Source organism: Ambystoma mexicanum, chromosome 10 (genome assembly GCF_040938575.1).
Source record: "Ambystoma mexicanum isolate Mex_15411 chromosome 10, UKY_AmexF1_1, whole genome shotgun sequence".
In the NCBI taxonomy this organism is placed as follows: Eukaryota; Metazoa; Chordata; class Amphibia; order Caudata; family Ambystomatidae; genus Ambystoma; species Ambystoma mexicanum.
The window spans coordinates 55,912,177-56,363,701 of record NC_090932.1 but is presented as its reverse complement, the minus strand read 5'-3'; the positions used below and the strand labels follow the sequence as shown (position 1 = coordinate 56,363,701).

At 47.8% G+C, this 451,525-nt stretch overlaps 1 protein-coding gene and 1 long non-coding RNA gene across 3 annotated transcripts; one reads left to right on the top strand and one right to left on the bottom strand.

Annotated features, from left to right (window-relative positions):
- Positions 1-35,820: 35,820 nt before the first annotated feature.
- Positions 35,821-197,681, top strand: PDCD1 (programmed cell death 1). Of its 2 annotated transcripts, XM_069617485.1 has the most exons (7): positions 35,821-36,216; positions 107,369-107,713; positions 133,899-134,054; positions 142,666-142,700; positions 174,589-174,660; positions 177,345-177,416; positions 185,967-197,681. In XM_069617485.1, the coding sequence occupies exons 1-7, from the start codon at positions 36,102-36,104 to the stop codon at positions 186,159-186,161; spliced, it is 990 nt and encodes a 329-aa protein (XP_069473586.1). In that variant the 5' UTR covers positions 35,821-36,101; the 3' UTR covers positions 186,162-197,681. The 2 variants fall into 2 exon arrangements, with proteins under 2 accessions (XP_069473586.1, XP_069473587.1); XM_069617486.1 differs by lacking the exons at positions 174,589-174,660; positions 177,345-177,416 and having other exon boundaries at positions 35,822-36,216.
- Positions 197,682-209,619: 11,938 nt separating this feature from the next.
- Positions 209,620-345,479, bottom strand: LOC138491143 (uncharacterized). Its single transcript, XR_011275969.1, has 3 exons — positions 345,387-345,479; positions 344,914-345,163; positions 209,620-212,954 (listed from the first exon to the last, which is right to left on the bottom strand). It is a non-coding gene; the product is annotated as an uncharacterized lncRNA (long non-coding RNA).
- Positions 345,480-451,525: the final 106,046 nt, after the last annotated feature.

The following is a 451,525-nucleotide window of genomic DNA, read 5'->3' as shown; positions in this document are numbered from 1 at the left end:
TTTTGTAGTCCTAATTTTAAACTCAAAAGGATAAAAGGTCAAGTCCCAGAATTCCAAGAAAAAACAGAACTGGGTGGCTTTCTCACAAATTTAATGTAATGTAACAACATTTATAGAGCGCTATTAAGGCCACAGGCATCTAGGCGCTGAAAGGAACAGAGGTGGCGGGTGAAGAATCCAGCAACCTCACCTCCCCCAGACTTTACCTGTTACTTAACTAAAAAAGATACATCTTCAAGGCTTTCTGAAATAGTAGATGATCATCAATATTTCGTAGGCCCATATGGAGTTTATTCCACATGACAGGTGTGAGACAAGCAAAGGCACGTCCTCCCAGCTGACTTCTTTGAAAACAGGGTTTTCTCCGAAGCCTCTGCGATTCCAACCGGAGGCACCTGCCAGGGACGTACGGGGTAAGCTTACATACATGCCAACCCTCCCGATTTAGGCGGGAGAGTCCTGATCTTTCAGTGAAAACTATTTCTATTTGTCACGCTCTCCCGCCTAAAATAACCGCAGCCCCCAATGCATTCCTATGGGAAAATGCATGTCTCCCGATTTCCTTGGGGAAATCTCCCTCTCAGGTACGTCACAATGTTGGCATGTATGAGTTTAGCCTGCAGATATTCGGCTCCTAACCTGATGCATAGCCCGGTGAGTAATACACATAGCCTTAAACTCATACTTGCCAACTCTACCGATGTAGGCGGTAGGATACCGCTTTTTAAGCAGTCCTACTGTCTACCGATTTAGTGGCAACAAATACCGCTTTATTTTATTTTTTTAAAACATATATATATATATATATATTGGCCTGGATTTAGCAGCCTGTTCAGCCATGGTTGCAGGGTGCGCAAGTACACAGAATCCAAGGAACGTTCTTCAGTGGGGATGTGTCCAAGCTGCTGCTTTTATAATGGTGTGTTCTTACTGGCAGCAGTTAGCAGACCAGTGCACCAGTGCAACCTCCCCAGACTGTCAGAAGTGCCCGTGAGATCCACTCCAGCACTTCTGGATATCAACAGCCACATGGTTCACCGTACCTCAGCTCGTCACTCCTCCTAATGAGTTCTGGCAGGTGTGAGCTTGCGGCAGGAGCCAGAGGGGAACCGCACATTTCAGTCCCACCCTGCGCGAGTTTCGCCACTTCCATCCACCTGCAAGTGCAATATGCTATTTCTTCAGCATAGCTGCACAACGCAGCACGCCTCTCTCCGGCACCTGCTACATACTTGCCATCCCTACCGATTTAGGCAGTAGGATACCGCTTTTTAAGAAGTCCTACTGCCTACCGATTTAGTGGCAACAAATACCAATTTTTTTCAATATTTTTGAAACTTTAAGATTCCTACAGATTTTTGGTCACAAAATGTTGGCATGTATGTAAACTTAATGCGGCTATGCACCGGAAGCCAATGCAGTTGACGCAGAAGATCGACGGAATGGGCCATCCGATCCGCCCCTAGATCCAGGCGGGCTGCAGCATTCTGTAGTAGCTGCAGTCTTGAAATTAAACATGCCGGTTGTCCTAAATAAATGCTGTTACAGTAAACAATAGCTCCCAACACAGTGGCAGCAACAACGTTAGGGCGGGATTTCAGAGGAAGATGAGGCAGGGTCTTCCTCAGAATTTTTAGCTTAACAAACCCTAACTTGCAGATGGATGCAATTTGCAGTTCCCAAGAGCCAGAGGCTTGAACTTTTATTCCCAGGCTTTTTACCGAGTTCACAGGAAGAGGACGTGGACCCAGTGAACTGGCCAGAAGTCATCAGTCCAGAATACCTGAGATTCCGAGTCTCCGGCCACCATGACCTCCCTTTTTTCCCTGTTCACTTTCAGACCGTTTTTTTTCATCCATTCCCCCACTGCTATCAGGCATTTTCTCAGTTGGGACGGTGGATCACTGCTGCCTGAATCTAGTCTTCAGCATAGGTATAGAATTTGACCCCAAATTCCTGTATCAAGTCGGCCAAGGGGCGCACATACAAGTCAAAAAGTAACAGGGACACTGATGAGCCCTGAGAGACCCTACAAGACAAAGACCTGGTTGAAGATAAAAAGGGAAACATTGATACCGTTTGTATATGTTCTGCAAAGAAGGATGTAAACCAGGCAAGAGGAGCCCCCGAAATTACTGCCTTCCTGAAAACCCAGAGCAGAATACCGTGATCAATGGTATCAAAGAGGTTGAGCATAATTAACACTCTGACCTCTCCCTGGTCCTGTAGACACGCCAGATCATCCAACACCGAGATCTTTACTGACTCAGTGCATCTCATAGGGCGAAAGCCGGACTGACAGGGGTACAACAAACCTCCAGATTCCAAGAAGACTGAAAGCTGTGGAGTAACAATTGCCTCCATAATTCTCATAACAGACAGTAGTAATGAGATTGGCCGGTAGTTAGAGGCCAGAGCTGGGTCCAGCTGTGGCTTCTTCAGAAGTGGTGAGACACGTGCATTCTTCAAAGCCCCCGGGAACACCCCTGAAGTAAAAGAAGATTGCGCTGCTGACGTAAGGAGTGAGATAAACTCTGTGGGTAGGGACTGCAATGCCCATAAAGGGATTAGATCCATAGGGGAAGATGAATTTAATTTCTGCAGGGTCTCCTTAATCGTGTCAACAGTGACTGGTTCAAAGTGGTCCATCAAAGGAGCAGGCTCACTGCCAGCTGACCGTTCCTGAGAGTCACTGTCCTCTCTGATGGCACCATTGACAGCAATAGAGTCCAGAATTGATTGGATGTTGTCAGCAAAAAAGGTGCTAATAAGGTCACATCTTTCTTGTGAGCACAGAGCATCATTTGGGGGGCTGAAGGGGAGGTAACAGAATATAATTTGCATGGAATTGCAAAACTTGAGAGTTCTGGCATAGCCCTAGACTGGAAAATGTTGGATAGGATGGCAAATTATACTGTAGTTTGAGGGAGTATCCTGATTTCATGGCCTGTGTACCAGGTTTCGACGTAACATGAGACAAGACAAGTTCATGACTTACATATGCATTACAGGAGCCACTGTTCCAGGGCTCTCATGTGGCAATGCGTGAGGAAGCCACCCAGTCCTGTTTTTGCTTCCCATTTTGGGACTTGTAGTTTTTCTAAAATTGTGAAAGAAAAAAACAACAAACCCCAGAATCCAAAGGGAAAAAACAAGACAGGAAGGCCTTTTCAAGCATGTCCACTGGAACTTGAGAGCTCTGCTGTTCATTGCATTCCTAGCAGGAGCTAAGAAAAAACACTCTTTTTTCAGTTGTTTTAGAGGCATAATGCAGCACAGTGGTTTCCCATGAGTTCAGACAATAGGTTCTTACACATCATTTGTTTCAGCAGAGATTTTAAATGGGATAGATTACAGGTAGATGGCAGCAGTCACTTCAGTGACGGGGTCCTCACTGGGAGGGTGACTATTGTTCCTTAAGAAGTGCAAATGGTCGGTAATTAGAAATAGAAGGGGATCATATTGCTGTAACTGTGCCAAGTAATGACTACAACCATGTGAACTTATCATGCATTTTCTTCCATTCTGTCTTTACTTCTTGATGATATAGTTTTAAAACCCAAATGGCATTTGCTCAGGCTCACATTACTTTTCATGGTGCTACTGCGATTTTCAATTCAGGATTGGGAAACCAAAGCTAAGCCATTCTCTTTTTGCTCTACATGTTTCTATGACAATACATATTGTCAGGTTAGTTTAACATTTAATTTGTGTAATTTTCAAGGCATTCCTTTGAAACAAAGTATTATTTTAGCTCTTGAAACCCAAACCTTTACGAATATTTGTAAGAACTAATATTGAGGAGATATATAACGTTTTGCAAAGTAAGGGGGTCTTGTATAGCAGTTTCTGCCATTAAGGTGGCTTTGCTGCATGTATGTATTGATGTGCCTAAATTGCAGATTGGGTTGAAACCCTGGTTCAAGCACTTAAACCAGGTATGTGATTGGTATCCACCCTCAAGGGACATAATTTAGCCAGAAAGCGAGGGAGACACAGTTTATCCACTTCTGACCATTCTTGACGAACTGTGTCTGGAATAGTCTCATGTAAAAGTAAAGATGGAGACACACTTGGACACATGGGTGCACGCTTTCACAGGAAAGCGGAAGGCAAGGGTTTCTCATGGAATTCCAGGACTTCCTGCATGTCCTCAACCAATTCCTTCCTTCCATCATTTGGAGGAACCTTTCAGCCACTTTAACTCCTCTCCAGTGTCATCATCACCCCAGGGCTGCTGTGCAAGAAAGAACAGGGCCCTATAAGGAAGGCATGATATCAACAATAAGACAGGCACAAGTGACCACAGTTCAAGGGTGTTTATTGAACTTCAATTGGGTTTGAAAAGCACCTATCCAAACCTTAATCTAAAAATGGGAGCAAGCTACGACCATCAAATAATAATAACGTAGTCTTTTTGGTGTCTTGTCAAAATAAAAGGGCCTATACTAATAAACCTATTGCCAATCCTTACCTCTAAATACAAATAGCGTGAGAAACAATGGTATGCAAAAGAAGAGTGTTCAAGAAATCATATGTCAGGATATTTAAGCCGTAGGCTTCTCTTCCCCACGTTTTCAGAATGGGACAAGGCAGAACACTGAAGCTTAGCACAGTCTCTGCCTTCTCTAGCATGAGGGTGCAGTTCAAAACTTCAACATCATGGCCTCCTGCGCCAAAGTCTCTTTGCCATTCAAAGTCTCTTCTTTCAGAGGCCTGTTGCAACAAATAAACAACAAAGTTCCTTTCCTTTTTGTATGAAACAGTTGTGTATAGGCGCATTACAAATGCCATATCATATCATATCATATGTCACATGTACACAATTTTCTTAGGTGATTTACTATTCACCTTGGATCCCTCTCTGCAGGGCTCAGTTCCACTTTAACACAATGTTCAAAGGATTTTCATGTATCCAATTTCACGGGTGATTCACTGTTCACCCCAGATCCCATCCACCGGGCTCAGATCCACTTTAACAAAAAATCTTCAATTAGTCTCCCCCCGCTGGGCTCGGACCAATTTATCTACTTTAACACAAACTTTCTTTAACACAAAGCTTTCAATTGATCTCTCTCTGCTGAGCTCGGACCAACTTTATCTACTTCGTCATAAACTTTCTTTACTGTATCAACATCGAAAACGTTCGATTGTGTGCAGGACTTTGCTTGACCCATCACAGGACCACTTCGATTCACAATCCTTTGCCACTCTTTCACTTTCATCAACTCTCAGCTGGATACATTACAGAGACCTTCAATTGAGCACACAGGTGGTGCCAGGCCACTCTGTAAAAGGTATTGTATCTTGGTTTCAAAGTTCAATCACTCATATGCAGTTCAACTTTACTTGCGTGGCTTATCACACGCGTTTCAAACAATTTCCGTTCCAGCACCCGCCATACAATGTTGCTGCCTACAACCTTGGCGTCAAAACAGAACGGTCTTGTATCGGTCTCCCCAACTCACTGGCTGTGTTGATTTTGCTGTGGCGTTGCCTTGTTCTTGGAGCCAAGGACAGTACCACGGCAGCTGGTGATTTTCCCTGCCTTAAGTATCGATGCGGGAGGGCCCTGTTACCTCCAACACACAATGCAGTATTCTTCAGCCTGGTTACGTGGTCTTACGCTTTCCAATGTTGAGGGCTCATGAAGGCAACGGTTCTTTGTCAAAAAGGTCAAGGGAACTTCAATCGTTGCAATCCCCTTCTGTTTCGCCGCCTTTTTTCTTCTGTTAAACTGCCATCTTGGAACTGCTGTTTCCTTGTGTTCTTTGCCTCGCTCAGAGTATGCATCGTTTACAGACTGGTTTTCGGCAAGGTATCAGTATCATTTTTTATTTTAGAACATTAGATATTCCTATAACCTGAGCTAAATGTGCCCAGGGCGCTGGTTTATATATTGCATACGTGGACTTCAGCTCAATATTTGACTTGGTAAATTGGGACCTCTTGTGGGACAAAATGAGAAGCTTGGGCTGCCCAACCTGGTTTCTACATATAATCAGTGCCCTACAAATGAATACCACTACAAAGATTTGCTTGGGGAAATGGAGGACTTTTGTCTGGTCCTATTAATATAAACAGAGGAGTCAAACAGGGCTACATTTTGGTGCCTCTGCTTTTTAACTTATACCTGGCAGATCTGATAGGCCACCTAGAATCACATGCTAAATGCCCTCCAAGGATTGAACCTCTCTTGTTTTCTGAAATTGTATACGGGGAAGACCTTGTTTTATTTGCCCATACTTTTACTGTTATTAAAGCATTATTAAATGCATTGGGTCAATATGCAACAGAAAATGTTTTGATTGTAAATGTGGGCAAACCAAAGTTATGTTGGTATCTCTGAGGAAAATGCACAAATTAACACTGAATACTACATTAGGTTTAATCCAATATACAGATATATACAAGTATTTAGGACTTTAAATGTCGAATTCTACCAACTATGAAAACATTATAAAGTCTAAGGTTGGAAAAGCGAGACAGCTTACTTTCTTGGTATGTAGATTTGCCAGAGAAAATGGGTGGGACCTTGTTGCTATACAAAGAGTAGTTTTGCGAAACCGTATTATATGGATTGGAGGCTTTAGCAATGAGGGATTTAGACTGGCTGAATAGAATTGAGGATTATTTTTGCCGAAACATTTTGAGACTCCCTCAGTGAACACCAATGGAGTACCTACGTTTGGAGCTAGGAATTTTGCCTTTGAAAGCCAAAGTCATAAAACAGAGAGGCAGGTGGTTCTTGTGGACTAAGTCTGTTGGTAATGATAATTTGCTTGCATTCACTGTTCCTCAAAATCTTACTTCTCTTAGAAGAAGGACAATATTATCAGAAGCTGATAAATTACTTGTTTGTATCTCTGAAATGGTCTGTGGACTTCAGTCGCGGGACTAATTTTGAAGGCTTGAGAGGGGCTTTTGTAAGAAGGGTTGCCCGTTGGGACTGGGTCCAGAATTATGACCATTTGAGTAAGCTTCAGAATTATGCACTGGTATCTTCAGTTGTTCATTGGTATATGAGACCTCAGTCCTATATGATGGAGTGCCTGGTTCCTGAAGTTCGCAAGGCTAAGACTCATGATGCGAAATCAACCAATTGCCAGTACAAGCAATTTATGGGCCTCGCTGAAAACTACCAGTGGAGGCCGAGTTTTGCAGAATTATCAGGGTCCCTGAAAGTAAGGAATGCATCAAACACATTTTAACTGAGTGCCCTAAGTTAGGTCCACTGTATATGGTTGACCTTGGCCATTTGGTTCATAACTATGAAGCAATTTTAAATCAGGAATTTTGGGCTTACTGTCTTAATACTAATTAATTTTGTGTCCATACACATTGCATTGTATCAAATATGGGGACATACTAAGAAGCATTTGTCTTTAAATTGACTATACATATGATAATGGGTTTCCTGGGGGTCTTCTTATAGTGCTTTTTTTTTATAGTGCTTGATATTTGTACTGCTTGAAATGAATTCTTTTTTAATGGCTGTCTAAATTGATTAAATGTTTTTAAAGTTTTATGTGGTGTTTGTTAATTTATCTATGTGTAAAGGTCTGATGAACTAAAAAACTAATATATTTTATATTAATTGTATACACATTTGATACCTCTCCTACATTATGAATGGGTCTGTGTACTAAATAGGCATATGTCTAGGGGTGGCTCTAGGGCTGGGGTCTTACAATACCGATATATCGTTGTTACTGTAGGCCTCAAAAACACGTGCGCTCTTCAGACTTCTCGAGGCTATCTAGCGTGGTGTCAAGGAAACTGTAATTATGAACAGGTACAGTAAAACAGCCCCCGGCAGCCTCAGCGATTCCGATGATAGGTATTTACCTTATTGCCATAGGCAAAGATACAACAGTCTTGATGCAATAGACGACTCACTGACTTTGATGGCGAACCGTGAAGAGCAGAGCTCAGTGAGAAAATGTCTACACTTTCTGTGGGCAGTCAGCCACCTCTCACTGCCACTGTCATTGGGCTGTCTGTTGGAGATGCCTTTCAAAACACTCAGGCGAGTGCAGCCGAAGATGTGGCTAATTTGCAAATGGCTAACAATGCTGTCTGAAGACAACAGATACAAGTCTATAATCATGCATAATGATGGTGTTGAGGTGGGGGAGAGTGGCCTTACCACCTCAACATTTGGGGAATACAGTCAGTGGCTATATTTTGAAAGCAAATGTTTGTACGTTTTTAGGGGTGTATCACCTAACCTAGAGTTAAAACCATGCATTTCTGTTTTTGTCTGCAGCCTCTAGCTGACAAAATGGACGGCAATGAGGAGAGCCAAACTGCAGCAGACCCTGTCAATATTTCCTGTGTTCACTGCTCATGTCAAATTGAAATCCTGGGGAATCTCAATATTAGACTGTGTAAGTAATGTATCTCGATAATGGAGACTGATAGTGTTACATACGATGCAGCTACAACAGTTGTGACCTGGGTTAATATCCTAACCATTCAGTGCTTCACATCCATGGTGGTGAAAACATGTTTAAAATAACACTTTCACAAATGGTGCGCCAGCTATAAAATTGATGAACTGCAGCAGGATGTTCATGAATGTTTGCAAATATCCTATACAGATAAATCATTATGTAAGCTACATGTTGATCCCTAAAGATGATGCGTCTGATACAGCCGTCAACCCAGGTAAGGGTTGTGAAAGGGTCGGAACAATGCTTGTCTAAAACATTGTGGGTTATACAAGTAGAGAATAAGCCCTCTTTAAAAATGAAGCAGTTAAGGTGGGTATGTCCACTGTGATTTAGAAGTATAATTGAGAAAACTGTTTGCAAATGTGGGGATCAATTATATTTAAGCCATTACAACAGAGAAATGTGCATGGTGCCTCATAAACTGACCTATGAAGATTGAGAATCTAGATAATGTACATGTCTTTACACTTATTTGCAGGAAAAAAATAATACCTGTTGGGAAGCTGCCAATTTAATGTGAAACCCGCCAGTTGATGTGTACAGCAATTAATGTTTATTTTACTGGAAGAGCATCTAGGCAGTATATCCCCAAGGATGTTGTGTTATCTGCAAATAACACCGCGGGGATACAAACGTGAATCTAACAATGTTCTATCTATTGCAAACGTATGCTGGGGACCACAGCAGTGATGACGGTGCGTGGTATAAATTCCTTTAACATGCTTCAACAGATGCCACCCTACAATGGACATCTACTGGAAAAATTGCTACATAGTGGGTTTTGATGATTTAATGCTACCTGTGGAATGTTCATTGAAGCTGGCGGATTATGACATGCAACACCATTTACTAGCCATTACAGCATATTGGCGGTTTGATAAGGAGCTACAGATACTTCTAAAACAACCGGGGTGTGCTATTTCATTACACACTCTGAAGTTAATGCCTTTATTGAGGAACGTTTTATGCAAACTTTAAAACACGGATCTGGCATTTCATCACAGCTCAAAACACCCATGGCTATCTGGACATTGATAAATGTGTATAACAACACTGTTATATCCTGTGAATTCTTTCTTAATTGGTGTTCAATTTATTTTATCACTCAGCATTATATTTGCCTTATATGGAAGATAACATCAGTTGAATACATTTTAATCGCTTGTATCCATTTACAACAATAACTGTAATAAACATGTTCGGGTTACCAATGCCTTACATGGAGGTAAACACGTTCTGTAACTGCAGTACACAAACATTTTATGATTCCCCTGTAGAAGTGACACAGTGTAGATCTCAGGGCGTTAAATACATGTTTTGTGGTTGATTGCTTTCTTCTCCCCAACATAGGGGAATTTGTGAGCCTCACTGCAGGTGCCAATGTTTTCAGCACACTTGATCTAGCCTCAGCATACCATCAAATCAGACTACATCCGAAATCACGCAACCTCACCATTTTTATCACACAGGATGGTACCTTTTGCTTTAAAAGGATGCCATTTGGCCGTATATCTGTAGCATCCTTCTTCCAAAGAATGATGAAAGATGTTGTTGGAGATATCCCAGGTGTATTTATTACCAAGATGATATTCTTCTCATGGGAACATCCACACAAGATTGTTAAAAGAAATTACAGATTGTACTGCATAAACTTGTTGATGTGGGGGTCACCCTTCAGAAATCTAAATGCTGTTTTAGAACCTCACATATTGATTATTTGGGACATCGCCTATCAGACAAAGTTATCCCTGCCATGGAGGGTTTGCTATCTTCAATAATTCAATCCACTGCACCCAAGAATAAACAAGAAGAAATGTCATTCTTGGGGTTGGTTGAGTACTGTTGTAAATTTAGAATGAATTTCTCAGATAAATGCAGAAGAATAAGGAACCTTTTTCAAAAAAGGTAAAATGTTTGAGTAGAACTCAGGATGTGAATGTGAATTCAATGAATAAAGAAGGTCATCATTAATGCCCCAATTCTTACACCATTTCACACAGTTAAGGATACCTATGTCATGACCGATGCCAGTGGCACCGGATTAGGGACAGTACACATGGAGTCTGACAAACATGGTGAAAATATCATAGCGTTTGCCTCTGGAGCATTAAGGGAAGTAGAGCAAAGATACTCAGTAATGGAGAAGGAAGCTCTATCTGTAACATGCGCTGTCAAAGAATCCAGAACCTTTCTTTGAAGTAGAAAATGTTCAATCATCACGGATCACAAACCTTTACTGGCAGTATTCACGTCCAAGGGTCTAGAAGGTGTATCATGAATTGGGTAAATTCCATTCAAGGTCATGACTTTACCATGAAGCATGTGGCAGGCAATGATAATGTCATAGGTGATTATTTATCTAGGTGCTCAATAAACGTGTTTGAGGAAGAATCTGATTAACCCATTCAAGAGGTGTTTTGGGTTTGCGAAGAGTCAATTCCTCAACATATATGGGAAAAGAGTATTGTGAAAAATCTAAGGCTCTTTCCCAACCTACTCCCTGGGGATCTCCTACACAGGTGGCCAGGGGCGGGCCATCGCTTTCGGATCCTGACCCTGGGGGTGGACAAGCGAGGAAGGATCACCTGGGTAGAGGGTCCTCAGGGATTGGGGAGGGAATACCTGAGAGTGAGAGATGGTATCCCCCCTTTCTCGGTAGTGACCTATCTAACCCCCCTCAGCCTTCATGGGCTGCATTCAGGCACACTCTTCTTTTTCCCCACCGTGTGAAACATGAAGCAGCTGGTTGCAGCTTTGAGAGGCTGCAGGGCCACTTCATGATATGAAGACAGTACTATTTCCCCAACCTGGCAATCCTCTGTATGCCCCCCCCCTGCTGCATCAATCGCAGTAAAGGACCTGGGATGCACCATGGACGCTGACCTTTCCCTCTCGCAACACATTGGATGGAGTGATGGAATGGATGGGTGGATTGAATGGACAGAATCGATGACATTTCCCTACCCTCTAGCCTCCCTGTTCCCCCACACACGTGTCTGTGTACCCTGCTTTCCTATTCCCCATGCGGTTGCTGCACATCCCCATGTCCTACCCTATCTCTGCAATCACACCCCACTCTCACTGTGTGTCCATGTGTCGCTGCGCTCCCGGCCCCTATTCCCATGATGTCGCTATGTATCCCAATGTATCACCCAACCCTCTCGTCACCATATGTGCCCACCGTGCCCATGTGTTGCTGTTGTACTCTGCTTTCTTATCCCCCACGCTGTCACATATCCATATGCCCCACCCTGTCACCCTAAAACCATCCCACTGTCACGATGTGTCCGTGTCTCGATGTGTTCTCTGCCACCTTGTTCTCGTGCCTGGTCTTGGGCACCTCACAGATGAACCATCACTCTTATAACATCACTACGCCTACTCTCTTGTACACACCATCACTCAACTAGAACACAGCTATACCCCTGATTAATTCGGCCTAGCTGTTCACAAATGAACACTACCCCATGGACACCTTACCACCCTAATAAAGCGCAGCTATTCCATGACACTCCGTCCTAGCTGCTCAGATAAGCGTCCTTCAGGCCTAAAGCAGCCAATCACAGTCTGGATGTTTAACCACCAGACTGCAAACACATCCAACTATTATCTTCAACACCACACCTAACGCTAGGATGCAGCTACCATCCAACAACTACACCGGCTGTACACATAACAGATGCACCCACGCACCCTATGACCACCATCTATCTCTACTGCCCTGAACTGCGGTTCCCGTGGGCGCTCAACCAACCAGCGCTTTGAGGTCATACCAATGATATATAGAGCGCTATATAAATGGCAACATAACATAACATAACATTAACACATTAACACTGTGTATGCATTTTGCTACCTTCACCTCTGCATTCTCAGATGCATTTTCCCCACCTCTCCTATGCTCACAGAGTCACTGCAATCTTGGCCACCATACTCTCCTGCCTAGACTATGCCAATTCCCTCTACCTGGGCGCCCTTATATACCAACTCAGAAAGCTCCAACAGGTCCAGAACTCTGCAGCTAGGCTCCTCCCTGCTCTTGGCCCACAGAGAGCACATCACACGTGCCCACTGTGTCCTCCACTGGCTCCCTGTAGGGCGGCGTGCCTCCTTCTAAGCCATGTGCATCACCCACCGTGCCCTCCACAAGACAGGACCAGAATACCTTCAACAGAAACTCACCCGTTACCAACCCAATAGAAACCTCAGTTCAGTCACAGCACTCCTCCTTGTGATCCCTCCCTTCTAATTGTCTAGAATAGGGGATTCTCCGTCCAAGCCCCCTCAATCTGGAACTCAATTCCCCTTAGCATCCAATGCATTGAGGAGCCTAGCTGCAGAGTTCTGGACCTGTTGGAGCTTTCTGAGTTGGAATATATGGGCGCCCAGGTACCTTGCTTTCTGGAGGGCCCTCAAGACTTGGCTATTCCCCCTCCATCATGATGAAACCATGCCCTGTTTGGGCTGTTAACCACCTTTTAGGTAGGGTGGGGCAACAACGAACTACTATGAAATTACCTAGTGATGGCGATAATCAACTTCAGCAGAACACATGACAGAATCCACTCCTACGAAACCAAGAAACCAGCCAGGTTACACGGGTACGTATCACACTCCATACTTATGGAAGATAGCCAAAGGCAAGGCCTTCGACCCACAAGCATCTGTAATCATACACCATTTTTCATGACACTACACACAACACCTCTGCCATTAGAATGCAGCTATCCCCCACAATACAAATTCTGGATGGACACATACTGAGTCTCCTGCACTCACATGCTCTCCAGACAAGCACCCATCCACATGCCAGCTCGATATGGGTAGCTAGTAGGGACTTTGCCACCTCTGCCCACCTTTAAATTGGCTGAAATGCACACACGCATTCTAGACTCTTCTGGTCAATTGTCTCACACCTTGGACTTTGGTCCCCCGAGGGTGTTCACCTACAGCGCTTTGAGACCATATCGATGGGAAAAGGTGCTATACAATTGAGCAATTACACTACATAAATAATGTCATTGGTAGGTGAAGAACATTCTCACTGTACAGGAGCCTCTCATCCTTGTATCACCTTGATCACATCATCAGGGAAGAAGCCTTCAATTCCACTTCTGTTCTCAATTCGGGGAAATTATGACTGCCCCTTCCAGCACATCACCCTTCAGTGAGGGGAGCAGGTCCCTGTCTGTGCTTTTGTCATATTTCTGATTTTGACTCGGCCACTGTTAGATTGATGTCCCAAATGTATCCAAATAACCTTGATCCTTCTAATGTAATCAACCCCATACAAACCATTGTATCAATAATATTCAGCTGATAAAGAAAATTGTTCGCCTCATAATCAGGGTTAAATATATTATTTATACAGCCTATAGGCTTTTCCATTCAGTCACCAAAATAGTGGCATAGTGTGATTATTTCCTTTTTTTCCTATTACATTTTATGCTCGGTTTCAGTCTGTTATTCTTCACATTTCTGACTGACATGAGAACTAAAATGACTGGGCAATACAAATATTTGCTCAGGATCACAGCCTGGATTCCAATGAAGGTCTCCTGAGCTGAGATTATCAAAACGTTGCCCGTATTCAAAGAAAGGGAGCAAGCAAATTTAGCGTCAATGCTTTGATAATACAAACTGGATCAAACAGGTTTAGCCCAAGCCCATATCATCTAAAAATGATTTCACTAGGGCAAAAATGAAGCAGAGTGTTGTTTCATTTGCCAAGTTTTCTGCAGGACATGAAAAGAAATGTTGTAAACACATTTCTTTTTTTAAATGTCACAAGTAACCTGTTCCATGGAATTTCTTCAACTCGGGAGGGTCTACAACCACGTTTTAGCTCACGGTACCCTTCACAGAGAAGAAATATCCATTTGCACATCAGTCTGCCCCCCACCCCCAACAAGAGCAGTCCAGCCCCGAAATGCTAGACAATTCTCCTCTGAATACGACTACCATAAGCAATCCCAGACACATGTTTCGGCCTGGTTGGGCCTCATCAGTGATGTGAAGCTGAGCCTTTCTAAGACACAGTGAGCAATACGGGCACATGGGCAGTCCAGCACCAAAACGCTACACAAGTCTGCTCTGAACAAGAGTATCAAGGGCAACCCCTAACAGGTGTTATGACCTTGTCGGGCCGCCTCAGTGAGGTGAAGCTGAGCCCCTCTAAGGCACAGTGAGCAAGGGGTCCACGTCTGGCTTCCCCTGGGTTACTTAGGGTGAAACCCCAAGTTTTACAAAATTACAAAGCAGTTTGGGAGCCCTTCTACTGAGAACGAACAGTTCCATGTAATAATGTCCCTGCAAAAATGTCTCCTGACAAAAAAGGGGCTGTTTGTTGCGGAGACATTATTATATTGAACATGCGGGGGACACCCCTGCAACCCCTGTTTCTTTTAAAAATGGGAGCACTGGACATCCCTGCAACCTGCCCCCATACATAATGTCACCATATATAATGTTGCCAATGGATTTTCCCTGCGACATTATGTATGGGGACATTATGTATGGGGAGTTTATGTATGGGGACATTATGTATGGGGACATTATGTATGGGGAGTTTATGTATGGGGACATTATGTATGGTGACATTATGTATGGGGAGTTTATGTATGGGGACATTATGTATGGGGACATTATGTATGGGGAGTTTATGTATGGGGACATTATGTATGGGGACATTATGTATGGGGAGTTTATGTATGGGGACATTATGTATGGGGACATTATTACCAGATACCCAACGAAAATGGCTAAAAAAACTTCTTTTTTTATATTATGCTTCAAACATAGCACAGAAAATATTCTGATCCATTTTTGCCCTAGTACAAAGCTTGTTAGTTTATAGGGATTAAGACAAAATCTGTTTGCTCCATTTTGTATTATCTAAGCATTTGCTCAATTCTTAGCACCGTTGCAAATGTGAGATAATCTGTCCCCATGTGTCGCAGCCTCCATGGCTAAAAGCACATATTTCCGATCATGGAACATGTGCTCATATTGATTTGATTAATTGTTTGTTTTTAAAGCGCGCTCACAGGCTCACTTGCAGGAAAGCAGCAGTTTGTGGTTGCCCTTTGAAGAATGGTGGAAATCAGACTGTTTGGCAGACGTGCTTCGGTGGAACATTTGCTTTCAGCTGCCTTTGATTTCCTCTCTGGGAGCCCATAGGCTGCGACTTGCTGATTTTGTGAGATACGGCGTGCCTTACCGTAAGAAAGGCGCGGCGGTTTCTGCTGTAGTGTGAAGAATCTAGGTCTTAGGTAGTGTCACTTTGATGCAGTTTGATGGAGGAGACTCTTTCTGTTTTTCAGAATGCAAAGTCCAGCGTCTCTCACTTGTGAGAGTACGTTCACAGAATTCCCTTAAAATGTGTCTTCATGTTTCACACTACCCTACCCTCATCACGGCCCTTCGTGTTTTTGCACAGGTTGTGTTTACATATGATTGGTGTGCTTTAGTCTCAAGCCATTTTATTTTTCTGCCAGATTGCTTTTAACATTTTAGTACCTGGCCAGGGACAATCAAATTGTTACGAACGATCGGATTGGCCCTCGCCTGGTCGTTACCCGGCTGACAAAGACTCACCTGCTGCGCTCCGATCAGAGCGCAGAGTTCCTTTCCTTTTTTCACCAGCCACCATGGAAAGGGAGGCGGGACACCGTGTAGTCCCTTCGCCCCCATTCCATGGCAGCCATTTTCTTTGTTTTCTTTTCCTTTCTATCTTTTTAATGGCCCCCATGGAAAGGGAGAAGGGCCTACATGTCCCTTCTCCCCAATCCATGGAAGGCATTTCTTTTTTAGCTCTAGTGAAGAAACGGTTGTTATAAATTCTCAACTCGAGTAAAAATACTATAAGTACCCAGGTACAACGTGCCGGGGTACTAATAGCAATACAACCCTCAGAGGGGGGTTATTACCAGTCGGGTAATGCCCCCCTCCTTGGGTTCTGTTGCTTTATTCAGCATCATCCAAAAAATTGTAGACCTCTGTTCTATGAGAATATTGATTTCCTTCTTTTTGCACCACCCTGAGGCAACAGATGTCACAGCTCTTTTCTGAACTGCAAAGCACTATGCTGACCTTTACCAACACAGAATCATATCCTTACCTTCATCAACAGGGCCCCAATAAAATGAACTCCCGAAACTCATTCCCCCTTATGTCATCTCCCCTCCTGACCAAGGAGGTCCATTTAACACTCCGACGTGCCTGTGCACTTTCTTCACAATCAACGCCTCAGCTGCTCGACTCCAACCTGTGAACATCTGCTCATGAGGGACAATGTGTTGGGAACATATGGTTCAATGATTTGAGCTTATTTCTGCAGTATCATTTCATAAAACTCTGCAAATGGTGATATTTAAAATAAACAATTGGTCTTATATTGCGTTTCATGCCGAATTCCAGCCTCTAAGCAAGACAACAGATTCAAAGTTAAGAAATAAAACACTTTATTAACTTAAATGTCAGGATGGAAAAAGGCCTAACTTGCCCTATGTTAAGTGGGATTTCCCAACGTAAATGAAACTAAGGAAAGTCTGAGTCAAAGCGTTCGACTTAAAAATATATCTGTGTTCAAAACCTATACTTGCCCTCACAACTAATCCATACAACGTGTAGGGATGTCTGCGACCAAAAGAAAGTGTTCAACATACATTATTTCTGAGCTTCTTTCTGCTCACAGCTTCCTTTCAGCACCCTTCCCCAAGTATAAAACTGTTCCAACAAAAGTCTCAAAATGACCTTTTTTAGGTCCAAGATGACAGAGTTTTAACCAATACTCGGGGTTACTTTCCCCAAGTTCCAAGTAACACTGTTCCAACACAGAAGAACCATCAGGCTTTGGGGGTCATTACGAGGTTGGAGGTAGCCATAGCGCTATTAGCTATTAGCGCTATGACTACCCCCTTACCGCATACCGGGTCCGGGTTCCCTGAATGGGGAATTACTAGGCCATTCCAACCTTGGAGGACCCGGTATTTCCCCATTTAGGGAACCCATCCCCATTCCCATTTGAGCCCCCATAGGGCTCAATGAGAATGGGGACCATGCTAACAATGTCCCGTTAATAACGGGCCCGTTGTTAGCATGCTGGTCCTTTAGCGGGTCCCACTAAGGGCGCCTGGTAAAACCAGCTGCCCTTAGTGGGACCCGCTAAAGGACCTATTAATGCAGCGGTAAGGGGTTAATAGCACCAGCATGTTTACCGGCGCCGTTAACCCCTTACCTCCAACCTCGTAATGATCCCCTTTGTCCTCAAGTCAATAAAGGTCTCAAGTCTCAGGGTTCCCTTCCCCAAGACTTAGTTTCATCATCACAAAAATATCCGTGTCTTCTTAGGATTTTCTGCCACACTCATGTCCTCTCTTTCTAATTTGTTTTCATATGAGTATCTTGACTGCATTGGATTTAAATTCAGGATTTCATTTAATTCTACTTTCAGTATATATTTCTGCTGTTTGTAGTTTTCACACAATTTGGTATTTGATACACCTCTCTTTGGTTCAATTTTAAAGTTCCATTTAAATCAAGCTTCAATATACCTTTGTTTTAGCTTATTCTCTAACATTCCTTTCACTACAAATTGGTTTTACTTGAATTCTGTTCATATCTGAACTCAACATGTAAAAATTCTGTTTATTTGTAAAGTTTTTATTCAATTCGGTATTCAATAGACATGGGCTTTGCTTGTGACTCACTTTCACTTCAACCTGCTGTTTAATATTCATTTGGTTTGCTTTAAATGAAATGCCCAGCACTCTGAGACCTTCAAAAAAGTGTTTCCTTAAATGTGCGACTACTCCGATACAAAGTATTCCTGGCAGTTTAACAATCGACAATGGTTTAAACTGGAGAATTTTGAACAACAACAATAGATTTGTTCAAACGTTGGTGCACCGGGTTTCTCATTTGTCAGAAACTCACTGGGGTATAGAGTCAATATAACAAAAAATAAATAACAAATGACAATTTTAAGGAATTAAACATAACGCCAAAATACAGAATTTTTTAAAGCAAAAATATTTGGGGGTGGGGTAAAGGGTTAAATCATGTGGGGAGGGGTTTGTGGTGAGCTTTTAGCAAGGGGAAACAGGGGTTTGAGGTGACCCCCCCAAAAAAAAGAAAATCATTATATTTTCATTATTTTGAATTCTTTCAAATTTAATTAGTTATTTATGTATTCGTTTTTATGAAATGAAATCCTCACCGGTTGCTTTGACAGCTTTACCAGCAGCTCGGATCACATGGCTGTCTGCTGTTAATGTCAGGGGTCCAACAGCTGCCTCTCAAACACTCTTATGTCCAGTGGAGTAACTTTGCTGAAAATGTTGGGGGGACATGACATCTGAAGAAAAGGTGCCCCAGTCAAATGAATGGGGACAAAATGGTGTGCCATGAAATTTGGGGGGGACAAACAACCCCCCCCCTAAAATTACACCCATGCTTATGTCGACCTCTTAACACAGGGAAAGGAGCCCCTCGAACACAAGGGAAAGGGACAGCCCCTTCTCAACATTCAGTCTGCTCCCCGTTGCCCCAGCTCCCACACCACGCTTCCATAGACCACCTCTCTCTGCAGTCCCCAGTGTTGTGGCATGCTGCACAGGATGGACCGACCCGTAGCAATTCTCCCCAGCTGCTCACCTCTCCTCAGATAAGGTTCCCTGCCGGTTTCACTGGCCTGCCTGCTGCTGCTCTCTGTGTTGCTTTCTCCTCCCCATTTTATACACCTGCAATCCTTACAGGTTGCAGGTGTGCTTTCCCAGTTTGGCTTGCCTGAACCATGATTAAGGGGACATGCCAGACCTTTAAAAAACGTAGCAGGCATCTTCTTCGTCTCAGGACCAAAATGGTAAAATGGTATAGGGTTCACTGCTCTCAGCAGCCTCATCCTTCTCTGAGTACTGTCAAAGTGACACATTGAATAAGAGGAGCTGACTTACAATAACTCATAAAGGTCGGGGAAAGGTTAGGTTGATTGTTAATACGGAAAGGGGGATACCATGTCTCACCTGCGAGCCCCTTACTCTTCCTCATTCTCCTTCTGTGTCTTCAAGGTTTATAATTCTCCCTGACGTTACTCTGACCAAAGGGAATGGAGTAACAATATCCCACAAAGGCTTCTGGGACTATGGGCTCATTATGAAATGGAAAGGGGACATACTGCATCTTGCCTGAGGACATCTCATTCCCACTCCCCAAGGACCCTCTATCCAGGTGACCCTACCGCGCTTCTCCACCCTCAGGGTTTGGATTCAAGAGCAATGGCCTTTCCTTGACCACCTGAGAAGGGGAGCCAAGGGGAATAAATGTCAGGACGCCCTCAGGTTTAGCACAACTGACTGGTGTTTGAAACCATGCTGCTCAGTGTTGTCTTGTTTCCAAGACATGTGCCTTGCCCCTGATCTATCCGCCCCAAATGTGAGTTCCTCCGCCACTTGGTCTATGGTTTTACAGAGCACTGTCATTTGCTAAAATTGACATGGAAGTCTAACAGGAAACCACCTGTAGATGACTGGATTGTGGTCTTTGTTTCACAGCTTCTTGAGAATGTTGTGTTGTAAGATTTGTAAGCAGCCTTCGGCTACCAGTGGCGTCCTGGGGCTAAGCTAGATGATTATGTTTACAAGTTATCTGATCTAGGGATTCCTAGGTTAATGATCAAAAAGACTGGCCATTCTTTTTAAACCTTATGAATTGTGAAATTGCTCTGAGATTGAACAGAATGACATTCAGGTTTTACCACCATTTCGAGCCCTGCTGCATTTTGGGTTGATGATTAGAAGACTGAAGTCAGAACACAGCACTCCGGCAGGACACTCGAGCAGAAACGTATCTTGTAAGCCTTTACAGACAAGCCCATCAAAAGATTTATAAGCAACTTGCAAAAAAGAACCGGTTCTCCAAAGGGATTCTGCAGACAGACATGACAACACTCTCATCAGTTGTTGAACATCAATGATCGTGTAGGTCGCTGTTCCATTTCACGTATTGCTTAATGTGCTTTGCACTCTGAAGTAAACTGCACTGAGAATGGGCGTGCATGGCTGGCTGACAGAGCAGGGTTCTCCACCGAGGAGGCGGCTGCCATTCTCGAACTGATCAGTGAGACATCTATTGGCAGACATGCAACCACGACTAAAGCTCCGGCTAAACGAATCAAACAACTCGAATATTTGATACGCAAATAGATAAACCACAAACTCTACGCGATCACATTGGGTCGCTATTTTAAGAACCAACGTATCCCGAGAGGTTTGCGCATTCAACTGCGGCCGACCCTTTGCGAGGAAAGCAAAGAGTTTGTACGCAAGTGGGAAGCCATTTTAAACAAATGCTCTTTAGACCTCATTTTGTTAACCATCCAAGAGCTGTCTAAAAATTTGATCTCCCTCAACACTGAAATCCAAGACATTGAGAAAGAACTCGTAGGTTCATTGGGGAAAGAAGAGTATGATATCATTCTAGCGGATATCAATAACAAACTTGAAGACTATAAGACTGAGTTAGAGCAGAAAAAAGTGAAGAAATTTAAACGTGATACCTATGACTATATCAACAAAGAGGTAAACACATGGATGGAAAAATATGGACCAGTAGTATCCAAAAAACTGTACAAATATCCATCGGATAATACATCCAGTTCTGACTCAGAAGCACACAGAGACCCTGATGTCCCGGCAGAACAGACATCAAGTGATCCTAACCGCATGACCAGCCCATCTACACAAACACCAACGACCTCAGCTTTTTTAGGCGCTTGCCCAAAAGAACCCGCAGGGGGAGGAGGAAATCTCAGAAACAAGCCACAAACGAGACTGTAACTAAGGAAAACCTAGTCATTAACATATCCCATAAAACACTGAGTAAGACCGAAGAGGACATACTTCAGAAGGGTTTAAGTTTTGTGCCTACACACAGCACAACACTGTTTGACACCAAGATTGAACTGTACAAGTTTGTAAGAAAACTGAAACTTAAAGTTTTTTTTGAGGAACTAGAAACCCATGAGAGCACAACTAATGCTCCTGATTTCCACGAGTTCAGAGCCAAGAGTGGATTCATACCGCCCATCTCAGTACCATCGATCAACATCTTTCAAAAACTAGTTACCCGAGATCTTGAGCGGATCAGCTATAAAACTCGACCTCATAAGAATCTCAAACCCCATGAGATGAAAACCATTAGGGAGCTTTATTGTGACAAGAACATAACAATACGACCAGCTGACAAAGGAGGTGCCTTGGTAATTATGAACACTACTGACTATGATGCAGAATGTACAAGGCAACTACAAGATCGAACCATCTATGCACCCTTGGATCATGATCCTACCATGTCTATTAAACAAAACCTTGAAATACTACTTGACAAAGCCATGGAACTCGACTGGATTAATGAACATACCCGCAAATTCTTGAACAATTACCATCCCAGATTTCCTAATCTTTACACATTACCCAAAATCCATAAAGATTTGGCTAAACCACCATGAAGACCAATAGTTGCAGGCACGGACAGCATTAACCAACCGCTGGGAGTTTATATTGATTTCTTCCTTCAACCATTAATACAGAACACTCCTACTTATATCAGAGACACCACTCATTTTCTACAGAAGCTCAATACCACAACCTTCCAACATGATCACCTGATGTTTACTATCGATGTCAAAAGTTTGTGTACATCCATACCTCACGATCTTGGCATAGAATCTGAAGAATGGATATTACTGGAAACACCAGCAGTTCGTGCACAAAAGGAATTCATATTGACTCCCCTTCAATTCATTGCGGAGAATTCATATTTCCAATATCGCAATAAGTTCTTTCTACAAATCTCGGGAACATCGATGGGTGCCACAATGGCACCATCTTATGCAAACTGCTTCATGCATAAATTTGAAATGGATCACATTGTCAACAAACAAGAATGGAGCCAAAATATACACCTGTGGTCACGTTATATCGATGACATTTTTGAAATTTGGACAGGTACTGAAGCCACATTCAATGACTTTTTTGAATATCTTAACAACATTGACCAGCGCATTCAGTTTACTAGCGAAACATCCAAAGACAAGATCACATTCCTTGATGTACAAATAGAAAAGAAGGACACTTGCTACAGTACCACTCTGTTCCGTAAAACCACTGATCGCAATAATTTACTACATCGATTAAGTTTTCATCAACCCAGCCTACTGAGGAACTTGCCATATAGTCAATTACTGCGTGTCAAAAAAAATTGTCAGTGATCCTGAGGACTGTTTAGTTCAACAATCGATAATGAAAGACACATTTTTGGCACAAGGCTACAAAAAGACAGAACTTGACTCAGCATCCCAGAGAGTGAATTCTCTTGACCGCGACACCCTGTTTTCTAACACCATCAAATCTCCAAGAGAGCTCAAATCGCCAGTGTACGTTTCGAGATTTTCTGTTCAGAGCAACAAGATTCCATCAAAAAACATTGGAACATCTTTAAGAACGATGTAAGAGTACAGAATTTATTTGATGAACTTCCGGTATTTGCTTACCAGAGGAGTAGGAATCTACGAGATGAATTGGTTCGTACAAGACCCCCTATGAAAGAACCTATTACCCAACGCACTGGGACATTTCCCTGTCTGCACTGCGCCAACTGTAATCTGGTAATAAAGGGCAACATCGTATACCATCCTCACACAGGCAAAAACATTTTTCTTAAAACATTTGGTACTCATGACAGTGTAAATATCATTTATGGCATCAAGTGCCCTTGTGGGAAATATTACGTAGGTCAATCCATGAGAGCAGCAAAAGTACGTTGGAACGAGCATCGCTCCTGTACTCGTAACTCAAATCCTAATTCAGCAGTGGCTCGTCACTGGAGTGAGAAACGCCACAACCTGACGCAAATCATGGTCTTGATACTGGAAGTGTTGAGCAAAGTCAATCCACATGAGGATATGGGCCTGCGGCTCAACAGAAGAGAAAGATTTTGGATCGACAGACTTGAGAGCCTTTATCCCAATGGGCTCAATGAAGAGATTAACTATCATTGTTATATTTAATACCTGATGTACTTACTCATGTATTCCATGTGTTGATTTCTCACATTGTGTATAATACCTCAGTTGCTTTGCTTCACTGTATCACATGTATACACTACCGAGTTTTCCTGTTCATAAGTGCTTCTGATCTCGTACAAAATGATGATTTTATCTATCATTGTCTTAACCTGATGTACCATTTGTCATGTGTAGTATGCCAACGCTGTTCAATGCCACCTACAGTTGTTTTTGTTATCTTGCATTTCATCTGTTGATTAGTACTCTGTGCTTTTCTGCACTCTAGCGCCTTTGCACTCATGTCGCAATTCCCAGACTTTTTGTTTGGGACACAAGGTGGCATCCACGGGTACCACCACCCGCAACATAAATGCATGCTCCAAAGTATCTACCTACTTTCAGTCGTTTGACTAGTCCCTTGCATACACGCACATCTTTTGCGCTTTTACTTTACTAGCATTTTATTAGCATTTCCCTTGCACACACGCACTTTTTTTAGCATTTTCACTCGATGAGCATTTCTGTCATGTCTATGCTTTTCCTTACTTTTATTTTTGCAATTGCTATAATTCCTTTATGTCTGTCTTGAGTTCACACATATACTTTTTTTGTTCATTGCTTGCCATATAACCGCACACGCTGCGACCTTTCAAGAATCATCCGCATCGCGCCATTCCTTAGACGCGATGCGGTCACGTGGTTATATTTATAACCGTTTCCATAGCAACGCCTCTAACTCGGTAATGCTAAGCGGCATCTCCATGGCTGCCGCAGCTCTCGCATTGAGATCACAGGTATGCCCGCCAGCAGTTCTGTCTACAATCAGGATTCCCTGATATTCATTCCTTTTATTTACTTTGGCCTTACACCCACAGATTGCCATTCTGTCCAGTTTTGGATCGTGTGCTCTGTTCGAAGACCACACGCCTGCTACTGTCATAGCCCCATGTAACTTTTCGGCTTCAAACAACGCGAGAGGTATACTCCCTCTTTTTTTAACATCTACATGATCACCCATGTCTATCTATAACTGTTACATTCATTGTTTTCTTCCTTTTCTTTTCCCCATACTGCTCTCCAAATTTATTTGAATTTACCTACGTTCTGGTATGTGATTTTTTTTCATTTCTTTCATTTTTTGACTGCGTGTTTTGCATTGTTACTGCATTAATCTTTACGTTCTGGTATATGACTGCTCCACATTCTATGACTTGGTTATGTTACTATTTGTTTTGCCATTATGATATTACAATATTACAGACTTGCCCTGACGAAGGAGATAAAATCTCCGAAACGCATTGGCACATTAAGTCTACTCTCACCATGATATGTGTTAGCCGTGTCCCCACTAAGATTGAATTAGTGTTTGTTTTTTTTAAACTTTTTTGGTGATAAACAACTATCCATCTAATCAAGACTCGTATTTTCTTTGGGAACTTTTGTGAAAGTTGACACAAGTTGCTCAAGAGGAGAGCATCTATATATTGGAAGAACTTTTTTCTAGAAATTGAATTACCCATGTTGGGTGTAAGGGAGACTATGTTTGCTATCTAGTCTCCTGCTTCACCAGATTTGTAAAGCAGCCTGCGGCTACCAGTGGCCTTCTGGGGCTAAGCTAGATGATTATGTTTACAAGTTATCTGATCTAGGGATTCCTAGGTTAATGATCAAAAAGACTGGCCATTCTTTTTAAATCTTATGAATTGTGAAATTGCTCTGACATTGAACAGAATGGCATTCAGGTTTTACCACCATTTCGAGCCCTGCTGCATTTTGGTTCTATGATTAGAAGACTGAAGTCAGATCACAGCGCTCCGGTAGGTCACTCGAGCAGAAACGTATCTTGTAAGCCTTTACAGACAAGCCCATCAAAACATTTATAAGCAACTTGGAAAAAAGAACCGGTTCTCCGAAGGGATTCTGCAGACAGACATGACAACACTCTCATCAGTTGTTGAACATCAATGATCGTGTAGGTCGCTCTTCCATTTCACTTATCACTTAATGTGCTTTGCACTCTGAAGTAAACTGCACTGAGAATGGGTGTGCATGGCTGGCTGACAGAGCAGACGTTGGGGGAGGCGAGAGTTGGTGTGCTGCTGCACACTGGGACCTACTGTGCTCCCTCCCTACTTGTTGCCTCACCCTAGTGTGGTGCAGTTTTCTGCGGTGCAAATGCCCTAGAAACCATGCATTATAGGGTTGAGGACTGGTCCTTCTACGACCACATTAATTTTTTTGCCAATTTCAGGTTACCGTCTCATGTGTGAAGGTGCTGAAATCTGGATAAAGGGGTGGGCTGTCCAAATGTTATGCGGTCAGTAATATCCAAGGGTCCTAACAAATAACTATGCAAAATGTGGTGCAGATTGGTGAAACGGTGTGGAATTGTATAAGGAACAATGCTTCGCCAAGCTACAAACACATTTTGACTTTTGCTGAAATTCCAAGAACGGGTTGTGGTGTCCAAATGTCTTCCAACTGCTGTTCAGCCACCTTAGTGCCAGGCTCCATGGGTTTGCTTCCATTAAATAATGCAAGGTGCAGCTGCCCAAATGTTTTGGACTGTGACTCCATGATCCCTCACCATTGACTAGACTGGCTAGGGCTGTTAGGAGTTGTAGTCCAAAACATCTGTAGAGCCAAAGGTTGCAGACTCTTGACCTTTCTGCTCTGCACAGCCCATTTTCCTCTCCATAACCATAATCAATCTCCACCAGCATCATTGGACGTATTGTAACTTTGTCTGTGAGCTTTTCTGGGCCAACGTTTCAATAATCCAGTAAATAGGTATATGTTTATAAGCTTTCTATATGATTACATGTTGACTGATTATCTGTAACAAAACAGAAAGGTGATGGCGGGAAGGTTTTGAATTAATGATAACCACAGGCACAGTTCTGGGCAACCCTCCAGACCATTGTTTTACAGCCTGCCAAGCCATTGCACAAAGGGAAAACCATGTGCAAATCAGGCTTGGTCCTATCCCAAAAGGGGCAGTCCAGCCCGAACTGCTAGGTCATTGGTGGCAGTACCTGACTGAGTTGAATATGGCTGGACTCCTTTTGCAAAGGCGCAGATGGGTTAAAAAACGGTGGTGTGGAAGGTTGCTCAGAGCAATGCCAGTGGTTAAGATTCATTCAAAACCTTCCACCCATCACTTTTGTTGTTATAGTTTGTCTCACTATGTGAGAGAGGGTATGCTCAGGCGTGGGTCCCTTGTTCGCTGCGCCATAGAGAACCAGGCTGCACCTCACTGAGGAGGCCCAAGGCTGAAACATGTCTGGGGTTGCTTGTGTTTCCGTGCAGAGGGGACCTGGCCTAGCAGTCCGGGCTTGGCTGCTACCATTGGTGGCAGTACATGACTGATTTACATATGGCTGGACCCCTTTTGCAATGACACAGACGGGCTAAAAAACGGTGGTATGGAAGGTTGCCCAGAGCAATGCCAGTGGTTAAGATTCATTCAAAACCTTCCACCCATCGCTTTTGTGGTTATAGACTGATTATCTGTACCTGAATAAATGAAAACCATGTATAGCATGGCTCAGCAAACTGATCGCTTCATGGCGCTTCCTATTAATGGATGGAGGGCAGAGTGGATTCACAAAAGTAGAAGTGTAAGTCTTTCTCAAATGGTCAGGTAGTTGGCTTAGCTGCATGGTCATAGGCAGTGCCCAGGGACCCGCACCTACGTATTGCTGGCCCGCTGTATGCAATTCCTAACACTCTCAAAGCAGGCGGGGTAAAAATAAAGAGTAAAGCAAGGTGAGATCGCCTTTACTCTTTACTTTTATCCTCGGCTCATAAATGTGTTTTTGGGGAAGCCCCAAGCTATCTTAAAGAAAAAGTGTCTAAATATAAGCTACACAGATCGCTGCAATCCTGTACTGCCCAACAGTTTACGATCCATCCATCAAATACTTGAGCCCTATCCAGAGGGTACTTATTATTAGTTTAATTTCACAGATAATACAGAATGCAGCTGGTTGGTTTCATATTGTTTTGGGGTCGGCTACAGGCTTAGTCTACCATTCTGGATTAGATGCCAATGGGTCTAACTTCGAAATGCCATTTGGGGTTCCATTGAGACTATGTAAGTGACAGGGTTCAATGGAGGCTTGGCACGGGCTCAGTCTCCTATTCAGGAGCCATTGCTGACTAGCTACAGACTCAGTCTCCCATGGAGACTAGGCACATGTTCATGACATTACATTACATTATTTGTTATGCGTATCCAAAAAAACCAAAAAGGGCCCGGAGCCATATGTAGCACATTCATTAGTAAACAAACCAACCTTTACTTAATTTAAATAAATGTGTTTTGAGTTTATTTATAAACTCCTTAATCGTCAAACTATTTCTTACCATTGCTGGTAAGGCATTCCACTTCATCGGGGCAATGGACCAGAAAGCACCGTTTCTAACTAGCTCCGAAAACGTGTTTTTGGGACTTGTAGATCCCTGTCCCCATTTGATCGGAGTGTGCGTACCAGTCTATTGGCAATATATTGTGGAACATCGTCAGAAAGTGCTTTATAAGTAATACTAAGCAGCCTAAACTCAAACCTTTCCGCTATTGGTAGCCAGTGTAGCTTCCTTCTTACTTCCGACACATGCGCAAATTTACGCAGGCACATAATGGCTCTTATTGCACTATTCTGCACAACTTGAAGTTTTGTAAGTTCGGTCTTATTCACTCCAATGAGGAGTGAGCCGCAGTAGTCAATTTTTGCGGAAATTATGGCTCTAGCAATAGTTTCACATCCCTTTTGGGACAGAAACGGTTGTATGTGTGAGAGCAGCCTAATGCAATAGGCTGATGCTGCCACCAAACTATTTATATGAGCGGACATACTCAGTGTTTCATCAAACGTTATTCCTAAAAATGTTATTGTTTTCTTTAACGGAATATCATGGTCCACAATACAAAAAGATTGATATTCTGGCGCAAGTTTGTTAATTCTATGTTTGGAGCCAACTAGCATGAGCTCTGTTTTACCATGGTTCAAAGCCATACCATTGGCATCCATCCATTCGCGTATGAAATCATATATCTCTGCGACCATAATGGCATCCTGATCATAGTCACCTGTAAGGGTGATGAGACACAGAGTCGTCTGCGTGATTAGAAAAACATATCTTCTTTTTTTCGAATGCATCCAAGATCAGAGCCGTAAAAAGATTATATAAAATTGAAGAAAGTGCTGCTCCTTGTGGAATACCGTAGGATAACCGGGATCTGCTTCAGCTTGTTTGCCGCATACCTGCATAGTCCTTGTTCCTAAGAATGACTGTATCCAGTTTCACGCAGAATCACTAAAATTAGCTATACTCTCCAACCTATCCAAGAGGAGCGGGTGGTCCACCAAATTGAATGCCGCTGAAAGGTCCAAGGACATCAATAGCACAGTAGAGCCCTTATTGATGTTAGTCATCATGTTTGACTTTAATTCCAGAAGGGCTGACTCTGTGCTATAGCCAGGTCGAAAACCCAACTGGCCATTATTTAGAATTGGATGGTTCTTAATGTGCCCAGACAATTGTTCGTACGCCATTCTGTCCATAATTTTTTTAATGAATGGTGAGTTGGTAATTGGCCGATAGTGATTTACATTTTTTGGATTTAAGTCAGACTTTTTTTAGCAGGGGGGGTAATCCAGGAACCCTTCAGCCTAGTTGGGACATAACCCTCTTTAAATGACGCATTTACAATCTTGGTTAGCGAGCCAATAAGAAGTTCCGAACACACTTTAATACCCGTGGCGGGGAACCGATTGCCTTTACGTGTGGACGGATTCAGTTTATCTAGAATAATCTGAATTTCTTCCTCGGATATGTTCTTAAAACTGAACTTAAGTATGGCCTGCGGCATGTTGATTAATTGATCCTGGTTTATAGTCATAATGTCGAAAAAAAAATGTCGACAAACAAAAATGTCGAAAAAAAAAGTAGAAAACAATAATGTTGACATCCTATACATATAATGTAAAAAGTCATTTTTTAGAAAAAAAATGTCGACAAAAAAATGTCAATTAGAACTATCAACACCTCACCCAACACCCCCCTGCCACCCCACCACCCTCTCATACTCAACACATTCTAATTATATATTTATTTATGTATTCATTCAATAAATAAATAAACAAAAAGAGTATCATTTACTATGGGGGGGTCCCCCCCAACCCCCCCTCACCCAACACCCCCCTGCCACCCCCCCACACCCCTCTCACCCCTCATACTCAACACATTTTAGTTATATGTATATATTTATTTATTTATACAATAAATAGAAAATTTCGAAAAAATATTGAAAAAATGTCGACATTATTGTTTGTCGACATTATTTTTTTCGACATTTATTTTTCGAAATTTTGACTGTGACATTTTTACTGTCGAAATTATGACTGACCACCATTGATCCTGTACAGACTCCAAAGGATCTACCGGACCTGTCTTCCTAGTTTGTTCTATACTAGTTTTTATTTTTGTGGTCTTATCAATCGTAGCCTGTTGTATTCGAGTACGCCACTCCTGATTTTTATTTATGTCTACTTGTTGGACCACATCTGGCATCTCCAATTCCCTTAGGATTGTAAAGATGTCTTTAGTGTCATATTGTGCTTCCTGAATTCGAGCTTCATATGATATATTATTTGCGTTTATAACTGCCTTTTTGTAAATATTTGCCGCTCCCATATAGATTAATCTGTCCTCTTCCTCTTTGGTATTTTTCCACTTATAAAATGCTTTGCTCTTTATTATTCTCTGTTGTTTTAGATCCTCCGTGAACCAAATGATTTTTTGTATGGCTCGAGACCTTCCTCTTTTTTATGGGAGTTATCACATCGATAGCTTTGGCTAAGGAATACCGGAGAGAGCCCGTCAGTTCTTGCACCTTCATTGTGGGGGATACATCTTCTTGTGATAGGGGAGCGATCCACTTCCTCATCGATTCCTGTGTCACCCTCTTTAGGTTTCTTGATGTAATCCACTTTTGTTTATTTTCCTTGGATTTTATCTAAGTTATAATGTCAGCCCCAAATTGTATAAAGGCATGGTCCGACCAGGGGCGTGCCGATACAATGGGGATACTGATTTTCAAATTGACTGAAAAGACCCAATCCAATATACGGCCCTTGGAATGCGTGGGTACATGAATATGTTGTGCGAAACCCATGGCCTTTGTGAATCTGTCTAATTCCCTTGCAGCTAAATCTTATAGTCCCTTCAGAGATTCAAATCTCCCATTATAATCCATTTAGCATGTCACTTAATTTGGAAGAGAATCAGGCTATTAATCTGCGCTATAAAATCTGGCGTAGAATTAGGCGGCCGATACATCAGTAAAATATTCCCTGTGGTGTTTGGATCCTTCCTAATTTTGAAACACAAAGATTCACATCCTTCAACACCTTGTATATCATGTTTCCATATCTATTCAGAATTTGTATAAATAATTGATACCCCGCCTCCACCCTTATTGACCCTATTAGTACATAGGGCAGTATAGCCTATAGGCGTGGCAAGCGCCAATGACGCCAATGAGTCCCATTCAGGATTCCGTGGGGACCAGGTACAGGTTCAGTCTCCGTTCCAGGATTTAATGGCGACTAGGTAGAGGTTCAATTTCCTATTCAGGAGTTAGTGCTGACTAGCTATAGGCTCAGTCTCCTTTTCAGGATTTATTTGGGACTAGATACAGGTTCAGTTTCCTTTTCAGGATTTATTTGGGACTAGGTACAGGTTCAGTTTCCTTTTCAGGATTTATTTGGGACTAGGTACAGGTTCAGTGTCCTATTCAGGAGTCAGTGCTGACTAGCTACAGGCTCAGCCTCCCATGAGGACTAGACATACATTCAATGTCCCATTCAGGATTGAGTAGGGACTCGATACAGGCCTGGTCTCCTGTGCAGGAGTCGGTGCTGAATAGCTACAGGTTCACCCTGCCATGGAGACTAGGCACGTGTTCAATGTCCCATTCAGGATTCCGTGGGGACAAGGTACAGGCTCAGCCTCCCATGAGGACTAGAAGTAGATTCAATTTCCCATTCAGGATTCTGGAGGGGTTGGGAGGGCTAGGTAGGTCTCCCTCCACCTACTCCCCTCTTGCACAGACCCAGGAAACAGTTCCCTTCGTGGTGTATGCCATGTAAGCTCATAAAAGAATATCATTGAAATGGAGACTAGTTACTGGTTCTCTCGAAAGGATATATCCCTGCTTAAAAGAGCTTAGATTTATTTCATTTATTCAGGCATGGTTTTTGTTGGTTCAATAAAGAAAATATAGGTCAGTTTGCAAATTCTATATATTCAGATGTTGTCCTAGTTTCATTTGTAGATTCAAAAGGATAAACCAAATTTGGATCTTATTGGTTGTCTCCAAAAACGACTTTGGAATCCTTTTGTGATTACCTTTGTTTGCATGTGTAAGCATCTACATGGTATTGATCTTCTTTAGAATTATCTTTCATTGTCTGAATGCTGGGATAGTTGCAGATATTCCTGGATTCTTCATCTTCTTGATAGCCAATGCCCTATTTTATCTGGAGGCATATATTTCCTTTTGCATAAAATACTTATTGAATCCTCTTATTTTTTCATCCTCATTTACTTCTCCTCTAGACGTGTTTCACCACTACCCATGCCTCATCAGGAGGAATAATGGTTTATTTGAAACCTTAGGTATAAATTACTGGAGGAGCAATGGGTTCTATTAAACCTAGTAGTGGTGGTGATTTTGATGGTTTTAAATGGAGAATGTGTGAAGGGTAATAGAACCTTTATCATTTAGTACTGCAAGCAATCACTGACCTTTAATTACTTTGGAAACACAAATGATGCTTGACATTAACTTCTGATTATTTCACTATTGTTTTACTGCAAATTAAAAAAGCAGCAAATGTAATTAATTCGATATCTGGTAATCACTAGCATAGAAATAAGTTTTAGGGTGCAGACGTATATTTGAACAATGACATTGTGTTTGTAAAATGTAAGGTAAATGTTGCCCAGAAACGGGATTTGTATTGTGCTGCCTTAGTTACAGGTTGTCCTTAAATAAGCAGAGTCTCTCTCTATCAGGTAGCCTGTACAGCTGCACTCTACAAATGCGTGTGTGAAAGTCAAAATGGCCGCTTCAGGGAGAAAGAAAATCCTGGGATACACCAGTGTGAACTGTATCTGGCAAATCTCAGTTTGCCTTGATATTTTCCAGTTGAAAGAAAGCTTACAAAGGCAATAACAAGTACACATCTACAACAGTTTTGATTCTATATGCACATGTAATTGCTTCAATACTGTCTTGGGAAGATAGCTCAGGGGAAACACGCTCGTCTTGGAAACAAGACGACGCAGGGCTACACAGGTTTGATCCCGGGTCCGCGCTTAGAAACCTCTTTGTATTAACCGCGTTATAAATATCCAATTACAATTACAAAATTACGAGCCATCCAGGTCCTTGTGCAGTGGGTGGGCATGACCTGTGCAGAGGGCGGGGAAGGGCGCTGAACATCATAAATAGAGAATAACTTGCGAAGAAGTGGGCGTTCCAAGGGACGGCCTGCAGGCAGTCCCTTGCAGGCCCACTATTGCGCGGCAAAAGTCGTATTCATGGAATCGATTGGAAAACGTCTCAGCTGAGAAATGCCCATGCAAGTCCTTCATAGAATCCGCCACCTGAAGGCTGGCGTAAGTACACTTGCGCCTAGGATTTTCAGCACGCATGTGGGATCGCATGTCGTATTTCGGGGTGCGTGTACTCAATCGGGGTCCCGATGCAACGTATGGGTGCCTGTACACTGTGTCGCGGGGTACAGGGACATTTATGTGTGTTTGCACGTACATTTCCCGAATTATTGCCGAGTTACGATTTTTCAAACACATCTAGGCGTGCTGGATACAGTTACGGGGGAGTCTCAAGCCTGCTTACGGGGGACCCCACGCACTGTCTGAAGGGTGCGTGTATTCGTGCCTGGCAAACCGCGCAAAGGTAGCTAATCTGGCAGTTTCCTGCTTTGCGTGTGGCCGTGTCTGGGGCGTACCAGCCGGGACTTGCGAATACAGTTACTTTGCATGAACAATTCCATAAATAAGCGTTGCACGCAGATTTACTTAATCGCGCAGGTTCGCGCAGTGGCCTTTTCAGGGCACAGCACTTGCTCCATTTCTGCATGAAATTCCATGAATCAGCCCCATAGTGCTAAATCGGATGTGACTAATCGCTCAAATAGGATGGATTTTATGTGGAAATGTGGCATGATGATACGCCTGTATCGAAACCTGTGCACAGTATGCTCTGCACAGTGCAGAAAACTATCTTGACCAGATGGAAGGCGAAAGAACCACCAAAACGCCAAATGTGGGAAAGGCGGCTGTCATGATCATGTACCCCTGAAAGACACAGATACAGGGATGAACATGCTTTCCCTAGTCAGACAGATTATGGGACCTCTTTGAAGATTATGGGCCTGATTCATGGAATTATTTGCGCAGAAAATAGGGAACTTGCGCGCTAAACTGCATGAGTCATCCTGTTCGTCGAGTCATGGAATCGAATGCGCAGGATTTTCCTTGGACTTGCTTGGATTTCAAGGCGGCCCAGTGCCTTGCGCAAGAAACCACGCAGAGCGTGGGCATGACTTGCCGAGAGGGCGGGAAAGGTGGTGGAACACAGAAAATGGGGAAGAACATGCAGAAAAGTGGGCGTTACCAGGGACGGCCTGCAGGCAGTCCGTCACACGCCCACTATTGCGCAGAACAATACGTATTCAGGGATCCGACCGCGCAACCTCCCGGCCGGGAAATGCCCATGAAAAGCCCCCATACTATCCGCCACTCGAAGGCAGGCTTACAGACACTTACGCATAGGAATCACTGGGCAAAGGTAAGGTCGGATGTCGGATTTAGGGGTGCATGCACGCAGCAGTGGTACCAATCAAACTTAGGGGTGCGTATACGCAGTGTAGTGGGCTGCAGGAACGGTTTACCGAGTTTTACCTGAATTATGAATTACGGGGTACACCATGCAGGGTCCCTGGGATGGATGCCTGCAGGGCACTCTATGCAATGTTTTGAGGGTGCATGTATTCGTGCCCGGGGAGCATGCAAAGGTGGTTGTTTCTGGCTGTTTCGGAGGCGTTCCGCCCCGAGACATGCATATACGGTTACTTTGCGTGAACAATTCCATGAATACACAGAGCGTGCAGAAATACTTCTGCGCGCAGGCTCACGCAGTGACGTTGTCGGCGCGCAGGCGTTGCAGGATTTCTGCTCTCTTTTCCATGAATCGGGCCCGATATCTAAACTCACCCTATGCTACTGCACAGGCTTGCTTTACTACCCACTTGAACACCAACGACACCCGGGATACAAAAATAAAAAATAATTAAATGAACGGTAGTAAGTGGTTCATGCACCCAATACGCCTGATCTCCTGTAAAGCCCTGCGGTGTTAGACCCGAAATGGCATTGAGCGCATCAAACCTTGATATGTACATGCATGCTGAGCTCAGCTTGATATGTTTGGACAATGCATGAGCCCACATGTATGTAGCCCTCGAACCCTTAAATTGTCTACTTTAGTTCATTGCGCTTTGTCTGGTGTTCCATTTCTTCTTGGTGGAGGTGGGAGGGAGGTTCTCTAACCTGTTTTTATTATTGCTCTGAAACCTTCACCACATTTTTGTTAATATATTAATTTTAAAAAAAATTCTCCTAGGATCTCTTTGAGCTAGCCCTATCAAGCAGTAACACGAAACCTGTTGCTGTAAAGGCCTGCCAGTGTTATTTCTAAGCAGTCTTTTGGGAGCTAATGGATGAATTGCAGTAGAAGTGCGCTTCTGGCATAACAGAAATGTCTTAATCAAGTGCGCCATTAGCCACATGATTCATAAGCACTGAAGTCCTGCTGTAAACAAGCATTGGCCAAGCCAACACTTTTGGCTTTTGTGCAGGCTTGGGATGGGACTTTGCCAGGCATTGCCATAGTGGTGCTACCTGGCCATAAGATGACAACAACTGGAAAATGGTGCGAATACCTGGGCATGTGAGACCAGTGGCTGGAAAATGCTTATCAAATACCTTTAAACAAGCCTAAATTGTTGGCTTTGCCAATGTTTTTTTTTTTGTTTTTTTTTTTGCAGGACGTCAGTTTTCTTTGTATTTTTCTTTTTCAAATATACATGGAGAGCTACTAGTACCTGACTCGGGAGAGAAAATCAGGTGTGCACGCGGTCCCCAGAATTGCTCTGTTAGGCACAGAGTTGGAGCCAAGCCTTCCAATTCCACAGCAACCATTTTAACCAGTAAACCACATTTTCCCTTTAAGGAAAAAATACACTTCGTTTTTGCAAGCTGAAGCGTCACTGTTTTGTTTCATCTTCGTGCCTGAAGCAGAAGCCGTTTCCCTCCTGCTGACGGGGCGCCGAGGGAGGAAGTGAGGGCGGTAGGCGCTTGTCTTCTGCACACCCGTGAGTCCACATAGGAGCAGCTTGCAGAGCCGCACGAGCTGTCCAAGGACTCCCCGCAAGACTTCGGGAGCCTGTCCCACCCCCTGCTGAGTGCGACCGCCAACCTCCAGCATGGCTGGGGAAGCAGCACGGCGGGCTGCGCACCTGCCGCTGCGCTGCGCCTGGGCCCTCCTCTGGGCGCTACTGCCACACAGCGCATGGCCGGCCCGGCCACAGGTGCAGTCTGGTAGGTACCACCGAGCAAGCAATTCCCAGCAGCTGGGAGCTATAGTGAGACGCTTCTGGTAGCCCAGAAGAGCCTGGTTAGCTGGAAAGCAACCGCTGCGTGCGTTAGACCAAGCAGGCCAAACTGTGCCATGCATGCCATCATAACTGTGCGACTTTCACGCTGGGTGTCTGGGAAGGTGTCTAAAGGATCATGAGTACACACATAGAAGACAATTAACGATAATCGGTCATATATAAGGGCCAAAGGGTTATAGTTTACCCCAGGTGAAAGTTAGGGTTTCACCTCGCTGCGGACTAGCTCCTTGTTCCTCAGAGGTTACCCCGGCTACCTTGGCGCTGCTTTTAGGTATGGACTAGCTCCTCGTTCCCCAGAGGTCGCCCCGGCTACCTAGGCGCTGCTTTTTAGGTATGGACTAGGTCCTCGTTCCCCAGAGGTCGCCCCGGCTACCTAGGCGCTGCTTTTTAGGTATGGACTAGGTCCTCGTTCCCCAGAGGTCGCCCCGGCTACCTAGGCGCTGCTTTTAGGTATTGACTAGCTCCTCGTTCCCCAGAGGTCGCCCCGGCTACCTAGGCGCTGCTTTTAGCTCCCGCTGAAACATTCTTATTTCGATCCCTGAGCAACTATGTCCAGCCCACCTTACCTGCGCCCACGAAATGTCCCAAGGTATGAACTTGCAATGTTTGCCACCCTGGGAAGTTCACTTTCATTAATGAACGTCAGCGTTCTCGAATAGGTTGAACAATGCAATTTGCCGAGGTCACAACACCTTGCAACACTCAAGGTGGAGAGTGTGCAGTAGAGAGAGGGGACACTTTGATTTGCAGGAGTTGGTGTGCCCTTGGGTTGGATAGCTTTTTTTATTTTTAAAGTTGTTTTTAGTTTATATACATACATTAAAACATTTACAACATATGTTTCATACATTTACATTAAAAAACATTATTTATCATGTTACATACAAAAGAGTTTTTTTTTACAATAAGATCAACTTTTATCAATGTCTTCGATGCACACTTTAGGTCCCCGCGCATTTTAAATCCAACTTAACATGGCTGCACACTCCTTTACTTTTTCTTTCTATAGTGCCAGTTTATCACCCTCTTATATCTTCAACAACATGATTATACTCATAAAATGTTCACTCATTGAAGTTGCTAACTAAACGACAACTGGCTTATCAATATCCTATTTCTATAAGGACCAATGTTTACATTTTACCGTACCAATTCATTCTCTGCTTTATAGCACTGCTGTAATCTTGAAAAGTTCATGTTCGCAATACAAGGCCTAGTTCTACTATTTACATTACATAAGTATCAGTAGTCAGATTTTTCTTAGATAATTCTTCCTCCATTTTATATACAACATGTGACAGGGCTAGAATCAAACGTGTGCTATTGCCATGCATACAAAGCTCCCAAAAGCTGATTCTTGCTATTTCCGTTTCCTGCGGAAGATATATTTGTATTTTGTTTATTTGTATAGCGCAAAACCAGGCCCGGAGGCTACCGGGCGCATATCTTCAATCAATGGTTACAACATTACAAGGGACACAGTACAAAGCATAGGAATCCATAAAACAGTACAGATTAGCCAGGCGGGCATAACAAAAACTGGGATATCAGCTATTCAGTAGGACACTCGGTCATCTGAGGTGGCTAGCCAGTGTTTAGCTTTGAGTTTGTATAGGTTAAGTGAAGATAGCTTTCTAATATTGAGAGGCACAGAGTTCCAAAGTTTGGCTGCCACGACTGGGAAGCTAACCCCTCCGGCTGTTTGGAGCTTAAATCTGGGGATGGAGAGACTCTGGTTGTGGGCAGGCCTGAGTGACCGAGGAGGGATATATAGAGTGAACCGCGAAGCTAAGTAGATAGGGGTCTGGTTGTGAATGCATTTGTAGGTGAGGGCGAGTGATTTTAGTGAGATCCTTTGGGAGACTGAGAGCCAGTGTAGGTTCTTCCTGGTTTCCGAGATATGTGCTGATCTAGGGATGTTGAGGGCTGCTCTAATAGCGTTGTTTTGAGTGATTTGGAGTTTATTGAGGTTGCCCTGGTTAGTGCCTTGGTACAGTACGTTGTAGTAGTCCAGTTTGGACATAACCAGTGTCCTAGCGAGGCTGATGCAATTCTGCATAGAAAGGAATGGTCGACAGGCTGTGATCAACTTACATGTGTAAGCTGAAGCAGCAGCAACTGCATTGGTTTGTCTATGAAGGGAGAGAGTGGAATCTAGGTAGATTCCCAAGGTTTTTGGGTCTTTGGATACTTTGATGGGGTTGCCATCGATATTGAATGAGCTGAACATAGGGTTCAATTTGTTGAGTCTTTGTTGTGTGCCTAGAATTAAGAGCTCTGTCTTGTCATATGCCCAATAAATTACGTCTATCCCCTTCAAAAAATGCACAGTAAACCACAAGATGTTTAAGGGATTCTATCTCTGTTTTACGTAGACAAAAATGACATCTTACATCACCTCTTGGTATTGTGCCCTGATGCCAACTTTGAGTGCGCTCTAAGGTATGGAACTGGTTCAACTTAAATCTCATGTATATATTTCTAACTCTGTTACATGGACATCGGATAATATAAGGTGAGCGCAATTCCATCCTCCTTGGTCTTAATGCATACTCCATGCATGTGCAGTACATTTTCTTTATATCCAAGGTCAACGACCAGTCCCAATCGTATAGATTTCATTTGTTTTTAGCTGCACCTATTTTCAGATCTTAGATAGATTTATCAATATTTTCTAGGATTTTATTCTTTTGATCTTTAAATATTTCCATCGATTTCAGGGTTCCAGCACCATAAGTAAATTGAGGTCCTCAAAAAGAGAATTTCTCGGGGGCACCAATATTTTGGCAAACCTTGGCAGTTTACGCTAAGTCCACCTGGCTGCTAATGAAGATAATCCCATTTCATGTCGTACAATGGAGTTGGGCACCGAAGTTGCCAATCCCATCTTACGTTTCCAAAGGTTTCCTTGAATCCTATTCAGTAGTTTATCCACCTGCAACAGGCACATCGCCACACCAAACTGAATTAAAGGTTCCACCTTCAATAAATAGAAGTTGATAAGCAGAAGCATTGAAAACTTACAATACTTCCTAAATATACCCTTCATCATTGAAGCTAGGGGACGTACTTTGGTTTGTAAAAATTCCTCCCAAGTTTGTTTTTACCTCAGCTAGAGGATAGCCGAGATACCGCATTACATTCATCCACTCGATTCTTACCCCTGCAATATGCCAACAGTAAAATTGAATTTTTTAATTATTTCGGAAGATGATGATTTGGGATTTTGCTGAGTTAGCCACCAAATTGTGTTTAGTGGCATATTCGTAAAAGGAATTTAGCTTATTCTGAAGACCTTACGGAGTTCTGTCAAACAAAACAATGTCATCGGAAAAACACAACCAGTATATTTTAAGGCCCTCAAGTTTTGCCGGGTACATGCCAGGGTTGTTCCATATATTATCCATGTCACAAAGATACAAGTTAAATATGGTGGCCGCCAAATTACAGCCTTGTTTAACACCTGTTGCTGTCGCAATCGAAGCAGTGAGGGTCCCCTCTTTTGTGACTCTTACTTGAAAAGTGGTGTTTGTGTGAAGCATAGCAATTAGCTGTACCAACCTAGTCGGAAACCCAAGATAAAGTAATTTGGACCAGAGCACTTGCCTGATTAAGTCAAACACGCTAGTTAAGTCTAGAGCTGCAATGCAAATGGGCCCTGTATTCATGATTTTAGATTTAGCAAAGATGTGCGATATTACGATAGCATTTAGGGATGAGCCTATGTTTTTACGGAAACCAGTCTGGAACTTTGAATAGATATTATTGACTTCAATAAACATTTGCAGTTGATTAAGTAGCATTATTGCAAAAACCTTTGCCGACACATCCATTAGGGCTATCGGCATAAAGTTTGATGAATGCTTCGGGTCACCTTTTTTAAATATAAGGACTATTATTGCGTTTAGCCAAGATATAGGTATGGAATTCGTGGCCAAAATGTTTGTAAATTTGGTATGTAATATGGCTGCCCAAAAGAAGGGATTATGCTTAAGGATGCAAGAGGGCAAGCTGTCAGGACCGGCTGCTTTAGAGGCTTTCAAGCATTTAATGGCGTCTACTATGTCCACTATTGAGAAGGTCAATTCTTCATTATGGTTTTGTTGAATTGTTCCAGATTGAACGTTTTGAAACGCAGGGGGTAATTTGAATTTTGTGCTAATAAAGCTCTCCCAAGCCTCAGCAGAAATGGAGGCACCTAAAGCACGGCATTCGACTTGCAGTTTATCATTTAGAATAGACCATAGGGTACGCGTGTCGTTCTTTATCAGAACGCTCATCACCCATTGGTTATTCTTAAGATTTGTCTTATATCTGACTTCTTTCATCAGGTTCCTATATTTTAGTAACGCCTTCTGTTTTAATGCACTCTACAAAGGCGCACATAAATTCAGCCACATTATCGCTCTCAATTTGCGGTTTTTCTCTCGTTTGAGAGTGGCAATTTCATTATTGTAGGTTTACGACCGCTTGTTATCGGTTCGCTTTAAGTGCTGCAACAAGGAGAAGATGTGATTTTTGATCACCATTGAGTTCCATTGTTCCCTTAGTGTGGCGTTATAACTCATGGAGTTTCCCTCCGTGGCTTGCCAGACATCCCTATGTACCAAGTATGTTAAATCTCTACAAGTACTAGGAAGCCATCCCACCGAGGTTTGCACCCGCTCTAGATTTACAAGTCTTAGGGTAGGATTTTCATTAAGGGGTATAAGTTGCAATCTGGTACTCAACAAAATGGGGGCATGATCACTAAGAGGAGTCTCGATTATGACTACCTTGTCCACCGCCCCTCGTAATCCCATAGATACAGAGAAGTAGTCTAGATATGATGCAAGCCCACTTCTAATCCATGTTCCCACGTGTGGACCAGGTTCGTACTCTACCACGTGAATATTCCAATCTCTAAGATATTGAGTCCATTGTTTCCCCCTACAAGACAGGGCCGCTCGCCATTTATTAGTTTAAATTCCTTAGAGTTGAGGCCTAAACTAATGCATCCAGAATTAAAGTCACCCCCAATCAATATCAAATAGTTTGGATTATTCAACATAGCATCCTGCAGAATCTCATCAAACAAATCCCAAAATACTGCCATTACACTAGAAGCAGGATTGTAGTACACACATATCAATACATATGAGCACAAAGGAAAACCAGTGGGATTAAATTCAACTACTAACAGACCATTCATGGCACATATAACATGCAATTTGTGTTTAATTGCATTGCTTATAAGTATTGCCACCCGCCCCCACCCCGCCCACCCCCCGATGAACGTCCAGGCACATTGAAGGTAGAATATCCATCCACAACAAACGTTTTCACACTCATGGTTTCCTGTAAGAGTAAAACTGTGGGTGACCCTATTTCTTTGTATCTAATGAACCATTCTACAAAGTTTTTCATACCAAAGCAATTCCATGAGATAAATGTGCAATTCAATTGGCTAGGGTTGTTTTTGTTTGGCCGCCATATCCAATATGGAGGTCATCAATGGCACCAGCCAGGTAATATTTGAGGCTGCCCTCATGAGTGCTGAGATCTGGGTTATAAAGTCAGCTGTCTGCGCTGGGGCAGTTGAGGTATTCACAGCATGTGTCTCATTTTCATCACTAGCAGGTAGTTGTTCGATGGACCGAAGCAAGCATAACTCCAAGCCTTGCATTTCAAAATCCTTCCAATGTTCCCACAACAGTCTTAGTATGATTACCGATTGAGGGGCACAAATCATACGCAGGTTGTTATGATTGGCCAGTCTTATCCATTCTATATCGTCTGAGTGTAATGTCCGCAATTGTGGACTACTCTTAAAAACGTTGAACAAAAAACGATCTGTTTATTCTCTGGTGACCATTTATCTTAGGGTCACTTCGCCATCCCAAGATAAATCTATTATTCCTCATAAAAGAGGGTTCATGTATCTCTGGCTCAGATTTTTCCGAGGGTTTCGCCTCTCAGTTCTCACTTCTATATCTTCATGTATAGAGTTTCTGGAGCGATGCACCTGGTTGACACCTCCACCCCCACCTTTAGACAAAGCCACCTTATCTGTTTTAGAAGTGCCTGATGAGGTCTATTGTGCCATTCCAAGTTCCTCATCCTTCTCTGTCGGCCCCCCAGAAAATACATTTACACCTTGAGTTGGTAGCCTGCCTGCGAAGTGCCCAGCAATTTGCCCTTTTGCCTCTTGCTCAGCGGTATTCTGTTCGAGATCATCCTTATTTGTTGTCATCTTGTTATTACCTTCAAACCCTAGTCTCCTTGTTTTGTTTATGACTAGGGGATAATAGGCTGACAAATGACCTTGCTTCTGCAAGCTAGATAATTCATCTTCGTTCACTTGCAAGCCTGTCCCTAGGTTCACCCTTGAATTCCCTTTGATATTAATTGCTACTTTTTGCTTTGGGGCAAACCAAGATTTAATAATGCTTTGGATTCCTCATTTAATTGCGTTAGATCAATCACCAATTTGTTTCCTGATACATTAGCTTGATTTCTAGTGTGCGCCTCTTACCCAATACTTTCTGTGGGTTGCTCACTTTTTTCTTTTTGTTTTTTATATTTCTGCATAACTTGTGTAGCTCTTTTTCCTTTTTTCTTTCACTTTTTTTATAGCCTTGGCCTGTGCACGTTTCATTTTACGGGAAAATAAGATTGTATTAGATTCTTCTCATTCATGTGCGGCTGGCACCGCACTGATTTCATCATTACATTGCTCTGTGACTAATTATCGTGTCGTATTATTGTCAGCGTGCTCTTCTAGTGTGGCAGCGGCATTCTCAATTAGTTTTACAAGGGGTGAGAGACTGTTGGGGAGCCTTCCATCTCACCTAAAGATGTGTTACCTGTGGTGGCCACCTGAGTAACCCTCACCCCATCACCACTTGACCTATGATGTTGCGAGATAAGATATCGGAATACATCATTCAGTTTTAATGAATTTGAGTGAATGGCCATTAATAGTGATGTGGATGATGTTTCTGGAATGATGACATCCTGTTTTGCCCCCTCGGGCATCACTTTTGCATATGAGCCCCTCAGGAAGTTTTCACTTTCGCATGATTGAAAGGTTTGAGAGCTTGTGTCAATGCCTCCAGCTTTCACGGGAGGCAACATTTTTAATATACATGAGTCCAATAGTCCCAGTTTCTCAGACTGACAATTCACATGCGCTAACATAAAGCCTTCAAGTTTGCATGTTTTCCCAGACAATTCTATAATCATGTCTTTTAGAGAGATCAAGTGAACATGAGTTAGGTTGTGTCCTTTATCTAATATGTTCAAAATAGATGTTGTAACCGGAAATGTCACATTCCCCACCCCTCACAAACACAGTGCTTACATTTGTCATCAATCCGTTCGACCTCCTTATTCCCAGTATCTTTCATAGATAGATTACTGTCTTCACACTTAGATATCGCATCATCATTACTATTGTCTGCAAACCCCACCCCTACGCCCGTCCCTGACTGATCTTGAGTTGGGGAGCTTGTGGAAGGCCACACTGACCTTACCAATTGTTTAGTGTCATACTCTGTTGTAAAATCACCAGGTTTCTCATCTTGGAGATTATGCAGACAGACACTTTCCACCTCAGAGGGCAGAAACACTGCTGGTGACCTCGGTCCCAGTAAAATACGGTAACGGTGTTCCCACTCGTTACCCAACGTAGAGGCCAGAATTGACACATCAGAAATTCCGTTAAGAAATTCTTTGGAGGTTAACTGCGTTTGTTGAGAAGCCCCGCCACCCCCCCACACAGTAATCTCTCATTATCAAATTTTAACTTCTACAATTCACTGTGAGCAAGCGTTGCCCCTCTTTTCCATTCATATACAGGAGTACACAGCTGATCACAAGTACTATCATTCAGTTCAACCGCTAATGATTGCAAACTGTAAGGGACTGTGTGTCTGTCCATCTCTCGTTCCTTAATCAGAGACTCTTGTAGTGTGGGGGCAATCATCTCCATGCTACAGTAATGCGATTGAATAGGCACTGTACCATTCAGTGCTATATTCAACTTTGCTTCTGTAATACTCTTACCACTGCGTAGACTTCCTACCATCTTCAATTACTGTTTCCCTAGCCTTATAAAGATATCCGTGCCACCAAATCCCTGCCACCACTCAACACAGCACAGTCCCACTAGTGCAGCCACTTGGTACAGCCTCTCCCGGCTGTCATGAACCGCCGTGCTCGCCCCTTTTGGACTTCAGGGTCCATGATGCGCCACAGTGTTTACTCCGCGGTCCTACCAACATGGCCAATGCTTCCGAAGCACGCTGCACCATTCCACTCTTACTACGTTCAGCTTCCTAGAAAAAGGCCACACCTACGTGGCGCCGCGCGTCTCAACGCTACTGCTTGGTGTAGCTAGACGTGCGTTCCGAAGTTTGCTTCGCTCTCAGAGTTATTCCCTTTTCCTCCTCCCTTCCTGGTATCCATTTCACCTTGCCCCATACTTGTTTTCGTGGACTATTCCTGGAATTTGCCCGTTCCTTCGGGCCCTTTCGTCTGCATCCTGGTTCCTCGTTCGGAGGCTGTACTCTTCCGTCGGAAGGCTGCAACTTCACGCTGAACTCCGAAGACCCGCGTCCTGGTTTATACAAGTCCCGGACAGTAAGGAAGAAAGAACTTAACTCCAAGAGCGTCACAAGAAAGGAAAGACAGGTGAGAAGGGGAGAAACTTGTGACACCGGCACGAGACCACCCTGCTTTCACAAATGACTCGTTCCAAGAAGCTTACTCAATAGAGGATCCTAGATTTCCAACAAACTCTTAAGTGACTTACTCTAAAGAGCCCCCACCGACCACTCGCCGTACCGTCAAACAATCCAACAGTCAGTAACACTTGCAGACACTTCCGGTGCGCGGGCAGTGCGCCTACCCGGATGTTTTGTGGTGAGTGTGACCAATGAGCAGCAGAGAGGACGGGACTGCCGGCGGTGCACGGGTATGACTATTAGAGACAAGAGAAAAAGGGAACTCTTTAGATACTGCAATGGCGATGAAATAGGACTAACAAGAGGTAACACAGCGAGTTACGCTGTGCAAGACAGTATAACACAATGTCAATATTTACTCCTTAGTTCAGCTATTCAATACGCAATGGCGTGTTTTGAAGCCCATGGTCCTTCCTCTCGCCGACTGCTCACTCCAATCCAGCAAACTTCCCACGTGATGCAAGCCGTATCAAGGTTGCCCAGTGTCAAAGACCAACACAGTCCAACAGTCAGTAACACTTGCAGACACTTCCGGTGCGCGCGCAGTGCACGTGCCCGGATGTTTTTGTGGCGAGTGTGACCAATGAGCAGCAGAGAGGGCGGGACTGCCGGCGGTGTGCGGGTGTGATCCTTATTCCAGCTATTCAAGATGAAATGGCGTGTTTTGAAGGCCACAGTGCTTCCTCTCGCCGACTGCTCACTCCAATCCAGCAAACTTCCCGCGTGATGCAAGATGTATCAAGGTTGCCCAGTGTCAAAGTCCAACACAGTCCAACAGTCAGTAACACTTGTAGACACTTTCAGTTGGATATCTCAATCAGTGCAGAATGTGTAGGGGCCCAGCATGATAAGCAGGAAGCTGCCTGTCACCCCCATCACATGCCCTCCGAGGCCTTGGGGAGGAGGACACGCCCCACGCCGCCCTGCATTTATTTCCATGTGTGACAATGTGGAAAGCGCATAGCGCATAGAAAACCCTGCCCCATAATCTCCTTAATGTCGTCCACTCGGTATCATTGTTGTGTTGGTTCTCTCTATTTATTTATTTAATATTTGTATGAGCACACTCAACCCCGGGGCGCTAATTCTCCCTCTCTGAACATCTCACCCCCAGGTGCTCTCTGATCTCTCTGGTTCCCCTTCTCCCACAGCTCATGTCTACCCCTCAAATCTGCTGATCCCCAGATTGGCAACGCTTTAATACCCCGGTGAGACATGTTGCCATTCAGATATCTGCGGAAATCTCCTAATTTTCCTAGACCTATGTTTTGGGGGGAATCCATTGGCAGAAGGGTCATTGAAAATATATACACCGGAAACGTGTGGGCACATCTTAGAGAAAGCCAGACAGAAACTGGGATTTCAATATTTAGAAAAAGCTTTTTCTTGAATGCACATCCCGTCTGAGTGTGCAGTAATATGGGTTACAGGAAGTGAGGTTTCTCAGATGCAAATGTGTGAGATCATCATGGCCAGGCAGCTGGGGGGTGGGCGGGGTGCATATTTTATGAGATGAACGCGCAACATAAACGACACAAAATGAAGAAGTCTTCCTATGATATGACATGATATGAAATGGCATTTGTAACGCGCCTATACACAAGTGTTTCAAGGCGCGACGAGGCAGGGGGGGGAACAAGGGGAGAACAGACAACGATCCTACTAGGCCAGGTGTCATTCAGATCGCGCAAGCCCAAGTGCTTCCTGAAGCCTGCCTCTTTTCTCTGGTTGAGGGCTGCCCAAGAGAGGAAACAATGTCTAAGGGCAGGCAACACATGATACATTCTGGCCTTGTCCCAGACAACACCAGCACAAGTGAGGCATTGCCACTTGATAAGCACTCCCCTCTGGCAAGCGGTGAAGATTGCCCTTCACAAGTTCGAATTCCAGCATGGCCGACTCAGCTCTTCATCCTTGCAAGGTCGATACATTTAAAGCGACTAAAATAGGCAATAAGAACATCAAATGCTACAGTGCTTAGTAGCAGGAAGAATTTGTTATTAAGTGGTCTATAAAAAAATCTTATTTTTATTGTATGGAATGTGAAAAATTTTAAAATGTCAGAGCTTTGGGCTATACGATGATCAAAAGACAGCCTCCTAAGTAGGAACACATAATATATAAAGTTGCCTGTTTCCCGTCTCTTTCCCACAGTGACACGTCCTATAGGAAAACTCAAAATAAATTCAAACCTGTTTGTAACTTGCAATTTACACACAGATATCTGCAGTAGGGTATTGACCCACTGATTTATCTCACCCACTATAAACCCACTATATGTGTTGGTTAACTACATTTCCTTGTGCAATGCAATGTATTGCAGCTAACTAGTTATTGGCATAATGCAGGAGTTTATTGAACATCCCGATATCAACTCACACATGTCAATATCCCAATCAAAAGTGAGATTGCGCCGCAACGTTCAATATTTCTCTCAGGCTTTTGCTCCTGTCAGATTGATCTGATTGCTGAGTGACTTGCTATCGCCACCATTATGTAATGCCCAGAACCTTTGAGCGCAATTTCTTTTTAAAACTATTATAATCTTTTGCCGTTTGTGTTTCAAATAGAATCTCTTACAATATCTAAGCGAATTTGTAAAGGTTTGGTAGAGTTTTCATCTGTCCATCAAAGAACAGTCAACACCGAAGGGTTGAGCTGCGATTAAATCTTTAACTTTCGCACATGATTCTTTTTTCTTTTTGGCAATCGGCCCACCCTAAAGTAAACCAATACCATCTACCGAATTAGTCATACGCGCGTTCTGGACAGTAAACACGTTTGCTTGGATCCAGGCTGAAAACATACCCAGATTTATAGTCCATTTTGGGTATAATCTTCTGGATATAAGATTCACAAGGTGCAATTATTTGCAGAATTGTTGTTTAATTTCACGTGACTTTGTGATCATTTTCAGGTGCGCGTAAATCCCCTGTATACTTCCTGTTCATTTGATTATCATGTTTCACGTATTAAGGAAAACATTGCAGGATCGCTCTGGGGATTTGTTTGAACAGTAAAATTGACCAATTTATCAAAAAGATTCCTTTTAATAGTAGATGAATTTCAACATCAAGCATGCCAGGCAACGTTTCCTGGGCTGTCTCTGTTACTTCTTCCATTAGCCATGATCATGCTGCAAGTCCCCAACAGTTCACCCACACCTTCCTTGTTCATTAAAGACATTTGATTTCATTAAACTTTGGGGTGTGTTGTCCGAAAAAGCCAATTTGTTCTCTTGGGAAAAGTCATCGTCTCGGGAGGCGGTAGGGGGTAGGGAGAAGCACAGAGCATGGAAACCGAGCCTACTGGAACAATCTCTTCAAGGTAATATGTGAACCGATCTCTTCAGGGTGATATGTGAACCCAACTCTTCAGGGTAATATGTGAACCGATAGTTATGTGATTCTTTATAACTAGTTCCAGCCCAGAGCTGCTATTTTACACTTGTGGTTGGTGGACGTGAACTGATCTAACTTTTTCTCTTTTACCATTTGACATTTCCAAGGTGGTTACGCAAGCTATTGCAAACTCTGATTCTGGGCCATCGTGCAGCATCGTGCAGCTCCTGGATTTCTAAATCTTTATTCAGACCAATAAGTAGCCCACCGTGGAATCTTCCTATAGTCCTTTTATTTGCTGGGTTTATAATAGTATTGCAGCTGAGTTGTCCAACTCCAGACCTTGAGGGCCTGAAATATGTGGGACTTCAATGATTCTAAATGTATGCAAATTGTTCTCATGAACATTGAAGAGTGATATCCTGAGAACCGTCAGGTTTGCGGTCCTCGAGGCCTGGCGTTGGACACCCCTTTAATGAAAGCCTTCAATCTTAGGGTTCGTGTCTAACCAAGTTTCTTGCAGTAAGGCAATGTCATGCTATTTCAATAAGTCGATGGAGGGTCTCTTAGCTACAAAACCTTTGAAGCCTCCAGTATTCCAAGAGAGAACCAATGCCAGTCCTCATTAGCATGAAAAAGTCAATTCTGATGGTTAGCTCTCAATACCACCTTTCTTCCAATACTCTGACGTACATCACACGTTATTTCAAAGATATTCATGTACATATCTTTACGTTTCACTGTGTTGCACTTCTTTTAGTTCCTTATAATGTGCTTATACTTATAGTGGAACTAACTATTTAATTTTATGAAGTGTTGACTAGTTGAACTGTTTAATATTTTGAATTTGTGAAAGGTTTTTATATTAAACCAGGTCACAATAAAGATTATATATATATATTTATATATACATATATATGTCTAGTAATTCTTCTCCTAAATTCAACACAAGAGGGTAGAATATCATAACTTATTTTCAAAGACTGAAACTTGTTGTCATAAACCTTTTCTGCTGTTAAGTTTGAAAGAAAATGCACCTTCGCCTTCATGTTACAACCTTAGTCATGAAATTCAATCATATTGCTATCCCACGTGCTTCATTTCCTGGGATTTGGGATTTAAAGCAGCAGATAGAAAAACATTTTCAAGCAATTTAGTGAGCCACCTTGTTTATCATCAAAAAATAAATCGACTATTCCAAGTGATTTTAAAATGTCAAATATATTTAATTTTATTTTTTGATTCCTTTTCATTGACATAGTCTACCACCAAATTATATGTATGAGTGTCCTCCAATCCCAATCTAGACTCGTCTGTCAAACTCCACATCAGGGCCTCTGTTACTAATATTATCGGTAACAGGTGGTATCTTTTCATATGGCCAGAGTGTCCACAAGTATTGGCTTTCAACTAAGAATATCCTCCACCAGCAAAACAACTGAAGAGGAATCTCCTTGTGTCTCAGATGGGTTAGGAATGTTCTCTCTCTTGTCTTCTGGTGCAAAATACTGAACATGCTACTGTTATTATAGGACCAAAGCTGTGCAGTGATCAAGTCAGTTTCCATACAGATGGCTTCATCTATTCTAAGGGGTTATTTCGTTTTTTTTTTTACTTCTGTAAAGTAGGAAGGAAGGAAGTATCTGAATTATTAAGTTCAGTCTGTTTCAATTTCATAGTACAATTTCACTAAAGATTAAAAAAAACAAATGAGTGCTTTCAAGGAAAATGGAGGTGGGGTTTGAGATCAGACAGGGTTCATCGCTTAAACTGGTTTTCTTGAAAAAGAATAAAAGACTTTTCAAAATCATTCTTCGTAATAGAATTCACATGCATCCGAGTACTATCAATAGTCTGAGGCGTAATTGGCTCGCATTCTGTCACGGCTTTAACAGTAATGCCCAGATTGTGACTTCCTTCGATAGTCAAACAATTTTTTAAAAAGGAAGTATCTGAATTATTAAGTTCAGTCTTTCCAAGATTAGAATGCATCAGATTCAAGTGATTATTTAAATTTGAACTGCCAATTAGAGTATTCAATTTCGCACCTGTGTCTGTTATGGAATCTCCACCATAATCAATAAGAGAAACAACTAGATTAACTTTTTTTTGTGTGGTTTCATCCAAAAGTCACTAAGCTCCTTTCTGCACGGGAAAAGTTGCTCATTATGAACATTGTGAATAATATATCCAAACTGGCTCAAATCACTTAAAGCTTGATTACAATTATATTTCTCATTGTTGAAACAAAACCCCCCAAAAAACAAACAAGGTCATCTTGGTCTGTTTAATGTGTGAACTCGAAAAGCGAGATGGGCACTTGGCATTCGCAGCATCCATCTCTTTAGAATTGAGGTCAATTTCATGGGCATTTGGGTCGATCATATCAACATAGCCGAGGGAATTGTTGGTGCAGATCAACTACTTTGGATCCGGATCCGCTGTTGAATAAGGCTCCACCATTCCATTGCTTCTTAGGTGGTAAGCCATCACCATTCCATTGCTTCTTAGGTGGTAAGCCATCACCATTCCATTGCTTCTTAGGTGGTAAGCCATCACCATTCCATTGCTTCTTAGGTGGTAAGCCATCACCATTCCATTGCTTCTTAGGTGGTAAGCCATCACCTGGCTTTTGTGGCAGAAGAAAGCCAAGAACTTCAGAAAAGTTAATTCCTCTACTCTAGAGGGACCATGCAGCAGATTTTATTGTAGCAGGGCACAAGACCATTCAGTTTAGAAACCAGTCAATTTAGCCCCAAAATGCAAGTTATCAATTAAGCAAAAGCTCATTAATTGCTTTTACAGATAAACAATCACCAAAACAGTACTTCGACCAGGTTACTTTCACAGATTCCTACCTACCAGAGAGCTTGTTGTTGATTTAACTGAGTTTAAACAGAGTCGGTATCCCACCAAATAGCACAACACACCTGCTCATATCAGCGTTTCGTAGGTCTGTGGTTCGTGGAACGTTAGAGCTAGGCTCAATCTGGAGGGCGTCAGGCAACTTACTAACGAGACACACCAGGACTGCGGGAACCACCGCCATCCTCAGCCATGAACAGCCCAAGCAGCCTGCACCCACAGCTGGACACTGAAGTGCCTCTATGAAGACTTGAATCATAAAGAACATCTCCGATAATGGGATTCTGTTCTGCTCCACTCCTCGCAGCACTGCAATATTCCAATATTCCTTGATATTTAAGATTTTGCAAGTGTTTTTCCTGTAGAGATGTCGTCCTTTTTAGATTCTGCACACTTGTTCTGCTGACTGAGCCTCTTGTACCACAATGCACTTATTATAGTGGAAACCTTATCCCAAGCAAGTAGAGTGAGGTTTTACAACAAAGGCAAAGAAAAACCAGCCATACATACGAACACAGCATCTAACGAGAACATTAAATGAAAACCAAGCCCAGCAACAAACCTGAACACAAAAACCCAACAAACAACTATACAACTACAGAGCCGAAACGTACAGATCAGGCAAATCAAAAAAATCCACACATCAAAGGATATGCAGATTCCGGTAACCACATGTATTTAAAAAAGTGTTAAGCCCAGCCTAAACAAAAACACAATTGGGGTATGCAACCAGAGGTTTTCCAGATGTTTTGAACTGCAACTCCCATGATCCCTTGCCATTGACTATGCTTTGCATTGCAAAACATCTGCTAAGCTAAATACTGCAGATCCCTGAATTTTAGAGTCTTGGTCCAAAGGAGGAGATTCCATGATTTTGTGTTCTCATTATCCCTGCTGCAGGGATATCTAACACATGTGATTGGTCACTCATTAAATCACAAGTGTCTCACACTCTTCCGGTTTGACTTTTAGCCTTTATAGCACCCCTCCCCTGCTAAGGCCAGGCACATTTTATATTTGCTCAGAGGCCACCAGGGCTTGTGTGGAATTGGGAGGAGAGTGATCATGGGACACCCTCGGCATCTTGAAATGAGGATGTGCGTGTGTATATAATCCACCCACTTTTTCAGGACGAAAAATAAGGCACTAAAATATAATTGTCCTACTTTCCATCGTACAAAATATTGTCAAACAATGAGAACATCCAAGGTACTGAGCTTCCACAAACCAGACCGAATGCTCTAAATTCCGTGTGTTTTTGGAAGGCAACTAGAGAAACTCTTCAATAATGTGCCAGAGATGGGGTCAAATTTCCCTGTGGCCTCAAGCAAGCAGCACAATTACAACTTGTTTTCAAAGGACAAAAGGAAGCCTGAGCAACACTTGCCATCAATGTGGGTCAGGGGCGATCTGAGTCCTTTTGGAGCTATAACCCAGAAGTTGAGGGGCAAGAAGGGTGAAGCTTGTTGCCACAGCCTGATAAAGCATAAGTATAAACTTAAACGTACAACATGTAACTCTGCTGAGAATGTATACTGACAAACAGCAGCTGACCTGTAGTTTGGAAAAATGGCAGTTACAGAGTAACATGGACATACCTAGAAATCCAAAGTTCCAACAGCAGGGTCTGCCCATAACCATGGGGACACTGATCCAAATTATTGATAATCGTGTAATTCCACGAAAAAGTGGCAGTTTGTTTAATACACAACTATAAACCGTATGTGGTTGATATGGTGGTCTATCGGCATACACAATTATAAAGCCAAAATCCTTTGGTGTCATTTTATTTTCAGCATAGTAGCCAGTGACTCATTCAACTGAGGGGGCCTATGTAGAATTACTTATCTGCACTGGGCTTTACCCAAAACAAGCCACTGGGACCAGACCAGGAAACTCTCTTTCAATCTCCCCCGGTAGGTTTGGAATCTTCCCTAGAGGACCAAAAACTCCTCCACGGGGTCAGCTGGGAACCAGTGCTTCAAAGCCATGCCTTGGCAGACAACCAACAGATTCAACCATGGTGTAAATTACTGGAGTCTCTTTGAAGCAGAGCTGACACGGAGAGGGAAGGGTTAGATTGGCTCAGGAGGGAAATGATCAGCAAAACAAGGGTTCCCCCATCTTGGTATTTCTTGGGCTGCCACATTTCCTGTGCCCCATCACTACTTCCTATAGACAAGGCACTCTGGGTATAACCCTGAGCAGGCAGAAGACTCTCCAAACACTAGCCCTAATTGAGGCCCTTACAAAAAAAATGGGAATTAACAAATCAGTTGTGCCAGATTTTCTATTTGAGGGATAGGGGGTGTGCATGCCCCATTAGCTAACTCATATTTGGACTTAAGAAGAAGGATGATTTCACCTGGAACTTTGTTGGGGGGTACAGTTTGCCTCAAAGTCATCTTTCATAGGCGTGAAGATAAATGATCCAGGAAAGGAGCAAGACCTTTCCCTCACCACCGCATAGGAATATTTGGGAGTAATCTTGTGTGGACAAGATCAACCTGCAACCAGAACACTGGCACCCAGGACCCTTGTCACCGGAGGTGGCAGCCCTGCAAGTGCTCTCTGAACGCCTCCTTTGCTGGAAAGTGCAGAATGACTCCTTCTGCCCCTGGAGACTCTGTTCTGGGTCACCTAGCAACCAGAAATCAAGGAACAGCTTGTTTCACTAATTTCCAGCTCCGTTCCATTTTCAAGCTGACTCAGTTGCTTTTTAGGTGTTTTTGGAGTCTCTGCAAACAACCAGAGCTGTCTTTGACACTCACCACTTCTCGATCCGATTTTGAGCCATTGAGTTAGTGGCTGAACCATCGCTGATTGAGCTCTGGCCTTTTCGATCCGATCACCACTGAAAGACAATTACCTCTGCAGGACCGCATCGAATACCTCGACTATGTTGAGTCAACTTGAAACTTCCTGCCGCTCATCGATCCATTGGGAACAACACACTTAAAACGTCTTGACAAAAACTCGACCCTTTGTAAAGCACATAGAAGCTTGGCTCGACGCTGTTGAGCCCCAAGAACAACTCTAACATGTATTTAAAGAGGTTGCATCCCCCTGTCCTGCATACAAACGCTCCAGCGACATTTAAGACAGCACTCCTTACTTAGGACATGTTCATTGAACCAAACAGTTGCTGCTAAGAATTCTTGCCTATCTGCCCCTGCCTTGAAAAACAGAGTGCCCCTATATTGCATGCCCTGTATTCTCTGTGTTTTTCATTCACAGCATTGAATCATTATCCTTTTAGTTTTGTCTCTTTTTAGTTTAATTGAAGACTCCTTTTTTTTATTGAACTTTAATTGGCCAATCATTTTATTTTGGTATCACAGTACTTTTGTTATTTGGACTGCTTATGTGCTGGCTCGCATCTCCCTGAAGCATATAGCCTGCCCTCGGCTTGGTATATTATTCATGTTTTTCCCCTTTTACCTTTATGACTGATATCACTGACGGTTTAGTAGCAGTGTGGGTTGAGTAGGCACTTTATACACTACTCATCCCTGTGCTCCTGCAGAGCAGAAACCATTTTGTCATGATTATGTAGTGGGGTGAACGTCTTTTTGAGTTTTTGTATAAAAGGGGCTGTGACAAGACACTATATTCGACTTAAATTACTCCTAGTGGCTGTGTATCTAAAAAGTAAAACACAAAAATATAAAAAGAGTCCTTTTCAATATTAAAAAATATAAAATTCTTGAAAAAATATATACAAAGTCTATACAGTGCACTGCATTAAAAACTATATATAGAACCTTACTTCCAAGACAACCAGGCCAGGGCTTTCTCAAGGTCTCTGGCTACTGCTCTCTCGATGTTCCTCTATCTCTCTGCACTCTCTGGCGATGCCTCTTGTGGGAGACGACAGCAGGCAGCAGCAGAAAGGGTGGAGGCCCCGAAGTCTTTACCTGGTCTTGCCTGCTTGATGAGATGCAGCCAAGCAATTAGGTACAGCATGAGGGGGGCCCTCCAGAACTTTCCCACACCTGGGCCACATTTGCCAGTTGTGGCCCAGGGTCTTGTCGGGCCACCTGCCAAGTGGAGTGCCTCCAACCCTCTTGAAGGGTTGAAACCGTTGTCAGGCACTCCACTCGTGCCGGCAACTAATTTTATTAAATTTCATTGTAAAGGGACCCTAGTGTGTCCACATGCAAGGGTCCCTTACTCTAGTTCTTTGTTTTATTTTTGTATTCCTGGCGCAGCTTGAAAATAACTCCCCTGCCCAAGAATGGGCTGGGCAACGGAGAGAGAGAAAAAGAATCCAGAAGGATTTGAAAAAGGACAGTTAGAGAGACAGTTGGACAAAAGAAGAGGGAGAGAGAGAATGACTTACCTGGGCGGTCGCTGCCTCGTGCGCCCCCCTGGGACCTAAATCCATCAGGCGGTGCCGGGCAACGCATGGGGGAGCTCTCCCAAGATTGTTTCCAAAGGGGCCAAGGTGCTATGCCAGGGGCAGCTTGGCTGCCCTGGGGCTGTGTTGCTTGTCTGCCTTTCTGGGGGCCAGACCGGGTGGGCCCAGAGACACCCATGGCCCAAGCAGCATGGCAAGGGCTACTGGGGCCCATTAAGAACAGCCCCAATCGTGTGTGGGAGGCGTCCCAGACCAGGCTGCCCGGCTGTGCCCCAAAGGCCCGCCTTATGGGCATCGAGGCGGGCCTGTTGTCATCAAAGTCCTCCTGGGCTGCGTATGTAAGGAGGAGCCCGGGAGGGGAGTGGTGCAGTGGAAGCCCGCTCCACCCCGAAAGGTGGAGCGGTGAAGATGGAGTAGGCCAACCTGGTTTAAGAGGAGGCAGTGAAGTCCCGGGCTGCTCCGATGAGAGGCCTGGGGGAATAAAATCATGTGCTGCCCAGCAGAGCAGCCCCGGACTTCACTGAAGCCCGTGTGAAGACGCGGCCCGCCCCCTGTGTTCAACAACGCATTGCTGAGTGGGCAGGCCAGGAGGAGTTTGTGCATGCAGCGGTGAGCGTGCCAATGTCCCCATAGCAACGGGGCCGCTGCTGGAATACAAGATGGAGCACGGGTTGCAGCGGTGATGTCAGGCGGGCCCCCCAGCCAACGGGCCCACCCATTCTAATTAAGATGTGCCGTGGGGCGCAGTGGTGAGGGCGGGTGGGCCTCCTAGCCAAGGGGGCCCACCCAGAATATTATCAATAATGAGGGTGTGGTGGTGAGTGTGGGAGATTCGCCCTCGCACGCAAGTGGCCACCCAGGACAGTTAGTGAAGTGTGGGCTGCGGGTTTTGTATTAACTTTAAAAAAGTTAATGAAGTATCATAATTCGATAGTTACCCCAGGCCTAGGATAGACAATCTTATTGACAGGCTGGGTGATGCGGTGTACCTTTCCACAATTGATTTGAGCAAAGGATATTGGCTGGTTCCAGTCAATCCAGCCGCTTAACCATAAATCAGCCTTTTCCACTCCTATAGGTCTATTTCAATTCAAGGTTTTACCTTCTGGTTTACATGGGGCTCCGGCTACCTTCCAAAGTCTGATGAATCAAGTTCTTTGACCCTAGGCTTCTTTTTGCAGAGCTTATATTGGTGATATTATCATCCACAGTAAATTGTTGCAAGAACATGCTAGACACATGTCCACTGTTCTCACCTCCTTCCACCAAAATGTACCTACCGGGTATATATTCAGTACTGCTGAGAGTCATCCTCCACCTTATCCACGCATCTAGTCATTTTAGCCCCCCCCCTGGGCCCGACAAGCATGGTTACCACCTCACCACTCACCATGTACCTCTCTACACCGTGCAACCTCTCTGCTAGAAACTCCAAACTACGCACCAGACTCCCCAAAATAAAAGAGCCCAGAGCTAGGGATACTACCCATACCAAACCATCAAATTGGCCGCCCCAGCCTTACATCGTGGCTATCCCCTCCAACAACTGCACAGACCTACCTAAGCCCAGTCAACCCAATACTACGACCAAACACAAGACTCGATCATCAACCTCCACACCTACTACTAGTAAACCTGCCACTACACCTATAAGAGGTGCTTTAAACAATGCGAGATCTGTAGTAGCCCACGCGACAGACATAGCAGACCTCATCCTAATTTGAAGAACTAGACTTCTTAGCCATCTCTGAGACCTGGCTTCATGCAGCAGCTGGCCCAGCCCTTGCGCTAGCCATCCATGAGAATTTCTCCATCCTCCGAGCAGACAGAACTGATTCCAGTGGCGGGGGCCTGGCTATAATCGCCAAAACCCACCTCAACCTTAAACCTGACACCACTGATCACTACTCATCATGTGAATTGCTCAAAGCCAAACTCCCCACCACTAACTCCCAAACCATCACCATCCACCTACTATACAGACCCCCAGGACCCCCAGGCTCCTTCGAGGAAGACCTTAACTCCATCCTCTCTAACAACTTAAAAAATACCTCCCAATGCCTTCTCTTAGGAGACTTTAACCTTGGCTACAATGACTCTAAAGACACTCAAGCGTCCGCCATTAATAACTCACTGTCAGAACTAGGCTTCACCCAAAGAGTGTCTACCCCCACTCATAACAAAGGGAGAACCCTTGATTGGATAGCAGACCACAACTGCGTGATCTCCATCACTGCCATCACCCTGCAATCTTGGTCAGACCACCACCTCGTCTCCTTCACACTTGAAGCGTCCAGACCAATCGCTAACAACTCCCTAGCTACAGCCATCCCGACTAGAAGCAAGAAAAATATAACTGTGGAAAAACTCATCCCTCTCCTTCTACCTACACTGAACCAACTCCCAGCCAACTCCAACCCCCACCATCTTGTTTAAAGCTACAACAATAGCATGCGCCTAGCCCTAGATGCCATCGTACCACTAAAGTTGAGAAAACCCAAGCCGATAAAACATTTGAATACCTGGTTCACGGCCCACCTAAAAGCCCTTAGGTTAGAGAAACGCAAAAAGGAACACATTTGGAGACAAGCTCCCACAGACAGCAACAAGCTGATCCTCAACAAAATAGTTTCTACCTACAAAAAAGAAATCCTCCTCGCCAAACAAGAATCTTACAACCTGAGAATACTGCATGCCAAAACCATCAATAAAGAATTGTTCACTATATTAAAAGAGCTAGAGTCACCCATCCCGGCCCCAGACACCTGCATGAAAGACAAACAATGGTGCACCAGCAACCAAAATGCCCTATCCAATAAAGTCGCAGGCCTCCAAATCAAAATTAACAACAAGAAAGAGACTTTATCCAACTCCAAACCTAACAACAACCCCCCACGTACCGGCCTTCAACACCTTCCCACCAACCCCCTCACTCGCTTCAGCTTCTCCAAAGTTTCCATGCTAGAAGTGTAAAAAATCATACTCGGCCTCAAACCATCTAACTGCCAATGGCGACGTATGCCCATCTCAAATCATCAAATACGCAGCCAGAGACCTATCACCATTCATTACCAAACTCATCAACGCTTCCTTCTCTTCAGGTACTATCCCCAACAATCTCAAAGAATCCTGGGTCCTCCCCCTACTAAAAAAACCCTCACTCGACCCAGCCGTACCCACTAACTACAGCCCCATCACCACCGTCCCCTTCCTACTAAAAATCCTCGACAAGAAAGCCTATCTACAAATTCAAAAAATCCTTGAACAAAACCACCTCCTAGGAGTCCGGCAATCAGGATTTAGACCCCAACACGGCACAGAAACCGCACTCATTGACCTCAAGGCCCAAATCGACACTCTGAGAGATAATGGGAAAACTGCCTTATTGCTCCTCTTAGACCTCTCGGCAGCTTTTGATCTTGTTGATCATAAAATCCTATGTAGCCACTTAGACTTGGCTGCCCACTTTTCCCAAGAAGCTATTGGCTGGATCAAATCATTCCTGAGCAATAGATCCATGCACGTCTTTTCCACCACGGCCTCCGCTGACCCCATCCCTATCACATGTGGGGTCCCTCAGGGGTCATGTGTCTCCCCCATAGTAAGCCCCTGTTTAATGAGCTCGACGGTCTGGGTATCACCTACACTAACTATCCTGATGATACCAGATCCTCATCCCGCTGATGGGAGATTACAACACGGATTTGGCCTTGGTGAACAAGGTGTACCTCATCATCCAGGCATGGATGGCCTCCCATAGTCTATGCCTGAATGATGACAAGACTGAATATATCATCCTGGGATCAGCCACGAACCTAAACAAATTGGACCTCAACTACTCCAGCTTCACCATAGACGGCAACTCTATAAAGGTAGCTAAGGAAGTGGAAACCCTCGGCATCTACCTCGATTACACCCTCTCCTTCCATAAAAAGGTCAGCTCCAGGGCCTCCACCACAGCCTAAACATGCAAGCTTATACGCTTGGCCAAACCCTTCCTCTCCAACCAAAGCTGCATTACTCTAGCCAGAGCCCTCATACTATCAAAACTAGACTATTGTAACTCCCTCTATGTAGGTGCTAAAAAACAGGTTACCAATAAAATCCAGATCCTACAGAACAATGCTCTCAGAGCAGCGCTTAGCTTCCCTAAAAGAGAACACATCTCGAATATTAGGAGAACTCACAACTGGCTCACCACCTCGGACAAAATCCTGCTTAAGGTAGCCTCCCTCACCCACAAATGCCTTAACAATGCAGCTCCCTGTTATCTAGCCGACAGAATAACTAGATACACGCCCCAACAGACACGCCAGAAATAGCAATGCTAACCTGCTCGCTGTTCCCAGATTCAAGCGAACGAAAATGGGCGGCAATAGCATCCAGGTGAAAGCAGCCCAACACTGGAACACACTACCACCCTCCGTTAGAGCCCCACAAATCTACCATCAATGTAGGCGTAACTATATCCAGTGGCTAAAGAACAAAGACCAATAACCGAAACCTTTATAACTACTGCACATTTTTTTCAACCTGTAATTCTTTCGCAATTGTACTCTACTGTCTCCTTGTAACTGCATTTCCTCACTGCATCCTTGTATAATAATGTAAATAATGTACAGCACTGTAACTAAGTTGAGAATATACTTGTAATGCTTGTGCCCTCATACCTTCTGGTCCGATGCGCCATATAAATGAATAAACAAACAAACAAACATATGTCCCATGCATATGTGGTGACTCGAGCTCTAAGGAAAATCGGACTCACTGCCAATACAAAGAAATGTCATCTAGCCATGTCTGCAGTGAAATATCTTGGCTTCTGTGTTGGGAAAGGTTTGGTACAGCCCCGAACTGAAAAAGTTAGAGCCGTTGAAGAAACCCAGACCCCTAAGAACTAAGGGATTTTATGGACTTAGTCGGCTATTATAGGCGATTCATTCCTAACTTTCCATCCACCACATGCATTCTAACAGACAAGCGTAGGAATGCAGCACCCACTTAAATGGCGTCCTGAGGATCAAGTGTGTTTTGATAAATTGATGCATGTCTTGTATAGTGAACCTGTCTTGAAGGTGGCAGACATCAACAGAGAATGTATTCTAGAGACTGATGCATTGCATGCTTGTCTAGGGGCCGTTCTATCACAATGCCATGATGGTATAGAACACCCTATCCTCTATATCAGTGTCATCCGCAACCGCTACCGCGGGTGGCGGCTCCTTCCACGTTGGAGGCTCTCCGGCAGGTAGAGCTATTTAGTCCTTTCTTTGTATCTAGTACCTACCACCACCAATCACAGCACTGCCGGCAGTTTATCTGTCATCCAAGCCCGACAGTCGCTGCGTTTCAACCGTTGCTGGCTCTCACTCCAGCGGCTCTGGTTTTTGCGCTCTCCAGCGTTGCCCTCTGCTAGCCTCGACTTGCAGCGGGTCTCCTTTGCTTGCTCACTCCTCATTTTTGGTATAGGAGTTCTTTTCTTCTTACCTATTTTGCTGTTTGATTACAGCGGCAGTTTTTTGCTTTTTGCAGCATTTTGTACTTGCCGATCCTTCGGCTCTTCTTCGTTTTTTCTCTTTCTAGACTCGCCGCTCCGGCGGCGGGCGTGCTATTTTTTATCCTTTCGCTTTGCCGCTCTTTTCTCTCGCGGCTCTCCAGTTTTCCTTTTTTCTCTGTCCATCAGTTTTCTCTTCTGTCTTTTCTCTTTCTCTCACCGCTCCCAACTTATCCTTGGCCTGGTTCCTTCCACCATTCTTTGGAGCATTGGATATCCCTCCTGAGTTCTAACCAGTGGATCACGCATCAGCTTCCAGTTCGATCGTCCCACACCTCTTTACCAGAACTTCCTAAGGGTTTTTTCCCACTTGTGGGTTTTTCCCTTTTTGTCCGGCCTGTTCCCGGTCAAGGGGTCCCAGGACGGCTGTCCAGTCAGCGGTCACTGTGGCTTCTCACCGAGACAGGCAAGTGCTACCTAAAAAAGAACGGGATTACCTGAGCCGGCGAAATCTACAGAACACAGGTGACTCTGAGGACTCAGGTGAGGAGAGTGTGGAGGGAAGAAAAGAGAAAGGGGAGACACAGCTTTCACAGCCACATAAATCACAGATTGAAACGCCAATAAGGACCAAGATGTCTGCCGAAGAACAAGTCCAAGAATTATGGAAGGCTTTTCAGGCCATTTCACTGGAATTACAGGGGGTAAAGTCGGAGAATGCCCTTCTAAAGCAAATGGTAGCGGTCCGGGAACCCTCACATCCTCCGGAATTGCCTCCTATGACTCTTTCGTCAGGAAGATTTGATGGCTCACCTAAAAGGGTGAAGGAATTCCTGGAAGCCTGCAATGTATATTTTACTTTCAGACCACACACCTTCTCTACAGATCAAGCCAGAGTAGGTTTCATGATCTCCAATATGACAGGGAATGCTTTAGCCTGGGCTACTCTGCTAGTTACGAGCAGCAATGCCATTCTACAGGATTGCACAGGTTTCCAGAACCTACTGAAACAGACTTTCGAGCGACCTGAACTATCTTTTACTGCAGGTGAGGACCTGCTGGATGCACGACAGGGTGCACTGGATGTGCTGTCATATATTTCCTCTTTTAAGACACTGGCGGCAGGAGCAGGATGGTCCGAACAAGCACAATACGCTGTATTCCGAAGAGGGTTGAGAGAGGAGATCAAAGATGAGTTAGCCAGATCTCCACGCTCTCCCACATTTCCAGACTTACTTGCTGCCGCGCTCCACATTGAATACCGTCTCCAAGAGAGAAGGACAGAACGCAGGAAACAAAGAGGACCAGGAAATCTCATGAACCCTCCTTCACACTCTCCTTCTGGACGATTCACCTCTACTCAAAGCGAAGAACCGATGCAGATCGGAGCTACCAGAGCACCTCTATCGTCAGCGGAGAGAAGGCGAAGAAGAGAAAATGGGTTGTGCGCCTATTGTGGTTCCGATCAACATGTACTGAAGGATTGCTCTGAAGTACCGGAGAAGAAGGTGGGAAACGATTACCCTCGGCGCCAATAGGGACGGGCAGCCGGGGGTATTCAGATCTTTTTCAGCGTCCCTATGTCACACTTTCGGTATCGGCGTCAGAATCCCAAGAGGATTCCAGACTGATGGTACTATCTGTTACCTTGAATTTGAATGGAAGACTGGTAGAAACATTAGCCTTATTGGATTGTGGAGCGGCCGGAAACTTCGTGGACACTCTGTGGGCAGACAAGATGGGGCTCACACGGATAGTACGGAAGGTGGGTCAGAAGGTAGAAGGAGTGGACGGTACACCTTTGTCGTCCGGATTAATCACTCATACCACTGAACAACTGTCCATGGTCATCAACCAACACACAGAAAACCTGCAGTTCGACATCATTAGAGCCGCACATTTCTCCATAATCTTAGGCATTCCCTGGCTGCGCAGGCATAATCCGTATATCGACTGGACGGAAAATCGACTAAGCTTTTGCTCTACGTACTGTTCGGTACACTGTTTTCCTCCCGATACCAGGGCGGATCAACAGTCTATCAGAGTTCTCTCCAAGGATCATATAGGTATTCACGCGCTTCCTAGTTTCTGTGCAAGATATTTCGGGGTATTCCAAGAGAACCTTCACGCTCAGCTACCTCCCCATAGACCAGAAGACTGTGCAATCGATCTCGAACCTAATGCACTGGTACCATTTGGGCGCATGTTCTCTCTCTCTCAGGCCGAGAAGAAGGCATTAAGAGTCTATCTAGATACCAACTTGGAGAACGGTCTTATTAGACCTTCGAAGTCGCCTGCTGGCGCCTCCCTGTTCTTCATTAAGAAAAAAGACTCGACTGATCTTCGACCCTGTATCGATTACCGGGGCCTCAATAAGGTTACAATCCGTGACCGGTATCCCATGCCACTCATAACCGACATTATTGAGGCAGTACAAGGGGCTCGAATTTTTACAAAATTGGATCTCCGAAATGCGTATCATTTGCTTCGCATCACCGAGGGGGACGAATGGAAGACGGCTTTTCGAACTCCATTCGGTTTGTTTGAGTACAGAGTAATGCCGTTCGGCCTAGTGAATGCACCGGCTATATTCCAAAGGTTCATGGACAGGCTATTCTCTGATCTGCTGTCAGTCTCAGTCATCATCTACCTCGATGACATTCTGGTTTTCTCCCCTACCCAGGAGGAACACGTTCAACATGTCACACAAGTACTGTCTCGCCTTCAGAAAAATCAGTTGCTAGTCAAGAGCGGGAAGTGTAAATTTGCAGTATCCTCAGTTCACTATCTCGGATTCATTCTTTCAGAGGAAGGGGTGGCCATGGACCAAACCAAGGTGGATGCGATTCTGGATTGGCCAGCTCCTACTTCAGTCCGAGAAGTCCAGAGATTCCTAGGATTAGCCAACTACTACCGCAGATTCATTTCAGACTTTTCAGAGGTAGTATACCCGATTACGCGCTTACTCAAGAAGGAGGCTATTCCTTTTTTTTGGTCTGAGGAAGCAGAGAAAAGCTTCAATTTTCTCAAAAGATTGTTCTGTACTGCTCCCATTCTCCAGCATCTGGATCAATCAAAACCTTTTGTTCTGGAAACGGACGCGTCTGCGGTAGCTGTAGGAGCGGTGCTTCTCCAGCTTATCCAAGGAGCGGAACACCCCGTAGCCTACATGTCAAAGACCCTTTCTCCCAGCCAGCTCAACTATTCGGTACTGGAGAAAGAACTTCTGGCCATGAAACTAGCCTGCGAAGAGTGGCGCCATCTCCTGCTAGGAGCCAGACATCCTTTTCTGATTAGGACCGATTATAAGAACCTCAAGGTATTACAAGAATTGGAATGTTCAAATTCCAGACAGGCCAGGTGGGCACATCACTTCGCACAGTTTGAATTCCAAGTCTCGTATATCCCGGGATCCCAGAACAGTCTGGCGGATGCCTTATCCCGCAAAGACTCTACCAAGGAACACCTGGAAGTAAAGAGGGAATCCATGTTCAAACGCAACCAAATTCTGGCCTTTGTTGGTTCTTTCCTCAAAGAAGTGAAGACTGCCCTCACTCAGGAAAAACTTCAACTACCCCTACGTAACACCTCTCCTTTTCAACAAAGAGGTGACTGGTTATTCTACAAACAGAAATTGTACATCCCCACGGGTCCTCTTCGTTCAAGAATTCTAAAGTGGAGTCACGACTCTCGCTCGGCCGGCCATAGAGGACCTGAGAGTACTTTGGAACTTCTCTCTAGAACATTTCTTTGGCCAAATGCTAGAAAGGAGACATACGAGTATGTCAACACTTGTCCAATTTGTGCCAGAGCCAAGTACCGCCTAGGAAAACCATTGGGTCTGCTCACTCAGGTCGAACTTCCAACGCGCCCTGGGGGTCTTATATCGACCGATTTCATAGTTGATTTGCCGGTTTCGGAATCCTGTACCTGCATCATGGTCACAGTAGACGCTTTTTCAAAGTTGGCTCATTTTTCTCCCCTTCCGGGTCTGCCCACTGCTGCTAAGATGGCGGAGGTTTTCTCTCGAGATATATTCAAGCTACATGGTCTTCCCGATAAGATAATCTCGGATCGGGGAAGTCAGTATATCTCAAAGTTTTGGACCGCCTTCTGCCACCGTTTGGGCATTGAAAGAGCTCTGTCTTCAGGTTTTCACCCAGAGACCAATGGTCAGACGGAACGCCTTAATGCAACGCTGGAACAATACTTAAGGTGTTATATTTCTCAACATCAGGACAACTGGGTATCGCTGCTTCCCACAGCGGAATTCTCATACAACAATACTAGACATTCCTCGACAGAACTCTCTCCTTTCTACTGCACTTACGGGGTTCACCCTCGTGCCGTATTTCCGGAGGTTCCCAGTTATACTAACTCCCCTACGGTGGAAGAGGTATTAGGAAATATCAAGGAGGCCCAAACCTCTGCTATGCGGAGTTTAGAGATTAGCAGAAGACGGACGAAATCCAGTGCCGATCAACATCGGAAAGAATGTCCTGTTTGGAAGCCAGGGGATCAGGTGTGGTTATCCACCAAGTTTCTACCTAGATGGACAAGGCCTTCTAAACTGTCTCCTCGTTTTCTGGGACCTTTCACTATTCTCTCTAAAGTGAATCCTGTAGCTTTCCGCCTTCGGCTTCCTTCCTCTCTTCACCGCATTCACCCGGTCTTTCATTCCTCTCTTCTCAAACCTTACCATCCCGATCTTCACCAGAGAACCATCCCCAGATCTATACTAGCACAGTCCTCGGAGCCTGAGGAATATGAGGTATCTAAGATCCGTGATTCCAGGTATTATCGTGGACGTCTTGAGTACCTTCTGTCCTGGAAGGGATACCCGGAGTCGGAGGACTCATGGGAACCGGCTTCTCAGGTTCATGCACCAAGGTTATTGGCTACTTTTCACCGCCGCTATCCGGGGAAGCCTGGGGCGGTTAGGTGGGGAGGGGGTCATACTGTCATCCGCAACCGCTACCGCGGGTGGCGGCTCCTTCCACGTTGGAGGCTCTCCGGCAGGTAGAGCTATTTAGTCCTTTCTTTGTATCTAGTACCTACCACCACCAATCACAGCACTGCCGGCAGTTTATCTGTCATCCAAGCCCGACAGTCGCTGCGTTTCAACCGTTGCTGGCTCTCACTCCAGCGGCTCTGGTTTTTGCGCTCTCCAGCGTTGCCCTCTGCTAGCCTCGACTTGCAGCGGGTCTCCTTTGCTTGCTCACTCCTCATTTTTGGTATAGGAGTTCTTTTCTTCTTACCTATTTTGCTGTTTGATTACAGCGGCAGTTTTTTGCTTTTTGCAGCATTTTGTACTTGCCGATCCTTCGGCTCTTCTTCGTTTTTTCTCTTTCTAGACTCGCCGCTCCGGCGGCGGGCGTGCTATTTTTTATCCTTTCGCTTTGCCGCTCTTTTCTCTCGCGGCTCTCCAGTTTTCCTTTTTTCTCTGTCCATCAGTTTTCTCTTCTGTCTTTTCTCTTTCTCTCACCGCTCCCAACTTATCCTTGGCCTGGTTCCTTCCACCATTCTTTGGAGCATTGGATATCCCTCCTGAGTTCTAACCAGTGGATCACGCATCAGCTTCCAGTTCGATCGTCCCACACCTCTTTACCAGAACTTCCTAAGGGTTTTTTCTCACTTGTGGGTTTTTCCCTTTTTGTCCGGCCTGTTCCCGGTCAAGGGGTCCCAGGACGGCTGTCCAGTCAGCGGTCACTGTGGCTTCTCACCGAGACAGGCAAGTGCTACCTAAAAAAGAACGGGATTACCTGAGCCGGCGAAATCTACAGAACACAGGTGACTCTGAGGACTCAGGTGAGGAGAGTGTGGAGGGAAGAAAAGAGAAAGGGGAGACACAGCTTTCACAGCCACATAAATCACAATCAGCAGGAAGCTATTTCCCCAAGAGAAAAACTATGCTACTCTTGAACTTGAAGCCTTGGCCATCAAGTGGGCCATGACCTATTTAAAATACTATATGATGGGTAGGAAGTTCCAACTTGTTACAGATCATGCCCCCCTTAAATGGCTGAGCCTCCGAAAGGACACTACCGCCAGAGTCAAGCGCTGGTGTTTGGATTAACAGCCCTAAATATCGGAAAGGGAAAGAACAGAGTAATGTAGATTTACTTTCTCGATTCCCAATAGAGGCTCTGAAAACCAGTGACATTAGAGAAAGGGTATGTGATGAACCTAGTGAGATCATCACTAGGACGCCGGTATGGGCCTCCTTTCATGTGGCCAACGGAAGACAGCCGCTACTTGATCCTGACCCTGGGGGCGGCATTATGTGGGAGGAAACATGGGAGGAGACTCATATCAGGGGTAATTGGTGACCTCTCCAACTCATGATGCCCATATTCTCCCTGAAGCATTAATGGCATATTGTAAAATAGAACTAACTAATGTAACTGCTATGCAATCCATTATAGACTTCAAGATCCATAATTCAAGTGGTACTTGGACAAGGAAGAAGGAGTCAGAGTTAGTAAGGATTAGAGGTGCTATTAAACAGAATGTGTGGTCTAGTTGTTGCAGAGCAAGGCACCTGAGCGGGACATTTAAATCCAAGAATGAGCTACAGCTGAAGAGATACACTGAAGAAGTAGCAGATGCAGAAGCAGTCCAGAGTTCTGGCACTGCTGCAGAATCAGGAGGAAGACAGCCAGCTGAAGCCAACAAGAGAAGAGAAGGCATGCAACACTGCAGAGTGCACACAGCTGGAAGCAGCGTCGTGGACGGTAACAGGAAGAGAAGCCTAGCCGTAGGGGAAACATGTTCCCAACCCGATGTGTACTGCATCAGTGAGCGGGAGGACGCAGAGGACCAACAGAGGTGGCAGAGATCCAGAGAAGAACCGTGCAGACCGCCGAAGTTACGTGGGAGCTGGCAACAGAGCGAGCAGAATGCAGAAGGCCCACTGCAGCAGCAGAAAGTGAAGCATAGGTGCCAAAGAAGACCAGTGAGTTGGCATGAAGTTAATGGTGACCTTGAGGTGCTCGGAGCAAGCCATTTGACAGAAATCAATACTTTTGAATACCGAATAAAAAAAGTAAAGAGGCGACAAGTGCTCAATTCCCCTTTTACAGGATTACCAAATTGGGGAAACCTGTAATCCGCATTGCCAACAGCCAAGCGGCTGTAAAGAATCAGTCAAGAGGCAACTTGGGTGCAATTCTCCTTTCTTGAGTTTCCAGTTTGGTATACCAGGAAAGAAGAAGATGTTTTGAAGAAGTCCCTCGGTTCACTAATTGACATGAACAAACACAGCATCTCAGCCCCCTGCTGTTCTTGTATTGTGTGTTTAAGGGTAGCACCTGGCAATGGACAGGAAGAAAGGTTTTTGGTCCTAAATTTAAAAATGTTTTAAAACATTTTTTTTTTTTCGATAGACTCTAAATTGGACAGGCACGCCAGGACCCGGAGGCTGCCTCGACTGAGAATGGGTACGTTTATGTGTGTGTGTGTTTGTGTGTGTGTTGGGTGTTCGTGTTTGTGTGCGTAATGGGGGCCCAGGAGTCTAGGAAGGGGAGGGAGGCGGCAGGGGCTGAGCGAAGGGCTTCGGGCGGTGAAACCCTACGATTTTGAGCAAATGCCACAAGAGAGGGTGTTGGGTTGGGGTCGAAAAATAAATTCGGTTTTTCAATTTTTGCAGGCCGCCTAAAATCAGCTGGAAACAATCGGCCTTTTTGTTAGGCGACTTTGTCGGTACGTCCCCTCCCCCACCCCCAGGGTGCTGGCAACCTGGGGCCGGGACTATGTAACAGTCCTTTGCCATGGTCATGTAGAGGGTTTTGGTGGGGCGGGAGATCTTCTGTATACCGTCTTTGTGCAAAGCAACACAGCGCGGGTGGAGGCACATGGCCCTCCTGACTACCCCATCCACCATCCCCAGGCACAGGCATGACTAATCCTGCAGTGTCTTTGTGTTTCGCAGATGTGGGCAGAGGGTCATTTCCGGTGCTTTGGAGCACTGGTGTCCGAGGGCCTGTGCCCTTCGCTCATGTTGTGGCAGTTTCTGACCAGTGAAGTAGGGTAGGTTTGGAGGGGATTTAGACGTATGAATGCTTGCTACCACGGCTCTTGCTTTTTCCTCTGCCACTAGAGGTTATGGCGAGATCATCCATGCTAATTCAATCTGCTCTATGTGCATAAAAGCTGCATCGATGATGCTCATCCTCCGCTGCCCCGACCAACCCGCCTTCATCTGAGCCACCAATCCCTCCCCCACAGCTTGAAGTGCTGCAACTTCCAGCCCTGGCCGTTCTTGGTAGGTTAAATGCACTCCATTGTTGGGTGAAGTGAAAGGGAGTGGAACCTGAATCCTTTCCCCCCTAGCCCTCTGGGAAACCTAAATAGGTGACAGAGTTTTTTTCAAATTTATTTTTATTAAAGGTTTTCAGTGTTATACATATCACAGGAGCCTGCCAACATGAAGACCCCTCCTACCCCACAACTACATTATTATTTCCAAGATAATTTCAAACATAAGCTTGATAATCAGGGGATCACCTGGATGTCCACTATATACATTTGGCGAGAGTAACCAAGTATACGTTCCCGTTAACACAGATATCCCCATTGAGCTCTTCAGAAAACCGAATCAGAGAAACAACTGGAAGGAAGCACCAGCCAAAAAAAGAAAAAAAAGAAAAATACACCTCTTGTCTCTGGGATTAACCTCCCTCCATTGATTAAAAACCAACCACCAGCATATCGTGTCCATCAAGGATGAAACCCCGCAAGGATCTAGCCCATGAAAGACCACCGAACCAGATCTTCATTCCAACCGTATGTCTCAGGGCAATTGTTCATCCAGTCTTGCCCCTGCATCAAAGCCAACCCTTCTCCACTGCCACCTCGGGTATTGCTTTCAAAGGTTCCTCTGCTTTCTCAATGTCCTACAATGTATGTTTCTTCCCCTTCCATGTAACCCTCAGTTTGGCTGGGCGCAGAAGGCCTGCTTTTATCCATTGGGCAATGGAACTCTTCTTTAAGGTGCTTTCCTTCTCCTCTCAATCTCAGGGGCCTGGTCCGGAAAGAAGAAAATCCGCTTTTGACGGTATTCCAACTGTTCCTTATCTTTGGCTGCTCTTAAGGTTCTTTCCTTATCCCCAGCGTTCGAGAGCTTGACGATGAGCGTTGCAGCGATTTCTAAATCATGTGTTTTATTCTTTCTCGCTGTTTAATTCTATAGCAATGTTTTATATATATTGGGTCCTCTTCGATGTCCTTATCCAACGCTTCTGGGAGCCATGATGCTGCGAATGATACTGGGTCATCCCACTCCGCTCCAATCGGAAGGCCAGGCAACCTGACCTGGTTCGAACAACCCACGTTCTCAAAATACTCCATTATTTTCTTCACTTTAGGGCTGGGATAGCAATACAAACATGGTGACGAGTGCAGCAGTCATATCATACCATACCAGACTTGCACTGCACTAGCTATCTACTAGACAACCAGCGTGATTATGCATATTCATATACAATTATGGTCTGTGCACTTTTTATTATTCTTTTTGCCCATTTCCTTTAGCTATTGTTGGTATGTCCAAAAGAACCGTGTTTCTTTTGAATTGACTTATATGACCAATGCCCGGCAGAAGATGCACTCCTGAATAGGGCCTCATCACGACTTCGGCGGTAACCCTTAAATCCGGCAGTAGCGCTATTACCGCCGGATTTAAGGGTCCGCCGAATCAGGGCTTCGGCGGATTTCACCCCAGCTCTGAGCTGGGGGGAAATCCGCTGAAAATGTGCGCTATTACCGCCGGTGGGAAATCCACCGGCGGTATTAGCGCGAAGATTCCCCATTGAGCCCAATGGGGAATGGGGCATTCCTGAATGGGCTCAGTGGGGAATGGGGACTTACATTACCGTCAAACTCGTGATCCGGCGCTATTAGCGCCGGGGAGTTCAGCGGTAGGGCTAATACCGCCCGCGCTAATAGCGTTACCGTTACCGCCCAAGTCGTGATGTATCAGAACAGTTTTATATAGGATTCCCCCTTCAATGAGAAATGGGCTGCATCCGGACCTCCTAACTTACTCCATTCAGCCTCAGTACCCAGACCTCCCATCCTCATCCAATCAGCCCCAGTACCCAGACTTCCCAACCTCCTCCAATCAGCGCCATTCCCCAGACCTCCCAAAATCCTCAAATCAGCCCCAGTACCACACTAGGAAATGTCTGTGGACTGGCTCTTTGACCGCCACGTGAACATCTCACATTGCCCTTCTTGCTATTGGGTTCCAGGGCGTCCAGTCCGTGGTCCAGGCAGAGTACAGCTGGAAAAGGGTATGCCTGAGACACTTTCCTTGCCCTCTTAACAATGATGGCTACCACCCACATAATGTAGGAATTCTTTACTCCTCCACTAAAACAATGATCCACGACCACCACTATCACCCCTACCAACTAATTTCCCTGCCCAGAGCTGACGCGCTTATTAATCATTTTGACTGCTACTGGCCTGCTCGTCTATCTTTAGTCAGTACCAGATTATTGCCTGACCTTATTGGTTGCTACTGTCTGACCAATTCGTTTTAGTAGCTAACAGTCTAATGCATTTGGTTCTTAATCAGTACTGGCTTGCTGTTCTTCCTTACTTAATGCCAGTGTTCTACTATTTCATTTGTATTCACTACTGGCCTACTGTATTGCACTGCATGCCAACCCTCCTGATTTAGGCGGGAGACTCCTGAATTTTCAATTAAAAACATTGCCATTTTTTACTTACTTACGCCTGAAGTATTTCTAACCCCAATGCAAGCCTATGGGGAAAGATCCTTTCTCCTGCTTTCTGTGATGAAATCCCCTCCTCCCAGGTGCTCCAGAGGCATGCATGGCGTTACCTCTTTAGTTGCTTCTGACTTAGTTTAGTTTCTTTATTTATACCGAGCGCCGAACGCTGAGGTAATTGGGCGCCAGAGACTTCGAGCAAATGTTACATGTTACATGCATATATCATATCAGAGTATATGAGAACAACCGTAAGTGCGAATGACCGGGGTTACATGATGGTCGCTGGTTAGATAAAGTGTGCTGCAATACAGAGTTGCTAAGTGTTACAAAATGAAATACAGTGAAAATAAGCAGGCAGGGTAGTTTGATGCGAGTAAGTCAGACGTTAGCAACTTTTATCAACGAGCCAGGTCTTAACTTTGGCTCTAAAGGTCCAGATCGAGGATTCCATTCTGAGGTTGAGGGCTAGGGCATTCCACTGTTTGGCGGCTAAGACAGGAAAGCTTGTTTCGCCCGTCTTTTGTAGAATTTAGGAATGGTGAGGCAGTGCGGATACATGGTTCCGGTTGCTCTAACTGAGTGGTGTTTGTTGAATTTAACTGCCAAGTACTTGGGTGCAGTGTTCGTTAGTCACATATGGGTGATAACAAGTGACCGAAGGGTGATTCTGCTTCGTACTGGGAGCCAGTGGGCGTCCTGTCTGAAGCTAGTGATGTGAGTGGATCGAGGGAGGCTCAATGCAGATCTTAAGGCATTGTTTTGGAGAACCTGGAGTTAAGGTTACGTTCAGAGGTGCCTAGGAAGAGGGTCTTACAGTAGTCGATTTTGGATAGCACTAGAGCTCTGGCTAGGGTAATGCAACTATTGGGTGAGAGGAATGACTTGCAAGCATTGATCAACTTATTGGTGTAGGCAGTTGAGGATGCAGTGGTATTCACTTTCTTTTTGATTGAGAGTGTGGAGTCTAAGTAGACCCCCATGGTTTTGATTTCTTTGGCCACTTTGATCAGGTTTCCATCAATGTTGATGGATGCATATCGAGGGTCTACTTTGTTTAGTCGTAGTTGTGATCCGACAAGCAGGAGCTCTGTTTTCTCATCGTTGAGACATAAGCTGTGGTCTGCCATCCACACCTGGATCTCCCAGTATAAATCATTAATCAGTTTTGAGTCCTCTTCATAGCACCCTGACAGTGTAGTGAGAACCTGGGTATCATCAGCCTAATTTGTATATGTGACGCCCAGGTTGTCAAGACGGTCAAATAGGAACTTCGTGAATATATTGTATAGCGTTGGCGATACGCACAAGCCTTGAGGGACACCGCAATAGATGGTAATAGGGTCAGGTGAAGCCGAGGATGCGAAGACCCTAGTGGTGCGATTGGATAGGAATGATTGTATCCAGGCAGATGCATCGCTAGAGAAAGCAGCTGCTGTCGCCAAGTACTCAGTGAGGATCCAGTGGTCAACAAGATCAAAAGCTTCCGATAGGTCTAGCAGCAAGAGCACGGCCAGCTTGCCATTGTCCTTCGCCTCATACATTTGGATTTTGAGGTCCCGGAGGGCTGTTTCCGTTCCATGCCTTGGCCTAAAGCCAGATTGTCTGAGGCCCAATAGGTTGTTGTCCTCCAGGTGTTTCTAGATTTGTAGATAGGCCACTCTATCTAAAATCTTTAGGATGTAAGGAACGGTGGTGATGGGCCTGTAGTTAGTGGGATTGTTAGGGTCTAGGTTGTTTTTTTTAAGAGGGGCATGACCCACACCTCCTTAAGGCTGTTCGGCACTGAGCTAGTTTCAAAGGAGGAGTTGATTATGGCCGTTATGAAGGGGGCCAAGTCCTTGGCGCCTTCCTGAATGTGTCATGCCTGTGCCACTGGCGCACACATTGGCAACCATCATGGACTATTTGGAACTCATTTATCTTCAGAATACTCTTTGAACAACCCCTATTCACACTTTGGTCCTTAATCTCCACTTGCACGACTTTGGTACTTTCTTATTTAGTTCCGCTAACTACATGTTCCATAATGCACCTTGCTACAGTTATCAATTCCTGGCTATTCCCATTCATCAGTTTTTGGAACCACAATCCCCAGAGGCCCTAGTGATCAGTACTGCTTCCACCTTCTCAGGACCAGAGAGGGAGGAGGCAGATTACCTTCAGGTGTGGTGCTCCAGGTGCTGCCAATTAGCTTGCCTCAGTACAGGGCAGGGCTGTATTTAAGCAGCTGCCTGCAGGAACTCAGTCTCTTGCATCAAGAGTTCTCCCAGCCCCTTTTTGCCTTGAGCCATGATTTGTATGCTGTTCCTTTTGCTGTATTTTCGTGCTTCTGATCCAGTGCCCTTTGCCGGCTCCCCTGGGCTCCCTGCCTTGCAGCCTGCTACTCTCCTCTGCCTTCAGCCCTGGTCCTCTGGGCTCCCTGCCTCGCTGCCTGCTCCTCTGGGCTCGCTCCTTGCTGCCCTGCTCCTCTGGGCTCCCTGCCTTGCAGCCTGCTACACTCCTCTGCCTTCAGCCCTGGTCCTCTGGGCTCCCTGCCTCGCTGCCCTGCTCCTTTGGGCTCGCTCCTTGCTGCCCTGCTCCTCTGGGCTCTATCTCTGCAGCCTACTACAGCTCTCTGTCCTGCTCCTCTGTACTCCCTGCCTTGCAGCCTACTACAGTCCTCTGCAGTCCACAATAGTTTGCCTGCACCTTGTGCCATCCGTTACTGCAGCCCTGCTTCCTTGTTTGCAGCCCCCCTGTTTCATGGCTGCTGCTCCCTTGCTCTCTTCCTTGTTTGCAACCCTCTGTTCTTGATCCTTGTCCTTCTCTTCCTTGAGTCCTCTGTCCTTCCCTTAGGTTACCCATTTCAGTTATTCTGTTTCCTTCATTTCCTTCTGCTAGCTTTCTCTTGTCTTTCCAGCCCTGAGTTACTGTTCTACTATTCCGTCTACAGTTTCCGGTCAACGTTCCCTACAGTTAGATACTAGGTTTCTACCCTTCCTTTCTTCCGGATTCTGTTCTGAACCTTGTTCTCTTTGACTTCCTTTTCCCTGGATATTTCTGTTCTTGTCTTCACTTGTGTCTTATGTAAATCCTTTGTACAGAGCTTGCCTGTTGGTTTCCGGCAGGCAACCTCTGCCCCTTCCCTTGTCGCGTTTTCAGTGTTGTACTTCGTGTCATTGTTTGGTCCCTGCTGGACCCGTACAGGCTTCAGTCTTGTGAAGTACTGTTACCTTGTTAGTGCCTTAGGGTTCAGGTACAGACACCCACTGCTGTTGTTCCCAGCCATGAGCATACAGTGTGGGCCCTGTAATAGCAATCTGTGCAGAAGGATGGAGTTTCCAAAGGTCCGTGGAACACTCTTTCCCATTTCTGCATACACCCCAAGAGGGAATCCAGTTTGTTTGTACCTTTGTATTCCCTGCCCCTTTTTGTTCACAGCTACTGTTGCCTATTCTTCTTTCTTGTTGAGCTTCCTGCTGTGTGTGCTTATCTGTCACCTTACATCAGCACAGCCACCCAAACCTTACCTGGGTGCCCTGTGCCACTCTTGACAGAGTGCCATCCTTGACAGAATGATTGTGGCTGGGCATAGATCCCCTTGACATCTAGAAGGTTTGAGGCCTTTGATGATATTTTCTACTTCTTTGGGTGAGACCGGAGAGAAGGAGAAGGGTGGGCATGCAGGGGTCCTGTGGTTAGGAGGTTGGGAGGTATTGGCATTCTTGGCCAAGCTGTTCTTTTTTTGCTCAATTTTGGATTGGAGCAAGGCAATTTTATCTGCAATAGCTTTTTGTATTTTTGTGCATCAGTGTGCGTCTTTCACACAAGCTTCTGTACGAGGGGATGGTGACTCAAGTTCCCGAAGGATATTGAAGAGCTCCTTGGTCCTAGATTTGGCATTAAGGATTCTGTTGTCATAGGTCTCTTTCTTAGCGATGAGCATAGCTGATTTGTAGGCAGAAGCTGCGGAAGTGATGAACGCTTTGTTAGTAGAGTTAGGCGTTTTTCTCCATGTGGGTCTGCTGCTCTTTTGGCGTTCCAGAGGATTTTCAGTTCAGGGGTAAACCACTTGTTAAGATGGGCTCAGGGCTGGACTGCCCCACCGGGACACTGGGACATCCCCCGGTAGGCCTCTGGCCGTAGGGCCTCATTGGAGCGGAAGGATACACATTGCGTGATCCCGCCTCCTCCTGGGTAGTTTTCTATGAATTGGCTGCCTGCAGTGCCGGCTGCCACCACCGACCAAGGCAGGCGCTGCGCATTTATTTTTTTCTTCCCAGCAGGGCACACATTTCCAGCGCAGGTTAGCAGGGCAGGCTGCAGCAGCGGCCCGGGTGGCGTGCGGCCTAGCAGACGCTGAATAACAAGATATATCCTGAGTTTCCCGTTAGAACTCTGGCCTCTTTTCTTGGGGGGAATGACAATGTATGGGCCTGCTTGAATTGCCCGTGGTGCCTGCAGGTTACAGGTAATCTTACCTTACCGATCGAATTTTAAAATTGGGATATTTGACAAGGCCGTTTCCCAGCTCCAGTTGAGCAGCCTGTTGACCAATTATTGAAATTCAAGGATGGAAATTCAGCCATCCCATTGGCCTTAGATGCGTACCATGGGTGATAGTTTCAGTTAGCGGGACCCCCAGGGATCGTATCACATGTGGAGCTGTGGGTCCTTGTAAAATGGATTTCCATCCTAGGGAGCGCCACCCCCTTCGTTTTTCCTCATTTTCGCTCATTTGAGAGTATAAATGTCCGGCACATCGTGAAACCCAGGAAGGCCAGTGAGGCCCTGGAAGACTTCTCCGTAGCTGGCAAAAGCATACTGCCATCACATACGATAAACCATCCACGCCTATGGTTTCTGCTGAGTGCTTGCAGGCTGCCACCAGACGGTCTGCTGCAGTACACAGGATTGCAGGGCAGGGAGAGTAGGAAGCAGGAAGGCAGTAAGTGGCAACGGCAGCATGTCCTGATGTACCTTCAGACCATGCATCCTGCCCCTGGACGGTCTTGTCTTGTGCAGAATAGTGGAGTGACGCACATCCCCTAACACCCTAATGCCATGAAGGGGCTATGGTCAGGTTGAAGACCATAGGAGGAGACACAATACAAGGTAAGCTGTTAAATATTTTCTGATTAAACAACGGACAGTATAATATGCCATTCTTGAAATATTAATATGCTGTTTTGCTGTAGTGCTTTATGCTGACTTCCTTCCACTACATTAAGGGCTGCACGAATAAGTGTTATGTTTACCCAGTTTAATAGTAGTGGTCCATTTGTCGACCTTAAAAGGATTAAGGTCTGGGTTTTCTGATGCAGGATTCGAACTGCACTGAATTACTGAACATTTGAGCATGTGCAATTGCACATGTTCTTGGAATGTTTTTGTGGTAGTCTTGTTTGTATAGAGCATGCACAATTAGTTTTCCCGTGTAAATATATGGTAATGCGACTCCTGGTGCTTTATTGGCTGAACACTGAAGCGAGGCCTTAACCCAGAGCTAACGTGCTGTCATAAATGGATCATTCTGACGTCAGAATCCAACTGTAATAAGAGAATGACTTTTCTAGTCCCCTGAAACAAAATAATTGAGCTTTTGACATCAGAATGCACTTGGGCCCAGGTGCTGTCCAGAGCGGGCACCCACCTTCTTTCAGACATTGGATGGGGTGATTAGGATTGGTGTGCCCAAACTCTGTCTGGGCACAGATAGGTTGGTGGGCATGGTGCTTCAGGTGCACACAGTCATCACTATCTTTCGTCCCAGGATTTCATAAAAACGTGTGCGATTGTTCTGTATATATTTTTTGTTACTCCAACCCACCAAAACTGGGGCATCACCACATTCTGCACTTTCTCTATTCTTCCTGCACATCCCCCTGAAAAAAATAATTTCATGGACTAGCTCAGTTTGTGTTTAGCAGAGGAGACTCTTGAGGTGGCATTTCACGCATAACAAGCGCTTGGCCCTGAAAAGCCATTTTTCATAAGGCATGTTCCCTGCGCCGTGCCATATGTTGTATGGTCCAGCCCACTATGTCGGTTCAAGCGCCATGACAGTGAGGCTTGGCCCATACTGTGTATGTGCTTAACATTTTTCTTTTAATTTACTCAACGCTGTTGTGGGGGATCACTGGCAGCAGATCCAGACCGGGGGAGCCGGGCCCTGCTCATACGTGCTCATACGTGCCACACAATGACTGCACACAGAGCTGACTTAGAGTTAAGGCAACTGGCAAGCGGGAAGCCGCTAGCCCTTTTTAGTGACCGATCACACGTGATCACAATAGTCTTGACTAAAGGCGTGCTGTGATCATTTGCACAGCAACACGTGATAGCACGGTAGCATGCTCAAGACACAACATCCCATGCCAAGTTTAGTAACACAAAATATAAACATAACCTTTATAAATTCTATCAGAAGTGGTATCTCACAAGGCAATAACTTCAAATATGAATTTTTAAGCACTTGGATTGGTTGTCATGGATCAGTCCAAACAATTCTACGAATATATCATATTTATTAATTCATGATAAAAAACTGACAATCTATCAACATATACATATTAAAAAAGGACAATCTGAAATATTGAATAATGTACAGCATTAAGAGAATATTGCGCAGAAATGGTGCATAGAAAGTGCAATTATGTGTAAAGTGCAAATCAGCATTCTCTACTGTGCAACATTAAACTGTTTTTCTTTTCGTTGCACTTGTCCCCATCTAAAAACACCTATTATTTAAATACCCATGACTATTCAACAGAAATTACAGTCATGGTCAACTAAAGGCAGTTCAGAGGTGCATACGCTCCTCAGTGTTTTACGTTGAACTTCCCTTATGTTAGTTTCGACCAAACAACATCTAGAGCTACAATAGCACTGACGTCCGTCATCTTCAGGACCAGACTGTATACACCATATGTTTGTAACAATCTCTTCTTCAGAACACCTTCTCGAAGAGTCTTTATCTTTGTCTAAAAAACATATACTAAAATCAATTAAAAATCCTTCTATTTCACAAAACTGTCTGTCCAGCATCCATCAACCCCTGTTGATTGCTCCTATATATATATATATATCCAGAGCAAAACAATAACCATTAGCTCCTCCTCATTTCCCCGATGGGAATTGTCTCCACCCTCAATTGCAAATGGTGCTAATTAAATCCTACAATGACATAACCAAGAATGTGGGGATAAGAAATTACCCTTGTTACCTTGGTAGTGGTGGTGCTGTAGAGGAGAAGCCAAGTACCCCACCTCAACCACCTCACCCATATTGCCTATATGTTGGGAGCCAGAGTGTGAAACCCATGCAGTACCATTTGGAATACCGATACCTAGGAGAATCCTGGAATCAAGGTTCCCATTGAGAAAACCATACCTGCATACAAGAAAATATGATGGCCATTTAAATAAGATTCCTGAAGAAGCAGAGCAAATAAATGGCAAAGATGAATGGTGACGTCACACTGAGTCGAGTTGATTTATATAGAGGATGCATATATTAGGTAATTGATAATAAAACAGTTATCCTTTTTGCGAACTACCTAGTCGTTTCTATTATTGATGTATGAATACAAATCTGCATCCCCATCCATCTATCCAGGGTAATTTCTACTCATCTTAAAGGGCTGGGTTGTCCAATTCAGTGCCATAAAATGTAACCAAGGGGGTAATTCATAGAATTTAGCACACAAGTGGCGCACGCGGCTGGCACACAGTGTGCGCGTGCGAATCACTGCGCCAGCCGCGTGCGCCAAAACCCATTTCCGCGCACAGCGTATTCATGGATTCCAGCTACCAAAACCAGCCGTGGCGCACAGTGGCGCAGCGACCCTGCAGCAGCGCCAGTTACGCCCCCAAGAACGCCTCTCGCGCAGGGAAAAGCCATCAAAATCCCCAATCCAGCGCAAAGGGCTGCGCTAACCCTGTACCAGCACGGCAAGCGGGCTACGTGTATCACTGGGGTGCGCGGGAAGTACCTCACGTCATTTCAGCTGGGTACGTGTATTTCAGGGGTGCGCTTGAAGTTCCACACGCGATTCCATCAGGGTACGTGTACATCAGGGGTGCGCGGGAATTTTCACACGTGAATTCAGCAGGGTACGTGTATATCAGGGGTGCGCGGGAAGTTCCACACGCGAATGTCCTGGCTACGTGTATTTAGGGGTGCGCGGGAAGTTCCACACGCGATATCAGCAGGGTACGTGTATTCCAGGGGTGCGCTGGAAGTTCCACACGCGAATGTCCTGGCTACGTGTATCTTGGGGTGCGCGGGAAGTTTCACACGCGATATCAGCAGGGTACATGTATATCAGGGGTGCGCGGGAAGTTCCACACGCGAATGTCCTGGCTACGTGTATTTCGGGGTGCGCGGGAAGTTTCACACGCGATATCAGCAGGGTACATGTATTCCAGGGGTGCGCGGAAAGTATCACACGCGATTCCATCAGGGTACGTGTATTACAGGGGTGCGCGGGGAGCACCACACGTGAATTGCACGTGTGGGTCCTCCCAGGTGTTCCCTCTACACCCTCCACGGCCCCTGCAGGTGGCCCATACCACAGGGGCCTACCCTGCACATGTCCTGCAGGCACCCCAGCCACCATGGCCATGCCCCCCAGCCAACCCACATGTCAACTTGCACTACTGCCCACCAACGCATGTCCCCCTGCACCCTCAGCCACCAGGGGCAGCCTCCACCAGGCCCCCACCCATGTCTGCCACCACCCCCACCCCCCAGCAGTGCAGGGGCAGCCTCCACCAGGCCCCCACTCCTGTCCCCTATCACCCCCACCCCCCAGCCACCAGGGGCAGCCTCCACCAGGCCCCCACCCATATCCAACTCATGTTCCCCTGCACCCCCGCCCCCCAGCACTGTGGGGCACCTGCCAGCAGGCCCCCACTCATGTCCAACTCATGTTCCCCTGCACCCCCACCCCCAGCACTGTGGGGCACCTGCCAGCAGGCCCCCACTCCTGTCCCCTATCACCCCACCCCCCAGCCACCAGGGGCAGCCTCCACCAGGCCCCCACTCATGTCCCCTATCACCCCCAGCCACCAGGGGCAGCCTTCACCAGGCCCCCACCCATGTCTCCCACCACCCCCACCCCCCAGCCACCAGGGGCAGCCTCCACCAGGCCCCCACCCATGTCCAACTCATGTTCCCCTGTACCCCCACCCCCCAGCAGTGCAGGGGCAGCCTCCACCAGGCCCCCACTCATGTCCCCTATCACCCCCACCCCCCAGCCACCAGGGGCAGCCTCCACCAGGCCCCCACCCATGTCCAACTCATGTTCCCCTGCACCCCCACCCCCCAGCACTGTGGGGCACCTGCCAGCAGGCCCCCACCCATGTCCAACTCATGTTCCCCTGCACCCCCACCCCCCAGCACTGTGGGGCACCTGCCAGCAGGCCCCCACTCCTGTCCCCTATCACCCCCACCCCCCAGCCACCAGGGGCAGCCTCCACCAGGCCCCCACTCATGTCCCCTATCACCCCCACAGCCCAGCCACCAGCGGCAGCCTCCACCAGGCCCCCACCCATGTCTCCCAACACCCCACCCCCCAGCCACCAGGGGCACCTGCCAGCAGGCCTCCACCCATGTCCAACTCATGTTCCCCTGCACCCCCACCCCCCCAGCACTGTGGGGCACCTGCCAGCAGGCCCCCACTCATGTCCAACTCATGTTCCCCTGCACCCCCACCCCCCAGCACTGTGGGGCACCTGCCAGCAGGCCCCCACTCATGTCCAACTCATGTTCCCCTGCACCCCCACCCCCCAGCACTGTGGGGCACCTGCCGGCAGGCCCCCACTCCTGTCCCCTATCACCCCCAGCCACCAGGGGCAGCCTCCACCAGGCCCCCACTCATGTCCCCTATCACCCCCACCCCCCAGCCACCAGGGGCAGCCTCCACCAGGCCCCCACCCATGTCTCCCACCACCCCCACCCCCCAGCCACCAGGAGCACCTGCCACCAGGCCCCCACCCATGTCCAACTCATGTTCCCCTGCACCCCCACCCCCCAGCACTGTGGGGCACCTGCCAGCAGGCCCCCACTCATGTCCAACTCAGGTTCCCCTGCACCCCCACCCCCCAGCAGTGCAGGGGCAGCCTCCACCAGGCCCCCACCCATGTCTCTCACCACCCCCACCCCACAGCCACCAGGGGCAGCCTCCACCAGGCCCCCACCCATGTCCAACTCATGTTCCCCTGCACCCCCACCCCCAGCAGTGCAGGGGCAGCCTCCACCAGGCCCCCACTCATGTTCCCCTGCACCCCCACCCCCAGCACTGTGGGGCACCTGCCAGCAGGCCCCCACCCATGTCCAACTCATGTTCCCCTGCACCCCCACCCCCCAGCACTGTGGGGCACCTGCCAGCAGGCCCCCACCCATGTCCAACTCATGTTCCCCTGCACCCCCACCCCCCAGCACTGTGGGGCACCTGCCAGCAGGCCCCCACTAATGTCCAACTCATGTTCCCCTGCACCCCCACCCCCCAGCACTGTGGGGCACCTGCCAGCAGGCCCCCACCCATGTCCAACTCATGTTCCCCTGCACCCCCCAGCACTGTGGGGCACCTGCCAGCAGGCCCCCACCCATGTCCAACTCATGTTCCCCTGCACCCACACCCCCCAGCAGTGCAGGGGCAGCCTCCACCAGGCCCCCACTCATGTCCAACTCATGTTCCCCTGCACCCCCACCCCCAGCACTGTGGGGCACCTGCCAGCAGGCCCCCACCCATGTCCAACTCATGTTCCCCTGCACCTCCACCCCCCAGCAGTGCAGGGGCAGCCTCCACCAGGCCCCCACCCATGTCTCCCACCACCCCCACCCCACAGCCACCAGGGGCAGCTTCCACCAGGCCCCCACCCATGTCCAACTCATGTTCCCCTGCACCCCCACCCCCCAGCAGTGCAGGGGCAGCCTCCACCAGGCCCCCACCCATGTCTCCCACCACCCCCACCCCACAGCCACCAGGGGCAGCCTCCACCAGGCCACCACCCATGTCCAACTCATGTTCCCCTGCACCCCCACCCTCCAGCAGTGCAGGGGCAGCCTCCACCAGGCCCCCACTCATGTCCAACTCATGTTCCCCTGCACCCCCCCCCCCGCACTGTGGGGCACCTGCCAGCAGGCCCCCACCTATGTCCAACTCATGTTCCCCTGCACCCCCACCTCCCAGCACTGTGGGGCACCTGCCAGCAGGCCCCAACTCATGTTCCCCAGCCAACATGTCATCACAATCTAGATCCCTGGTCCCTATGGTCAGCCTCCAAATGCAAAACACCCACCCGAGTATTGCATCCACCCACTCAGAAATGGCAATAACATGACAGAACACCAATTGCAAGTTTGGAAACAAACACATGTCCCTCACATACACCCAATGGGTGTCAGTGAATCTCAAAACCCGTATCATGATATGCATTAAACCAATGAGATGATACTACACATTGAAGTTCGATCAAAAAATATGTATTAAAGGAAACATAAATTGAATCAAAAATAAAGAAACAGAAATGGGAATGTACAAAAATTAAAAGAAGCATGTCCGTGAAAAAAAGCAAAACCAAAAATCATAATCCAAAGGAATGGTGTCCAAAGTCACAGTCCACAAAAGAAAATCCAATGGAAAATTATAATTGAAAGCCATTGCTCCATGGGTAAATTGTGAAAGAAAAAGAAAATCCAACAGTGAACTATGTACAGACAAACAAGCCAGGGTCCATTATCCCAACAAAAGAAATGAAACCTATCTAACAACACTGACTAATAAAAAAAACTATATACAAAAATGTGGCCCATTGTCCAAAAGGTCCAAAATAAATTCAAAAACAAAGGAAACCTAACACTAACTACATAACTATGTACAAGGGCAGCGGGCTAGTCTGACGGCTCACTTTTGGATGTCCCGGGCCAGGGCATCATCAAACTCCTGCTCAATGTCCCGGAGGTGGTCCTCCTCCATGGCCCCGAGGGTCCGCAGGGCCGTCGACGTGTCCACCTCCAACCCCCTGCGGATTGCCTCGAGGCACTCGGCTCGCCTCAGGGCCCTCTGCATGGAGTTCTCCGCCCTGACCATTGTGAGCCGTGCCTCTTCCGCCCGCTGCCGCTCCGCATCTATGGCGTGGCCCAACCGCTGCCACACGGAAGACACTCTCTGTCCTGGGTCCTCCTGCCCTTCGGCCGATGCCTGCCCCTCCGATGTTGAAGGCCCCGAGCCTTCATGGCTCCCACCACGTTGCTGCTGCTGCTCTGCCTCTGCCCGTGCACTGCCTCCTGCTGCCTGCACATCCTCCGTCGGCTGGGGTGCAGTCGTTGATGTGGCCACCCCTGCTGGACGTCCGACTCCCGACTGTGGCAGGGATGCCTCCTCCACCAGCCTGGCCGCACCGTCAGAGGCAGCTCCACAGGGCACCCAGGTGACTGATGGGTGGGAAGATGGCACGGAGGACGACTGGCGCATAGGGGGTTCAGTTGAGGAGGGGGGCGTAGCAAGCCCCATTAAACGGAGGAATCCGGCCTGGGTGACCTGTCCCAGTAGGCCGACGCGGTCAACGAGCCATTCGAGATGACGTGCAGTCTCCTCATGAAAAGACTGCAGGTCACCTCGCATGGCCCGTTGACGCAACGCCACACCAGTCAGGACAGGCTCAACCCGGACCCGGATAGCCACGTCCGCAGGCAGAGGAAGGCCAGTTGTCGTTAGCTCATCCCCTGCCTGAAAACCGGTCTGGACGTAGGCATCCCTGCTGGTGCAAGATGATGCAGGGACAGGATCAGGGACAGGATTGCACACAGGCACCTCCGCGGCGGCCTGTGCTGCCTCCTGTCCCTGGTCCTGCACTGCACCACTAGCACCAGTGGGATCCCCACCTCCAGACCCTGTCTCTGTTGCTTGCACGGCCTCCTCCTCCACCAAACCCCCCACCAACCTGGATGACTCCGTGCCAACTTCCCCCGTTGGGCCCTGTGGGGTCCCAGCTGCCCCTTCTGCTGCCGAGGAGTCTAACTCCAACCTCCGCCTCTTGGACCTCCCCCCGGCAGCTGCGGCCTGGGACACGGCACCGGACTCCTCACTCCCCGACGAGATCACAACATGGGAGGGGAGCCGGGCCTTGCGTCTCCGGCTGGCGGTGGGATCCCCGCCGCTGTGCTCCACAGCACCTTCTCCGCCCTCTTCATCAGTTGACGCTGCAGACAGGGAGAAATAAAACACAGGCATCAGGGCACTGTACAATGGACACATACACACATGACAGTTGTACATGAGTGGCATTGGCAAACCTCAGACATGCCATCACAATCCCCAACACACATGTCATTTCAACTCGCACACATGAGCCATACCACAGCCATATCGCAACTGCCAGCACCATCCATACACATACAACAGCATGAGCAGGCAAAGCTGAGCCAGACATCACATGCAACACAGGAAGTGCACTACACATGTACACACACCACCACACTTGCATGCATGTGTACACCTCTGCCAAGTGTCGCAGTGTTCAGATGGGCATCCATGTCACATCTGCCAATCAGGCTTCCACATCCCGCTGTCACATGCATCCATGTTGCATCACTGTTGCACCCTTGTCAAATACACACAAATGCACATGTACACAGTACTGATACATGCAGCTGAAAACAACATACATGCGTGACATCACGAACATGTCTACTTACATACACATTCATCCAAACATGTGTGCCCACACAACTGCATTTGGCATGCAAGCCCACACACACAAGCACCACCCATGTCTCACACATTACAGCCCTCGCATGTGTTAGCCTCACGGCCCTGTACACCCCCACCCATACTCGACCCCATACAAACAGATGTGCAACCTGCACACTACTGAAACATCACCACACGCACAGCTCACAATCAGGATGCATGTACACTTACCGCTCGACTCCAGACGGGTCTGCCTCTCAAGGACCTGGACGTGGAGAGCTGGGGATATGCGTTCCAGGACCCTCATCTGATCTTCCGACAAGTGGCCCCGGCGCCCCTTAGCATCCGCTGCCTTCAAGAGGCGCCTGGCCTTGTTCAGGGTCCTGGACCTGAAGTCCTCCCAGCGCTTCTTGACATGTTGTAAGTCGCGGACTGCCACCCCCTCCGCATTGATGGCAGTCACGATGTCAGTCCAGATCCGAGTCCGTCCTTCCTTGTCGGCGCGGGAACTTCCGAAGAGGGCATCATACTGCCCCAGGACTTGCTCCACCAGGACACCAACTTCCCTGGCACTGAAGCTGGTGCCCCTCTGCCTCTCTGGCCGGGGGTTGTCAGTGGTGCCAGATGTTGCAGTGCCCGACATGACAACCCCAGAGGCAGGAGTGGGTGGGCAACTGGGTCCTGGGGCTGGGCTGTGGAGCGATGGAATCCCAGTCGAGAGTCTTCGGTTCCAGCAGGGGTGGTCACAGCAACAGCACCCCTGGCTGATGTGCAGGCAGCAAATGGCAGGGCACGTGGGCAGCAGGCAGTCAGGCAGCAGCAGATGGCAGGTGGGAGCGTGCTCGGGGTTCTGGGGGGCAGTAATTCGGCCTTCTGGGCAGGAGCGTGGTCTTCCATGTGTTTACGCGTGGCCTGCTTGACACGGAGTGATTTGGCACGTGAAAATTCTGCACGTCAGCGTGTAATTCGAGGAAAGGCCCTTAGCGCGTAAGCGCATCTGCACGCATACGCAATTTCATTGGACAGAAGGCCCCTCAAGCGCAAGCGCCCCTGTGACGTGACGCGCACAGGCGTGCATGGGCATTTCAGCGCGCGTGAAAAACTGCACGTCCGCGTGTAATACGAGGAAAGGGCCCATGCGCGTAAGTGACGTGACACGCGCGTGCTTTTCCCTCAGCACGGGTTAAAGGTGAGCGGGCCCAGCAGTTCGCTGTACGTGCCTTTCGTGGAGACTGACGTGTGTTGCTGCTTCCTGTTGTTTTGCGCGCCATCACAACTTCACAGCTATCACGGACGTATCTCTTCTTTTGGCGGGGGTATTGGCTACGTGTGTTTTTCTGCATCGCGCTAGTCAGACGGTGAGTCGCACACGCTCTTTTTCCCACTGCGGGTGCCCCTGTGTATCGCACCCATTTTCGATGTCATAGTAGCCTGCGTGTCCCACGCGTACGTGTTATTCGTGTTACTGGGTGCCACCGCGTACTGCGGGAGGTTGAATCCACGCACGTAGGCTGCAGGGTTGCGTGCACGGTTTTACTGCAGTTTTGGGGTGCCTGAGCGTTGCGTGACCCGTCACTACATCACTGGGGTCACATACAGCCTTGCAGGTGCAGGGGGGCTGTTAACATCTTGCTTCCCACCCCCTTCACCCCAATTGCCCAGGTCAATTGTGGTGTACACCTCCCATTGGCACCACTCCATCTGTGCCGGCACTACTACATCTGTGCCATGGTTGGGAGGCCACCAAAGGTGAGGGGCGCCTCAGCTGGGTGTCCTCCTCGTGGCGGGCGTGGTCGGGGACATAGCCGTGGTGACCAGGGAGTAGGGGGACTCCAGGGTGTCCAGGGCAGCCACAGAGGGGGAAGAGGCAGGGGTCCGCCACTTGAGCACAATGTTGTGCCATGTGTCGGTGCAGTCATGCCACCACCCCCTGTGGTTCCGGGGGATGCAGCTTCTGCATCTGGCACTGGCGCCCGTGTGACCCAGCAGTCCGTTCCATTGACTGCCACAGGCCCAAGGGTAGTGGTAGCTGCAGGTGCAGCTGTGGACACCGCCACCCAGGCTCAGGGTCTGCCAGCGCAGGCTGCGTTGGCACTTGAGGAGCCCTTGGTAGATCTCCAACAGGCCAGGAGGGAAACCATAGGGGCAGGCCGGGCTGCTCAGACCAAGACACGTGTCCCTGGGGCAGTCATGTCATCTGCTGCCCCGAACAGCCGGGTGTTGGCAAGTGCAGGGGCAGATGCACCCAACAGCAACCCGGTTGTGAGTCTGCCAACCAGGACCGTTGCGGTCAATGACCCTGCCACAGCTGATGTTGCTGCGCAGGGTCCATTAGTGGGCACCCAGCTGCCACTGACACAAGTCAGGCCTTTGGTCATCCCTCCACCTGCCACTCCCTTGGCTCAGTCCACCAAACCCACCTGCCATACTGGTCAGGGCGGCATTAGCCAGCCAGGGTCTGCGCCACAGTCCAAGAGGAGGAAGGTTGCACCTGCAGCACAGGCTGGGACCCCACACACAGCCACGACCTCCTGCACGTCGAGGAAGAAGCCTTTCTGTAAGCAGGAACTGGACTTCCTCGTGGACTATGTGCGGGGCCACAGCCGTGACATGCTAGTGGGTGCCAATAGTCAGACTACAGCTGCCCAACGTGACACCCACTGGAAGCATGTTGCGGAACATGTCAGTTCATTCGGCCATGAGGTGCGCACGGCGCAAGAGTGCAAAAAGCGTTGGAATGACATCAAACGCAGCACTAAGGCTAAGCGTGCCTCTAATTACAACTTGACTCTGGTGACTGGCGGTGGGCCTGCACCAGAGGAGGAAGAGCTCACTCCGCATGAGGCACTCATTGCGGAGTTCATACCACCTGAATTGGTCGAAGGAGTGGGAGAGATGCTGGACTTTGATGCCCAGTCCAGTGAGTGTTAATGCGTGTTTGTTGAGGACGTGTGTGTTTCACTTGTGGGATGTGTTGTGCATGATTGCCGCTACATGTGACGTGGTTCTGATGTGTAAGTAATGCAATGCTTCCGTCATGCATGTCTCCTCTGCCTGCATGCGGGGACTCCATGTAGGCATGCTCCCTTGCCCCTCCTCCACCACTCTGCACCCCAGTTCCACCTTTGCACTGGTGTTCTTCAATCTTGCCAATGTGTACTTTCTTGTTCATGCGTCCTGTGTAGATGCTAACTTCCAGCGTAGAATCTGCCAAACATATGCCGTGTGGTACAGCCTTAGTACTTGATGCAGGGTATCTCACTTGTACTGTGCATAGGTCAGATGTCGCAGGGACATGAGTGCCCATTCATGCTCCATGTGCATTGCACGCATGCCCCTATGTGTCCTTGACTGGATGATCAAGTAATACAAGTCCTTGGTTACATACATTGCCTGCCATCTCATCAGCCTTCCCATGTCAACTGTGGCTCAGACCTGCGTTGCACACATGTTTAGGGTCTGACCATCTGTGTGGCTCACAGGCCTCAGCCTGTTCAATGGCCAATGACTCTGTCCAACTGTTGTTGTGTCTTTTTCACACATGGGCGGCCTCCAGAGTTTTCATCATGTGTCCTGCTTACTGTCCCATCATCATTTGCAGTGTTGTCACTTGAATCACATTAAGCTGTTGATGCCAGTCAACACTGCCTGTCAATACACAGGTGTATGGTCAGCCTTTTGATACCATGCTAGGCATCCCTGCTTTGGTACTGGGGTGGAGGGGTGCTTGGCTTCTAGATATGGTACACATTGAATGCACAATGCACGTGATGTCTGAATTTGACATTGCACTGCCTTCACATTTCCTGGCACACACCATGGAGTCCTTGTACATGTAGGTAGTGAGTGGCGTACACATTGTCTGCACTGCATAGACCCACTTCCATGGAAACTGCCACCTTTCAACAGGTCTGATCACAGAAGCAATTCAAAGTTGACCCATCATGCATGCCAGGTTATATGTTGTGTGTCACATGTCTGCCTGATGCGTTTGCTGTCGGTGTGTGTGTGTGTGTTGTGTGCTTATGACATGTGTAGTGACCTTATTTCTCTCTATTTTTCAGGTGATGACGCAATGGAGGCGGAGGATGGTGTTGTCATGCCAGACACAGGGTTGTTACCACTACATCAACCCGGCACTAGTGGGGGTCGTGGGGTGGTAGGCCACGAAAACCCCCAAGTGCTACAGTCCATCTTGTCTCTGGCTGCCTATGAGTCCAGCCTTGATGACGACTCTGACGTCCATGTTGAGTTGGATGAGCATCAAGTCCATGTGTCAGGGGTGAGTGATTCTGATGTGGACACTCCTCTGTCTGCGACACCTGCACTGAGGGATCAGACAGTCTTGGTTCCTCTGCCCGTGGTGGATCGGGACGCAGGGTCACCCTCCACACCAGTCACTGATGTGCCTGGGACATCACGTCGACGGGGGCATGTAGTCGTGCAGCCGCGGGCGGTGCCAACACAGCGAGGACCCCCGGTCCTTGGGTCCCGCAGGGGTCAAGCCTGGCAACGCGGTCGCCGCGCGCAACCGCAGTATACTGAGTGGGAGCAAGACATGACTGCCAATTCAGAACGGCAGGGGGCAGCAATGGAGAACATCGCTGAGAGCATGGAGCATGTGGCCCGATCTGTGCTCCCCCCTGCTAGGCAGGTGCTTCTCCAGCAGCAGGCGGCACGGTCCACGACCCGCTCGCTCAGGCTGGGCATGGCGGCCTCAGACAGGGCACGCCAGGCTGAAATGTCGTCTCTGCGCCAAGCAATTGCTGCTCACGCAGAGGCGCACATGGATGCCCTGAGGGAGGAGTATGCTTCCCTCAGATCCACTCTGGGTGTCCTTATGATGTCCCAGAGGCAGCAGGCAGAGGAGAGGTTTGCACAGCTTGAGCGTACCATCTCGGCTGAGCTACAGGCTTGCCGGGAGGTGCAGCGGTTGTCCAGCCAGGCCTTGCAGGAGGAACTCCGTGTTACACGTGCTACCTTGCAAGAGGAAGCACGTGTATCACGTGAGGTTCTGCATGCAGACCTACGTCACATTGCCACACAGAACCAGGCTCACCCGTCCGGCAGACTTGCTGCCGACGAGGGGCAAGCTGCTGCTAGGCGTGGCCAGGCTACTGTGCCACGTCCTCCTTTCCAGGATGAGCCAGACTCGGACGACCATCTATCTCCCACATAGGTTGGGCTGTGCAGGCGTTGAGCCCATGGAGGTTTTTTTTTGACTCAGCATCATCGCATGTGTATGTTGAGCAGCACCCTGTACCTCCCCCCTTCTGGGTGCCTCCCCTCCCCCCCGGGTCGTATGTGGCCATTTTTGATTTTTCTTTTAGTTTAGTTAAGTTTCTGTTTGATAGTTAGTTAAATTAGGTAATGTAGGTTTTCCATAGTTAGTGTAATTAGTTAATATAGTTTAAAATTGCTTGTCTATTGTGCTTTCATGTGACGGTGCGGTGCTTTGTGGCTTTTGAAGGCATCCACTGTCTGTCCAGCTGGGCCCTTCAGGATTGTCTTGTGTATGTGTTTGCTGCTTGGGGTCCTTGACTCACATATGCCACTCCTGCCTCCCTTATCCATGGGCTCGCAAGGATGGTTCGGTGTCACAAAGTTTTACACAAGGGCTTTCGACTGTCATATCTGTGGCATGTCTGGTGCTGTGTGACTTGTGTTTACACCCCTTGTGGGGATGATTTTGGTATTATTGTCCACTGTTCAGCTTTTGCTAGATGGGGTGTTTCATGATTAATGTGTACATTCATTGCTATGCATTGTGTAGTATGTTTCTTATCTTTACTGTACACGTGCTTGTTGCAACTCATGCCGTAGATAGTGTGTTCCACACTTTGGATGTGAAAGACGGACTGATGGTGTGATTTCTGATGTACGTCTCTGACATGGTCCAGTAATGAGATGCCTGAAGAGACACACACAGATGACTCTGAAGCATTAATCATGTGTTTCATGCCCTTTCTGCAGGGGGATGAGCCTCCAGAGCACCTTTGCCAGCAGACATGGCCCATTGGACGACGGAATTCTGGACACGTTTGTTGGTGCCCACATGCACATGTGTGCACAAGCAGAGGCACAGGGATTGCAGACCTACATCCTAGAACTGCTGACGTGTTCCAAGGAACTCCAGGCAAGGTGAGCAGCACAGGGGGGCCACAACACAGCAAAGCTTGCACCAGGCGAGTTGCACATGCAGGCTTAGTCACAGCACTGAGGGTGAGCTTGGACGAATCTTGGTGTTGAAGCACACAATGCAGCTCAGATGTGTTGGTGGACTGATGGCTGTTGATTGTAAGGTTGTCTGGGACACCTGCAGGGGCAGTGGCACATACCCTCCGGTACACCAAGGTCCATCGAGGCACTTGTATCAACGATGTAGCCTTCCGAGACATGGAAAGGGGCCGCTCACAGGGACATACAGCAAGGGACATACTCGGGTGCAGTGCATTTCATTTCCATGTACTTTATGATGAATGCACTGCCAACTTTGTTTCGGTCATGGTGGTACGCAACTTGCACTGAAGTCATGGCTTGCTATATGGGTCTGTCTGCTTACCCAGGGAACATTGCATGTTGTGTGAATTGTGACACATTGGTGTTCCATTTGCCACGCACCCACCGGCGGCTGACTTACTGCATTGACTGTGTATGACCCGTCACAGGGGTAATGTTATATATGGGTACGAAGCATCTACACCAGATTGTCTGTTTGTAGAGTAGTTTGTTGCTATGGGGCATGTTTGGTGGTGTGTTTTTGTGTAATTGGCACGTACAGGTTGTTGACTGTGGCTCTCTTTGCAGCATTGCAGTGCTCCTGTGACCGGACCTGAGAGTGCGCAGGCAGGAGGCCAGCACTCAAAACCAGAGCTAAGTGTCTTGTTGTTTTTCTTTCAAACTGCTCTGCATAGGCTTGCTGGGCGGTGCACTAATGCATGGATGTATGTGTGATTCAATTTGGTATGTTTTTTCCCCCTAATCACCCGGAATCCTATGCAATTTTGAACCCTGTACCCTCTACCCGGTGTTCCTGCTTCCCGTACCTATCCAAGCAACGTTCCCTAACCCTCTTTCCCCGCTGGGGTTGCGGATGCCTGTGTAAGCCCCGAACTTGCAGGCGCCAAAACCCTAGAGGGGGTGGTTGGTTCGTACCACTCCTAAGCCTGGACTACAGAAGGCCATGACAATGATGTCCAAGTTTGTTTGGATTGTGTATGTGTTCATGCAGGTAGTACATTTTCGTGCATTCCCTACTTTCATGTGTCATTCCTCCTCCCCTCTCCTGCCACTCATTCCAGTTATCCAGTGTGCCAACACCTGTCCCGACTGCATATCCCTGAACCTTCTTCCCCACCAGGGTCTCAGGGGCCTGTGTGAGTTTGACCTTGCAGGCACCCGGGAAACAGTGGGGGTGGTTGTTTCGTGACACTCCTGCGCCTGTACACGGGACCTGTGACAGTACACATCCGTTCATGGTGCATCATCCTATGTTATGTACCACACATGGTTCACATCCTGTTGTGAGATTGCTTTACTGTGCTACCTTGGTTGTTGCATCTTTGTGGTAGTACTTGGCCTTTGTGAGGTACTGCTACGTCAAGTCATCTACTGGAGGGTGTTCTGGTTCGTTTTTATGCCTTTGATTTTGTGATTTTGGAAATGAGTGTGGATTCTGCGGGTGCAGGCACCTTTTTACACACAAGGTGGGAGATGGTGACGAAGGGTAAAGGTGATCCTGTGGCCAGGTGGAATTGAGGGTTGAAGGCTACATGACCTAGGTGCAGTTGTTCAGTGGGTCATGGTCATTTGTGAGGGGGGGGTTGTTGTTGATAGTTGCCTTGCCCTGCAGTGTGATGGGAACCCTGACATTGTAATAGTGGTATCCTATGTACATGTTGTGTTCTGCTGATCAATGCCTGTTCATGTGTTGTGTTTACCTTTCAGGTGTGAGGGGATAGTTATGGTTTGACATGCTGGGGTGTACACATGGTGAATGTTCACATGTGATGTGTAGAGAACACTGATGGTCACTTGATTGCACATGCATATGTTGAGTGCATGTCCTTGCTGACCCACACACTTGCACCCTGATGCACTACATGTACTCCCACCCTTGCATATCCACGTGTACACTGTTTGCCTTCTGGTGCCCACTGTGTCCCTGCAGCACATGTTCTGTGACCAATTATGGATCCTGTACTGCCTAATTTGCTTTTTGATGTGGTCTGTCGCTTAGATGTGATGCTCAGGGTGTGCATCACACACAATGGCTGTTCACTGTGCTGTGCGCTGAGCAGTGTGTTGCAGGAGTAGGACACAGCACACAGAAGCTGCAGTGTTGATTTTGCAATGCACAACGTGCATGTAGACAGGCATTCATTGTTATGTTACGTCTACAACTCTTGTAATGCATTTGGAAATGACTTATTATGGGTGGGAGGTTGTTGGTCTGTCATTTCATCTGATTCCAGGTCAGGCATCATTGTCTCATGCCACTGTACATTTTGGACATGGCAATGTGTACCTTATTGTTACTGTGTTGGTGTATGGGTATTGCTTGCCATGTCATGTTGTGGTTTGGGAGGGTTTGAGTGACATAACAGTGATGGCCATGGCCTGTTTTGCAGGTGTGTGTGATGCACACCTTGCGTGTCAGGGTCATCCGCTTCTCAGAGCAACTAGCTGGGGGTAGATCTCTCTCCGCGGCAGGGCCCTCCCTCTGGAACAGCCTTCCTGCCTCACTGGAACTTGAGGGGAACCATCTCCGGTTCGGGAAGCACCTCAAGACCTTCCTCTTTGCTTCTGCTTTCTCTCTGCCTCTCCCTTGCAAAATTCTTCACTGGAACTGCACTGGATCTGCAACTGGGCCACTCTCACCGACCTCGGTCCCTGGCCCAGCCATTCTCCACTTGCACTGCCTCCCTGGCAACCCCTGCACTGCGGTACTGTCTCTCTATCCCTACAGCCCCCCCTTCCCAGAACTTGTCTGCACTTACCTTTGCAGTTGCCACCAGCTGGCCTATGTATTTGTTTTTTGGTCTACTTCCCCTGTACTGCACTCCCCCCTCTCCTTCCCCTTGCACTTTTCCCTTCCCCCTACCCCTGCACTTGCACAATCTAAATGACACCTGGCCTAGTAGTACCGTTGTCTGTCTTCCCTTGTTCCCCCCTCCCTGCCTCATCGCACCTTGAAATACTTGTGTATAGGCCATATCATGTCATGTCATATGTGTGCCTTTTGGTCACACAGGAGAGCTTGTGTTTAAGTAGCTAGGGACGCAGACAATGTGGCACTTCCATGGCAACTATCTCAGGGTGGTAGGGTTGTGACAGTTTTTTTTTTTTAAATATATTTTTATTTTATTTTAAGTAAACCAAACAACAATACAACAGAACATAAATAAAACACACCAAGCAACAACAAAAATACAATCCCCAACCCTCCCCCCTATGAGCCTGTGTGGTGTCCGCCATCGGTATCCGCTCCGTGCGGTGGGGCCTCATCGCCCTCAGATCCAGCCGAGGCCGACCCTGTCCCAAACAGCTCGGCTATCAATGACTTCCATGCCATGAGGGAGCCCGTTTCTTCCTCCTCCCCTGCCATACAGGCATCCCGCCACGCCGCTGTCTCAGCATCTGCCCATTTTTGGAGATCTCGCCACCAGACCTCAACTAGTGGCTTATGACATTCCTTCCACCCCATGGCAATCCTACGTTTGGCAAGCACATAAACCAGATCTTTAAGTTTCTCAACGTGTCGGAGCTTACGCGCTCTGGGATACCCCCCCAGCAGACAGGCCCAGGCTGAATCCACTTCGAGTATAATACCCCTTCCCGCCAGCCTCTGCGCCACTTCACCCCAATAACTTGCGATCACTGGGCACGCCTAGAACATGTGTATCATGTCCGCATTCTCTTCGTTACACTTGGGGCACGCCTGGCGCCCAGCATCCCGGAATCTGGATATTCTCAGGGGGGTCATATATGCCCTGTGCGTAATATAGAGCTGTATCTGCTTAAACCTGGCGTTCCTCGATACCATTTTGTGGTACCCCAAGGCGCGCTCCCACAACCCATCCGCCATCGGGGCCCCCATCTCTGCTTCCCATTCCAGTCGCAAGTGCCCCAAATCCTTCCCAACCTTTGTCATTAACATCTCATACAACCTGGAGACCTCATGCCCACCCTCCGACGTGTCGTATATTATCTCCAACGTAGCATCCAGTTCATCGGCCAAGGTAGCTTCAGGCCACATACTCCGGATCTCCCGCACCACCCTAAGATATGTTACGTATTGACCCGTGTGCAGCCCCGACACCGCCTCTAGTTCCTCGAACTCCATTAGGGCCCGTCCTGCCAGATGTCTCCCATGGTGACCAACCCCACTGGTTCCCAGTATGTCCGAAGGATTGCTCTTAGCTGCCCGTCTCCCTTTGCCAGTGCGACCACTGGTAGCTGCGGCACACACGGCGAGGGGTCGCCCATCATCCGGCAGGCTCGCCGCCACATGTCCCTACCCAAGGCCAGCATCTTAGGACGTTCCCTCATACAGGCATTGGCCACCCAGATCACCTCCCGCAAATAAAAGGGGGAACAGTCCCTCCCAAGCAGCCTGTGTTCAGGGGTCTCGTCATCCGAGAGCCACCTGGCCACATATTGCAATTGCGCAGCCACATAATAGGCCTCGAAGTTCGGCAGTTTCACGCCACCCTTCTCGTAAAAGTTCTGCAGTTTCCACAATGCAACTCTATTGCGTGTTCCGTGCCATAGGAAATCCCTACATACACTATGTAACCTCACAAAAAACTTCTTAGGTATCATATAAGGGATGTTATTAAAGTAGTGCAAAAGCCTGGGCAGCACCACCATCTTGAGCATAGCTCCCCGGCCCATCATCGCTAAAGGCAATCTTTCCCAGAACCTCATGCACTTCCCAATCTTCCCCACAGCTAATTCGGTATTATGCTTATGTTCCTCCTCGGTCGTGTGATACACGTCAATACCCAGGTACCGGAAGGAGCGCGTTGCCCACGGGATCTGCAGCACCGGCAACCTCTCCACGGGTGTCCCCACATAACCGCCCAGCGGAAATAGTATGGATTTCTGGGGGTTTACTGCTATGCCGGACAGCCAGGCGTACCTCTCCATTACCTCCAAGACATACTGCAAATTCTCTTCCGGGTATTTCAGGTATAGCAGCATATCGTTTGCATACAGGGATATAAGGTGACACTCCCCTCCCACCTCAATACCCACCGGGCCATACTGCTGCCGAAGGTAAATTGCTAAGGGTTCGAGGGCCAATATATACAACATTGGGGACCAAGGACACCCCTGCCTAGTGCCTCTGCCCAACTGCCATCTGTCTGACACCACTGCGCCCGTGCGGACCCTGGCCAGAGGTGCACTATATAACATCTCGGCCCACCTAATGTAGCCTGGTCCCAGTCCAAACCGTCCCAAAGCCGCCAGCAACCACGGCCATCGAACAGAGTCGAACGATTTAACCGCTTCCAACGCCACTATCGCCATTTCGCTCTCGTCACTACATCCCCCCTCAACCACCCTGTGAAGGCGTCTATGATTGTGAGTGATATTCCTGTTCGGGACATAGCCCGTTTGGTCAGGATGGATCAACTTGCCGATCACCCTCCGCATTCTGGCCGCCAGGACAGCTGTTAGGATCTTGCTGTCTTGGTTCAGCATCGACAAGGGCCGATAGGAGCTGCAACCGTGTCCCGGCTTATTGGGCTTGGGGAGCGGTATTATAATCGCCTCCCTGAGCGATTCAGGCAGCCGCCCCACCTCGAACGCTTCATTAAGCATCTCCAGCATGGGCGGGAGCACCTCCTCTCCATACGCTTTATAAAATTCACTGGGGAACGCATCCGCCCCTGGGGCCTTGCAAGTGGGTAACTGCCTCACAATCTCTTTCAACTCTTCCAGAGTGATCGGAGCATCCAACTCCTCTCGCTCTTCATCACTTATCCTGGGCAGACCTATGTCTTTGAGTACTTCATCTATCTCCTCCCGGCTCCCCCCCTCACGATCCTCGTATAATGCCTGATAATATTCCGCGAATGCCCCATTTACACCTTCTTGGGTATCCACCTCTTCACCCTTTTCAGTGATCACCGATCGGATCGGGGACCTCGGGGTCTCGCTCTTATAAAGCCAAGCTAGAAGCCTGCCCGTTTTGTCCCCCCCCGCATGTAGTCTCTCAATATACTTTCTGTAGTTTAGATTACAGAGCCTGTCCCAATGTTCCACACACCTCTGCTGCAGGGTAGAGACCGCCTCCGTATCGATTCCACCCTCCTCCAACTCTCTTTCCAACTCAATCTCGGCCATATGCAGATCGGCCAGGACTCCCCCCATCAACCCCTTGGACTTCGCAATGGCGACCCCCCGCATTACAACCTTAAAGGCCTCCCATAAAGTACCAGCCGACTTAACACTCCCTGTATTCACCTCAAAGTAAGCAGTTATCTCCTCCCTCATATCCTCTCGGAAGACTGGATCCTTGAGCGCTTCCGCCCTAAGGCGCCATGTTGGAATGCGCGCTCGTGGGGGGTAAAGCTGCCATCGCAAGACCAGGGGCGAGTGGTCCGAGAGGACTCTCGCCCTGTAGTCTATCTGGTCGCACTCCGCGACAACGTCCGGAGTGACGAAAAAGTAATCCAGCCTCGTGTGCAGTTGATGCGGGGCCGAATAATGCGAGTATTGCCTCACACCAGGGTGACTCGCTCTCCAAACATCTACCAGGCCAAAGTCCGCCAGCAACGTCTGCAATACTCTAGCCGCAGGGCTGGGCTTGACTATCTTGTCGTCCGACCTTTCCTCCCTGGGGTTCAGAACACAATTGAAGTCCCCGCCCCAAATCACCGTACCCCCCATCCCATCGCTAAGTCTCGTGCACAGCGTCCTAAAGTATGTCGCCGTGTCCTGGTTGGGAGCATAAGTGTTTATAATACAAACTACTTTGTTCTCCACAAGCCCCCTTACCATGACCAGCCTCCCATCAGACTCCACAACCTCACCAAGCAGCTTAAACGGGACATGTGGTGCCACCCAAACCAGCACACCTCTAGCATAGGCAGAATATGTAGATCCCACTACTGTCCCCTTCCACTTCCTTCCCACTAGTTCCAATTTTTCCCGTGTCAGATGCGTCTCCTGTAACAAGGCCACATCTATCTTTTGCCTCTTCAGGTACAACATGACCTTGTTTCGCTTTAGGTAGCTGTTAAGCCCTCTAACGTTCCACGTTAGCATCCTAAGGTCCCCCATGGTCTATCAGTAGCTCCCACCTCCCTTCCAGGGATTCCCGCCTCCCCCCCACCTCGCAGACACCCATTCCCAGTTCCACCCCCAGGCTCATATAAAAACTAACACACCCCACACCCCTAACCCAACCAACTGCCCAGCTCCATCCCTGGATCTCAGGCATCCCCGTGTTCGGTTCTCTCTGGAAACCCAAGCAGAGAACCCGACGGGGTGTCACCCCACTAGCAGTGACTAACCTAAACTCAAACTGGGGTACAAAGAACGGCCCCTGGAGGCTCCTCTCCCTCGCATTCGTATCCGTGCACGCGGACCATATTTCCAACACCTAACGCGTACACGTTCTCACACAAAGTCACAGACTATATTCCAGTCCCAATGTTCATAGCCCACCCGGGCCCGCAGCGTCACTTATCTCGTCCCGTTCCAGCAGCCGTCCGAACATCTGGCTCCTAAGGGCAGTTTTGCGCGTCCAGCCACTCCATGGCATCCTCCGGAGCGGCAAAAAACAGCATCTTGCCCTTAAAGAGAACCTTCAGTTTGGCCGGGTAGAGTAACATGTATTTATACCCAGCCTCCCGCAATCGCCTCTTAACCGCTCCAAAGTTCATGCGACTGCGCTGTACCTGCAGGGTATAATCGGGGTAAGCAGTTATGGTCGCCTCTCCTCGTCGTATAGTGCCCCCCTTGCGAAAGTATTCAAGGATCCTTTCCCGGTCCCGGTAATTGCAGATCTTGGCGATCACAGGCCTGGGCGGATTTCCCGGCGGTGGCCTCCTAGTCAAGGCCCTGTGCGCTCTCTCCACCGCAAACCCCTGCGACAGGGCGCCCCCCGTGAACTCCTGCAGCAACAAGTTTTCAATAAACTCCGTGGGACTTTGGCCCTCAGCCCCCTCCGGCAGGCCCACAATGCGGACGTTGTTTCTCCGGGCGCGTCCTTCCGCCTCCTCAGCCCTACTCTCCAAGTTACCCACACGTTGCACCAAGGCATGGAGATCACGCTTGTGCGCGGCGCAGTCCGCCGCGGTAGGGACAATCTCCTTCTCCAAGGTCTCCGTGCGCTCTGCCAGGGCTCGCACGTCGTGCCTTAGGAGGTTCACGTCCTCCTGCACCGCCCCAACCTGTAGTTCCATTGCGGTTTTCAGTTCGGCCACTGCGAGCTGGAGCTTGGTCTCCCACGTCGCTTTCAGGTCCGCGATCGCAGCGAGGACATCTTGGTTCGCACCCCCGACGGCCATTTCCTTGGCCTGAGCCTTCTCCTTGCTCCTGGCTCCGTCTGGGCCGGGCGGCGTCTTGGCGTATTCGTCGAGCGTGGGCTGTTTGTTCTTTGCTCTCAGGAGCTTGTTCGACATGTCTCCCGTCAGAAGGGCCACGCTCAGGTCCAAGGCAGGGAGGCACTGTGCCCACTCACCCCAATTCCGTCTTGGGGATCCTTTGTTCTCCGGCTCACCCGACCATCTTCGCGACTGTTGTTGTCCACCGCTGTCCCAAGGTGGGCCGGATTGCGCTGCACCCTTCGTAACGCCCCGAGGGCGCACGTGCGTTGTGGAAACCGCCACTGGGGTCCCGATCCCCCACTCCTTTGTCCCCTCGTCAAGCGGCGGCGGCCATTTTCTCGTCCTTCGAGGTCTCGCCTCCAATTCCTCACCCGGCCTCTAATCACACTTCCGCAGTGCGGACCCGGATAAAAATGTATCCACACGTGCAGCCGAACTTCATGTACGCAGTCAGCACCTTCTCAACCGAATCGCATCGGTCCTTGCACGGTTTTCAGTCGGATAATGTACGGATCTGCGGGAGCCCCCGTACAGACGCGTCTTTTCACATGGCTTCCAAGCCACGCCCCCCCAAGGGTTGTGACAGTTGACTGTCTCTTTGTCATCATCGATTGTCACCTGGTATGTGCCAGGCCTGTGTGCACTCCGCAGGGGTGGGAGTTTAGGTGAAAAATGTGGCCACAAGCTGGGTTCGGGCTTCCTCGCCACGTGCCCTGTCCCCTCCCATGGGCAGCGCCTGTGCCTGTGGTTGGGGATGTGGGGGCACCACCATGTCCACCGGGACGCCCTGCCATGTTGCAACATTGTGCAGGACACATGCTGCCACAATGATCCTGCACACTACTGGTGGTGCATAGAGTAGCTGCCCGCCAGAGCGGTCAAGGGAGCGGAAACGTGACTTGAGCACTCCGAATGTGCGCTCCACTATGGCCCTGGTTGCAATATGGGCGGCGTTGTATCTTACCTGGGGTGGTGTGGTGGGGTTCCGGATTGGCGTCATCAATCGGAGGGTAGGCACTGTCCCCTGGGGAGGTGTAAATGGTTGTGATTATTGTGGTTTGTTTATTTGTGTGTGTGTGTGTGTGACATGCATGCATGTGCAAGGGCATTTGTACTCACCTAGGAGCCATGTGTCGCCATGCTGCCCAGCTTCCAGGGCCCGGCTCAGGGCGGACATTCTGTATATGAAACTGTCATGGGTGGAGCCAGGGTAGTTTGCATAGACAGAGGTGATGATTCCTTTTGCATCGCATACCACCTGTACATTTTTGGAATGCCAGTGCTTGCGGTTTCGGTAGATGTGCTCAGTGGCCCTAGGTGGACGTAGGGCCACATGGGTGCAATCTATGGCACCGAGCACTTTGGGGAAGTGTGCCACCCTGAAAAAATCCAGGACAACGGCCTGCCTTTCTGCGGGTGTTCTGGGCATATATGTGCCTGCGGACTGAGGGGCGCGCTGTCATGATTGCCAGTACCTGGTGTAGGCAGCGTGACTGCGTGGCCTGTGAGACCCCCCCCACTATGGCAGTAGTCCGCTGAAATGACCCAGTGGCCAAAAAATGCAGGACATTGAGCACCTTCTCCAAGGGGCTCAATGCTTGGGAGCAAAGGGTGGGGGATGTAAGGTCATCTTCCCACTCCCTGACCAGGTCTAGGATGATGTGGGGTGGAAACCTATACCTGCCATAGACCTGGTCGTCAGGCATCCCAAAAAGGCTTGTCCGTGGTGCGAAAATGCGTGCCCTGGCTATTCTCCTCCTCCTGCGGTGTCCCACGATCAGTGCTGCGACAAATGGGGCATTCATCGTAGCTGTATATACGTGTTTGCGCGCACTTTTATACTGTGCGCGGGGACGCTTCCGCCTGCCTTCGTGTGGCGGATGCGTTGACGCCTGTGTGCGTCTTTTGCCGTGCGCGGTTTTCCCATATTCGGATCCATGAATACGGGTTGTTCGCGTGCGTGTGGGCGTTCCGTGTAGTTCCCTGCAGTACTTCCCCAGTTACGCCTTCTTTTTCACGCGTTATTCCGCGTGTTACGCCCACTGTTCCGCTCACTTTGGTTGTGTGTGCCGCGCTATGTGCGCTTTTGCTGTGCGCGTAGCGCACGCCGTGTATGCCTGCGTGCGCCATGGCTGGATTGGGCGCACGGACAGCGGGAAACACGCGCAGCGTCTTCCTTGAATCGCACACGTGCGCGTGCGCTGCGTTTCTCGCGCTTGCGCTACCTTGCGCCTGCTTGCGCATGGATTTTCGGCGCACGTTTGTTCCATGATTCGGCCCCCAAGTGTCAGAGAAACAAACTACCTACCTCTAGCGTCTATTCTCTTCTGACATAGGAAGATGCTAAACACCTTCATGTAGCGTTCTCTTCACAAATCAAGCCACTTTTTTAATCTCAAATAATCTGCACTTAAAAATTGTAATCAATGTACTCAATTCGGTCATGTCGCATTGGTATTATACGACATACATTTGCATCAGGTCCAAAGGAGATTCAAAACAGGGGTAAAAAAAAAAACTTTAAATTCCTGTTGGCCCAGTATATAGTTATAAGGGGTGCTGCCAATGCCACAAATACTTCTCAGCTTGAGCACTTGTATTCTAGCTGCCCTCAGATCACTCCTGCCACATGAATATTTCCATGACTTAACTCTCTGCATTTTAGCGTTAGGCCGATGCGCTGTAGATTACACAAATGTTCGTACATTTTACTATTGAATCCGTTCACCGAGGCTTAGCTGCTCCTATAGATTTCCAGGACGCCAGCCTTGCATTTTCCTTTAGTTTAGACTTTAAAGTTTTAGAAAAGTGAAGAAGGACTTCACAAAGTCTTCGTTCCTACAAGGTAGAATGAAGTTACAAAACAGAACGCTATTTGGAAGATGACTACAGTCCACTTTCAGATATGTCTAATCTTGCATATGGAGCACAATTGTACAAGGAAAAAACCCTCAATTGAATTCACTAATATTAATACCCAATTTGGGCTACAACTCACGTTTATTTTGGAGACAGAATTGTAGATCCTCAGAATTTCTGCACATCCATATCCTACCATTCTATGGTGTTATGCAACCTATTTCCAACTAGCTGTGCACATTTATATAGTATACATAGGGGCTAGAGAACATTATATGGAGGGTAGCAGTGCCATTTTAGCGTTGTGATAATAAGCACTGAACTAGGACGGCCAGGCTCCAGCAGTAGCAATAGCACCTCCTAGCATTTTGGCACCACTACACTATCCCATTCCTGTTCCCAGCTCAGGTGACAGACGTAAAGGCCTTCACACCAAACACATACAACCACCCCATTGTCTCACGCGGCAGGCGATGCAACTAGAAAGGAATGTGAATAGCCAAGCGCAAGCAGGGCTGCGTCTGTACAAGGACGGTCTCCTGGGAGCCAGGGCAGAGGTCCCGAGCTGCCAAAACAGCCCGTTCAGATTATGTGCCCCAGTGCCCCCATGATACTGGTCACTCAATTTGAACTACCAAATGCGCACCATTAGAACTCTTAAATCCCTCACTGGGTGACTGATTAGTGTGGTCCCAGAAGATCCCAGGTCAAGGTCCAGGGAGGGGGCTGCTGCCAAGGTGGGAGCACAGAGCAGCATGCCTTGTGATTTGTGCTACGAGGTGCACAGGGTGAGAATAACAAATCTGGGATCCAAAGAAGCGCTTCACAGTTCAGAGGGCCACTGTGCTCATGTACGCCCAATCCAATCACAACTCTGGGACCCACCAGTAATAAGACCAGATACTCGATACCATGTGGAAGGGGATTGGCACAAAAGTAATGATGGCCAATCACCTGGCATCCCATAGGGAGCGTATGGTATGTGCCTAGGGGAGGGCCAATGAGCTGGGGGAATTAGTACTGTATATTGATTGCATCATGTGTGACGACAACTTCACTTAAAATGTACTGTCCTGCTTTAAACTAACCAGTGCGCTCCATGGCATTAGGGTGTGAATGCTCCTGCTGACATGTTATTTTCTTTATTTGTGAAATAAAACCTTGTTATCCTTGCAAGAGGTGCACCAAGCCTTTTTCCTTGGAGAAGTGTAAATTCCTGGCCTGGTTGCCGGTGGTCCGCCCTACACTTGTTAGAAGGCACGCCTAGGGGACTACCATGTTTATTTGATCAGCTCCACCAATATGCTGAATTAAATGGTCTTATAATTAATACTGCTAAGACCAAGACCATGGTACTTAGTTTAGCCGGAAATAGCAAAACAAAAAGAAGCAAGTTAAGGCTTGGCCTACATGTGGTGGAGCAAGTTACCTGCTATAAGCATCTCGTTGGCACCTTTGATTGGCGGTTGAACTGGGATATTAAGGGACTCATGGGCACAATATCTTGATTTGCTAAAGCGGATGTTGGATACACTTTCAGCTCGATACTATTACGACATAAGACAAAAATTCCTCCCGTGTTACTTTACGGAGCACAGGCATGGGCTATTGAAAATCTAACTGCCCTGGTCAGAAAGGAGAGTTACTTTCTAAAATCTATCCTCAAGTTGCCTTCTATACTTAGTCCACTGCTTATATGCAAATGGAATTTATATTTAAAAGTGATATGTAGACCTTCTGGCACTTTATTAAACCTAAATGAGAATGTAATCTTGCTCGAGGCTGTGGGAGCCACGAAACTGACCATTATTAGGCTACATCATTTATTTATTTATTTATTCATGTTTGCATTTATACAGCGCACTAATCCCCTGGACATCGAGCAATGACTGGTAAACCTGCCAACAAGAAATGTGTCCTACGAGTATTTACAGCATTAGAATGGCCTCTATTGGATTATTATCAAATATCTGAGCATTAATTTAACACAGCTGACTTACAGGAAGTGCTTGATGGACGTGGGGGAATTCCTAGGAACCAACGTCTGTGCAGACTCCGCGGGGATGTCCTCTGTGCAGACTCCGCGGGGATGTCCTCTGTGCAGACTCCGCGGGGATGTCCTCTGTGCAGACTCCGCGGGGATGTCCTCTGTGCAGACTCCGCGGGGATGTCCTCTGTGCAGACTCCTCGGGGATGTCCTCTGTGCAGACAGGGGATGTCCTCTGTGCAGACTCCTCGGGGATGTCCTCTGTGCAGACAGGGGATGTCCTCTGTGCAGACTCCGCCGGGATGTCCTCTGTGCAGACTCCGCAGGGATGTCCTCTGTGCAGACTCCTCGGGGATGTCCTCTGTGCAGACAGGGGATGTCCTCTGTGCAGACTCCGCCGGGATGTCCTCTGTGCAGACTCCGCAGGGATGTCCTCTGTGCAGACTCCGCGGGGATGTCCTCTGTGCAGACTCCTCGGGGATGTCCTCTGTGCAGACAGGGGATGTCCTCTGTGCAGACTCCGCCGGGATGTCCTCTGTGCAGACTCCGCAGGGATGTCCTCTGTGCAGACTCCGCGGGGATGTCCTCTGTGCAGACTCCGCGGGGATGTCCTCTGTGCAGACTCCGCGGGGATGTCCTCTGTGCAGACTCCTCGGGGATGTCCTCTGTGCAGACAGGGGATGTCCTCTGTGCAGACTCCGCGGGGATGTCCTCTGTGCAGACTCCTCGGGGATGTCCTCTGTGCAGACTCCTCGGGGATGTCCTCTGTGCAGACTCCGCGGGGATGTCCTCTGTGCAGACTCCGCGGGGATGTCCTCTGTGCAGACTCCGCGGGGATGTCCTCTGTGCAGACTCCGCGGGGATGTCCTCTGTGCAGACTCCGCGGGGATGTCCTCTGTGCAGACTCCTCGGGGATGTCCTCTGTGCAGACAGGGGATGTCCTCTGTGCAGACTCCGCCGGGATGTCCTCTGTGCAGACTCCGCAGGGATGTCCTCTGTGCAGACTCCGCGGGGATGTCCTCTGTGCAGACTCCTCGGGGATGTCCTCTGTGCAGACAGGGGATGTCCTCTGTGCAGACTCCGCCGGGATGTCCTCTGTGCAGACTCCGCAGGGATGTCCTCTGTGCAGACTCCGCGGGGATGTCCTCTGTGCAGACTCCGCGGGGATGTCCTCTGTGCAGACTCCGCGGGGATGTCCTCTGTGCAGACTCCTCGGGGATGTCCTCTGTGCAGACAGGGGATGTCCTCTGTGCAGACTCCGCGGGGATGTCCTCTGTGCAGACTCCTCGGGGATGTCCTCTGTGCAGACTCCTCGGGGATGTCCTCTGTGCAGACTCCGCGGGGATGTCCTCTGTGCAGACTCCGCAGGGATGACCTCTGTGCAGACTCCTCGGGATGTCCTCTGTGCAGACTCCTCGGGGATGTCCTCTGTGCAGACTCCGCGGGGATGTCCTCTGTGCAGACTCCTCGGGGATGTCCTCTGTGCAGACTCCTCGGGGATGTCCTCTGTGCAGACTCCGCGGGGATGTCCTCTGTGCAGACTCCGCAGGGATGACCTCTGTGCAGACTCCGCAGAGATGACCTCTGTGCAGACTCTGCGGGGATGACCGCTGTGCAGCCACCGCGGTGAATACCTCTGCGCAGCCTCTGCGCGGATGACCTCTGCGCAGCCTCCGGTGGGGATGACCTCTGCGCATCCTCCGCGGGGATGACCTCTGCGCAGCCTCCGCGGGGATGACCTCTGCGCAGCCTCCGCGAGGATGACGTCTGTGCTGACTACGCGGGATGACGTCTGTGCTGACTAGGCAGGGATGACCTCTGTGCTGACTACGCGGGATGACCTCTGTGCTGACTAGGCAGGGATGACCTCTGTGCAGACTACGCGGGATGACCTCTGTGCTGACTACACAGGGATGAACACTCTAAAAGAGCACCTCCTCTCACTAGAGGGAACACCGGAACCGTCTTCTGGAATCATGCCTTCCGCGCGTGCTTCACTCCTCCCCCACCTGCACAATAGCTATGTCACCTGTCTATGTTGTATTATACCAATGTTGCCGGTCTGTGCTGTCGACATCACGTGTCCCCGTCCCAGCCCCCATCTAGTTTATGTCTCCTCTTCTCACTGTGCCTTTATTACCAGAGCAGTCAGAGTAATGCCCTGCTAACTACTGTTCTTCTCATGCAAAGTACAAATCCCTCCACCCTGACCCTCAAATACATACAAACACAACTATTTTTTAAAAAAACATTCTTAAGGTAGGACCTCCCTGCCCCACCTTTAATGCTCTGTTCTGTACCCCTCTCAACATATACCCCTGACTACCATATGTGTGTAAGGGACTTTCCTTCAAACAGTTTGCTTGTACCCGATGACATGTGGCAGAAAAGACCAGAATAATGCAATCAATAATATCAAAATATATATCTAACATTTGATACATGTATTTTTTCTGTTTTAGGGGAGGAGCCGGTTCTCACACAATCGCCTTCGGATTTCATAACGCACGTGAACGAGACGCTCAGATTGATCTGTGACCTCTCCAGGGTCAGAGAGACGCCAGACAAACAGCACATAAGTTGGCATGCTGCCTACAATGGAAATACGCCGGCCAAGATTGCAGATTTAATGACTGAAACGTCTGGCAGGTATTCAACTTCCTGGGATAACGCCTCGAGGACTGCTGAGCTGAAAATCCCAATGCTCGGCCTGAATGACAGCGGAGACTATCACTGCGCATATATTACCTTTCAATCACTGCACAAAGGGTTAAAGGAAAGCAACCGGATCCGGCTGAACGTTTCAGGTACCTCTTCTCCGATGCACTGTCCCATGTTGAGTGTGTGTTGAGAATCACAGCTGTTAGCAGCACCAGGCATTTTAGCTTTTGAATTAGGAAATACTAATCGTTTAGATAGTAGAGGCTTGGTGATTTTTTTCTGGCATTTCTTTAGTGATACATATAGGTCAGTAGCATCACCAATGCACGTTCTCCATGTTATCTACATCTTTGTCATATTAAGATAATTTAGAACAGGCAGTTCTGTCTGCAAAATAAGTTTTTTGAAATGCAAAAGGTTAACTGTGGCTATGAAGCTATTCTTTGGAACACAAAAACATCCTTACCCTGTGTGTCCTTCAACCTCTTGATTTCTAAGCAATACAGCATCCCAACAAACAGCCTCAAATTAAAGCACTTTAGCTCCCCGAGCGAGTGCTTCAGCCAATGGAAATGCTTGGATTGTGGGCTATAAAACCAGTCATCCATGCATGTATTGCAAGCATTCTCACGGCTGGCCTGCACCTGCGTGCATCTTGCACTCCTTATGCCTTCCATATTTCTCCCACTCCCACCTCCTCTCTTTTAATCAGTGACGTTGCTAGGGTGGGGCCAGGGGTGCACGTGCCCCTCCTCTTAAGGCCCCCCTGCTTGTGCTACTCTCTCTGCACTGTCTGCAGTGCTGCCTGGCGCCGCCCGCACGGCACGCACACAAGGCTGCAATGCTGCCACCGTGGCCGGCTATGTACACGGCAAATGCAGTGAAGAACGCACCATAAAGGTGCACACAGGACAGCGGCACAGGGGTGATAGTAGTATGCCTGGTGTCTGCCCGCACAGCATACACACAAGGCTGCAATGCTGCCACCGTGGCCGGCTATGTGCACGGCAAATGCAGGGAAGAACGCACCATAAAGGTGCACACAGGACAGCGGCACAGGGGTGATAGTAGTATGCCTGGTGTCTGCCCGCACAGCATACACACAAGGCTGCAATGCTGCCACCGTGGCCGGCTATGTGCACGGCAAATGCAGTGAAGAACGCACCATAAAGGTGCACACAGGACAGCAGCACAGGGGTGATAGTAGTATGCCTGGCGTCTGCCCGCACAGCATACACACAAGGCTGCAATGCTGCCACCGTGGCCGGCTATGTGCACGGCAAATGCAGTGAAGAACGCACCATAAAGGTGCACACAGGACAGCAGCACAGGGGTGATAGTAGTATGCCTGGCGTCTGCCCACACAGCATACACACAAGGCTGCAATGCTGCCACCGTGGCCGGCTATGTGCACGGCAAATGCAGTGAAGAACGCACCATAAAGGTGCACACAGGACAGCAGCACAGGGGTGATAGTAGTATGCCTGGCGTCTGCCCGCACAGCATACACACAAGGCTGCAATGCTGCCACCGTGGCCGGCTATGTGCACGGCAAATGCAGTGAAGAACGCACCATAAAGGTGCACACAGGACAGCAGCACAGGGGTGATAGTAGTATGCCTGGCGTCTGCCCGCACAGCATACACACAAGGCTGCAATGCTGCCACCGTGGCCGGCTATGTGCACGGCAAATGCAGTGAAGAACGCACCATAAAGGTGCACACAGGACAGCGGCACAGGGGTGATAGTAGTGTGCCTGGCGTCTGCCCGCACAGCATACACACAAGGCTGCAATGCTGCCACCGTGGCCGGCTATGTGCACGGCAAATGCAGTGAAGAACGCACCATAAAGGTGCACACAGGACAGCAGCACAGGGGTGATAGTAGTATGCCTGGCGTCTGCCCGCACAGCATACACACAAGGCTGCAATGCTGCCACCGTGGCCGGCTATGTGCATGGCAAATGCAGTGAAGAACGCACCATAAAGGTGCACACAGGACAGCGGCACAGGGGTGATAGTAGTGTGCCTGGTGTCTGCCCGCACAGCATACACACAAGGCTGCAATGCTGCCACCGTGGCCAGCTATGTGCACGGCAAATGCAGTGAAGAACGCACCATAAAGGTGCACACAGGACAGCAGCACAGGGGAGAGTCCCGGGTCAGCTATCAGAGGTCCAGGGCTTGCCATTGCTACTATTGTCTTCATACGACGCTTATTGTTGCGCTTGTACCTCTGCTGGGCTTCATAAGCACAACAATGAATGGCAGTTAAGTTCCCGGTGCAGCCAAGACCAGCTCCTCCAATCAGAATGCAGCATACGAAACCGCTATTGATGGGTCATTAGTGACTTCATGGTTTCGTAACTTTCGTGCCAGCATTCTGATGGGAGGTGAGGTGCAGTGGGGTGTGGCAGTTGGTGTGCACTGTAGGCAGCTAACCGTCTCTGCATTAATTCAAACACCAAAACTGTATGCTTAAAATAATCTCCACAAAGCAAGTAAGATAAATGCCAGTGTTCACGTGACTGGTAACTATGAACAGACATGGCACGCCCTCTTGTTCCCAGTCACCAGACCTCCAGTCCCCACAATGCCTGGTAAGGGGTACGGCCAGCCCGCATGTGTCCAGTAGCATATATTGCAGCCCCCTATGGCCTGTGACATTGTTTTCCCTGGCCATACGATGCCACCTTCCAGTTGTCTCTTTAAGAAGCATGGTTCGCCACTGCGGTGCAACAACAGATCTGACTAGTCACTGTGTGCCAAGGAGTAGCAGCCCGCGTGCCTCGTGCTGCCACAGCGGATACCTTGTGTTCTTTGTTGGCTTTATATAGTGCATCCTCTGCCATATTCATGCTCTCTTGGTGTGCCCAGTCCTCATTGCCCGCAGTATAAATCGGACTGCGGCAGAAAATAGTCTCGGGCACCAATTAAAAAGTGGGCCACCGTTGCAAATGGCACTTAATTTTTTATTTTTTGTTTTTTTTATTTATTGTGCAGTAGTCACATCTTTTTTCATTCCTTTTGTGACAGACCGGTTGAGTAGTACCAAAGGGGGGCGGGGGCTGATACTATGTGAAGTAAATTCTGCATTTTAAGGAATATTTATTCAGTAACACTGATCTACTATCCGCCGCGAGCTGAAGTAACTTATCTAGAGATCTGTTAAGTGATTTAGACAGCATTCATTTCACACAGGCCTGAGTAAACTAAGCAGATCATTGTGTAATGAATTGCGCAAGTGGTTAATAACCACTTATTGGACTCTGGATCCGCCACGGGAGACTCGCATTGTGTTGACACGTAGCAGCTAACACGGCGTGCCTTATGAAGGCATCCTCTCAGTCTTGCTTTGTTCACTGTTTTCCATCTTGGCCTACAGCATATTTGGTGGCCCTGAGACCCCCCTGCTGAAAGACAGTCCGGATCACAGACCGTGACATCAAAAGAAACGTAGACTCCTACCTGTATTTCATTTGCAACATGTTTTGGTAATCTCCTAGAATATTTAATCATGGTTTAATCACAGTGGCATAGTCAGCAGGTGTCAGGTTTTTGTAATTATGGCTTTCGGCGGGATTAAAACCCATGTGTGTATTTGTGAAGAAAGTGGATAGGAAAACTGCCTATCCATGAAACTAAGCAGATGGGCATTTTTCTGCTTACAGTTAATGCCCTGGTTGTCCAAAGTATTACCATTTTGAATGTGCTTGCAACAGAATTTCTTGCTGTATAAATGCATGATTTTTACCTCCCCGGGCCACTTTGGACTACTTTGCCCGCCTCAATTTGGGAAAAGCATACACATTGCCCTTTTATAGGTGGCCCCCCTACTTTTGTCTGTGGCTCCTGTGCAAGCCCTAAATTTGATTCCTGGAGAAGCCACTGCTTTTAAGTGATGGAAATGCACTGCACATGCTCCTCTTTCCTAGATGTCACCCTTGCTGCCACAAAAATATAAACATGCCTCTTTTCTGAACTACCTTTTATTTTTTCTATGGCAGACATTTTTGTGGGGCCCACATTTCCTTCAAAAACCTTTGTTAACAGTGCTATTAGCACCCAGATGTTTTGCTGTGGTGCTAATCAGGCAATAAACCCCGAGCCGGCGGGCCATTACCGCATAAGGTAATGCCCCCAGGGCCCATAGTTACCTGAGCATAGCGAGGGCCTTAACAAAGGCCTTGAGGGGTCTTACCTTATGCGGTAATGGCACGTCAGTGAAGGGCTTATTGCCATTAGTACCCCGGCCCTTTAGACCAGGGTACTAATGGTGTTTTTTTCTGGCTGCTGTGCGTTGTGCTTCACTTCAAAAAATGTCCGCTGTAAACTGGAAAACATAGTCCATTTTCTCTTTCTGTGGAGGCCATAGTAAACAAAGAAAATGGCCACCATGGAAGGGGAGAAGGGACTAAAAGTAGTCCCTTCTCCCTGTGTAGTCCCTTCTCCCCTTCCATGGCAGCCATTCAGGTAAATAGAAAAAAAAGTTTAAAAAAAGAAAATGGCCACGATGGAACAGGGAGAAGGGACTACACGTGGGGAATACGGCCAGCCCTCATGTGTTCAGTAGCATATATTGCAGCCCCTATGGCCCGTGACATTGTTTTCCCTGGCCATACAATACCCCCTTGCAGTTTTCTCTTTAGGAAGCATGGTTCGCCACTGTGGTGCAATAACAGGTCTGACTAGTCACTGTGTGCCAAGGAGTAGCAGCCCATGTACCTCGTGCTGCTACAGCAGATATCTTGTGTTCTTTGTTTTTATATAGTGCATCCTCTGCCATATTCATGGTTTCTTGGTGTGCCCAGGGAGTCCCTTCTCCCTTTCCATGGTGACCTGAAAAAAAACAACAACAAGCGAACACCGGCGTGAGGGATGCACAACAGCGTGTGTCGGCTTACCATTTGATAAGGCTTGCAAACAAAGCAATCGGTGCATTTTTTTAAACTAACAATAACCTGTGCCGGGTAATAATGGAGGTAAATGCCTTCGGGTTGGGGCGTTCTGACCGTTAACAACCCACTGCCCTCCCTAGTAGCTCTTGGTAAGGGCACACAGACATTATTTCAGTCCAGGGGGCCATTGCCAGCCGTTTGGTCCGACCTCGTGGCATTTATCACCAAACACCTCATTATACATGAATTTAAACTTTTGTTTCCACAGAACAATGTTCTGGTTCATCCATAAAATATGTTTTTCCCTCGTGTCTGTTAGGATGGGGATATACTAGAAAAGAGGGCTGGCATTTTTGTTCTTGCATTGCTGCTCTCTGTAAAAATATCTCCTGAAAAGTACCTTGTAGTAAAAACGAAGCAGTACGAATGAAGAGATACACAAATACCTTTTTACAAGCGATCTAATCAGTATTAGTGGAGAACGCAAAAATGAAGACAGCAACAATGTGGAAAGGACCCCTGTTGCTTCAAATGTAAAAAGCAATTTCTGTCCTTAGCATTGTTTAAAAAAAGTGAAATATACATTGTAAACAGACAGGTCTTCTGTATCTATGCACCTTAAATCGTGACTAAAAACGTATTGTCAAAAATAGAGTATTGCTCTAAAGCCTGCGAGAATCCCTTGCAGCTCTGAATATTCTGCCAATATTTACACATCAATAACTATCAATTCGCACAGCTGTTTCACTTTTTTTAAAGTCACACTGGCAGCACTTCTTTTAAAGGGCTCCCTCTCTCTCGCCACAGGCCAAGCAAGGGTTGTCTTTACCCTGTTGCCTACCTGTGATTTCTGATCCTTACACTTTTTCAAATGTCAATTTGTAAATATTGTGGTTCATGACCTGTGAAATGGGACTTTGCACTTCATGAAAGCCGTCTTACGCTATATTCATTTTTTAAGGTGGTTTATTGTTCATGTGTTATTGTATTTGCCCACACTTCCATAAAGACACACCATTTCATTATTATTGATTCACGCCCAGACGATGCCGTGGAATGAATTACCAAAAGTAATCTGAGTATTCCAACTGTAATCCAAAATTATTTAAAGTTCTCCAAAGTAATCTGATGCAATGTGAAGTAACTGGAAGTAATCTGGGGTGATCTAAATATAATATGAAGTACTCTGAATGTGAAGCAAGGGTGTGGGAGCCCCTCTACCGAGAAACAAACATTGGTCAAATACCCTGTTCTATAGGGTTTCTCCCAGTCAGAAGGGTCTACAGCCACGTTTTAGCTCACGGCACCCTTCACAGAGGAGACATATCCATTTGCATATATGTCTGTTCCCACCATCCAGCAGCAAAATGCTAGGCAATTCCCCTCTGAACAAGAGTACCATCAGCAACCCCAGACACGTGTTTCAGCCTTGTTGGGCCTCCTCAGTGACAGTGACCGTAATACATTTGAAGTAGCCGGAACGTAATTTGAAGTAATCAGAAGCACTCGGAAGAAACTTTCTAGTAAATTGAAAGTAATAGGTCATGGTCCCGTGCCAATATGAATGATGATATTCTGTTGTCAAATGGTAAATAGTAAATAATTGTATTGACTACAGAGTGGGGCAAATACATTGGTAATCGTCAGTCGTTGCAGCTTTAGATCCTAATTGTTACCCCACTCAATGGTAATCAGGATGGTTTAGATAAGTAGCAGAACAGATTTGTAAAACATATCTCACCACCTTTTTTCCAAGTGATTGATTGACATAAGTACACCTTGACACCACATCATTAATATTCAGTGTGTCCTGGTGGTTAGATTGTAGTTCTGGTTATCTGAAGTGCCTCTTTTGTAGCTTGGGTATATGACACCTGAGTACTGAAGTGTGTAAAAAAACATTTATTGGAATGGAGATATGCTCCTTTACGATTCCTAAAGCTGACCGAGTGGGTCTCCCTAGCAGTTTATAATTTATTTAAGAACTTTCGTGCATCGTTTAATAACACAGGGCTCGCTTCATTTGTAATCAAATATTCATAGTTATTCAAGGAGCTGAGATCCTTGTTGTACCATGAAATAAACATGCCATTAAGGTTTATTTTAAATGTCACCATGCGATAAATCTCCAAACACGCAAAACACACTGAATCATTAATGTGATTGCAAATGACTTAACATTTAAAATCAGATTAATAAACAAGACCCTTATATATAATACAAACACAGCAGTCTCCTCATTGGAGGCTTGAAAAGTAATGATCATATCTGGACAATTGTCTCAATGCTCCGTGATGGAATTTGATGTGGTTGTCAAAAGAATGAGTTAATTAGTGCTTTAGACTATCAACATTTTGCAATAACATCCTTCATCAAATATCAATCGCGTCATTCTGCCCTCAGCCTACAAGATATTTTGAAGTATATATTGAACATGAAGCTAGAGTCCATCTGGCATAAATTGATTTATTTTCAGTACATTTTACCATTCTTGCCATCTTTTGCCAAGATATATAGGTTTTTCAAATTCAAACTGCCCTACCGTTACCGGCGTCTGATATCTCAGTATTTGCGGGATATTTCAGGTGCTGTTAATGGCAGAAAATCCTCATTTCATGGAGTCCCACAGCGCTCCATGGGGGGATTTTTGGTATTACCAGCACCAGTGTTACCAGTCCCGGTTATACCGGCTGATTTTTGCGAGTGCAAGTCTGAGTTTTCCTCCAGCTCTCGGCTGGAGGAAAATCAGTGCCCCCACCAGCAAACCTGTGTTTTGCCGGTGTCGTAAAAGTGCCATTGCCAGAATTACCAGCACTTTTACCAGTATTTTTAACAGCACTGGCAAAACCACAATGAGGGCCAATACGTCCGCTTGTCTCGAAGGTTGTTTTCTTATGGTGATATTGTAAAGGTGTTCTTAAAGATTGTAACTTCCTGATGAAGTTTAAGGGCCAGACCCTTTGCTTTGTTTTGTTTGGTGAATACAAGGTGTACATGCTTTCCTTGACATCCTTTGGTCATTGTGAGCTCCTCCATGGCTCCTTTTCCCGCTCCTCTCGCTTTATTCCTTTAGAACAGCTACGTCCTTGGATTGGTAGTATATTTGAAGAAACTGCTCTTTTTGCACACGCAGTATCATAGATGGCCTTGCAGGGTCTAAGGACCCGGCGTAGGGACTTGATGGTGAGTTAATGTTGGAAGCGTGGTGAATGCTGCCGGGGATTCTACCTAGAGGAGTTTGGACGAGCTGTATTTTATGGATGCGTTTCTTAGGGAAAACTATATCCAGCTTATTATTATAACTAAATAGTCCCACTGATACTCAATCGGAAAAGAATTAGAAAGGATCCTTCCAAGTTATCTATGTTTAAAAGTCACAGATTTGGCTACTTTGCTGTTTTATTTGGCGAAGAAGAGGATTTGAAGAAAGGCGAGGCCACATTAGCATAAATTTGAGAACATGATTGGAGCATGGATAGTGGAAACTTGTTGTGAGCTGATCAGCCAAGGATTTGTAAGTGATAAGCAGAGCAATCCGAGCTGTAAAATCTCCCTTAGAGCACATTCAAAATGTCCACAAGTGAACACATGATGTATAAAGTGTGAGTGAATGAGTACATGCATTTGTAGGAGGTGTGTCTAATTGTCTACCTATTTTGATCATCTGGTCTATTGCTCGACCTCAACTGTTCCTCCATCTCAAGGTGGTCCACCTTTTAAAAACCAATTTGCATTTCTTTAACGGTCGATCCTTGGTGGATCAACATATGCAACTGGTCAACAGTTGTGGAATACCAGTACCCCGCTTGTACCCTGCCGCCGCCACCTGCAATCTCTGCTTGTGAAGAGGGGCTTCCTGAATACTCTTTTCCTTCCCCCTTGTGCCCCCCACTTATTCCCTTTTCTAAATGGTTTCCTCCTACTCCAGACTTCCCCCCCCTTACTCCAGTGCTACATCATTCTCTCACTCCCGTTTCCTGAACCCTGCCCACACCTCACCCTGGTCTGTCTTTCTCAGGAGTGTCCACCTCAACCTCCTTTTCAACACCCTTCCACAACCCCTCTCCTGATAAGTCCCTTTCTCTTCACCCCACACGTCCCCACCGAATCCAGGTTTCCAACAACCCCCTCCGACCCTCATCCTCGCACCCAACACCCTTCTGTTGGCCATCCCTCCCCTCCAATTATTGCAACATTTTCTGCATGCTGACAGCAAAGTGGAGTCAACCAGATTGAGGGGGGGAGCTGTTTCTGCCTATTAACTTTAAACATTGATCAGTTGGAGGTGGGGGTCTATAAGCAGACTGGATACCTCTTTGTATTGTGCCTGCTACAGAACGAAACAGTTGCTGATCTTATCCTGCTGCGCCAGGTGCAGAGGGAGCAAATGGGAGATTGATGAATAACATTTTTCCTTTAGCTAACACATTTTATTGACAAATTATCTTGTAAATTCGAGGCCACAAGGTTCTATATCTTGTACAATGTCGTAAAATTCCTGACAGGTTAACAATCAGCTGCATAATAATAGAAAATCAAATTCATAATGTAGCATTCATATTGGGAAAGGTTAATCACCTTGAACAATGTAACAACAACATTACACCCATGTAACACCTAGAGGCAAGAGAAAGGGATAGAGAAAAAGCAGAGCTGAGATGAGAAGAGAAAGAGAGCTAGGCCGTGAGAGCGAAGGAAAGGGAAGAAGAAGACGAGCAGAAGAGCGGAATGGGAAGAAAAGCGAAGAAATGACAAGAAGGAAGAGGAGAAGCGGAAGACGATGAGAGAAGAGAAAGTGCTGCCCTTTCGTAACATTCAACAATGCCATATTGTCATAATAATCTTCCACATGATTTCATTCAGTACCATAGCTTACTCGTATCCCAATAGAGTGCAAGAACATCCATTTCGGATAGTGCAAAGTCCAGATATACCAAACAGTTGGGTCCACCCCAACTTTGTTTATGCCGACACTCATATCAATGTGGTTGTTTGTGACATACTCCCACACCCAGTAGGAATTTATATGAGCAAGAGCAAACCAGACCTAGCCCCTTAAAGTCAGCTGATGTGATCCAGAAAGTCCTGCAACACACATCAATGGTTGGGCTTGTACGTTTGATGCGCCGTTTCACTATAGAGGTAGCATTCCATTCGGTGCACAGAGGCCACTTCATTCCACCAAGCCATCTCTGTGGCCTGGGCTAGCTTCTTCCAGTTAGAGGTTAGCACCTTCAATGCTCTAGCTAAGAGTGCATAGTACAACCTTCCTTGTGATTTGTTACCCTCAAACGAAGGGTTGCAGCTTCCCGTCAAGACTGAGAAAAGGGAGAGCGGGAATGAAGTTCTGCAGATGCGCTGAATCCATGGTCAAAGTCTACAAGTACCTACAGGAAATGAGCATATGGTTAAGAGTAACTGGGCCTCATTACGACCCTGGCGGAGAGGGTTTACGCCAGCGTTATTCGCGGCGGACCCGTCCACCCTACTACGAGTTCCCGTAGCGCCATGGAGCGTTTTCTGCCTGGTTTTTCCGGGCGGAGAAATCCATGGCGCTACGGGACCTTGTTGTTAATTACGCCACCGTATTTTACGGTGGCGTAATTAACGCCTTCCCCACTCCCATTATACCCTATGGGGCAAAAATGGGAATGGGGAAGGGTAAAATGGGGAATGGGGATTTACCGCCCCACCAAGGTCGGAATGGGGCGGAAAATCCGCCAACCCCCATGGCGCTATCGGCAGCTTTCCGCCGTGCTCCATGGTGCATTTTGCACCGCGATTTCCGCCAGGGTCGTAATGAGGGCCACTGTCTCTAGGCAACAGGACAAGCAACAAGACCTTGATGGGTCCTTTTCTACTCTCCAGTTACAGGATCGGGTGAGGAATGCCTGTTATATAACATGACTAATGTCTGCATCGTTGAGGTGTTACGAATCTTCTGCCACACTCCCGGCCAAAGCGTGTCCGGAAAGGTGAATCTGAAGTTCTCCTCCTACACCATCTCGTTCTTCCTGTTTGGTTGCCATTTAATGCAGTTGGAGAGCCCTCTATAAAAACTAGAAGCAGATGTTGCGCGTGGCAACCTAGTTCTATTATCCCTCAAAGAGCCTCCCATTAGATTCAGATCACACCTCATCAGTTGCATGTATCTTAAAAACTCTCCTCTTGCAAGCCCAGGTGTGTTTCTCAATGACTCAAAAGGAAGTAGTCTTGTCTCAGTCCAAATCTGATCCACAGAAATTATCCCCTGGTTTTTCAATCCAGGCCAGTCCAGCAATAATTACCTGGTTGTTAAACCACAACAGGAATGGTAGGGAGTCTCTAGTTGGGACCTGCCAGTTACGAAGGGCTTTATAGGTAAATGGGATTGGCCCCACTTCGTGCAACGTGGGCTTGGCCGTTGTATATGGAATATCTCTAGTAGTGTTCAGCATTTCTGGACTTTTTTCCAGCTCACCCATACTGGGAGTAAAGACGGTTCTGCTTCAGAAAACCATCTCTACCTTGTGGTTGATCCCAAAAGTGTACATACAGCTCACAAACTTCGGGAATTCTGCACCTTGCCGATCCGCAGGCAATTGTAGTCTGCTAATAGAAATTCCTGTTTGCCTTTCCATGCGAAGTCAAGCAAAAGTTTATTTATTTTAGAGAAATAAGATACGGGTCAACCCATCGATAACATTGCTTGCCCATAAACAATAACTATTTATTGTTTCTAGGCGGCCCCACCATGACAAGAGTAATAGGGACCATTTGTGCAGCAGTGCCTCAATTTTAGCACTAATCATATCAATATTCAACTTGATCATTTCATCTAACAAATTGGTGAATCTAATCCCCAGATATTTACTGTTGCCTGGCTGCCACACTAACCCATGCCCCTCGATGTGAGGTTTGAGACAATGGCTACTTAGCACTAAAACTTCAGTTTTTTCAATGTTGAGCTTATATCCCGCTATTTTGGCGTATTCCGCTATGTCACATATGAAGGGCGACAGAGAGGAATCTGGGTGCATATACATACACCGTTATATAGTGGGCGTACGCCGATACTTTGACTTTAAACTTCGGGAACCCACTCCCATAACAGTATCATTGGTATGTACCCTCTGTAGCAGGGGCTGCAGGGATAAGACTAACAGCAGTGGGGAGAGAGAGCACCATGCCTTAGTTCCTCTAGCCAGGCAGACAAAATTGGTAGAACACACCAATCAAGGTTGATGATGCATTGTTACGATCAAGACTATCATCTTCAGGCCCAAGCCGGTCATCGTAACATCTCTGCCAAGAGTGACCACCCCACCCTATCAAACGCATTCTCCGCATCCAAGGTAATTGCTGTCCAGGGGTTGTGCGTTTTCCTCCCCGATTCTATGAGATCACAGAGAAGGCGGGTATTGGAAGAGGATAATCTACCTTTTATTAATCCTGTTGGAAAATTATAACCAGATTTGGGATTAGTGACTCCAATCACAGGGCCAATACCATGGCAATTAACTTGGCTCTAGCATTAATTAGCGAATAGCCCTATAGTTTTTCACGTTTTGGGGCCTTTCCCCAATTACATGAATGAACAATGGGTTCAAAGTGCTTACTCGTTAGAGTGGTATCCGAGTTATAAAATGTGAACAGCGTTTGAAGTTTTGGGTCTACAATGTCTAAAAAGGCCCGATAAAAGTCAATAGGTAGCCCGTCCAGGCCAGGGGATTTCCTTTTTTTCACTTTGTTGATCACCAATTTAATTTCATTTACCGAAATGTCTCATTCTAATGTAGCAAGATGCGCTCCTAAGACCATATGCCTAATGTGACACATCCGGGTGGGATTGTTCGTACTCATTTTTATTAAATTTGCATTTCTCCTGCATTATATTCTTTAGCTTAACCTCTCAAGGCGTATTCCAATACTCCCTCTCCAGGTGTTTGATAGCCTTCAAACTTTGCATGGCCTTCTACTTCAGCTCCCGGTTTTTCTCAGCTACGTAACTTATAATGTGCCCTCTAAGGGTAGCCTTTTAAGAATCGCACACCAATGAGGCTGACCTACCCTCTGCCTCGTTCCACTGAAAGATTTTCCCTGTGAAGTGTGTGATTGACTTTCTAAGTTCGGTTGATTTTAAGAGGCCACTATTTAGCCTCCATTTGTTTTATCTAGTCGGGAAAAACTCCCAATCCAATGACACAAGAACCGGTGTGTGACCGGAGCCAATACAAGCTCCGATATCCGCTTTGTATACATAGCTCATTAGGCCCTTACTTAAAAATGTGTCATCAATTCTTGACGACAAGGCATGTACCGGGAGTAAAAAGTGAATTCACGCTCAGTAGAGTTGCATATTCTCCAGACATCTACTAAAACCTTATTTATTATACATTGTTTAAAGGCCTTATGCATTTTGGACGGGACAAATATACACTGTGATTTCCTGTCCATAATGGGGTCTATGGGTAGATCGCAATTGCCCCGCCCATCATAATGTACGATTGCTGGATCATTTGACACATGCTGTGCCAAAAGCTAGAATCTGCTTCATTGGGGCCATATACATTCAAAATGTATAGGCCCTTCCAACAATATTTCTCGAGAAATGGTAGGCGCCCCTTCCAAGAGTGACAGTAACACAACGCACCAAGCATTATAACTGCTCCCTTCCAATATGGCCACTGCTGTAGCTAAGGAAAAGAAAGCGCTGTGCACACACTGTATTCCTACTGGAAGGCCCGCTAGACTGCTTGTGTCATTACTCCTCCTCCCTCAGCTGCAAACTGTGTGAATGGACGGCTTCATCTGGCATCCATCTTCCGCTGCCGCACTCTGCTCCACGGCTCTCCCGCACCAGCTGTGCATGCCAGGATTTGCCAGGACCGGTGCAGGCTCCCCTTAGGGTGCTGGGCACCGGGCACCTGCCAAGGCCACAACCTCTTCCAGGTCCATTGTCCGCTCACTCCAGGCTTCTATCCACGTCACGGGCAGTACGGCAGCCATACGACAATGCTCCTGGCCGAGCCGGCGTCAGTAAGTCCAAAAGTCAGCTTAATTTAATGTAAGTGTGGTGGGGGGGGGTTCAGAGCTGTGGTCATCTTTCTGGCTTCCCCGCTACACCCCGATAAATAAAAATGAACGCACAGGACTTGGAACAGCTATGGACATCTGGTTATTGTCTTTTTGGGACATATTTGGGGATTGTAATATTTGGGTATGCTGTTGCCTACTCAGAATAAAACATCTAAAGGTTGAGAAGGGGTCCTCAACGTAACTTGGGCTTCCAGCTAAAACATTTGGTGCATTATATATTCATTCTGTATATGCGTTCCATTGTACCCAGTCATTGACTATGAAGCACTCTCAAAGTCAAACTCCATATGTCACTGCAGTGAAATCTGAAAGTCATATTTCACAGTTCTGACGTCACACACCTGCACACTTACCTTGTGCCGGTGTCCCAGGTACAAACTCTCATCAGGTCCCTCCTCACGCTGCTCCATCCGATGCCTCATAGCAGCCCATAGCCCACCGTCAAGCCCTGTGTGTGCAGGCCACGCTGACACACGTAGCCGGAGATCACTTAGAAGAAAGAACCCTACCTTTACAACGTACAGCGGTAATTAATGTGTGCATTTTCTTCCACAAAGGAATCATATAATTTTTTTAAGGATGTTTTAAACCTCTGTACAGTGGGAACACCACACCTCGAGGCAAGAGGCGTGTGGAACTACGGTTGGGGTTGTCTGTCTTCCAAGTACTTTAAGTATTTCCACAGCATTCTTTCATACAGCATAAATTATAAATAACATTTATAGAACATAATTATTTTTAAGAGGTCAGCATAAGAACATTTGAGTAAAATGAATTTACTTTATAACTATACAACAGTTAAGCATAGCTTACATTTTTTTTCTGGAATAGCTCAAAATTCATTCGGAGAGGACATTGTATGACAACCCAGTTACTAAAAGTGTCACAATAGGGAACCCAAATAGCAATTATTGGACGAGTGTGGCCCAATGTTCTCTTTCCTTTATGCGGCAGGTGTGTGGCCTTCTCTTTCCATGTGTAGCAGTCGCTCTACCTATCACTATGAGCTTGCATCCCCGCGGATACCTCGATTTTTCTGACTGGGGGAGTTGAATTTGCTAATTCTGTGTTGACCGTTCGTATTTTGCACCCCTATTCAAGGAATGGTCCAGGTTTTGGCAATGAGATTGCAGCCAGTTAAGAGTGCCTAATGCCGGAGTGACATGGCCACAGGGTTTGCGGACTAGTGTTAGGCTTTCTGCTTAATTCATGGCCCATTGAATTCGGCTGGTAGCTTTTTGGGAAGGACCAGATACATGCTATTTTCATTGTCCAAGGTCTGCATCAGGTCCATTTTAAGGCCAGTGCTTGCCAATGGGGTGATCCTTTTGAGTAAGTAGCGGCGGAAGTGATGTTGTGGGGCAAAGCATTTATTGTAGGTATGACGATGGTTTGATAGCCAAAGGTGACTCGTATGATGTTTAGATTTGTCAACAGGCTTAGCAGTGTTGTAGAGGAGCAGACGTAAATATCCGCAGGTGATCCTACCCCCAACTACCTCCCCTGTATTGGAACCATGAGACCATGCCCTGTCTAACAGCAGCTACTGTAACGAAACTGCAACGAGTATGTGGAAGACGGTATCCATTAAAAATACCATATTGAATGTACCCCCGATGTGATGACAACCTGCAGGAGGAACTCCCTCAAGGAATATGAGAAAGAGCAAAGAAAATGAACTGATGACCTCATAAGAAAGTGTGCACAACGTCCCGAGATACTGAATGAAGACGATGTATGGATCATTAGAAGAGAAATTAAGTAAAGAATGAAGTGAACCTTAAGGTGTAAAAGAAGAAGATTACACGGTAAAAGGTGCTGCAGAAATCAGAAGCATGAAGAATGTTCAGTCGCTGAAACGCAAGATGGATCAAGTGATCGTATTGGCTAGCTATGAGTAGTAAATAGAATGCAGGGAGAGCCTCCATTGTACAGAAACTGGACATTGGTATCATGAAATAGTAAGCGAAAGAATCATTAAGAGAGAATGAAAGGCTGTGTCGCAGTAGAATCGCAGGTTGTTGGCGCTGCGTTGGGAGGCTGTCTGGCCTGAAGTCAAGAACTGAGAAGTTGAGGTCAGCCATCTACGCTTCGGAGAAACATGTGTGCACAGGATGAATCTTCTCACGTTAAGGGGCCAGAATGAACACAAAGGAAGGCAAGTCTTAATTCATTTAAAACATTTAAAAGCTTGCAGAATGAGCAGAATCGTGGTCTCTTGTCACGTGAGTCAAGGATGGAAATAGGGCTTGAACTTGAGGTTCCAGATACGATAGTGAATGCCCTCACTCCCATGCATTCCCGAGACGAGAATACTCTGAAAGGCCAAGTACAAAGAAGATTTTATGTCAGAAGGCAAGGGTGATGAGAGACGCTGGGCTAATTGGATGGTAGGGCAACGTCATGTCCTGGTTACTTGCACCTGGGTCTTGGCTAACGTGCTGCTAATTGAACCAAATGTTCCAGACATGGTACAAGCTTGGAAAACAATTGTAGTAGTCCATATGACAAAGGACCTTATAGCTTAAGAAACCAATGAAACTCTGTGTAACTGATTTTTCTTAAATTACACGTATGAAGAGGCAGGCATAAGTTGTCCACCTAATATCTGACAGCCAATAACAAACGTAGCTCATACATGATTGTATATCTAGATGTGTCCCTTAACCAATCCCAACCCTTGATAGGTGTTTCACTATTGCCACGTAGCATGACGTCATTCTGAAACAAAAAGAAGTATATCATTCGATTTTATGTGGAAAAAGCTGAGAATGAGCGTCTGTCAGTTGATGTTTGTTGTAAACTCCCTGTATTAGATAATTGCTAAGTAAACAGCAACCTGCCATCTTCTTGAGTTTGTCTGGTTGTCTGGACTCAGAATTACTTTGGTGTAATCCCATTCAGCCATAAATGCACGCACCAAGGGCCATAAGCTCAGCTGTATTTAGGGAGCAATGCTGTTTAAATGGCAAAGGTTAGAACTGGGGATTACTGGAGGCAGAAACTCATCTCTTTCCGAATTGAAGCCTACAGAGCTGTCCAACAGCTAATCTCAAGAGGCAGGTAGAGACAAAGGGGCTCATTATGAATCCGGCAGTATAACTGTGGTAATTCTGCCCCAGCATTACTACCGTCACCGCTTGTAAGACCATCTTGACAAAATCAATCCATTCAAAATCACCCAGTTCCAGCAGCAAACCAAGGGTGAAACACTGTGCAACATGTCTGCAGAAAAGGGAAAGACTTGGCTCCCAGAAGTTAGGCTGCATAAGCCCAAGTTCACAGAATCCGAGCTCACTGAACTGGCTGATGCAATTGTTGAGCATGCTGAGAAGCAGGCAGAGAAATACCTCTGCTCAGATCAAGGCGGGCTTATGGGCAGACATCATGGCTAAGGTGACAGCAGTGGGCACTGTACCACGTGATGCAGAGGACTGCCACAAGGGGTTGAATGAGGTAAAGGTGAGGGTCTGCAGCCTGATCTCAAGACACAGGAAGGTGAGTGCTATAACAGGAGGTGGCACAGTGGAACCCCTCACCCTTATGCCATGGGAGGAGAAAACCAGCTCCATCCTCCACATGGAGGGCATCGAGGGCATCGGGAACGCAGAGGCCACAGCAGGAAGGTCTGCGATGGTGGTAAGTCTATCACACCTCACATACATGTGAATGCAGTGTACAATAGCTTGCGTCCCCCAGCATAGATGCACACAATGTACAAGGGAATGGGCAAACACATGGCAAACACAGCAAATGTACAGTGAGTACACGCATGTGCCAGGGGCGGCGGGTACATTTAGTAACGCACTTGCACTGTAGGTGAAATGGGCGTGCAAACACATGGAAACATGAGGAGCACCCATGTGTGCCTTGACAGTCCCTGGTGGCAAGTGAAGCCCCAGTGCACCCACAACAAGAAGCAACCAAGGCATGCCAACAGGCAATGCGCACATGCATGCACCATGTACACCCTCAGCAGGTACTACCACCACCTAGTAGTAGCAGCATTCATTGGCATGATACCACCCATGCCAATCACACAAAATGTGCGTCTGTAGAACAAACAAAATGTTGCATGAGTGTCTTGCAAGTCCACTAAAATGTCTGCAAGATGACTGGTGGCATGTCATTGTATTCCCAGCAGGCACACAGTCCACGGACAGTGATGAGGATGGACCCTCCACAGCTGTCACACCATCTACCTCCACCCCTACACAAACCAGACCCATAGCCAGCGGAAGTAAGTGGTGCAGCAAGGTGGCAAGGTCACCACCACCACTGCAGTGGAATCTCCGGCAGGTCTGGAGGACAGCACCATCCCCACGGCGGTGCACAGTCTCCCCTCCACCTGCCATGCAGGTGGCCCGGCTGGCACATCCATGTCAAAGTCAGCCTCTGTGGCAACCGACACTGCTGCAGTCCCCGCTCCAGCTGCAATATGTCAGATTACCAGCACGCCCACCTCTCCATCCCGGGTAGTGCAGCCACTAGACCATCGTGGCACGGGCGGCGTCCACACCATTGACGAGGAGGAGGAGCAGGACATGGGATTCCACTCCTCTTTCTTCAGCCCAAAACCTCCACACAGCCCACCACCTCTGTCCGTGCACAATATGGTGTCTGTATGGTCAAGGCTAAATGCCATTGAGCGGAGGCAGGCATCGCTTGAGACACTGGCAGGCCAGCATGTCCAACATATGCAGGTCAGGAGAGTCTGCCTGCAAAGGTGGAGATACTGGATGTCCCGTTCTCTCGGCCAGTTCACCGCTGCCATGACCACAGTTGGTCAGACTGCGCGGGAGCACGTAGAAGCAACATTGGCCTCAGCTGAGACACTCAATGCATGTATGCTGTTCATCCCGCAATATATCCGGGACCAAGGGGTCAGACCTCTCCACCTCTGTTACCACCACAGAGGGCAGACAACCCAGTCCTCCAAGGCGCTGCTCACAACATCACTTCACTTCCAAGGTGCTTGAACAGGCTTCTATGCCCAAGAAGTACCAGAAGTAACTGGCAACTGTTTGACACAGCAAGGGCGTTTTTTAGAATGGTGTTTTGGGAGGGTTTTTGGGGAGGGCAGGTGTTTTGGGGATGGTGTTTTGGGAGGGTTTTTGGGGTGGCAGGATGTGTTAAAGGGATGGGGTTTTGGGAGGGTTTTTGGGGAGGTGGTGTTTTGGGCAGGGTCATTTGTGGATGGTGTTTTGGAAGGGTTTTTTGGGGTGGGGGATGTTTTTTGGGGATGCTGTTTTGAAGGGTTTTGGGGAGGGGTAGGTGTTTTGGGGATGGTGTTTTCAGGGTGGGTTTTTAGGCAAGGATGTTTGACATTTGCACATTAAATAGTTGTTCACTTAAAGCAATGGTAGGACATTCCCTATTGTGTGCAAGTTCAATGTAATAATGTGACTGTGTACAGAGGTGCGATGCAAGTGCATATCAATTGCCCTCAAAAGATTTTGTCAATCAGTTCTTGTCGAACCAGATGCCATTCCTACCTTCTTCCCGCTCACTATTCTGCCTGAGACAAATGTTGCGCAGCTTGGCAGAGGCAACGATCATTTGCCTGACCTTCTCTGGCCTGCACATTAAGGCCCCTCCAGACCAGTGTAGTTAACGGAAATGCACCTTCAACATGCCAAAGGTCCGCTCGATGCAGAGCCTGGTCCGGATGTGTTCCTCGTTGTAGGCCACCTGCGCTGCGTCTGTGGATTCCCCACAGATGGGATCAGCCATGGTAGCTGGGGGTATCCAGAGTCATCTTCAAGGGCAAAGGTCAACGGTGGTAGTCACAGAGCACTGGGGATGTGTTGCACATTACAACGGCATGTTGATAGACCGTTTCGGCATGCATTTCCCAAGTATTGTCACACAACATGATTTACCATGCCAGTACTAGAATATGGAGTCATTCACTGAGTGGGTACATTTGCTCTGTCGTGGAACATCAGGCACACAACTCACAGTCAGCTCTCGTCGCTTTCAGAGTCTGTGATTGACAGGGCAGCATGCCATTGTGCCTGTGTTAGACCTGCGCGTTGCTCCCATGCATGTGCCCTGATGGGTGTTTTGTTGTACTAGTGCAGGTTGTCCGTGTCTATTCCAAGATGGCTTCACATCCATGGTCACCTGAGCACATGGCATTACTTCTGCCAGTGTTGCATTCCTTTGTTGCAGTGTAGTATCATGTAGTTCCATGTAGAGGGATATGAAATGTTGCATTGTGGTTCCTGTAGTCCTATGTGTGTGTTGCTAGACTGTTGGGCATATATGCATTGGTGATTTATTGCAGCATTGCCACTCATGTCCTAGTCCTGTGGGCTGCAGTCTCTCATGTGCAGGGTGTGAGGGCAGATCATGCATGTACAGGGCCTTGACAGGGCCTTGACAGGACATGCATTCTTCAAATCTGGTAACCCCCAGCCCCCATGGCATGTCAATTGTGCTGGGAGAATAGTCTGTGTGATGGCACTTTTACTTACCTAATATCCACGTCCGTTACCCTCTGTGCATCTTCATCTATCCCAGCAGTGTGCTGTTTCGCCGGGCGATTGGCATTGTGGGTGGAACCAGGGAAACAGGCACAGCAGTGTGTAGGAGGGCAGGATCGCAGGTGAACTGGACAGTCAGGTAGCGGTACTGCTTCTGGTTGTGGTATACCTCCTCAGATGCCTGGAGGTCAACTGGAGGTCAACCAACGCCACGTGGGTGCGGTCCAATGCAGATATGAGGCATGGGTGAGGGGTAGTTATGCTCACTCTGCGCTGACCATTGATATAATATGTTGGTGTGGACTTTTGCTGCCCCGTGCACAATAAGGTACACCCGAACCTTAGTCTGAATTGTAGTGGGTGGGGTATCCGAGTATGGCGCTGGTTCCAAATAACGTACAACACAATGTTAAACGTTGGGTGTCCGACAGTGCATTTATTCTAAGTGTGCCCCTTGGTTGCCATGTGTTTTGACGAACTCTGGTCTTTATCAAAATTGGGCGCTGGTTATGGATTGTTTGCGAAAACTCCACATAAATTGTCATAGACAAAATATGTAGTGAAAATGCATATTCAATAAATAACACAACCATTATCGGGTATAGATTATGCACAAATAATGTAGTGCTTGGTGTTATCAAATCAACATAACGTCAGAGGAGTGTAAGGGGTGGAACGGGACTAAAGACAATGTTATTCAATCAATCTCCTGATTAGTTCTCCCCTGCTTTTCCCCTGACATTCTGATCTACTCTGAGTTGATCCTTACTGTGTTGTCTTTCTTGTTTTGTTCTGTGTTTTTTGTGTGCACCCTAAGGACTGCGGGTGTGTGGCGCACTGTATAAGAATTCTTATAAATAAATAAACAGGGGAGGATCGAAGGGAGGAACAAAGAAAAGAAAAAAGGGAAATAAGGGCCATAAGTAACTGGATTTCTCGAAATTACATAATTCAAACAATTGTTCAAAATTCAATATATGGTGTGTATGCTCCTATGTGCATATACCAAGGATGTGTGTGCAAGAGAATGTGCATTGGTGATTAAGTCAAAGAAACGTGCCATGCTTTGTGCATGCAAGGCAATGTGCCAAAGATGCACGCACCTTGAATTGTCTTTCCACTCTGGAGGTGTGTGAAGTCAGTGTGTCCACAAAGTAAAAGGGTGATTCCCTGGGTCCTGTAAATAAGGTTCCATGCATTTGGCTTGTATCCAGGCTGGGGCCTGTAGCACAGTAGAAGCTGCTGAAGAACATATCTGAGCACGCGCGTGCCGGCAAGAGTCACGTGTTTTCCCCTATGCAGCCATTGGGTGCTGGATCCCATCTTACCACCTTAGCTGGTTTTCAGTCAGGGTCCAGGATGAGGACCTGACACGGTGTTGAGTGCTTGCCTTACATGCCGTCTCCTCTTCCTCCTCCTCCTCCTCCTCCTCCTCCTCTTCCTCATCCTTCTCCTCCTCGCCTCTGTTTCCTGCTATTCCACCTCTGCGGCTCAGTGCAGAGCTGCAGCAGCTGCAGGTCCTTGTTCACAGAAGCCAGTGGCAACATGCTGGTGTTGGAAAGTGTGTTTGGGGAAGGTGTGGGTCTTATGTGCCCTTCCTGAGTGGATTGGGTGCACCTGTGGCTTCATTTCTATCACCTGTTTGCGTTTACCACCACGTTCTTAGGTGGAGGTAAATGCACTGTGCTTTTAGCATCATTCCTGCCCAATTTCAATGGTATCACCATTTTACTGTTTGTAATACAGCAGTAAAACCGTTTTGTGATTTCGACGGTAATACCATCAGCGTTAATACTGTTGGTGGTATTACTGCCAATGGTAATACCGGTGGCTCCTAATCTGGCAGAACGGTAAATGTGGCGGTAATACCACTACCACACCATTTAATGTATACCACCAGACTTATAATGAGCCCCAAAGTCCTTTTGATGTTCTTGGGAATTTTAAGATTAACAAACGATGGGTGCTGTACGAGTGTAGTTGAAAGGATGACGTGAACCCAAGCTTCAGCCACAGAATGTATGTGAGCATGAAAGAGCCCTGGGGAGAGGGCTGCCACCTGTGTGAACCCACAAGTGAATAGGTGAGGGGGATGGGTGAAATCTTCTCCAATTGTGATCTCATTTACAACCCCAATCTCTACCTTTTTTCAGATTCTGTGAAATGTTGATCTCATTTATGACTTTTACAGTTATTATGCAATGTTTTAAATTCTTTTCTATAGGGTGACCAGACGTCCGGGTTTTGCGGGGACTGTCCCGGCATTTGCTGCTCTGTCCCCCTTTCTCAAGTTTATGTTCCCATTGGAAACTGCAGCGGTCCCAGTTTTTTGGTAGTAGGTCTTCATAGCTGGCAGGCAGGAATGCACAATCTCACACAGAAGAAATGCTGCATTTTACAACTTAAGATAGCGTTAGTTTGTGATAAATTTAATTATACTATGTGTTTCTTTGAACAGTGCATTTAAACACGCTTCTCCAAACGCTACTGAAGTGTAGTGCCTTGACAGCCACTTTCAAGAGTTTGTCCTACTTTTATGTTATTTGCCGTTTCCCGTTTTTTTACTTTCTAAATCTATGCATCATCAGGTCAAAGGGCGTGTGATATTACCTTCTGTAACGTCATCATGGGTTGAAAGAGCATGTGATGGGATTTCTGCTGTGCCTTTGATTTTGATGAAGTGATGACAGAAATCACAGCCTTGATGAACGCGTCTGCTACACACCATTTAAATAATGAGAAATAGCAAGGTAGGGGGGGTCACACTTTCTGCCTCATCACAAGTTTGGCGGTAACCCTTAAATGTGGTGGTAGCGCTGTTACCGCTGCATTTAAGGGTCTGCCAAATCACAGGCTTGGCGGGTTTACTCCCAGCTCTGAAGAAGGGGCGGCAAATCTGCCGCCATTTTGCTGATTTTTAGCGCTAATACCGCCGGCTGTAATACCGCTGAACATTCGCCATTGGGCCCAATGGGGAACGGGAAATTCCTGAATGGGCCCAATGGGGACTTACTGTGCTGCCAAACCCGTGATCTGGCGCTAATAGTTAGCGCCCTACTCGTGATGAGGCTCTTTGTGTGCAATCTTGTGCACAGTTGAGGGAAGCCAGGCAGTCATGTGCAAGAACTGCTACATCTAGCCAGTGGCATGAGGGACGCATATCCACATTCCTTGTATGTGGTGTTGCAAGGCACCCGCCCACCCCACCACACCTCATTTATCACCCCGTGTCTTTGCACGGGAGACACAGAAGCCCTCAATATGAGTTTGGTGGTAGCGGTAAAAAAAACAGTATTTGCAGCACGCCGAATGGTAATTACTTGCTGATTACAAGTTGAAACACCAAACAAAAGAGACTCATATTTTATAAAAAACTACAAACAAAAAAACACTATAAGATTGACAATATTTGTTCTTCAAAAGGAAATTGGAAAGGGGACACCTACATGGGGTTTAAAAAAATGGCAAATACGATGGCCATCTTCTGAAACCCATTATGATGTAATGCAGAGAAAGTTCGATAGGTGGCAGCATCCGCTACTGCACACAATCCATTGCCCGGCTCAAAAAAAGTCTCAATTAGATCCAGATGAAGCTTCAAAGTTAAGGCCAATTACTCAGCTTTCCTCAGTTGCCAAGATGTTAATAAACGACGGGAGGATAGCTCCGGGGCAAGGCGCTCGCTGTGGCAGCAAAATAACGCCGAGCAACACAGGTTCGATCCCGGGGCCGTGCTTAGAAACCTCTGGGTATTAAGCGTGTTATAAATAACCAATTACTATGACAATGGGTGGGCACCTAGAATCATATGTGGACTGACAGCATCTGGTGTCATGGTATTGTATGGCTTTAGGCCGTCCGCCGGGCAGTCACCGGTGTTTGAAGTGTGCTGGATGGGAGTGAATCCTGCCTGCTGGTGCTTCTGGCTCTGTCTGTGGCTTTTGACCCCTTTGGGCCACCATTGCCCATCCAAGTTTTCATTGGGTGGAAATGGTTTCCCTGTTCTTGACTGGAAACTCCCAATTTCCAGGTCAGCCTCCTTCCTGTTATGTGCTGGGCTTGCGACGATTTTCTGTTGTCTATTATTTCCGGTCTTTACATCACTGCGACTTGAGGTGACATTGCTAAACTAAAATGCGATGGATGGAAAGTTGTGAAACACACCCCGGATATAGCCTTGTGAGTTTCTGGTAATGTCATTTCAAGGGTTTTTCTGGATTAAACCATCACTATGGCATCACTTGAAGTAAAGTTATTTGATGGAAGTTCAAGGTCATTGGACTGGTTCAGCATAACTCTCTCAGGATTAAAGTTTTTTTTTAACAACATTTCAAGGGGCTTTGTTACATCTCCTCTTGTAATAAAGCTGTTTGTTTTCATATTATCAGATGTGTCCTATTTAACATGATCAGTATGTCTCTACGCTACACAGCATGGGGCCTTTCCCCAATACGGGTGCATGGCAGGCTGGCCAAACATGGACGAGAATCCATGCGTTATTCGGTACATTTTGAAAAGGGGTTTCGTAATCCCTCCTTATTCTTGCAAGAAAGCATCTTACCAAGACATTTACAGTTGGAATTTACTTAAACACAATCATTTTCCGTTATCGTGAAAAATCACTATTGGAGCCACGACGTGTTGCTCCTGCATGTTAGTCGCAAATATGTAATTTATACTCAATAAAAGTGGAAAGCCATGCACAAATATTATCACGAGCAGCCATCAAACTTTAAATGTGTCCAAATGGTACTCCTTTTCTCTCAGTCCTCTAGACAAACACCCCCATCAGCCCCTGTATCCTTTTAAGCATGTTGCAGTTTCCCAACCTTGCAAAACAAACATTTTCTGAAAAGCCTCAGTTGCTGCAATGCACCATGGGAGATATATACAAGGTTTGATGCCCTTGAACCTACGTCCTCTGCAAATCTTTTGTTTTTGTGAACCTGCTGTAAGGATTTGCTCCAAAACACCAAAAGGCACATCTTCCCCGCTTTGTGAGCAACTTCTTTCAAATTTGGAGCAAATCTGTTCAGTGGTTTAGGCTGTGTGCCTGTTCAATAGATGCTCTTTTTCCCCCAGTGGGAAATCCATTTTTTTCACGCCCTTCTATTTTTAAACTGTTCCACGAATTTCCACCAAACTTTCCAATTTTGGGGGCTGGTCCAGAAAACATCTTTGGAAAATGTCATACAAGTTTGTGAAATGAGTCAAACGTTATTAGATGTCGGGTAAGTACATCCAACTGCAAGCCACTAAACAGACATGGAAGTCACCATCCCCTTCATGATAGCTTTCCACAAGCACACAGCACTCCTTCTCTTACTCGCCTCAAGGCTAGTGACGAGAACGCATTGTGTTCTCTATCTAAGACCTAAGCCTGCAAAAATGCACACAATGGAGGGTAGCTCAGGGGCAAGGTGCTCGCCTTGGAAGCAAAACGACACAGAACAACACAGGTCTGATCCCCGTTCCACGCTTAGAAATCTTTGGGTATTAAACGTGTTATAATGAACTTATCATATCACACGCATCTCTTAATCTAAAGTCTTAAAACCTCCACCACATTGAATGCCGTCACCGAGGGCGTTCCAACCACAAAGCGCATTTAGGCAATGCACATGGGGAAAGAGCGCTATATAAATAGCCAAATACAATTTATATATACATTTTTTGTATTGTTATTTTCTTTTTATATTGTGCAGATTTTGATACTTTTGGAAAACCTTTTGATTTATGTCCATGTTGACATAAAGACTTGATCAATGGTCTTTGAAATTGAAGGCATTGCCTGGGGGATTGATTGCTTTTCTGTGAGTCATGGTGTTGAAGCATTCAAGAGTTAACCTGTTCTTTTATGTACTTCAGGAACAATAAAGATGCCATCCACTGAGACCCCAAAAGTGACCCACAAAAGGCTGCCTGGCCTCAGCACGGAAACTGCCATCATAGTGGGTGTCACACCAGTGGCTTTATGTCTTCTGATTGGCCTCATTGTGTTCATGTACACCTGGCAAAAGAGAGGTAGGTTAAGCTGACTGTGTAAGACATGTTGTGTTGATGCGCCTTGTATAGCGTAAAACAATGTTTACAGTAAACTATTTCAGTTAACAATGCAAACATGCTGCAGCGCCACCTAGAAGCCATTCCTGAAGGTTCTCCTCCAGTTCAGAGCCACAGAGCAAATCATCATGGGTATTTTTACCAAGTCCCATGCTGTGGGCTAGGTGATTGTACTGGAGTTACCGTGGGGGGCCACCGCCAACAACCAGCTCCATCTTGCGGGCCCAGTAGGCATGAGAAGGGGGATCCCCCAGGCTCCCCTGTCCATCACAGGTACAGTCCATCATGAGGTGCCACCCACCACGTGAGCAAAGATCAACCACTGTGAGAAGGTTATCAGTGGTGACCTTCAGGAAATAAAGCCCCACTCAGCCTCTGTTCCATCATTTCTGGGGTCCATCCCTCTGGAAAAGCTTCCTGTGAACATCAGGCTGGAGGAAAGCTGCATCCAATTCAGAAATGTCTTGATGACTTTTCTTTTCAGGCTGGTTTACCTCTCAGATTGCCCTTTCCCGTTAAAACCACCATGGTCCGTCCTCGTTCCTCCGGGAGGGTCTCTTTACACTACATGGACTGTAAACGAATGGCCGTCTTGCACTTGTACAAATTGTTTCTTTTGATCGTTTCTATATGGATTGAACCATTGTATCACAGGATTGACATTTTGACTATTTTGTACAGTATTAGAAAGTGTGCAGGGGACGGGTGGATCTTAATTTTGGTTCTTCTTTCATTTGTACTCCTCTTTTGTTTCAGCGACCATTCCACAACGCCCTCCTCATTGGGCGCCTCAAAGCAATCCTCACATTTCAGTAGGCGCCTCATAAAACAACACTAAATAACAAAAAATCAACAGCCTCAAAGTAACGACCCCAAGCAGAACCCTTAGCCAACCAAAGTTTGATAAGCCCTCAGGCCCTCATCTGAATGCTAGGGGGGTAGAAGGACTAACTTCCTAGTAGGTAGCGGGAAGCACCTGTGAAGAGATATAGGGCTTCTATTTAGGTATGGAGGTATTTCCAGCAGCTATACCTCAAAACTTGTTTACTGTTACTGCCGATTGCTTTGACCGTAAATTAATGGAATTACAAGAAGTGGGGTGGCAATGTTACGCCACATTTTGGAGTCGGATAGGGCTCCACTGGGGTTTGGAGCTTTTATCAGGGGCTGCAGTTCCACTCATGATGTATGCCAAGTTCAGAGGTATTTCATCATGCTTGCCTTCAATTTCATAATATGACAGTGTGGTAAAAATTGAAACACTTCGGGTACTGCCTTTTTTCGTGCACCTTCATACTCGTAATGAGACCCATTGTATTGGGGTCCAGGCCCTTAAGCAGCCCCTTAGCGGCAGGTATCCCCCACCCAGCCCTGTGGAGACCCCATTACCCCACCAGAATATGCCTGTCAGCCTGATTAGGAAGTGTGGCCTGTAATGCAACACACATGTCGCTTCCACAATGCCTGCCGCAGAAAGTGTGGCATCAGTGAGCCTCTACATGTGGCAGTTCAGACTGAGAAGGAGAAGCACTTTGGCCTCTGTGCCCAGCCAGAGGACCGCCGCCATGCATTCCCGATCGGATAGCCAGCTGCTGCCTACTCACAATCCCAATCAGCGTGGAAGCCCACCAGTGTGTAAAAACCCTCAGCCGAAAGTGAAAGGATCGGGAGTCAAACTTTGGGGGCATAGGGTATTGAGAGTGTTGGGCGCGTGGCAAGGAAGACTAGAAGTGCCAATGGGGAGAAGGAGGAGCAGGTGATAACGGAGGAGAAAGACTTTGTGAGGGAGCAGAGGACTATAGTGGAAGAGGAGGAGGCGAAGCAAAGTCAACAGAGGTAGAGGTGAAGGAGGTAACGACTGAGGAAGATGAGGGAGAGAGTACCTGGTGGAGCATAGAAGGGGAGGAGGAGAGAGAGAGTATTAGCAAAGGAAGTAAGATAGCAGGAGGTGGGGACAGCAGTGTGTTAAAGCTGACGAGAGATGTGGTAGCATGAGAGTTTGAAAGGAGGAGTGCCAGAGAGCCAGTGATGGCCACCAGAAGAATAGGCGTCAGGTGGAAAGAAGGAACAATAAGAGGAGAGGAGGAGAAGAACATTGTGAATTGTCGAGGATGAAAGGAAGGAAGATAGGATTGAGGAAAGCTAGATAGACCAGAAGCAGGAAGAGGAGGTGGCCAACATTAAGCGCAACAATTTGCTAGAGAGGATGAGGCTCAAGTGCATAAGGTGGTTGTGGCAGATTCAGCTACTGCTACCAAAGAGATTATGCTCGACACTGCAGTGGCCCACCACAATCGCGGCTAAGATCACAATGTGTCTAACAGCTAACCCGCGTCCATACAACCCAGAGCTCAAGAAGTGGGGGTGACATCTGCGAAGACAACGTCATCTTAACAAGTTCGATGAAACATAAGATGTCCTCTACAGAAAGCCAAGAAAGACGAAGCGGCACCTGAACCCCATAGACTGTGAGTGACTTTTCTAATTGCCAGCTAGTGTACCCCAAAGGAGAGGCAGAGAAGGACTGATGGACTTCGGTCCCCCAGAAATGCATTGATGCTGGACCTCGATCTCAAACCTCAGGACCCTCCTCTGTAGCTGATTGACCAGTGGGTGCCTCAGATGCTGGACCTGGATCTAAAACCTCAGGACCCTCTTCTGCAGCTGATTGACCAGCGGGTGCCTCAGATGCTGTACCTAGATCTCAAACCTCAGGAACCTTTGCTAGAGCTGATTGATCAGCGGGTGCCTCAGAATGCTGGACCTGGATCTCAAACCTCAGGAACATTCTCTGCAACTGATTGATCAGCGGGTGCCTCAAAATGCTGGACCTGGATCTCAAACCTCAGGAACTTTCTCTGCAGCTGATTGATCAGCAGGTGCCTCAGATGCTGGACCTGGATCTCAAACCTCAGGAACATTCTCTGCATCTGATTCATCAGCGGTGGTTCAGAATGCTGGACCTGGATCTCAAACTTTGGGAACCTCCACTGTATCTAATTGGTCAGTGGGTGCCTCAGAATGCTGAACCTGGATCTCAAACCTCAGGACCCTTCTCTGCAGTTGATTGGTCAGCAGGTGCCTCAGAATCCTGGATCTCAAACCTCAGGACCCTTCTCTGCAGCTGATTGATCAGCGGGTGCCTCAGAATGCTGGACCTGGATCTCAAACCTCAGGAACTTTCTATGCAGCTGATTGATCAGCGGGTGCCTCAGATGCTGGACCTGGATCTCAAACCTCAGGAACATTCTCTGCATCTGATTCATCAGCGGGTGGTTCAGAATGCTGGACCTGGATCTCAAACTTTGGGAACCTCCACTGTATCTAATTGGTCAGCAGGTGCCTCAGAATCATGGATCTCAAACCTCAGGACCCTTCTCTGCAGCTGATTGATCAGCGGGTGCCTCAAAATGCTGGACCTGGATCTCAAACCTCAGGAACTTTCTCTGCAGCTGATTGATCAGCGGGTGCCTCAGATGCTGGACCTGGATCTCAAACCTCAGGAACTTTCTCTGCAGCTGATTGATCAGCGGGTGCCTCAGATGCTGGACCTGGATCTCAAAACTCAGGAACCTTCTCTGCAGCTGATTGATCAGCGGGTGCCTCAGAATGCTGGACCTGGATCTCAAACCTCAGGAACCTCCTCTTGAGCTGATTGGTCAGCGCGTGCTTCAGAATGCTGGACCTGGATCGCAAACCTCAGGACCCTTCTCTGCAGCTGATTGATCAGCGGGTACCTCAGGTGCTGGTCCTGGATCTCAAACCTCAGGAACCTTCTATGCAGCTGATTGATCAGCGGGTGCCTCAGAATGCTGGACCTGGATCTCAAACCTCAGGAACCTCCTCTTGAGCTGATTGGTCAGCGCGTGCTTCAGAATGATGGACCTGGATCGCAAACCTCAGAACCCTTCTCTGCAGCTGATTGATCAGCGGGTGCCTCAGAATGGTATCTTGCAGGTGCAGTTTGGTTAGTAAGTCACGTGGCAGCAACGTGAGGGTTATCCTCAACAGGGACTGCACCCTGAAAGGCTGGGGTCTTTTGCGGCCTTCATTTTCCCATGGCCGAAACTCAGGACCCGAAGAACTGGAGCAGAGAATACAGGTGCTACCTTTGAAGTGTGCAACACTTCAAAGATGACATCAGCTAGAAACTGTGTATGCCCCTAGCTGCTGGAAGGCTGTACACTTGGTCTGACCTTGAAAAAAAGAAAGGGCCTGAAAATACCCCCGTAGGGTATGGCAGCACAGGCTGCTTACGCACCTCATTTTGTTGTATAATTTACTTTGAGCCTGGAATCCCTCTTTGGGTCAATCATTAGGCCATTGCAGAGTTTTCAGCAAAACTAGACACTATTGGAGCCACCTTTATGGTTATTGGAAAGATTGATGTGTTAGCACTTCACCGCTCTCTAGTGGGAACATTTTATACACCATGATGCAATTGTAAAGGGTTCAGCAGTGGGGTTTCCTATTGGCCAAACCTATCCTCTCACGCACAGGCTTAGCACAAGGAGGGTATTTGAAGTTATCAACGAGTACCATTTGACTACAGAAAACTCCCATTTCCAAATATAGCTAGAAAGCAACAAAGGGCTGTAGAAATACAGAGAGTAGGATATAGTGGGGGTGGAGGGTCGTCCTGTCAGTCTATGGTCCTCAATTGTGTGCACAGTGTTCCTTGAAGAGCATGGCATTCAGAGCCTTCCTAAATCACAGCAGGGAGGGAGCCAGCCTGATGTCAGCAGGAAGGGTGTTCCAGAGCATGGGAGCATAGCAGGAGAATGCTTGGTTTCTGGTCTTCTCCTTGCACTTCTTGGATCCCATTCTGGCAATATCTTGGCTCCCGGTGCTTCAAGCACATCCTGAGATGGTGATCTTCTCAGCTAAATATGATGGGGTCTTCAACATTGGAGTTCTGTAGGTGTGCAGGCTGTCCTGAAGGTGATGCGAGTTCCCGATAGGTAATCCGTGTAGTTCCTTGGGGGCAGTGGGTTGCATTTCTTCCTTTCTGCAATGAAGTGTCCCGTGGCATGCTGGACAGCTTTCAGAGGGGCCAAAGTAGTGGATAGGACACTTGCTAGGTGGGCGTTGCCACGATCCACGTGGCAGAGTACCAGGTCCTAGATGATGCACCTGAAGACTGAGGTGGGATGAAGAGTTTCTATTTTATTTACTTGGGCGTCTATAGTGGCGCCCCAGAGGAAGATGGACCCTTTGTTGGTAGGGTTGAGTTTCAAGTAGGCATTTGACATCAAGGCATGAATGGTGGAGAAGGAGTATTTAATTTGGTGAATGTCTTTGAAGCAGGTGACCTTCAGGTATAGCTGCATTTCATCAGCATAGTGATGGGTTTTGATGTTGAATTTGACTAAGAGGGGCCCCAGTGGCTCCATGTAGATATTGAAGATGACAGGGGAGAGTATGGAGCCTTGTTGGACTCCACAGGTCACTGGGCATTGCTGCAAAACGCATGTACCCATTTGGGCAAGCTGGTGTATGTTAATGGGGTTGAGTTAAAACATTGAAGGACTGTATCCCATGAGGGAAGACACAGTGTTGTGTAGTGCTTTGTGACCAACCTTGTTGATTTTGACAGAAAGACTGAGCAGGGCCAGAAGGCTTGGGTCACCCTTGTCCATGATGAGCAGTGCTTCATCGATGAGCTGGATGGTGGTGGTCTCAGTGCTGCATCTTGGTCAGAAGCCAGGCTGATAGTCTTGAAGTAGGTTGTGCTTTTGACAATATTTCTGTGTAGTTGGAATATGACAAACTTCACGATGATCTTGCAAATAAAGGGTGGACAGGTGATGAAGTGCTAGTTTGCCAGATCATCTGGGTTGAATGTGGGCTTCTAAGTAAGGGTAGGATTTAGCCAGTTTCCAAGGCCTCAGGGAAGATGCCTTGCATGCGGGATCCATTGCTAGTCTGGAAGGAGTGGAGTGAGATCATTTCCTCTGATGTTTTTCAGGGTGGAGGCTGGGATGGTGTCATCCTTGTATGAGGTGCTCTTGAGTGATTCAATGATGTTTGCGAAGTTGTCTAGTAGTAGAGTCTTGAATTCTAACTATCTTGGGACCCTGCGTGCTGGCATGGAGGGGGTGTCTGTGGCGGGTACAATGTTGTCAATGTGGCTACGGATCTTGTCAATTTTACCTGTGAAGAACATGTTGATTGCATTCTATATCCCTGGATTTTGGTATTGCAGGGGCTGGTAGAGGGCTTCTGCAATATTCAACTGCCTTGTAGATGTATCCGCTCTTGTTGAAGCTTCTGCTATGGATGCTGTGTAGTCATGTACTTTGTCCGCGGTGATGTAGGTCCTGTGGGCTGAGCAGAGACTTTTTAAGTTGGTGAGTTCATCTCTTAGTCGTGTTTTTCTCCAGGTCTTTGCTTGTTTGCATATAGCACATTTACTGCAGTGATGGAAGTGTACCAGAAAAGTAGTGGAACTGTGACTCTGGCGGGGGACAGAGTAGCTAGGAAAGGAGCTATGTGCAACACATTTTTCAAGGGTTGCAGTCATGCTGGTTGACAGCCAAATTGGGATGAAATAGATTTCAGGTTAGCTGTAACTGATATACCGTGGTAAAGTGGAGAAGTGTGCTTTAACTTCACAAAGAACAGTGCCCGAATGGTGAAAAAGGTGGCAAAAAGTAGTGGAGCTCTTAACAGTAAAAAATAAAAGCAGTGGAACACTGCTCCTGACCGTTCCTGCTCACTTCGACCACTGATTTACTGTTGGTGAGTTCTTGTGTGTACCAGGGTGTGGATGGCTTAAATTAGCTGGTTCTTAGTTTCAATGGTGCATGGGTGTTGGTAGAGCCAGTTAGAGTGAGTTGAGTTGTTTGAGAAGGATGTTTCTGTCAGATGAAGGACTGAAAGTTGAAACCAGATGGTTGAGGTTTTCTTCTAAGGCTTCCAAGGACATGCCTCTGGAGCCCTTACTGGATTTCTGACCCCAAAGAGTATTGATCCCCCCTTATTTGATTCCTGGAGGCAGCGTCCTGCTCTGTCGGAGCAACGGCTACTGCGTGCAGGATTAGTTGCTGCAATTCTCACATGGATTCACACTTTCTCCCTGAGAAATTACTTTTCCCTGTATTTGTGTCATGGACCGCTTATGCTTCTTGAAACTGGGCCCCTCCCACTGGAGAGAAAATGTGATATTTTTGAAGGTGCCTTTTGCCACCTAGGCCCTCATATTCTGGCTTCCAGGAATTATCTGTCAGCGGCAGTGCTCCAGAAAACATTTGGAAGTGGGAGTATTATACTCCCTATTTCTTAAAGGTGGGAGTAAAATGATTTTTGTAGGCAGTTAAAAAGTCCAATTTCCAAATGGGAGCATTTTATAGGCGGGTATAAACATGTTTTAAATGTAAAATAGAAAGCTTTTTGTAATATATATTTCTTTGCCCCCAGTTATTCATGCACATTAAAAGATCAATGTTTACCTCCTCAGATCAGACAGGACTGTGCGGGTGAAGGCCGGGCAGTAGGCTCCTATGTGTTGGGAGTATTTGCCTTTTTTTAGGGAGTAAAAGTGGCTGATGCGCCCCTTATCTGTAGGGCTTGTCAGAGGTGATTTTGGAGACCGAAGCTTGTGTGTCCTTGCTCCAAATTCCCTGCTTGAGTTTTGAGTTGTGGTTTAGTTTTCTTCATGATTTTCTGAAAGTGTTGAAATGTCCTACTAGGCTGAAGTCCCTGAAGGATTGGTAGGACTCAGACAGTCTGGGCCTCATTATGAGTTTGGCGGTAAATCGGGAAAGTAAATCTCATTGGTTACTGCCAAATCCGTTTACTGTTACTGCCACTTGGTACCTTAGCACTACCACAGAATTAGGAGTCGTGGCAGGGTGATGTAAATCCCCATTTTCGGAATGCAAAGGACTCAATGTAGATTTTTGGCAGATTTACCGCCCGTGATATTACCGCACAGTAAATTCACTGATTTTTGGAATTGGAGGATTTACCTCCAGCCTTTTGCCGGAGGTGAATCCTCCACTTTACCGCCAAACTCGGAATTTGGCAGTGTGGTAAAATTAGCAGTTATTCTGTCTATGCCAAAAAAAAGGTATCAGTAACGGAATTACTACCACTTTTTTACTGCACCACGAACACGTAATGAGGCCCTCTGCGTGTGGCTGGCTCTGCCCTATGGGTCTTTCAGAGGCACCGAGCTGTGTCGGGAAATCCGTCCATGTGTTGAAAGGCCAGTCCGCCTCTATATCACAGGAGGGAAGCTGGGGCCATTGTTATTTGAGAGGGCTGCCAAGTTGCTTGTCGAGCGAGTGGTGCTGACGCGCACGAGCAAGATATGTGAGGTGGTCCTGGAATTTACTTTCACTGAAAATGCCAGAAATAGGCAGTTGCCTTCTACTCTCTCGGTGACTTCTTTGCATCTGTTTGTGGTGGGGTGTCTGCGGGCAGCTGTGCTTTGCACGGATATGTCGACAGTTACTTTTTTCGCTTTTGCATTGTGGTGTAACAAAAATAATAATTACGGTAAATAAAAGCTTTGTCTCTTTGTTGGAAATCTTTTTTCCGGTTTACTCACAAATGTGTTCCCTTTCAGGCAAGAAAAAGCCACAAAGCGGAGCTGCCAACGTGGTAAGTTTCCTCCTTAAGCGTGAATTATTCATTCTTCCGTGCATACGCTGATGTGAGCCGTAAGTGAGGTGGTTTTCAATCAACCAATGAAAGATCCGTTGTGGAAACCGAGAGCACTGCGGCGGCCATCTTGACCACAGGGCTGCTCGCTCGCCATTGTTCTCAGAACCACCAGAGCCACTGCTTGGCTTTAGCCGTCATCATGCATCTGAATAAATCACAGTTTTTAATCTTGGAACATCGCTAAATTGAGTAATAATTGAATGACTCTTCAAATAACCCCCAGTCGTCAAGTGTGTTGTTTGTGCTCTATAAATGAAACTGTCAATATGTATGTTGTGTGCTCTCATCTTTGTGGTTACAGTTGCTTTTCTTTTTACAGTGACAAACCTTCACAGCTGGGTGCTTGCTTGTTGTGGTGTTTGACCGTTGTAAACCCGGATGCTGATTGTTAAGGGGGCGGCTCTTGGCATCAAGCCGGCCCCATGGGTGCTATGGACACCAGCACCCCGGAGGCCCATTGCCTCAGGAGGTTGCTGGGGGCCACCCGGTCTTAAGTGGGAGCAGGGTGGGCCATACCCTGACCATGCAGACCCTTACCACCTTGTTGGCACGAGGGCATCATGGTCTGCAGGCACGTGCTCACACGGTGTGGGCCTGCAGGCCTGAAATGAGAGACGGACTCAGTCGTTCCTCTTTGGGAGTTTGCAGCCATTCTGATGCATGTGCCTGCAGGGGCTCCTTTGATTAGCTTGGGCCATGACACAATCATAGCCCATCTGAAACGGGCAATACACATGGGAGGGCTACACACATCACTGCCCATCTTAAAAGGGCAATACACATGGGAGGGCTACACACATCACTTCCCATCTTAAAAGGGCAATACACATGGGAGGGCTCCACACATCACTGCCCATCTTAAAAGGGCAATACACATGGTAGGGCTAAACACATCACTGCCCATCTTAAAAGGGCAATACACATGGGAGGGCTAAACACATCACTGCCCATCTTAAAAGAGCAATACACATGGGAGGGCTACACACATCACTGCCCATCTTAAAAGGGCAATACACATGGGAGGGCTCCACACATCACTGCCCATCTTAAAAAGGCAATACACATGGGAGGGCTCCACACATCACTGCCCATCTTAAAACGGCAATACACATGGGAGGGCTAAACACATCACTGCCCATCTTAAAAGGGCAATACACATGGGAGGGCTAAACACATCACTGCCCATCTTAAAAGGGCAATACACATGGGAGGGCTACACACATCACTGCCCATCTTAAAAGGGCAATACACATGGGAGGGCTACACACATCACTGCCCATCTTAAATGGGCAATGCACTTGGGTGGGTCACACACCACACTGGTCTCACACCGAAACCCAAAGAAACACACATTTATGTGCCAATATGTACACCTTCTTTAATTGTGTTTTTATTTTCATTGATTTCATATAGCACCCGGTCGCTTCAGAGAGTGTGTGTAGTGCAGTGTATAGAATGGTTATATTGGTGGAGAGCGGATGGATGTGTTATTGTGGGTCACCGTCTATTTGATTTTTTTGGTTATATTATTGGGTTACGCGAAATGTGGTTTTTAAGTGCGGCGATATGGATGAAGGGCGGTGTAAACAGATGAATCAGTCTTGTAAAGTAGGATGGCATGCTAGTGCCATCAAATAACCAGGTACAGCCCTCATGTTCCAGATATTGGCACTATTTGCCATGCTACTCACACCATATGCCACATATGACCACCTTATGGCACCATACCAAGGTCCTGTTGTTATATGCCCACATCCTGGCACCGTAGGGCAGATGTTGACCTCATATGGTCACGTGCAGGCACTATATCCCTTTGTACAATTGCATGCCATAGTGCTTACTCATATGCCAGATATTGCCATCATATGCCCGCCTACACCCACCATCAAGTATGTGTTGACATCACATGGACAGATGCTGGGCATGGAGAGGTTAACCAGGCCATACCCATCCATACCCATATGGTTTACCCATCCCTGTATCATCAACATTCACCAGCAATCACGCTTATGCTAAGGGAAGAGGTTCTGGCTGCGGGGCATGCTCATTATGGCAGGCCTGGAGTGAAGCATGACGCTGCCCTATGGCAAGGCACGAGAAGTGGTGCCCATGGCGGTAGGCCGGACATAAAGACAGCAGGCCCAGTGAGTGGCTACTGTTCAGAGCAGGGCAGCCTCACTCTGTCAGACCAGCATTGCAGTCGGAGTGAGGGCGAAGGGAAGGGGAGTAAGGAAGACAGCAACTAGAAGCCAGGTCTTCTGGTGTTTAAGGGAGTGGGGTATTATTTCATCAAGGGTGGTGAGGAAGGGTGACGGGCAAACGTGCATCTTTTCTGGGCAAGGGGACACCTGAGCACAGTGAGGCTGGACAGAATATGGCAGGTTTTTTTGCATGGTGGGAGAATTTGGAGGGTGTGGCAGGACCCCAGGATTATTTGTACCACATGGCATCTAAGGTTACAGCATGACTCCTCTGTCCAACACCTGCCGCTAGTCAATGGACACAGGCTGGGGATTTGTAAAGGACATGTCGGGGCGGGGCGTGGAGGAGGGGGGGCAGATGTGATTTAAAACTGTAGTTGGGGAAGTGTCAAGAAGGGGAAGTTCACATCGGGGCAGTGGTCGAAGTGAGCGGGAATAGTCGGGAACGGCGTTCCGCTACTTTTACTTTTTACTGTTAACAGTTCCACTACTTTTTTCACAATTCTCCACTTTAACACCCAATAGCAGTTCCAGATAAATTTAGATCTGTTTCAACTCAATTGGCTGTCAACCAGCATTGCTGCAACCCTTGACAAATGTGTTGCACGTTATATAATAATAATAATGATGTCATGTCCTCATGTCCGAATATTGTTTAAAATTGCAGACAAATAATCTTGCAATCTTGCTATAAGCCCATCCGCATGCGACATAGCACCATAAGCCTGGCTAACTACTGCTCCGCTACAAAATCTATGCTGTAGAGCTCCTTCCACTTCTAGCAATACTGATCATAGCTGTAGCCTGCTCTCACAAGATTTGGACGGAATTGTGTTTGTCCCCATACTGCCCACCTGACTTTACTACCATGACCCAGTCAAGTCAGACCAACACCCAATTACCTATCATTATCAACAATAGGGTAAGTTCACAGTTGCCTCCTATCTATGACACCCAACCATGCGATACGACTGCTAGGAACAAAAGACTACGCTTTAGACAATCTAAATTATACGGACCTCCAGCTAGAACACTCCCCTCAACAAATGACAGGAGGCCTACGCTGCTCAATAACACAGACTATAATATGACCAAAAGACCATTCAGCCCTCCCAATGCTCTTGAGACAAAGGCCCACCGTACCGCCAAGATTAAGACCACTGCACCAGAAACTTCTGTCACTCCAATACCGACTAGCTTTCTCCTTAAAGGAGCCCTAATAAATGCCAGATCGATGGTAGCACACGCTACAGAGATAGCCAACCTTATCCAGAATGACAACCTTGACTTCCTGGCTATCACTGAATCTTGGCTGCACAATGCAGCAGGCCCTGCCCTCATGCTAGCTATCCCCAATGGCTACACTATCTTCGGATCCGACAGAAGTGAAGCACGTGGAGGTGACACAGCCCTTATTGCCAAATCTAACCTTTCCATTAGGTTAGCTCCCACCTCTGACATTACATCCTACGAAAGCCTCATAGCTCAGCTGCTCATCAATAGCTCGTACTATCCACTTGATATACCGTCCTCCAGGCCCCATGGGAACCTTTGCTAAGGACCTATCCAATTTCTTGTCAAATAACCTAAAACATTCTTCCCAAGTAATTCTTCTAGGGGATTTTAATCGAGGTTTTAATGACTCCAAAGACTTACACGCAACCAGCGTTGCCAATACTCTGTCTGAACTTGGCCTCACCCAAAGAGTACTCTATCCTACACATAACAAAGGTAGAATACTGGATTGGGTTGCAGACTATAACTGCAATGCCTCCATTGTGTCGATTTCCCCCCAAATTTGGACTGACCACTACCTGGTGGTTTTTTCATTAATGACCAAAAGACCGACCCCCACCCATATCCAAATGGCCCCACCTATTCCCACAAGAAACAAAAAGAACATTACTACTGATAATCTACTCCCCCGCATCATCCCTGAACTTAACTCTCTACCAGATACCCTGGCCCCAGCAGCCTTGGTGAATGAGTATAACAAAACGATGTCCACTTCCCTCGACCTAATCGCACCCCTCAAACTGAGACAAGGTAAACCCAAAGCCCACCTTAACTCGTGGTATACTCCACAATTAAAAACCCTAAGACAATGCGAAGCATCATGGAGATCACTACCTTCGGATGAAAACAAAACGAATCTAAGTAATATAACCACTCTCTACAAAAAGGAAATAATATTGGCCAAACGTGACACTTATAATAGCAGAATCTCTCAAGCTAACTCTAGTTCTAAAGAACTTTTCATCATTTTGAAGGAACTAGAAACGCCTACCCCATTACCTGACATTGTGTAAAAGATAAATCGCGGTGCTCCAACATGCAGCAAGCGTTGGCCAATAAAGTTTCGACCCTACAAGTCAAAATCGCCAAAAGAAAGCGTCACTTACTAGCAGCCCTTCCCACAACAGCTCCCTGCCATCCTCCTCCATCAATATCTCTCCATGTCATTCGCGATTTAAATTTTCCAAAGTTTCTATCAAGGAAACTGAAAAGATTATCCTTTCCTTCAAACCCTCTAATTGTAAGGGAGATCAATGCCCTCCCCAGCTAATAAAGGATGCAGCCAGAGACTTGGCTCCCTTGTCACCAAACTTATTAATGCGTCATTCTCCACGGGCACCATACCAAGCAACCTCAAAGAATCTTGGGTGCTACCTCTACTTAAAAAACAGACGTTCGACCCTGCCATAGCTACTAACTACCGCCCAACCACTACAGTGTCATTTCTTCAAAAAATTATAGCCAAAATGGCGTATTCACAAATATAGAATTATTTGGAATCTCACCACCTGCTAGGAGCTCGTCAGTCTGGCTTTCGTCCTCAGCAAGGAACTGAAACAGCCTTAATTGACTTAAAGGCCCAAATCGACAAGCTCAGGGATACGGGTAAATCAGCCCTACTCCTCCTATTGGACCTGTCAGCGGCATTCAACCTTGTGGATCACAAGGTCCTTTGCAACCACTTAGTCACCGCTGCCCGTTTGTCTGACGAAGCTGTGGTATGGATCCAATACTTTCTTAACAATAGGACTATGAGAGTCTTTTCCCCCACAGACTCTGCAGACCCTATCCCCATTACTTGTGGAGTGCCCCAAGGCTCATGTGTCTCTCCTACACTATACAACATTTTCATGAAGCCCCTTTTCGATGATCTGGACCATCTTGGTATCACCTACACTAATTATGCAGATGATACCCAGATTCTCCTACCACTTACTGGTGATTATGAAAAGGATTTGGCCTTGGTGAATAGCGTGTATCTCATAATCCAGGCATGGATGGCCACACATGGACTATGCCTGAATGATGACAAGATGGAGATTATCATCCTGGGCACCTCCTCCACTCTTAAAAACTAGGACCTAGATATTCATCCTTCAACATAGACAATAACATCATTGCTACTGCCAATGAGGTCAAAACCTTGGGTGTCTACCTGGACTCGACCCTCACTTTCAATAAACAGGTCAATACGATGGCATCCTCCACTGCATATACCTGCAAATTAATTAGAGCAGGCAAACCTTTCCTTTCCAACAACAGTTGTATTACCTTGGCAAGAGTGCTTGTTCTGTCGAAGTTGGATTACTGTAATGCCCTCTACATTGGAGTCAACAAGGCAACCATTAAAATAATCCAGCTCCTCCAGAATAACTCTTTAAGAGCAGCTCTTGGTATCTCCAGGAGAGAGCACATATCTGAAATTAGTAAACTAAATAATTGGCTCTCTACTTACAGAAAAATCCAGTTAAAAGTCGCCTCACTCAGATTCAAATGTCTGAACAATGTAGCACCCTGTTACCTCGCAGACAGATTCATTAAAACCATCCCCACTAGGCATACTAGATCATCCAGTTTGAACAGTCTCCTAGTCCCTAGATTCAAACTGTCTAGAGTAGGGGGACAATGTTTCCAGGTTAAAGCGGCGTTACTTTGGAATTCTCTACCCCCGCCTCTGCGAGTGGATCAAACATACCCGAAATTCCGTCAGAATTGTATAACATGGCTCAAAGATTCCGACAAGTAATGCCAGATGTCACCCCTTGACGGACGAACCATTCCGACTTATGAACCACTCTGTTTTATTTGTACATTATCACCTCTACTGAGTAGTTAAGCTGTATACTTTATGATTCTATGATACTGTAATCTTGATGTGAAACTAACCTGTAAATAAGTACACTATCTTGTCTACTGCGTAGATGAGTTAAATTGTATGATAATATGTCACTTTAATATTGATGTGTCGTGTAAATTGGATAGTATGATGTTGTTGTGTAACTAAGCTGTAAGTCTTCTTCTGTGATGCACCCTGATACCTATGGGTCTGGAGCACAATACAAGTAATGAATAAACAAACAAACATATAAATGATCATTGTTCTTTTATAACACACTTAGGGCCTCATTACACGTTGTGCGGCAAAAAAAGGCCTTTACCGGCATGGCGTTATTTGCGTCTCCGCCCTCGCAAGAGCCCGCAAATTGCGGACTATTACGAGTACGCGGACACGAGCATAGCGCCATGCCGGTAATCCTCCTACCGCCATGTCGTAAAAGCCCCCAAAAAGTCCATTAACGGATTCGACCAAAGTGCTAATAGCACCTCGCCTTCTTACTGCATGCAAATTGCGGTCACCGCTATTAGCGGTCACCGCTAATAGCAGTCACCGCTAATTGCGGTCACCGTAAAAATGCGGATGCGGAAATAGCGTCATCGCACAGGAACGGGAAATAGCGCGGCGGCCATCTTTAAAAACACAATCCATTGCCATCCTCTGTATCCAGGACACCTTTCCAGGAAACTCGGACAAAAATCCTTCCAGGACACCCTAAAGATGCCCAAGGCTGTAAAAAAAAATCTACAGAGCGGCAACGCAAGGAAAAATTCTGCAATGAGGAGCTCATAATGCTGACCGAGACACTAGCGGCAAATGCACATGTGGTCTTCAGCAACGACATGCGGCGGGAGACCATCCTCAAGAAAAAGGCCATCTGGGCAGAGGTTGCCAACAAGATCAGCGCGGTGGGCACCGCCACCCGCACAGTTAAAGACTGTCGAAAGAGGTGGGACGACCTCTGGCTCCGTGTCAGGAACATACTGGCAGCGAACCGCAGCCTGGCTATGGGCACAGGAGGAGGCAGCGAATCGCCTATTAAACTCCATGAGTGGGAGGAGACATGTGCATTCACAATTGGAGTGGAATCCATAGAGGGAGTCGGAGAAATGGAGCATGGCGTGGCCACTTCGTCTGATGGAGGTGAGTGTATGCATCCAAAAATGCACAGTGAAGTGTGAGGGGTCCCCCAATTATGTGTCCATATTAATGCCGTAGATCCAGCCACAAACATACATGCATGCATCACCACATACACGTGCAACACAGACCCATTCATGCGTGACCCACCCAACATCACCATTACCTGAATCCACAATAAAGAGGGCCAAATGCATAGAGCGGCATGACATAATCATTCAGCATAAGGCAGGTCGAACCATAAATGATGAATATCCCCATTTCTCACCCCTACAGGATCACACACTGAAACTGAGGAGCCACGCATTGCGACACCTGCTCCCCCATCCACCAAAAAACCCAGGAGAGATGCCACAAGGGACACCGCCACAGCCTCAAGGGGAACCGGGAGGAGTGACCATGACCAGAGGGACAAAGGCAGCAGGAGCAAGTTCCACGCAGCTTGGGGCCATGCCTGCTGCCACCGTAGCACCTACGGTAGTGTGTCTCCCAGCAAGTGAAACCAGCATGGAGGGCACTCACTCTGCTGCCAGTTCAACTGGTGAGGCAGCAGCCACTGCCCCACTTTCGGATGAGGAGGAAGCACATGGCATTGTTGATCAAAGCCAGACATCCAGACCAACATGCTCCATACTGGCAAGCCCAAGGTTGTCATCAGGTCCGAGTAGCCATGGAGGATCACCCACCCCCGCTCTGGAAGGGTCATGGAGCCCCCAGGTATTCTCACCTGATGCCACTGCCATGGATCAAGGCGCAGCAGTCATCCCACCAGCACCTACCATGCAACATGACCTCTCATCCATCATCCAGAGGCAGGCAGAGATCATTGGGCTAGTAGGGCAGCATGTGGCTGAGGGAGGCCGTCTGAGGGAGGACCTCTGTATGTATGCACGGCAGACAAGGGAGAGCATGGAGGCATGCACCAACAGGATCTGCAATGAAATGGCCCAACTCAGGCAGGCCATGAACCTTATAGCTGACGCGATTGAGCGCCGATGCCCACTTACAACCCAGGATGAACCGTGCACCACCTCCTCTGGGAGTTCCCGGCAAACTAGCCCCCTACTCCGGTCCCTGCGCAACCTGAGGCGCACCACATCCCAACCACCAAATGGCGGAGGAGGCACTGACAATTAGGGCCAGCAAGGACTAGGTGGCACATGTGTAGAAGGACACGTTCACACCATGAGGCTCACATGGGGGTGTTGTGGGGGGAGGGGGGTAAGGGTGTTCTTGGGAGTGTTGTGGGGGGGTAAGGGTGTTCTTGGGAGTGTTGTGGGGGGAGGGGGTAAAGTCGTTTGCACAGTTGGGGCCATGCACTTAATAATTGTCTTTTGTTCACAATACACTGTTGAAAAGTTGAAACACAGGCTTGGTATTCATCATTGTGTGTGTGTACTGTATTGGGGAGATGGTTCTTTGTGGCACTGACCACATGCATCAGGGCAGTAATACCCATCTGCATCCATAATAGTCATACCTTGGATGTCATGGAATCTGATACATCAGATGCTGACGCACATCGTGTCCCTCCTGGACATTGCCACTTGCATGTCCCTGCGGGCCTTTTGACCCATCCTCATCAACATCCACATCATCCTCATCTGGCGTTGCATGTCAGGTGGCATAGGCACATTCCGTCTGATGAAAGTTTAGTCTGGCATCACACATGCCATGGTTATCTTCGGCACTTTGTCATGGCCGTACAGGAGAGCCTCACCCGGCACGCTTAGGCACCAGAGCTGTGTGTTGGAGAGGCCGAATGCCTGCTCCATCACGATGCAGGTACAAGTATGTGCAATATTGTTGTCCTCTTCCTACTGGTTCTGTGGGTTCCATACAGGGGTTAAGTGCTACCTCTTCAGGGGATAGCCGGCTTTGCCTGTATGGGGTGAAGAATGGGTACCTGTTACCGGCCATCCTGCTGTGGACTGTACATGTCACACATGTCTTCTTTGCATTGTGATTGGAAGTCGCAACTGACAGCATGCATGCAGACAATCTGCGTGACTGCAATGTACAAAGCTGGGCTCAACCATGCAAGTCGACATGCCCGAAACATACCTCCGCAAGTAATGGAAATGTCCTGGCTGAGGCCAGGCCTCAGGCGTCCTTGGGCCCAGGCAAATTTTGTACCGCTATGCCAGTGTGCAGCCATCTCTACATCCATGTTGCTGTGCTGCGGGGCATCACTTCAGTGGTGCGATGGGTTTGTGGTCACGTGCCATGGCTAGGGGTGATTCCTTTGCATGCATTCTAGGGCACATTGCGGTAATGATGTTGTGCTGCCCAAATTCTTTATGACTGTCCTGAGGGCAAGATGATGATTTGTGTATTACGTGGTGTGGCATGATGTGAAATGTGGTTGTGGATGGATGTTTCATCTTTGAAATGTTGGAATGTATGCAATGTTGTGCAGCTTCGCATTTCATGTGGGGTCTTATCAAGTACATTGTGAAGTCACCCAATGGACATTGAAGTACATCTCTATGACCATTTGTCCCACGCACGCCAGACAATTCACAGTTGGTGTATCGTTTTCTCCCCCCCCCAATCACACCACCCTGTGCACGGCCTGCTACTCACCAAGTTGCCACGATCGTTGGCCAGCTTGTCGCTCCATGTTGCTTGGTATGGTTGGGTTCTGCAGGACCATTGAATCATGCGTTGATCCGGGATGTCTGGCACTACAATGTGTGATTGTCTTGTTTGCATCACATGCCATTTGGAAAATGATTGGGTGTAAATGTTTTCTGTTTCTATGGACTACTTCATTGTGATGTAGGACCACCAATTCCACATGGGAACAGTTGATGGCACCGATGCTATTTGGGATGTTTGCAAGTGAATAGATGCATATTTTGGTGGTTGCAATGTCCTGGGCAGTCCGTGGCAGGAATATGTGTTCATGTCCAAGCTTCAGGAGGGCATTGTGTACCTGGTTCGGCGTGCATGGGAATACGGGTTGTGACATGCCATGCATCTGCCACACATTATGCTGCTGCGAGCCTGTGGCCAGGGAGTGGAGCGCAGTCAACACTTGCACTAGAGGGGGGATTGCAGTTCTGATGTCTATATGAGTCTCACTCTGTCGTCATGCATCTTATCCACTATGAAGGTGATGGTATCCCAGTGCAGACGGTACAGGGTTTGTATGTGCTCAGGTGTCTGGTTCAATGGACTGGCTTGGATCCTGGAGATTGGTGGCTGGCTCTGTGTTATTTCTGGGTGTCTTGGTGGTGCTTGCTGCGCCTGTCTTGCCCTACTCCTCGTCCTCGTCCTCGTCCTCCTCATCCTCCTCCTCCTCCTCCTCCTGCGTCACCTCTCTGCTGCTTGTTGTTGGTGCTGCTGCACAGCAATCATGTCCTCCGGCCCATGTAATGCGGGCAGTATTGGAAGCATTTTTGTGTGGGAAGGGGTGTGGTGTGCTCTTTTGTGCTGCCACAGTCTCCATCGCCTCCACCTGTGCTGGATGGGTCCACCTGTGGCAGGTGGAAACACTGCTCAACTCTCTTAACGGGTGGTTCGCGATGCCGGTATTTGCGCCATGCTGGTAAGGGGTTTTTGGGTCTTTCCCATGCCGCTATTGCCGTGTCCGCCTACCTTGTGATGGGATGCTATTAGCGCCATGCCGCTATTTCTGACCTGGGGGTCGCGCGCCCACGGACTTGCCGCTATTAGTGACACCGTACTTACCGGTGGCGCTAATAGCGGCAAGTCCGGGTCGTAATTAGATTGGGAATTTAGCGGTACCGGTATTCGCTTACTGGTACCGTTATTCCCTTACCGCTGTCCGTGTAATGAGGCCCTTAATATCGGTCTCTAAACACAGTTCCGCGATTTGAACCTGTGTTGCGCTGCATTGTCTTGCTTCCAAGAAAAACGTGTTGCCCCTGAGCTATTCATTGGGCACAACGTTGCTCTCTTCCTTCCTACTCTGTCCTCTGCTGGTGATCAGAGCTTCACTACTTTTTTTGATACACTTCTACCGCTGCAGCATAGTGACATCATAGATGACTCTGGCGTCACTCCCTTTGTCTCTGAGATTACTCAGAGCCAGGGGCGTTGCTAGGGGGGGGGGCTAAAGGGGCTATAGCCCCTGATCTTTTGGTTGTAGCCCCGGGTAGAATCTCAGGAGCTACAGCCAAAAGACTAGCTAGCCCCCAGTCCCAACAGTTCCGACATCAGCATAGCCCCAGGTCTTTTCCAGACCTAGCAACACCCCTGCTCAGAGCTCCTGTATCGAGAGCATACCCACTGCTAATAACTGCCCAGCTACACTGCTTTGTGTGCCCATCTTGCAGTCACTAATGCAAGAAGGAGACCAGATGTCTCCTTCATAACCAGTAGAGCAAACGAATTAGGTTTATGTTAAGATGCAGCAATCAGGCAGTGTCCCTTTGATTCAGGAGGTCATTAGTGACCTTACTGGATATTGATGACATTATAGTACTCTGGAACGTATTGCATGTCTGTAATTTAATGTAATGGGAAGCATTCTTCTATACCACAACTCCTGGTATATTGGGGTCCTATTGGTGCATGCCTGTGAAACACATTTACCCAATGCACGACAGAACATTTCAGTACTGTACACCAAATGCCAGATTTTAGGAACAAACTAAAACAATATCACTGGCAACTTTCTTCTTCCCTGCATGGATTTGATGAAAAAACGAAGACGGTCCCTCATTATAAGTTTCCCTGGATCCCGCCGGTAATTCGGGCGGGATACCGGGAAAATGAACTACCGTTACCGGTGCCTGATATCCTGGTATTACCGGCATGTTCCAGGTTCCACCAACGGCGGTAAATCCCCATTCCATGAAGTCCCATAGGACTCCATGGAGAGGGCAGCAGGAAATACCAGCAGTTTTCTGCTGGTGGGGTCCTGATTTACCGCCAGATCTTGGCTGGAGGCAAGTCAGTGAACTTCCACTGGCAAACTTGTAGTTTTGCAGTGCGGGAAACGTGGCAGTCACAGAGTTACTGCCACTTTTCCTATACCACAAAACTTGTAATGAGGGCCAGTGCCTTCTGAGCTGCCATGGAATGTGTACTCGTGGATAGTAATGTAAAGCCCAGTAATGTACGTGGTCTTGTACAGCACCCACTTGCTATTTTGGTGGCCTCTCTCCATGTGACCTTGTAATATAAGGGGGAGGGTCAGGATTGTTAGTGAAACAGAGGGAGAGGCAGATGTGAAATCTGCAGTGTTGACAGATGCAGGCCGGAAGTACCCGAGTTCTAAGCGTCGCTCTGATTCTGCGGGTCAAGGCAGTGACCCTTACGTATATGGTTACCCATGTTAGTCTCGGGAGGATAGCTCGGGGGCAAAGTGCTCGCCTTGGAAGCAAGATGACACGGAGCAACACAGGTTCGATCCCCTGGTCTGTGCTTAGAAACCTCTGGATATTAAGTGTGTTATAAATAACCATTTATAATTACATAATATAGCAGTGCCCGTGGGTTACAGTGCTGCAGATCTAGGTTTGGCGCTGAGGTGGGGATGTGTAACAGAGCTAAAGAACTGTGCTTTGCAATATCTCCATTGATATGCGATATCTGATCGGCGTGGGGTCACTGTGTGCGGGGTGCTGTGTGTATGGGCACTGTAAGGTGGTAGAGGGTTTTCAAGGTGAGTCTGTTAGTCAGGAAGAAGAGGGGAATAGACATACAGCAGGTATCTCTAGAGGGATGTCGCAGTGGTTTGTTCTATTAAGGTTGACCAGGATGAGTCTGTTCTCCAATGGTTCTTTGCTGAACAGTTGCATGTGTGTTCATGGTCATTTCATATGGCTGCGGGTCACAATTATCGTGTGTGAGTATCTTTTAGTTGATGTTTGCGTGCTGGTCTCCTCGTGCTGGTATTAGGTTTTTAGCTGTTTTCTGAAGATCAGGTGGTCTTCAGTGCGAAGGTGTTTGGGCAGAGGATTGCAGTGTTTTGATAACCCGCAGCCCTGCTGCTTCCATGTCAGTGGGAAAATGTCATAACAACCTTAGACACATGTACATTTTGGGGCTCATGCATCGAGTGGACCAGATTCATGGGAACATCCGTGCATGCACTCCCATGCGTTTCTTATTGATTGCACTAGGAGGAGCAAACAAAGCACGTACTTATGGGAAGTACCGAGTTTCTGTGCATTCTTAGACCTCACAATGCATGCAACCGTAAATGCCTGCCGCCAGCTTTGTGCAGGTGCAGAACGATTGTGGAGTCCGTTTGATATTGGAGCAGCAAAATTAGTTGCTGGCCGAGTTGGTCCACTATTTCTCTCAGGTGGAGTGCATGTTGCGGAGGAATACTGCATTTTTGATCCGATCCACCTGAGAAATGAAAGAAAATCACCCGTAGTGGTGAAGGAGGCACTAAAGTATGCATGCACCATGCATGCACCATGCATGCAGCATGCATGCAGCATGCATGCAGCATGCATGCAGCATGCATGCAGCATGCATAAACCTTGGACAAATGGTTTTCGTGCCTCCTTTACCACTCTAGGCTGATCCAAAATGAGGCCCTATGCGTAACAGCAGAAATGTCATCTTTATTCAGACACAGCGGTTTTTAGCAGGACCGTCCAAACACTAAAGTCCCGGTCTTATTAAAAATCCTGGACAGAGCAGCCTACCTGCAAATTCAGCGCTACTTGAAAACTAACCATATTTTGGGCGTGCACCTGTCTGGATTACACCCAGGTCATGGTACGGATTCAGCACTGCTCGACGTGAAGAACCAGCTCAATGAGCTTAAGGACTAGGGTAGGCCTGCCCTTTTGCTTCTCTTAGATCTATCGACGGCCTTCAATCTGGTCGACCACAAAATCCTTTGTCACCACTTAACTGAGGCAGCCAACTTTTCAATTAAGGCTTCAACTTGGATTGCCTCTTTCCTGGAGGAAAGATAGGGTATTTTTCTGAAAATGCCTATGCCCATCCTGCACCTATCTCCTGCGGCATACCTCAAGGGTCGTGTGTATCCCCGACCCTGTATAATATATTCACAAAACCACTCTTTGACTTATTAGACTCCATCGGCATATCCTACCCAAACTATGCCATGATAACCAAATTCTACTCCCCCTTTGCAGCAACTATCAAGAAGAGTCTGCAACGCTAAACACCACTTACATAATTGTTCAGGCCTGGCTGGCTCCCCATTGCCTTTGTCTAAATGACGAAAAGACAGAGATCCTTATGGTAGGTCCATTAGCAGCGATTAAGAAGGTTGACACCAAATACACCTCCTTCAATATAGATGGCACCCGAATACCTGTGTCTTCCTCTGTGAAAACTTTGGGATTATACCTGGACGCTACTCTATCACTCACACGGCAGGTGAACACAATAGCCACTTATGCCGCCTAAAACACTAAACTGATTAAAGAAGCGGACAAGGGAGGCAAAATAGTTATTTTGAAAACATCAGACTATATCCTAATGGTGGAAACACACCTCAAAAATACAACTTGCTACGAGACCATATCAGAGAGCCCACCGCCCCGCATTCTGAATGAATGGAACATCATGAACACAGATTGGCATGAAAATGGACTCCTAGCGGATGATGAGTTTGACTTTGTACGGAACAAACAACCAACACTTGCTACAATATACTGTCTCCCAAAAATTCACAAAAAATACAATCAAATCCCCCCCAGCAGACCAATCATAAATGGAATAGGTTCAATAAGTGAACCAATATCGGCATATATCGACCAACATCTGCAACCCCTAGCAGCCAGTCTCGCATCATTTGTACAAGACACGAAACATATTATACGCCAACAAAGAAAAAGGTTGTCCCCTTTCCCATTGTAAAGATTTGAAAAAAAGCCCTCCTTACATTAGTGGGGGCACAAATGTGTTCGTACCTTGTCCTTGTTTGAATCTTTACTAAGAGTTCGACAAGGGGACTACTGACTGTGTGGGTCAAGGTCTATGTCTGCTTCTACAGTTTGGACCGCACCTCTATTAGTTTGGGCCCTATATGTGCCAGACTGGTGACAAAAGACCATATACAACATAGGTGTGTTGCAGAAACTATTTATATAGTACACGTGTGTGATGCTGTAGCGAAAAAAGGTTTACAGTGACACATATATACAGTGTGGAGAAAGAATAAAACAAAATATAACCATGTTTCACTTTCCGTGCCAAAATTCCATAGACAGAGAGGGAAGGAACATAGATGCAGCCTAGATTGGTTGCTAAAACATATTTCTAGTGGCATATAATCAAGTAAAACAGTTATGTAAACGTCTAGGATGCCACATGAATTCTGAGGAACAGTTTCCTCTAGGCTAAATCATTTGAGCAGGATTTTATCAGGAAAGAAAAGGACTTCTACATATAGTAGTGTTGCTTTCACTACTACTTATCGTCTCTCAACTTAAATGCTCAGGTTGACCTTTAAGGTCTGGGTCTTTGGACTATAGAGATATCTCAGAATATAGCCCGAAACATATTATATAGCAGCTTGAACACATACATTGGGAAGAAGACTTCAGACTAGTAACTTTTGACGTCACCTCACTTTACACGAGCATCCTGCACTTGAAAGGAATGGAATCAACAAACTACTTCCTTAAAGCCAGATCAATCTCATATTAGGACCAAAATAAAATGATTTTGGAGATGCTTAACTTCGTATTGAATAATAACTACTTTCTATTTGACAATGTCACGTATAAACAACGACAAGGAACTGCCATGGGGGCCAAGTTTCCCCCCTCCTATGCCAACCTCTACATGTGGTATTACGAACTGAAACACGCCTGGACTCGCAAAGCATTCACTGAAAACAATGACATAATATTTTGGGGACGCTACATAGACGATATCCTGGTCATATGGAAAGGGGATGTCAAATCTTTGAAAGAATACCATCAATACCTAAACAGTAATGAATACAACTTGCATCTGACTATGGAAGAAAGTGAACACAGAATACATTTTTTGGATTTGGAACTCTATGTACATAACAATAAAATACAAGCAACACTTTATACCAAGCCCACAGCAGGAAACAGTATACTACATGCAAAGAGCAATCATCCGCAACACATCATCCGCAATATACCTCTAGGAGAATTCACCAGAATCAAAAGAAATTGTACTCAGGAGAGCGAAATGATCAAACATGTGGAGATAGCCACCAATAAATTCAAGGCAAGAGGATACGACAAACTCAATTAGCAAAAGCCTATTCCAAAATAATGGAAACTTCAAGGAACGATCTGTTACAAAACAAACCAAAAAGAAAAAAACAACCACCACAAAATATAACGAGGTTCATCACATCATATAGCTCAGACATTGGGCCTCATTACACGGTAGGCGGTAAAATACCGGCACCGCCTTGGCGGAATGGGGATTTACTGCCCCATTCCAAGGTTGGAGGGGCGGTAAATCCCCTTTCCACCATTGCCCTTACCCATTCCCATTTCTGCCCCATAGGGCTCTATGGGAATGGGGAAGGTGCTAATTACGGCACTGCAATTTTGCGGTGCCGTAATTAGCTCCGAGGTCCCTTAGCGGGTTGGATTTTAACGCCTGCAAAAAGCAGGCGTTAAATCCCCCAACCCGCAAAGGGACCTCGTAGTAAGGCGGTAAGGATTTACCGGTACCGGTATTTTACTGGTACCGGTAAATCCCTACCGCCATCTGTGTAATGAGGCCCTATATGTCTTTGAAAAGAATTCTAAGAAAACATTGGCATCTATTGAAATTAGACAACGATTTGAAGAAACATATAGAAGATCAACCTAGCATCACCTACAGAAAAGCCAAAAACCTAAAACAGATACTCTGCCCTTCGCATTTTGTACGTGAACCAATACAGACAGGGAGATCAAAAATGTGGTCAAAACAAAAACTCAAGGGCAACTATAAATGCAGCACATGTAATGTTAGTAAATTCTCAGAAAATGGAAAAAAGAGTATATCCCTACCAAATGGGAAGGAACACGAAATCAACGATTTCATAAATTGCAATTCGAAATATGTAATTTACGTCATTGAATGCATCTGTAAAAAATTATACGTTGGCAGCACAATCCGAGCACTCAAAACTAGGATATCGGAACACTTAAGAACAATCAAAAACCGGGACATAAGATATCCTATTGGCAAATATGTTGTAATGGAACACAATCAGGACAGTTTGGAAGGCATAAGATACTTTGGACTCGAACTTGTAAAAACACCACCAAGGGGTGGAAATAGAGAAAGAAGACTCCGCCAGAGAGAACCTCTCTGGATCTGTAACTTGGACTGCTGCCACAGTGGTCTAAATTTTGATTCTGAACTAAGACACTATCTATAAAGTACGCATATCTCCAGCAGGATTTGGAAAACATTGGGATGTCATATGCTATGTGGATTTAACTTGCATATCCTTAATGTCTAGAACTGAAGATTATGCCAATCAGCATGTTTATACTAACTACCAAAATGATTCATGCAAAAATGAATGCAAAATCAGACCATTAACCTTTCTTTCTTTTCTTTCTTTTTTATAAATTGGCCATATTAATCTACAGGCTAGAATCAGATCTACTAAACTTATGTCCTTTCGTCTTACTATCTTTCTTTCTTCACTCTCTAAGCAGACCTTAAGCATTTGGAGTCAAGACAACCTTAAACATGAATCATGGCGACACATGGCCATACACAGCGCTACAAAGCTGTCCACACCTTTGATTCTTACCTCTGGGCCTCCGTAATCTAATATTACCATACAGCCAATGAGAATGGAGCTCGCGCCTGGCAAGTCGTGATCCAATCACGCTCATGCCGTGAGCAACACAAGGCACGCGATGACGTCATCACGCTAATACGTGATGGCGTATATAAATAGCGGCCATTTTGAGAGATCCAAATCTAGCACATCGATCAGATCTCTCAAGTGGCCTTGGAGCGAAAGATCGGGATCAAGCTAAAGCACTATAAAGGTAAGATATGGATGGGAACATTACATCCCTTTGAATAGAACCACCCAACCCACAAAGGGCTTATCATTCAAAGGCAAATTGCATATCTCCCTCCCTCCCTACTTTTCTCTCAAATAGTGGGCCACTGCTTACAGAGATTAGACACAAGGAATGGGAGAACAGCCCAACGGCATATAATTAAGGATCATTTTGAATCAATTGAAATCTAGAACTAATAAATCCAGCCCACCAGAAGTAAGTCAATCATGCATATAAACAAGTATTCTTTGCCAACATTAAAACTAATTTATCGAACTATGAGGTCCCTCAGGTAACAGAGCATTTATAGTTTTTGCTTCTTGTTCCATTTGTTTTCAGGCAAAATTTAGAATTGGAACTGCTTTTGAAAATAAACGCTGTAAACAAGAATTTGTGTATTTCAAACCCTCCTGATGAACCATCCTAACTGGATGGAGAAACACGTGTTGAGGGGACTTTGAATTCATATTCCAGCAATAACAACTTGAATGGTTATAACTAATATCTCTGTATGAATGGAATACAGAGCATATCCTGAGAGGGGACTTTGAATGTTGAAATTCCATTTGCTGTAATGTTAATTTGAACTGTCACAACCAATATCTCTGCATGAATGTAATACAGAAGAACATTGAGATGAAAATCGAAAATCAAATTAATAAATAACCATTCAAAATTGGTATTTTGAGCGCACCATCATCTTTGTTAATTTCGTTTCCACTAAACTGATAGATGCTGCCAGACCATTCTTATCTCCTGACAACTGCTTCACAATTGCCCGGGCTATCGTTAGATCTAGGCCTGACTATTGTAATGCCCTCCTTGCAGGTTCCTCTGAGCACAACATCAGGAAGTTATAGGTGATCCAGAATAATGCACTGCAAGCAGGTCTCAACATCCCCAGAAGTGAGCATATCACTGCGGCAAGAAAAAAGTCCATTGGCTCCTTATTCGTGAACAGATCTTATTCAAAACCCTGTCAATTACACATAGATGTCTCTCCAATGAAGCTCCCCCCGTACCTGTCAATGAAAATTTCAAAAGAAAAGTAATCTAGACCCACCACAGTAGCCTATGCTCATCACCTCACCCAACCCAAATTCAAACGAGCAAAAGCAGGCGGCTCAAGTGTTTCTACTGTTGCAGCCAAACAATGGAACTCACTCCCTCTGGCCTTGCGAGCCGAGCAATCATACTGGACCTGCTGGAGATCACTAAAAACGCGGCTGTTTGCATAACCGGCCAGCTGTACTTTGTCTATTCTCCTGTCCTTCATGTACATTTGTCAAGAGTAACTGGTCATGTAATAGCGCCTTGATGGCCTCTGGTTTAGCGCGCTATATAAATGGATAAATAAATGATTCTGCAGAATCAGTTTTGAAGGTGACGGCTGGAGCGATGACTGCAGAGTTATGAATGTCTTGGTGGGGGCATGCTGAGATGAACACCACTTACCTGTGACCAAACGATGCTGAATGCAGACGCCCACATGGGATCATTTTGTAAAAAGTGCGAAGCAAAGGAAGGTGGCCAGCAACATTGGCACGTACCCACCCTTGGGTCTCCTGCTTGCAAGGTGAAAATCAAAGAGTAAAAACAGGCAAACCCGCCTTCGCTCTGCTTTTACTGTCCGTTTATATGGAAATGTCGCCTGCAAATGACGCTTTGCAGGTGCGAGAAGCAGGCAGATTCCACAGGAATCCACACACTTTAGGCTTGCATGAAAATCTCAAGCAGGAGCCATTTGCAGGCGGAGGAATGCGTGTCGTAAATCAGTGTTTGCTCTTACTCCTTCAAATTCATTGTCAATCCCCTGGAGTGTAAAAATAAGGTGCAGATAGCATGCTCCTTCCTGCTATGTCTTCATTTTGCCTTCCTCTTCTTATGAAATAACCCTCCATGACAGGGGTTAAGTCCTAAACAAAAATAGTGGGGGTACTCTTTAACATATGCAGTGGGGTATGACATCACCAGAAATTAGCATATCCAACCTGCATCAAGGTGACATATGCACATTTCATTTAATTGGCTTTCCATAACCATACAAATTGCACAGAATTGCCTTTCATAAAATCAATACCCATGTTTTAAACTCCAAGAATCAATACCAACGTTTGTCATGGAACATGCAGTCGCAAAATATGTAATTTCAATTTTAGTTGTATTGCGTTTTTCATCAGGTTAGATCTAGAACAGCCTATGCAAACTGCCTTTCAGTCCCCCCTTCAAAATGACGACAACCGGGTGAAATAGCTTCCCCGTCAAAGCGGCCCATCTGTGGAACTCCCTCCCACCTACTTTAAGAAGTGACCAATCTTACCCACTCTTCAGATTAAACATGATCAAATGGCTCAAAGAAAGTGATCTATAACATAACTGCACAAGTTACTTGACGTAGCAAATTACTGGACCCTGCCTCCCGCTGCGACGACTCCTCACCTGCATTACCTTAATGCTGTACTGACTCCATTTTTGTAATGCACCTGTAATATTTACTGTATTCGAATTTATTTGTATTTTGATGCCTATGAAACTTTGTAACTTGTAAGCCTAAAGCATTCTTATCTCCCCGCCCTGATACCTTCGGGTCTGGCACGCGCTACAAACAAACAAACAAACGGTGCAATGGTGAAGTGCCTGATCCGCGACCCTGGCGACTGCAGTTCAAATCCCCAGGTTGCCATAAATTCAAACAAGACTGAAAAATTCTCATTTACTAGACAACCTATAAAATACCCAGGGGGGAACTGTGCCCACCCTCTGAAAAAAGTGGGTGACTCCGTCCACCTGCATGTACTCTCAACATGAGCCCTGCTCCATGAGTAGCTTTGACTCTGGAGTGGTCCTTGGACTCTTGCAAGACAGACAGGTGACTGTTGGAAGGCTTTCAATTAATCTTAACCATTGGCATTGCTCTAAGAAACCTCCAAACCGCCGCTTTGCAGCCTGATATGACATTATTACGGAAGAGGAAAGACCATATGCAAATCAGGCTTAGTCCCACCCTAAAAGGGGCAGTCCAGCCAGAACTGCTTGGTCACATCCCTTCTGCACAAGACCACAAGCAACCCCAGAAATATTTAGCCCCATTGAGTGTCATCATTGGGGTGTAGATTGTGTTGCTGAGAACAGCAGGGTTTGGTCACATGTCTGGGCATACACGTCTTACTCGGGGTAACATAAGCAAAACAGAAAGGTAACGGCTGGAAGGTTTTAAAACAATCATGACCACTGGCATTGCTCTGGGCAACCCTCCAGGCCATCGTTGTCCAACCTGCTAAGCCTTTACAGAAGGAGAACGTCCAGGGTTCTTTGGACCGAGAAGCTTTGTAATCATTATAATGTGTTACTATAGAAATGTGTTCTAGAAAATAAGGGCAATATTTGAGAAAAATGCGCGATGAGCACAAGGGCCAGAAGAAATGCAAGAGGGAACGCAGGGAGAGAAAGGAGCCGGGGCTAAGAATGTGAAGGGGAAAAGAATGTGAAGGGGAAAGAAAGGAGCCGGGGCTAAGAATGTGAAGGGGCTAAGGATGGAAGGGGAAAAGCATGTGAAGGGGGAAAAAGGATCTGGGACAAAAAATGTGAAGGGGCTAAGAATGTGAAGGGGAAAAGAATGTGAAGGGGCTAAGGATGGAAGGGGAAAAGCATGTGAAAGGGAAAGAAATACGCCAGGGCTAAGAGTGTGAAGGGGAAAAGAATGTGAAGGGGAAAGAAAGGAGCCAGGGCTCAGAATGTGAAGGAAAAAAGAATGTGAAGGGGAAAGAAAGGAGCCGGGGCTTTGAATGTGAAGGGGAAAGAAAGGAGCAGGGGCTAAGAATGTGAAGGGGAAAAAAATGTGAAGGGGAAAGAAATCAGCCAGTGATAAGAATGTGAAGGGGAAATTAATGTGAAGGGAAAAAGCATGTGAAGGCGAAAAGCATGTGAAGGGGAAAAGAATGTGAAGGGGAAAAGAATGTGAAGGGGGGAAAAAAGGAGCTGGGGCAAAAAATGTGAAGGGACTAAGAATGTGAAGGGGAAAAGAAAGTGAAGGGGGAAAAAAGGAGCCGGGGCTAAAAATGTGGAGGGACTAAGAATGTGAAGGGCAAAAGAATGTGAAGGGGAAAGAAAGGAGGGGCTAAGAATGTGAAGGGGAAAAGCATGTGAAGTAGAAAAGCATGTGAAGGGGAAAGAAAGGAGCCGGGACTAAGAATATGAAGGGGAAAAGAATGTGAAGGGGCTAAGAATGTGAAGGGGAAAAGAATGTGAAGGGGAAACAAAGGAGCTGGGGCTAAGAATGTGGAGGGGAAAAGAATGTGAAGGGGGAAAGCATGTGAAGGGGAAAAGCATGTGAAGAGGAAAAGCATGTGAAGGGGAAAGAAAGGAGCGGGGCTAAAAATGTGAAGGGGAAAAGAATGTGAAGGGGGAAAGCATGTGAAGGGGAAAAGCATGTGAAGGGGGAAAAAGGATCTGGGACAAAAAATGTGAAGGGGCTAAGAATGTGAAGGGGAAAATCATGTGAAGGGGAAAAGAATGTGAAGGGGAAAGAAAGGAGCTGGGGCTAAAAATGTGAAGGGGCTAAGAATGTGAAGGGGAAACGAATGTGAAGGGGAAAGAAAGGAGCCGGGGCTAAGAATGTGAAGGGGAAAAGAATGTCAAGGGGGAAAGCATGTGAAGGGGAAAAGCATATGAAGGGGAAAAGAATGTGAAGGGGCTAAGAATGTGAAGGGGAAAGAATGTGAAGGGGAAAGAAAGGAGCCAGGGCTCAGAATGTGAAAGAAAAAAGAATGTGAAGGGGAAATAAAGGAGCCGGGCTAAGAATGTGAAGGGGAAAAGAATGTGAAGGGGGCTAAGGATGGAAGGGGAAAAGCATGTGAAAGGGAAAGAAATGAGCCAGGGCTAAGAGTGTGAAGGGGAAAGAATGTGAAGGGGAAAGAAAGGAGCCAGGGCTCAGAATGTGAAGGAAAAAAGAATGTGAAGGGGAAGGAAAGGAGCCGGGGCTTTGAATGTGAAGGGGAAAAGAATGTGAAGGGGAAAAGCATGTGAAAGGGAAAGAAATGAGCCAGGGCTAAGAGTGTGAAGGGGAAAAGAATGTGAAGGGGAAAGAAAGGAGCTGGGGCTAAGAATGTGAAGGGAAAAAGAATGTGAAGGGTAAAGAAAGGAGCCGGGGCTAAGAATGTGAAGGGGAAAAGTATGTGAAGGGGAAAGAAATCAGCCAGTGATAAGAAGGTGAAGGGGAAATGAATGTAAAGGGAAAAAGCATGTGAAGGGGAAAAGCATGTGAAGGGGAAAAGAATGTGAAGGGGAAAAGAATGTGAAGGGGGGAAAAAAGGAGCCGGGGCAAAAAATGTGAAGGGACTAAGAATGTGAAGGGGAAAAGAAAGTGAAGGGGGATAAAAGGAGCTGGGGCTAAAAATGTGGGGGAACTAAGAATGTGAAGGGGAAAAGAATGTGAAGGGGAAAGAAAGGAGGGGCTAAGAATGTGAAGGGGAAAAGAATGTGAAGGGGAAAAGCATGTGAAGTGGAAAAGCATGCGAAGGGGAAATAAAGGAGCCGGGGCTAAGAATATGAAGGGGAAAAGAATGTGAAGGGGCTAAGAATGTGAAGGGGAAAAGAATGTGAAGGGGAAAGAAAGGAGCCGGGGCTAAGAATGTGGAGGGGAAAAGAATGTGAAGGGGGAAAGCATGTGAAGGGGAAAAGCATCTGAAGAGGAAAAGAATGTGAAGGGGAAAGAAAGGAGCAGGGCTAAAAATGTGAAGGGGTAAAGAATGTGAAGGGGGAAAGCATGTGAAGGGTGAAAAAGGATCTGGGACAAAAAATGTGAAGGGGCTAAGAATGTGAAGGGGAAAAGAATGTGAAGGGGAAAAGAATGTGAAGGGGAAAGAAAGGAGCCGGGGCTAAGAATGTGAAGGGGAAAAGAATGTCAAGGGGGAAAGCATATGAAGGGGAAAGAAATGAGCCAGGGCTAAGAGTGTGAAGGGGAAAAGAATGTGAAGGGGAAAGAAATCAGCCAGTGATAAGAATGTGAAGGGGAAATGAATGTGAAGGGAAAAAGCATGTGAAGGGGAAAAGCATGTGAAGGGGAAAAGAATGTGAAGGGGAAAAGAATGTGAAGGGGGAAAAAAGGAGCCGGGGCAAAAAATGTGAAGGGACTAAGAATGTGAAGGGGAAAAGAAAGTGAAGGGGGATAAAAGGAGCCGGGGCTAAAAATGTGGAGGGACTAAGAATGTGAAGGGGAAAAGAATGTGAAGGGGAAAGAAGGGAGGGGCTAAGAATGTGAAGGGGAAAAGAATGTGAAGGGGAAAAGCATGTGAAGTGGAAAAGCATATGAAGGGGAAAGAAAGGAGCAGGGCTAAAAATGTGAAGGGGAAAAGAATGTGAAGGGGGAAAGCATGTGAAGGGGAAAAGCATATGAAGGGGAAAAGAATGTGAAGGGGAAAAGCATGTGAAGGGGAAAAGCGTGTGAAAGGGAAAGAAAGGAGCCGGGGCTAAGAATGTGAAGGGGCTAAGAATGTGAAGGGGAAATAAAGGAGCCGGGGCTAAGAATATGAAGGGGAAAAGAATGTGAAGGGGGTAAGAATGTGAAGGGGAAAAGAATGTGAAGGGGAAAGAAAGGAGCCGGGGCTAAGAATGTGAAGGGGGAAAGCATGTGAAGGGGAAAAGCATCTGAAGAGGAAAAGCATGTGAAGGGGAAAGAAAGGAGCAGGGCTAAAAATGTGAAGGGGAAAAGAATGTGAAGGGGGAAAGCATGTGAAGGGGAAAAGCATATGAAGGGGAAAAGAATGTGAAGGGGAAAAACATGTGAAAGGGAAAGAAAGGAGCCGGGGCTAAGAATGTGAAGGGGAAAAGCATGTGAAGGGGAAAGAAAGCAACCAGGGCTAAGAATGTGAAGGGGCTAAGAATGTGAAGGGGAAACGCATGTGAAGGGGAAAAGCATGTGAAGGGGAAAGAAAGGAGCCGGGGCTAAGAATGTGAAGGGGAAAAGAATGTGAAGGGGAAAATAATGTGAAGGAGAAAAGCATGTGAAGGGGAAAGAAAGGAGCCAGGGCTAAGAATGTGAAGGGGCTAAGAATGTGAAGGGGAAAAGCATGTGAAGGGGAAAGAATGGAGCCGGGGCTAAGAATGTGAAGGGGAAAAGCATGTGAAGGTGAAAAGCATGTGAAGGGGAAAAGAATGTGAAGGGGGAAAAAGGAGCCGTAGCAAAAAATGTGAAGGGGCTAAGAATGTGAAGGGGGAAAAAACATGTGAAGGGGAAACGCATGTGAAGGGGAAAGAAAGGATCCGGGACTAAGAATGTGAAGGGGAAAAGAATGATACGGGGCTAAGAATGCAAGGGGCTAATAATGTGAAGGGCAAAAGAATTGGAAGGGGAAAAGCATGTGAAGGGGAAAAGAATGTCAAGGGGGAAAAAGGAGCCTGGGCTAAAAATGTGAAGGGGCTAAGAATGTGAAGGGGAAAGAAATCAGCCAGTGATAAGAATGTGAAGGGGAAATGAATGTGAAGGGAAAAAGCATGTGAAGGGGAAAAGCATGTGAAGGGGAAAAGAATGTGAAGGGGAAAAGAATGTGAAGGGGGAAAAAAGGAGCTGGGGCAAAAAATGTGAAGGGACTAAGAATGTGAAGGGGAAAAGAAAGTGAAGGGGGATAAAAGGAGCCGGGGCTAAAAATGTGGAGGGACTAAGAATGTGAAGGGGAAAAGAATGTGAAGGGGAAAGAAAGGAGGGGCTAAGAATGTGAAGGGGAAAAGAATGTGAAGTGGAAAAGCATGTGAAGGGGAAAAGAATGTGAAGGGGCTAAGAATGTGAAGGGGAAAAGAATGTGAAGGGGGTACGAATGTGAAGGGGAAAAGAATGTGAAGGGGAAAGAAAGGAGCCTGGGCTAAGAATGTGAAGGGGGAAAGCATGTGAAGGGGAAAAGCATCTGAAGAGGAAAAGCATGTGAAGGGGAAAGAAAGGAGCAGGGCTAAAAATGTGAAGGGGAAAAGAATGTGAAGGGGGAAAGCATGTGAAGGGGAAAAGCATATGAAGGGGAAAAGAATGTGAAGGGGAAAAACATGTGAAAGGGAAAGAAAGGAGCCGGGGCTAAGAATGTGAAGGGGAAAAGCATGTGAAGGGGAAAGAAAGCAACCAGGGCTAAGAATGTGAAGGGTTTTACAAAGGTAGCGGGCGCCCCTCTCTCGCAAGAACAGACATGATAACCTGTTCAGTGGTTATTAACCACTTGAGAGTTCGCAGCCACTGCTTTTACTCACTGTGCCTTTCACAGATGGGAAATATCCATTTGCATATCAGTCTTTGTCCTGCCCAGGGGCAGTCCAGCACCGAAATACAATGGCAATTCCAATCTGTGAAAGGCACAGTGAGTAAAAGCAGTGGCTGCGAACTCTCAAGTGGTTAATAACCACTGAACAGGTTATCATGTCTGTTCTTGCGAGAGAGGGGCGCCCGCTACCTTTGTAAAACTATTTGTTAAGGAACCTGGGATTGGTAACCCTAGGTCTCCTGGGGGCAACCAGACGTGGTCTCCCTCTCACTGTGCTTAGAGAGGCATCAGCTTCACCTCACTGATGATCCCCAACAAGGGTGAAACACGTGTATGGGGTTGCTGGTGGCACTCTCGTTCAGATTGGAATTGCCATTGTATTTCGGTGCTGGACTGCCCCTGGGCAGGACAAAGACTGATATGCAAATGGATATTTCCCATCTGTGAAAGGCACAGTGAGTAAAAGCAGTGGCTGCGAACTCTCAAGTGGTTAATAACCACTGAACAGGTTATCATGTCTGTTCTTGCGAGAGAGGGGCGCCCGCTACCTTTGTAAAACTATAAGAATGTGAAGGGGCTAAGAATGTGAAGGGGAAACGCATGTGAAGGGGAAAAGCATGTGAAGGGGAAAGAAAGGAGCCGGGGCTAAGAATGTGAAGGGGAAAAGAATGTGAATGGGAAAATAATGTGAAGGAGAAAAGCATGTGAAGGGGAAAGAAAGGAGCCAGGGCTAAGAATGTGAAGGGGCTAAGAATGTGAAGGGGAAAAGCATGTGAAGGGGAAAGAATGGAGCCGGGGCTAAGAATGTGAAGGGGAAAAGCATGTGAAGGTGAAAAGCATGTGAAGGGGAAAAGAATGTGAAGGGGGAAAAAGGAGCCGTAGCAAAAAATGTGAAGGGGCTAAGAATGTGAAGGGGGAAAAACATGTGAAGGGGAAACGCATGTGAAGGGGAAAGAAAGGATCCGGGGCTAAGAATGTGAAGGGGAAAAGAATGATACGGGGCTAAGAATGCAAGGGGCTAATAATGTGAAGGGCAAAAGAATTGGAAGGGGAAAAGCATGTGAAAGGGAATGAAATGAGCCAGGGCTAAGAATGTGAAGGGAAAAAGAATGTGAAGGGGAAAGAAAGGAGCCGGGGCTAAGAATGTGAAGGGGAAAAGAATGTGAAGGGGAAAGAAATCAGCCAGTGATAAGAATGTGAAGGGGAAATGAATGTGAAGGGAAAAAGCATATGAAGGGGAAAAGCATGTGAAGGGGAAAAGAATGTGAAGGGGAAAAGAATGTGAAGGGGGGAAAAAAGGAGCTGGGGCAAAAAATGTGAAGGGACTAAGAATGTGAAGGGGAAAAGAAAGTGAAGGGGGATAAAAGGAGCCGGGGCTAAAAATGTGGAGGGACTAAGAATGTGAAGGGGAAAAGAATGTGAAGGGGAAAGAAAGGAGGGGCTAAGAATGTGAAGGGGAAAAGAATGTGAAGTGGAAAAGCATGTGAAGGGGAAAAGAATGTGAAGGGGCTAAGAATGTGAAGGGGAAAAGAATGTGAAGGGGCTAAGAATGTGAAGGGGAAAAGAATGGAGCCGGGGCTAAGAATGTGGAGGGGAAAAGAATGTGAAGGGGAAAAGCATCTGAAGAGGAAAAGCATGTGAAGGGGAAAGAAAGGAGCAGGGCTAAAAATGTGAAGGGGAAAAGAATGTGAAGGGGGGAAAGCATGTGAAGCGCAAAAGCATGTGAAGGGGTGAAAAAGGATCTGGGACAAAAAATGTGAAGGGGCTAAGAATGTGAAGGGGAAAAGAATGTGAAGGGGAAAGAAAGGAGCTGGGGCTAAAAATGTGAAGGGGCTAAGAATGTGAAGGGGAAAAGAATGTGAAGGGGAAAGAAAGGAGCCGGGGCTAAGAATGTGAAGGGGCTAAGAATGTGAAGGGGAAACGCATGTGAAGGGGAAAAGCATGTGAAGGGGAAAGAAAGGAGCCGGGGCTAAGAATGTGAAGGGGAAAAGAATGTGAAGGGGAAAATAATGTGAAGGGGAAAAGCATGTGAAGGGGAAAGAAAGGAGCCAGGGCTAAGAATGTGAAGGGGCTAAGAATGTGAAGGGGAAAAGCATGTGAAGGGGGAAAAGCATGTGAAGGGGAAAAGAATGTGAAGGGGGAAAAAGGAGCCGTAGCACAAAATGTGAAGGGGCTAAGAATGTGAAGGGGGAAAAACATGTGAAGGGGAAACGCATGTGAAGGGGAAAGAAAGGATCCGGGGCTAAGAATGGGAAGGGGAAAAGAATGATACGGGGCTAAGAATGCAAGGGGCTAATAATGTGAAGGGAAAAAGAATTGGAAGGGGAAAAGCATGTGAAGGGGAAAAGAATGTGAAGGGGGAAAAAGGAGCCTGGGCTAAAAATGTGAAGGGGAAAAGCATGTGAAGGGGAAGAAAGGAGCTGAGGTTAAGAATGTGAAGGGGAAAAGAATGTGAAGGGGGAAAAAGGAGCCGGGGCTAAAAATGTGAAGGGGAAAACAATGTGAAGGCAAAGAAAGGAGCCAGGACTAAAAATGTGAAGGAGAAAATAATGTGAAGGGGAAATGCATGTGAAGGGGGAAAGCATGTGAAGGGGAAAAGAATGTGAAGGGGCTAAGAATGGAGCCAGGGCTAAAAATGTGAAGGGGAAAATAATGTGAAGGGGAAAAGCATGTGAAGGGGAAAAGAATGTGAAGGGAAAAGAATGTGAAGGGGAAAAAAGGAGCCAGGGCTAAAAATGTTAAGGGACTAAGAATGTGAAGGGGAAAAGAATGTGAAGGGGAAAAGAATGTGAAGGGGGAAATAAGGAGCAAGGGCAAAAAATGTGAAGGGGCTAAGAATCTGAAGGGGAAAAAAAGCATGTGAAGGGGATACGCATGTGAAGGGGAAAGAAAGGAGCTGGGGCTAAGAATGTGAAGGAGAAAAGCATGTGAAGGGGAAAAGAATGTGAAGGGGAAAAGCATGTGAAGGGGAAAGAAAGGAGCCGGGGCTAAGAATGTGAAGGGGAAAAGCATGTGAAGGGGAAAAGCGTGTGAAGGGGAAAGAAAGGAGCCGGGGCTAAGAATGTGAAGGGGCTAAGAATGTGAAGGGGAAAAGCATGTGAAGGGGAAAGAAAGCAACCAGGGCTAAGAATGTGAAGGGGCTAAGAATGTGAAGGGGAAACGCATGTGAAGGGGAAAAGCATGTGAAGGGGAAAGAAAGGAGCCGGAGCTAAGAATGTGAAGGGGAAAAGAATGTGAAGGGGAAAATAATGTGAAGGGGAAAAGCATGTGAAGGGGAAAGAAAGGAGCCCGGGCTAAGAATGTGAAGGGGCTAAGAATGTGAAGGGGAAAAGCATGTGAAGGGGAAAGAAAGGAGCCGGGGCTAAGAATGTGAAGGGGAAAAGCATGTGAAGGTGAGAAGCATGTGAAGGGGAAAAGAATGTGAAGGGGGAAAAAGGAGCCGTAGCAAAAAATGTGAAGGGGCTAAGAATGTGAAGGGGGAAAAACATGTGAAGGGGAAACGCATGTGAAGGGGAAAGAAAGGATCCGGGGCTAAGAATGTGAAGGGGAAAAGAATGATACGGGGCTAAGAATGCAAGGGGCTAATAATGTGAAGGGCAAAAGAATTGGAAGGGGAAAAGCATGTGAAGGGGAAAAGAATGTGAAGGGGGAAAAAGGAGCCGGGGCTAAAAATGTGAAGGGGAAAACAATGTGAAGGGGAAAGAAAGGAGCCAGGACTAAAAATGTGAAGGGGAAAATAATGTGAAGGGGAAAAGCATGTGAAGGGGGAAAGCATGTGAAGGGGGAAAGCATGTGAAGGGGAAAAGAATGTGAAGGGGCTAAGAATGGAAGGGGAAAAGAATGTGAATGGGAAAGAAAGGAGCCAAGGCTAAAAATGTGAAGGGGAAAAGCATGTGAAGGGGAAAAGAATGTGAAGGGAAAAGAATGTGAAGGGGGAAAAAGGAGCCAGGGCTAAAAATGTGAAGGGACTAAGAATGTGAAGGGGAAAAGAATGTGAAGGGGAAAAGAATGTGAAGGGGGAAATAAGGAGCAAGGGCAAAAAATGTGAAGGGGCTAAGAATCTGAAGGGGAAAAAAAGCATGTGAAGGGGAAACGCATGTGAAGGGGAAAGAAAGGAGCTGGGGCTTAGAATGTGAAGGGGAAAAGAATGTGAAGGGGCTAAGAATGTGAAAGGGAAAGAAAGGAGCAGGGGCTAAGAATGTGAAGGGGAAAGGAATGTGAAGGGGAAAAGAATGTGAAGGGGCTAAGAATGGAAGGGGAAAAGAATGTGAAGGGGAAAAGAATGTGAAGAGGAAAAGCATGTGAAGGGGCTAAGAATGTGAAAGGGAAAGAAAGGAGCTGGGGCTAAAAATGTGACGGGGAAAAGAATGTGAAGGGGCTAAGAATGGAAGGAGAAAAGAATGTGAAGGGGAAAGAAAGAGCGGGGATAAGAATGTGAAGGGGAAAATAATGTTTATTTATTTATTTATTTATATATATATAGCACTGAAAGTGAAGTGGAAAAGCATATGAACGGGGAAAGAAAGGAGCCGGGGCTAAGAATGTGAAGGGGAAAATAATGTTTATTTATTTATTTATTTATATAGCACTGAAGGTGAAGGGGAAACGCATATGAACGAGGAAAGAAAGGAGCCGGGGCTAAGAATGTGAAGGGGAAAAAAGGAGCCAGGGCTAAACATGTGAAGGGGCTAAGAATGTGAAGGGGGAAGAATGTGAAGGGGAAAAAAAGGAGCCAGGGCTACAAATGTGAAGGGGAAAAGAATGTGAAGGGGCAACGAATGTGAAGGGGCAACGAATGTGAAGGGGAAAGAAAGGAGCCAAGGCTACAAATGTGAAGGGGAAAAGAATGTGGAGGGGCAACGAATGTGAAGGGGCAAAGGGGCAACGAATGTGAAGGGGAAAAGAATGTGAAAGGGAAAGAAAGGAGCAGGGGCTAAGAATGTGAAGGGGAAAAGAATGTGAAGTGGAAAAGAATGTGAAGGGGAAAATAATGTTTGACCTTTTAAACAGTGAGGCAAAGGCAGTGGTTAGATACAGTCCAAATCAGGCAATTTATTTTCTGCTGTATTGCGAATGTCTGGATGCATGCATTTTTTTTAAAATCACATGTACATTTTTTCTTTTCTCTGTGATCAGGGAAAGAGCGGGCTGGACCGTGGGGGTCCTGGAAGCCTCCGAAAAGAAGCAGGACCGCCCAGAGCCAAGAATGTGAAGGGGCTAAGAATGGAAGGGGAAAAGAATGTGAATGGGAAAGAAAGGAGCCAGGGCTAAAAATGTGAAGGGGAAAATAATGTGAAGGGGAAAAGCATGTGAAGGGGAAAAGAATGTGAAGGGAAAAGAATGTGAAGGGGAAAAAAGGAGCCAGGGCTAAAAATGTTAAGGGACTAAGAATGTGAAGGGGAAAAGAATGTGAAGGGGAAAAGAATGTGAAGGGGCTAAGAATCTGAAGGGGAAAAAAAGCATGTGAAGGGGATACGCATGTGAAGGGGAAAGAAAGGAGCTGGGGCTAAGAATGTGAAGGAGAAAAGCATGTGAAGGGGAAAAGAATGTGAAGGGGAAAAGCATGTGAAGGGGAAAGAAAGGAGCCGGGGCTAAGAATGTGAAGGGGAAAAGCATGTGAAGGGGAAAAGCGTGTGAAGGGGAAAGAAAGGAGCCGGGGCTAAGAATGTGAAGGGGCTAAGAATGTGAAGGGGAAAAGCATGTGAAGGGGAAAGAAAGCAACCAGGGCTAAGAATGTGAAGGGGCTAAAAATGTGAAGGGGAAACGCATGTGAAGGGGAAAAGCATGTGAAGGGGAAAGAAAGGAGCCGGGGCTAAGAATGTGAAGGGGAAAAGAATGTGAAGGGGAAAATAATGTGAAGGGGAAAAGCATGTGAAGGGGAAAGAAAGGAGCCAGGGCTAAGAATGTGAAGGGGCTAAGAATGTGAAGGGGGAAAGCATGTGAAGGGGAAAGAAAGGAGCCGGGGCTAAGAATGTGAAGGGGAAAAGCATGTGAAGGTGAGAAGCATGTGAAGGGGAAAAGAATGTGAAGGGGGAAAAAGGAGCCGTAGCAAAACATGTGAAGGGGCTAAGAATGTGAAGGGGAAAAAACATGTGAAGGGTAAACGCATGTGAAGGGGAAAGAAAGGATCCGGGGCTAAGAATGTGAAGGGGAAAAGAATGATACGGGGCTAAGAATGCAAGGGGCTAATAATGTGAAGGGCAAAAGAATTGGAAGGGGAAAAGCATGTGAAGGGGAAAAGAATGTCAAGGGGGAAAAAGGAGCCTGGGCTAAAAATGTGAAGGGGCTAAGAATGTGAAGGGGGAAGAAAGGAGCCAGGACTAAAAATGTGAAGGGGAAAATAATGTGAAGGGGAAAAGCATGTGAAGGGGGAAAGCATGTGAAGGGGGAAAGCATGTGAAGGGGGAAAAAGGAGCCGGGGCTAAAAATGTGAAGGGGAAAACAATGTGAAGGGGAAAGAAAGGAGCCAGGACTAAAAATGTGAAGGGGAAAATAATGTGAAGGGGAAAAGCATGTGAAGGGGGAAAGCATGTGAAGGGGGAAAGCATGTGAAGGGGAAAAGAATGTGAAGGGGCTAAGAATGGAAGGGGAAAAGAATGTGAATGGGAAAGAAAGGAGCCAGGGCTAAAAATGTGAAGGGGAAAAGCATGTGAAGGGGAAAAGAATGTGAAGGGAAAAGAATGTGAAGGGGAAAAAAGGAGCCAGGGCTAAAAATGTGAAGGGACTAAGAATGTGAAGGGGAAAAGAATGTGAAGGGGAAAAGAATGTGAAGGGGGAAATAAGGAGCAAGGGCAAAAAATGTGAAGGGGCTAAGAATCTGAAGGGGAAAAAAAGCATGTGAAGGGGAAACGCATGTGAAGGGGAAAGAAAGGAGCTGGGGCTTAGAATGTGAAGGGGAAAAGAATGTGAAGGGGCTAAGAATGTGAAAGGGAAAGAAAGGAGCAGGGGCTAAGAATGTGAAGGGGAAAGGAATGTGAAGGGGAAAAGAATGTGAAGGGGCTAAGAATGGAAGGGGAAAAGAATGTGAAGGGGAAAAGAATGTGAAGAGGAAAAGCATGTGAAGGGGCTAAGAATGTGAAAGGGAAAGAAAGGAGCTGGGGCTAAAAATGTGACGGGGAAAAGAATGTGAAGGGGCTAAGAATGGAAGGAGAAAAGAATGTGAAGGGGAAAGAAAGAGCGGGGATAAGAATGTGAAGGGGAAAATAATGTTTATTTATTTATTTATTTATATATATATAGCACTGAAAGTGAAGTGGAAAAGCATATGAACGGGGAAAGAAAGGAGCCGGGGCTAAGAATGTGAAGGGGAAAATAATGTTTATTTATTTATTTATTTATATAGCACTGAAGGTGAAGGGGAAACGCATATGAACGAGGAAAGAAAGGAGCCGGGGCTAAGAATGTGAAGGGGAAAAAAGGAGCCAGGGCTAAACATGTGAAGGGGCTAAGAATGTGAAGGGGGAAGAATGTGAAGGGGAAAAAAAGGAGCCAGGGCTACAAATGTGAAGGGGAAAAGAATGTGAAGGGGCAACGAATGTGAAGGGGCAACGAATGTGAAGGGGAAAGAAAGGAGCCAAGGCTACAAATGTGAAGGGGAAAAGAATGTGAAGGGGCAACGAATGTGAAGGGGCAAAGGGGCAACGAATGTGAAGGGGAAAAGAATGTGAAAGGGAAAGAAAGGAGCAGGGGCTAAGAATGTGAAGGGGAAAAGAATGTGAAGTGGAAAAGAATGTGAAGGGGAAAATAATGTTTGACCTTTTAAACAGTGAGGCAAAGGCAGTGGTTAGATACAGTCCAAATCAGGCAATTTATTTTCTGCTGTATTGCGAATGTCTGGATGCATGCATTTTTTTTAAAATCGCATGTACATTTTTTCTTTTCTCTGTGATCAGGGAAAGAGCGGGCTGGACCGTGGGGGTCCTGGAAGCCTCCGAAAAGAAGCAGGACCGCCCAGAGCCATGGGGGTGAGCCAGCAAAGTCAGCTCTCAACTTACGAGCAGTGCCATTGAGGTCCTGACAGCGCTCAATCGCTGGACCCTCCAAAGAGGGTGAACTCCAAGCTTTGGGAATGGGGCATTATTGTTGGCAACTGAGATGAACCATTGTATTGCGGGGGAGGGGGGCGATGCAGGTGTGTTGCTATTGTGACCCATGGGTGCTTTTGACTTGTTTGAGGGTGATAGTGAGGTATGTGACACATCCACCTGAGTGTCACGGTTGAGTTGCAGGCAAGGCCTTGCTATGGATACACTATGCAATCAACAGCTCAAGACCCCCATCTTCAAGGAATGGCTCCTCCCTAACACCTAGTTCCAGAACCTCCACTCCTCATCCTACCAGAGACTTAGGCATCTGTGTCCTGCTGCTTCCTCCCCTGGTTGCTTGTACCTCATTGGCTGCCAAATTGCCCATCCCTAAATCCTGTGGATTTTTCAGGATAAAAGGAGGTTTTCCCCGTGGAGTAACCTGGATAGAAGGTGTAGGGGACGGATGAGCTATAGTGCCACATAGCCTTCTTCCCTGGCAGGGGATGCTGATCTCCCTCTGGTTCTCTGTCCAGTTTCCTTCCCCAGTCCCAGGGTTATAGCCCCCACCTCACGTGTTGAGACGCTTAACCTAGTCCCAGGGATATGACGCCAAACTGGCTCCTTGGCAGCCTACCCACAGCCTCGGTGCCATAGTGCCCACCTAACCCCTTGGCAGCCTACACGCAGCCTCACTGCCATATTGCCCACCCAACGCCGTGGCAGCCTACACGCTGCCTCACTGCCATAGTGCCCACCTAACTTCTTCGCAGTCTAAACCCAGCCACAGGGTTTGGCACCCTTAGCCCTTCTTGAAAGTCTAAAAACATTCTCAGGGTTAAGGTACCCTGCTCACTTTATGATAGTGTCAAGGATATAGTGCACAGCTCATCAGGGCTTTAGGGATATATCGCCCTTATTTTTGGAGCCAACTCTACAATGGCTCATCCTATGAGTAGTTTGAGGCCTGCTGGACAAGACTCCAGTGTGCATTTCTCAGAAGACACAGGCTCCTGGGGTTCCTCTCCGTGTAGATGTTCACAGCCCTGGGATGTTTCTAGGTTTGTCCAGTAGGTGTTTCTCATCGCCCTCCTCTGGCCTCCACTCTCTGTGGTCTTTCAGCTCAGGCAGGTGGAACACAGTAGTGGTGTTTTGAACAGGGAGGAGGCCCCTGATAATCCCATTCTCGGATGATGGCACTGATAGGCTGGCTTTCCAGGTGCCTAGTGTCCTGTAATGAGTCCCCTCAGGGAAGGCGCTCTAAGTCGCTAGTCCTGCTGTGTAGAATATTGCCCGGCACTGCCTTCCTTCGGCTGAATTCTGAAAGCTCACGAGTGTAACAATTACACAAAGGAGGGAGGAAGAGGGATGGCTTGGTGGGTAAAGCTCTTTATATCTGGATGCAGTGAAACTGAGGAGTAATGTGTGTGAGGAGTAGAGTGCCTGGCATCAGTGCACACAGAGGGCCGAGGAGAGCTGTGTGGGCAAGGCGAGGTAGAGTGCCTGGCATAAGGGCACACAAGGAGGGCTCAGGAAGAAGTGCGTGTGTGAGCAGCAGAGTCCCGGGCATTAGGGCACACACAGAGGGCTGAGGCGAGGTGTGTGTGTGTGTGTGCGAGGAGGCAGAGTGCCTGGCTTTAGGGCACACAAAGAGGGCTGAGGCGAGGTGTGTGTGTGTGAGTGAGAGTAGGCAGAGTGTCTGGCATTAGGGCACACAAGGAGAGCTCAGGAAGATGTGTGTGAGGAGCAGAGTGCCGGCCATGAGAGCACACAAAGAGGATCTGTGTGTGTGTGTGTGTGTGGAGCAGAGTCCCTGGCATCAGTGCACACAAAGAGGGATCATGAAGATGTGTGTGTGTGAGGAGCAGAGTGCCGGCCATGCGAGCACACACAGAGGATCTGTGTGTGTGTGTGAGGAGCAGAGTGCCGGCCATGCGAGCACACACAGAGGATCTGTGTGTGTGTGTGAGGAGCAGAGTGCCGGCCATGAGAGCACACACAGAGGATCTGTGTGTGTGTGTGAGGAGCAGAGTGCCGGCCATGAGAGCACACACAGAGGATCTGTGTGTGTGTGTGAGGAGCAGAGTGCCGGCCATGCGAGCACACACAGAGGATCTGTGTGTGTGTGTGAGGAGCAGAGTGCCGGCCATGAGAGCACACACAGAGGATCTGTGTGTGTGTGTGAGGAGCAGAGTGCCGGCCATGAGAGCACACACAGAGGATCTGTGTGTGTGTGTGAGGAGCAGAGTGCCGGCCATGAGAGCACACACAGAGGATCTGTGTGTGTGTGTGAGGAGCAGAGTGCCGGCCATGAGAGCACACACAGAGGATCTGTGTGTGTGTGTGAGGAGCAGAGTGCCGGCCATGAGAGCACACACAGAGGATCTGTGTGTGTGTGTGAGGAGCAGAGTGCCGGCCATGAGAGCACACACAGAGGATCTGTGTGTGTGTGTGAGGAGCAGAGTGCCGGCCATGAGAGCACACACAGAGGATCTGTGTGTGTGTGTGAGGAGCAGAGTGCCGGCCATGAGAGCACACACAGAGGATCTGTGTGTGTGTGTGAGGAGCAGAGTGCCGGCCATGAGAGCACACACAGAGGATCTGTGTGTGTGTGTGAGGAGCAGAGTGCCGGCCATGAGAGCACACACAGAGGATCTGTGTGTGTGTGTGAGGAGCAGAGTGCCGGCCATGAGAGCACACACAGAGGATCTGTGTGTGTGTGTGAGGAGCAGAGTGCCGGCCATGAGAGCACACAAAGAGGGTCTGTGTGTGTGTGTGTGTGTGTGTGGGTGTGTGTGCGCCTAACATACCTTATTTATTTAGCATAAGCTTAGCAAACAGATCTGTTCCAGCGAGGCCACCGTATGCCACTCCTAGGCTTTACTTTGACTGTAGTCCATTTTATTCAACTGAACTGACCCATGACTGCGACTCCCAGAATTCAGCTGGTGAAGATATGAACGCACAGGCCTGGGGCACTGTGAGCCCGATTACAGGAGATATCTGGTAACCTTGTGTAAAGGCGCGAGATGAAATAACAAGGGCAAGAGAAATCAGGAAATGAGAGAAAGATGGAGGTCCCAGACAGACCTCTGAGGAGCAAAACAAAACATAGGAAGATTAGTAGACCAGGAGAAGTCTAAATGCACACAGCATATATATGATGAGAACTGCAGCAATCTAGGGGTACACCTGAAATCCCAGCCGTAGCAAAGTGAGGCCTGGGCTCGGCGACCTCTGGTTTTGGGTCGCCAACAGTGACCATGGGGTATCCCTGGCTGCCGTATCTCCTCCCGATACTCAAGTGTTCGGGTAAGCTATCCTGTGAGTGCCTAGCACCCATAGCAAGCCTCTAGCACCCACAGGGGCAGCAGAAATAGAGGCGCTATTGAGCACCAGCCCTACCAGTCTGCAGGAACCAGCAAAGAACTGAGCTCCAGGAATTATGCCTACCAGAACTGGTGCTATCATTTAAGGGTTAACTGTGACACCTATGCAACCCTTTGGGGTGTCTAATTACATACTCTTTGGGGAATGCAATGTATGTTTTCAGCCTAGGTAGCTTCTGCAAGGCTATGTGATGTCACTTCTCGTCAAGTCATTACAGTGGAAGTTCACGTGATGACCCTTTCTGTGATGTCTTGAGGAGAGGGTCAAAGTAAGTGTCATGTCACTTCCACGACCTAAATAATTTAGGTGAAATGACTATTACGCTAATATAAAGCGCAGAAGAACACAAAGCAAAGAGATAAAGAAGTAAGGTAGATAGGTGGAGACACCAGGCAAGACATGGATGGCATCGGAAGAAGAAGCAGCGGGATAAGCACAAGAAACAAAGTGAGAATTCAGATTCTGAGACATCCTCAGAAGAATTGATGGGTGCATAAAGCAGTGGGATCGGGCAGGGTCTTCAAAAGATAGGCGTGGATTCAATCAACTTGACACATAAAGTAGGCTGTAAAATCAAGAGCTGTCAAGCCACTGCAGGAGGATTTGGTGAAGACGGGGACAACAGGTGGCGTACAGGTACAAAAAACGAATCTGCATGACACAGTGACTGATATTTCCAGAGCACCCTATGCCACAAAGGTGGATTCTTGGTGCTTAGAACAAAGGCGTAGGGAGTACAAGAGTACACCATGGATTGACATCTTTCTGAAAGAGCCAGGCTTCCAGTTTACGTGGCAAGGTGGAATAAGGATAGATGAGAAGGTCAAGACGAAGAGAGTTCCAGAGGTTGGGAGCAAGAGCTGAACAGGAACATCACCTTGTATAAGGATAGATGCGATGGTCAAGAGGAAGAGAGTTCCAGAGGGTGGGAGCAAGAGCTGAAAAGGAAGATCCCCTTGAATAAGGATAGATGAGAAGATTAAGAGGAAGAGAGTTCCAGAGGATGGGAGCAAGAGCTGAAAAGGAACATCACCTTGAATAAGGATAGATGCGAAGGTTAAGACGAAGAGAGTTCCAGAGGGTGGGAGCAAGAGCTGAAAAGGAACATCACCTTGAATAAGGATAGATGAGAAGGTCAAGAGGAAGAGAGTTCCAGAGGGTGGGAGCAAGAGCTGAAAAGGAACATCCCTTGAATAAGGATAGATGCAAAGGTTAAGACGAAGAGAGTTCCAGATGGTGGGAGCAAGAGCTGAAAAGGAACATCACCTTCAATAAGGATAGATGAGAAGGTCAAGAGGAAGTGAGTTCCAGAAGGTGGGAGCAAGAGCTGAAAAGGAACATCACCTTGAATAAGGATAGATGCGAAGGTTAAGACGAAGAGAGTTCCAGAGGGTGGGAGCAAGAGCTGAAAAGGAACATCACCTTGAATAAGGATAGATGAGAAGGTCAAGAGGAAGAGAGTTCCAGAGGGTGGGAGCAAGAGCTGAAAAGGAACATCTCCTTGAATAAGGATAGATGCGATGGTCAAGAGGAAGAGAGTTCCAGAGGGTGGGAGCAAGAGCTGAGAAGGAATATCAAATTGAATAAGGATAGATGAGAAGCTCAAGCAGAAGAGTTCCAGAGGGTGGGAACAAGAGCTGAAAAGGAACATCACCTTGAATAAGGATAGATGCGAAGGTCAAGAGGAAGAGAGTTCCAGAGGGTGGGAACAAGAGCTGAAAAGGAACATCACCTTGAATAAGGATAGATGCAAAGGTCAAGAGGAGGAGAGTTCCAGAGGGTGGGAGCAAGAGCTGAAAAAGAACATCACCTTGAATAAGGATAGATGAGAAGGTCAAGAGGAAGAGAGTTCCAGAGGGTGGGAGAAAGAGCTGAAAAGGAACATCACCTTGAATAAGAATAGATGCGATGGTCAAGAGGAAGAGAGTTCCAGAGGGTGGGAGCAAGAGCTGAGAAGGAACATCAAATTGAATAAGGATAGATGCGAAGGTCAAGCAGAAGAGAGTTCCAGAGGGTGGGAACAAGAGCTGAAAAGGAACATCACCTTGAATAAGGATAGATGCGAAGGTCAAGAGGAAGAGAGATCCAGAGGGTACGAACAAGAGCTGAAAAGGAACATCACCTTGAATAAGGATAGATGCGAAGGTCCAAGAGGATGAGAGTTCCAGAGGGTGAGAGCAAGAGCTGAAAAGGAACATCACCTTGAATAAGGATGGATGAGAAGGTCAAAAGGAAGAGAGTTCCAGAGGGTGGGAGCAAGAGCTGAGAAGGAACATCACCTTGACACAATTGTTGCACTCTAGATACCGCCAGAAGACAACCAAGGCTTGAAGTACATCTCCGTAGCAGGTTTAAGGTTGATCAGAATTAAGCATGGGAGGATTTTAGGAACAAGATATTAGTCAAAGTTTTGGTTTCGATCCATTAGCATCGCTATTCATCACAGCCCACAGCTGAATAGTCCCTGGGCATGGTGAGCATCTCGTAACACTAATATGCTATCAACTAAATTCCCATTGTGGTCACATTATCCATAGAAGGCATTTGTTGGGAAGGCCAATAACAATCAGGTAATTTTATAGCACTTCATGGCGGATTCCTCTTGCTTCTAAGTGCTTTCGTAGTAATTGTTATTGTTACCCAATTTTGTGGTTCTCAATGTGTCGACCTCGGAAGGATGAATTGTAGCCTTGCCCCAGGTCAGAGGGGAGCTCTTAACCCAGGAGCTATCCATCCATTAGGGATTTGTTAATTAATTCTCAACACAGTGACCTTTGTAGAGGATGTGTGTGTTTTAGAAACACCCAATCCAAGTGAGGTGGTTACTGAGGTGTTGTTACATGTCTTACTTGAGTAGAGTAGTTACTGCCATGACAGCCACTTGGTGCTGATTCCGTGGAGGAGGGCGTGGGGGCAGTTAGAAGGCCTCAGTTTGCGTAAAAAAGCCAGTTGCACATTCTGCAATCTCCAACGTTCTATCAAGCACTGGTGAGAACACATATTTCGCCAAACACTTCCTGAGTTCTGTAGCTATAGTGTAGTTTGTCAAATACTTTTCGCTAAAGTTAAATTGAAATTTGTGGAAGGCTTAAGAGTACTGTTGTGGAGAAAATTATTTTAGCGGTCTCCATTTTGTGGCATATGCACTTTGTTCTATGCCCAAATCTCCTCCCTCGTGTGTATTGTGAACAAGCTGCTCCAGAGACAGTTTTCACTGGTGCATAAGAGGGTGTGCAAAATCCGGGATCACAAAAGAACCTATGGGTGCAGACGCAGCTAATTCCGGGTGTCGCAGCGGGACGTTTCAGGGATAATAAGGGTGGCATCGCTCCACAAAACTAGTGGTGAGGGAATCGGTAGATGGGCAATTTGTGATCCCCTACCTGAGTTCTTGGCAAAATAGGGTAAGGCCAGCCTGGCCTAGACAGACAGGAACGGGGATGAAAATACTCAAAGGCAGGACCCATGGTCAGGATACACATTCCAGGCAAGTCACAGTGAATGCAAAAAAAGAACACTGGATTCCAGAAACAAAAAACAGGACACTTGAATAAAAACCAGCAGAGCATTTAGTGACAAGGCTGCATGAAATAGCACAAGCAACAACACTGGAACAGGGTGATATGGTGTTTATCTATGTTCACTACAGGGTCACAAAATAGCAAGAGGTTTCTCACCTTGACTTTACTTTGCAATGTCTGTTTTACAGCAACAACAAAACAAATATTCGCGTTTATTTTCTTAACAAGCACAGAACATAAGATTTTCAAAATGTTTTACTTTCTCTCTTCATACACGGCATATACAGGGGTAGAAACATCAGTCCTATACATAATAACTTGCAAATAAAGTGCCAACTGAATTATACACATTCAAACAACATCCCTGAAATTAAAATGACAAAATGACTATGTTGTCAATGTTCATACAAATAAACACAGGTTCCAGAAGGTGTTTAACTGACATCTCACAGTTAGGCACAGGTGGGGAGGTGTCTCCCTGATGGGGGACGTGGGCCTGGAAAACTCCTCCATTATAGGGTTAGGGAGAGTGGAAAAACCCCAATGTATCCTTTTCCAACTGTCCCAACTGAAAGGTGTGGTTAATAGGATCTGGGGATGGGCCAAGCAGCTAACCCAGTGTCCTGGAAAATTCTATCCCATTGAAAGCAATGCTGTCCATTGAACAAAACGAAGGCCCTTTGGAAATGATGCTTGTCCATAGAAACCAAAGTAAAGTAAAAGCACATTATGCATGGAAGTTTTTATTTTAGCCAAAATCACTTTTACAGTTCACGTCTTTTCTGTTCAAAGTTCCACCTGCACCCGGGTCAGGTATTTTTTTATCTATACGTCAAACGGTGCAAATGGGAGACTGTCCGAAAATACACCCCACATGGTCAGGGGGCCCACAGACCATTGTCCTTGAGTCCAACTACCATTCATAGTACCAACTCGTTTTTCAGGGGCATTACACAGGGTTGGCCACACACCCTAGTCAAAATGAAAAGAATTCCTTAAGCATTGACTAAGCAACCAAACGGTTAACAAAGGGCCCTCTTTAAGGATTTACTCAGCCGTGCCCAGGAAAGTATAGGGCAGGGTTGTCCAACTTCAGGTTTTGAGGGCCAGATCCATGCCGGGTTTTCAGGATATCCCTCATTAATGTTCATGAGATAAATTTACATACAATGATTCTAAATGTATGCACATTTTTCCTCATGAAAAACCCATCAGGTTTCCGCCCGTCGAGGCCCAGATTTGGACAACCCTGGTATAGGACATGAAAAATGTAAATTAGCTAAGCGGTCACTGAACGTTTTCTAAGAAGTTTACTCAATGCTTACAGAATACATGAACTGCTTGTAGAACAAAAATATGTATTATTGCTTTGGAAGCCTAATTGAAATGTCCCAACTGATTGACACATGCTTAAGGAATGTCAAGCAAGCCTTCTCTTTGTCTAGGGCAGCAACAACTTCTGATGCATTGGTTGGTCATGAAGCTTTAAATTGAACATATGCTACACATGTGTAAAGGACCTTTACGCCAAGGGCTGCATGCTGTTACTAAGCGTTGAACTACTTTTTTCCCGTTGCAGAAGGAAGAACCCGCGAACGCTCCTGTTTACACTTTGGAGTATGGCGTCTTGGAGTTTCATGGTGATGGGAAGGCAGCGAGACATACCAAAATCAGTGTCGCTGACAATGTGGAGTACGCGACCATCATGCTGCCATCAAGTATGCCTGCCACCGGTGACTGGAATTCAAGCGGAAAGAAGGATGAGACTGTGTGATCCTCACCCATAATGCACTTGTGTTGGGCTCAAGCAATGGCCGGGTCTTGGTTGCTCTGGACTTGGTGTGTTCCTTTGATGATTGTCAGGTCCTTCCGGAAGGAACCACTCACAGCAATGTTTGTCTACACTGACTACTCTCCTAAATGACTCAAGTTGGGGGCCATCTTTCTTTGGGTATTACTTCAGCCTCGTCAGTGTCCCTGCTCTCCTGCAAACATTTCTCAATGGTTTACTTGGAAGTGAGCTAGCGCGAGTGAATGTTTGTGGGATGAAAGTGTCTAATTTTTTCAGTAGTGTACAATTTGGGAGTTTGGATGGGTGGCACCGAATTTGCCGATCAGTGTTCACCTACACTCCATTTAGCTTGTTGACCTGGAAGTATTGCCGCAGAAGGGCAATGTTTGGATTAGAGTTTCCTTATACAACATGGGTCTCAGCCGTTTCAACAAACACCAAACAGATGGCCCTGTGCAATAGGGAGAACTTACTCAACCGGAGAAAGACCCTGAACACAGTCCAGGCCTGGCAATATATCGTATGTGGTAGCGTGGCTTTTGTTTGTAACCTTGTCTACTAGTTACTAGTTGATATCAAACAGCATCACCCAGCTTTCCCCCTATCCCTCCAGTAATTAGTCAACACCAGACAGCCATTCCGTGCTTCATGATGAAGTTTGTGAAGTTCCTCAAAAAGCTCCTCCAATTCGGATTCTCCCCAAGTTACTTGTTGACACCAGATGGCGCCTCAAGGCTTGTTGGTTGCATGTGATAATGTCCCCGCAAAAATGTCGTCAAGCATACAATTCGCTGAAAAATTGCCATTTTGTAAAGGGACATTTTTACATGGAACATGCGGGGGACACTCCTGCAGCCCCCAAAACCTTTTGTTTCCAAGGGGAGCGGGGGACACCCCCGCAACCTCCGCTCCCCATGTCCCTATATATAAGGTCACCTATATAATGTTGCCACAAACCTTTCCCGGCGACATTGTGTACTGTGACCATGTATATGGGGAAAATATTACCTGATAACGGCTTGATACCCCAAGTTACTAGTCAACACGAGACAACTCCTCCAGGCTTAATGCCCACATTACTTCTAGGGTGCTCACTCAAGTTACTACTCAACACCAGAACGCTCCTCCAGGCTTAATATCCACACTACTTCTAGCGTGCTCACTCAAGTTACTACTCGACACGAGACCGCTCCTCCAGGCTTAATGCCCACATTACTTCTAGGGTGCTCACTCAAGTTACTACTCAACACCAGAACGCTCCTCCAGAGTTAATATCCACATTACTTCTAGGGTGCTCACTCAAGTTACTACTCGACACGAGACCGCTCCTCCAGGCTTAATGCCCACATTACATCTAGCATGCTCACTCAAGTTACTAGTCAACACCAGAACGCTCCTCCAGGCTTAATGTCCACATTACTTCTAGCATGCTCACTCAAGTTACTACTCAACACCAGAACGCTCCTCCAGGCTTAATGCCCACATTACTTCTAGCGTGCTCACTCAAGTTACTAGTCAACACGAGACCGCTCCTCCAGGCTTAACGTCCACATTACTTCTAGCATGCTCACTCAAGTTACTACTCAACACCAGAACACTCCTCCAGGCTTAATGCCCACATTACTTCTAGCGTGCTCACTCAAGTTACTAGTCAACACGAGACCGCTCCTCCAGGCTTAACGTCCACATTACTTCTAGTGTGCTCACTCAAGTTACTACTCAACATGAGACCTCCCCTCCAGGCTTAATGCCCACATTACTTCTAGCATGCTCACTCAAGTTACTACTCGACACGAGACCGCTCCTCCAGGCTTAATGCCCGCATTACTTCTAGGGTGCTCACTCAAGTTACAACTCAACACGAGACCGCTCCTCCAGGCTTAATGCCCACATTACTTCTAGCGTGCTCACTCAAGTTACTACTCGACACGAGACCGCTCCTCCAGGCTCAATGCCCACATTACTTCTAGGGTGCTCACTCAAGTTACTACTCGACACGAGACCGCTCCTCCAGGCTTAATGCCCACATTACTTCTAGCGTGCTCACTCAAGTTACTACTCGACACGAGACCTCCCCTCCAGGCTTAATGCCTGCATTACTTCTAGCGTGCTCACTCAAGTTACTACTCGACACAAGACCGCTCCTCCAGGCTTAATGCCCACATTACTTCTAGCGTGCTCACTCAAGTTACTACTCGACACGAGACCGCTCCTCCAGGCTTAATGCCCACATTACTTCTAGCGTGCTCACTCAAGTTACTACTCGACACGAGACCGCTCCTCCAGGCTCAATGCCCACATTACTTCTAGGGTGCTCACTCAAGTTACTACTCGACACCAGACCGCTCCTCCAGGCTTAATGCCCACATTACTTCTAGGGTGCTCACTCAAGTTACTACTCGACACCAGACCGCTCCTCCAGGCTTAATGCCCACATTACTTCTAGGGTGCTCACTCAAGTTACTACTCGACACCAGACCTCTCCTCCAGGCTTCATGTCCAAGTTATTTGTGTACTGCATTTTTAATCAAACCCTGCACATTCCGGATTCCTCTTACACACCTGCCGTTATGTCTGTGTGCTTCAATGCCAAGCTACTCATAACTGTCTGGTTAAAGCTTGACCTCTCACCAAATTCAGGGATTACTATCATCAACCTACTCCCAAACTACAAGCTGACACTTGCCTCCTGCTTACCTCCATCCTTGACAAAACCCATGTTATCTCCACTCTAACAGGTCCAATCTTATATGATATGATATGATATTTTATTTTATTTATATCGCGCTCATACATAGGTGTTTCAGAGCGCGACAAGGCAAGGGAGGGGAACGGGGGAGAACGAAACAACGATCTTACTAGGTGCAGTGACATTGAGAACATGCAATTGCATGGGAGTGGGGGAGGGGAAAAGTGCATGGAGGGGAGGGAGAAAGTGGAAAGTGCAGAGCAAAGGAGAAACAGGATAAATAATCATAACAAAAATAAATAAATAAATAATAAAATCAGCACAAAGTGGTAGTGCAGCCAAGTGCCAAGTGCTAGGTTTGAGGCAGCAGATCAGGTGGGTCTGATAAGTGCAGGAGGGAAAAAAGGAGGGGGCTGTATTGGTACAGATACAACCCCAGTGCAAGGGGTGGCCCGGAGGCAGTGCGGTAGGGTGGCAGGATGAGCAGGAACCTGGGACCAGAGACAGAGGGTGTACCAGTGCAATGTGCCAAGAGAGCAGATCAACAGGGGAGATGGGGGGCGAAGGCAGAAGCAAAGAGGAAGATCTTGAGGTGCTTCCGGAACCTGAGATGGTTTTCTTCAAGTTTTAGAGTGGCAGGAAGGCTGTTCCAGAGGGAGGCCCCAGCTGAAGACAGAGATATACCCCCAGGTCTTTTCTTTGAAAACGACTGACCCTGAGGGAGTTAGAAGAGGAGGAGCGAAGAGCTCAAGAGGGAAGGTATTTACGGAGGGATAGCTGAAGATATTTTGGACCCAGGCCCCAGAAAGCCTTGTGGACATATGCTGGGGACATGTCAGACACAAAACACTTCCACAACTGTAGAGCGGCTCCAAACTACATTTTGTTAGCAGATATTCTGTTGATGCCGTACATTAGCTCTACAAGGAAGGATCAGTCTTTTATGACCGCAGTGCTCCATGTTGCGATTCAAATGAAAAATCATATTTCAGTTAGGACGGCAGGAAGGAGAAATGACAAGTGAATAATCCTCTCTAAAGACCTTAATTTGCCAACGCCCCTTTTGCCTGACTTCCTGTTTTAGTGGTGGGCAAACTGCCGCCTACCAGTTGTTTTGGCCTACAACTCCCACAAGCCCTTGGCAGCAAAGGCAATGGTGAGGGATCCTGGGAGTCGTAGGCTAAAATAACTAGAAGGCCATAGGTTGCCCACCACTGCCAGTCAATTGTGCATTTGTGAATTATGACTCGTACATCTTTGCAACAGATGTTTTGATTAGTGGCTCCTGTGGATTTCTGGAGGTAAAGGGTGTCAAATGTTTATGAGTAAATACTTAACAGCATTTCCTAACAGTTGGTATAGAGGTCAATTTCTACGCTTCGAAATGAATATTTATCCAACTGCGCAAATGCAGTAACTTTACGGCCAGATCCTCTCGAAAGATTGTAGATTCTGCAGTAAAGAAGGAGAGGAAGAGTATTTGAGGCATATCACGCTATTTTGCCAAGGACTTACAAACTTAAGAACTAAATACTTGGCCCAGATTATTAAGGGAAGATATTTGGAGGTAGCTGACGTACTCTGACTTTTTCTACAACAAAGTGAATTCTTTCCGGCCACATTTGCCCTGATACATTTTTTAAAAGAAGTATTTGCAGATGATGTAAAAGGAGCCTTGATATAAAGTACCATCGAACCGGAGATTAGGAAGAAAAGACAAATAGGAAATGTAGATTGGAATTTTAATGGGAGTTTTATGAAACTGTGGTAGAATGTAAAATGGATTTGATGTGTTTTGATAAAAGGGTTCTAATGAACCAAATAAAAAAATAAAAAAAAGAATAAAATGTTTTTGAAGCACATTGGGCTATTAAGAGTGATCAAGACTACAAACTTCAAAGGGAACTTACCCATCCAAGTGGATCTAAAAGGTCAGGTTTAACAATAATTAAGCCAAGCTTGGCCCACAGTGTATGCTGGAGACCATCCTGGCAGATAGCTATGCAGTCCATGTGCCACTCCTGACATACGCCATCCTACCCCCTAGGATATATTCCACTGAGTTTTGTTGGCTGTAGTTCTCTTTTTTAGCACAATATTGTTATGTTACATTGAAATGGTGAAATTCCCTTTTTGAAGCGTGCACTGTCAGATGTTTGTCCAGTGTTTGCTCTGCTCCTGTATCGGGCTAGGGCGGGACTGGGGAGGCTGCCAATGGCGGGTTAGCCCATGTGGAAATCATGGAATCTCCTGTTGCCCTTCTCTGAGAGGTGGGGCTCAGCAGGTTCTGCCACATGCCAGCCAATCCCTCCCTATTTACCAGCACCCCTGCCCCCCCCCATGGAGTGACTAGGACAGCACATTGCTTCTTCCCTCCTAAGCAACCACAAAACAGTATTGTCACTTAGAGTCAAGCTGCCAGCAATTGGCAACAATGAGAGACCCCCATCCAGTCTATGAGAGCAAATGAAGCATGAAAGCCAGGGATGTCATTTCACCAAAATGAAATGGGTAGCAAGGGAGACCACAGGGGTAGCAAGCGACCCCTGATGTAAGCCGGATGCATGTTAGGGGAAAACTTGGAATATCTCCTGCTATGTTCTTTAAGAAGCTACACAAAGTGCATTTAAAAAAAGCAACTTTTAGAACAATTTTAGTTAATACAAATACTACTTTACAATACCTATTTTTAAGAGCGCCCGAGAATAATTTCTATTCATGAAATAAGACATTTTAGCATAGCAGATATACTAACTAACCATAATCTATGGTATGATATTCAGTCTAAGGTAGCACACGGTCTGACATTTGGATAGCCTCTTGCTGCTTTGGGACCCCTGAGAGAGGGCAGGTGGTGGGGTAGGCAGGACAGCAGTAATAGATAAAGGTTTTCCATTGGAGAGTGGTTGTGCAGTGCAGAGCAGAGGAACCGTTCTCTGCTTCTAGGCAACTTCTACACGTTAGGCTTGTGGTGATGTGTGCTTCTAAAGTGGTGATGCAGGGGTGAGCTGAAAAGCACGCTCTCCGGCGGGTAGACGTCTGCATGTGCGGTGATGTGTGCGCAGCAAGGTGATATCCCAGGTGGTTGAGATGCTTGGTGGCCTTAGGAATCCAGAGACCTCATTCCTGCTTGGGTAGGCTTAAGCATGGGTAGACGTAAGCATTTGGTAGGCTTAAGCATATGGTAGGCTTAAGCATGGGTTGGCATAAGCATTGGTAGGCTTAAGCATGGGTAGATTTAAGCATTGGTAGGCTTAGGCTTGATTAGGATTAAGTGTGGGTCGGCCTAAGCATTGGTAGGCTCAAGCATGGGTAGGATTAAGCATTGCTAGGTTTAAACATGGGTAGTCCTAAGTATGGGTCGGCTTCAACATGGGTAGGCTTAAGCATTGGTATGCTTAAGCATGGGTAGGCTTAAGCATGGGTAGGATTAAGCGTGGGTAGACGCAGGTATAGGTAGGCTTCAGCATGGGTAGGCTTAAACATTGGTAGGCTTAAGCTTTGTTAGGCTTAAGCATGTGTAGGCTTATGCATTGGTAGGCTTAAGCATGGGTAGGCTTAAGCATTGGTGTGCTTAAGCATGGGTAGGCTTAAGCATGGGTAGGATTAAGCATGGGTAGACGTAAGCATGGGTATGCTTCAGCATGGGTAGTGATTACGCATGGGTAGGTTTAAGCTCTGGTAGGCTTAAACTTTGATGGGCTTAACCATGGGTAGGCTTAAGCAGGAGTAGGCTTTGGGTTGCTGATCAGTGTGTGTGCAGTTTTTGAAGGATAAATGGGTGCAGGCTCTGAATGAGGAGGTGGTATATTTCAAGGTTTGAGTGGCAAGAAGAGATGCTGAAATAGGGCAAGTGTTTGTTGGTTGGGGCATGGCGTTAGAGTTAGATGTTAGCCACAGAAAGTTTGTATACATTTGAAAACATAGCATGATTTTGCAAACATTGCGTAAGGTTGTAATGAGGCAAGGGTGGAGAGGAATAAAAACACGGAGAACAGCACTGCCAATGGAAGAGACGAGGGGGACTAAGTGAACACCAGACAGAGAGAAAGATGGATGGAGAAACACTCATTGGCAATACCAACAGATTGGGCTTTTGTGTAGGCATCGGAAAGGCACTTGCCAGTCTGTGCCGTAGTGGTATTAACTGCCCATTGATGGTAGTAGGTGCAAAATGGTGCGAGTACATGGGCATATGATAGCAGCTCGTGGCAAAAGCTTAATACTTATACACAAGTCAAAACTGTTGGCTTTCCAATGCTCGGTTTTATCAGTACTTCAGTGAAGGACACGCATTGTGCTTATAACTCGAGTGGCTGAAGCCAGGCCTGTTAAGGCATTTTTATTACACCAGTAGCATGTTTACAACTCCAATTCAGTCATTAACTCTCAGAAGGCTGCTTTGAACAAACACTGGCAGACACTTTGAGTGCAATGTTTGAGGGTAAGGCTTCATTAAAACGAGCTCAAATAGTTCCCACGAGGAGGTGTTTTGGGCGGGGTGGAGCAGGAATAGGTGGGAATGGCCATAGGGATTAGCATGGCCATGGGCAGGCAAGGGCTGGACATATAGGACCTAATTCACAGAGCGTTTTCCAATGGGGTTTTGCCATTGTAAAACGCTTCTGTGAATTAGACCCATTACCTCAAACGACACCTACAGGCTGTGTGTCCCTCCTCACATGCCATATCCCCCCACCCCCCATCGGTACTCTAATGCAATAGTTTCGGCTTATAGGTGTTGCAGGCACCACCTTATAGCCCAAACTAAAAACACAGGGATAGCCGATAATGAAGCAATAATGCAGTTAGAGCAGATCAGGAAGTGGGCAGAAGTGAACATGGGAGGGGCAGTTAGAAGTAGGGCAAACAGCACAAAAGTTCCAAGAGGGGGGCATGACTGGAGGAAGGGGAAGAGGAAACCAAGACAGATGCAGGAAAAGCAAGAACTGGCGAGAAGCCAGACCGGCCTGATAACAGTAAGGAGAGTAAGATTAAAAAGAGAGAAGGAGCGAACAAGCATTGGCCAAGCCAATACGTGTGGCTTGCTGAAAGTCTATGCGCTGCGTTTCAAGGAGCCAAAGTGGGGGAATCGAGTGATCCCGTGGCAGAGAAGGGGCGAGGAAAAAAGAACACATGAGTAAAGGGAAGATCAAGTGTGGACAGGGCGTGTACCGTGGACCCTACATGTACACTGAGTACTTCATTATCTGCTGGGAGGACAAGAGCACTGGTGGAAAATGTATGGGGCAAGTGCATTGGGGGAAAAAGGCTCAGCGGTTTCAGAAGACCTTGCCATGATAAGAAGCACTGGGGGAGAAGGAGCAATGGAGGCAAAAGAAGCAATGATGGTTCTGAGAAAGAATGAGGTTCAAAGGGAGCTTTTGGGGCAGACAGAAGAAGCATTGTGTTGGAAGAAGCACTGGGAAGGATGTAAGGGCAGATGAACTAACCCTATTGGGTAGCACTGGGGGTAGCAGGAGCATGCAAAGACGCCCCACGAGGGAGTGGAAGGTGCAATACTAGGGTTAAGTAGGTGCCCTGGGGATGCAAGGTGTACAGGTTGGCCAAAGCCTCTCCGGGGATCAGAGGGAGCGTAGAAAGAGCACAGGGGCCGGGAGTGCTGGTGGCCAAGCTGCCCCAAAGGGGGCAAGAGCATTGGAAGAAGCTACGGGGGGGGGGAGACTGACAGAAGAAAGAACAAAAGTGGTGGAAACCTTGCCCGGATCCTCAATAGTTAATGTTGGGTATTCTGGCATCTCCATTCTGAACAGTGCCTGAAGCCTGTTACCGGGGGAAGAGGCCTGGGCCATAAAAGAATGCAAGGGGATGGCCCACCTTGTGAGAAACACATAGGGTATTAATGGAGTAGCTGGGGGAGAAAGGAGCAAACTGGGGAGTAGGGTGCACAAAGGGGAAGGAAGGCGAACTTGGGGTTGTGAAAGGAGCACTCAGCAGAAATGAGCAGCTGGCAAGACTTACTTCTCTCTATAGGCCACCGATAGCAAGAGCAGCAGTGGGAGTTATTTGCATGCAGTTATGCTTGTTTTTTCACGCTCCAAGATGGCTACCATGAAACTGACCAAATTTGGGCAGCTCAATGGAAGCCATTTTGGAGTATGTGTAGACATGCATAACTGAAGGCAAACAAACAACTTCCATTGCCCCACCCACCATCCCTCTCCTCCACAATGTTGGTCATTCCTAGTTGTTATAACAAAAAGCTGTACATTTATTAATTCCACAGTGGCAAGTATTATTAATTTCGTTTTAATGGATTTCACAGACGAAATAAAAAGCAGGACTGGAATTACTAGCAAAAACATAATTTGACAATTAGTTGCCATTAGTTATATTTGAGCAGGAAGATACCCTCTTTTTGTCAGCAACCTCTCAAAACACTGGAGGGACCGCACCTAGGGTAAAAATAATGGAAACGCAAACGCCCACAGCCACCCGCAGCTCAATGAGAACAGTCATTGACCCAGAGCCTTCATTTCAGAAAAATATTGGCCTTTAGATTTCCACTCAGGCAGAACAGAAACAAATGAACATGAATGTGTGGTGGGATATTTCAAAGAGGTGGGATAATACTCTCCTGGATAATACTCTCCTGTGTAATACTCCCCTGGATAATACTCTCCTGGATAATACGCTCCTGCATAAAACTCTCCTAGACGATACTCCTCTGGATAACACTATCCTGGATAATCTCCTGGATAACACTCCCCTGGATAATACTCTCCTCAATACAATTCTCCTGGATAATACTCCCCTGGATAACATTCCCCTGGATAATACTCTCCTTAATACAATTCTCATTGATAATACTCCCCTGGATAATATTCTCCCCTGGATAATACTCTCTTGGATAAAAGTCTCCTGCATAATACTCCCCTGGATAAAACTCTACTGGATTATAATTCCCTAGATAATACTCTCCGGGACAATACTTGTGTGGATGAACCCATACTCTCATTGGACACAGTTAGTTAACTACCATCTCCTTTCAGCATATCTTTGCATAAACTCTTATTTACAGCACACCCCTTTTTGGGATCTTTCCGTGGTAGGTCATGATGTCATCTCATAGTTAGACATTAACACAACAAACATAATTCATTACAAATCCCAACTGGCCAGGGACCCCTAATCCTGAGCGTGATGCACATGGTCTGTGCAAGGACACGTCAACGATATGGGTAGGGGAAACCATAAACAAGTTCCCTTTGAAATGATGATGAATATCTTATCCGCCCAAACTCGCTGGTGTCACTATTTCACACTAATCTATATGACTACCAATTCAGCATGCATGGCCTCTGGGCACACCTGAGAACCTGATTGAAACCCATAAACCATCTGTTCATTCTGCCCTTATGCGTCCCTTCACACTGGGTTTATTATTCAGCCCTGAACTGGCTCTACCAGATGTCCAGACTTCCCTTGACAGTGAATTACAGGCTCCTATGTACTTAAAAAGATTGCATCTCCCGCAATAGTACTAAGTTGTAAAAACCAGAGCCTGGCTGTAGCTGACCATCTCATATTATCGCAGCTGCTAACTGCCCTTCCTCAACCTCCAACCTTGCTAAACTAATTTTCCGCGTAACACAACGTTCATCTCGCCAACCCAGGCTTCTGGGCATGCGCAATCCTAAACTTATCAGTGGACTTGCAGCATACAGATTTATATGTTCCCCATGTACCCCAACTGTCCCAAAGCACATGTCCATAAAGACCCCCATGTATTTATGTCTGTGCATGTATGTTAAAGACCAGTGTGCCCTCACAGTGGATTTTTCATTGCAAATCTCCTTTCTCACATGCACATATGAAGTTCCTTGCTGCCCAACTTTTCCGCACTACGAGGCACCCCACACCTCTACATTGTTTTATATTGCATCAGGCATATCTTGCTGCGCATATGCAAATCTATAATGTATCAACTGTGAGATTGGTATGGTGACGAGAGATAGACACAGACACAAAGAATCCGTTTTGAAAACCTTTATTTAAGATAAGGGGTTAGGATGAATGCCTAACTTGCCCTATTCTATATGGGAGTTGGGGTCAAAAAAGTTCTGCAAAGTTCAAAAGAGTTGTAATCCTTATGTAAAAGGCTTTTCCAGGTTCCCTTTCTCAGGCAAATCCTTTCTCTGGTCAAATATTCTTAAGCTCATGAATTTCACTTTTCTCACAACAGGCTTCACTTTTCACAGGGTTTCCTTTGCACATTACAGTTCACAATGGACAGTTGAAGCTTTCTCTTCAGCGCATCTTTTCCTCCTACACTTGTCCTTCGCTTGCTATAAATTATCTCTCGTGCTTCGCGTCTTTCACCAACCGGGTTCCCTTCTGCCTTTGAACTCACCAGTTGTGATCAGCGTAGATGTTGCGGTCTCATCATGTCAAGGTCAGGGACTCCTCACTGGCCCCTCCGACACTCCTTGCTGGACCAGGGGAACGAACACCTTCCAAGGACTGATCCTTACAGATTAGCTCTTCACGCACTCCCCTTCTGTCTCCTTGGAGAGATGGCTCCCTCGCCGCATTTTCTTTAGCCCACTCCAGTCGCAGGCCCTCAACAAAGCAAAGAAATTGAAAAAAAAGATACTGCAAAATGTCAGTGTCTCATTTATGTGTCTAACAAAAGTATTATGTTGGTACTAATGTAATAAATATTGTGTGATGGTCTGATGTGTGGCCAATTAATGCGTATAAATGGACTATATGTATTTGTGTTGTTTTTAAAGATTAGACTTATACAATATTTGTGGGTACAAAATAATAAAACAGATGTTTTATGTGAATTGGAAAAGCTTTTTTGTACCCCATTGTTGTGATGAAGGCATGTATATGACCAGATGACCACTGCAGTATTGATGAAAACAGAAGTGTATTAAGCACACAAGATAGCAACCCCCAGCCAGGGAGGCAAGTATACATAGCCACAGTAGTCAGGGACAGCTGAGCCACCTCATATGTTAACCAACTGTACACTACGTGAATAATGAGCAAAGAGCTAGGCACATTGTATATACATTGTGAAAATGCAACGCACCATCCAATAACATTGTGAGCATCCACCTAACACTCATATAAAAGAATATATATATAAAAAAGAGGGGAGTGTGACAAAACAGCCTTGACGAGTTACGCTTTGTTTACCTATAATTGCCCCGGAGATTCAAGGCTTACCAGGAACCCCTGGGGAAGATACCATCCTTTTTTACCCGCTTCATCACCTCTGCATGCCAAGCTTTCATACAAACGAATCATCTGCCACTCTCTGCAGACCCATGAACCAATCGGACCACAACTTCCTCACAGCAATCAGACCAATCGCACTGTGAGTTCCCTTGGGCATTCCTCCAATCTCACAGCACTGTGGGCCTCATTACGAGTATGGAGGTAGCCATGCCGCTAGAACCATACCAGGTTCCAGGTCCGGGTCCCGCAAAAGGGGACTTACCGGGCCATTCCGACCTTGGAGGGCCCGGTAAATCCCTACGCGTGACCTGGACCCTGTACATCCCTATTCCCATTTGAGCCCCCATAGGGCTCAATGGGAATGGGGAGTATGCTAACAACGGGCCCGTTAATGACGGGCCCTTTGTTAGCATCCTGGTCTGCTAGCGGGACCCGCTAAGGATGCCTGGTCTGACCAGGAGTTCCTTAGCGGGTCCCGCAGCAGTCCTCGTAATAGGGCAGCCCGTAATGAACGGTGGCCGCCTACCTCCTAATGAGGCCCTGTGTCTTGCTGTAGGCGTGGCCCACTCCTCCACACCGGGTTCACATCCTACTGAGCTGACTCCTGTAAGAGGGATGATTTCTCCCAGTCAGGTTCCCCTGCACAGGCCCAGTACCCCACCAAGGCAGAGACCACACACCCACAACAACCGACATGGCTTCCTGCAGTAACAATCAGTATGTGAACCCACAAAAGGAGAAACCATGAACCCTTTCACCTGTGCCTCACCAACAAACAGCAGGATAGGCCACAGAGTGTATCCCGCGCATGGAATGTACCATCTACACAGAAGACTCAAAACAGGAGGCTTAAATTCATAAAAGACTCCAGACACATTGGGGATATTACTGTCCAATAGAGCAAGACATTTCCTTTTGTTTACAAAAAACAGTAAAATGCAAAAAAGACCACCTTTTTCTCTCTGTAAATGAGTCGATACAGCACCAACGCATCTTTTTCATTTTTCTTATTATCATCATTTCATTTATTCATCAGCATAAATAAAACATTAAATACACAAAACGTGCAACATTTAAAGTAAATAAAACCCAACACTTCTAATTGAGAAATTAAATCTTATAAATGAACCCCTCCCACTCTCTGCCATGACCCTTCTTCTCACTTTCCAGGCCCTTTACATATAGTGTGCTATTCAAAATACCACCATTGGACTGGCTGTAGTTTGGACCAAACCATGGCCTCAGAGACATGCCTGACTTCAGCCTCTCTTAGTAGTGGTTTCCACCACACAGTCCTAACAGACAATGGGCAGTGGCCTCAATGTCTTTTCATGTGGGTACCCTGTTTCGATGATTCAACATGACAAGGCCTAAAATGTATGCTTGTATGCTTATAATACAATTATAAAATGATGTGTAGACGATAAGCGTTATCAGACTAGGCCCTGATGCAGGACGATAGTCCGAAATGCATTGGCCTTTTATCCGCATTTGCTAAACCAAAACTTGGATATTATTTTCTAAACTACGGAGATATTAAAAATCATATACTTTGAGAATTCACAAGAAATTGAAGTTCGTTATTATTTACCTAAAGAATTGGAACAATATCAAGTAACCCCAAGTGGGTATCTAGGGTGTGCGACCCACACCGAAGGCTAACTAGCCTTGGTCTTTTTCTTTCCTCAACTACATATAGTGCCTTACACGGTGGCACATATTAGTGGACTGCACCCTCAAATTATTCATTATTTACGCAAATCTAAACGAGAAGAACTCAGAAGAGTATAGAAAAAAAAGCAGTGCCCGCTCAACCACTTTTGTTTTAACCAGCAGACACACTTATACTCTGAAGAAGCTACGACCTTACACTGCGCGACTGCGCATGTCCGCAACGTACACAGTGTCCAGATACTGTTCACAACCCTTTTTCACCTTCAGTTCCAGGTACTAGAATTGACGCAACCGCGGAACAGCCCACTCCTGTAAGACTTGGCTTTTCATCGTCATCATCATCATATAATGTTTATTTCTGATAAATCTATAAAGCATATATAATACAACCTTACATCATAATAAATAGCATAAAAACATATTGGAGCATATAAAAAACATTTTTATTCCAGTGCCAGTATACTACGATAATCAATCATTAGAGAAAAAGAGAAAAAAGCATATTGACCAGACGCTTAACTTGATTGGATCGCATCGATGCCCATAAAACGGGGATCCTATCTGCGTCAATTGTAAATTTGTGCTGCAAATCCAGCAAATATTGATACATTCGGTCTCACTGCACACATAATGATTCTCCTGCTCTCACCTACTCTCCAGACTACCTCTCTGCACCCATCCACATGCCAGCTCGACATGGGTGACTAGCAGGGACTTGGCCACCCCTACCCACCTTTGTATTGGCTACAATTCACACACATTCTATGATTCTCTGACACATTTCCCATATCTGGACTTCTGTGCCCCAAGGGCATTCAACCTACACCGCGTTGGGACCATACCAATGGGAAAAGGCGCTACACAAATGACAAATACATGACATGCATACTGAACCCCAGTAGCATGTTACTGCTGATATGAATTCTGAGCTGGAAAATGATTCAAGTATGTGCTAGCATTTCGGGTAGGCCGTGCTCATTATTTCCCACCTGTGAATCTATCAAGCTGTTGCTAATCGATTTGCACAGGGCTAAAGCATCTGGCAGGTGCATGACTGCATATTGCTCTCCAGTATCTGTATAATGGACACAGGAAGAAAAAAACACTCGATATTAGCATATCTTAGACCTTGGAGCTGTAACATCTGCAAATATTGTGCATCAACATCCAGAAAGCATCTAAACAAAGAACAAATATCAGTATATTGATAATTCATCTCATTTCGGTTCACTTACACAAAAGGCCAGTGCAGATGTAGTGCCCCGAACAATTTCCAATTCTTTTTTCTTCGGAGCTCATTTAAACCCAACACGTTTCAGTCCTTAATGTAATTTTAGAACTTTCACCTTGTACTAGTATCTGGAGACATACCTGCCACTGGAATTCTGTGATCTACAAGTTTCCAAATGAAACACTGAAAGCACTGCTCACTTTCTTCAGAAGTATCCAGGCTTGCACTGGCCCATAGGGCAACAGGGCAAACATGGAGGGCTGCGCTGACTGGCCAGTGTGGGCCAGTTTTTTGGGGCAATGTGGACAATTTTAGTGCACTGTTCACCTGCTAGTTTTAACCTGTGTTACTTTCCAAAACTGCCTTTAAATGCACCATTCCCTACACATATTCCACAAAATGCACAATTTGCGGTATTTGAATAGCCCACAGCTGCACACGCATCACACCGGGGCTACCGACGACACGCTGTGGCAATGCGTGAGAAGGCTTCCTTCTGTTCCTGACATGGCTGCCCTGGAAGCGTTAATCAATTCATACCATCTGATTGCTGGGCTAGTCTATGGATATAATAGCCTTAGACAATTGAACGCATGTTTACAGATATTAACCTGTGCACAACTGTGCCATCAGTGATCGTGGTGCATTCACCCATATCTTTCTATGTCGACTAACATTCAGAATGCCTGCACAGAAAACCAGAGCAATACCAAACTACAAACCAATCGACGACAGGGTTCTATGTAAAGGTGATACCCAGCCCCCGCAGGGGGGCGCTGGAGGGACAGCCTGCAGAGCGGGCCGCCCTTCTGGCCACCCCCTTCAGGGGCACTCCCAACTTGCCTCCTCCTTGGAAGGAAGGGGCATCCCCAGACCCAGCCACACCCGGCTGGTCTCCAGGGGCATTTACAGACCAGCCTCTGTTTGCAGCCCCCGCCCGCCAGAAGTTACGGGGCAGTGCTAGCCGGGGAAGAGAAGGATGCTGCGGTTTCGGCCGTGGGCGGTTTCCCGATGACCGCACTCGAGCTAAATTCGGACGACGGGCATAGAGTCCTTTAGGGACAGTTGAGACTGCTCGTCAACGAGATTCAGTGGTCCCGAGTAATTACTGTTTGAAAGTTACTAGCAGAGGCGTATGTCCGCTACTCTACAAGTCGGAAGTGACAAGTGTCCCCGGGAACCCATGACAATGAGAATACCTCACCGAGGGGCCACCTTAGAAGTCTAAGGATGTGAATTTATTTAGGGCTGGGACTGTCCCCCATATTGCCGTATGACTCAAATAAACTGTCATCTTGTGTTTCCAAATATACACCCACTGTCCTTATTATTCTTTGGTGTGTGTATCTATTGTATTGCATGCTGTCTTATGCACCCAGAAAAGGGGCAGCCAATGGGGTATGGCCCCGCTATGGTTCTTTGCTCTATGTTTCAAAATAAAACCAGGTGTAAACTTGCCACTGCGTTTTAACCCGGCTCATGTTGATTGCGGTGTGATGCTGGCACCAGTCCCCCGTGCCACAAAGTCACCGGACGTCTCAGAGCTGCCAGTCAGCAGTTTTATTTCTCAGTTTCCTGTAATACACGACTCTGGTTGAGGCCAGCAGCTGGGGCTGTTCACTTTTTCCGTTCCGCCCAAAAGCTAACAAAATAACCCACTGCTATTAGGTGTTAATGCTGACTAGTCCCACGCTGCTCTAGACCACAATGCGGCTGGTGTGGGACCTTTGGTGCAGCCTTCGCTGCTTCCTGTGTACTGGATGTGCAGGAGTCGCTGCGTGAGTGAACATTGACCAAGGAGTGTGGGTGGGTGGTTGGGGAACGCTGGCGAGCAACGCTGAGGCTGGAGCACACGCACTCATATTTTCTGTGACCTGCTTTCTCAGTTAATGCAAAGTCATTTTGAAAGGACACAACTTTCCACTGATGCAAATCGGTGTCCACTCGGTATGTTTATGCAAATCACATAATCATATGGCTGGAACATATTTCTGCAATCAAGGTTACACTATCTACGAAAAGTTAAAATCTATAAACGTTGGGAGTGCTATGCATTTGGTTTGTTGTTGAAGTATGTGATGCATATTGTATATATATATGTGCTGAGTTCCTTTTTACTTATCATTTGTGGGGGTGAGTTGAGGTTATGTTCAGTGTTCAATAATATGTTGAAACAGAGCATTGGCAATACCAACAGATGTAGAGCGTATCTTTTTTACATTTATTTCCTCACTGCTTTTATTTTTATAAGGAAGTGTTGACTTATTTGTATGTGGGTTATGAGGACACATGAGGGCACCATTTCATACGGTCCCCAGGATGTTTTGTCCCTACTGTGCATGTACAGCAGTGCTAATTGGGTGGCGATAATGTTCTTGAGTGTTTTCTGCAATATTTTTAATTTTACTGAATCATTTTCATTTTGTTTGGTCCTTGCTTGGTCCTTTCAATCCTAAATTACTTTTTAGGCGGTCCGACTTTGTGTTAAGTTTAGCGAATCATCTTGTGAGTGGAATGATATACCTTTTGCAGAATGTTTTTCATTTTGTTTTGTCCCTCCGACCACAGTGTGCATGACAGATTAGCGGTACTTGTGCTTGTGGGTGTATTGAGGCTGCAGGGTTTTTTTTGTGTTTTGTGCAATATTTCACTTTTCATATTTTTTATTTTGTTTTTTCCCTGCGTCCCTATTGTGCATGTGTTTTGTAGACTGAAGATTTTTTGTGTGCTTTGCCACATATTTTTACTAGCCATTATATTTTATATTAAATCCAAGACACGTGACTCCAATTCATTAGGCTGCTAGATTAACAGCTAAAGCGGCGGCCATTTTATGACGGGTTCAGTCCCCCTAGCAATCAATGACTCAACCTGCTTTGAAAATGCTGACCTGTTCTTTACATAGAATAGATCCATAGATTGGGAACAAAGCAACCGTTCTGTTAGTTAAATTGTATATAAGCCTAATGTTAATACATTATCAAGTAAATGAACACAATGTTGATTACATTCTCTTTCAAAAGCAGGTGACTGCCGGAAGACTATTGAAGCCTTACTCATGAGATGATGCACTAAAGACTCTTGGCATCCATCTGCAACGTCTAACACAGTTAGACACAAAAAGTCTCTCGAAATCACGCCGAAGTGGGCTCGATCTGTGTAATGCACTCAATATACTTCGTACCTATAATACATTTCCAATCTAGAAACTTTTTTTTAAAAAGCTGTTGATATTTTTAACATTTATAACAAACATTAGACATAGATAGCTCCTGGGCTAACGAAACTTCAAAAACAGTGACAGGGTAGCAGAACACCAAAATATAGTGCCTCTTAAATTGTCCTAAAGTGCTAGAATAAAAAGACACGTTGCTTGATAACATGTCTGTGCAAAATTTGTAAACAATATTGCAGAATTCTATTCTCATTTTCCCATGAGTAATTACAAATGTCTTGCTAATTCCTCATCTGAATTATAGCCAGCTGGTTTCATAGTGTTCATCGGAATAATCAGTTTGGATTCTAGCTGTGTCAATTTGCGTTCTCTATTGCCTTTCCTTCTAAGCACGGGCATAGGAGCCAAGGCGAAACAGCTCAGAAGAGTTGTATAACGGCCATGTAGCTCTTCAAAGTGTACTGCCAATGGATAGCTACTATCCTTTATTTTAATGGCTCTATAATGCTGCAGCCCCCTCAGTTTAAGTCGACAAATAGCAGACCCAATATACGTCATCTCACAAGGGCTGACTATTAGGTTAACTGCAAAGTTAAACATGTAATGACATCGTAAATAACCATCTTTTTCTGTATTTGCCATATGTGAACTCCTTCTTATTGTCTGCTAGTTCACATATCTTACACTCATTATACTGGGAGAACCCTTTCTTCTTTTTAAGCATAAATACCCAATTACGATTCTATTTATTTTAAGGTAGACTGAGCGAAATGATCGCTTTCAGAGACTGGGCTTTGGACTAGGTAATTTTAGGATATTCTCCAATGACCTCCTTATCATGTCTGCAAAGCCTCAGCTTCTGCAAAGCACCATGGGAGATATTTAAATGTTTTTGGGAACAGGGGGCACCCCCTTCTCCGTAGAATATTTCATAAAGTACTGGATGGATTTATCCCAAACCAGTCAAGGAAATGAAGTCAGCGCTTTGTGTCCAAGTCGTTTCTTATTTGGTCCAAATCCATCCAGCATTTGTTGCGCTACTGTTTCCCACAAATTGCACCTTTTCTCTATGTGACCGCGTTTTCTGTTTCCTTAATAACATTTCAATTTTTTAACAAATCTTTCCCAAAATTTCCAGCTTGTGCGGCCCCGTGACAAACATTTTGTTGGAATGATTGATCCAACAAGTCAAATGTTATTAGCAATAGAATTTTAAGAAAGGTTTATGTACAATGGTTTCACCTTAACTATAGGGTGGCAACCACTGCCCTATAATATATGTATATGTGACCAAGCAACTAGGTGTTTTGCGAAACGCGTCATTTTTTTGCCTCTGCCTCCCGTTAAATTTGCTTGGAGCTAAACAGAAGAATTTTTACATTGTTTATGGAAAATAAAGAGGACAGTTTAAAACTTAAAGTTGTGGATGCTGGTGTTTCCTGGGATCAAGAACTGCAAAACTATTGACTCTCTTTGACTGTGAGTGTAAATCACTTATACCTGTGGCTCTACACCGGTGAATCTTATATATATATATATATATAGTCACTGAAAAGACTGTGTTATAGGGACGTTATGGTTAAGTTGCACTAATAAAAACCTGTGAGATTGAATGAAAAAACTTTGTTAAAGTGACATTATGGTTACAAGTAAAACCGAAAAACCTCAGAAATTCACCAGTTATGGTGAGCTAAGTAACCATAACTCACGCCACCACTGCACACTGCTAAGACTAACACCCAGGACATCAAAGATGACATTAAAAACGTCATTGATGACATAGTAACTTTCAAGCTCAAAATGTACCCTTGCACAGCTCCTACAGCTATTCTTACTCATTATCCATCAACAATCTGGTACACAGCAGATACTTGGAAGAATAACAGCAAAACTGCTATTTACCTTAAAAATGGCATCAGCTTTTGCCATCCCTCCTCCCAAGAGCCACCACCAGCTGGAGGACCTGCACAACAGAAAAAGTGCAGTACTTCTAAAGACAATGAAGAGGACCAAGAAGATGAGGTAGAGGAGGTGCCTACCTCTAGCACCCAGATATAATCATGGTTGGGGCAGTTCTTTACCACTGTTGGGAATGTACCAAAGGCAAAAGCTACCAAAGTGAAATGCACTGAGTGCAACTTTGCAATCACTCGCGGACAACCTTGACAGTACTCCTATCGGACCACCTCCATGCACCGTCACACCAAATCCAACCACCGCAATGCTTTCAGAAAGATTGTTCCTTCCTTAGCAAGTAGTAGGCTGTCTTCATCCACCTCATCTTCCTCAACCAATACTGTAGCCATACAGCCTACTTCTGTGGGACACAAAATCCCACCAGCTACCTTGCAAGCAATAAAAGAGGCTGTTCCATATCTTTCGAAGACAACAGTGCTCTGCATATACCTCAAAACACCACTCTGCAGGGGGAAGCAATTTCAAAGTGCTTTTGAATCTGTAATCAAGGAGCATGAGAAACACTGCCCACTACCTTAGAAGTAACAAACATGCAACATTTTCCCTTGTCCACCTGCCCCTCAATATTAGTGCTTGGTGCCTCTTCCCTCATTTCCCTCCACGCCACAGGCGTGCCGCTGTAGGAAGGAAAATCCTTTTCCAAGATGGCCACCATGGAAAGGGAAGGCGGGGCTCCGTACAGAGCCCATCTTCTCTTTCCATGGCAGCCTGCAGAAGGCGAAGACCATATTACCACAAGCACATTTCTTTTCCCTTTCAAACCTATCCCACTTTCGAATAACTTTACCATATAGCCGGTCCCAGGTGGACATTGCCACTTTAACCCCATTTGTTGTCCCTCTTGGTCATGGCCAGTAGCCAGATTGTCTGGGTCATGACCTTATACCATGACCCAGACAATCTGGCCACTGCCCATGGCATTAGGCTATACCTCAGTCACCAAAGGTATATCACTATTTTTTGTACCTACATTATAACACTTGTTAAAAAATAAAACACTGGCACATTTGCAAAACCATGCTTTAAGGTCCTTGCCAACGCTCCTTACACCAGTTTGCTGGAAATCCCTCCATGTTTTATTTTTTCAAAAGTGTCAAAATGTATGTACATACAATAGTCATATAGCTTAGCCTCCACTTGTCAAAATCCATCCAGACTTTACATAAACATTCAAGGTTGGGTCTATAAACTTTCTGAAAACTTTTGTCCACTTCGTCAAACGGCAACAAAGTTATCTGTCATGTAAAAATGTTGAGACCCCCCCTCTAATTTAGCCCCCTCTTAACAAAATCCCACCAAACTTTACAAATACATGTATATCTAGATTTAAAATCTTTTTGCAAACTTTTGTTTGGATTTATCAAATGGCACCACATTTATAAGCCGTTACAATGTTTTGGGACCCCCTCTAGTTTTGCCCCGTCTTGACAGAATCCCACCAAACTTTGCAAAACCATTTATATCTAGATCTAAAATCGTTATGCAAACTTTTGTACAGATTCGTCAAATGACACAACATTTATTAGCCTTTACAATATTTTGGGACCCCCTTATAATTTTGTTGCCTCTTGACAAAACAGCTCCACACTTTCCAGAACCATTCAGAATCAGGTCTAGAATAACATTCCAAAATTGTATGCAGTTTCATTGAGTGGTGGTCAAGTTATAAGCCATCCAAAAACTGCTTTTCACCAACCAAGAAATGCAGAAATAGGCATACATGTCCCTGAACATCTGAAGTGTAACATCACAGGACTGTTCTTGAACATCTGAACTGTACGCAGACTTCGGGGATGCAAAACAACCATTTTCTGACTTCTTACGGACGTATCCCATCCCATCCTCATCACACCCCACCTCCCCAGAGATTGTTTGAGGAGTTTGACAAGTGCAATGTTTGGTTTTTCAATAGGTTTTTACTGCGATGTTCGCAGACACCGGCGGATGTCCGCGAATCCAACATGGCGGGCGTTTCTACAAATCAGACGCACTTCACGCTTTTTACCATCAAATCAGAAGGCGCTCCCGATGTCCCTGGACCTCACGTCGCCTTCTGAACCAATCCGAGGCTCGTCCGATGACCGAACAGGGAAGTGAGTCCATGGACCAAATCCAGATATCACAAATTATTTTTACTGGACGCGATTACACCAAATTTACAAAAGCACACTTTCGGGACCAAGCCGCCACTCATGCTGCAAATTTGGTGAAAATCCATCCAGCAGTTTGGGGCGTAGACGTGAGCAATGTTTTTTTCCATTGCGTTCATGGAAGAAGAAAAATGTGGGACCCCCCATACAACTTTGCCCCCCTTGATGAAACCTCACAAAACTTGTCAAAAAAATTCAGAGGTGGCCATATACTTTTTTTTGCAAAGTTTGGTTAGGATTCGTCCAAGGGGAGCAAAGTTATAAGCTGCCCAAAAAGTGCTCTTCCTATGAATTGAGCAACTTAACCATAACTACAGGGCCGCTACCGCAACTACAGTGCCCTGTAATATATATATAAAGGAGAGGGGCGCACTCCAGTTCCCTGCACAGCTGCACAGTAAACCTTCTCAGCCACTGGTTTTCTCCTCCTACCGGTTTCTGTGCTCTTCACATCATCAGGGAGGCAGTCTTAACTTGCAGCTCACAGCAAGTGGAGGTGTTAACAATCAATGATGATGCTGCTGCAAGGACTTCTGGTAGCTGTAGTCATCAGGTTTGCAAGGAACAAGCTCACACCCAATCCCACAGTGGGGAAGGGGGTGGGGGTAGCCTACAGTTAGGCACTCCAAAGCAGGGCATGTGTCACCCCGGTGCAGCACCCTATCAGATTCTGAAGATTCCACCCTTCAAAAATCCTGGAAATATGACGAAAACGAGGAGCGGGGCGCACTCCAGTTCCCTGCACAGTAAACCTTCTCAGCCACTGGGCTTTGCAATGGGAAAATAGCGAGTTAAGCTGGTCATAACTTCCCACATGCGCTGAATTCAAAGGTTTTGTTGCGTTAAATCTGGTCAACTTAACTAAGTTTTTTTCAGTGAATTTCAAGGGTTTTGTTATACCATAGTTGTTTTTTACAGGCCATGGCCAGTGGCCACGGCCTTTGGCTGTGTACACTGTAGATGTTCGCTGAATATGTTTCTTTTGGACCCGCCAGTTGACCATTGCCGGCTATGCATGTCTTTCGGGCCGACTAGCCAGGGCCTTCAGTCCTGGGCAGTGGCCACGGCCTTTGGTTGTGCCCACTGTACATGTTCCCAAAATATGTTTTTTTTGGTCCTACTAGGGCTACTGGCGGCTACAGACGTTGGCCATGACCACTATACATGTCTTTCACGGCCACTAGCCGGGACCCTTGACCCTGGTGTCTTGATATGGGCCAAATCGTCCTCGGGACCAGCCCTCGGGAGCAAAAATTACCCAATTCAGCACAAAATACAGGTTCTATTGTGCTGAGCAGTGATCTCATGCTAGTGACAAATGACACCTTCAATAAGTTTTAGTATTTATTCTAAACAGTGAATTTCATATACATTTGGTATTCAAGTTAGAGAAGATTACAAAGCACAAAACTTAGAGAAATGCAAAATATAGAGAAACATAGAACATAGAGAAACATAGAGAAACACAGTCTTACGCCTCTTCAATCAGCACTGGGAGACCCTGGCCCTCATAAGCTAGCTGTAACAAGCCCCGCTCAGAGGACAGCGCTGCTGAGTGCCGCCAGAGCTCCAATTCCGGGCACTTGATCTTGCTCGAACCAAGTCCACAGGACGATCTCCCACCCGAGTCAGGTGAGCATGCATATTTTATAATCTCGTGCTGCCCGTCCATGACACACAGTTCCAGAACTTTCCCTGTGCAAAATATAGGCTGGCTCATGGAAAAAAACCAACTCTGTTAATTTCCACTGCTCCTTCTTCTGAGCCCCTCCCTGGCTCCCATCTGCGCGAAAGCTCAGGAATGTCTTATCAGTGCCTTCCCAGAGAAAAGGAGATTAGCTTGGGGCCATGCAGGGCTACCGTTAGTGAGGCAGAATATTCTAAGGGAAGCAGGGATGTATTAACCCCATCTGCAAGCTCTAAAAGGCATGCACTCCTAGCTTAGTGTTCATAGCGCTTAAGACTGGCTATCTAAGCGCTATATAGGTGCCATAATGTTCCAAACACTCCAAAAATGTCCATTAGCTACAGAGCTAGAGCCCTCTCCCTGCCTGTCTATCAACAATGCATAATGTGACCTATCACTCATACTAGGCCTGCATATTCCTTGTAGCTCACTACTGCATAATGGAAGTGCTACAACAGACTACTGTCAGCATTTTGGCACATACTTTGAATACACTATTGGCTTTCAGCGGCTAATGCTGTCATCTAAAGCCCTGATTGGCAAGGTTGCAATTTTGTGTATCACTACATTCCACCCCTATTCAACATGTGTGCGACAATGCTGACTAATACACATCAATATAGTATTTAGTGCAGTGATAAAGACCTTGGGGCTTTGCAAGAGGTTTAAGCAAACTATCTTCTAGCGGTTAGTCAGCGTGGCATGCAAGGTAAAACACTACCTAAACAAAAATGTACACAAAGTGAACAGTGACATATACCCTTGCCAAAACCTGGCGTACACAAAAATACCTACACAAAGTGAACATGGACATTTACTCTAGCCAAAACCTGGCCTACACAACAATACCTAAATAATTATTGTATAACTGATTGTCAGTTAAAAAGCAGCATGCAGTTAGAATGTCAAGGCAATCCAGTGTAGTCTAATCTACAATGCACTATTGCATTTATGTATGGTTACCAATTCTAAAACCTGGCAGCCTTTAACTCTAAGGGCCTACCCTCCCCCTGATCCCAGGGCATTCAAACGTGACTATGGGCTGTGTGATTAGACACTTCCCCCATGTATGTGGAACCCAACCAGAAACCATCTAATTTCGTGAACAAGGTGAACCCATGGGCACCAGGTTATCTAAATAAAAACAATTCTACTAATTTACATCAAGCATGGCATGTGTTATTCATGCAATCAAAAGCAAGCAATTTGATCCATATGTATGCTGGTAACTGTAGCTCTGCGTGCCAGTGTGGGGAGGATGGTCGCCCCCACTCAGTAAAAAGCCAACACCTGCTGATTAAACAATGTTTGCCATACAATGCATCCTGTGTATTTAGCAGTCTTGTTGACCTGCCCTATGGCAGAAAAAATGTCTTCATACCTAAAATTCTGCCATCTTCAGTGGTTGCCAATACTTGTAGCAGTGTTGGGCGTATCAATAGGCCCCACTAGGCCAGAATTTATATAGCAGAGCTGGCATCAGAACCCATAGTGGCTAGCTTATTGTGCACAGTTTCTATGTCACAAGCATATAAAGCTCCTGTTACTCCCCGCTGCTCCTGCAATTAATGAATCTAGCTCCCTAGCTACGCGCACTCTAGTGATCGGCCATAGAAATGGACTCCATTTGTAGCAGCTTGGTAGTACTAAGGAAACATTGCCTCATGATAAATCTATGTCTAAGTGTATCACTGTAATAATAGAGGTGTGCATTACCAGCCTACAATTTAAATGTTGCCTTACTACTGGAAAATCTAACATGTTCACAGTGTCTACCTATTGTGACTTGGAGAATACCCTTCTTCAAATGGGATATCTACCATATACAATATTAGTTTTTGCCACAAACACCATACTATCATCCGGCAATGGCTGTTTCATCACACCATTGTGTAAAATGCATTTAGTCAAGTTATAGTCCATAAAATCTTGGCGAGAACACTCGCTGCAGTTCTTGGTCAGAAAAACATCACATTAAACAAATTAAACAAATCGTTGTATCCATTCAGTGACAAAAGATGTCTGACAATGTGCCAGGCCAGTACGCTAGCAATTCCATGTGGATACTCATTTGTAGCGCTTTTCCAAAGAATTATTCCATATGTCTACAATCAAAAGGTGACTCTTTGCATTAGTGCGCTGGAGACAGCTGTCCCCACAAAAACATGAAACTGGTTGGTTTAACAAAAACCGTGTCACACTATGTGTCATAAAATCAAACATCAAGTCAGTCATGGTTTCATTTACCTGCCTTAAAGCTGGCTGTAAAAGTATCCAGTGTTTCAAAGGTTACCATCTCAAATTAGAGCTCACACACTTGGCAGCATTACTTCAAATTAAGAATCTTAACCTACGCACAGGTGACTTTGATGTGCGCACTCATCTTATCTCAAAATATATTACACTCCTGCTTGCATAATCCTGCTGCCCCAACAATTCATAAATCATTTTCCTGCCTACGTGCAACGTAGAAGTTTTTTTTTTTCAAAAAGCAAAGCATCTCTGGTTAAAGCAATTCAGTTGGAAGAGCAAAACCATTTCGTTTTTTCAGATTCATCTCAAAAAGTGCATTTAAAAACCATTTTTCAATGTGTTAGCATTCAAGTGCTGTGTCACACAGCTGTTTGTGGTGCATGATGTTACAGTCCACAACTCATTGTCCACAGTCCTTTAAACAAGAAAGGAAAGACATGTCAATTAAGTTATTTCCAGCAACTGAATCATTTGAATGTGTAGCATCAAATATTTCATAACTAGCCAAGTCTGCACCGTGCCAGTTCAGCAAAAGTTATTACTCTGTTGGACACCTTTCGCAGGTTGCAGAACAAATGTCCTCATACGTCATGCATGTTAGCAGCATTGAGTGCGGTGCAGGACGTTTCGCAGTAATTCGCTTTCTCTGAGAATGCGTCTGCTTGACTGATCAGTGTCACCCGCAAATTGAACACATCTATTTCTGTTATTGTCTTGCTTTTTTGCCTAGGCAAAATACAAACAGAAATGTTAGGATGCCATCAAAAGTACAATGTCGTTATTCTTCACATTAGGATGTCATCAAAACTTCAATATCAGCGTTATCCACCCCTTCCCTGAACACCACCCCCATCTTCAGACGTCTCATCAGGTAACTACACACTTTATCATTGCTACTGCAATTATTTATCACCCTTCTGCATGTTTCTGGGGGCTTATTTACACTCAACCATACGGGGTGTAACTGCCTAATCATAAACTCATTTGTGCAATGCGATCATAGTTGGTCAATGGTACCTCAGACTGATCTGTGCTTTTACAAAAGCCATATAATAAGTACCCAGGTCGCACAATGCTTTTCTTTTTCACCAAAGCGATCACGAATGCCAGGCGCCAACTTGCTTCCAGTGTCTCATGATCTTGATTTAGTTTGCCCTGCTGGCATCACTCCATTTTTCAAAGGTAAAGTCTTTCAGTCCAATATCGCCTGCAGTTGCACAAGCAGCTTTGTTTATTTTTCTCCATACAGCTAGTGTCTTTCAAGCCTCTGGTTTTTTCACTTATCATTTTCTCAAAGGGTGTTTGCTGATTTCTTGGCCCACCCCTTTGAGAGCGATAGTCTAAGTCAGTTTCTTTTGTTGCTTCAACAAATCATTCATTCTTGCACTAAGCCGTGAGGCTTCTGGATCATGGCTAATGTGCAGTGTTCATGTTGTACTCCAAAGCCCCGCTCTGCATGTTGTCTCTTGCAAAACGGATAAGCGCTTTTGTCAGATTTGCTTCCATCTGGAATGCCATAATGTCTTTGTCAGTTACTCCAGCCCTGGCAATGTAGCTTGCATTTTTAAACAGCTGTGTATTTTCACTTCTCAAAGCGCCTAGAGGTTTCTTGTCCAGTGCACAGTGCTTTACTTCAGTTCACATCAAATGGAGCACTGGAGTGCAGCTTGCACAGCAATGTCGCTTCACTTCACATCACATCACATGGTGCATGGGAATGCAGTTTGCACGGAGTCTCTTGAAATGGGCAGCTGTCTTTTCTTAGCCCATTCACAGATGCACAGGTTCCCCAAATGTTCAGATGTGATGTGCCCATCTGCCATCCTGCATGCAGCCTTTGTTTTCCTTCCAGTGTTAATACTGGGCAAATTCTTTACTTCTGATCAGCATTTCTGTCTTTGCACCCCCTCTCCTCAGTTTTTTTTGCTCACACTGGGTGTCTCTCACAGGGGATGGAATGCAGGAATGTCATTGTTTATCTTTTGCGCAGCAAGCTTATCTCTTTGCCTATAACTCTTACACTGTGGCGGCTTCAATGGAAAGGCACTCGTTTCAGACAGTTCATCCAGATTAACTCTTTCTTGCACTGTTCCAGCAACTCAGAAAAGCTCTCATATCTGAAGCACCATTTCATTAAACAGGAGTGCAGTATTCTGCTTTTTGTCTGCCTTCCTCCAACAGTTTTTTTTTTCCTCGCGCACCTCGCCCAAGACAGTGCAAGTTCAAGGCACAAGCTCTGCACACACAGCAAGACTCTTATTTTCAAAAGAGGCACTTTCCTTGTCATCAGATTCTACTCCATGTAATTTAGCAAAATGTCAAAGCGTCTTTTAGACTGTTTTGAACTGATTAATGTCCTATTTAAAAGCATATGTTTTTTTTTCTCTTCTTCCTCGTAACCTTGTAGTTTGGCTTCACGAGCTCACTCCAATGCAATGTGCGATCTTTCAAAAGAACCCGCAACCCACTAAATCTTTGTGCTATCTTATCACACACAGATTTTTTTCATTCTGTTGTACCATTGTCAGAATATAACCACTTATTTCAGTGCATTTAAAAAATAAAATGCCATGTTTAGTGCAGCTCCCTACACGTTTTTTTCCTGCAAGAGCAACCCACACTCTATATTGCTTGTGGGCTGTTAAATGTGTCAACAACATTTTTCACCATGTATCACAGTTAACAGGTCACTATTTCCAAAAACATACATCACTTATAAGGCAACAGTACAAATCCATGGCATAGCGTGGGAACACTCAAAAATACTCCAGGGGCAATTTAGAGGCAATTTAGAAAAATATAAATTGTCTTTTCCCCCCAAACCATTGCAAACTGATTCTGCAATTTCAAATCAATACACAAAAATCGAAAATCCAAATAACATCACTCACTTTCTTTTTTAAGTGAGTCTCTCACCCATTATAAGCATGGCACAGTTTAAAATGCAATATAACCATTTTAGTGTGTTTCCTTTAAACAGAATTCGCCACCAGCACATGGAATTTACAGTTGCCAAAAGAAAAACAAACCCTTTAGGCTCTCAGCACAGATGTTACTCTTTCTCCTAAGCACGGCTCATTCCCCACGTTATCTTCAGGAATGTCAACACTTCAAAAGCATACATTAAAAAAGCGAACCTTCGCCTCCGAAAATTACAACCCCCCACTCGCTAGCACACTGGGGCTGAGTCAATGGTTGAATTACTGTTCACAATTTGCATGTCAAATCCTTGCAACTATTTTTCCCTGCCCTCATGACAGAATAGAGATGAGAACTCCGTCTCACTTTGCATTTCAAATTACAACTTTAAACTGGGGAAACCGCATGATAAGATTATTTCCTAATTGAACATACATCTTTCTTGACCATTCATCAGAGCGCTTTAAACAAAGCCATTTCCCGCTTGTTTATCGCCTTGTACTCCCTGGCTCCATTCCCAAGCAATAAGTCAGTCACGACTGATTTACTGAAGGGAGTCTTAACCACACAAGCTATCGGCCACGGCAAGCCGACACAACGCTGCTGTCTTTTGAAGTCTCAGAGCTGCAGTGAGACCACCAAGGAAATGCGACAGCCTGCTCCTCACTCTGCACTGTGTTCTCTCACACAATTTGTCATTTCACAGCAAGGCACTGCTCTGCACAAATCCCCAAGCTGCCACCAAATGTCTTGATATGGGCCAAATCGTCCTCGGGACCAGCCCTCGGGAGCAAAAATTACCCAATTCAGCCCAAAATACAGGTTCTATTGTGCTGAGCAGTGATCTCATGCTAGTGACAAATGACACCTTCAATAAGTTTTAGTATTTATTCTAAACAGTGAATTTCATATACATTTGGTATTCAAGTTAGAGAAGATTACAAAGCACAAAACTTAGAGAAATGCAAAATATAGAGAAACATAGAACATAGAGAAACATAGAGAAACACAGTCTTACGCCCCTTCAATCAGCACTGGGAGACCCTGGCCCTCATAAGCTAGCTGTAACAAGCCCCGCTCAGAGGACAGCGCTGCTGAGTGCCGCCAGAGCTCCAATTCCGGGCACTTGATCTTGCTCGAACCAAGTCCACAGGACGATCTCCCACCCGAGTCATGTGAGCATGCATATTTTATAATCTCGTGCTGCCCGTCCATGACGCACAGTTCCAGAACTTTCCCTGTGCAAAATATAGGCTGGCTCATGGAAAAAACCCAACTCTGTTAGTTTCCACTGCTCCTTCTTCTGAGCCCCTCACTGGCTCCCATCTGCGCGAAAGCTCAGGAATGTCTTATCAGTGCCTTCCCAGAGAAAAGGAGATTAGCTTGGGGCCATGCAGGGCTACCGTTAGTGAGGCAGAATATTCTAAGGGAAGCAGGAATGTATTAACCCCATCTGCAAGCTCTAAAAGGCATGCACTCATAGCTTAGTGTTCATAGCGCTTAAGACTGGCTATCTAAGCGCTATATAGGTGCCATAATGTTCCAAACACTCCAAAAATGTCCATTAGCTACAGAGCTAGAGCCCTCTCCCTGCCTGTCTATCAACAATGCATAATGTGACCTATCACTCATACTAGGCCTGCATATTCCTTGTAGCTCACTACTGCATAATGGAAGTGCTACAACAGACTACTGTCAGCATTTTGGCACATACTTTGAATACACTATTGGCTTTCAGCGGCTAATGCTGTCATCTAAAGCCCTGATTGGCAAGGTTGCAATTTTGTGTATCACTACACCTGGCCAGTCAGCACAGCTTTTGGCCGCGTCCACTGTATATTTTAAAACACTACCGGGCCACTTTCCATGGCCTTTGGCCGTGTCCACTGTACTTGTTCCCCCAGGATATTTCTTTTGAACCCACTAGGTGGCCACAGCCGTCCGCTGTGGCCACTATGCATGTCTTTTGGGCCCACTTGCCTGGACCTTTGGCCATGCCCACTGTATATTTTAAGACATTACTGGCCATTAGCCATGGCCTTAGGCTGTGCACACTGTACATGTTCCCCCAATATGTTTCTTTAGGACCCACCATGTGGCCACAGTTTCTGTCGGTGGCTACTATACATGTCTTTCAGGCCCACTATCCAGGGTCTTTAGCCCTGGCCAGTGAGCATAGCTGTCAGCCATGACCAATGTATATTTTAAAACACTACCGGGCCTCTAGACATAGCCTTCAGCCATGGCCAGTGGCCACTGTACATGTTCCCCTAATGTGTTCCTTTGAGATCCACTAGGTGGCTACGGCCTTCGCCCGTGGCCTCTATACTTGTCTTTCAGGCCCACTGGCTACTGACGAGCCACTAGCCATGGCCTTTGGCCATGTCCACCGTACATGTTCCCCTAATAAGTTCCTTTGGGACCCACTAGGTGGCCACAGCCTTTGGCTGAGGCCACTATGCATGTCTTTCGGCTCACCAGCCAAGGCCATATTGCACCTCTTGACATATTGCCCCAATAGGCTACTCCACCCCTCACTGTAGCTGTAAAATGTCACTTTTTATTTGTATCAATAAAATGTAAAGTGTCTTTTAAAATCTTTTCCCCTACATCTTTTATATTAAATGTGTGACACACTTTCATTCCCGATCCCGTTTCCTAATATAGCCCTGAATATGCAAAAAATAACCCTGAATATAAAAAATAACCACGAATATCCAAAAACTATGTGAAAACGTTTGAGCTCTGAACTTGGTCCTCAGCCCCCCACCTCCAACACCCCAAATTCACAAGGTGTCCTCTTCCCTCTCCCTACCTCTAGTTTGATGCTGTTTTGTCCTTGTTCCTCCTCCAAAAGGCATTTTTTCATTTTAGAATATTCGTCAATATTTCAGAAATGTTTGCGAACATTTCACTCATCGAATAAAATAAAATGGCGGATTTTTCATTTCTGAAAAGCCACTCTGCTGCAAAGCACCATGGGAGATATAGCTGGAGCAATATTTTGACTTTTTCTCTATGGGAAAATGAATGGGTACTAGGCTTAAACAGCATTTATTTACTTTCTTAATCATTTCTATCTATTTTCTCAAAATGTCCAGTCTGTTGAGGCCTGTGACAAACATTTTTTTTGCAACATTTCGGCCAAATCCGACTTGCGAGGCAAAAGTTATCAGCAATTCGTTTTCAGGTTTCATATGTATCTCGATACTCAAATTAACTATAGTTCAGCTATCATATATGGTCGCTGCACTATAGTTAAAGTGAGTACTGAGTACCATAGGAAATCAATGAAATTGATTGCTAATAACTTTTGACTCAAACAACGGATTTGGCAGAAGTTTTGCAGACAATTGTGAAATGGCATTAGGCTAGAGGTGGTGGGGGAGGGACACCATGTGAAATTTGGGAGTTGGAGGAGGGCCAGGGACCAAGTTAAGACCAAACAATTTCCTCTAGCCGCAATTACAGGAAGGATAACTGGAAGGATAACTAGCCATGGCCAAAGACCATGGTTAGTGGCTCATCAATGTTGTTAAATATACAGTCGGAATGGCCAAAAGCCATGGCTAGTGGCTACTAATGTTGTAAAATATCAACTATGCCCACTAGCCAGGGTCGAAGACTAGTGAGCCTGATTCACATGTATAGTGGCCACTGGCCATGGCTAGTGGCTTGGGGAAATGGCTAGTGGCTTGTTAATGTTGTAAAATATACACTGGGTACGTCTGAAGGCCGTGGCCACTGGCCGTGGCCGAAGGCCATGGCTAGTGGCCTGGTAATGTTGTAAAGTATACAGTGGATATGGCCGAAGGCCATGGCTAGTGGCCTGGTAATGTTGTAAAGTATACAGTGGATATGGCCGAAGGCCATGGCTAGTGGCCTGGTAATGTTGTAAAGTATACAGTGGATATGGCCGAAGGCCATGGTTAGTGGCATGGAAATAAACTATGGCATAACAATACCCTTGAAATTAACTGAGAAATATTTAGTTAAACTTTAATTAAGGTGTCTGAATTTATCACAACAAAACCCCTGAAATTCAGCACATTAGGGAAGTCATGACCGGCTTAACCCGGCGTGTTCCCGTTGCAAAGCCCATGAGCACATACATATTATAGGGGAAGGGGTTCACAATGACATACAACATGGCATTATGAGGAGCTATAGCGTGCTTGAGAGCTTTTGTCAAATGTCTCCACTTCCTCAGGAAGAGATGGAATGAAGCCTTTGAAAAACATCACAGCACTACAGTTTACATTACCCCTCCTGCAGATACCCCGTTATCTGTGCCTGTCTGTACCTGATTTGTAGTTTTTCTCAGAAAGGCTTGTATTGGATTTTCAACTCCCCCACACATTGCGATCTTCAAGGCCAAATGGTACACTGTGTTAAGTGTGGCAGGGGTCAGTCAAACTGGAGAGCAGGGAAAAGAAGCAAAACACAGCCCACCCTATTAAAGTCCCCTCAGGAAGGCAGGAGGGGTTGGTTAAGTGTCAGCCATTGTATGTGCAGTACAGCAAAAGCTTGGTATGTCAGACCAGTCCATTTACAAGATCAGTGGCAGCACAATCATTAACACATCAGGCTTGTGCCTCTAGAAGTCTGAAAGAGGGTATTTAAAACCGATTTATATGTGAGGCTGTGACCCGTGGAGCACAGTGTGGTAACTTTGTGTCAAATGCCATATTGAGATTGTGTTACATATCTCTATGAGTGGAAACAGTGAAAGTCTATTTGTTGGAATAGTGACTCATGAAACCGCAATGTCTATTCAAGTCTCCCTGACAGTATATTGAAAGTGTAAATGCGTTCAAATTCATAGGTCTTTCTGGCTTTGTCATTCCTGAAATGACCCCGGAGTACAGCAATCTTAAAATCATCAAGGATATGGTTAGCTTCTGATAAATGCTCACTGAAGGGACGCTCGTTAGTACATCGCTTGACACTTTGACGATGGAGGTTCATGCGTTTATGTAGAGGTTGACTAGTTCCCTCAACATAGCAGCCATGTCTGGGACATTTCATGCACATAATCAAGTAAACAATATTGCTGGATGCACATGTAAACTGTCCCATCATTTTGTAGTCCTACCCCGTGCAGGATATGATGATTGCGTCTGAAATATTGATGTGCGTACAGGTTAGGCATCTTTTGTTTCTGCAAGGCACAGTTCCACAATCTGTGCTATTTGAGTGTAGCTTGCTCCTGACCAACATTCCCTTCTGATTGGCTGGTTGTCTGAAAGTGAGGAGAGGCATCTTAGGGAAAACTTCATTCAGACATTCATCTTGTTGCAGGATAGGTTGGAGATCCTTATGTGAAAAACCTGACAGTGTTCCCTTCCCACCCCCGGGGGATCTTCCAAACAGGAGGCCAGGGCAGGGCCATCGCTGTGGGATCCCGATACTGGGGGCGGACTATGGAGGGCAGATCACCTGGGTAGAGGTCCCCTGGGATTGAGGAGGGATTTCCCTAGGGTGAGACATAGTATCCCCCCTTTCCAAACACCCCTCAACTCGACATTCCCTCAGCCTACTGTCAGCCAGACTCTTGGTTTACCATGAACTCTCCTTGTTTAAACCGCCACAATACCACACAGACGGAACAGCTACATTTAGAGGGACTCTACTATTTTCATGTTCCATTATCAAGGTCAGGCAAAGTCAGGCACTGAATAAACATTGTAGCCACCTGAAGCCTGTTAATGCTCCTCAGGTGTCTAAAAGGAGTAACCACATGAGAGACGGAGAACGAGCTAGAGCTGGAGAAGGAACCTGAGTCTGAGACTGAGCTAAGAGTCTGTGCAGAAGGCCTGAGCACCCCGAGGGAGGCTGGCAGAGAACAGAGCAACGCGACGCTGAGGGGCTGTGGTTTGAAAGGGCCTGAGAGAGCATGACGAGGGAGCCAGGAGGAGATGGTGTAGAAAGCTGCTCTCTAAAGACTGAATCCTTGAAGGTGTTCATTTCCCTGGGCCAGAGAGGACACCGGGGAGTGTCAGAGCATCAGAGGGACTAGTGAGGAGGTCCTGACCTTAACACGTAAGGATACTCTGATCACAACCAGTGAGTTCAAAGCCTAGGAGGAACCCAGTTGGTGAAAATGTAAAGCGCGAGAGATAAAAAGTTGCTAGTGCAAGGATACGCAAGAGATGAAAGTTGCATGGAAGAAAAAGCTTTAATTGTGAACTGTAAATAGTGTGTGAGCAAGAATGAAACAAAGTAATGGGAAAGTAGCATGTGCATCTACACATTAAGGAAAGATTTGGTTGAAAGTAAAGGTATCTCTCCAAAGTGCAGGGGAGCTGTGCAAATCCCAAAGTGGAGCTAAAGTGAAGCACGAGTGATGAGTGCCTGGGGCATGATCCCATGGGAGTTAAAGCGTTGGAGTGGTCACGCATAAAGGAAAGACAGTATGCGCATTCAAAAGTCTCTGATACCAAGAATTGTTAAAGTATAGAAATTGAGAAACCGAGTGCGGGGGGCACGAATCTATGAGAGCCAAGTTGTCGGAGTGGTCACGTAGAGAACAAAGTAAACCTATGCGCACTTCAAGTCTCTGACATGAGGAATTTGTGAACTGTGATAAGTTGTAGATCTGAGGGGGACAGGAGGCCCTGTTGAATTACAAGCAAGAACAAACTGTATGGTCCAAGACCTGAAGGCATTGTGATACTTGCTGTGAAAGTCAACTTTGAAATCAAGAGGGCTGCTGAGTCTGGGAATGAGGAAAGCCCGGAGAAGTCCGAACGGAAGTTGTGAGAACTGTTTGATATTTGAAACTTTGTTATGGAACTTTGATGATCCCGAGGGATTCAAGTTGGCGGAAGGGAGCTGTCTGACAGTTCTGTTATTGTTGAAAGAACATTGGAGAAGAAAACTGCAGAGCCACTGCAGTGCTATCCTGACATTTCTTTAATACACCCTTGTGTATGTTGGCCAAATCCTTACACAGTATTGTCATGATTCCTGCCCCTCATGTCCCCAGCCCTCCAAGATGTCAGGCTGGAGCCAGGCCACGCTCACCTACATGGCCCTCAAGGGCCTCTCCATCCCTCCAAAGACCTACTTGGAGTCAGACTTGGTGCTTGTGGCACCAGACTCACTCACTCCCATAGTATAACATTGGGGATTGGACTTGTAGTGCATTGATGGGGACAAGATGGATGCCCCCACATATTTCGGTTCCCAGAACTGCATGTGCGGTCTAGTCTTTTGGGTGTGGTTCAGCCCAGAGACACCTGGGATACCCAGAGACTATTTAAGCCACACCCAGGCTGAGAAACATGCTTTGCGTTTTCTGCAAGAACAAGAACACCGTTAGGAACAGCCTTACCTTGCGGCGCTTCTGCCCATCATTCATCGCTCCTTCTGTTCTGCGGGCATTTTCGGCAGTGTCATTCCCATCCTGGCACGCCGCTTTCTAAGGAAAAGGGAAAAGAACAGAAAAAAGGCATTAGTAAGCATTCAGCAAATCTTCGCTTATTTTTAAAGACTGTACGAGCTTCAAACGCTTACCTGAATCCAAGCCGCTCTGGGGAACTCTGTCTCCGGAACTTCTCATCCATCTGCAAGAGGGAAAAGACACTCCAGGTTAGCGTGGAAACATCTAGAGGCGCCGCATACCACGCTTACTCACCGCATTTCTTCTTTATAACCGGCATCCATACTGAAAACGTCGCGGCACCTAAAAGACACAGAAAAATAACTCAGTTCAATACAAATACGAAAGGGTCACATCGCGCTTCGCGCTCTCACTCACCTTCAGCGCTACTCATCTCAGCAGCACGTCGCCATCCCCGGACGCCAGCCATCATCTAAGGAAGGAAAGGAACAAAGTTAGAGAACTGTTCAAAAGACTCTTACCTGTCGGACTCTTGCCAGTGAAGTAACTAGGCAGCAACAAGCCCGCATCAATCAACGCGCCCCTGCGCTGAAAGCAGGACGGAGAGCACACTTTCCAAGAAAACAAGGTGAGCTGTGGATCAAAGGGAAGGGTTGGACCCCGGGGAAGAAGGGTTTCAAGCAGACAGAGACAATAGGGAGTTAAACTCTACCAATCCTGTGTTTCAGGCCCAGTCTCCAGTCGAGTAGACTCCAGGGAAGGATTTGAGGTTGTAAGAGGTCAGAACAGGCTGAGTGACGTCCCCATGGATACTAGGTGAGCGTTACAAGTATCTATTTAGAAAGTGAGGGCAAGTTTAGATTAGACACAGGCATTCTTTTGTTTTTGACAGACAGAATGAGGACTTGTATTTATTTTCTTTAACGATTGAGACTACTCCCATAAAGGGTAGGACAAGATAGGTGTCATCAAAACCCCACATCTTGATAAATAAAGGTTTAACAAACTGTATCCTTGTGTCTGTTTCTACCTCTTCGCACCATGCCAATCTCGCATTTGGTGTCAGAGTTGGGATGCAGCTCAGTCGAAACATGTTGGGAGACCCTGAAGTATGAAAAGTTGAGGAAGAGAGCCTCAACTCCAACTGTGGCCACAAAAGGGTCCATTGGATTTGACCTCTGTAGTAGCAGAGAAGCAACCATCCCTCCAGGGAAACAAGGGTTAATACCTATAGATCTAGTCCTGATACCACACCTGGGTGTTATATTAGACTCGCACCCAAATCAGGACTTGCTTGGAAATTCAGACTTGATGTCCTAGCTGGGGTTATTGATCCAGACTTTAGAGGAGATATTAAAATCCTTTTACCGAATCATGGGGAGGCAACATTTAACATTCAATCAGGAGACGATATAGCTCAAGGGAGAGAGCAGTGATTCTCATCTTAAAAGAGGAGACTGATAAAGGGATAACGTAGAGAGGTGATCTAGGTTTTGGAGAAGCTGACGAAGGACCCCATCCACCCAGACCTCCAAAGATCAGTGAAGAACCGGGTGTCTTTACTGACTTAGTGTCTCTGTCTACGTCTCGCACCATGCCAATCTCACAATTGGCAATCTTGCAGAGGGCTTCCAGCTCTGGATTGTATGTGACTACCAGTGGCACCTGGGTTTGTGTCTCTTTCGCTGTGTATTCGAAGAGGTTGCTCCGGGAGATCTGTGTTGCCCTGTGAATGTCTGTCCACAATTCTGTGGTTGTATCCATGGTTTATAAAGTCTGATCTCAAAGTGTGTATGTTTGTATCCCGGTCCCTTGTGTCTGAGCATAATCAATTGTATCTTAATGCTTGGATGAATATTGTAGCATGTTCTGTGTGCACTGAGTGGAAGCTGTCACTCTTCAAGTAGCTGGCACGGTCAGTTGTTTTGCGATATACTGTGGTCTGTAGCTGGCCATCTTTTATTGTTATGATGAGTCAAGGAAATGTACTTTTTCAGGAGAGTTTGATGCTGATGATTGTGTGGAATCCATTAAATCTTCTGTGGACGTGTAGAAGGTCCTGTTCCCCAGCAGTCCAGATCAGGAGGATGTCATCGATGTAGCGCAGGTCTCAAAGGTCTGCAGTCACAGATGTCAAGGAAATCCATCTCTAATTGTGCCATGAATATATTTGCATACTGCGTCGCCATCTGAGTGCCCATGGCTGCCCCCATCATTTGGAGATAAATATCAGTACCAAATCTGAAATGGTTGTGGGTCAGGATGAATTCTATGCACTTGCCTATAGTGTCATCAAATGGGTTTTGATTGCCAAGAGCATTCTTACATGCCTTAGTTCCATCGATGTGGGGAATTTTTGTGTAGAGTGACTCCACATGGTTGCCAGTAATGTGCCCCTCAGGGGGGGCCTATATCATCTAGTTTGTTGAGTAGATCAGTGGTGTCATGGATGTAGTTGGGTGTCACTCTTACCAGTGGTTTAAAAATGTTCTCAACGCAGCCAAATATGTTCTCAGAGGGCCTGACCCAGAGATGATTGGGCATCCAGGGTGGTTTTCTTTGTGTATTTTGGGGAGCATGTGGAAAGTACCAGGTATTGGGTTATTTGGTAGGAGGCCCGGAATGTGTTGCTGGAAGTCCTTCAGAGGTTTCTTGATAACGTTGTTGAGTTCTCTTTTGTATTGTTCTATTGGGTCTTCCTGCAGCTTTTTGTAATATCTTGTGTCAGAAAGTTGCCTGTGTACCTCCTGCACATAGTCACAGTTGTGCATTATGACAACTGCTCCTCCTTTGTCTGCTGGTTTGATTGTAATGCTCTTGTTGCTGGTCAGAGATTTTACAGCCCCCATTTCTGTACTTTCTGTAGGTGTCAGGTTATAGGAATGTTTAATGCACGTGTCCAGTATGGCTGATGTTGCTCTACATCTGAAGCTGGCAATGTATCGATCTAGGTTTGGGTTGCATCCAGTGTTCGGAGTCCAGTTAGAATTGTGTTTTCTGGCATTGTTTGTGTTGAGTTGTTGACAATTTAATTGCTGTTCTGGCTGTTGTCTGGTTTGTCATGACAAAATTCCTTTAATTTGAGTCATTTGAAGAGGGTGCGAGGGGTCAGAAATGTTGGGCAGACCACGTCGTGAAGTTTTCTCAACATTTGCCATTTTATTAGAATATTAGGTTGGATGCACACCTCACTATCCCTACCCTGACAAGAGTTTCCCTGCCTAAAATAAACTAAAGGAAACACTCTAAACAAGGATATCTGTCCCTCACACTTAAATACATAACAAATAAACACAGAAATATATGGCAATTCAAAACAATAATTATGAAGTTCACAAAGCAACCAAAGTCTCTCTTCACAACCTGGGCGAACTCCCCTTCCCCAGCTTTAAGTGTGATTCTGCTTTACAGTTCAAGAAAAGAACACAAGAAAATCCAAGTTCGCAAAAACAAAGTTCCAATTTTGTCTGATGCAACTTCAACTTGTCAACAGAAAGTTCCAACACATAGATTACAAGATTCCTCTTCTTCTTTGAATAGATTTTTAGTTATTCAATAGCAACAGTGTTTGTATTGGTCAGGGTGATTTGCCACTTTACAAACTCCAGGAAATATAACTTCTTTGCAAAATCCTTACTTGGCTCTTCCTCCAGTATTACTAGGTCAATATCTCTGTCAGGAACACCTTACAGCACTTCACCAACTTTCACTTGGCCTGCTTCCTTGCCAGGCCTACAATCTTCAAAGGTTTTCCATTGGGGTATACTTCCCTGTCCAAACTGCTTTGCACGACAAGTGTTTTTATATTCAATGTCAACTGATGAGAGGTTGCAATAGCTTCACAGAAACCAACAAAGGACAGTTTCAACATTTTTTAGGGAAGGCAGGACTCACATTGATACTCTTCAACACTTTTCTGTAAATGCTGTTCCTTTCCTTCTGGACATTTGTCCCCAAAAGGACAGCCTTTTTGCCACTCTTGTTTCCCCACTTCACAAACGACCAAAGACTGACAGGGAAAGGGTCTCCTTCTACCCCTCCCCTGGTTTTGACAAGCTGTAGGATTCCCAACATGTACCAAGTATTTTATATAATATGGGCACTTGGTTCCAAAGTTCACATCTCGTGCATTAGCCCCCTTCTGCTGTTTGCAACATTGGCCAGATAGTGTCTGTCGTATTTCCAGCCTCTCTTGGCTTGGGCAATGCTTACTGTCATCAACTCTCAATAAAATTGCCCCCACAGTTAGGTTTTCCACAAACTCCCACTTTCAAAATGACAGCCAATTGGCCAAGTCTTCACTGCTTTTCCCTAGCTAGATATGCAAAAATAGCTTGGGAACCATTTTCACTCATATGTGGGTGCTGCCTCTGTGGTTTTACAATTGTTCGGTATTCAAAATCAATGTGTGGATTATTATTAGTCACACGCGAGTGCTGCTTTGCACTCGTTCTGCTACTACGTGAGTGTCTCTCACCTGCACACCTGCTTCTAACCTGCAAGCAGGGACAGAGCACTCTGGGGTCACTCACCAGTTTATATGTGCACCTCTGTTCCCCTCGCGTTCCACAGGACTTCTGCTGCTGTGGCTCTTCACGATACAGAAAACCTCTTTGGTAAACCTGCTTTCATTCGTGCCATTCCACTTGGAGCTTCTCTTGCTCTGGAGGCCCTCTGTTGCACACCAGCTACCAGAGACGGCCTTGAGACTCACAGGTGCACACCAGCCACCCGAAACAGCCTCCTGCATGCTTCCTGCTGCGCATCCTCTGCAGAATGGCTCACAAGGGAGAAAGCCTTCCTTCTGCATGCTTCCCGCTGCGCGACATCTGCACTTCAGATTTCTGGGTATACGGACCCTCTCAGGACCAGCAGTTGGAATCTGCCCTGCAATGGTCCTGGAATCCTCTCTTCCTTCCAGCTTCTGTCTGGGCTGCCAACTCAAGCCACGTGCCTTCTGCTTCGGACTTCCTCTGTTCTCCACCAGAAAAGCCAACTCCTTTTCTATGGCCTGCACCTGAGGGGGGATTGTTAAGCCTCCCAGTCTCCCTCAGGTGTGGGTCATCTACACTAATGAACTGACCACTCTTGCAACATTGTGCCTCCTCAGCCCTGTTCCTCATCCCAGTACTTAGGGAATTCTGGGACTTGAAGTCCCTAAGGGAAACATTTGTTTTTCTTACTTCTGCTGTTTTGTAATCAAACCCCAATATGTTCCTTAAAACATTCTTTGAAGGAACTTCATAAAAATTAGGCATTAACCCTGATTGTACAGAAAAGGGCAATTCTTGTACGCTGTTGTTGCTCCCAATTTTCCTTTCACTGCCTCCTTGGGTATAAGGGAGGTTCTTAGCTTCACAGGTCCCCCGAACCTTAGAATGATTTTGATTTCTCTCCAAGCTTGGGAGTGTACGAGTGGGTTCACCCCTATTTGGATGGATATCTCGTGGGCCAAGCAGATGTTTCTTACAGCAAGCCATTGCAGACTTTGCCATTGCTGAACCATCCTCCCTATAGGAAGATGAATGCCATGTCTCATCCCACGGATGCCTCTCACCCCCCTGGGCCCATTCTCCCCCAGGTGCTCCTCCCGCAGAACACCACCCCCAAGGTCAGGATCAGGAAGCGTCTGCCTTTCCCTGGCCACCTTTGAGGAGACTTTAGGCAGGGAATTAGTGAGGGATCCATAGGATTCATCACAAAGGCCTCAAGATCACAGCACAGTTCCATTTTGCAATAGGCTTAGAAGGGAAGAATGTGAACCCCCTGGACAGCACTGAATTCTCTGCATTTGTTGGGGTGTAATCAGAGAGGTGGACAACACAGTCCTGTTGTTGAAGCATGTCACATTTCTCTGTCCACACATTGTCAGGTGCTACTGCAGCGTTTCTCGCTCTCTGTCTCAAAGCTTCAAGTTTCTTCCTCTTGTTAGAAGAGATTCTTGGAGCCATTTTGTGGACACTTGGAGTTCGGTCAATATATGTCTGTGCAGTGCTTCAGTGCCTCTTTGTCAAGGATCGTTTTGTCCTTCTGTGGTTGTAGCAGACACTAATAAGGTTGGTTCTTAACCTTTCTGATATCCTGATGCATATTTGCGGTGAGATTCTTGTGTTGTAAGTTGAAGCCAGAGGGTTTTTGATGGCCTTTCCCTTTGGTATCAAATTCTGCCTCTTGCATTTGCTCAAAACGAAGAGGTCAATGTCCAGCTGTACTTATTTTTTCCAATAGTTAGTTAGCCATTAGTTGGCTGGTGGAAAAGCTGGCTTGGGGCCCTGTCCTCTGGTGGCAACATGGGGGCCTGTCCCCACTGTTCATTCTTCTGGGTGTCCCTGTCCACCATATTGGGCCACCCATGATCACCATGCTCCCCATTCTCTGTAAAGCTCTGGGCCTGCGCGAGTGCGGTCTTCCTGTGCTCAACACCGTATCCCGCGGCCCTTTATTTTCTTCTGGGTGGGCTGGCCCTTTCTTCTGGGTGGGTGGGGGTGGGCTACCCCCAACCGGTATCACCATCACACCCACAGCACTTCGGAAATCTTTAGGGCGGCCTTGTTAGGGTGGGGGCTACTCTGTCACAGCACGGCCCGCGCTGCCATTTTAGAATCAGACAGTGTCCCTGGTGTCATGTTGACACTGTTGTGATCACTGCCGCAGCTGTGCCCATGTTCTGGGCAGGCAGTGTCTCCATGGTAACAAGGGACGCTGCTGTGATCACTGTCGCACGTCGTGGCCCTCTTCTGGCATGCCTCTGCAATGCATCATAAGATGCAGGGGACGGGCTGCAGTATTAACCTGTGCTGCTCAACCGGGTGGCCCGGGGCTTTCCTTCACCTGGGCTGCTCAACAGAGATGCCCAGGACTTCTTCATCCTTCTCTTCACCTGGGTTGGCCGCCGGCCAACCCAGACTCAATCTTCACCGCTCCACCCTCTGGGGGGAGTGGGTTTCGCCGCTCCAGGCTTTTCACCTACCGGGAAGCACTTAGCATATACAGCCCAGGAGGACTTCCATGTAGGGCCCACCTCGCTGGCCATAAGACGGGCCATCAGGGGCACGGCCAGGCAGCCTGGTCTGGTCCACCCTGCACACGCAGCCCAGGCTAGGCTGTTCTTATGTGGCCCAAGCAGCATCTGGCCTGCTGCCTGGGCCCTGGAATTTTTTGGGCCTGTCGATCTGGCCCCTGGGCATGCCGACATCCGCCACGACCCCAGTGCCGCCGAGCTGCCCCTGACATAAGCAGCTAGGCCCCCTTCGATCTCTCTCTGGGGGGACTCGCCTCACGCCACCTGGTGCCATTTTCAGTATTTAGGCCATGGGGGGCCACCCGAGGTAGCAACACCCCAGGTAAGTCTTTCTCCAGCTCTGCTTTCTTTTTTCTCACTGAACTGTCGTTTTTCAACTGCTTTCATTTTAAATCCTCTTTCGATTCTTTTCTCCCCTGCCCATCCCATTATTGGGCAGGGGAGTCTGTTCTATTGTTCCTTTCTCCTTTTCTTTTAACATTCTATCCAGCCCCACGGTGGGCTGGATAGATTCTTCCAAAACACACACACAAGACACATAAATAAATAACACACACTACACATTTAATAAAAACCTTTATTACCATGGTGGCTGCACCTTAATTCTTAAGTGTTCCCGCAGGTGACAAGCATGTAGCCACACTAGCTGGGCCCTGTGGGGCCATGGACTACACCTGGGTTCTGGTTTTGAGTGATACAAGAGCCACATGCGTGCAGTCCAGGGCCCTGGCCACATTGTGAAAGCCAGCGATGCTACGGACTATGGCTTCCATCGCATTTAGAGTAGTTGGGTCCCTTAGACATTTTATGGACTGCTCTATGGACTGCATAAATGATGGCCAGGAAGTGTGTGAGGATTTTAGAGGAGCAGGGCATGGTAATGCCACGTGCAAGCACCACACTGAGCTACTTGTACAGAAATGCATCCCAATGACAAGCTTCATCAGGGATGTTATTGCAGTTTGAATCTCTCAGACTGCTTCTAGACTATCCTGGATGTCCCCCAAAATTGTGTGTTTATTGCAGTGACCAGCCAGTAGGTGGCAAGTACCTGCTGTTCTCTCATATCTTTGGGGGTAAATAGGCCTATGGACCCTTTGCACTCTCCTCCTCTGCCAACACTGCTGTGAGCGAGCTGGGTGGAGACTGGGCAGGTGCTAGGCAGGCTGATGGGGGTTGGGGGGATGCATTCTGTGCAGCCTATTTGGGGTGGCAGATGAGGTGGTAGCTGTGCTACCTGTTGTGCTGTCAGTTTGGCTGGCAGGTGGGTTGGCTGCTGTGCTGCCTGCTGTGCTGACAGTTTAGCTGACAGGCGGGGTGGCTGCTGTGCTGACTGCTGTGCTGACAGTTTGACTGCCAGGTGGGGTAGCTGCTGTGCTGATAGTTTGGCTGGCAGATGGCGTGGCTGTTGTGCTGACTGCTGTGCTGATAGTTTAGCTGGCAGGTGGGGTGGCTGCTGTGCTACCTGTTGTGCTGTCAGTTTGGCTGGCAGGTGGGGTGGCTGCTGTGCTGCCTGTTGTGCTGACAGTTTAGCTGGCAGGTGGGGTGGTTGCAGTGCTGCCTGCTGTGCTGACAGTTTAGCTGACAGTTGGGGTGGCTGCTGTGCTGACTGCTGTGACAGTTTGGCCGGCAGATGGGCTCCCTGCTAGGTCCCTGGCTGTGCTGCCTTGTGGGGTGGCAGATGGGGTCCCTGCTGATTGCAAGGCCTGCCCCGTCGATGGTGCTGTGTGAAGTGAGTCTGGCAAGTTTGTTGATTTTATTCGGACCCTGATCCTGGTTTTGTGGCAGGCTTCAGATGCTGCTCTGATTTATGGAGGAATGGGTCCTGCGTATTGGTTTGATGCAGTGCTTAATTTGCAAACAAATAAGTGCCAGGGCCCAGGTATTGTTCTACCACACCTGGGACACATTGTGGTGGGCAACTCCCAGCCCACTATTGCCATCACCCAGAGCTGTGCTCCACAGTGTCAGCATATTTAGGATTAAAGCTGCAAGTCTCACTGCCTATCGTAGTTGATGGAAGCACTGCCCATGGCAGATGTGCAATTTTCAGATACCAATATATATAAAATAACAATGCATTATCATTTAAAGCAAATGTGCTTCTGTAAACACATTGTCATTGTTAAGATTTTGCTCAGATTCTATAGGTGAAAAGTGGAACATATTGACCATCTGTCACGTGCTTTCGTCCTGTGGTAAATTGATTGACAAACGCAGTAAACATTTCCTGAACTTGGGGAACTTGCCTGCCAAACACTGCAGCAAAATCATTGTGTATAGGTTGGCACTTATGACAGACACTCCTCTTAGGCAGTAGCCTTTTCCCTGGCTTTGCCTCTTTGTGGGTGCTGATAGCTTGTGGCTGTCCTCTTGTCAACCCACACTACTGTGGTAGTGTTACTGGTTGGTTTATACTCATTGCATCGAATGCAATGGCATTGAATGCAGTACCAGAGAAAAAATGCATTGAAAAAAATCATCGAATGAATTTTGTTTCATGTTTTCTTTTAATGGGGGGTCCCCCTCAAACGCCACGTTTAACCTTTTAAACCCATTTTAATTAAACAAACCCTTTACCTTTAAAAAAAAAGCATTTAATGCTTTTTTTCAATGCTTTTTTGTCTCTGGTATGCCATTCGATGCTATTTCATTTGTTGCAATGACCAGCTACCTACTGGTTATTACAGTAGCTGAGCTACACTAATGTTTTGCAGAATGACTGGCGCAGTGTGTGGGCATGGCCAGCACATGCATGCAGCATTGTCTCTTCCCCACTCATTGTTATCCATGGAAATAGATAACTAGCAGTGTCGTGCCCACCTGGCTCATCAAATTCACGAATAGCAATGAGCCGGCCCAGGATGAAGAGATTGTGCTCAGTTCACACTGTTGTTCTTTGATGGGTTCTGCATACATGGTGGTGCCGACATGCGCATTTGCCTTGCTTAAATTCCAACCCGTTAGTTTGTTGCGCACTGGGATTCGGCACGTGTTTCCAACTGCACTGATCTGTCTTTACGCAAGGATAATCCATGCGTGCAGATGATCTGCTTGTTTCTTACACATGTGTGCATAAGACCAGGAACTGTGAAAGACTTTTTCCCGCTTTCAAACACTCGATGGACGCAGGCATCAGCTAAAGGCTTTTTGGAGCAGGTGATATTTTTATGTTTTCTTTAAACAACTGATTATTTACAGGTGGAAACATTTTAGTATCACTGCATTGATAAGTGCCGCAAAAGAAGAATAGTCACATTTAGGAACTACTCGACTCAGTCCTTACATTATGTGTTGTGGCTGAACTTTCAGCGACAGGCACTGTGCTGACCTATTTCCTGGATAGTTTTTGCACAGGCCCATACCTTTCTCATTTGGATGGGACTACATAGTCCTATTACCCATCATTCCTCCTGTGCTTCTGTCTCCGGGGCTGGTTCTGGCTGTATGTGCTATTCAGTGTTGTTGAAGTTGGCAGTCTGGTGGCAGTCAGCGGCTGGCTTTGCAGAAGTCTAATTAGCAATATGGCCCTTTGCTCCCACATGTATCATACATTCCCACAACCACGGCAGTGTCCCCATCCCACGGGCTGCCTATCCGCTCGGCTGTCCAGCCCCTAGGAGTCCTCACTCTACCACTGCACGTGTACCACAAGTTCTCTACCACTTCAATGGGTAGCTAGTCACACAGCCTGTCCTCTTTCTCAGCCACAACCACGCCCTAATACCCGCCGCCCTAGCTAGCCCATTCAGAGGTGTTGAACAGCTACTCACCTGAACCTACACAAAAACCCAACCACCAAAATTAGCAGAAAGTACACCGGGTGGATCACCAACTTCGAACTCTGAGGACAAGACAAGAGTCAACCCTATAGCATCAACCAAAGGGCCCCCAAGATAAACACCAAAAACCACAAAGGAAATACCAGTAAACGACTGAACCGCAGGGATTTATAACCCCTGGTTCAACAACCATAAACAAAGGACCCCCAAGATAAACACCAAAAACCACATCAGAGCCATAATGGAAATACCAGTAAACAACCGAACCACGAGGGTTTACAACCCCTGGTTCAACAATCACAACTTGCAGTCACAAGTTGGCTTCAGACCAATGAGAGGAACAGAATCAGCGTTCCTATCGATATGGGACGACCTGAAAATAAACACAGACGATGACGCCCAATTGTTCTTCATACTATTTGACATATGAGCGGCTTTTGACAGAATCAGCCACGCAACACTGATAAAAAGACTAATGGAATGTGGTATACAGGAATTCACACTAAAGTGGCTTCCTAACAAACCGAACCAAACAAACCTACCTACCACTGTTCACCTCAAACACCAGAAATATATCCTGCGGAGTCCCACAGGCATACAGCCTCTCTCCTCTGATTTTCAACATCTACATGCGCCCACTGATGAACATCATTTGAACCAACTGACTTACCGCCCACAACTCTGCAGATGGCACACAACTGATTGTGAAAACTAACACAACCCAGGAACAAAATAACTGCCTCACAGACATTGACAATTGGATGACAACTAACAACCTTAAAGTGAACCAGGCAAAAATTGAAAAAATGCTCTCAACCACAGAAATCGACGCAGACAACCCACAACTGGACTGGCCGGCCGGCATGGGAACGCAACCGGAGAGTACCGACTTAGTAAATAACCTAAGAATACTCATGAACAACGGACTATCCCTGGAACCGCAAGTCAACTCCATCACCAAAAAATGCTCCTTACTCCTAAAACTGCTCAGAGGATTACACACTACCTCTCCTTCCCTCACAAAACCCTCACAATCATATCCCTGATACTCACAATAATTGACTACACAAACAGCCTCTACCTATGAATGCCAGAAAGACTCACCAAGAAACTCCAAAGGGTGCAAAATACAGCAGCCAGGATCCTATTGAGACTAAACAGAAGAGACCACATCGCTCCAGCACTGAAAAGCCTACACTGGTTACCAGTAAAAAAGTGCATCAAATTCAAAGCACTCTGCATCGCCCACAAAGACTTGCACAGACAATAAGATGAATTCCTCCAAGACAAGATCAGTCGGTACCGGCCAAGAAGGGACCTAAAATCTAGAATCAACCTACAAATAGAGATAAAACATTACGAAAAAAGGAAATTCGGTGGAACAGCGGTCTCACGTCTAATTGCAAACCTCTGGAACAGCATGCCCAAAGAAATTAGAACCACAGAAGACCATATCACCTTCAGGAAACGACTCAAAACCTGGTTATTCAACAAACAATGACAACCAAAAAGGGACAGCGGCAGCAATAACATCACAGACAAGCAACTGGAAAGGGGGCGAGATGGGCCGATGAACCGCAACCAAGAACGTGGGTAGATACCATCAAGCGGCAACCAAAGAGTCACACCAGAGCCTCCACCAATTCGACCGACTTACTAACCCACTTCCCCTTCCTGCTCCTCCAACATAACCAACACCACTACACTAGACCTTGGGCTAGCCACAGTACACATAAACACACCAAAAATGTATTCATTGTACACACCCGACCATCTCTCTGAGATTCTGGAAGTACATCTAGAGTGGACCACCCGCTACATAGTTTATAAAACCGTCAACAATCCAAGTACACACCAAGGCACAAAATAGTCATACAGCAACATCCACCTACGACTCTGGATCCCTCATGGACACAATCTAACCAGTGCGCAGAACCACAACCCACCCCAACATCACACCACACTAACACCAACACAAACACTAGCACACACCCGAGGCACTGAGTCTTTACCATACGGTTACAACGCACAGGGCCTCCCGTACCAACTCCCACATGCAAAACCACACTCACAGACGCCAGTTCATCCTGTTCTGAACCTATACTCTCATCTTATTCTTACTAACCCTAGCCTTTCCCACATTTCCCACACACACCTTTTCTTGCAGAGCCATGCGAGCACCTGGAGACTACCCATGGGTGCTAGCCATGCACAGAGATTCTGTTGGCTGTTCAGCAGCTCTCATGCCTTGATGGTAGAATAAAGGTCACGTGTTGTAGCCTGGCGTTTTGGGATTTCATTTTGGTCTAAGCGCGTGGGATGAGCAAGATGGAGAAGACAGTTATTTATTTATTTATTCATTTATTAACATTTATATATCGCACATCAGCCCTCAGCCATCGTGGCGCTGTTACAGTAAACATATCTGGTTCTGGGGGTATAACAGTTACAGAGATGTACAAAGGCATAATACATACGGTCTGGCGTGTTATACATACTTATAGCTCTGTGAAGCTCTGTGTTTCTGGGAGATTGGTGCACCCTAAGCACCTGAGATGGCGTAAGGGCAATGCCCACACAAGTTTTTGTTTCTAGTTCTGTTTGGTGCTTACACATCGCATAACAACAGAACGGCCATCGAAGAGCTGTATGGTCTGCGAGAAGTTACCTTTGATAGCTCTGCGCCATCTTGGCATGGATCTTACATTTAGTGCCTGAGATGGGCTATAAAAGGGTCTCCACCCGTTCTGATGGGCGGATACGGAACCTTAAAAAGTGACTCAGTTTGTGGGTATCTCCCGACAGACCTAAAACCATATGCTTCGGTTCTACCAGAGCAATACCATACTCATACCTCCCCTATACCCTCCTACTATGTCTTAGGGGGCGGGGAAAGGGAGTGGAGGGGGGAACTATCCCTCTAGCATGAAGAAAAAAACCAAGACACTTCTGGATGTTTGAGGGAGGTTAAGGCAACCTGGCTTAGACAAACAAGGGCCAGGCACAGCCGCATTTGGATCCCTATGGGAGATCTATTGGGGACTGGCCTTAAGAAGTAGATAGCCAGGTACAGCCGGATTTGTATCCCTGTGGGAGATCTATTGAGGACTGGCCTTAAGAAGTAGATAGCCAGGCACAGCCGGATTTGTATCCCTGTGGGAGATCTATTGAGGACTGGCCTTAAGAAGTAGATAGCCAGGCACAGCCGCATTTGGATCCCTATGGGAGATCTATTGAGGACTGGCCTTAAGGGGTAGATAGCCAGGCAGAGCCACATTTGCATCCCTACAGGAGATCTATTGAGGACTGGCCTTAAGAAGTAGATAGCCCGGCACAGCCGCATTTGGATCCCTACGGGAGATCAATTTTGGACTGACCTTAAGGGATAGTTAGTAAGGCACAGCCGCATTTGGATCCCTACGGGAGATCTATTGAGGACTGGTCTTAAGGAGTAGATAGCCAGGCTCAGCCGCATTTGGATCCCTACGGGAAATCTTTTGAGGACTGGCCTCAAGGATTAGATAGCCAGGCAGAACCACATTTGGATCATTATGAGAGATCTGTTGAGGACTGGCCTTAAGGAATAGATAGCCAGGCAAAGCCGCATTTGGATCCCTACGGGAGATCTATTGAGGACTGGCCTTAAGGCGTAGATAGCCAGGTACAGCCGCATTTGGATCCCTACAGGAGATTTATTGAGGACTGACCTTAAGGAGTAGATAGCCAGGCAGAGCCGCATTTGGATCCCTATGGGAGATCTTTTGAGGACTGGCCTTAAGGAGTAGATAGCCAGGCAGAGACGCATCTGGATCCCTACGGGAGATCTATTGAGGACTGGCCTTAAGGAGTAGATAGCCAGGCAGAGCCGCATTCGGATACCTACGCGAGATCTATTGAGGACTGGCCTTAAGGAGTAGATAGCCTGGCAGAGCCACATTTGAATCCCTATGCGAGATCTATTGAGGACTGGCCTTAAGGACATTTGGATACCTAAAGGAGATCTATTGAGGACTGGCCTTAAGGAGTAGATAGCCAGGCAGAGCTGCATTTGGATCCCTACAGGAGATCTATTGATGACTGGCCTTAAGGAGTAGATAGCCAGGCAGAGCCGCATTCGGATCCCTACGCAAGATCTATTGAGGACGTGCCTTAAGGAATAGATAGCCAGGCAGAGCTGCATTTGAATCCCTATGCGAGATCTATTGAGGGCTGGCCCTAAGGAGTAGATAGCCAGACGGAGCTACATTTCGATACCTACAGATCTATTGTGGACTGGCCTTAAGGAGTAGATAGCCAGGCAGAGCCGCATTTGGATCCCTACGGGAGATTTATTGAGGACTGACCTTAAGGAGTAGATAGCCAGGCAGAGCTGCATTTGGATCGCTACAGGAGATCTATTGAGCACTGGCCTTAAGGAGTAGATAGCCAGGCAGAACCGCATTTGGATCCCTATGGGAGATCTAATGAGGACTGGCCTTAAGGAGTAGATAGCCAGGCAGAGCCTCATTCGGATCCCTACGCAAGTTCTATTGAGGACTGGCCTTAAGTAGTAGATAGCCAGGCAGAGCCACATTTGAATCCGTATGCGAGATCTATCGAGGACTGGCCTTAAGGAGTAGAGAGCCAGGCAGAGCTGCATTCGGATACCTACAGGAGATCTATTGAGGAATGGCCTTTAGGAGTAGATAGCCAGGCAGAGCCACATTTGGATCCCTACAGGAGATCTCTTGAGGACTGGCCTTAAGGAGTAGATAGCCAGGCAAAGCTGCATTTGGATCCCTACAGGAGATCTATTGAGGACTGGCCTTAAGAATTAGATAGGCAGCGCAGCCGCATTGCGAGCCGTGTGGGAAATCTATTCAGGACTGGTCTTAAGGAGTAGATAGAAACAAATGGTGTCCAATCTATCTTTTGTTACGGCTTTGTGTCAGGGGCATTATTCCTGCCCTGCACCTGTACATTTAACAAAAAATGGAGCACTTTAATGAATATTGTAGAGACAGAATAGGTGTACACAGGTCTAGGTATAGTATATCTTAAGGAGTAGATAGACAGGCGCAGCCGCATTTGGATCCCTAATGAAACATAATTCGATGGCACACATAGCATATTTCTTGGCAGATGGAAATATCTGAGTTATTTATCATGTATTCTGATCACTTCGACTCCTGTCTTAAGTTTCTCATCTCAATATTTCCCAGCTTGCTCTCTCCTGCTTATACACAGATTTTGCAATAGATCAGCAAGCTCTCTACGTTCGGAGGCACAGACATAGGTCATTATTACTATTAGTATTATTATTATTAGGGTATTAATTGGCTTCGGGAAGCAACTGAGCGCTTTACAATCGTAGGGGGAAGGGCACAGTGATGGAGGCAGAGAAAAAAGGGAGCAGGGAGCGACAGGGGAGGGTGGGCAAATGGCAGCATCAGGGGGGGAAGATAGTGGGGAGAAGATCACTGAGTCTCAGGTAGGGTGGGGAGTGCAGGGTGTGTGGACCTAGGTGTTAGGGAGGAGCCATTCCTTGAAGGGGAATGTCCTGTGCTCTTTCCTGAACTGTAGATGTGATGGGGAAAGTGTGGTGTTGATGGGGAGGAGGTTCAAGGGTCTTGGAGAATAGACAGAACCAGGTCATGATGTAAGGATGGCGATGAGGATAAAAGGCGTCGAAGTGAGTGACCGCAGAATTCTGAAAGGTCATCAAGACTTGCCTTGCTTCATGCACCTTCATACATCTTGCCTTGCTTCATGGATCTTGCCTTGCTTCATGCATCTTGCCTTGCTTCATGCATCTTCATGCATCTTGCCTTGCTTCATGCATCTTGGCTTGCTTCACGCATCTTGCCTTGCTTCATGCATCTTCATGCATGTTGCCTTGCTTCATACATCTTCATGCATCTTGCCTTGCTTCATGCATCTTGCCTTGCTTCAAGCATCTTGCCTTGCTTCATGCATATTCATGCATCTTGCCTTGCTTCATGCATCTTGTCTTGCTTAGGCATCTTGCCTTACTTCATGCATCTTGCCTTTCTTCATGCATCTTCATGCACCTGCCTTCGTTATTATCGTGCTAGAGCCTGCTTGTAGGTTTGGAGAGCTTAGCAAATGTCATGGCCCAAGTCATGTTTCACAGTGAAGAGGTAGTGTGGGTTAGGCCACAGCTTGTTGAGATTGTAAGTCTGGCTTGAGGGTGGTCCGGTACTCTGGACCTTCCAGGCGGCAACATCTGCTTATTACTGGACCCTGCGAAGCTTATCCTTTGGATTAAGAGACATTAATTTCTGAACTGGCGTCAGTCCTTCTGTCCGTCCAATGCGAGCCCTTCTTCATGACAGACTCTTGGGCTGGCCCTGCTTTCCTGTGCATGTCTCTCGAGTGTCGCAGTGCTGCTCTCTGAGTGCTTTCTGCTGTTTACCGTGAGTCAATCTTTCTAGGAAGTGGTGGTCTCTGTGGTTTCGGTGGTCTCACCACTCAGTTCCGGAACCACTGTATCCGTGGGGGCTATTACTGCTGCTCTAGAGTGACTGTCCTTGTTCTTTTGTTCTTGGTGATCGAGGCAATGTTTCTGATTCAATTGTATTCTATTGGTGATTTATATAGCGCTTGATGAGCGACTCCTGAAGCTTCTAAGCTCCAGACGGGGGATCGAACTCACGTTGCATGGCTATTTCTTGTTCCCAAGGCGAGTGTGTTGACTATGAGCACTCCTCCCCGTCTAATTATACCCATGTTCAAATGATATACCATCGCCGAGGACTACGCCATCAACCCTCAGTTGCCTCTTCTTAACCCAGCTGCAGTAATGCCCAACCACAGCTGGCACAGACGGAAGTGACAAAGAAATGTTGGGAAAGTCAGGTATCAAAGTAAGTTCATGATATAACGAATGTTCATATTAGGGCTGGCTCATATCCCCCCACCCTCCCACCAATCAATAACATCCAATCAGGTTAACAGGATACCCTCAATAATAAGAATGCACTAATGTTCATACAATTATGTACTTTTGTCAATTCTTCCTTAGCAGAGGGTTGCATCCCTGACAACCTGAAATCAGCCTGGATTACCCCCATCCTCAAGAAGCCCGGTTTGGCCCCTGAAAATCCGCTCAACTATCGCCCAATCACTAATACCCAATTTCTTTTGAAGATTTTGGACCGCGTTGCCTACTCGTAAATTGCTCTCCATCTGGACCAGTTCCCCATCTTGAATACCTATCAGTCTGGTTTCCGACAGGATTATGGCACAGAGACCTCCCTTTTGGATCTCAAGTCACGCCTTCTTGCAAGCATGGACAAAGGTCTGGCTTCCCTTCTTGTCTCATTGGATCTGTCCGCGGCATTTCATTTGGTTGATCACTCTGTCATGGTAGCTAGAATGGCTGAGGTCGCCAATTTCTCTCCCTAGACGGCTTCATGGGTCAAGTCCTTCCTGGCAAATAGACAGAGTCGAGTCTGCCTAGGGGATTCTGAAGCGGTTCCAATTCCAGTGCTCTTTGGGGTAACCCAGGGAGCTAGTACCTCTCCCGGTCTTTACAACATTTACACAGCGCCCTTCTTTGAGATGCTCGAGGAGGAAGGCATTTCCTTCTCGAACTACGCTGATGACACACAAGTATTAGTGCAACTTTCCGGAGTGCACTCCGACGACGAAAAAAAGCTAAACAGAAGCTTTTCACTAATTGAAAATTGGATGATGGCCAATAATCTTGCTCTTAATAAAAGCAAAACACAGTTGATGATTGTGGGTAACTGCAACCATTTCTCCAAATTGGATCCCATCTACAAATCATTCAAGCTAAGGTCAGTGGAAATGTTCCCTCAACAAAAACTAAAAATACTAGGCATCATAGTGGACCAATCTCTTAATATGAGAGCTCACGTGAACAGTGTTGTCGCTGCATCTTTCTATTACGTGAAACTGCTAGCTCACTTGAGACCTTTCATCTCGCAAGAAAACACTGAAACCATTGCCAGAGCCATAGTCGGTGCAAAGATTGACTATTGCAGTAGCCTCCTTCTTGGCTTGGAAAAAGTTGATTCTAATAGACTTCAAGTAGTCCAGAACGGTGCAGTCCGTGTAATCTTGGGACTAGCCTTTGTGATCATGTTTCAGCGGCCCACCGCACCCTACACTGGTTGCCTATCGTGGCACGCTTTAAATTCAGACTACTTACGAAAGTCTTTAAATGTAGAATTGGCAGAATGGCCAAATACTCACAAGCTCACATCCATGACAAAGCCTACCATAGGCCGCTTAGTTCAAGTAAACAGAACCTGTTAGCCCTCCCACGTTGTAAACTCAAGAAGGTTGAGAATGGGGACTTCTATATCGTGGCTCCTAAGCTCTGGAACTCTCTGCCACAGACTTTGAGACAGCTCCCCTCTTTTATCCCATTCAAGAAGGCTCTTAAAACCTGGCTTTTCTGCTGATCTCCATCTTCTCCCTCTCTCTGTCTGGACTAGGCACCACTGATTATCTGATTACTTGATTTTTTTTATTTGTCCTGTATGCGCCCTCACGCCTCAGGGTTCATGGCTTCGCACTATAAATTGACTAACATAACATAACATGTAATAGAGTTACTTTCATGCTATATGAGGGCATTATTGCCTTCTGGTAATTTTCCACTCAATAGGTAGAAACAAGGGTTGGAATTGAAGGGATTTCTGCATACTATGATATGATATACATCATTTATAACACGCCTGTACACAAGTGTTTCTAAGCGTGACTAGACAAGGAAGGGGAGACAAAGGGAGGACAAAACGAATGATCCTATTAGGCCTTGTGCCATTCAGATCATGCTAGTGCCGGGCAACAGGAGAGGAGAAGTGCCAAGAGGAGGGAAAGGGAGAGGGCAATAAGCAAAGCTCAGGTTAGTGCCACCGGAGTGGCCGGTTCTGAGTAAGTGCAAGGAGGCAGGGGACTGTAGGGTTACAGATACAGTCCCTAGTGCACGGAAGGCCCGGAGGCAGTGCATGGGGCTACTAGCTGTGAAGGAGCCTGTCCCCAGAAGGTTCAGAGGGAGGCCCAGTAACCAGTTAGTGTAGCAGACAAGAACACCAGCAGGGGGGAGAGAGAGAAAGCAGAATTGAGAAGGATGGTCTTGAGTTGCTTCTGGAACCTGAGGTGGTCCTGCTCAAGTTTGAGAGAGGCAGTGAGGCGGTTCCCGGGAAGGCACCAGCCGAGGAGAGATATCTACCCCCCACTCTCAGCCTGGAGAAGCATCTGACCCTCAGAGAGTTGGAGGCAGATGAGCAGAGGACTCGAGAAGGAAAGTGCTTAGGAAGAGAGAGTTGGATGTAGTGGGGTCCCAGGCCCAGGAAAGCCTTGTGGACAATACAGAGGGTCTTGAGCTTGATCCTTGCAGCCAGCCGGAGCCAGTGGAGAGATTTCAGGGCTGGGGAGATATGATCTCTGGGCTTGAGGCCAAGAATAAGTCTCGCAGTCCTGTTCTGGATGAGTTGCAGAGGGCAAAGAGTAGAGGCAGGCAGATTTAGAAGGAGGCTGTTGCAGTTGGAGAGAACCAGGGCTCTGGAGATAGTGAGCTTCTGGGGGAAAGTAAGAAAAGGAAGAATACCTCTGAGGAGGTGCTGTTAATAGTAGGACGTTTTAGAGACGTCCGTGATGTGAGGAGAGAAGGAGAGGGTGGAGTCGAAGATGACACCAAGGTTTTTTGCCTCGCAGGAAGGCGCAGTTAGAGGGCCCAAGGAGGGTGGTCGGAGTCAAAGAGGGAAAGCGGGAGCAGGAGTCCCAATGAGAAGGATCTCAGTGTCAGTTCCAAACAAATCTACCTCGGGGGGTGTGGATCACTATGCCCTCCCCCCTGCTCTTGTATCTCAGGGCAATTGTGCACTGTGTTACTCCTAAATTACTATACTATGGACACACTAACATAAGACACAAAGAAAACACATGAATCGATTCAACAATAGAAACACTTTTATTCATACACAGCAATGCATGATGCAAACACTACTATAATGCAAATCTCGAATTTGCACCTTTTATAGTTTGGGTGCAAATCTACTAGCATCTGATAGCAATTTATCCAGTCCTGCTGGATCTATCATGTCTAATACAGCCTAATGCAAGCATCAGCATTCAGCATTCCTCTAGAATCCACACCATACTTCACTCTCTCTCTCTAAGATAATCCCTGTCTTATTACCCCATCTATCATGTCAGCCAAAGCTCTGTGTGAGTGTCTTTCCTAATTCCCCATGCACATGTCTTTTGGCCTCTCTCTGCCAGTCTCCCTGCCAGATCGATCTGCATCAGCTCTCATCAGAAAGCTTCCCCAATGCTTCCTCTCTCAGAGTCATCTCCATCTAAAACGACTCTCCTATGCCACCGCCAAACATTTCTCTTCAATCCCAGAGAGCAGCTCCATCCAAGACTCCATCTAGAACTAGCAACTCCCAAAGCCTCACCTCTCATTACACTGTTCAATGACGTACATACATATCCATGGTTATATGTCTCTCTAAGCTAAAATGCCTCTCTGTCTATCTGTCAGCATTTCTAAATCCGATTAGTGCCTAAAAGTCTGTGATGCATGTACTTGTACTTGTTCAATTACTGCGTGTTCTTGTCATCGTGACATTACAGCCTATCTTGTTCATACTATCAGTGTTACGTGTTAGCATACCATCCATCCATCTCCATAGTCCTCTATTCACTCCACTAAAATCCCTCTCTTCTATATGTCTTTCCGTGCAAAGATCCTCTCTCTCTCTGCTGCCTGCCCCCACCTTTTCTGTCTGCGAACAACCAAACTGTTTACGCATTCCAATCTTTCACAGTGCACCATAACAACTTCACACAGAACCAAGTGGCGCTTCTCTTCTGTCTCATTCAGGATGGCTTCAAAATGCCAGCTACATGCTTTCTATTCTCGAATGTAGTGCCTAACGCATTCATTCATACCAAGCATTTTACTCAAAGCTCAATGCATATTCTAGGTGCACACTCATGCGTGCTGTCTCTACAATGCATACATAATACATATAACATATATCTCTACATGCTTCTACATGTTTCTACAAATATAACATGTGTATCTACATGGCCCTTGCAAGGCACTTCAAATATAACAGGCCTCATTCTATAGCAAATTGCAAATGCATACAAAGTGGCAGAATAATGTGTATAGTCTAATATATCTACTAATTAGAATGATGGATAACTAAATCCCTAAATGGGTAATGATTCTCTAATGATAACAAACCAGGCTTCTCCATACAATATGGTTTCACATCAGTCCTACTGGTGTTCAGGCAGCCCCATATCTACACAGGCTCACCCGTTTTGTTACTGCACACCAGACATAAAGCCTGCCTTCATGAATCGTTTATAGGAGTCTGTTTCCTCCATCTGCAGCATAAAGGAAAGATCTAGCCCGGGCGTCTTCAACCGTTGGCTCTCCAGCAGTTTTGAACTATAAATCCCATCATTCCTACCCGGCATAGTCAAGGGTGAAGGATCAATGGATTTGCAGTCCAAAACATCTGGAGAACCACGGATTGAAGAAGACCCCCGCTCAACTCAGTACCTTGAGGCCTGTCTTTGCTGTGGCTACTGTTGGCACTTACCTTTCAATCCACCGCTCTCCCTACCATTCAGCACCATTTCAGGCTGGCACGAGAAGCAGCAGAAGCTTCCTCCATGTGCAGAGGGGGCTGTAAGATTCCACCCACTCCCGCAGCTCCCTTTAGAAGCACAGGCAATAACTATTATGGACTGAGTAGAACGCAGCAAACACAAGCATGACCGTGGTCGGACTCAATAGGGTCCGTCTTGTCAATGCGTCACCCTTATCAGACACAAGACATCAAAACCAACTCTAGAGCACATGCCCAGGTAGAGCACAGCAAACCATAACACCCGACATGACATCTAGAAAAGAGGTAAGCTATGAAGGACACGACTCTAGCTCAGGACCACGGCGAGCATAGAACGACCATAACACACAGACTATCGCAATCCATACAGTCCCAGCTCAGGGCCTTCCACATTGGACTCCGCAGCTGAAGCCCTCTCTTGAGATACAACATCACAAGGCCACTGCTTCGCCTGCACGCTAGCAGAAAGCAGTCCATCAACCAAGACCTAGGTTATGCCATCCTGCCACAAGCACTCACCAGGTGGGGATAGGGAAATGGAAGACGCAGAAGCAACCACAGTCAAACAATCATCTTAGAACCACGGACAATGAGGATCCCTGTCCTGATCAGTACTATCCTGGAATTTAAGTGGGCCAGGGCTAGCCAGGGCTCATCCGTGGCAGTCTCAAGAAATTGCCCTTGAGCCAGGGCACTGCCTAGGGCTCTCTGAACTGAATTCCACAGCTCAAATTCTTCACCACAGTAATGCAAATAAATATTAGTGGCAATACTGCTCTTCACCAGCAGATATCACGTTCAGCCATGTTTAGAATCACAATATCAGTTGCAGAAATTTGAAATTAGGTTTTTAAACACAGAAAGGGGAATCATACGAACATACATTGTTTGCTTTTTTGCAAAACATTGCATTAAAGTATTTCATTCGAATGATTTTAATTGGTACAAAAGATTATGGATTTCTTCCAAAAGGACTGTGGGTTTGCAGGGTGCACTGACCTATTTGGATTTGATGCTCTGTTTTATGTTTAAATCTATTCATTTCAGTCAATAATTTAAACACAATTATATTTTAAAGTACATTGCACTCCCTTTCATTGCACATATTAAAACTCGATGCACGCCCAAATATTGCATCACAACGCCTTACAGCCCCTCCCGATTTCTTATGCCACTTAAAACACTTGTACCATTAGAACAGGAATTCCCCAGGGCTCAAGTCAAGGGTACACTCGGGTCTCCCTTTTTTCAGAGGGTTGACTCAGTCCCCCCCAGCTAAAATGAGAAACATTGAATGTCTTCTTTGAATTTAAGAATTAAAGCCGACCTCAGGGATCGAACCAGGTTTGCAGGCGCACACTTCATCATTGAACTATATAACCCGATGAAGAATAACAAACAACTAAAGGTGAAATGTCTAGTTTTGGTACTGCAAATCCCAGAGAAAACATTTGTATTGGTTCTTGGAGTTTAAAACATGCACACCTTCTAACATTTTCAAAATAACTATTAGAAGAACATGTCCTCTCTTGGTTTTGTGTTTGTGTTGATTTTATGAAAGGCAAATGCCATTCGTACAGTGCAATTTGGGTGGTTATGCAAAGCCATTTTAAGGAAATGTGCATATTTCACCTTGATATGCTAATTTCTGGAGACGTCACATCCCATTGCGTTTGTTGATGAGTCCCCCCACTTTTATCTTTAGGACTTGACCCCTGCACCTTACACTACATAAAGGAATCCCCACGCACACTGCACCCTTATACCTGCTAGCACCCACATTAACCAGCACAGGTCTATAAAGAGCACTTTCTGGACGCTTCCACAACACCCTTACTCCCACTTCACACATACCCACTTCAACTGATCTTGGGATTCCCCCCGGATCAACAGAGACCCAAGTGTCACCACTTAAACCACCCAAAGGCACACCTGCATGCACCAGTGGGCTACTTCCAGCCTACGCCAACCAACAGCTCAGATTTCGCATCTGCCCCCCCCTTTCTTCCAACTAAGCCCCCCCCCTCCACCCTCTGTTGCAGAACCCTGAGCAAAGAACTGCCGGAATGGCAGGGCTTTCGCTGTATGCAGCCTCTTTACATTACCTTAGATCCCATGAACCTAAGGGTGGACTGTGTGGTGCTGCTCTTTTAAGGGAAGAGCACGCGGCGGAGTGATGTTGCACTCCACCGCGTGCACTATAAATAAAGGGGGCGTTCCCGGCCGCGGCAGTGCGAACAGGGAGCCCAAACAAAGTAGAGGTTGTGAGGCTGAGTCTGTGGGGTGTGTTTTGGGGCTCACAGGCATTGCGAGTGGGGGCACTGGACTGTGGATCATCCACACAGCTCTGCGGCTGGAAGATACTCATCTTCATCATCATCATCATCATGACCAGGTGCTGAATTTAAGTCAGAACTCTGGACTGGTAGACTTTATGGCCTGCAGGGCCTGCTACAGATCATCATCATCATCAGGTCTGGACACTTGGCCCTGTGTGTGTGGTTGGACTGGTGTGCTGGCTGGGTGAGTTGCGGCCCCTGCCTCTGTGCGGGGGTGCCTCTGTGCATTAACCCATGAGTGCACCTGCTGATCAAGACGGTGGGCAACCTGTGGACCAGCAGCTACCTGAAGGTCAGCCTCTACCTGTGGCACAACCAGCTGTTCAACCTGTGCCTCAAGTCATGGCACAATTCAGGCCCCTGCAGCGCTTCAGCCAATCCCAGAGTTTGATGTCTCAGGCCCTCCATCTAGTCTGGGGCCCAGATGGAAACGGTGGGTCGACCGCCTGGACATGTACTTCAGGGCCACCATGGAGACTAATGATGACGGTAAGCTGGCGACGCTGCTGTATGCTGCAGGGCCTGCGGTGCAGGAAATATTTGAATCACTCCAGACTGCCGATGCCTTGTATGATGCATCCAAGACAGCTCTCCGCAACCATTTCATCCCATTAGCCAACGCAGACTATGAGAGGTTTGCAATGTAATCGGCTCGCCAGAAGGAAGATGAGACTCTGGGCACTTTTTCTGGTCGTCTGAAACGCCTGTCTCTGGCGTGTGCATGGGGTGACCCTGATGATATGATCAGGACCCTCCTTATCCAGGCTTGCTCGTCTGGGAAGTTACAGCGACAGGTGCTGAGGGAACCAGGGACCACCCTTGTTTGCATCCTGGAGCTGGGGCGCTGCCATGAAGTCTCAGAGGCATGTGCATCCAGGATGCAAGCAGGAACTCGCCCAGTGAAAATGGAGGAGGTATGTGCGGTGGGGCATGGCAGCAGAGGTGCCAGGAAGCCCAGCGGCAACTTCCACGACAGGGGTGGGAGAGCTGGAGAAGCATGCCACAAATGTGGCTACGACCTACCCCACCCTGCCGAGTGTCCAGCGGTAGGCAAAACCTGTGGGCGGTGCGGCCTTGCTGACCACTATGCACGTGTGTGCAAAGCATCTCTGCCAATAATGGTGCCCAGAGGCCCAGTGCGGTCTGGTTTTCTGCGTCAATCTCACCCACCGAATGTGGCCCAAGTCGACCAAGGAGAGGAAGGTATCCAGGGGGATGGTGAAGAGGAAGAAGACAAGGAGGGCATCTTCTTTGTATCGAGTGTGGAGGCCCTCAAGTCAAAGAGCAGACGGCAACCACGGTGCATTGTCGCAGTGAACAAGTCCCCTGTCCCGGTGCTGGTGGACACGGGCGCGTCTGTCAACGTGATGGCCCGAGGACACTATGAAGCGATGGATGCCCCACCAAAGCTGGTCACCCCCAGAGCTCGCAAATTTACATTTGGAGGGTCTGAGCCAATTCCCCTGGATGGGGCGTTTGTGGCCAAAGTAGAGCATGCCAGATCAAAGACCACTGCAAGATTCTACGTGACGCTGGTGAGCAGTAACACGCTGCTGAGCTGCGCTGCGGCGGAGGCCCTGGGCATTATGAGTTTCGCTTACTCTGTATACATGCAAGACATTCACGACCTGCTGGACAAATACTCTGGCCTGTTCCAAGGGATTGGACAGATGGCTGTTGTGCCGGTGAGGCTACACATAGATGAGTCTGTGCAGCCCATCGCTCTGAAAGACCTGAGAGTGCCCTTCCACCTGAGAGAAATAGTGGAGAAGGAGCTGGACAATTTAGTAAACTTGGACATCATTGAGAAGGTGGAAGGTCCCACACCGTGGGTGTCCCCTATAGTAGTGGCAAGGAAACCAAAACAACCCAACTCAGTAAGGATTTGCGTCGATATGAGGTTCCCCAACAAAGCCATACAGAGGGATCGACACCTGACACCGACCATCGATGACATTATTGCAGAGCTGAAAGGAGCTTGCTTCTTTTCGAAGCTTGACCTCAGGGCCGAATACCATCAGGTCGTCCTACATCCAGAGTCAAGGTACATAATGACTTTTACCACCCATAGAGGCCTATACAGGTATAAGAAACTCACTTTTGGGGTGTCATTGGCAGCCGAGGTATTTCAAAATATCATCAGAGGTGCCTTGGCTGACCTGTACGGGGTATTGAATATCAGCGACGACATCCTGGTATTCACAAAGACTGAGGTAGACCATTTGCGCAAGCTGGCCAGGACTTTTGAGTGGCTACAGTCACTGGGCCTTACCCTCCACCGGGAAAAATGTGATTTCTTACAGCCAACCATTGAATTCTTTGGATTCATGTTCAAGGAGGGTGGCGTGTCACCAGACCCCAGGAAGGTAAAGGACATGAAAGAGGCCCGAACACCGGAGAATGTGTCCGAGGTGAGGAGTTTTCTTGGGATGGTGACTTACTGCGGGCGATTCATCAAGAATTTAGCGTCCAGGTCGGAGCCCTTGAGGGCCCTCACCAAGAAAGACACGGTATGGCAGTGGGGCCCTCTCGAATAGGCGGTGTTGGAAGACATCAAAGGCGCCCTCACGGCCAAAGACACAATGGCGTTTTTTGACCCTGCACTCCTGTCGGAGATAATTGTGGATGCCAGCCCGTTTGGCCTGGGGGCCGTGTTGACGCAGATCGGCCCGGATGACAGCATCCGCCCAGTGGCATATCCAAGCAAGGCGCTGTCTGACACCGAACAACGCTACTCCCAGATCGAGCAGGAGGTCCTTGCCGTCCTGTGGAGGTGCAGGCATTTCAGGCTGTATGTCCTAGGCCGGCCCATGACTGTTGTGACTGACCATAAGGCCATGCTTCCCATTCTGGCGGGGTCATCGTCAAAACCACCGGCGAGAATTGAACGATGGATACTCGTACTCCTCGAGTACGGGATCTCGCTGGTGTAGAGACCTGGCTCCAACAATGCGGCAGACTACTTATCTCGCCATCCGGGGAGTGGCAGCAAAGATGCACTGGACGCATGTGCGGAGGAATCGGACGACCACGTGCAGATGGTGGTGGAAGCAGACCACCCCAAATGCCATGCCGCTAGAGGATCTGAAGGCGGCAGCTGCCCAGGATCAATGTTTTTGCATCCTGAAGACCGTTGCAACAGGGGTCGTGGAAGACGGTGCTTGAATCCCTGGCCGGACGCACCCACGAAGCAAAAGGGGTGCTAGAACAACTGTGGAAAGTGAGGGAAGAACTATCATTCTCCACCACAGGCCTCCTGCTGAGGGGCGACTGAATCGTTGTCCCCCAAGCCAAGATCCAGGAGGTAATAAGTTTCGCCCATCAAGGACACCAAGGGGCCGTGAAGACAAAGGCCCGTCTATGCCTCAAAGTGTGGTTCCCTGAACTCGAACGGCGGGTGGATGAATATGTGGCCACATGCGACTGGTGCCAGGCGGCGTCCCCCGTGCAACGAGAGCCTGCCATTGAGACAATGCCCAGAGGGACGTGCCCGTGGGAGGTGGTACACACGTATTTTGGGTCCACTACGCAGGGCACACACTTCATGGTGGTGGTGGACGAATACTCCCAATACCCGGAGGTGGAATTCATTGACTCTGTGGTATTTTAGCACGTAGTGGTGGCCCTAGAGAAAGTCTTCGCCTCCCATGGTCTTCCCCATACCCTGGGCTCAGACAATGGGGCGCCATTCCAGGGTGAGCGGTTCGCGGAATTGATGGACGGATATGGGGTCCAACATCAGAAGGTCACCCCGCTCTGGCCAAGAGCCAACAGGGAGGCAGAAAGGTTCATGCGGACTTTGAACAAGACATTCCACATAGCGCAAGGCCAAGGCCGGTGCCTGAGAAGAGCGCTGTACCAATTTCTGAGGGTCTCCCGGTCTACTCCCCATACGTCGACAGGGGTGGCACCGGCAGAAGCCCTGTTCAAGCGGTGCCCTCGGGGACTGCTGCCAGAGGTTGTGGAGAAAGAACCTGGGGTCATCGATGACCAGCAAGTGGAGCGTGATAGCCGGCTGAGGACCGAGCAAGAGAATGCAAGGAGAGGACTCTGCCCCCAACACCTGGCACCTGGGGATGAGGTGCTGATCCGAAATAGGCACCCCCACAGGAAGCTATCCCTCCCTTATGAACTGGAGCCACTGGACATTGTAGCCGTGAAAGGATCAATGGTGACAGCATCCGATGGCAAGTCGTCAGTCATCAGAAGCGTGAGTTTCTTTAAGAGACTAGGTGACACCAGGACTGACACACCCCAGGAGCAGGACAGTATGGTGGTACCCGACGAGGGTGGAGGTGATGGACCCTTCCCTTCGTCTCCCGCCGAGGGAGCGCCTGCTGATGGATCTCCCGTGCAGGAGGCGAGCAGGAGGTACCCCCTGATGACAGGGCGAGGGAAACCTGCTCGCCTCATCGACTACGTGGTAGGACAGATATCCTGAATGACCCGCGGGTCAATGTAGTCATAAGGGGGACCCAGGGCGGCTGTGATTAAAGGGGTACCGCGGGGTGATATGTTTCACGTGACAGTGGTTGATGTGTTGTTGTTGTTGCTTGAGTTGTTAATGTAAATTGGTTGTCCTCATGAAAGAGGAGGAGTGTGGTGCCACCCCTTTAAGGGAAGAGCATGCGGCGGAGAGACGTTGCACTCTGCTTCCTGCACTATAAATAAAGGGGGCGTTCCCGGCCGTGGCAGTGCGACCGGGGAGCCCGAACACAGCAAACGTTGTGAGGCTGAGTCTGTGGGGTGTTTGGGGGCTCACGGGCAACGCAAGTGGGGGCACTGGCAGACCCCCAACATACTGGGAACCAAAAGAGGCCCTGGAAATAATTTTGACAGTGGTCCCATTTTCCACAGTTTCAGCAAGCCCAACCCTTTTCCTATGAGAACATTTGGAAATACCACACAAAAGAGGCCCATGGTGCAGAAGCCTACTGGGAAATCTCCAGAGTTCCCTATGGGCCAGTCCACCCCTGCCCAGGGTGCATAGGCCGACCGGGAAATCTCCATAGTTCCCTATGTGCCAGTCCACTGCTTCATTGAACCATGGAACGCATGGTGAGCTGCACTTTGCCAGTGCAAAAACCCTGTAGCACTTGCACATACGTGTGACTGCCAAGGTAGAGCAGTCGGTCCTGTCCACTTATGGATCTGTGAAGCCACTCCGCCTGCAGAGTCACACACAGGAAGATCAGCTTTAGAGTGGGCGAGGGGCTTGTGAGCTTGTTCGGGACTTGCTGGGGAGATGGGGTGTAAAGCGAGATGCCACAGGAATCGTCTCACAGACTGGCATTCATCTCAGCTGGCTTTGCAGAATTTGCGACTTTATGAATAGGTGATGTGATGTTATGGTATCCTGTCACTGACAAATGCTGGTAGGACCGAGGCATTGTAATGCGTAATTTGTATAGCGCTTTTCACTATTTGTATGGTCACAACACGTTGTAGGTTGAACGCCCTCGGGGGGACTGAAGTCCAAGGTATGGGAAACGCAGGGGGTGCTAGCATGCGTGTGTGCATATTGGCCAGTACGATGATATGAGGGGTGGCCAAGTCCCTGCTAGCCCTCCATGTCAAGCTGGCATGTGGATGGGTGGAGAGAGGTAGTTTCAGGAGGTAATCTAAAGGTGGTATGCGAGAGGAAATATCGGATGACAATACCTGGCCAACTTTGTGAGTAACCAGGCGATTGGTGGCAGGATGTAGGCTGTCAATATGTGGCTAACATGGTGAGCATGTGGGCCTAAGATGGCAATACCTGGCATGTGATATCAATACCCGCACCTTCGATGACATAGCCAATATAGGGTGTGGGTATCTGCCATTTGACGGTAGTGCCCGATGGTGTGAGTAATTTCACAATAATAATTATTATATTTTATCAATACCTGACACGTGGTGTTAGTCCCTGGGCATTTGGTAGAAGTACATGGCAATTCATGTGAATATCTGGGCATATAATGCCAATAACATACATATGTTGGCAATACCTGCCATGTGTTGTGATCGCCTGAGCATTATGATGCAATACCTGGCAAATAGTGTTAATATCTGCGCACTGCAATAACTGGTTGAGCAGAAAACAAACACTATCCACACCCAAACTGAGGTAAATAGAGAGCGAATCGAACCTTGGGGCACCATTGCCTCAGATATGGTTCAGAATATGTGGGTTTTGTTTTTTTTGGACGTCTAGGTCTGGCTAGCTTATCACTACAGTCACTTGATATGATATAGCATTTATAACGCTCATATACACAAGTGTTTCAAGGTGCGACGAGGCAAGGGAGGGGAAAGAAAGGGATGACAAGACAACAATCTTACTAGGCCAAGTGACATTGAGATCGTGCAAGTGCAGGGGAGAGGGAAGGGGAAAAGTGCCAGTGGAGGAGGAGCAAGTGCAGGGCGCAGGATTATAAAACAAGTAGTGTGGCCAGCAGGTGGCAGTGCCAGGGTTAAGTGCAGACAACAAGAGTCTGATAAGTGCAGGTAGAGGAACTGTAGGGTTGCAGATACAGACCCAAGTGCAGGGTTGCCAGGAGGCAGTGCAGGGGTGCAACTGGGTGGGCAGGGACCTCAGCCCGAGGTTCAGAGGGTAGCCAGGTGACAAGTGCAGTATCAGACAGGAGATCAGCAGGGAAGAGGAAGAGAAAAGGCAGGAGCAAAGAGGAAAGTCTTGAGATGCTTCTGGAACCAGAGGTGGTTCTTTCTGCTCAAGTTTCAGAGAGGCACAGAGGCTGTTCCAGAGGGAGGGACCAGCCTCTTCACAGACATACACACTCACACACACAAATAGAGTTATTTCACACTAACTGTGACTAGGAACTTGAAAGGCAATCCAAGCAGTGTTATTATCCACCATTATGCAACCAGTCCAAACCACAGGTAAGAGATAAGCCACACAGGTACTACACTCAAAGATGCCCTGCCCAGACCCATTGCGTACAAGAGAGTGGGGAGCCTACTCTAGACACAAATGAATAACTGCCTTCTGGCAAATGCGTGGTTCCTGGGACAGCATTTCAGAGGCAGGCCGTTAAAGGGCCTGTCATTGCGAAATGTGAGGAAAAGAAAAAAAGCACTTCTATCCCCTCCGTGGGACAAAGCATAGGTCAGGAAAGACCCTTTCTTGCAATCCCCATTCCCCTTTCCCCCGTTCATGTTTCAAGCAGAAGTAGGGGGATATCTTAGCTTTCTGTGCATTTTAAAGCACACCCCCTTTATGGGTTCATGATCCACTTAAAAAGTGCAGCTATCTCCCTTGATTTGCACAAAAATGCAGAGGTTATTAAGGGCATCTAAATGTCCACATGTAAGAGGCATGCACTCCGATGCCCTCTGTGGATTGGGCTGGTTCTTTTTTTGGGACAAGTGTGATTCCCACAAATGTTTTGAGGATCTGCCCAACAATGGGTTGTGAGTACACGGGTCTGTTCAAATCGGACACATCAATGAAATCAAGGTTTAAATAACCTTAACTAAACTACCCAGCTGTTACTAGCAGGTATATATTCTGCAACCACACACGCCACACAGAGTCGCTCTATGCGTATTCTTCGTCACAGACATGTACATCACAGTGTGCACAAAGCGTGCCGCACTGTGACAAATAGAACATCTGGGATGATGGACATGAAGACCCTTCATTAATGGTGGCAGCTATGATATGATATGATATTTTATTTATATCGCGCTCGTACACAAGTGTTTCAGAGCGCGACCAGGCAAAAGTGAGGGGAACAAGGGAGAACAAAAAGAAAACAGCAATCTTACTAGGCCCAGTGACCTTTAAGAAAGCGCAAGTGAATGGAAAAGGGAAAAAAGGAAAAAGGGGGAAATTGCATGGAAGGGGGGAAGGGAGAGTGCGGAACAGAGGGGAGAACAGAATAAATAATAAAATAAATAAATAAATAAACAAATAAATAAATAAATAAGGGCATAAACAATGGTAGTGCGGCCAGCAAGTGGGAGGTGAAAGTTAGTCAGATAAGGAATATCTGATAAGTGCAGGAGAAAAGTGGGAGAGGGACTCTGTGTATAGATACATAACCGCAGTGCAGGGGTGGCCTGGAGGCAGTGCAGGAGGGTGGCAGGGTGAGCCGGTATCTGGACCCAAGTAACAGAGGGTGGCCAGGTGTACGATGCCAAGAGAAGAAACAGATCAGCAGGGAGAAGGGGGGCAAAGGAGTATGTAGAAAAGTGATGTGCAAATTGAAATGCAGCTGCAAAACAGCAGTCAACAAGGTGACCCCTAAAAGCAGCAAACAATATAAAATGATGAAGACTATTTAAGTAGCACCTGCCCAAGGATTGCCATGTAACAACAAATACATTTCTTTAAAGTTGCAAAAAAAGAATAATGAACCATACACAAATTCCAAAAATTATCTGAAATCTCAACGACTAAATGACAATTTAGTTGTACACCCGACACAATATTTCAGAGCACATTCGTGGCAATGTCATTACATTTACAAACAAGTAGAGGAAATGGAATGATATCTGAGAAAGATTAGAAAAGTTATCAAGTAATCAGAACCAACAGATATGAGTCACTCTCCTGGCCAAAAATGTGACGATGACAACATTCTGCAAACTCCATAACAGACGCTCTAAGGCCTCATTATGTTTATGGGAGGCACACGTCATACCTTAAATACAGCTTATTTTTTTAATATACTACCTAATTATGAGTTGAGATCACACATGATATTTATATAATGGGATACGGAGACAGTACTGCAGTGGCAATTATGTGTAATTTACACCAATGTAGGACTTTTTCAGCACTGTGACGAATCCCAGGGTATTGTCACTGCTTCCATGGGGGAAGCCCCATCCGATGAGGCCAGGGCGGTGAGGCCGCTACCCAATAGTCCTCTTTGGGGTGGCACTCAGCGGGTGGATCTCATGGGGAGGGAGACCCTGCATGGGACTAGTGATTATCGCGTTGGGAGAACACAGTATTCCCCTTCTTCATTTATGTCCCCTCCTTCCCTTCACCCCACTCAGAACCCTGTGTTCCACACACCTCTATCTATCTGTGTAGAGTTGATGAAACAAAGTCCCAATAGAATACTGAGACGAAGAATAGTGCTACTGAACTCTATGGTGATCATCATTTCAGTAATGTAATGATGAGGAAGGCTGGAGCAATGAGGAATACCTATAGGAACCGGAATACACAGTCTAGCTGTTGGAGACTGCCTTTTCGCTACCCAAAGTACAAAGTAGAAGGACTAGACCATTTGTCAAACCTGCCCGGGAGGAACCAAGCGCAAAGTTTGAATGCTGCAGACAGAGAGACACAGGAAGAAGCTGTAGACCAGGAAGACAGTGAAGCTGAGCCGCCGTCTCGAAGGATGCAGCACAGAACTGACAGACCACGAGAAGCCAAAGAGAAACCAAGTACGCAGAAGACTTGGGACGCTTCCTGGAAGAAAACCGTGCAGCCCGACTCACTAAAGCCAAAGCAGAAATGCGAATGACAGCGGGAGCTGAGAGAGGAAGATCGGAAGGTCGCCCAGAGAGTAGGAGGAGCCGGAGCAGGACGCCACAAAGCAGGACCCCGGAAATAAGGTACAACTGCCGCATGGGTCCATGAGAGGGGCTGGGACCTGAACCAGGGGAACATAAGGAGGTCTGGGACCCAAGAGAACCACAGTTAAGGACATAGACATATGCTGTGTCAGTAGACAGTTGGCAGGAGACTACACCAAGTGTCCCGGCAGACCAATACAAAGGGGTCTGAGACCGAAGTGAACCACAGAGAAGGACACAGACATATGCCGCATCAGTAGACACATAGCAGGAGAGTAAACCAAGTGTCCCGAAGGCCAATACAAAGGGGCATGAAACCCAAGCGAACCACAGAGGCAAAGTCTAGAGAAAGGGGTCGGAGATCTGAACAAAATATAAGGGCAAAGAAAAGCGGAAACTAACAAACAAACTAACAAACAGGCCATCCTCATAGCCAAAAGCTCAACTTATAATGAGCGAATACAAAATGCTAATTCTGTCCCAAGATCACTTTTCTCCACCGTGCGAGAACTTGAATCACCCATCGCTCCCCCAGATAACTACCTTAAAGACGCTACCTGGTGCTCAGATATTCCAAAAGCACTACTGGACAAAATTGCCCTCCTCCAAACCAAAATTGAGAACAAAAAAATGAAACTATCATAAACAGAAATACTGTCCACACCCTGTCCTCCACCTCCACGCTGCCTCGTTCCCTTCGACTTCTACCCAGTTGCTACGCAAGAAGTCACCAAAATTATCAGAAGCCTGAAGCCATCCAAATGGCAAGCTGATATTTGCCAGCCTCCGTCAGTAAGGACTGTGCAGTGGAGCTTGCCCCTCTTCATCGCATCAATCACTAACAACTTCTTCTCTGCAGGCAATATCCCTACCAACCTCAAAGGTGCGTGGGTCCTCCCACTCCTGAAGAAGCCCACACTAGACCCTAATATCCCCACAAACTACTGCCCCATTACGACAGTGCCCTTCATACTTAAAATATTAGACAGAGCAGCTTATCAGCAAATTCAATAATACCTCAAATCCAACAACCTCCTTGGTCTACAGCAATCAGGTTTCCAAACGGTCACGGAACTGAATCAGCACTCTTGGGCCTTAAAATCCAAAGAGATTAAATTATAGACAAGGGGAATCTGCCCATCTTCCTCTTACTGAACCTCTCTGCGGCTTTTGACTTAGTGGACCATAAAATACTATGCCAACATCTCGCCACAGCAGCCTACTTTTCCTCCAAAGCCACAACCTGGATAGAATCCTTCCTGTCCAACCGAACAATGAGGGTCTTCTCCAAGACTGCTGCGGCCCCACCACCACTCATCACCTGCAGAGTCCCCAGAGCTCCTGTGTCTCCCCGATATTGTATAACATTTTCACTAAGCCTCACTTCAACCTATTGGATGAGCAGGGTGTCTCCTACACTAACTACATGGATGACACCCAAATACTTCTGCCCATCTCTGGCAACTACAATGCTGACACCAATGCTCTGAGTAAAATATACCAAATCATCCAAGCCTGGATGGCCCAACACGGACTATGCTTAAACAATGAGAAACAGAGCTACTCCTTGTAGGAATTCAAACACAACTAAATAAACTACATATCCTTCATCATAGATGGTAACCCTATCCCAGTCTCCAAAGAAGTAAACATTTTGGGGGTCTACTTGGACTCCTCGCTTTCTCTAACAAGACACTTGAACGCAATCGCCTCTGCAGCAGCATACATGACAAAACGTATCAATGCTTGCAGGCCCTTCCTCATTTCCGAGAGCTGCATCACGATAGCCAGAGCCTTGATTCTTTCCAAAATGGACTACTGTAATGCCCTCTTTGCTAGCTCAACCACCCGCAATATGAAAAAACTCCAAGTAATACAGGACAATGCCCTAAGGGCAGCCTTGAACATACCCAAAAAATAACACATCTCGTCTGCCAGACAGACCGCCCATACGCTGCAGGTTTGCGATCATCGTAATGTGTTTAAAACCCTTTCACTAACACATAAATGTCTGGCCAAAACTGCACCTGTATAACGTTCCAACAAGTTTTCCATATCTCAATCCATTAGACCCACCAGGGTGGCCCACTCCTACCTCCTCTCATCCCTAGATTCAAACAAAAAAGTCAGGCGGCTCAAAAGATGGCTATTCACACAAGACCAATTCATTCCTGGGGTATCACATTGATTGTACACCAATGTTCATCTTCTTATATGTATGTGCTAGCACTTCAGGTCTGGGCATACTCCCATGTAACCAGCCACCAGACCATTGTTGAATGTTGAAATTACCTGACCGTCTGCTGTCATGTTATGTTCTTGATGTATCTAGCGCACAGTTGCCCCGGGTCCCGAGAGCGCTCTACAAATGCTAAATAAATAAATAAATAAAATGTATAAGATATACTTTGTGGAACAGCACCTGGCAGGAGAGTACATAAGGTCTGTTCAGCTGGACATTGGGTGAAGCAGTGGTAGTGAACCTGCGAAAACAACAGGCCAGGGTCTAGGACGCATATGAAGCTGGGCAAGGCCCACAGAAGCAAAGCACACGGATCAGGGACCCATACAGGGGCCTGGGACCCACACTGGAGAGAAGGGAGTTGTAGGTTGCTAGACAGCCCAGGGAGATCTGGGATCCATGTGAAAGAGAAAAAGTACAAGAGTAAGACATTCTGCCTTTCTTCTCAGTGCTCAGTCGCCAAACCAACCCTCAAGAGAGTAATGGATGGACAGAGGCTGCAATATGTCAATGAGACCCCCAAACAAGGAACGCTGTAGGTAAAACAACGTGCCTCGGTGGCGCGGGGTGTCTCCTGGAGGCTGGATCCTCTTTCTACTGCTGTTGCTGCTGCCGCCGCCGTTCTGCTAGCCCCTGCCACCTGCCCTTGAAACTGTTAAATCTCCCTGACTTCCCTGCAGGGGTGTACCCCATTGGGAGTCTGCTGGAGGCTGGAGCCTCTTTCTACTGCTGTTGCTGCTGCCATTCTGCTGGCCCTTCCCACCCGTCCATGAAACTGTTAAATCTTCCCCGAATTCCCCACGAGGGTGAAGCCCGCGGGGAGTCAAGGGCACAGGGTGCTTCCTTCCCGCAGGGGTGTTCGCGGCCCGTGGAGTTGCGTGCCCCATTTCTCTGAAGCCGCAGCTATCGAGTTCTATGCCGGGGCCCGAGGGCTGCCGCTGCCAGCTGACGGAGTGTATCGGTACACAAACCCAGAGGCTATCTTGCTTTGCGTTGCCAGTTGTCCTAACCTTGGTTTTGGCATTGCGAACTCACAAAGCAGGTAACGTTGCTGTTGAAACACCTTTTTTATAATCTATGATTTCCTGGATATTTAATGTCACTGACACCGACACTGGAGGCATCAGATCGGGAACAACTGAAACATTGGGTACAGTGCCAATATATTTATTTTCCGTGCTTCCATTTTCTTTCCCTTGGCCCTTGGCCTCACCCACCCACACTCCTATGTCTACGACTCTGCTGCAACTGCTATCCCAGGCTGCCTCACCTTGCATGCCCAATTGGACTTCCTGTGTTGCCCGGACCATTTAGATCAACATTTGTGCTCATGGGGTCCCCCAAACATTCAGGGTCTGGAGGACCAAGCTTCAACCAATTCACTTATCAGTTCTGGCCCTAGCCAGAAGGAATCCCCTATTGTTTCCCTTCCTACAACCATGTCTACAAGTGGGCAGGAAGCCAAGACACTGCCAGTAGTGACCCCTGATGACACAACCAGCCAACTACCCTTCCCAATACCTGTATTCAAGGGTGGTGAGTCACCAGGGTATCTGGTCACTTTGGCAGTAATTAGCACATACCGGCCAGGATTCCCCCCGCCCAGTAACCAACATGAAAGAAGTACCTAGTGGCAGCCATGCCATCTTTGCGGCTAAAGGGCAGGGGAGTCTAAAGGGACGGGAATGCTGCCTTAGTTGTAGCGCAGCGGTTGCCGAGCTCTGGTTATTGAAAAATGTGCTCTACCTTTGTACAAATCTCCCTGAGACAAACAAGGATCCTAGTGGGAGTTATGATGAGAGTAGACTATTTCCTGAAAAAATCCCTGGGGCAACTAAGATAACTGTGAATACAGATAGGGGGTCGGCCAAAGTTTTGCCTAATTCTTCCTATAAACCCACTGTGTCCAGTTGCCCCAGCTCAATATTCCTGCATGGAGTACCAAATCAGCCCCCTGAAAAGAACTAATGGAAGCACTCCAAAACAAATGCCTGCACTGGGTGCTCTCGGTTAGAGGGTTTCTTTTCTTAACAATGGTCCACATTGTAAACTGCGCTAGGATACCCAAGAATGGGGATGATGACTCTGACTCTGTCTGGATAACTCTAAAAACTCCAAAAATGACCATGGACATATTGAGCTCTGGATGGCCACGTAATCCTCTGAAAAATAGTGCCATTGTTATGGCCGGCATTCTTTGTGGAAACCCACACATAGCGACTGTGCTGATGGGGGCGCGACATGTGGGTTTTTGTCGACCAATGGGCACTAACGTGCTCTGTGGCATTGCCTGAAGTAGCCATCTGTGCATTAGCTTAGCATGCCCCTGGTCTCTCGGACACCTGTCTTTCTTTGGTACTGATTTATGACAATGTTTGTTTTGGCTGTGCTTGAAATGATTATAATTTGTGACGTGAAAACATTTATCATTGAACAAAAAGAGGCTGCCCTGGAGCGGGGAGGACTGGAGGGCTGGAGAAGCTATAACAAGGGGGTTGTCCTACCCTCTGTGAATCTAGGAGGTGTACAGGGAAAATTCAGTGTACACTGGTTATTTAGACCCTAGTGGGAACATATATCATTCTGAGCAGCCACTAAGAAGAATAACATACTTGCTGATGCTGAACACATGACTCAAAAAATAAATGAAAAATGAATTTTAATTTATCATTTGACTTTCTATTATAAGCTTTTAAATAAACTTTATATTTGCAAGAAATTACAGTTGTTTCATTACATGACAGTCCACGATGTCCATTCATGGAAAAACATACATAAATAAAACATCACTGTATAAAGGAAAATCTTCCCGGTGACATAAGAAGTAGGTTCATAATTTTTATGTCTAACCAACAACTTGGAAATCAAAATGTCCTATGTCATTGAGAATGGGGAACACACTGTGCAAGTGTAAGATGGGGAGACGATTGGATATATGTCTCCTATGCCCGGCTAAAGTCTGAAAACATTTATGGCTTTGAGCCGAAATAAAGTTAAACGGAGTACAAGAAGCTGAATAAGTGGTTGACGACTCAATGCCACGGAAAGAGACGTTTGCTGGTATTTTGAGTTGTATCGTCAAGTCTGGCAGGATAATGCACCCGACTTGGCCCTACAGTTTTGAAATGAAGACAAGAACAAGTGGAACAGGCTCTCCCCCACCCTCTTTTTGATACTTGCCAACTGCGTTTTCACACCACAAACTGAAATTTAAAAGGGCTGTATCCAGACGGGGAGAAGCCTCCTTCTGGATTAAGAAGACACCCAGTTTTCCTTAGTTTAGTGTAAGGGACTGAAATAGTTTTGGGCACAGGACGATGGAAATTGTACTTTACAAGACATCCTGGCCGAGTCATTAGTGTTTTTGTTGAGGTAGGGCAACTCCTCATAGAAATAGGGCGAGATAGGTTTATCCTTTTCTGTACATTTATAATAAAGGTTTATACCAACAAACATGGCACCACTGTGTCAGACTCGTACTTCTGCACCCATACAGCACCCATAAATGCTCTGCATGTTTTTAGTTTTGGCTACTACATGGTGCTAAATACTCCACTTATAGACCAATCCTAATAGCATATGAATGAAGGTTATGGGGGAAATGGCATGTGAGGCGGTAAGCATAGCCTGCTGGTGTCGCGTGGTTATGTGCCCACCGAGTGCATGTCCTTGGTCCTGTCATTAGCATATTATTCCACACCGCTGACCACCCATCCGTGCCATCATCCAACCCCTGGAGATCTCCTGTTGCTTCATTTTTAGTGGCAAAAGTACAGTGGACAACCTTTCTTCCCCTCAAGATGGGGACCGCTTTCTGCTTATGCAGTTTTGCCACTTTACAATAAAGTGAGCACCATCTGCCAATGCACCTTCCAGGATCCATAGCAGATAGGTTTTCTGCACTGATTTTTTTGCATAGATATTTATGCAGATTACTGTACTTGACAGACATGTGTGCATGCAGGGAATGCAGTAAACTATGCTTGCTGCGGGGCTGATGGGGTGTGAGTGCTGCCTGGCAGGATTGAGTGTAAGTTGCTGCGGGGCTGATGGGGTGTGAGTGCTGCCTGGCGAGATTCAGTGTAAGTTGCTGCGGGTCTGATGGGGTGTGAGTGCTGCCTGGCAGGATTCAGTGTAAGTTGCTGTGGTTCTGATGGGGTGTGAGTGCTGCCTGGCAGGATTCAGTGTAAGTTGCTGCGGGGCTGATGGGGTGTGAGTGCTGCCTGGCAGGATTCAGTGTAAGTTGCTGTGGTTCTGATGGGGTGTGAGTGCTGCCTGGCGGGATTCAGTGTAAGTTGCTGCAGGGTTATTGGGGTGTGAGTGCTGCCTGACAGGATTCAGTGTAAGTTGCTGCGGGGCTGATGGGGTGTGAGTGCTGCCTGGCGGGATGCAGTGTAAGTTGCTGCGGGGCTGATGGGGTGTGAGTGCTGCTTGGCGGGATTCAGTGTAAGTTGCTGCGGGGCTGATGGGGTGTGAGTGCTGCTTGGCGGGATTCAGTGTAAGTTGCTGCGGGGCTGATGGGGTGTGAGTGCTGCTTGGCGGGATTCAGTGTAAGTTGCTGCGGGGCTGATGGGGTGTGAGTGCTGCTTGGCGGGATTCAGTGTAAGTTGCTGCGGGGCTGATGGGGTGTGAGTGCTGCTTGGCGGGATTCAGTGTAAGTTGCTGCGGGCTGATGGGGTGTGAGTGCTGCCTGGCAGGATTCAGTGTAAGTTGCTGCGGGGCTGATGGGGTGTGAGTGCTGCCTGGCAGGATTCAGTGTAAGTTGCTGTGGTTCTGATGGGGTGTGAGTGCTGCCTGGCAGGATTCAGTGTAAGTTGCTGCGGGGCTGATGGGGTGTGAGTGCTGCCTGGCAGGATTCAGTGTAAGTTGCTGTGGTTCTGATGGGGTGTGAGTGCTGCCTGGCGGGATTCAGTGTAAGTTGCTGCAGGGTTATTGGGGTGTGAGTGCTGCCTGACAGGATTCAGTGTAAGTTGCTGCGGGGCTGATGGGGTGTGAGTGCTGCCTGGCGGGATGCAGTGTAAGTTGCTGCGGGGCTGATGGGGTGTGAGTGCTGCTTGGCGGGATTCAGTGTAAGTTGCTGCGGGGCTGATGGGGTGTGAGTGCTGCTTGGCGGGATTCAGTGTAAGTTGCTGCGGGGCTGATGGGGTGTGAGTGCTGCTTGGCGGGATTCAGTGTAAGTTGCTGCGGGGCTGATGGGGTGTGAGTGCTGCTTGGCGGGATTCAGTGTAAGTTGCTGCGGGGCTGATGGGATGTGAGTGCTGCTTGGCGGGATTCAGTGTAAGTTGCTGCGGGGCTGATGGGGTGTGAGTGCTGCCTGGCGGGATTCAGTGTAAGTTGCTGCGGGGCTGATGGGGTGTGAGTGCTGCCTGGCGGGATTCAGTGTAAGTTGCTGTGGTTCTGATGGGGTGTGAGTGCTGCCTGGCGGGATTCAGTGTAAGTTGCTGCAGGGTTATTGGGGTGTGAGTGCTGCCTGACGGGATTCAGTGTAAGTTGCTGCGGGGCTGATGGGGTGTGAGTGCTGCCTGGCGGGATGCAGTGTAAGTTGCTGCGGGGCTGATGGGGTGTGAGTGCTGCTTGGCGGGATTCAGTGTAAGTTGCTGCGGGGCTGATGGGGTGTGAGTGCTGCTTGGCGGGATTCAGTGTAAGTTGCTGCGGGGCTGATGGGGTGTGAGTGCTGCTTGGCGGGATTCAGTGTAAGTTGCTGCGGGGCTGATGGGGTGTGAGTGCTGCTTGGCGGGATTCAGTGTAAGTTGCTGCGGGGCTGATGGGGTGTGAGTGCTGCTTGGCGCGATGCAGTGTAAGTTGCTGCGGGGCTGATGGGGTGTGAGTGCTGCTTGGCGGGATGCAGTGTAAGTTGCTGCGGGGCTGATGGGGTGTGAGTGCTGCTTGGCGGGATTCAGTGTAAGTTGCTGCGGGGCTGATGGGGTGTGAGTGCTGCCTGGCGGGATTCAGTGTAAGTTGCTGCAGGGCTGATGGGGTGTGAGTGCTGCCTGGCGGGATGCAGTGTAAGTTGCTGCGGGGCTGATGAGGTGTGAGTGCTGCCTGGCGGGATGCAGTGTAAGTTGCTGCGGGGCTGATGGGGTGTGAGTGCTGCCTGGCGGGATGCAGTGTAAGTTGCTGCGGGGCTGATGGGGTGTGAGTGCTGCTTGGCGGGATTCAGTGTAAGTTGCTGCGGGGCTGATGGGGTGTGAGTGCTGCTTGGCGGGATTCAGTGTAAGTTGCTGCGGGGCTGATGGGGTGTGAGTGCTGCTTGGCGGGATTCAGTGTAAGTTGCTGCGGGGCTGATGGGGTGTGAGTGCTGCTTGGCGGGATGCAGTATAAGTTGCTGCGGGGCTGATGGGGTGTGAGTGCTGCTTGGCGGGATTCAGTGTAAGTTGCTGCGGGGCTGATGGGGTGTGAGTGCTGCCTGGCGGGATTCAGTGTAAGTTGCTGCGGGGCTGATGGGGTGTGAGTGCTGCCTGGCGGGATGCAGTGTAAGTTGCTGCGGGGCTGATGAGGTGTGAGTGCTTCCTGGCGGGATGCAGTGTAAGTTGCTGCGGGGCTGATGGGGTGTGAGTGCTGCCTGGCGGGATGCAGTGTAAGTTGCTGCGGGGCTGATGGGGTGTGAGTGCTGCCTGGCAGGATTCAGTGTAAGTTGCTGCGGGGCTGATGGGGTGTGAGTGCTGCCTGGCGGGATTGAGTGTAAGTTGCTGCGGGGCTGATGGGGTGTGAGTGCTGCCTGGCGGGATGCAGTGTAAGTTGCTGCGGGGCTGATGAGGTGTGAGTGCTGCCTGGCGGGATGCAGTGTAAGTTGCTGCGGGGCTGATGGGGTGTGAGTGCTGCCTGGCAGGATTGAGTGTAAGTTGCTGCGGGGCTGATGAGGTGTGAGTGCTGCCTGGCAGGATTGAGTGTAAGTTGCTGCGGGGCTGATGGGGTGTGAGTGCTGCCTGGCGGGATTCAGTGTAAGTTGCTGCGGGGCTGATGAGGTGTGAGTGCTGCCTGGCGGGATGCAGTGTACGTTGCTGCGGGGCTGATGGGGTGTGAGTGCTGCTTGGCGGGATTCAGTGTAAGTTGCTGCGGGGCTGATGGGGTGTGAGTGCTGCCTGGCAGGATTCAGTGTAAGTTGCTGCGGGGCTGATGGGGTGTGAGTGCTGCCTGGCAGGATTCAGTGTAAGTTGCTGTGGTTCTGATGGGGTGTGAGTGCTGCCTGGCAGGATTCAGTGTAAGTTGCTGCGGGGCTGATGGGGTGTGAGTGCTGCCTGGCAGGATTCAGTGTAAGTTGCTGTGGTTCTGATGGGGTGTGAGTGCTGCCTGGCGGGATTCAGTGTAAGTTGCTGCAGGGTTATTGGGGTGTGAGTGCTGCCTGACAGGATTCAGTGTAAGTTGCTGCGGGGCTGATGGGGTGTGAGTGCTGCCTGGCGGGATGCAGTGTAAGTTGCTGCGGGGCTGATGGGGTGTGAGTGCTGCTTGGCGGGATTCAGTGTAAGTTGCTGCGGGGCTGATGGGGTGTGAGTGCTGCTTGGCGGGATTCAGTGTAAGTTGCTGCGGGGCTGATGGGGTGTGAGTGCTGCTTGGCGGGATTCAGTGTAAGTTGCTGCGGGGCTGATGGGGTGTGAGTGCTGCTTGGCGGGATTCAGTGTAAGTTGCTGCGGGGCTGATGGGGTGTGAGTGCTGCTTGGCGGGATTCAGTGTAAGTTGCTGCGGGGCTGATGGGGTGTGAGTGCTGCCTGGCAGGATTCAGTGTAAGTTGCTGCGGGGCTGATGGGGTGTGAGTGCTGCCTGGCAGGATTCAGTGTAAGTTGCTGTGGTTCTGATGGGGTGTGAGTGCTGCCTGGCGGGATTCAGTGTAAGTTGCTGCAGGGTTATTGGGGTGTGAGTGCTGCCTGACAGGATTCAGTGTAAGTTGCTGCGGGGCTGATGGGGTGTGAGTGCTGCCTGGCGGGATGCAGTGTAAGTTGCTGCGGGGCTGATGGGGTGTGAGTGCTGCTTGGCGGGATTCAGTGTAAGTTGCTGCGGGGCTGCTGGGGTGTGAGTGCTGCTTGGCGGGATTCAGTGTAAGTTGCTGCGGGGCTGATGGGGTGTGAGTGCTGCTTGGCGGGATTCAGTGTAAGTTGCTGCGGGGCTGATGGGGTGTGAGTGCTGCTTGGCGGGATTCAGTGTAAGTTGCTGCGGGGCTGATGGGGTGTGAGTGCTGCTTGGCGCGATTCAGTGTAAGTTGCTGCGGGGCTGATGGGGTGTGAGTGCTGCTTGGCGGGATGCAGTGTAAGTTGCTGCGGGGCTGATGGGGTGTGAGTGCTGCTTGGCGCGATTCAGTGTAAGTTGCTGCGGGGCTGATGGGGTGTGAGTGCTGCTTGGCGGGATGCAGTGTAAGTTGCTGCGGGGCTGATGGGGTGTGAGTGCTGCATGGCGGGATTCAGTGTAAGTTGCTGCGGGGCTGATGGGGTGTGAGTGCTGCCTGGCGGGATTCAGTGTAAGTTGCTGCGGGGCTGATGGGGTGTGAGTGCTGCCTGGCGGGATGCAGTGTAAGTTGCTGCGGGGCTGATGAGGTGTGAGTGCTGCCTGGCGGGATGCAGTGTAAGTTGCTGCGGGGCTGATGGGGTGTGAGAGCTGCCTGGCGGGATGCAGTGTAAGTTGCTGCGGGGCTGATGGGGTGTGAGTGCTGCTTGGCGGGATTCAGTGTAAGTTGCTGCGGGGCTGATGGGGTGTGAGTGCTGCTTGGCGGGATTCAGTGTAAGTTGCTGCGGGGCTGATGGGGTGTGAGTGCTGCTTGGCGGGATTCAGTGTAAGTTGCTGCGGGGCTGATGGGGTGTGAGTGCTGCTTGGCGGGATTCAGTGTAAGTTGCTGCGGGGCTGATGGGGTGTGAGTGCTGCTTGGCGGGATTCAGTGTAAGTTGCTGCGGGGCTGATGGGGTGTGAGTGCTGCTTGGCGGGATGCAGTGTAAGTTGCTGCGGGGCTGATGGGGTGTGAGTGCTGCTTGGCGGGATTCAGTGTAAGTTGCTGCGGGGCTGATGGGGTGTGAGTGCTGCCTGGCGGGATTCAGTGTAAGTTGCTGCGGGGCTGATGGGGTGTGAGTGCTTCCTGGCGGGATGCAGTGTAAGTTGCTGCGGGGCTGATGGGGTGTGAGTGCTGCCTGGCGGGATGCAGTGTAAGTTGCTGCGGGGCTGATGGGGTGTGAGTGCTGCCTGGCAGGATTCAGTGTAAGTTGCTGCGGGGCTGATGGGGTGTGATTGCTGCCTGGCGGGATTGAGTGTAAGTTGCTGCGGGGCTGATGGGGTGTGAGTGCTGCCTGGCGGGATGCAGTGTAAGTTGCTGCGGGGCTGATGAGGTGTGAGTGCTGCCTGGCGGGATGCAGTGTAAGTTGCTGCGGGGCTGATGGGGTGTGAGTGCTGCCTGGCAGGATTGAGTGTAAGTTGCTGCGGGGCTGATGAGGTGTGAGTGCTGCCTGGCGGGATTCAGTGTAAGTTGCTGCGGGGCTGATGGGGTGTGAGTGCTGCCTGGCGGGATTCAGTGTAAGTTGCTGCGGGGCTGATGAGGTGTGAGTGCTGCCTGGCGGGATGCAGTGTACGTTGCTGCGGGGCTGATGGGGTGTGAGTGCTGCCTGGCGGGATGCAGTGTAAGTTGCTGCGGGGCTGATGGGGTGTGAGTGCTGCCTGGCGGGATGCAGTGTAAGTTGCTGCGGGGCTGATGGGGTGTGAGTGCTGCCTGGCAGGATTCAGTGTAAGTTGCTGCGGGGCTGATGGGGTGTGAGTGCTGCCTGGCGGGATTCAGTGTAAGTTGCTGCGGGGCTGATGGGGTGTGAGTGCTGCCTGGCGGGATTCAGTGTAAGTTGCTGCAGGTTTGATGGGGTGTGAGTGCTGCCTGGCAGGATTCAGTGTAAGTTGCTGTGGTTCTGATGGGGTGTGAGTGCTGCCTGGCGGGATTCAGTGTAAGTTGCTGCAGGGTTGATGGGGTGTGAGTGCTGCCTGGCAGGATTCAGTGTAAATTGCTGCAGGGTTGATGGGGTGTGAGTGCTGCCTGGCGGGATTCAGTGTAAGTTGCTGCAGGGTTGATGGGGTGTGAGTGTTTTACTGGCGGGATTCAGTGTAAGTTGCTGCAGGGTTGATGGGGTGTGAGTGCTGCCTGGCGGGATTCAGTGTAAGTTGCAGTGGTTTTGATGGGGTGTGAGTGCTGCCTGGCAGGATTCAGTGTAAGTTGCTGTGGTTCTGATGGGGTGTGAGTGCTGCCTGGCGGGATTCAGTGTAAGTTGCTGCAGGGTTGATGGGGTGTGAGTGCTGCCTGGCAGGATTCAGTGTAAATTGCTGCAGGGTTGATGGGGTGTGAGTGCTGCCTGGCGGGATTCAGTGTAAGTTGCTGCAGGGTTGATGGGGTGTGAGTGTTTTACTGGCGGGATTCAGTGTAAGTTGCTGCAGGGTTGATGGGGTGTGAGTGCTGCCTGGCGGGATTCATTGTAAGTTGCAGTGGTTTTGATGGGGTGTGAGTGCTGCCTGGCAGGATTCAGTGTAAGTTGCTGCAGGGTTGATGGGGTGTGAGTGCTGCCCTGCAGGATTCAGTGTAAGTTGCTGCAGGGTTGATGGGGTGTGAGTGCTGCCTGGCAGGATTCAGTGTAAGTTGCTGTGGTTCTGATGGGGTGTGAGTGCTGCCTGGCGGGATTCAGTGTAAGTTGCTGCAGGGTTGATGGGGTGTGAGTGCTGCCTGGCAGGATTCAGTGTAAATTGCTGCAGGGTTGATGGGGTGTGAGTGCTGCCTGGCGGGATTCAGTGTAAGTTGCTGCAGGGTTGATGGGGTGTGAGTATTTTACTGGCGGGATTCAGTGTAAGTTGCTGCAGGGTTGATGGGGTGTGAGTGCTGCCTGGCGGGATTCAGTGTAAGTTGCAGTGGTTTTGATGGTGCTTGAGTGCTGCCTGGCGGGATTCAGTGTAAGTTGCTGCAGGGTTGATGGGGTGTGAGTGCTGCCTGGCAGGATTCAGTGTAAATTGCTGCAGGGTTGGTGGGGTGTGAGTGCTGCCTGGCGGGATTCAGTGTAAGTTGCTGCAGGGTTGATGGGGTGTGAGTGTTTTACTGGCGGGATTCAGTGTAAGTTGCTGCAGGGTTGATGGGGTGTGAGTGCTGCCTGGCGGGATTCAGTGTAAGTTGCAGTGGTTTTGATGGGGTGTGAGTGCTGCCTGGCAGGATTCAGTGTAAGTTGCTGTGGTTCTGATGGGGTGTGAGTGCTGCCTGGCGGGATTCAGTGTAAATTGCTGCAGGGTTGATGGGGTGTGAGTGCTGCCTGGCAGGATTCAGTGTAAGTTGCTGCAGGGTTGATGGGGTGTGAGTGCTGCCTGGCGGGATTCAGTGTAAGTTGCAGTGGTTTTGATGGGGTGTGAGTGCTGCCTGGCAGGATTCAGTGTAAGTTGCTGCAGGGTTGATGGGGTGTGAGTGCTGCCCTGCAGGATTCAGTGTAAGTTGCTGCAGGGTTGATGGGGTGTGAGTGCTGCCTGGCAGGATTCAGTGTAAGTTGCTGCAGGGTTGATGGGGTGTGAGTGCTGCCTTGCAGGATTCAGTTTAAGTTGCTGCAGGGTTGATGGGGTGTGAGTGCTGCCTGGCGGGATTCAGTGTAAATTGCTGCAGGGTTGATGGGGTGTGAGTGCTGCCTGGCGGGATTCAGTTTAAGTTGCTGCAGGGTTGATGGGGTGTGAGTGCTGCCTGGCGGAATTCAGTGTAAGTTGCTGTGGGCTTGATGCAGTGTGAGTGCTGCCTGGCGGGATTCATTGTAAATTGCAGTGGTTTTGATGGGGTGTGAGTGCTGCCTGGCAGGATTCAGTGTAAGTTGCAGTGTTTTTTTTGTGGTGTGAGTGTTGCCTGGCGGGATTCAGTGTAAGTTGCTGCAGCGTTGATGGGGTGTGAGTGCTGCCTGGCGGGAATCAGTGTAAGTTGCTGCAGGGTTGATGGGGTGTGAGTGTTGCCTGGCAGGATTCAGTGTAAGTTGCTGTGGTTCTGATGGGGTGTGAGTGCTGCATGGCGGGATTCAGTGTAAGTTGCTGCAGGGTTGATGGGGTGTGAGTGCTGGCTGGTGGGATTCAGTGTAAATTGCAGTGGTTTTTTGGGGTGTGAGTGCTGCCTGCCGGGATTTATTGTAAATTGCAGTGGTTTTGATGAGGTGTGAGTGCGGCCTGGTGGGATTCAGTGTAAGTTGCTGCAGGGTTGATGGGGTGTGAGTGTTTTACTGGCGGGATTCAGTGTAAGTTGCTGCAGGGTTGATGGGGTGTGAGTGCTGCCTGGCGGGATTCAGTGTAAGTTGCTGCAGGGTTGATGGGGTGTGAGTGCTGCCTGGCGGGATTCAGTGTAAATTGCTGTGGGCTTGATGCGGTGTGAGTGCTGCCTGGCGGGATTCATTGTACATTGCAGTGATTTTGATGCGGTGTGAGTGCTGCCTGGCAGGATTCAGTGTAAGTTGCTGCAGGGTTGATGGGGTTTGAGTGCTGCCTGGCGGGATTCAGTGTAAGTTGCTGTGGGCTTGATGCGGTGTGAGTGCTGCCTGGCAGGATTCAGTGTAAGTTGCAGTGGGCTTGATGCGGTGTGAGTGCTGCCTGGCAGGATTCAGTGTAAGTTGCTGCAGGGTTGATGGGGTGTAAGTGCTGCCTGGTGGGATTCAGTGTAAGTTGCTGCAGGGTTGATGGGGTGTGAGTGCTGCCTGGCGGGATTCAGTGTAAGTTGCTGCAGGGTTGATGGGATGTGAGTGCTGCCTGGCGGGATTCAGTGTAAGTTGCTGCAGGGTTGATGGGGTGTGAGTGCTGCCTTGCGGGATTCAGTGTAAGTTGCTGTGGGCTTGATGCATTGTGGTGTAAGTGCTGCCTGGTGGGATTCAGTGTAAGTTGCTGCAGGGTTGATGGGGTGTGAGTGCTGCCTGGTGGGATTCAGTGTAAGTTGCTGCAGGGTTGATGGGGTGTGAGTGCTGCCTGGCAGGATTCAGTGTAAGTTGCTGCAGGGTTGATGGTGTGTGAGTGCTGCCTGGCAGGATTCAGTGTATGTTGCTGCAGAGTTGATGGGGTGTGAGTGCTGCCTGGCAGGATTCAGTGTAAGTTGCTGCAGGGTTGATGGGGTATAAGTGCTGCCTGGCGGGATTCAGTGTAAGCTGCAGTGGTTCTGATGGGGTGTGAGTGCGGCCTGTTGGATTTCAGTGTAAGTTGCTGTGGGGTTGATGGGGTGTGAGTGCTGTCTGGCAGGATTCAGTGTAAGTTGCAGTGTTTTTTTGTGGTGTGAGTGTTACCTGGCGGGATTCAGTGTAAGTTGCAGTGGGGTTGATGGGGTGTGAGTGCTGCCTGGCAGGATTCAGTGTAAGTTGTAGTGGTTTTTTGGGGTGTGAGTGCTGCCTGGCGGGATTCAGTGTAAGTTGCAGTGGTTTTGATGGGGTGTGAGTGCTGCCTGGCAGGATTCAGTGTAAGTTGCTGCAGGGTTGATGGGGTGTGAGTGCTGCCTGGTGGGATTCAATGTAAGTTGCAGTGGTTCTGATGGGGTGTGAGTGCTGCCTGTTGGAATTCAATGTAAGTTGCTGTGGGGTTGATGGGGTGTGAGTGCTGCCTGGCAGGATTCAGTGTAAGTTGCAGTGGTTTTTTGTGGTGTGAGTGTTGCCTGGCGGGATTCAGTGTAAGTTGCTGCAGGGTTATTGGGGTGTAAGTGCTGCCTGGCCGGATTCAGTGTAGGTTGCTGTGGGCTTGATGCTGTGTGAGTGCTGCCTGGCGGGATTCATTGTAAATTGCAGTGGTTTTGATGGGGTGTGAGTGCTGCCTGGCAGGATTCAGTGTAAGTTGCTGCAGGGTTGATGGGGTGTGAGTGATGCTTGGCGGGATTCAGTGTAAGTTGCTGCAGGGTTGATTGGGTGTGAGTGCTGCCTGGCGGGATGCAGTGTAAGTTGCTGCAGGGTTGATGGGGTGTGAGTGCTGCCTGGCGGGATTCAGTGTAAGTTGCTGCAGGGTTGATGGGGTGTGAGTGCTGCCTGGTGGGATTCAGGGTAAGTTGCTGCAGGGTTGATGGGGTGTGAGTGTTTTACTGGCGGGATTCAGTGTAAGTTGCTGCAGGGTTGATGGGGTGTGAGTGCTGCCTGGCGGGATTCAGTGTAAGTTGCAGTGGTTTTGATGGGGTGTGAGTGCTGCCTGGCAGGATTCAGTGTAAGTTGCTGCAGGGTTGATGGGGTGTGAGTGCTGCCCTGCAGGATTCAGTGTAAGTTGCTGCAGGGTTGATGGGGTGTGAGTGCTGCCTGGCAGGATTCAGTGTAAGTTGCTGCAGGGTTGATGGGGTGTGAGTGCTGCCTGGCAGGATTCAGTGTAAGTTGCTGCAGGGTTGATGGGGTTTGAGTGCTGCCTGGCGGGATTCAGTGTAAGTTGCAGTGGTTCTGATGGGGTGTGAGTGCGGCCTGTTGGATTTCAGGGTAAGTTGCTGTGGGGTTGATGGGGTGTGAGTGCTGTCTGGCAGGATTCAGTGTAAGTTGCAGTGTTTTTTTGTGGTGTGAGTGTTGCCTGGCGGGATTCAGTGTAAGTTGCAGTGGGGTTGATGGGGTGTGAGTGCTGTCTGGCAGGATTCAGTGTAAGTTGCAGTGTTTTTTTGTGGTGTGAGTGTTGCCTGGCGGGATTCAGTGTAAGTTGCAGTGGGGTTAATGGGGTGTGAGTGCTGCCTGACGGGATTCAGTATAAGTTGCAGTAGTTCTGATGGGGTGTGAGTGCTGTCTGGCAGGATTCAGTGTAAGTTGCAGTGTTTTTTTGTGGTGTGAGTGTTGCCTGGCGGGATTCAGTGTAAGTTACAGTGTTTTTTTGTGGTGTGAGTGTTGCCTGGCGGGATTCAGTGTAAGTTGCTGCAGGGTTATTGGGGTGTAAGTGCTGCCTGGCGGGATTCAGTGTAAGTTGCTGCAGAGTTGATGGGGTGTGAGTGCTGCCTGGCAGGATTCAGTGTAAGTTGCTGCAGGGTTGATGGGGTGTGAGTGCTGCTTGGCGGTATTCAGTGTAAGTTGCTGCAGGGTTGATGGGGTCTGAGTGCTGCTTGGCGGGATTCAGTGTAAGTTGCTGCAGGGTTGATGGGGTCTGAGTGCTGCCTGACAGGATTCAGTGTAAGTTGCTGCAGGGTTGATGGGGTGTGAGTGCTGCCTGGCGGGATGCAGTGTAAGTTGCTGCAGGGTTGATGGGGTGTGAGTGCTGCCTGGCGGGATTCAGTGTAAGTTGCTGCAGGGTTGATGGGGTGTGAGTGTTTTACTGGCGGGATTCAGTGTAAGTTGCTGCAGGGTTGATGGGGTGTGAGTGCTGCCTGGCGGGATTCAGTGTAAGTTGCAGTGGTTTTGATGGGGTGTGAGTGCTGCCTGGCAGGATTCAGTGTAAGTTGCTGCAGGGTTGATGGGGTGTGAGTGCTGCCCTGCAGGATTCAGTGTAAGTTGCTGCAGGGTTGATGGGGTGTGAGTGCTGCCTGGCAGGATTCAGTGTAAGTTGCTGCAGGGTTGATGGGGTGTGAGTGCTGCCTGGCAGGATTCAGTTTAAGTTTCTGCAGGGTTTATTGGGGTATGAGTGCTGCCTGGCAGGATTCAGTGTAAGTTGCTTCAGGGTTGATGGGGTGTGAGTGCTGCCTGGCAGGATTCAGTGTAAGTTGCTGCAGGGTTGATGGGGTGTGAGTGCTGCCTGGCAGGATTCAGTGTAAGTTGCAGTGGGTTTGATGGGGTTTGAGTGCTGCCTGGCGGGATTCAGTGTAAGTTGCAGTGGTTCTGATGGGGTGTGAGTGCGGCCTGTTGGATTTCAGGGTAAGTTGCTGTGGGGTTGATGGGGTGTGAGTGCTGTCTGGCAGGATTCAGTGTAAGTTGCAGTGTTTTTTTGTGGTGTGAGTGTTGCCTGGCGCGATTCAGTGTAAGTTGCAGTGGGGTTGATGGGGTGTGAGTGCTGCCTGACGGGATTCAGTATAAGTTGCAGTAGTTCTGATGGGGTGTGAGTGCTGTCTGGCAGGATTCAGTGTAAGTTGCAGTGTTTTTTTGTGGTGTGAGTGTTGCCTGGCGGGATTCAGTGTAAGTTGCAGTGAGGTTGATGGGGTGTGAGTGCTGCCTGACGGGATTCAGTATAAGTTGCAGTAGTTCTGATGGGGTGTGAGTGCTGCCTGGCAGGATTCAGTGTGAGTTGTAGTGGTTTTTTGGGGTGTGAGTGCTGCCTGGCGGGATTCAGTGTAAGTTGCAGTGTTTTTTTATTTTTTTATTTTTTTATTTACTTGTTTGTAATCAAAACGAAATTTGATTTTTACAAGGAATCGTCTCTCAAGAGGAAAGGAGAAAGGAAGACAGCAGCCGAACAGAGATTGTAGGAGGGGACGTTGTTATGGAGTACCAAGAAAGGTTGAACTCTCTGTTGCGAATTTAAGAGCTGCCTCCAAAACCTTTACCGCTGCCGTGGACCATTTCGTCTTTTCGCCTGCGACCAAACGGTACCACCATGCCTCCTCCTCGCGAAGCGTTGCGCCAGGCATTAGAGGTAGTAGAAAAGCTTCGCGCAGGTGCGCCGTTTTATCGCAGTTCAGTAGGAGATGCTTTACAGTTTCCTCCTCTTGCGATTCTGGACATAGTCTGCATGTTTTGGAGGTGGATTTTGTCCAAATAGCTTTAATTTCTTGGGTTAACGTGAGGTTGAGCCTTATTCTCATGATATGTTTCTGAAGCCTTTTTTCTGGAAATTTTATGCAGTAGTTTAAAGGTCTATTAAGCTGGTTTGTTGTCGGTGGTAAGTGCGTGAGCAATTTGTTTGCCATCACTGCCTCGCACGTTTGGATCCAGTCCTGCTGAGCTATTTTCCTTTTTATCTTGGCGTGGTTGTAGATTAAGTCTTCAGATGTACAGGCTAAGTCCGCCAGGATTTTTTGCAGTTTTTGCTCCCATTTGTTCAGCGCTTTACATTTACCTTGGATAAGTTCCTTTCGGATTGCTTTGAACAGTGGTAAAGCGTCTGGAGAGATGATTTTACACAGAGGTCTTATTTGACTTTGTTTAACAGAAGCTTTTATTGATAAGAGGCCGAGCTCGCGCCTGATAGCTGAGATTGATGTTGATTTCGGGAGGCCCAAAACTGCTTTCCACAGATAGCCTTCCAGTTTCGGCCAGATCGTATCTTGGATGTTTAAAGCTGCATCCATTGCGTAGGTTATTGATGGAACCACCTTTTGTTTATAAAACTGGATTGCTGGTAAGAGCGAAAATTTCCCATATTTCCGGTCTACAAGCTTGGTCTGAGTGGTCAGTGTTTTTATTTTTGACCACAGGGCCAAATGAATAGCCTTTTCTGAACGCGTTGCGTCGAACATGATTCCTAAGTATTTTATACTAGAGACAATCTCTATCTTGTTATTGTTCAAGAACCAGTGACTTGCAGCTGAACACTTTTTTCCCATGATCAAGATTTTTGATTTATTGGTGTTTATTTCCAAATTGTTGTCTTCAATGTATTTGGCCAAGTTGTTCAGTTGGCGTTGAAGTCCAATTTGGGTCTGATCTATGAGGATTAAATCGTCCGCGTAGAGAAGTCTAGATATAGCAGTGTCTCCTACTTTAGGCGGAAAAGCTCTTATTGCCAGTTGAGTGTGTTGATAGTCTCCCAAAAAGGCTATAAAGAGGGCCGGTGCGAGTGGGCACCCCTGCTTCACGCCACGTTCTGACGGAAATTGCTCTGACATCAGGCCTTGTTTGTTGAGCCGAACTCGTAGCTTTGTATCTGTGTGCAGGGAAATTACAGGTCCTAGAATTTCACCCGGGCAGTTCCACTTTAATAGCTTTGTCCAGAGTTTATGACGCCCAATTCTATCAAATGCCTGTGTCAAATCTACAAATGCGATGAAAACTTTTGGTGCACCATTCTTTACTTTTTCCTTTATGATATTTAATATCGTAATGTTGATACTTGTGCTCGCGTTTTTAACAAAGCCTGTTTGAAGTTCGTCAAGGGCTATAGGCCTATAGTTTGATGGATTATCTCTACTTCCCTTTTTGAAAATAGGCACTATAAGTGCTTCTGTCCAAGTTTTAGGGATCTGTTTCTTGGCCTTGGCATTGGTTAAAAATTTTGGAGATTAGGAAGGACCATTCTTTGGGATGTTGTTTTAGGTCCATATTGGTGAGACCATCAGGGCCCGGTGCCCTGGATGTTTTCAATTTTAGCATCGTGGTCAAAATCTCTTCTTGATCTGTGAGATCAACCCATGGTGTCGCCATAGGGAAAGTGATTTCTTCAGTTGTTTCAGGCAGTGGAGCAAATTGGGCTGAAAAAAAGGAAGTCCAATTCAGCTCTGGTATCACATTTGCTAGTTGGCTAGCTGACTCGATGCTTTTGTTTTCGATCAGTGCCCAAAAGTCTTTAGAATTTTTAGACTTTAGGGTTTTCAGCATTTTTTCTGCGTCATTCTGATACTATGGGCCTCATTACAACTCAGGCGTTAAGGGTTAACGCCACTGTTAACCCTTAACGCCTGATTCTGATTTTAACGCCTGCTTTTAGCAGGCGTTAAAATCCATGGCGCTAACCTGCCATGGTGCTAATTACGCCGCCGTAATTTACGGCGGCGTAATTAGCGCCTTCCCCACTCCCATTATGCCCTATGGGGCAAAAATGGGAATGGGGAAGGGAAAATGGGAAATGGGGATTTACCGCCCCACTCACCTTGGAATGGGGCGGTAAATCCGCCATCCACCATGGTGTAAACGGAGTTTACACCATGGTGGTAAAGTTGGTGCACTTAGCACCAAGGTTGTAATGAGGCCCATTGTTGCTTTATGATGTTTCAGCCATGTTTTGTATGATTTTGCAGCCGCGATGGCGGTTTCTTTTTGTTTGTTGTTATCAGAAATTTTGGCCAGACGTCTCAGTTTGCAGACTACTCTTCTTTTCATTACCACTTGTAGGTCGTATTCATGGGTCTTGTATTCTGTCGATGGAACTTGGTTTCTTTGTTTTTTCCTATACTTCATGAATAATGGGAGATAATCTGGCCTAGTCTGTGAAGCTATGCTGTTGACATCTGTCTCGTCGAATTTCTGCGAGATATCCGTGATGTTTGCTGCTGAGAGATGGATTCGGGAGGAGTTTCGGGAAACCTCCAACTCAAAAGGATAGAGTTCTTTCAGAGTGTTTGCTGACGCGAAATTCATTGACAGCAAATTGTGGTCACTAGCTTTGGTTCGGTAGACTTCGTAGAAATCAATAGATGAAAGAAGGGAGTGAGAAACGAAAATATAATCCGGTGTGGCTGAGGTGTCCAGACGTTCCCAAGTTGGAATCATTGGAAGACGACCACGCAGAGCTGCCACGTTATGGACATTTCTGGAGTCCATGAGGTTCGACCATACTTCACCGCGCTCTTGGGATGGCGACAATTGAAGTTTTTTCACGAGTTGGTCGCACCTCGCGTTTAAGTCTCCACAGATAAGGATGTGATCAGTAGCCAGGTCGATAGTAAATTTATCTAGGGTGCCGACGACGGCGTTGCAGAACTCCGTGTTGGTTGTTCTTTGCGGGTTCCAATAGACGTTTATGATGGCTAAACTGGATTTTGTTTTCTTTCGTGAAGAATTTTCTATTTGGGTCCATTCTGTTTGTAGTGCCAGAATACCATAGGATTCCGTTACCTTTTTTTTAATAGAGATGCCTGATGCCAGTTTGACTGCGGTCAAAAGACTGGACGATGGTCTGCCAAACGGGCCCTTACTTGCCGGTGAGATATGTGTGTCGTACCCGTCGATCGTTGGTAGATCCGTCAGCCAGGTCTCCTGGAGGCAGATGATGTCGAACTGGGCCAGGTCAAATGCGTTTGATTTTGTTAGATGTTCATGACCTCTCGTGTTCCATGAGCACAAAGATGTTTCTTTTCGGTTAGAGGTATTTTTAAATTCTTTAGATGTGTTGTCTGTTGGCGTTGATGCAGCATTTCGTTGTTATGTTTGAGCATTTGGGTTGAGCACCTTTTTCAGCCATCTCCATGGGCCAACGGGTTCACGTTTTTTGTTATGGGTCCAATCAGCGCTTTGCTCAGTCAGAGAATTGAGCCTTCGCTTGTTCACCCATCTGTCGTTCTTTCTTATATATGCTGAGAGATTAGACCTCTTAAAGTTTTCGTTGTTATTTTTGGAAGTTTGATTTGCTTGAAAGAAATCTCCCCGGCTTTCCATATACCTCCTGTTCGTGTCATCTCTTTTCTTTATAGTCTGAACCTCTACACCCGCTGGATGGGCCGAATAGTTTTCTATTGATCTACTTGTGGCGTGTATGCTTGTATCAGGTGATAGCTGTGTAGTAATTTCCTCAAAGGCAAACCCCATTTCCTTCAAGGTTAGAATCACGTCTGGTTTAAGTTTGCTGCTTGCTGCCTTTGTGACGTGGAGATACGCCTTTGCCTTCTTGTGCCTGTGATAGGGTTCAATTAGCACCAGGTCTGCCGTATCCAGGGATTTCAATTTTGGAATTTTGGCTACGATCTGGAGGATGGTTTTCCTGTTGAGTATCACAAAGTTTTTTCCGGTCGCCAGTTGCTCCATCTTGAAGATTCGAGCTTGGGAAAGTCTCGAAGTCGTTATTGAGTCTGTTTGTGATGCGGCCTTGTTTTGCTCCTTTCTCGGCTTTCTAGGGATTTTGATTTTGTCTGTGGTAAGGTTCTCGTTTTGGTGAACTTTCTTTCGCGGGTCCACAGGAGCTTTGGCTAATTCTTCACAGAAATTAGCCTCAAGGCACTGAGATTCAGGTGTAGGCATAGCTGTAGGAAATTCTTTTGGCTTCTCCTGGACAGCAGTGGCACTTGGCGCATTGGTTGGCAGATCTTGGTTTGGGCTAGTATCATCTTGTGGGTCGAGGGCTTCTTCAGGATCCATATGAGTTGTTAAATCCAAGAGTGATAAGTTTCCAGATAAATCAGCTAGAGATGCAGTAGAATTGTCCAGTTCAATTATTTCTTGTTCCCTTGATAGGTTTTGGTCAATTGAACCTTCGGATGCCTTGGATGTTTTAAGTATAGGTGCTGTTTTGTTTAGAATTGGCAGAGTTGGCTTTGCAATGTTAAAAATTGTCGCTACTTTAAGTTGGTCTTTGGTTCTTTTCCCATGTTGGCGTTTTGAGTCAGGACGTTGGATCGCCTTGGAGGGAAAGGTGGTTACATTGACTGTTTTTTGCTCCTTTGCAATTGACGGCGATCTTGCTTTCTTTTGGGCCGTCGGGAGTGCTTCTTGTGAGGAGCAGACACTGAAATTGGCTTCAATTAAATTTTGAAGATGGGCGAATTTGGCATCCTGTTGTTTTTCTTTCTCGACATTTTGTTGGATTAGCGCTGTGATGAAGCCCTCAAGAAAGGTCATTTTGGTGTTTATTGCGGCTGTTATAGTTAGCGAGTCTTTCATTGAGTCGTGGATTGACTCGTATAGCTTAACAAAGGGGGCCAAACCCACCGTAATTGCTGAAATAATAGAGACAAGGTCTGGTTTTTTTGATGGAGTCTCTTTGTTCACTATCCTGAAATTGGTAGGTCTCTCATTCCTGAGGGGGGTTGAGATGTTATATTGGAGGCCACTTTGGGATAGAGGTCTTCTGAGTGGGGAGTCGCTGTTGTTTATTCTTTGCTCCAACTGGGCCGAAACTGGTTGGGCCTGGGTTGATAGGTGCGGACTTCTCTGGTTACGTCCATTTGTAATTAAGACGTTGATTGACGGAGTAAAAAGCTCATTTCCAAGTCCTAGCTTCTCTGGGCAGAGCAATGGAACGTTGTCATCGAGCAGGTTGGTTTGAGGGAGGGGAGGACCTCTGAGCGATGGATTTTGGGTGTTGTTCCTCTCCTTCCTAGGAGCTGGAGTTTCAGGTACTGGGTTAAGGTCCTGAGCATGGATGGTGGGCTCTGCGAGGGCTGGAGATAGTCCCGGTGTATTTTCCCCTTATTTTGAGACTGAGGGGATTAAGGGTGTTTCGGATGTAGCATCTAATAGTTCGGCATCTGAGAGTTCAATCTCGGAATCCAATTTCCTTTTTACTTGTTTAAAGAAGAAGTCTTTCAGTGAGTGAGCCGTCAACGGGTTTTGCAAAAATGGCGTACCAGGATCACCCTTTTGTACTATGGCTCTAGGCCCTTTTCTGTGATGTTGACGGTCTTGATTCAGGAGTTCTCCCTGTTCCTTGAGAGTCTTTTTTGTTAATGCTCTTTTTTTTAACAGTGCGAGGGCTATGTCTCTTTTTTGTCGAATTAAATCATTTGTAGAGGCTGTAGGGGAGGACTGGTCCAGGAGACCCCCCTCGCCTGCGTTTTCTCCCCAGGTGAGGGCTATGGCTCATTGGGCGTCCCCTCATGCCACCCGGGCCGAGGTGATGGAGGGTTCACCCGCTGGAGACATTGCCCACACGTATTGATTGCCCACATGTATTAAAATTTAGCTAGGCCCAGAAACCATTTTGTCTGGTAAAGATGGTGTGAGCTCAGCGCACTGTAGCGCGGCCCCCACCCTTGGAGAGTCTCAGTCATCCCTGTCGCCGCAGCACCCTGGCAGATCCGCTGCGAGCACGTTCCCACGAACAAGACGGACATGAGCTAGTGTAATACACTAACATTGTATCAGTTCACCTCCCGCAGTGTATCATCGCTCCCAGCATGACCCGGCCAGCAGGCCTGGGCAATGAAAAGAACAGTAAAATGGTCATCAGATGGCGGACAGTCTTTATATATTAATGTCAAGACCACTCGCAAAGTATGCTTTCTTCCACAAAATCCCTTATATTACAAAAGCCTGTAAAATGTATAAACATAAGAAAGCATGCTTCCATGATATAAGCGATGGCGAGCCCATACCATTGAAGTTGGGTGCTAATAATAAAGGAACGCACCAGGGATCTATTTGTTACGTGTATCATTGGGAAACTTACACTCTATGGGCTTGCGCCATAACTGAACTAATGCTGCTAGAGGACACGAGAAGACGAATGTAACCATACAGAGGGCTTATGTGAAGGATGCACGAGAAGGCGCTTGTCATGTGTGCATGTCTAGGTCCCACATGTGCCACCACCGTCACGAACAGTGGCGGGTTACTTTCTATGTACTTCACCAATCCTAATTCTACCTCACTTACTGCAAATATATATATATGCATATAACTAAATACTGTAGTTGTTAAAACATAATGTATGAATAAGGTGCTCAGACTGGGTATAATCGAGACACATCCAGCAAAGTTTAAATGCATGTTTTGTATTGATTTGAATAAGTATTATAGAGTGTTCAAATGTTTGTGATGTCTTTACCTAAAATCGGCAACACACGAGGGAGATACCTTTGTGAAATACGTGCAAGGCCATTCCCCCTCCCATCCTGCGAAGGCTGCCAAGGCATGAGAGCAGAGGCCGCGCCGCACTGCTTTACCTCCCCCAACCAGACTGGAGCCGCTTCAAAGATTTGTAATCCCCTCTGTAGCACCCAAGGCCGCGGCCCGCCACCTGCATTATTTACAGCTCAGCAGTAAACCTCTGCCTGAACACACGCGCCCCCTCGTAAACCCCACAACCCACCGGACCATCTCAGACTTATGGCCCTGTGCAATCAGGACACCCAACACTTTGACAACACACAGCGGAACATCCATAACAACTTCTAACAAGGCAGAAAGACCTGTACCGCCCGTCCCAGGCCCTGAAGCTTAGCCCCTCGACCTATGGCCCCGGTCAACAGGACACTGGTAACTGTGTCCTGACGTATTACCTCCAGACCCCTCACAAGGTACATTCCTCCTGTGTTGCATTAACCTGTAGTATAACCTATTGGAAGATTTACTAAAGAAAATAATATTGAAATGACTGAATGACTGCGGTGTGCATGGCATAGGGCAACCAAGTCAGGAAAAGACATTCATCTCTGACACTGGCCACAATGGCACAACACCACCGTCCGGATGAACTCAGCCGACCTGCCAGGCCCAGCCCAACCCACGAGGCTGACCAGTGACGTCTTCCAGCCAAAGCCAACCACATCGCAGCAGCACCTATAGTTAGTCGTCGCCACCCAATCCCATTGAACTTGTGCCCCCTATAGTGTGTAGGTTCTTATGACGTTTTTTGTAAATATATACGCCTGTCTTTGCTATTGTCAGACAGAGCGCTCTCAGAGTTTGCAGAGTTCTTTGCATGCCCTATTCTGATTGATAAACTCCCATTTACGCTCACCCCCACTCTGTCTTGGCCTTATTCCCATTTTGGGAGAGTCCTTCATTGTCTCTCATTTCGGGGAGGATCGTGCTGTTTGGGGACGCTTGCCTTCAGTGGTGACCCCGAAAGCGTGATTATTATTATTATTATTATTTCCCAACCTAACATTACCGTCCCCTTTTGGCACGAGAATCTCCGGTCGAAAAGGGATACGCACGGTGAGCCGGCTCCGGGAGGCTGCCCGCCAACGGCGACCGGTACACTAAGAAGTGCGCACTCAATAGAGAGAGGGTATGGGATCCCGGTTGAAAAATCCCCTTTGAGTACCGCTCGCCGGAGCCGGGGCTGACTGTTGAGCTGACGGCGACACTGCCTGGACGGACTCAGTTTCGGAGACTATCGGTTCAAGACGGGCACGTGAGTACTGAGTGCGAGCGATTGTAAAGGGAGCGGGGAGAGAAGTGTAGGACAGGTAACGAAGAGGGGGTACACAGATCTACTAAGGATCATCTTAAATTTTCCTTGCTTTTTCTTTGCATATGGCCATTAGGATTAAGAGGTGAATAAGAGATAAAAGTGACGGGAACCTAGCTCCGAAAGGGGGTGGAAGGCGGCGCCGCATAGTGCTATCTTGACTAGTACTGGGAATATATGAAGAAGTGGAACATAAAATAAAAGTGCTCAGCAAAAGGGGGCACTGAGAATATATTAGTGACCGCTATTACTTCTTTCTTTTCTTTTCTTTAGGGGTAGGGGGAGAATAAAAAGTGAGATTAACACAAATTTAGGGGAAAAGTAAGAGAAAAAGAGTCCTACTAGAAGGGGGGAGAGCAGGCTAACATATATATATGTGCGCATCCATATATTCAAATAAGACGGACAGGGACAGCCGGCTAGGGAGGAAAGGGAGGGCAGCTTGAATGGTGAATTGAGTGGTACCAAGAGGTGTGTGCACCTCGTATGTGTCAGAAGACAATTTGATGTTGCAAATGTGTAAAACGGCTATAAATGTATAATAGTTAAATGGTCATGGTAAGTGTGACCGGATAAAACTTTTTGAAGACAACGTTGATACAGTGAAGTGAGTGGGTACCTTTTGATTTCCGGGTTGATATTGTCAAAATAAATGATGGGTTGCTCTTGTATGTGCCCCCCAAAGAGAACAGAGTAGAAACTGTGTACAGTCAGTTTTGTATTGTGCAGTCAAGGGGGGGAGAGCCCAAACGAGCCTAACATTGAATGTGTAGTAGAATACGAAAAATAATATTGATACTACATTTACATTGTAGTTGCAGACACACAGAGACACACAAGAACTAGGAGGGCACAGAGATGGGGGCTGAAACACCCTTATCACATATTTGTAAGAATCTCCCAGGGTACGCGGAACGGATTAAGAAATATCACGACCAATGGATAACTGAGCTGAAGGGAGAGGGGTTACCCCAGATATGGCCAGAGGGAGGGTCATTTGATAAAAGTGTTCTGGATATGGTGACCACATGCATTTATTTGAAGTACAAAGGAAAGCAGTTGCAAAATAGGAGGGAAATATTAGATCTTTGGAGGTTATTTGAAGAGATACCACCGCCCAAAACACCAGCATTAAATCCTGATCTCCCATCCACCACAGACAATCCACTGATGATACAGAAAGATGTCAAAGAATTGTCAAGTGTAGCGCCACCAGTAGAGGTAATAAGTTTGTACCCGATATTAAAAAAGCCTGTACCCGCAGAAGGATACAGTGACCCGACGTATGTGCCTCCCCCGACAACTACTACACCCCACCGGCCCACTGCACCCCCACCATATGAAAGTACGAGAGAGCGAGGCCAGGCGAGTACACAAAGGGTGGACATAGAGAAACTCACAGATGATTTACAGTCGAGACTCTCAATAGCAAAAGATTAGCTCTCGAGGATAAAAGACATGTGCGGACAAACAGCACTTACCACGACTAGATCAGGGCGCACGTCTAGAGCGCCAGGTGAGAATAGAAAACCTGAAGAGGGGTGGAAGAAAGGTGAGATACTGTTCAGAATTGAAGAAGAACCGACACGAATAATTGAAATAGAGACACGCGAGGGAGATACTGACAATGATGAAAGGCCTATGGGGGACAGAGAGGAATTACTATGTGACATAAGGGACGAGTTAGAAGAAAGTGACAGGTTGAGCATGGCAATGGGAGGGGGAAGTGAAGGGGGGGATGGTACATGTTCAATGAGAACCCTGGATGATGAGTGGACGGGGCGACTAAGGAACAGAGTGGGGAAAATGGCATCACTGGGAACATCAGCAGCCAAAACAGGTCCGGATGCAACGACGGAAGGAAGGCTACAGCTCCCGTTGATACACAGGGGAGGAGGGAGGCCTAACTATATCCCATGGGCACAGATGGATAAAGCCAATTTATTAAAGCTATTGCCCCCGTTATCAGGAGGGGCAAGTAAGTGGATATACGCCTTTGAGAAACATACTGCTGGGGTACCCCTAGCTATAGGAGATGTGAAAAGTCTGCTCGTATCAGCGGTGGGCGATCAGGCTGAAAGAGTATGGGTTAAAGCCGGTTTCCCGGGAGTAACGTTAGACTGTGACCGCCATGATGGGGCCTCCTTTAACACAGTGCGTGCCAGGGTGTGGGATGCCTTACGCAAAACATTCCCAGACACACCGGACTTACAGTCAGTGATGCAGTGTACAATGAATGACGGGGAGGAGGCTATGGATTACATTTTTTGGGTCCAAGAGATGTGGAGAGCAGAAACGGGCACGCCCTGGTATCAATCGACATCTTTATTTTACTTCATTATAAAAAGAGGGCTCCCAAAGGAAGTGCAGAAGGCGCTCGACAAGATAGCAGGTATTGAAGCAAAGGGATGGCCAGAAATTCAGAGCATAATAGTACACCATTGTAAACGAATCAAGGAGAGGGAGAAGGAGGTGGCGCAGAAAAGATTGGCAGACGAGGCGAAGTTAGTACAGACAAAGTTGGTGAAGGTTGCAGCAGCAGTAGCCGCGCTCCCACACAGCAGGGAGGGAGATGATGAGGAGGAGGGGCTGATAGCACTACAAGGAAGGGTGGCAACTAATTGGGCGGGAACAGGACAGCGGCAGTGGAATGAGCAGGAGCAAGGCGGAGGTCCGCAGTGGCAAGAGTGGACCCCTCGAGGGGGACGAGGTGGGTACAGGGGCCGAAGAGGAGGTGGACTGGGGTACGGGGGAATGGGAGGAAATGGATGGCAAGGTCCTAGAGGTGCACAAGGAAGTTGCTGGAACTGCGGGCGATGGGGGCATTACTCTAGAGAGTGCAGAAGCAGACCCAACAACGGGTTCCAAGAGGTAGAACAATATGGCCATCCCCACCCGGGAAGCCCATATGGTCTCCCAATGGGACAACAGCAACTAAGAAACCCAGGCCAGGGTAATGCTGGCCAGCAACAGGGACCCCAGTACAGAACACAGAACCACCCACAAAACAATGACAGTATGCAATACACGCCAGGTAACCCTTTCGCGACAACAGCAAATGGGGCCCCCGCACCAGCACCTTACAACGGCATGTCAGTGGTTTCAGGAAGTGTCTTTAATGAGGGGGGGGGCGATGAGACACCCCGCATAGGACAGCCCACAGAGAACACTTGCGTGTCCAGTTCTATCCACCACCTACAATGCAGCAGAGGAACCATTGGTAGGGGCGCAGATAGGAGACAAGCAGTTCATATTCATGGTTGATTCGGGAGCGGAGAAATCATGTGTCAGAGAGGGCCGGTTCCCGTTATCTAACAGGAAGTTAGAGACGCAGGGGTTCTCTGGGGCTGTAATTGAAGTTCCTTACACAGAAGCTTTGGATGTAACAGTGGGGGATAAGACTGTGAAGGCACCCTTACTGTATTACGAACATTCCCCAATAAATTTGTTAGGGAGGGATCTCCTGAGTAAACTTAACATGACCATATCATTTACCGAGAGAGGAATAGTGTGTTCTACACCCGGGATATGCCCCTTGCGTGCGATGTTGGTAGTGCAAGCTTACACAACCACACAGGAAATACGAGGGCTGCCACAAAATGAGGAAATGTTTATTGAAGGGCTAAAGACTTTGGCCCTCATAATTCCAGAGCTAAGAAGCATGGACTGGAGGATTCCAGCGGAGTTTCTCTTCCGCCCCATAGTGTGTCCCAACACAGCACCAGGATCAGTGGTATCATTGGACTTGCACGCTGTACAGGTATCAGCGAAAAGGATTGCTGTGATTGGAGTGGACAGGGAAGGATGTGAGTGGCGCACAGTGCTGTGTACAAACGCCAACATCGCCCTACGAGAGGTAACAGATGAGGATCTCTTTTCAGACACAGAAGGGGATGGCGAGATAGTAATGGAAATAGCGATGCCCTGTGACATTTTAATCCAAGCCAGGGAGACCCCCGTCCAATTGATGACAGTGGTAGGAGCACCACCGTCATTTTTTGATGACGACATGAGGCTCGTACCAAACAATTTATGGACAACAGGCCCCCATGATGTAGGGCTGTTGCACGGAGTACAACCTGTGGTAATAAAACTAAAGCAAGGAGCAATTTTACCCCGAGTTAAACAGTATCCATTGTCCCGTGAAGCTGAAGAAGGGATAAAAGAAACAATAAATGCACTACTAGCACAAGGGATAATAGTGCCTTCAAACTCCCCATGTAACACATGTATTTATCCAATCAAAAAAGCGAAAGGAGGGTCTTGGAGGATGATACAGGACTTACGCCCCCTCAATGATGTAATTCAGAAGGAGTTCCCTCTAGTCCCGAACCCTGCATCAATACTATGCAGCATCCCGAAAGGGGCATCACATTTCACAGTAGTAGACTTGAAAAACGCATTTTTCTCAATACCCCTGGCTGAAGAGAGTAGATACCTTACAGCCTTCACACTGGGGGGTAAGAGATATGAACACTGCAGACTACCACAGGGATACTGTGAGAGCCCGAGCATATTCAACCGCATATTGCATGAAGACTTGGGAAACCTATCAGTTGAGAGTACGATTATTCAGTATGTAGACGATTTATTAGTGTGTGCACAAGACGAAGCAACATGTAGAAAAGATTCAACAACGCTTCTGACTTTACTGGCCAACAAGGGATACAAGGTAGACAAGGAGAAGCTACAGTACTGCCTGACTGAGGTCTTATACCTGGGACAGCTCATATCAAAAGATGGAAAAAGAATAATTCCCGACAGGGTAGAAGCAATAAGATCAGTAGGAGAACCCACAACAGTGAAAGATATGCAGAAATTCTTGGGGATGTGCAACTATTGCCGAGCATGGATATTAGATTATGCAGCATACACGAGGCCCCTCCTACAAGCACTCAAGGAAGCACAACAGGAGAATGAAAAAATACAATGGTCAGAAGAAATGAGCGAATCATTTCAATCATTGAAAGAGCTAATTTCAAGCGCTCCAGTACTAGCAAACCCCGATTATGGACGCGAATTTTACCTATTCTCACACTGCAAGGAAACACTCATGACAGCAGTACTGACACAAAAAACGTCCTTAGGACACAAGCCATTGGCTTACTATAGTGGTACTCTAGATGCCGTGATGCAGGGCCATTTCGCGTGCGAGCAATCACTCGCTGCAGCCGCGTTCGCGATTGAGAAAAGTGCCACAATAGTAATGGGTTGCCCTGTGACATTGTTTGTGGAACATTCATTATTTGCAATACTTGAGAGATCAAAAAGCACACTGACCACACAGCGGGCAACAGCCTACGAGATTATATTGTCCAGCGCCAACATCCATATAGTGAGATGCAAGACAGTGAACCCCGCCACATTCATTACAGAAGCGTGCACACTAGAGGACATGCAGAACCACGATTGCGCAACCTACACAGGAGAAAGAGGGGAGGACACAGTGGTGTGTGAGAACGCTCTAAGCGAGGGGGAAGTGTACTTTGTGGATGGGTCTGCATCAATTGACGTGGACACGGGAGAAAAACACGTTGGCATGGCAGTAATGAGGTTAGAAGACGGTGAGTATGAAACACTAGTACAATACCGCCTCCCATCACATTACTCCGCACAGGCAGCAGAACTGATTGCGCTCATAGAAGCACTACATGCAGCAAAGGGTTGTGCAGTGACAATATACACAGACTCAGCTTACATGACGACGACAGTACATGGAGGTCTAGCAAGATGGGGGCGTAGGGGATTTAGACGGGCAGACGGAACACCAGTACAGCATGCAGAATTGTTGAAAGAGTTAATTGAGGCCCTACAAAACCCTACTGCAGTAGCAATAGTGACGTGCCAAGCACATACATCCAACACAGATGTTGTGTCTTTGGGGAACGCGGCAGCGGACGCTGCCGCCAAGGAGGCTTCCTATTTTCAGAAATATGACACAGGTGAGTACATGCTTAAGCACAAGAGAAACGAAGAGCCCCCAGAAGGATACAACATGATGCCCATATCACAAATATTAGAATTGCAGGAAGGAGCTAGTGCTGAGGAAAAATTGATGTGGACAAAACGGGGGTGCAGCAAGTCGGGAACAGACCTGCTGTGGCTGCAAAATAACTCAGGGAAGGTGGTCATGCCAATACAGTTACTAGAAGTTGCATTTCAACAGCTACACTTCCCTGCACATAACACCAAACAGCACATCGCAGCAGAAATACAGGAAGAATGGTTCGTGCCCTGTCTCCAGGAGCATGTGTCTCGATTGGCAATGGAATGTACAACATGCCAAATATACAATTCAGGAATGACATTACGTACTCTCCGGGGAACAATTCCTAAACCCATTGGCCCATTCAGAGAACTGCATATAGATTACACAGACATGGGGGAAAGGTGTAATGGCGCGCGGTACATGATCGTGGTTGTGTGCCCATTTTCAAGTTGGGTGGAAGCAGGACCCTGTGCGCGACCTGATGCCAAAAGCGCCACCAAGTTCCTAGTAAGGGAAGTGTTCCCGCGCTGGGGAATTTGTGACGTGATTCGCTCAGACAACGGCACTCATTTTGTGAATGAGCTTTTCAAGGAAGTCACTACATTATTGGGTATAAAACATAAATTGTGTTCGATTTATCATCCTCAAAGTAATGGCGTAGTGGAAAAGATGAACGGACTGTTAAAGGGCAGGTTATCAAAACTATGCTTTTCATTGAAGAAGAATTGGATTTACTGTCTACCCCTTGCGCTATTTGAATTGAGAAATCAACCAAGCAAAGACCACCATTTGTCCCCGCACGAGATCGTGACTGGGAGACGAATGAACACAGCACACTCTCCACTGCGCGAACACTCAGATGCTCACAGAAGCGCCGCAATATTGGGAGATGAGTTCACAGACTATTTAAGGAAATTGACAAGGGCAGCGCGCGTGATATCAAAGCAACTCTCCCCACCCTTCACTAGAGAAGAGGGAAACGTAACAGGATCTGTCACGGAGCCAGAGCAACAGCTACAGCTGATGCCAGGCGACTCAATTTATGTCAGAAGCTTTGTGCGTCGGTGGAATGCACCACGATTCCATGGCCCATACGAGGTAATATTTTGCACGCCCACGGCAGTGAAGGTAAAGGGCTTGAGGTACTGGGTGCACTTGACCGATGTACGGAAGGCATATAGCAATGTACAAGAGGAGGTAGATGAGGAGGCACAGACAACAGCAAACGATGCAACTGAGCAGAATGTCTGAATATGAACTTGTATGTGTGTGTTGGTACTGGACTTGAATGGGAGAATAACTGATAAGGATACTTAAAAAAAAAAAAAATGTGTTCTCTCTTTTATCTTGTTGAGTTGTATATAATTAATGGAATGACCAAATTATGACCTGTATACACCCTTGTCTGTGAATACCCCTCCCCGCATCCCCACCCGCTTCCATTCCCCGTCAAATATATATTGGCACTGATGGTGCTAGCAAAATGTTTACATGCATGCACTTAATGCACTTTTATATCTCAAACAGGAGCTTCCATGGCATCTAACATGCAGCCTGCAACAGATAGAATTAGTAGAATGAGAGAATTAGTATATGAGAGATGCAGATATTCGTATGAGTGTGGATTATCTGTATGCATCACATTGTTTTTTATGCTAATGTTTGGCCTGGTTACATATTGGTTTGTAGCGTTCATCTCTATCGAGATGAACGAGGGGGGAGGGATTAACAGCACTACTGGGCCCAATACAACTACAAGGGTCAATACAAGGGAAGGTGATTTTTTGATATGGGACGGAACTAAACTTGTATGGGGGTATCATACCACACCATCCAGTGCTGTCATCTTACAAAGAAAAAGGCCACAAGGTGGAATGCAGAACAACACAGTGTCTCCACCAGGGGTATCTAATTACAATGCCCACAGTTTAAATGACCGAAACCCGTCTGCCATATCATGGTTGTATAACACCCCCACCAGCCAGCCTGTCCCCATACTAAAAAACAACCTGCCAGATAACGTCAGGAAGGAAGAGGAAAAGCTACTAGCAATACACGAAATATTGTATGATGCATGGGCCAAGGGGGGCGGGAATGAGAAAGGGGGGTCTAGTTTGTCCCTTGCCCAGGGAGTTGGGAAGTACATGCGGAACAAGAACAACAGACGGAAGAGGGAAGCAGGGAGGAGGAAGTATGATGAGTACTATGGGCTAGGTCTAGATAAGATGGAAGACCCACAACACCCCCACCAAACAAATAAGTGGTATGCAGATATGAGTGCCACAGCTAAACAAACAACAAACGAGAGCTGTTATGTCTGTTCCCTCATCCCTCACGCATCAGGGACACCCAAAGTATTGTTACCCAAAGAGTTGCCAATTATAGATGCCCAATGTCTCCTTCATCTCACGTTATGCAGGATTAAGAACCGCTTCCAGGCACATGAAGTGACTTTTCAAATGCTGCAGAACGAGAAAACGTGCTACCCAAAAACGGCAGGGGAGGTATGTCTGAAAGAACCATTTTTTGTAATTGAAGGGACACTTTTTTCTGATAACAAGCGGAAGGATGAAGAAGTAGTGTGCAAAGCGGAAGCACTGAGAGGTGTGGCACCGGAGAAATTGCAGTGGATAGAAGAAACATGTACACCAGTATGGAAAGAAAACATTTCAAAACTAACCTGGGTAACCGCCATCGAAAAACCTTTCAAACTACAGAGCGAAATGGACTATGAACTGTGTTTTAAAGGAGAAGGGAGGACCTCCATGGGAACAAACAAGAGCTGTAACAAGACCCTCACCATCCCAGATCTAAGAAAAGAGACTGCGGCCCTTATGGACACGTACTGGGTATGCGGCAACCAGGCATACCTACACCTCCCCCCGTCATGGAGTGGCAGCTGCTCAATGGCCACTCTGCACTCAGCCCTAATGGTGATACCAGAAAGCCACATCGATGGGAGCAAAAGGACACAGGAACGCATGCAACAGAGTGTGGCTCAACCAACTGCAGAGTCACAAATGTATGTCCTGTCTTCCGGAAGCAAGGGAGAGGTGCTGACCCGTAACAGACGAGCATCAAATTACATATCAAAGGCATCATCAGAACTATTGGCTCAGATCCCAGACAAATATTGATTATTCAGCTCAGCAGAAACATTTTTTGCCTCGCTCGTCTCAAGTGTCCAAGCAAGGGCAAACGCAAAATGGCTCCAGATAACCCGCTGGGAATTGATTCAGCTGGCAAACGACACTGAAGAAGGGTTCAACATAATAAAGGTGGAACTAAGAGCTTTACGACTGATGACCAATGCAAAACAGGTATGTCCTGGACCTGTTGACGGCGATGGACGGCGGTGTTTGCCGAAAAATAGGAAGTGTCTGCTGCACTTTCGTACCTTCTGAAGACGCAGAGAACGGCTCCCTGTCCCATGTGATCGAAGCAGTCCACAACCTAGGAGAAAAAATGAAAATGGAAGGTGGAGCAGAAGACAGTACATGGTTCGATAACATCTTCTCCTGGGTCCCCTCATGGCTTGGAACAACTGTGAAATTTTTGATGCCAGCTGTGGTGTTCCTCCTTTTAATTTTTTGCCTGTGCCAGGTGGGTCTTCGAGTTTGTGCTAACGCAGTACCAAATGGTGCAATGATGATGGTGACAGTGGGCAACTCACACGGTACAATAAAAACGATGCAAGAAGCACAAGTACAAACAGGGATAGATAACACACCCAGGTACCAACTGGTGCCTATGTACCACGATAAGGATATTGTAGATAAGTTGTGGCACACCACCATCAAAGAGCCCCGTATACTAGAATGGTACGAGGAAGTTTGGGTAGATTTGGAAGGAGATGGTGGATGTATATATCTAACGTGTACTCCAGATGAATACGCCAGGAGAGGTGAGAGCTTAAGGGGGGTGTGCAGAGCATGGATGCCCATCAAAGGAACTCCTGCATGGGATGAGGCAGTGATGGACGAAGCAGAATGTAGAAGGATAGAAGATTTAAAGAATTCGTTACTTAAGTAACGAAAGGGGGGAAATGTAGGGGAGGACTGGTCCCGGAGACCCCCCTCGCCTGCGTTTTCTCCCCAGGTGAGGGCTATGGCTCATTGGGCGTCCCCTCATGCCACCCGGGCCCAGGTGATGGAGGGTTCACCCGCTGGAGACATTGCCCACACGTATTGATTGCCCACATGTATTAAAATTTAGCTAGGCCCAGAAACCATTTTGTCTGGTAAAGATGGTGTGAGCTCAGCGCACTGTAGCGCGGCCCCCACCCTTGGAGAGTCTCAGTCATCCCTGTCGCCGCAGCACCCTGGCAGATCCGCTGCGAGCACGTTCCCACGAACAAGACGGACATGAGCTAGCGTAATACACTAACATTGTATCAGTTCACCTCCCGCAGTGTATCATCGCTCCCAGCATGACCCGGCCAGCAGGCCTGGGCAATGAAAAGAACAGTAAAATGGTCATCAGATGGCGGACAGTCTTTATATATTAATGTCAAGACCACTCGCAAAGTATGCTTTCTTCCACAAAATCCCTTATATTACAAAAGCCTGTAAAATGTATAAACATAAGAAAGCATGCTTCCATGATATAAGCGATGGCGAGCCCATACCATTGCAGTTGGGTGCTAATAATAAAGGAACGCACCAGGGATCTATTTGTTACGTGTATCATTGGGAAACTTACACTCTATGGGCTTGCGCCATAACTGAACTAATGCTGCTAGAGGACACGAGAAGACGAATGTAACCATACACAGGGCTTATGTGAAGGATGCACGAGAAGGCGCTTGTCATGTGTGCATGTCTAGGCCCCACATGTGCCACCACCGTCACGAACAGTGGCGGGTTACTTTCTATGTACTTCACCAATCCTAATTCTACCTCACTTACTGCAAATATATATATATGCATATAACTAAATACTGTAGTTGTTAAAACATAATGTATGAATAAGGTGCTCAGACTGGGTATAATCGAGACACATCCAGCAAAGTTTAAATGCATGCTTTGTATTGATTTGAATAAGTATTATAGAGTGTTCAAATGTTTGTGATGTCTTTACCTAAAATCGGCAACACACGAGGGAGATACCTTTGTGAAATACGTGCAAGGCCATTCCCCCTCCCATCCTGCGAAGGCTGCCAAGGCATGAGAGCAGAGGCCGCGCCGCACTGCTTTACCTCCCCCAACCAGACTGGAGCCGCTTCAAAGATTTGTAATCCCCTCTGTAGCACCCAAGGCCGCGGCCCGCCACCTGCATTATTTACAGCTCAGCAGTAAACCTCTGCCTGAACACACGCGCCCCCTCGTAAACCCCACAACCCACCGGACCATCTCAGACTTATGGCCCTGTGCAATCAGGACACCCAACACTTTGACAACACACAGCGGAACATCCATAACAACTTCTAACAAGGCAGAAAGACCTGTACCGCCCGTCCCAGGCCCTGAAGCTTAGCCCCTCGACCTATGGCCCCGGTCAACAGGACACTGGTAACTGTGTCCTGAAGTATTACCTCCAGACCCCTCACAAGGTGCATTCCTCCTGTGTTGCATTAACCTGTAGAATAACCTATTGGAAGATTTACTAAAGAAAATAATATTGAAATGACTGAATGACTGCGGTGTGCATGGCATAGGGCAACCAAGTCAGGAAAAGACATTCATCTCTGACACTGGCCACAATGGCACAACAACACCGTCCGGATGAACTCAGCTGACCTGCCAGGCCCAGCCCAACCCACGAGGCTGACCAGTGACGTCTTCCAGCCAAAGCCAACCACATCGCAGCAGCACCTATAGTTAATCGTCGCCACCCAATCCCATTGAACTTGTGCCCCCTATAGTGTGTAGGTTCTTATGACGTTTTTTGTAAATATATACGCCTGTCTTTGCTATTGTCAGACAGAGCGCTCTCGGAGTTTGCAGAGTTCTTTGCATGCCCTATTCTGATTGATAAACTCCCATTTACGCTCACCCGCACTCTGTCGTGGCCTTATTCCCATTTTGGGAGAGTCCTTCATTGTCTCTCATTGCGGGGAGGATCGTGCTGTTTGGGGACGCTTGCCTTCAAGGCGTTCAATGGGCTACGGATTGTTTCTCCGGCAAGATTCGGTGTGTTATTTTGAAAGGACTGTGGTGGGTCTTCTGCGCCAGCAGAGGGCACCTCTGTTAAGGTACTGTGCTTCTGTGATAGATTTTCCGTCAGAGCAGGGCAAAGCTCCGCCAGTTGGTCAGGGCGAGGCACCTTTTCCCTCGATTCCGGTGCCTTACATGGGTCTAGATTCTGGTTCCTGAGTTCGTCCGCCCCGGCCACAACTTGTGGGCAAATGCACGGGATAGTACCGGCCCCCCCCCCACTGAGGCATCGTTGACCCGCAAGCTGAGGTCGGCCCAACGGCGTCCTTCGACACAGTTTGGTCCCGCCTCACTCGCCGCAGCAGCGGCTTGCGGGCCAGGAGCGAGCAGCGGTGGGGAGATTTGAGTGGTAAGGAGCTCTTCCACCAACACCTCGGCCGATGGCAGCCGTTGCGGCGCAGAAGAATGTACAGGTAAGCTTCCGTCTGCAATTGAGGATGAGGGCACTGTTACAGTTGTTTGTTTCAGGGCCCTGGAGGGGGTTGGAGGCGATGGTGAGTCGGATGTCCAAGGCTTTGATGGAGAGACGGGGACATCTTCCCCACTGGAAACCTCGTAGCTCTCCTCTCCTTCCTCCTCCGTGTCCTGCAAACTTGTAGTATTGTCCCCCACAAGGCCAGGCGTCCACTCAAAGTGAGTGGGGCACAGTTGTGCCGAGACAGTGAATGTTGTTTTCAGTCCTGGTAGGCAAGGACTAAGGTGGATTTTGTCGTTATTCTCCACGCTGCCGGTCAGGTTTGGTTTTGAGTTTTTGTGCATTTCTTTTCGGTTTTGCACTTGCACGAATCTGTTTCTCAGCACTCTGCCCGAAGGACTTTTATTTGGGATGTGCAAGGCAGATGCGTCCTTTGTGGGGGAATTATCACTGAGTGAGTGTATTTTTTTGTTGAGAAGTTGCGTAGTTTTTTGGTCCACGCGCAAGTCCATGTCTCCTCACCTAGGCCCCACTGCTGCCTGGTAGAGCCTACTTGCAACTCTTTACGATCCAGTTGATGGGCCACCAACAAACCGCGCCAAACAGCCGCTTAACAGCCTATGGGTTTGTCCCCGCCGGGCTTAACGCCGCGAGGGTGACTCGAGCGCAGTCTTATGGACGGCAGCAGTCACGTGACAGCACACGTGGATCCCGCAAGCTCTGCCTCCTCCAGGAAGCGGTTGGGGAGTCAGCAAGAGCCTGTCTGGCTCGGAGTGCAGGATGTTGAAAAATAATTTACTGTAGTAGCGTTCTCAAAGGTGCTCCTTCACAGAAGCAGGATGTGTCGCGCTCAGGCGACTCGAGCGCAGTCTTATGGACGGCAGCAGTCACGTGACAGCACACGTGGATCCCACAAGCTCCGCCTCCTCCAGGAAGCGGTTGGGGAGTCAGCAAGAGCCTGCCTGGCTCGGAGTGCAGGATGTTGATAAATAATTTACTGTAGTAGCGTTCTCAAAGGCGCTCCTTCACAGAAGCAGGATGTGTCGCACTCAGGCGACTCGAGCGCAGTCTTATGGGCGGCAGCAGTCACGTGACAGCACACGTGGATCCCACAAGCTCCGCCTCCTCCTGGAAGCGGTTGGGGAGTCAGCAAGAGCCTGCCTGGCTCGGAGTGCAGGATGTTGATAAATAATTTACTGTAGTAGCGTTCTCAAAGGCGCTCCTTCACAGAAGCAGGATGTGTCGCACTCAGGCGACTCGAGCGCAGTCTTATGGACGGCAGCAGTCACGTGACAGCACACGTGGATCCCACAAGCTCCGCCTCCTCCAGGAAGCGGTTGGGGAGTCAGCAAGAGCCTGCCTGGCTCGGAGTGCAGGATGTTGAAAAATAATTTACTGTAGTAGCGTTCTCAAAGGCGCTCCTTCACAGAAGCAGGTTGCAGTGGTTTTGATGGGGTGTGAGTGCTGCCTGGCAGGATTCAGTGTAAGTTGCTGCAGGGTTGATGTGGTGTGAGTGTTTTACTGGCGGGATTCAGTGTAAGTTGCTGCAGGGTTGATGGGGTGTAAGTGCTGCCTGGTGGGATTCAGTGTAAGTTGCAGTGGTTCTGATGGGGTGTGAGTGCTGCCTGTTGGAATTCAATGTAAGTTGCTGTGGGGTTGATGGGGTGTGAGTGCTGTCTGGCAGGATTCAGTGTAAGTTGCAGTGGTTTTTTGTGGTGTAAGTGTTGCCAGGCGGGATTCAGTGTAAGTTGCTGCAGGGTTATTGGGGTGTAAGTGCTGCCTGGCGGGATTCAGTGTAAGTTGCAGTGGTTCTGATGGGGTGTGAGTGCTGCCTGTTGGAATTCAGTGTAAGTTGCTGTGGGGTTGATGGGGTGTGAGTGCTGTCTGGCAGGATTCAGTGTAAGTTGCAGTGGTTTTTTGTGGTGTGAGTGTTGCCTGGCGGGATTCAGTGTAAGTTGCTGCAGGGTTATTGGGGTGTAAGTGCTGCCTGGCGGGATTCAGTGTAATTTGCAGTGGTTCTGATCGGTGTGAGTGCACCCTGGCGGGATTCAGTGTAAGTTGCTGTAGGGTTATTGGGGTGTAAGTGCTGCCTGACGGGATTCAGTGTAAGTTGCACTGGGTTTGATGGGGTGTGAGTGCTCCCTGGCAGGATTCAATGTAAGTTGCTGCAGGGTTGATGTGGTGTGAGTGCTGCCTGGCGGGATTCAGTGTGGGTTGCAGTGGTTTTGATGGGGTGTGAGTGCTGCCTAACGGGATTCAGTGTAAGTTGCCACGGGGTTCATGGGTTGTGAGTGCTGCCTGGCGGGATTCAGTGTAAGTTGCTGCAGGGTTGTTGGGGTGTGAGTGCTGCCTGGCGAGATTCAGTGTAAGTTGCTGTGGGGTTGATGGGGTGTGAGTGATGCCTGGCAGGATTCATTGTAAGTTGCTGTGGTTTTGATGGGGTGTGAGTGCTGCCTGGCGGGATTCAGTGTAAGTTGCCGTGGGGTTCATGGGTTGTGAGTGCTGCCTGACGGGATTGAGTGTAAGTTGCTGCAGGGTTATTGGGGTGTGAGTGCTGCCTGGCGGGATTCAGTGTAGGTTGCAGTGGTTCTGATGGGGTGTGAGTGCACCCTGGCGGGATTCAGTGTAAGTTGCTGTAGGGTTATTGGGGTGTGAGTGCTGCCTGGCGGGATTCAGTGTAAGTTGCAATGGTTCTGATGGGGTGCAAGTGCTGCCTGGCGGGATTCAGTGTAAGTTGCTGCAGGGTTGATGGGTTGTGAGTGCTGCCTGGCGAGATTCAGTGTAAGTTGCAGTGGTTCTGATGGGGTGTGAGTGCTGCCTGGCGGGATTCAGTGTAAGTTGCTGTGGGTTTGATGGGGTGTGAGTGCTGCCTGGCGAGATTCAGTGTAAGTTGCAGTGGTTCTGATGGGGTGTGAGTGCTGCCTGGCGGGATTCAGTGTAAGTTGCTGTGGGTTTGATGGGTTGTGAGTGCTGCCTGGCAGGATTCAGTGTAAGTTGCTGTAGGGTTGATGGGGTGTGAGTGCTGCATGGCGAGATTCAGTGTACGTTGCAGTGGTTCTGATGGGGTGTGAGTGCTGGCTGGCGGGATTCAGTGTAAATTGCTGTGGTTTTGAAGGGGTGTGAGTGCTGCCTGGCGGGATTCAGTGTAAGTTGCAGTGGTTCTGATGGGGTGTGAGTGCTGCCTGGCGGGATTCAGTGTAAGTTGCTGCAGGGTTGATGGGGTGTGAGTGCTGCCTGGCTGCCTGGCAGGATTCAGTGTAAGTTGCTGCAGGGTTGATGGGGTGTGAGTGCTGCCTGGCGGGATTCAGTGTAAGTTGCAGTGGTTCTGATGGGGTGTGAGTGCTGCCTGGCAGGATTCAGTGTAAGTTGCTGCAGGGTTGATGGGTGTGAGTGCTGCCTGGCGAGATTCAGTGTAAGTTGCAGTGGTTCTGATGGGGTGTGAGTGCTGCCTGGCGGGATTCAGTGTACGTTGCAGTGGTTCTGATGGGGTGTGAGTGCTGCCTGGTGGGATTCAGTGTCAGTTGCAGTGGTTCTGATGGGGTGTGAGTGCTGCCTGGCGGGATTCAGTGTAAGTTGCTGCAGGGTTGATGGGGTGTGAGTGCTGCCTGGCGGGATTCAGTGTAAGTTACTGCAGGGTTGATGGGGTGTGAGTGCTGCCTGGCAGGATTTAGTGTAAGTTGCAGTGGTTCTGATGGGGTGTGAGTGATGCCTGGCAGGATTCAGTGTAAGTTGCTGCAGGGTTGATGTGGTGTGAGTGCTGCCTGGCAGGATTCAGTGTACGTTGCTGCACGGTTGATGGGGTGTGAGTGCTGCCTGGCGGGATTCAGTGTAAGTTGCAGTGGTTCTGATGGGGTGTGAGTGCTGGCTGGCGGGATTCAGTGTAAGTTGCAGTCGGGGTGATGGGGTGTGAGTGCTGCCTGGCGGGATTCAGTGTAAGTTGCAGTGGGGTTGATGGGGTGTGAGTGCTGCCTGGCGGGATTCGGTGTAAGTTGCTGTAGGGTTGATGGGGCGTGAGTGCTGCCTGGCGAGATTCAGTGTACGTTGCAGTGGTTCTGATGGGGTGTGAGTGCTGGCTGGCGGGATTCAGTGTAAATTGCTGTGGTTTTGAAGGGGTGTGAGTGCTGCCTGGCAGGATTCAGTGTCAGTTGCAGTGGTTCTGATGGGGTGTGAGTGCTGCCTGGCGGGATTCAGTGTAAGTTGCTGCAGGGTTGATGGGGTGTGAGTGCTGCCTGGCAGGATTCAGTGTAAGTTGCAGTGGTTCTGATGGGGTGTGAGTGATGCCTGGCAGGATTCAGTGTAAGTTGCTGCAGGGTTGATGGGGTGTGAGTGCTGCCTGGCAGGATTCAGTGTACGTTGCTGCACGGTTGATGGGGTGTGAGTGCTGCCTGGCGGGATTCAGTGTAAGTTGCAGTGGTTCTGATGGGGTGTGAGTGCTGCCTGGCGGGATTCAGTGTAAGTTGCTGCAGGGTTGATGGGGTGTGAGTGCTGCCTGGCAGGATTCAGTGTAAGTTGCTGCAGGGTTGATGGGGTGTGAGTGCTGCCTGGCAGGATTCAGTGTAAGTTGCTGCAGGGTTGATGGGGTGTGAGTGCTGCCTGGCGGGATTCAGTGTAAGTTGCAGTGGTTCTGATGGGGTGTGAGTGCTGCCTGGCGGGATTCAGTGTAAGTTGCTGCAGGGTTGATGGGGTGTGAGTGCTGCCTGGCAGGATTCAGTGTAAGTTGCTGCAGGGTTGATGGGGTGTGAGTGCTGCCTGGCAGGATTCAGTGTACGTTGCTGCACGGTTGATGGGGTGTGAGTGCTGCCTGGCGGGATTCAGTGTAAGTTGCAGTGGCTCTGATGGGGTGTGAGTGCTGGCTGGCGGGATTCAGTGTAAGTTGCTGTGGGTTTGATGGGGTGTGAGTGCTGCCTGGCGGGATTCAGTGTAAGTTGCAGTGGGGTTGATGGGGTGTGAGTGCTGCCTGGCGGGATTCGGTGTAAGTTGACATGTTGGTGGCTGAGCTCACATCGGAGAATGCTTCAGCTTTTCAGAATGCATTTCAAGGGCTGTGCAAGGCGAGCGGACAATGCTAGATTAGTACACAAGCTCTGTCCCCCTGCACGCATGATACTCGCCAGGCGTGGGCCATCAGGGAGGTAAGGACTTGTGGGGGTTTTGCTAATATAATCATATGGAGATATTCATTCCATAAGATGAGGTCTGCCTGTGACCCTGTATTCAATAAAAAAAGGTACATTAACAAATATTTTCCGTATTGTTCAGATGGATGGGAAGGTTTACAGGGCAATACACTTATTTGAAGGCTAGTTAAACATGCTGGTGCCTGCCCTCATGTCACTTGTACAATGGATTAAAGTTAGGCGCAGCCATTACCCTGTCAGGATTCACTTCGGGATCGTTTCGTTTTTCATGGAAGGCTCTGCCATCTGTTCTGTCTGTTCGACATCGAGATGTTTGCGGGGTGCGAAAGGTGCTGGTGAGTAAAAAGGAATAGTAGGAGTTGATGTTGGACAGTCACTATTGGTTGAAGTTTGCAGTCTATTCAGAATGTGTGGCCTTGCCTGGAGCACATGGAAAAAGCCAATGCAGCAACGGCAGAGAAGAGAAGGCGGCTCCTTAGTCCCGGGAGGATAGCTCAGGGGGCAACGTGCTCGCTTGGGAAGCAAGACGACATGGAGCACCACAGGTTCGATCCCCGGGTCCTCAGCTTGTTATAAATAAACAATCATATCTTAAGGAGAAAGTGGTGCATGGCTGGCTTTGGGTGAGAGATACCACATACTGAGCTCGGGAAAGAGAGGATTTAATCAACAATGATATTCCTAAGCTTTGCAACACACACATGACCTAGCCTGCCTGTGGTCCAAAAGCCCATGTGTGATGCAAGTCCGAGTTACAAAGCCCAACGTAGATTTTGGACCAGACTCCAAAACAAAGCCTACTGCAGAGATGGAGTCAGGCAGCCATAAGACACCTGTCTGAGCCTAACCTAGTGGGCCCACAAACTAAACATTAGAAAGCACCCCACCCCTCTGTTAATGAAAGGGAGGGGTTACCCACAAGGGGAGTAGATGGGTATATATGGCCATGGCCAGGAAAAACAAGGAAGGCATGGGTCAGTGCCCATATTGCCTCCCCTTTTTTGCCCACATCAAGAAAGGCATCCACTATCCACTAGCTTTGAGGTGGGTAGAGTTCCTGAGAGCTGCTGTTAGAAAGAGTGAGAAGAGCTGGAGCGAGAGAGAGAGAGATCAAGGAGGAGAGAAAGGGAGAGGGTGTTGGAGGAGGAGGAGGAAGTGGAGAGGAGTAGGAGAAGGAGCAGGAGTGAGAGCTTGAGCAGAAGAAGGTGGAGGGGCAGAGGTCAAGTCATCATGGGGAGAGCAAGAAATAGGTTGTAATTAAAGACCGGAAAGGTCACCTGGGAACAGCACCAGGGCTTAGGAGGGGGCCAGCTCCAGGGAGACCGTTGTATTCCGGTACCCACGTTGGGACTCCAGATGAGCCAGGAGGATTGTTATGAACCTGGGCAGAGTGTTCTATGAAGCACAGTTGTTCAAGAAAGTCAGGGAGCTCTAGCTAGACCAGTATTACAGGGTGGAGTTCAGACTTGTGTGGTAAGAAGCAGGCTACCAGTACTGCCACAGAGATAAAGTTAGTATCCAGGTAGGAGGAGAAGATTCTATCCCAAACAACGCAAGTAGGACGGTACCTACCCAATGTTGGCACCCCAATCCTAGGAGAACCCCAGTGCTTGCAGAGAGGAAGAACTACATGCTTGCCCATTGTAGGTCCCTCAGGTCAAGGGGGTCACGTGAACATGGAAGGGCATCTACCCTTCCTGGCAGTGATGCAGTCAAGTTGCCAGCACTGAACTATGGCCATGTTCCCAGTGAACTAGTCCTACAAAGGCAAACTGTGAGGAAATGTATTGGACACTATTCTGAGGCGACTTAGGGTTCTTGTTTATTTAAAACAGGAACTGGACTTTTGGGGACTCAGGACCAGTGGCCCCTTTTGAGCAGGAGATACCCCTCATAATTTCACCCATCCTAGCACTTTGCTTTAAACATAGAAACTACCCCTCACGTGGCCTACGGATGTCCCTAGGCACCACCACAGTTGCTCACATACAATCCTTGTGATGACTGCTGCAGTGATCTGGATTACAGGTGTAACCTGGGGAGGGAGAGCATGCAGTGTAAGGAACCTTTTTAGTTTGCAATTCTCCTGTTGCCCGAAGGGATTTCTATTTCATTAATCCGAAAGTATACTGCCTTGTCTTTAAATTCCAGTCTTCAGGTATTCTATTCTTCCCTCTATGTGAGACACAATCCTTTTGACTGAAGGTCTACCAGTGCTTGCACCAATTCTGTCTCGGATGCAGACAGGCCCTTACACAATTTGGATGTCAGGTTGGTGCTGAAAATAAATTTGGAAAGTAAATCCCTGAGTATGAAAGCATCTAATGATTTGAGACCATGTTTGCTCATCGCATGCAGTCTGGAATATTATGAGTTGTAAAGATGTCTGTTCCTCAGGACATACACACTCTCTTAGTGCGACTGAAGTCAGCATCGGTGGTGTACCAAAGGCATTCCCCCTTGAAGAAATCTTCAAGCTGGAAAAGTGGGATTCTCTCCCCATATTTCTGTAAACACAAGCGATGGACTCTTGTTCATAGAAGGCGTGAGGTTCTGACCGATGAGAAGCAGTCATTGGGAGCATATTTGGTTAACATTCATTTGTTTTGATTTCTGCACAAATCCTAAGCCATCCTCATGATCTGCAGGGTGCGTTAGACTCCCCATAAGTATGGAGGGAAAAGGGCAGGGTGTAGGTGTAAGGAAAGCTACTCACTGTACTGACTATTACACTCCTAGTTAGAAGTCCCCTTTCCTCCATACGCCCCCACCATCCCTACAACCTACAGAGCAACATCTATTTGCTACTGTAAGGAGTGGTGGATGGAGGTGGCAGCATACGTGAGGGAGGTCACTTGCCAGAGGCAGGATCACACATGTGCCACACCACTGTTTTTTAATTAATGCTGCTCTGATACAGGCTCTGTCCCTACCCCCATCCTCTATGCATTAAATGCCTCATTAGCTTTGAGGAAAAAGGGCTATGGACTAGGAGTAGCATGGTAGTTACGGTAAGGAGCTGTTTCCTTATCGGTAATTATTGCCCTGGCGTGGTGCATACATGATAGAAAATGCTAATTTAATTTCTTTTACTTTCCTCTTGGCATTTAAGAAGATATTTCTAGCTACAGTTTGTAGCATGAGGTCGTCATTACAAGTTTGGCGATATTCTGGAATTACCGTTACCGCCAATTGATCTCGTGGATTCACAGGGGATTTCAAGTGGTAGTAGGGTGCTGTAAATCCCCATTTATGGAGTCCATACGATTCCACTGGCATTTTGCCAGAATTACCATCGCCGGAAGTAATTCTGCTGATTTTTGGCTCTAAGGTGGAGGATTGACCTCCAGCTTTTTACTGGAAGTTTATCCTCCACCTTACCACCAAACTCCTAGTATGTTGGTGCAGTAATGTGGTGGTAATGCTGCAGTAACAAAATTACAGCTGCATTATCACAATTTTTACTGTCCCACCATACTCACAATTAGACTTTTACTTGGCTGGTGTGAATGGCCGTGCCATAGTGCCTTTTGATCAGTTGTTCTGTTATAAACCTGCATACTGAACACGACATCTTCAAAATGGTCTATGGTATCTAAAAAACTCACTGTATTATGACCGTTGAAAGCGCTACATTTCATATTAAGAGAGATTGTAGAAATCGTTTCCAAAATAAATCAAGCAGATGTATTGGGTTTTTAAAAGTAAGAAATAGGTCATCTGTGGCACATTGCGTCTCTTGTTGTCCAAGTGGGATGATTCAAAATTGTTGACCTTTTAAACATTTGTCTGCATGTATTTGCATAAGCGGTCCAAATAGCCCCCCATCGCAGTACCGGTGAGTTTGTTTATTATTTTGTTTGTTTGTTTATTAATTTGATAATGCGCTCCAAGCCCTTGGGCAGCTGGGCGCAGCAGTACAAGAAGTCACGAAGCTTAGTTACAGTGCCTGTCGCAGGCTGGTACATACATGTGAGTACAGTGTGGGTTAAAGGTACAAACATTGTCATTAGTGGATACAGGGGAATACAGTGTAAATTACATAATGTGAGACTGTAAAGACATTTGCCATTAGTGGAGTATAGAAAGATATGGTTGAGCAGGTACATGACAGGTAGGTCGCAGTAATGCTGTTGCATACAGTATTGTCCGGTAGAGTGGTTAGGGGTCATTAGTGCGAATCCATTTGAGAGCATTGATTCTAAATCTGGTGTAAGGTAAGGGATGCCGGAGGTCTATTGGGAGTGTATTCCATGATTGTGCAGCTTTGACTGGGAAACTAGTTCCTCCCGCTGTAGTGAGTTTGAATCTAGGTGTTTCGAGAAGGAAGGTGTTGGTCGATTTCAACGGTCGGGTTGTGGATTTCCTGGACATTTTTTGGATAAGTAGGGAGGTGCTAAGTTGTTTAGACATTTGGAGGTAATAGATATGGTTTTGAGGAGGATTCTGTCCTTTATTTTCAGCCAGTGGGCCTCTTTCCGGAATTTAGAGATATGGGGCCTCATTACGCGGTAGGCGGTAAGGGATTACCGGCACTGGTAAGGGCACCGGTGCCGGTAATCCCTTACCACCCTATTCCGAGGTCCCTTAGTGGGTCCCTTCCTTAAAGCCTGGTTTCACCAGGCGTTATGGAAGGGACCCATTAAGGGACTTCAGAGCTAATAACGGTAACGCAAATTGCAGTACCGTTATTAGCTCCATCCCCATTCCAATTGAGCCCTATGAGGGCTCGAGTGGGAATGGGGAATGGTTCCCGGAATGGGGACTTACTGGGTCCTCCAAGGTTGGAATGACCCAGTAAGTCCCTATTTCGGGAACCCGGACCCGGAATGCAGTAAGGGGGTAGCCATGGCACTAATAGCGCCATGGCTACCGCCTACCGCGTAATGAGGCCCATGCTCTCTGTAAGGGGTGTTCAACACTTCTCTCAGGGCATTATTTTGCAATCTTTGGAGTTTGTCAGTGACATACTTGTTGGCTCCTGAGTAGAGGGCGTTGCAGTAGTCTAGTCTAGACATGATAAGAGCATTGGCTAGGGTGATGCAACTAGAGCTGGAGAGGAATGGTCTGGCAGCACGGATTAGTTTGCAAGTGTAGGCTGTTAAGGAAGAGAGAGAGTTGACTTGCTTCTTCGGTGTGAGAGAAGAGTCCAAATAGAATCCTAGTATTTTTACCTCGGGCATAACCTTAATGATATTGCTGTCAATGTTAAAGGATGCATAGTTTAGGGTTCGTTTTTTTAGGTTCAAGTCAGATCCGAGGAGGAGAATCTTAGTTTTATCGTTGTTCAGGCAGAGGCCATGGGTTGCCATCCATGCCTGAATGAGGATGTATATCTTATTCACCAAGGCCAGGTCCACTTCATAGTTGCACGAAAGGGGTATGAGGATTTGGGTGTCATCTACATAGTTAGTTTAGGTGACGCCCAGTCTGTCCAACTTGTCGAATAATGGCTTGGTGAAAATGTTATACATGGTGGGTGAGACGGAAGATCCTTGTGGGACTCTGCATGTTATTTGGTTAGGGTCAGCGCAGGTGGCGGTAGAGAAAACTCTCATAGTCCAGTTGGCTAGAAAGGATTGGACCCAGCCTATAGCTTCTCCTGTGAAATTGGCAGCACGCCGAAATTGGCTGCATAAGACTTCGTGGTCCACCAAGTCAAAGGCTGCTGACAAGTCCAATAGCAGTAGCAGGGCTGTTTTACCACTATCCTTTAACTCCTAAATATTTGTCTTCAGGTCTAGCAAGGCTGTTTCGGTACCATGGAGGGGGCGGAAACCCGATTGCCGAGAGCCTAGCAGATGATTAGCTTCCAAGTAATCTTGAATTTGTAAGTATGCTACTCTGTCAATAATTTTGAGTAGGAATGGTATGGTAGTGATAGGTCTATAGTTCATCGGGGTGGCAGGATCAAGAGTTTGTTTTTTGAGTAAGGGGAGGACCCAAGATCCTTTTAAGTTGGTGGGTACTTTGTTTGGTTTAAAGGATGAGTTTATGAGCTTTGAGATAAATGGGGCTAGATCTCTGGCCTCATCTTTTATTATTTGCGCTGGGCAGCTGTCACCCTTGCAATTAGAGGGTTTCAGAGAGAGAATGACCTTTTCAGTATCAATAATTGAGATAGTTTTGAAACTGAAGGGCGGAATGGTATTGTGCTCAATAGGAGGTGGTGTTTGTTGCTCGGAGAGGGGCAGAGAGTCTTTCTTCTTAGTTATTTTGAGTTGGAGGGTGGACATTTTATTCGATAGGGCATTTTGTATGTTAGTACACCATGTCTTGTCCTTTAGGACAGTGTCTGCTGGTTGTAGAGGGGATTCCATTTCCCGAAGGATGGAGAAGAGTTCCTTCGTGTTTGATTTGGCTTTAGTAATTCTGTCGTCGAATAGATTTCTTTTTGTGTTGATAATTTCTTTCTTGTAGTGTTTAGATAAGAGGGCTAATTTGGCTTCGTTATTGTCAGTGGGCGAGTTGCGCCAGATAGCTTGAAGCTTTCTTTTCTGCTTTCTTAGCTCATTGAGTTGGGGTGTGAACCAGGCATTCAGGTGTGCTTCTTGTTTGCCTTTACACAGTTTAGTTGGTGCGATGCTGTCTAGTGCCGTAGTCGTAGCTTTGTTGAGGGTGTTCACTAGGGTGTCTGGGTTGGTGCTATTCTCCAGGTCCTTGATAGCAGGGAGGAGGAGCGGGATGGGTTTTTCAGCAGTAATATCTTTTTTACTTCTAGTAGGGAGGGGGGTATCATGCTTATAGTTTTGGGAGCAAGAAGATCGAGTGTGGCGGTGAAATTAACTAAATAATGGTCCGTCCAAGGTTGTGGGATGATGTCGGTGATGGCAATGTTACAATTAAGTTCAGATACCCAGTCGAGGGTTCTCCCTTTGATATGGGTGGGTGAGAGGACTTTTTGGGTAAGCCCGTAGTCATTAAGTAGGGCTGTTATTTAGCGGGCGTGCTTGCAGTCTGGGGCGTTAAGGCCGATGTTGAAGTCGCCCATTTGGGAGTGCTTTTTCGTGTTGTTTGCTATGAGGCTAGTGAGGTCATCTTCAAATGATCCTAATGGTCCTGGGGGCCTGTAAATCAGGTGGATAGTCAGCGTACGGTTGTTGGATAGCAGCAGTTTGGCTGTGAGTATTTCGCAGGATGAGCAAGGAGGTGAGGTGGTAAGCCTAATAGGCAAGGTAGTTTTAGAGATGCTGGCTAGGCCACCGCCTTTCGCCTTAGGTCTATCAGTTCTGAGGATCTGCTAGCTATCAGGTACAGCTAGCATCAGGGCCGGTCCTGCCACCTCATGGAGCCAAGTCTCTGTTATGGCAAGTAGGTCCAGGTTGCCGTTACTTAGAATGTCAGAGATTTCAGTGGCATGGGCTACCATAGATCTGCCGTTGATAAGTGACCCGGTTAATGTCAGGGTGCTCTTACGGTTAGGATTATGTGATGGTTTGATTAGGTGTTTATTTTGACTCGGGTGCGTCTTTATGTGTGCTTGGGCAGTAGGCACCAGGATTAGGGTGTCTAATTTAGTTGCCTGTACACACTTAGCCCGATAGTCGTGGGTAGAGAGGGGTCCTGTGGTATTATTCATATTGTTTCTTTTAGGCTCATAGATACAGGGTAGCCTTGCTCTGAGTCTCATGTTTCTGTCTATAGGTGGGCTTGAGTTTAGGGTAGCAGAGGCCATGATAGTGAAGAGTCCAATCGTGAATAGGATGGCCTGGGCATTAGTGTTTTTACTCATGGTAATCAGGGTACTGGTAGACAGTAAGTACTGTGTTAAAGCGATCAGTTAGTTATAGTTGGCAGTGAAGTCACTAGGGGGGCAGTGCCTAGTTCAGGTCTATACGGTCTGAGAGAGGCATAGTGCAAGTGGTTGGTGCGATTTCAAAATAAGTTCAGCTGGTGTCAGCAGTCACAGTAGAGACTAAAGTGCGCGGTGCAAGACAGGTGGACACAAAATTCACAGTAGCGGCTAAAGATGCAGTGTGCAAAGACAAGTAGACAGTAGGGGTTCACCCACATACAAAATTCACAGTAGCGGCTAAAGATGCAATGTGCAAAAGCAAGTAGGCAATAGGGGTTCACCTAGATTCAAAATTCACAGTAGCGGCTAAACATGCAGTGTGCAAAGACAAGTAGACAGTAGGGGTTCACCTAGATTCAAAATTCACAGTAGCGGCTAAAGATGCAGTGTGCAAAAGCAAGTAGGCAATAGGGGTTCACCTAGATTCAAAATTCACAGTAGCGGCTAAACATGCAGTGTGCAAAGACAAGTAGACAGTAGGGGTTCACCCACATACAAAATTCACAGTAGCGGCTAAAGATGCAATGTGCAAAAGCAAGTAGGCAATAGGGGTTCACCTAGATTCAAAATTCACAGTAGCGGCTAAAGATGCAGTGTGCAAAAGCAAGTAGGCAATAGGGGTTCACCTAGATACAAAATTCGCAGTAGCGGCTAAAGATGCAGTGTGCAAAAGCAAGTAGGCAATATGGGTTCGCATAGATTCAAAATTCACAGTAGCTACTAAAGATGCAGTGTGCAAAGACAAGTAGACAGTAGGGGTTGACCTAGATACAAAATTCACAGTAGCGGCTAAAGATGCAGTGTGCAAAAGCAAGTAGGCAATATGGGTTCGCATAGATTCAAAATTCACAGTACCTACTAAAGATGCAGTGTGCAAAGACAAGTAGACAGTAGGGGTTGACCTAGATACAAAATTCACAGTAACGGCTAAAGATGCAGCGTGCAGAAAACAGGAAGTACACATTCCAGATCCTATTTAGGCTAGAGACCGAGAAGTGTGAGGATCACTTTCACTGTGTATTAAGCCTAGGTTCACGTACTTTGGTGTAGACTATAGCAATTATTGGCGCAGTACAGAGGTCAATTAATGGGCAATAGCCACAATAGGCAGTCTCAAGCTAGGGTGCAAGGCGTTGTTTTAGGCAGGTAAGGCAAGCATGGATTCTGGCATTGATTCTGGATAGCAGGACATTGAGGATGCAAGGCACTTATGAGCAAGCATGGCGGGTTATTTGGAGAAAGCATACAGATTTATCTTTCGTTTTTCTCCACTTTGTAGGCTCATTAAGAGGGGGCGCTTAGGTATAGGGTAGCCATAGGTAGCTGCCACTGTTGATGCCAGTAGCTGTTGCAATAGGCGTCGCTCTGTAGTCTTAATGTTAGTCAGGGATAAGCCTTTGTGCTTGTGCCTTCGTGCTGTGGGACGGCGTGCGCCTTGTTTGTAAAACATAAATTGAAACTTTAAAGTAATTATTGGTTAACAACATGCTTAATAGGAGAAACAAACCTTCATGAAGCACATGCTCTCGTTCTTTGCTGCTATGCCTCACTATTGCTACCCAGTGCTCGAGGGATATCCATATTCAATCATCATTGTTGCATTTCATTGATTTGGAAAAACAAGGAAACTATAAGCACCTGAATATGACGCTTGAAGGAGAAATTGAGAGCCGTTTACTAACTCACTATATTTGAGTGTGAGGACCTCCAGTGGTGCCTGAGCTTTATTGAGAACCATGAATTTTCCATCCCCCCATCCACCCTCTCTATAGCCCACAGCTAGAACATCAATTTGGGGATTTCCCAGACCATGCTTAGGGTGAATATGGTCCCCCTCAAACCCTCTGTCACATCAAACCTACCATGACAGCATTGTATTAGTGCCATAAAAACTTTACAGTCGAATTCACAACCCTTTCTATTGTCCACATCCATCTACAAGGCACAATCAAGAGATGTTGCCCTCCCAGGTGGGTCAGCTTGCCTAGCTCGGGTTTCCTTTCACTGTCTAGCTTTTGTGAGCAGAGTTGGGGGGGTTGGAGGGCTAGCGAATCTCTGATCCTTTGGGACCCGTCTCCACCTCCCAGAGAGGAATCAGATCACCTCCAGTTGTAGTGGCAATTAAAACACCATTTGTTCAGCCTTGCCTTTTAAAGCACGCAGCCAATGTCGTCCTAGAGGAAGATGCCAGCAGGATTAGGAGCAGCTCATAACAGGCTTGTTTATGTATGTTGGCTGTAAACATGCTTCTCTGTCACAACCGGCGGCATTCACCTCCTTGTGCTGGGTGCAGAATCCCATCGTGGGGGTGTGGGGGCAGGGGGGCAGATGGAATTGGCATGGGACAAAACGCTACGCAAGTCAGGTAAGGGGAGAGCATGGAGAAGTAGCTCAGGGTGCTTTGGGGGTTCTGGGTGTTAGGGGAAGAATCACAGTGGTTTTCAGGGACTAGGCAAAAGTAAGAAAAGCGGGTGAAAACATCAAAGGGTTCTCACTGAAAATAGCAAAGGTTTCAAGAGTCTGCCAGTGGAATGGCGCCGGCATAATGTACCATCCATTCATTTCTCTCTTTCACTTGTCACCTGGACTCAAAATCTTAATTCTCTTCTATTCCCCTCCATCACCTGTGGTGCACTCTGAGGCAGCTTTCTTGCATAGGCTCAATAGATGAATACATAATGTGTAAGGATCCATGCCCGAGACGCTGTGCACATGAAATCACTCGATGAATGACCTAAGGCAGGGGTGCACAACTGATTTTGACAGAGGGCCAAAAGTACCTTACATGATGCCTATAGTGGGGCGAAAAGTAAATGTGGGTGGGGCGGTAGGCGCGGCGGGGCGTGGCATGACAGGAGGCTTTTTCAACCCCCAATTTTTATTAAACACATGGAAAAAGAATTGTTTTTTGAGGTGTAACGATTTTTATTTGTATTTCAAACTTACATTTTGTACTACACATTTTCCATTGTCATCATTTATTTCTATTTAGTTATTGCATATTGTCTGTTTAATTAACTTATATATTTTTTTATTGACCCTAGATTGGACATTCCGTTATTTTGGACTGCTATAGTTTGCTGTTTGGGTTGCCCAAGTGGAGTATGGCCTTCGTCGAGTCAGGTTTCCACAAAAAGCAAAGGATGTACATCTCCTAACTGTGCCTGTTTAGCTTTATTATTGGGTTCACTCTTGGAGTGCGACACTATGCCCCATGCCCCCTTTACCCCCAACCAAACACTATGCCCCATGGCTCCCACCCCTCAAGCAAACACTATGCCCCATGGCCCCACCCCTCAAGCAAACATTATGCCCCATGGCCCCCACCCCTCAAGCAAACACTATGCCCCATGGCCCCTGACACACCCCACAGCCCCGCATCTCAACATGCACTGCACAGACATACAAATACCCATACAGACCCGACACACCCCCCAGCCCCCATCTCAACATGCACTGCACAGACATACAAATACCCATACAGACCAGACACAACCCCAGCCCCGCATCTCAACATGCACTGCACAGACATAAAAAAACCCAACAGACCGGACACCCCCCCCTGCCCCACATCTCAACATGCACTACAGAGACATACAAATACCCATACAGACCCGACACACCCCCAGCCCCGCATCTCAACATACACTGCACAGACATACAAACACCCATAAAGACCCGACACACCCCCCAGACCCGCATCTCAACATGCACTGCACAGACATACAAATACCCATACAGACCCGACACACACCAAAGCCCTGCATATCAAATTGCACTGCACAGACATACAAATACCCATACAGACCCGACACACCCACAGCCCCGCATCTCAACATGCACTGCACAGACATATAAATACCCATACAGATTTCGACACACCCCCCAGCCCCGCATCTCAACGTGCACTGCACAGACATACAAACACCCATACAGACCCGACACACCCTCAGCCCCGCATCTCAACATGCACTGCACAGACATACAAATACCCATACAGACCCGACATACCCCAGCCCCGCATCTCAACATGCACTGCACAGACATACAAATACCCATAGAGACCTGACACACCCCCAACACCCCATCTCAACATGCACTGCACAGACATACAAATACCCATACAGACCCGACACACCCCAGCCCCGCATCTCAACATGCACTGCACAGACATACAAACACCCATACAGACCCGACACACCCCCCAGCCCCGCATCTCAACATGCACTGCACAGACATACAAACACCCATACAGAACCGACACCCCCCCAGCCCCGCATCGCAACATGCACTGCACAGACATACAAATACCCATACAGACCCGACACACCCCCAGCCCTGCATCTCAACATGCACTGCACAGACATACAAATACCCATACAGACCCGACACACCCCCCAGCCCCGCATCTCAACATGCACTGCACAGACATACAAATACCCATACGGACCCGACACCTCCCCCCCAGCCCCACATCTCAACATGCACTGCACAGACATACAAACACCCATACGGACCCGACACACCCCAGCCCCGCATCTCAACATGCACTGCACAGACATACAAATACCCATACAGACCCGACACACCCCCAGCCCTGCATCTCAACATGCACTGCACAGACATACAAATACCCATACAGACCCGACACACCCCCCAGCCCCGCATCTCAACATGCACTGCACAGACATACAAATACCCATACAGACCCGACACACCCCCCAGCCCCGCATCTCAACGTGCACTGCACAGACATACAAATACCCATACAGACCCGACACACCCCCCAGCCCCGCATCTCAACATGCACTGCACAGACATACAAATACCCATACAGACCCGACACACCCCCCAGCCCCGCATCTCAACATGCACTGCACAGACATACAAATACCCATACAGATCCGACACACCCCCCCAGCCCCGCATCTCAACATGCACTGCACAGACATACAAATACCCATACGGACCCGACACACCCCCCAGCCCCGCATCTCAACATGCACTGCACAGACATACAAATACCCATACGGACCCGACACCCCCCCTCATCCCCGCATCTCAACATGCACTGCACAGACATACAAATACCCATACAGACCCGACACACCCCAGCCCCGCATCTCAACATGCACTGCACAGACATACAAACACCCATACAGACCCGACACACCCCCCAGCCCCGCATCTCAACATGCACTGCACAGACATACAAACACCCATACAGAACCGACACCCCCCCAGCCCCGCATCGCAACATGCACTGCACAGACATACAAATACCCATACAGACCCGACACACCCCCAGCCCTGCATCTCAACATGCACTGCACAGACATACGAATACCCATACAGACCGGACACACCCCCCAGCCCCGCATCTCAACATGCACTGCACAGACATACAAATACCCATACAGACCCGACACACCCCCCAGCCCCGCATCTCAACATGCACTGCACAGACATACAAATACCCATACAGATCCGACACACCCCCCAGCCCCGCATCTCAACATGCACTGCACAGACATACAAATACCCATACGGACCCGACACCCCCCCCAGCCCCGCATCTCAACATGCACTGCATAGACATACAAATACCCATATGGACCCGACACCCCCCCCCAGCCCCACATCTCAACATGCACTGCACAGACATACAAACACCCATACGGACCCGACACACCCCCAGCCCCGCATCTCAACATGCACTGCACAGACATACAAACACCCATACAGACCCGACACCCCCCCCAGCCCCGCATCTCAACATGCACTGCACAGACATACAAACACCCATACAGACCCAACACACCCCCCAGCCCCGCATCTCAACATGCACTGCACAGACATACAAATACCCATAAGGACCCGACACACCCCCAGCCCTGCATCTCAACATACACTGCACAGACATACAAATACAAATACCCATACAGACCCGACACCCCCCCAACCCCCATCTCAACATGCACTGCACAGACATACAAACACCCATACAGACCCGCCACACCCCAGCCCCGCATCTCAACATGCACTGCGCAGACATACAAACACCTATACAGACCTGACACACCCCCAGCCCCGCATCTCAACTTGCACTGCACAGACATACAAACACCCATACAGACCCGACACACCCCCCAGCCCCGCATCTAAACATGCACTGCACAGACATACAAACACCCATACAGACCCGACACACCCCCAGCCCTGCATCTCAACATGCATTGCACAGACATACAAACACCCAAACCCCCCAGCCCTGCATCTCAACATGCACTGCACAGACATACAAACACCTATACAGACCCGACACACCCCCAGCCCCCATCTCAACATGCACTGCACAGACATACAAATAGCCATACAGACCCGACACACCCCCAGCCCCGCATCTCAACATGCACTGCACAGACATACAAATACCCATACAGACGCGACACCCCCCCAGCCCCGCATCTCAACATGCACTGCACAGACATACAAATACCCATACAGACCCGACACCCCACCAACCCTGCATCTCAACATGCACTGCACAGACATACAAACACCCAAACAGACCCGACACACCCCCCAGCCCTGCATCTCAACATGCACTGCACAGACATACAAACACCCATACAGACCCGACACACCCCCTAGCCCCCATCTCAACATGCACTGCACAGACATACAAATACCCATACAGACCCGACACCCCCCCAACCCCCATCTCAACATGCACTGCACAGACATACAAATACCCATACAGACCCGACACCCCCCCAGCCCCGCATCTCAACATATACTGCACAGACATACAAATACCCATACAGACCCGACACACCCACAGCCCCGCATCTCAACATGCACTGCACAGACATACAAACAGCCATACAGACCCGACACCCCCCCAGCCCCGCATCTCAACATACACTGCACAGACATACAAATACCCATACACACCCGACACACCCACAGCCCCGCATCTCAACATGCACTGCACAGACATACAAACACCCATACAGACCCGACACACCCCCAGCCCTGCATCTCAACATGCACTGCACAGACATACAAATACCCATACAGACCCGACACCCCACCAGCCCCGCATCTCAACATGCACTGCACAGACATACAAACACCCATACAGACCCGACACCCCCAGCCCCGCATCTCAACATGCACTGCACAGACATACAAATACCCATACAGACCCGACACACCCCCCAGCCCCCATCTCAACATGCACTGCACAGACATACAAATACCCATACAGACCAGACACAACCCCAGCCCCGCATCTCAACATGCACTGCACAAACATAAAAAAACCCAACAGACCGGACACCCCCCCCTGCCCCACATCTCAACATGCACTACAGAGACATACAAATACCCATACAGACCCGACACTCCCCCAGCCCCGCATCTCAACATACACTGCACAGACATACAAACACCCATACAGACCCGACACACACCCCAGCCCTGAATCTCAACATGCACTGCACAGACATACAAATACCCATACCGACCCGACACACCCACAGCCCCGCATCTCAACATGCACTGCACAGACATACAAATACCCATACAGACCTCGACACCCCCCCCAGCCCCGCATCTCAACATGCACTGCATAGACATACAAACACCCATACAGACCCGACACACCCCCAGCCCCTCATCTCAACATGCACTGCACAGACATACAAACACCCATACAGACCCGACACACCCTCAGCCCCGCATCTCAACATGCACTGCACAGACATACAAATACCCATACAGACCCGACACACCCCAGCCCCGCATCTCAACATGCACTGCACAGACATACAAATACCCATAGAGACCCGACACACCCCCAACACCCCATCTCAACATGCACTGCACAGACATACAAATACCCATACAGACCCGACACACCCCAGCCCCGCATCTCAACATGCACTGCACAGACATACAAATACCCATACAGACCCGACACACCCCAGCCCCGCATCTCAACATGCACTGCACAGACATACAAATACAAACACCCATACAGACCCGACACACCCCCCACCCCCATCTCAACATGCACTGCACAGACATACAAACACCCATACAGACCGACACACCCCCCACCCCCATCTCAACATGCAGTGCACAGACATAAAAATACCCATACAGACCCGACACACCCCCCAGCCCCGCATCTCAACATGCACTGCATAGACATACAAACACCCATACAGACCTGACACACCCCACAGCCCCGCATCTCAACATGCACTGCACAGACATACAAATACAAACACCCATACAGACCCGACACCCCCCCAACCCCGCATCTCAACATGGACTGCACAGACATACAAATACCCATACAGACCCGACACACCCCAGCCCCGCATCTCAACATGCACTGCACAGACATACAAATACCTATACAGACCCGACACACCCCCCACCCCCATCTCAACATGCACTGCACAGACATACAAACACCCATACTGACTGACAAACCCCCCACCCCATCTCAACATGCACTGCACAGACATACAAACACCCATACAGACCTGGCACACACCCCAGCCCCGCATCTCAACATGCACTGCACAGACATACAAACACCCATACAGACCAGACACCCCCCCAACCCCGCATCTCATCATGCACTGCACAGACATACAAATACCCATAAGGACCCGACACACCCCCAGCCCTGCATCTCAACATACACTGCACAGACATACAAATACAAATACCCATTCAGACCCGACACCCCCCCAGCCCCCATCTCAACATGCACTGCACAGACATACAAACACCCATACAGACCCGCCACACCCCCAGCCCCGCATCTCAACATGCACTGCACAGACATACAAACACCCATACGGACCCGACACACCCCCAGCCCCGCATCTCAACATGCACTGCACAGACATACAAACACCCATACAGACCCGACACACCCCCCAGCCCCGCATCTCAACATGCACTGCACAGACATACAAACACCCATACAGACCGACACACCCCCCACCCCCATCTCAACATGCAGTGCACAGACATAAAAATACCCATACAGACCCGACACACCCCCCAGCCCCGCATCTCAACATGCACTGCATAGACATACAAACACCCATACAGACCTGACACACCCCACAGCCCCGCATCTCAACATGCACTGCACAGACATACAAATACAAACACCCATACAGACCCGACACCCCCCCAACCCCGCATCTCAACATGGACTGCACAGACATACAAATACCCATACAGACCCGACACACCCCAGCCCCGCATCTCAACATGCACTGCACAGACATACAAATACCTATACAGACCCGACACACCCCCCACCCCCATCTCAACATGCACTGCACAGACATACAAACACCCATACTGACTGACAAACCCCCCACCCCATCTCAACATGCACTGCACAGACATACAAACACCCATACAGACCTGGCACACACCCCAGCCCCGCATCTCAACATGCACTGCACAGACATACAAACACCCATACAGACCAGACACCCCCCCAACCCCGCATCTCATCATGCACTGCACAGACATACAAATACCCATAAGGACCCGACACACCCCCAGCCCTGCATCTCAACATACACTGCACAGACATACAAATACAAATACCCATTCAGACCCGACACCCCCCCAGCCCCCATCTCAACATGCACTGCACAGACATACAAACACCCATACAGACCCGCCACACCCCCAGCCCCGCATCTCAACATGCACTGCACAGACATACAAACACCCATACGGACCCGACACACCCCCAGCCCCGCATCTCAACATGCACTGCACAGACATACAAACACCCATACAGACCCGACACACCCCCCAGCCCGCATCTCAACATGCACTGCACAGACATACAAACACCCATACAGACCCAACACACCCCCCAGCCCCGCATCTCAACATACACTGCACAGACATACAAATACAAATACCGATACAGACCGGACACCCCCCCAACCCCCATCTCAACATGCACTGCACAGACATACAAACACCCATACAGACCAGCCACACCACAGCCCCGCATCTCAACATGCACTGCACAGACATACAAACACCCATACAGACCCGACACACCCCCAGCCCCGCATCTCAACTTGCACTGCACAGACATACAAACACCCATACAGACCCGACACACCCCCCAGCCCCGCATCTCAACATGCACTGCACAGACATACAAATACCCATACAGACCCGACACACCCCAGCCCCGCATCTCAACATGCACGGCAGAGACATACAAATACCCATACAGACCCGACACACCCCAGCCCTGCATCTCAACATGCACTGCACAGACATACAAATACCCATACAGACCCGACACACCCCCACCCCCATCTCAACATGCACTGCACAGACATACAAACACCCATACTGACTGACAAACCCCCCACCCCATCTCAACATGCACTGCACAGACATACAAACACCCATACAGACCTGGCACACACCCCAGCCCCGCATCTCAACATGCACTGCACAGACATACAAACACCCATACAGACCCGACACCCCCCCAACCTCGCATCTCAACATGCACTGCACAGACATACAAATGCCCATAAGGACCCGACACACCCCCAGCCCCGCATCTCAACATGCACTGCACAGACATACAAATACAAATACCCATTCAGACCCGACACCCCCCCAGCCCCCATCTCAACATACACTGCACAGACATACAAATACAAATACCCATTCAGACCCGACACCCCCCAGCCCCCATCTCAACATGCACTGCACAGACATACAAACACCCATACAGACCCGCCACACCCCCAGCCCCGCATCTCAACATGCACTGCGCAGACATACAAAACCCATACAGACCCGACACACCCCCAGCCCCGCATCTCAACATGCACTGCACAGACATACAAACACCCATACAGACCCGACACACCCCCCAGCCCTGCATCTCAACATGCACTGCACAGACATACAAACACCCATACAGAACCGACACCCCCCCAGCCCCGCATCTCAACATGCACTGCACAGACATACAAATACCCATACAGACCCGATACACCCCCAGCCCTGCATCTCAACATGCACTGCACAGACATACAAATACCCATACAGACCCGACACACCCCCCAGCCCCGCATCTCAACATGCACTGCACAGACATACAAATACCCATACGGACCCGACACACCCCCCAGCCCCGCATCTCAACATGCACTGCACAGACATACAAATACCCATACAGATCCGACACCCCCCCCAGCCCCGCATCTCAACATGCACTGCACAGACATACAAATACCCATACGGAACCGACACCCCCCCCCCAGCCCCACATCTCAACATGCACTGCACAGACATACAAACACCCATACGGACCCGACACACCCCCAGCCAGCATCTCAACATGCACTGCACAGACATACAAACACCCATACAGACCCGACACACCCCTCAGCCCCGCATCTCAACATGCACTGCACAGACATACAAACACCCATACAGACCCAACACACCCCCCAGCCCCGCATCTCAACATGCACTGCACAGACATACAAACACCCATACAGACCCAACACACCCCCCAGCTCCGCATTTCAACATACACTGCACAGACATACAAATACCGATACAGACCGGACACCCCCCCAACCCCCATCTCAACATGCACTGCACAGACATACAAACACCCATACAGACCCGCCACACCCCAGCCCCGCATCTCAACATGCACTGCACAGACATACAAACACCCATACAGACCCGACACACCCCCAGCCCCGCATCTCAACATGCACTGCACAGACATACAAACACCCATACAGACCCGACACACCCCCAGCCCCGCATCTCAACATACACTGCACAGACATACAAATACAAATACCCATACAGACCCGACACCCCCCCAACCCCCATCTCAACATGCACTGCACAGACATACAAACACCCATACAGACCCGCCACACCCCAGCCCCGCATCTCAACATGCACTGCACAGACATACAAACACCCATACAGACCCGACACACCCCCAGCCCCGCATCTCAACTTGCACTGCACAGACATACAAACACCCATACAGACCCGACACACCCCCAGCCCCGCATCTAAACATGCACTGCACAGACATACAAACACCCATACAGACCCGACACACCCCCCAGCCCCGCATCTCAACATGCACTGCACAGACATACAAACACCCATACAGACCCGACACCCCCCCAGCCCTGCATCTCAACATGCACTGCACAGACATACAAATACCCATACAGACCCGACACACCCCCAGCCCTGCATCTCAACATGCATTGCACAGACATACAAACACCCAAACCCCCCAGCCCTGCATCTCAACATGCACTGCACAGACATACAAACACCTATACAGACCCGACACACCCCCAGCCCCCATCTCAACATGCACTGCACAGACATACAAATAGCCATACAGACCCGACACACCCCCAGCCCCGCATCTCAACATGCACTGCACAGACATACAAATACCCATACAGACCCGACACCCCCCCAGCCCCGCATCTCAACATGCACTGCACAGACATACAAATACCCATACAGACCCGACACCCCCCCAACCCTGCATCTCAACATGCACTGCACAGACATACAAACACCCAAACAGACCCGACACCCCCCCCAGCCCTGCATCTCAACATGCACTGCACAGACATACAAACACCCATACAGACCCGACACACCCCCCAGCCCCCATCTCAACATGCACTGCACAGACATACAAATACCCATATAGACCCGACACCCCCCCATCTCCCATCTCAACATGCACTGCACAGACATACACATACCCATACAGACCCGACACCCCCCCAGCCCCGCATCTCAACATACACTGCACAGACATACAAATACCCAAACAGACCCGACACACCCACAGCCCCGCATCTCAACATGCACTGCACAGACATACAAACAGCCATACAGACCCGACACCCCCCCAGCCCCGCATCTCAACATACACTGCACAGACATACAAATACCCATACACACCCGACACACCCACAGCCCCGCATCTCAACATGCACTGCACAGACATACAAACACCCATACAGACCCGACACACCCCCAGCCCTGCATCTCAACATGCACTGCACAGACATACAAATACCCATACAGACCCGACACCCCACCAGCACCGCATCTCAACATGCACTGCACAGACATACAAACACCCATACAGACCCGACACCCCCAGCCCCGCATCTCAACATGCACTGCACAGACATACAAATACCCATACAGACCCGACACACCCCCAGCCCCGCATCTCAACATACACTGCACAGACATAGAAACACCCATACAGACCCAACACACCCCCAGCCCCGCATCTCAACATGCACTGAACAGACATACAAATACAAATACCTATACAGACCCGACACACCCCCATCCCCCATCTCAACATGCACTGCACAGACATACAAACACCCATACAGACTCACCACACCTCCAGCCCCGCATCTCAACATGCACTGCACAGACATACAAACACCCATACAGACCCGCCACACCCCCAGCCCCGCATCTCAACATGCACTGCACAGACATACAAATACCCATACAGACCTGACACACCCCCCAGCCCCGCATCTCAACATGCACTGTGCAGACATACAAACACCCGTACAGACCCGGCACACCACAGCCCCGCATCTCAACATGCACTGCACAGACATACAAACACCCATACAGACCCGACACACCCCCAACCTCCGAATCCAATAAACACAACAAAAACATACAAAAAACATTCATGCACACCCGACACCCCCCCGACCACCGCATCTCAACATACACAACACAAACATACAAAAAAAAACATTCATGCACACCCGACATCCCCCCCACCCCCGCATCTCAACATACACAAAACAAACATACAGAAACAAACATTCATGCACTTCTGACCCCCCTCTCCCCCACAAACACAGCACAAACATACAGACCACTTACCGGACGTGCTGGAAGGCAGGCTAGCTGGAACTCTGGCGAGGTAAGTGGAGCGGTACTACGGCTGGCGTGGCAAGCAAAGCTGAAATGATCTTCCGGCATCAAGGCTTACTGGCCACGCCAGCCGTAATGCTGGCACTCCTTTGGTGCAGCACACACGCACTACGTGGCTCGTAGGAGCTGCATGGTGCGTGTGTGCTGAGCCAATGAGGGCCAATGTTTTGTCCAGCCTGGAAGACAACAAAGACTTTCCTAATGGAGGGTGGCCGATGCTGCTTGCGGGCTGCCCTCCATTAGGAAAGTCTTTGTGCCTCGTGGGCCGGACAAAATGGCATGGCGGGCCGCAACTGGCCCGCGGGCCGTATGTTGTGCACCCATGCCCTAAGGCATTTGGCGTACACGGTTTGGTTCCGGCATTTGGCACTTGTGCAATGTTTATGGTAATGACTGCAGAGAGTTGTGAACAGACTGCACTTCCCATCCTCATTTGTATGCAACATAGCTGATGCTATGTTGTTGCTATTTCACTCCACAATGTTTTTCCTGTTGCGTCATCCTGGGCTTACTGTTTCCGTAGAGCTCTTTGTGACCTCTGACCCAACTCTGCAACTCATCCTGGCCCTCCATTCTCTCGCTTCTTGGTTTGATTGGTACCTTTGGTGTCTTGGGCATTTTGACCTGGAATACACCACAGACCGGTCGTTGTTATTTTGCCCATTGTCAATTGTTTTTACGGACTCCTTGGACCCACTGGAGTGACTCAAATAGTGTGTGTGTTGTTGATCTGGATGACCCCCATTCCTGTTGCGTCCACGCGCTCATGGACGCCATAAGGTCCTTTTACCTTCTCCCTAATTGTGGATATCGACATTCATCACCAAAGGTATATTTGTTTTCTGACGACATCTCTATTTTCCAGCTCGGGGCGCATCCCTTCCCCCCAATCTTTGTCTGCACTGTTTCCTAACTGCCTGGTGACTGAGGTGACTTTTCTACCTTTTTGCGTTGAGGTAAAGGTCTGGACCACCGCATTGCTCATACCCCAGAGGCTCTCACTGGTCTGAGCCTTGTCTTTCTCTTTTCCTAGTTTCACATTCTCCATCTTTCCTTGTTCCTTCATTAAACCTCCGCTCGCTGTGTCTATCTGAACTCTGAACTCTGTAGGTTTCTTCCTGGATGTTCTAGGAACTTTGTTTGTACTTTTGGACACAGACTCTCAGGACCCCCTAGAGTGACTCAAATTGTTTGTGGGCCGTTGTGCTGGAGGGATCCCATTCCTGTTGCGTCCACATGCTCATAAGGTCCTTTTTTCTTCTCCCTCCTGGTGGATATTGCCATCCATCGCTACAGGTATTTATGGGTTGTGACGATATCTCTACACAATACTTGTAACATTTTGTGACTAATTACCATATTTAATCTTTCTTTTCAGCACTGGTTGGAATCTGGTGCCGTTTTGTCCTACCCATCTTTTGTTGTCTCAACGCGTCTCGTGATTGTTGTTGTTCAGGACTAGGCGAGGGGATATTGGAAAAAAGTTTGCGAAGGCTGGTGTCAAAGACACTTCATCAGGGTCCTGATATAACTTGATGAATTGCCCTCCTGATATCCTCGCATGGACCTGGGAGTGACACATCTAGCTCCTCGAAGCCAACCATACCAAGAAACATGGACAAAAGAAAGGTTTTCTAGGTTGAAGTACGAGACAAATAAAGACAAAAGCTCCCAGAGTTACCCACTCCCAGAGTTACCCACTCCCAGAGTTACCAGCTCCCAGAGTTACCCACTCCCACAGTTACCCACTCCCAGAGTTACCAGCTCCCAGAGTTACCCACTACCAGAGTTACCCACTCCCAGAGTTACCAGCTCCCAGAGTTACCCACTCCCAGAGTTACCCACACCCAGAGTTACCCACACCCAGAGAGAAAATTGGGAGTGGATCTGAGAAACTCAACTGCAGATTAAAGGGAAGGAAGACTATGCAAAAAACATGATCACCCCACAAAAGTACCTTCCAGACCCTGACGAGAACAGTTATGGGAGACCCGCACCTCTCTCCCTTTCAACACCCAGGTTGACCGAGTGAAGTACAACTCTTCCCTGTGCAACACCCAGATACACAGAGAGAGCACCCCCTCTTCCTACATTACAGAAGACCTGATGAAAGGGAAACATATGTTTTCACAATTGCTGCAATCGTGATAGCAAAGGCCTCTTGTAGCCCTTAAAATCAATGGGAAGAACACCCACAAGAGAAAACGTGTTTCCAAACTCCAGTTCCAAACAAATTGCTTTCTAGGACACAAATTAGATTGCTGAGTACAGGGAACAGGTTAAGTGGACTCCAAGAAGGCGAGGTGCCAAGATGCCAGACCTTCAGAGAACCTTGCAGCTCTGCCCTGAAAGGTAATACAAAATAGCAGCTGAACTATTTAAAGACTTCTATCCAGTACTCAGACTACAAAGCGTCCTCTCCACTGAGCACGCTCAGGCTGAACACGTGAGCTTTTCAGTCATTCAGGGAGAAACCATTAAGTCGTAGCCACATGTAAGGTTCAGCTCCCAGGAGAGCAGGGAGGTTTGTAGTGCCGCTTTGGGGAGTTGTAATATTAAAGATCTGTTGGCTAAGGAGGCAGGGACTGTGTAGAGGAGAAGGTGGCCATCAGAGGAGTAAGGAGGAGACAAACTGTAAATCCTGGAGAATAAATGAAGGGAGACAAAAAGAAAATCTGGAAAGTTGAGGAGGGAGGAGAGAATGAAAAAGAGAAAACATGGAGGGTCGAGAGATAGAGAAAACGTGGAGAGTGGGAGGTAGTGGAGAGCAAGAGAAAACCCTGAGAGTGGAGGAAGGGGGAGAGAAAGAGAAAACAGAGGGAGGAGAGAAGTAGAAAGAGAAAACATAGAGAGTGGAGAGATTGAGAAAACGTGGAGGAAGGTGGAAAAGGAGGACACTAAAGAGGGTGTAACAAAGGAGGGAGAGTGGAGCATCTACCACAGAAGACAGCGAGTGTGGCCCCATAACCCCAACTAGTGAAGACCAAGGCTGTGGCCAAATGGAAGGCACAGAGAGAGAAAGCTGTAACCCATGCCCGGTAGAGAGCTGAAGTAGAAAAGGTTGAGGCCCCCGGCAAAGAGAAAGTAGGGAGAGAAAACGCCAAAGCTCAGGCAAAAATAAATTCACACAGAGCAAAGGCTGAAACTATGTCAGAGGAAAGGGCTGAGACCTGGACCCAGGGAAGAGCAGAGAAAGAGAAGGCAGAGACCACGGCTAGAAAGGGAGGAGAGAGCGAGATATCACCAATAGTTAAAGATAAGAAGGAGGAGTCGCCTGGACACTAACCAAGGGAGGAGACAAGCCAGGTGAGTGGCCTGGCACTGACCCAGAGAGAAGACAATCGAGTACAGAAGGTAAAGACACTGGGCACATACATGGAAGAGAATTTAGATTGCAAAGTCCATGTTTCAGCCATTAGTACTAGTACTAATTATCATCTCAAGGTACTTAGGCAAGTAGCACCACTGATTTCAATTGAAAACCTTACAAAACTCATGAGAGTGGTAATACTCCCACATGTTGATTATTGTAACAGACTTTTCGGAGGTGCAAATAAGGCCGAAGTCCAACAGCTGCAGAAAATTCAAAATGCAGCCAAACGTATCATCTTTCAGATTAAACGATCAGAACCAACGACCGCAGCAAGGAAAAAAACTACATTGGCTCCCAGTAGCAGCTAGAATCCAGTTTAACCAGTTATCTATATGCCACAAGTGCATATTTGGTACTGCTCCAGCCTATCTGAAGGACAAGGTTAATCTTTACCAGCCTAAGAAAAACCTAAGGTCAGCTGAGGGCTCCCTACTGGAATTACATCGGGTCAAACGAGCCCGAGGTTTTGGTCGGGCTTTCCATGTCCAGGGAGCTAAGGCATGGAATGCACTGCCTCTACAGCTACGTAAAATAGAGAACCATCTCGCCTTCTGGAAGCAGATGAAAACGATTCTTTTTAGCTAGTATGAATGCCCTGAGCATCCTTGTCATCCCTAGCTATCCCTCGGCGCCTGGATGCCCACAGGCTTTGGTGCGTTATAAGTCCAATAACATAACATAACATAACATAACAAGCAGGAATTTTGAGCAGGGTGCTAACCCCAGAATCAATTTCTGCGTGGGGACGGGACATTTTAACAATCTCTGAGTAGCTAACAAGCATCCTGACAAAGCAACATAAACCCACTTAAAGCAGAATACTTTGGTGTATGTCATTTCTTATGCCTTGTCACAATATAGAAATGAAATAAAGTGATATATTTCTATACAGTAGAGATGCATAACGTTACAAATGGTGAGCTATCTATTCTAGAAAGAGCAAGCACTGAGCATGCGCCTTATAACACGCAGCATGGCATAGGGCAGGGGCGTTGCTGGGGGGGGCAACTCCCCTGGCATAGGGTGAGATTGTAGGGCATGTAATGTAGTTACTTTGTCCGGCAGCGGCAGTCTTTCTCAGAAGAATTCAGGGTGTAAGTAGTTTCCACTGGTGGGAAGACGAGCACAGGTGCCTTGTAATTACAGCAGGATTTTTTAGCCATCCTTTGTGAATGGCTGGACTGTGGAATTGTGACAGAGCCTTAACATTGGCGCACAGAGAACCTCATCCAGATGAAGTACCTGGGCTGCACTGGTCCTTGCAATGGAACAAGTCACCTCGACCACTGCAATGGCAGCCCTTCACAAACTGCACACTGCACAATCTCCATGCAGTTCACCTCATGGTGGGTCACACACACTGGAGCCGCATCTATATGACCATATGATGCTGGCATTGGCTTCTGATCATACAGCACTTTGACATCAAGGCTCTGCCTGGTGCACAAAGCTTTCATGGCGTTGCCTCAGGAACCCTCAACAGGGTCTTCCCTCATTACCAGGCCGGGAGCTTTATGTCCACATCCCATAAACCTCTTGCTGTCTGCCAGCCCAGATGCAGCACTTTGGGGCAGGATCTACACACCTTGAAGCCTCCACACCATGCAGCTTGCTGCTGATACAGTGCCACCTAGAGGTGTACATCCGTGAGTTCAGACGAGAGGTCAAGACCCAGCCATTGCAGTTCTTTTATGGACCTTGACATGGCATGAACATTGATAACAAGACCAGGCCTGGATTAAGGATTACAGGACCCTGATCTCTTCTCTTTAACAATTGCAGGACAGGAAACAAAATAAATGCAGGAGTGTAATCGACAGTCTTTTTTCAACAGTTCCACCAGTGCAAGGGTCTCCTTTCCGTGCTTGTCTTCTCTCTGGTAATCAGTGGAATTGATTATTGCAATGCGCTTTATTTGGCTGCACCGCTCTATTTGCTCCACCGTCGCCAGCTGCTGCAAAACATGGCTGCTAGAACGGCTCTTCACCCCCTGCATGTTGCCCATATGACTCCCGTACTTCGGGAGCTCCACTGGCTCCCAGCTGAGCATCGTGTGAGGTTTAAGTCTCTGTGCTTGGTACACAGAGCCTTTTACAAAAAAGGGGCAGAATATCTTCAGGTGAAGTGTTGCCCTTATGTTCCCCCGAGAGCACTGCGCTCCCAGTCTTCTTTGACTATCTCAGTTCCTAGGTGTAGGCTCTCTTGGGTTCGGAGGCCATGCTTTCTCTGTGGCTGCGGCACAGGCTTGGAATTCTCTTCATCTTCACATGCATGCCATTGAGGTCTATTTTTCTTAGCGGCGGGCCTTGATATATTTTTTTTTTTAGTTTCTTGTGGGTGCTCAGCAGTGCGTACATTGCTTAGGGTATAGTGCCATGATGCCTTTTGGCGACCGATGCGCTTTACAAGTGTCCATAACATAACAGTGCACAATATTTTGGGGTTTCTCCTCAGCACTCAGAGTCTCTTTTGGGCTAACCAGAGCATCCTCCCCATACCACCGGCAGGGCTATCATTCCCTAGTTTGGGGGGCACTGGGCCCACTTAGCCACCACGCTAGATGGCGCAGTATAAGGCAATAGCCTTTATCACAAGCCCAGGTAGTGACCATTGTCATAATCATTCATCGCTGAGCCATGCCATCTAACAGCTCTAGAACTTTCTAGGCTCAGGCACAGGCCCTAGATAGTTAAACTGAAATCAACTAATATATCAGACATGAAAAAAGAAAGTGAGGGTTCAAAAATGACCAGCTGTCCTACATCTCAGTCAGAATGGTCAAATTATCAGCTCTCCGCAGAATTACAGCTCTACCACTGAGCTTTTCTAAACACAAGGGATATGACCCACATCACAAAGATGAGCGCCAAAAAGAGTAAAATGCGTCTGCTATTGTTAATAACGCCTTTAAGTGATGTTTATCTTTAGCTGGCAGTCATGTTTGAAGTATTTGTAATTTCCACGGAGTATGAAAATGACAATACTGCTCTTCGCCAGCAGGTGACTCTATCACCCTATGTTTGGACTCTCATCATCCTTGTCATACCTTTGTAGTTAACATTATTTGTATTGTAATAATTTGAAGGGGAAATGTTATGTAGTGAATGCATTGTTTGACATTTCCAAAATATTTGAATATAGACTCTTACCATTAGAATGATTAAATACAATTATTAATATATAACAGTCGCGGATTTCCTTCAGAAGAGCTGCGGTTTTGGAACCTGCATTAACCTATTTTGATTTGATTTTGTTTCTATATTTTTTTATTTCAGTGTATTTTCTGACTGCTGATTAATTATATTATATTCATGGTAAACTACTGACCAATCACCAACACACCCTTCCCTGCAGTAATCCTCAAGACGTTTGCATGCTAACAGCTTGAGGGACAAGTGGAAACCAAAAACCTCCTTCATAATTCACAAGATGAATTGAGACCAGCGAGAGGAACAGAATCAATACCCGCTTCTATAGGGGACACCCTCAAAAACTCCCCACGGGCATTCTTCCCACTGAACATCTCGGCCAAATTCTGCGAAATGCTGCTGAATAAATCAAGGGCATCAGATTAAAAGGAACCATTTCACTCTGTATGACAGGTCAGAAACAACACCCATTGCCCCTTTCAGGCCATGCATGTGGAGTACCCCAAGGTTCCAGCCTTTCTCCCCTTCTCTTCAATGTCTACATGACCCTCCTTTTGGAGCTCATCAATAACCCAGGCCTGACATGCGTGCACTATGCAGACGATACCTACATTGACGCGTGGATGACCACAAGTATACTGAGTGCCAGCTCAAGCAAAAGAGAACGGATGATTTGTGACAGGGCAACCTCAAACCTACACCAATCTATTGTCCCAAAGAAATGGGAACCTGCCCAGAGCCAACAGCAACAGTCAGAAACCCTGGACCTTTGTTGGCGAGTGCCCTCGCACTCAAACCAAAGCTTAAAGCTAGCATTAGAAGTAGCTTCTTCCAACTCTGAACGATCTGGTACATCATGCTCTTTTGACCACCACGCACAGAGCCGTGACACTCTTCGCTCCTGTATTCTCATGATAACTCATTCCAATATCCCAGACCTACAGCTCCCTCATTGCTTGTTGAGCAGACTTCAAAGAGCCCAACCTGCCAGACTCCTCCTACAACTGCAAAGGTGCAAACACATTGCCCCACCACTGCGGAAACCACACTGGCTGCCAATCAAGCAGAGGATTCATTTCAAAACTGAATGCAGCGCTCATTGCACCGTCCACAGCTGGGGTCCCAAAGGCACTATGTGTTAGGAAAGGAAGAAGGCGATGGATATGGCAGGGGAAATGTGCACAAAATACACAGTAAACAACCTTGAATATAACAATGTGCATTCAATATCCAAGACTCGTGTATACCACTATATGAAAAGGAATGTAGGGTAAGCACTTAGAACCTCCTTATGACTGAAAGGAAAGTCGGCAAACTCCTTACCCACTATGCTATTACAGATACTGACAGCGCTAAGCCCACGTAGAGGGCAAGCAGGGACAGAATCTGTAAGCTGACACTCTAGACGGTACTGAATAAAGAATTTGGAAACAGTACTCACAAGGACCGGAATGACCACATGAATGCCAGTACTCACGAAGACCGGAAAGACCACTTGGATGTCCGTATTCACGAGGACCGGAAAGACCACTCAAAAGTCAGTACTAACCCACAACCCTGTAAATCAAACAAGAACCCAGAAGGCAGTAAAGGCAAAGAGTGAGGATGACTAAATACCTAAACCCAAGTCAAGAGGCAAGAAGGAATAGTACAGTGTGGAAAACAAAAGATAATCACACAGGAGCTAGTTACAACAGCTTCCCACACCTAATAATAAAATAGGAAATAAATGTAAAAGTGTAAAGGAAAACATGGCATGGATCCCAATAGAAGGCAAGGATCAGGAGCAGTGAAAACGATATCAAAAGGGAAACTTTCCCACCCATCCAAGGTGAGAAGGCAGGAAACTAAACCTGTAAAGGAAAGATTAATGCAACAAGTCTTTCAGTAGCAAAGGACAATTTCTAGGAAACAGTGAACACAGGCAATTGGGCTACAGCAAAAGGAAAGCTCAGAGAAAGGCTGCCTGCAGACAGAGAAAGGGAGAAAGGGATTTCCAAAAGGCAGAAATCAATTAGGCATACAAATACGAATTCCAGGACAAGGAACAAGAAACACTAACTAGAAACTGGGCACAAAAACTAGGAACCAGGAACAAGGGACCAGTCACGACAGGAACGCTGCAACAATGACCAGCGCTGGACTGAAGCAAACTGAGGCTTTTAAAGCTGCTTAACGAGCACACCCCTCAGGCGTGTCGCCTGCTGCACCTGCAGCCACAGGTGTTGCCTATCCTCCACCCAGCCTTGTCCAGCAAGGGAGGAGGTGAGGCAGTGAGCCAGGCATTCTGGGAAGCATAGTCATTTGATTAAAGTAGCAATAGCATGCTGGCTGCCAAAAACCTGGAATGGATCCGGAAGGGAAGTAATTTGGGAAATAAGGTTTTAGCGCTCCCAATTCATCAGGACACTGTAGCATAAGGTTCGGAGGAAATGTCCAGTAGGGAAGAAACCCCAAAACATGCCCCCAAGTGGCGGGAACGGGAGCGAAGGGAGCGAGCCGTGACACTATGAGGAAATGCACCCACTTCCAGCCAACTAAAACAGCACAGTCCAGTAGCGAGGCTTCAATCGGAAGTCCCATGAAGGGTGATCCTTCACCTTTCTCTCAACCAAGCTCTGGAATTCTAGCCCCAAATGTCTGCAGACAGAGGAAAGCCTCTAGGAACCCCCTGAGAACCTGGCTATTTAGATGCCACGCAACAGTCTTAAAAGAGCAGACCAAAGCTGAGCACCTGAGGCCAACAATTCCTCTTCCTGGAGTCACCCTTCAGACTGAACCTTCTCTTCTTGCTCTCACCGGCAGTCGACATACTCAAGCTCAAAACTGCACAGCCAAGGAACATGTCAGACACGACTCCTTAGGGTCAGTCTCCTTGCGCCCCTTTCAACAGAAATCAAAACAAGAAGAACTCTTCACCCAGAGAAAAGAATTTAAAATGTTCTGCATGACATGAACAATAACCTGGAATCAAGAGGCTCGGGTTCACATACCTAATCCCCTCTCCTTTCCACAACTAACAACCCTACACCTCCACCCTTCATCACCTTACACTTACACCTTACACAAAGTGCCTGCAAACATACCACGCTACCAAAGCAACTCCAGTGCTTGCTTCTCTAACCCGTTCACACAGGAAGCCACTAGCATGATCTCATATTGCTGAATCCCAATCGATTGATCTTGGGCTCCTGCCTTTGGAGGAAAGGCTTTGGGTGTCTCGCAACTAACCATATAGGGTTTACACCCGCACTCAGGACTCAGGTATGTGTGGCCTGCACACAGCAACACCTTAGGATTCACACCTGCCTTTTCCACTAACAAACAATCCCCCCCCTGTTCTATTGTTTTGCAGGGCCATGCGCAGTGTGCCAGCCAACTAGGCAGATGTCCTATACAAGACCACTTTAAATCCCATTAATGTATACATTTTAAATGATATATTGCTCCATTTCTAGCTAGGTATGCAAACTTGACTGTGTATGTTGGGGCACTCCTTTAATTGCATGGGTAACACGTTTTAAGAGGTTCCTTGGCTGCTTGCGAATCTTAGGCCGTTCCAGCCACTTCTTAGCCCCAGCTAGGGGGGACCAACCGTCCCATATTTTGCTTGATGGTCCCAAATGTATAGGTTGTGTCCAACGTCTCCACACAACCTATTTGGAACGGGGAAAAATCCATCTTTGCTTTGGGTGGGATCAAAGCCTTCTCGGCTCTTGCTCACACTTTCATGTAAATGTTGAAGCCCAGGGAAGCAGTCTGAGAAACATCTGAGCACATTGATCTGTGTGAAGAGAGCATAACTTCGCATGAAGCTGCACTCGCCTTCCATTCATGATGGGGAAAATAAAGCTAAAGCCGTACTCTTTCTGCTCATCAGGTTTGTATGATGATTTATTTACTGGAAGGATAGATTATTATGTAAAGTTAGTTTATTATGTAATACGAGTGGAAAAGCCTGTGTAGACGGGCTAATGTGCAGAAAGGAAGACATTTTAGAGTGTAAACATATGATATGGTGTATTTTAACGTAATATATGTTAACAGAAAAAGAAATTGTAAATGATCTTACTCCTTTTATGTGGAGTAGTAACCTCAAACAAAACCTCTCAAAATCCATTGAAAGTTCAACATAGTACCTACGGCCAATTGCTGTATGTGCTCCTCATTGTCTTGGATTCCACTTACAGGTTTTGGACTCAAATATATAATGTTGAGGGATGTTAGAGTAATACAATTCACGTGCAGCATGACTCAAAGTAGACATGAGATCATAAAATAAAGTACATTGAAGTCACATAAAGGTTCACATGTACATGAAGAATATTATTGATATAATAATACATACCATGAAATATTACAATAATTGCATAATACATAAGTACATTTAAAAAGTAATTTATTTTGTTAGAGAAATAGTGCTTAATCAAATGAATTTCTGTTTATATGTTTTTTTTTAAATGTATATATTTTCTTAGTGTATGCAACTTGAAGTCTGCTGTTGAAGTGGTATCCCTGTCTTGGGCCTTTTCTGTAGCTAATTGTATGTTATTGTCGAAATAAACATTTTGTTCTCCTGGAAGATGAACTTAAAGTCTATGCGTAAGGCAACAGCTCCCTCAAGCAGTGATAACATGAAATATACATTTTATTCACCTGGAAGAGGAACTTGGAGTCTTGTTGTTGTATACATAAGGCAACAGCTCCCTCTAGCGGTGATAACAGGTGAAGCGGGCAGGGCAGCTTCGGACAAACATACATCTAGTCCTTTTCTTATATAGCATGATGTGGCATTGCTATAAAAAGGCATTCATATTAAAGAAAGTATTATTTAAGCACATGAAACCTAAACCAAAACATTAATATGTATAGCAACTTACCTATAGAAGATATAATATTAACTGATTAAATCACCTACATTCTGCTTTCCCCACCTAATCAAAGTGTGTGATCTAGGGCAAATCATTTAATCTCACTGTGTATTATCTGGAATTCCTATAAGTGATTCAGTTTACAGCTACTATTAAAAAAGCCTCACTTATGGTTTACTTTACTCCAGAGTTGCTAAAAAAAAACTACAACACATACAAAATGCAGCAGCTAGACTCCTCTTCAAGCTACCCAGAAGAAAACACATCACTCCGCGCTAAAAATACTTCACTGGCTACCATTAAAACAGCGACTAAAGTTCAAGTCCATGTGCATCACGCACAGAGCAATACACAAACAAGGCGCAGAATTCCTAAGCGATAAACTATGCCTACATCAACTGACTAGAACACTGAGATCAAGCACCGACATCTGCCTGGAACCAAAACCCTATAACAGAAGAAAACTTGGAGGATCCTCTTTCTCTCACCAGGCACCAAAAACCTGGAATGACCTACCTAAGAATATACGGAACCCAACAAACCACCTAGCATTCAGGAAACTCCTCAAATCATGGCTCTTCACAGCGTAACTACAACAGCGACGCACTAGAATGCCCAACCTGCTAAACAACGATGAATAAAAACACCAACCTTGGTCACTCCCAAAATGGACATCCACGGAACCCAATGAATGGACCCCACGAAAGACCATAAGTTATTAAGGGAAACAGCCAGAAAATGAGGTCTCTATACACTGATCACATACACAGACAGAGACGAAAAGCCCTTAAATGACTCATCCACTGCCTCCCGGCTGTACCATATCCAACCTCCCAGCAGACACATTTAGATAGAAAGTTTGTAAGAGGAGACCGCAACACCTGCTCCATCACCCAAGGAGGAGAATAGACACCCAACCCACATTAACCAATCCATCAGCACTAGAACACCTACAGAGCTCGCTAGAATAGAACGGCGAGCGCATCGCACCAACTAAAACCCAACCCACAACACTCACTCCATCAGAATTAGAACACTTACAGAGCGCATTAGAACAGCACAGGGAGAGCCTCACACAAACCTAAAACCCTGCCAGACGCAAACCCTTCACCCAACCTGATGAGATTGGGAGGATTAACGAGCGCCACACTCGGGCAGAGTTCTGAATGTTAGCATGTTAAACTTCATTTAACCCACTAACCAAAAACTCAGCATCTCTGCAGACTTATCTCACTCAAAAATCTCACACAACCATCTCTCGCACAACAACCCGCGCGCACTTCACAACACCGCAACAACACATAAGCCGCACCAACAGCACACGAGGACTGACATCGGTCCGATACCCACACCAAAGCTCAGCACCCGGTGTATACCGAGTTGAAGCTGCCAACAGAACACCACTCTTCTCACTATTCTACTCCCGCTTCACCTACCAACCCATCCCACCTTCTTGTTTACAGATCCGCCAGAGCATCTGGGGACTAACTCCGTTGGTGACGGTGCGCGGTACAAATACCTTTAGCATTTAACATATATAATAATCGTGAGCATTTATGTTATTCACACCACAAAGTTATTTGTTTCTTAACTTACTCAGGGCAACTTCTCCCAATGCCACATCCCATGGTGCCTCCAAGTATCAGATGCTGACGATGCCCCCTTTGCAATGCTTTTTTCTGTGACATCACTTCTGTTTGTGTCAATACATATGCAAATTATGAGGTTTGCATAACAGAAATCCAACAGGTCAGATTCCTGCATGCATAATGGTCCTGCAATCTTTTAATTTCTTTTAATTGTGTACATGGATTAAATAAACCTTACACATCCTTATACAAAATCAATATAAAATACATTATAGATAATCACAGATTCAGATATTAAATTATTAAAAGGAAAGGAAAGAAATATTGATCTACCATAACTATCATCACATTTCATTCCATTAAGTTTATATGTGTTAAAAAGTGCAGTAAAAGAAAAGAGGGGTCATGCCAGCAATGACTGAAACATACTCTAGGCAAGTTCATTAAGGCTTTACATTCCATTACTAAATGTTTTAGGGGTTCTTGAACCAGTCCGCAGAACTGGCATGCTGCACCCTCCAAATTCAGTTGTGATCTTGTGAATCGCAAAGCTCTGGTGTGTAAAGGTTTGAAACAGAATCTCATCTCCTCAGATGAGGTGAGGGAAATGTGAGGGAAATTGGACCAAGTAGACGCTCCTAACTCCTACTTGCTTATGTTCATTTTGAATATTCGAGTAGTGTTTATAACTTGCTATCGCAATGCACGTTTTTAACCTATCGAGTTCAATTGAGCATCGCAGTACAATTTTCAACAGTGTCTTCAAAGATATCCCTTTCCCCCTCATAACTTCTTCACATTTGATGACGTAGTGGAGAAAAGGTCTGCCATCATGAGGAAGAGAAATCAGAGTCTTACATTTTGTCACCTGTTTCCAAAGACGATGGAAGATTAACAATCTCAACCCCAACTCCTATCAAATCACGGATGTTGGCACACAAGGAGGAAGGCCTAAGACGTTCCTCAATATCAGGTCTTCCATTCGTGACAGAGCATATACATCGAGAAGGTGGTGAGTCTCCTTGCCACAAAACAATGCTGGAATTACTTTTCCTTTATAAAAATGAAACAAGGGGATTTAGGGAAAATCTTCTATAATGAGTCAGAATACACTGCATTTGGACTCTCAATTGCATAGCCTTCTTCTCTAAACCATTCTGCAGTTGTTTTTCCAGTGGGCTTGTAGTCCCCATAAACCCCAAGTATTTTAAATCCTTTATGTATTCGAGTTTTTTGTTATTCAACCACCAATTAAAAGTTCCACCCTTTTCCTTATTAGTTAGTTGGATAATTTTTGACTTATCACTGTATATTACTAAACCTTTGTTTTGGGTACTGTCATGTTGTGACAATCGGGCAAAGCACCCTCCTGCATCGTTATGTGGGAAGGCTCACGTTTGGGCCTGAACTAAGGGGAGGTGACGTTGGGCTAGAGAGGGGATAGGACAAGGGGGACAGGGAACTGGCAGTTACAAGCATAACGGTGTGGAATAAAGACATCCTATATTCCACTGGCCGTTGTGCATCCGCCTCATTATTTACTCCAGGCCTCCCTGCTCGGATGGCCCCCCAGAGTACCCAAGGCCCTACTTCACAGGTACATCTATAGAAGGATGCCAGAAGTCTTCCTAATCCAATACGAGTGCTGTCTAACAATACGACATCGTCTGCATATGTGATGCAGTAGAGCTTCATCCCATGCACCTTAGGGGAAACAAAGACAGCTTGGGCAAGGCCGTGTAAAAATTGCAAAGACACAGTGCTAGAATACACCCCTGTCTCGGGCCTCCACTCCTAGGTTTGCGCTCGGAGATATTACTTCCTATATTCAATCTCACCTGCAAATCGGTTTTGTAGTGAAGGTGTATGAAAATATTTAGTAGATAGTTCGGCAATTCCCAGTTTTAAGTTTTCTCCACAAAGTTTTCCCACTGACAGTATCGAACAGCAGCGATAGGTCGATGCTGGCCATATATACCGGGCTCGCACCCTTGGTCCAGGCCTGCCTCTGAATTTCATCAGTTCAATAGCCATTCAGGTTGGTGCCCACTCCACGTCTGAACGCAGTTTGATATCTATCCAGAACGTTGGTGCTATTAGACCATTTTGTCAGGTCTTTCCAAATAATAGACAACAATATTTTGACATCTGCATCAAGGAGAGCTATCGGTCTATAGTTCATCAGATCGAATTTCAGACCTTTGTATAAATCGGCACTATTATTGAGGTCTTCTAGGAAGCAGGGCTTTGTTTAGTAGCTATTACCTGACAAAATAACTGATTTAAGATTTCGGCCCATAAAGTTAGATTTGCTTTAAAAATGCTGTTGCATAGGCCGTTGAGTCCCGGGGCCCTAGAGTTATTGCATTTAACCATACACATGTTGATAATATTAATATCAAAGGTTAACTCCCACCTTGCGTCGCCCCGTCCCTCTGGTGTTCAACACTAGAAGGCGTATATAGATTTGCACAGTGAGCCCTCCACGTGGACTTCAATATTGGATTCTCCTGGATAGTAGCCTGGGACAGGAAATTGCCCCCAAACAAGTTTGCAGAAGTTAATGTTCCTAAGAATGGTCTCGGGCATAAGTTCCCCATCAATTAAGACATATTTGCCTCGTAAGGTCTTCACCCTGTTTTTATATCTCTGATGCATGTTACGCAACAGGTTTCCTTTAAAATCCCACGGAAGTGACAAGGACTTAATCTTCCTTATTGATAGCCTCATTCTTTTTTATTCTCCTGGATAACATTATTAAACTTATGCTGTCTCTGGGACGAGGGCTCATGCAAAGAAACACTTTCCTCCACAGTCAACCTAGGGAAAGATATTTTTGCGTGCTGTGTATGCGTTAAAATGGCATCTGCCACTGTTACCCAAAACCTTGTTGGGTGGGGATTGGGGTGAATGACACTGTATGGTATCATGTGCACTGCAGGCTGCACCTGATGCCATGCAAAACAGGGGGTTCTGGGAGCCTCTCTACCGGCCTCAGTCGGAGGGGTTCTTAACTGGATTTTTTTGCTCACTCTTCCTTTCACAGAAGAGAAATATCCACAACGTATCATTCTTTGTCCTGCCCTGGGGCAGTCCAGCACCGAAATGCCAGGCAATTCTCCTCTGAACAAGAGTACCAACAGCAACCCCAGACACATGATTCGGCCTGGCCGGGCCTTGTCAGTGAGGTGGAGCTGTGCCTCTCTAAGAACAGTGAGCAAGGGGCCCATGTCTGGATTACTCTAGTAACTTAGGGTGAGACTTAAAGTTACTTTTTAATATGCAAAACAGGGGGTTCTAGGAGTCTCTCTACCGGCCTCAGTCATGGGGGGCGTCTCAACCAGATTCTTTAGGTCATTATATCTTTAACAGAAAAGCAACGTATCATTCTTTGTCCTGCCCTGGGGCAGTCCAGCACCGAAATGCCAGGCAATTCTCCTCCGAACAAGAGTACCAACAGCAACCCCAGACACATGATTCGGCCTGGCCGGGCCTTGTCAGTGAGGTGGAGCTGTGCCTCTCTAAGAACAGTGAGCAAGGGGCCCATGTCTGGATTACTCTAGTAACTTAGGGTGAGACCCAAAGTTACGTTTATGCCATACCTGCCTCCATTTAAAAATGAAAAATCCAGAGATGTACATTACCGGAATGCCCCACCGACACTTTCACACTGCCACGTCGGCATGTACGCAAGGCCACGCCCACACGAGGTGTTTTGTGTGAGATGAAGACTGATACAGTTTGTGCATGCCCTGACCTCTCGTGCGCAGTCACATGAGAAACACCATGCACGAAAAATAATAAAAAAGGGGGGACTGGCACGATCAGACCCGAACCCTCACCTCCTTTTTGGAAGGAAATGCTGTTTTACTGCCCGCATGAATCAAATGTACCTCTTCATACGGATGGCTCAAAACCCAAAGACTCCACGCTGTTCCCCGGAGACCCGGAGAAGAGCGTAAAAAAACAGACTCTCTGGGCTAAACCCAGAGGTTATGCAGTTACGCCTGATGCGCTACTTCATCTAAAGCATCCTGCGAACCATTTTGTAAAGTTGACCACACTAGCCAGTCCCAAACAATGTGTGGTGACTCGTTAGCGACCCCTCTCGATTTGATAGCAGGGTGGTATAATGCGAGTACTGCACACCAAGGTACTTATCATTATAGGGTTATTAAAGGCAAAGCAGAGAGCAACAGGCACCCAGCAAAGCCCTCCATCAACAGCCTTGTGTTCCAGAGCCCACCTGGGTTCTGGAACACAAAATAGAACACAAAGATAAATACAGAACACAACTTATCTCCCCCACTTACAATGAACACAGACAAAATCTTTGAATCTGCCAGGCACTCTCCTGACTCTTCCCACAACGTGTCCAGCTTCACTCAACTCACCACTTACACCAGGACTCTCCTTACCCACATCTCCATCATCCAAGGATGCACTACTTCCAGTAGTATTAACCTCCCCTTCTTGCCCTTGTTCCTCACAAAACTGTTCCCTGCTCAACACCAAACTTCCCTTCGACCAAACTTCACCTCCCTCAACAATCACCACACTACCGCTCACTGGCGTAATCATTTTTGGTCCCAAAAATGTACTCTCCAAACACTTGAGACCATATCTGGGGTTTTTGATAAGTACCACATCCCCAATTGCCCATTCCTGTTCCTTAACTTTAGAAACCCCATTAAACACGCTCTTCTATCGGCACTTTGTCTCTCCTATTAACAACATTACTTTCTTACGATCCACATTCACACTGCCAGCTTACCCCACCCAAACTGGACATAATTTGGTGCCCGGTTGGCGCACCTCAATGAGACAAACGGGGAAGCTTTTGTGACCGAATGAGGCGTGATACAAAAACTTCACACCCTTTCCTTCAGAACTTCAACCCATGACAATCCTGACCTCATGGCCAACTGAATTCCTCCTTTCAACAACCTATATGCACGCTCCACCAACCCATTTGCCCTGGGATGGTACAGTGCCATATGGGTGTGCAGCATCCCAAACCGCAACAAAAAGTGTTCATGGTTTCTGAACAAAATTGTACACCGTTATCTGTCACAATCTCAGTGGGAAACCCTTCCTTAAAAAAAACATCCCAACAAAAGCCACCAATTCCACCGTCATAGCCTCTCTCAAACCCTTCCAATCCATCCACTTTGAGTGATATTCAACCAACACCACAATAAATGTAAAACCTTCATCCAACCCCTGGACAGGGCCCATCAAATCCACTGCCACCTTTTGCCAGGGCTCTTCAGGTACACATACAGGCTGAAGTGGTGTCTCCCTCACCACCTTGTTCTTGTCACATGCTAAACACATGCCACATTCCCTTATCTTCCTGTCCACTCTGCTGTCCACAGCTGGCCACCAGTAACTCTGCCTTAACAACCTCTTGGTTCCATTCATGCCACAATGCCCTTGATGGCCAATATCAATAAGCTTCTCTCTGATTCCTTCAGGAGGAACCACCCTATCACCCTTCCTGAGCCTTCCACCAGACTCTGACAAACACAACTCATTCACTATCTCATAAAAGCAATCAAATTTCCTTTCTATCTCATTTTACCAGGCCAATCTACTACCGTCCTTTCCTTCACCTTACTAAGTACATCATCCACTCTCCCTGCCACCATCCATGCTTCCTTATCCACTGCTCCTTGTTCAATACTGGCCACAATCATCTTATCTTCCTGCACTCTCCTCCCCAGTTTCACTGTGTTCCTCCAACGGAGGCCATGAGAGACAATGCACAATGACATTTTCCTTGCCAGAAACATAACACATTTAGAAATTATAACCTTGTAATCCCAACATCCATCTTGAGATTTTGGGCGACTCTTTGGCCCAACCTTCACCAGCCAACATTTGCACGAGAGGTCTATGGTCAGTCTTAACCATGAACCGCTGACCCCACAAGAAAAACTTAAAGTGCACGACAGCCCAAAACACTGCTAATGCCTCTCTCTCCACAACAGAATAATAATTTTCCGCACCCTTAACGGTCTAGATGCAAATGCAATTACATGCTCCTCTTTCCCACTGTTCAATTGTGAGAGTGATGCCCCCAAACCCAGTAAACTGGCATCTACCATCAGCACTGTCCTTCTACCACTCACAAACACCCTAACGAGGGTGCCTTAGCAATTCCTTCCTTAATCATTTGAAACGCATCCTGGCACTAATCCGACCACAAAAGAACAACCCCTTTTTTCAACAAGGCTCTCAAAGGTGTCGAAATGGCGGCAAAATTATTGAAGAATTTGTGATAGAATTCCGCCATTCCCATGAACTACCGCAACTGATCTTTGTCTTGCGGGGCTGGGGCCTTACTTATGCTCTCCACAAGACTATGCTTGGGAGCAATCCCCTGAAATGATACTTTGTGCCCCAAATATTCCACCTCATGCATACCTATTATACATTTGCTCCGCTGCACAGTTAACCCAGCTTTTCTGAATTTCTCCAAAACATACTGCAGAGTTTTATCATGTTGTTCCATACCATCAGCAAAAACAATAATGTCATCTTGGAACACAATTCCATTGTTAACTCCTCTAGCACTTTCTCCATCACCCGCTGAAAAACAGCTGCAGCCGATGCCAACCCAAAAGGTATCCTCAGGTATATAAAGGTTGCCTCCAGCGTAACGAATGCCGTGACATCTTGGCACTCCTTAGACAAGGGCAACTGATGATATGCCACTGATAAATCAATAACTGTGAACCAACAGGAGTCGCACAGCACAGACAGAGCTTCCGAAATAAATGGTAAGGGATGTCTTTCCACCAATATATTCTTGTTCAGCTCTCTTAAGTCAACACAAAGGGGGATCTTCCCATTGTTCTTCGCCACAAGAACCACAGAAGATAGCCATTCTGTGCCATGTATCTGCTCTATCACTCCTTGTTGCAAAAGACCACCTAGTTCTTCATGCAATTGCTGCTTCATTTTATGAGGAACTGGTCGTACTCTATGTACCATGGGTCAAAAGTTAGGTTTCATTTTAATACAATGTTCAAAATTCTTTAACCTTCCCAGACTTTCCGAAAATACTTCCAGGAATTCTGCAGACCATTTGCCATTCACCTCTGCTATTGATATTGGTTTTAGGGAATTAGCTTGGATCTGAACTCCCAGGTTCTTTCGCTCTTCCCATCCTAGCAAAGATGATCCTTTTCTTGCCACCAGTATACTTGCAACACATTCTCTGCCTTTGTAGCTTACAAGCCATGAAATTTCCCTAATAACTCTATTTTGCTCTCCCATATCCACACGGTTGCATGTTCGAAGGCATTAAATCCTGCACTTTTCTCAATAAGGTATTTGTGAAAGTGTTCCCAGACACAATTGTCCATGGAGAACTCATCCACCGGGCCATCTGTTCCCCCAGACATTGCAGAAATCTCAAATATGTGTCGAGGCTTAACTTCACCACTCTGGACAGATGAAACACTTTCTTGTTCACCATGGCCTTGCTTATGTTTCACCACGTTGATGGTTGACTCCTTGCACATGCGTGCAAAATGCCCTGTCCGTCTGCATTTGATACATTCTGCATTCCTTGCCAGGCAGAACACGCTGTTCACTGAGAGTCTGGGATCACCACACCTAAAGCAACCATTCTTTCTTCATTACAGCTGGTCTTCTTTGGTCTTCTTTGAACTACAGCACACACCTCTTGCCGCCATGCCTCTCCACCTTAATCTCTTTCATGTACTGAGTTGTTTGCTCAATGCTCCTAGTGAGTTCCACTGCCTGTTCCAAGGTCATACCTTTTGCTAAAATGTTCTCCTGCAACGTGGGATTGTTGGTGCATTTTACTAGCTGATCACGAATTAGATAATTCGTTAAGGCACCAAACTCGAAAGTGTGGCTCAATGTTCTTAGCACAGCCACGTACTCTTCTACAGATTCTGAAGGTTTTTGATTCCTTTGAAAAAATATGTGTCTTTCGAAGATTACATTCTTTTTTGGTTCAAAATGATGTTCTATTTTCTTTACAGCTACAGAAAACTCATCCAGGCCCCCTGCTCCTACTTCCAGCAGTTCAGGGAGGCCATCGAAGACACTGCGCCCCTCTGGGCCTAAATTGTGGAGTAAAAGCACTTGTTTTCTGGCAGGGTTAAATTTGTCCCCCCCACTGCCCCATGTCCACCAAGTAAATTTCACATTTTTTTTCCACCTTTTCCATCTAATCTACCAAAAATGGGGGTGGGGGCGGTATTGCTGCAGCCATGGTTAGGGTATTTTCCTGCTGTTCTTTTTGACTTTGGCTTTGTTTTGTGCTTCACTGGAATTCTTCTTGTATCTCCTGCCACTCAGCCTTGCTATAATCAATGGGTGGTTGCTTTTCAATTGAGCTGAGTGGTTTTAACTTCCCTTTTTTCCTTTACTGCTGTGCTACATCGAGTAATTTCGCTTCAGCGTTATGTCGATAACTTGTTTGATTGCATCTCCGTTGCCTGGGAGACCATTGCTGTGTAACTGTTCTGCTTGATTGTAGGACGTGACGCATTGCGTTGCTGAGCAACGCGTCACAATGCTTGATTGGAGAAGGATTGGAGGAGGGAGAGGCGTTACATGCATCGCTCATGCCTCACTGCAGGCTTATGTTTTCATTTCTTCAAACACTCCACTTCTGTAGCGCAGCGCATCCGCCCCCCCTCCCCCCTTGATTCACAGAGTCGCGCCCTCCTCACCTTGTCACCCGCAGTGCAGCGGTCCTCGTTCCTTTGCTGGCTACGATATCTGCTGCTTCACGGAGGGGCCTCTGCTTTCCTTCCTTTCTCTACCCTCGTGTGCAGAGCCACCTCGTCGCCACTGATACAATGCGAGTACGGCACACCAAGGTACTTCTGATTATTGGTTTATTAAAGGCAAAGCAGAGAGCAGCAGGCACCCAGCCAAGCCCTCCATCAACAGCCTTGTGTTCCAGATCCTGCCTGGGTTCTGGAACACAGAATAGAACACAAAGATAAATACAGAGCACAACACAGGGCGTTGTATTTTTAACAGGAACACATATAAAAGCATAGAGCGGCGGTCGGCGCAAAATGGCAGCTGGGGGCGTCACAGTAGGCGAGTAGCATTATGATTTCACTCTGAGCTACAGACTGGGATTAAGCCCCCCTCGCCCCCCCCCCCCCCCCCCCCCCCCCCCCCCCATACTCACACCCAGCATCTGTTCATCTTGATTCTATGTCAAGACTCGGATGCTCAGATTATGCTCTGATCTTCTGTTTACTTCCCGAGCAGCAAAGTATAAACAAACAATTACGAAAAAAAATGCAACATAAAAACTACAATTCCCAAAAAACTGCAGTGAATTCGTAGTTCGTTTTTCATCCACTTGAAGTCCACAAAACCCATGTGACCTTCTTAGTCCAATCACATTTCACTTTCCCCTATAAACACTGCATATTTCAAAGTCCTTCCTCTTTCTTTGCTGCTCGAGCAGCTGAGATAAGTACTTTTCGCTTTATTTCACTATTTCAATATTTTATAAGATCAATGGCTGTAATGGTTTAACATGTTTGTGCGCGCATAGATAGTTTTTTATTAAAACGCTCAGCGCATCAGGGATTCTTGGCGGAGAATATCCGCTTAAGCTTAGAATGCAACAGGACTTTTTGTTCCGGCGATCACTTGCCTCGTTAGGAGGCACTATTACACGGAAGTTCGCAACGGCGCAGCAGGACTTCTGGGGTTCCGGCGCCAATGCGAACATCCGTGGACAGAGAGTAGGAAGTCATTTTGATACGAGCGCATTTACGGAGCTATTTATATAATTTCATAGACATTATCTATTCATCGGATCTGCACAACGCACGGTACACCGGTGAATCAACCAACGTGCAGCTATGAGAGCAGACAACAGTGCTGCCTGGTGGCCAGAGAGCAGCACTGCAGGCTTAATTAGCCATAGCTGCAATTCATTAAGTGACGGGCTCAGTCCCAGGTTAAACTACGATCAGACCCATCATTATCTGCCTGAATTAGGAGGTAATACCCTTTAAAGGATGCATTAATAATTAATACTCTCAATAGGACAGGCACAGTCCCAAGCAAACCTATAATATATAAGAGACCCGCCTAGCTACAAACAAAAGTATATTCTGATTGACGCGGCAACCAAAGAAAACTGCACATTATTGTTACACAACACAAGTCTCGTCAAAACGGGTTCACCCCTGTCCCTCCAAAAGTATCAAGGGTCACATCGACACCCTGGCTCCTGCCCTGCCTGACTTCTGCAATCACTCCTTTGCCACTGGAGTCTTCCCCTACCCCCTTAAGCACTCCCTTGTGCACCCTCTTCTTAAGATACCCTCTTCTGACCCCTCCTGCCCGGCTAACTATCCCCCAATCTCCATCACTCCCTTCCTGGGCAAGCTCCTGGAGAAACTGGCCATCTCCCAGCTCAATCTCCACACTGAATCTGTTGGTTGTCTTCATGACAATCAGTCTGGCTTCAGAGCTGCCAGAAGCACGGAAACTGCTCTCCTGAACATCCGCGAAGACCTGCTCTCCAACCTCGACTCTAACACCCCTTGCGTTCTTATCTTGCTTGATCTCTCTTCTGCCTTTGACACTGCCAATCATGCCATCCTGCTCAACCGTCTCCGTGACAACCTGGGTATCACTGGTCTGGCTCTGGCGTGGCTGACTTCTTTCCTCTCCGACCAATCCTCCCAGGTCCAACCTGGGTCCTTCCTCTCTAACATCTTTTTCTCTACCTGTGGTGTCCCCCAGGGATCTAGCCTCTCTCCCTGGCTGTTAAACCAATACCTGGCACTCCTTGCCCACCGCATCGCCACTCTCTGTCCCAACTTTCAGTGCTATGCGGATGACACCCAGCTCATTTTCAGGCTACCCTCGGCCTCCTCCTCTCCTTCCCTCATCTCTGATTGTCTGTCTGCCATCCAGGAATGGTGTGCCGCCAACAACCTCTGCCTTAATGCCAGTAAGACTGAGATTCTACTCATCGGCACACCCACTTCCCTCCTTCCCTGCAGTTCTCTGGCCGGCCTCTCTTGGCCCTCCTCCCACCTGCAAGGCTAAAAACCTCAGGGTCATCTTCGACTCTGCACTCTCCTTCTCCCCTTACATTTCCGACGTCTCTAAGAAGTCACACTACCAGCTGCATCTCCTTAGAGGTATTCTTCCTTTCCTCTCCTTCCCCCAGAAGCTCACTGTCTTCGGAGCCCTGGTCCTCTCCAAGCTGGACTACTGTAACAGCCTCTATCTAAATCTTCTTGCCTCCACTCTCCGACCCTCTGCAACTTATCCAGAACAGGACTGCAAGACTTGTCCCTGGCCTCAAGCCCAGGGATCGTATATCTCCAGGACTGAAATCTCTGCACTGGCTCCCAGTGGCTGCGAGGATTAAATTCAAAACCCTCTGCATTGTACACAAGGCCTTCTGGGGCTGCAATACCTTCAACTCTCTCTTCCTAAATATCTTCCTTCTCAAGCTCTTCGCTCATCTGCCTCCAACTCCCTCAGGGTCAGTCACTTCTCCAAGCAACGAGTTGGTGGCAGATCACTCTCTTCAGCAGGGGCCTCTCTCTGGAACAGCCTTCCTGCCTCCCTGAAACTCGAGGAGAACCATCTCCGGTTCCGGAAACACCTCAAAACCTTCCTCTTTGCTTCTGCTTTCTCTCCTCCCTCCCTTGCTGAATTCCTGACTGAAATTGCACTGGTTACCTGGCCACCCTTTTCTGAACTCTGGCCCAGGCCCCGTCACTTGGGGACCATTTTTTCTGTATCCCTTCAATTCCCCTTCCAGCACTTATGTCTGCACTTCCTTGCACTTGCCACTAGCTGGCTGTTTTATGTGTTTTATTTATCTTATTTATTCCACTTCCCATGTACTGCACTTCCCCTCTCCCTTCTCCCCGCACACTTTTCCTTTCCCCCCCTTCCCATGCACTTGCGCGATCTGAATGACACCTGGCCTAGTAGGGTCGTTGTCTGTCCTCCTTTTGTTCCCCCCCTTGCCTCATTGCGCCTTGAAACACTTGTGTATAGACGCGTTATAAATGCCATATCATATATCATACACGGTACATCTGCAGAATGAGCGGTTATTCTGAAGATTCTGAGGGACCACACGTTAGTGGTCTACGCATGAGTCAAGCAGTACAGAGGATGGACAATGCCGACAGACCCCATAGAGATGAAAGGGGCATAATGCGTGACCTGGCTGCTTTGTCTCGGGCATTACAGATCTGAACAAAGCGTGCAGGGACAAAGGGGGAAGAAAGAAAAAGACCTGCAGGGAGTGCAGCACCCAGACCCCCCTGGGTTCACCGCAGAGGTCCAGATCGGACAAGAGGAAGGCGATGACTTGCGATGAATATAATTCCAGCTCAGATGAGTCATCTGAGGAATACTGCAAGAGCAGTTCCGAATCTGACGGGTATAATGCGTCAGGAAATCAAACCTCCTCAGAAAGCGACGGGCGAGAGCCCAGAAACAAAAAAGGCAGGAGAGAAGACGAAGAGTCTCATAGAGACTAATTCGACCTGGATGAGCTGGTACACCCGAGGTCAAATGAATGGGAACCACCCAAAAATATAACTGAATATATGAAGATAAGGCTGAGAAACCCCCTGAGCAAATAGGCTAGAAATTAATTCAGGGCTGAATGCCCCAGGCCTAGAGTGGCGGATGGGGTAGCAGACACCCCGGAGCTTGACGAAAGGATAATTACATTCTTGGGGAGGTACGGCAGAGACGTGAAGAAAGGAATAGACAGGTCCTGGAGATCATGTCAGGACAAGCTCTGAGACATGTTGGGCCCTATCACAAGGATATGGCAGCTTTCTGAGGAAGTCAAGTCGAAGAAGGAAGCCATCGATCCAGAGATCGTTGCTGGATTGGCACAGAGGGCTCTATGCTTGATGGGTAATGCTAACACAGCGTTGACAGCGGAGAGAAGGAGATCCATACTGATGAAGCTGGACTCCAGACTAGGAGAATTGGCATCATCTGAACAGGCAGCAGCAGCAAAAGGTAAATTGTTTGGTGATCTATTCATCAAAGGCATGGCGAAATTCGCCAACACTTATGCATCCATTGACAAGGCTCAATCATTGCTCAAGAAAATATTCGGAAGGAAGGCTTTTGACAAGGCTGAAAGAGGAAAGGGCCGCTCGTCCAGCCGGTATCAATATAACAGGTCCTACAACGTACCAGTGGAAGGAACAAGAGGACCAGAGATCGAACCCTTTCTTCCCTTCCAGAGGAAGAAGCAGGGGTAGGGACTGGAGAGGCAGCGGTAGACAACAACACCAGAATAACACAGGTGAGAGAAACAAAAGCGCTGGCGAAAGGGATGGAAACACACATTCCTCCAGTAGGAGGAAGTGTGAGGTTGCATTTAGAAAAATGGGGGGAGATATCCTCAGATGCGTGGGGGATGTAGACGGTTCGAGGTTTTCAGTTAGAATTTTGGCAGGAACCGTCACAAGTAACCATACCAAAGCAGATAAGTTTCAGCAAATAAGACGAGGATCTGCTAGACAGAGAAGTATAGTTACTCAAACTAAAAAAGGAAATCGGCCCAGCCTCAGATGGACAGGGAGGTTTCATAAGCAACCTGTTTTTGGTAAAAGGCAAACAGAAGGTAAGACCAGTGATAAATCTCAGCGGTCTGAATTATTTTCTAATATACAGACACTTCAAGATGGAGGGATTCACCTGCTAAGGGACAGAGAGGGGATTGGTTAGCAAGAATAGACCTCAGAGATGCCCAGTGCCTTAAGTGGCACTACAAATCGAGCCGGGGCTCATCGAGGGGGCGTGGCCTAACAGCAGGGGGCTTGATGACCCGTTAGGCCATGCCCCCTTGACGAGCCCCGGCTCAATGGGCTACTGGCACCCCTGCCAGGCAGCCTGTTGTAGAGATTAGCACCCTCTCCCCTATGGGGGAGAGGGTGATAATCTCTGCATTTATATTCTATAGGCTTGCCTGGCAAGGGGCAGTGCCTCCCTATTCAGCCTTAATGGTGGTGCTGCTCCTCGCCAGCTGGGGAGGGGCAGCGTCACCATTAAGGCTGAAAGGGTGAGGCCACTGGAAGCAGAGGCCCTGTTCCTTAAGACTGAAACTCCCGCGAATCCGCGGGAGCTTCAGCATTTAGAAAGCAAGGCCTCTGCTTCCAGCGGCCTCACGTTTTCTTCATAATGGTGGCGCCGGCCCACGTGCATCACTTGATTAAAGGGATGCTTCGTAGGTGAGGCGCCACCATTATGGCTGAAAGGCATTTTTTTCTGAAGCCTGAAGCTCTCGCACACGAGCGAGAGCTTCAGGCTGTAGAAAAAAATGCCTTTTCGTGGAGTGGCTGGGGCTGCCAGGGGAGATTAGTGGGCCCCGGCAGGGCCCCGCCTCAAAACGAAATTTCGGAGCCTGCCGGGGCCCAGCCCCGGCAGGCCCCGGCCCACTTAAAGCCCTGGAGATGCCTATCTAACAATTCTGATTCGGCAGAATCAGAGGAAACTACAACAGTTCCTGTGGAAAGGAGAGAAATGGGAGTTCACGTGTCTTCTGTTCGGTCTAGCATCAGTGCCATGGTGCTTCACCAAACTATTGAAACCACTGGTAAGTCACCTCAGGGAACAAGGAATCAGAATGATTATTTACGTGGACGACATTTGTCTGATGTATCAGACAGAACAGAGAGATTCTGCTAGAGTAACAACAGATTTACTACAACAGCTGGGTTTTCTAATAAACTGGGAAAAGTCAGAATTAGAACCAGCACAGGAGATGGAATTCCTGGGTTCTATCTTAGAGATGGCTGAGGGTACTCTCAGACTACCTTTGGGGAAGGTGAACTCCATAAAGAAAGAAATAAAGAGCACAATGACAAGACAGGTGATTTCTTTGAGGGAGATAGCGAGGTTGGTAGGGCGTCTGTCATCGTCGATACAGGCAATCTTTCCAGGACTTCTGCACTACAGAGCGCTGCAGAGGTTAAAGATAGAACATATCAGGAAAGTTCTATCTTACGAACAGAAAGTGCCCCTATCTCAGGAAGCCAGAACAGAGCTAGAATGGTGGTACTGCCACATGGAGGCATGGAATGGCACGGCGATATTTGGCTCATCCCCGGACCTGGTAATAGAATCGGACACCAGTCGATGGGCATGGGGAGGCAGATGTGGTGACCAATTGACCGGGGGGGGGGGCAGTGGTCGAGCGAGGAATTGGGCCTACACATCAACTGCCTCGAACTCCTGCCGGGATTCTTCGCAGCCCGTTGTTGGACACAGGAAGGAGCGAAATCCGTGTCTGACAGATTTGTTCGCTTCGAGGTTGAACAGGAAGATCACCAGATTTTTCAGCTGGAGACAAGACCCGTAGGTGGCGGCAACAAATGCATTTCTCCAGGAATGGGGACAAGCGAAGGAATATGCTTTCCCTCCGTTCGCCATGATAGCATGCACTGTGGCACAGGTCAGGAGACAGGAAGCAACAGTAATTTTAGTGACACCTGAATGGAGGGGTCAAGCATGGTTCCCAGACCTGCTGGAGATGTCGTACGATTTTCCAATTCTATTGCCACACGGAAGGGACATAGTCTTAGGTCCAACGGCAGAAACTCGCCCATTGGTGCAATCAGGGAACCTGAACCTGATAGCATGGGCGATTTCAGGAAGGCCTGGGCCAAACCAGGTCTTTCGGGGACGGCTCAGGAATTTATCAAAGAGTCATGGGCCCCGGGAACCGGGAAGGCCTACAGAGTGGCGAAGATGGAATAATTGGTGTATGGAGAGTGAAGTTAATCCCATACGAACTGATGTAATTCACGTAGTGAATTTCCTGGCGGCACAGGCAGCTCAGGCTAAAGCATACCGAACTATTAACACCTACAGATCTGCGATATCTGCAGGACATGAGTACATTAAAGGAAAACCAGTGGGTGAACTTCCTTTAAAATGCAGATTATTGAAAGGTGTCAAGTGCATGAGACCACCTACACCTAGGTATTCGCGTTTTTGGGACGTGAGTGTGGTCTTGAGGATTTTGAGGCCTGGCCGGACAATGAGAATCTTTCTAGGAAAGCTCTGTGGGCTAAATTAACTACTTTGTTATGTTTCATTTCCTACAAAAGAGTGTCAGATGTGAAGGCGTTGGAGACGAACAGGAATCTTTTTTTTCGTGCACAGGTGTTACATTTAACATTTAAAAATAGGACGAAAACAGCTATTAAGACTGTAGAATACATGGCATTTCCTGAAAAGCCCAGATTATGCCCATTTAGGTGTCTGAAAGCTTATGAAACTAAGGCAGATATGGTGAGACCCATGGGGGAATATCAGGTGTTAATAGTGATCAGGAAGCCTTTTAAAGCAGTAGCTTTGGCCACTTTGGCTAGATGGATGAAATGGTGCATGGCAGAGGCAGGCATTGACATAGGACAGTTTGGGGCACCTTCTACTAGTGGTGATATGGAGTCATCAGCCTTTAGGTCAGGGGCTCGCCTGGAAGATATTTTGAAGGCGGCAGACTGGTCTAATGAGGCAACGTTTAAGAATGTTTATTTTAGACCAGTGGAACAGATAGCGTCGTTGGTGGTAAGTAAGCTTTAAACTAGCATAATCTGAGCCTCCGACTCTTGACATAGAATACAGATTTTCCACACATTTGTTACAAAAAGTCATGATTCTATTAAAGACTCAGAGGCGAAAGATTATTCCACCCAATTCAATCGCTATAATGGATGAATGGTAGCAAAAATATTGTTCTTGAAGAGTATTATAATTTGTAAATGGTAATGTTTGCAATTATGCGATTGCCCACCCGTTCAGTAGGAGAAATGTCATGGAATTTATATTTTTTTAAAGGAGCAGAGCAGAAGACAACGACGTCGTGAAGAGGGATCAAAGTAAAGAATAAAGAAGTCGTCTACCGGTTGGGGCACAAGTTATTAAGTTGTTCGATCAGTGGCAGAAAGAGGAAGGACTTTAAAATATGCAGTGTTTATAGGGAAAAGTGAAATGTGATTGGACTGGCAAGGTCACATGGGTTTTGTGGACTTATGAAAAACGAACTACGAATTCACTGGTTTTTTGGGAATTGTAGTTTTTATGTTGCATTGTTTTTCATAATTGTTTGTTTATACTTTGCTGCTTGTGAAGTAAAGAGAAGATCAGAGCATAATATTTCGCCTCTGAGTCTTTAATAGAATCATGATTTCTGTAACAAATGTATGGAAAATCTGTATTCTCAGTTAAACCTCATTGCAAAGGGGCTGCCTGGGATGCACATGGCGAACGCTATTGTTTCCTTTCGCGGTACACCCCTTTTTCGGCGCCGCCGGTTTGGCGCGGGCCGATTCGCCGCGGCCAGTTCGGCGCAGCCAGTTTGGCGGCGGGATGTTTCGGCGCTGGGATGTTTTGGCGTGCGTCACACCAGTGCACATCACCTGCTGTTTAGGGAAACGTTCAGTGCAGTGCACTGAAAGTGCGAGTTTCAATTTCATCCCACACTATTTTAAAATGAAACTGTCCTAGAGCGGTTTCATTTTAAAATAAAGGCATAGGAACCCAGAATTTTGCATTAAAAGCAATGCCCTGTGCGAGCACTCAGCACAAAGAGTAACCTACTCTGTGTGCATGGTCCTCGCACTTGGCAGATTAGATCTGCCGGGCTCACGAGGGTGGGGGCTGTGCTGCTCGGAGCATAGTGCTCCGAGCAGCACAGCCTCCACCTTCACGGGCCCAGCTGTGTAGTCTGCGTGGCTGTGGTGCCTGCATGAAGAACTCGTAGTGACAGTTCCGGAGCAGGACATTTATCCTGCGCCGAACTGGCCGCGCCAAATCGTCCCGCGCCGAATCGGCCGCGCCGAAATGTCCTGCTCCGTTCTTTCGCCTGTAAAGTAAAAAGCCATGAAGCTCGAGTGCCATCTTGTGGTAATTTTTAAGAACTACAGCAAGAGCGCGAACTTATTGTGCCAGCTAACGCCAATTTAAAATAGCATGAGCGCACTTGCGTTAAGTATTGCACACAGGGGTGGACTGGGAACTAAAAGAGGCCCTGGAACTCGTTTTCAAAGAGGCCCCATATAACGCATTTTCAGCCAGCACAACCCTTTTGCTATGGGAACATTTGGAAATACCACACAAAATAGGCCTAGGGAGCAGTGGCCTACCAGGAAATCTCCAGAGTTCCCTATAGGCCAGTCCACCCCTGATTGCACAGTTCTCCATCTAACTCAAATGGCAATTGCTTTGAGTTTTGTAGCATCTTTTTCAATAAATAGGTGAGATTCCAGGGGCGTTGCTAGGGGGTGTCTAAGGGGGCTATAGCCCCTGATCTTTTGGTTGTAGCCCCGGATAGAATCTCAGGAGCTAGAGCCAAAAGACTAGCTAGCCCCCAGTCCCAACAGTTCCGACATCAGTTTAGCCCCGGGTCTTTTCCAGACCTAGCAACTCTCCTGTGAGACTCAAATGAGTTTCAGAGTATTTCCAGACGACCCAGCGCTCCCTCACCATCAACACCCCACTCTCCAACTCCCCAACTGACACCAACCAACAGCCGCGATCCCCGTTTCATTCACCCGTTCTAAACACATTCTCGCCATACTCGCTGTGAAGGGAGCGCCAGCATGACACGTGCACATGAATACAAGTTTTCCCTTTTAAGTAACAGAGTTTTAAGTGATTGGTAGTGAGTGTTCTGTACAGTGCACGCTGAAACCTCGTGTCTATATGCAGGTTTCTTGTATAGACGCAGCCCTGAGCGACTGGAAGAATGGATTTCGATTTGTAATGAACCTACTTTCTAAAGCACAATATCAGCAGAGCGGCATCTTGACACTGAGGAGATAAGGATGTTGATATGCTAATATTTCAAATGCAAAACTAGTCCATTGAGTAAAGTAAGTGCTGCGATGCAGGGCGAGTAAGAAGAAAAGGAGGGAGGCCCTAAACATACGAATCGAAACGAAGTCTTTAAAAAAGATCTTTTGGCAGCATAAGATCAGATTCCGTTGCACAAGGAGTTGAAGAAGTACAGTGTATTTATTACCCTTTCGGAAAATGTGAAGTATGTAGGCTGACAACAGATGAGTCGTTAGAGTCTTTGTTGTGTTATTCTTCATACAACCCTGCAGCACTTCATTGCCTTGGCTGCTTCCTCCTCCTTCACTTCTCAAGTGCCCTCTTTCAAACAAACCCCTTCTAGAACTCTAGTACCCTAAGCTACAGTTCTAAGACTAACATGCTACTAGCTACGTCACTACAACCTTTATATGAAAGCAATCAATCAAAGTGGCCATGAGGCAATATGTCATTTGAAAAGTGAAGGTGAGAGGGCAGATCTTTGATGGACTCCTCAGGTTATGGGCTTGGACTAGATTCATATAGGGGACACACTGACTGTGTTCTTACACTCAGGAAAGAACAAATCCAATCCAAGGTGGTGTTTTAAGTGCAGAACTCTTGTAGCCGATCGATCAGTATTCCATGGTCTAATGTATTGAACGTAGCTGGCAATTCTAGCCGTGTCAAAGGTGTAGAGTCTCCTTGATCTGTCCTTTTACCTCTGATTATCTGGGGCACCTACCATTATTACTTTCGTTCCAGCTGCCGTTCAGATGCCTGCCTGGAAATGATGTAAAAAACAGGTATTTCATCATATTTCTGTAACTGATTTTCTAAACCACTTACCATTTATTTTCCTAAATATGGCAGCTGAGCTATTAAGGGGTAACCTGTAGGTATCTTTGTGTCCAGGTAAGCGTCTTTAACAATGATCTCACTGCTGCCAATTTCAATGTCGGTAAAGAACAAAGGGCCTTATTAAAAGATTGGCGGTGGTCTAAAAGGGTGGCAGTAATTCTTTTGCCGCCACTTTTTTTTGCCAGTAATGGAATTACCAGTGCTTTTACTGCACCCCCAAACTCCGAGTTTGACCTTGAAGTGGAAGAGTTACCTCCAGCATGACGCTCCAAGAATTAGGCTCCAGGCGTCCTTCCCACCTCAGGAAGAGACAGCTCACCCATGACTAACTGCAGCACGTCAGTTAGGCGCATTCTTGAGCCTGCATTTATTTAATTTTATGGACACAGAACACATTGTGTAATTTCATTAATAGTTATTTTTTGTACCATGTTAATATTAAGAGTGTTGTTTTTCATTTGTATTATCCATTTAGCATTACATTTACAAATGATTGTGTATAGATTTGCTGTTGCTACCCCTCTATAGGTAATGGTACTGTCCTGGTGGCCCTCTGTCACCACATCCACTTGGTCTGTCCCTCTGGATATTTTAGCCCAGGGCCCTGGCTTGGGTGTGTTTTTTTCACCGGAGACCTTCTTGAGAGATTCTGCCTCAATCTGTGGTCTGACGTCAGGCTTGCCTGAGGCCTGCTGAAGGAGGCTTGTCCCCATATCAGGCCCCTTTGCCTAAGGGTTTAATAACCAGTTCAGACAATCCTTTAAGGGACTCCGGGGATTGCTGTTGTTGAAAAGTCTTTTACAACTCTGATTAGAGACTCTAAGCTCTCGTAAATCTGCAAAGACCAAGACCCGAAAGGTCTCCAAACATCCCCCCACAGGAAAAGGTGGATTGAATTTGGGTTTGCCTTCAAGGCATGAGGTACACGCCCAAACCGGATCTATATCAAAATCCTAAAGATTTATATTTTCTTGATTGCATGCGTCATCATATAGATTAGCTAAAGCAACCGAAGATGAGACATCCGAAATCTTCAGATGACTTGTGCCCTGATGCAATGTAGAAGATGAAGGATTGTTTGGATTCATGACAAAGAATGTTTGAAGTTTAATTTTCCTGATCTACTGGTCAAAGTCAAGTCTTGTTTGAACATAGTCAAAATCTCTGGAAGGACAACATTGAAACTGAGTCTGAGAAGATCGGATTCTTGGGCATATAACCTGAGGGGGCAAGTACTTCAAACTAAAGAGGAGCACTAATTAAATAAAGAAAACTATTGTCAGATGCACGCATTACCTGGGTTCTTTTCTGGGTCTGATCAACGGAGAGGAAGGGTCTGTCCTTTTGGCAGCCACCCCTACTCCTGACTGAACAGGGGGGGAGAGAGGCTGGACCTAGGGACAGATCCTAGTCCGGGGGAAAACCCAGGAAAAAAATCCATAGAGGGAAGGCAGTCCAATGATAGGATGCGCAGAGTTGAGGCAGTTTAAGCAGGATTGATTTGAGGCAGCATTTGAGGTCGGAGGAAACCAGGACTGAAGGAGCAGCAGCTGAGGCAGAGGAAACCAGGAAGAAGGAGGCAGCAACACAGAGGGGGAAACAAGGCAGAAGCAAACCGGAGAAACACAGAGGATCATAGAAGAAGAAACGAGACACTCTTGACTGCAAATTAGTGGCAAGAACTAAGGGAGGGATAGAGATTAAACAGACTGTTAATACAATGATGGAGCACCGTTGCAACGCAAGAGTTTACCACTTTTGCTGGTTCTTGAATCCATTGTGGCGCTGGAACGCTGTCAGCAGGTCACGTCGCTTGCAACCTGATGCTCCGTACCGGCAGCCATCTTGGAGAGGTCAGGTTGGAGCAACGCAGCCGCAGAGAGACCTGTGAATACAGTCGAGGCATTCTGAGAATTATGTTATTACGGGTCACTAAAAGGGTTCCAACTGCCTTAAATCAGACGAGGTGGGGGAATACCTGATCTGGTCCATGGGAAGCCCTACGAGTTAGAAATGTCACCAAGAGTGGGAGGCCCAATTCATCAAGTAACCTCTTCGAATGCGACATATTGGTGTCATCAATATGTCCAAAGCAGAAGATCACGTAACCCAGAGCTACTACTTTTGAAAGCGATATTAAGATTTCGGTAAGTTGATGTACAAAGGAGATTTTTTAATCAGGGGGCCTGTAGGTTATACCTGTATAGCAAAACAGGTTTAGTTTTGTAGCAGAGGTTTTGCAAACAGTAGTTCTGTGCCTAGTATGGTGGGGGCGCAATTAACTCTGTTAAAGATAGTATCTGGTTGTGGATGACTGCCACAGCTCCACAACATTTTGCTAGCCACGAGTGGGTTATAATGTTGTATTCAGGGGCAGCATATTGACAACCATAGTAGAATGAAATGGCCAAGATGCAATGAGACATTGGCCCTCGGTGCTACCAGCGGGTTACCGGCAGACTCGCCTTACCGTCACTGGCCCCCAATATCCCGGTGTTACCAGGATATTACAAGTGCCAGCAACTGCAGTAAGTTCCCATTCCATGGAGTCCCATTGGTCCCACTGGTAGTAACAGTATCGGTGATAGGGGCAATGCTTTGCCGGCAGGGGCCTGAACTCCCCGCATGTCAGGCCTGCGGGTAGTTCAATGACCCTACCGGCAAACTTGGAGTAAGTCCGGATCCAGTATTACTGCCCGTTCTACTGGAATTTATCCCAGACCGGCATACTCTTAATGAGCACCCTAGTCTGAATCCTTAGAATCATATTTAATCTAATATAGAGCAAACAATCACATAATCAAAAGATTCTCACACATAATCGCAGATAAAAACCATTACCACAAGAGAGAGTAGACAAATCAAAGGAGATACTGTAGCAAAAGGAGAAGGCTGTTATGGAAAAATAAGAAACGGCCAAACCGCGACAAATTTGTAAAGATTCACATAGTTGATGTGTGGACATCAGTGTTATAGGTCCTAAGTGAATTGGACAAATTGTATTTTTTCACTGATTGATATTACCTACTATTCACCATTACCGACAACACAAGAAGCTGTGCAGCCCCGAAGAAGAGCCTATAGGCACAAAACACGTGTACAATTTGTAATTAGTTTTATTTTATTTTATTGGGCTTTAATCTTGCTTTGCATCTTCATTGGTCATCATTTTAACGTGCACAGGACTAGAAGTGAATTTGGGCACAGACAGCGCTGATCTAAGAGGACCAAGTAAACACGTTTTCCTTTTAAGTTAGTGGTTCAGGGGGAGTAGCCCCTGCCTCTTGGAATACGAATGTGAACTGCAGCTATTTATTTATTTGTTTACATTTGTATAGCGCACAAACAGCCCATGGGCATCTATTGATACTTTATACCCAGAGCAGAGGAGATATATAAAACTCCCCCAAACTCTCCACTTTACACACGACTGTTTGAAACAGGTTTGCAGCCTGTTATTATGCGCAATGCGAAGAATATTTGGCGTTCCAGAAAAAGCGAGATTGTTTTTCAAGTCTCAAACAAGCAGCGGAAATTAAAGACTTTATATTGTAAGTCTGTTTGTCTTGGGAGAAGGCGCAGAATTCCTGGGGTGGGCTGTATCCAGATTAGAGCTGTGGGGTCGGGCTTTCAGGCGCAAATGTGCACATCCAGTTTGCACACGCGTCACACTTGGCGGGCTCACTGCTACCACATTACTTACCATTTAAATGCGCTGTTTTGAGAAGAATGCCTTACACTGATATCAAACTGAGTCTATTATCACAATTCCCTCCTTTCATTTCTCTCTGGCTTTCCATGGATAACAACATGCTCCTCCTGAGGCGAGCGAGGGCCGAAGCGATTGCAGGCTCCTCTGAACTGGGGGCGGGGCAAAATGGCGGACATTTTCCCATGGTCATTTTCCTGGATGTGGGGACAGGCCTCTGCTTGAGTTTGTTTTGCCAGTGGTTTAAATTGAGGCAACCTGGAGCCTGCCCTTTGGCCCTCGCTGGCCTGAGCCACAACTGCCTCACCCACTTCTACCCCACACATTAAGGGCACAAGGACACAGGGCCAGGAAACAACACTCATTTAAACAAATCATCCAAGCAAATGAGACCACAGCCAGCAATATTAAAATACAAAACAACGGCCACAATGTATCACACATGAAAAACAAATACAAAGAGTTAAAAAGGTGAACCAAAGTGAGGACACTGGCCCTCCTGTTATGACGCTAGCAGCGAACATCTTTGTAACTCGCCAGAACAGTTCCATTTGCTTGCGTTCCCAGCACTCCATCCCACTGGAACAAAAGAAGAACACTTGCTGAAGAGTCCACATGCTCATGCCCCATCCAATGTTTTGCACTACAACTCCCATGATCGGTCAAGACTGACTATACTGGGAGTCACTGCTAATGGGAGTTGTAGTCCAAAACATCGGGCGGGTCACTTATTGAGAACCTATTATCTAGATACTCTGAAATATTATTTGTAGCCAGCAGGCATGGAACTGCTACCCGACTTCTCTTCAAGAAAGTCTTTGCCATCATAGCTGAGGAGATCCAGTGTATGCAATAGTGTGTCACTACCTGACTTCCCTGCAAGAAAGTCTCTGCCATCATAGCCGAGGAGACCCAGTCCATGAAATACTGTGTCGCTACCCGACTTACCTGCAAGAAAGTCTCTGCCATCATAGCTGAGGAGATCCAGTCTATGCAATAGTGTGTCACTACCTGACTTCCCTGCAAGAAAGTCTCTGCCATCATAGCCGAGGAGACCCAGTCCATGAAATACTGTGTCGCTACCCGACTTACCTGCAAGAAAGTCTCTGCCATCATAGCTGAGGAGATCCAGTCTATGCAATAGTGTGTCACTACCTGACTTCCCTGCAAGAAAGTCTCTGCCATCATAGCCGAGGAGACCCAGTCCATGAAATACTGTGTCGCTACCCGACTTACCTGCAAGAAAGTCTCTGCCATCATAGCTGAGGAGATCCAGTCTATGCAATAGTGTGTCACTACCTGACTTCCCTGCAAGAAAGTCTCTGCCATCATAGCCGAGGAGACCCAGTCTATGCAATACTGCATCACTACCTGACTTCCCTGCAAGAAAGTCTCTGCCATCATAGCCGAGGAGACCCAGTCCATGAAATACTGTGTCGCTACCCGACTTACCTGCAAGAAAGTCTCTGCCATCATAGCCGAGGAGACCCAGTCTATGCAATACTCTGTCACTACCTGACTTCCCTGCAAGAAAGTCTCTGCCATCATAGCCGAGGAGACCCAGTCCATGAAATACTGTGTCGCTACCCGACTTCCCTGCAAGAAAGTCTCTGCCATCATAGCCGAGGAGACCCAGTCCATGAAATACTGTGTCGCTACCCGACTTCCCTGCAAGAAAGTCTCTGCCATCATAGCCGAGGAGATCCAGTCTATGCAATAGTGTGTCACTACCTGACTTCCCTGCAAGAAAGTCTCTGCCATCAAAGCCGAGGAGACCCAGTCCATGAAATACTGTGTCGCTACCTGACTTCCCTGCAAGAAAGTCTCTGCCATCATAGCCGAGGAGACCCAGTCCATGAAATACTGTGTCGCTACCCGACTTACCTGCAAGAAAGTCTCTGCCATCATAGCTGAGGAGATCCAGTCTATGCAATAGTGTGTCACTACCTGACTTCCCTGCAAGAAAGTCTCTGCCATCATAGCCGAGGAGACCCAGTCTATGCAATACTGCATCACTACCTGACTTCCCTGCAAGAAAGTCTCTGCCATCATAGCCGAGGAGACCCAGTCCATGAAATACTGTGTCGCTACCCAACTTACCTGCAAGAAAGTCTCTGCCATCATAGCTGAGGAGATCCAGTCTATGCAATAGTGTGTCACTACCTGACTTCCCTGCAAGAACGTCTCTGCCATCATAGCCGAGGAGACCCAGTCTATGCAATACTGCATCACTACCTGACTTCCCTGCAAGAAAGTCTCTGCCATCATAGCTGAGGAGATCCAGTCTATGCAATAGTGTGTCACTACCTGACTTCCCTGCAAGAAAGTCTCTGCCATCATAGCCGAGGAGACCCAGTCCATGAAATACTGTGTCGCTACCCGACTTACCTGCAAGAAAGTCTCTGCCATCATAGCTGAGGAGATTCAGTCTATGCAATAGTGTGTCACTACCTGACTTCCCTGCAAGAAAGTCTCTGCCATCATAGCCGAGGAGACCCAGTCCATGAAATACTGTGTCGCTACCCGACTTACCTGCAAGAAAGTCTCTGCCATCATAGCTGAGGAGATCCAGTCTATGCAATAGTGTGTCACTACCTGACTTCCCTGCAAGAAAGTCTCTGCCATCATAGCCGAGGAGACCCAGTCTATGCAATACTGCATCACTACCTGACTTCCCTGCAAGAAAGTCTCTGCCATCATAGCTGAGGAGATCCAGTGTATGCAATAGTGTGTCACTACCTGACTTCCCTGCAAGAAAGTCTCTGCCATCATAGCCGAGGAGACCCAGTCCATGAAATACTGTGTCGCTACCCGACTTACCTGCAAGAAAGTCTCTGCCATCATAGCTGAGGAGATCCAGTCTATGCAATAGTGTGTCACTACCTGACTTCCCTGCAAGAAAGTCTCTGCCATCATAGCCGAGGAGACCCAGTCTATGCAATACTGCATCACTACCTGACTTCCCTGCAAGAAAGTCTCTGCCATCATAGCTGAGGAGATCCAGTCTATGCAATAGTGTGTCACTACCTGACTTCCCTGCAAGAAAGTCTCTGCCATCATAGCCGAGGAGACCCAGTCCATGAAATACTGTGTCGCTACCCGACTTACCTGCAAGAAAGTCTCTGCCATCATAGCTGAGGAGATCCAGTCTATGCAATAGTGTGTCACTACCTGACTTCCCTGCAAGAAAGTCTCTGCCATCATAGCCGAGGAGACCCAGTCTATGCAATACTGCATCACTACCTGACTTCCCTGCAAGAAAGTCTCTGCCATCATAGCTGAGGAGATCCAGTCTATGCAATAGTGTGTCACTACCTGACTTCCCTGCAAGAAAGTCTCTGCCATCATAGCCGAGGAGACCCAGTCCATGAAATACTGTGTCGCTACCCGACTTACCTGCAAGAAAGTCTCTGCCATCATAGCTGAGGAGATCCAGTCTATGCAATAGTGTGTCACTACCTGACTTCCCTGCAAGAAAGTCTCTGCCATCATAGCCGAGGAGACCCAGTCTATGCAATACTGCATCACTACCTGACTTCCCTGCAAGAAAGTCTCTGCCATCATAGCCGAGGAGACCCAGTCTATGCAATACTTGTTGATACCTGACTTCCCTGCAAGAAAGTCTCTGCCATCATAGCTGAGGAGATCCAGTCTATGCAATAGTGTGTCACTACCTGACTTCCCTGCAAGAAAGTCTCTGCCATCATAGCCGAGGAGACCCAGTCTATGCAATACTGCATCACTACCTGACTTCCCTGCAAGAAAGTCTCTGCCATCATAGCCGAGGAGACCCAGTCTATGCAATACTTGTTGATACCTGACTTACCTGCAAGAAAGTCTCTGCCATCATAGCTGAAGAGACCCAGTCTATGCAATACTTGTTGCCACCTGACTTACTTGCAAGAAAGTCTCTGCCATCATAGCTGAGAAGACCCAGTCTATGCAATACTGCGTCACTACCTGACTTCCCTGCAAGAAAGTCTCTGCCATCATAGCCGAGGAGACCCAGTCTATGCAATACTCTGTCGCTACCCGACTTACCTTCAAAAAAGTCTCTGCCATCATAGCCGAGGAGACCCAGTCCAAGCAATACTCTGTCGCTACCCGACTTACCTTCAAAAAAGTCTCTGCCATCATAGCCGAGGAGACCCAGTCTATGCAATACTGTGTTGGTACCCAACTTACCTGCAAGAAAGTCTCTGCCATCATAGCCGAGAAGACCCAGTCTATGCAATACTGTGTCGCTACCTGACTTACCTGCAAGAAAGTCTCTGCCATCAAAGCCGAGGAGACCCAGTCTATGCAATACTGTGTCGCTACCTGACTTCCCTGCAAGAAAGTCTCTGCCATCAAAGCTGAGGAAACCCAGTCTATGCAATACTGTGTCGCTACCTGACTTCCCTGCAAGAAAGTCTCTGCCATCAAAGCTGAGGAGACCCAGTCTATGCAATACTGTGTCGCTACCTGACTTCCCTGCAAGAAAGTCTCTGAGAATGAAGAAGTTCACTCAATACTTGCATCCAAAGGGCGTTACACAGCATACACCAGAGGTCTGAAACTTTGGCTCTCCAGATGTTTTGAACTACAAATCCCAACATCCCTATCGAGCATAGTCAATGGTAGGCGATCACAGAAGTCCTCGTCTATCGCATCTGGAGAGCCACAAGTTGCAAACACCTGGCATACACGATCAGTCTTTTCTTCATGTTCATGCCTGGGAAGATGCTTGCCTTCTATGCCACCCCAATGCATCCCAAGCCAGTGTTGAGAAATTGGTCTTCGCGAATAGCAGGTTCCACAGTGAGCCAGGTTCAGTGATCAATGCTAGGCCATGTACATTACCATGGATCACAAGGCAACATGGCATGCCAGTCCAAAACACACATGGGAATCATACCCCATGTGGCAGCGGAAACTATCCCCAGGCATGGTCACAGCAATCAACACACAGTAGCAAACCGTACTGGAACTCTCCCGCCAGCAATCCAGATCCTCAAGACCAGACCCTTGTCACAGCAGGAGCGCAGCCCTGCAGTTCAGGATCACAGACAACCCCAACAGGAACAGGGCTCAACTAATACACACACACACACTCCCTACCCTTCCCCGTTCCTTTTTCCCTTTATGTTTATATAAAGAGCTTAAAAAAGAATAAAACACTTTCCCTTTTGTATCACTAATCTCATTAGGCTTCATGTTTGTTCTTCTAGGTCTTGTGTGACCTTATTTTTGCATTCTTAATTGTTTGTGTGAAACCTAAAAAACATTGCCATTTTTGTGAGAACCAGAAACTCCTTCCTGAGTTTTAGTCCCCTCCCTTTGCGTGTCCGACAAATCTTTCCAGTTGTTTGTGTGAGTCTTGAGTCTTTGTGTGAGTCCATGTGGGCGCCCTAATCGGTGACTTCTTTTTTTTTTAGTACCGTGAGTCCTTCCGTAGACGGGAACTGAAATGATGAAGCAAGACTGGGCTTCATGTTTGGAGAGGGAGGGGGAGGAGGATGAGGAGGTTCACTTACCAGCTCTTGGAGGACCATGGTAGGCCTCTGTGGGGCCAGGTGCCAGATGCCCTCAACCAGAGCAAATGTTTCCTATGGGGGATGACTCAGGAAGAGGTGAGGAGCCAGAGCTGACAAAGGAGGGCTTGCCATTGCCACAGAAGGAGGAGGTGGAGGAGATAGGGTCATTGCAAAGGGCCGGGCCCAGCCCGTCCTTGCAACGGAGGTGCTAGAAGGAGCTGGCAAGCTTTACATAGATGCCTCGGAGGCCCAGCTATCTCACTGGAGGAGGGCTTTGTTTTTGTGGGTACCCAGCACTTGTGGGCTACTGCCTTAATCAACATTGAGGATTGAGAGAGGGTAGTGATAACTCAGCAAGGAGAGGGTGCAGCAGAGATGTGGGGGAAGTGTGGCACCCCTGAGGAGGACAGGGGGTCTCAGGTGATAGTGTGGCATGAGACAAAAGACCAACAACAGTAGGAGACAGATGTGGTCTACCAGCCAATGGCTAAGGAAGAGAGGGAAACGGCAACCTCAGTACCCGTTCCAGCTCTAGATGAGAGCAAGGCAAGCAAAGGCATCTCTTGGCAAGCTTCGGGTGGGACGGAAGACATTTCCACCCATGACAGAGACCCCCTCTTCATGGGCCTGAGACTACTTTAACTGTCTGAGGGGAAGACAGTCAAGAGGGATGAAGGCACTGTGATGCGTAACCTATGCAACATGGCAGCCAAGTGTGGTATGCCTGGGAAGGATGGCTCGTTGGAAGCCAAGGCAATGCACAGGCATATGACTTGGAGGCCTGGTCTGTCTAATTCTAGAGCACACATTTCCTCTTCCAGTGACACCTCTTCCACAGGAGCCTGAAGCAGTGAGGATGACAAAGGGAGAGTTCCTGTTTGTTCCTCACAGGAGGACGCACCTCCATCTTGCCACCTGCTGAGCCTGCCCAAGTACCTCTGCCCTCTGCGCCTACTGCACCAGGGACATCATGCATCAGCAGGGCCTTTTATCTGGCCACCACTGCACCTCGTTGTTGGTGGTGGTGGTAGGCTTGTGAGTGCATTCCTTTTGGGCAGGCGCAGAGGGATCCGCTAGAGCGGAACCGCGCTGCAGTGGAGAATGCTGCAGACATGCACATGTTCCAGTGCCATTCCACCTTCAGGAGCCTGAAAGGGCATTGGGAAGGAGAGCAGGAACACAGCAGATGGAGTGAGTGCCCTAAAGCTCGAAGGCAGAGGCAGAGGTCCCAAAGGTTGCAGGATTGGCTCTGCAATCATGTGCGAGACTCACGATGAGCTGCAGAAGTCCCTTTCAAAGTCCAATATTTGGTGGGATAAAAGCAACAATACTCCAAAACAGTGGATATTGCACCACTCTCTGAGCAGTTGGGCAAGGAGTAAAGCATGCTGTAAAAGGAGCCAAGCACTTAATACAAATGTAAGGATCTACTCTTAAATCAATTTAATGGACCAAATGTTGTCTGATGATAGCATATCACTGTTAAGTACTTAGTTGCAATACTGCTATATCCTCTGAAGGCTAAAATCCAATGAATTACATTCCCTCTTCTTTTATGTTTGCAATGTTCGAACACGGCATGCAACACATTGCCAGCTAGGAATGGCCCCCTTGCACCATTCTTCTTTCGTGGGTGGAAGAAAGTACAATGGGCCTCATTACGAAGTAGGTGGTAAGGGATTACCGGCACCGGTAAGGACACCGGTGCCCATAATCCCTTACCACCCTATTCCGAGGTCCCTTAGCGGGTCCCTTCCTTAACGCCTGGTTTTACCAGGCGTTATGGATGGGACCCGTTAAGGGACTACAGAGCTAATAACGGTACCGCAAATTGCGGTAACGTTATTAGCTCCATCCCCATTCCCATTGAGCCCTATGCGGGCGCGAATGGGAATGGCGAATGGTTCCCGGAATGGGGACTTACCCGGTCCTCCGAGGTTGGAATGACCCGGTAAGTCCCTATTTCGGGAACCCAGACCCGGACCTGGAATGAGGCCCAATGATGCCTGACAATGGGCCTCATTACGCGGTAGGCGGTAAGGGATTACCGGCAGCGGTGCCGGTAATCCCTTACCACCCTATTCTGAGGTCCCTTAGCGGGTCCCTTCCTTAACACCTGTTTTTATCAGGCGTTATGGATGGGACCCGTTAAGGGACTTCAGAGCTAATAACAGTACCGCAAATTGCGGTACCATTATTAGCTCCATCCCCATTCCCATTGAGCCCTATGGGGGCTCGAATGGGAATGGGGAATGGTTCCTGGAATGGGGACTTACCGGGTCCTCCAAGGTTGGAATGACCCGGTATGTCCCTATTTCGGGAACCCGGAATGTGGTAAGGGGGCAGCTATGGATACCACCTACCGTGTAATGAGGCCCATGTGACTGACTCAGGTTGTTTGAAGATGCTACAAAGATGTTCTACCTGAATATCATGTGTGCTGCAGTACATGGGTGGCCATTCAATCGCGCGTGTTTCCGGATATAAGTAGAAGGGATTGAATTTTGAAAAAGTGCTATTTTATGTTTTTCGCAGCTCTTGTTTAACAGGGAAATTAATACAAAATGGGCCTCATTACGAGTTTGGAGGCAGCCATGGAGCTATTAGCATGGCTGCCTCCAAACCAGGCTCTTTTACCGAGTTCCTGCAATGAGGAATAACCGGGTCATTCCGACATAGGAGGACCCAGTAATTCCTCCTTGCAGGAACCCATCCAAATTCCCATTGGAGCCCCCATAGGGCTCAATGGGAATGGGGAGGGAAGTAATAACACCTGCACCGGTTTTACCAGGCGTCTGATCCGGGTCCCGCAAAGGGAAGCTCGTATTCAGCACTCCCGTAATGAAGAGGGCCGGTCCCGTACCGGCCCCCGTCATAACGGGTGCACCACCCTTAAAATGAGACCCATTGTATTTGTTGTATTGTGTTTATTTATTGTGGGCACACATTTGTTTCCCCAGAAACATTTACAAAAAAAGAAACAGCCAATAGGGCAATCCTCAGTCAGGTGCCGCACGTAACAAGATGGAGGGCGAATACATGAAACAGAGACCGGGGCCGGGCAGGACATACATATTACATTGATCTGAAGGGACTGAATATATACTGGCTACATTGTACAGTAGAGTTAGTTCCAGGGCAGACAGGGTGCAGGAAAATGTGGGAGTAAGTGGGGGGTCGGGAGGGCTCCCTCTTCGTTAAGGATGTGTATCTGAAGCACAGGGCAGGGTTCTGTCTTGCCTGTTGGCAGTTGGGCTCTCTTGGAATTACTGTGTTTTTAAAGTAGCAGTAGAGGGTTTCAAGAACAGAACCGTAGCAGCATACATGTTAACGGCATCTCATACTGTTATAGTCAGTCATCACTGTAGTCAGTCCCTAGAGCTATGAAAAGGAAGCAATGTTTTCCAGGGTGAAAGGGTGGGGTGCAGGTGGCATGGTGACTACTGGGGAGAGCAGAGGACTGCATTAGGGGTGCTCTGGGTTCATTGCATACCTGTTCCAGGTGTGTCAACATATGGCACTGCAATGATGTGGCACCCAACTTTGTCTCGTCCTTTCCCCGGGTACACCGTTTTCTTGCCCAGAGGGCAAATGATGAGATGCAGTTGTTCTTTGCCCTGCATGACGAACTTCCAGTTTGGATGTCCTTAATGATCTTCTTGCGCTCCTCTGGCTGTGAAGGTGGCAGTCCTGCTGATTACAGTGTGGCTGCCACCCACTGACTGTCAGGGTTTATTTGAAAGAGGCTGTACAAAGGTGGAAGAGTAGCTTTGCCTGCTGCCCTCTCTCTGCAAATGTGGCATTTTCCTCCCCCTTTCCTCATTCGTATCGTTAGTTCTAAAATCATGAGTTGTGGCTTGGACTCGGGTGGGGTCCTTTTAACTTGCTCGCTATCATAATAATGGTCAGATTTATCAGTGGGCGTGTCTCGTTGAGAATACCCGCGCATGCGCGCTGGCTTGCACACTAGAGGGATCAGAAGCCGAACGAGCTGCTGCCGCATAAATGACTTCCGTTCACCAGACACACTTGTGTAATCCTCTTTGCACAGAGTACTTGCTGTGACTAATGTAAAATGCTTTCTAATCACACACCTCCCTCGTGCACTGAAAACATTCACTTCCCTGTAGTGAGCAGGATATCCCACGTGTGCTGCACCCCGAGTTACTTACAGTCGCAGAAAATAATCAGGGTAATTCATAGAATCCAGCGCACAAGTAGCGCACGCGGCTGGCGCACAGCGTGCGCCTGCGATAGTCTGCGCCAGCCGCGTGCGCCAAAACCGAATCCGGCGCACAGCGTATTCATGGATTTTAGCTTCCCCAGGCAGCCGTGGCGCACAGTGGCGCAGTGACTCGCTGCAGCGCCAGTTACGCCCCCAGGGACGCCCCTTGCGCTGGGAAATCTCATAAAAATCACAAACCAGCGCAAGGGGCTGCGCTAACACTGGACCATCACGGCAAGCGGCCCATGCGATTTTCAAGGGTGCGCGGGAAGTTTCACACGTCAAATCCCAGGCTACGTCCATTTCAGGGGTGCGCGGGAAGTTCCACACGCGAATAGCCTGGCCGCGTGTATTTCAGGGGTGCGTGGGAAGTCCCACACGCGATTACAGCAGGGTACGTGTATTCCAGGGGTGCGCGGGAAGTTCCACACGCGAATAGCCTGTCCGCGTGTATTTCAGGGGTGCGCGGGAAGTCCCACACGCGATTACAGCAGGGTACTTGTATTTCAGGGGTGCGCGGGAAGTTCCACACGCGAATAGCCTGGGCGCGTGTATTTCAGGGGTGCGCGGGAATTTCCACACGCGAATAGCCTGGGCGCGTGTATTTCAGGGGTGCGCGGGAATTATCACACGCGAATAGCCTGTGCGCGTGTATTTCAGGGGTGCGCGGGAATTTCCACACGCGAATAGGCTGGGCGCGTGTATTACAGGGGTGCGCGGGAAGTTTTACACGCGACTTCAGCAGGGTACGTGTATTTCAGGGGTGCGTGGGAATTCTCACACGCGAATTGGCTTGGTACGTGTATTACAGGGGTGCGTGGGAAGTTACACACGCGATTAGGCTGGGTGGGCCCTCACAGGTGTACCCTGTACACCCTCCACGGCCCCTGCAGGCAGCCCACAAAACAGGGGACTACCCTGCACACCTGATCATGTCCCCCTGCACCCCCATCCACCAGGGGCACCCTCCACCAGGCCCCCACCCATGTCTCCCACCACCCCCACCCCCCATCCACCAGGGGCACCCTCCACCAGGCCCCCACCCATGTCTCCCACCCCCCCCACCCACCAGCACTGTGGGGCACGTGGCCAGCAGGCAGTCAGGCAGCAGCAGATGGCAGGTGGGAGCGTGCTCAGGGCTCTGGGGGACTCTAATTTTGCCTCCTGGCCAGGAGCGTGGTCTTTCGTGTTTGAACGCGTGGACAGCCTGATAGGGAGTGAATCTGCACGTGAAAACCCCACACTCAGCGAATCGCGCGAAAACCCGTCACCAGCATATGTGCGTCTATAGTTACCTGCACGTGCAGTGTCAAAGCGTGTGATTGGTGAAAATGGATCTACACGCAGGAGTGACAAAGCGTGTGATTGGTGAAAATGGATCTACACGCAGGAGTGACAAAGCGTGTGATTGGTGAAAAGTGAGCTACACGCAGGAGTGTCAAAGCGTGTGATTGGTGAAAAAGGATCCACACGCAGAAGTGACAAAGCGTGTGATTGGTGAACATGGGCCAAGCACGTACACGCCGTAAGTGACGCTGTACGTGTGGGCCTGTATATAAGGTAGTGTTGAACACCATATCCTTGTACGTGCTTTTCGTGGAGAGCGAGTGGGTGAATTCTGTACTTCTTGTCGTTTCACACGCGATTTACTTCACGGCGTTTCCAGTTCGTACTCCCTGTTACCTCTGACAGCTTTTTCTCTTTTTCCTCTTGTACTGGTTTACCTGGGCCTGTTCCCTCAAACAGTGTCCCCTTCTACTGTTGTCCTGTCTCCTCAGACAGCGTACACATCTTCTTTTGGCGGGGGTGTTGCCAACCAAACGCGCTCATTTTTCACGCTCTTTTACCTGGCAGACGGTGAGTCACGCACGTATCTAACTTCTGTGCTTGCCCCGTGTGTAGCCTACCCCTTCAGAGGTCATTCTAGGCTGCGTGTGACACGCATACGTTCATTGTGTTACTGGATGCCACAGCGTAGTGCAGGGTTTTCCATCAGCACACGTGGTCTAGGAGGGGTATTGTGCACGTTCCTTAACTTTTCTGGGGTGCCTGTGCGTTGCGTGACCCGTCATCTTTCCCCAGGGGTGTCATATAGCCTTGCCACTGCACTAGGGTACGAATACCATCTGGTACCCAACCCCTTTGACACCCAATTGCCCAGGACAATTGTGCACACCGACTCCCATACGCACAATAACATCAGTGCCATGGTTGGGAGGCGTGCAAGCCGTAAGGGTGGCAAAGGTGGCCGAGCCACACGTGGTGGCCGTGGAGGATCCACTAGGGGACGTGGTTGTGACTTGCAGGGTGCCCCTGTCCCCCCCAGTCTGGAGGACCAGTCAGGGACACCCATGCCCCCCCCCCCCCCCAGTTGAGGGTCATGTGGCTGATACCAACCCTGATCAGCCCTTGTTGGACCAGCCCATTGTGGCAGCAGACCTGTCCGAGGGTGATCCCATCGCTGACATCCAGGTCAGCAGGTCCACTGCACGTGCACCGGTGCACATTGGTGTCATCAGGGCACGCGCATCTATGCCAGATAGGTCATCTGCTGGCCCCCGTAGCCAGGGTGTGGCTCCATCCACCCCACCTCTCATACACCCTGCCAAGACTGTGTCGGTCCTAGTTCATGCACCTCAGATCAGGCCTGACCCCATCCCACTACCCCCAATGCCTGCACCTACTCCCATGCTGAGTGTGCAATCCCACACACCCAGTACTGAGTCCACCACGGCTCCTGCCCCTAGTGTCCACAGCGGCGTAGGACACTCTGGATCCCCACCCCCTTCCAAGCGCAAGAGGAAGAGTGCACGTCCGGCACAGGCTGATTCCCCAGGCACGGCTGCACAGTCCGGCCCATCAAGGAAGCCAAGCTTCACAGACGCCGAACTGAATGCACTTGTTCAGTATGTGTCAGATCATGATAGGGAAATGGTCATCGTTGCAGGGTCCAAGACCACACATGCCAGACGCCAGGCACACTGGCAGACCATTGCTGACAGAATAAGTGCCCTTGGAGTAGTGAGGCGCACAGCTAGTGATTGCCAGAAGCGCTGGAATGACCTTAAGCGCAGGGCAAAGGATAAGCTGGCCTCAAGTCATGCCGCAACCTTGGTGACTGGAGGTGGGTCCCCAGCACAGGAAATAGAACTCACACCACACGAGTCCGTAGCTGGATCCTACGTCACCGAGGGACAACTCCAAGGTGTGGGAGATCTCCCTGATTACGAGGCATCATCCGGTGAGTGCACATGCATGTGTGTATTATCCATGTGCATGGTGTGTGTGTGAAGCATTCATGTTGGGTGCCTGTCAAGGGGGTGTGTGGCAGAGTAGATAGTGGCACCCATGTGCCTCATCCAGTATGTTCAGTGCAACACCATCTGCCCACAGCACTATCCCAACTGGCAACAGTGCACATATGGCCCTACACCATGGAAGTTGCCCTTGAATTGTCATTTTGTCACTACATTGTTGCTCATACTCCCCTGTCTATTCATCTGATGTCTTACATACCATTCCTATACTTTCCCCCAGCCAATCAAGTTTCATCTTCACATGCCTGACATGCAATGATACCACATGCTAATGCGTCCTCTGTATATAAATGCCTACCAACATGCTGTCATACTGTGGATGTTGCCTTGACATCCACCTCCTACCTGTGTGCTTTGGTACCGTCTGGTTTCGAGCCCCATTCCCTCACACTCCATGCTGCTCTTCATGGTCTATCTTCCCTGACTTCTACAGTTCAGACCATCGTGCCCTACTCACGACACCTGCTTGCTAACAGTCAAATGAGGGCACCCTGCCCTCCAATGCGACCCACCCTATTGCTGACAAGTGCATCTGAGCCTACTCAAAGCCAACTCTCACTGACATCTGCTCATACATGCCTTTGCCTGTCCCATAGACCCTTCACATGGTCCCTGTCCTCTCTCCTTGCTCCTCTTCCACCATCAATGGTGGGACCCGTTGGGGTGTACTCCTGGCCTCCTTCAAACCCTCAGAGGCCACAATTGATGTGCATGGTAATGGGAGCATCTCAGTCCAAGGCCCTTAGGCCAACCTCATTCTCCTTGAGAAATGCTACCCACATCTCATCAACTTCCTTACCTCTCCTGCTGTCCCCCCTCCTCTCTCCTCATCAATCCTGCACTGCCTCCCTGCACCCTCCCATGATCCTTCTCCGCCTCCCACTCCAACTCCTACACATGCTGCACCTCTGATCTCTAGCACTCCCCGTAAGTCCTCCAAGGCTGTCAACCTCCTCCACAATTACACTCCTTTCACTGCGGCTGCATCAGGCATTCCTCCGATATCTGTCACTTACATGAGGTTATGCACCTTGACATCCTTGGTCTCATGGAAACATGTCTGACGGCCAGCTCTGTCTGCATCCTTCACACACTCCTACCTGATGTTCAGGAGACCCTCTCCTTTGCCCGCCACGACTGTGCAGGGGGGGTGTGCCCTTGGCTTCCCTGAGGGTATTCCTGCCACTGTCACTCCTACTTAGACCTACTCCACTCTGGAATGGCTTGTGTGACGTCTCTCTCTACCACACCTTGACATTCACAAACTGTGCGTACTGTGTCTGGGAAAACTGGTCAAATGTACTACTTCCTTTCTGAGTGTCCTCACCTCTCCTCCTCACTCATGTCCCCAGACACAGAAATCCTCTTCCTTGTTGCTGTACGCATCCACCTGCATGCTTGTTGACCCCCCCACGTGACCTTTCTGTGACCTCAGCAACTCCCTCTCACCCTCTAGACTCCCGTCTGTCCCTACTCATTCTGCAGGGCACACTCTTGATGCTCTGATCTCATCTGACTTTCTCCTCTCCGTCCATCTCTGCACTCCTCTCTCCTGGAGTGATCACATTCTCCTCTCCTCCCAGCTCACCCTCACCACACCACAGGCAAAGCCACCCTCACCACTGTCACACACCTTCTTGGTATTCCAACCCATGAAGTGTGTGTCAGTCGAGGCTCATGCTGCCAAAATCTCCCCCCCATCCAGCTCCCCCTTAGGCTCACTCCCATCCTGACAGGGCCCACTCCATGCTCCACTCTATGTCAGGTACACTGGATGTCTTTGCCACGGTCATGACCACCTGTCTGAAGCCCCATGCCAATGCAGAGTCCTGGCATGACTCGGATCATGTGAACCCAGACCACAGGTGCCGGGTGGCAGAGAGGGAATGTCCTGCATCATGCTCATCCTCTGGCAAACTGGCCTGCCACATGCTCCAAAGGCAATAGCGCCTCACCCTTCTCACCAAGATGAGATCCCCAATCCAAGGGCACATATCTGCGGCATGTGACAACTCTGCAGGACAGATAGAAATCTGCAAGGACCTTGCCGAGCCAGATGCAGTGTGTACCTCCCCTGTCCCCTCCGAGCCCACAGCACTGCATGATTGTCTCTGTACCCCTATAGGCCACCCCCCCCAGCACTTGTCTGCGCCTAACACCATCTGCCCTTGACGTTAAGTCCTACTTACCTTGTACAGCACTTCCAGCCGCCACTTCCCCTTGCACATCATTGTGCCACCCACCCCTGCACTTGCGTGACATGAATGACACCAGCACCAGTAGGATTGTTGACTGGCATCCCCTACTGCCCCACCACCCCTCAGTGCTCCGCTGTACCTTCATACATTTCTGGACCGGTGCTTCACGAATGCTATATGATTCCTTTACAGGTGATGGGGAGGTGGAATCTCATTGTTTACTGCATTTTGTTGATGTAGACAAGGCACTGTGCATCGTGGCCAATTTGGACTAGCAGATCCATGTACAACATGTCAACTTATTGATGTGATGATGCAATGTCAGGACCAGAGTGGTAGAAATCCAAAAAAGTTGCCCTCCTCTCCCTCTTCACTTGGTGGCTATGTCACATGCCATGTGTGTGATGGCATGTGCCTTTGACATGGCAATCACCGGCCAATGTGTGATGGCAGTGCTAGGCAGCATGGTGAGCAGGCGTTGCTCTCCAATCTGTACATTGTATGCCCTGAGCCTCCCCTACAGACCCAGTGATGGTGAATGCATAGGAGGTCTCCCAGTCATGTGGGACATGTGTCGTAGAACTACTGCCTCTGTTGTTCATCAGCCCTTGTTGCATGCCATGGTGCTAATGCCTGTTTCCATTTTTCTCTTTCATGTCTTTGCAGGGGACGAAGCACTTGTTGATGCTGGGGATGTGGTGGTTGAGCCGTCCCAGGAGGGCAACCCGGGCCGACCTTCCACAAGTGAGGGACGTGGTGTGTTTGTGGGTGAAAACCCACAAGTGCTGCAGGTCGTGCTGTCGAGGGGTGTCTCTGGGGGTTCCTCCCCCGAGCAGTATTCAGGTGTAGACTCGGAGGATGACACCTATGTGCAGTCGCAGGTGAGTGTTCTTGGGAGAGAATCTCCTCTGTCCGACCCACCTGCAGCCGGGCCATTGCCCTCAATGGGGATGTCAGTGTCGGCAGCTCAGCCTCCGGTGGTTACGGATGCAGGGCCACACCACACAATCTCTGATCCTGTTCCTGGGGCTGCAGATCAGAGAGGGAATGCAGTCCTGCAGCCTGAGGCCTTGCCGGCACAGCAAGGCGCAGTCCGCCTTGCCCCAGGCAGGTGTGGTGCCCGTCAACGTGGTGGCCGTATGCCACCTGGCAATACCGCTTGGGAGCAATCCATCTACGGTATGGCCAACCAACAGGCAGCATCATCCGAGATGATTGCACAGGCCATGGATAGGGTGGCCACTTCCATTGTCCCCCCAGAAAGGCTGATGGAGCGACTGGAGCAGGCTACAGAGTCCATCAGCCAGGCACACAGGGAGGATATGTTGGCGTCCAACAAGGACAGGCGGGCGGCACTGGCGACTCTGCGGGAATCACTTTCCATGGAGTCCCAGCGCCACAGGGAAGGCCTGAGGGAAGAATTCCGTCACCTCAGGTCGACCCTGTTAGAGCTTGAGGCTTCATCCCATAGAAGGACAGAGGAGCAGCTGGAGCGTCTGACACGGACGCTCTCGGCCGAGATGCAGGCAACTCGTGCGGAGGTCAGGTCATCCCGGGAGTTACTGCATGGGGACCTCCGCATGATTATAACCCAGAACCAGAACTACCAGACCCGCCTGCTTGCAGCCATGGAGGAGCAAACTCGTGCTTTGCGTGGGCTGCCTCCCATTGTCACACCATCTTCTGAGGCAGCTCCCCCACCTCCTGAGTCAGCTGCAGGGTCTGGCCAGAGCGATAGCGACTCATCTCCCACAACAGAGTAGCCGTGTGGGCCACGAGCCTATGGGGTGTTTTAGTTTCCCATGATCCACACAGGTGGATTGTGGCGTGCATCCTGTCCTCGGACCTCATAGGTGGCCCCCCCCCGCCGGCCCTTTCATGGCCATTTTTTCTCAATTTTATTTTTTCTTTTCCAAGAGTGTTGCCTTGTGTGGGTACCTGGGCATACACTGTATTGTGGCTGGGCACATGCAGGCTTGTCCTGAGTTTGGTTTAGATGCTTGGGTAGCAGACATCCACACCCCTCCTGCTTCCGTTTACATGGGCTTGCAAAGGGTGTGCCCAAGTGACAGCAAATTACACGGTGACATTGGACTCCCATGAGCTGTTGGCCAGTCCATAGTCAATACTGTGTAGACATTCATAGTGTACATTGTTGTTGCACCTAACTATGCATGATGGTTTGATATGTGCCTCTACTTACATATGTTGCTCATGTTTTGCAGGTATTTCACACAGTTCTTCAAACGGGCATACTCTCTGGAGTCAGACTACATGTCGGTAGATGTGCACTGACACTTTTGCGTGGCGCCATCACTGTACATCTGGACGGTGAGGACATACCAGCAGAATCAGGTAATGAGACTACCATTGATTACATGCATTGTGTCTTGTTTGGGTGGGCTTCAAGGTGGGTTGGTGTGTAATTTGATTGAAATTACTCTTACACAGGTGTGTAGTAGTGGCTCCAGCGCGGTTAGCTGTTCAAGTGCGGCTATGTTCCATTTGGGGCACTGCTATTTGTGACACCGGTGTCATGTTGTGATGGCCAGTTTGTTTGCTCTCACATACCATGACATGGTGTCCTCAGTGGCGGGACTGTGAAGGGAATGGGTGACATGGCAATGTTGTCATGTAGTGAATCGCCTGTGGCAATGCATATTTGATTGATGGAGTTGTGTCTTCTCGTTGTGATGCATTGCTGGTGTATGTGTAGGTAGGGGTGCACACATAGTGACACTTCCATGTTAACAATCTCAGGCTGATGTGTATCTGACAGTTTATTGTCGAGTAATTTTGTGACATTGTCAGGTAGTGTCATCATTGATTGTCAGATGGTATGTGCCAGAGCAGTGTGCACTAGCCAGCACTGTGATTCCTAGGTGAAGAAGTTGGCCACCAACTTCACTTTGAATTCAATATGGAACAAGTACTTAGCTTCACGGAGGAAGAAACCTCTGATATTATCCAGGGCCCCACCCTTTTTAATTTGGATGGAGCACAGCAACATATAGCTACTACAGCATCCGGTGACGATTTACTTAAATTCAAAAAGAAATGTTTTCGGACTGAAGTCCATGGCCATTTTTTAAGAGAATACTTAAGAGTGAATATGGTCCCACTTGGACTGATTGTTCGAAATGAACCGGCTTTGTTCTTAGAGGATAAAGAATATATGCTTAGTTTCAGCAAAATATCTACCAAATGCTCTAGAGACCTCATGGTACTAACTATCAGTACAGCTCAAAGAATTCATGTAAAAATTAAAAGGGACTTGGCAATAGAAGAAGAAAAATTTCTTGCGAATGAAGATTTGCAGAATGCTCGGGAAAAATTGAAAGAGATTAATACAAGCTTTGACCAATTTATGGCTTTAACATTAGAAAAAAAGCATAAGAAATTGGCCAAAGACATCCGGAATTTTAAAATTGAAAATGTATATCCCTATCTAGCACCAGATTACAAGGACAAGAGAGATCGGGAAAAAGCAGCTAGCTCGGCCGGTCCCAGTAGAGGAAGAAGGAAGAGGGTTACATTTTCAGATACCTCCAGTTCAGGATCCTCTGATGGGATAATCCCAGGGAGACAGCAACATGAAGGACAATTTGGACCACCACCCCCTCAGGTTCCTTTTTTGGGACGAGGGGGCCCCAGAGGGCGACACTGGGGTCCACCACCACCAATGTCAATGCCTTTTTACCCCCCCAATTATCAACAATGGGGCCATCCAATGCAGAGACGACGCAACCAATGGAGACATTAGACAGTATTCCAATTTTTAATATATCTGGTATAGATCTTACCAGAGCAGAGACCGCCATACTTGCTAAAGGTCTCTCTTTCGTGCCATCTAACAAAACAGACTGGTTTATTCTTGATCAGGAATTGTCTACTTTTTTCAGAACAATTAGACGTAAATTTTATTTCAAGGATAAAGAATCAGTAGATCGAGAGGAAGACTCAGGGCTTCGGTTACCCTCTAACTTCAATCCTAGAGAAAATGAAATATCATCTTCCATCGTTACCTTTGAGAAATGCATTAGGAACGAAATGACCAAACTTCAAACATTAGAGAAACAAAAAAGATCTAATCTATCAACAGAGGAGCATATAGCGTTAAAAAACCTCTCCGCCAATAAACAGATTGTTATAAAAATAGCAGATAAAGGAGGAGGTATAGTTATTCAAAACTTGGAGCAGTACAAAAACATGGTGATAGACCTTCTGGGCGTCCCCACAAATTATAGGAAATTGAAAAAAGATCCCACTCTGGAAATAAAAAATAAAATTCGGGAAACCGTCAGCTTTGCAGCAGAACATGGTTGGATTACTGATAAAGAAGAAATGTTTCTCATTACATCAGAAGGCAGAATACCTGCCTTCTATGCTTTACCTAAAATTCATAAGAACCAACACCAACCACCAGGAAGACCGATTGTATCAGGGTGTGGCTCAATACTCGAACCTATTAGTAAGTTTGTGGATTATTTTCTTAAACCCTTAAGTCAGGAAACACCGACCTACCTACGTGATACAATGGCTACTATCTCTATTTTTGAGAACTATCCCTTCTCTCAAACAGAGGAACTACTGGTGACAATGGACATCACCAGTCTCTATACAAGTATACCACAAGATTCTGCCATAGAATGTATAAGACACCACCTTACGCACAATATGAAACAGACTCGAGTACCAACAAACTTCATAGTAGAGCTACTTGAACTTGCTCTACGGAATAATTTCTTCCTGTTTGATGAAACATTTTACCTCCAGATAAGCGGAACCGCCATGGGCGCTGCCTTTGCACCCAGTATGGCAATCATCTTTATGTCAGAATATGAACAGCAGTTTATTCTCAACACTAACAACCCGTTTCGGGATAAAATTACACAATGGTTCCGATATATTGATGATATCATTTTTATCTGGCAGGGGAATGAAACATCCTTGGTCAATTTTTTGGAATGGGCTAATGACCAAATGAATGAAATCCATTTTACACTAGAGAAAAGTAATCAAAGCATTAATTTTTTGGACTTAACAATCACAGCCAAAGAGGATAAATTAATTTGCTCGATGTTCAGAAAGGAGACTGATCGGAACACCCTTCTTCATTATAGAAGCTTTCATCCTGGTCATCTCAGAAATAATTTACCGTTTGGACAATTCCTGAGAGTGAGACGCAACTGTACAGAACTGGAACAATATAAAACAAATGCCTTGTTACTACAGACAAAGTTGAGGAACAGAGGATATCCTAAGAAATTGGTTAACAACACGAGGAAAAGAGTCCAATACATACCACGTGAAACTCTTCTTTCACCAAAAACACATGATTTGAGTATGGAACAACAGATGACCTGTGTTACCTCTTTTTGCCCTGATACCACTCACATAAAGGCCACCATCAAGAAGTTCTGGCCACTGATACAAATTAGCCTCCCAGATGAACCCTTACCTCGGATGGCACTTAAACGGGGTAAAAACTTAAAAGACATACTCACACATTCTAGACTCACCAAAAAATCACAAAGGTCTGAATTGTGGAGTCTAAGAGAGATTACAGGCCACCACCCTTGCGGATCTTGCAATGTGTGTAAGTTAACGAGGAAAACCACATCTTTTAAGATTGGGAAACGAGACTGGAAAATAAAACACTTTTCCAATTGTAAAACTGCTAATGTGATTTATATCATTGAATGCCCATGCCAAATGCGGTATGTGGGTCAAACAAAACGACCAGTGCATAAACGAATAGGGGAACACAGGTCTCGCATCCGTTGCAGAACACAAACAGCACCACTGGTCTCTCACTACATCGAACATCAACATGGTGTAGATGATATGAGATGGTGGGTTGTAGATGTTATCCTTAACAACACTAATACCACCAATGCCCTTAATCATAAAGAGGCATGGTGGATTTTTAAATTACAAACCACCACCAGAGGCCTTAATGAAATGGTACCCATGACATTTAGCTGAGTATTAGACCACTTCACTTTGACTTTCTTTTCAAGCCCTCCAATGTGTGGACATCTATTCATCAGTTATAACAGCTCCTCTGAATTATTTAAGGACTGGTCCATTGCCATTTTGCACGTTTGACTCCCTGGCATCCGCGATGCAGTAAAATGGCACTTTGAATAAATCCCTGTCTCGTTCCCTCCAAGGTATTATTACCAATGAGTATTACTGTCTACAGCATACATATAGCGCTCGAATATCTAGGGCACTAACATTAGGGCTCTTCTGTGCCCCTACGTGTATGACCGATGTCTGTGTCATACACGCTTCCAACTATTAGCTTTTTAGCTTAGATAATGTTTCCCGTCATGATACGGTTCAATAAGAGTGACGTTATGCAGTTTCCATGGTTACTAAGCGTCCATCGCATTTCCTTTGGCCGCATTACGATTATTATCTTTACGCATGCGCAGAGTTTAACATGCTTTTTTGCGACACATGCGCATTACCGTCTGGCTGTTCTATGCGCATGCGCGTTGATCATTGTTTATATATACAGCCGATTTTCAAACCCCACTGAATCTGGCCACAACGAGGCATTTGCTGCCGGCACGCCGTTGAATGAGAAAGACATTCGGATAGTCTCGCAGCACTACTTAGGCTGCCGAGCTTTGTCTACTCACAGGTAATTTAATTTCCTGACCATTTTGTTTTTGACAACGTACCAGACAGGGCGTTTTGATATTCTTTGGCCGCAGGCATATGGATGTTTCCTTTTCTTCCTCGTTTAGAATTCTCCCACCACGCTGGAGTTATATTACGTGTGTTCGCCACTTCCAGCATATTAATTCATTAACGCTCTGCAGAAAATTTATAAGAGTGTCCCTTGCACAGAGCGTGTTTTTTGAACTACATCTTCATAATCAGGTAATTTTATTCGCGCTAATTTAAGCGCTTGTTTTTAATTTTTGTTTTTTGAAGCACTAGTACTTACCATATATATATGGGTTTATCTTCTCTCTACAATTAGGCATAGCACTTGAAGACAATACAAGCCATATTCACACTGGCTACAGAGCTTTATTCCACCTACATGGTAAAGGAACTTGAATCCTTACCGTCAACTCTGTCCCTTGCAGGTTAGTTTTTGTTTGGAACACTTTTTGGGTTATGGTGGGGCACTGTACCATTTGCACTCCCACATAACTTTTTTTAATATAATTGTTTTTTAGAAAAATATATTGTTTTTATGATATACTAAGATCAATTTTGCTGCACAACACGACATTTATACTCTTTACATATCGTTCTTCCCCATAGGGAGACTGGGTCATTACCCTTGAAAAAGGCGCTTGCCGCCGAAACGTCCTGGGACCACCTACCATCTGGATTTCAACAGCCTGTCCCCATTTATCTTTTGATTAACATCTAGACGTAGGGCCATAGACTTGGTTACTTCCCACCGAATACCTAGTATACCTTGAAAATAGCAGGTATAATGTATTGGTATCTGTAAAAAACCACTCTGGTTTATCAGCTACGATTTCACGTTTTTTCTGTGTTTCTTTAATGACAATTTATGAAACAATTGTTCAGTTTTTTATGTTATGTTATTCCAAATCGATATGGTGACAAATTTATTATGTTTTTCAATCCATTTTTTGGTTTGTTTCTATTTGATTATGTTTGCAAAATAAGCGGGCATGTGTTGTTCATATGAAACTATTAAATGTTATGATTGATTGAATTCACTTCATTCTTCGTTCTTGGCATTTTAGTTGAAGTAAGCAGCCTAAAAGTCAATTTCATTATTCTATGTGTACTTATTTCTCGTTTAATTATGAGTTCACAAACTTGTTGATACTTAGTATGTCAAATGGAGTTTACTTCTGCAGTAAATAAGGAATGCAGGAATTGTTTGATGTAAATTTATGTGGTAGGACGCCCCCCCTTTTGTTTCCATACATTACAGCTCTATAAAGCCCTACCACTTTCTTGAGCAGTCCCTTCAGTTATGCAACTTTAGATATAGCCCATGCTATAATAGGGACACCTAGACTTGTCCTTTTAACTTTTTGAATTGTCCTTTGGGTTTAGACACCCCCACCACCCTCACGTTGTGTTCTAACTAGCCCTGCACTCCAAAATACACTTCACTTTGAATTCAATATGGAACAAGTACTTAGCTTCACGGAGGAAGAAACCTCTGATATTATCCAGGGCCCCACCCTTTTTAATTTGGATGGAGCACAGCAACATATAGCTACTACAGCATCCGGTGACGATTTACTTAAATTCAAAAAGAAATGTTTTCGGACTGAAGTCCATGGCCATTTTTTAAGAGAATACTTAAGAGTGAATATGGTCCCACTTGGACTGATTGTTCGAAATGAACCGGCTTTGTTCTTAGAGGATAAAGAATATATGCTTAGTTTCAGCAAAATATCTACCAAATGCTCTAGAGACCTCATGGTACTAACTATCAGTACAGCTCAAAGAATTCATGTAAAAATTAAAAGGGACTTGGCAATAGAAGAAGAAAAATTTCTTGCGAATGAAGATTTGCAGAATGCTCGGGAAAAATTGAAAGAGATTAATACAAGCTTTGACCAATTTATGGCTTTAACATTAGAAAAAAAGCATAAGAAATTGGCCAAAGACATCCGGAATTTTAAAATTGAAAATGTATATCCCTATCTAGCACCAGATTACAAGGACAAGAGAGATCGGGAAAAAGCAGCTAGCTCGGCCGGTCCCAGTAGAGGAAGAAGGAAGAGGGTTACATTTTCAGATACCTCCAGTTCAGGATCCTCTGATGGGATAATCCCAGGGAGACAGCAACATGAAGGACAATTTGGACCACCACCCCCTCAGGTTCCTTTTTTGGGACGAGGGGGCCCCAGAGGGCGACACTGGGGTCCACCACCACCAATGTCAATGCCTTTTTACCCCCCCAATTATCAACAATGGGGCCATCCAATGCAGAGACGACGCAACCAATGGAGACATTAGACAGTATTCCAATTTTTAATATATCTGGTATAGATCTTACCAGAGCAGAGACCGCCATACTGCCTAAAGGTCTCTCTTTCGTGCCATCTAACAAAACAGACTGGTTTATTCTTGATCAGGAATTGTCTACTTTTTTCAGAACAATTAGACGTACATTTTATTTCAAGGATAAAGAATCAGTAGATCGAGAGGAAGACTCAGGGCTTCGGTTACCCTCTAACTTCAATCCTAGAGAAAATGAAATATCATCTTCCATCGTTACCTTTGAGAAATGCATTAGGAACGAAATGACCAAACTTCAAACATTAGAGAAACAAAAAAGATCTAATCTATCAACAGAGGAGCATATAGCGTTAAAAAACCTCTCCGCCAATAAACAGATTGTTATAAAAATAGCAGATAAAGGAGGAGGTATAGTTATTCAAAACTTGGAGCAGTACAAAAACATGGTGATAGACCTTCTGGGCGTCCCCACAAATTATAGGAAATTGAAAAAAGATCCCACTCTGGAAATAAAAAATAAAATTCGGGAAACCGTCAGCTTTGCAGCAGAACATGGTTGGATTACTGATAAAGAAGAAATGTTTCTCATTACATCAGAAGGCAGAATACCTGCCTTCTATGCTTTACCTAAAATTCATAAGAACCAACACCAACCACCAGGAAGACCGATTGTATCAGGGTGTGGCTCAATACTCGAACCTATTAGTAAGTTTGTGGATTATTTTCTTAAACCCTTAAGTCAGGAAACACCGACCTACCTACGTGATACAATGGCTACTATCTCTATTTTTGAGAACTATCCCTTCTCTCAAACAGAGGAACTACTGGTGACAATGGACATCACCAGTCTCTATACAAGTATACCACAAGATTCTGCCATAGAATGTATAAGACACCACCTTACGCACAATATGAAACAGACTCGAGTACCAACAAACTTCATAGTAGAGCTACTTGAACTTGCTCTACGGAATAATTTCTTCCTGTTTGATGAAACATTTTACCTCCAGATAAGCGGAACCGCCATGGGCGCTGCCTTTGCACCCAGTATGGCAATCATCTTTATGTCAGAATATGAACAGCAGTTTATTCTCAACACTAACAACCCGTTTCGGGATAAAATTACACAATGGTTCCGATATATTGATGATATCATTTTTATCTGGCAGGGGAATGAAACATCCTTGGTCAATTTTTTGGAATGGGCTAATGACCAAATGAATGAAATCCATTTTACACTAGAGAAAAGTAATCAAAGCATTAATTTTTTGGACTTAACAATCACAGCCAAAGAGGACAAATTAATTTGCTCGATGTTCAGAAAGGAGACTGATCGGAACACCCTTCTTCATTATAGAAGCTTTCATCCTGGTCATCTCAGAAATAATTTACCGTTTGGACAATTCCTGAGAGTGAGACGCAACTGTACAGAACTGGAACAATATAAAACAAATGCCTTGTTACTACAGACAAAGTTGAGGAACAGAGGATATCCTAAGAAATTGGTTAACAACACGAGGAAAAGAGTCCAATACATACCACGTGAAACTCTTCTTTCACCAAAAACACATGATTTGAGTATGGAACAACAGATGACCTGTGTTACCTCTTTTTGCCCTGATACCACTCACATAAAGGCCACCATCAAGAAGTTCTGGCCACTGATACAAATTAGCCTCCCAGATGAACCCTTACCTCGGATGGCACTTAAACGGGGTAAAAACTTAAAAGACATACTCACACATTCTAGACTCACCAAAAAATCACAAAGGTCTGAATTGTGGAGTCTAAGAGAGATTACAGGCCACCACCCTTGCGGATCTTGCAATGTGTGTAAGTTAACGAGGAAAACCACATCTTTTAAGATTGGGAAACGAGACTGGAAAATAAAACACTTTTCCAATTGTAAAACTGCTAATGTGATTTATATCATTGAATGCCCATGCCAAATGCGGTATGTGGGTCAAACAAAACAACCAGTGCATAAACGAATAGGGGAACACAGGTCTCGCATCCGTTGCAGAACACAAACAGCACCACTGGTCTCTCACTACATCGAACATCAACATGGTGTAGATGATATGAGATGGTGGGTTGTAGATGTTATCCTTAACAACACTAATACCACCAATGCCCTTAATCATAAAGAGGCATGGTGGATTTTTAAATTACAAACCACCACCAGAGGCCTTAATGAAATGGTACCCATGACATTTAGCTGAGTATTAGACCACTTCACTTTGACTTTCTTTTCAAGCCCTCCAATGTGTGGACATCTATTCATCAGTTATAACAGCTCCTCTGAATTATTTAAGGACTGGTCCATTGCCATTTTGCACGTTTGACTCCCTGGCATCCGCGATGCAGTAAAATGGCACTTTGAATAAATCCCTGTCTCGTTCCCTCCAAGGTATTATTACCAATGAGTATTACTGTCTACAGCATACATATAGCGCTCGAATATCTAGGGCACTAACATTAGGGCTCTTCTGTGCCCCTACGTGTATGACCGATGTCTGTGTCATACACGCTTCCAACTATTAGCTTTTTAGCTTAGATAATGTTTCCCGTCATGATACGGTTCAATAAGAGTGACGTTATGCAGTTTCCATGGTTACTAAGCGTCCATCGCATTTCCTTTGGCCGCATTACGATTATTATCTTTACGCATGCGCAGAGTTTAACATGCTTTTTTGCGACACATGCGCATTACCGTCTGGCTGTTCTATGCGCATGCGCGTTGATCATTGTTTATATATACAGCCGATTTTCAAACCCCACTGAATCTGGCCACAACGAGGCATTTGCTGCCGGCACGCCGTTGAATGAGAAAGACATTCGGATAGTCTCGCAGCACTACTTAGGCTGCCGAGCTTTGTCTACTCACAGGTAATTTAATTTCCTGACCATTTTGTTTTTGACAACGTACCAGACAGGGCGTTTTGATATTCTTTGGCCGCAGGCATATGGATGTTTCCTTTTCTTCCTCGTTTAGAATTCTCCCACCACGCTGGAGTTATATTACGTGTGTTCGCCACTTCCAGCATATTAATTCATTAACGCTCTGCAGAAAATTTATAAGAGTGTCCCTTGCACAGAGCGTGTTTTTTGAACTACATCTTCATAATCAGGTAATTTTATTCGCGCTAATTTAAGCGCTTGTTTTTAATTTTTGTTTTTTGAAGCACTAGTACTTACCATATATATATGGGTTTATCTTCTCTCTACAATTAGGCATAGCACTTGAAGACAATACAAGCCATATTCACACTGGCTACAGAGCTTTATTCCACCTACATGGTAAAGGAACTTGAATCCTTACCGTCAACTCTGTCCCTTGCAGGTTAGTTTTTGTTTGGAACACTTTTTGGGTTATGGTGGGGCACTGTACCATTTGCACTCCCACATAACTTTTTTTAATATAATTGTTTTTTAGAAAAATATATTGTTTTTATGATATACTAAGATCAATTTTGCTGCACAACACGACATTTATACTCTTTACATATCGTTCTTCCCCATAGGGAGACTGGGTCATTACCCTTGAAAAAGGCGCTTGCCGCCGAAACGTCCTGGGACCACCTACCATCTGGATTTCAACAGCCTGTCCCCATTTATCTTTTGATTAACATCTAGACGTAGGGCCATAGACTTGGTTACTTCCCACCGAATACCTAGTATACCTTGAAAATAGCAGGTATAATGTATTGGTATCTGTAAAAAACCACTCTGGTTTATCAGCTACGATTTCACGTTTTTTCTGTGTTTCTTTAATGACAATTTATGAAACAATTGTTCAGTTTTTTATGTTATGTTATTCCAAATCGATATGGTGACTAATTTATTATGTTTTTCAATCCATTTTTTGGTTTGTTTCTATTTGATTATGTTTGCAAAATAAGCGGGCATGTGTTGTTCATATGAAACTATTAAATGTTATGATTGATTGAATTCACTTCATTCTTCGTTCTTGGCATTTTAGTTGAAGTAAGCAGCCTAAAAGTCAATTTCATTATTCTATGTGTACTTATTTCTCGTTTAATTATGAGTTCACAAACTTGTTGATACTTAGTATGTCAAATGGAGTTTACTTCTGCAGTAAATAAGGAATGCAGGAATTGTTTGATGTAAATTTATGTGGTAGGACGCCCCCCCTTTTGTTTCCATACATTACAGCTCTATAAAGCCCTACCACTTTCTTGAGCAGTCCCTTCAGTTATGCAACTTTAGATATAGCCCATGCTATAATAGGGACACCTAGACTTGTCCTTTTAACTTTTTGAATTGTCCTTTGGGTTTAGACACCCCCACCACCCTCACGTTGTGTTCTAACTAGCCCTGCACTCCAAAATACACTTCACTTTGAATTCAATATGGAACAAGTACTTAGCTTCACGGAGGAAGAAACCTCTGATATTATCCAGGGCCCCACCCTTTTTAATTTGGATGGAGCACAGCAACATATAGCTACTACAGCATCCGGTGACGATTTACTTAAATTCAAAAAGAAATGTTTTCGGACTGAAGTCCATGGCCATTTTTTAAGAGAATACTTAAGAGTGAATATGGTCCCACTTGGACTGATTGTTCGAAATGAACCGGCTTTGTTCTTAGAGGATAAAGAATATATGCTTAGTTTCAGCAAAATATCTACCAAATGCTCTAGAGACCTCATGGTACTAACTATCAGTACAGCTCAAAGAATTCATGTAAAAATTAAAAGGGACTTGGCAATAGAAGAAGAAAAATTTCTTGCGAATGAAGATTTGCAGAATGCTCGGGAAAAATTGAAAGAGATTAATACAAGCTTTGACCAATTTATGGCTTTAACATTAGAAAAAAAGCATAAGAAATTGGCCAAAGACATCCGGAATTTTAAAATTGAAAATGTATATCCCTATCTAGCACCAGATTACAAGGACAAGAGAGATCGGGAAAAAGCAGCTAGCTCGGCCGGTCCCAGTAGAGGAAGAAGGAAGAGGGTTACATTTTCAGATACCTCCAGTTCAGGATCCTCTGATGGGATAATCCCAGGGAGACAGCAACATGAAGGACAATTTGGACCACCACCCCCTCAGGTTCCTTTTTTGGGACGAGGGGGCCCCAGAGGGCGACACTGGGGTCCACCACCACCAATGTCAATGCCTTTTTACCCCCCCAATTATCAACAATGGGGCCATCCAATGCAGAGACGACGCAACCAATGGAGACATTAGACAGTATTCCAATTTTTAATATATCTGGTATAGATCTTACCAGAGCAGAGACCGCCATACTTGCTAAAGGTCTCTCTTTCGTGCCATCTAACAAAACAGACTGGTTTATTCTTGATCAGGAATTGTCTACTTTTTTCAGAACAATTAGACGTAAATTTTATTTCAAGGATAAAGAATCAGTAGATCGAGAGGAAGACTCAGGGCTTCGGTTACCCTCTAACTTCAATCCTAGAGAAAATGAAATATCATCTTCCATCGTTACCTTTGAGAAATGCATTAGGAACGAAATGACCAAACTTCAAACATTAGAGAAACAAAAAAGATCTAATCTATCAACAGAGGAGCATATAGCGTTAAAAAACCTCTCCGCCAATAAACAGATTGTTATAAAAATAGCAGATAAAGGAGGAGGTATAGTTATTCAAAACTTGGAGCAGTACAAAAACATGGTGATAGACCTTCTGGGCGTCCCCACAAATTATAGGAAATTGAAAAAAGATCCCACTCTGGAAATAAAAAATAAAATTCGGGAAACCGTCAGCTTTGCAGCAGAACATGGTTGGATTACTGATAAAGAAGAAATGTTTCTCATTACATCAGAAGGCAGAATACCTGCCTTCTATGCTTTACCTAAAATTCATAAGAACCAACACCAACCACCAGGAAGACCGATTGTATCAGGGTGTGGCTCAATACTCGAACCTATTAGTAAGTTTGTGGATTATTTTCTTAAACCCTTAAGTCAGGAAACACCGACCTACCTACGTGATACAATGGCTACTATCTCTATTTTTGAGAACTATCCCTTCTCTCAAACAGAGGAACTACTGGTGACAATGGACATCACCAGTCTCTATACAAGTATACCACAAGATTCTGCCATAGAATGTATAAGACACCACCTTACGCACAATATGAAACAGACTCGAGTACCAACAAACTTCATAGTAGAGCTACTTGAACTTGCTCTACGGAATAATTTCTTCCTGTTTGATGAAACATTTTACCTCCAGATAAGCGGAACCGCCATGGGCGCTGCCTTTGCACCCAGTATGGCAATCATCTTTATGTCAGAATATGAACAGCAGTTTATTCTCAACACTAACAACCCGTTTCGGGATAAAATTACACAATGGTTCCGATATATTGATGATATCATTTTTATCTGGCAGGGGAATGAAACATCCTTGGTCAATTTTTTGGAATGGGCTAATGACCAAATGAATGAAATCCATTTTACACTAGAGAAAAGTAATCAAAGCATTAATTTTTTGGACTTAACAATCACAGCCAAAGAGGATAAATTAATTTGCTCGATGTTCAGAAAGGAGACTGATCGGAACACCCTTCTTCATTATAGAAGCTTTCATCCTGGTCATCTCAGAAATAATTTACCGTTTGGACAATTCCTGAGAGTGAGACGCAACTGTACAGAACTGGAACAATATAAAACAAATGCCTTGTTACTACAGACAAAGTTGAGGAACAGAGGATATCCTAAGAAATTGGTTAACAACACGAGGAAAAGAGTCCAATACATACCACGTGAAACTCTTCTTTCACCAAAAACACATGATTTGAGTATGGAACAACAGATGACCTGTGTTACCTCTTTTTGCCCTGATACCACTCACATAAAGGCCACCATCAAGAAGTTCTGGCCACTGATACAAATTAGCCTCCCAGATGAACCCTTACCTCGGATGGCACTTAAACGGGGTAAAAACTTAAAAGACATACTCACACATTCTAGACTCACCAAAAAATCACAAAGGTCTGAATTGTGGAGTCTAAGAGAGATTACAGGCCACCACCCTTGCGGATCTTGCAATGTGTGTAAGTTAACGAGGAAAACCACATCTTTTAAGATTGGGAAACGAGACTGGAAAATAAAACACTTTTCCAATTGTAAAACTGCTAATGTGATTTATATCATTGAATGCCCATGCCAAATGCGGTATGTGGGTCAAACAAAACGACCAGTGCATAAACGAATAGGGGAACACAGGTCTCGCATCCGTTGCAGAACACAAACAGCACCACTGGTCTCTCACTACATCGAACATCAACATGGTGTAGATGATATGAGATGGTGGGTTGTAGATGTTATCCTTAACAACACTAATACCACCAATGCCCTTAATCATAAAGAGGCATGGTGGATTTTTAAATTACAAACCACCACCAGAGGCCTTAATGAAATGGTACCCATGACATTTAGCTGAGTATTAGACCACTTCACTTTGACTTTCTTTTCAAGCCCTCCAATGTGTGGACATCTATTCATCAGTTATAACAGCTCCTCTGAATTATTTAAGGACTGGTCCATTGCCATTTTGCACGTTTGACTCCCTGGCATCCGCGATGCAGTAAAATGGCACTTTGAATAAATCCCTGTCTCGTTCCCTCCAAGGTATTATTACCAATGAGTATTACTGTCTACAGCATACATATAGCGCTCGAATATCTAGGGCACTAACATTAGGGCTCTTCTGTGCCCCTACGTGTATGACCGATGTCTGTGTCATACACGCTTCCAACTATTAGCTTTTTAGCTTAGATAATGTTTCCCGTCATGATACGGTTCAATAAGAGTGACGTTATGCAGTTTCCATGGTTACTAAGCGTCCATCGCATTTCCTTTGGCCGCATTACGATTATTATCTTTACGCATGCGCAGAGTTTAACATGCTTTTTTGCGACACATGCGCATTACCGTCTGGCTGTTCTATGCGCATGCGCGTTGATCATTGTTTATATATACAGCCGATTTTCAAACCCCACTGAATCTGGCCACAACGAGGCATTTGCTGCCGGCACGCCGTTGAATGAGAAAGACATTCGGATAGTCTCGCAGCACTACTTAGGCTGCCGAGCTTTGTCTACTCACAGGTAATTTAATTTCCTGACCATTTTGTTTTTGACAACGTACCAGACAGGGCGTTTTGATATTCTTTGGCCGCAGGCATATGGATGTTTCCTTTTCTTCCTCGTTTAGAATTCTCCCACCACGCTGGAGTTATATTACGTGTGTTCGCCACTTCCAGCATATTAATTCATTAACGCTCTGCAGAAAATTTATAAGAGTGTCCCTTGCACAGAGCGTGTTTTTTGAACTACATCTTCATAATCAGGTAATTTTATTCGCGCTAATTTAAGCGCTTGTTTTTAATTTTTGTTTTTTGAAGCACTAGTACTTACCATATATATATGGGTTTATCTTCTCTCTACAATTAGGCATAGCACTTGAAGACAATACAAGCCATATTCACACTGGCTACAGAGCTTTATTCCACCTACATGGTAAAGGAACTTGAATCCTTACCGTCAACTCTGTCCCTTGCAGGTTAGTTTTTGTTTGGAACACTTTTTGGGTTATGGTGGGGCACTGTACCATTTGCACTCCCACATAACTTTTTTTAATATAATTGTTTTTTAGAAAAATATATTGTTTTTATGATATACTAAGATCAATTTTGCTGCACAACACGACATTTATACTCTTTACATATCGTTCTTCCCCATAGGGAGACTGGGTCATTACCCTTGAAAAAGGCGCTTGCCGCCGAAACGTCCTGGGACCACCTACCATCTGGATTTCAACAGCCTGTCCCCATTTATCTTTTGATTAACATCTAGACGTAGGGCCATAGACTTGGTTACTTCCCACCGAATACCTAGTATACCTTGAAAATAGCAGGTATAATGTATTGGTATCTGTAAAAAACCACTCTGGTTTATCAGCTACGATTTCACGTTTTTTCTGTGTTTCTTTAATGACAATTTATGAAACAATTGTTCAGTTTTTTATGTTATGTTATTCCAAATCGATATGGTGACTAATTTATTATGTTTTTCAATCCATTTTTTGGTTTGTTTCTATTTGATTATGTTTGCAAAATAAGCGGGCATGTGTTGTTCATATGAAACTATTAAATGTTATGATTGATTGAATTCACTTCATTCTTCGTTCTTGGCATTTTAGTTGAAGTAAGCAGCCTAAAAGTCAATTTCATTATTCTATGTGTACTTATTTCTCGTTTAATTATGAGTTCACAAACTTGTTGATACTTAGTATGTCAAATGGAGTTTACTTCTGCAGTAAATAAGGAATGCAGGAATTGTTTGATGTAAATTTATGTGGTAGGACGCCCCCCCTTTTGTTTCCACACCAGTTGCGTACGGGCTGCCACCCCCCGTGCCCTTTCCCCTCCCATGCGCAGCGGGCGTGCATGTGGTTGTGGATGTGGGGGCACCACCATGTCCACGGGCAGGCCCCGGCGTGTTGCAACGTTGTGCAGGACACATGCTGCCACTATGATCCTGCACACTATTCGGGGAGCATATAACAGCTGCCCGCCAGAACGGTCAAGGGAGCGAAAGCGTGACTTCAGCACTCCGAATGTGCGCTCCACTATGCCCCGTGTTGCAATGTGGGCTGTGTTGTACCTTACCTCGGGTGGCGTGGTGGGGTTCCGGATTGGGGTCATCATGTGGGGGCTGATAGGGTAGGCACTGTCCCCTGCGGAGGTGGTGATGGGTATCATTAGTGGTGATGTGTCATGACCCAGTATCTGACATGCATGCATGTGCAGTGGCATTCATGCTCACCAAGCAGCCATGTATCTCCATGCTGGCCAGCCTCCAGGTCCCGGCATAGTGTAGACATTCTGTAGATGAAGCTGTCGTGGGTGGACCCGGGATAGTTGGCATATACTGATGTGATTATTCCCTTGGCATTGCATACAACTTGCACGTTGATGGAATGCCAGTGCTTGCGGTTTCTATAGATGTGCTCTGTTGCCCTGGGTGGACGTAGAGCCACATGTGTGCAGTCAATTGCACCAAGCACTTTGGGGAATTGAGCCACACCATAGAATTCCTGGATGCACGTCCGCCTTTCTGCATGAGTCCTGGGGAGATATATGTGCCTGCGGACTGATGGCCGTGCAGTGATGATGTTCAAGACCTGGTGTAGGCAGCGTGACTGCGTGGCCTGTGACACACCACCCACTATGGCACTTGTCCGCTGAAAGGATCCAGTGGCCAAGAAGTGCAGTACATTCAGGACCTTCTGCAGGGGGCTGAGTGCCTGGGAGCACAGGGTGGGTGATGTGAGGTCATCCTCCCACTCACTGACCAGGTCCAGTATGATGTGTGCTGGAAACCTGTACCTCCCATACACCTGGTCATCAGGCATCCCGAATAGGCTGGTTCTGGGTGTGAATATTCTGGCCCTGACTCTCCTCCTCCTCCTCCTTTGGTAGCCCACTGCCACTGCTGCTAGGAACGGTATGTTCATCCTGGCATCTGGCTTGTTTATTGATAAGTGCGCAAATTAATGCCTTGCGCGTGTTCTAGGCGAGCGTGTGACCCTCGCACCCCTGGAATCTAGTTCCCACTCCAATAGCGTGTGGAAATTCCCACGCAGCAGGCATACAGGTGCGCTGACGTACTTGCGTGTGTAAGTGCCCGCGCACCCCTGTAATACACGTACATAGGCCAATGGCGTGTACGCGCACTTTTGGCCAATTACACGCGATGTAATACACGTACATTGGCCAATCGCGTGTACGCGCACTTTTGGCCAATTACACGCGATGTAATACACGTACATTGGCCAATCGCGTGTACGCGCACTTTTGGCCAATTACACGCGATGACACTCTGACGTGCAGTATTTCCACGTGTGCTCCGTCATCACGTTCTGAGTGGGGAACGCCCGTGCGGATCACGTCAGACGCGCTTACGCGGTGAGGGACTCTGGTCCAATAGAATCGCGTATGCGTGCTGATGCACTTACGCGCTAAGGCCCTTTCCTCGGATTTCACGCTGACGTGCAGGAATTTCACGTGCCAAATCACTCCGTATCAAGCTGGCCACCCGAAAACACACGGAACACCACGCTCCTGCCCATAAGGCCGAGTTACTGCCCCCCCAGTGCCCTGAGCAGCCTCCCACGTGCTATCTGCTGCTGCCTGCCTGCCTGCCTGCCTGCTGCCACCGTGCCCTGCCATTTGGTGCCTGCACATCAGCCATCTGCAGGGGTCCAGTTGCTGTGTCCACCCCTGCTGGAACTGGAGACTCCCAACTGGGATTACATCGCTCCACAGCCCAGCCCCAGGACCCAGTTGCCCACCCACACCTGCCTCTGGGGTTGCCATGTCGGGCACTTCGACATCTGGCACCAGTGGCAACCCCAGGCCAGAGGGGCAGAGGGGCACCAGCTTCACTGCCACCGAAGTTGGTGTCCTGGTGGAGCATGTCCTGGGGCAGTATGATGCCCTCTTTGGATCGTCCCGCGCCAGCAAGGAAGGACGGGAGAGGATCTGGGCCGACTGTGTGGTTGCCATCAACGCGGAGGGGGTGGCAACCCGCAACGTCCAGAAGATCAAGAAGCGCTGGGAGGACTTGAGGTCCAGGACCCTTGTGAAGGCCCGGCGCCTCGTGGAGGGGGGCCGGGGCCGCATGAGTTCCATCCAGAAGAGGGTCCTGGAACGCGTACGCCCAGCGCTCCACGCCCAGGTCCTTGAGAGGGAGGCCCGTCTGGAGTTGAGCGGTAAGTGTGCAAGCATTACTGTGTGAGACAGGGCATGTTGCGGTGTGCTGGTTCTATGATACTTGCCTGTATGTGTGCCATGGGCCATGTATGCATGTATGTGTGCAGGGACATCATGGTAATGCATGTGCGACCAGTGATGTGTGACCCACATGGTTGTTGCATGTGTTGAAATGTGGCATGGGGAGCCCTATGCAGATTTAGGACATGAGAGCATGCCAGTCTCTGTACCTGGACATGGATGGGGGTGAAGGATGGGTGCTGATGCCAGGTACATATATGGTAGCCATGTCTGTGTGCCTGACCTGCGTGTCTGTGACTTGTGCATGCCATGGATGCATGACACATGTGTGTGACAATGCACAGATTCTGTGACGCACCCAACTAACCCTTGTTTCGCCTGTGTTCGTTGTGTTTGGGGCCAGATGGATGTGACTGAGGTGAAGTGTGTGCATGTGATATGCATGAGCCATGATGCATGTGAGTCACATATCATTGAATGTTTCAAGAGTCAATTGGACATGCATGGAAATGTGCATGGCATGCACCATGCCTGTTACTGTGTGTGTTTTGCCTGGACTGACCCATGTGTTGTGGAGGGACATGATGGAAGTGTACTTTGACAGGGGTGCTCATCTGCTATTGCTTCCTGTCTAGGGGACCATTTTACAGTAGCTTGATTCTTGTGTCCTTTGTCTCCCTCTACGCAGCGGCTAGTGAAGAAGAGGGCGGAGACGGCGCTGTGGAGCAAGGCGGCGGGGATGCCCCCACGGCTGCAGCGGAAGGGGTGGGTGAGCCCCCACAGGGGCCTGCTACGGCGGGAGACGGTGAGGAGCCATCCAGGTTGGTGGTTTGCACAGAGGAGGAGGAGGCCGACACTGGTGCACACATGGGGCCTGGTGGGAGCATCCCTGCTGGTGCAAGTGGTGCAGTCCAGGGCCAGGGGCAGGAGGCAGCACAGGTCACCGTGGAGGTGCCTGTGCATGTCGCTGTCCCTGACCCTGTGAGTGCACCACCATGCACCAGCAGGGATGCCCCGTCCCAGGCCCGTCCGCAGGTAGTGGGGATGTCCATGTCAACTGACTCCCCTCCACCTGCGGCCGTGGGAACCCCTGGCCGCGTGGAGCAGGTCCTGATTGGGGTCGCGATGCGCACGGCTGTGATTCGTGATGCCGTGCGTGCTTCCCGGGAGGAGCACGCACGTCATCACGAAGTGCACCGTGCCGACGTGGCCCAATTGGGATCGGCCATGTTCGGGGGGTTCCTGCATGTGTTGGCCAATCTGACGGCCCTCTCCTCCTCTGTGCAGGCTATCCAACGGTCGTTCTCCTTGCCGTCTTCCGGCCCAGATGCCACCATGGCCCCCTGTGGACCTGCCCCGACCAATGCAGCCAGCTCGGTGGGGATCCCATCCCTGCCACAGTTGGGAGTCGGAGGTCCAGCAGGGGTGGACGACACAGCAAGTGGACCCCAGCAGATGGAAGATGTGCCGGCATCATCGGGCAGGGCACGTGCACGACGGCGTCGGTGGTTACCATCAGCCTGGATGCCGTCGTGCTGGCAGAGGCAGTGGCGTCGGAGGCAGCAGCGGGCTCGACGTGGGAGGCATCATGGCTCAGGGCCATCAAGATCAGAGGGGCAGGCATCGGCCGGAGGGCAGGGCAACCCTGGCATGGCGGTGTGTTCCGTGTGGGAGGAGTTTGGCCAGCGGATAGGTGCGGAGCGGCAGCGGGCGGAAGAGGAGCGGCTCGCCATGGCCAGGGCGGAGATCTCCATGCATCGGGCATTGAGGCGGGCTGAGTGCCTCGAGGAGGCTCGCAAGGATTTTGGTGAGCACATGGGGTTGTCCCTGCGAGACCTCGGGGCCAGGACAGAGTCCCACCTCCAGGACATTGACATGGAGTTCGAGGATGCCCTGGCCAGCATCACCAAGTGAGCCGCAGGACTAGCCCGCTGCCTTTGTATATAGTTTTTTAGTTAGTTAGTGCTAGGTTTCCTTTATTTATTTTTATTATTTTGGACCGCTCGGACAATGGCCACTTTTTTGTACATATTTATTTTATTAGTTAGTATTAGGTTTCATTTGTGCTGTTGGGCTCATGGACCCTGGAACATTCCTGTATATATTGTTATATTTTGGGAGATACATTTTTTAATTTTTTTATTGTTTACACCATGACGTAATGGTTTTTCTTTGATTTCCTACTACATGGTTTTGCTTTGGACAAATTATATTGATTTTTTAATCCTTTGTTTTTTGGTTTATCATTTTTGTTCTCGGACATGGACCTTTTATTTACTTTGCCACATAGTTGTATGTTTTATTGGTTTACTTGATTTGTGTTTTTAATACATTTTTATATTATCTTACACTTGTGTTATTTTCTCTTTGGTTTCTTACATGTCATGATATGGGTTTTGACATTCACTTGCACCCATTGTGTATGTGTGTGTGACAGACATGTGTTCTTTTGCATACTTGCCTTTGGGGTTGTGTCATGTGATTGCATTCACTATGTGGGTGCATGCAATCCTTGCCTGGGTGTTTGTGCTGGGTATGCTGGCCATTACTGCCATGATTGTGTATCGTCAGGACCTGGGGCCAGGGGGACATGGGTGGGGGCCTGCTGGCAGGTTCCCCACAGTGCTGGGGGTGGTGGGAGACATGGGTGGGGGCCTGGTGGAGGGTGTCCCTGGTGGATGGGGGGTGGGGGTGGTGGGAGACATGGGTTGGACATGGGTGGGGGCCTGCTGGCAGGTTCCCCACAGTGCTGGGGGTGGTGGGAGACATGGGTGGGGGCCTGGTGGAGGGTGTCCCTGGTGGATGGGGGGTGGGGGTGGTGGGAGACATGGGTTGGACATGGGTGGGGGCCTGATGGCAGGTTCCCCACAGTGCTGGGGGTGGGGGTGGTGGGAGACATGGGTTGGACATGGGTGGGGGCCTGCTGGCAGGTTCCCCACAGTGCTGGGGGTGGGGGTGGTGGGAGACATGGGTTGGACATGGGTGGGGGCCTGCTGGCAGGTTCCCCACAGGGGTGGGGGTGGGGGTGGTGGGAGACATGGGTTGGACATGGGTGGGGGCCTGCTGGCAGGTTCCCCACAGTGCTGGGGGTGGTGGGAGACATGGGTGGGGGCCTGGTGGAGGGTGTCCCTGGTGGATGGGGGGTGGGGGTGGTGGGAGACATGGGTGGGGGCCTGGTGGAGGGTGTCCCTGGTGGATGGGGGGTGGGGGTGGTGGGAGACATGAGCAGGTGTGCAGGGTAGTTCCCTGTGGTGTGTGCTGCCTGCAGGGGCCGTGGAGGGTGTACAGGTAATGCCTGGGAGCACACAGCCATATCGCGTGTGGAACTTCCCGCGCACCCCTGAAATCCACGTACCCGGCCATATCGCGTGTGGAACTTCCCGCGCACCCCTGAAATCAACGTACCCGGCCATATCGCGTGTGGAACTTCCCGCGCACCCCTGCAATCCACGTACCCTGACTAATCGCGTGTGGAACTTCCCGCGCACCCCTGCAATCCACGTACCCGGCCATATCGCGTGTGGAACTTCCCGCGCACCCCTGAAATCCACGTACCCGGCCATATCGCGTGTGGTACTTCCCGCGCACCCCGGTATGCACGCACACGTTTATTTTTTCTCTCAGCGCGTGTCTGTGTTTGTGGGTACCCCTTTGTACGTCATTTGTCCTGGAGGGCCACAGTATTGGACATTGATCATGTCTGTATATAGGTGCTATTTGTTGGCGCACCTTTTAGCGCACATTTCTTGCAGGCGCAGAGACGCTACCGCCTGCTTTCTTGTGGCGGTCGTGTTTGTGCCTGTTTGTGCCTGTGCGCTGCTTTGAGCGTGCGCTTTTTTGCCCTATTCTATTCCATGAATACGTGTTGTATGCGAGCGTGTGGGCGTTCCGCGCACTTGCCTCCTATACTTTCCCCGTGCCGCCCACATTCTTCCCCATTCCGAGTGTTGTGCCCCATTTTATTCCCCATTCCGAGTGTCCCGCCCTGTGTTCCGCCTACTTTAGAGCTGTGCGCTGCGCTCGGAGTGATAGCGCAGTGGCCGTGGCGCACGACGTTGGTTGACCTGTGCGCCGGCCTGCGCCGCGCGCTTTTTCAGCGCACGTCCTCTGCTTTTCTTGCGCACGGACTTCCATGAATCGACGTGCGCTGGTTTCCCTGCGCTTTTCGCTTATTTTCGGCGCAGCGCACGTATTGGCCCCTCTGCGCCGGGATTTTCGGCGCACATTTATTCCATGAATCGGCCTCAATATGTTTGTTCTGGCACAAACAGTTACAGCCACTAAATATAATCTACTCCCGACTCCAACAAATTCCAAGGGCCTAGTCATGTATAAAAAGTGACGGTAATTCTGTTATCCCCATTTTTCACTCACTGCCAAACCACAAGTTTGCCGATGGGGTGCCCTGATTTACCTCCAGCCAAGAGTTGGAGGTAAGTCTGTCACCCCACCGGCAAAAAACAGCAGTGCCGGCAATACCAGCAAACCCCCCCTGGAGTCCATTGAATGGGGATTTACCTACCGTTTGCTGCCACCTGTAATCTGCCGGTAATTCTGGCAGATCAGGCGCCGGTAACGGTACTACCATTTGGTGGTACCCCGCTGGATTTACCAGCGGGATACCACCAAGCCTATAATGAGGCTTCTCTGCTGCAAATATTTAGTCTGAGATGGTGCACTGAGCGACAGCACACTGACTAAAATCCCATTTTGCCTCCAATGCAAGTGGTTAATATTCCTTAATTGCCATTCAAGCCAGCGACCCTCAGTTTTGGTGCACAGAATTCTAAGACATTTTCTTAGCAGCAAGTATTTTGTCAGGTCATAAAAGCCCCTTAAAAGAATTATAACGCACAATTTCTTTAGCGCTTTCACCAAACCTTTGACCAAAGAACATTTGTATATATAATACCCAACCAAAATGGGTACTCATTTAACAACCTTGGATGGATGAAAGGCTGAGCTGACCTTGCTGGAATTCGATCCTGCGGTCTGCAGATCACACACAGATTTCAGCAGCTATTGCTTAACCGGTTGAGCTATCTTATTGGCTTATGTACTCCTGCTTCAAAGAATTCTAGCACTTTATCTTAAAATGGCACACTCATTTACAGACACTGGATATACCCTACTACTGTCTGTGAAGAATTATAGCACTTTCTCTTAAAATGGCACGCTCATTTACAGACACAGGATATACCCTACTCCTGTCTCTGAAGAGTTCTATTACTTTTCCTATGTAACTAGTATTTTCTTCTCATTACGAAAGCTTGTGCCTCATATTAAATAAGTCCTCTGACTAATTTGCTTTGATGCCCGAGGGGAGAGCATTCCAGTGGTGATGGACCAATAGAAAGAAGGAGAGGAAGGGGGGGTTTCCCAAGGGGATTTTGGGGACATAGAGGATGTTGAGGTATGTTGAGGTATCAGAGCAGAGAGTCCGAGTAGGAGGATAGCGGGAGATGCATTCGGGCAACTTGAACGAGTGATCTTGCTTTGAGAACCACCAAGGTGGGGGAAGATCTAGGTAGGGTGTATAGGGTGTGCAGGACATAGCTGAATAGTTTTTGGGAGGGAGAAAAAGAGTGGAGGGGAGGCCCAGAAATAATCTTATTGAGGACCCAGCGGAGATGATCGTTTTGGTGGAGCGGTGCGTGAGATGCTGCTGGATCGTCATGGTATTTAAAAGATTGACGCTTGCTGCAGCCGCCAGGATGAAGGGTTGAAGTTTAAATTCACTGTAAAAGAGTACCCCACGTTTGTGAGTGTTCGGTGATGGCGTGATGAGGTCAGAGGAAAGGCAAAAACGGATGAGAGGAAAATGACTTCCGTTTCAGAGAAGTGCCATCCGGTGACGGATGGTGGTGAGGCAGTTGGTGATGCGCTCAAAGATGACACGGGTGAAGATGACAAGAAGATGATGTGACAAGAAAAGCCAAAGGACTTCATTTTTCATTGTCATTTCATTTCATTATTTGTATCACGCAAATTTCTCGAAGAGGAAAAATGAACAGAGACTGTATACAGGCACAGCTGATCTATTGAGGCGAGAAAGCAAGAAGCCACTTATTAAAAGGTTCAAAAAAAGAGATGTGTTTTAAGCTTCTTCTGGAATAAGGGAGAGAGTCAAGTTTCCAAAGGTCAGGAGCAGATAGAGAATTCCAGGGGTGAGGACCAAATACAGAAAAACACCTGTCCCCATGATGGACAAAGTGAGATGTGGGCACCAACCACAGGTGTTGAGCCGATGAACGTAAAAGTCGTGCTGGGAGGTAACGGATGATCTTGGAAATAAGATAGGTTGGGGCCAGGCCATGGAGACACTTAAAAACAAGATAGAGGATCTTGAAAAGTATCCTCTGTTGTACTGGCAACCAGTGAATTGATCTTCGGTAAAGGGGCACAGAGGCAGACTTGGGAAGATTAAAAATTGGTCTAACGGCTGCATTTTGGCAACTTGAAGGCGATAGATTTGACTTGCCGGAATCCCCACAAGGAGGGCATTTGCAATAATCAAGTTTGTAATACATCAGTTCCCAACAACCGCTGGACGTTGTTCCTCAGTAACGAGGGGAAGAAGAAGTCACAGGAATCTGAGCCGATAATATATAGACTTTAGAGTCTCGGTAACCGGCAGATTATAATTCAGGTTAGACTGCCAAATGCAGGCAAGATTTTTTACTTTAGTTGGAAAAGCGATAGGTAGATCAAATAGGACAGGACAAAGGGGAGGTTGATGTGGTTCTCCAAAAAGATGCTTGGGACCAAGTAGGATGACTTCTGTTTTAGTAGGTTTAGTTTGTTTTCCAAAATCTAGTTTCTAATAACTTTAGCACAGTCTAGAATCTGTTTAATGAAATCTGAGGTTTTGTTGACCCTGACATATATCTGAGCAACATAAGCATTTGCATGATAGCAGAGGCCAGAATTAGAAAGGATACTCAGTAATGGTCAGATATAAATTAAAAAGCAAAGGTGACACAGTGGATCCCTGCAGAACACCACAAGTAACAGGAAGAGAGCTGGAGTAATAGGCTCCCCTTTTCACCTGTTGGGTCCACTCAGATAAAAAGGATGAGATGAGTTTACAGAGGATGGAGTTGCATAGAGTGAAAAGGAGAGGGCCCTGGGCTGATCCTTGTAGACACTCCTGGAAGTGGGCGGTGGAGGAGTTGTGAGCGTTGCAGGGGTTGGAGAAGGATCAGAGAGTTTGGAGGAAAGGGGTGATCTATAGTGTCAATGGTGGCAGAGTACAAATAGAATGAGTGTGCAGGAGAGGTGCTAGTGGTGAGCAGTGGTAAGAAAGTTAGAGACATGAGCGAGATCAGTTACTGTGGAGTGTCCCTTGCATAACCAAGATTGAAGGGGCCACATAGAGTGTTTGCCTCTAGGTAGTTGACAATGAATTTAAAGAGAAGTCATTTGAGGTTTTTGGAATTGGGAATTGTGAGGCAGAAGAGTGACAGGCTTATGGAAAAATGATTGTTCGTGTCAGTAGAGGGTTCTTTCAAGATGGGTATGACCATGGACACCTTGTAGCAGGGTGGGAATATGCCAGTAGATAGAAAGAGATTGTAGAGAGAGGAGTGATGAGAGCAGATGACAGGTGCAAGTTCTTTAGTCGGTGAAGGTGCAAGGGGATCAATAGGATTGCTGTATGGGTTATCTAAGTGGAGGATAGGGTAAAGATTGGCAGGGGAAGTAGGAGAGAAGTGAGTTAGAGAAGAGAGGGCTGGGCTGGAGTGAGGAGGGTAGAAGGAGGGATGAGTATTTGAAAGGTAGACAAGATGTCTTGTATTTTAGTAATTTAAAGTGAGAAGTAGGATGCAAAATCATCAGCGGAGAGAGACAAGGATATAGAGCAAGGTGTAAGAAGGCAAGCACGCATTGGAGTGCCATGAACAGTTAGTTTGTAATAAGCAGAGAGAAGTATGAGATCATTTTAGTAGGGGGGGCCAGATGTCTTGTGACAGCACTTAGAACTCTGTAATCCGCACAGATCCTCAAATCAGAGGTGCCGGCCTTTGATAACCAAACCACTTGGCTGGACCATGGATTACTGAGGGGTTCTATCACCCCCAGTTCCAACATCCTGCTGACCTCAGACTTGATATGGGATCTCACTTGGTCTGATATACTCTAGCTCCTAGACTTGGTAGGAACACTGTCTCCAGTATCCATATCATCCTGCCACCAAGGTGTCATTCCTGAGGTCAGTGAAAGCAAGGAGGAAAACTGCCTAAGCATATTTTGGATCTCTTCTTGCTATTGCAGGGTTAGTTGACGGGAAACTTTGACACCCTCCATGGAGCCATCAGAAAGGCTACTTTGGAACAGGTCGGGGAGGAGCGCAGACTACTCTTCTTCTCCATCTAATGCCAAATGCAGGGCTTCCATTTCCACCTTATGGATAAAAGCCTTCAAACTATTTAGGAGCCTCATTGGGCCATCCCATGTCCACTAATTGGTTGACCTCACCTAGTCGGTCTACAACTCTGTAACACCCTGACCATTTGTCCTGTAAAGCTCTTGATCTTATAGGGTCCGCGATGAGTACTTTCTGACAAGGGGAGAAATGATCAAGTGGGGCCTTCTGGTGATACCAGTGTTTTACCACTCCTTTACCAGCCTGTAGATTGTCATTAGCCTCAGCCATTAGGAGGGCCATTCTCTTCCTTAGACCTAACAACTAGTCCACCACATTTAGGGGGTTTCCCACCCTTCCTTCACTCGAGCCAAGGGCCCCCTGTTGGGTGCCCGAAAAGATATTCAAAGAGGCTACATCCAACCCCTTCCTGTGGCACCTCTCGGCAGGCAAATAAAAAACATGGTAAGAGAAGGTCCCACTTGCTTCTCTGAGGCTCTTCTAGAGCACCAATCTTGCTTTTCAAAAGCCTGTTGAGTCTTTCCACTGGTGTATTGGCTTGTGAGTGGTATGCAGAGGAAAACCTGTGTGAAACCCCACATTCCATCCACATGGCTTGTATATAATGGGACATAAAGTATGTGCCTCTGTATGACAGAACTTAGGAAAGCCAACATTGGTAAAAATACCAAGCAGGGCGGGCCTTAGCAACTTACTTGGTAGCTACTGTCCTTAGTGGGATAGCTTCAGGATATGTGGTGGCATAATCCACAACCACCAGGATAAACCGGATGAGGGAGGGTCAAATCGACCGATAATGTCAATCCCTACCCTCTCAAATGGTATGCACACTACACGAAGTAGTACCAATGGGGCCTGGACCACTGGTAGTGAGGCATCTCTTGCAACAGGTTTCTATCTGAACCCCCATCGTAGGCCAGTAGATGAACATGCCTAACCTCTCCTTGGTCCTCTTTGATCCAAGACAACTTGCACGGGGGATTTCATGTGCCAACTGGAAGAGGTGGACCATCAACCTCTCATGGTCTCTAGTGGAGGACTCTACATCTATCACTGTAAAGTAACCCATTGTTCCAAAAAATCCTATGTTTCCCCAAGGGCTCAAACTGCAACTGGGAACAGGCCTGTCTCCTGAGGCCTTCCAATGATGGATGCTCTCTCTAACCCTTGCTGAGCTCCTCCCTATTACGCTCACCTGGCTCCCACAGAGGCGTCGATCGGAACTGGACAGCTGCGGTCTCCACCAATGTGACGCGTAGGGCCGAGATGACGGACTGGACTGGCCCACCTAATTTTGTTTGCTTGGCCCGTAGGAATATTCTTCTGCAAATGGAGTAAGGGCATTAACCACCAGCTTCACTGGCTCGAAGGAATTGGTGAGTTCCAGAACAATATTGACTCGGAGATTCCCGGCTAGACGCCGTAAGTATAAAGTTTGTAAGAGTTCAAATGCCTGACTTTCCCTCTTGTCCGATTCCTTGCAGGTTGCAGCTTGACCGTAATGAAAAGTTCCTCGTGGCAACCGGTAGTATTCTGGTAAGGATTTGTATTTTCCAACACAGTTCGATAAAATAATGTCAATATGTAACCTGCTGCTTTCTCACTTATTCAGGCGCTGAGAGAAAGTATGAAGTCTCAGGGAATAATACCTCCGGCGGTAAAATCAGGTAAGTCTATTGTGGTGAGGAGGGTTCCCCTTGTTAGTCCCTTTGTTTCACCTTGCTGTCCTTTTGTTTCCCCTTAGGGGCCGGGGTTCGGCGAAGATGCAGTGGAAGCTGCGCCGACCCGTGAAGAGGAATAGTACCCCCGGTGGTAAAATCAGGTAAGTCTATGGGGGGGTAACTAATATTCCTCTGTGTATTCCCTTGGCTCACCTTGCTGTTCTTGTCTTCTCCTTAGGTGCCGGAGTGCGTCGGGAACATGCAGGCGGATGCTGTGGAATGTGAAGATGCTGTGAAGGCCGGTGAGTTCAGCGCGGCGCTGCAGCAGGCAAGGCAATGCGCATAAAATAACTTCGTTCTTCCAGCTCGAAGGTGCGATGGATCGGGAATTCAGGTAAGGATCAAAGGTATTGCTCTTGTTCTAACCTTTTCTCCTTCTTTCTCCATTTTTCTAAGAGCTCCAAACTCGAGGCGGGCGTGGCAGAAGGCTGGATGCAGACTTGCAGGCACGGTGAGCGTTACGCTGCTGGATGCAGAATAACGCGAAGCGTGTGCTGCTCTTCGGGCGTGGCTTAAATAGCCTCCAAAGTGGTCCCAGGTAAGTATTCCTCCCCAGCCCCGCCCGAGTAAAAAAATAGTCCCTAAGTAAAGTAGTCCCTTCCAAGCCTCTTTTGGCTTGGAGCTCTTGCAGCATGGTCTGCATCAGGTAAGTTTGCAGCATGGTCTGCATCAGGTAAGTTTTAATCTATGAGCCTGGCGCCTATGGCGCCAGGACTGACTCTCCATATGAGCCTGGCGCCATAGGTGCCAGGACTGGACCCAAATAACCCCTAGCAGGGGTTGTCGGGCTTGCTTAGGATAACTTGATGCCTGCTTCCGGGCTTGCTGGACTTGGTCTGGGTCCCCGGGGGTAGGCATCATGACAGCACCCCCCCCCCAAGGCCCCTCCTAAAGTCGTTCTTCCCTGTGGTTTCGGTTTGTCTGGTAAATTTCGGTGGAATTTTTTCACCAATCGGGGTGCATGAACATGGTCACTAGGTTCCCATGACCTTTCCTGTGGTCTGTAATCTTTCCAGTCGATTAAATAAAAGAGTTTTGACTTTATCAGCTTGGAGTCCAGGATGTTCTTAACTTCAAATTCGGGTTCTCCGTCTACAAGGATAGGGTCTGGTGGCTTGGTTAGTCTTGTCCCTGGTTGCACTGGCTTCAAAAGTGACACATGAAAGACGGGGTGAATTCGCATATTAGCAGGTAAGTCCAACTTGACAGCCACCGGGTTGATAATGGCCTTAATAGAGTAAGGTCCCAAATATCTGGGGTTAAAGGTCTGTGTTCCCTTTAGAGGTATATGTTTTGTGGCTAACCATACTTGGTCCCCTATCTGGTATTGTGGAGTATCACTTCTATGCCGATCAGCATCTTTCTTGTATTTTTCTTTCACCTGTTTTAAATGTGTAGTTGCTTCCTTAAAGGCATATGTAATCGTAGCGTGCAGGTGGTCCACTGCGGGCATTTCTAAGTGTTGGGGTGAGTCAAGATCTGAGGTTCGAGGATGGTGCCCATATAAGGTATAAAAGGGGCTTTGTCCAGTTCCAGAGTGTACTGAGTTATTGTATGCATATTCGGCGATCCAAAGAATGTCTTTCCAACTACTCTCAGTCTGATGTAACATACAACGCAGGTATTGTTCGAAAGTCTGGTTGGTCCTCTCCGTTTGACCATCGGTCTGGGGGTGGTGACTGGTCGATAACCTCACATCGATTTGTGCCAATTGACAGCATTTTTTCCAAAAATGTGAAATTAATTGACTGCCCAGGTCAGAGACCAATATGGACGGAAATCCGTGTATGCGAACAATGTTTTCGAGGAACTCTTTGGCCAGGATTGAAGCTGAAGGTAATCCCTTTAAAGGAATAAAGTGGGCCATCTTGGAAAAAAGATCCACAATAACTAGAATGGTGTTAAATCCATTGCATGGGGGTAGATCAGTAATAAAGTCTAACGATAAGGTGTGCCATGGTGTAGGCGGAATGTCTAAAGGTTGTAAGAGTCCAGCTGGTTTTTTCTTTTGACTTTTGTTTTGGGCGCAAATGCCACAAGACATCACAAATGATTTAATATCCTTTCACCAGGTGGGCCACCAGAATTGTCTTTTAATTTTAGCTTCAGTTTTTGCAATACCTGGGTGCCCCTCCATTAGGGTATCATGATAACGGGAAATGACTAGCTCTTGTAGTTCCTTGTGTGGCAGATGTAGCTGCCCTTGGTAATAAGGCAGGTCATTGGTGACAGAGTAGTCCGGGCCTTTTTTACCCAGTCCTGCAGGGCTGTAGGATCAAAGAGTTGCTGGATCTTTACCTGAATCTCCTCTAGTGTCTGTAGAGTAGTCATGCCAAGAATTCTTTGTTCGGAAATTATAGGTACTGGTTCTGGGTTCACTTCTGCCTCTCCCATCCCTATTCGGGATAAGGCGTCTGCTTTACCATTCTTACAACCTGGTCGATAGGTTATTACGAAATCGAACTCGGCAAAGAACAATGCCCATTGGAGTTGACGTGACGATTGGGCCTTGGCTGTCTTTAAATACTGTAAGTTCTGGTGATCGGTGATCACAGTAATGGTATGCCTGGCACCGAGAAGATAGTGCCGCCAAGCCTTGAAGGCGGATTTAATGGCTAATAACTCCTTGTTGGTAACCGCATAGTTTAACTCGAGTGCCGAGAACTTTCTGGACCAAAATGCTACTAGATGAAGCTGGCCAGTTTCAGGGTCCTTTTGAGACAGGACAGCTCCCATGGCTAGACTGGATGCATCAGTTTCCACTATGTATGGAAGTTCAGGGCGCGGGTGCTTTAATACAGGTGCAGACGTGAATTTCGCTTTCAGCTCTTGGAAGGCATTTTCAGCTTCTTCAGTCCACATAAAGCGTTTATTTTTTCGCAAGAGTGCTGTGATGGGAAGTACAACATGTGAAAAATTCGGGATGAATCTGCGGTAGAAATTGGCAAAGCCGAGCATGCTTTGTACTCCTTTAACTGAACTTTGTGATGGCCACTTAAGGATTGCATCCACCTTTCGTGAGTCCATTCGGACTCCCTTTGGGGTCAGGATAAACCCAAGAAATTAAACTTCTGTGGCATGAAAAACGCATTTTTCCAGTTTTGCATATAGTTTGTGCTGGCGCAATTTCTCAAAGACTGCTCGGACGTGCTTCACATGGTCAGATTCTGAAGAGGAGTATACTAGAATGTCATCGATATATATGACAACACAAACGTCAATGAGTTCACGAAGGACATCGTTCATGAAGTATTGGAAGGCTGCTGGTGCATTGCACAACCTGAAAGGCATCACCTGGTATTCGAATAACCCATACTTAGTGCGGAAAGCAGTCTTCCATTCATCGCCTTCTTTTACACATACCAGATGGTATGCCCCCCGGAGATCTAATTTAGAGTATATACAAGCGTCCTTCACTTGGTCTAGTAGTTCAGGGATCAGAGGCAATGGGTATCGGTTCTTACCAGTTATCTGGTTCAATGCGCACGTTCTGAGGTCACCTTCCTTTTTGGGCACGAAGAACAAAGCTGAAGATGCAGGGGACTTGGATGGGCGAATAAAGACATTGGCAAGGTACTGGTCTAAGTATTGTCGTAGGTGAAGGTTCTCAGGTTCCGTAACGGCATAGATCCTGCTACAAGGGGGTTGTGCACCAAGTATGAGATCGATTTGCAATCATACGATCTGTGAGGAGGTAAGGTGTTTGCCTGTTCTTTTTGGAAGACATCCTGGAATTCTTGGTATTCTGGAGGTAGTTGCATGACTGCTGTGGTTACTGTGGCCAGGCCTGCGTTCTGACTTTTCTTTGGATAACAGGTTTGTGCACAATCCAGGAAGGTTATTCTCTTCTCTCGCCAATCAATACAAGGATTATGTGTTTCCAACCAAGGTATCCCCAGTATTATTTGGAACTGTGGGGCTTTGATTAGATCAAACACAATAGTCTCTCGATGCCCATCCTGACCCAATAGTGTCATCTCTGCGGTGGAATGAGTTACAGGCCCAGAGGCAATTTCAGTTCCATCAACTGTGGTGATGACATCTGAGGTGGTTTTTCGACAGAGAGGTAGATTCATCCTGGAAGCCAATTCATAGTCCACATAGTTTCCTATGGCCCCACTATCAATGTATGCCCTTACTGCGTGCATATGCGATGGCTGCCCTGGATCTACGAGGACCATTGGTATGATGAAATGCGAGGTCTGAGTATCCTTCTTCAAGCTCGTCATGCGGACCTCTACGCTTGTCGGGCGTGGTCGTTTCCCGAGTCTGACGCCATATGGCTTTTATCAGCAGCTCCTACCACCGTCTTGGGTGGTTTTACAGGGCAATCCCATAGAAAATGCCCAGAAGTTCCACAATATAGACACAATTGCATTTGCCGTCTCCTTTCTCTTTCCTTCTGGGTTAAGGATCATTTAACCCCTTCGATTTGCATGGGTTCTGAAGCATCTGCTCCTTTGGGGTTAGCGTGGGTTTTGACCAACACCCGATTCTCAAACTTGGCTCGATCAGCCTTTCTGTTCTGAAGTCTGTGATCTAACTGGACCACTAAGTCTATATATTCAGCGCAGTCTTGAGGTGGGTTCACGACTTGAGCCAAGACATCTTTGAGTTCTCCTCGAAACCCTCGATGAAATAACATGATTCGTTTTACCTCAGGCCATCCAGTTTCCACTATCAACCTATTAAAGGTTGCGATGTAAGATAGAAGGTCCTGGTTACCCTGTCATAGGGACAAAAGTTTGTTATCCAGGGCCTGTCCTTGGGAGTGCCGGGCAAATAGTCTTTCCATGCTCGTTTGAAAGCCCTGAAAATCCCGAAGAATTGGGTCATCCTGAGTAACTAGTGGAATTGACCAATCAGCTGCACTGCCGCTGAGATATGACAATACAAAGGCTACCTTGGCTTGATCGTTTGGGAAGGCTCCAGGTCTGCATAAAAAGTGCAAGCGGCATTGGTTCATAAACACGGCAAACCTTTTGGGATCTCCGGCAAAGCGTTCGGGTGGAGCTAATGGAATATTTCCTGGTAGGTTTATTTGCACAGGGTTACTCGATAACACAGGAGCTGGATTTCCCCCAGAACCAGGTAGGGGTGCTTGTCCAGCCTGGCTTTGCAATAGTTGCCTAGCAAGGTCATCAGTTCACTCCTTTGACAAAATCAGTTCTCTCCTAAGAGCATTGGTTTCTTGACGGGCGGAATGCACTTCAGCCCTCAGTTCCCCTAGTAATTGGGCCAATTGGTCAGTCTCTGAGGTATCCATAACACCCGGGTGGGAATTTGTGGGTAGGCTTCGCGTGCTGTTACGCTCACCTGGCTACCACAGAGGCGTCGATCGGAACTGGACAGCTGTGGTTTCCACCAATGTGACGCCTAGGGCCGAGATGACGGACTGGACTGGCCCACCTAGCTTCGTTTGCTTGGCCCGTAGGAATATTCTTCTGCAAATGGAGAAAGGGCATTAACCACCCGTGGAGTTGAGCGTAAAGCCCCCCACCGCCGCTGTTCTCCCCACAGATCACCTTTGATGTCCCCTCTTATAGTCTCACCTGATGGTTTGAAAAGACAAGCTCTCGGTCCTGCATTGAGCACAGGGGCGCGTTGATAACCAGTTGCTTCACTGGCTCGAAGGTATTGGTGAGTTCCAGAACAATATTGACTCCGAGATTCCCAGCAAGACGCCGTAAGTGTAAAGTTCGTAAGAGTTCAAATGCCTGACTTTCACTCTTGTCCGATTCCTTGCAGGTTGCAGCTTGACCCCAAAGAAGAGTTCCTCGTGGCAACCGGTAGTATTCTGGTAAGGATTTGTATTTTCCAACACAGTTCGATAAAATAATGTCAATATGTAACCTGTTGCTTTCTCCCTTATTCAGGCGCTGAGAGAAAGTATGAAGTCTCGGGGAATAATACCTCCAGCGGTAAAATCAGGTAAGTCTGTTGTGGTGAGGAGGGTTCCCCTTGTTAGTCCCTTTGTTTCACCTTGCTGTCCTTTTGTTTCCCGTTAGGGGCCGGGGTTTGGCAAAGATGCAGTGGAAGCTGCGCCGACCTGTGAAGAGGAATAGTACCCCCGGTGGTAAAATCAGGTAAGTCTATGGGGGGGTAACTAATATTCCTCTGTGTATTCCCTTGGCTCACCTTGCTGTTCTTGTCTTCTCCTTAGGTGCCGGAGTGCGGCGGGAACATGCAGGAGGATGCATTGGAATGTGAAGATGCTGCGAAGGCCGGTGAGTTCAGCGCGGCGCTGCAGCAGGCGAGGCGATGCGCATAAAATAACTTCTTTCTTCCAGCTCAAAGGTGCGATGGATCGGGAATTCAGGTAAGGATCCAAGGTATTGCTCTTGTTCTAACCTTTTCTCCTTCTTTCTCCCTTTTTCTAGGAGCTCCAAACTCGAGGCGGGCGTGGCAGAAGGCTGGATGCAGACTTGCAGGCACGGTGAGCGTTACGCTGCCGGATGCAGAATAACACGAAGCGTGTGCTGCTCTTCGGGCGTGGTTTAAATGACCCCCAAAGTAGTCCCAGGTAAGTATTCCTCCCCAGCCCGGCCCGAGTAAAAAAATAGTCCCTAAGTAAAGTAGTCCCTTCCAAGCCTCTTCTGGCTTGGAGCTCTTGCAGCATGGTCTGCATCAGGTAAGTTTGCAGCATTTTCTGCATCAGGTAAATTTTAATCTATGAGCCTGGCACCTATAGCACCAGGACTGACTCTCCATATGAGCCTGGCGCCATAGGTGCCAGGACTGGACCCAAATAGCCCCTAGCAGGGGTTGTTGGGCTTGCTTAGGATAACTTGATGCCTGCTTCCGGGGTTGCTGGATGTGGTCTGGGTCCCCGGGGGTAGGCATCATGACACTCCCTGGATGGACCCCCCTACTGAAAGAAAAGTGTCCCATTCAGGGTGATCAGTAGGGTTCAGTATCGCTGGCAGCACCTCTTCCTTGTCAGGTTGAGGTGCTTGGGCAGGTACCTCAACAACAGTTGTAGGTACTTTAGGGGTTGAGGGTGTCTTACCCTACTTTGGAATCATTGACTCCTTAGCCTTGGGCTTAGGCTGTGCCTTAGGCTTGAGGCAGCGGCAGCCTGCTTTGTCTGAGAGCTAGTACTAGGTCTTTCTGCTGTATCACCTACAAGACCTAACGCTTTACGATCATTTTCCAGCAGGACCATACCTGGAACTTTCCTCTGAACCCTCACAGGAACCATAACCGCTCCTCTATTTACAGATACATTGACAGGCAGTACTGGGAACATTTTAGGGGCAAGCTTGGTGGGCCACGGAGGAGCTCTGACAAGCTCTTCCGTGGTTGCCAGCGTGCACTGCGCCACAGCTCGACTTGCCCCAGAGTCCCTGGTAGCTGTAGAACCTCTCCCATCTGTCAGAGCATTATCCTTGAAGTAGCACTTAGTGTTTCAGGAAAGGCAATATACTCTTCATGCTCCCAGGACCCGAGGGACACTAATGCGACGAGAGATTCAGTGAGAATACTCCCCGCTTTATAAGAGAAAGATAGATTCAGAGAGTGGACCCCCAGGTTCTTACCCTTACAGCCGAGGTTCCCCTTCACATGATCACCTGCCCCAATGATGATACAAGATCCTGCGGATATGCGAAAGTGGCGAGACGTATGGTGTGTCGAGGGGTCCCAATACTCTTATCATGATCCCAATGTGGCGTACCCCTGTATGCTGTTTGTGGGCCTTAAGGGATCCAGTTTTATCAGAACCGCCCTCCTTCTTTTTCGGCTTTTTCCCCTCCTCTGACTTATGAGGAACTGCATTGTGCTCATGGGACACCCAAAAATAAGCAGCAATACCAAGTTTCCTAGGATCTTTGATTCTGCTAAAAGTTTTTTGGGGGCGGACAGGAAGCAAAGATGTACTCATACATGGCAGGATTCAACATGCCAGCCAACACGGTTACTTTATGGCCTTCAACCCACCCACATACGTTCACATAGATAGCCCAGGTGACATTCTCCTTCTTTTTGTGCTCACTGAACCTCTTTAAGTATTGGTGAGAAGTTCTCCCAAACTGTAAAAGCAAAGCATATTTAAGTTTGTTGAAATTGTTTGCATCTGCTTTAGGCATGGTGGCACTGCACACTCTCCAACAAAGCCTGCAGCGAAACCAAGCAGTCGTATCCGCAAAAACCTTCTTGCACTTCAGAAGCAAAGTGAAATGCCCTTAACTATTCCATGACATTCTGGGATTGTAAGTGCGCGATAGGAGGACCCAGAACCCTTCCAAGACCCCCTGAAGAGGATTTGAAGCCCACTAAGGCTTGTAAGACCTGGCTGAAAGGCGCGGTCCTCTTTTTGTACTTTACGTGACTCCAATGGCGCTAACCTGTGCTTGGAGTCCATTTCCTTTAACCTAAGGGTCTCTTTTTTGCATCAGCAGGAAGCATTTACAGGGCCACTACTGCGGCGGCCTGCACCAGCGCTAATATCACTAGACACAGGTAGAGCACTCTCCCTAGATACCTGGGGCCAGATTACAGAAACCGTGCAGCGGTGCAAGTGCAGGTCTGCACAGTATTAGCCGTAGGGCGAAGTTTGCACTATTTTTGTAAAACACTGGGACATATTAGAACACCTTTGCACCATGACAAGTGCAGTTTGGCATGTTATGACAAAAATTGCATTTCTGCAAAACAGGTACATTTTCTATGCATTTTTGTAGCACAGCAAAGTTTGCCTTAGTGCTAATACAGATTGGTATTAGCACTAGGGCAGTGGTCTTCAAACTGTGGGGCTGGCCCACCTTGGGGGGGGCGGACGATGTCTAGGAGGGGCACCAGGCTCTTCCAAAGGGAGAACGGGGATTACATAGCAGGTATATAAGAAGATATGGCACCTGTGGGGGGACAGCAACACTTCCTTTACTCAGCATACAAAAAAGGGTTGTCTACCACTGCACTAGGGCAAACTTTGCCCTGGCATCAAAATGTATTCAAAAGTTACCTTGTTTACACTAGTGCAATTTATGCCCTCGTGCTTATACCATGCCAAACTGCACTTGTCACTGTGCAAAGGTTTTCTAATATGTCCCAGTGCTTTTAAAAATAGTGCAAACTTTGGCCTAGTGCTAATACTGTGCAAACCTGCACTTGCTCCGGTGCAACTTTCCTGTAATCTGGCCCATGCTGCTCTATGATTCCCTGCACCAACTTATTTAGTACCAGAAGTAAGCAAACATTTTTCAGAACACAATTTATTGAAATAATCTACTCCTGTGCACGGACAGGGTTTCCCTAGTGTATCTTTCCATGGCTGTAGCCGCAATAGCACTTTACCAGTCTAACACTTTTAGAGCCAAGAGTTCTGCATAACAAGCACTAAAGGATCACACCAGTGAGCCATCACTAAGTACGAATGACGTTATCTCACTGCTGAGCACCAATTGTTAATATGGATTATCAGCCTCAACCCTGTGTACAGATTCTGAGACGCCACACTATTCTGGTGACCAGGGAAAGACACGTCTAGCCAAACTGTATCAAGGTAGTGGGACTCAGCCATAAGGGCTAGACTTAGAAGAGTCTGAGAGTGGTGAAGGGTTAAGTTAAGCACACACAGAACACTCTTACTAACACAAGTGAGACAGAATGTATACAAAATAATGATTTATTTAGGCTTTGGACAACTCTTATCAGTTAAAAACTAGAGGTAAATAAATCAGCAAGCATGCACTACTATTGTACACACGGCCCAGGCGTTAAGGGGTTAACGGCGCCGTAAAAGGTTGCGGCGCCGTTAACCCCTTAACGTCTTACTACGAGGTCCCTTTGCGGCTCCCGACCTTAACGGCTGGTCTGTACCAGCCGTTAAAGTAGGGACACGCAAAGGGACCTTGAAGGTAATTACGGTACCGCAATTTGCGGTACCGTAATTACCACCTTCCCCATTCCCATTGAGCCCTATGGGGCAAAAATGGAAATGGGGAAGGGCCAATGGTAAATGGGGAATTACCGTCCGCCAACCTTGGAATGGGGTGGTAATTCCCCATATCACCATGGCGGATTCGGTAAGTTACCGGCGTTAACCATGGCGCTAATAGCGCCATTGGTTAACGCCAGGGTCGTAATGAGGCCAATTCACTTTTGGGGTGCTCTGGATACAGAGCATCAACATTTTACTTTTAGACCCAGTCACAGCAGGAATAGAACACTACAGTGTAGAAAAGCAAGTGAGGAAAAAACAAGGTAAGTAATAAGCCAATCGGAGAAGTAATATGCAAGACGAAAGAAGTTAAAACACAATACACTGGGCCTCATTATGAGGTGGGCGGTAAGGGATTACCGGCACCGGTAAGGGAACCGGTGCCGGTAATCCCTTACCGCCCTACTACGATTTCCCTTTGTGGGTCCTCCCTTAACGCCTGGTTTTTTCAGGCGTTAAGGACAGGACCCGCAAAGGGACTTTGGAGCTAATAACAGTACCACAATTTGCGGTACCATTATTAGCACCTTCCCCATCCCCATTGAGCCCTATGGGGGCTCAAATGGGAATGGGGAAGGGCCCTGGTGAAAGGGGAATTACCGGCCCCGCCAACCTTGTAATGGGCCGGTAATATCTCCATTCACCAGGGCGGAGTCTGTAAGGTTTTGGAGGCAGCCATGGCGCTAATAGCGCCATGGTTACCTCCAACCTCGTAATGAGGCCCAGTGTCTCATAATTATAAGGTTCTACACTTTAAAAGTCCCTCCCTTGCTAGATGAGATGGGGACTAGTGCCCTTAGAGTTACAAGTCCCAACAACACCATTTGCTGAAGGCTAGGAGGCTTTAAAGTAGACCAAACAAGTGTTGGCAAAGCCAACAGGAAGTGTGTAAGTGTTTTAAAGTTGAAGAACAATATAAGTACAGTTCCTAGAAGACCCTGTAGCCGTCCCGCCATCTTAGGGAAGTCCAGGGGGTGACTGTTGACCAGAACTCCACCAATCTCTTTTATGCAATGTAGAGGTAGCACAAGGACTTTGTGACTGTTGAACACTATGGAGGTGGGGGCAGAAACAGGTATGTTAACACACCCCTTGTACTCTGATTCACTCAGCGACCACTTCAAAGGCTCCTGAAATTGCTGGGCCCCTGTGCTTCATGTTTTTTTGGAGAGGGCATAGGGGTCACTGGTGCAGACGTCACTTTCGGCACTGGGTTTTAAGTCCGGCTAGTCAGCAGTTACGTGCTCTGGTGAAACCGTTCCTGGCACTGGATGGCTGGATGACCGCGGCGTGATAAAGAAAGGACCACTACAGTGTTAAAAGCATCAGGCGACCCCCAGGACACACTGCAGTTTGAAGACAGTGATGGCCAGCATGATCAAATGTCAGAAATCGACCCTTGTGGCAGAAACAAAGAAGCTGGTCCTCATAGGCCCCTCATCATGCTGGTGAGCTGTAATTGCAAGGGAATGCCTCTTGCTTCACAAGTCGAGGGTCTGCGTAGTCCTAAGTCTGAATGAAGGACGACGGCTAATGCAGCAAGGTAGCTCACAAGGAAGCTGGTCAGCCCACAGGATGGTTCCAGGGCCCTTCCAAAGCCTACCAAGGGCAGGATCCTCAAGCAGGGGCTTAGACTGGTTCTTTCTACCAGTCCAGAGGTCAGGGCACCGATGAGGGCCTTCGGGAGATCAGCAAAGGAGCAGGGACTTGCTGGACGTTTGAACACAATGTTGGATGGCTGCAACAACAAGTTCTGGGTCTTCAGCAAGATGCTCCCCTTTGAATGGGTCTTAGCCCCAATGACAATCTGAGGAATGACTGCAGGAGTACTCTTCTGATACAGGATGCCAGCTACCTTGAATCCAAGTGATTTGACCGAATGCAAAATTATCGAGGCTGAAATATCCGAAAACAAAGTGCTCGATTGACCAAAAGTTCGAACACTTTGTTTTCGGACATTTCAGCCCCGATAATTTGCTAAAACTCACATTCTCACACACACACTCTCACACACACACACACACACACACACAAAACACGCCCATAACACCCCCCCACCCACACCCCCAGCACACCCCCACCCACACCACCAACATAAACAAACCCCACTTACCTTCATCTTCACGCTGGTTCCTGCAGCGCCAGTTCCCTTTCACTTCGCTGCAGGCTCCTTTTCTTTTATTTATTTTTAAACAGGGACTGCGGGGGTCTCCCCCGCTCACTATACCATAAAGTATAGTGAGCAGGGCAATGCGGGGGACACCCCCGCAGACCCCGTTTTCTTTCAATGCTACCACCAAAGGATCGAACTTTTGGTGTTCGATCCTTTGATGGTAGCATTTTTAGAACTTTTGGTCGTTTCTACTTTTTTTTTGTTGGTCATTTTGACCTAAACCGCTACCTTCACCCCAAGCCCACCAATGGTGAAGTTCTGCATCATTCAAACAGGCAGGAGCTGTCCAATCATGGACTGCCTCTGGCCTCCATACATGCCCAGCAACAGACTAACAGGCCGATTCATGTAATTCCTCACAAAAGTGTCGCACGTGGCTGGCGCACAGCGTGCCCGTGCGAATGTCTGCACCAGCCGCGTGCGATAAAATCAATTTCCGCGCACAGCGTATTCATGGATTCTCGCCTCCAAAAGCAGACGTGGCGCAGAGTGGCGCAGCGAGCCTGCAGCAGCGCCAGTAACGCCCCCAAGAACGCCTTAGCGCAAGGAAAAGCCATCAAGATCGCAAAACCATCGCCAAGGGCTGCGCCAACCCTGGACCAGTTCACAGGACTGGCAAACAGCAAACGCAAAGCGGGGAACGTGTATTACGGGTTTCGGGAACACGCGTGCGCGAGAAGTTTCACACGCGATCGGGCCTGGGGGAGCGTGTGTGTGTATTTCAGGGGTGCGTGAGAAGTTCCACACGTGAATGGGCTGGGTACGTGTATTTCAGGAGTGCGCGAGAATTCTCACACGCGATCGGGCCTGGGGGAGCCTGTGCGTGTATTCCAGGGGTGCGTTAGAAGTTTCACACGCGATTGGGCTGGGTACGTGTATTTCAGGGGTGCGCAGGAAGTTTTACACGCAATTGGGCTGGGTGTGGGTATTTCAGGGGTGCGTGAGAAGTTTTACACACGATTGGGCAGGGTACGTGTATTACAGGGGTGCGCGAGAAGTTTCACACGCGATTGGGATGGGTACGTGTATTTCAGGGGTGCGCGAGAAGTCTCACACGCGATCGGGCCTGGGGGAGCGTGTGCGTGTATTGCAGGGGTGCGTGAGAAGTTTCACACGCGATTGGGCTGGGTACGTGTATTTCAGGGGTGCGCAGGAAGTTTTACACGCGATTGGGCTGGGTGTGGGTATTTCAGGGGTGCGGGGGAACTTTTACACGCGATTGGGCAGGGTATGTGTATTACAGGGGTGCGCGAGAAGTTTCACACACGATTGGGATGGGTACGTGTATTTCAGGGGTGCGTGGGAAGTTTTACACGCGATTGGGCTGGGTACATGTATTTCAGGGGTGCGTGAGAAGTTTCACACGCGATTGGGCTGGGTACGTGTATTTCAGGGGTGCACGGGAAGTTTCACACGCGATTGGGCTGGGTGTGGGTATTTCAGGGGTGCGCGGGAAGTTTCACAAGCGATTGGGCTGGGTACGTGTATTCCAGGGGTGCGCGGGAAGTTTTACACGCTCGCCTACAACACATATTCATGGAATCGAACGTGGCCAATCCAGAAACACGTACGCCAGCAGGAAGTAGGCGTACGTCCACCCGCACAGCATAAAAGTGCACGCAAACAACAAACAAGCTCAGACGCCAGGATGAACATACCGTTCCTAGCAGCAGTGGCCGTGGGATACCGCAGGAGGAGGAGGAGGATAGTCAGGGCCAGAATTTTTACACCCAGAACCAGCCTTTTTGGGATGCCTGATGACCATGTGTATGGGAGGTACAGGTTTCCACCTCACATAATACTCGACCTGGTCAGTGAGTGGGAGGATGACCTCACATCAACCACCCTGTGCTCCCAAGAACTCAGCCCCCTGGAGAAGGTCCTCAATGTACTGCACTTCTTGGCCACTGGATCATTTCAGCGGAAAAGTGCCATAGTGGAGGGGGGTGTCACAGGCCACGCAGTCACGCTGCCTACACCAGGTCTTGGCCATCATTACTGCACGCCCATCAGTCCGCAGGCACATATACCTGCCCATAACACCTGCAGAAAGGCAGGCTGTCGCCCAGGATTTCTACAGGGTGGCACAATTCCCCAAAGTGCTAGGTGCCATTGATTGCACCCATGTGGCTTTACGTCCCCCCAGGGCAACTGAGCACATCTATCGAAACCGCAAGCACTGGCATTCCATCAACGTCCAGGTAGTATGTGATGCCAAGAGAATCATCATCTCAGTATACGCCAACTATCCAGGCTCCACCCACGACAGTTTCATCTACAGAATGTCTACCCTAAACCGGGACATAGAAGCTGGGCGGCATGGCGATACATGGCTGCTCGGTGAGTATAAATGCCACTGCGCATGCATGCATGTCAGATACTGAGTAATGTCACAACCCCACTAATGATACCCATCACCACCTCCCCAGGGGACAGTGCCTACCCTCTCAGCACCCACATGATGACGCCAATTCGGAACCCCACCACGCCACCCCAGGTAAGATACAACACAGCCCACATTGCAACCCGGGGCATCGTGGAGCGCACATTCGGAGTGCTCAAGTCACGCTTCCGCTCCCTTGACCGTTCTGGCGGACAGCTGTTATACGCTCCCCCATGTAGTGTGCAGGATCATAGTGGCAGCATGTGTCCTGCACAACGTTGCAACACGCCGGGGCCTGGCCGTGGACATGTTGGTGCCCCCACATCCCCAACCACATGCATGCCCGCTGCGCATGGGAGGGGAAAGGGCACGTTGTGAGGCAGCCCGTACGCAGCTCGAGGCTAATTACTTCACATAAAACCACACCCCTGTGGAGTGCACACAGCCCTGGCACATACCAGCTGAAAATCAATGATGATTGTAACTGACAATTATGATGTGTCAATGGACAGTCAACTGTCACAACCATACCAGCCTGAGATTGTACATCTGGAAGTGTTCCATTGTGTGCTTTCCTACCTACACAAACACCACCAATGCTGTGTTCAAAAGACACACTTCTATGCTGCTAAAATCATTACCCCCTTGCAAGATACAACATGACAACAGTGCCATGTCACCCAACCCCTCCCCATCACCGCCACCCAACACACCATGGCATGACATGCCATGTGAGAGCAAACAAAGTCATCCCCCAAACATGACACGTGTCACAAAGTATAGTGTCCCTAATGGAAACTGGCCACACACAATATGCCCACATAAATGTAGAAATAACAACACACATGACCAAATACTTACCACAATACAATCGACATAGCATAAACATGACAGTACTAAGGTAAAGGATACGTAGTCTTACAGCATGAGAATGCCAGCACATCCACCACCTCCAACTGTACAGTGTTGTTGCCACGCACATCTGGAAGTCCACTGCTCACAACATGAGCTCCATCTCCAAAGTGGACGGCCTTGTGAAGACATGAGGAATGAACCTGCAAATTAGGAGGGAGAAATGGATGCACAAGCACACATCAATACACCATGCAGTGCACAATACAACAACAATATGCACTAGGAATGTATACACAGCATTGACTACAGACTGCCCACACATGTTGTGGGAGTCCAACGCCCCTGTGTAAGTCACTGTCACTTGGGCACACCCTTTGCAAGCCCATGGAAACGGGAAGCAGGAGGGGTGTGTGTCTCACGAACCCAAGCATCTAACCCAAACTCAGGACAAGCCTGCATGTGCCCAGCCGGAATACAGTGGATGCCCACGAGAGCCACACAAGGCAACACACTGCAACAAAAAAATCAAAAATCAAAAATGGCCATGTGTGGCCCAGGGGTGGTGGGGGAGGCCACCCAGGAGGTCCGAGGACAGGGTGCCCACCAACAGCCACCTGTGTGAATGTTGGGAAAAAAAACACCTCCATGGGCTCATGGCCTGCACGGCTACTAAATCGTGGGAGATTCACTGCTGGATTCGCTCTCCTCAACCTCTGCTGCTGCTGCCACAGGAGGTGGTGGTGCTATGGGAGGCAGCCCACGCAAAGCCCTAGTTTGGTCCTCCATGGCAGCAAGCATGCGGGTGTGGAAGGCCTCGTTCTGGAGGGATATGGTGCGGAGATCCCCATGCAACACCCGACGTGTTGCCCGGACCTCCGCCCGAGTTGCCCGGGCCTCCGCCCGAGTTGCCTGCATCTCTGCTGAGAGCGTACGGGTGACGCGCTCCAGCAGCTGTTCCGTCCTGGTGACAGTGGAAGCCTCAAGGTCCACAAGAGTCTGCCTGAGGTGCCGGACCTCTCCCCTCAGGGCTTCCCTCTGTCCCTGGGCATCTAGAGAAATTGATTCCCTCAGATTGTCCAGGGCCGCCTGTCTGTCCCTGCTGGACGCCAACATGTCCTCCCTGACTGGCAAATGGAGTCTGTTGCCTGCTGTAGTAGCTCCAACTGCCTTTCTGGGGGGACAATGGAAGTGGCCACCCTCTCCATGGCTTGAGCAATCATTTCTGATGATGCTGCCTGTTGGTTGACCATACCGTATATGGATTGCTCCCATGCGGTATTGCCCGGTGGTGGACGGCCACCGCGTTGGCGGGCACCACACCTGTCTGGGGCAAGGCGAACTGCGCCTTGCTGTGTCGGCACTGCCTGAGGCTGCAGGACTGCATTTCCCCTCTGATCTGCTGGCCCAGGAACAGGATCAGATGTTGCGGAGTGTGACCCTGCATCCGTAACCACCACAGGCGCACCTACCAACACTGACATCCCCATAGTGGGCTCTACCCCTGGTGCAGGTGGGTCGGACAGAACAGTATCCCTTCCATGAACACATACCTGCGAATCCACATAGGTCTCATCCGAATCAACACCTGAAAAGAGTTCTCGGGAGGTGCAGCCAGGGACACCCCTGGACAGTATGGCCTACAGCAAGAGAGGGTTCTCCCCCACCACCAAACCACGTCCCCCACTGGTGCCTGGTCGTGCTTCAGATCCCTCCTGGGCCTGCACCATCTCCTCACCCTCAACAGCATCAAGTGCGTCATCCTCTGCAAAAACATGAAAGACAAAAAATGGAAACAGGCATTAGCACCATGGCACGCAATTAGGCCAGACTAGCTACAGTACCAGTACTTGATTTACACATGTCCCACATGACTATAACCCTCCCATGCATGCACTGCCCATGAGTTGGAAGGGGAGGAAAATGTCAGACACTGATGACACCAAGATGGAAGAGCAACACATTATCTGCATGCTGGCTAGCAGTGCCATCACACATTGGCCTGGGAGTGGCATGTCCAATACACATACATGACACATGCCATCACACAGATGGCATGTACCATAGGCATGTCATATATGTGACAATAGGGCAGAGTGATGCGCAGTAGAACTGGGTGAATTTCAACAATCAGCCTGAATGAACACAGCTAAATACGGAACAATGTTGTTGCAAGATGCCACTTCAAGGGCAACTGGCACAATGTAGTGCAAAATGCCTACTGTGGGCAGAAGGGATACTGTAATACCCAAATCCCGGGGCGCCGAATGCATTGGATGAAGTACATGGGTGGCCCAAAACACTCAGGCACACACACCCTGACCTGACACTCAACCAGAACCCCTCCCACAAACAGCATACACATGGATCACACACACATGCATGTGCACTCACCGGACAATGCCTCGTAATCTGGCAGTTCTCCCACACCTTGGATCTGCTCCTCTGTGACGTAGGTCCCAGCAACATGCTCATGTAGAGTGAGTTCAATGTCCTCTTGTGGAGACCCACCTCCAGTCACCAGAGTTGCGGCATGACTTGAGGCCAGCTTTTTCTTTGCTCTGCGCTTAAGGTCGTTCCAGCGCTTGTAGCACTCAACAGCTGTGCGCCTCACAAACCCAAGGGCACTTATGCTGTCCGCGATGGACTGCCATTGTGCCTGACGTCGAGCAGGTGTGATCCTACACCCTGAAGTGACCAACATTTCGGCGTCATGTTCGGACACATACTGCACAAGTGCATCCAGTTCGGCATCATTGAAGCTAGGCTTCCTTGGCATGCCGGACCGTGTAGCCGTGTCGGGGTCATCAGCCTGTACTGGACGAGCACTCTTCCTCTTTCTCTTTGTGGGTGGTGGGGATCCGGAGTGCCCTACGCCACTCTGGACACTAGAGGCAGGAGCACCGGTGGACTGTGTAGTAGTAGTGTGCGATGGCACACTGACCACATGACTTTCTGCAGGCATTAGCTGAAGTGTGATGATGGCAGGGGGAACCTCAGTCTGATGTACTGGGACCAACACTGTCCTGGCTGGGAGAGTCAGAGCTGGGGTGGACGGAGCTGCAGCTGCCCCTGCAGCCTCCCCACCCTGCCTACTCGGGGCAGCAGATGACATGGCTGCCCCTGTACCACGTGGCCTGGTGACACTGGCTTGCGCCGCGACCCGTGGCCTAGACTTGGCGACCTGGAAGTCAGCCTGGGAGTCACCCTGTGCTAGGTCAGGTGCCACAACGGGCCGGTCCAACAAGGGCTGAGCAGAGATGGTGTCAGCCACGTTTCCCTCAACCATGGGGCGGGGAATGTGTGTCCCTGACTGGTCCTCCACACGTGGGGGGCTAAGGGTAGTCTGCAAATCCTGGCCACGTCCCCACCGCGCCCACCACGCCCACCTCTTGAGGCTCGGCCACCTTTGCCACCCTTACCGCTTGCTCGCCTCCCACCCATGGCACTGATGGAGTTGTGCGTATGGGAGTTGCAGTAGACAATTGTCCTGGGCAATTGGGGGTCAAAGGGATAGGGTACTAGATGGAATTCGTACCCAAGTTCTCTAGCAAGGCTGTATGAAACCCCTGGGGAAAGATGACGGGTCACGCAATGCACAGGCACCCCTAAAACAGAAAATTACGTGCACGCGACCCTTCGTAGACCACGTGCGTGGGAAAAGGAACCCGCACTACGCTGTGGCACCCAGAAACACAAAAATGAACGTATGCGTGTCACACGCAGCCTACAATGACCTCTGAAGGGGTACGCTACACACAGGGCTAGCACAGTTGGTAAATACGTGCGCGACTCACCGTCTGCCTGGGAAAAGAGCGTGAAAAATACGCGCGTGTGCGCGTTGGCAAAACCCCCACTAAAAGAAGATTTGTACACTGTCTGAGGAGACAGGACAAAAGGAGAAGTCAACACTGTTTGAGCAAACAGGTCGAAGAGAAAATCAGAAAAATACTGACAGAGGTAACAGGGAGTACGAACTAGAAACGCTGTGAAGTAAATCGCGTGTGAACTGACAAGAAGTACAGATTTCACCCACTCGCTCTCCACGAGAAGCACGTTGTCAAGCCGGTTGGCCCGAGAGGACCGCGTACCTGCAGTCTTGGTGGTTGGTCTCGCAGAGGTCGCCAGTCTGGAGTCCGGGAACTGATGAACTAGTGGCACGAGGAACCAGCCTCTCCACCACCCAAAAGAGGAACTGGGTGGAGGATGGACCAACTCCCAATGTCACGAAAGGCACTCTCCAGATAAGCGTGACAAGAGGATTGTAGGCTCAGACGGGTGGAACCATAGTCCAGGTGGAACTTGTTGTCGAGACCATGAATCTTCCAAGAACCTCTGTGCAGCGTCAGTTGGTAGATAGACCAGTGTGGCAGAAAGGGTATTCGCAGTAGGCAAAAGGAGCTTGGCTGTGCTGATGGTTCCAATGGTACACAGGATAAGGTTCGGAGTCAGGCAAGACAGGAAAGAGGGAGGTCAGATGGAGCTTGCTGTCTGGCCAAATATAGAACTGTCTAAACGTGCCCAGGATGGAACAGGAGAGTGCAGGCTAGCATAGGGTATAACCCAGATACACAGTTGGTGGTAGATGACCCAGGACAGGGCTCAGGTAAGGGCTGGTGGAAGGCTGACCCAGGACAGGGCCCAGGTAAGTGCTGGTGGCAGGCTGGCCCAGGACAGGACCCAGGTAAGGGCTGGAGGCAGGCTGGACCAAGGCAGGACCCAGGTAAGAGCTGGAGGCAGGCTGGCCCAGGACAGGACCCAGGTAAGGGCTGGAGGCAGGCTGGCCCAGGACAGGACCCAGGTAAGAGCTGGAGGCAGGCTGGCCCAGGACAGGACCCAGGTAAGAGCTGGAGGCAGGATGGCCCAAGGCAGGACCCAGGTAAGTACTGGAGGCAGGAACAACGAGGCGAGCGAAGCGAACCACGTTGAGACGCGACCTGCTTCGACTCACGGCCTCTTTTATGGGCCGCCGGCGCCCGAGAGGCCTGGAACGCAAGCCGTTCCGTTTCCGGGCGCCGGCGAACCCACAACGAGGCCTGGAAGGCAAGCCCCTCCAAGGAGGCGAGCCCAGTCCACGGCGCATGCGCGGAGCCGAGACAGAGGTCTCCCGCGCATGCGCCGAAGGCCGCCGGCCCCGTAACCAGTCGCTCCCCTCCCGGCGAGTCCCCAGACGCGAACGCGCGGGTAGACTCGCCAGGAGGAAATGGGAGCGGCAGACCCCAGTCTCCCGCGTGACATGACACTATGCCCCCTCCCAGGAAGACCCGGGAGCCCAGGTTTCCAAGGAAATCGCACATAGAACTCACGTATCAGCCGGGGTGCATGCACGTGCTGGCGCGGTTCCCATGTACGATCACAGGCTGGGTACCCCTTCCAATCAACCAAATAGTGGAGTACCCCTCTGCGGTAACGGGCATCACAGATCTCGTGTACCTCAAACTCCGGGACGCCCTGCACCAGAACAGAGGCCGGGCGAGGGGAGGTGCGGCCGTAATTATCGACCACATAGGGTTTCAACAGGGACACATGGAAAACGGGATGTACACGCCAAGAAGGGGGTAGTCGAAGACGGAAGGCTACAGAGGACAGCCGCTTGGTGTTAACAAATGGCCCCAAATATCGAGGGGCCAGTTTGACGGGCAGGATGTGAAGGGGCAAGTTCTTTGAGGATAACCACACCTTGTCACCCTCCCGGAAATTTGGTTCAGCACTCCTCTTCCTGTCTGCCTGTCTCTTCATCCGATCCTTGGCTTCACTCAAGATCTTGCATGCTAGTTCTTGTTGTTCCTGGATGTGTAAGACCAGGCCATCAGCAGAGGGAACAGCACTAGATGGAACTGGTTGAAAAGGCATCAATCGAGGATGTAGACCAGTGGAACAGAAGAATGGGCTGACTCCAATGGAAGCATGAACGGTGTTGTTGTAGGACACTTCTGCCAGATCTAACCCATCTTTCCAATTAGACTGTGTGGCATTGGCAAAACAGCGGAGGTACACCTCCAAAGTCTGATTGGTCCTTTCGGTTAGCCCATTGGTCTGTGGGTGATAGCCTGAGTTTAGAGCGCTATGTATTCCCAGATGTCCACACACCTGGCTCCAAAATGATTAAAGGAACTGGGTTCCCCGATCCGATATGATCTTCTCCGGTAGGCCGTGCAACCGGTAAATTTCGTGCAGAAATGCTGAAGCCATTTGAGTAGCTGTAGGGATTTTCTGGAATGGGATGAAATGGGCCAGTTTGGTGAAGCTGTCCACAACCACCATTATACAGGTGTACCCTTCTGATGGAGGCAAATCCACAATGAAATCGGTAGCGATAGTATGCCACGGATAGGGTGCTATTTCCGTGGGTATTAGCAATCCCAATGGTCGTCTTCTAGGAACCTTGCACTGGGCACAAATTGGACAACTTTCAATGTACTTCTGGACCTCGGTCGCCCAACCAGGCCACCAGAACTGTCGGGATATCAACTCTCGAGTGGCTCTGATCCCGCGATGTCCTCCTATGGGTGAATCATGGAATCCATGTAGAATGCCCCTTCTAACAGCTCCTCTAGGTATATAGAGTCTTTTCTGAAAAAACAACAGTCCATCTCGTTCTGAAACCAATTGCCGACTAAGAAGGGTCGTTCTTTCAGGATCCGACCAAGTGGCCTCCGCGATGGACTTAAGATGAGGGGACAAGGCCAGCAAAAAATGGCGAGGAGAAATCAGTGGCAGATCTGGACAAGACGTCTCTTCCACGTTTTCCAGGGACCTGGAAAGAGCATCCGCCTTCAAATTGGAGGTTCCCGGGATATAAGTAACATGGAACTCAAACGGAAAGAAGAAGAAGGCCCACCGGGCTTGACGAGGAGTCCGACATTGCAAAGAGCGAAGATATTGCAGATTGCGATGATCTGTCCGCACCTCCACAGAAAAGCGAGCTCCGAGGAGAAAATGTCTCCATTCCTCGAATGCGGTCTTGATGGCCAACAGTTCCTTTTCGATCACCGCGTAGTTTCTTTCGCTAGGACTCAACTTGCGAGAATAATAGGCCACCGGATGTTCTACTAACGTGGTTGGATCTTTCTGAAGAAGGACTGCTCCTACCGCGAAGCTGGAAGCGTCGGCCTCCACAATGTAGGGCAACTCTTCCTGGGGATGGCGCAGGATCGGGGCAGCCATAAAAGCCGACTTCAAGACGTCGAAAGCCTGAGAAGCCACGGAATCCCATTCGAAAGAGATCTTGCTGCTGGTTAGCCTGGTGAGAGGTGCCGAGATCTGCGAGAACTGTGGAATAAAGCGCCTGTAAAAGTTTGCGAATCCCAAAAAGTGTTGGAGAGCCTTGATATCGTGTGGATGTTTCCATTCTTGTATGGCTCGCACCTTCTTGGGATCCATCCCAATGCCTTCCTGATTGATAACAAATCCCAAAAACTCAATGCTGGGTTGGTGAAAGCTACATTTCTCTGCTTTGGCAAATAGGTTATTGATGGACAGCCGACGAAGGACCTCACGAACGTGTTCCACATGCTCGTCTAAGGATTTAGAAAAAATCAGTATGTCGTCCAGGTAGACCCAGACGGATAATCCTAGCAGATCACCAAAGATGTAGTCCATGAATCGTTGAAAAACAGCGGGGGCATTACATAAGCCGAAAGGCATAACCCTGTACTCAAAATGCCCAAAAGGTGTCTTGAAAGCTGTCTTCCACTCGTCCCCACTCCTGATGCGCACCAAATGATAAGCTCCGCGGAGGTCCAATTTGGAGAAGATTCGCGCAGTGTGCAGGGTTTCAAGGGTACTGCGAATTAAAGGTAAAGGATACCGGTCTTTGGCTGTTATGTCTTTCAACTGCCGGTAGTCGACACAGGGTCTCAATGTACCTTCTTTCTTCTTTACAAAAAACAGGGGAAATCCTGCGGGTGATTTTGACGGCACAATGTACCCCTTTCTTAGACTCTCTGACAAATACTCCTGAAGAACTTGCTTCTCGTCACGTGTTAGGGCATATATTTTCCCATGGGGAATGACGTGGTTCGGCAGCAGTTCAATGGAGCAATCAAAGGAACGGTGTGGAGGAAGGGGTATGTCGCCGGGTTCAGAGAATACCTGTTTAAATTCGGAATATTCCTGTGGGACCAGAGACGTGGAACATAGATGGACCCCACTGCAGTCTGTTTCTAGAGAGGTCGAAACGGCCATGGTGGGAACCGGTAGCTTGCATTCTTGAGCACACACTGCGGATGAAAAGGTCAAGGTCTGGGTTCTCCAGTCTATCAAAGGATTGTGGTATTGCAACCAAGGTAATCCCAAGACCACCTTGTAGGTTGGTGACTTAATAACATCCAAGGCAAGTTCTTCGTAATGGTCAGCAATCAGAAGAGCCAGTCCAACTGTGAACTGACTAACGGGTCCAGAAGACAAGGGAGTACCATCAATAAGCTCCACAGACAGAGGTGTGTGTCTGGAAATGAGTGGTATCTTATGTCTGGAGACGAACATTTCGTCAATGTAATTGCCAGAAGCCCCACTGTCCAATAGACCGAATACTTCCAGGTTCTTGTCTGGTAACTTAATTTGGACCTTCAGGGTCTGTAGCACCGCTGGTTGCATGGGCAGACGAATAGAACAAATAACAGAAGGGTCTGAGGAAGGGATAGGACCTGTTGTTGCCCTTCCAGTATACGACAGGTCTCTTAGTTTCCCGACTTCTTCTTCTGCGGACGCAAAGGGCACGTACCCAAATAATGCCCAGCTGCTCCACAGTAAAGACACAAACGCAAAGACCTCCTTCGTTTCTTCTCTTCTTCCATCAAAGGTCCTCTCATGGCTCCTACTTGCATGGGCTCAGGTCCGGATTCGGTCGACCCGAATGAACCTGCGGGTGAGCTGGTCGTCCTGGGACTGCTTCTGTCAAGCCGACGTCTCTCAGCCTTTCGTTCGGCTAACCTTTGGTCAATACGGAGTACCTGATCAATCAAGAGTTGAAGGCTCTCTGGTTCAGGGATGTGGAGTAACTCATCCTTGTACTCCTCTCTCAGGCCTCGACGAAACAGTGTCTTCTGTGTAATTTCGGGCCACTGGGAGTCGGTAGCCAAAAGTCGGAAGCGGCTGATGTAGGTGATGATGTCAGTGCTTCCCTGTTTGTAGTCCATCAATTGATTCTGTGCAACGATGGCCAGGTTCGGCGTCTGGAACACCGCAAGGAAGGCCTTTTCAAAGGCAGCAAAGTCTTTCAAAATAGGACTGTTCGTAACCACAAACGGAGTTGCCCAAGCTAATGCGTTCCCAGTTAGGTTCCCCAAGATGTACCCAATCTTGGCCCTATCGTTGTTGAAGTAGGTAGACCTGAAGAGAAAATGTATCCTGCAGTGGTTACAAAATTCTGCCACCTGTCTAGGGTCTCCGTCGAATTTGAAGGGTGTTGTATGAGCCAATGATCCCTCTACTTGAGAGGTACTGGGTGCTCCTTGCGTTATCATTTGACGTAAAGTTTGATTCTCCTGACGCAGGGCGGTCATCTCGGCCTTGAGCGCTAGCAACTCGTTCCTCATGTCTTGCGAATCATCCATCTCTGAATCAGAAGGCAGGCGTCTCAATCTGTCAAGCTGGTTGGCCCGAGAGGACCGCGTACCTGCAGTCTTGGTGGTTGGTCTCGCAGAGGTCGCCAGTCTGGAGTCCGGGAACTGATGAACTAGTGGCACGAGGAACCAGCCTCTCCCCCACCCAAAAGAGGAACTGGGTGGAGGATGGACCAACTCCCAATGTCACGAAAGGCACTCTCCAGATAAGCGTGACAAGAGGATTGTAGGCTCAGACGGGTGGAACCATAGTCCAGGTGGAACTTGTTGTCGAGACCATGAATCTTCCAAGAACCTCTGTGCAGCGTCAGTTGGTAGATAGACCAGTGTGGCAGAAAGGGTATTCGCAGTAGGCAAAAGGAGCTTGGCTGTGCTGATGGTTCCAATGGTACACAGGATAAGGTTCGGAGTCAGGCAAGACAGGAAAGAGGGAGGTCAGATGGAGCTTGCTGTCTGGCCAAATATAGAACTGTCTAAACGTGCCCAGGATGGAACAGGAGAGTGCAGGCTAGCATAGGGTATAACCCAGATACACAGTTGGTGGTAGATGACCCAGGACAGGGCTCAGGTAAGGGCTGGTGGAAGGCTGACCCAGGACAGGGCCCAGGTAAGTGCTGGTGGCAGGCTGGCCCAGGACAGGACCCAGGTAAGGGCTGGAGGCAGGCTGGACCAAGGCAGGACCCAGGTAAGAGCTGGAGGCAGGCTGGCCCAGGACAGGACCCAGGTAAGGGCTGGAGGCAGGCTGGCCCAGGACAGGACCCAGGTAAGAGCTGGAGGCAGGCTGGCCCAGGACAGGACCCAGGTAAGAGCTGGAGGCAGGATGGCCCAAGGCAGGACCCAGGTAAGTACTGGAGGCAGGAACAACGAGGCGAGCGAAGCGAACCGCGTTGAGACGTGACCTGCTTCGACTCACGGCCTCTTTTATGGGCCGCCGGCGCCCGAGAGGCCTGGAACGCAAGCCGTTCCGTTTCCGGGCGCCGGCGAACCCACAACAAGGCCTGGAAGGCAAGCCCCTCCAAGGAGGCGAGCCCAGTCCACGGCGCATGCGCGGAACCGAGACAGAGGTCTCCCGCGCATGCGCCGAAGGCCGCCGGCCCCGTAACCAGTCGCTCCCCTCCCGGCGAGTCCCCAGACGCGAACGCGTGGGTAGACTCGCCAGGAGGAAATGGGAGCGGCAGACACAGTCTCCCGCGTGACATGACACACGTACAAGGAAATGGCATACTACACGTACCTTTTAAACCACACCACACGTCCAACGTCACTTCCGCGTATACGCACTGAGGCCCTATCCTCCAATTACGCGGGCTGACACTCGGACGTGCAGTTTTTGGTCTTGTAACATTCCCCCGGGTACAGGGAAACGCCCGCGCGTGTCACGACACAGACGCGCCTGCGCTGTCAGGGCCTTTGGTCCAATGGAATCGCGTACACAGGCCAATCGCGTGTGGAACTTCTCGCGCACCTCTGAAATACACGTGCCCAGGCCAATCACGTGTGGAACTTCTTGTGCACCTCTGAAATACACGCACACGCTCCCCCAGGCCCGATCGCGTGTGGAACTTCTCGCGCACCTCTGAAATACACGCACACGCTCCCCCAGGCCCGATCGCGTGTGGAACTTCTCGCGCACCCCTGAAATACACGCTCACAGACCAATCGCGTGTGGAACTTCTCGCGCACCCCTGAAATACACGCACACGCTCCCCCAGGCCCGATTGCATGTGAAACTTCTCACGCACCTCTGAAATACACGCACACGCTCCCCCAGGCCCGATCGCATGTGAAACTTCTTGCGCACCTCTGAAATACACGCTCCCAGGCCAATCGCGTGTGGAACTCCTTGTGCACCTCTGAAATACACGCGGCCAGGCCAATCGCGTGTGAAACTTCTCGCGCACCTCTGAAATACACGCACACGCTCCCCCAGGCCCGATCGCGTGTGGAACTTCTTGCGCACCCCTGAAATACACGCGCCCAGGCCAATCACGTGTGGAACTTCTCGCGCACCCCTGAAATACACGCACACGCTCCCCCAGGCCCGATCGCGTGTGGAACTTCTCGCGCACCCCTGAAATACACGCACACGCTCCCCCAGGCCCGATCGCGTGTGAAACTTCTTCCGCACCCCTGAAATACACGCGCCCAGGCCAATCGCGTGTGAAACTTCTCGCGCACCTCTGAAATACACGCGCCCAGGCCAATCGCATGTGAAACTTCTCGCGCACCTCTGAAATACACGCACCCAGGCCAATCGCGTGTGGAACTTCTCGCGCACCCCTGAAATGCACGCACACGCTCCCCCAGGCCCGATCGCGGGTGGAACTTCTCGCGCACCCCTGAAATACACGCACACACTCCCCCAGGCCCGATCGCGTGTGAAACTTCTCGCGCACCTCTGAAATACACGCGCCCAGGCCAATCGCATGTGGAACTTCTCGCGCACCCCTGAAATATACGCACACGCTCCCCCAGGCCCGATCGCGTGTGGAACTTCTCGCGCACCCCTAAAATACACGCACATGCTCCCCCAGGCCCGATCGCGTGTGAAACTTCTTCCGCACCCCTGAAATACACGCGCCCAGGCCAATCGCGTGTGAAACTTCTCGCGCACCTCTGAAATACACACGCCCAGGCCAATCGCGTGTGGAACTTCTCACGCACCCCTGAAATACACGCACCCAGGCCATTCGCGTGTGAAACTTTGCGCGCACCCCTAGAATACACGCACACGCTCCCCCAGGCCCGATCGCGTGTGAAAGTTCTCACGCACCTCTGAAATACACGCGCCCAGGCCAATCGCGTGTGAAACTTCTCACGCACCTCTGAAATACACGCCCCCAGGCCAATCGCGTGTGGAACTTCTCGTACACCCCTGAAATACACGCACACGCTCCCCCAGGCCCGATCGCGTGTGTAACTTCTCGCGCACCTCTGAAATACACGCGCCCAGGCCAATCGCATGTGGCACTTCTCGCGCACCCCTGAAATACACGCACACGCTCCCCCAGGCCCGATCGCGTGTGGAACTTCTCGCGCACCTCTGAAATAAACGCACACGCTCCCCCAGGCCCGATCGCGTGTGGAACTTCTCGCGCACCCCTGAAATACACGCACCAAGCACAATCGCGTGTGGAACTTTGCCGCACATTTTTTTCCTGCGCGGGGACGCTACCGCCTGCTTTCGTGTGGCGGACATGTATGGGCCTGTGCGCGTCTTTGGCCGTGCGCTGTTTTTCACTATTCCATTCCATGAATACGTGTTGTAGGCGAGCGTGTGGGCGTTCCGCGCACTTGCCTCCTGTACTTCCCCCGTGACGCCCACATTTTCACGAGTTGTTCCCCATTCTGCGTGTAACGCCCCGTGTTACGCCTACTTTTGTTATGTGCGCCGCGCTATGTGCGAATTCGCTGTGGCCTTATCGCACAGCGTTCGATGACCTGTGTGCCAGCGTGCGCCAGCGTGCGCCAGCGTGCGCCACACACTTTTTCATCGCACATCCCACATTTTGCGCGTGCACAGACTTCCATGAATAGATGTGCGCTGTTTTCTATGCGATAATTGCACTTGCACTGCGATTTCCGCTATTTCACTGCGATTCGCACGTTTTCGCACACGTATGCCGTTTTTTTAGCGCACATTCATTCCATGAATCGGCCTGACAATCTGTTCAAGATGTGGACTCGCACTAGACAGTCCCAATCCCCACAAACACACACCACCACTTTGCTTAGGAAAGCTTAGGCTTTGTCTGGGACAGGGCTTACTATACACATGGCAAATATGCCTATCAGAGGGCAGGAAGAAGGGCAAAATACAAGATGGCCAAAGAACAGTGCTAAATCTTGTGGCACTGCCATTTTAGAGTTTATGGTACTCTGAAAGGTTTCAAGCGGTAAAATGCAAAAGTGCACAAGAGAATATAAAAACATCACAGTAGAAAAATATCTGCTGTCATCAGCCTATCTTATGCATATCATCCAAGCACTGGTGTGATATGAAAAGATGTGACAAAGAAAAAGCGGAGGACCCTTACACCCATGACCGTGGCACAGGAGGATAAATGTAATCATGTAATGGCACTTTGAGATCAATACCCTAAGGGCAATGCAAAGAGATGCACCTGGTCCTTACAATCAAGTTCAGTAATCATAATGAAAGTGACAATGAGGGTCGATGACTGGTTTAGGGGATTCCAGAGGCTCTCCATTCCAGGAGCCAATATATATATATATATATATATATATATATATATATATATATATATATATATATATATATATATATATATATATATATATACATATATATACACATATATATATATATAATATATACACATATATTACATGGCCACGGTAGTGGCCATGTAGTTATGGTTAAGTTCGTGTTTCCATAGGAAGAGCACTTTTTGGGCGGCTTATAACTTTGCTCCCCCTGGACGAATCCTCACCAAACTTTGCAAAAAAAGTATATGGCCCACTCTGAATGTTTTTGGTGAGGATTCGTCCAGGGGGGGAAAAGTTATAGGAGGGGTCCCAAAACTTTAGTTTTTTCCCATAGACATAATGGGAAAAAACTTTGCTCACGCCTACAGCCCAAACCGCTGGACGGATTTACACCAAATTTGCAGCAGGAGCGGCGGCTTGGTCCCGAAAGCATGCTTTGCTTTATTTGGTGTAAATCCGTCCAGTAGTTTTTAAAAAAATGACAAAAATGTAAGTGAAAAAAATTTGTGATATCTGTGTTCGCTTTGCAGACACACTTCCCTGTTCGCTCCGCGGACAGGACAGTGATTGGGCAAGCAGCTTGTGTGATGTCTGCGGACATCTGAGGTGCTGTCTCATTGGATGCGGTGAAAGCGTGCAGTGCGTCTGGCTTCAGAGACGCCCGCCATCTTTGTTCCTAGCATGAGAGGCTTTGTCAGCAGGAGCGGGATCTGCCGCCTGCACAGTAAGTCTTTCGTGTCTGTCTCCTGTTCCTCCCACCCCCGCTCATGCCCCCTGTGTCCTTCTTGTCCCCCCCACCCCCACTCATGCTCCGTATCTCCCCTGTTCCTCCAGCCCCCCGCTCACGCCATCGGCACATGCTGGCCAGCGTGGGGCCGAGGAGCGGGATCTGCCGCCTGCACACGAATGCTGTGTGTCTCTCTCCCTCCCCCAACCCCCCGCTCATGCCCCGTGTGTCTCTCTCCCTCCCCCCACCCCCCACTCATGCCCTGTGTGTCTCTCTCCCTCCCCCCCACCCCCGCTCATGCCCCGTGTGTCTCTCTCCCTCCCCCCCACCCCCGCTCATGCCCTGTGTGTCTCTCCCCCTCCCGCCCACCCCCCGCTCATGCCCCGTGTGTATCTCCCCCTTCTGCCCACCCCCCGCTCATGCCCCGTGCGTCTCTCTCCCTCCCCTCCACCCCCGCTCATGCCCCGTGTGTCTCTCCCCTCCCGCCCACCCCCCGCTCATGCCCTGCGTGTCTCTCACCCTCCCCCCCACCCCCCGCTCATGCCCCCTGTGTCTCTCTCCCTCCCCCCCACCCCCGCTCATGCCCCGTGTTTCTCTCTCCCTCCCCCCAACCCCCCGCTCATGGCCTGTGTGTCTCTCTCCCTCCCCCCACCACCCACTCATGCCCCGTGTGTCTCTCTTCCACCCCCCCACCCCCGCTCATGCCCCGTGTGTCTCTCCCCCTCCTGCCCACCCCCCGCTCATGCCCCATGTGTCTCTCCCCCTCCCGCCCACCCCCCGCTCATGCCCCGTGTGTCTCTCCCCCTCCCGCCCACACCCCGCTCATGCCCCGTGTTTCTCTCTCCCTCCACCCCACCCTGCTCATGCCCAGTGTGTCTCTCCCCCTCCCCCCTACCCCCTGCTCATGCCCCGTGTGTCTCTCCCCCTCCCGCCCACCCCCTGCTCATGCCCCGTGTGTCTCTCTCTCTCCCCCCCACCCCGCTCATGCCCCGTGTGTCTCTCCCCCTCCCGCCCACCCCCCGCTCATGCCCCATGTGTCTCTCTTCCTCCCCGCAACCCTGGCTCATGCCCCGTGTGTCTCTCCCTCTCCCGCGCACCCCCCTCTCATGCCCCATGTGTCTCTCCCCCTCCCGGCCACCCCCGGCTCATGCTCCATGTGTCTCTCCCCCTCCCGCCCACCCCCCGCTCATGCCCCGTGTGTCTCTCCCCCTCCCCCCAACTCCCGCTCATGCCCCTTGTCTCTCCCCCTCCCGCCCTCCCCCCGCTCATGCCCCGTGTGTCTCTCCCCCTCCCGCCCACCCCCCGCTCATGCCCCGTGTGTCTCTCTCCCTCCCGCCCACCCCCCGCTCATGCCCCGTGTGTCTCTCCCCCTCCCGCCACCCCCCGCTCATGCCCCGTGTTTCTCTCTCCCTCCCGCTCATGCCCCGTGTGTCTATCCCTCCCTCCCGCCCACCCCCCGCTCATGCCGTGTTTCTATCCCTCCCGCCGCCCACCCCCCGCTCATGCCCCATTTGTCTATCCCTCCCGCCGCCCACCCCCCGCTCATACCCCGTGTCTCTATCCCTCCCGTCGCCCACCCCCGCTCATGCCCCATGTGTCTATCCCTCCCACCGCCCACCCCCCGCTCATGCCCCGTGTGTCTATCCCTCCCGCCGCCCACCCCCCGCTCATGCCCCATGTGTCTATCCCTCCCGCCGCCCACCCCCTGCTCATGCCCCGTGTGTCTATGCCTCCCGCTGCTCATGCCCCGTGTGTCTATCCCTCCCACCGCCCACCCCCCGCTCATGCCCCGTGTCTCTATCCCTCCCGCCGCCCACCCCCCGCGTGTCTATCCCTCCCGCCACGCACCCCCCGCTCATGCCCCGTCTCTCTATCCCTCCTGCCGCCCACCCCTCGCTCATGCCCTGTGTGTCTATCCCTCCCGCCCACCCCCCGCTCATGCCCCGTGTGTATCTCCCCCTTCTGCCCACCCCCCGCTCATGCCCCGTGTGTCTCTCTCCCTCCCCTCCACCCCCGCTCATGCCCCGTGTGTCTCTCCCCTCCCGCCCACCCCCCGCTCATGCCCCGCGTGTCTCTCACCCTCCCCCGCACCCCCCGCTCATGCCCCCTGTGTCTCTCTCCCTCCCCCCCACCCCCGCTCATGCCCCGTGTTTCTCTCTCCCTCCCCCCAACCCCCCGCTCATGGCCTGTGTGTCTCTCTCCCTCCCCCCACCACCCACTCATGCCCCGTGTGTCTCTCTTCCACCCCCCCACCCCCGCTCATGCCCCGTGTGTCTCTCCCCCTCCCGCCCACCCCCCGCTCATGCCCCATGTGTCTCTCCCCCTCCCGCCCACCCCCCGCTCATGCCCCGTGTGTCTCTCCCCCTCCCGTCCACACCCCGCTCATGCCCCGTGTTTCTCTCTCCCTCCACCCCACCCTGCTCATGCCCAGTGTGTCTCTCCCCCTCCCCCCTACCCCCTGCTCATGCCCCGTGTGTCTCTCCCCCTCCCGCCCACCCCCTGCTCATGCCCCGTGTGTCTCTCTCTCTCCCCCCCACCCCGCTCATGCCCCGTGTGTCTCTCCCCCTCCCGCCCACCCCCCGCTCATGCCCCATGTGTCTCTCTTCCTCCCCGCAACCCTGGCTCATGCCCCGTGTGTCTCTCCCTCTCCCGCGCACCCCCCTCTCATGCCCCATGTGTCTCTCCCCCTCCCGGCCACCCCCGGCTCATGCTCCATGTGTCTCTCCCCCTCCCGCCCACCCCCCGCTCATGCCCCGTGTGTCTCTCCCCCTCCCCCAACTCCCGCTCATGCCCCTTGTCTCTCCCCCTCCCGCCCTCCCCCCGCTCATGCCCCGTGTGTCTCTCCCCCTCCCGCCCACCCCTCGCTCATGCCCCGTGTGTCTCTCTCCCTCCCGCCCACCCCCCGCTCATGCCCCGTGTGTCTCTCCCCCTCCCGCCACCCCCGCTCATGCCCCGTGTTTCTCTCTCCCTCCCGCTCATGCCCCGTGTGTCTATCCCTCCCTCCCGCCCACCCCCCGCTCATGCCGTGTTTCTATCCCTCCCGCCGCCCACCCCCCGCTCATGCCCCATTTGTCTATCCCTCCCGCCGCCCACCCCCCGCTCATACCCCGTGTCTCTATCCCTCCCGTCGCCCACCCCCGCTCATGCCCCATGTGTCTATCCCTCCCACCGCCCACCCCCCGCTCATGCCCCGTGTGTCTATCCCTCCCGCCGCCCACCCCCCGCTCATGCCCCATGTGTCTATCCCTCCCGCCGCCCACCCCCTGCTCATGCCCCGTGTGTCTATGCCTCCCGCTGCTCATGCCCCGTGTGTCTATCCCTCCCCCCGCTCATGCCCCGTGTCTCTATCCCTCCCGCCGCCCACCCCCCGCTCATGCCCCGTGTGTCTATCCCTCCCGCCACCCACCCCCCGCTCATGCCCCGTCTCTCTATCCCTCCTGCCGCCCACCCCCCGCTCATGCCCCGTGTGTCGCTCTCCCTCCACCCCACCCCGCTCATGCCCCGTGTGTCTTTCCCCCTCCCCCCACCCCCTGCTCATGCCCCGTGTGTCTCTCCCCCTCCCGCCCACCCCCTGCTCATGCCCCGTGCGTCTCTCTCCCTCCCCCCACCCCCGCTCATGCCCGTGTGTCTCTCCCCCTCCACCCCACCCCCCGCTCATGCCCCGTGTATCTCTCCCCCTCCCGCGCACCCCCCGCTCATGCCCCGTGTGTTTCTCCCCCTCCTGCCTACCCCCCGCTCATGCCCCATGTGTCTCTCTTCCCCCCCGCAACCCTGGCTCATGCCCCCTGTCTCTCTCCCTCTCCCGCCCACCCCCGCTCATGCCCCGTGTGTCTCTCCCCCTCCCGGCCACCCCCTGCTCATGCCCCGTGTGTCTCTCCCCCTCCCGGCCACCCCCGGCTCATGCTCCAAGTGTCTATCCGCCTCCCGCCCACCCCCCGCTCATGCCCCGTGTGTCTCTCCCCCTCCCCCCAACTCCCGCTCATGCCCCATGTCTCTCCCCCTCCCGCCCACCCCCAGCTCATGCCCCGTGTGTCTCTCCCCCTCCCGCCCACTCCCCGCTCATGCCCCGTGTGTCTCTCTCCCTCCCGCCCACCCCCCGCTCATGCCCCGTGTGTCTCTCCCCCTCCCGCCACCCCTCGCTCATGCCCCCTGTGTCTATCCCTCCCGCCGCCCACCCCCCGCTCATGCCCGTGTGTCTATCCCTCCCGCCGCCCACCCCCTGCTCATGCCCCGTGTGTCTATGCCTCCCGCTGCTCATGCCCCATGTGTCTATCCCTCCCGCCGCCCACCCCCCGCTCATGCCCCGTGTCTCTATCCCTCCCGCCACCCACCCCCCGCTCATGCCCCGTGTGTCTATCCCTCCCGGCACCCACCCCCCGCTCATGCCCCGTCTCTCTATCCCTCCTGCCACCCACCCCTCGCTCATGCCCTATGTGTCTATCCCTCCCGCCGCCCACCCCCCGCTCATGCCCCGTGTGTCGCTCTCCCTCCACCCCACCCCGCTCATGCCCCGTGTGTCTCTCCCCTCCCCCACCCCCCGCTCATGCCCCGTGTGTCTCTCCCCCTCCCGCCCACCCCCTGCTCATGCCCCGTGTGTCTCTCTCCCTCCCCCCACCCCCGCTCATGCCCCGTGTGTCTCTCCCCCTCACCCCCCGCTCATGCCCCGTGTGTCTCTCCCCTTCCCGCGCACCCCCCGCTCATGCCCCGTGTGTCTCTCCCTTTCCCGCCCACCCCCCGCTCATGCCCCATGTGTCTCTCTTCCTCCCCGCAACCCTGGCTCATGCCCCGTGTCTCTCTCCCTCTCCCGCCCACCCCCCGCTCATGCCCCGTGTGTCTCTTTCCCTCCTGGCCACCCCCCGCTCATGCCCCGTGTGTCTCTCCCCCTCCCGGCTACCCCCGGCTCATGCTGCAAGTGTCTATCCCCCTCCCGCCCACCCCCCGCTCATGCCCCGTGTGTCTCTCCCCCTCCCCCCAACTCCCGCTCATGCCCCGTGTCTCTCCCCCTCCCGCCCACCCCCCGCTCATGCCCCGTGTGTCTCTCCCCCTCCCGCCCACCCCCGCTCATGCCCCGTGTGTCTCTCTCCCTCCCGCCCACCCCCCGCTCATGCCCCGTGTGTCTCTCCCCCTCCCGCCACCCCCTGCTCATGCCCCGTGTGTCTCTCTCGCTCCCGCTCATGCCCCGTGTCTCTATCCCTCCCGCCGCCAACCCCCCGTTCATGCCCCGTGTCTCTATCCCTCCCGCCGGCCACCCCCAATCATGCCCCGTGTGTCTATCCCTCCTGCCGCCCACCCCCCGCTCATACCCCGTGTCTCTATCCCTCCCGCCGCCCACCCCCGCTCATGCCCCGTGTTTCTATCCCTCCCACCGCCCACCCCCCGCTCATGCCCCGTGTGTCTATCCCTCCCTAAGCCCACCCCCCGCTCATGCCCCGTGTGTCTATCCCTCCCGCTGCCCACCCCCGCTCATGCCCCGTGTGTCTATCCCTCCCGCCGCCCACCCCCGCTCATGCCCCGTGTGTCTATCCCTCCCGCCACCCACCCCCCGCTCATGCCCCGTGTGTCTATCCCTCCCGCCGCCCACCCCCCGCTCATGCCCCGTGTGTCTATCCCTCCCGCTGCCCACCCCTGCTCATGCCCCATGTGTCTCTCCCCCTCACGCCCACCCCCGCTCATGCCCCATGTGTCTATCCCTCACGCTGTCCACCCCCGCTCAAGCCCCGTGTCTCTATCCCTCCCGCCGCCCACCCTCCGCTCATGCCCCGTGTCTCTATCCCTCCCGCCACTCATCCCCTGCTCATGTCCCGTGTCTCTATTCCTCCCGCCGCCCACCCCCCGCTCATGCCCCGTGTCTCTCCCCTCTCCCCACCCCCTCTCATGCCCCGTGTGTCTATCCCTCACGCCGCCCACCCCTGCTCATGCCCCGTGTCTCTAACCCTCCCGCCGCCCATCCCCCGCTCATGCCCTGTGTCTCTATCCCTCCCGCCGGCCACCCCCCGCTCATGCCCCGTGTCTCTATCCCTCCCGCCGCCCACCCCCCGCTCATGCCCCGATAGTCTCTCCCCTCCCCCCCACCCCTGCTCATGCCCCGTGTATCTCTCCCCTTCCCCCCACCCCCGGTTCATGCCCTGTGTGTCTCCCCTGTTCCCCCCACCCCCCGCTCATGCCCCGTGTGTGTGCCCTGTTCCCCCACCCCCGCTCATGCCCCGTGTGCGCCATGCTCCCCCCACCCCCGCTCATGCCCCGTGTCTCCCTCGTGTTCCCCCCACCCCTCGCTCATGTCCATGTGTCTCCCCTGTTCCCTCCCACCCCCCGCTCATGCCCTGTTGTGTTCTCTTTATACACCCCGCCTTCCCTTTCCATGGTGTCCATCTTGGTAAAAGATTTTTCTTCCTAAACCGGGACGCCGCAGGCATCCCGGTGTAGGAAGGAACATCTTTTTTTTTTTTTTTTACCACCCGGCGTTCCCACTTTGAGGGCATAAGATGTTAGTGGTCTTCATCTATTGAAAAGGATGTTATGGTGACATTGCACTAATAAAAACCTTTACAATTTAGTTAAAAAAATGTTACAGGGATGTTATGGTTAAGTTGCAATAATAAAAACCTATGAAATTCAATGAAAAAACTTTGTTAAAGGGACGTAATGGTTAAGTTGCGCTACTAAAAACCTATGAAATTCAGTGAAAAAACTTTGTTAAAGGGACGTTATGGTTAAGTTGCGCTACTAAAAACCTATGAAATTCAGTGAAAAAACTTTGTCAAAGGGACGTTATGGTTCCAAGTAAAACCGAAAAACCCTTGAAATTTGCCAGTTATGGTAAGCTAAGCAACCATAACTCGCGCCACCACCGTGCACTGCTAAGACTAACACCCAGGACATCAAAGATGACATCACAAATGTCATTGATGACATCAATGACGACATCACATGTCTGGCTCACTCTTTTTTCTTTTGCTGACATATCTAGGCCACATGGTTTTCTTCAGTAACAGTCAGAAACTACAAATTTTATTTTATTTGTAGACGTATCCTTCAAGTAGGTTCTTACAGTAATTCCCTTAGAGTACAGTCACATCATATGAAACATATACACACGGGAAGACACAAGCTTGAAAGACAGCAATCCTTTTTGTGCATAAAGATAATCAATAGACTTATGAGCCCTTTCTGATAGTTCTGTTTTTTTTTTTTATGGCTGTACTTTCCCTGTTAATGGTCATATTTGTGTACATTGTACTCACACTACTTTCCTTAGGGTCCAGTCACATCAAGTGATACAAATACCTAGGGTAAATAGCAGCTTTGAAACAGAGCAATCATTTATTTGCCTGAAAATAATCAGTTAAGTTATGAATTGTTTCTGCTACTACTTGTGCTTTTTTGCTAACTTCACTTTCCCTGTATATACCCATATTGGTATGTGTTCTTGTGTCTTTGTGTTTTGTCTATAGTAATGCAATGATGTAATACATGTGTTTTATTAGCTACTTATTACATATTTCACAGTACACAAAAATCTATTAAGAAAACAATTATCATTTCATTATTCAACATATTAACATTACGAATATTATACCTTCATATTGTACGCTGCACACAATGTTATGTTTCTGTATGAGTAGCTTAGTATACTAGATAGAACCCCATAATAGGATGCTATTTATATCAATGCATCGTTCAATGCACTAATTAGGGTATGATATTTATTGCAATGATCCTTGACACTTGTTTCGCAACATTATAATAAGAATCCCTTGTACACATATTTCATGAAAAGTACATACACATGTGATGTCATCAGTGATGTCATCAATGACATTTGTGATGTCATCTTTGATGTCCTGGGTGTTAGTCTTAGCAGTTCACGGTGGTAGTGGCAGTTATGGTTGCTTGGCTTACCATAACTGGCGAATTTCAAGGGTTTTTCGGTTTTACTTGGAACCATAACGTCCCTTTGACAAAGTTTTTTCACTGAATATATATATATATATATATATATATATATATATATATATATATATATATATATTCAAGGAAAAAACTTTGGTTGCAGGGATGTTAAGATGAGTACTTAATGCAACAAAACTGTGGAAATGCAGCTAAAGCCACCTTAACTTCGTGCCCCCTGTTGCGCAGACTATGACCACAATTATGACATCACAGATCACATCACTGATGACATCACTAATTGCATTAAAACAGTAACTGACATTAAGTATGGCCTTCAGCCATGGCCAGAGTGCATGGCCAAATATAGTTTAACACATGGATGGGTACTAGTCATGGCATTCAGTTATGGACAGTGGTGACCACTTTCACCCATGTGCACTGAATATTTTAAAGCACTAACAAGCTCCGAACCATAGATGTTAGCCTTTACCAGTGGATGGATCTCTCAACAGTGCCCACTGTATATTATTTACACTGAACAGACACTAGCCATGGACCTAAGCACAATACTGGCCAGTGGCCACAATCTGTGAGTTTGTCCACTGTGCATCACGAGAAAGATGCCAGACAATAGCATTCTATTTTCCACACAGATGCGGCTCAGCAGGAAGCCATTGTCAAGGTGGAAGACCCCACCATGCAGACCTGCAAGGGGACGAAGCACGGAAGGAGGTCAAAGTGCTCATGCCACAAATATAGTGCGAGGCAGGTATGGGAACATCAGGTGGGGTGGATGGTCAACTCCAGGAACACAAGTGGCCCAACCACCACCCTGCCACAGTATACCAAGACACCAGATAAGAAGCAAGGGTGGCCAGTACAACAGGCCTCACATAACACAACTTCCTCCTGCGAGGAAGAGATGGGCCAGCACCAGCTGGGGGTCTGCACGCAGCTCACCTCCATTTGAAACATGCTGGTTGAGTGGCACCATGGCCTAAAGAATGAGATTGCAGATAGCAGGCTGTCTATGGTATAGGAGGCAAGGGCAAGCCGGGAACAGCCCAGGAAAACCTGGAAAACATTTTTGGAACTGAGCAATGGCAGCCATTGCACAGCCAGTAGTCAGTCTCTGCCGCAGATTACACAACATGCTAAAATCCTAGGAGCCTCCAATAGAACTGTGGCCGCCCTAGGAATCTGCAGTGGCCACAGGATCCAGTGGGGGCGCTGTATCCAGCATCCCTATAGCGGACCGGCTTCCTACAGCAATTGCAGCACATCCCTGGACACCAGTAGCCCAGCCTGCAAGAAGAGTCCGTCCAGATAAGGCAGAGACATCCAGTGATGCTGAAACCATTTTTTGAGTGGGGGTGCTTGCCACCTGTAACCAGGCTCCAGTCGAGGGTACAAACGGGTGGATGGAGTCCACCCACTTTGTTCAGGAGCCCCCCCCCCCACTTTTTTCAGAGGGCACCTAGATATTCTAATTTCTGGTGACGCCACATTCAATCGGTATGTTAATGTGTCACCCCACTTTTTTAAGGACTTTACCCCTGCCGGTAACTAAACTTTCCAAAGGGGCGACTTCCTAGCACAAGGCCCTCCATTCTCCCCATACACCTTCACTCTGTCAGAACCGGAAGACAGCCCCTCTCCCCCCACCTCACCCATGTGCCCAGAAGACCAGGTCCTGCAGCTTCCCCTGGTGTCTCGTAAATGCTTACCTACTTAACATTCTCTTTGTTACCGCAGATAATGTAATTGGGAAGCTCTTTGTTAGTCATGGTTTATTGTGAAAGAGTTGTTTCCAACAAGAACCTAACAACGTTTTAAATTATGGGTTGTAAGGTCTGTGCTAGGTGTATTTTTCTTATGGAAGCTCAAGCTAGCTACTCAAGTCTGTGACTTGTTTGACAACAAATAAAATATGTTGCACAATACTTTTTTAAATCTATCTCCCACATTATTTCATTCTTGCTTATTTAACAAGCCAAAAAGTGTTTTAATTTTTGTGGAACTTTAGATCATATATGGGGCAGGCTTTTGATAAAAGAATGACTGCAACCAGCTGACCTCAGGACTGGTGCTAAGCATCGGCAGTCTGCGCAGTAGCTCAGGGCCCAACATTGATAAGGGCTCCCCAGGCAGCAGCTGCCACCTGTAACACTAACCTTCCTGAAGGAGCTGCTTCCTAGCACGATGCCCTTGTTCTTTCCCCTAGTTACCATTCCATGAGGCCACAGAAACAACGGTTTATAGTGAAACGTTTGAATACAAAAGGATCGAATGCAATAGTTTTGAATCAAAGGACCGACATTTTTTTTTTTAATGGACATATTTTTTTTGTGGACTCCCCCTCCAAACCCCTGTTTTTTAGGGAAAACTAGTATTTTTTTCTATACGAAGGCAAAAAAAAAAAACATAAAAAAAGGCATTCCATTTTTTTTTTCTTCGGTCCTTTTCATTTGAAACTATTGCAGTTGAAAACAATGTATTCGACCCTTTGACTGGACACCAGAAACAACACCTCTCACCCACCTCCTCCACGGCCCAGCAGACTCTGTACAACAGCTAGAGCTCTGAATCAATTCACTACTTAACTCTATTTATTTATTTATCTATTTATTTATTTATTTTTTATTGTATTTTGGTTCCCATGTACACAGAAATGAAAACCTTTCACACAAAAAATAAAAGACAGTAATACAAAGAAATAAAAAGAAAACATTACATAGTAAAAGAAATACATTCCTTCATAGACTAAATAAAATTGATTGGATCAAGAAACGTATCAAGTTTCATACTAGCTCAAGATCAACTAGGTGATGGGAAAGGGAGGAGGTGAAAGAGGAGACATGCAATGACACTCCTACATCTTCTAAGTTCAGCCACTCCAGCTTTTTTGGAAATCATTTCAAGCAGTCCTCATAGAACCAGTATCAGGCTCTGTAAGTCACCTCCCATCAAACTCAACCAAAAGGCTTTATTCCCTACAGCCAAGCCCAAGTCTTTAACTCTAGATTCCCTTAAGTCAGTACAACCCATCACCAGGTGTTTCGTGGTTTCTCTCAAGTCAGTATTGCCACCAAACCTACAGTTCTTATTACGTGGCTCAGCCACCCAACAACTCACTCTCTCCAGAGTGGGGAACTGGTTTAAGCAGAAGCGCAGGTAAAGATTTCTCTTTTTTTGGGGGAGGGAAAAATAAGTAGGTATTTTAACAAATATTCCCTTTTGTGATTTAGCATTGCATATTCTTTATATAGCGTGTACGTGGCCAGCTTCTCAATTGTTTTGGCACAATCATGCTTCTTTTTCACACCAGTTGGATTTATAACCAGTTCTTCTTTGGAGGACCCTATCTCCACCAGGAAGATGTTTGTTTCTTCCTTTGTTTTCGTGATAGTAATACCTGAATTACCCGTTTGATCTCTTCCCCATCCTTCATGGAGGGATTGGGGAGCGGATTTATCAATTTAGCGTAATCAGATAATTTCCTCCATTTAGCTCTTGTGGCCAGAGAAACAAACCCAAACTCGTACCTCAACAAAGAGTTGGGAAGTGAATTTGCCAGTCCAAAGGTCTTTTTCCACAACATACCCTGTGTAGAGTTTAATTTTTCCCCCAAATCACTGAAGAGGATGTCTAATCCGTATAGTATTGTTGGTTCTACTTGCATCAGGTAGACCTGGATTTGGGGTTTCAGGGAAAAGAGGCATAACTGGGAATATAACCTTTTCATTTTTGCCAAAAGTGAGCTATATTTTGCATTAATGAGTTGGAACCCATGATTGCTTAGAAATTGTGCTGGAAGCTTCATACCCCAGATAGGTGAGGGAGTTTACTCTCTTGAGATGTTCTTCAACCATCCGCCAGATCAGAGATTTTGGACTGCTTTTTGTGGAGAATATTAGAACTCTTGATTTAGAACTGTTCTGCATAGGTGTAAAAAAGTGTAGTTTTTTTTCTGCAGTCCCATTGGAGTAAGATCAAAGAGGACAGTATTGTCTGCAAAAGCTAATCAGTGCAATGCCACCATACCCAACCTGACTGGGTTTGTGGTACTCCCCTTGCATAGCTTACCCATATAGATTATATAGGGTGGGGGCTACGACGCAGCCCTGCCTCAGTCCAACAAATGTATGAACGGGGCCGTCATTGAGCCTTTTCTGTCCAATTTTACCCTGAATGTAGTATCTCTATGCAGCAAAGCGAGCAGCTGTATCAACTTGGGTGGAACACCCGCCAACCAAAGTTTCTCCAACCACCGTCCTCTGCTGACTGTATCAAATGCACTGTTCATGTCAATAGAGGCCATGTAGATGGGGCCTAGCACTTTTTTCTTCAATGCTGCCCGCATATGTGCCATAGCCAGAGCATTCAGGCGGGTGCCCATACCTGCGCGGAAACCTACTTGGGAGACAGATAATAATTTCAGTTTATTTATCTGTACTTTTAGCTCCTTGAGCAGCAGTCTGGCAAATATTTTATTAGACGAGTCCAGCAAAGCTATTGGTCTAAAATTTGCTGGATTCGTTTAATACCCCTTCTTAAAGATCGGGATTATGTATGATAGCTTCCAAGAATCAGGGACCTTATGGGTAAGACAGACATGTTAAATAGTTCCCAAAGTGGGCGAGCAAAGAGCTCTAAGTTTTGTTTAATAAGTACCGACGGGATGTTATCTGCTCCGGGTGTGCAGGTAAGACTTTACTTTTTTGATAGCCCAACAGATGTCATCATAATCCCAAAGACAAACTTTGTCTGTCTGAGAGCCTATTCTCTCCAAATTGATATTCCTTTTCTGGAAATGAGTATTAGTCAGTTAGGTAAAGTTCCCACACCTGTGCCTCTATGTGACACTCCACCACTATACAAGTTTTTTTTTGTGGCATCTCCCAATTTGGACTAAAAATTGGACGTGTCATTCCCTATTAGAGTCTCCTGATTTCTCTTAATGTGTGTTTCTCGTCGGATCAATTTGAAGGATCTTTTGATTTTTTTTTACATACAGATAGGAAATTAGTGACTTTTTTCTTTGCAGCTAACTTTAAGTGCCAGTCTCTTAATGGCCTTTGCCTTCTGGATTCTGGTATCATAATTGTTTAAATGAGTGGCATGCCCCAATAGTTGACGCTTAACTAAAAGAGAGTTGAGACACATTTTAAACTTATTGTTATAATTAAAGGCATTTAGAGTTTCTCTTACGCTCATCATAGCTTCCAGTTCCAGTTCCTTTTCCCATATTGTCATAAAGGTTTTACATGATTTCATGCTCCACCTTATGTAGAAAAAAACCTCTCTACCATAGTAAAGGCTAACCTGGGAACAAGTTCATGAGACATCACTGGAATGTGCCAAGTGCAAAGTTAGGTTAATGGGTCACTCCCAAGCGAATCTCCCCTCGCCAGGGGTTCAGCTAGCTTACCCAGGCTTGGAGAGAGAAACGTATGGTCTATCCATGACTCCCTGTCACCCCTCTTTAAGTCCCAATTAACCAAAAAATCAATCCACATTCTGCCTAGTTGATCTGACATGGTTTTAGGATTTTTCCTAATATTACAGCCTTGTGTCATGATTACCAGGTTGCATTAAAATCTCCTGCCACAATGATATGTTGGTTACCATTGTCAAATGGGAAATTATATTGTCCCTCCTATTGCAAAGAATATATGTATATTGGCCTACGCCAAGCTGCTTGTAAGCCACTTGCGAAGAAATCCGTGTTAAAAGGTCCTGACCTTAGAATCGATGTAAGCCGCCATTTTAGATCAATCCGCCATTTTAATTTCTCTCTGTAAAGTCACCCTGTGAGTTAAAATGGGGGACGATGTCATTCCGAAATACAAGATGGCCATCTTGACCTCTGTGTGCAATTAATATGTAACTTGCCTGCAGGCCACTTGTTGGGGTCGTGAACTGAGACCTTATCCTTCGCTGACCTGTGTGTAAAGGATTACTTGTGCCAATGAAACTAATCCGCGAGCATATGTTAAGAACAATGTATCCAAATACTAAACTGAGAACACTTGTTTAACTACATTGTATTAATGTTTGAGAAGACCTTTATGAGAAATCCTAAAATACACTGTTACCGTGTAGACTTGTTGACGGATGTATTAAAGGCAAACCCTATGCATATAGATGTGTGAACTCGGCATGAACCCTAGATCAGTAATGTATTAAAGGAATATTAACCCGCAGTAGGGTTGGACATCATGTTTGCAAATAGTATAAAAGTGCGACTAATTCTAATGTACAGTCCCACTCACTGAGCACACTGTACCACGCTGGAGTTCGTTGTGTTGTACTGAGGGCCGATAGCTATCCGTTACTTTTGTCCTTTGAAACTGTTCAGTATAAAATAAAAGATCTTTGTATGTTCCTTTGTAACCCGTGTTCGGTGTATTTCCTTTTGGGGTACTCAGCCTCGATATTTTCACTTTGTTTTAACAGTTGGTACCCGAATTGGGACCCACAAGATTGATGCCGGATTGTCGAAGGTTGACACCCGCCATCGGACCGGGATCGGACAGTGAAGGGGGCCCCTTCTGAATGAGACGTGACACCTTGGCAGCACTGCACGACCCGATCCCTGGACGATTAGCGTGTGGTCCGAGACGGCATCTTGACGAGGGTCCACTTATCGAGGCGGGCAGATTTGCCAAAATCACCAAACACGAGGTAAGATCAGTTAGGCAAGATTCTTTGTAATCCGATCGGACCTCCTTAGGATTGATCAGGTGAGTCGTGACCCGATTCTTAAATATCCTGATAATTTGATTTTGGCGTATTGTATCTGCAGACACAATTATTGACCAGGTAACACCAATATTTTGAAATGCCTGGGAAATTGTCCACGTGCTTCAGGGCGTTATTCCGCAGCGATAGACAATCTTTGGAATTTAGCCGTCCAGCACCACAGGAGGGGTCGCCGGCGTGTACTATGTACTGTAAGCATGGCATTGGAAGTATAGTGTTTAATGATATTTGGCACAGGCAAACTAGACATGCCTCCGAACTTCAGTGGCCAATCAATGGTAGTTTTGAAATCCCTCATATTGAGTATTTAGAGTCAATCCTATTAAAGAAAAAGGCTAGACCTGCAGCATTCGATGTTTTGCAGAATTGGAAAAAAGAAGCGTTACAGCAATTTAAGAGTAGGGAAAAACATGCACGCCGTCATAAAACGAACGCCGAAAAAGCATTGTTGTATGACCAAGATAAACAGTCTGAGTTAGCTAGGAATATGGATAGGGCTTTCTCACTTGGCATTCAGAAAATCTATCCATGTAAAGATTTCCATGTTTCTGATGAACTTAGTGACAAATTGTTAAATGAACGAAGGCCTGGTGCCTCTGCGCCACCTGCGTATGCTCCTCTTCCTGCTGTTGTGCCTCTTCCTGCTGTTATTCCTGCTCTTCCTGCTGATGTTCCTGTTGTTCTTGCTCCTCCTAATGTTCCTCTTCCTCCAGTTGTTGTTCTTCCACCTGTTCCTCCACCCCTTCCTGTTGCACCAGTAACAGTACCTCCATTGAATTTGCCTGCTCCCCCTCTTCCAAGTGGTCTCATACCGCTTATAGTCGATCAAGGTGCGGGGTCAAGGGTTGTCACTCGTTATACTGTATCTCCAGAAAAGAAACATGAATTGATTGCATGGGCTAAGCATTGTATGGAGAGAGATGATCAAGCTAACGTTTTTTCCACACTTTCTAATATGGATAATTTTCCTGAGAAAAATGTTTTCATTAAAGGTTTAGGGGTTCATTTATGTGTAATGTGGGGCAAATTAAATAATGCAGATCTCCCACAAGGGTTAAGGGATCTAAACACTTTAGCGTTTTCAAGAGACACTGTGGAGAAAGTAAATGAGCATGTTGAGAGGATATTTTAGTATAGAAAGGAGCTGGAAAGGTTACAGAATGAGGATGACGAGGGGGAAAGTATGTATGTACAGAAACGGTTCCTTCCTTGTCGAAAATCGATATCTGAGGAAGTACGAAT

Coding starts and splice junctions, on each gene's coding strand:
- PDCD1 (XM_069617485.1), top strand. CDS start 36,102: ATGGCTGGGGAAGCAGCACGGCGGGCTGCGCACCTGCCGCTGCGCTGC. Junction 134,055..142,665: donor GTACACCTGGCAAAAGAGAG/GTAGGTTAAGCT, acceptor GTTCCCTTTCAG/GCAAGAAAAAGCCACAAAGC. Junction 174,661..177,344: donor GACCGCCCAGAGCCAAGAAT/GTGAAGGGGCTA, acceptor CTCTGTGATCAG/GGAAAGAGCGGGCTGGACCG.